The sequence below is a fragment of the Capricornis sumatraensis genome, chromosome 1 (assembly GCF_032405125.1).
Source record: "Capricornis sumatraensis isolate serow.1 chromosome 1, serow.2, whole genome shotgun sequence".
Classification (NCBI taxonomy): Eukaryota; Metazoa; Chordata; class Mammalia; order Artiodactyla; family Bovidae; genus Capricornis; species Capricornis sumatraensis.
Genome location: NC_091069.1, coordinates 55,312,262 through 55,888,977, shown reverse-complemented (window position 1 = coordinate 55,888,977; position 576,716 = coordinate 55,312,262). Strand labels below are relative to the sequence as shown.

Here is a 576,716-nt window from a genome sequence, read left to right as displayed (position 1 = left end):
TCCTCTGTCCATGGGGTTTTCCAGGCAAGAATACTTGAATGGGTTTCCATGCCCTCTTCTAGGGGATCTTCCCAACCCAGGGATCAAACCCATGTCTCTTACATCTCCTGAACTGCTGGCAGCTTCTTTACCACTAGTGCCACCTGGGAAGCTTCAGCTTCAGCATTAGTGCTTCCAAAGAATATTCAGAGTTGGTTTCCTTTAGAATCAATTGGTTTGATTTCCTTACAGTCCAAGGGATTCTCAAGAATCTTCTCTAGCATCACAATGCAAAGGCATACCCTTCCTTCCATTTTGTATAGGATGAAATGAATGGTTAGCAGTGAACCAGGGGATCAGGTGACCTAGGAAATTTTAGTGCTCATTGTATCAAAAACAGGCCTTGAAGTGCATGTATACAAATCATTTCATGTACTCCAAACTCATTGTACTTGACATTCAGGAGTGAAGGGAAGGGCAAATATGTCATTCAAGTATGTGCCAAGAAGTTGCCAGCTGAGGGCAACCTGAGATTTGGAGATATGAGCAGAACTGCCTTAGCACCCCATTGAGCACCTTGGGGGAAAGTCAATGCCCACTCCATGGTTTCTGTGCATTTCCAGGAGTTTCCTTCTCATGGGCACTCCTGAATCAGAATGGCTGTCTCCCCAACCCTCACTCTCCTTCAGTCTCATTTTTTTGTTCCATTCCTTCTGTTCAGGGTTTATCCAGCTCTAGAACTCAGCACTTCTTCTTGCTTTTACCCCAGATCAGTCACACAAAATGCCACAGTTTACAGAAGCATTGGGGAGGTGAGAAGATGATTAATAACATCAATAAATTAAATTGATAATTAGAAATCCCTATTCTTAAAAGCCCTTTGGTTACACTGTCATTGGGATTTTCTGATTGGTCACTTTTGTGTGGAGATAAGTTCCTGTCATATTTCTTTGCCTTTCTTTCTTCCCTTCCCATCCCCCACTTTTCAAGTTCCCCCATTTCTACCCATTTCTCATATAAAACTATTCAGCTACCAGTTTGATCCACTGTCATCTTCTAACTCATGGTCTCACCTAATATACTCAAAGGTATATACTTTCCTAAGCACAGTTTCCCATATATATATATACATACTTTCCTAAGCACAATTCTGATGGTCTATGGAATAAATCTAAAGATAGCTAATTCTCTTATGAGGAACGCTTTAAATTAATCTATTGTCATCCACTACACATTGCCTATTACCTAAAGGAAATTCATCGTAAAACTGTGTGGCTTCCAGAGCTGTGGTGACTGATATATTCGTCTCCCTCTAGACTTGGGGCTTCCCAGGTGACACTAGTGATAAACAACCTGCCTGTCAATGAAGGAGACATAGATTCGGGTTCGATCCCTGGGTTGGGAAGATTCCCTGGAGGAGGACATGGCAACCCACTCCAGTATTCGTGTCTGGAGAATTCCATGGAGAGAGAATCCTGGTGGACTACAGTCCATAAGGTCTTACAGAGTAAGACATCACTGAAGCAACTTAGCACGCATGCACCAGATTGCAGGTCTTTTAGAGCTGAGAGCTTTTGTGTCATTTCTGTGTCATTATCTGTGCATGTGTAGCCCCTGATGGCTCCCTGGCACAAAACAGATGCTCAGGATACGTTCAAATTGTTTTGGCTAATGTGCTCTTTCTGGATCTTTATGGTGGTTGTGTGTGTGTGTGTGTGTGTGTGTGTGTGTGTGTGTGTGTTCATTCATGATGATTAGTTGAGCTGCATACTTACCGCTTGTTTACTCTTCTTTGTGTTTGTGTATGTGTTATACTTCAACAAATATGCTTTGTAAATAGTGGCTTGCACAAGATGCCACAGTAATTAAGTGACAGGCTTGGATCTGGGACTCCCAGTGAGGAGCATCCCCCTCAAATCATGCTGCTTCTCCAAAGACTATGATGGGTTAGCTACCTTCTCCAGGGACTTGGTGGGGGTTCTGTGTCAAAGAAATGAAGTTAATGTTGCTTATGCCTTTTCTGTCTATGCACCCATGTCATTGCTTGAGCTTCCCCTTCAGAGCCCCAGAATCAGGTATATTCTTTGCTACCAGAAAATGTGTTCACATTCAATTCCCCTTCAGTGAGTAACATTCATTTAATTTCTTCTCTCTAGAGCATTTGTTTTTGGTGGGGGTGTTGCCCCACCTCCACATTATGGCAAGATGGACTTGGAGTCTCTGGTTAGGGGTTGGAGGACAGGATGTCATTTCTGGAGGCTGCTGTCTGACCCATATTAGAAAGAGGTGCTCAACCTTGTTTGTACTTGAATCACCTGGGCAGTTTTAGAAAATACTGAGCCCTGGGCCCTACCTCTCCCTCCACATTAGATATTCCATTGCAATTGTTCTGGGCATGCAGATTTTAAATCTCCCTAGGTGATCCTAATGTATGGCCGATGTTGGCAGCCACTGATTCTAAATTAATCTCTTAGCAGGATCTATTAAATGATGAAGGTCTCAGCTAGAAATGGGCAGCAAGATGCTGAGATGTAGCATCCGATTTTTAACTGTTCCTGGAACAATCTTCTGTGGAGCCTGCCAGAAAGTCAGAGTCTTACTGTATCATGTAATAAATTAGTTCCACCTCTGGTTGAAACCCCACCTATGGTCCAAATTAGGCTGAGTAGCTCATAGTGGAGAAGGCTCTTCTAGATGTATAAAATGACCCTCTCTGTTTCTTTTACTACTTTGGTTTAAGCAACTTTTGGCCATGTTTTGTTTAGTCACAGATGTGAGCTGGGCAGGAAACTCAGTCTCACTGAGCTGGGTGGGAGGGAAAGGATGTGGCGATGCCTGAGACAGAGGTGCTGAAGAAAGGCCACTCAGTTGCACAGAAATATTATGGTGAAGCTTCAAAGTATTGTGTTTGAGACCAGTCCTGACTAGACCAGGGCCCGCCTGCCTCTCAGGGTGCCAGTGGGGCTATAGGAGTTGGAATTGCTCCAAAAGGGGTCAGAAGTACTGGTTGAGGCTTCTAGATATGTGAGCTCAGACCAGACCCTGGACATTATCAGTTCTCCTACTTGGACTGAGTTAGCTCTTTATTTCTTCTTCTCTTTTTCTTTAAACCTGGTTTCCTATTTGTTATATGGTCCACCTGTCATCTGGAGACTTGACTGCCTCTTGGGCAGTGATGTCTTTCTCGAGTGTCAGAAGAGTAATTCCTCTGCTCATCACATACACGGCAGGTGTCAAACTTCATTACCGTCGATGTACCCTTAGGATCATTGCAGACCTGTCAAGGAAAGATTGAAGCTTGTCTGCAGATTTCTCTAAATAGGGTGTTAGACTTATCTACTGAACTTCCTGCCCCTAAATTCTTCACTCAGCCATGAGTGAAGCCACTTTCCCACCCCCCAGTTTGGCTCCTGGTAATCCATGTAGACTTTCTCTTTTCTCTGTCCCATCCCACCCTCAAATCCTCATTCATACCATGAAAACACTATGCTTCTCCTTCTAATAAGCCTATAAACACTGTTTCCAAGAAGCCATTCACTGTTTTCCCAGTGGAAATTGTTGCTTTTTTCCTATACATTTCCGGCACTGAATGTCAGTAGCTTTATCATCCTACTTATTACAAAATGTTCTGAGGCCAGTGTTTACTAAGCATGTACAATGTTACTCGTGAAGCTATTAGTAGAATTAATATTACAGTGTTATTAACATTGGTTGCATTATGCTAAGCTATTTACTACCTATTTATTTCATTCATTCCCTTCAACAACATTGTCAGATGGGTGCTATTATTAGCTCTCAGATTAAAAAAAACTGAGTTTTAGAGATTAAGCAGGTGCTAATATGGGGTATCCACTCATACACCATTCACTTGTCTATCTCACCAGCCTGAGAGGTAATAGAATACAGAAATACATTTTAATATGCTGCACAAGCACCTTTTAGCATTCACTAGAGTACCCAGGATTTCTGCTTTTCTGCCCAGCACTATAACTTTGCTTCTGAGTATGGATAATGTTTATTGGATTGTTTTCTTTGACTTATAAATGAAAAACTTGCAGGCTTAAAGAAATGTAGTAATCAACATTTCCAGTGAAAATGTTTGCATGTTTAAAGTTGAAATATACCGTTTTGCTCATTGGAAACAAGGCTGCCTTTAAGGTGCAATGGGGCTAAGCAAAAAGTTTTGTGTGTCGGGGAGTTCCTGTCTAGAGAAACAATTTGAACCCCTTCAAATCAGCATATAAGCTCCATTCTGTCAACCCGGTCTTGTACAATTCCACTAAAGAAAAATTACCCTGGACAGTGGGAGTCGTCTGGTCCAAATGGGAACTTAAGCCCATATAGGACCCAGTTGGGCTCAGAGTTTCCCAGTAGATGTCCGGATATGGCCTTCACACTGCCAGATGCTGGAAAGAGACCAAAAATGTGGGGTGTCCTGAAGTGGGGACCAAGTAGAACCTTGCTCACCTGAGTCTAAGTGTGGTGATGACTGGGAACATACAGTAGGCAAAGAAGGGTTAAGATAATAGCAATAGAAGGCTTGATAGTCATATGATAGTCATATACCAGACTCTGTTTTTGGTGGGTGTTTAAAAAATCTCAAGGCAGTTGGTACTGTACATATTATTCCTGATCTCTAAGCCCATAATCTGTTTCTTCCTTTCTCATTTACAAGCTCTGATTGGGCTAGCAACTAAATTCTCTGAGCTCGTTTCCTTATGCACATAGTGGACAGCAATGGCCTCTTGCCAAGGTCATGTGCCAAAGTGCTGTTATAATTGTAATAGCCTGTATTTATTGAATTCTTATTGCGTGCCAGGTACTGTTCTCAATACACTGTATGATTGTCTCATTTACACCTCACAACAGCCCTTTGATGTGGGTACTTTATTCTCTTTTTGTAGATGAAAAATTGAGGAATGGGGAGACCTTCCAGTATGGACTTATGAGGCCAGTGCCAGTCTAATTATATAATCATCATGAACATGACCTGGCTCTGGCCTTCCCAACCCTGCTTTCATGGTGGAATCATTTGAGGAGCTTTTAAAAGGTACCGTCGGTGACCAGGCACCCCTCACCTTGAAATTCCAATTTAATTGGCCTGAAGTGAAGCATAGATATTGATCGTTTTTATAGCTCCCCAAGAGGTTCACGGGGCAGCCAGCACTGAGTAGTAATAGACAGCAAGCATGTGGTGAACTTGCATGGAATCTCAATCAGGGTGACTCAGCCTTAACAGTAGCAAATGAGTAAATGTGCCGAGTGCATTTCAAAATTAAAGTTCACACATATAAGAAATTCTACTTGATATTTGTTAAGCTAGTCCTTATCTAGGGTCTTCTTTGTTAATACCACTGACTAGAGAAACAACTATGTACAGTCTCTCTTAATAAGAGAAGTGGTCTGCCATAATGGAAATGGAAGTCGTCTGCCATAGTAGGGAGGGTATTTCATCACTGACTGGTGATGCAAAAAAATCAGGCTGACATCTGGTTGCTTTTATCGTTCTTCTAAAATTCTCTATACTCCCACCCTGTCCTATTTGAATGCTGCCACTGGGTATGCTGCTGTTTGTTGCTGCATTTAAGTATATCATCCAAATTATAAATTAAATGTATATGTAAATAAAATTATTTATCATCAGTAAATAGAAATACTATGCATTATATAATATGTAAAATTTATGTATTTTTATATGAATAAAAATTTTATATTCATATTCTTATATGAATGTGAATTATTCATATATTTATACTAAAGACATACATATATGAATTAAATTATAAAAATAAAAATGTTTCTCATGACAGTCTCTTGAAAAAACATCATTATCCCATTATCCTCATTTTAGAAATGAGGAGCTTGAGACAGAGATTTTAAGTCACTTGTCCAATGCTAGGAAGCTAGGAAGAAGTAGAAAACATTTGCTGTAAATTTGCTGTGATTTACCTCTATTATTTATTTTCTTTATTTCAATAATCTTATGAGGAAGATATTTTAAAGATAGAAAGGCATGTGTATGTACCATGTAGTAAGTTGCTTCAGTTGTGTCCAACTCTTTGAGACCCCATGGACCATAGCCTCCCAAGTTCCTCTTTCCATGGGGATTCTTCAGGCAAGAATACTGGAGTACATCACCATGTCCTCCTCTAGGGGATCTTCCTGACCCAGGGATTGAATGTGAGTCTCCTGTGCCTCCTGCATTGGCACGCAGATTCTTTACCACCAGGCCAAAAAGGAGTCCAAGACACAGGATGTCAAAGTAATGCATATCAGACTCAGTTTTTTAGCTTATGTCCTGTCTCTGACATAAGGAATTAAATAGTAGGAGGTACAATCCAGATATCTTTTCCTACTGCTCCCTCTTCTTTACTCTGTGTATTTTCCCTTTGATTCTTCCTATATTGCCTCCAACTTCCAGATCCCTATCAACTGAAGGATGATACTAGACTATGAGCTGAAGACAACTGAGAACAAGCAGATACAAGAAAGGGGCTTCCCAAGTGGTACTAGTGGTAAAGAACCTGCCTGCCGATGCAATGCAGGATACATAAGAGACATGGTTGGATCCCTGGGTTAGGAAGATGCCCTGGAGAATGAAATAGTAATCCAGCATTCTTGCCTGGAGAATCTCATGGACAGAGGAGTCTGATGGGCTACAGTCCGTGGGGTTGCAGAGCTGGACATGACTGAAGTGATTTAGCACACAAGCACACAAGATACGAGAAAAGCTCCCTGTTCTCCCCACACTTGCCTAAAAGTTCAGTCCAGTTCAGTTCAGTTGCTCAGTCGTGTCCGACTCTTTGCGACCCCATGAACTGCAGCACACCAGGCCTCCCTGTCCATCACCAACTCCCGGAGTCCACCCAAACCCATGTCCGTTGAATCGGTGTGGCCTTCCAACCATCTCATCCTCTGTTGTCCCTTTCTCCTTCTGCCCTCAATCTTTCCCAGCATCAGAGTCTTTTCAAATGAGTTAACTGTTTGCATCAGGTGGCCAAAGTATTGGAGTTTCAGCTTCAAAATCAGTCCTACCAATGAACACCCAGGACTGATCTCTTTTAGGATGGACTGGTTGGATCTCCTTGCAGTCCAAGGGACTCTCAGGGGTCTTCTCCAACACCACAGTTCAAAAGTATCAATTCTATGGCACTCAGCTTTCTTTATAGTCCAACTCTCACATCCATATATGACCACTGGAAAAACCATAGCCTTGACTGGATGGACCTTTTTTGACAAAGTAATGCCTCTGCTTTTTAATATGGTGTCTATATTAGTCATAACTTTTCTTCCAAGGAGTAAGTGTCTTTTAATTTCATGGCTGCAATCACCACCTGCAGTGATTTTGGAGCCCAGAAAAATAAAGTTAGCAACTGTTTCCTCATCTATTTGCCATGAAGTAGGACATACATTTTCAAAGGTGTCCATCCTTCCCTCTCCATGAGGAAGTACAAAAGTTAATTTTCAGGGGAGACAGCTTTAGACTCTGATCAATCTGGAGAGGGTGAATTTTATTAACTAGCCTTTCTCTACCATCACTTTCCCTTATGTTTACCTTCCTACAGTTTCTCATGGAAGCCTAAAAACTCCTTCCTTAGTCTCGCCTCTTCTCTACAAGTTTATTGTTTTGTTTTGTTTGTGTTTTTTGTTGTTGTTGTTGTTGTTGAGATGCTAATAAGCCTGAATTCTAGACCACCTTTTTGAGCTACTCTTTCCTGAGATCCTCCCAAGGATATATGATATATGTATGCTAGTAAGCTTGTTTGCTTTTCTCTTGTTAATCTTTTATTACAGAGACCCAACCAAGACCCTTGGATTGGTAGAGGAAATATTTTCAACCCTAGGGCAAAGTAATGCACACAGCTCATTGGGTTCCCCTTTAACCCTGTGATCTGACCACTTCTTCCTAGTTCAACAATGGGCACCTTCCTGTACACTCCACATGCCCTCACATCTACATCTCTCTTGCCAGGAGCTCATTTAACTGCAGCAGTATCACCATCATTTCACACTAGGCTAGACTCCCACCTCCCACCTGAGAATTGTTCCCTCAGGCAGGGACATAACTACAGGGCATGTATAAGTAGCATTCATGCTCTCTCTCACAACCCCTCTGTGTCTCCTGGTTGCTGTTTTGCTTCTATCACAAGCCTAAATTCTGTCAAAAAGGATTACAGTTCTAAAAAGAATTTGAAACTAAATTTGGTAGTTGTGTGACCTTAGAAAAGTTAGAAAATCTGTCTTCTAGATCCTTTAATCTGTAAAGTGGAGATAGTGTTAAGACTCTGAAGAAGGACCTTCCTGACCCAGCAATCGAGCTGGGGTCTCCTGCATTGCAGGCAGATTCTTTACCAACTGAGCTATGAGGGAAGTCCATCTGAAGGAGTTCATAACGTGTGAAAGTACAACGGACAAGAAAGCATCATCACACAGGATATACTTCCTGGCTAGACGGGGAGTGTGTGTTTATTCTGCCTTTCTTTCTAGATTCAGTTTATGATGGATGTCTGGAGTTTGGAGATCTCATTCATTTGTGTTTGGAATTAAAAAGTAATAAAAGGCTTCTCTGATAGCTCAGAACTAAAGAACTTACCTGCGAATGCAGGAGACACAGTGGGTTCCATCCCTGATCTGGGAAGATCTTATTTATTGCAGGGCAACTAAGCCCATGAGCCACAATATTGAGCCTGTGCTTTAGAGCCTGGGAGCTGCAGCTACTGAAGCCAGAGTGCCCTAGAGGCCGTGCTGCACAGCAAGAGAAGCCCTGGCAGTGAGAAGCCCGCACACCACAGCTAGGGAGTACCGTTGGTTGCCACAACTAGAGAAAAGCCCGCAGAGCAAGGAGGACCCAGCAGAGCCAAAATGAAATACATAAATACTTTCAAAAAAAGTAATATAATCACTACTCTGATCTGAACTGTGTCTCCAAAATTTATATGCAGAAACCCTAAACCTTCAGTGCAACTGTACTTGGAGACAGAGTCACTAAAGAGGTTAATAAGGTTAAATGAAGTTATAAAAATGGAAATCTAGTCTAATATGACTGGTCTTCTTAAGAAGATGGTGAGACATCAGGGATGCTTGTACAGAGAACAGGCCACGTGGGGACACAGCCAGAAGATGACCATCTGCAAACCTCAGGAGAAAGCAAACCTGCTGATCCCTTGATCTTGAACTTCCAGCCCCTAGAACTGTGAAAAACTAAACCTCTGTTTTGTAAGCCACCCCATTTGTGGCATTTTGTTATGGCAGCCCTAGCAAACAAATACACTCACTTTTGTACTATAAACCTATTCAGAGGTGATTACTTTTCAATGTGTTCATTCCATCATGGCCTGGTGGAAGCATGTAAATAAAGAACATTCAAGGCTGGACTGGACCATCCCCAAAGTGACTCTCATCTCTTTGTTACAGGAAAAAAATGATCACTTTAATTGGCATGCAAAGAATTTTATTGCTAATCACCCAAGCTGCATAAACAACTTTTATCTTTCTAGAAGGAAAAAAAAAATCAGTTTTTTTTTTTTTTTTGGTACAGTACCTCTGGTCTTTTTTATGTTTTAAGAGACCTGACCCTTTAAACAGACTCTGAGATTCACCCCAATTTATTTTTATTATTAAACCTCTCTGCCTGGCAGAGATACTCAGTGGAGTCTCATGCCAGCCTCTTTTTCTTAATTGGACCTGGTATTGAGTGACAGATGAAATGATCTTGAATTAATAACAATGACAAATTGCCCTCAGATGGTGCTTGTTCATAAAAGGAAATACTTCCATTAAACAAATGTTATGTCATCAAGAAACCCATTAATAGCTCTGCCAGTGATCATAGCTGTGTAATTTTTCTCATCACTGTTAATAAGCAGCAAAGTTATAATTGCATATGGAGCTTAATTAAAATCTTCTTTCCCAGTAATGAGTGTCCATGCTTCAGATCTCCCATCAAATGGTCTGCAAAATTTAGACCATATTTCTTGAGGTCCAGGTTCTTGGAAGACATGAGAAGGCATAGACAGAAATGAGGCTGGATGATAAAATCTCAATATGTTGCAATTACTGGTCACTGGGTATTAGAGACAGAATTAGCCTTGTGTATCATTTAACCTAACACCAGTGTTTTAGGCTAATCTTTTATTTAATCATATTTGTAGCTCTTAAATGCAAGATAATATAAAAAAGAAAAATTGCCTATCTCTTAAACAAATAAATAAACCTTTTATTAGCAAGTAAACCTAGCTCTATAGTAAATCTACCCCTTTTCTGTCTACATTCTCTTACTGTTAACTTATATACATATCATAACACATTTATTGGAAGGATTGATGCTGAAGCTGAAACTCCAATATTTTGGCCACCTGATGCAAATAACTGACTCATTTGAAAAGACCCTGATGCTGGGAAAGATTGAAGGCAGGAGGAGAAGGGGACGACAGAGGATGAGATGGTTGGAAGGCCTCACCGATTCAATGGACATGGGTTTGGGTGGACTCCGGGAGTTGGTGATGGACAGGGAGGCCTGGTGTGCTGCAGTCCATGGGGTTGCAAAGAGTTGGACATGACTGAGTGACTAAACTGAACTGAACTGATCATGACACAGACTGGCCAGGTGTTCACCAGACCTACCCTCTTTTCCTCCTGAATACTTACTACATGAGCCTTCTACCCACTTTATTCTAGGTCTGAAGAGAGGCCATGTGACTTGTTCTTGCTAATCTTCTTGAGCAGAAGCCATGCTTGTCACTCTCAAGAAGAGGTAGTTAAGAGCAGGTAAGCCTTCTTCACGTCTCATTTTCTCCCCCTGCCCTCCAGATGAAAAGTATCCAGGGGAGGAGGCACTAGAAAGTGGCCCAATCATTACTTATAAGAATCCTGTGTCCCTGATTAACTGCACAGAGTAGAGACCACACATCATTCCCTGCTGACCTAGATCAGGCTGTGATGTGTGTGAGAAATGAAGCTTTATTAGTTTTAACTACTGAGGTTTGGGGATTATTTTTAATAGCACTTAGCCTACCCTAGGAGAAGGCAATGGCACCCCACTCCAGTACTCTTGCCTGGAAAATCCCATGGACAGAGGAGCCTGGTAGGCTGCAGTCCATGGGGTTACTACTAGTCTGACACGACTGAGTGACTTCACTTTCACTTTTCACTTTCATGCATTGGGGAAGGAAATGGCAACCCACTCCAGTGTTCTTGCCTGGAGAATCCCAGGGACGGGGGAGCCTGGTGGGCTGCCATCGATGGGGTCGCACAGAGTCGGACATGGCTGAAGCGACTTAGCAGCAGCAGCAGCAGCAGCCTACCCTAATAGGTGCATTTTGCCTAATTGCAGAGGTGGTTATAATTTTTTATTCTACTTGGAAACTTGATATAACTAGACAAAGCGTTTCTACACACTATGCAGTCTTCCATGTGATACAGAGTTATGATTTTAATGCCTGAGGAGTAGTCCATGTTAAGTGATGTACCAAAGTAACATCACCAGTTTTCAAATATCTCAAGGTAATTTCTTCTGTTTTTCTTCTTAGGGAATATCCTTATGCATATAGCATGTTTCCTTAAAATTTTGTTGACAAATTGCTTTTCCTAAATAGTCATGTATCAGTTGTTATTGTTCCTAACCACTACAAGAGTATAAATTTTAATCCCTTTTTTTAAAATTGAGAATTTTTGTTCTATCAGAATTTACTTGGCTTTATATGATACTTAATACATAAATACATTTATGTAAATTATATATAAATATTACATTTAAACTCTTTATAAATAAATATAAAAAATGCATCATATAAATACACACTCTATGTAATCACTATATGCATCAGTTCAATTCAGTTCAGTTCAGTCGCTCAGTCGTGTCCGACTCTCTGCGACCCCATGAATCGCAGCACGCCAGGCCTCCCTGTCCATCACCATCTCCCGGAGTTCACTCAGACTCACGTCCATTGAGTCCGTGATGCCATCCAGCCATCTTATCCTCGGTCGTCCCCTTCTCCTCCTGCCCCCAATCCCTCCCAGCATCAGAGTTTTTTCCAATCAGTCAACTCTTCTCATGAGGTGGCCAAAGTACTGGAGATTCAGCTTTAGCATCATTCCTTCCAAAGAAATCCCAGGGCTGATCTCCTTCAGAATGGACTGGTTGGATCTCCTTGCAGTCCAAGGGACTCTCAAGAGTCTTCTCCAACACCACAGTTCAAAAGCATCAATTCTTCGGCGCTCAGCCTTCTTCACAGTCTAACTCTCACATCCATACATGACCACAGGAAAAACCATAGCCTTGACTAGACGGACCTTAGTCGGCAAAGTAATGTCTCTGCTTTTGAATGTGCTATCTAGGTTGGTCATAACTTTTCTTCCAAGGAGTAAGTGTCTTTTAATTTCATGGCTGCAGTCACCATCTGCAGTGATTTTGAAGCCCCCTAAAATAAAGTCTGACACTCTTTCCACTGTCTCCCCATCTTTTTCCCATGAAGTGATGGGACCAGATGCCATGATCTTCGTTTTCTGAATGTTGAGCTTTAAGCCGACTTTTTCACTCTCCACTTTCACTTTCATCAAGAGGCTTTTTAATTCTTCTTCACTTTCTGCCATAAGGGTGATGTGATCTGCATATCTGATGTTATTGATATTTCTTCTGGCAATCTTGATTCCAGCTTGTGCTTCTTCCAGCCCTGCGTTTCTCATGATGCACTCTGCATATAAGTTAAAAAAGCAGGGTGACAATATACAGCATTGATGTACTCCTTTTCCTATTTGGAACCAGTCTGTTGTTCCATGTCTAGTTCTAACTTGTTGCTTCTTGACCTGCATACAGATTTCTCAGGAGGCAGATCAGGTGGCCTGGTATTCCCATCACTTGAAGGATTTTCCACAGTTTGTTGTGATCCACATAGTTAAAGGCTTTGGTATAGTCAATAAAGCTGAAGTAGATGTTTTTCTGGAACTCTCTTGCTTTTGTGATGATCCAACTGATGTTGGCAATTTGATCTCTGGTTCCTTTGCCTTTTCTAAATCCAGCTTGAACATATGTAAGTTCATGGTTCACATATTGTTGAAGCCTGGCTTGGAGGATTTTGAGCACTACTTTGCTAATATGTGAAATGAGTGCAATTGTGCAGTAGTTTGAGCATTCTTTGGCATTGCCTTTCTTTGGGATTGGAATGAAAATTGACCTTTTCCAGTCCTGTGGCCACTGCTGATACTGTGGGTATCCTGTTGGCCAGCATCTCTCAAACATTTTGTTTGAGACTTTCACATTTGCTACATGAAAGTGAAAGTGTTCACTTTCATGCTCAGTCGTGTCTGACTCTTTGGGGCCATGTGGACTGTAGCCTGCCAGGGTCCTCTCTCCATGGGATTCAACAGGCAAGAACACTAGAGTGGGTTGCCATTCCATCCTCCAGGGGATCTTCCTGTCCGAGGGATAGGACCCTGGTCTGCTGCATTGCAGGCAGATTCTTTACCATCTGATCCACTAGGGAAGCCCTTGCTACATGATGCAAAGCCCACACACAGAAAACACTTTTCTCATTTGTTCTGCTTCAAAAGGAGGAAAAAATATCATCTTTGTTTAACTACAGAAGAAATGTAATGTACAAGCAGAATTGGGAAAATGCATATCTATCTCTTAGTAGTGGAGCCTGGTGATACATAATCTACTTGCAAATATAAATTAAACCCCGATTATTTGAAAATTATCAATCAAAAATCCTGATATTAAATATATATACCACTCTGTATGGTAGGTTTAAAAAATATCTAAAACCAACCTCAATTGATAATAAAACTCATAACATTTCAATACTGATAAGTAGGAATGTCAGCAAATGGAAACTGTGACCTACGGAAGACAACACTGATAATACATGGATAACTATTTTACTACATTACTGATGATCTTCACATATAAAACCCATTGGATTGCGGAGAATCGCCAAGTACTGTAGAGTAGAAAGACTTGGCAGAATACTGAATTATAGTCTCCAATAAACTCCTGTAAAGCTCTAGTTGTCATTTGCATATCAAGCTCTATTAACCCTTGATAGCTACCATAGTAGGTCAGTAGTTATGGCATCCTCACTATTGTAAACCCGAGTCTGCTACAGAACAGCTTATCATTCACCTTAGAACTGAAGAAAATTTGTAGACCAGGAGAGAGATGTCAGGGTTCCTGTTGTGACTAACTGCCTGATACTTAGTAATATTTAGATGCCTTTTATGTGGAAGTTTTGTTGTTCTGAATGAGGCTACATTTTAGTTTAAAATGAATCATATTCTCTTTCAGTGGATCACTTAATTCCAAGAACTGGATACTTAAGTACTCACTAAAGTACTTAAATACTCACTAAGTTTTAAACTTAGTAATTACCTGAGAGAGAGAGGTGGGAGGGACTATTATTACTAATTTCTCACTAAATATTAGGAATTTTGCTTGATGTTTTACATATGCTATATTGTTTAATCTCTTAAGCAATCTCATGAGATATTTATTATTTGTCTTCATTTATAGACTAGGAATAAAAAACTCAGACAGTTACTTAATTTGCTTGCGTTTATACAACTAGTAAGTCATGGACCTGCAATTTGAACCAGTATCTTTAAGTTTCAAAAGCCTGTTCTTTTCACATGATTGATCCTACAGAGGTGACAGATATCCTTCCTCAACATTTAGGACACATACTTTTCAACACTCTTACCATTGTTAGAATAGAATTATCCATAACCTTGCTCACAGTCTGGAGACTTCTGCAACTATGAATGACTATCCTTCAGGTTTAGCACATGGTATGAGTTCCTTAAGAACTTTTTTAAGAAACAGAATATACCCAATCCAGACTTTCCATATGACACCACAATGAAAAAATTTTTTTTCTGACTTCTTTAAAATAATTAAAAGAATGGAGAACTTGGTTAGTGCTATCAGTGAATCCTTTGAAAAGAAGACCAGCAAGAGGAACATTTAGTTTCCTGGGTATGTGATGAAATTTCAAAATCAGCAATATCACATTTCATCTCCCCTAACCTTATAGATCTACTCCACCCTGAAATACCACTGGGGGATTCAGATGTTTTTGAGAGAACATGCAACGTTCTTATCAAAGAACATGCAATGAAAACATTACAAAAGTGGGGAGAGACTTTAGCCACTTTGCGTTTGGAGTATGGTGCTCTGGAGAGAGCTCTGCAGTGAAGACAAGCATCTCACTCTTATGAGTGCAGCACCAGGAGCCCTGCCAGATAATTTATGTGCGTAAGTGTCTATAATTACACATGTTCATACATATTCATTCCCATGCTCCTAATTTTAGAGAACAGAGAAGTGAATACATTGATTAGTAATTTGATTATATTTGATTCAGCTGGCTCTCTAAGTGCCTTATTAAGGTCCCAGAGTAAGTTTCCACTAACAGAGAATTCAGTTCAGCCTGAGACTGTGGGGAGTAGTAAATTGACTGATGATGGAGTGATTGAGCCATTCATTTATTCAAACATTTTATTTATTTATTCACTCATTCAACAGCTATACCCAACTCTGCCCAGGCCCTGTGCTGGGTATAGAGGCCACCCAGCCTGAAAAGTGATCAGACCAGAACATGTCTATTCCAGGGAAGCTAGTCTGGTCATAAAGGCACTGATTATAGGACAATGCAGCCAAATGCAAAAGGCATTCAACATGGGCTGTAGTTTCAGGAATGATTTCCTAGAGATGGAGAAATCTGAGCTGCTTTTTGAAGGAGGGTTAAGAGCTATCTAGATAATGAAGCATGTAAGGCATTCTATGGAGTCACAGTGGTGAGAAGATCCTTTCAATTTCCTGCAATTTTGTACCATGAGAAGAAAATAGGAAGAATGCTTGAAAGACAGGTCAGATGGTTACCTTGCCTAAAAATTAGGATGAGGCCTGGAAGGGTTTTAAATTAAGAGTAATACATTAGATTTTCATCTCCAAAAGGTCATTCAGGCTTCTGTGTAGAGAGAGGATTGGATTTGGTACAAACTTGGGGCAGAGATTTGAGTAAGAAAGCTACTGGGGAAATTCACATAAGAAATGATGAAACTCAGTGCTTAATTTATAAGAGTAGATGTGATTGAGTCCAAACTCACTCCGCTCACCTCACAACAGGCCAGTGAATCAGAGATGTGGTACTGAGGCAAGGAATAAGGCTATTCGGAAAGCTGGCTGGCTGAGAAGGTGAAAGACTACTATCTCAAAAGAGCCATCTTCTTGGGGTCTGGATGCCAGGTTCTTTTATAGAACAGAGAAGGGGGGAATTTAAGAAGTAAAGTAAAGAGGACATTAGTCTTGCAAGTATCTCCTGGAATGGCCAGACTGGAGGAGGGGATGTGTCAATTTCTTCCTCTGGTAGCCATCCACAAGTGGACACAGTCCTGAAAAAAAGGCATTTTGATTTAACATTCAGACAGAGAGGCAGGGTTCCCAAGGCAAGTCATTATGTATACACAGTATCCTTTTGTGAATGAAGCAGCAGGAAGGAAAGTTAGAAGAAAAACAAATCCAACATGGAGTCAGTTTTTCACTGTAACATAGAGACTTCCCTGAAGGAAGGGAAAATTTGATAAATAGAAGAAAGGTAAAAATTGTGTAACTTGAGATATTATGGTAAATGAGAGAAATAGGAGGGTAAACCATGTTTCTGTTTAGGTGATTAGAGGATTAGGTGATTATTCTTGAGAAGAACACAATGGAAAAACGGTTTTGGGAGGAATGTACATCAAATTAGTTTAAGAACATAGGAAGTTAAGGAAGTCACAGAATTCATGCTGAGCTGAGGCTTAGCCCAATATCAAACTAATCTCGGAATATTTTCAGACCGCTGTGAAGCCTAGTGTGTGTTACTTGCTCAGTCATGTCCGACTCTTTGTGACACTTTGGACAGTAGCCTGCCAGGCTCCTCTGCCTATGGGATTCTCCAGGCAAGAATTCTGGAGTGGGTTGCCATTCCCTTCTCCAGGGGATCTTTCTGATCCAGGGATCAAACCCTGGTCTCCTGCATTGCAGGCAGATTCTTTACCATCTGAGCCAGCAGGGAAGCCCAATGAAACTTAAAACATCAGCCAGCTGTGTCTGTCAATTTAACCTAGAAGAGATGCCATCATGGGACTTAATTGTGATTCTCAACCTACTTACCAGGTGATTCTCCAATATGCCTACTTCTTTTTGTACCGTGGCCTCATGGCTAAGATTTGCATCTTGTAGTCCATCATCTTACACTCAACACAATGACCTTATTTTCTCCTATTGCAATAACTGCTTCAGCCTGGCACTCTTGAGGTACTTTTCACCTTCCTCTCTTTGCCCAGATGTCCTTGAGATTCTCACCCTTTCCTAGACTATAAAGTTGCTCTTACTCTTCAGCATGAGTGCCTTCTGTCTTCCTGCTCCTAAGTTGTCTCATTTTCCCCTAGTCACACCCTGGACAGGGCTGTTCCTGGGGCTCTGTCAGATTACAATGGCCTCTATTTCACTGGTATGATTCCTCTGCTTATTTCCTTTCTACCCCTGCAGGAGCCTCCAGCAGACTGAGAAATCAGTGTCAACATTGGGCTCTTTCCCTTAGATATACAATGGCCATCATTTGTTGCTGACTCATTTATTACCCCAGAGTTTGTGGAATGGAGGGATAAAGAAAGACCACAAGGATTTGTTCTGAGAGGGAACCAGGGAAGGCAGTTCTATCAGTTCCTTCTTCCCAAGTCATACTTGGCAGAAGCCAGAAGCCAGAAGCCAGGACAGGGGAGAAATAGAGAACATCCAAATGACTAGCAAAGGCTCTACAGTTGTACTGCCAAGACCCAGTGGCCTGGGCTTCAGGAACAGGAAGTGTGCTAAGACAATGGGGAACTGGAGAAATCAGCTGAGCTTGAAACAACATAGAAGTGGACATATCCAGAGGGACAGATGTGTGGGTTAACCTTACTTGAGATGCATTTGCCAAGACTACGCTGGGAATCAGAGCATCACAAAGTCACAGACCCTTGGATCAGGAAAGATTGTGAGATCATGTTAGAAAAGCCCATGGAGGAAAGGTAAGTGACCTAAATGAGTAAGTAAGAATGATGGCAGATGGTGAGTGATAACCCTCCTCATGGGTGATAGACAATATGTAGCAACTTGGCTCAGTGTTGAAAGACCTTCACATTTTCAAAGAAAAGCCAGAATTCTGGATTTTATGTAAGTTTTCATGACTTCTAAATGCTGTCAAAAAATTAAAATTGTTTTCAAATCCAGTAAAAACAAAACACATCTGTGAACTGGATGCAGCTTCCAGTTTAAATGATTCCAGTATTTTTAAGGTGATCATAGGTGAGGCCCAGGAAGGTGGTTTTCTCCAAGGTCCAATCATTGTAGAAGGGTAAGCAATTGATGGCTTAGCAAATTGTTTTCCTTCCCTCCCTCTCATATTCTCTCTCTCCAACCCAACACCCTATGGAGAACATAAAGTATTCTACCTTCTTCACAACCAGAAGTGATGGGATGGGGAAAAGACTCTGCTTCTCGACTTTCTGTTGGCTTGGCTCCTGCTCTGTGAGGATGACTGCTGTTCAGTGCAGTGAGAATGGAAAGGAATCTGCATTGTATTCTAGCCCAGGTTTAGCTACTAACCTTGCAACCATGGAAAATTCTCTTTTCCACTTTGGAATTGATACAATGAAACTGTCAGCCTCATAACTTCCAAGTTTCCTAATAAATTTAAATCAAATGAGCCTGTTACCAAATGCAAGTTCATGTACCTGATGCACAGTGAGGCCAAACAAACCGAAATACCAGCCTTGGGAGCAGAGAAAGGTTTATTTCAGGGCAATGCAAGGCAGTTGGTGGCTCATGCTCAAAAATTCTGAACTTCTCAAAGGGTTTCAGCAAAGCAGTTTTAAAGGTAAAGTGTGGAAGGGGCATGGTTAGTTGTCACAAGCTTCTTGGTGTTGGAATTCTTTGTTCTAGCAGCTGTCCATGTAGGTCAGGTCACAATGTTTCTATAAACCTCCAAGACAAATGTTATTCTCTGTTCTGCAACTTTTCATCTCTAGATGAATGAACTTTTAAAGGTCAGCGCTCTGAGAATAGGCAATCCCCTCTATTTCAGACTATAGGCAAAATTCTTTTACAAAAGGTGCAGACTCAGCATGATTTAGCACTGGCAACAAAGCACAAGGATTAAAATTAAAGGAACAGATTTAATATGCAGTCAGATTTGTTCTTCCCTGTTACAATTACAAGCTTGCTTTAAATATCTTAAGTCTTCATTTCAGTACCTTTGTGAGAATTTCCTTCTGCTGAATTCTTCCCTCCCTTCATTCCCAACCACACTCTTATCCTGGTGTTCCCTTGCTGCTCCCTAAATCCTGGAGTTCCACTGGTATGTACCACCAGGATCCACCTTTCCTTGCCTATAAAATAAATTTCAAATCCTTTTTTACCACCATAACTCACCTACCCAGGTAGAGAACTAGCATGCCTAAATAATGGAAATAGGTAATTAAACTTCTTGGCGTATGAGCATACAGCTGAAAAAATATTAGGGCTAATGAGAGCTGAGTAAAACAGCCAGTTAAAAAATAAACACACAAAAGTCTATTTTTCTATAAATCAGGCATAGCCTGTTAGACATATATACACACACCCCCCTCCCACACAAAAGACCTTAAAAAGAAATTTACAGACCTACCTACATGAGGAAAACTGCAAACCTTTACTATATTCATAAAAGAAGATGGGATAAATGTCCATGCAGGAGAAACCATACTGTGGCAGATGTCCTCCAAATTAATATATAAATTCAGTGAATCCCTTCCAATTCAGTACATTTAGTAGAATATCAATAAAATCTCAATCACATTTTGGATGCAGACTAAAAGAAGATATAAAATGATTTTCAGCTTTACTAGAGAAATTAACTACTACCTTCCAAATATCTTCAGACTCCAATCATGTTTCTTTCCACCTCTTTTGGTCCAAGCCATCAGCATTTCTCATGTTGATCACTGTCATAGCCTGTAACAAGCCTGTGCTCCAATCCCTTCCCCTATCGGTCTGCTCTAAACACAACTTCCAGGAAAGTCCTGCTAAAATGTTACTTAGATCACACGACCCTTGTAATCAAAATTTTCTGATGGCTTTGAACCTTTTTGAGAGTAAAAATAAAAATTTCCCAATAGCCTGTAGTGACCTATTTGATGACCCTTGTTATGGATTTCTTTTCAAATTCTGCTCCTCCCACTGCCCACTCCGTTCAGGATTACTGGTCTTCTGGGCATTCCTCAAAGGCATTGTAAATGTAAAAGTGTAGAATGGTGCAGATGCTTGGAAAAGAAGCTTGCTGTTCCTCAAAATGTCAAACATAGAGTTACCACAGGGCCCAGCCATTCCATTTCTAGGTATGCACTCAAGAGAAATGAAAACATTAAGTCTATACAAAAACTGGTGACAGATTTTCATAGCCCATTATTCATAATAGCAAAAGTACAAGCAACCCAAATATTCATCAGCTCATGAGTGGTCAATGCGGTATATCCTTGAAAGGAATATTGGTAGTTGATAAATCAGCTATGAATGAAGTAGTGATTCACACTAAAATGTGACTGAACCTTGAGAATGATCCTGAGTGAAAGGATCCAGTCACAGAAGACCATTTATTGTATTAACTCACTTATATGAAATGTTCAGAAGAGGAAAATCTCTAGACAGAAAGTACAGTAGACTAGTAGTTGCCTAGGGCTGGGGGTGGTGCTGGTGGTGTGTGTGTCTGCATGTGTATATGAGATGGGAAGAATGAAGTGGGAGAATGACCCCTAATAATTATAGGGTATCTTTTTCATCTTATTTATTTTTATTTTATTTTGATCTATTTATTTTTAATTGGAGTATAGTTGCTTTACAATGTTGTTAGTTTCTGCTGTATAACAACGTGAATAGCTATATGTATACATACATCCCCTCCCTCTAGAGGCTTCCTCCCACCCCCAATCCCTCTCCTCTAGGTCATCATAGAGCATGGAGCTGAGGTCCCTGTGCTATACAGCAGTTTCCCACTAGCTAGCTATGTTACACAAGGGGGCTTCCCCAGTGGCTAAGTGGTAAAGAATCCATCTGCAATGCAGAAGACCCCAGTTGGATTCCTGGGTCAGGAAGATCTGCTGGAGAAGGATAGGCTACCCACTCCAGTATTCTTGGGCTTCCCTGGTGGCTCAGCTGATAAAGAATCTGACTGCAATGTGGGAGACCTGGGTTCAATCCCTGGGTTGGGAAGATCCCTTGGAGAAGAGAACAGCTACCCACTCCAGTATTCTGGCCTGGAGAATTCCATGGACTGTATAGTTCATGTGGTTGCAAAGCATCAGATAAGACTGAGTGGCTTTCACTTTCAGTGTATATAAGGCAATGCTATTCTCTCAATTTGTCCCATAGGGTATCTTTTTTAGGCAGTGAAAATCTTCTAAAATTGATCATAGTGATGGTCATGTAACTCTGTGACTAGGCTAAAAACTATTAAAATGAATACTTTAAATGGGTCAGTTGTATATGTCAATGGTATTTTAATAAAGCTGCTAAAAAAAGGTAAAATGATTGTTGTTATTGTTATTTAGTCACTAGCCGTGTCTGACTCTTTGCATCCCCATGGATTGCAGCCTACCAGACTCCTTCGTCCATGGCAATCTCCCAGGCAAGAATACTGTAATGGGTTGCTGTTTCCTTCTCCAGGGGATCTTACATGATCTCATCCTTTCCTCAGATGACCAGGAGAGTGTGTGCTAGGGACATGCATGGGTCACTTCTGTTGTGCAGAGAAGCCCAAGTTTCAGATTTAGCCATGTAATCCAAGGCTACTCCACCAGCACAGTGAATCATCTAAACATGAGGCTTTCTGGCTTCATATTTCACTTTAGCCCCTTCCTCACACTGCTTCTTACCTCTTTGCCCCTTTGATTTCTCCTTTTAGATCTGGCCTCTGAGCCACTTCCAACGCGCCCTTTATTCTCTGTTTTCATTTTCTACACCATGACCAGCATCCTACTCATCAATTCACTTATTCATCCATTGTAAAACATGAAGACAGTTTTTTTAAGCTGACTGCCAGAAATCTGAATTATTTCACATTCAAGGTTTTGAAAATTCTGAAAGTGATGGTCCTTCATAAGAAATACCTTCTGAGCTCCTATTCATTATGGAGTGAGGCTACGGTTCTGTCAGCTGATCCATCTGCCAGGAGAGTTAACCTCACGTGGCCTTGTCTAGATGTATTCGTTTCATTTCATGGCTTCTTTCCTAAAGTTTTACCTCAATGACACTGTCTAAGCTGGTTATTCTGGTCATCTGTCATCCATGTATCTCTAATACTATAAAACTATACTTTTTCTTTCTACTTTTCTGCATTTCTTTTAATTTTTCTAATAACTATTTGAGAAGGAAAAAATAAACAAGAGCCTGGCACATAGGATTTTAAGACGTGGCAAATCCAACTTTTTCATTTAGGGGATTATCTCTAGAGGCTTTGGGGGTGATGGGGGCAGGATATCCTGGGTGGAGAAGAGTTTGCGGATCCTTATTATTTTTGCCAGTCAGTTGTGCTTGTTTATTTCAATGATTGAAGGCCTTTCAAGATACAAAAGAGCCATTCAGAGCATCATAAGTTGAATTAGGTTTTTTGTGGTTTAATTTCTAAGATCACTAACCTAGAAACTGGTATTGAATTACCAAGTTCCAGATAATGCTAGAATCACTAATTTACTTATTTGTTCAGCAAACCCTTGCTTAGCATCTACTCTGTTTCTGGCATTATGAAACCACTGTGCAGTAGAGAACAAAACAGGCATAGTTCTGCTACTAGTCCAGAGACAGATAACTTGTTACAGCAAGTGAATATGAAAGTGGTTACATGGCAGCATAAAGAAGTAAAGTGAGCAGCTTGTGGTTATAGAATTTCTAAGTGGCAGAGGTGGTGAGAGAATCATCTCTTGTAATTCTCTGAATAAGTGTCATTGCAACACCATTTGTCAACACAAAATCTTACCTGGAAATCCACCCTTCCGCTTGATCTATATGTACATTCCCTTCTATTCTCTGCTGCTCCCCAGGGCATGGCTGAGTAGCCAAGGAACACTTTGGAAATTCACACTAAATGTCTTTGCTTTCTGCTATGGAGACACTTCACTAGATACTGGGAAATGTATTTGTCATGTAATTCTAATAAACACATTGAATACTCTGGCCTATATTCAGCCACATATTGTCCATATAACTATTGCTAAAGAAATGTTACCTAATGAATTGAACACTGTTTCATCCCTATTATATTGTCCTGTCAGGCCAGTCCCAAGGGAGGAGAAATCTGTGGAAACCTGTTAACACCTTTTTCTGAGCTGTCCTTACTTGTTAGAGTGACATTGTCCTTGACCAGGCTCTGGCATGAGACAGCTTTCCGACTGTGTTTGGTGACACTTCTTTTCTCTGGTTGCAGCATCTTAGCCTAGAGTTCGACATTTCAAAGTGAAAGTATTTCTTCCTAAGTCCAGGGACATTTACACTATGTGACTCCTCTGAGAACTGGACTTCCCACTTCAGTCTCTGGCAGAGAGTCCCCCAGACTATTCCTCACTTCCCTACAAACAGATGGTGACTTTCTGGTTAGACTTAGAAAAGCAGTTTTTTCTATACCTCTTCAAATTTGCGTTGCCTCCTGACTCCCTCCTGTTTGACCTAGGAACACTGTCCCTTCCTGTCATTTATAAAAGTGATTTCACAACATCATTTCTCTTTAGACCATACTCAGACCAATTTAGATGAACTCTCACAAAGATAACAGGCTTTTCTACTTTTCTACATTTAAAAATTCATACCAGCTCCACCCATCAACAGAAAATTGGATTAAAGATGTATTGAGTATGGCCCTGCCCATCAGAGCAAGACCCAATTTCTCCCACAGTCAGTCTCTCCCATCAGGAAGCTTCCATAAGCCTCTTATCCTTATCTGTCAAAGAGCAGACAGAATGAAAACCACAATCACAGAAAACTAATCAAACTGATCACATGAACCACAGTCTTATCTAACTCAATGAAACTAGGAGGCTTGCCATGTAGGGCCACCCAAGATGGAAGGGCCATGGTGGAGAATTCTGACAAAATGTGGTCCACTGGAGAAGGGCATGGCAAACCACTTCAGTATTCTTGACTTGAGAACCCCATGAACAGTATGAAAAGGCAAAAAGATATGACACTGAAAGGTGAACTCCCCTGCTCAGTAGGTGTCCAATATGCTACTGGAGAAGACTGGAGAAATAACTCCAGAGAGAATGAAGAGACAAAGCCAAAGCGAAAACAAAGCCCAGTTGTGGATGTGACTGGTGAGGGAAGTAAAGTTCAGTAAAGAGCAATATTGCACAGGAACCTGGAATGTTAGGTCCATGAATCAAGGTAAATTAGAAGTGGTTAAACAAGAGATGGCAAGAGTGAACATCAACATTTTAGGAATGTATTAAAATGGACTAAAATGGGAGAATTTAATTCAAATGACCATTGTATCTACTATTATGGGCAAGAATCCCTTAGAAGAAACGGAGTAGACCGCATAGTCAACAAAATGGTCTGAAATGCAGTACTTGGGTGTAATCTCAAAAATGACAGGATGATCTCTGTTTGTTTCCAAGGCAAACTATTCAACATTACAGTAATCCAAGTCTATGCCCCAACCAGTAATGCTGAAGAAGCTGAAGTTGAATTATTCTATGAAGACCTACAGGACCTTCTAGAACTAACGCACAGTAAAGATGTCCTTTTCATCAAAGGGGACTGGAATGCAAAAGTAGGAAGTAAAGAAATACCTGATTCAGCTCAGTTCAGTTCAGTTCAGCTGCTCAGTCGTGTCTGACCCTTTGCGACCCCATGAATTGCAGCAAGCCAGGCCTCCCTGTCCATCACCAACTCCTGGAGTTCATTCAAACTCACATCCATTGAGTCAGTGATGCCATCCAGCCATCTCATCCTCTGTCGTCCCCTTCTCCTCCTGCCCCCAATCCCTCCCAACAGCAAAGTCTTTTCCAATGAGTCAACTCTTCACATGAGGTGGCCAAAGGACTGGAGTTTCAGCTTTAGCATCATTCCTTCCAAAGAACACCCAGGGCTGATCTCCTTTAGAATGGACTGGTTGGATCTCCTTGCAGTCCAAGGGACTCTCAAGAGTCTTCTCCAACACCACAGTTCAAAAGCATCAATTTTCAGGCACTAAGCTTTCTTCACAGTACAACTGTCACATCCCTAATCACTACTGGAAAAACCATAGCCTTGACTAGATGGACCTTTGTTGGCAAAGTAATGTCTCTGCTTTTGAATATGCTATCTAGGTTGGTCATAACTTTCTTTCCAAAGAGTAAGCGTTTTTTAATTTCATGGCTGCAATCACCATCTGCAGTGATTTTGGAGCCCCCCAAAATAAAGTCTGACACTGTTTCCACTGTTTCCCCATCTATTTCCCATGAACTAATGGGACCAGATGCCATGATCTTCATTTTCTGAATGTTGAGCTTTAAGCCAACATTTTCACTCTCCACTTTCACTTTCATCAAGAGACTTTTGAGTTCCTCTTCACTTTCTGCCATAAGGGTGGTATCATCTGTATTGCTGAGGTTATTGATATTTCTCCCAGCAGTCTTGATTCCAGCTTGTGCTTCTTCCATCCCAGTGTTTCTCATGATGTACTCTGCATATAAGTGAAATAAGCAGGGTGACAATATATAGCCTTGAAGTACTTCTTTTCCTATTTGGAACCAGCCTGTTGTTCCATGTCCAGTTCTAACTGTTGCTTCCTGACCTTCATATACATTTCTCAAGAGGCAGGTCAGGTGGTCTGGTATTCCCATCTCTTTCAGAATTTTCCACAGTTGATTGTGATCCACACAGTCAAAGGCTTTGGCATAGTCAATCAAGCAGAAATAGATGTTTTTCTGGAACTCTCTTGCTTTTTCCATGATCCAGTGGATGGTGGCAATTTGATCTCTGGTTCCTCTGCCTTTTCTAAAACCAGCTTGAACATCAGGAAGTTCACATTTCACATATTTCTGAAGCCTGGCTTGGATAATTTTGAGCATTACTTTACAAGTGTGTGAGATGAGTGCAATTGTGTGGTAGTTTGAGCATTCTTTGGCATTGCCTTTCTTTGGGACTGGAATGAAAACTGACCTTTTCCAGTCCTGTGGCCACTGCTGAGTTTTGCAAATTTGCTGGCATATTGAGTGCAGCACTTTCACAGCATCATCTTCCAGGATTTGAAACAGCTCAACTGGAATTCCATCACCTGCACTAGCTTTGTTCATAGTGATCCTTTCTAAGGCCAACTGAACTTCATATTCCAGGATGTCTGGCTCTAGATGAGTGATCACACCATCGTGATTATCTTCGAAGTGAAGATCTTTTTTGTACAGTTCTTCCATGTATTCTTGCCACCTCTTCTTAATATCTTCTGCTTCTGTTAGGTCCATACTATTTCTGTCCTTTATCAAGCCCATCTTTGCATGAAATGTTCCCTTGGTATCTCTAATTTTCTTGAAGAGATCTCCAGTCTTTCCCATTCTGTTGTTTCCCTCTATTTCTTTGCATTGATCACTGAGGAAGGCTTTATTATGTCTTTTTGCTGTTCTTTGGAACTCTGCATTCAGATGCTTATATTTTTCCTTTTCTCCTTTGCTTTTTGCTTCTCTTCTTTTCACAGCTATTTGTAAAACCTCCCCAGACAGCCATTTTGCTTTTTTGCATTTCTTTTCCATGTGGATGGTCTTAATCCCTGTCTCCTGTACAATGTCACGAACCTCAGTTCATAGTTCATCAAGCACTCTATCTATCAGATCTAGGCCCTTAAATATATTTCCCACTTCCACTATTGCCGGGAGCCAGCATGAGGAACTCCACCCATGGCAAAAGTCATGAGGAAGGAGGCTTGGCATATGCAAAGTCGTGATCAAGCCTCAGGAAACCCCCTGTTCCCGAGCATCTACCCCAAAACCAGTCTGTTTTATGCTCTCACCTACACCTCTGACTTTACGGGGGGCTCTCCCCCATCACCATTTCTCTCGGAGAAGGAGTTAACATGCAGCTCCAAGTCAATAAAAATTCCTGAGCATGACAAGAGTGTTTCAACTTACAGATTCCTCTGAAGGTTATCTAGCCTGCCTGTATAGGTTCGTCCAGCCACATGTGATTGTTTACAGCCTCCCAACCTGAGAGTCATGAGATGTTTTAGACTTACTAAAGGCAAATTCTTTTGGGAAATTATCAGTATAGTGGGTTGGTTAGGAATTATATTGGTGAAGGTTTTTTTCATTTGTTGTGCCAATAATTGCTGCTAATTCCCTGCCCTGGGTATGACAAGGGTGTCTCAGGTCAAACCTCTCTGCTGACAGACTAGCTTGTGTGACAGGATTATCCATACCCCTGCCACTACGCACATGATTGTTTACTACCTCTCAACCATAAACAGCACAGAGAGTTTTGGAGTATTTTGAAAGTCTTAATTAGCATAGGGCTTTTCTTATTGTTGAGTCAATGATTGCTGCCAGGCCTCCATATCCTTAGGCACCTGGGAATGTATTAATCAATGTATTTGGAATATAGAAAAGGAAATATAGTAGTTTTTAAGGTTAGCAATATTAGACTTTTTGAGTTAATGAATTTTCTCTTTTGTAATAGATCACTGTACTTTGTTATAAATCACTGTGTCCTTGCTATGTAAACATGTAACTTTATCACTATTTTAAGACTAAATAGATCTTAAGGGGAACATTGGTGAAAGGATTTTCATTTGTTGGGTTGATGTTTGCTGCTAAATCTCCATGTTCCCTGCCCTTATAATGAATATAACTAGCATATAGGAGAAATAAGTATTAACCTTTAAGCATATAGGAGAAATAAGTATTAACCTTTAAGATTAATCATGTTAACCTTGGGTTAAATAAATTCCTTTCTTGATTGTAACTCACTACACCCTCACTCTGTAGGAATGTAACTTCATTTGGAGGGTGCTGCCTGGTTTAAGAAAAAAACACCTTTGGAAGAAATAAGTTTTTTCGTTATCAGAAAGAAAGGATCATAAAACGTCAGCAGGTCTCATGGCCAGAAGATGATGTAAAATCCCTAAGACCTTTTTATGTGAAGCACCTGATTTTGATAAAGGTTAGGACTGCTGACCCCCATGTGATTCTATTCATCCCTATGTGTAACAAAAGGTATATAAGCAAACCCCAAAATAAAGAAATTAGATCAGTTTCCGGAAAGACTGATTCCCCCATGTCGCTTCTTTCTTGCTCCCCGTTTCCTGGCTGAATTCCCATCTGGAGCATGGATGCTATTCCAAATAAACCAAGTTATTCAGCCTCTTTTTCTCCACTAATTTTCCTACTACACTATCCATTTCTAATCTCTCTCTATCTGTAATTAAATAAGTTATTTCCAAGGACGCCGACTCCGTCCCCACCTTCGAATCACCCTGGATCCACTGGGGCTGGACCCTGGCACACTATATAATCATAAGGGATTTGATTTAGATCATACCTGAATGGTCTAGTGGTTTTCCCTACTTTCATCAATTTAGGTCTGAATTTGGCAATAAGGAGTTCATGATATGAGCCACGTCAGCTCCCTGTTTTGTTTTTGCTGACTGTAGAGAGCTTCTCCATCTTTGGCTGCAAAGAATATAATCAATCTGATTTCGGTGTTGACCATTTGGTGATGTCCATGTGTAGAGTCTTCTCTTGTGTTATTGGAAGAGGGTGTTTACTATGACCAGTGCGTTCTCTTGGCCAAAAGTAGAACTAACACCCAAAAAAGATGTCCTTTTCATTATAGGGGACTGGAATGCAAAAGTAGGAAGTCAAGAAACACCTGGGTGTAACAGAAAAATTTGGCCTTGGAATATGGAGTGAAGTAGAGCAAAGGCTAATAGAGTTTTGCCAAAAGAAATACCTGGAGTAACAGGCAACTTTGGCCTTAGTGTACAAAATGAAGGGTAAAGGCTAATAGTTTTGCCAAGAAAATGCACTGATCGTAACAAACACCCTTTTCCAGGAACACAAGAGAAGACTCTACACATGGATATCACCGAATGGTCAATACTGAAATCAGATAGATTATATTCTTTGCAGCCAAAGATGGAGAAGCTCTCTACAGTCAGCAAAACAAAACTGGGAACTGACTGTGGCTTAGATCATGAACTCCTTGTTGCCAAATTCTGACTTAAATTGAAGAAAGTAGGGAAAACCACTAGATTGTTCAGGTGTGACCTAAATCAAACCCATTATGATGATACAGTGGAAGTGAGAAATAGATTCAAGGGATTTGACTTGATAGGCAGAATGTCTGAAGAATTATGGACAGAGGTTTGTGACATTGTACAGCAGACAGGGATCAAGACCATTCCCAAGGAAAGAAAATGCGAAAAGGCCAAATGATTGTCGAGGAGGCCTTACACATTGCTGAGAAAAGAAGAGAAGCTAAAGGAAAGGAGAAAAGGAAAGATATACCCATTTGAATGCAGAGTTCCAAAGAATAGCAAGGAGAGATAAGAAAGCCTTCCTCAGTAATCAGTGCAAAGACATAGAAGAAAACAATAGAATGGGAAAGACTAGAGATCTCTTCAAGAAAATTAGAGATACCAAGGGCACATTTCATGCAAAGATGGGCACAATAAAAGACAAAAATGGTATGGACCTAACAGAAAGAGAAGGTATTAAGAAGAGGTGGAAAGAATACACAAGAACTATACAAAAAAGATCTTTATGACCCAGATAACCATGATGATGCGGTCACTCACCTAGAGCCAGACATCCTGGACTGCCAAGTCTAGTGGTCCTTAGCAAGCATCACTATAAACAAAGCTAGTGGAGGTGATGGTATTCCAGTTGAGCTATTTCAAATCCTAACAAATGATGCTGTGAAAGTGCTGCACTCAATATGCCAGCAAATTTGGAAAACTCAGGACTGGAAAAGATCAGTTTTCATTCCAATCCCAAAGAAAGTCAGTGCCAAAGAATGCTAAAACTACCACACAATTCCACTCATCTCACATGCTAGCATAGTAATGCTCAAAATTCTCTAAGCCATGCTTCAAAAGTATGTGAACCATGAACTTCCAGATGTTCAAGCTGGATTTGCAAAAGGCAGAGGAACCAAAGAGCAAATTGCCAACATGTGTTGGATCATCAAAAAAGCAATATTTCCAGAAAAACATCTACTTCTGCCTTAATGAGTATACCAAGGCCTTTGACTGTGTGGATCACAACAAACTGTGGAAAATTCTTCAAGAGATGAGAATACCACCTTACCTGCCTCTTGAGAAACCTGTTATGCAGGTCAAGAAGCAACTGTTAGAACTGGACATGGAACAACAGACTTGTTCCAAATAGGAAAAGGAGTACATCAAGGCTGTCTTATTTAACTTCTATGCAGAGTACATCATGAGAAATGCTGGGTTGGATGAAGCATAAACTGGAATCAAGATTGCTGGGAGAAATATCAATAACCTCTGATATGCAGATGATACCACCCTTATGGCAGAAAGCAAAGAAGAACTAAAAAGCCTGTTGATGAAAGTGAAAGAGGAGAGTGAAAAATTTGGCTTAAAGCTCAACATTCAGAAAACTAAAATCATGGCATCTGGTCCCATCAGTTCATGGCAAATAGATGGGGAAACGGTGGAAATAGTGAGACTTTATATTTTGGGGGCTCCAAAATCACTACAGATGGTGACTGTAGCCATGAAATTAAAAGACACTTGTTCCTTGGAAGAAATGCCATGACTAACGTAGACAGCACATTAAAAAGCAGAGACATTACTTTGCCAGTGAAGGTCCATGTAGTGAAAGCTATCATTTTTCCAGTAATCATGTATGGATGTGAGAGTTGGACTATGAAGAAAGCTGGAGAATTCCTTGGACAGAGGAGCCTGGTGTATTACAGTCCACGAGGTCACAAGAGTCAGACAGGACTGAGGGACTAACACTTTCTTTCACTTTAGACACAGTTGATCAGGTTAAGATGAAGTCATGCTGGATTAGGGTGGGAAGAGAGGCAAGAAATGATTCTTCCCTAAGAGACCTGAGCAAAAGCATGGCTCCGCTGGCTTTTGACCTCCTGATCTGTGAGAGAACTAATTCTCTTGTTTTAAAGCCTGCAGTTGGTCATAATTTGTTACAGAAACCCCAAGAAACTAATACAGTCTCTTTTCCTCTGAGACCATTCCAACTGGAGGCAAGAATTTTTTTCCTGGGAATTCTGTACTGATTATTTTACATCTGCCCTCATTATACCCTGCACTTCTATGGTCCATTCCCTGAGATTATGAAATCTATGAATGGTATCACCCAATTCCCTTGCTCTTTGGCCACCACTTGTGTTGTTTGATGGGAAACTCAGCAAGCGATCTGAGAGGGGAAGAGAAAGATGATGGGATATTTATTCCAGCTCCTTCCTGCTATGGTGAAGTTTTGGCTACAGCTGCCACCTTTACAATGCAGCTTTTGTCAATTGGCCCTTCATGTCTAGATCTAGTTCTCAACTGGGCTGCAATAATATTGTTTCTTTCTTCTGATTCTCTAAACCTATAATGGTAACTGTTGCTTGTCCTGGGTCCTTCAACATCGCTTGTAGATGTCCTTAACCATGCCCATAACTGTAGTAGTTCCATCATTAAAAGGTCTCTTCAAATAACATGCTACAGGAGTGTGCTGACTCAGGACTCTCCTGTGCCCCTGCTCTAGTGTCTGGAGGAACTTAGAGCACTTACCTATGCTTATGTCTTTTTTTGTCTCATAGACTGTGGACCTCCAATCACAGGCATCCTTTAACTTGATAGTCTCAGCATTTCTCACAATGACTGTCCCATAGTAGGTGCTTAGTAAATGAATCAATAAACGAATACGTGAGGGTGGAGGCCCTTTCACATTCTGCTGTTGCTGCTGCTGCTAAGTTGCTTCAGTCGTGTCTGACTCTATGCGACCCCGTAGACGGCAGCCCACCAGTCTCCCCCTTCCCTGGGATTCTCCAGGCAAGAACACTGGAGTGGGTTGCCATTTCCTTCTCCAATGCATGAAAGTGAAAAGTGAAAGTGAAGTCGCTCAGTTGTGTCCGACTCTTCACTACCCTATGGACTGTAGCCTACCAGACTCCTCCACCCATGGGATTTTCCAGGCAAGAGTACTGGAGTGGGGTGCCATTGCCTTCTCCATTCACTTTCTAAAGGTGCTTGATTTAGAAGTTCATCTCATGAACTTCTAGGAGTGGCTTCTAGGAATGGCAGGCTGAGATTTGGAGATATATGTTAGAGTATATTGTCTAGATAATTAAAAATAATTATTGCAGCTCATTGCACTTGCAAAGTACTTACATGTACATCATGATGTTTGACCTTTACCATAACCTTATGAAAGGTAGAAAAAAGCCAGATATTATCTCATTTCCCAAAACAGGATCAGAGAAATTAAAGATCTTTTATTAATTAATATACCTTCAACATTTTCAGGATAAAGGGAGATCCACAAACAAAAGCATTCTATCCTGAAATATATAAATATATATATAGTCCTGTGACTGACAAAAAAAAAAAAAAAGGAGAACTGTCTTTAAAGGTGGCTGCTAAGGCACCATCATCCATTTACTGGGCACTCAGCCTTTGCTCCTGTGCTAAGCCCATGGAAGCAGAGGTTAGGAAAACAGATACAGTCTCTGCTCTTTGGAGCTCATGCTGTTGGGGGGGGTGGGGTGGGGGGTGGGGGTGGACACTAATCACCTGTGTAACTGTATAGAAGTAGAACAGTACTTACAAAGTGGGAAAAGTGTGAGGAAGGAAAGGAACAAGGCATTCTGAGATGTAGAGCAGGAAGCTTGACTTAAGAACCCCCTTAGACAATGATGATGACTGAAGAAGTTATTGAGAGAGGAGATAGATAACTGGGATGAAGAACATTCTAGATGGAAGAACTAACTCATTCCAAAACTGAAACAGAGATTAACCTATTTAAGGAACTGTAACAAGCCTAATGAGAAAAAGTTAGATGGGGAAAGGTTAAGACATGGTCTTGAGGTTCTCAAAGGTGCTATTTAACCCGAAGGCTTCTAGCCTCCCAGCATGAAGTGGAACAGAAATGATTATTCTCTTTTCTGCCTGGAGTCCATGCAATTTTCAGGTCGGTTTATTTCTCTTCCCCATTTCTTGTCTTGTTGCAACAAAAATTTTGAATGATGGACTAAAGGGTTTAAAACAACAGACAATGGAGAAGGAAACGGCAGCCCACTCCAGTATTCTAAACGCCCAAGGACAGAGGAGCCTGGCGGGCGGCAGTCCATGGGGTTATATGACTGAGCAAGCACATGTGGATGAGGATGGAGAGAGATGGGTTGGTAGCAATAAACTGATAGAACAAAAACAAAAACGAAAACAGACAAACAAAAAAACAGACAGATTACAGCTCAGCTCACCTCAAGCAGACAGATGTTTATTAGACAGAAACTCTCAAGACATGGGAGCAGGCTGACACCAAAGGAGTCATCCTAAAGATCCCCCTTGGCTTCCCTTTTTATACTTTCCATCTCCTTGTTTTGGTTGTGCCCTGTGCAAAACAGGGCTTGTACCCACCACCAATCAATGAAAGGGAAGGCAAATGGGCATATGCTCAAGGCTGATTGACAATTGCAAGTTATATAACAGCAGGTTCTGTTGTGCATGTCTTCTCATAATTCAATCTGTTATAATCAGGTGTATATATGTGTAGAATATTTATGAACCCTTAATGGGCTCCTAGCTGCCTAAGGTTACTTGAGGAAGCCCCTGTGATTAGTTTGTATCCACTACATGCCTAGGGCACATGTTCAGGAGTTGGAAAAGTCTCTGGAGTTATTTCACACCATATCTCTGAACTTTCCTGGGACCAGCTTGCATCCTTTTCAGCTAGGCCAGCCTGGTTGCTCATGCCTAACTTCCCTAATGCAATGAACTATAGAGAATGAGCATGTGGACATGGTGGGTGGGGGCAAGCGTGACCTGGGAGACAGACTGATGTATGTGCACTGCCGTGTGTAAAACAGCTAGTGGGAACCTGTTTTATAGCTCAGGAAGCTCAGCTTGGTGCTTTGTGATGACATAGATATGTGGAATGGGAGGTCCTAGATAGTGGGAGGGAAGTCCAAGAGGAAGAGGACATATTTATACATATAGCTGATTCACTTCGTTGTACAGCAGAAACTAAGACAACATTGTAAAGCAACTATACGCCCAATAAAAACAAAAAATCAGACAGAATTAGCAGTAGGGAAAAAGAAAGTCTTCAAACTCTCAATGAAAGAGCATTAGTTTTTATTATGTTGTTGACCCTGTGTGCTCAGAAATAAGGTCACAAGAGGGGAGAGATGGTGACATGCCTAAGGATTAGTGGGAAATTGGTGCCACACATAGACCTTAAGAGACAGGGTATATTTACTATATTTTGTGTATTCTTTATGCTCTGGCATTCTGGGCCTTGATTCTGGAAACACTGTCCCTTCCAAGGGCTAGCTAATTTCTAGAGAAAGCAAATGACCCTACTGACATGCAAATGACCCTTTGACATGCAAACCAGCCTATCTGAAGCCCACACCAAACCATATCCTTTAGCAAACTCTCAGACAACAGGCAAATATTTCTCCCACCCTACAGCATCCCCAATCCAGGTAATGAACAACTAGGAGCCACCCTTACAACCCAGAGCTTGCTGGATGAAATTACTTAAAATCTCCAATCTTAACTTTATTTTAATTTTATTATCCTTCCTCATCCATGAAAACCCCCAAAATGTTCTGGACTATGCTCTGTCCTCATCTTCCTCTGCCTGCTAATCAACCTTGTTCTTTTCCCCATGCAACCCTGTGTGGTAGGCAGTGCTTTCTGTCTCTAGGAATTTGAGAGTATAAACTGATACCTGATAAAGTTAAAGGCACATATAAAGGATACATCCATGCCTTTAACCTTATCATATACTGACACATTGTTTTCCAGTTATAACCATTTATGCTTTCTCTGGGAGTATGATATAAAGAGGGATATGTCCAGTGATGGAATTTTAGATAGTGAGGAAGTAAAGGAGGAAGTCATTGATGGGCAGATGAATTTCTGTGAAATGGACATTCCTTTCATCATCTTTTCTCTTACAATCAGGATCTTTTTTCATCGACTGTGGCGTGCTTACTGTCATTCTGCCAGGAGGTACCCAGCAAACTTCCCAAAGCCTGTTTCTTTTTTTCAAAGCCTGTTTCTCCTTCAACCTTTATCTCTTATATTCTCCCTCTCCCATATATATGTATTTTAAATTTAATTAATTTATTAATTTTTTAGTTATGCTGGGTCCTCATTGCTGCAAGTGGGCTTTCTCTACATGTGGCAAGTTGAGGCTATTCTCTGGTTGCACTATGCGGGCTTCTCATTGTGGACGCTTCTCTTGTTTCATAGCATGGACTCTAGACCTTGGGCTCAGTAGTTGTGCCACATGGGTCTAGTTGCCCCACGGCATGTGGAATCTTCCCAGACCAGGGATCAAACCCATACCTGCTGTATTTCATTGGGAGGTGGATTCTTAACCACTGAGCCAACAGGGAAATCCATGAAGTTTCTCTTTGGATTATTACAGGTATGCTGAATTCCCCAACAACAACTCTCTCTAATGATGACTTTTGGAATAAGGCGAATGGTTAAGTTCCATAGTTGCATAACCACTCATGTATGCTGCCCTAAAAACCTGTTGGTTAACCTGATATCATTCTTTCTCTGTAAACACTGCCCATGTGTCTCCTGCAGGTCTCTCCAGCCAAAGAAGCTACTATAATAGGGAAGAACAAATCTGACACTGTATTAGATCTGTTCCTTTTTCCACGCTTAGTCATGCTGGCTTTACATCTTTTGTAAAATAATATTGCCTATAGCTTGAAATACACCAACTAGCCTATTCTTAGGGCTCTGACCTTTAAAGGTCCATTCATTCAGAGATAAAGAAAAAAGTTGCAGAACAGAGAATAGCATTTTTTTTGTTGGAGGTTTATAGGAACATCACGGCCTGACCTATGTAGACAGCTGCAAAAACAAAGAATTTCAACACCAAGAAGTTTGCAACAACTAACTATGCCCCTCCCTCATTTTGCCTTTAAAACTGTTTTGCTGAAAGCCTTTGGGGAGTGTGAGGTTTAGGGGGCAAAAACCATCTGTCTCCTTGCATGGCCCTGGAATAAACATTACTTTGCATCAGACTCTGACATCTGACATTATTTGGCCTCACTGTGTCAGACATGTGAACTTGCATTTGGTCACACTATCTGTATTTGTTGCTCTGTGCATGAGTGCTTGCTAAGTCACTTCAGTGGCACCTCACTCTTTGCGAACTTTCTGAATTATAGCCTACCAGGCATCTCTGTCCATGGGATTCTCCATCAAGAATACTGGAGTGGGTTGCCATGCTCTCTTTCAGGGATTTTTTTGCTCTAATAGTGAATAATTTTTCACTCTCAGAATTGCAGGTGGATTCTTTATTGTCTGATACACCTGGGAAGCCCACTCTCAGAACAACAAAATGCATTTCGTACTCGGAATCAGACTTGTTCCCCACTCTCCTGTCCCTGCCCCCATCTCAATTTAATGGTCATACTCAAGATCTTCATAGAAACTTTGATCTTTGCTCCGCATTGGTAATATTCAATCTTGACTGCAAATTAGAATCACCTTGGGAAATTTAATCAGTATATACTTAAGGCCAAGACCCACTGCTGAAGATTCTGACTTAATTAGTTTCATGTATGGCCTGGATATTGGGAGTTTTAATGAGATTTCTGGGTGATTTAAGGGCTTCCCTGGTAGCTCAGTTGGTAAAGAATCCACCTGTTTCAATTCCTGGGTTGGGAAGATCTACTGGAAAAGAGATAGGCTACCCACTCCAGTGTTTTGGGGCTTCCCTGGTGACTCAGCTGGTAAAGAACCTGCCTGCAATGTGGGAGACCTGGGTTCGATGCATGGGTTGGGAAGATCCCCTGGAGAAGGGAAAGGCTACCTACTCCCGTATTCTGGCCTGGAGAATTCCATGAACTGTATAGTCTCTGTGGTTGCAAAGAGTCGGACACGACTAACAGACTTTCACTTCACTGGGTGATTCAAATAGGAAGGCAGGGTTGAGAATCACTTTTTCTAGATTTTCATATTTCTCTTTATCCTTCCATTCACTTCTACATCCTTATCTCTCACAATATCTTCCAAAATGTTTTGATTTCTCTTACTTTGTTTCTGATAACGAAGCTCTACATTTCATATGGGCTTCTCTACTTTTTCCAACAAAATGACAACATAACATCTGTAAATTTTCTTCAGTTCCTCTCCTGGCTCTGCACATATGAGTGCACGCATGCTCAGTTGCTCAGTCGTGTGCAACTTTTTGTGATCCTGTGAACTGTAGCCTATCATGCTCCTCTGTCCATGGGATTCTGTAGGCAAGAATACTGGAGTGGATTGCCATGCCCTCCTCCAGGGAATCTTCCCAACCTAGGGATCAAACCTGGGTCTCTTATGTCTCTGGCACTACAGGCAGATTCTTCACTGCTGAGCCACCAGGAAGCCCCTCTGCACACATAGTAGGTACTTAATAAGTGTCTAGTGGCAATCTGGAGATCACAGAATGGCTTTACGGTCCCTTTTCTCTCTTGGTTGGAGCCAGCCTCCCATTTCAGAGGAAGTGGCAGCCAGAAGGTCAAGAAGATAAATTGGTTTTGAAAATGTCAACATGAAAAATGAGAAAACTACTTTTAACAGTTGGAAACCTATTTAAACTCCTAATCCTTTTATTAAACCTGTTTAAAGACAGCCTGGAGAAACTGATGCTAGGAATGCTTCCATTTACCATCCAGATGCACAAAATAAATAATGGAATTTGAGTCAGCTGGAGAAGCTGTTGAGTCTTAACACCTGATGAGAGCGCGTTATTCATTTTCTCCTGGGAAAACTAATTACAGCAAACTATTTCATCAAACTGTCCCAGAGAGTGGTTTGTACTTGATAGTGCCACTCTTGGAGGGAAGCAGTTCACTTGATAAAAGGTTATCTCAATTTTACTACATTATGGTAACAGAAAACAAGTGTGTGTGCACGTGTGCATGGTTGTATGGGCTGTAAATAAGCCCATGGGAGAAGGAAAATATAACTGAAGAACAACTGACCCAATCTTCAAAAGCATTGTGTTTATAATGGTTAGTAACAGGCATCTTTATTTATTATCTTATTCACACTTGACACTAGGTTGGCAGGTTCAACATGTGTATATATATATATATATATTTTAATTTTCACAGTAATGTTAAAATTGGGAACCAGCCTTTTACAAATAAATAAACTAAAACTCAGAAGTTCTTGCTCAAAACTGCACAGGTGTTCAGTGTTAGAATAGACATTTAAAATTCAGTGATTCAACTTCTATTTTCCAAGTTTCCTCTTATTATGGTGAAAAAGAAAGCCCACCACTTTCTTAGGAATATGGTACACACATGTTTTATTCTTTTAAGACACATGGAGGTAGAGATTGGATTAAGACCTCGGAATAAAGACAATGAATCAAATAAGCATCAGCTTTGGGTATGGGTGAGGGAAACTCTTTTGTAACCAGTGCTTTCTTCTTCTCCTTCTGGGGACTAGGCTAACATACCAGTGGAAGCAGATCTTAACCCCTGGAGGTTGCCATGGCAAACCCACTCTAGTATTCTTGCCCGGAGAATTTCATGGACAGAGGAGCCTGGTGGGCTATAATCCATAGCTTGCAAAGAGTTGGACATGGCTGAAGAGACCTAGCATGTGCGCACAATGTTGATGAAAAGAATCAATAATAAGAATAGAAAAGTTTTATTTGAGCCAAATTGAGGACTAGACCCCTAAAACTAGCTTTCTGGATTACTCTGGAAAACTCTGGAGAAGTGTGGTTTCTAGCACAGTTTTATATCTTGTCAGAATAAAGAACATTAAACAAGCCAGGGACACATTTCCTCAAGTTTTCAAAAAACAAAACAAGACAACAGACCAGCACGTACACAGTAAGTCAGTAAGACTTTGGCACCTGGGAAGGGAGTCTTTTCATCAAAGAAGGACCAGCATTGACATTCCAGGAAGGGAGGCATTTAATCTTCATTTTTAACATGGACATTCTTTACTTCTTCTGGTCTTTATATCCTTTTCTTTGATAATTAAAGCATATGTGCAATGCATGTTTGATAGGTTACAGTCCATTTTAGTTAGCATCAAATTCAAGTTAAAACTCATGTATAAGCCAGAATGACTTCCCCTTACCTCAATATGTGAAAATTTATCTTATCAATACAAAACTGGGCACTGCACTTGATTCTACCCCTGTTATTTAAAATAACTGTAACATGACTCCAGTTTGTCCTGGTCATGACTGCTTCTAAGTGCCTGTTGCATTTTTTCACCACCTTCAGGCTTGTGCTTTATTCTTGCCACTTTATGCCTGGAGTTCATAATTGGCCTTCACATAGGGACCCTTGATTTAATTTTCCCTTCTCCACCCTTATACCAGGGTCTTTCATTAATGCTGTTATTCCTCTCTGTCATTCACCTGCTTCCAAACCTGCATTGGCTTCTGTTACATCTAACATGGACTCACTTTCAGGTTTCTTTTAATTGCCTAATACAGTATCTCATCTTCCTCTGTTCCTCCCCGAGGTGTGCCCTCTGTTTCAATCTCGGATTCACAGGATTTCTCCGCCTTCATTCATTCTTCTCTCCTCCTGCTTCATTCTAAAGACTCCTTCTCATCTCTTTCTACCCCACTCATAAAAGTCCTACACATTTCCGAAGTCCCATTTCACCAAGGTTTCTTTGCTTGTCCAAACCTCACTGAGTTAGGCTTTCTTTTAGAGTTTGTTCCCAATGACTCTGTCTTCTGTTCTTGTTTATGTTCTGGGCATGTTTCCCATGGTGCTGAGCAGTGGGTAGATAGTCATCAAACTTCCGGTACTCATTGGGAAAAGGGGAGAGCTAGAGTGAAGTAAAATGTGCTGTTAAACCTTGAGATTTCCACATTTTTTCTCCTCCTTCAACTCAGGAAGGAAGAAAAGACAAAAGGGATGATTATATCTGGAATCACTTTATTCTGCCCATCAGTGTTTCAGAAAATGGTCCTCTTCAAGGATAGCTAATCATCCCAAAGACAGATGACAGAAGATGCTGATTTACTTATTCACTTGGTCAGCCATCCATGCTCCTTTGTCTTCTGAAACATGAGGCCAATTGGCCCAACATTCCTTAAATAATTCATCATTTCCACACTGACTTGAAATAACCCCTTATCATACACTAACATCTCATTTGTCTAAGTCTTATCTTCCTCAGTTCAATAGCTTTCTGACTTTGTTTAAAATCTGATAGGGAAACATTCTTTTCATTTTTGTTATTTTTAAGAATATTCTTGAGTGTATTCACCCATTACCTTTCCCAGATAAAAATGTAAATTTACGATGGCAAGCTAAAAGATTCCATTATGATTTTTGTTGGAATTTTATTAGAACTATATTAATTTGATGAAGAATTAATATTATCACTGCTTACCCCTTTCAAGAACTCAGTGTGTTTCAGTGTTTACTTGAGATTTCTTTTATATTTTCTGACACAAAAGGGTTTGTTTCTTCATTTGTAAATAAGATCTATTTCATAGGATTATTAATATTAATTGAGATGACACTTATAGGGCCCTGGCATGCCTGCACAGAGTAAGTGTTCAAATAGTGTGAACTTTCATGATGATTATGGGAGTGGGGCAGAGCAGTCATTTGCATCTTGGGTACTTGTTTATTTTTTGTTTACATTTAATGTTTTATATTCTATTGTGAGAACACCATTCATTTTTCACATGATGATTTATATTGTTGGGTACTGTCAGTGCAGAGGGAAACATTTTACTTTATCATAAATTTGTTTTAATCTGGATATCTTTTTAAACTCTTATTGGTTCCATAAGTTTTCCATGGATGCATCTGGAGTTTCTAAAAAAAGAAGTGCCAACAGCAGCAAAAATAAAAGAAAGTAAAAGTTATATTTTGGATAGTTATATATCTTATCCTATTCTTTACATTTCATTTAACTGACTAGAACTAACAAATCAATGTTAAATGATTGATTGTAGTAACAAGGTAGGGACTCTCCTGCCAAGAAAATGCTTTTTGTTCCACAAACTACTGCACACTGTACAGCGTGTGGGTGGAATCTTAAGACCTCTGAATGAAGGAGGAGGAGACTGTTAACATGTTCAGATAAGTTGTTTGCGCTCAGTCACTCAGTCATGTCTGACTCTTTGCAACCCCATGAACTGTAGCCCGCCAGGCTCCTCTGTCCATGGAATTCTCCAGGCAAGAAAACTGGAGTTGGTTGCCATGACTTTTTCCAGAGAATCTTCCCTACCCAGGGGCAGAACAATGTCTTTTATGCCTTACTACACTGGCAGGTGGGTTCTTTGCCACTAGCGCCACCTAGGAGATGGATAAGCTTTATAATTGTTATGAAAAACCTTACTCTTAAGGCTTGAAAAAGGAATGAATGTGGAACTTAAATAAATGACTGACATCTGATGAGAGTTTGCATGATGAAATGGTTAACAATATTAATTCTGGTGTCACACAGCTTGGGCTAGAGTCCCAAGTCATCTCTTAGTAGTTGTATGACCTTGAGTAAATTACTTGACTTCTTCCATCTTCATTATCTGTAGAACAGGGACTCAACTGTACTTGCTTCATATATTTGCAATGAGGATCAAATGAGCTAATGAGCAAAGTATGAATATGCCAAGAACTATATAATTATTTATTAAACATTATATAAAAGAAAAATAATGTCTGGTTCCACTGGAGGATGTCTTTAGGTATTTTCCCATAATGTTGAGTGTCTCAGAACTCTCGTGCTCTCGGTATTATCCCATCCTTCCACTGCCATCTTCATGTCAAGAGAGAAGGATTTTGAAAATGAATATGTTGCGTTTCTCCTAAACTCCTAGTATTGCTGTATATAATTACTTCCTTGCCTGAAATCAATGCTAGACATTCCTAATGAGGAACACTTGACAGAAATAAAACAGATTTCTGTATGATCCAAGGGCATTCTTTATGAAAGCTTTGTCTTCAGGCAACAGGTCCTACCAGAGGGAGAGACTTGGCATTTCTTAAAGTCATTCTGAGTCTTTGTCTTTTTCCTTCAGTTTACTTGATTTAACATTCTACAGCTTTACCTATTTGGTAGGGGGCTTGTTTTCAAGGAACTAGTCACTTCATTTATTTATTCTAGTAGCTTTCTGGGCTTTATATTTGTATTTATGCTTGTATTCTTCTTAAATTACTTCTCTTGCTTTCTTTAGGATTTTGTCCTTTTTCTTTTACTAATTTGAATTCAAGGCACAGTTTAATTTCTTCTCCTTGTTTGCAGTTTGGTAACAAAGCAATGTAAGTTTATGATATTGCCTCTGAACATGACTTTTACTGTCTGTTCCATTAGAATTGAGATATAGAGTTTGTCATGTCTAATAATCTGTAATTTCAGTGGTGATTTCTTAAACAGTTATTATTTAGGACAGTAAAGATTTTTGTTTGTTTTATTATTAGTTTGTCCTTTAATATTCATGTAGTCATTTATTTTTATTTAAACTTCTGTTTTTATTGAATTGCTCCCAGAGAAAATGTCTTGTGTGTGTTTGATTAGGCGAATTCACTGAGATTTCCTTAGTGACTGAATATATGATACAGTTTTATAAATGTTCCACCAATTATTCAATAAAATATTTCTTTTCCCTGGAGGCATTCACAGTATATTGATTCCTAATATCATTAAAATCTAATTTGTTGGCCAGAGGATCCACAAAGTGCTGAACAGAGATAAAGCCCAGAGCCTTTGGAATGGGAGCACTGACTCTAAGACCCTAGACTACCAGAGAACTAACCCAAGGGGGTATCAAATAGTGAGAACTCACACTAAGGAAACCACTGGAATACAAGACCTGGCATCATCCTACCACCAGTAGCACCCTGTGCAGGACACCTCATCTAAACAACAAGCAAAACAAAAATATGAAGCAAATCATCAGCAGACAGGATTACCACCTCACTCAGCCTTGCCCATCAGTGGAAAAACAAACAAACAAGCAAACAAACAAAAACTCAGCGCAAATCTCACCCTATAAGAAGCTTACATAAACCACTGGACCAACCTTAGGAGGGCAGGAACCAAAAGGAAAAGAATTCGACCTTGAAGCCTGGGAAAAGGAGACCTCAAATACAGTAATTAAAAAAAAAAAATTAAAAGGCAGAGAAAGTGAAGTCGCTCAGTAGTGTCTGACTCTTTGTGACCCCATAGACTGTAGCCTACCAGGCTCCTCCATCCATGGGATTTTCCAGGCAAGAGTACTGGACTGGGTTGGCATTTCCTTCTCCAGAGGATCTTCCCGACCCAGGGATTGAACCTGGGTCTCCCACAGTGTAGGCAGACGCTTTACCTTCTGAGCCACCAGGGAAGCCTATAAATACTACACAAATGAAGGAACAAACTAGAAACACAGAAGTCCAAATAAATGAAGAAGAAATAGGCAAATTACCTGAAAAATAATTCAGAATAATGATAGTAAAGATGATCAAAAACCTTGAAAGCAAAATGGAGAAAATACAGGAATCAATTAACAAAGACCTAGAAGAATTAAAGAATAAACATGCAGAGACAAACAACACAATTATTGAAATTAAAAACACTCCAGAAGGAATGAATAGCAGACTATCTGAAGCAGAAGAATGACTCAGTGAGCTGGAAGATAAAATGGTGGAAATAACTTCTGAAGGGAGGAATAAAGTAAAAAGAATGAAAATAATTGAAGATAGTCTCAGAGACTTCTGGGACAATATCAAATGCACCAACATTCTAATTATAGGGGTCCCAGAAGAAGAAGAGAGAAAGAACAGGTATGAGAAAATTTTTGAAGAGATTATAGTTGAAAATTACCCCAACATGGAACAGGAAATAATCGATCAAGTCCAAGAGGCACAAAGAGTCCTATACAGGATAAACCCAAGGAGAAATATGCCAAGACACATACTAATCAAACTAACAAAGACTAAACACAAAGAAAGAATGTTAAAAGCAGCAAGGGAGAAGCAACAAGCAGCATACAAGGGAAACCCCATACAATTAACAGCTGATCTTTCAACAGAAACTCTGCAGGCCAGGAGGGAATGGCAGGATATCTTTACAGTATTGAAAGAGAAAATATCTACAACCAAGATGAATGTATCCTTCAAGGATCTCAGTCAAAATTGACGGAGAAATAAAAAGCTTTTCAGACAAGCACAAGTTAAGAGAATTCAGTACCATGAAATCAGCTTTACAACAAATGTTAAAGAGACTTATATAGTCAAGAAATACAAGAGAAAAGATCTACAAAATCAACCCCAAACAATTAAGAAAATGGCAATAGGAACATATATATCAATAATTACTTTAAATGTAAATGGATTAAATGCTCCAGCCAAAAGACACAGACTGGCTGAATGGATGCCAAAACAAGAACCACATATATGCTGTCTACAAGAAACCCACTTCAGACCTCAAGACACATATAGACTGAAAGTGGGAGGATGGAAAAATATATTCCATGCAAACTGGAAGCAAAAGAAAGCTGGAGTAGCAATCCTCATATCAGACAAAATAGACTTTAAAATAAAGGATTATGAGAGATAAGGAAGGACACTACATAATGATCAAGGGATAAATCCAAGAGGAAGACATAATTGTAAGTATCTATGCACTCAACATAAGAGCACCTCAACACATAAGACAAACAGTTCAGTTCAGTTCAGTCGATCAGTCATGTCTGACGCTTTGAGACCCCACGAATCACAGCATGCCAGGCCTCTCTGTCCATCACCAACTGCCAAAGTCTACCCAAACCCATGTCCATTGAGTCGGTGATGCCATCCAGCCATTTCATCCTCTGTCGTCCCCTTCTCTTCCTGCCCTCAATCCTTCCCAGCATCAGGGTCTTTTCCAATGAGTCAGCTCTTCACATCAGGTGGCCAAAATATTGGCGTTTCAGCTTCAACATCAGTCCTTCCAATGAACACTCAGGACTGATCTCCTTTAGGATGAACTGGTTGGATCTCCTTGCAGTCCAAGGGACTCTCAACAGTTTTCTCCAACACCACAGTTCAAAGGCATCAATTTTTTGGTGCTCAGTTTTCTTTATGGTCCAACTCTCACATCCATACATCACTACTGTACAAACCATAGCCTTGACTAGATGGACCTTGTTGACAAAGTAATGGCTCTGCTTTTTAATATGCTGTCTAGGTTGGTCATAACTTTCCTTCCAAAGAGTAAGGGTTTTTTAATTTTATTGCTGCAATCACCATCTGCAGTGATTTTGGAGCCCCAAACAATAAAGTCAGCCACTGTTTCCCCATCTATTTGCCATGAAGTGTTGGGACTGGATGCCATTACCTTAATCTTCTGAATGTTGAGTTTTAAGCCAACTTTTTCACTCTCCTCTTTCACTTTTGTCAAGAAAATCTTCAGTTCTTCTTCGCTTTCTGCCATAATGGTGGTGTCACCTGCATATCTGAGGTTATTGATATTTCTCCTGGCAATCTGGATTCCAGCTTGTGCTTCCTCCAGCCCAGCATTTCTGATGATGTACTCTGCATATAAGTTAAATAAGCTGGGTGACAATATACAGCCTTGATGTACTCCTTTTCCTGTTTGGAACCAGTCTGTTGTTCATGTGCAGTTCTAACTGTTGCTTCCTGATCTGCATACAGATTTCTCAAGAGGCAGGTCAGGTAGTCTGGTATTCCCATTTCTTTCAGAATTTTCCACAGTTTATTGTGATCCACACAGTCAAAGGCTTTGGCATAGACAATCACTAACAAACATAAAAGGAGAAATTGACAGTAACACAATAATAGTAGGAGACTTTAACACCCCACTTACACCAATGGACAGATCATCAAAACAGAAAATTAATAAAGAAACACAAATCTTAAGTGATACATTAGATGAGATGGATCTCATTGATATCTTCAGGACATTCCACTCAAATGCAGAAGCAAACACCTTCTTCTCAAGTGTGCATGGAACATTCTCCAGGATAGACCACATCTTTCTTCATAGATCAAACCTCAGTAAATTTAAGAAAATTGATACTGTATCAAGCATCTTCTCTGACCACAATGCTATGAGACTAGATATCAATTACAAGGAAAAAAAAAAAAACTGTAAGAAACACAAATACATGGGGACTAAACAGCACATTTCTAAATAACCAACAGGTTACTGAAGAAATAAAAAGGGACATAAAAAAGTTTCTAGAAACAAATGACAATACAAACATGACAACTCAAAAACCTATGGGATGCAGCAAAAGCAGTCCAAGAGGGAAGTTTACAGCAATACACTCCTACCTCAAGAAATAAGAAAAACATCGAATAGACAGCCTAACTTTACACTTAAAAAAACTGGAAAAAGAAGAAGGAAAAAAAAACCTCCCAAAATTAATAGAAGGAAAGAAATCATAAAGATCTGAATAGAAATAAATGAAACAGAACAGAAATGAAAGAAACAATAGTAAAGATTAATAAAACTAAAAGATGGTTCTTTGAGAAGATAAAATTGACAAGCCTTTAGCAGAATCATCAAGAAAAAAAGAGAAAGGATTCAAATCAAGAAAGTTATAAATGAAAAAGGAAAAGTTACAACAGACAATGCAGAAATACAAAGGGTTATAAGAGACTATTATTAACAACTATATGGCAATAAAATGGATAACCTGGAAGAAATGGACAGGTTCTTAGAAAAGTTTAATTTTCCAAGACTTAGCCAGGAAGAAATAGAGATTATGAACAACCCAGTTACAAGCACTGAAATTGAAGCTTTGATAAAAAATCTCCCAAAATGCAAAAGCCCAGGACTAGATGGCTTCACAGGAGAATTCTATCAAACATTTAGAGACGAGCTAATGCCTATCCTTCTAAAACTCTCAAAAATTGCAAAAGAACACTTCCAAACTCATTCTATAAGGCCACCATCACCCTGATACCAAAACCAGAAAAAGACAACACAAACAAATAAAACTACAGGCCAATATCACTGATGAACATAGATGCAAAAATCTTCAACAAAATTTTAGCAAATAGAATTCAGCAACACATCAAAAAGCTCATACACCTTGGTCATATTGGGTTTATTCCAGGGATACAAGGATTCTTCAATATATGCAAATAAATCAATGTGATACACCATATTAACAAAATGAAGGATAAAAACCATATGATCATCTCAATAGATGCAGAAAAAGCCTTTGACAAAATTCAGCACCCATTTATGATTAACTCTTAAAAAAATGGTCATAGAAGGAAACTGCCTCGACATAGTAAAGACCATATATGATAAACCTACAGCAAACATTATTCCCAATGGTGACAAACTGAAAGCATTCCCTCTAAGGTCAGGAACAAGACAAGGGTATCCACTTTCATGACTATCACTCAACATTGTTCTGGAAGTCCTAGCTACAGTAATCAGAGAAGAAAAAGAAATAAAAGGAATCCGGATCAGAAAAGAAGAAGTAAAGCTCTCACTATTTGCAGATGACATGATACTGTACATAGAAAACCCTAAAGATAGTATCATAAAATTACTATAACTAATCAAGTGAATTTATCAAGGTTGCAGAATACAAAATCAATACACAGAAATCACTTGCATTTCTATATACTATCAATGAAAAATCAGAAAGAGAAAATAAGGAATCAATCCCATTCACTATTGCAACAAAAAGAATTAAAAATCTAGGATTAAACTTACCTAAGGAAACAAAAGAACTGTACACAGAAAATTATAAGACACTGATGAAAGAAATCAAAGATGACATGAACAGATGGAGAGATATTCCATGTTCCTGGGTAGGAAGAATGAATGTTGTGAAAATGACTATACTAACAAATGCAATCTACAGATTCAATGTGATCCTTATCAAATTACCAATGGCATTTTTCACAGAACAATATAAAAAAATTTCACAATTCATATGGAAACACAAAAGATCCCAAATAGCCAAAGCAGTCTTGAGAAAGAAGAATGGAGCTGGAGGAATCAACCTTCCTGATTTCAGATTTTACTACAAAGTTAAAGTCATCAAGACAGTATGGTATTGGCACAAAACCAGAAATATATACCAATGGAACAAGATATAAATCCCAGAAATAAATCCATGCACCTATGGGTACCTTATTTTTGACAAAGGAGGCAAGAATATACAATGGGGCAAAGACAGCCTTTTCAATAAATGGTGCTAGGAAAACTGGACAGCTACATGTAAAATAATGAAATTAGAACACTTCCTAACATCATAGAAAGTGAAGTCGCTCAGTTGTGTCCAACTCTTTGTGACCTGTGAACTGTAGCCCAACAAGCTCCTCCATCCATGGGACTCTCCAGGCAAGAATACTGGAGTGGGTTGCCATTTCCACCATACATGAAGATAAACTCAAAATGGATTAAAGACCTAAATGTAAGAGCAGAAACCATAAAACTCTTAGAGGAAAACATAGGCAGAACACTCAATGACATAAATCAAAGCAAGATCCTCTATGACCTACCTCCTAGAGTAATAGAAATAAAAACAAAAGTAAACATGTGGGTCCTGATTAAACTTAAAAGCTTTTGCACATCAAAGGAAGCTATAAGCAAGGTGAAAAGACAACCCCCAGAATGGGAGAAAATAATGGCGAATGAAACAACTGACAAAGGATTAATTTCCAAAATATACAAGCAGCTCATACAACTCAATGCCAGAAAAACAAACAACCCAACCAAAAAGTGGGAAAAACACTTAAACAGACACTTCTCCAAAGAAGACATACAGATGGCTAAAATACACATGAAAAGATGCTCAACATCACTCATTATTAGAGAAATGCAAATAAACACCATAATACCACCTCACACCAGTCAGGATGGACATCATCAAAAAGCCTACAAACAATAAATGCTGGAGAGGGTGTGGAGAAAAGGGAATGCTCTTGCACTGTTGGTGGGAATGTAAATTTATACAGCCACTATGGAAGACAGTATGGAGATTCCTTAAAAAACTAGGAATAAAACCACCATATGACCAAGCAATCCCACTCCTAGGCATATATCATGAGGAAAGCAGGGTTGAAAAAGACACATGTATCTCATTGTTCATTTCATCACTATTTACAATAGCTATAACATGGAAGCAACCTAGATGCCCATCAACAGATGAATGGATAAAGAAGTTGTGGTACATATACACAATGGAATATTACTCAGCCATAAAAAGGAGTGCATGTGAGTCAGTTCTGACGAGGTGGATACACCTAGAACCTATTATACAGAGTGAAGTGAGTCAGAAAGAGAAAGAGAAATATAATATTTAACGCACATTTACAGAATCTAGAAAAATGCTAGTGAACTTATTTACACGGCAGCAATGCAGAAACAGACATAGAGAACAGACTTATTGACATGCAAAGAGGGGAGGAGAGAGAGAGATGTATGGAAAGAGTAACATGGAAACTTACATTACCATATGAAAAATAGATAGCCAATGGCAATTTGCTGTATGGCTCAGGAAACTCAAACAGTATCTCTGTGTCAACCTTGTGGTGGTGGGGGGGGGGGAAGGGAAGGGAGATGGGAGGGATGTTTGGGAGGGAGGGGATATGTGTATACCTATGGCTGATTTATGTTGAGATTTGACAGAAAACAACAAAATTCGGTAGAGCAGTTATCTTTCAATAAAAATATAAATAAATAAAAAATCCAATTTGTTACCAAACTCTGTCAAATCTACCAAAGTCTTATTTTACATTAGCCTCTTTGTAACTCTACTGCCTCCACCACCCTCCAAGAAGTCAGCATCTCTCTGTCAGTCCCCCAGACTTGCCCTTCACTCTTGATTTGATTCCTGCTCCTTTCAAATTCATTTTCCAGCTGTTGGTCAGGTGACTCAAATAAATTAATCTGTTTGTGCCCCTCCCCCTAGCATTGTGAAATGCTCTCCCCTCACTGCTTCTGCTCTCGTGATAGAATCAAGAGCTGAACACATCGCAGTGCTGGCCTCCTCTCTTGCTTCTGTGAGCTAGACAGAGAAGCCCCTGTCTTTTTTAAATTCTTGAACGCACCAAACTCTTTCGCATTTCAGACCCATGGCGCATGGGGCCCTTCCACCGGAAATGGTCTCTGTGTCTTGTCTGACTGACTCCATCTCCTGCCGCAAGCCTTGTTCTTCTGAGAGGTCTTCCCAGGTCATCTGAGCTAAAGAAAATCTCTTTATATTCTTTCCTTGCACCCCCATACTTTTCCTTTATAGCATTTATTGCAATTTGCAGTTTGTCTGTAAAATGTAATTATAACAATTGTCTTTGCTTTATGTTCAAAGGCTGTATCTTCCACCAGACTAAAAACTCCATAAATGCAAGAGTTTTATTTATGATCCACAGAAAACCTATTGCTTAGCACAATTCCAAAGTATAATAGTCTCTCAAAAATATGCTGAATGGAAGAGCGATTTGTATGAAGTATTGAGTGTGATATGTTTCCTGAAATTTAGCCTTATTATTTTTAGTCTTCAGAACATATATCCTTATTTATTTGTTCTTCTTCATCAGTTAACTGCAGAACAATAAATACTAAAGTTCCACCACAATAGTCGTTCTGTCAATTTCTTCTCATATTTCTGGCATATTTCACTTTATGCATGCCAAATAAATGTTGTTCAGAGGATAAGTGGTTTTTGACTGTTGTAATTTTGTATGATTTAGAAACTCTACTGATTGTAACCAGAGAAATCCAATGTGAGCTTTCAGGCTGACCAAAAAGAGGTTTATAAGGCTGCAGGGGCAGGAATGTTGCAAGGCCTCTAGATGTCCAGTTGTTTTTTTTTTTTTTGTGTGTGTGTGTGTGTGTGTGTGTGGTGTGCATCTAATATTTCTTTTTGCTCACCTTTGATTGATTTTAAGTTTGTACAAGCCTAGGACTTCCTCAGAAACAATGTCTATAGATTTTCCTTTGTTTTTCTCTCTGGCTACCAAATGGCTTGAATTCTTCTTACACCGTACACAGGAACTGGTGACTATGACCATCCCAGTAGGGTGTTTGGTCTCCTCATTGTCTTTGGTGAAGCAGCCTCTCTGTGGTCTAATTCTTTATACCTAACCTCCTGTCTGGTTAAATTTCCAGATGTCACTGAGTCAAGGACCAGTGGAGCCTGACATAGTGTCCTATCTGTTATTCCTGGCTGCCATGACTGGACAAACTCCTAGTTGGCTTTCTGCAGGATGCTAGTATTCATGCCCAGTGTTGCTGAACTGCAGTAACAAATAGACACCAACGAGCTTGACTGTCATCCGTTCCACAAGCCATTCCCACCTCTGCTCATCAACCCCAGTGTGACTGTGCGGTAAAAGGAATGGATTTCCTCTCCTTTACCCTAGTCATGCTCTATGCATCCTATTGACTTTCTGCTCAATTTCTCACCTTTTCAACCCAAACCCCTCCTCTTCAAGTTGTGCCTCCATTAAAATGCTCCTTCAAAAAAAAAAAAAGGGTTTTATGAGAGCTATCTATACAGTCTGTATTTTCTTGCCTTCAAATAAGCATACAATACTGGATTTAGTAAAGAGAGACTATTCAGAAAGTTGATTGCAACAGGAAGGGCCTGTTGTCATGGGATCTGTATGAGTCTCAAAGTTTAGGCAAAACGGATTTTTCTGTTATAGAGAAGAGTGAAAAAGACTAGAAAGAACTAGATGTGGGAAATGGGATGAAGAGATAGCATGGCAGAATGTTTTACACAGAGGCCAGCTTATCTTCTTGGCAAGGTCTTTAAAGACGACCTGACTGCTGGCTTAGTCTGAAGGTAGATCAAACATCTAAGAACTAAGGAAAGAGAAGAATCTTAATCAAAGTGTAGTTAATAAGCATTTTGTTCTGATTAATCAGTGGGGACAGCAGTTTAGTTAATCATTTATAAGGCAAAGAGGGGCTTCCAAGGTGGCACAGTGGCAAAGAATCCACCTGCTAATGCAGATGTGAGTGATGCAGGCTTGATCGCTGGGTTGGGAAGATCCCCCAGAGAAGGAAAAGCAACCCACTCCAGTATTTTTGCCTGGAAAATTCCATGGAGAGAGGAAGCTGGTGGGCTACAGGCCGTAGGGTCACAAAGAGTTGGCCACAGCTGAACAACTGAGCATGCACACACACACTAGTTAAAGACTGGGAATTTGGAGGAGACACACCTGGCCTTATAGATAAGCAAGGGACATCTATGAACCTTATGTGGACAAGGGTGGTTCTTTACAAGTAAGTGCTTCCTGGAGCACAAGGGTGGGAGGATTTCTTAGCCTGTGCTATTTGCCAGGATTGCAAAGCTCAGCAACTTTCAGTTATGGTACCTTCCATTCATCTTCAACCCACTCCCATTTGGCTTCTGTACTGAAGCACCTCTCTTTCTATACCAGCAGTGACCTCCACATTGTTACATTCAATGTACTTTCCCCCGTCTAATAGCCCCTTCTCAGTAGCATTAGAGGCAGTTGGCCACTTCCTCCTTTCTTCTTGGAATATTACAGCTCTTGGCCTTCATGAAACCACACGCGACTATGTTCTTTCTCCACTGGCAGTGACTTTTCTGTCTCCTTTGCTCTTTGTCCCAATGCCTAATGGTGAAATTTTGTAGTTTTGGGACCTCTTCTCACACTTTGTACTTTCTTAAGGTAATGTTCATTTCTACATCTTTAAATATTATATCTTTGTCTGTGACTCTCCAATTTTTATCATAACTATACATATCTTTCCTGAACCCTAGATCCATGTATCTGATACATGAAATCTGTCTAAAATGAATTTTGTTTTGTCTATATGAAATGAATTTTAAACTTTACATACTTTGGAAATGAAATAATTTGTATTTACAATGTATGTCTTCAAATGTCTCCCACTTACTCACTCCATGTTGTGAAATCTAAAAATCTGCATGTCCTTATTTCCTCGTCACTCTCTTCAAATCCATTGCCCAGACCTGCTTCATTTCAGGACATATCCTGAGTCTGCCTACTTTTCTCTGTCTCCATTGTCACATCCTAGTTTGTGCATGTGTGCTAAATAGCTTCAGTTGTGTTTGACTCTTTGCAACCCTATGGACTGTAGCCTGCCAGGCTCCTTTGTTCATGGGGATTCTCCAGGAAAGATTACTGGAGTGGGTTGCAATTTCTTCGGACAGAGGATCTTCCTGATCCAAGGGTCGAACCCACGTCTCTTACATCTCCTGCATTGGCAGGCTGGTTCTTTACCACTAGCGCCATCTGGGAAGCCCCACATCCTAGTTCAAACCACCATTATTATCATGGAAACTACTGCTGTATCCTCCAGTAGACTTTCCTGTCATGTTGCCTTCTGGTCAGTTTCTCACACAATGGCCAAAATAATCTTATAATAGCCTGTTCGAAACATGAATGGTGCTCCTTACACTTGGGTTGGAAGCTATAATCTACAGTAGAATTTTTCAGTCACACTGTTGATATTTTGGTCTGGATAGTTCTTTGTTGTGGGGGACTAGCCTATGCATTGAGAGAAGTTTAACAGCATCCCTAGCATCTGCTCCCTAGATGCCAGGAGCATCCTTCCTCTCACTCCTCCCCTCCATCCAGTAGTGACCACAAAACATGTCTCTAGATGTTACCGAATGTTCCCTGGGGGGCAAAATGATCCCTGACTGAAAATCACTGAGCTAGACTACCTGTAAGACTCTGGGTAATATAGCCCTGTCTTCTCTGTAGTTTCTGATATCTTTTTCTTCATGGAATGACTTGTCATTGCCTTTCACACATTTTCATCTGTCAAAATTCTGCTCAAAGTTTATCATATGTCACCACCTTCATGAATCCTTTCTGAGAATTCCCAGCATTCAAAACTATCTCCCAGAAAAATAAATTATTCCCTCCTCTGTCCTCCAAGAGCCTTGTGTTTATATCCCAACTGCATCATTTATCGCTTTGTGTTTATCACAATTAATTAGTTAGATACATATTTTTCTTCCTCCTTTGAGTGAAATAGCAAACATACTATCTGAAACATTTGGAGCACAGTAAATGTTAATGAATTGAGTCATTTCGCCATGATCTTACAAAAAAGTTGCACCCTTTGCATCTGTCTTGTCATTGTCTCTTCCTGTACACAGAGAGGCACTTAATGCTATCTTTGCTTTTGAATCATCTCTTTTCCTGATAGGTCTTTCTCTTTTAACTTACTGCATCCCCCAGAGATGTTTCAATTACCAATGTTTCTCCTTTGAACTTCAGTCTTCATAGCCACTCATCTGGCTGTTTTGCAGAGGCAAAGTCACCAGGAAACCAAGTGGTCCAGGGTCATTTGGCTTCTTTGAGGCAAATCCAGCACTTGAATACAGTCTGCAAAGCCATGCTTTCTACACTGCATTCCTAACAGATGGTCTATTGGAAAGGGCCACTGAACCAAAAATAGGCCTGTAATGGCTTATTAAGAGGTATTTATGGAGAGAGAGAGAGAGAGAGAGAGAGAGAGAGAGAGAGAGAGAGAGAGAGAACATACTTCACAATGTCCAACAATGATATAAAATCAGTAACTTGCAGTTATGTGAAACTTTTTAAAAAACTCTTTATTTATATGGCTGTTGCACAAAATGTTCCTTATGGCCAAGGCTTTCCTTCTGATGGAGAAGAAATATGCCTACTGCTGTGATATCATTTCTGAGGTTTTAAGAGAGCCTCTGTTTTCAAAATTTTTCTCCTTTCTGATCTGCAGACTCTAGACAGTGCTTTTCTGTCAAGCACTTTCCTGTGGTCTGTAGCTACACAGGGTCATTGGCTATACTTCAAATGTAAAAGCCCATGCAGGAGGACTTGATATACATTTGCATAATTTGAAGGAATTAATTTATTTGAAGGCCCTTTTAGATGAAGTTTATTAAAAATAGGTTTTGCAGGGAGGTTTAATGGTAGAATAAGAGTAACTCAAGTCAGAATTTAGAGGAGAGGTGACAGCTAAAATGGAGAGTGTGAGAACTCAAATGTTTCATTAACATAAATGAGGGGCCCTTGGTCTCCCTAGGGATAGTGTAACCAAATGCAGGTTAGACCATTTATTGTTTGCCAGTCAATAAAATGAGGGGCAAGAGTCAGTAGAGAGAAAAGATGGTTTATTCAAAAAAGCTGGCAATCTGGGGAGAAGGTGGACTTGTGTTCAGAGACCAACTCTGGAGATTCTGCTCAGCCATGGCAATTTTGAAAGGGAAAAAAGGTGGGGGGCGGGGGGAGAATCTCAGTTAATCATTAAGGCAGGAGGTCAGATTCTTTGTCATTTTTCCGTTGATTGCAGACCTGCTGACTTCTCCTAATGGTCCTTGGGATGTTGTCTTGCCCATATGGTCCACCTGAAATTAAATGTTCTCTCTTGTCTGTGTGGTCCTCTTGCAAACTTACTAAGGGAAGCTAGGGGTAGGGGGCCAGTCATTTCTTAACTATATATTTCTTCATTCTTACTCCTAATTCAGAAAAGGAATCAACAAGTTAAGCAAGGCTTTGTGTATGTTTAATAAAGCAAAAATCAAGAGCTAGGGTAAACGGTGCCTAGTGATCTCATCTTTATGACTAAGATCTAAAGAAAACAATGATGAACAGACAAGGGGCAAAGGAGCTGCTTACAGTAGGATGTAAGTCCCTGGGACCCAGTAAAGGTGAGAAAGGGAACCAGAAGCCACCATTCACAGTCTGGCTCAAGCTTAAACTTAGATACACAAGAGCCTATGAAATGTGGAAATGCAAGTTCAACCAGAAATCTCTCCCAATCCCTTGATGAACTGTTATGGTTTCATTCATAAATAAATATCTTTTATGAATATCATGGAGTCTGGAGCCAGAAATTTATATTTGTCAAATTACACACACAAAAGAAATTGGTATTAGAAAGCACTTCATTATTTTGATACACTTATCTGTACATGTTTAGCTTCCTCTTTATTTATCATGATTTGAAAAGAAATATTGTTACTTGCCAGTGGATAGAGTTTACCATATATTTGTCACCAGTGATATTACTCAACATCTGCACATGTAATTAAAGAGATGAAAAAAGTAGGTTGCAGTTCTTCATAGATGGAAAAGATGGAGTGAGGAATTATTTTTGGAATTGATGAGATGATGTTTGTTAATGGTTTGGAAAATAAAATAGGATTAGAAATGAAGATAGCTACAAAGTTATCCTAGTCTTAGCCTATTAAATTTCTGTCAGGAAATATATGTGAAGCCAGATATTTTATGGCTTTCTGACCTCACAGAAACTACAAAGTTAACTCATTAGCAAGTAAAAAGTTTAATTTCACATACACACACACACACACACACGTTTCTCAGATGGTAAAGAATCTGCCTGCAATGCAGGAAACCTGGGTTCAATCCCTGTGTTGAGAAGATCCCCTGGAGAAGGAAATGGCAACTTACTCCAGCAGTCTTACCTGAAGAATTCCATGGACAGAGGAGCCTGGTGGGCTACAGTCTGTGGGGTCACAAAGAGTCAGACATGACTGAGTGACTAACACTTTCACACACTCATACACACACACTGTATCTCAATAAACATCTTAGACTACCAGAATCTAGGACTTAAAGATCATTGGAAATGGATATACTGAGAAATAAAAATACTTTTTTTAAAGTCACACAGCACCCCCATTGATCTTTAACCTTTTCATTCCTCCCACCACTGGGGTTCTGCTCATCTCTTTAGGCTTGTGATGACTGAAGAAGGACTGAGTAATGGAAAGAGGGGAAAAGATAACCTGAAAGTTCCTGGGGGTAAGCAGGAAAGCCCCCACATCCTACCATAGCCCCAAGTCAATTTCTCTGGGCTCTTCCAGTTGGATGACCTCTGATGCAGAATGATGCTCAACAATCTCTGAGCAGATCTGGGACTCAGAGGAGATGAGGTTAAACTAGAACAAAGTATTGAAAACAGTGCTGGATCTGGAAGTCATCTGGAGTTTCTGCCTTATCTAGGAAAGATACTAAGGACCAATGAAGCATCCTTTACTATAGCTACTTTCTCGGGGACAAGTCTTCTGTTATCCTGCTCAAAGGGCATCATATTATTGTGTTTCCACTTAGATCACCTCCTGTTACTGATTCCTCTCCTAAAAGATGATGCTATGAAAGTGATGCACTCAATATGCCAACAAATTTAGAAAACTCAGCAGTGGCCACAGGACTGGAAAATGTCAGTTTTCATTCCAGTCCCAAAGGAAGGCAATGCCAAAGAGTGTTCAAACTACCACACAGTTGCATTCATCTTACACGCTAGCAAAATAATGCTCAAAATTCTCCAAGCCAGACTTCAGCAGTACTTGCACCATGAACTTCCAGATGTTCAAGCTGGATTTACAAAAGGCAGAGGAACCAGAGATCAAATTTCCAACATCCACTGGATCACTGAAAAAGCAAGAGAGTTTGAGATAAACATCTACTTCTGCTTTATTGACTATGCCAAAGCCTTTAACTGTGTGGATCAAAACAAATGGTGGAAAATTCTTCAAGAGATGGGAATACCAGACCACCTGATCTGCCTTCTGAGAAATTTGTATGCAGGTCAAGAAGCAACAGTTAGAACCAGACATGGAACAATGGACTGGTTCTAAATTAGGAAAGGAGTATACCAAGGCTGTATATTGTCACCTAGCTTATTTAACTTATATGCAGAGTACATCATGTGAAATGCTGGACTGGATGAAATGGGAGAAATGTCAATATCCTCATATATTCAGATGACACCATCCTTATGGCAGAAAGCTAAGAAGAACCAAAGAGACTCCTGTGGATGGTGAAAGAAGAGAGTGAAAAAGTTGGCTTAAAACTCAGCATTCAAAAAGCAAAGATCATGGCATCTGGTCCCATTACTTCATGGCAAATAGATGAGGAAACAGTGAGAGACTTTATTTTCTTGTGCTCCAAAATTACTGTAGATGGTGACTGTAGCCATGAAATTAAAAGACGCTTGCTCCTTGAAAGAAAAGCTATGACTAACCTAGATAACATATTAAAAAGCAGAGAAATTACTTTGCCAACAAAGGTCCATATAGTCAAAGCTACAGTTTTTCCAGTAGTCATGTAAGGATGTGAGATTTGGACCATAAAGAAAGCTGAGTACTGAAGAACTGATGCTTTTGAACTGTGGTGGAAAGACTCTTGAGAGTCCCTTAGACGGCAAGGAGTTCGAACCAGTCAATCATAAGGGAATCAGTCCTGAATATTCATTGAAAGACTGATGTTGAAGCTGAAGCTCCAATACTTGGCCACCTGATGTGAAGACCTGACTCGTTTGAAAAGACCCTGATGCTGGGAAAGATTGAAGGTGGGAGGAAAAGAGGACAAAAGAGGGACAGATGGTTGGATGGCATCACCAACTCAATGGACATGATTTTGACCAAGATCTGAGAGTTGATGATGGACAGGGAAGCCTGATGTGCTGCACTCCATGGGATTGGAAAGAGTTGGACACAACTGAGCCACTGAACTGAACTGAATAAATTAAAGTGATGTTATTTTATTCAATGTCTATAAAATACATCATATTCAAACCTGCTAAGGAGGCAGTAATCTAAATATGTCCTAATATACTTTTTGATTATCTTTTTTGCAAATATGCTGGAGGACAATTTGTTAATATATATTATAAATCTATAAAAAAGGAAATGTCAAATATGTTCATATCTCTAGACCCAATAGTTTTGCTTTAACCTCAAGAAATAATAGAAGACATAATCAAAGATGTAGTTATGAGACTGTTAAGGGCTGAAGTATTTCTAAGATTCTGTACTTGAAATCATAGAAACAAAGGGAGAAATAAATTATTAGAGATGTTTATCTTTAAATTTAATTTTTTATACTTATTGAAATATTCCAAATTTTCCTAGGACAAAGTATTGCCTTTATGGGGCTTCCCTGGTGGCTCAGATGGCGAAGAATATGCCTGCAATATGTGAGACCTGGATTCGATCCCCGGGCTGGGAAGATCCCCTGGAGGAGAGCATGGCAACCCATTCCAGTATTCTTGCCTGGAGAATCCCCATGGACAGAAGAGCCTGACAGGCTACAGTCCATGGAGTTGCAAGGAATCAGACATGACTGAACAACTAAGCACAGCACATTACCTTTATAAGATGAAAAGACTCAACAACAAATGTATCTTAAAAATTCTAATCAGAAAAATCTGCAATTGAATCCTACTTAAAGTCAGGTCTCCAGATGTTCAGAAATACCTAATTAGTAGTATCCAATTTTAACTCTAGTTTATTGCAGAAGGAAGAGTGAGAAGTGAGGTTGGGGTTTGCATCCACAAACCCCTAGTGCTACTAAAGCAGTTAGGGAAATGTGCTGTTTCAAAGAGAAACCTATTAAAGGCAGCTAATGCAAACCACCTTCTATGACATGGAAGGACTTAGATCTGCTCCTTTGGCCGCAGTCACCTGAGCTGACACAGCCGACATGGGAAAGAGGGACACTTTATTTTGAGTGTGGCTGCCACGCCACAGCTGCTCTTGCCATCTGTTTTGCCTTTGATTCATATTGTTTGTCATTTCCCTTGTGCGTTTTTTGCAGGCTGCTGTCCAGTGCTCATTTTTAAGTGACTTCTCTGAGACCATGGAATTGATGGTCATAACAGCACGATTTCAATTCTATTTTACCTGGAGGGCTTCGGTTTCAGAAAAAGAAACCCAAGTAATATATCAGCAATCCATGTGGGGCACTGAAAGTTCAATTCAAGAAGTTAATCAAGTTTTTGTGATCCCTTTGTTCTGATGACCTAGTTAAGTAACACAAAGATGCTAGAGGGGATATATTTCAATTGATTGTAGACTGAAATATAGAGACATGGTTTAGATGGTACATAAACCTCAAGTGACAGCTAAGAAGTAGGTATTTTCTGTTAAACGTCAACCATATTTTTTTGTGTCTTAATTTCTCTGACTCTAATGGTTCATGTGATTGGTGATTTCTGTCTTTTTCAGAGCCTCAAAGAACAAAAACAAGTTTTAAATAAAATAATCAACCATTTTCATTCATTCTTTCATTCAAACACATGGGAACCTCCTTTGAGCCTGGTTCAGCATAAGATTGGAGGTATAGAGATGAGTAAGTGGCATTTTTCCCCTTGAAACAGTGAATAGAGACAACTATGAATTTGTTTCATCACCAGGCTAAATAAACATGATGAGAAGGTTCAGCCACTACCACATTGAGGCAATAGCAGTGTAGATTCAATGGAAGAAAAGCACTGAGAGATTTGCTGTAGGAGGAGGGAGCATAAATGAAAAGGGAAAGATGGAGAACTGAGAACCTTGGAATCCTAAAATAAAAGCTATGTGGATAGAGCAGTTTTGGCATCTGTAAAGGAAATCAAGTGACCAGTCCTTTCCTTTTAGGTCATCCACAAGGTAGTTTGTTTTTCATGTCCTGGAGATCCCCTGGGAGGTGTTTTGAGACATTTTCATAACAGTCTATATCCTCTTCTGACAAAGGGAAGGACATCCTTCTTCATGTCCAACTGCACTTCTGCTATGCAAGACCCATTTCTTGCTCTGCAAAAAGTTGATAATAGCAGTATCTGCAAACAATATCTGCAAACACTCAGTGTGCTTTGTGGGAAGAGTGTTTCATTTTACACCTTTTAAATTCTTACAATAAGCCAGAGAGGCTGGTGTTTTATTATCCTCATTTGATAGACGAAGCCTTCAGATCTATAAGATTAAGAAATGGGAAAAAATCACTAAGCGGTATGTGCATATTTGATTCAGGCTAATCTGACTTGAGTCATGGTTTAATTATGGAGGATTCTCAAGGAACGTAAATAGAACTATCATATGATCCAACAATTTCACTCTTGGCTATATATTCAGAAAAAAAATCCAAAAATATTAATTAGAAAAGACACACACACGTCAATGTTTATAGCAGCACGCACTTACAATAGCCAAGACTTGGAAACAACCGAAGTGTCCATCAACAGATGAATGCCAGATATTTCTGACTTTCTCCCTTTTCAAGAATCTAAAAAGATTACATTTCCTAGCTCCCTTGTGGTGCAATAGGGACCAACAACTAGTTTAGCCCTTTTGTTGAGTGTGTGTGTGCGCGTGCGTGCGTGCACACACACGAGTGCATATGCTTAGTTGTATCCAACTCTTTGTAACCCCATGAACGTAGCCTGCCAGTTTCCTCCATCCATGAAAGTTTCCAGGCAAGAATACTGGAGTGGGCTGAGAGTGCAAAGTAATTGTTGCCTTGAGATTTTCTAGAATTTCTCCCTCTCGGATAAAAGCTAGCCAATGTTCAGTTGACAGCTACTCTCTTTTTTCTCTCTTAGCCTGGGTCGCAAAGAGTCAGACATGAACCACAGCATGCCTGGCCTCCCTGTCCATCACCAACTCCCAGAGTTTACCCAGACTCACGTCCATTGAGTCAGTGATGCCATCTAACCATCTCATCCTCTGTCGTCCCCTTCTCCTCCTGCCCCCAATCCCTCCCAGCATCAGAGACTTTTCCAATGAGTCAGCTCAGGTGGACAAAATATTGGAGTTTCTGCTTCAACATAAGTCCTTCGAATGAACACCCAGGGCTGATTTCCTTTAGGATGAACTGGTTGGATCTCCTTGCAATCCAATGTTCTCTCAAGAGTCTTCTCCAACACCACAGTTCAAAAGCATAAATTCTTCGGTGCTCAGCTTTTTTTATAGTCCAACTCTCACATCCATACACGACCACTGGAAAAACCATAGCCTTGACTAGACGGACCTTTGTTGGCAAAGTAATGTCTCTGCTTTTGAATATGCTGTTTATGTTGGTCATAACTTTCCTTCCAAAGAGTAAGTGTCTTTTAATTTCATGGCTGCAATCATCATCTGCAGTGATTTTGGAGCCCAGAAAAAGAAAATCAGCCACTGTTTCCACTGTTTCCCCATCTATTTCCCATGAAGCGATGGGACCAGATGCCATGATCTTCGTTTTCTGAATGTTGAGCTTTAAGCCAACTTTTTCACTCTTCTATGTTACTTTCATCAAGAGACTCTTTAGTTCCTTTTCACTTTCTGACATAAGGGTGGTGTCATCTGCCTATGTGAGGTTATTGATATTTCTCTTGGCAATCTTGATTCCAGCTTGTGCTTCATCCAGACCAGAGTTTCTCATGATGTACTCTGGGGTGACAATATACAACCTTGACGTACTCCTTTTCCTATTTGGAACCAGTCTGTTTTAACTCTGAAAAACAGAGTCTTTACTGCCCCATGATGGTCATGAAACAAGAGACAAACAAGAGACAAAAGCAAGAAATAAACTCTTTCAGTTTTAATTAACTTCATTTTAAGAATAGCCACTGTGGCATATTTTAACATATCCTGACCAGCACAAACTCTAATCTGTAGCACTTTCAGACAAGTGATTGTATTTCTTTCCCTTCTGTTCTCTCTGAGCTCTGGAGTCATGATTGAATGAGTAATTCAAGCTTTGCTCTTCTGAGCTTTTATTAAGACCATAGATGTGTTAGTCTCTCAGCTGTGTCTGACTCTTTGTGACTCCATGGACTGTAGCCTGCCAGGCTCCTCTGTCCATGGAATTCTCCATGCAAGAGTACTGGAGTGGGTAACCATTCCCTTCTCCCGGGGATCTTTCTGACCCTGGGATCAAACCCGGGTCTCCTGAATGGCAGGCAGATTCTTTACCATCTGAGCCACCAGAGAAGACCAAGACTATAAATAGATCATTTGAAAATGACTATATCCACATCATGAAATTAGCTATGTATATTTATTGAACAGTTAACTTGTATACTTATTATCGGTCCCCACTGGGAAGTCTCATGGTTATTATGGAAATGTCTCTTTGATTGTATCAAGGTATAGTTGAGATAACTCTCCTTCTGTATGAGCCTTGAAGTTATGAAATCACTGTGGAGACTTGGGTTATTTCCTTGGACTCTTTCCTAGGCAGACTGTTGTTAAATGTCAATGGCTAAGAATGTTTTAAGATATAATTCCTAAATCTGGATATATTCAGAATCATACAGGGAGTTTTTATAGATCCAGACACCTGGACTCCACCCCTACATTCTAAGTCAGAGTGTTTGGTAGCAGACTGGGGAAACTATACTTTAAAGGAATCAAGAAACCTCAACTCCAGAAGTCATCCTTGGATAGTGCTGACCACAGTCAAGATGGACTGTTTTAAAATACTCTTCTCTTCATGAACCCTCACTGCAAACATACACTTTGAGGCATTTGGGTGTGTTCTGATGGTTTGAGACAGAGTTATACCTCAAAGTCATCCAAACAGGAATTTCTTAGAATCCCAGGGAAACAAGCATGAGCAAACTGGGCAGGAAATAAGAGCAGGAGGTAGTGTTAGCTCCACTCATCTCCTGCATACTAAAGGAACCCACCGAGTGAAAACAGCTTTCCTTACACAGCATTTTTCTTTACACTGTCAGAAGCATACAATCAAAGCCTATGTGTACCAGGCAGGAATTTGAATCAAGCAACCAGTTTTATTTTTTGGAGTAAAGAGGAGTATATTTCATTGATTCATGTTTTTAAACACTAAGAAAGACTAGATCTAGAGTTAATAGGACAATCTGGAAGGCAGACTTTTTGTGGCAAGACTCATGCACATGTCTGAGTAACACATACTATATCCTTGTCATGCTCCTTGGAGACACAAGGTAGCCCCAAGGCAGATCTCAAGTTCCATTTCTAGGTCATATTATACACAGACACAGTCTCCTTCCCTCTCCTCTTTTTACTTCCAAACATCTTTGCCAGCACCTTGTTTTTTGATTCTCATGAAGGTCCATGGAACATCCTTGGTGGCCCTGGGTTTGGAAGATTCTCCTAGAGAAAGGAATGACAACCCACTCCAGTAGTCGTGCCTGGAGAATTTCATGGGCAGAGGAGCCTGGCAGGTTACAGTCCATAGGGTTGCAAAGAGTCAGACACGACTGAGCCTCTCACTGGAAAAGCCCTTGAGGCTGAGAAAGATTGAAGGCAAAAAGAGAAGAGGGTGACAGTAGATGAAATAGTTGGATGGCATCACCGGTTCAATGGACACAAACTTGGGCAGACTCCGGGAGACAGTGAGGGACAGGGAGGCCTGGTGTGCTGCAGTCCATGGGGTCAAAAAAAGCTGGACATGACTTAGCAACTGAACAGTGATGAAAGGTCCATAGTGTCAGAATTCCACATCCTGTTTTAGCTGAGCCTTTAGTTATGGCACTTCTTCACCATTATCCATGAAAATACTCTCTTTTCTCTCTTAAACATTGTAGCAGTATGAACACAGGTTGGAAAAAAAAAATTCCAGACACAGAGTCTTGCAGAAATGACTGAGTTTATTAAGAACAAAGAGTAGGGGTAATGTGGGCACTGTGAGTGCAGTGGGCCAACACCTCCTGACAGGCCAGGGAGAGCTGATCAGACACTGTTAGAAGAGTGAGTCAGCTCAAGAGAGAGCTGACACTTTTCCTTGGGTTCAGTTCAATTCAGTTCAGTCTCTCAGTCGTGTCCAACTATTTGTGACCCCATGGACTGCAGCATGCCAGGCCTCCCTGTCCATCACCAACTCCTGGAGCCCACCCAAACATATGTCCTTTGAGTCAGTGATGCCATCTGAGTTTGAATAAACTCCGAGAGTTAGTGATGGACAGGGAGGCCTGGCATGCTCCGGTTCATGCGATCACAAAGAGTCAGACATGACTGAGTGACTGAACTGAACTGAACATATCCATTGAGTTGATGATGCCATCCAACCATCGCATCCTCTGTCATCCCCTTCTCCCGCCTTCAATCTTTCCCTGCATCAGGGTCTTTTCTAATGAATCAGTTCTTTGCATCAGGTGGCCAAAGTATTGGGGTTTCAGCTTCAGCATCAGTCCTTCCAATGAATATTCAGGACAGACTTCCTTTAGAATGGACTGGTTGGGTCATGTTGTGATCCAAGGGACTCTCAAGAATCTTCCAACACCACAGTTCAAAAACATCAATTCTTCTGCACTTAGCTTTCTATGGGTTAGTAAAGAATTTTTATAACCTCAAGACAAAGAAAATTCCTGCTTAAGGTTGGCGTTAGATAATTGGTTAGGGTGCTATAGGGTGAGCGTTGAGGTGGGCATTTTTGCCTAATATGGGGTCAGGAAACCTGCTGGTAATGATAAAGGGGCTTTTGGCAAAGTTTACAAAGGGGTTCAGTCAGTTTTGAAGATGACCTTGGTTCTGGGCTCTGCTTCTGTGGCCTTGGGGGCAGGACTCTCCATTAAAGATTCTCAGTATTAGTTATTCATAATTTTATATACAGAATTAAATGATGATCAATGACAAATATCTTTTGAATTTATATATCCTAATATTTTTCCTTTTCTTTAGGAATTCTAAGCCCAGTGAAAAGTAGTCTTTTTAAAACAGTATATTTGAAAGTTTATGAGTTTAGAGGTAGAGAATGGAGGGTAGAGGGGATCATCTCTAGTTGGTGAACCAAATTAGCTCAGTGTGGATAATACAACAGCAACAACAACAACAACAACAACAACAACTACAACAACAACAACAACAAAGGCACCCAGAAAGGCAGCCCATTTTCTTTGAAAGGAGGTAGGACAAAATATAAAAGATAAAAAGAGAGACAAAAGGATTAGGGACAGAGACCTGTCCCGGGAAGGAAGTCGTGAAGGAGGAGAAGTTTCCAAACACCAGGAAACCCTCTCACCACTCGGTCTGTGGGGAAGTTTTGTAATCTCAGAGGGCAACATAATCAGGAGGAAAAAATAAAATAAAATAAAACCCACAGATTATGGGTCTAACTGCAACACTCAGTGGAGAAGTAGCCCAGATGCTCGCATCTGCCTCCAGCAAGTGGGGGCTGAATAGGGAATCGTGGCCTGCATTGCTTAGGGCAAGGACCAGGCCTGATGCCCCGAGCACAATCTGAGGGAGCTAATGTGAGATAGCAACCCAAACTGTGGGATAGCCAGAGAGAAAATTTAAAAAAAAGAAAGAGAGAGAGAGAACTTTCCCGTGAAAAGCCCTAACATAGGGCACTGCCAACCCGCTCACAGAACAAAGGACTGAGGGAATACCAGAGGAGAGCTAGCTGGCTATGGACTGGCCCATCCCCTACAGGAGGCAGAGAGGCAGGCGGCAGGAGGCAGAGAGGCAGGCGGCAACAGCCAGAGGCAGCAAGGGGCAATCTTGGCCCCAGAGACATCATCCTCTACCAAAATGAAAGCAGGTTCCCAGTTGCTAACCAAGTCTTCCTGGGATCCTGGATGGTTGACATCTGCTGGGAGGGTCACAGCCAGAGATCAGCTCCCCAGAGGAGATACAGGGCACACCTGAGACGGTGCTCCCGCTGCGCACCCAGGAAACTGAGTGGCTGGGAAGTGGGAGGTGATAAGACGCACTGCCCTCCCTGGGGATAGTGCACTCACCAAGCACCTAGTTGCCTGAGCTGTGCAGGCCTAGGAAGGGCACAAAATGCAGGCAAAACCAAATCTGTGCCTTTGTGGAATATCCAGGAACCTAAACCTGAGTGGCTTAGACCTGGGAAGTGCATGCAACCCAGGGCCCGCTTTAGACAGTTCTCCTGTAGAGCAACCTGGAGCCTGAGCAGTGTAGACTGGGAAAGCACACATACTGTGACTGGGGGCAATCTCAGTGTGGCCAGACACTGTGAGGACTCCCCACACATGCCAGTGATATTTGTTTGCAGTGTTCCTCCCTCCCCACAGCACAACTGAACAAGTGAGCCTAAATAAGTGACCACCTCTGCACCCTTGTTCAGGGTGGAAATTAGACACTGAAGAGACTTGCAAACAGAAGCCAAAATAAACAGAGGGGACCGGTTTGGAAGTGACAGGTGTGGCAGATTAAAACCCTGTAGTTAGCACCGACTACATTGGAAAGGGCCTATAGACCTTGAGAAGAAGTATAAGCTGGAACAAGGAACTATTTGAAACAGAACTGACCCTGCATTGTCCTCAACAGCTCCAGAGAAATTTCTAGATGTATTTTTCTATTATCATTTAAAAAATTTTTTTAAATTTTAAGTCCTTTATTACTCCTTTAATTTTCATTTTTATAACCTACTATTACCTTGCAAGAAAGACCCTATTTTTAAAGTGAATTTCATATATATATATAATAATTTTTGTGATTTTGTTTTGCTTTTTAATATTGTAGTTTTGAGTGTCTAACCTCTACTCTAGATTTTAAATCTTTGCTTTTTGATATTTGTTACCAATTTTGTACCTTTAAGAATCCAGTCTTCAGTACTCATAGGGGTGTGATTACTGGCTTGATTGCCCTGTCCCCCTTTTGACTCTCCTTTTTCTCCCCCAGGTCACCTCTATCTTCTCCCTCCCCCTCTCTTCTCTACCCAATGCTGTGAATCTCTCTGAGTATTCCAGGCTATGGAGAACACTTAGGGAACTGATTACTGGCTGCTAGATCTGTCTCTCTCCTTTTGACTCCCCCTCTCCTCCTCCTGGTCACCTTTATTTCTTTCCTCCCTCTTCTCTTCTCCATGTAACTCTGTAAAACTCTGGGTGTCCCACGCTGTGGAGAGCACATAGGGAATTGATTACTGGCTAGATTTCTCTCTCCCTTTTTGATTCCCCCTCTTCTCCTCCTAGTCACCTCTATCTCCCTCCTCCCTCTTCTCTTCTCCATGTAACTCTGCAAACCTCTCTGAATGTCCCTCACTGTGGATAATCTTTTCACCATTAACCTAGATGTTTTAACATCAGTGTGGCATGGGTGGAGAAGTCTTGAGGCTACTGTAAGAATAAGACTGAAAACCAGAGGCAGGAGGCTTAGATCCAAAATTGAGAACACCAGAAAACTCCTGACTTCAGGGAACATTAATTGACAAGAGCTCATCCAAAAAGCTTCCATACCTACACTGAAACCAAGTTCCACCCAAAAGCCAAGCTCCAGAGCAAGGCATACCATGCTAATTCTCCAGCAATGCAGGAACATACCCCTGAACATTAATATACAGGCTGCTCAAAGTCACATCAAACCCATGGACACCTCAAAACTCACCATTGGACACTTCATTGCACTCCAGAGAGAAGAGATCCAGCTCCACCCAATAGAACACTGACACAAACTTCCCTAACCAGGAAACCTTGACAAGCCACTCATCCAACCCCACCCACAGGGAGGAACCTCCACAATAAAAAGGAACCACAAACTTCCAGCATACAGAAGGGCCACCCCAAACACAGCAATCTAAACAAGATGAAAAGGCAGAGGAATATTCAGCAGGTAAAGGAACATTATAAATGCCCACCAAACCAAACCAAAGAGGAGGAGATAGGGAGTCTACCTGAAAAAGGATTCAGAATAATGATAGTAAAAATGATCAAAAATCTTGAAAACAAAATGGAGCTACAGATAAATAGTCTGGAGACAAGGATTGAGAAGATGAGAGAAATGTGTAACAAGGACCTAGAAGAAATAAAAAAGAGTTAATCAATAATGAATAATGCAATAACTGAGATCAAAAACACTCTGGAGGAAACCAACAGTAGAATAACTGAGACAGAAGATAGGATAAGTGAGGTGGAAGATAGAACGGTGGAAATAAATGAAGCAGAGAGGAAAAAAGAAAAAAATTAAAATAAATTAGGACAACCTCAGAGACCTCTGTGACAATGTCAAATGCCCCAACTTTTGAATCATAGGAGTCCCAGAAAGAGAAGACAAAAAGAAAGGCCATGAGAAAATAGTTGAGGAGACAAGAGTTGAAAACTTCCCTAAAATGGGGAAGGAAATAGCCATCCAAGTCCAAGAAATCTATTAGAGTCCCAAACAGGATAAACCCGAGGCAAAACATCCCAAGACACATATTAATCAAATTAATGAAGATCAAACACAAAGAACAAATATTAAAAGCAGCAAGGGAAAAACAATAAATAACACACAAGGGGATTCCCATAAGGATAACAGCTGATCTTTCAATAGAAGCACTTCAGGCCAGAAGGGAATGGCAAGACATACTTAAAGAGATGAAAGAGAAAAACCTACAACCCAGATTACTGTACCCAGCAAGGATCTCATTCAAATATGAAGGAGAAATCAAAAGCTTTACAGACAAGCAAAAGCTGAGAGGATTCAGCACCACCAAACCAGCTCTTCAACAAATGCTAAAGAATCTTATCTAGACAAGAAACACAGAAAAGGTTTATAAACTTGAACCCAAAACAACAAGGTAAATGGCAACAGGATCATACTTATCAATAATTACCTTAAATGTAAGTGGGTTGAATGCCCCAACCAAAAGACAAAGCCTGGCTTAATGGATACAAAAACAATACCCCCTGCTGCTTCAAAACAAGGGACACATATGGACTGAAATTGAAGGGCTAGGAAAAGATATTTTATGCAAATGGAGACCAGAAGAAAGCAGGAATAGCAATACTCATATCAGATAAAATAGACTTTGTAATAAAGCCCATTAAAAGAGACAAAGAAGGACACTACATAATGATCAAAGAGTCAATCCAAGAAGAAGATATAACAATAATAAATATGTATACACCCAACATAGGAGCACCACAATAGGTAAGACAAATGCTAAGGGTATGAAAGGGGAAATTAGCAGTAACACAGTAGTAACAGTGGGAGACTTTAACACCCCACTCACACCTATGGAGAGATCAACTAAACAGAAAATTAGCAAGGAAACACAAACTTTAAGTGATACAGTGAACCAGTTGGACCTAACTCATATCTATAGAGCATTTCACCCCAAAACAATGAATTTCACATTTTTCTCAGGTGAACATGGAAACTTCTCCAGGACAGAGCACATCCTGGACCATAAATCTAGCCTTGGTAAATTCAAAAAAATTGAAAGCATTCCAAACATCTTTTCTGATCACAATGTGGTAAGAGGTCAACTACAGGGAAAAAAAAAAAAATTAAAAATGCAAACATATAAAAACATATGGAAGCTAAACAATATGCTTCTGAATAACCAGCGAATCACAGAAGAAATCAAAAAAAAGAAATCAAAATATGCATAGAAACAAATGAAAATGAAAACACAACAACCCAAATCCTATGGGATTCAGTAAAAGCAGTGCTAAGTGGAAGGTTCATAGCAATATAAGCTTACCTTAAGAAACAAGAGAAAATTCAAATAAATAACTCTACACCTCAAACAACTAGGAAAGGAAGAAATGAAGAACCCCAAGGTTAGTAGAAGGAAAAGAAAACATAGGGCAGAAATAAACATGTATATTATCATATGTGAAGCGGATCACTGGTCCAGATTCGATGCGAGACAGGGTGCTCAGGGATGGTGCACTGGGAAGACCCTGCGGGATGGGATGGGATGGGGAAGGAGGTTGGAAGAGGGTTCTGGATAGGGAAAAGATGTTCACCCGTGGCTGATTCATGACGATGTATGGCAAAAACACTACAATATTGTAAAACAATTAGCCTACAATTAAAATGAAGAAATAATTTTTTAAAAAGAGAAAAGAATCTGCCTGTAATACAGGAGACCTGGGTTTAATCCTTGGGTTGGAAAGATCCCCTGAAGAAGGGAATGGCAACCCACTCCAGCATTCTTGCCTTGAGAATTCCACAGAAAGAGGAGTCTGGAGGGCTACAGTCCATGGGGTTGCGAAGAGTCAGTGACTCTCTGTGATGACTGAGTAACTAACACAACAACAACAAACATTACAGAAAGACAAACAGTTAAAAGTTTAATGCCAGTTCTCATATTCTTAACACTACACTGCTGTTCCATAGCTCAAGGTTCAGCTTTCTCCATATTACTCCCTCCTCACCTTTCTGTTCCTGACCTTTTTTTTCTTAGCATCCCCCCAGTTCATGTTTTTTTCCATATAGAGCAGTTTTACCTGTTATATTTTTGCTTTAGATCCTAAGGATCATATCCTCAGCTTCTCATTTTCTGTTCTTAAGAAGGTGATCAAAATATATTTCTTAAAAGATACAACTTCTTCCTTAACAACTGAGACCAGCTGTTAGGATGTGTGCAGATATATGGCCTTCTACAGAATGATGAAACATAAAATTGTGAAGAAAGCCAGATGCTAAGCTTTGCCAACATGAATCTCAGAAAGAGGAACTGGTTACTTTTCAGACTGGATGGCAATATGTACTTAAAAGGCAGAAGTAAGAACTACATGATTAAAAAAGCAATGTATCAAAGTATGACATCACAAAGGTATTAACTTCAAGTTCTTAATAAATGACACTATGTGAACAATTTTGGGCTTCCCTGGTGGTTCAGGGGTAAAGAAACTGCCTGCAATGCAGGAGATGCGGGTTCAATTCCTGGGTTGGAAAGATCCCTCAGAGGAGGGCGTGGCAACACACTCCAGTATTCTTGCCTGGAGAATCCCATGGACATAGGAGCTCGGTGAGCTACAGTCCATAGGGTCCCAAAGAGGTGGACATGGCTAAAGCAGCTGAGCACTCACCCACAAGCAATTTTAAGAAACTGATAGAAGCCCTTAAGATACATATAATCTCCCATCTAACACCTGACTGTTACATAGAAGATTTTTCTCACCCTAGTCTTATACAAAAACTGAGATTTGAAAACTGAATTTGATCATCTTTAAAACAATGCTGTTTTTCAGTTAGAGGTCTCCCTTTGTTAAGCTTATGTCATAAGTTTCTGAGCTTGTCTGCAAAGTGAACTTGCAATGAGAAGGGGGAAGAAGCTTGGACCTCAAAGGATCTGACCCTGATGTAGAATTAATTGGAAAGGATCGTAGCCTCCTTGATATTGACAGGTGTGACTATCCAGGGAGCTCTGATATGGTGACTGCGGCTCAGCCACAGTGGAAGTAGATGAATGTCAGTACTCAGTTTCAGGCAGATGGCAGTGTAGATCTATTCAGAGAAAGGACAAAACTAATAAATTGAAATGGAAAGGAGGCCCTGCTTTCCCCTGTCCCTCTGAGAGAGGAGCCTGGAAAGAGTTAATGTGAGCACTTCAGTTTTGTGTACTAGGCTTAGGGGAAGATTTCTGTACTGTAAGTTGGAGAATCAAAAGCAGAGGAAGGGAGAAGCAGCCCAGCAGAGAGGATGCTAGGTGAAGGCTGTGATTCAAGAGCTGCAAATGCATTGAGCCTAGTCCCTGTACTCATTACACATGGCTCACCCCCTACCAAGTCTACAGTGTTGGGACTGATGGGCTTACAAGTAGAGTGCTTGGGGATCCCAAGCAGGGAGAGCTGGGGAAGGGAAGATGTGACAGTGTCCTCAACTTATTCAAGAAATAGTCTTGTTTGCTTGGTTGTTGTTGCTTTTTCAGTTAACCTTCCCTGCCACCCCACCTCCCCGCCCATTTACCTAAAGTTCAGCTTTCTTTATGGTCCAACTCTCTCATCCATACATGACTACTGGAAAAACCATAGCTTTGACTATATGGATGTGGGGGTTGGACCATAAAGAAAGCTGAGCACCGAAGAATTGATGCTTTCAAACTGTGGTGTTAGACAAGACTCTTGAGAGTCCCTTGGGACAGCAAGGAGATCCAACCAGTCAATCCTAAAGGAAATCAGTCCTGAATAGTCATTGGAAGGACTGATCTGAAGCTGAAGCGCCAGTATTTAGGCCAACTGTTGCAAAGAACTAACTCATTTGAAAAAACCCTGATCCTGGGAAAGATTGAAGGTGGCAGGAGAAGGGGACGGCAGAGGATGAGATGGTTGGATGGCATCACCAACTCAAAGTTATGACATGAGTTTGAGCAAACTCTGGGAGTTGGTGATGGACAGAGAAGCCTGGTGTGCTGCAGTCCATGGGGTCACAAAGAGTTGGACACAGTTGAGAGACTGAACTGAATTGAGCTGAACCTAGAGTCACTGTTGCCCAGCTTTCTCACAGCAAGATGATCGTATTAATCACACACCCTCGTATTTTTCCTCTAGAAGCTCAGTCCTCCGATATTTATGTTTTATTAACCCATTCTTTAGAACTGCACATGAAGAGCAGACTGGTTTCAAACAGGAAAAGGAGTATGTCAAGGCTGCATATTGTCACTCTGCTTATTTAACTAATATGCAGAGTACATCATGAGAAATGCTGGACTGGAAGAAACACAAGCTGGAATCAAGATTGCTGGGAGAAATATCAATAACCTCAGATATGCAGATGACACCACCCTTATGGCAGAAAGTGAAGAGAAACTAAAAAGCCTCTTGATGAAAGTGAAAGAGGAGAGTGAAAAAGCTGGCTTAAAGCTCAACCTTCACAAAATGAAGATCATGGCATCTGGTCTCGGCACTTCATGGGAAATAGATGGGGAAACAGTGGAAACAGTGTCAGACTTTATTTTTGGGGGCTCCAAAATCACTGCAGAAGGTGACTGCAGCCATGAAATTAAAAGATGCTTACTCCTTGGAAGAAAAGTTATGACCAAACTAGATAGCATATTTAAAAGCAGAGACATTACTTTGCCAACAAAGGTCTGTCTAGTCAAGGCTATGGTTTTTCCAGTAGTCATATATGAATGTGAGAGTTGGACTGTGAAGAAAGCTGAGCACCGAAGAATTGATGCTTTTCAACTGTGGTGTTAGAGAAGACTCTTGAGATTCCCTTGGACTGCAAGGAGATCCAATTAGTCCATTCTGAAGGAGATCAACCCTGGGATTTCTTTGGAAGGAATGATGCTAAAGCTGAAACTCCAGTACTTTGGCCACCTCATGCAAAGAGTTGACTCATTGGAAAAGTCTCTGATTCTGGAAGGGATTGGGGGCAGGAGGAGAAGGGGACAACAGAGGATGAGATGGCTGGGTGGCATCACGGACTCGATGGACATGAGTCTGAGTGAACTCCGGGAGTTGGTGATGGACATGGAGGCCTGGCGTGCTGTGATTCATGGTATTGCAGAGTCGGACATGACTGAGCGACTGAACTGAACTGAACTGAACTGAACACATTCTGTAGTTTCTTAATTTGAAGACTTTTTTGCCTACAATCAGTTCAGTTTCTAAGAAATAGTCATCTCTAAAATTTCTCTCTAATTTGAAGACAAAACAATTAGGAGAAATATTAAAAGTTTAGAATCATTGTGATTTTTCTTATCATGAATTTCAATTTTACATAGTACAAACTCCCTGCTATGACAGAAAAGGAAAATGACACCCTCATATGTCTCCCTACTTTTTCTCCCACCACATCTGTGTTTATGTTAGTCACATTTAAATTGTTATTTAAATTTGCACTGTTTTACTTAAAATGCACTATTTCTTTTTTTATTTTAATTTATTTATTTTAGTTGGAGGCTAATTACTGCACAATATTGTAGTGGTTTTTGCCATACATTGGCATGAATCAGCCATGAGATTACATGTGTTTACCCATCCTGAACCCCCCTTCCACTTCCCTCCCCATCCCATCCCTCTGGGTCATCCCAGTGCACCAGCCCTGAGCACCCTGTCTCATGCATCGAATCTGGACTGGCGATCTGTTTCATATATGATAATATACATGTTTCAATGATATTCTCTCAGATCATCCCACCCTTGCCTTCTCCCATGAGTGCAAAATACTTCTATACATCTGTATCTCTTTTGCTGTCTTGCATATAGCGTTATCGTCACCATCTTTCTTAATTCCATATATATGCATTAGTATACTGTATTGGAGTTTTTCTTTCTGGCTTACTTCAGTCTGTATAATAGGCTCCAGTTTCATCCACCTCATTAGAACTGATTCAAAATGTATTCTTTTTAATGGCTGAGTAATACTCCATTGTGTATATGTACCACAGCTTTCTTATCCATTCTTCTGATGATGGACATCTCGGTTGCTTCCGTGTCCTGGCTATTATAAATAGAAAATGCACTATTTCTGTACATTTACAATTAAACACTGTAACCAAGAAGTGTCCTTGTGCCAGTTACTCCACAAAAGTTATTTTTTTTCTTTCAATCTGAAAGTTCAGTTTTCCTTTTTTTCCCCAAGAAAAAAATATTTTCCAGCATATTTCTGAACACTTCTTATTCTTTTTTGATGGTTTTAAAATCCTAAGACGTCAGTTATTCTTATTTGAATAATTTTTGTTGTCCCTATTATCATATCTTAAATCAATTTAATCTCTATTCTTTTCTCTCCACATTCACTGTGTGACAATACATCTACTTAGGAAATGTCTTTCTGGAAGAACACATCTGTGTCTTTAGATAGCCTGTGGTAGCACTTGAGCATGATAGAGTCTGTGGCTGGAGTAAAGGAATGTATGAGACTTTCAAGTATAGGGCTTGGTGGCTCCGATGATAAAAAAATCTGCATGGAATGCGGGAGACCTGGGTTTGATCCCTGGGTTAGGAAGACCCCTGGAGAAGGGAATGGCTACCCACTCCAGTATTCTTGCCTGGAGAATCCCATGGACAGAGGAATCTGGGGGGCTACAGTCCACGGGATTGCAAAGAGTTGGACATGACTGAGGGACTTGCACAGAGAAGTCTGGGGGGCTACAGTCCATAGGGTTGCAAACAGTTGGACACGACTGAGTGACTAAGTATGTGCGTGCATGCGCACGCACACATACACACACATATATAGGGGATATAGATTCAGTTCAGTTCAGTTCAGTCTCTCAGTCATGTCAGACTCTTTGTGACCCCATGAACTGCACCACGCTAGGCCTCCCTGTCAATCACCAACTCCTGGAGTTCACTCAAACTCATGTCCTTCCAGTCGGTGATGCTATCCAGCCATCTTATGCTCTGCCATCCCCTTCTCCTCCTGCCCCCAATCCCTCCCAGCATCAGAATCTTTTCCAATGAGTCAACTCTTCACATGAGGTGGCCAAAGAACAGGAGTTTCAGCTTTAGCATCATTCCTTCCAAAGAACACCCAGGACTGATCTCCTTTAGAATGGACTAGTTGGATCTCCTTGCAGTCCAAGGGACTCTCAAGAATCTTCTCCAACATCACAGTTCAAAAGCATCAATTCTTCAGATATAGATTACTGGTTGGTTAATCACCCCAGCTGGTTCTTATCAGACAGAGGAACCATGTGAGCATCCCAATGTGATCTTGATTACAATGTTTCTTTAGTTTAGTGGAGATTCCATTTGCTTATTTGTAAATTGGAGTTCATAACACATGCTTTATTGGCTATTATCAGCCAAATTAAGATAGTATGATTGACTATGAAACCCACAAACTATATAAGTAAATTTGAATAGTTAAGTAGTACGGTTTACATTTATACCAGACAGTAATCTGATTTTTCTAAAAGCAAATTTTTGTGTTACATTTAAGGATCAGTTCAGTGAAAAGCAGTAAAAACTGGGTGGTATGTAGCTTACTTTTGAAGTGAGCTAAGTGACCTACCTAAGGTAATCAGCAGGAGCTGGATAATGAAAGCAGGGTGAACAAGAAACCCTGAAAATGTCTAAATTTGTCCCAGACAGTGACATCAATAAGACAAGTAAATGTGGAAGTGTTCTGTAAAGTGTGAAATTCAATAGAAATATTTGTATTCAGTCTCTCTTGTTTTGAGAAATGTCACAATTCGAGAAGAACACAGGTCTTTGGAATTAGGCAGAGTGAAGTTTGTATGTCACCTTTGCCATTTAATAACTGTTAGGCTGAATATGTTGGATTTTTTAGCCTTATCTCTATCTTATTTCCTTTTAGGGTGCATTGGAAAATTAATTCCATCTTTGCAAAACTGTAAATGTAGAATTAGCATGTAAAATAACTTCACTAGATGCTTTTTAGTAGATGGCATTGTTTTTCTCAATTCTTTCTCTGTCTTTCTCTTTCGTTTGCTGCATGAATTAGCAGTTTATCCTTCTAGAGGTGGGTCTCCTCCCTTTGACTTGACTATGGACTTCTACCCTGATTTGGCAGAAGATACAAAATAAGTGGGGGCTTCCCAGGTGGTGCTAGTGGTAAAGAACCCACCTGCCAACACAGGAGATATAAGAGTTGCGGGTTCAATCCCTGGTTTGGGAAGATCCCCTGGAGGAGGGGATGGCAACCCGTTCTAGTATTCTTGCCTGGAGAATCCCATGGACAGAGGAGCCCAGCAGGCTATAGTCCATAGGGTCACTCAGAGTTGGACACGGCTGAAGCAACTTGGCATGCATGCACAAAACAAGTACAGGCTGGAACTGTGGTTGCATGATCCTACTTGCCCTCTTATGCTTCTGCCATCAGCATCAGAAGAGCTTCCTGTGAGCAGCTGGTGACCCTTTGAGCTGGGACCCAGAATGAAGACACATGTACAGACCAGAGCCTAACCCATAGTGAGGAGTCAAAGTTGGACCCATGGTTTAAAGCAGAGATGCCCCCTTAAACTGGCTGATCCACTTGCAAGAGAAAATTCAGTTCCAGAAAGGTTGTTTCACAGTGCTATTGTGAGGACAGATGACTGATTCTTGACCCCTACCATGTGTTCTAAAGAAGTGTTTATGATAATTTATAAGATTACTAATGGCATTGCTATGACCATCTTTGAAGAATAAATTGAGCAAAGCAAGGGTATAAATATCAATAGTGAAACGCAGAAAGTGTAGTCAGATTTTTTTTGAGCAGATTACCTCTGTGACGTTTTTAAAGATTAGAAAGGATGAGAGACTTAGATCTTCATGTTTCTCCAGTTCTCAGAAATAACTTTATAAGTTATCTAACCTGAATCACATAAGCATGGATTATAATTAATAAAATGGATAACAAAATACAAATCAACAAGTGTGATTGTCATGTGTAGCCAATTGAAAGTGCAGAGAAGGTGCTATTAGAGAATTTTGTAAATAATACAGACTTTGCTATGACTTGACTCTTGATGAATAGGAGTAGCCCATGCTAGGAAGCTACACACTGTAGAGATCCCATCCCCACTATCAATCAGGCCTGAGTTCAAATATGATTTAGCCCCTTTCCCAGCTGGGTGGCTTGGTCCAAAGATATTGATACTCTGTGTCTTATCTCGGCTATAGCATTTTAGGTAAATGTGTGAATTAGACAGGATTACAATGATGCTTGACACAGTATCTAGCTTTTTTTAATGAATAGAAAATGATCTAAGGGTGGGCAGTAAAGCATGGTCATCTACATAGTTCAGAGGACTCTAGTTTAACACCCCTTGGCAGGGGATCAGGATATATCTTCCTCAACCATGGGGGTCTGAAGACACATCCGTGATCTCCTGTGGCCAACTCTTGTTTTCTTAACTGTTGTCTCCAGTGTGTTTCTCACATCAAATCTATTCTCTTTCTGTTTGAAGCCACCCCCTTTCACAATTTAAACTCAGCAGCTGCTCAGAGTATGCACAGTTTGCTGCCCCGTTGCCTTCTGCCTTGAAAATCCTCCAGAATGCATGTGGACGTCACAGGTGGCTGTCTCTGGAGTCAGTTCTTTTATTTTTACAGCTTTCTGCCCTCAGGCATTTCTTTGTTTCAGAGAAACTAGATTTTAAAAATGGATCCATGCCCAGAGAATTTACACATCTTCATAACAAGTATCATGTACTAAATAATGAAATGAATGTGTGAATGCCAAAAACACTGTAAGCAAATTGCATAGCAACCTGCTCCCTAATGAATCAGAGTATTTTTCTTTCATTTAAATGCATTAAGAGAGCAATTTCCTGATCCTTCAAGGGTAGGTGAAAATGCCAATCATTTATTTTTTAAAATAATTACTTAATTCTATCAATTGATACGCACTTAAAAAATAATTTACATGTTCTTTTGGCCACTTCTAAAAGTGGCCTGTGTATTATGGGGGAGAACAACTGACCTACGTGGCTTTGAAAATGGAATTTGGGCAGGAGCATAGATTAAACATGGACAGGATGATGCATCAGCGTGCTGGTGAGCCTGAATATGCTAAATGTTTTTTCCATTGGATACCACTCAATCCTATCTTTTTGGCTTTAGAATTCAATAAAAGTAGAAGTATGTTAATGAAGACACTGCCAAAAGCAATGGGATTGTATTGAGTCATTAAAAGAGAAATTCGTAAGAAATTACTGAGTATGAAGATATTATAGATATATTTTTTGAATTTTATTCCAAATTTATTCTCCTTGGTGGGTATAATAGTACCTCATAATTTGTTCAGTCATTTCTCAGAAAAATTCCCTGAAAAAGAGGCAGAGTGCATTTCTAGCACTCCCTTAAATTGAGAATATTGCCAAAGTCATACTTAACTGGAAATTAAAGAGTGCTTTGCACCCATAGGATATTAAAAAATGGTATTATATGGTTTTGTTAAGGATATCATCTTCAAATGTTGAAAGGCTAAACCTTTATCCCCCAGAACTCTTAAAACCAATGATAACGCCATGAGCAATATGGCTCCTTCTTTTGCTATGACTGATTTCCCCTGGAGGGACTCTTTCCTGTCCTAGGTTCTAATTTAATTTGAACTCAGTTCTGTTTTCTTTCTGCAAGTGCCAGATCAGACTTCTTTTACATTGCCTACCTTACTTGCTAGGCAATCTTTGTAGGGCTATTTTCCACCCTGTATTTTCATTTTTATGTGTCCCTCTCCTTCTCTGTCCCCTGTGATACTGTTTATCATTCTTCGCAAACATCAAATCATGCTAGGAGTTTGATCAACAGGAAATACTACAAAGCACACAGGGCAGATATTACAATGTCTGGATTGTGAAATGGATATCAACAGTGCAAACACAACCTTAGGCCATTTGTCTTATTTCCTTATGCTTAATTCATCTATTTTCACCTCACTTGCAAGATTTGGGAATACCTTTGGGGGTAAACTTCTTTGTCTAAGCCCACATATTTCCTGGATTCCTAGAGCTGTTCCTATTGTAATGGTTTGGGAATCCTTCTATATCCTGGTTGTATATTTCTCAGAGTTAGGTTCTTCTCCAGTGTTAGATTAGAGCTCAGATGGGAACCAACTTATTCAGATTCACATCAGAACATTCTTCTCTACATCTAAAACTTGGGAGCTTCTTTCCAAGTATATTTTTCTTTCAGGGTGCTTCCTATTTGTAAATATTCTCCAATTTAGCCTTCTACCCACCAGCACTGGCATCATCCAGGGATACTTTTTAGAAAATTCTAATTCTTGGGCTTCTCTCTATAAATCTACAGAGCCAGGATTTTAGGAAGTGAGCCAGGGAATTGAAATAGTTAAAAATTCTCCAGGTGATTCCTGTACACATTAGAACACGTGGACTGCCACAATAAATGGCACCATTAACCATCCAATTGTTCATGCCAAACTCTGACAGTCAATCCTGACGATTTTATGTCTTTCATCCTCTCCACATTTAATCAATAACCTAATCTACAAATTTAGTGCTTAAGGATGTCACGCTTATAAAAGATGCCATCTGAGACAGTGATTTATAATCTGATTAGGTAAGACACTGAAGCATTAAATTAATTAATTTCTATGTGCATTTATACTCTCTTCACAAAACTTTAAGATAAATACTCCTTAGGGAATAAGATGCTGAGCTGTTGAACAAGATGCTAAATCAAAGCTGGAGCGAGATCTAATCTACCAGATCTGCTCATCCCTGCTGGGTTCCTAGCTCTTCTTGCTTATCGTTTCCCAACTACCTCTCCAAGTCTCAAAATAGACACTATAACTATTGTTAGTTCCTGTTTTAATTCAAAAGGCACGGTGTATTTTACTTTAGTACATTAAGGATCATAGTGTTAAGTCATGTGTTCTGCTTTCAGGTGATAGAAACTAATTTTCCAGAAACCCAAATAACCCAGACTATTTTTACTACAAAGTAAAACAGAATAGAAACTTGAGCCTGATTTTTCTTGTAACTGTGTCTTAGGTTGCCATTTGCTTGAATTACTTCCTGACAGAATCCTTTCATAATGACCATAGTTATAACTGATGCTTCTGAACATATCTCTTGGTTTCTTTTGTATTTATTTTTTCCCTTAAAATCTTACTTTAATACCATGTTTTTGCTTTCTGTAAATGTTCAACATTTATAATTTCTTAAAATGAACACTTACCTTTTCCTGACATTATAATGTAATGATGACTAATGGATATAATGAGAAACAAAGGAAAGTATAGAAACAAAAAGAAAATCAACCATAATTCTATCAAGTATGTATCTCTACATAAAATCAAGCTTGAAGGGGAGTCTATAAACCTCTACGCATTTACGAAGCTCTTATCGTCCTTTTTAGGAAAAGTGGCAATAAATGTTTATTAAACACAAACTTTGTGCCAGGCAAGTGCTGAGAGCTGAGCACTTAGCAGTGAATGACTCAGATACAGATGCTAGAATGCTCTCAAGGAGTATGCAGTTTTGAATTTTATTTTATACTTTATATTTTGGCTGAAGTTGCTGTCGACATTCCATTAAGTAAATGACATCCTATTCCTAACCCAGTTCACTCACTTAACAAGCACTTACAGAGTAGTATATTAGCATAATTAATGCTAGCTGCTTTAAGGAAACACCTTTAAAAAAAATCTCAGTGGCTTAAAATAAGACAATGTTCTTTCTGGTTCATGTTTCAATCTGATGGAGGTTAGGCATCTCTCCCAACTGAGGATTCTGATACCTTCTATACAATGCCACCATTTTTTTTGCCCAGACCTACATGTAAGGTCTTCCTTTCATGGGCTTCCCTGGTAGCTCAGATGGTAAATAATCTGCCTGCAATGCAGGAGACCCAGGTTTGATCCCTGACTCAGGAAGATTCCCTGGAGAAAGGAATGACTATCCACACCAGTATTCTTACCTGGAGGATTTCATGGAGAAAGGAGTCTGGCAGGCTACAGTCCATGGGGTCACAAAGAGTTGGACACAACTGAGTGACTACTACTTTCATGGAAGGTGAATTATTACTGGCTTATGTTACAATATATACAGTCACATTCCTTTGGTCAGATTTAAGTCACATGGCCCCCAACCTAACTGCACATGAAGGAGAAAAAAGTGAAAAGGATTCTGGGAATTCTTTGTCTCTGCCACAGCTCACCAAATATTCCTCTCAAGTAGTTTACTGCATGTAGAACACTCATTTCTCCCATTCTCCCCCCTCAGGGATACAACCCCACATCCCATCTAGTCAAGGTCTAGTGTAACTGGTTAATGAACAGTCCGTGCTATCACTTTTGTTTGCCCCTCATTTTGGCTTGATAATACAGAGTATTAAAAAAAAATGCTCCACTACCCCATATTTATATACAATTGTGGAACAGGGGCTGTCTAACAGCAGGACACAGGTAGAAGATCAGAATGGGGATACCCCACAGTCCCAGCACTGCAGCAATGTACAATCCCAGTGAATAGTTACTGAGGAGGCTTCCCACCTTGGGAATGGAAGAAGGAAAAAAATGCACGAGTCAGAGGAAGAACTTATCTCTGAAAATGGTTTTCAGCAGGACGTAGAAGTAAAATTGGAAAGACATAAAAAATATCAGGCTTACGTGGGTTGTTGGAAAGGGGATATTATCTGTAAAATGTCTAGAACAATGTCTGTCATATAATAAGCATTTATTTAGCATAAGTTAACAGAATCAGTTATACACTTTTGGCTCCAGGTCATAAAAGACTAATTCAAACTGGTTTTAAAAATCAGGAAATTTATTATCTCATAAATGCTGAAATCCAGACACACTGCAGACTTCCAAGCTGGGTTTTTTTAATGGCCCTGTGGTCTTGTCTTTTTTTGCTCTATTGCAGGGCTCCTCATAAGGAGACTGCCAGTTCCAAAAGGGTCAGCACACTCTCTTTATCATATACTGGGCAAAAATGCAAAAGAGTTTGCCTTAACTATAGGATGAGTTCCTTCCCCTCAGTGTGATTCAACCAACTTAGATCACAGTCTCTCACTGGACCAGTAACAATCCCCAGCATAATATCACATGCTGTGGGTTATGCACCCTTGGAGTCTCATGGGCCATATGATTTTGGGTGGATACCTGGGTAAGGCAGGAGGTATGACTGGCCCAGCAACCATGAGTGTTCATGTCACTCACTGTGTCAAGTGTTATGCTAATTGCTGCACATTTTAAGATATGTGTGCCACAAGTTAAAGAAAAAAAATCTTGTTTACTCCTGGCTGAAGAAAGCTCAGGGTGTTTCGGGAATGCGTGAAAAGTACACAGTTTGAAGGAAGTGATTCAGGAAGGACTATAGAGGAAGGTGGTGACCATAGTGGGTTAGTCTGTGAAGAGAGTGAAGGGAATTGCAGACGTAGAAGCTTATGGAAAATTCCAGAAATGAGTAACCATGGGGAAGACTCAGGCAAATGCAAGGGTCTTAGACCTGCACTGTCTCATGTGGTAGCTACTACCCACATGTAGCTATTGAACACTTGAAATGTGGATAATGCTTCATGTTTGAATGATAATTTTTTATTGAGACATAATTGACATAACATTGTTAAAGTTTAAGGTGTACAATGTGTTCATTTGATATATTTATATATTGCAATATTATGACTGTGCTGTGCTTTGCTTCGTTTCTCAGTCATGTCCAACTCTGCGACCCCATGGACTGTAGCCACCCAGGATCCTTTGTCCATGGGATTCTCCAGGCAAGAATACTGGGGTGGGTTGCCATGCTGTCCTCCAGGGAATCTTCCCAACCCAGGGATTGAGCCCAAGTCTCCTGTAGTGCTGGCGGATTCTTTACTGTCTGAGCCACAAGGGAAGCCAAAGAATACTGGAGTGGGTAGCCTATCCCTTCACTACTGCAGTGTTATGTAACACTTTTATTATGTCACATAATTATATATTTTTTTTTGTAGTGTGAGCAATTAATATATATATTTCTTGGAAACTTTGAAGTCTATAATACAGTATTGTTGTCTATAATCGTATGCTGTACATTATATCTCCAGTTCAGTTCAGTTCAGTTGCTCAGTCGTGTCCGACCCTTTGTGACTCCATGAATCGCAGCACCCCAGGCCTCCCTGTCCATCACCATCTCCCGGAGTTCACTCAGACTCACGTCCATTGAGTCCGTGATGTCATCCAGCCATCTCATCCTCGGTCGTCCCCTTCTTCTCTTGCCCCCAATCCCTCCCAGCATCGGAGTCTTTACAGGACTTATTTATCTATGAGGCACAAATGTCTACCTTTAAACATCTCCCCAATTTCCCCACCCTCCAGCCCCTGGTAACCACCTCTCTACTTTGTTTTTAAGAGTTTGGATTTTTTAGATTTCACATATCAGTGAAATCAGTATTTGTCTTTCAAATATTAAACAGTATTTGTCTTTTTCTGTGATATCTCACAGCATAAAATCCTCAATCTCCAAACATGTCAGAAATGGCAGGATTTTCTTTTTCTCAAGGTTGAATAATGTTTCATTGTGCATATATACACCACATCTTCTTTATCTGGAATTAGAATGTTTTGGATATATTGGGTTAAATACAATATTTTATTAAAATTCACTTTACATTTCTCTCCTTTATTTTTCACTTTTCTTTAAAGGATGGCTTACATTATATTTCTATTGGGCAATGTTAGCTTAGACAGTATTGACTGAAAAAAAATGTACAAATGTACATATGAGTTTCCAGTTAAGTTTTATTTGGGGAAAAATGATGACTATAGCCTAGAAACAGCATTTCAGCATCTCTGAGAAACTGCTTCAAAGAGATAGGAGTACATGAGGAGTACACAGATTTCTGCTAGTCATGAGGAGCAGTTGTCACCATGAAGCATTTTAGTGCTTTTCGAGACATGAGGAGATACAAGCACTGGGCTCATAGAACTGACTTCTGATAATGTCTATCTGAAGACCTGTTCTGCCAGACTTTCCCAGAGCACAGGGTGCCTCATTTCTTCTCTCCACTGTGAGCTCCTTTCAGAGACTGTCAGCACTGCAGCGGCACACGACTTAATCCTTGCAGAGGTAGATGGCAAGCGCCAATGGCAAGTGCCAATTTGTAGTTGACAACAGACTGAAATGAAAAATATGAGGAGGAAGGTGAAAGGGGTGAGAATGGGTCATTCAGCAGAGGTTGGCTCAAGCCAGGCCTTGAATGGTATGCATGGCATTTAAATGGTATCCTTATATTATTGTGGAGTCACTGAAGTGGTGATGTGCATTTCAGCAAGTTCACTGTCTGCTTTTGGAGAAAGGCCTGAAGGGGGTAAAGCAACTGGCAGGAAGCCCAGGAGATAGTTACAGTAATTCAGGCAAGAAGTGACGATGCCTGAGAAAGCAGTATGGATGATGAATGAACAGTATGTAAGGTGATAGAATCAGCAGAATTTCATGACTGATGAGATGCTTGGGCAGAGCAGAAGGAGAATGTAGTGGGACTCATCGTTTTCTGGCTTAGGTACCTGTGCTCTTGTTTTCATTGATATAGGAAACACATAAGACAGAGAAGGTTTAGAGTAAAAGTTGACAAAAATGCCATGTGGTGGAAGAGGGAGAAAACAGAAAAAGAAACCAGCCAACCAACAAAAACATGGCGAGGAATAGGGATTGGAGAGAATTGTTTCTGTCACATACTCACCAATATAGCCTCTTTGAAGTATAGTATCCATAACGCTATTTTTGATGATTATTTAAAAAATCATTTTGTTTTAGGGTAGTATTCTTCTGAGTTATTATCTTTCCTGGTGTTAGCCACGGAGCATATTTTTATTCCCCTAGTTTCTCTTTGTTTCACTTAGGCTCTTTTATTAATGAATAACGAACCCAAGGGTCTAAGAGTAGCTCAGTGTGTCTCATTAGTATTAATGGGCAGATAATTTGAGGTTTGCTCATGTGCCTATGTGCAATCGCGTCTGACTCTTTGTGACCCTATGGACTGTAACACTCCAGGTTCCTCTGTCCAAGGGATTCTCTAGGCAGGAATACTGGGGTGGGTTGCCACGCCCTCCTCCAAGGGATCTTCCCAACCCAGGGATTGAACCCAAGTCTCTGCCTAGTGTCACCTGGGAAGCCTGAGTCTTTGCTCACATAAGGAACTAAATAATCTCTGTGCCTTCCAGCATTGTCAGTGTGGTTTTGGCTTGTCAAGGCAGAATATTTAGCCTGTTTCAATTTTCTTTCCAGTTGCTAGGCTCAAAATGGAAGAGGGTTGGAATACAAATTGTTTACTAGGTTTTTCCCACCATATATCTTACACTGTGTTATACTCTACTATAGTTACCTGTGTTTGCATATATAAATATGATTTTATTTTCCTGGAGAGATATTGAAAGATGGAAAGGTTTTTATGTCCCTCATGGCATTTGAATTCATTGGTGAAACTGATGTAACTGAAACATCAGGAGACAGAATGCATATGCCAGACGGGGACTGCTTTTGTTCAGACTCTTTGGAAAAACATTTGGCAGCTACTTTCGAAGTTAAAAATAAACTGATTATATAGTCAATAATTTTATTAATAGGAATCTTCTGAAGAAAAATGAAAATATTGGTTTATACAGATGTGTTACCAAATGTTCATAGCAGCATTATTCATACTGGCCCAAGCAACCTAATTCATTAAATGGTAAATAGATAAAGAAAAAGCAATATGTCAATGTAATGGAATATTGTTCAGCAATGAAAAATACTAAGACATGTTACAACATGGAAAAACTTCAAAAGAATTATGGTAAATTAAAGAAGCCTGTCATGAAATACTATATTTGGTGTGATTATATGTATATATGAAATACCCAGAAAATGAAAATTTATAGAGGTAGAAAGCACAACAGTGGCAACTGGGCCTGGGGGCATGAGTGAGTGGGCCCTGATTAAAAATAGATTCAAGGGAATTTTGGGGGGAGGTGATGTATGAAAATGTTCAAAACTGTATTCTGGTGACAGTAGTATGACTCTTTCCTGGTGGCTCAGATGAGAATCTGTCTACAATGCAGGGGACCTGGGTTCAATCCTTGGGTCAGGAAGATCCCCTGGAAAAGTAAATGGCAACCCACTCCAGTATTCTTGCCTGGAGAATTCCATGGACAGAGGAGCCTGGCAGGCTACAGTCCATGGGGTCACAAAGAATCAGACACATGTGCATGACTAACACACAGTTACTAAAAATCACTGAATTGTTAAAAGTGATGAATAAATATTTTAAATGTCTATTTTCATCTATCAGTATGTAATATATATCTATCATAAGTATATACATGCATACTTATGTATGATACTTTTTTATAGCTTTGTCATAGATGTATGCAGCTCTAACAAAATTTGATTTTAACTTTATAAAAAGATGATCATGCTGAGTGTATTCTTTTGGCATTTACTTTTGTTTTCTCAGTATCATCTTATTAAGATTATTTCTTTTGTTTGTGTAGCTTTGTATCTGTAATGCATAGAATTTAACCATTGTATAATAAACTAAAATTACTTAGTTTTCCCTTATATTAGTGATTTTTACAATTATGAAAAATAATTTCATGTACAGTTTTGCTGCTGCTACTGCTGCTAAGTCACTTCAGTCATGTCCGACTCTGCAACCCCATAGATGGCAGCCCACCAGGCTTCCCCATCTCTGGGATTCTCCAAGTAAGAACACTGGAGTGGGTTGCCATTTCCTTCTCCAATGCATGAAAGTAAAAAGTGAAAGTGAAGTCTTCCATCCTGTCCGACTCTTAGCGACCCCATGGACTGGCTCCTACCAAGCTGCTCCATCCATGGATTTTCCAGGCAAGAGTACTAGAGTGGGGTGCCATTGCCTTCTCCGTCATATACAGTTTTACATATATCCTAATATACATGTGTGATTTTTCTTTTGCTTATATAAGAATTTCAGAACATTTTGATATTTATTACCAGATACTGGCCTTTCAAATTGCCACAAGGGCTTATGATGGAGCCACGAGGAAAGCCCATTACTATTCTGATATAGCGTTTCATTATTAAGAAGTTCTAGATAATTATATTTTCTCTGAGTTAATTAGATACATTTTTAAAATGTGTGGAAAATTTTTATCTTTGGAATTTTTAGCTAATTTGTTTTATCATCAGAAATAGTCTATTTTACACCTATTCTTTGAAATTTGTGGAGGCTTGCTCTATATTCTTTTTTAAATTTTATAAAATTTTTATTTATTATTTAAAAATTTTATTGAAGCATATATAATTTACAGTGTTCTGCTAGTTTCTGGTATACAGCAAAGTGAATCAGCTATATGCATATACATACTGTTGACAAATAGGTTTTTTATGTTGAGTATTTAACTTCAGTATTCTACATATATCCATGTAGAGGTCAAGCTTCGTAATTGTGTTTAGATGATATATATGCTTACTTATATGCTATCTGATTGAGTTATTAATATATGACAAAGTCAAATTTCCCACTCTGATGATGGATTTATCTATTTATAAATGTTGCTGTATCATTTTATTGTATAATATACAGGAAACCATTTTTGGTTGAATGTATGTTTAAAATTTTATATCTTCCATTATGGTGAATAAAAACTTCATCAACAGGAAACTTCTCTATCTGTAGTAAAAATTTTTTATTTGAAACCCGTTTTGTCTAATGTTAATCTAATTGTACTAGCATTTTTTTTCTTTAGAACTTGACAGTCTCCTTTCTCACCCTTTTAATTTCAATTTGTTAAAGTTTTTATGATGTAAGTGTATTTCTTCTGTACAGATTAAAAATAAGAACAAACATAATAATCTCTGCCTTTTATTTGCTGTTTATTCTTATATTCATTGAAATTTTTAATATATTTGGTTTTCTATTATCTTTGTTTATTGTTCAATTGTTCTAGCTTTTCTGTTTCCTATTATCAACTTCTTGTCAGAATTGATGTACATATCTTTGCCCTCAGACCCACATTTTTGCCTGCTATTTATTTCCCCTTTTCTCAAATTCTAGACTATTAATATATAGAATTTTAATTATGCATTATTGCATAAATACTTTTTGGGTATTTAACTTTTTGAGAATTATAAACAACTATTTTCTCTATATATTAAATATTCAATTTAATGTAATGAAATTACATCATCTTCTTGAGTTCTCTTCTATTAACATATCCTCCAAAATGTTTAAATGAAATATGTATTAAATCTTCTGAAGTCTTTATCTAAAAGGTTTATTAACCCTTTTAACACACACACAAACCCAAAACTCAAACATAGATAAACATATATGTATTATCTCATTTCAACAACAATTTGGCAACAATTTTATGTTTAAAATTATTTGCCTTTAGTGTGGAAGGATAAAGTAGCAATTTGGGGTTAACAGATTATACACTGTTATATATGGGTTTCTCAGGTGGCCCACTGGTAACCCAGGTGGCCCAGTGGTAAAGAATCTGACTGACAATCAGAAAGCCTGCACTGGGAAGATCCCTTGGAGGAAGAAATGGCAATCCACTCCAGTATTCTTGTCTGGAAAATCTCGTGGACAGAGAAGCCTGGTGGGCCACAGTCCTTGGGGTCGCAAACAGTTGAACTACTGTTCAACTGAGCTACTGATCTACTGAGCACACGTGCACGACTATATATAAAGTAGATAATTGACAAGGACTTACTGTATAGCACAGGGAAATATTAATATATTCAGGGTCGTAACCTATAATGGAAAACTGAAAAAGAATATATATGTATATTTATATATGAGCGCTCAATCTCTCAGTCATGTCTGACTGTTTGTGACCCCATGGACTATAGCTCACCAGGCTCCTCTGTCCCCAGTGGCTCAGAAGATAGAGTCTGGTTTCGATCAAAGACCTGGTTTTAGTCCCTGGGTCAGGAAGATCCCCTGGAGAAGGAAATGGCAATCCACTCCAGTATTCTTGCCTGGAGAATTCCATGGACAGAGGAGCCTGGCGGTCTACAGTCCATGGGATTGCAAAGAGTCGGACACGATTGAGTGACTAATACATGTCCCCAGGGCTACCCTCACTTCAGACTACCTAGTTACAAATTCAAGTGTCACCATGGACTCCCTCAGATTCAATAATTTGCTAGAATGACTTCCAGAACTCAGGAAAGTGTTGTACTTAAGATTACAGCTTTATTATAGCAGAAGGATAACAAATCAGAACCAGACAAAGGAAGAGCTAGAATCTGGTATTAGGAGGCTCCCATTTGCAAGACTTCTGTGTCCTTAGGGCTCATTATTTTCTACCTTTGACATGTAGCAATATGCAGAACACTGCCAGTCTAGGAAGCTCACCCCAGACTCAGTGTTCAGAGTACATATTAAGGCTTCATTACATAAGCATTATCAATTGAACTATTTGCCTATACAATTGAACTCACTTTTCTCCAGCCCCTAATCCCCTGAGGTTGAGCTGATTTCACATGGCTCAAACTACAACCCTCTAATCACAAAGTTGGTCTTACTGGCCTTGGCAGCCCCCACCATGAGCCATCTTATTAGCAAAAAGATTTCAGTTTCAAGGGGCTTATAGAAATAAAAAAGACAAGTCCATCAGCTGAGAAATTCCAAGTATTTGCAGGTTATTTACCAAAGTCCAAATCTCTCTTTAGTAGTAGAAGTAACAGCAGCAGTAGTAGTCATCTTCGTCATCTCTCAGTTGTGTCCGACTCTTTGTGACCCCATGACTGTAGCCCTAAAAGTCTCCTCTGTCCACGGAATTTTCCAGCCAAGAATACTGGAATGGGTTTGCCTTCTCCAGAGGATCTTTCCAACCTAGGTATTGAACCCAGGTCTACCACATGGCAGGCAGATTCTTTACCATCTGGGCCACCAGAGAAGTCCAAATCTTTCTGTGGGTAAAGTTAATATTTTGAGATGCAGTACTATGTTCACTTCAAAATTGTCTTTTCATACCCAGTATTTCTCTTTTTAAATTTGTTTCATAATATCAAAATTATATATATTATATTTACTACAAAATTCCTTGTTCTATTATTTCTGTCTCTGATGGTATCTATTATGTAGTTTATTGCTTCTTTTTTTTTAAAGCTTTATTAATGTATGAAATTTCATACGTTAACAAAGCTGAAAAATTATTAAGGTATACTGGTATACAAAACCTGCACACAATTAATGTATACAATTTGATGGTTTTGGACACATGTATACACTCTTGTTACCATAACCATGGTCAAGGTCACAAAAACATCTATCCCCTTCCAAGAGTTTCCTTGAATTCCCTCTTCTCCGCCCCCGCCCCTGCTTTTTGTTGGTGAAAATGCTCAATATGAGATCTACACGTAATGAATTTTTTGGGTGTAGAATATCTTATTATTAACTGTAAGCACTGTGGTGTACAACAGATCTCTGGAACTTGCTTCTCTGTATTCTTTTGAGGTGGTTACACTCCTTTGTGGTCAGTGTCCACCTTAAGATAAATGGATGAACTTCAAAATGTTTTTTTTTTTGACAACCAAGGTGAGTTCAAAGGAACAGAGGGAAAGTTCTCAGTGAAGAGCTGCAAACAAGCTTAGTTTATCACTCTTCAGCCACAATGAACAGCTCTTGCATGAGTGTTTTATTGGCTGCTTCTCCTCACTCCCATGATGGGGAGGAGGCTTTTCTCACTGAGATTTGAAAAGGAAGGGCTCTCCAGTCCCCACCTACCTTTCCCCATTCCTCTCTCTGTGAGAGCTTCTGTGCAGCTGTGCTGAGTTTTGAGGAGTGTGAACTAATGGTTCCAATGTGACAGGTGGACTCAAACAGCTTTTCCTAATGGAGCCCTTCTAATTCCACTGGCTGGACCCTGACGCAAGCTGGAAACCCCATTTCCTATCCATGCAATATTTCAAACAGCTCTCATTCTGCCCAACTACTTCCCACAGTTGTCCCTGTCATTCCTTTGTTGTTCTTCAGTCACAAAGTCATGTCAGACTCTTTGTGACCCCATGGACTGCAGCACACAACTCTTCCCTGTCTTTCACAATCTCCCAGAATTTGCTCAAACTCATTTCCATTGAATTAGTGATGCTATCCAACCATCTCATCTTCTGTCACTCCCTTCTCCTGCCCTCAATCTTTCCCAGCATCAGGGTCTTTTCTAATGAGCCAGTTCTTCATATCAGGTGGCCAAAATATTGGAGTTTCATCATCAGCATCAGTCCTTCCAATGAATATTCAGGGTTTATTTCCTTTAGGATTGACTGATTTGATCTTCTTACAGTCCAAGGGACTCTCAAGAGTCTTCTCCAGCACCACAATTCAAAAGTATCAGTTCTTCAGTGCTCAGCCTTCTTTATGGTCCAACTCTCACATCCCTACATGACTATTGGAAAAACCAAAGCTTTGACTATATGGATCTATCTCAGCAAAGTGATGTCTCTGCTTTTTAAAATGCTGTCTAGGTTTGTCACAGCTTTTCTTTCAAGGAGCAAGATTCTTTTAATTTCATGGCAATTTTGGAGGCCAAGAAAATAAAATATTTGGAGCCCAAGAAAATAAAAAGTGAAAGCTCACTGCTTCCACTTTTTCCCCATCTATTTGCCATGAAGTGATGGGACCAGATGCCATGATCTTAGTTTTGTGAATGTTGAGTTTTAAGACAGCTTTTTCACTCTCCTCTTTCACCCTTATCAAGAGGCTCTTTAGTTCCTCTTTATGTCATTAGGGTGGTATCATCTACATATCTGAGGCTGTTAAAATTTCTCCCAGAAACCTTGATTCCAGGTTGTGATTCATTTAGTCTGGCATTTTGCGTGTGGTACTCTTCATGTAAGTTAAATAAGCAGGGTGACAATATACAGCCTTGACATATTCCTTTCCTGATTTTGCACCACTCAGTTCTATGTCTGGTTCTAACTGTTGCTTCTTGACCTGCATATAAATTTCTTAGGAGCCAAATAAGGTGGTCTACTATTCCCATCTCTCTAAGAATTTCCCACAGTTCATTGTGATCCATGCCATCAGAGACTTTAGTGTAGTCAATGAAGCAGATGGTTGTTGTTTTGTTTTAAATTCCCTTAATTTTCCTACGATACAGTGAATGTTGGCAATTTGATCTTTGGTTTGTCTGTCTTTTCTAAATCTAACTTGTACATCTGGAAATTCTCAGTTTATATACTGTTGAAGCCTAAATTTAAGCATTTTGTGGGTTCTCTTGCTAGCATGTGAGATTAGGGCAATCGTCCTGTAGTTAGAACATTCTTTACCCTTCTTTGGGATTGGAATGAAAGCTGATCTTTTCCAGTCTTGCGGTTACTGCTGAGTTTTCCAAATTTGCTGGCATAGTGTTGGCAGCACTTTGACAGCATCGTCTTTTAGGATTTGAAATAGCTCAGCTGGAATTCCACCACCTCCACTAGCTTTGTTTGTAGTGATGTTTCCTAATGTCCAATTGACTTCACACTCCAGGATGTCTTGGTCTAAGTGAGTGAGCACACCATCGTAGTTATCTGGTTATTAAATTTTTAATAGTTCCTCACCTACCATTGCTCTTATGAGAAAGAGCTAGAAATCTGTGCTAATTCTGCTTCTTGATGGGAATCAGAATCAAATGCTAATTTTTGGTCCATATCACAAAGAGGAGATATAATAGCCCAAGTTAAATAAAGTGCTCAGAATCTACCCTAATGAGGAATTAAAACAGATTTCAAACTTCACTGGAATTCAAAGTCTGTGCTCATTTTCCTATTTCTCTGTCTCTAGGAGGGTTTAGACTAGACTGAATTGATCATTTCGTGGTTCTTTAAAAAACATTTATTTATTTTTTGCTACCTTGGGTCTTTGCTTTCTCCCCTATCAGCTCCACTGCCTGTTGCAGCAGGCAGGATCTTTCATTGTTGCATGCAGGCTCCGTAGCGTAAGGACTCTGTAGTTGTGGCACATGGACTTATCTGCCCTGTGGCAGGTAGGATCTTAATTTTCTGACCAGGGATTAAATCCACGTCCCCTTCATTGGAAGATAGATTCTTAACCACTGGACTACTATGGAAACACCTTTTTTATAGTTTTGTAGAAATCAAACCATGAAGTCTTTCTTTTTTTTTTTTTTTTTGAAACTTACTTTCATTGCTACCTGAAGAAAAAGCTGTTGGTATGGGCTATGAAACGTCTGCATAATGGAAAACTCACTACAACTTTGCAAATAAGCAATTTTAATAATAGACAGCAGCATTTCCCCCTCTGTTTTTTTCCACAGAGCAACTTCATTGCTGGTTTGTTTGACCTTGAAGCCTTGTGCCACTGCTTTGCACAATTAGCAGACTCTAAATGTATATTCAGGTCACATCTGTGCTGAATTGTTTTATTTATGTTGATTGATTGTGGATTATGACACAGCATCCCTACTTATTCAGGATAAGTGGAGTGAGGAGTTTTAAGGACAAACAGTGAACCAGCTGCAGAAAGGTCGAGAAGAGAGAAGAGTATAATATCACAACTTGATAATGTAAACTTCAAGAAGGGGTTTTTATTAAACCATAAAAAAAATCTGTGCCATCTTAAGACTGAAAGTTCAGGCTTATTAGGTGCTGACTGCATAATGTATTTTGAATACAGTTATCATAATGCTCTCCTCGGCCTGCCATGGTTCCTGAGGAGGAGCATTTAGTTTATTCCTTGCCTGGAGGCTATATAGGGAAATCTCTGTATTTTTTGCCCAACTTTTCTGTGAACCTAAAAGTCTCTGAAAGTTATATATTGTGTTGGCCAAAAAGTTCATTCAGGTTTTCCATAAGATGTTATGGAAAATCTCAAGTAAGCTTTTTGGCCAACCACGTGCACGTGTGTGTGCGTGTGTGTGCGTGTGTGTGTGTGTGTGTGTGTGTGTGTGTGTGTGTGTGTGTGTGTGTGAAGAAAAAGCTCTAGATTCTGTTGATTTAGAGACTCAGCAGCAGCATCCAGGACTTCAAGAAACAAAGTATGCTTTTTGCTATCTCTACATTCTACCATCTTTAATTGCTCAGTTTCGCCTCTGGGCTGACCCTGCACAGGGCAAGGTGGCTGGTGGAATTCAAACCATTACATCCACACAAGACAATAACCAAAGGAGAAAAAGCACAATGTTCCCTAGAATCTCCTACTGAAGAGCAGAAACATTTAAGAAAACTCATCCTTTTGGTGACTGGCCAGAACTGGGTTACAAGCCCATCCTACCCCAACAGGTTTCTCCCGTATCAATACTCCACACTAGAGTGGTACATTTGTTATAGTCATGACTCTAGTTGACACAGTATTATGACCTAAAGTCTAAAGCTTACATTAAGATTTATTCTTGGTGTTGTACATGCTATGGGTTTTAACAAATGTTTTATGATCAACACTACCATTACAGTGCCATACAAAGTATTTTTACTACCATAAAAATCCTCTGTGTTCCAACTATTCATTACACTCTCCTCCGTAAACCCTGGCAACACTGACCTTTTTATTGTCTATAATTTTGCTTTCCTCAGAGTGTCATACAGTTGGAATTATATAGGGTGTAGCTTTTTTAGGATGGCTTCTTTCATTTGGTAATATGTATTCAAGATTCTTCCATATATTTTAATGACTCAATAGCTTGTTTGTTTCTGCACTCCTTTATATGTGATATACTAAACACTTTCCTTTTAATGACATTTTCAATTGAATCTGTCTAACTTGGAAGCCTAATACAAAATAACCCACATAGTATCTAAGTCTCTATGTGATAAGAATAGAAGTCAGGGATCTAAGCTTCAGTCCTAGGTTGGGCACTAAGTATGTGTGATTAGGGCAAGTCATTTTCTTTCTGGAACAGAAATTGCAAACTTGCAATGGTGGACACTGAGACTAGTTCCCCCCAATTTATTCTGCTTTCAGATGATTGGTATAGCCTATCAGTGTGTGGCATCCTTCTGGCAGGTGTTGGAAACATATCTTAATCTGACCTGGTCAGATGGAAGAGAAGTTATTACATTTAATAAAGGAAATCTTCCTGGTTGGATATGGGCAAAGCAGCTGTATGTCTACTTGTCACCTGTAGTTATATTGTGGCTGTGAGGAGAGTCAACCACATGATGAAGTCAACAGGAAGAAGAGAAGATGAGAGTTATGGAAAGAACCCAGATTATTGCATCACTGATCAGGTCCTGTGTGGAGTTTACTTCATATCTGGAACTTCAAAGAACATATGTTAGAGTCCTTTAGAGTCTGATTTTTGTACTTTCCAACTCATATTTTCCAGAAGGATATCAATAATCCTTCTATAGACCAAGTGAAAGATTATAAGGGATAGGTTTTGAAATATTAAGACACCATACACAGTCAAGGGAGTATTATTTGTCCATTACAATAAACAGGTACTTCTCAATTTTGAAGTAACATTGAGAAAATGAAAAGAAAGTATGTATTGATATCTGCCAGGTGAAGAGAACTCTGTCTAAAATTTTAATTTTATTATCACAAAAATCCAATAAGATATTACTAATCTCATTTTATAGCTGAGGAAGCTTAGTGTTACAAACTGAATATTTATGCTCCCTCAAAAATTCATATGCTGAAATTCTAAGCTCCAGTGTGACGGTATTTGGAGATGGAGACATTTCAGATTGATTAGGTGATGATAGTGAAGCTCTCTTAATGGGATTAATGATCTTATCAAAGAGACTCCAGAAAACTCTCTTGCCCCTTCCAATATGTGAGGGCAAAACAAGAAGACAGTCTTCTGGGAACCAGGAAGTGGGTCTTCACTAGACACCAAATCTGGCAGCCCCTTGATCTCAGACTTTCCAAACTTCAGAATTGAGAGAAATAAATGTTTGTTGTTGAGGTCACCCATTCAGTGGTATTTTTGTTTTAATGGCCTGAATGGACTAAGGTATTGAAGCTCACAAAAGTTAAATAAAATAAAGGGCCCAAAGATACTGTGGGACTTACCTGGTTGCCCAGTGGTAAAGAATCCACCTACCAAGCAGGATACACGAGTTCGATCTCTGGGTCAGAAAAATCCCCATTTTGGCAACCCACTCCAGTATTCTTGCCTTGGAAATCCCATGGACAGAAGAACCTGGAGGGGTAGAGTCTATGAGGTCGCAAAAGAGTCGGACACGATTTAGTGTTAAACAACAACAAAAAGGTACATGATTCCATTCAGTTCAGTTCAGTCGCTTAGTCGTGTCTGACTCTTTGGGACCCCATGAACCACAGCTCTCCAGGCCTCCCTGTCCATCACCAACTCCCGGAGTTCACCCAAACCCACGTCCATTGACTCAGTGATGCCATCCAACTATTTCATCCTCTGTCTTCCCCTTCTCCTCCTGCCCTGCCCTCAATCTTTCCCAGCATCAGTGTCTTTTCAAATGAGTCAGCTCTTTGCATCAGGTGGCCAAAGTATTGGAGTTTCAGCTACAACATCAGTCCTACCAATGAACACCCAGGACTGATCTCCTTTAGGATGAACTGGTTGGATTTCCTTGCAGTCCAAGGGGCTCTCAAGAGTGTTCTCCAACACCACAGTTCAAAAGCATCAATTCTTTAGCAGTTGGTTTTCTTTACAGTCCAAATCTCACATCCATACATGACCACTGGAAAAACCATAGCCTTGTTGACAAATTAATGTCTTTGCTTCTCAATATGCTTGACATATACTAAATTTTGAATTGCCTAGATTTGGCTGTTTTCAAAGTCTGTGTTCTTCCTACTACCATAAGCTGTTTTCAGCTGAATTATCTTGGGAACAATGTCATAAAAATGGCATTTGAGCCAAGTCCTGAGGGAGGTAAGAGCTATTCAAAAGGGTTAATAGCTTGTGTAATGGCACAGAGTTGTGGGAAATCCTGTGGTGCTGAGGAAGTGGACTGAATATTTGCATTCTCTCACAGATTCATATGCTGAAATTCTAGCCCCAGTGGGATGGTATTTGGAGGGAGAGACTTTTCAGATTCTGGCAGTTTTTGCTCAATTTTTAAATATTTCTATGAAAGGTTGTGTCCTTGGAGCTGACTACCCCAACAATTTTGCTCCATTCTTTCCTCCGCTTATTTTTGTGAACTTTGTTTAAACATGGTTCTCACTTCCCTTTCTATCCCAGCCTTCAAAAACAGGAGCTTTTTTTTTTTTTTTTTTACTGATTTTAGTATTTTTGTTGCTTTGTATTATGATTGCGTGTGTGAATGCTGAGGAAATCTGAGTGACGGCAAATTTGAAGATCCAGTTAAATTATCCATAATTAGGTGTCTCTAAATATACATTTCTATCTACATTGGGAGCCATTTGATGAAAGGGACATAGTTCTCTTCTCATGAAGTATTTTAAAACTGGTAATCAGGAACTGATCTGTCTAATAAAAGGGACAACTAAATGTTTATTGAAGCTTATCACTGTCGAGCTCATTGTGTTCTGGTTTATAGGGAGTAAAAAAAGATAACAATTATGAGGGAATTAACACCACAAAATATAAATCTTGAGAGTAATTAGGCCGCAGTGCATTCATCACTACAGAGTGTATTTTAATTTTTAATCTGGGCTTTTGTTCCAACTGACAAAATAATGGCCTGTTTTTAGGCTTCCACTGAAACAGATTTCCCAGAGTGGGATTTGGTGCCTCAGTGAACCCCTCTGTGTTTCATTTGCCATCAAGTCGGATGCACTGTGTAATCCCTCAGTGAGAGGTCCCAAGGAAGTACTGTGCTGCTTTCAAATTATCTATGTTTTCCCCACATACGAATCATGAGGTAAATGAAAATGGTCTGTTTGAGCAATGCATCCCCATTTTCAGGGAAATGAAAGAGAAATATTATTACAAAGGTATTGAAATTATTATGTGAGCAGCCAGAATGCTTTTTATGAGCCCAGAGTGAAGATTAAATCTCCTGAGAAACCTCAAAATTGAAAAACTCCAGTTGGGATACTTGGGCATGTCACCCATGGCAGAAAATTTCCTGCTATATCGTCACCCCAGTCATAAACAATATGTACATAATTCAGATGCAAAAGATAACAGGATTTCAGAAACATATCTCTGTACCTATAGTAATCATTTCCTAAAGAAATACTATTTGTTAAAATGAATAGATATGGAGATGTCTTTGGGGGCATTTAATAAAACAACAGAAGGAAGGCTAGAATTTGTTCAGAAAACCCAAACATGAATCCTGACTTATAAGTTTACAATGTGGTTGGAGTAAGAGGTTTTGGTCCTCTGTTTCTTCACTGGTAAAATGGAATTCATTCTTCTTGACCAATAATTTCATTGGATTGACGTGAAAATTTGATGATACATCAGAAGAAAAAGAAGCAGCAAAATGTTGAGCAAACTGTTTAAATTTTGACTTTGCCACTTACTTAATATGACTTTGATAAGTTATCTCATCATTTAAGAGCCTCAGTTTGCTTATGTGCATCCTAGAGGTGTTGCAGGAAGGCGGACTCCTTCCAGGGCCTGAAGCTGGGCTCTTGTTTAACACTCAGAAATGAATTGTCTGAGGAGACACATGTGCTGACAAAGCAAGAGATTTTATTGGGAAAGGGCACCCGGGTGGAGAGCAGTAGGGTAAGGGAACCCAGGAGAACTGCCCTGCTGCGTGGCTCACAGTCTCAGGTTTTATGGTGATGGGATTAGTTTCTGGGTGGTCTTTGGCCAATCATTCTAATTCAGAGTCTTTCCTGGTGGCGCACTCATCACTCAGCCAAGATGGATGAATCCCTCAGCAAGAGGAATTCTGCGAAGTGGACGGACACGTGGTGTCTCCTTTAGACCTTTCCCGAACTCTTCTGATTGGTGGTGGCTTATTAGTTCTGTATTCCTTATCAGGATCTCCTGTCATAAAACAACTCATGCAAATGGTTACTATGGTGCCTGGCCAGGGTGGGCGGTTTTAATCAGAGTGCTTCCCTTAACAGAGAGAGGAATGCTCATCTTACAGGTTTCTTGTGGAGATTTCTCAAAATCCAGGTGATGGATTTTGGACACTTTAGGAGTGCAGTCATTTGTTGAATGGGTAAATATAGTAATAATTTTCTGTTTTTAAGAACTTTGCTAACAAAAGTACAATAGCATCCATTTCAAGTTGATTTGGAAAATTGGGAGAAGTTTTGCCATAAAAAAATTGGAGATAATATTTGACCCATTGTGCTGTGCTTAATTGCTCAGCTGTGTCTGATTCTTTGGACCCATGGGCCCACCAGGTTCTTCTGTCCATGGGGTTCTCCAGACAAGAATACTGGAGTGGGTAGCTTATCCCTTCTCCAAGCGGATCTTGGCTACCCAGGAATTGAACTGGAGTATCCTGTATAACACGTGGATTCTTCACTAGCTGAGCTCCCAGGGAAGCTCATTTGACCCATTAATAGGTTTTAAACTCATGAAAGAGTGTAATGGTCTGGATAATAAAAAGTTTATGTTGTTAGATATTACACATTGCCATCACATTTACTCATCTCTTCCAACATGGCACAAAAACTTTATTTATGGTTAAAGCCTTGAGGAAGAAAGGAGCATGCTTCTTTGGAGGAGTCAGAGAACCCATGATAAGGTTCCTTCACTTCACTGGGAGTTATTTCCATGTAGAGCAAAGGGCATTGTCATGACCTAGATCCAGGTCATCCATTTCTCTCCTCCTTTGTTAAATATAAATAAGGACCATTGTAGTGAAGATGCTTTGTAGAGTATAAAGGGCCCTGTCGTTATTTAGTGGCTAAGCCTGTCCAACTCTTTGCGACCCCGTGGACTGTAGCCTGCCAGGCTCCTGTTTATGGGATTTCCCAGGCAAGAATACTGGAGTGGGTTGCCATTTGCTCTTCCAATAAAGCCCTGTGCCAGTGGCAATTATCTTTTAGTGGAAGGTAGTGAACAGACTTGAGTTAAGGAGTTAGTAAGAAGGGACAAGGTCTCGGCACTCAGGACTGTGTGGAGGATTTCAGTAAGAGTTCTACTGACCCTCAATTGTTAGACTGGCTCCTTGGGGCTTGTTCATTCTTTTCAGTCTGTGCCCCAAATCTACACTCCTGCCCCTTTGTCTTGGTTCACCGTGTAATGGAGGCTGCCTTTCAATCTAGCACTTGCCACTAACAGTTGTATGACACCAGGGTCATCACCTTCCCATTTTGGGCCTCAGTCTCCAACACTGTGAAAGGAATGGGCTTGACAAGATGATTGCTAGGATCCTGCCATGCCTTCCTGTTGTATCTATCCCATGGGTTGTGATGGAATGCCCTGGAACCTTTACTGTCTTTGCAGAGCAGCTGATAGGCTTAAGTTCTTTCAGACATTGAGGGATAATCTTCCTTTGAATGAGGCCCTGTGTACACAGCCTTCTCGGGGGAACCACTCTCAGCAGAGTGCTTCCCTGATGGCTCAGAGGTTAAGCATCCACCTGCAGTGCAGAGAAGTATTCGATCCCTGGATTGGGAAGATCCCCTGGAGAAGGACATGACAACCCAATCCAGTATTCTTGCCTGAAAAGTACCATGGACAGAGGAGCCAGGTGGGCTACAGTCCATGGGGTCGAAAGAATCAGACACCACTGAGTGACTAAACCACCACCACCACCCTCAGCAGAAAGCCCCTAAAAGGTGGCAGGTCTCTTCCTTAGTTTCCCCTTCAATAATGTTGAGAGCAAACTGTGAGCAAGGTAACATCTAAATGGAGATCACAAGATGAGCCTGCATGCTGTGGAGGATGACGATGATTCTCTATCTCAATGATTAACTGAGATTTCACTTCCAGTTTTTCTTTTAAAATTTCCATGGCCAGGTCAAATCTGCAGAGCTGATTTTTGTAGACACTGAGTTCACCACCTCCCCAGATGGCTGCAATGCTGATTAAAAGTGACATTTCTTTCCACCAACGTTTGTCTCTCTTGCGTATTAAGTTTTGAGTTGTGAGCAACTGGATCTGAGTTCAGGAACATTTGAACAGGCTAATTTTGTACCGAATTCCACCATGTAATGGATAATATCCGTAAAATACTTCTTTTACAGAACTTAGAAGACAAATTCCCACCCACTCTTATCCTTTGTTCCTTTTTTCCTTTGTTGTTCAGTTGCTCAGTGATATTCAACTCTTTGCAACCTTATGGACTGCAGCATATCAGGTTTTCCTGTCCTTCACTATCTCTTGGAGTTTGCTCAAACTCATTTCCATTGAGTAGGTGATGCCATCCAACCATGTCATCCTGTCATCCCCTTCTCCTCCTGCCTTCCATCTTTCCCAGCTTCAGGGTCTTTTCCAAGGAGTCGGCTCTTTGCATCAGGTGTCCAAAGTATTGGAGCTTCAGCTTTGGCATCAGTCCATCCAAAGAATATTCAGGGTTGATTTCCTTTAGGATTGACTGGTTTGATCTCCTTTCCGTCCAAGGGACTCTCAAGAGTTTTTTTTTTTTTTCCTTGTGTGTGCATGTGTGTGTGTGTGTGTTATTAGCTCAGTTATCTCCAACTCTTTGCCACCCCATGAACTGTAGCTCACCAGACTCCTTTGTCCATGGAATTCTCCAGGCAAGAATACTGGAGTGTGTTGCCATTACTGACACCATAATTCATATATACTTAACCCTGTTTTATTAGGATTTGCAGAACACATTTCTACTCGTCTTAACCAGATCTTTAAATGGAGTTGAGGAGGCAATGCAGTGTAGGGGTTACTGCCACAGTTTATATCTGGGACACATGAGTCCTAGTCCTAGCTTTGCCATTTACTGTCTCTGTGGCCCTCCCTTGCCTTGTGTTTTGTAACATAACCATGATGCCAGGTGGTGCTAGTGGTAAAGAACCTGCTCACCAATGCAGGAGACATAAGAGATGTGGGTTTGATTTCATCGGTAGTGAAGCTCTCCTAGAGAAGGGCATGGCAACCCACTCCAGCATTCTTGCCTGGAGAATCCCTATGGACAGAGGAATCTGGTGGGCTATAGTCTGTAGGGTTGTAAAGAGCAGGACATGACTGAAACAACTTAGCACACAAACATACTGCTTCATGGAGAAATTTCAATGATTAAGTGTGACAACGGTGATTGAATTCTAAACTATTAGCTGCAACACAGTAAGTCTCCAAAATAATTTTCATTATTATTATTATTTTATATCCTTTGGCTTTCCATAAAAATTGTCTTTTCACAACATTAAGAAAACAGATTTGGAAGGCATTTCTCTTTTCCTTCTATTTCAGATCTCATAAGTGGCTGCTCTGCTGCTGTACTACCCTCCAAAGGAATGCTCCGTCTCCCTCATCCTGATGGAAAACAATTGTGACAAACGTGTAAACACAAACACTGTATCATGTGATATTACCTTGCATATCTTCATTAGTTACTAATGTGTTGGTTAAGCCAAGAAGAACCATGAAGCAGAAAGTGGTATCTTTTTTTTTTTTTTTTTAGAAAATCAAAGGCTAATTGAATGGGATTTACAGGTCTGTTTGTAATAGTATTGTGCTGTGATGCAGGGTGTCACTGGTTGTGGATACAAGTTGAAGTGCCAAGACCAAGGCATTTCAAAAATTAGCCTAGGAAATGAGACAAGAGGCTCCAACAAGGTCAGAGCAGGGAGGCCAGGTGGGGGACTTTCAAAGTAAGAGGTTCATAGAAAACAGTAAGTCTAGAACAGAAGCTGGCAGAATTCGTAATGGGTGGGATGGTAAATATCTTAGGTTGTAGGGCTTTTAAAAGTCTCTCAGCCCATCTCAGTTCTGTCATTGTAGCAAAAAGGAAGTGTAGACAACTGTAAATGAAAGGTCAAGGCTGTGTTTTGATAAAATTTTGTACGCACTGAAATGTGAAATTTTCTCTTTTGTTGATGTTTTGTTTTGGGCATTTAAAAATGTCAAAATCACTTGTAACTTCTTGTAGTATAAAAAACAGTTGGTGGCTGGTTGGAGGGTCATTGACCCTTAGTCTAGAGTGGACTTGCAAAGTGCAGAGGATTGAACAAGCTAGGACATCAAAAGTACAAAAATACAGCTATTAGACAGGCCCAGGTTCCTTGGGAAGCAGCCTAGCAGGCTCTTGTGTCACCCGGCAAATGTGGCTACAGTTGACTCCTGGGCTCTGGCTAATCCTTAGGTGTGGCCTGAGGCCATTATGATTCCTAGAGGGACACACAGGAAAATGAAGAAGGCTGACAGATAGGCTCTGGCTCTGGCAGGTCTTGACCTACTTTATCCGATTATTTCTAAAATGTTTTCTCTCAAAGTTACCATGTCTCCTTCTGCTGGTTTTTACTTCCCTCCTTTTAAAAAACTTTCCACTGTCTTCCTGATATCCATCTAAATAAATGCCCTGAGTCTTTGCTAAAGCCCATTTTGCTCTAAGGGAGATTTTGTGTAAGGTGGGTGCATCCTTGGATTTCAGACAAGGAAGTTTACGTACCCAAGAGCTAAAAGGAGTTCCTGACAAGCCAGTCACCCAGAGCGACTTACAGACCAGACTCTGGTACACACACATACCATCTAGTCTTAAATATCCTCTGTTAATTAATCCCTCTCTGAAAAAAATTTGTGCTTCTTTCTCTTAGTTGCATGAGACAGCTGAAAATGTGTATCCCTGAAGACAATGTCAAGCTTGGATAAATTCAAGCTCCACCACATGCTGACCAAGCGACCTTGGATACATTATTTGAATTTTGCCTTAGATGAGTATTTGGAATGCATGTGATTCCAGGTCCAATGATGTAAGCATTTTCCAGTTTGTAAAATGTTTGGAAATAAAGGTATTAGGTAGGCTTAATATAATATGTATCATCCAGTGTATTTGTATTTTCAATCATTTGGAAGCACATTTTAAATATTTCATGAGAGTCTCAAATATATTCTGGAGACACACATATAAACCCTGCAGTAGATTGCATGGGGTATATATGTGGTTTTTTGTCTCAAGAGTTTATCTTCAAGTGAGTATCTTGTGTAGCAAAAGAAGCACTGGCTTTAAGAAAATAGGACTTGCCTTAAAGGCCTGGTTCCACCCTTAACTGGGCTTCTCTGGTTGCTCAGATGGTAAAGAACCTGTTTGCAATGTGGGAGACCTGGGTTCCATCTCTGGGTTGGGAAGATCCCCTGGAGGAGAGCATGGCAACCCACTCCAGTATTCATGCCTGGAGAATCTCCATGGACAGAGGAGACTGGCAGGCTACAGTCAATGGGGTCTCAAAGAGTCAGACATGATGGAGCTAAGCACAGCACAGCCACCCTTAATTAGCTATAGTGGTGGGAAAGTTGCTTAGCATCTCTGAATCTTTATTTCTTCATTAAAAAACTGGAGATATTAACCCTAGTCCTCATCACAGTATTATTTTTAAAATCAACAGAAATCAAAGTTAAAAAAAAGAGTAAAGTGCTATGCAACTCTAAATCTTGCTTCATTAACATAATTTTCTCCCCTGTGGCACCTTGAAAGTCTGCTTAAAAATTCTCGGGTCCAGTTTGGAAAGCACCAGCAGAAAACAGTAGCTTATAGAAAAGTAGACTTTTACAAAAAGGTAATGATTAATCAATAGGTGAAACTTATCTATTGAATTTTATATAAGGCCTGAGGACCAAGTTAAATGTATGGTTTGTGAAAATTCAAAAGGTACTCTCAAGCTTCAACAATTGAATTTTCAGTTTATCATGAAGCAAGATTCTTCCTGCACTGTCCACGAATGGATGATTTTCCTCTCTCTGTTTAATGAAACAAAATGTGGAGCCACTTAAGCACTAGGAGTTTGATGATCCCCTTTGATCCGGAGAAATCAGAAACAGCTTCTCTGCCAGAGTCTTGGGGGGAAGAAAATTCCTTCCCAGTATCTAAAGAAGGTCAGACAACTTGCCAGTTTTGTGAGAGCAGTCACGCGTTTAGCTTAACTAATTGCTTCCCTGAAATGGCCCTAGGGATTCAAATGCCTGGTATATTAGTTGTTTGGGTCCTGAGGGCTGATCTCATATCATATTACTTGCTTACCCATTTAGTACCCAAAGCCAAAAGCAACATAGTTTAAAACAGAACAAAAATAATTAGAAAATTGATCATTCAGTGTGTACACAGTGACCCACGTTAAGGAGGCTGATTCCTTATGTGTGGACGTCCTCTTGTTCTTTTGTCATGGGTTTCTCAAAGAAGCAAAAGTCTCTCTGATTTTGAATATAAAGTCTGCAAAGACTGTTTGAAGCTATTAATGCAAGAAGAAAGATTTCTTTCTATATCACATATAAGGCCTCTCATTTTAACCTCTGCTTATTTATCAAAAGAAATAAGAGTGAGATAAAGGAAATAAAAATACCAAAATATTAGGGGAAAAGGAGTTTTTAAAAAATTGTTTTTTAGTTTTTACAATGTTGTGTTGGTTTCTGCCATACAACAATGTGAATCAGCCATGATTATACATATATCCCTTCTCTCTTGAGCCTTCTTCTCCTCCAACCACCACCCCCCATCCCACCTCTGTAACATATATCCACTATCATGTGTAAAATGGATAGCTGGTAAAAAGTTGCTGTATGACACAGGGAGCCCAGTCTGGCTCTCTGTGATGACCTCAATTCAGTTCAGTTCAGTCACTCAGTCATGTCTGACTCTGCAACCCCGTGAATTGCAGCATGCCAGGCCTCCCTGTCCATCACCAACTCCCGGAGTTCACTCAGACTCATGTCCATCGAGTTGGTGATGCCATCCAGCCATCTCATCCTGGATCGTCCCCTTCTCCTCCTGCCCCCAATCCTTCCCAGCATCAGAGTCTTTTCCAATGAGTCAGCTCTTCACATGAGGTGGCCAAAGTACTGGAATTTCAGCTTTAGCATCATTCCTTCCAAAGAACACCCAGGACCGATCTCCTTTAGAATGGACTGGTTAGATCTCCTTGTAGTCCAGGGGACTCTCAAGAGTCTTCTCCAACACCACAGTTCAAAAGCATCAATTCTTCAGCACTCAACTTTCTTCACAGTCCAACTCTCACATCCATACATGACCATTGGAAAAACCATATCCTTGACTAGACGGAACTTTGTTGCCAAAGTAATGTCTCTGCTTTTTGCTATCTAGGTTGGTCATAACTTTTCTTCAAAGGAGTAAGCGTCTTTTAATTTCATGGCTGCAATCACCATCTGCAGCGATTTTGGAGCCCCCCAAAATAAAGTCTGACACTGTTTCCACTGTTTCCCCATCTAGTTCCCAGAGGACTGTTGTGTATTGGTGCAGCTTGGTGAATAAAGTTGTATAAAAACAGGGTTGTTTCAGGGATACCTATCTGGCCAGATTTCATTGACACTGACAGTAGGCATAAGCCAATGCATGGTGCCAGATACTTTGGGGAAATAGAAGTTGTACAGACAACGATGTTTAAAGAGAAGCCGTGCAGGTGAAATAGCTTGAAAGTCACAGGAAAGCCTTGTCAGGACACGTGCAAGCTTACCTCTGGGCTACAACCCGTCTTCAATTCCAGTTTGCTGCTAGCTGGTGACTCTTACATTCCTAGCTCCAGTTCAGTTCTGTTCTCTGCATTCCAGATTAGTAAATTCAAGTACCCATTTTATATCTCCACGAAAGCCTCCAAGGCATATCTGAGTCAATGTGTCCAAAACTCATAATCTTCCACCTAAAACTGGATTTATTTTAGTGTTCCCTCTCCCAGTAATTGACCAACCATCATCAGTCAAGGAACAAATCAGAAACTAAGAAATGGTTTTTGAAGCTTCATTACTCTTCACACATCACAGCTATTTCATCACTTTATTTTTTTAAAGACTATTTTTCAGAGAAATTTCAGGTTAACAGCTAAATTAAGAGGAAGATAGAGATATTTTCTTGTTCCCACATAGGCATAACCTCCCCCATTATCAATATCCACCACCAGAGCGGTACACTTGTTACAGATGTTGAACATATATTGAGATATCATTGTCACCCAAAGTCCATAGTTTACATTACAATTCATGCTAGGTGTCATACATTCTATTATTTTACTACCCTAAAATTTCTCTGTACTTCATCTATTCAACTCTATTGATTTCTACCCAACAAGAACAATCACTTATCTTTCTATTGTCTCTATAGTTTTGCCTTTTTCAGAATATTTTATTGTTGAAATTATATGGTAATGCAGCCTTCTCAGATTTTCTTCTTTAACATGGCAATAGGCGTTCAAGTCTAGGCATCCTCCATGTCTTTTTATGGCCTTTATAGCTCATTTCTTTATAACATTGAATAATATTCCTTTGCCTATCCATTCACTTACCTGGTGGCTCAGACGGTAAAGCGTCTGCCTACAATGTGGGAGACCCAGGTTCAGTCCCTGGGTAAGGAAGATCTTCTGGAGAAGGAAATAGCAGCTCACTCCAGTACTGTTGCCTGGAAAATCCCGTGGACAGAGGAGCATGGTAGGCTACAGTTCATGGGGTCTCAAAGAGTCAGACACGACTGAGCAACTTCACTTTCCTTTACTGAAAAACATTTTGGTTTCATCCAAGTGCTGGTAATTACAAATAAAGCTGGTATAAACATCTTAGGGAAGGTTCCTGTTGGACTTATTTTCAGTTCCTTTGCATAAATACCAAAGAGTGGGATTGCTAGATTTTAAAGTAAGAGTATGTTAGGTTTCATAGGAAACCACACAAACTATCTTCCAAAGAGACTGTACCATTTAACATTTGCACTGGCAATGAATGAGAGATCACTTTGCTCCACCTCACCATAAGTTGGTGCTGTCAGTTTTCTAGATTTTGACCATTTTAATAGGTATATCAGTTCAGTTCAGTCACTCAGTCTTGTCCGACTCTTTGCAATCCCATGAACCACAGCACACCAGGCCTCCCTGTCCATCACCAACTCCCGGAGTTCACTCAAACTCATGTCCATTGAGTTGGTGATGCCATCCAGCCATCTCATCTTCTGTCATCCCCTTCTCCTCCTGCCCCTAATCCTTCCCAGCATCAGGGTTTTCCCAATGAGTCAACTCTTCGCATGAGGTGGCCAAAGTACTGGAGTTTCAGCTTTAGCATCAGACCTTCCAATGAAGGACTGATCTCCTTTAAGATGGACTGGTTGGATCTCCTTGCAGTCCAAAGGACTTTCAAGAGTCTTCTCCAACACCACAGTTCAAAAGCATCAATTCTTCAGTGCTCAGCTTTCTTCACAGTCCAAGTCTCACATCCATACATGACCAATGGAAAAATCATAGCCTTGACTAGACAGAACTTTGTTGGCAAAGTAATATCTCTTCTTTTCAATATGCTATCTAGGTTGGTCATAACTTTCCTTCCAAGGAGTAAGCATCTTTTAATTTCCATTGTTTCCCTTCTATTTGCCATGAAGTTATGAGACTGGATGCCATGATCTTGGTTTTTTTAATGTTGAAATGCAGTTAAAAATGCAGGGTGACAATATACAGCCTTCAGGTACTCCTTTTCCTATTTGAAACCAGTCTGTTGTTCCATCTCCAGTTCTAACTGTTGCTTCCTGACCTCCATATAGGTTTCTCGAATAGGTATATAGTAGTATCTTATTATTGCTTTAAGTTGCATTCCTTGATGACATATGTTGCAGAACACCTTTTCATATGCTTACTTACCACCTGTATATTCTATGTAGGGACCTAACAGAAGCAGAAGATATAATGAAGAGGTGTAAAGAATACACAGAAGAAATATACCAAAAAAAATCTTCATGACCCAGATAACCACAATGATGTGATCACTCATCTAGAGCCAGAGATCCTGGAGTGTGAAGTCAAGTGGGCCTTAGGAAGCATCACTACAAACAAAGCTAGTGGAGGTGATGGAATTCCAGCTGCTGCTAAGTTGCTTCAGTCGTGTCCGACTCTGTGTGACCCCATAGATGGCAGCCCACCAGACTCCCCCGTCCCTGGGATTCTCCAGGCAAGAACACTGGAGTGGGTTGCCATTTCCTTCTCCAATGCATGGAAGTGAAAAGTGAAAGTGAAGTCACTGAGTCATGCCCAACTCTAGGTGACCCCATGGACTGCAGCCTACCAGGCTCCTCCCTCCATGAGATTTTCCAGGCAAGAGTACTGGAGTGGGGTGCCATTGCCTTCTCCGGGAATTCCAGCTAGCCTATTTCAAATCCTAAAAGATGATGCTGTGAAAGTACTACACTCAACGTGCCAGCAAATTTGGAAAACTTAGCAGTGGCCACAGGACTGGAAAAGGTCAGTTTTCATTCGAATCTCAAAGGAAAGCAACACCCAAGATTGTTCAAACTACTGCACAATGGCCCTCATTTCACTCGCTAGCAAAGTAATGCTCAAAATCCTCCAAGATAGGCTTGAACAATACATGAACCGGAACTTCCAGATGTTCAAGCTGGATTTAGAAAAGGAAGAGGAGCCAGAGATCAAATTGCCAACATCCGTTTGATTATCAAAAAAGTGAGAGAGTTCCAGAAAAACATCTACTTCTGCTTTATTGACTATGTCAAAGCCCTTGACTTTGTGGATCACAATAAACTGTGGAAAATTCTTCAAGAGATGGGAATACCAGACCACCTCATCTTCCTCCTGAGAAACCTGTATGCAGAACAAGAAGCAACAGTTAGCATAGATATACAAGAATGGGCTGGTTCCAGATTGGAACGAGTAGGTCAAGGCTGTATATTGTCACCCTACTTGTATAACTTCTATGCAGAGCACATCCTGTGAATGCTGGGCTGGATGATGCACAAGCTGGAATCAAGATTGCTAGGAAAAATATCAATAACCTCAGATATGCAGATGATACCACCCTTATGACAGAAAGAGAAGTGGAACTAAAGAGCCTCTTGATGAAAATGAAAGAGGAGAGTGAAAAAGTTGGCTTAAAACTCAACATTCAGAAAACCAAGATCATGGCATCCAGTGTCATCACTTCATGGCTAATAGACAGGGAAACAATGGAAATGGTGACAGACTTTATTTTCTTGGGCTCCAAAATCACTGCAGATGGTGACTGAAGCCATGAAATTAAAAGATGCTTGCTTCTTGGAAGAAAAGCTATGACAAACCTAGATGGCATATTAAAAAGCAGAGACAGTACTTTGCCAGCAAAGGTTTGTATAGTCAAAGATATGGTCTTTCCAGTAGTCATGAATGGATGTGAGTGTTAGATAGTAAAGAAGACTGAGTACCAAAGAATTGATGCCTTTGAGCTGTGGTGTTGGAGAAGACCCATGAGGGTCCCTTGGACAGCAAGGAGATCACCAATTAATCCTAAAGGAATTCATCCCTGAATATTCATTAGAAGGACTGATGCTGAAGCTGAAGCTCCAGTAGTTTTGTTGTCTGATGTGACGAGCTGACTCATTAAAAAAACCCTGATGCTGGAAAATACTGAAGGCAGGAGGAGAAGGGGACAACAGAGGATGAGATGGTTGGATGGCATCATTGGCTTATGGAAATAAGTCTGAGCAAGCTCTGGGAGATGGTAAAGGACAGGGAAGGGGAAGCCTGGCGTGCTGTAGTTCATGGGATCACAAAGAGTCAGATATGACTGAGTGACTGAACAACAACAAAAACATATCCTCTTTGGTGACGTATCTGTTTAGGTCTTTGGCCTATTTTTTAATCAGGTTGTTTGTTTTCTTATCATCAAATGTTAAGAATTATTTTATATTTTGGATAACAGTTCTTTATCAGATATGTCTTTTGCAAATATTTTCTCCCAGCCTATGGCTTATTGTCTCATTCTCCTGACATTGTATCTTGCAAAGCAGGGATTTTAATTTTATTGAAGTCCATCTTTTCAATTATTTGTTCTATGGATCATGCTTTGGTGTTCAATCTGAAAAGCCATTGACATATCCAAGGTCATCTAGGTTTTCTCCTATGTTATATTTTAGGAATTTTATAGCTTTGCATTTTACTTTAAGGTCTGTCATTTATTTTGAGTTAGTGATTGGAAATGATGTAAAGTCTGTTTCTAGACTTTATTTTTTCTAGCATCATTTGTTGAAAGGACATTCTTTGCTCCATTCTATTGCCTTTGCTCCTTTGTCAAAGATTAGTTGGCTGTGTTTATATAAGTCTATGTCTTTTCTCTCTATTCTGTTCCATTGACTTGTCTATACCATCAATACCACATTGTGTTGATTGTTAAAGCATTATTATAAGTTTTGAAGCTAAGTTGCATTAGTCCTCCAACTTTGCTTTTCTCCTACAATATTGTGTTGGTTATTCTAGGTCTTTGACTTACTATGTAAACTTTAGAGTCAGTTTATTGTTACCTGTGACATAATTAACTGTAATTTTGTTTAAGATTGCATTGACTTTTAGATCAAGCTGAGAAGAACCGACATCTTGAAAATATTGTTTCCTACCTGTGACATGGAATATCTTTCCAGTTATTTAGTTCATTTTTGATTTTAAGTATCAGTGTTTTTTTAAGCTTTCTTCACATAGGTCTTGTATCTGTTTTGTTATATTTTTACCTAAGTTTTTCAGTTTTTGGATGAATGATATATTTTTAAAAATTTAAATCCCATCTGTTCATTGATGGTCATAGTAAAGTGATTGACTTGTAGATTAACCCTATATCCTGGAAAATTGCTATTGTTGCTGTTCAATCTCTAAGTCATGTCTGACTTTTTGCAACCCCATGGACTCCAGCATGCCAGGCTTCCCTGTCCTTCACTATCTCCCTAAGTTTGCTCAAATTTACGTCCATTGAATTTGAGCTGTAACTGCTTATTAATTTCAGAAACTTTTGTCAATCCTTGTGGATTTTTATATAGATGTCTGTGTCATATTTGAATAAATATAGTTTTATTTCTTTTAAAAATCTGTACCCTCTATTTCCTTTTCTTATATTACATTGGCTAGAACTTTCAGTATGATGTTGAAAAGGATTGATGAGAAAGAATATCCAATTTCTGAATTATTTGGTTTCTCTTTAAAGAACTCCTTTTAACATTTGTTGTAAGGTAGGTGTAGATGGAACAACAGACTGGTTCCAAATAGGAAAAGGAGTACATCAAGGCTGTATATTGTCACCCTGCTTACTTAACTTATATGCAGAGTACATCATGAGATACCCTGGGCTGGAAGAAGCACAAGCTGGAATTAAGATTGCTGGGAGAAATATCGATAATCTCAGATATGCAGATAACACCATCCTTATGGCAGAAAGTGAAGAAGAGTTAAAGAGTCTCTTGATGAAAGTGAAAGAGGAGAGTGAAAAAGTTGGCTTAAAGCTCAACATTCAGAAAACAAAGATCATGGCATCTGGTCCCATCACTTCATGGGAAATAGATGGGGAAACAGTGGAAACAGTGGAAACTTTATTTTTCTCAGCTCCAAAATCACTGTAGATGGTGATTGCAGCCATGAAATTGAAAGACGCTTACTCCTTGGAAGGAAAATTATGACCAATCTAGACAGCATATTAAAAAGCAGAGACGTTACTTTGTCAACAAAGGTCTGTCTAGACAAGGCTATGGTTTTTCCAGTGGTTATGTATGGATGTGAGAGTTGGACTATAAAGAAAGCTGAGCCCTAAAGAATTGATGCTTTTGAACTGTGGTGTTGGAAAAGACTCTTGAGCGTCCCTTGGACAGCAAGGAGATCCAACCAGTACATCTTAAAGAAGATCAGTCCTGGGTATTCATTGGAAGGACTGATGTTGAAGCCGAAACTCCAATACTTTGGCCACCTCATGCAAAGAGCTGACTCGTTTGAAAAGACCTGATGCTGGGAAAGATTGATGGCAAGAGGAGAAGGGGACAACAGAGGATGAGATGGTTGGATGGCATCACCGACTCAATGGACGTGAATCTGAGTGAACTCCGGGAGTTGGTGATGGACAGGGAGGCCTGGTGTGCTGCAGTTCATGGGGGTCAGAGAGTCGGACACTACTGAGTGACTGAACTGAACTGAACTGAACTGAGGTGTACTGGCAACCTGTTTTATTAATTTTTGTTTGTCTGATAAAGTATTTCTTCTTCATTTTTGAAAAATAATTTCACAGAGTAAAGCATTCTAGGTTGGTGATTTTTCCCCTCAATATCTAAATGTTTCACTCCACTTTCTAGTTGTTTGCATGATTTCTGATGATAAGTCAGAAGTAATTCTTGTCTTTTACCTCCTATAGGTAATTATTCCACCCCTCCCCCAGCTTCTTCAGAACTTTTTCTTTAAGTTTGTTTTCTGCAATTTGAAAATTATATGTTTAGGTGTAGCTTTTTATATCTGTTCTGTTTGGAGTTCTTTAGGCTTCCTGGATTTTTGTTTCATGTTTGCCATTAATTTAGCAATTTTGTGGGACTCCCCCAGTGACTAACTCTCAGTCATTATTGTTTCATATATTTTTTTCTCTTCCTTTTTTCCTGTCTTATTCTTCTAGTATTCTCATTACACACGTGTTACACCTCTTGTAATTGTCCTGCAGTCCTTAGACACTCTGTTCTGTTTTTTTCAGCCTTTGTTTTGTTTGCCTTTCTGGTTTTGAAATTTTCATTTACATATCCTCAAGCTCAGAGATTCTTTCCTCTCCCTGTCCAGTCTACTATTAAGCCCGTCAAGGCATTCTTCATTTCTGTTACAGTGATTTTTGGCCTCTAGCATGTTTTTTCTCACTTTCTTGGGATTTTCATCTCTCCATTTACATTGACTATCTGTCTTTGCATGCTATCTACTTTATCCATTAGACCTTTTTAGCTCATTAGGATAGGGAGGAAGAATAGATTGGAGTTTGGAATGATATGTACCCACTGCTATGTTTAAAGTAGGTTACCAACCATAACCTGCTGTAAAGCACAGAGAACTCTGCTCAGTATTCTGTAATAACCTAAATGGGAAAATAATTTGAAAAAGAATAGATACATGATATGTATGACTGAATCATTTTGCTTTACAACTGAAGCTATATAACACTGTTAATCAACTATATATACTCCAATATGTATAAAAAGTGTTTTATCATAATTGTTTTAAATTTCTGGTCTGATGCTTGCTCTGTCTCTTCAAACTGTGTTTTTTACCTTTAATATGTCTTGTAATTTTTTCTTTATAGCTGGACAATATACTAGATAAAAAGACTACTATAAATAGCCTTTTGGCAAGGTGATGGTGATGTATGGGAGGAGGAATAGCGTTCTACTGTCCTGTGACCAGGCATCAGGTTTTTTATTAAGCCCATGCCTCTGGATTGTAAACCTCACAAGTGTCTCCTAGCTTTTTCTTCTCTTTTAGGTGAGGCAGAATGGCTAACATGGGCTGGACTTGTGTATTTTATTCATCCTACATGGAAGGCTAGAGTGGGCTGGAGTTGTGTTTTCCTTCTGCCATGTGGAAGACTAGAGCTAACTAGTAGTTCAGGCTCTCATTAACTAGTTTCTCTCGAGGGCAGGTCTTGTTAAAAATGGAGTCCTCTGTGGTATTTCAAGATGTTTCCTTTTCCCCTGTCTACCAGAATCATGTGTTCGTTACTTTCTCTGAGAGTTATTGTGGGATCCTGGTCAAGCTCCTGGAAATAAATCTCACAATATTGTGGGGGCCCCTTGGTGCCTGGATCTTCCTGGCATTTAAAACTTTCAGCCTTGTCCATAATGAGCCTCCAGCAGTTTGTCAACTGCTCAGGTTTTCCTACCTTAACGCCAGAATCCCCAGCAATATCTGCTCATAAGTCTCTATAAGTCATGACTCCCTGTATTCACTTGTCTGTCTCTCCAATCTTGGGGACAGTAACTTGCTCTGTGTCATTCACAGATCCTGGAATCCTTGAGGATTTGTTTATCTTTCAGTCTGTTCAGCTTTTTACTTGTTGCTACGATAATGCAGAAATCTCCATTCCATTATTTTTCATTTTTCAAATATTTTTGAGTATTTCTATGTGCCACTATTTTGTGTCAGGGAAATGACAGTATAAAGAAACAATTCGCTGCCATCACAGAGCATTTTTAGTGGAGGGGAGAAGACAGTAAACAAGTTGAGTAGACACATATTTCATAAAATGTTAAAAGAGAAACCAACTGCACCATAGGTAGCAACTGGATGGGAATAGAACAAGATTAATTTACATAAAGTGGTTAGGTAAAAACTCAGTGGGAGATGACTTGTGAGCAGAGAAGATACCACTAAAGAGTGAGGAAACTTCCCAGGAGAGGAAACAATGAAATGGTCTAAAGGCAAGAAAAGACTTATTGTTTTCAAGAAATAAAAAGGAAATCGAAGTGTCTGGAATACAGTGAACAAGCAGAAAAGAGAAAATAATGAAGAAGCAAGATTTAGATTATACAGCATATCATAGGCCACTGAAGGAGTTTGGTTATGTTCCAAATGTACAGAGAAGTTAAAGAAAGGGGTTAACATGGGGAGAAACATTGTGTATGTCTGTTTAAATCCACCTTAGCTCTAAATTGACAAGGGAGTGGAAATTGCAGAAGCACTGATCACATTTAAGTATTCTTTACTAATACCACACCACTCCCTTTTTGGTGACAATACTTAATACCTACTCAGCAACTTTCAAGCATATGACACAGCATTGTTAACTAGAGTCATCACTTGCAGATTAGATCTCAAGAATTTATTCTTCTTATACTTGGGAGTTTGTTCCCTCTGGCCAACATTTCTGATTTCTCCCAGGTCCTGGTCCATGGTAACCAATGTTCTACTCCCTATTTCTTATAAGCTAGGCTTTTTTAGATATCACATATCTGTGAAATCATGCAATATTTGTCTTTTTTGTCTGACAATTCATTTAGCATGATACCTTCAAAGTCCACTCATATTACTGCAAATGGTAGGATTGTCTTCTATTTTTGGCTACATAATATTTTATTGTATATATATCACATTTTCTTGTTCCCATTCATTCATCAGTTGACACCTAGATTGTTTCCATGTCTTGGCCTTGGTGAACAATGCTGCTATGAACATGACAGTGAGGTTATCTTTTGGAGATCCTGGTTTTATCTCCTTTGGTTATATGCCTAAATATTGCTAGGTCATATAGCAGTTCAATTTTAAATTTTTTGAGGAACTTCCATACTCTTTTTCTAGAGACTGTGCCAATTTACATCCTCGCCAATGATGGACAAGGGGTACCTTTTCTCAACATCCTTTCCAACACTTGTAATCTGTTCTTGTTATTTTAATAATAGCCATTCTACCTTTTTGTGAGATGACATCTTGTTTCTGCTTTTACTTGAATTTCCCTGATAATGTGTAAGTAATGTTGAGCACCCTTTCTGTACCTGTTGGCCATCCTTGTGTTTTCTTTGGATAAAGGTTTATCCAGGCTCTCTTAACATTTTTTAATCTGGTTATTAGTTTTTTTTTTTAATTTAGTTATATGAGTTTTTAAATATTTGGATATTAAGCCCTTATCTGACAGATAGTTTGAAAATATTTTTGCCCATTCTATGTTCATTTATTGATGTTTGTATGCAACTCTTATTTGATGTTCATTTTATAGTTTGTGGGATGTAAAGATATAAAATATTTTAGATGATTACAGTAAAGACAGATGATACATTAGTACTATGATGCAAGGCAACATTTGATAACAATATGAGTGGCTTATTAATGTTGTATTTAGATTTTTGCCTATAAAAATGATAAATTATATTTTGCTTTATTATTTAAAGAAGATCTCAAGGTCCTCAAGACTGAAGGAACTTAGAGGACTCAAAAACTGAATCTTGATCAATGGGTTGATTTTCTATCCTCTTACCACTTATACAAATACCACCACCACCACTTACCAACCAAGGACAAAACCCATGCAACAATCTTGACTCCTCTCTTTAGCCATTATTCACAGAAGAAATTTTGCTATGATTGGTACTAAGTGAGTAAGATTTGAATGACTGCTTCAGACCTCAAGGAATCTAGCTAATCTCTTTTTCTTTGTCTTTGCAGTATCTTCTTTTTCTAACCATTCCTAGTTCTAACTGGGAGGTTTCATGTTCTATAGAAATAATATAGGTTTTGCAGTTATAAATCATTTATGATAAATATTGTCTCCACCACTGATTTTGCAATTGAATGGGTGTTTTCCTTTCTTGTTTCATCTTCAAGTTTTGCTCTTTTAAATTGAAGTAATATCAGTTGGGAATAAGTTTAGTTTCAGATAACGGAAGCTTAAATTATGTAGCTTAGATAAGATTAAAGTTATTTTTATCACATGGAAAAATGTTTTGAAATGTAAGATCCAGAGACAGTATATAGCTCCACAAATATGTCAGATTTATGTCAGTTTCAATTCATTGCCCTGGCCTAGTTACCATGTGATACACATTGTTAGGCTCTAGCTAACACATCCGCATTCCAACCAGCAACTGGAAGAAGAGCAATGAAAAAAAGATTCAAAGAACAGACTTGTTATGTATTGAGGGCATTTTAAGAAGTTGTAACACAATATTTCCACTTATGTTTCATTGGCAGAATTTAGTCACATGACAACGTCTACTTGCAAAAGAAACTGGGAAGTGTGTTTATTTTCATACAATGTGCATAGCTAAAAACTGGGGAGTTTTGTTCTTAAGAACAACAACAAGAGAAAAAAACCTTGTAAATGATACTGTCTAGTTCATAATATCTATTAATTTATGTCTTTGTGATCCAATCCTATTTTCCCTAACTCATATCTTACAGTCTTATTTTGCATTAAATTTGTTGTGATTCTGGATATCCACATTCTTTGTATGCTCCTGGAATTTTATGTTATAAGTCTAAAACATAACATATAAAATTCCAGGAGCAATGGCATGAAGGACTTGTCAATACCAGTTACTCCTGGGACTTATTCTTTCCGTGTCAAAGCCAGGCTTAAGAATTTGTCAAGGTAGAGAAAATTCCTCTTCCTGGGCCTGAGTTTCCACATTTACTAAATGAGAGAGTAGAACTCAATACAGTGGTCCCCCCTTATCTGCAGAGAATACTTACCATAATCTGCAGTGGATGCCTGAAACTGCTGATAGTCCCAAACTCTACATGTACCATGTCTTTCTTATACATATACATCTATGATAAAGTTTAATTTATGAGGTAGGCACAGTAAAAGATTGATAATAACTAATAATAAAATAGAATCATTATGACAATATACCTTCATAAAATCATGTGAATGTGGGGCACTCAATATGCCAGGAAATTTGAAAAATTCAGCAGTGGCCACAGGACTGGAAAAGGTCAGTTTTCATTCCAATCCCAAAGAAAGGCAATGCCAAAGAATGCTCAGAGTACTGCACAATAGCACTCATCTCACATGCTAGTAAATTAATGCTCAAAATTCTCCAAATGAGGCTTCAGCAGTATATGAACCATGAACTTCCAGATGTTCAAGCTGGTTTTAGAAAAGGCAGAGGAACCAGAGATCAAATAGCCAACATCCGCTGGATCATTGAAAAAGCAAGAGAGTTCCAGAAGAACATCTATTTCTACTTTATTGACTATGCCAAAGCCTTTGACTGTGTGGATCACAACAAACTGTAGAAAATTCTGAAAGAGATGGGAATACTAGACCACCCGACCTGCCTTCTGAGAAATCTGTATGCAAGTCAGGAAGTAACAGTTAGAACTGGACATGGAACAACAGACTGGTTCCAAATTGGGAAGGGAGTATGTCAAGGCTGCATATTGTCACCCTGCTTATTTAACTTATATGCAGAGTACATCATGTGAAACACTGGGCTGGATGAAGCACAAGTTGGAATCAAGATTGCCGAGAGAAATATCAGTTACTTCAGATATGCAGATGACACCACCGTTATGTCAGAAAGTAAAAAGAACTAAAGAGCCTCTTGATGAAAGTGAAAGAGGAGAGTGAAAAAGTTGGCTTAAAGCTCAACATTCAGAAAACTAAGATCATGGCATCCAGTTCCGTCACTTCAGGGCAAATAGATGGGAAACAGTGGAAACAGTGACAGACTTTATTTTGCAGAGCTCCAAAATGACTACAGATTGTGACTGCAGCCATGAAATTAAAAGACACTTATTCCTTGGAAAGAAAGTTATGACCATCTTAGATAGCATACTAAAAAGGAGAGATATTACTTTGTCAACAAAGGTCTATCTAGTCAAAGCTATGGTTTTTTCAGTAGCTAGGTATGGATGTGAGACTTGAACTATAAAGAAAGCTGAGCACTGAAGAACTGATGCTTTTGAACTGTGGTGTTGGAGAAGACTCTTGAAAGTCCCTTGGACAGCAAGGAGATTTAATCAGTCCATCCTAAAAGAAATCAGTCCTGAATATTCATTGGAAGGACTGATGTTGAAGCTGAAACTCCAATACTTTGGCCACCTGATGCAAAGAACTAACTCATTGGAAAAGACCCTGAACCTGGGAAAGATTCAAGGTGGGAGGAGAAGGGGATGGCAGAGGATGAGATGGTTGGATGGCATCACCGACTCAATGCACATGAGTTTGAGTAAACTTTGGGAGTTGTTGATGAACAAGGAGACCTGGAGTGCTGCAGTCCATGGGGTCGCAAAGAGTTGGACAGGACTGAGAGACTGAAATGACTGACTAGAGGCAAACCATGGATCAGAGTATATTATCACAGTAAAAATTTCATACTCTGGGGGCATTAATTCCATTATATTCTATGTGCCACTCAGATGTGGCAGTCATTAAAAAAATGAAAATGATAATTTCTGGAATCGGTCAACAGAGTGGCTCTAAAAAATACCTAATATTTAGCAGGTGAATGTCCTACTTTGATCAGATTATGTAAGAATCTGAATGAAAGTCACCAATTTGAGTTTTGAGTGTATTTATTTTGCTTCTAAATATTTTTCTATTGACTCTATAATTAAGCCATTTATTGTGCAAGATACAGTGTGTGCCTGCAGAAAAATGCTGTAACTTTAATTGAACAAAATAGTGAAGCTTTCTGTTTGTCAGTGGGGTTGTAGTTTGTTCAAGGCAAAACTGAACAACTTTATTAACCATGTGTTATGTATCAACATCATCATTAGTATTCTAGGTTGTGAGTAGATGATTCATGATTCCTGAGGAGTAAGTAAATATATGAACAGAGTTTACTGTTGTGATAAAATAAAACTTACAACACAGTTTATCTGACTTTTTATGAAACACATAATCTTATTGTGTTGCACAGTAAACAGGCATAAATTGTAAGCTATTCACTTTAAAGCTCATGATTAAAATTACTTTCACAGAGACAATGTCTTTAGTTTTCTTATTTAATTGTTTTGTATCTTGAATCAACTCAGTGATTGGCAGTCAGAGAATGGATTCAGAATGTGGTAGCTACCTCTACTTAATAGCAATATGTATGAATCTCTAAATTCACTTTATCCTTAGCTAGAGAAATAAATGATGGTCTATTCACATTTCAGAAGCAGAAGCAGGTTGTCCAGAATTTTAGTTAATATTATTTATAGAGGAGTGGATCTGAAGAAGATTATATTTGTTTACTAGAACATGAAGTGAGAAAGATAAAATTGTAATAATTTCATTTTTTATATACTTAAAAGCCAGGATGCTTTGATAGATTAATTTGTACCTGTTCATAAGATCTGGACTGAACTGGAAAGGAGAAACCCAGTGTAGTGGGTGGACCTTATTATGTTAAAAATGTTTGCTGCTCCCATCCTGTGGAAGGAGTATGACTCTTTCCCCCTGACATGGGGTTTAGTCATTGACTTGCTTAGTCCAAAGAAGAGTGAGGGAAATGCTGTATGCCACACCAGGGCATGAGTTTTAAGACTGCCATGGAATTTCACCACATTCTCTCTCTCTCTTTTTTTCCGAAGTCTGGCATAGTACATATGTGCTTCTTAGCCTGGATCCCAGAATGAAGATAACATGGAGTACATCATAGCCAATCTGCTCTGGACACAGAGAGCAGATAACACAAGCAAGGAATGAGCCTTAGTTGAGATTTGGGTGTCAAAACTCATATCAGCTGGTATGAGGAAATGTCATCTGTCTTTCATCTTCATAAGGATAAGCAAATGTAGTGGCAATTAAACTGTTAAACAAGGAGGATTTACGATGCATGATATTAAAGCTAAGAGTCCAAAATCAAGCACTGTAAATACAAGTGGGTAAACAGAGAAAAACATCACAACCTAAGTAGCAGTACTAAAATGCCAGCAAAATTGTAAAACAAGATAATTAAACTGTAAAGTGTGATTGACTTTTACAGAGGCATTCTTTGATTTAATGAACATTTAGGGGGAAACTTCTTCAATTGTGGCACTATGCTAAATCTTTGAACAATGTTATCACAGCTGTACTCAGAGAAATTGATCCTTAGAAATAAATATTCCTTGGAGGTGGTAGGAGGGAGAAAAATCCATGGTTCTAAAAGATTGAGATGATTTCCGTGCTAGTCCAGTGGTTAAGACTCTGTACATCCGATGCAGAGGGCAGGGGTCTCATTCCTGGCCGGGAGCGAAGATCCCATATGTCATACAGTGTGGCCAAAAAATAAAATGTTGAAAAGCTATAAACTGAATCCCTTCCTTAGGAATTCATAAGAGATATCAGGAAAGTAAAACTTGAAGAATTTCTACACAGGACACTTGTTTTATTTGGTTCATTTCAGTGAGTCTGAACCTTATTGGAGAATAGTGTGGGAATCATGGTCTTGAAGTTTTCAAAGATGAATAAGGCATAGTCTATTTCAACTCCTCCCCCCACTCATCCCACAATATCTAGTGGGTAATAGAAAAAAAATGCATTGATTCCACAAGGAAATTCATGAGTAAGGGTAGGAGGAAATGAGGAAGAGGGGCTGAGTGCACAAATAGCTAGTCCTGCAATTCCAATTTAGAGTGTTAGTACTATGTGGAAAGGAGCAGACACTTTTAAATTTTGATCCAGTAGCAAAGGGATTCTTCAACCCATTATCTGAGTTACAACTGTCTCTTAACTGTCTATTTTGTCCCTAATCTATTCCCATATTACACTGCCCTGCACATCTCCACTATTTAGTCTTTCAAAGGTCATCACTTAATTCCCTCTTTAAAATTTTCTGTGGTTTTTACATTCACTTCAGGATGATATCCATGTAACTGATTGATTTGTAAGAAGTTGATATTATCATAATGCATAGCTCTACTTGAGTGACTTTTATGACATTATCATTGAATTCTTTTAACTATTCATTTAACAAATGTCTTCTCTGTATTGAGTATGGTGTTAAGTGTTGAATTTTGTACAGGAAAGAGCTTGGAGCTTGATGTGAAGTCCCCTGCTTTCAAACTCAGTCTTCTACTCTTGAGCAATTTTGTTGGTGGTGACAAAATCTGTAAAGTAAATATAATAATACATGTTATCTCAGTGTCTTACATATTTGATATGGTCAATGTACGTAACAAAAATTTGAGTGGATATTTAGATCTAAGTAGATGCCCAAACATTATTGTTTAAATCCAAGTCTAAGTAATATTATGTCTACAAAGTGGTGAATTCAGTCTTTGAAATTCAGGGAATTTAAAGACAATTTAAGAAGAAATATATAAATAGAAATATATGTATGAATATATATTTGAATGCAAAAGCAAATAAGGAAAACAAAAATAGAGAAGATAATTCAGACTGTTTAAAAGTATAGAGTGCCAGGAGGAAGGGATTGGGAGTTTGGGATTAGCAAGCTATTATATATAGGGATGATAAACAACCAGGTCCTACTGTATATCACAGGAACTAGATTCATGATCCTGTGATAAATGATACAGAAAAGAATATGAAAAAGAATGAATGTGTATGTATAACTGAATCACTTTGCTGTACATCAGAAGTAAAACATTTCCAATGTACTAGAAATAAATTATACTTCAATAAGATACATTTTAGAAAGTATGGATATGGCCATTTGCATATTCTAGTTTGTCATAGAAGTGACAGAATTTGTTTTTTTTGTAATCAGACATTATGGTTTCAAATCCTGGCTTCATTTCTCACTAACTCTATGACTTTGGTAAAACTTCATAAACTCCCTCAGCCTCTTATTCCTTTTTTAAATTCAGATAAAGTCTCATAGAACTGACATAAAGATGAATATGAGTGTCTTCATGGAAGAATTAAATCTTTGATGTGAGTCTTTTAAAAAGCGTAGATATGAGATATTGGAGAAGAGCAGGCAGCATTCCCAATGGATGAAGAGATAAGAAAGAGAAAGAAATGTGTCAGTGACTGTAGGGGGGATGTACTCAGAGAAGGATGGTTCCACTCTGTTGGGAAGTGGTGAGATCTGGGGGGCCAAGCCTAGTACAAGAGAGCATGGTCATAGAGGGAAAAGGGCAAGAATCACATACTGAAGAGTTTAGACTCACCGTGTTAAGCCAGGATTGAGAAAATCAAATGACCATCAGCTACCTGGTATAATAAATGAGAGAAATGTCCTAGGGAAGGCAAGCAAAGTGGGTAGTGTGGGCTGTTACCACACTTTAATCACTACTCATCTCCAGATATTTATTCAATACCTCCTGCCTGAGTGATCCCAATATCCTAATTTTTTGAAGCTGTCAGCAACGTGGACTTTTATGTGCTCTTCTAGAACTTTGTATGCTCTTTTAGGCCTTCATATCTTTAGGCGTGTCTTTTCCTCTGAGACAGTGACCTGACCCTCCTTTGGCTCCTCACAAATGTTTTCTTCTTTGTGGAACCATTTCCACATATTGGCAGTGGTGGTTATTCCAGGATTACCAAGTTGGATTACAATCTGGAGCTGCCTTATCTTTGTTACAATGCTAACCAGATCATTTGACACCAAAAGTTATTCAAGGAGCATGTGCTGATGTTTGCACTGGGTTTGATTCCTGAGCAGTGGAGGATGGTTACTTCACTGTCCATCTCAGCAGCAGAGAGAAGATTGGGACGGATTGAGTATCTTTTCAGATTAACAAATAATTGAGCTCAGTTTAGCATAAAAATCATATTTTTAAAAGTTTCTGGAAAATTATTTTTAAAAGTGCCCCATTCTCTAGACTCAATATGTCTATATTTTATTCCAAGTAAATGCTACCAATACAGTTTTGAATAAAAACAAAAACAGAACAAATCTCACACACATATACACACAGAAGGAGACATGTAGCCTCCTCATGTGTTAGGCAGCCTCCTCATGTGTTAGGCAGCCATGTCTGTTAGCCAGAGACATATTAAGGCTTTGTTGTAGTAGACACAAACCTGGAGAGAACAGTGGACTGAGGCAGAGCTGGCACATGGTTGTAGAGAGACATGGTTTCCATGCTAAGAAAGAAGGTTTTAAATGACCAGGAACGTCGGAAGAGGATTTCTTGTGAAGGGAAAGGAGTGATATTCTGAAAATGCTCTGAATTAATAGACAAACTTGAGACACCAAATTCAGTGTGTGATAACATCATTCAGTTGCAGTAGAGTTCTCTGGTCTCTGCATCATCACACCTCCTCTTTGATTCCTCCCTCATCTCTCCCTCCCTCCTTCCCCATTCCCTCCTCCAGTTTCCCTTCTCCTGTCCTTTCCATTATTTCTTCTCCTCCTGTCACTTCCTTTTCCTTTACTCATCTCTTTCTTTTCTTCCTCTTCATTTCCTTAGTTCTCTTTCTTATCCTCCTCTTCTTCCTTCTTTGTCTTATTCTTTTTCTTCCCTTTTTATTCCTCTTCTCATCATTTTTTGCCTTCTCTTCCTTCTCCTAAAAGAATATGGCTCTGATTTTGGTAGGAAATGGGGCAGTAGAATGCACTTGAAAGCCAATTTTGATTGCTGCATTTACTCTAGAAGAGGGATAGTGATAACTGAAAATGCTATGAGATAAACTTTGGCAGATTAGTGACATTTTTATTAATCCCAGTAACTTTTGTGGTGATAACAGAGTTTCTGTATGTCCTGTGTCACATTTCCTTTGGGCATCTCATATGACTTAGATTAAGTAAGTTTACTTTCTAATTAACTTTGAGAAGCCAATGAGACAGAATTGCCATTGTCTTCTCATCTGCCTTATTTTGTCATTCGAAATAGATTTGAACAAGCAGAAAATCCATCTTGTTTGGTTTATTAATTAATGTTAATTTTTAGAAGGTTTTCCTTATTCCATGTATCTAGGACAAGGTTTAAAATATTTTCTAATTTCAGTGATTAATACAATCATTTTGCTGAAATTCAATTATTTCCTAATTAAATCAATTCTCTCTAATCTTAGAATAGTAGCATTTCTATAATATTTAATACTTTGTAGCTGTCATTTCATAACAAATCTGATTAAAATCCATGTGGGTTGTTAAAGCTGCCTGTCAGGCTTAAAACTTGACAGTACACATTTCTATAAAATGAAGTTGAAAGATATGTAAATAACTAGTTACCATTTCATCTATGATAAAGGGTTTATGAGTTGTTCACACTGTAATTGTAAAACTACTACTTAAAAAAAAGTAGTTAATAATAAAACAAAATTACTATGTATATGAAGATTTCAGTTATTAAAATTGCTTTATTCTGGTGCAAACAAGGTAAAGCCACTTTTTGAGACTCTAGATACTATAAGTATCTCTAGGTATCTTTAGTCTATTTGTTTTCCAACTATAAGATTTATAAATCATTTTAATGAATATAAAGTGATTTACATATATACATACTATGTTCAAATAGTGCTTGAATTGTTACTCCTTCCTTGATGAATTATAAAAATCTTCTGTGTTCCTTCTCCCATTCTTCCTTTTTTATTGCTGACATTCCTTAACACTAGGTTAAAGTTGAACTTGCTCCTCTACCATTAGGTGGGACTCCTACCCACCCAGGGTCTTTCATGCTCCATTGGTCCCGATTTACTTCCACATCACATCAGTCACAAGGTTAGATGTTTTGATATCTTCACCACAGTCCCATCCACCGTCATGCCTTGTCCTGAGTAAATGTCTTCACTTCCGTGACGCATTTCATCCAACCTACTGAAGAGCTGCAGTGCCTTTGCTGCAATGCAGATCAACTTCCCATCTTCTAAGCTGGCAGTGACTGCTTATTGATCTTCATGTGGTTTTTCACAAGGCAAGGCCCTATTTGTGTTATCAGCTCCTCTCTTAAGTCCACCTCCCCAGAAACTCAATCCTGTCACCTGCTGGGCTCCTTTAGATTTTCCAGCAAGCCAAGTTCACCTTTAACCTCGGGTCTTGACACATTCTAAGGCATCTGCTTTAATGTTTCCACTTTCTCTAGTCTCACATGTTATAAATAAAACAAATATACACCAAGTTCATGAAAATAATTTCTTTACCTAAAGTGTATTTTTATTTTTATTTATTTTCAAGTGTATTTTTAAAATGAGAATCCAACCCATTAAAATTGATCTTCCATTTCAATGCACTCATTTGGCAGGAGAAGGTTGTGTCTACCTGAGGTGACTGAATCATGTTTATTCACTCTGACAATCTGCCTTTTAATTGGTGCACTTGGATCATCCATATTTAAAATAATTATTGATGTGGTTACATTGACATTTAGCATGTTTTTAACTGTTTCTTAAATGTTGAATTTATTCTTTGTTTATCCCCAGGGCTTTCTCTCTATTCTAGTTTTAGTTGAGGATTTTGTGATTCTGTCCCCTCTCTTAACATGTCATTTACAGTTCTTTCAAAAAAAAACTATTTTAGTAGTTGCCCTGGAGTTTGAAAAATGCATTTACAGCTAATTTAAATCTACTTTCAAAGTACTGCTTCACCAGTACTGCACCTGCCTGCAGGGAATTCTCAGTTCCTCCCTATAGTTCCTTATTACATTGTTGCCATTTATTTCACATTGTTGTTTAGTTGCTAAGTCCTGTCTGATTCTTTTGCTACCCCATGGATTGTAGCCTGCCAGGCTCCTCTATACATAGGATTTCCAAGGAAAGAATATTGGAGTTGCCATTTCCTTCTCCAGGGGATCTTCCCGCTCCAGGTATCGAACCCATGTCTCCTGCATTGCCAGGTGAATTCTTTATCACTGAGCCACCAGGTAAACCCTAATTTCACATATCCATATGCTAAATCACCTAACATGTTGCTACTATTATTACTTTAAATAGTTATCTTTAGATCACTTAAGAAAGAGAGACCTTTTAAAAATTGCTTTATTCTCATTTATTTCTTTTCTGACCTCCTTTTTTTTTTTTTTTTTGTCTAGGTCTGTGTTTCAACCTATATAATTTTCCTTCTCCCAGAAGAACTTAATTTTTTAATATAAATTTACTTATTTTAATTGGATGTTACACCACTTACAGGGACCATTTGCTGGTGGTGCATTCTTTCAGTTTTTGTTTTTTTGACAAATTAATTATTTATCTTTCATTTTTGAAAGACAATTTCAGTGAATATAAAATTCTAGAATGATGATTTTATTCTTTTAACACTTTAAATATTTCACTCTATTTCTCTTCTGGCTTGCATAAGCCCACTGAAATTCTGGTCCTCATTTCTCTGCTATAATGATATTGCATCCATCTCTGGCTCTTTTCAAGATATTTTTGTCTTTGATTATTTGTGTGTGTGCAGTTTGAATATGCTATGCCTAGGTATAGATTTTTTGGTACTTATTCTGTCTGATGTTCTCAGAGTCTTCTGGACCTCTGGTTTGGTATCTGTCATTGATTTTGGAATATTCTTGGTGATTATTAATTCAAATATTTCTTCTGGTATTTCAAAGTACCTTTTTAAAATTGTCTTGCATTTCTTTAAAAAATATATATTTCATTCTTTTTTGTTTTCATATTTCAGTTTGGGAAGTATTCTTTAACCTATGTTAATTAAGTTCACTGATTCTTTTCTTGGTCATATTCAGTGTATTGTAGTACACATCAAAGACATTCTTTGTTTCTGTTACAATGTATTTTATCTCTACCAGTTTCTTTTGATTCTTTCTTAGAGTCTTTATCTCTCTGTAGACATTATACAGCAATTCTTTCAGGTTGTTTACTTTTTCCCATTAGAATGCTTATTTTATTAATTTTAGTTATTTAAAGTTTTCTGCCTCATGATTTCAAAATCTGTGTCATTTTAGTCTGGTATTTATGCTTGTTTTGTTGCTTCAGGCTGTAATTTCTCTTGTCTTTTAGTATGTCTTATAATTTTTGTTGAAAGCCAGACATAGTTTATTGAGCAATAGAAACTGATGTAAATACACCTCTCATGTGAGGGTTCATTAATCTGTCTAAAAGTTGGGTCATATTTAATGTTTGGTGTGGCTCTAGATGGTAGGGGTTTTTGTTGTTGTTGTTGTTGTTGTTGAGTCATGTCCGACTCTTTGTGACCTCATGGAGTGTAGACCCTCCAGGCTCCTTGTCTTTGGGATTTCCCAGCAAGAATACTGGAATGGGTAGTCATTTCATACTACAGAGCATCTTCCCAATGCACGGATCGAACCAGTGTCTCTTTAGTCTCCGGCATTAGCAGACAGATTCTTTACCGTTGAGCCATCTGGATCTATTGTACTGACACCATTCTTCAGTAAGATGTGGAATAGGAGAGGCAGTCTATAATCTTATTATTATATCTCAATGTTTTATTGAGTCTATATCCCTGAGCTGTGACTTTCACAAGTATTTCTTGGCATCCCTTCTCCACTTAGGTAAGACAGGAAGCTAGAGAGGATTGATCATGAATGAACATCCTTCCTTCTAGTGAGATAAGGGTGGTAAAGTTTTTTCTCTGGCGAGTAGACCTTTATTATGAAGAATTATCTGAATATAGTATTATTTCTCAATGTGTACTATTTCTCTGTCCCTGCTAGAGGCTTTAGTGGGTATTTCTTAGCTTGTAAGAGTGACAACCTGCTAGGGTTCTTGGTGATAAAATCCTTGAAAGTGTGTGGGGTGGGGGGTGGCCCTGCTAAGACTGTGCTCCTCAGAAGTTTCTTCTCTTCAAGTTAGTTCTTCCTTAGACCCCAGCAAGTCATTAAACTGATCATTAAATTGTCCCTATGTTTCCAGGGACTTCCGCTCCAAGTGTGTATTTCCTCTGTGATTCTCTGTCATGTTTGCCTGCCTCAAGATTCAGGGGTGGAGATTTTCCCTTTGACATTAGTTTCTCTAATGGTTCCAAGAAAGTTCATTAAATTCAGCTTGTTCAGTGTTTCCTTGTTTGTAAGGATGGGAACAATAGATATCAAGTGGTTTTCATATTGTAGCTGAAACTGGATATCCAGCTACATAATTTTTAAAAGAGCAAGACCATTTATTAGCCTTTATCTCTTTCTCTAATTTGAGAATAGTAATATTTACTTTGTGAGAATTATGTGATCTTTCAATTTTTAATAAGGTGTCTGCTCACAGTAGGTGCTCAGAAATCATACCCATTTAAAATTTTGTCGCTATTAATTAAACTTCTCTTTGGTCAGTTAATTTCTATTATTTTGGTTACTGGTGTGATTCAATCACTTATCAACTGGTAAACAGAAAATTACATAGCAGCTTAGCTGGAACTTTCTTCTAAGAAGAAAAAATTCCTTTTCTTTTTGAAACCCTTTTTTATTGAATAAGTTTTACTTGTTATTATTGTGCCTGGTGAGAATAAAACAGTAAGAGGAAGCAATAAGAATGACATCTATTTTTATCCTGTGCTTACTATGAGTCAATAATTGTATATAGGATGTATTTTATTTTCCACAGAAGTCTTTGGAAGTATTATTATTATCATTCATGTTTTATTGATGAGGAAACTTATAACTCAGAAGGGTTAATTGATCTAAGATCATTGAGTAAATGTTGAAGCTAAGGTTTGAAACCATGTCTCTGCAACACAGCTCTGGTGTCCTGTATAGCTCGAGTGTATCTCTAGCTTTAGTAATGTATGAACATGTATTAAAGGAAAACATCTGCTAGATTCTTTTACTCAGATTTATGCTATTTTTGTTATGATGTTCTTTAAGAACATATGAACAGTGAACCAGGTACAAATTCCTTTTGCAATATAGCTCCTATCCAACTACAGAATGAAATGAGAGCATAATTTAAAAGCAAAAAAATTTACAAAGTCAATCAACTTTAATAATTTTGACTACAGAAGTGAGAGAAATATACTATAAGGCAAATGAATGCTGAGAATAAGATTTAGGCACTTTTGGTGATATGTTTTTATTTTTAAGATACTGATAGGCATGTCAGCTTTCCCAGAACATCACTATCTGTAAAGCATACTACACTCACCCAGGAAATTGCATTTGTTTAGTTAATGGATGACTGAAAGTAGAAAACTTGCCTTTGGAACTTTGTGGGTAGGGGAAGATCAGAAATAGAACGTGGCCTGAGTAGTGTCTGCTGAAATGTTGATGCTGTTGTCCCAGTGCTAATGGTGTTGATCATATTGTTAACTAGTTCATTTACAATTAGCCAGAACCATTTTTCAGTTCTTCGACAAAGTATCTTCCATTGTTTGGAGATGAATTTTTTATCTCAGAATTCAAATGCTATTTCAACAAGGATCTCTATATAGATTTTCTTGTAGTAACAATTTGAGAGTATTTTGTTTTGAATCTGTTTATCAAAACATAGGTGAAAATCATTGTAATATAACTACATTTAAGTCCAAGGTTTTTTTTGCCAAGTGAGAAGATTGAAGCAAGGAATTTTTTTGTTTTCTCTTGTGGTTATCCTTCAGCACTATTTTACTCATATGTGTTTAAATTTATATAAAGAGACTAGTAATCCAGAGATCCTTGACCTTCCAAGACATGGCTTTTCCCAACAATCTCAGCTCCAGTTCCTAATCTAATTTTGGTTAGAGGAGGCAATGCATTCGATGTTTCCAACCTCTCTATTTAGATCAAATATAAAATTAGTCCTGCTGTTAAAAGTTAGAGCCCAATTATAGTTTGCTCTTAAGGCAGACTTCAGATAGCCATAGGTTACAAAATTCATCTTTTTTTTTTTGACCAAATCTAATTATTTTTCATCTCTCTCAGTTTTCTGGAATTTAGAGAAGCAGAAAGAAAAAACATTATTGTGCACTTAGAATTTTCCAGACACTGTATTAAAGGATTTTCATAAAGGGATTGGTTTACTACTCAACTAATCCTCTAAGATATTATAATCAAGGGCTTCCCTGATTACTCAGTGGTAAAGAATTCACCTGCAATGCAGGAGAGGATATCTTGCCGGAGATGTGGGTTCAAACACTGGATTTGGGAAGATGCCCTGGAGAAGGAAATGGCAACACGATCCGGTGTTCTTGCCTGGAAATCCCCAAGGACAGAGGAGCCTGGCAGACTACAGTCTATAAAGTCACAAAGAGTTGGACATAACTGAGCAACTAAACAATAACAACACTATAATCTATTAAAATTTCCATTTTATAGATAAGCAAATTGAAGTTCACAGAGAATAACAAGGGGAAAAATTAGATGGAATATTCTAGTCAAACTTGACTCCAGAAAAAAGATCTTGCCAAAACCCTAAAACAATCCTACCATGAACACTGGTAATTCCCATTTCTTAGACTTGTGAGCTAGACAATGTTAACTGGTAGGACGCCAGTTGCAAACAAATGAATACGTGAAATTCACAGTGTGTTTCCTTATTAAAACTTGACCACAACCAGCAAACACACGAATGCTCATATATAAACACACAATTCTTCTCTATTAGACATGACTGCTGTCCCCAGTCAAGACTGGGTTTGCCACATTCCTATATTATTAAATTAATAATGAACCCATCAAAGACCATTTGTTGATTGTGTTTTTGTTCCTAAGCTTCAGTCACACAGAGTTTTGGCTTCCTGAATTTTCCCACTAGTCAAGTCTGATTAACAAAGGACCATGTAGGCTTCCTGGTAAGCCCCAAATGCCTCCCCCACCCCCAATGACTTCATAGCATAGGCACTGGCTTCCCTTTAAGCTATGTAATTAGAGATATTTCATAAATCTTAAATTCCCCAATTAACATTTCTTGATTGATGCCAAAGTGTTTGTTCTCAGTAATCTTAATCACCTCATTAGTCACCGTAGTCACGCTTATTCAGATTGCTCACAGATTCCTGTGTTTCTTAGTTGGCCAGCCTCCACAGCCCTTTTTATTTTTCATCTCTCAGCTTTTAAAGTATAAAATTGGTGAGCCCCAGGAATGAGTTGCAGAGGTATTCATGCTTTCACTATTAGGTTGACAAAATCAACCATTTTATATGTTGGGAACTATAATGTTATATCAGAATAAAAGGGAGGAATTTTTGAGATTTTCCTAGTGGAAAAGGAATTCAAAAGAGAATGACTTTAATTATTTAGTTTGTATATACACCAATCTTGAGGGTGGTGTGAAACTTTTAATTGCACAGAAGAAACAAAGCAGTGATAACCTCTTTGAAGGGAAATGATAGCAGTGTTAATGCCTTTCAATACTAAATTGCTTCAGGTGAAACATTTACTGGTTCTTTGGGTTTTTATTTACTCTGGTAGATGCTGTGGTAAAGATTTTCACAGCACAGGTCTGTCATTCTTTTTAGAGACCTTAGGAACAAAAACAGAAAAACATCTAACCTACATAGGAAAAGATAAATAGTTATTACTGACAAGAGCAAGCATCTTCCTGGATACAAATCCTCTCTCTTCATTCATTTGCTTATAATGATTTCCTTGATTGAAGTGACTTCTCTACTCAGTAGACTCTTTATTATCCTTCAAGACCCTGCTTAGACATAACTCTGTCCTGAAGCCTTCTCCAATCTCCTCTTACCCAAATTGCTATAAATTCATTCACTTGCTTAATCATGTATTCAATAAAACTTTCTAATTATCTACTGGAAATTGGGGGTTATAAATATCAATAAGACTTAATCTCAATCTTCCAGAAGTTTATAATGTTTGGATGAGATACACATATTGAGGAAAATAAGTGCAACATTTATTAAAGCTTCTGTTAGAGAAGTCTTTATAAAGCACAAGAAAGTCACAAAGGCAAAGGGAACCAACAAAGATGTCACAGAGAAAGTGGCATTTGTGATTATCTTGAAGAAAGTGGCCAGTATAGCTGAAGTTGCTGATAGCTGCTGATATCTATCTATTTTTTGTTTTTACAACATCAGCGCCTACTGGCTCAGACGTCATTAGAGCTGCCCCTTTGACCATACTCATGGCAGGCTGGACCTGCTGGCAGTTAACCACTCCCTCCCAAGCAGCCTTCAATCATAGATAAGGGGTCTGGGATGGTGTGTTAAATACAGGAGTTGGTGGATAAATATCATACCTCTTATACTTATGTGTGGGATAATTCTGAGGAATAGGTACTGGCCTGATTGGGGGTTCCTCAGGCACAGTAGTAAGCGGCTTTATAATGTATGTTTATTGGCTGATTTTTCCTTCCTGTCTTACTTCTCTATTTCCCTTCTTCCCACCACTGGCATGCTGTTGCGGGATGATTTTTTTAAAGGAAAACTAAGACTCTCATGGGGCTTCACCCAGTGACTCAGCGGTAAAGAATCTGTAATGCAGGAGACATGGGTTCGATCCCTGGGTGGGGAAGATCTCCTGGAGGAGGACATGGCAACGCATGCCAGTATTCTTGCCTGGAGAATCCCAGGGACAGAGGAGCCTGGTGGGATACAGCCCATAGGGTTATGCAGAGTCAGACACGACTGAAGGGACTGAGCACAGCACAAGACTGTCATACACCTGTAAGATGAATACATAACAAAGATTCTATTCAATTTATTAATTAATGAGGGAAATGGGGGAACTGGTAAGAAGTCACAACTGGAGGAATTCCTTGGTGGTCCGGTGGGTAGGACTCAGGGCTTTCACTGCAGGGGAAACGGGTTTGATTCCTGGTCAGGGAACTGAGATTCTGTAAGCCACACACCAGGGCCAAAAAAGAAATCACAACCTAATCAAAGGTAGAATTTCCAGATAAAATACAGAATGTTCAGGTAAAGTTGAATTTCAGATAAACAATTTATAACTTTTTTTGGTATAGACACATTGCAGATATTGCATGGGATTCTGCTTATACTAAAAAATAGTTATTATTTGAAATTTAAATATAACTGGGCATCTTGTTATTTTTATTTGCTAAATATGACAATACTTCAAAACAGAATTTAACTACTTAATATGTGGATGCAGATAAAGATGCTGTGATATAAATTTGTGCATCTATGCAAAGTTGGCAGTATCGATCAATATCTACAAGACAATAATCAATTGCAAGCCACTGAACACAATCCACATGCCATAAGTGTGCACAAAAAACATTTGCATGACTAACAGTTTTCTACAAATTAAATCTCAAAGACAGTGAAAGTTGGAGATAACCTGGGAGTGTATGCTAGGAAGTGTACTCACTGTTGTTTTTTTTTTTTTTTTTTCCACTTCAAAAGCTTTTATAATATTTTCTTACAATAAGAGTTCTTTTCTGAGAGAACACAAACTGAGAACTATTTTGGGGACAGCTTAGATGGTCATTCTAGAAAATGGGACGGAGCAATGGTGTGTTATAGAAACCATACGGGGTATGTGGAGGACTGTGCTGAATGATTAGCACATAGTGATAGATTGGGAGTGAAATAATTAAGGACTTTGTGTACCATGGTGAGTGCATGAAAATAGACAATCTGGAGCTACTGAAGAGGTAACAAGATCAGATTTGCATTTATAAGGATCAACTGATACATAGAATAAGAGATAGATACCAAGGCTATGAAACTGGAGGTAAGAAACAGGTGAAAAGTGGGTATAAAGATAAAGAAGAGGGAAGCACAAAGAAAGCAATTAAGATGACAGAATGAGAATCTAGAAAAGTTGTACTGATGAACCTATTTGCAGGGAAGGAATAGAGACTCAGACATAGCAAAAAGATTTATGGACACAGTATGGTGAAGGAGAGGGTGGGACGAATTGAGAGAATACTATTGAAATATATACATTACCATGCATAAAATAGATAGCTAATGAGAAGATGCTATATAGCAGAGGTAACTCAGCCTGCTGCTCTGTGACAGTCTAGAGGGATGGGAAGGAAGTTCAAGAGAGAGTGGACATGTGTATACCTATGGCAGATTCATGTTGATGTGTGGCAGAAATCAATACAATATTGTAAAGCAATTACCCTTCAATTAAAAATAAATAAATTTAGAAAAAAAAGAATGAGCAGAAATTATATTTGATGAAATGTGGGGGTTGAATTAAAAGGGAAAGTCTAGGGATTTCTATCGGAGTTCTGCTTCATGGATAAGTAACATTATTAATAAAGATAGACTGTCAGGCCCTTCATCAAAGATAGTGAGTTCAGGTCTTTCCTGGCAGTCCAGTGCTTAAGACTTCACCTTCCAATGCAGGGGATGCCAGTTCAATCCCTGGTCAAGAAGCTAAGATCTCACATGCCTGGTGGTCAAAAAAACAGAAAACAGAAACAATATAGTAACAAATTCAATAAAGACTTTAAAAATGGTCCATATAAAAGAATCTTTAAAAGAAGAGATAGTGAGTTCAGCTTTGAATGCGTGATTATCTTTTAGCAGGCATCTAGATATGTGGTTTAAGACCAGGAGAAAGGTCTGTACCAGAGATACAGATGTGCGAGTCTTCAGTACAGGTTAAAATTCTGAGACTGAATGAAAGTATTGAAGAAATATGGACAAGATCTTCAAGTGTGGGCAGAAGTAGAAAACTCAGTAAATGGAGTTGAAGAGCAATGGTGAATATGAGAAAGTGAGAAGGGTATGCTCCAATAGAGCCTTGGGGAGAGAGATATGAACTTCAGGAAATAGGGAACAGGAAACCATGTCAAATGCCAAGGAGAGGCATGCCAGTGGAATAATACTGCACTTCTGAAGTGATGAGAGTTGGCCATAAACCACTGGGGTAGCAGTTCCCAAACAAGGGTATCTTATGAGATACTCCTCTTGTTGAATTAAAATAAACATCATTTTGGTAACTGAGAAATTCTTATGTGTTTCCCCCAGCAAACCCAAAACACAGAGTAGGGTATGATTCAACATTATTTAGTCTAGAAGTTCCCGATCTTGCCTGGGAGGCACTTTCTGTGACACGCTACCTATTCATATACTATGAAAGAGGTGTTTCTGGAATGGAGGCTCTAGAATTAGTGAAGAAATAAGAATGTTAGAGAAGAGGCTTCCCTCGTGATCCAGTGGATTAAGAGTTTGCCTTGCAATGCAGGGGACACTGGTTCAATCCCTGGTCTGGGAAGATTCCCACATGCCATGGGGCAACTAAGCCTGGGTACCACAAATACTAAGCCTGCATTCTGAAGCCTGTGAGCCAAAAATAAATAGATATCTTAAAAATGTTTAAAGAAAAAAGAATATTGGGGAAAAATGTTGGTAGGTAAAGAAATGCAAACTGCTTAATATTAGTACTATGCTCTTAGTCCTTCAGTTGTGTCCGACTCTTTGTAACCCCATGGACTGTAGCCCACCGGACTCTTCTGTCCATAGGGATTCTCCAGGCAAGAATATTGGAATGGGTTGCCATGCTCTCCTCCAGGAGATCTTCCCAAACCAGGGATTGAACCCTGATTTCCCGCATTGCAGGCAGATTCCTTACTATCTGAGCCACCAGGGACGCCCAATACCAGTACTAGCAACTGTTGGTGCTTGGTCAATATTCCAATAGACATTATTATATTTAAACCTCACAATTATCTTATAAGATGGGTGCTGTTATTATCCACATTTTACTGATGAAAAAAAAAAAAAAAGAACTGAAGATATATAGAGAACTTTACGTCTTGCCCTAGATGCCAGAGCTAATTAATGGCAGAGTCAACCTCTGAACTTAGCCTGTTTCTGAGCACATAGTCTTATCTACAATGCTTGGTTACCACCCAAATATTTCTGAAATTTATTCCACAAAATGTTTTGAAGGATACAAAGGGAAGACTTAGGAGGTTGAAATTTGGACTATAGCCCAGGCTCTTCTGTCCATGGGGATTCTCCAGGCAAGAGTACTGGAGTGGGTTTTCATACTCTCCTCCAGGGGATCTTCCCAAACCAGGGATTGAACCCAGGTTTCCCTCATTGCAGGAAGACTCTTTACTGTCTGAGCCACCAGGGAAGACTGAGGGTTTAAATTACAAGGAGGTAAAACACGATCACAAAATCAGGTAATGCACACTCTATTACAAGAGTTGGCAGACTAAGGTCCATGATCCAAGTCTAACTTTTCACTTACTTTTGTAAGTCTTTTGAGCTAAAATGCCTTTCCCCCCTCTTTTTATATACTTTAAGTGGTTGAAAATAAAGAATAATATTTTATGATGCATGAAAATGATATGAAATTAAATTTCAAAGTTTATAAATAAGGTTTAATTGGAACACAGTCAATCCCATTTGTTTACACATTATCTATGGATGCTTTCATGCTACAATTGCAGAACTGAGTTGGAACAGGCAGAAGGGCCTGAAAAGCCTTAATTAAAGAATTTACTATCTGGTTCTTTAGAGACAAAGTTTGCTGAAAGAGCAGGTTCTCTAGAGAAAAAATAATTGGGTAGAAGCTTAGGTGCCATAGATGACATTATTACTACAGGATGGTGAAAGGCTTGAGAAAACTGAAGCATTCAGTTGAGTCAATAGAAGCCTGCTGTATATGCTGGTGTGAAGAGCCAACACACAAGCAGGGCACAGTTCAGCTACCCAGAACAAAACCCATTTGAGATGGTGAAAATAAAGGCGTTGAACAGCATCTGTGTATTTTCAGGATATGAGAATAGGAACTCAAGGAACTAAGTTGTAGGAATCACAGCTAGTCCTGCAAAATGGACAGTAGTCAAGCCTTCACATTTTCCCTCTTTCTTACCACATGGTCTGTTGTCCCTAATTTCCTTCTGTCTCTTTTTTCTCTGCAGAGTACCTCTCCTCTCATTCATCTGCTTTCTCACTCAACTGCCTCCAAATGATAATCTGCAAGGGTTTACAAGATCTTCCATGTTGGCTCCACATTGCAAATGTGTGCTTCTCCTAAATTTCCAGAGAGAAATCTCCCTGCCACAGCTCAGGGGAGCCGTATCACTCAGTCCCATCAGTTGTAAACAAGGGGCCGGTTTATATGCACCAAATCCCTTCAGATCTAAAGGGAAGGAATGTAAGGCATTCATTCAAAATCAGTTTTTACAGAGTTTGTACTGTGTGCCAGGCCTTGGTTTTGTAATGGCAAAGAACTTGAATTTCCTCTGGCTCTGTGCTAGGAAACTATGAGAAGGAAACAGTCGCTATCTAGGGGTTGTTGGGTAAGGAGATCCTCAAGGCAAGGTGGGTTTCAGTTAGAACAAGAGGTGAAGAAAACATTTAGAGATAAAGTAGATCTTTTTGGATAATGGGCAATATATTTGAGAGGGCACATTGGAAGGGTTTGGGGTAGTAGAAGGGGAGATGAGGATCATAGCAAGAGAGGGCTTTATGAAAAATTGAAGCACAGTTGATATACAACGTTGTATTAACTTCAAGTGAACAGATTATATATATATATATATTTTTTTTCAGATTATTTTATACTATAGGTTATTATAAGATTTTGAATATAGTTCCCTATATTTCTCTTTCCTGGAGGAGGGCATGGCAACCCACTCCAGTATTCTTGCTTGAAGAATCCCATGAACAGAATGGTGTTGCAGATAGTCAGACACAATTGAAGCAACTGAGCATGCATGCATAGTGGGTCTTTGTTGGTTAGCTATTATGTTGCTACAAAAGAAATTGTGGAATCTTTATGATCAACACATTTTTGCCAATGAGAAATAAGTTTTTTTTTTTTTTTAAATTTCTGTAATGTAAAAATCTGTGCTTAGGGAGTCAACGACCTCTTGGAAAGCATTTTCTGTGTCCTGTTGGTTGTGGAAGCATTTTCACTGCAAAAAGTTGTTGAGATGCTTGGAGCATTGGTAGTTGGCTGGCTAGAGGTCAGGTGAATATGGCAGATGAAGCAAAACTTCATATAAGGCAAAAATTCATTAACTTTTTGATTGTATGATGTGCAGTCTGGTGTTGTAAAGAACTGGGCATGTTCTGTTGACCAATGCCAACTGCAGGCCTTACAGTTTTTGGTGCATCTCAAGGCTGAGCATACTACTCAGAAGTAATGGTTCATCCAAGATTCAGCAAGCTGCATTGAATCAGACAGGCAGCACACCACCAAGCAGTTACCCTGACCTCTTTTGGTGCAAGTTTGGCTTTGGGAAGTGTTTTGGAGCACTTCTTCTCAGTCCAGCCACTGAGCTGATCATTGCTGGTTATCGTGAAATCCACTATTCATTGCGTGTCACAATCCAGTCAAGAAATGGTTTGTCTTTGTTGTGTAAAATAAGAGAAGATGATACTTTAAAATGATGGGTTTTTTTTGACTTGTGGTCAGCTCATGAGGCACCCACTTATTGAGCTTTTTCACTTTTCCAATTTGCTTCAAATGCTGAATGACCACAGAATGGTCACCCACTTATCGAGCTTTTTCACTTTTACAATTTGCTTCAAATGCTGAATGACCACAGAATGGTCAACACTGGGGTCTTTGGCAACTTCTCGTGTAGTTTTAAGAGCATCAGCTTTGATGACTGCTTTTAACTGGTCGTTGTCACCTTCCATTGGCCAGTCACTATGCTCCTCATTTTCAAGGCTCTCACCTCCTTTGCAAAGCTTCTTAAACCACTAGTGCATTGTAGGTTCATTAGCAGTTCCCGGGCCAAATGCATTGTTAATGTTGCAAGTTGCTTCACTGCTTTAAAATCTATTTTGAATTTGAAATTTAAAAAATCACTCAGATTTGATAAAATAATGTACAACATAACTGCATTTATTTAAGAATGTATTCTAATATCAAACAGCAAAGTTCAACAATGTAAAACCACAATTACTTTTGCACCAACATATTTTTATATAATATATAGTAGTCTGCATATATTTATCCCAAACTCCTAATTTATCCTTCTTCCCCTTTCTCCTTTGGTAGTCATAAGTTTTTTTTCTATGTCTGTGAGCCTATAACTATTCATATTTCCCTAGACTCACAGCAATGGGAAATGGCATTTGTACACATATATCCTAATAGAGATGCCTGCTATTTTCTTATAATGATGTAAGAGACAAAGAAACAAAGCTGTATTATAGAAACAAAGTTCCCAGTAACTTTTCATGAGTCCATACATATGTAATTCCCCTATTGGTGTATCCTGAAGCCCTCCTGGGACCTCTCTAGGACTCCCTTTCTGCATCTCCTTTATATTTCTTCATAGCATTTAACACTTCCAGATATATTGTTCATTTGTTTTGTTCTGGATGTATCCCCTACTACTATACAATCTTCATGAGAATAAAGGTTTTGCTTTATTCCACTGATGCATTTCCATTGCCCACAACAGTGCCTGGTACATAGTATATGCTCAATAAATATTTGTGAAATTAAGGGATTAATGAATGGATTAATAAAGGTGGAATTCATACTTCATGGTGTTATGCTGTTAAGGCTTGACAGGCATGAGGGCTTTTATGGAATCACTAGAATGTTTTGACCAACTAGATTTAGAAACAAGGGTAAGTGAACAACAGAAGGATGATCAGGAGAGAAGGGAAACTATCTTGTTAATTTTAGAAGGAAAATGGTGGGCCCAAGATGAAGACAGAGCTTGGAAGTCAGACAGAACACAGCATCATGACAAATGGTGGTTGGGATCCAGCTGATTGGACATAATTCCCTACGAACTCAAGTGTCTCAACTCAATGGGAGAACCAAGTGAGACTTTAGCTGAGAACACGTGAGCTTATTGAAAGAAAACTTAGTAAAGGAAAGAACTCAAGTTTGTAGGGAAAAACCACATTTCTTGGAACTGGGGTAAACTGAAGATTTAGAGTACAAGAGAACAAACTAGTTACTATAACTGGGCTTTCTAGGTAAGTGCTGTTTGCTCCATCTTTGGCTTTTTAACCTCAGACATGCTAAAGTAGGCAAAGACATGAATGCTTGCTCAGGGATGACTCTCTTCTCAAATTTCTTCTTACATTTCTATTCTTGCTTTTTCTCTTCCTTGGCACCACATACTGGGATTCTTTATCTGGTTCTGCAAATCTTTCACTGCTTCTCTGTGTTGTGAGACATTAGGACTCCTCAGTAACCTGTCTAGTCTTCCTTTTTGATTGGTGATTCTCCACATCTAATTGATTTTTGTGTCCTTTGCAGATCCAGGCAAAAGACACTCCTTTAATCCTGAATGATCCTCACCCACTGGGCAGGGACTATGGACCCTTGAAATCAGAGGTTTGAGTCTTAAGACTTTTTAAAAATTTCCGACGGATATGGAAGAAGTCAAATTAGAATTTAAACCCTTTAATTTGGTGAAAGGCCTGTTAGGTTGCTTGTATAGGAAGATATTCAAATGAATATCATTGAAATTGGAATTTCAGTATAGACCTTAATGTGTATGAATGATAGAATGGGTGCCAGATATCCACATATATTAAAATAAGGAGCTAGAATACATATGAGGGGGCATACCAACAGATGTAAAACCAGTCTTGCCTATATAAGCCAAACACTCACAGCTTATTCTATTTGGAAGAGACTTTTCATGGAGAGAGCTGTTAGGGTACTGAGGCTGCTTTCCTCTTCTCTCAGTGGGGCAAGAGAGGGTGATGGACTCTTATACTAAGCCAAGTAAAAGGAGCACCAACAAAATAGCTCAGGGAACTTGATATGCATTTTTCAAATTTGGAGCACACTGGAGTGCTGTTCAACTCCACTTTGAGAGCTCTCAGAGCAGGAGGTTTTTAGGTGGGCCTGAAGCAGCAGAGAAAAGGAATATAACTGCCTTTGGAATAGATGGCTGCATTCTCTTCAAAAGCAAAGCCAAGGTGTTTTGGAGGCTAGATCCAGCTTACTCGAAGTCCTCTTAAAAAGGATCTTGCCAAAGTGGCTACCCAGAGAGGCAAAAAGATGCTCACAGAAGTAGCTTTATTAGAAAGTCTGCGGGATAAGAAGGGGGTCATAAAAGAACTGTCAGTATTAAGGGATTTTCAGGAGGTGTTTTCCAGCAGAAGAATCTCTGAGAAAACCGTGGGAGCTCCCTATGGGATTATTTTTAAAAGATCAACAAAAGGGAGCCATATTGATTACAGCTGTACCCACATCATAAGATTATGCCCATCCTCCTTTGTTGCCATCCGCCCTTTGGGTCCTGCAACAGCCTCCTGCTGTTGGGGAAGGAGGTAGATCGAGACATATGAACAAAGTTAACCCAGTGCCTCCCTTCACTGCAGGCTTTCAGGCCTCCAAATGGCTTTAGCTGAAGGAGAGGATGCTTCTGAAATCAGATCATATTTCAGAATTTTATCATTTTTACCATATTAGAGTCTTTAATGCTTGAGAGTGACAAAACATTTTATTTATATAAATATATAAATATTATATATATATATAAATACACATACACACATACAACATGGGGCTTCTCAGGTGGTGCTAGTCGTAAAGAACCCACCTGCCAATGCAGGAGATGTAAGAAACAAGGGTTTGATCTCTGGGTTGAGAACATCCCCTAGAAGAGGAAACGGCAACCTGCTCCAGTATTCCTGCCTGGAGAATCCCGATGGACAGAGCATGGTGGGCTACAGTCTATGAGGCATGAGGTCACAAAGAGTTGGACATGATTGAAGTAACTGAGTAGTATATATATACACATATATACATATATATACACACACACACATAACATAGCACATGTGAACTAGGAGATGCATGTAATATTCATAGCAGCACTATTCATAACAGCAAAATTATAAATAACACAAATGCTCATTGATAGAAGAGTCTTAATATATTGTGGTAGGTCTTACAGAATGAAATCTTATAGAACAGTGAAAATGAATACAATACAAGAATATTTTATAATAAAGTTGAACTGTAGTTATAGATCAAAGGGGAAAAAAGCCCCAGAGAACTACATATAGTATAACGTCTTTTCTTATAAGCCTAAAGAAAGTAAAACTAAACAATATATTCCAGCATGTATGAATATATTGGGTGATTTAAAGCAGAGGAATAAGAGGCATAACATTTAGGGTTGTGCTAAGCTCTGCAGTCAAGAAGTAAAGCGGGGGGATGTGATGGATAGAAATGTTACTGGCAACATTCTCCTCCTGGGGTTGGCTGGATTGTGGAGGTTTATTGTTGTATTAATACAAATGACAACATGTAAATATTATGTAATATAACACAATAAAAAGGCACACACATGAAGCAATAAGGGCTTCCCAGGTGGTGCTAGTGGTGAAGAATCCACCTGCCAATGCAAGAAATGTAAAAGACATGGGTTTGACCCCTAGGTCAGGAAGATCTCTTGTAGTAGGAAATGGCAACCTGCTTTAGTATTCTTGCCTGGGAAATCCCATGGACAGAGCAGCCTGGTGGGTTACAGCCCACGAGGTTGCAAAGAATTGGACACGACTGAAGAGTTGACTCATTGGAAAAGACTCTGATGCTGGGAGGGATTGGGGGTAGGAGGAGAAGGGGATGACCGAGGAGAAGATGGCTGGATGGCATCGCCGACTCTATGGACATGAGTTTGAGTGAACTCCGGGAGTTGGTGATGGACAGGGAGGCCTGGCGTGTTGCGATTCATGGGGTCGCAAAGAGTCAGACATGACTGAGTGACTGAACTGAACTGAACTGAGCTGAGCGTCTGAGTACACACACATGAAAAATAATGTGTTACTAACCAAAAATTATAAATGACCTGGTTCTGACATATCTGCTTTACTAAAAAAGAAAGAAAGAAAGAAATACTCTGAGCCCTAGCTGATATTCCCAGCTATGGCTAGGGAAGAAGTTTACAAAGCACGTTTAATGAGTGGGAAGAAGAACAAATGTTGCCTTTTGCTTTTACCTTAAACATACCATTTACACAAAGAGTTGCCTTCACCCTAGCTCACAGGTATAATGAGGCGTGGAGCGGGGGAGCACTGGCCGGCTGTCTTAAACATGGTAACGTCTTATCGTATTCGAAGAGCAAGGTGAAGATGAAAACTGAAATGTCATGGCTGTATTTGTACAAACTAAACGGACGTGATCTGAAGGTCTAAAGAGAAGGTTTTTATCATCAACTTAATTATGAATCTTGATATTAATGCTAATTTTCGTAGCTTCCTCTTTCTCAAGTAAAGGTTAATCTGTCAATGAATAAAGAATAGAGGGTGACCTGTCAACGATGAGGCTCTGTGGTGGTTCCAAATGATCTAATTAGTTAGAACCAGAGGCTCCAAAACATAGAACAAAGGAAAAATTGAGAGCTCCTCAAAGAAGACACACTCTCAATTTTACAGAGTGGTTTTGCATATGAAAAGGATTCTCTAATACAATGGGGCTGGAAACATTAAAATTTATTATTAAACAGCATAGCTTTCCCCATTTTTTTTTTTTTTTAGTGCCTCAGAGGAAGGAGAAAGGGTCACACATGCCTAAAATCGGTAGGACATCATAAAAGCATTGATGATATTATTTAAAGACACAAAGCCAAGAGAGATTTCAACATCAATGGGAATCCTCATGGCCAAGAAGCCTGGGTCTTCTCTCACCCACCAGCACCCTGAGAACAACATGTCTTGATATTAGTACCTTAGCCAAACTGGAAAATGGTGTGTGAATATAATAATGGTTGAGTGAAGAGGAACAGAGCTCACAGGGACTGAATAAGGCAACTGTGACTTCTCAAATCCACTCCATAAAATTGGGTAGATTATGAGGGATCTTTCTGTTTGGACTTTCTTCTTCTGTTTATAATGTTTGTCTTTCCTTGAACTGTGAAGCTTGAAGAAGGGTTCTACTTGGCTGGTATCAAATGTACAGATGTCTACGTATCTCCTTCCCTCATTTAGCTCTGGCTTCAGGATGCTGACCACATTCTAATGATATTTGAAACTGGATAGGTAGGTCTTGGATTTCCCTGTTGGCTCAGATGGTAAAGCAAGAGATGCTCAGACCCCTGCAACGTAGGAGACCAGGGTTCAATCCCTGGGTCAGGAAGATTCCCTGGAGAAGGAAGTGGCACCCCACTCCAGTATTCTTGCTTGGGAAATTCCATAGAGGAGCCTGGCAGGTTGCAGTCCATGGGATGGCAAAGAGTCAGACATGACTGAGTGACTTTCACACTTTTAGGTAGTTCTTAGTCTAATGACAATGGACTGAAAATACACAAGTCCTGGGAGGTGTGGGAAATGGCTATGACATATCAATTACTGATGCATTCAGAAGGGTGACTGCTTGGAAAACTGCCTTAACAAAGTGGAGATAACTCAGATCAATTTAAAAGCTATTTTTGGATAAGAATTTGTTTGTAGTGGCTGATCAGAGTAGTTAGTGGAGCAGATGGGCTCTTGAAAAGTGGCAAGTGGCATCTGGTGACAAGTGTCTGCATTCTCTGACTTCTAGTCATTTAAATTTTAAATTGGGCTATAGGAAAAGTAAAATGATGCAAAAGGCTGTCTGATTTCAGAGAACATTGTTGATTTTCCCTTCCATGCAACAGATGTTTGCTTTGGTGAATCCACAAAGGGGTCAACAATCTTGTGAGATTAGCAATACTGATTTCTACAACAGCCTTTATGGGCACTGAAGTGGTTTTAAAATGGGTAATATAGCATTTAGTCACTGTGTAAAGAAACGCTTAAATAGCTCAACAAATCCATCACATTGCCTTGCCTTGTTGAGATACCTAGGAGAGAAAAGCATATTAATCATTTACAGCCACTGCTAAAGCCAGATTTTATATATGTCAAGGCTGGTGTTAGTGAAAATGTCTGAGTGCGAAAACCAATCTTATTCAGATACATGTTGGAGTAAAACAATAAAATCAACTGTCAAAGAAAATACCCTGTAGGCCATGTGCAGTGATTGTAGCAGTTTTTCCTTTGGCAAATATATGTGTGAGGTGGACTTACTCTTGAGAAAGGGAAGACAGCTTGTAGAAGTCATGGTCTATGAGAGTAGACTCAGACGACTATCTCCACTGACAACCCAGTCATTCATCTTTTCAGCAAACCATTGTATTTATAAGCAAGAGCAGCCATCATGTAGTTTAGACATTGAGATTTCTTTATGAGGGTTGCTCAGGTATTTGACATGCATCAGCTATCAAGGCTGGCAAGGAATTGCTTTCATGGAAGTTAGAAAGGATGGCAGGCTGAGTGAGTGAGTGAGTGAAGTCGCTCAGTCGTGTCTGACTCTTTGCAACCCCTTGGACTGTAGCCTACCAGGCTTCTCCGTCCATGGGATTCTCCAGGCAAGAATACTGGAGTGGGTTACCATTTCCTTCTCCAGGGGATCTTCCCGACCCAGGGATGGAACCCAGGTCTCCCGCATTGGAGGCAGATGCTTTAACTTCTGAACCACCAGGGAAGCCGGGTTCCAAACAGACAGACACGGTCAGTGTCTGGAAGGTGGATCATTCAGAAACAGAAATATTTCTTGAGTTGATTTATCCTTTACACACACGCATATATGTCTAGCCTTATTTAGTGAACAAGGAAACGAACTCAATGTATGTTTCTACAATTACAGCATTTTCTTCAGCACAGTGACTGATTTACAATATCATTAATAGTGATTTATTCAATGTTGAATGGCTGGCCATGGTTGAACCTTGGTTTACTTGGAGATTATGGCCAGAAGGATATGTGAGACTCCCAGGTAAATCTTGCCTCTGACTGGGGCTGGGGCAGAAATGTCAGAATTACCTTCCAGGCTATTTTTTATGTTCTAGATATGAATAACTTCTACAGCAGAAACAGAAAGGTTATAAGCTAACAGGTTTATGTGTGTTTTCCCCTAGGGAATGGTGTTGAAGAATGTTGTATACTTTTGTCTTGTTTGATATTTTTGCCAAGAGCATGCATTAAAAAGTGAACCTATATTCAAAAATCATGAAAGATCTCTGTGTTCTGGCCGAGACGTTCTTGCAGGATTAGAAGCTAGCTTTTGTTGTTTTTGCTTGTTTTCTGTTTCTTTTTCCTACTGGCTTTGAGAAATACATATGCCATTAAATGTTCTTATACAAAAATTTTGTCTAAAATCTGGATGTCAAATGTTTGATATTTGAGCAATGTATAATCTGTAACTGTAACTGCCTTGGAAAGCAGTTTTTCAGTCTGTATGTGGCATAAGATACACTGATACATTGCTATATTACTCCTTTGAAAGTGAATAGTTAAACCAATAAAGTGGGCTTGTGAAATACTGAGGAAAATATTTTGTTTTGTTGAAGTTTCTTACTCCTGTATGTTCATTCTAATTTAACAGTCTTTTGCTCAGTTCCTAGTATGTGCAAAACTGTTCTAGATATTCTAAGATTGAAACTCAGCAGGACCCTATGGGATTCCTGAGCAGGAAAGCTTTCTGTGTCCCTTGTTTCTTGTTTATAGAAAATAGGGTCCAGCCTCTATGTGCAGCCTCTGTGACCTTCCTGAGTTCCAAAGGACATATTCAAATAGTTGCTAATCAGGAAGGGAATGCAGAGACTAGAGCAGTCAGGAAATGATAGTGCAGCCTTAGGGCAGGGTCCTATTTCTGCTTCAAAGGATCTTTGAGCTCTTTACAGAACTAGAGCCCCCAACAAATGAAGATGTTAGCATTCTTCATTTCAGAGAAGCTCATCAAGAGACCAACTTAGGCCAGATTAAAGGAGTGCAGGCCCTGCACAAACTCTGTTCCTTTTCAGTAACCCCATCCTTGAATTATTGCTATAAAATTCCTTATCAAATCTCTCCAGGTTGGGACACACCATTTTGAGGGACATACGCACACTCTGTCCCCTTTTGCCTGGCAAATCAATAAAGTCATTATTTTATACTTCACCCAAAACTCTGTCTTCAAGATTCAATTCAGCAACAGTATAAAGAGGCCAAGTTTTCAGCATCAAGATGAAGCAGATATAAATGCTGTCCTATAGAAATTTACTTCTAACTGTGGAAAAATACAATTCTAAATAAGTGCAACTTCAAGGTTAAAGACAAATATTTGTGAATTACAAAGGAATGAATTATAATATTAAGGAATATCTGACTGAAGATAAAGTTCCCCCCACCCCGGAATGATTATTATACCCACAATGAAAATGTATTTCATCTCTTGTAATAATAGATGAAGCTTAAAGTTTATAATGGGATAAAAATAACACTGGGTGGTTATCCAAATATCTGGATTTCTGTTTCAGCTCTTTTCTGAGCAAATTGTATTGGGTAGTTGGCTGGCAGTCAGTAGGTTCAAGGTTTTTCTCTAATCTCCTCTCTTGAGGACAAGTCTAAGGATCATTACTGTACCATTGGGCTATGCTTAAGTTAACCATGCGCTGAAACAATTAATTTTCTGAGCCCTTAGGTTGAATGTCCTTCTTTGGAACATTTTGGAATTCATGTCTCTGATGTCTTTTATTTCTCCCCGAAAAATGGGTAGGAAAAGGCTTCAGAGTTTCTTTAGCTTAAAATATTGTGCTCATTGAGCCAGTGAGAATCATAGTCCCTTCCTGAGGAAGGAATCATAAAAAGCAGCTCAATCCAATAGGTCAAGCCTTTAGATGAGACTTTTTCTTTTCTCCATTCTTTATCCTGGAATTTTTTTTTTTTTCAACATTGAGTTGCTAAGTCTAGATCAGAGGACTGAGAATTGGGTGTGGTCTATTCCATTTCTAGGCTTATTTATTTTGAGCCAAATAAGTGAGTTTATGGGGCCTTGTCTAAGCAGCCAGGAAAGTCTGATACTGTTTGAAGAAAATATTTGATGTAAATAAATGAAATAACTTTACCTGGACAATTTTTCTTTTAAAATTTTCCTTGGGAACTTGGGGCAGAATGATTGAGGATTTGCATTTTTAGGGCAATAAGACTGGTCATTTTGAAATTTGTTTTTTCCAAAAGAAATGACATTGGTTCAGCTCTGGTTTGTTACTTATATATTTTCCTTTTTTCCCCTATTGTGTCATTTTTATAAATATATTCACTCTGTAATTTGTCATAAACAGAGATAAAAAGGCACTGGTTATAGGCAAATATATGATTTCAACTGAAAGTCTAGGGATAGCTGCAGGCAATTTAGATTAGTGTGTATGTTTACATGGCATTTTTAATTAAGCAAATATTATTGAGTGTCCTCCATGTAACACTATCTTCTGTATTATGCTTTAACCTAGGGCTTATTACTTGAGGCTCTTGGATCTTTAGAGTGTTCAAGAATGAGTTTCAGAAGCTTATGGATCTCTTGAATTTACAGACAAACTTTGTGTATATGTTTATTTAAAAGTATGAATCCACAGTTTTCATAGAATTTCTGAAGGGATCTATGGCCTCAAAAATACTTTAAAATCTAAACTCTCTAATGTCAACAGTCTTCATATTTTATTTCCTCAGTATCTACTGGGAGAAAAATAGTGTGTGGGACAGAAACAGTGTGTAGCACAAAATCCATCAGAATAGATTAATTCAATACAATTGGCATTTGTTGAATGCTTATTTTTATTCAGGCAAAAGGTTCAGATGCTAGGAGATAAAGTTGAAGGTGAGGTGTGGGACAGGATGGGAGTGTCAGAGTCAAACAAACTTGACTTCCCATTGATCATCAGAATTTCAGCAAAGTGGAGGCAGAGAAATACAAACAAGTTTTTCCTGCAGAACAAGATTCTGTAGGCTCTTACCCCTTACCCAGATTGAAAGTTACTGCTGAATGTGAAAAATAAATAAATAAACATTAAATATACTTCAAGACAGGATGAACTCCTTTCTAAACAGTAATCCACTAACATGAACTAGGAAGTATTGAAACCCATACAGATTTCAGAATACCTGTTGTTTTGAGCCAGGTCTTGAAGTGTGAGAGAATTTCAATAAGAACAGAGTGATATGACTTGATACTCAGCATCATGTAAGCTTTAATGATGCAGAAAGAAAGGGATAGAGTTTTCTGATTTTCTCCTAAGACAAAGAGAGTTCAGAAAGGGGAGATATAATCAGGAGTCAGTGCACATGTATTAACACAGAGGTATACATAAGTCTTTTTGTCTCAGTGGGCTGACAATATCTTACTACTGATGTAACTCTCCTTTAAATTTGCCTTTCTTTTGTTCATACTCAAGTCTACCATCAATGGTATGTACAGATTGACTAGACTTAAATAAACAGATGACATTTCCAAGAGCCAATTTAGTATAATCAATATAAATTTTAAAAAGAAACACAGACATTTATCAAAGTTTCTCATTAACAACAACAACAACAACAACAACAACAACAACTATTCTATGAGAAAATTACTTAAGATTTCTGAAATCTCCTGACTGGCCAGTATTTGTCATGTAGGTTGACAGTTCAGCCTAAATGAGTTTGTTATCTTGATGCCATTAACTGATATTCGGCTAACTGCATGGTATTTTCTTTGGGAACTGTGCCTAATAAACTAGGTGTTGAATATCGTATCAGTTTCCTTTGGCTGCTGTAACAAACTGGCACAAAGTTAGTAGCTTAAAACAACATACATTTATTCTCTCACAGTTCTGGAAGCCCAAAGTCCAAAATCAAGTTGTCAGCAGGGGTGCATTCCTTGCTGATGCTCTAGGGGAGAATCTGTTTCTTGCCTCTCCCAGTCTCTGGTGGCTGCTAGCATTCTTTGGCTTATGGTCACATTGCTTCACTCCATGCTTTCTCCTCTATGTTTCTACAAAACTCATCTTTCCCTCTGTTATAAGAACATGATGAGGTTTTCAACTTCATTTATTTATGCTCTATTTTTATTATTATTTTTCTTTTGCTCACTTTAAATATAATTTGACTTTGTTTGTTTGTTTTTTACAGTTTCCTAAAATGGAATATTTCCTGATGGCTCAGTAAGTAAAGAATCCTCCTGCAATGCAGGAGACACAGGAGGCTCAGTTTCGACCCCTGGTTTGGCGAGATATCCCGAAGGAGGAAAAGCAGCTTACTCCAGGATTCTTGCCAGAGAAATACCTTGGACAGAGGAGTCTGGGCTACAATCCAAAGTCATAGGGAGTTGGATATGATTGAGAGACTAAGTACAAAATGGAAGTTTAAATTATTCATGTTAGATATTTCTTCTAAAATATGCATTCAGTGGTATACATTTCCCTCTAAGAACTGCTTTCACCACTACCTACACATTTGAGAAGTGGTATTTTCATTTAGTTTGAAGTACTTAAAAATTTCTCAAGATATTCTTTGATTCATGTACTGTTTAGAAATGTATTGTTTAATCTACAAATATTTTGGAACTTTTCCAACTCTTTCTGTTATTGTTTTCTGGTTTAATTCCATTGTGGTCTTTTGAATTCTACTATTACAAATATGCTAAGGTGTACTTTATGGTCCATGGTTTATCTTGGTTAATGCTTCATGGGAATTTGAGAACAATGTATTGGATGAGGTATTTTATAAATGTCAATTAGATATAATTAAATGATGATGCTAGTCAGTTCAACTTTATCTTTACCATTTTTCTGCCTGCTGGATCTGTCTCCAGTTATGATAGTAGGTTCATGTATTTTTCATTGAGTTCCATAAGTTTTTGCCTTAAGTATTTTAATGCTCTGATCTTAGGTGCATACGCATTATAGATTATAAGTCTTCTTGGTGAACTGACTCCTTTATCATCATGTAATGCCCTTCTTTGTCCCTTGTTCAGAAGTCTTCTTTGTACGAAATTAGTTTAGCTAAACCAGCTTCTTTTGAAGATTCCTAAGAATGCTTGTTTTTAATCCATCAGTTTACTTTCAATCTATCTGTGTCTTTAGATTTAAAGTGGAGTTTTTTATAGACAGCATATCACGAAATCTCTTTTTTATATACATTGACAATCTCTGTATTCACTTTTAAATTGATTTTTGATACAGTTGGATTAATATGTACTTTATTCCCACTAGTTTTAATTCATTCCTCTTTGTTTTTCTTTTCATCATTAATTTTTCCTGTCTTCTCTGATTTTAAATATGTATTTTATATGATTCCACTTTCTTCTCCTAGCATATTGGTTACAATTTTTTTTAAAGAGATCTCAGTGGTTGCCCTAGAGTTTGCTATGTACATTTACGATTAACCTAAATCCTCTTTCAAATAATGCAGTACCACTTCATGGATAGTACTGGAACCTGAAAACAAGGACTTCCTTGTTTTAGGAAGTCCTTGATCCTTATTTCATTGTTGTATTTATTTATCCATAAGCTATAATTACTAAACACATTATTGCTATTATTTTAAACAAACTATTAGACCAATTAAGGGTAAGAAAAATGATTTTTTAAATTTTGCCTTCAATTCTTTTATTCTTCAATGCTCTTTCTTTCTTTATGCAGATCCACATTTCTGAACTATATATATATTTTTTTCTGTCTGAAGAACTTCTTTTAATATTTCTATAAGACAGGCTTACTGCCAACAAATTCTTTCTCTTTTTCTTGTTTGATCATGTTGTTATTCTTACTTAACTTTTAAAGGATAATTTCACTGGATTCAGCATTCTAGGGTTTTTACCCCTTTAATATTTTAAATATTTCATTCTGCTCTCTTCTTGCTAGCCTGGTTTATAACAGGAAGTCTGATGTAATTTTTGTGTTCCTCTATAAGCATATTTCCTGCCCCACACTTCCTTCAATATATTCTCTATTGCAATTGTAATATAATATACCTCATTATAGATTTTGTAGTATTTATCCTACTTGATCTCTGAATTTTCTGAACCCATGATTTGGTGTCTCTTACCAGTTGTGCAAAATTCTCAGCCATTGCTAGTTAAAATATTTCTTCTGATCTGCTGTTTATGATATTCTCATTACATATATATTATATCTTTTATAATTACCCCAGTTATTGGTTATTTTCCCACTTTTTCTCATCCTTTTTTCTCTTTCTTATCCAGTTTGGAAAGTTTCTATTGACATTTATCCAGGATCACTGATTCTTTTCGGGACATTTTCAGCCTAATGAGTCCATCAAAGGCATTTTTCATTTCTACTACAGTGTTTTTGATTCTACATTTCCTTTCATTTTTCCATAGAATTTCCATCTTTCTGCTTACATTATCCATCTATTCTTATACAATATCCATTTTTTAAACTAGAGCTAGTTAGCATATTAATTATTGTTATTTTAAATGCTTCATCTGACAATTCCAAAATCTTTGACATACCTGAGTCTAGTTATGACTCTTGCTTTATCTCTCCAACTATGTTTTGTTTCTCAGCATGCTTTGTAACTTTCGGTTAAAAGTCAAATACTACATACTGGGGCAAAGAAACTGAAGCAAATAGATTTTTTGTGTGTGAATGTTTATGGTTACCTGATTAAGATTAAGGCTATATTTACTGTTTGCTGTAGATGTGGTGTCAGAAGCTAAAATTTCCTCTAGTATCCTTGTTTTCATCTTCCCTATTGTCCTTCATTTCCCTAGAGAATTCTTAAATGTCTGAGTCTTGCCATTCTTTCAACTGTAACCCTCTGTTACACAGGAGACCTACTGGTGTGATGTTATAAGGGAGGGGGAGTATTCTGTAGTCCTATGATTAAATCTCAGTATTTTAGCCAGACTGTGTCCCTGGACTGTTACTTTCACAAGTGCTTCTCAGCTTACACATCTTTCTTTAAGTGATACTCAAAATCTAGAGGAGGCTAGAGTTGGGTTCTACATATCAGTTAGGCTCTAATAAAATTCTAATTGGTTAAGCACTGGTAAAACAATTTCTCTTAGGGACAGGCAGTCATTAAGGAGAACAAAGCAATCTGAACTTTAGTCAGTTCAATGACTCAGTCGTGTCCTACTCTTTGTGATCCCATGGACTGCAACATGTCAGGCCTCCCTGTCCATCCCCAACTTCCGAAGCTTGCTCAAACTCATGTCCATCGAGTCGGTGAAGCTATCCAACCATCTCATCCTTTGTTGTCCCCTTCTCCTCCCGCCTTCAATGTTTCCTGGCATCAGGGTCTTTTCAAATGAGTCCATTCTCATTTGAGAGAAAAGTATTGGAGTTTCAGCTTCAGCATCAGTCCTTCCAATGAATATTCAGGATTGATTTCCTTTAGGATCGACTGGTTGGATCTCCTTACAGTCCAAGGTTCTCTCAAGAGTCTTCTCCAACACCACAGTTTAAAAACATCAATTCTTCAGTGCTCAGCTTTCTTTATAGTTCAAAAATACATCCAAACAATGCTTCTGGAAAAAAATATAGTTTTGACTAGATGGACCTTTGTTGGCAAAGTAATGTCTCTGCTTTTTAATGTGCTATCTATGTTGGTCATAGCTTTTCTTCCAAGGAGCAAGTGTCTTTCAATTTCATGGCTGCAGTCACCATCTGCAGTGATTCTGGATCCCAAGAAAATAAAGTCTATCACTGTTTCCATTGTTTCACCATCTATTTGGCATGAAGTGATGGGACCAGATGCCATGATCTTGGTTTTTTGAATGCTGAATTTTAAGCCCACCTTTTCACTCTCTTCTTTCATGAAGAGGCTCTTTAGTTCCTCTTCACTTTCTGCAATAAGGGTTGTGTCATTGGCATATATGAGGTTATTGATATTTCTCCTGGCAATCTTGATTCCAACCTGTGCTTCCTGCAGCCCAGCGTTTCTCATGATGTACTCTACATATAAGTTAAATAAGCAGGGTAACAATATACAACTTTGACATACTCCTTTTGTAATTTGGAACCAATCCATTGTTCCATGTCCAGTTCTAACTGTTGTTTCTTGACTTGCATACAGATTTCTCAGGAGGCAGGTAATGTGGTCTGGTATTACCATTTCTGTAAGAATTTCCCACAGTTTGTTGTGATACACATGGTCAAATGCTTTGGTGTAGTCAATGAGGCAGAAGTAGTATTTTCTGGAAGTCTCTTGCTTTTTGTATAATCCAACAGATATTGGCAATTTGATATCTGATTCCTTTGTCATTTCTAAATCCAGAGCTTATTTAAAGTTTTCTACTTTACTTCTCCTTCTACCAGAGAAATGAAAGTTTTTTTCCTTTAATTTTCACAGTGAGAATGCAGTGAAATTCTTTGAGGTAAGTCTCAAGAAAGTATGGGTGAACTCATGAGATTTTTCAAGTTTTTTTATTTTTATGTGGACCAATTTTTTAAGTCTTTATTGAATTTGTTACAATATTGCTTCTGTTTTATGTTTGGTTTTCTGAGTGTGAGGCATCTTAGCTCCTAGACCAGGGACTGAACTCAACCCTGTGCAATGGAAGGCAAAGTCTTAGTCATTGGACTGCCAGGGAAGTTCCCCACCTATGAGTTTTAAACTCTCATTCTAGTCAACATTTCATCTCCAGCAGCAATTCAGTTACCCTTTAAGTGTTCCTCACAGCCTATAGCAGAAGCTTTTGCTCTTGGTAAACTATGATTATCTGTCTCTCCAGCTTCAGGGTGGTAGTTTGACCTGTGATCTCAATACTCAGATGGATCTAAGAAGAGTTGTTGATTTTCATTGTGTTCAGCTATTTTTCTTGTGAAACTAGAAGTAAGGACCCCCAAAAGTTTTGCAAGTCAGGCTATAAACTAAATTATTGGCACTTAGTTTTTAAATGTTAAAGAGTAGACATGTGCATGCATGTTAAGTTTCTTTGTGCACATCCAACTCTTTGCGATCCTATGGACCATAGCCCTCCTGGCTCTTCTGTCCCTGGGATTCTCCAGGCAAGAATACTTAAGTGAGTTGCCATGTTCTCTTCCAGGGGATCTTCCCAACCCAGGGATCAAACTCTCATCTCTTACATCTCCTGCATTGGCAAGCAGGGTTTTTTTTTTTTTTTTTTTTTTAATCACTAGTGTCACCTGGGAAGCCCAGAGTTGACATATTTATCAGAAATGAGTTGTATGTAATAATCTCTAAAGTCTCTTCCATCTGTTTGCTTTTATAATTCTAACAAACATTGCCCCATAAATTCAATGGGTGAAAACCCATTGCACTATCTTTGATGTTGCAGTTTTGAAGCAATATACCAGTGGGGTAGAGGAAACCCTGGATATAACCCCCAGGGTAATGCCTTGGTCTCAGCCTCCTGCAGCTCACCACCTGCACTGTGCTCTAGAAAGGCTGTTTCATGTATCTGGATTTCTGCTGCCTCACCTCTAGAATAAGGCAATTGACTCAAATTGCAATTAGCAGTAACATTCTGCTATTATAAAGGATGATTCCTTAAAGGATTCACAACAAAAATGTGCCTAATTTATTGCTCACAATCTTAATTCGTCCACATGAAATACTCAGTTGGAATTAAGCAAATAGATATTTAAATGTCAGCAGTTGATCTGGTACTCTATCTGGCAGCCTTCCATTTTCTGAATGGAATGAAGAGGTCTTATTGGTGCTCTCATTTGTTTTAAATAAAAGAAATTTAGTTCCGGTGGTTAATAGATATCCTGAAAACTAGACAAATTGACCTCAGTTGAGTAAGATAAGTTTTTTAATAGCTGATTAACTGAAAGGGGAACAAAACCTATAGATATTAAATATTGATTTTTAGCACTTAATACTCAAATTGTTGAATTTGCCAGTAAATTCAGTCAGAACATGGGAAGTTCAGTCAGCTGGCTATTTATGTTACCCTGCTCTGAAAAATTAGGATTTTTTTTCTTTCTTCACAGAGTTGAATGTATTTTTGTATTAACTGACCAAACAGACTTAATTTTGTTACTGTATAGTCAATGAATGATTCTAGTACTTGCCTTTGTGCTATAAATTGACATTTTCCCTATACTTTCATGTTCTAATTAATTCAAAACCATTCATTCAACATCCACAGCATGTCAGATACTATTTTAAAGACTGGCAGTAAAGAAATAAAAAGAGATAGGCCAGTCTTCAAGGTGTTCGCAGTATTTTGGGGGACAGAAACAGCCTGGTGAAAGTAAATCTTTGAAAATCTTATTTAGTTGTGTTACTACAGCTAGATAATTGATTTGAGAGTTATCAACATACAGATGGTAAATGCAAATAGGCATGTGGATGAGCTCTACCAGAGAATGAAACTTAACAATCCCCAACACTTAAAAAGTTTCAGGGAGAGGAAAAAAAAAATCCTGAAAAGAAAAAATCAGGAAATAATTATAAAACTAAAATTCTGACTTTGTTTGGATTCCATAAGAACACCCCAAGCCAAGGTTTGAGTAGGAGGAATTTAGCTGGTACGTGATCCCAGGATATAGCAGTAGAGGAATATAAGAGGTGAGACAGAGAAGAGAAGAGAAGAAAGCCAGTAAAGCTGGTTTTTAGTTATGAGCAACTGAAGCTTAATTTCACTGTGAAGCTCTTGGACCCAGTGTAGACATGTGCGGCAGAAATGTTTTGGTTGAGGGGTGAATGAGCCCAAATATTTATATACCAATTGCTATTAGTCATTGTCTAGGGGCATTTTCAGGGGTTAATTCTCTGGCACTGCTGGCTAGTCATATGCACAGTAAGAGTGGATTCTGGTGGTCAGGCAAGAAAGTGTCATGTGCTGGTGGTTGTCATGTCAAGTCTGCGCTGTCATGCATGTAAATATCAAGTGCTTAAGACTTGGGGATAGAATATTAACAGCACCTGCTACAATCACTCCTAAAGGAAATCAACCCTGAATATTCATTGGAAGGACTGATGATGAAGCTGAAGTGCCAATACTTTGGCTACCTGATGTGAAGAGCTCACTCATTGGAAAAGATCTTGATGCTGGGAAAGATTGACGGCAGGAGGAGAAGCGGATGACAGAGGATGAGATTGTTGGATGGCATCACCGACTCAATGAACATGAGTTTGAGCAAACTCTGGGAGATGATGAAGGATAGGGGAGCCTGGCATGCAGCAATCCCTGGAACTTCAGAGTTAGACATGACTTAGTGACTAAACAACAACAAAAACAGTTTAGTGCCATGAAAAGCAAGGGAAGAATTACTGGAAGGAAGATGTATTAAAGAACATCACAAAAGACTGATGAGTAAGTGAAAGAACTGAGAATGGGCCACAAGTCAAGGGAAAGATGTTCATAGAAATGGTAAAAAATGGACATAAACAAAAGTAGATAGAGAATGAATAATTGATAAAGTAAGGTGCAGGAGAAGATGGAATGATGTGCGTGAATGTTTATAACTAATACTCAAAATGTACACAAATGCAAATTAAATGAAATTATTAAAAATAAAAATATCTTTTCATGACTAATTTATAAATCGACTTGTCCCAGAGATTCTCCTTGAACTACCAAATCTGGTTTAAGAGCCACTTCTTTTCTTTCCAATGCACCCTTTGTTTATGTTACTATGGAATTTACACACAGACTCCAAATAATTTATTTGCTGCTTATGCAGGGTTGGTATCAGGCACAGAGAGAAGTTAGAACTCTGGTTCATTTGAATTATAAAGCATTAAATTACTTTGTGTCCAGTAATCTTAGGACACAGGAATAGAAACTGAACCAGCATCCCAGGGAATATAAACCCGATCAAACAGTGTCCATTTCAATCTGAGGTCAATCACATCCTTGATGTTTTTTCCTAACATACTGATGAGCTGTTGTATTGCAGCTCATCATCAGAATACAAAATGACTTCTTCTGAGCAATTACATTTTTCCAAACCAGGCTCTAGATGGAGATATTCATCTATTGTTCTTTTTTTTTTTTTTTTCCAACAGTTGAGGTGAACAATATACTCAACAGCTAAAAAAAAATAAATTAGAATTTTAAGTCATTTTTAAATCTCTCAAAGACTCAGAAATGATTTAGAAGATTGTTTCAGGCAGATAAGATAGGAAAAATATTTTTGAATTGTTAATCTGGATAATGTATAAAAATAAGACATTGCTGCATGCTATCTCTTTCTATAAATGTACATTTTCTTAAGAAAATACAAATCAATTGCCTTTTTATATAAAACAGATTTAATCAGAATTACAAAGGAGTAAAAACATTTCAATTTAGTTTTCAAAATCAGCATGCTGTAAACAGCAATGAGAAATAGCAAAGTCAATCCACAAAAGGAGAAAAAAAAAATGGCAGATTTTACAGATGTTCTTGTATAGATCTTAACATTTAGGTAAGGCTTAAGGATTTAGTGAAAGTGATAGTTGCTCAGTTGTGTCTGACTTTTTATGACCCCCATGGACGGTGGCCTGACCTGCAAGGGTCCTCTGTCCATGGAATTCTTCAGGCAAGAATATTGGAGTGGGTAGCCATTCCCTTCTCCAGGTGAATCTTCCTGACCCAGGGATTGAACTCAAGTCTCCTGCATTTACCATCTGAGCCACCAGGGAAGCCTTAACGATTTATTGTTATTATTATTGTTTTTGTTGTTAATTAATCATATGCATGATTTTCCCAGTGAATGGGCTGTTCTGCATCCTGAGAACATATCTTTAGGGCAGGGAGAAAGAAAAGAAAAAGTAGCATGGGCCCTAGAGAGAGTCACTGAGCGATGGAAGAAAAGAGAACCGACTCCTGATACACTGGGCGAGCACGAAGTCTTCTGAGGTTCTGTTTTCACTGTTATTAAACAGGGAAAATTTTTTTTCTGCTGTACCTGTGTTGTAGACTGACTAAGGTCAGCAAAGAAAATGACTGGAGAGGCATGGAGGGGAATACTGTTACACAGGATTCACTCTGATTGAAGCTTCTAAGCCTGGTCTCCTACACTGGACTCCTTTCCTGCTGATAGTGATAGGGGAACTCATCTTGGGCCTGGAGTATTTTAAGTTGAGCTTGATTAACACTGATGCTAAAGACATATACTTGCTTACACATCTGTATACTTGTGACCAGGTTAGTGCCTGTGACTTTACCACAAGAAACTTTTGGAAATTTTCTAACCGCTATCTTAAATGAAAAAAGAATCCACTGAAATTTTGCATAAATCATGATAGGCATCTTGAGGTCACTTTATGGAAGCATTTACACAAGGCTAACATCATTTGGTTGTACCAGCATTGACTCCAAAGTTTCTGAACCCTGAACTCTTTGGTTTTCATTGTAAAGCTATGGAGACTTCATTCTTTCTGTGATGGAAACTTTTTTCTCACCTTTTCCACCTATGAGAAGAGCTCCAGCTCCTTCACCTCTCCCCTTCTTCAGATCAGGAGATATAGAAGATGTGTTTACAACTCTTTCCACATGAGTCACCTGAGATCTTTTGTTTGACTCTTTCAAGATAAGTCTTAGATAGACATCTCAGCCTTAGCCAAAACAAAATGGACAAGTTTTCTAGATTTGTTGTAAAATGCAAGATAACACTCAAGATGATAAGACCATCTACCCTCAGCTCGACAAAAGGAGGCATATCTCAGAATTGAGCATCTTGAAGCGAGCATTTGTTACTGGGCTACTTTAGGGATGTCAGTTGAGCATTGAAGACCTATCACTTGACCAAGATTAAACATCAGTACAGGAAAATGCACAGTGCCTAGTCCGTCTTCCCACTCTGTCAAGATTTCATAGAAGACTCCAAAGTAGTTCTTCAGCAACTGAAGATCAGTCTTAAGAATCTTTCTGTAAGATGTTAGTTCCCTGAGCACATCATCAACTTGCTTCTGCCCCATGTGGGGTGCGGTTGGGACATTCTTACCTGGCAAAGTGGTAACACAATAAAAAGCAGAAAAGACAATATAATTTGAGATTAAATGATTCCATATGACAATAAATTGACAACCTTTTTTTTTTTTTTTTGCATTGGAGATACAGTGAAAGTATATAAAATGTAAGGTGAAGTACGAAGATCACTCTTGGAACTTATGAACTATGTGAAGTTTCAGGGTGTTTGATGGGGGTGTCAATTACACTGTGGACTGCCTGACAGTGAAGTGAATTCTATTACAGAGTTATCATTCAGTTCAGTTCAGTTCAGTTGCTCAGTCGTGTCTGACTCTTTGCGACCCCATGAATCACAGCACGCCAGGCCTCCCTGTCCATCACCATCTCCCGGAGTTCACTCAGACTCACGTCCATCGAGTCCGTGATGCCATCCAGCCATCTCATCCTCGGTCGTCCCCTTCTCCTCCTGCCCTGAATCCCTCCCAACATCAGAGTCTTTTCCAATGAGTCAACTCTTCGCATGAGGTGGCCAAAGTACTGGAGCTTCAGCTTTAGCATCATTCCTTCTAAAGAAATCCCAGGGTTGATCTCCTTCAGAATGGACTGGTTGTATCTCCTTTCAGTCCAAGGTACTCTCAAGAGTCTTCTCCAACACCACAGTTCAAAAGCATCAATTCTCCGGTGCTCAGCCTTCTTCACAGTCCAACTCTCACATCCATGCAAGAGTTATCATTACTATGTTGCTAAAAAGAGTATTGTTAGCTAAGTTAGGAATATTCAGTCAAAGCATCAGTTCATTTCAGTCAGTCAATCGTGTCCAACTCTGTGACCCCACGGACTGCAACACGCCAGGCCTCCCTGTCCATCACCAACTCCTGGAACTGGCTCATACTCATGTCCATCAAGTTGGTGATGCCATCCAACCATCTCATCCTCTGTCGTCCCACCTTCAATCTTTCCCAGCATTAGGGTCTTTTCAGATGAGTCAGTTCTTTGCATCAGGTGGCCAAAGTATTGGAATTTTAGCTTCAGCATCAGTCCTTCCAATGAGTATTCAGGATTGATTTCCTTTAGGATGGACTGGTTGGATCTCCTTGTGGTCCAAGGGGCTCTCAAGAGTCTTCTCCAACATCACAGTTCAAAAGCATCAATTCTTTGGTGCTCAGCTTTCTTTATAGTCCAGCTCTCACATCCATACATGATTACTGGAAAAAACCATACCTTTGACTAAATGGAACTTTGTTGGCAAGGTAATGTCTCTGCTTTTTAATATGCTGTCTAGGTTGGTCATAGCTTTTCTTTCAAGGAGCAAGTGTCTTTTAATTTCATAGCTGTAGTCACCAACTGCAGTAAAGTTGGAGCCAAAAAAAAAAAAAAAAAAAGAAAACCAAAAGAAAAAATTAAAGTCTGTCACAGTTTCCATTGATTCTCCATCTACTTGCCATGAAGTGATGGGACCAGATTCCATGATCTTAGTTTTCTGAGCGTTGAGTTTTAAGCCAACTTTTTCACTCTCCTTTTTCACTTTCATCAAGACGCTCTTTAGTTCTTCTTTGCTTTCTGCCATAAGAGTGGTTGATCTGCATATCTGAGGTTATTAATATTTCTCTCAACAATTTTGATTCCAGCTTGTGCTTCATTCAGCCCAGCATTTTGCATGACGTACTCTGCATTTAAGTTAAATAAGAAGGGTGACAATATATGACCTTGATGTACTCCTTTCCCAATTTGGGACCTGTCTGTTGTTCCATGTCCAGTTCTAACTGTTGTTTCTTGACCTCCATAAAGATTTCTCAGGAGACAGGTAAGGTAGTCTGTTATTCCCATCTCTTTAAGAATTTGCCAAAGTTTGGTGAGATCTACACAGTCAAAGGCTTTGGCGTAGTCAATAAAACAGAAGTAGATATTTTTCTGGAACTCCTTTGCTTTTTTGATTGTCCAACAGATGTTGGCAATTTGACTTCTGGTTCCCCTGCATTTTCTAAATCCAGCTTGAATATCTGGAAATTCATGGTTCATGTACTCTTGAAGCCTGGCTTGGAGAATCCTAAGCATTACTTTGCCAGTGTGTGAAGTGAGTGCAACTGCGTGGTAGTTTGAACATTGTTTGACATTGCCTTTCTTTGGGATTAGAATGAAAGTGACCTTTTCCAGTCCTGTGGCCACTGCTGAGTTTTCCAAATTGCTGGCATATTGAGTGCAGCACTTTCACAGCATCATCTTTTCAGATTCAAAAGAGCTCAACTGGAATTCCATCACCTCCACTAGATATGTTCATAGTGATGCTTCCTAAGGCTCACTTGACTGCATTCCAGGATGTCTGGCTCTAAGTGAGTGATCATACCATCGTGATTATCTGGGTCATGAAGGTCTTTTTTGTATAGTTCTTCTGTGTATTCTTGCCACTTTTTCTTAATATCTTCTGCTTCTGTTAGGTCCATACCATTTCTGTCCTTTATCGAGCCCATCTTTGCATGAAATTTTCCCTTGGTATCTCTAATTTTCTTGAAGAGATCTCTCGTCTTTTCCATTCTATTGTTTTCCTCTATTTCTTTGCATTGATCTCTGAGGAAGACTTTCTTCTTTCTCCTTGCTATTCTTTGGAACTCTGCATTCAAATGGGTATATCTTTCCTTTTCTCCTTTGCCTTTCACTTCTTTTCTTTTCTCAGCTATTTGTAAAGCCTCCTTAGACAACCATTTTGCCTTTTTGCATTTCTTTTCTTGGGGATGGTCTTGATCAATGCCTTCTGTGCAATGTCACAACCTCAGTCCATAGTTCTTCAGGGATTCTGCCTATCAGATCTAGTCCCTTGAATTTATTTGTCACTCCCATTGTATAATCTTAACGGATTTGGTTATTGCAAATCATAATTTCAGTTAATTTGCACTGAGTTAGCTGGTAATCCATTTAATAATTTTAGATGAATTAGATCTGTACCTTTTGGCCTCTTATTGGGACTTGGTTGCTTCCTAGACTGGTTTAAGGAAGCCTCATCCAACATATTATCACCATTCAGCCCATTAAAAAAAGACTTGTGATTTGATGTCTTGGTGTCTCATGGCTTGGACAGGTCCATTTGCTATGTCAGGTTGTTAGCTGATAAGACTTTCCAAGGAGCATTTGCCTTGGACAGTTCACCAAGGATCAATGTCTGGCTTCAGTTCTGGGGTTTTGGAAGACAGATTTTTATCAATACCCTGAATACCAAGGATGAATGAACTCAACAACAAGAATCAAAGGACTAATGTAAATTCAGCTCCTATTGAATTTACTGAATTTACTGAAATTCACAGAGAAACCAAATAAGCAAAAAATGATTGCAACAGTGCTGTAAAAGTCATTATACACAGGGAAGGCTTTGTAGCAGTCTTTGGACTGTAAGCAGAATATCCAGGACAGACCCGGCGTAGCAGTAGAAGCTCACTTCCTGGAAATAAGAAAGTTGTGAATCTAACCCCTTGATCTGTTTTCCTGATCTTGAAAAGCCAACTAACTTTTCTCTCCCTTTGTTACCTAATCTGCGAAAGTGGACAGTGGGTGAAGCACCAAAGGTGACGTTATCTGAGAGTACAAAGCACTAAAATAATTAGACTCAGGAGACTGCTCTGTTCAAAGAAGTTTCAGTTTCCCAGAACTCTAGCTAGTGAGATTGTTCTTATCCATTTCATGCTGGCGTTTGACTTTCTGAGATACAAAGAACTTTCTCATTTTTACCTGAGGAAGGCTAGGGGTGAGATAGGATTTTCTTTCTGCCTCACCTAGGTTGATGCTAAGTCAGTACAAGGAACAGCAGGGTTAAATTTCTTGTTTAGAGTAGATTGGGCAACCCCACAAACTAAACATATATGTATTATTCATATGCAGTGATTTTCTTTCTTTCTTTTTTTTTTTTTACACATTATAATGCTGAGATGTGATACATAGAAGGCTAATTATGAAATTGTAGATCTCGGACAAACACATATGTCTACATATCCATATTACTGACCAGAATGCTGGGTATCTATTATACTGTTTCTTAAACTGGCTACAAGTTTACTCTGAGTGGTAAATTGAACATCACTCCATCAGCTGGACACAATCACACATTCATGGCCTGCTGGTTCTATGGTTCTCAAAGATCTCTGAGACAGAAACTGAGTTTTCTTTCTTCATTTGGAGTGTAATTCACTATTTTCTGTATTTTTTTCTTTTTTTGTGTGTGTTTATTCTTGTGGCCTTGTTTTTCTGTCATCATTTTGTGTTCTGATGAACATTTTAACTCATAGGATATGCATGTGGCCACATTGGAAGTTTTGCAAAATGCTAGGTCAATGACATTAGAATAGTTATATAAAGATATTTGGTTATATATATCTAAATATATATCAATATGTATTATGTGTACACACACACACACACATAACTGCTATTCAAGGCAAAGTGAGCATAATCAAAGAACTATTTTAGGAAGCAGATGGTCAAAATCAGCCTGCAAACTGAGACTGTAAGAAGTTATTTGGATAGAAGGCATCTCATCAGAGGAAGTGACCAATGATGAAAGAAACAGAAATGAGATGAGACAATAGCCAGAGACATGACGTGATTCTAAGTGTATGCTGCCCAGAATGTATTTCCAAGAGGCTTGGGCTTTGATCTTACAATGCGGGTTCACTTATCAATTGCATTTACAGGAGAATTTTCTAGTCCTATTGCTGCATTATCATAAACATGCATTTTGACTCCAGTTTCAGTATGAAGATGAGGGGTTTCCCCACTACCAAGCAACTCTTGGACAAGAGACAGGTATCCTACAATTCAACTCAGTTTGACACTAGGCTTCCCTGGTGGCTCAAACAGTAAAGAATGTGCCTGCAAGGTGGGAGACCAGGGCTCAATCCCAGGTCGGGAAGATCCCCTAGAGAAGAAAATGGCAACCCACTCAAGTATTCTTGCCTGGAAAATCCCATGGACAGAGGAGCCTGGCAGGCTAGAGATCATGGGGTCACAAGGAGTCAGACACAACTGAGTGACTAACACTTTCACTTTCACTTGGAGATAACATCAGATTTCACAGGTTAAGGGCTTAGTCCCACTAGACTGCCCACCAAACAACATTTACAAGCTTCTTTGGTTGTTGTCTGAGCTTCTGACAAGCTGGCTACATACTGCAAGTTCCGAGAAGCCCCACCTTGAGTTCTGTTAATTTGTTAGAGCAGCTCACAGAACTCAGGAAAGTTGCTTACTCAGTAGGTTACTGGTTTATTACAAAGGATATTAAAGGATCCATATCAATAGCCAGATGAAGAGATACATAGGGTGAAGTCCTGAACAAAAGAACTTCTGTTATCATGGAGTTTGGGGCCCAACGTGAGAGCACCAGGAAGCATTCTGGTTCATCAGTCTGGAAATTCTTTGCATCCTCTCCTTTGGTTTTTATTCAAGCTTCATTACATACTATTTAATTGCTAAATTGTGTCTGACTCTTTATGACCCCATGGACTGTAGCCTGCCAGGCTACCCTGTCCATGGGATTTCCCAGACAAGAATACTGGAGTGGGTTCCATAGGCATGCTTGATTCACAACTGGTGATTGATTCAACCTCTAGCCCTTCTCCCCTCCCCTGAAATTTGCAGCCCTCTGTTGGTTGGTTCTGTTGGCAACCAGTTCCCATCCTTCGGTGCTTTCCAAAAGTCACCTCATTAACATAAACACAGTTGTTTTGGAAAGGGGTTTATTATTAATAAGACAACACCCATTTCATTTTTATAGCTCTGAGGCAATCTCAAGATCTTAGGACTAGAGACCAAACGTTAGAATAAAAGATGCTCCCATTATTCTTAAATCTGAAAATTCCAAGGGTTTTGGTAGCTATGAGCCAGGAATTGTGGATGAAAACTAAATACATTTTTCTTATTATAAATCACAATGTCACAGTGAAGTAATTTGTAGACTGTTAAGGTAAACAACATGGGTCTGGAATCAGATAGACCTGGACTTGAATATGGCATCAAAATGTAATAACTGTGACTTCAGATAAATTGTTTAATCTCTCCAAGTAGCTTCTGTGGAGCAGCATCTGCTTGGGACAGCAGCACTAATACTCCAAGTAGATGAGAATATTGGCAGCTGTAGTTTTGAGTCTCTGAGAATGGCGATCAGTTGAAGAGGTTGCCTCACCCAAGGTTGCATTTCTTCTCTAGGGCAGCCTGTCTGCAATGATTGTTTGATGCATAAGTACAAAGTCTTTCCTCTGGCTTTGACCTGGGAAAATCTGAAAGAGTATCCCAGTTCCAGAGCTTCTCATCTGAGGCCTGGTTGAGGAGAATCCCAGGTCAATTTCTTCCTTTGCCCACATTATGCAATGAAATTACTGAATGTAAATATTTATCTCAAATATTCCCTATACTTGAAACCCTTCTTTGACTATTTATTCCCTTTAACAGTATTGACCATGTCACAATTATGAATGTAATTTAAATGTGATAATTCATAGGAAGCATATCAATCACTTCCTAAGACAGAGTAAGTGAGACAAACACTGTAACAAACTGAAAGAAAGTTTTCCTACCCAGATTTTCTTTCTACCAACACCTTTCCTTCCTACCTTTATTACCACCAAGCTTTCAAACAGCTCTTTTGTGCCTGCCACAGTCTTTTCCTTTCCAGATACTGCTCTTAACTCATTACCATCTACTTTTTGTTTGCTTATTTTGAATTTCCATGTTAGTACTCTGGTTTTTACGTGTGGAATAAGGCTTAACATAAGTCACATTATATGTGTTTTTGACATCTGGGTTGATGCAGTGGTACCTCAACTGGTCTAGTCACAAGTTAACTTCCCGCTCTGCTCCTGGGAATGAGGTTTCTTAGTCAGGCAACCATCATTATCATGGGAACCAACTATACTTCCTGTTTATTTCTGAGTAGCAAGATAGCCCATCAGTGCAGGTCAGTCCAGTAACTCAGTCATGTCCAACTCTATGCGATCACACAAACCACACCATATCAGGCCTCTCTGTCCATCGCCATCTCCCAGAGTCTACGCAAATTCATGTCCAATGAGTTGGTAATGCCATCCAACCATCTCATACTCTGTTGTTGCCTTCTCCTCCTGCCTTCAATTTTTCCCAGCATCAGGGTCCTTTCAAGTGAGTCAGCTCTTCGCATCAGGTGGTCAAAGTATTGGAGTTTCAGCTTCAACATCAGTCCTTCCAATGAACACCCCAGACTGATCTCCTTTAGAATGGACTGGTTAGATCTCCTTGCAGTCCAAGGGACTCTCAGGGATCTTCTCCAACATCACAGTTCAAAAGCATCAATTCTTTGGCACTCAGCTTTCTTTATAGTCCAACTCTCTCATCCATACATGACAACTGGAAAAACCATAGCCTTGACTAGATGGACCTTTGTGGACAAGGTAATGTCTCTGGTTTTTAATATGCTATCTAGGTTGGTCATAACTTTCTTTCCAAGGAGTAAGTGTCTTTTAATTTCATGGCTGCAGTCACCATCTGCAGTGATTTTGGAGCCAAAAAACAAAAAACAAAGTCAGCCACTGTTTCCCATCTATTTGCCATGAAGTGATGGGACAGGATGCCATGATCTTAATTTTATGAATGGTAAGTTTTAAGCCAACTTTTCTACTCTTCTCTTTCACTTTCATCAAGAAGCTCTTTAGATCTTCACTTTCTGCCATAAGGGTGGTGTCATCTGCATATCTGAGGTTATTGATATTTCTCCCAGCAATCTTGATTCCAGCTTGTGCTTCTTCCAACCCAGCATTTCTCATAACGTACTCTGCATATAAGTTAAATAAGCAGGGTGACAATATACAGCCTTAACGTACTCTTTTTCCTATTTGGAACCAGTCTGTGTTCCATGTCCAATTCTAACTGTTGCTTCGTGACCTGCTTACAAGTTTATCAAGAGGCAGGTCAGGTGACCAGGTATTCCCATCACTTTCAGAAATCTCCACATTTTATTGTGATCTACACAGTCAAAGGCTTTGGCATAGTCAATAAAGAAGAAATAGATGTTTTTCTGGAACTCTCTTGCTTTTTTGATGATCCAGCTGATGTTGGCAATTTGATCTCTGGTTCCTCTGTCTTTTCTAAATCCATCTTCAACATCTGGAAGTTCACATTTCACGTATTGCTGAAGCCTGGTTGGAGAATTTTGAGTATTACTTTACTAGAGTGTGAGTGAGTGCAATTGTTTAGTAGTTTGAGCATTCTTTGGCATTGCTTTTCTTTGGAATTGGAATGAAAACTGACCTTTTCCAGTCCTGTGGCCACTGCTGAGGTTTCCAAATTGGCTGGCATATTGAGTGCAACACTTTCACAGCATCATCTTTCAGGATTTGAAATAGCTCCACTGGAATTCCATCACCTCCACTAGCTTTGTTTGTAGTGATGCTTCCTAAGGGCCACTTGACTTCACATTCCAGGATGTCTGGCTCTAGGTGAGTGATCACACCATTGTGATTATCTGGGTTGTGAAGATCTTTTTTGTACAGTTCTTCTGCGTATTCTTGCCACCTCTTCTTAATATCTTCTACTTCTGTTAGGTCCATACCATTTCTGTCCTTTATTGTACCCATCTTTGCATGAAATGTTCTCTTGGCATCTCTAATTATCTTGAATAGATCTCTAGTCTTTCTCATTCTATTGTTTTCCTCTATTTCTTTGGGTTGATAGCTGAGGAAGGCTTTCTTTTTTGTTGTTGTTGTTGTTGGACATTTGGTTTGCTTCCAGTTTATTTACAATATATTCAAGTATATTACAAAAAAGGTTTTATGAACATTCATGTGCAAGTCTTTGGTCAAGGATGCATTTTCATTTCTCTTGAATAAATACTTAACAGTAGAAGAGCAGATATATATGAAACTTAAAAATTAAAAAAAAAACTGTTAAAATTATTCCAGAATAGTTCTCTGTTACATTCCGACAAGTAGTATACAAAAGTTCTAATTGTTCCACATCCTCACAAACATGGCTTTCTTATCTCTCCTGCTATTCTTTCAAATTCTGCATTCGAATGAGTGTATCTTTCCTTTTCTCCTTTGCTTTTGGCTTCTCTTATTTTCACAGCTATTTGTAAGGCCTCCCCAGACAGCCATTTTCTTTTTTCATTTCTTTTCCATGGGGATGGTCTTGATCCCTGTCTCCTGTACAATATCACGAACCTCTGTCCATAGTTCATCAGGCACTCTGTCTATCAGATCTAGTCCCTTAAATCTATTTCTCACTTCCACTGTGTAATCATAAGGGATTTGGTTTAGGTCAAACCTGAATGGTCTAGTGGTTTTCCCTACTCTCTTCAATTTAAGTCTGAATTTGGTAATAAGGAGTTCATGATCTGAGCCACAATCAGCTCCTGGTCTTGTTTTTGCTGACTGTATAGAGCTTCTCCATCTTTGGCTGCAAAGTATATAATCAATCTGATTTCGATGTTGGCCATCTGGTGATGTCCATGTGAAGAGTCTTCTCTTGTGTTGTTGAAAGAGGGTGTTTGCTATGACCAGTGCCTTCTCTTGGCAAAACTCTATTAGCCTTTGTCCTGTTTCTTTCTGTACTCCAAGGCCAAATTTGCCTGTTACTCCAGGTGTTTCTTGAGTTCTTACTTTTGCATCCCAGTCCCCTATAGTGAAAAGGACATCTTTTTTGTGTGTTAGTTCTAAAAGATCTTGAAAGTCTTCATAGAACCACTCAACTTCAGCTTCTTCAGTGTTGCTGGTCAGGGCATAGACTTGCATTACCATGATATTGAATGGTTTGCCTTGGAAAGAACAGAGATCACTCTGTCGTTTTTGAGATTGTATCCAAGTTCTGCATGTTGGATTCTCTTATTGACTGTGATGGCTACTCCATTTCTTCTAAGGGATTCCTGCCCACAGTAGTAGATATAATGGTCATCTGAGTTAAATTCACCCATTTCAGTCCATTTTAGTTTGCTGATTCCTAGAATGTCGATGTTCACTCTTGCATCTCGTTTGACCACTTCCAATTTGCCTTGATTCATGGACCTAACCTTCAGGTTCCTATGCTCTTTACAGCATCGGGCCTTGCTTCTATCACCAGTCACACCCACAACTGTGTACTGTTTTTGCGTTGGCTCCATCCCTTCATTCTTTCTGGAGTTATTTCTCCACTGATCTCCAGTAGCATATTGGGCACCTACTGACCTGGGGAGTTCATGTTTCAGTTTCCTATCTTTTTGCCTTTTCATACTGTTGATGGGGTTCTCAAGGCAAGAATACTGAAGTGGTTTTCCATTCCCTTCTCCAGTGGGCCACATTCTGTCAGAACTCTCCACCATGACCCGTTTGTCTTGGGTGGCCCCACAGGGCATGGCTTAGTTTCAGCTAGCCCATGGCATTATCCCAATAAGCTGATCACACCCTCCTGTGGGAACCAGGAGTCACCCCACTGTTCCTCTCTGATCGTTCACTCTGTTGCTGATTATAGACTCCTATGATCCTGCATGGTGCACAGTGTCCTCCTCTCCTAGGATATGAGTATATGTGGCTAATAATTTGCTGGCATTCTTATCTATTCAGTGTCAGCTGTTGTGTGTTTGGCCAGCCTATAATCTCAAAACAGAATCCATTCTTCACCTAGAAGTTGAATAAGAGGTGATTAAACCACTCTGCTAAGTGAAATGGGCTGTTTTCAATGGCCTACTTCCCTGTTACAAACTTTTAATTTAAGATAAGTATTTTTAAATAAGGTTCCAGTAAGTTTTAGAATTACTGTTTGTGGAATAACACAGGTATATCAACAGTTGGCATTTTAATTTCAACAATTGTATCCTTGGTTACTTCTGCAGTTTTTTTGTCACCCAGGTCCCTAAATTCTTGCTCTATTCTGTTCTTGATGAAAGTGAAAGAGGAGAGTGAAAAAGTTGGTTTAAAGCTCAACATTCAGAAAACGAAGATCATGGCATCCGGTCCCATCACTTCATGGGAAAAAATGAGGAAACAGTGGAAACAGTGTCAGACTTTATTTTTCTGGGCTCCAAAATCACTGCAGATGGTGACTGCAGCCAAGAAATTAAAAGACACTTACTCCTTGGAAGGAAAGTTATGACCACCCTAGATAGAATATTGAAAAGCAGAGTGCCAACAAAGGTCCATCTAGTCAAGGCTATGGTTTTCCCAGTGGTCATGTATGGATGTGAGAGCTGGACTGTGAAGAAAGCTGAGTACCAAACAATTGAAGCTTTTGAACTGTGGCGTTGGAGAAGATTCTTGAGAGTCCCTTGGACTGCAAGGAGATCCAACCAGTCCATCCTAAAGGAGATCAGTCCTGGGTGTTCTTTGGAAGGAATGATGCTAAAGCTGAAACTCCAGTACTTTGGCCACCTCATGCAAAGAGATGACTCATTGGAAAAGACTCTGATGCTGGGAGGGATTGGGGACAGGGGGAAAAGGGGACGACAGAGGATGAGATGGCTGGATGGCATCACCGACTTGATGGACATGAGTTTGAGTGAACTCCAGGAGTTGGTGATGGACAGGGAGGCCTGGCGTGCTGCAATTCATGGGGTCACAAAGAGTCGGACACGACTGAGTGGACTGAACTGACCTGAACTCTGTCCATGATATTATTATCCATGTTGACACATTATAAATTATGAATGCCTAAAGCCTGTTTAGTGAAATTGAGGTGGGTTCAGCATTTTAGTCAAAACATAAGGGTTCAATGAATTTGTTACCTGAGTGATCAGAATATACTCCCGGCTATCAAATTCAACTTTTATCTAAGGCTTTATTCTGTCTGTATCTCCCTCTCACTTACATGTTTCACTTATCCCTTTTAAACATTGATAATTACTCTCAAATAAATCTTTCTATTTTGGCTTCATTTCTCAGGGGCAGCTTCATATTTCTAAATAGTGGATGGATAATTCAGATGACTGTCCTGCCATCGATTCCAGTTCTACATTTTAAGTAATTGGTTTTATTCAACATAATATTCTTCTATGTCTGTGGCTTACTTACTCTTAATAGTTTGTTTTCTGCACCTACATTTCCCAGCCCCCCTTGTGGATATGTTGGAGCCATACTAGTTTGGTCAGTGGGCAGTGAGCAGAAGTTAGGGTAGGTGTATTTTCTGAATCAGGCAATTAAGAACCAGTATCTTTCTTTTTTCCCCATAGTGCCTTAGAATCTAAGTGTTCCTGATGGTGCAGCTATTATAAGAAGGAGAGCATCTGCCCCACAGTTGAACTTACCAGAATGTGAAGTAATCCTTTGTAGACTCAAGCTACTGAAATTTTCATATTTACTTGTTTCCAAGATTTAAAGACTAATAAGACTCCCTAGCTGGGCACTAATTGTTTACTATTTAAAGAAAGCAGGGACTCTGACATAGCAGATTATTTACATGCAGAGATGTGATTGTAATACATTTCATCTATTTTTAAATTTTCTCTTATTTAAAATTGAAATACAGTTGATGAACACTATTGTATAAGTTACAGGTACACAATATAGTGATTCACACTTTTTAAAGCTTACACCCCATTTGTAGTTGTTATAAAATATTGGCTATATCCCCCATGTTGCACAATGTATACTTATATTAATAGTTTATTTTGTACATAATATTTTGTATCTATTAATTCACTACCCTTTTTGCCCTTCCTTTCTCCCTTCTCCCTGCTGGTAACCACTAGTTTGTTCTTTATCTGTGAGTCTGTTTCTTTTTGTTATATCCATTAGTTTGCTGTACTTTTTACCTCATATATTTTTAGATGAGTTTACAAATCCAAATTTTCATATCAAATCACTTAATTTTTAAATATTGGATCAAATTTGTAAATCACTATTTGGTTCACACAAAAGTGTGTGGGCTATATTCTGCTCATGGGCCACTTGTTTGAATTAGTAAACAAGTTATCTTTGAGTCTTCCTCAGCTCTGGAATAATATGATCCTAGACTCTGAGAAAATATCACTGCATCCATTTATTCATACATTGTTTCAGAATAATATAAAATAACTGATTTTAATTTATTGTAACCAAGCTCTAAAAACAATGGAAAAATAAAAATCCACAGAGTGGTTTCTTGTTTTCCACCCTTGAATACTTCAATTCTTCTTTTTGCTATTCAGAACTCTCTCTGATACAGAGTTGCTTGGCCTTGAAACCTTGTAATACCCATTCTAGGCAACCTTTCTTGATAACTATAGTCATCACTAGACCACTTTTATTTTGAGTATTGAAGCATTTATGGTTCAGTACACACGTTTCCTTTAAATACATTATCATGTATTTAACAGTAAAGTACTATGTCAAGTACTTCAGCACTCTCCCAAACAAGACTGAGGGCCAGGCTACTTCTTGACTCATGCTCCTTCGATAGTTCTCAAAGTGCTCAGCCCTATTCTTCAGCATTATTTAACAAGTTTTCCTGTCTCACTCTGACTTCTAGTGCTGATGATTGGATCACTCTAGTACTCCCCAAGCACAAATGTATTTGGTAATATCTTTTAGTATGAATAGATGGGATCATAGCTTGCAAGAAACCCATGTCTTGTAGAAGCAGATGGAGGGGGAGAGAGAAAGAGATTAGCAACTCGGTTTAAAGGTACACAAAAGAGAACTTAGAGGGACAGGAAAGGACTGGGAACAGGACAGGGCTGGAAGATGGGAGGTCTGTAGGTCAAGCAACTTAAAAAAAAATCACTTTATTGATGTATAGTTGATTTATAGCTGTGTTAAATTCTATTATACAGCAAAGTAATTCAGTTATGTATATATATCTACACATACATATGTGTGTGTATATATATATATATATATATATATATATATATATATTTCCCCTCATATCCCTTTCCATTATGATTTATTACAGGAGTTTGGATATGTGGAAAATTCTTCAAGAGATGGGAATGCCAGGCCAACCCTACCTGCCTCCTGAGAAATCTATATGTAGGTCAAGAAGCAACAGTTAGAACCAGACATGGAAAAACAGAATGGTTCTTAGTTGGGAAAAGAATACAGTTTTAGAAAGGAAATTTTATAAAGGAAAGGCGTCAAGGTGATATATTGTATATTGTCACCCTGCTTATTTAGCTTATATGCAGAGTACATCATGTGAAATGCTGGGCTAGATGAAGCACAAACTGGGATCAAGATTGCCGGGAGAAGTATCAATAACCTCAGATATGTAGATGATACCACTCTTACAGCAGAAAGTGAAGAGGAACTAAACAGCCTCTTGATGAAAGTGAAAGAAGAGAGTGAAAAAGCTAGCTGAAAACTCACCATTCAAAAAACTCTGATCATGGCATCTGGTCCCATCATTTCATGGCAAATAGATGGGGAAACAGTGGAAACAGTGACAGATTTTATTTTCTTGGGCTCTAAAATCACTGCAGATGGTGATTGCAGCCATGAAATTAAAAGACACTTGCTCCTTGGAAGAAAAGCTATGACCAACCTAGACAGCACATTAAAAAGCAGAGACATTACTTCACCAATAAATGTCTGTCTAGTCAAAACTATGGTTTTCCCAGTAGTCATGTATGGATCTGAGAGTTGGAGTATAAGAAAAGTTGAGCGCTGAAGAATTGATGCTTTTGAACTGTGGTGTTGGAGAAGACTCTTGAGAGTCCCTTGGACTGCAAGGAGATCTAACAAGTCCATCCTAAAGGAAATCAGTCTTGAATATTCATTGGAAGGACTGATGCTTAAGCTGAAATCCATTTCTTTGGCCATCTGATGCAAAGAACTGACTCATTTGCAAAGACCCTGATGCTGGGAAAGATTGAAGGCAGAAGGAGAAGGGGATGACAGAGGATGAGATGGTTGGATGGCGTCACCAGCTTGATGGACATGAGTTTGAGCAAGCTCCAGGAGTTGGTGATAGACAGGGAGTCTTGGCGTGCTGCAGTCCATGGGGTCGCAGAGCTGGGCATGACTGAGCGACTGAACTGAACTTGGATATGCTTCCCTGTATATACAGTAAGACCTTGTTGTTTATCTATTCTGTACATAATGGTTTGCGTCTACTAATCTCACACTCCCAGTCTATGTCTCCTCTAGCCCTCTTCCCTTGACAGTCACAAGTCTGTTCTCTACATCATGTGAAACAGCCTTAAAAAAAATTACTTAAGTTTTTCATTTTGTTTCAGTTGCTGGACAAGACAACTATATTCCAGTACATCTTTTTAACCTAATGAAACCTTCTTAACCTTCACCAACCAAAAGAAAGATAGCTTATTTATGTGTAAAAATGCAAGGGAAAAATCTTATTATTATATAACAGGGAATTTGAATCTTCAAATAAATTATCTTACAAAAAAAATCAAACTTACTTTCAAAACACTTTTGTACTTGTGAAAAGGAAAAATTCACATGGAAATACAAAATCTGTAGGCTTGTATAATAAATTAAGAGCATTCTTATACATGAAACAAATGGTTCAAATATTTTACACATAATTCAATTTTCAAAAAATAGGTTGGAACCATGTGACTAATTTGGCCAACAGACTGTGAGCAGAAGGGGTAGGCAGGTGTATCTTCTGAGCCATATAATTAAGAGCCTCTATCTCAGGTTTCCCCAGTGGCTCAGTGGTAAAGAATCCACCTGCCAATTCAGGAGACACAGGTTCGGTCCCTAATGCAGGGATATCCCACATGCTGCAGGGCAACTAAGCCCATGAGTCCCAACTATTGAGCTTGTACTCTAGAGCCTGGGAGCTGCAACTGTTGAGTTCATGTGCCACAACTATTGAAGCCCAAGCACCCTAGAGCTGTATTCTGCAACAAAAAAACCCACCACAATAAGAAGTCTGCACACCACAACTAGAGAGTAGCTCCTGCTCTCCACAACTAGAGAAAAGCCTGTGCAGGAATGAAGACCAGTACAGCCAAAAATAAATAAATATAAATAAAATATTCTTTAAAAAGAGCCTTTGTCTTTCCTCTATTTCTCTTTCTCCTACAGTGCTTGTTTGGTAAACTAAATATCATTTTATCAAACTGACATTTAACTGGATTGCAAATTGCATCCTACAAATAGTACAAGCATGTCACTAAGGCTGGATATGTACATGTTCACATCGCATATGCATGAAATGTCTAACACTGCTGTGTGCTCTACTTCCAGTAGTTTTGCCTTATAAAAATCCTTTAGACTGTCTTTGAGAAGGAAATGGCAACCCACTCCAGTGCTCTTGCCTGGAAAATTCCATGGACCGAGGAGCCTGGTAGGCTACAGTCCATGGAGTCGCAGAGTCAGTCATGACTGAGTGACTTTTATTTACTAATATACCATTATGGTGAAGGAACTGGCAACCCACTCCAGTATTCTTGCCTAGAGAATCCTGCAGATGGTGGTCTGGTGGGCTGCTGTTCATAGGGTTGCACAGAGTTGGACATGACTAAAGCGACTTAGCATGTGTGCGTGCATGTGTTAGACCATCTTGAGTCACACTGTAAAGAAACAGCAAAAGAAAATTCTTTAATTATTGCAGATATTTAGTCAGGCATTTAAAAATATGTAAAAATTATGATGCTTGTAGGACTCAAAGATTACTGAACAAAAGATAAAAGTTAACACTACTTACAAAATTCCGGAATGTGGACAGCGCACTTCACACACTTACATGGACAGAACATGATGAATGTATATTGCAGTATTCTGCTTTCTTTAGGTCTGTTCTTGTTGTTTTATTCTAAGTTTTAAATGATTTTAGATCCTTAAAAGATGGAGATTTAATTGAATAATGTTACATTGACTTTTTCTGTTCTAACAACAAACTTTAAAAAGAAGTACAGGGATTTCCCTGGTGGTCCAGTGGTTAAGACTCTGTGCTTCCAATGCAGGAGGTGAGAATTCGATTCCTGGTTGGGGAACTCAGATCCTGCATTCTGTGTGGTGCAATCAAAAGAAAAAAAAAGTACAATAGAAGAGTACAGGCTTGCATATATATGGGTACCTTTAAAGACAATTCAGTTTTTATTGTGATATGATATTTTAACAAACACTATGCTAAAATAAAATTGACGACATTATGGTTTCGTCCATGACATGTACATTACTTATTGCTAAAATGTTCCATAATGAATCCAGTAAACATTTTTCATTTCCAATAGCCCTCTGAGAAGAATCCAACTATTTTAATCAATTAAAACTAAACTAGGTTGAGAACAGCTTCCCTAAAATCTTGTAAACCAAAGTCAGTCATCCAAGAATCTAAAACACTAGCACTTTCCATTCAGGATGAAGAAAATGAGCATCCCATGTAAAGAGATCCACATGATTAATCATGTAGCCGGTCAACAACTGCTTTTCTGTTCAAGCTAATAGTGACTTGAAGATTGAAGTTTCTGCCTTGGTTTAGTGGTGATTCATAGAGTCATAGTTTCCAATGTCAAGTGTGACAGCTCTATCAAACCCCATGTTCAGGAGTAACTGAACAGGGAAGTGATTAGTCATTTCCTTTTCATTTACGAAAATGGCACTGTTTGTAATAGCACACAGTTCGATGCTTCTGTAGAGAGTCTTACTCATTCTGTGCTCTGCCCATACTCCTTTAACATCTCTCCCTTCCAGTTGCCTCTCAGTTTTGAGTCTGAATGTCAATGCCTGCCCACAGAAATAAGTTGCAGAGCTGGAGTTGGATTCAGAATCTTTCTAGAGTGTTCTATTTCTTCTACTGCTCAGAAAGCGCCCTTCAAGATCAGCTTCCCATTCATAAAGCATCAGTCTGGGATTACCTATTTGAGGGGCGAAGTGCTTCAAGGACTCCATTCCTGGCAGCCATCTCTTCCAGAGAAATGAAATTGAATGCCATGCTCAGTGCTATGAAATTCACTTCAGAGCTACATGTTTATCTTCAAAATGATTTCATATATTAATATTTATGGGACTGGAGCCTGTCATCTTGGGCACTAAAGTCATCATCTACTTTACAGTGTGGCACTGTGATGCCTCCAGGGTTTTCTTTTCTTTTTTTCTTTAAATTTTTTTGTATCTTCACTATTGGGTGAGATGTTGTTGTTCCATGGTTAAAAATGTAGTTTTCACTATGTTACAAACTAAGTCATTCAACTAGGCAAATAACCATGATACATCATTCAGTAAAGGCACTTCGGATAGAATGTGTGTAGTCTTTTGGCAAAGGTCTATAGTTTCTCACTCTGTTCTTACACACCACCAAGGATGGCGATTTCTCTTTTTTGGACTGTCTTCTACAGTGTTAACTCCATACTCTTTGACTTCTGGAATCATCTAGTGGCTTAATACTCTCATGTCCAGTGGTGTCCACCTCTTGCAAGGTAAACCAATCACTCAATCTGGAGCTTTCTATGTTGTTGTTGTTGTTCAGTCATTCAGTCATGTCCAACTATTTGCGACCCCATTGACTGGACCACGTCAAGCTTCCCTGTCCTTCACCATCTCCTGCAGTTTGATCAAATTCATGTCCATTGAATCAGTGATGCCATTCAACCACCTCATTCTTCTGTTGTCCCCTTCTCCTCCTACTTTCAATCTTTCTCACATCAAAGTCTATTCTAATAAGTAAGCTCTTTGCATCAGGTAGCCAAAGTATTGGAGCTTCAGCTTCAGCATCAGTCCTTCATATGACTATTCAGAAATCCAAGGGACTCTCAACAGTGTTCTCCAGCACCACAGTTCAAAGGCATCAATTCTTTGGCACTCTTCATTCTTTATGGTCTGACTCACATCCATACATGACTACTGGAAAACCTGTAGCTTTGACAATACAGACTTTGGCAGCACGTAATGTCTCTGCTTTTTAATATGCTGTCTAGGTTGGTCATACCTTTTCTTCCAAGGAGCATGTGTCGTTTAATTTCATGGCTGCAATCACCATCTGCAGTGATTTTGGAGCCCCCCAAAATAAAAGTCTGTCATGGTTTCCATTTTTTCCCCATCTGTTTGCCATGAAGTGATGGAACCAGTTGCCATGATCTTAGTTTTTTGAATATTGAGTTTTAAGCCAAATTTTTCTCTCTCCTCTTTCACCTTCATTAAGAGGCTCTTTAGTTCCTCTTCACTTTCTGCCATTACGGTGGTGTCTTCTGCATATCTGAGGTTATTGATATTTTTCAATCTTGTTGTTATTCAGTCACTAATTGTGTCCGACTCTTTGCAACTCCATGGGATTCCTATCAGCTCGCTTTAAATCATTACAACGCTAGTTTATGACATGCTCTGGGAAGATGTCTCTTTGATCTCTGGGGTGATGATTTAATCCTTTTCAAGTCAGTCTTTTTTGAGAATCTTGAGAGGTTTATAGGCTGTATTCTCAGAAAAGTGATCACCCATGCCCTGCCTCTGTGCCTCCTGCGGCTCCTGCACTTCTGGTCCAGCTCCTGCTGGCTCCATGTTCTCATGGGACTCCTTCAACTCAGGTTCTCACTCATCTTTGTTGGTATGACCAGTGGTTGGGGGTATGGGTTCCTGGCTGCTTCATATGTCCCTGAGCCAGTCAGCATCCGAAGCAGCTCCTTTGAGAGATAAATTGCCTGAAGAAAGCCAGAATGTTTTGGCTTTGATATGTTATGCTTGAATTGCCTTCAGCATGACTTTTACTTATTACAGATTAGTTGACCAGGGTTGGTGATGAGAAGAAAGTGTTAAAGAAAATAATAATTTCATTTAGCTGTATATAGCTCAGCCAGTGATGGTTGGTAGGGATGCTTAGGGGACAAAGGGCCAGATCAAGTGGTCCTTTAAAAAAATTATTTATTTTTAATTCAAGGATAATTGCTTTGCAATACTGTGTTGGTTTCTGCCATACATCAACATGAATCAGCCATAGGTATACATATGTCTCCCTGCCTTGAACTTCCCTCCCACTTCCCATCCTATCCCGCCTCTCTAGGTTGCCACACTGTACCAGGTTTGAGCTCTCTGCATCTTATAGCAAATTTCTACTGGCTGTCTATTTCACATATGATAATGTATATGTTTCAGTGCTACTCTCTCAATTTGTCCCACCTCTCCTTTCTCCAGGTGTCCACAAGTCTGTCCTGTATGTCTGTGGCACCACTGCTGCCCTGCAAATATGGGAGGGATTAGGGGCAGGAGGAAAAGGGGATGACAGAGGATGAGATGGCTGGATGGCATCACTGACTCGATGGATGTGAGTTTGAGTGAATTCCGGGAGTTGGTATTAGACAGGGAGGCCTGGCGTGCTATGATTCATGGGGTTGCGAAGAGTCAGACACGACTGAGTGACTGAACTGAACTGAACTGAGCTGAACCTTTTTTCTGGGCTCCCCTGGTAGCTCAGCTGGCAAAGAATCTGCCTTCAATGCAGGAGACCTCAGTCCAATTCCCAGGTCATGAAGATCCCCTGAAGAAGAGATAGGCTGCCCACTCCAGTATTCATGGACTTCCATGGTGGCTCAGATGGTAAGAATCCACCTGCAATGCAGGAGACCTGGGTTTGATCCCTGGATTGGGAAGATCCCCTGGAAGAGGGCATGGCAACCCGTGCCAGTATTTTTGCCTGGAGAATCCCCATGGACAGAGGAGCCTGGTGGGTTACAGTACAGGAAGTCGCAAAGAGTCAGACATGACTGAGCAACCAAGCACAGCACAGCACCATCTTTTTAGATTTCGCATACATGCATTGACACATGATATTTAAATTTTCCCTTTCTGAATCACCTCACTCTGTATAATAGGCTCTAGGTTAATGCACTTACTTAGAAAGGACTAAAAGGCTTTCCTTTTTGTGGCTGAGTAATATTCAAGTGGTCTTTTTATATATGCTCACAGAAAGAAGTGAGTGAGAGACGCTCATAACTCCCAACTCCAAACCTGGCATTCACCTAGCAGTTATTTTATTTTCCTTACTTCAACTATTTTCTGATTACTTCAGTTGGTTTAAAAAAAAAGACCTTTTCTGGTTAAATTATGTACAACTTCTGAGGAAGAATATTTAATAAAGTTGAGTCAGGGGAATTACACTGAAATGATTTTTATAAGCTTTAACAATATTATGACTCAGGCTTAAAGTAATAATTTTGAGTGATTTGAATGTTTTATGAGGAGAAAATGAGTTTGGCACTAGAGGAAGTGGATTGCCATTTTGTATTACATTCCTTGCAGCTCATACCTTGTCTAGAGTGATGACCTATAATTTTGGAGGTTAAAAAAAACAATTGACCTAATGTAGATTGAAATGATCATTGATCTATATTAGACCAGTGAATGTGTGAGCTGCATATACTCTAATTGTGTCCACTTGAGATGGGATGGATCTATGTTTTTACCTTCACAGATCTGGGCCCAAATGGAGGTCTTTGGTTCCTCTAGCTGGACATTTTTTCCTGTGTTTTCAGGTCTGTCGGCTCCTGGAAGGAAAGCAAACATGAGGCAGACAACAATCCACCTCTGCCCTGGGACTGCACACTTTCCATACAGTTCATGGAGCTGCCCTTGCAGCCTCTGACCTTGTCTCTGCTTTCTGCTCATCCAGGATTCAGGAGCTGTCTCATCCTTCCTGTCTTAGTGGTATCCCTCAACCTGGCTCATTGGTTTCCCGGACTACAGAATTTGGGCCTGACACTTTCTGCTGGAGACCCTTTCCCTCCGGAACTCTTTCTGAACAAAAGCTCTGCACATCATACCACCCTGCCCTTTGTTATTCATGGACCACAGGCTTGAGGGAGAATTTAGCTAAGTGAACTGGCTAACCTTTATTGAATGTTTACTGTGTACCAGGCACTGTTCTAAATGCTGTACTCATGTTGGCTGAGAAAGAGTAAGAATTATATATATGAAGGATTATATGAAGCCTGGTGGGCTGCAGTCCATGGGGTTACAAAGAGTCAGACATGACTGAGTGACTGAACAACAACCAGGAAGAAATTTATGAAGACTTATATATATATATATTCGGGATATGTGTGTGTGTGTTAGTTGCTCAGTTCTGTCCAGCTCTTTGTGACCCATGGACTGCAGCCCACCAGGCTCCTCTGTCCATAGATTTCTCCAGGCAAGAATACTGGAGAGGGTAGCTATTCCTTTCTTCAGGGGATCTTTCTAACTGAGGGATTGAACCTGGGTCTCCTGCATTCCAGGCAGATTCTTTACCATCTGAGGCACCAGGCTGTACAATGAAGTGAATCAGCTATATATATCCCTCTTGGACCTTCCTCCCACTCCTTCAATCCTATCAATCTGGGTCACCATAGAGCACCAGGCTGAGCTTGCTGCGCTACACAGTATGTTCCTACTAGCTATCTGTTTTTACACATGGCAGTGCACACACATCAATCCCAATCCCCTAATGATGAGCATGTGAGGTCTTTATTACCCCTATGAAGTAACTTGCCCAAGATTGCACAGATATTAAGGGACAGAGCCTAGACTCAAATCTAGATGCTTTGGCTCCCAAAGGCTGAGCTCCTCACCAACACACCATAAAGCCTCCTTAAATAAACACCCAGGTAATAAAATAGGAAATCCAGAGCATCAGGTTGAGTCATGCAATATTTATTGTATTTGTATCAGGTGCCAGGCTTGTATTCATGCAAGAATAGATCTTAAGTTATACTAGATAATAATTTTATAGTCTCTGAGTTCACAATCTAGTGAAAGATACAATAAAGGAGAGTGTGATTCAGGACTAGATGAAACAAGGCAGTCATTTGCTAAGAGAGAAAAGCGGAAGGAGTGAGCAGTCTTCCTCAGGTCAGAAGATCAGGGAAGACTTCATGGTCAAGCCAGAGTTTGATCTAGGGCCAGGCATAGTATTTGAGTGTTAGAAAGGAAGAAAGAAGGGAGCAGTTTCAAGAAAGGAAAGAGTAGAGGGAAAGTCTCAAGGGCACAATGTGCACAGGGGCAGTAAATAACTTTGGATAAGAACTAGAACAAGAGCATGAGATAGAGCTGAGAGGTAATGGCCAGAATTTAAAAGAACGTGTGTGCTAGGTTTAGGAGTTTGCGTACAAATTAAAAGATGACATACTTTGGAGGTTTTGAGTGTACTTCAAGGTGGTTGACTTGGCAGCAAAGGATGATATAAATTGGAGCCAAGAGTAACCAAATAAGAGCTTGATACAGTCTCTTAGTTAGAGGGATTATTAGGCAGTGGGCAAAGAAGGGATGAATTCAAGAGCCATTTTAAAGGCAGGAATAAAAACTCTACTGAGTTGGATATGAGAGATGAGGCCGAGTGAGTTGTCAGAGACAGTGAGCATCAGAGTGCCCAAGGCTCTTGCTCATAGGTAAGAAGATTTTACTTCACCTGTTTTCTTAGCACTTTCTCCCAATAAACATAAGATGCTTCACCTCCATTACTCTGACTTCTGTGATTCTCAGCAGAAGGAGAGTACAGTTGTCCTTGACTCTGAGATGGCAGCTAATCAAACACTGCTTGGTAAGATATGAAATTGATACTGACAAGAGCCTACTCCACTTGTAGGAAATTTTCGAGGCTTCATTTAGAAACTGCATTCATTCTTACAGCCACTGTTCTTAAAAACAATCAGGAGGACTCCCAAAGTAGTCTAGACAGCCATAGCTCAAACGGAAGATAATGTATGAGTGAATTGCTCCCTCAGAACTTTCTTTTGTTCTGGAGTCTCAGGAGATGGAAAAAAAAGACAGAGTACTGTTTTGAGAAGGGCTCTGAGAGTGGGTGTGTTCTATTGAGTAGCAATGATGATTGTGAATATAAGAGAGGAATGATGGACGTGCACCAATATAAGCCATCCCAACTCAGGTCCCGTTTTGGTTGGATGCTGGAGTTGAAATAGGTTAAGATATATAGTGACATAGAATGGGAAAGACTAAGATCATGGCATTTGGTCCCATCACTTCATGGGAAATAGATGGGGAAACAGTGGAACCAGTGTCAGACTTTATTTTGGGGGGGCTCCAAAATCACTGCAGATGGCAATTACAGCCAATAAATTGAAAGACACTTACTCCTTGGAAGGAAAGTTATGACCAACCTAGACAGCATATTGAAAAGCAGAGACATCACTTTGTCAACAAAGGTCCATCTAGTCAAGGCTATGGTTTTTCCAGTAGTGATGTATGGATGTGACAGTTGGACTATAAAGAAAGCTGAGGGCTGAAGAATTGATGCTTTTGAACTGTGGTGTTGGAGAAGACTCTTGAGAGTCCCTTGGACTGCAAGGAGATCCAACAAGTCCATCCTAAAGGAAATCAGTCTTGAATATTCATTGGAAGGACTGATGCTGAAGTTGAAACTCCAATACTTTGGCTCCCTGATACGAAGAGCTGACTCATTTGAAAAGACCTGATGCTTGGAAAAATTGAGGGCAGGAGGAGATGGGGACGACAGAGGATGAGATGGATGGATTGCATCACTGACTCGATGGACATGATTTTGGGTGAACTCCAGGAGTTGGTAATGGACAGGCAGGCCTGGTGTGCTGCAATTCATGGGGTCGCAAAGAGTTGGACACGATTGAGTGACTGAACTTAACTGAACTGATGTAGTGACAGGAACCTTTGAATATCTCTAGGGAACTTTGGGAATCTAGCTGTTTTCTGGGAGAACATTTTAATGGAAATGTCAACAGTCCTTAAAATGTTATGGAGATTCTCTTGCTTAAGTAGTGGCCTTAGGAAACCAGCAGACATTTTGGACCTAGTTTTGGCCAATGATGTTTACCTCCTCGTTTTATAGGAAAGCACAGGAACTGGTTTGATGCATGGAAATCTTGTATTGACCAGGATTTAGTACTTTTTAAGTAATGCTCCCTCTTTTAACTGGAAGGGCCAGCTGCCTTCAAAATTCCTTGTTATTGCATTTCCCTTTGCTTAGTCTTATAAGAATGAGATCATGAGAAAGTCTGGGTGACTTAACACTGATACTTTTTTTGACAACAATTTCAGAGCATGCTCTCTTCTGGCATAGCCTTGGATGGATGGTTATTTCAAAGCCATAGAGTTGTTCCCAAAGCAGTCTTTTAATGTTCATGTTTCTTCCAGGTTCAGTCTTGGAAGATTGTTCCTTTCTAAGAATTTTTGTTTTTTCTAGACTGTCCATTTTATTGATGTGAGTTGTAACTTCTCCTTTTTCATCTCTAATTTTACTGATTTGAGTCCTCTCTCTCTCTCTCTTTTTTTTTTTGTTTTCCTAATGAATCTGCCTGGCTAAAGGTTTATCAGGTTTATTTTTTCAAAGAGCCAGATTTTAATTTCTTTCATCTTTTTTTAATCTCTGTTTTATTTATTTCTGCTCTGATAGTAGAGAAGAAAGTTAGGAGAAATAACTTTGAGGTGTGTTTGTTCTTCTTTCTCTAGTTGCTATAGGTATATGCTTGGCTTGTTTATTTGATATCTTTGTTGTTTCTTGAGGCAAATTTGTATCACTATAACTGCCTTCTTAGTACAGCCTTTTTCTGCTTCTGCTGCACGCCATAGCTTTTGTATCATCATGTTTTCATTTAAATTATTCTCCAGGAATTTTTAAGCAATTTCTTCTTTTTTTCTTCACTGATCCATTCATTGTTTAGTAGCACATTATTTAGTCTTCACATTTTTGTGCTTTTTGCAACTTTTTTTTTTTTTTTACAGTTGACTTCTAATCTCATAGCATTGTGGCTGGAAAAGATGCTTGTTGTGATTTCAGTTTTCTTAAATTTACTAAGGCTTGCTTTGTGGCCCAAGCAGGCCTGGACTAAATCTAGGTTGAATAATGTAGACATCCAATACACTGTCCTATTCACAAAAAATGAAATATTCAAATGCTGCTTTCTTTTCTGTTCCTTTATCACATTTCAGTTGGTACTTTGAGGGTATGCTTCTTGCCCAGTTGTCACTCCTTTTATTCAGATGAAAGTCCAAGTCTTGAATAATATTCAAGGCATATCTCCATGCTGCTGCTGCAGCTTAGTTGCTTCAGTCCTGTCTGACTCTGTGTAACCCTAGGACTATAGCCTGCCAGGCTCCTCTGTCCATGGAATTCTCCAGGCAAGAATATTGGAGTGGGTTGCCATGCCCTCCTCTAAGGGATATTCCCAACCCAGGGATTGAACCAGGGTCTCCTTCACTGCAGGCAGATTCTTTACAACTGAACTACCAGGGAGGCCCAGAATCTCCATAATAATCTATAAAACTTCATACAAGAGGATGACTGCCTAAAACCCAAAGTCTTACTTGATTTGATCTCACCAGTCCTAAAAGTTATGCTTTTTCATTTTTGGAAATTATCGGAGTATAGTTGGCACAAGTTATTATCTCTAAATTTGTCTAGTATGATTCAGGTAATGGCCAGCATTATATTCTTCCTCATGTTCATAATCGATGCTTGATCTTGTGAGTAAATGTCAATTACCTTAGAAGTAGGGGCATAAACAAAATTTGGCAGTGATGAGACAGGATTCTCCATTCAAGGCTTTCTGAGCTATGAAATCATCAGGATGTGTCATGGGTAAGAGATAGTAGAAGGAAGGCTGCTGGATCTGGAATGATGAAATGATTAGCTCTGGACCACTCCTGAGTGAACCCAGAAATTCTTCCTCCTTGACTAGTTACTTGTAAAGCAATCTGTTACCAATGTGTTTGAAGTTCACCGTTTGCTCATTGTATATTGTATGAATATTCAACTCAGCCAAGGAAGATTTTGGAGAAAACATTTTCCTATGTGATTGAAATAATTTTATACAAATCAATAAGATGGAAATGCAACTCTTTAGCGGATCTAAATCCATAGCAACTGAGAGAAGTGATTTTGATTGATACCGGAATTTATCCAAGACTGCCACAGACCTGTCAGGAAAACTATCCTGGGGACTATGATGACTGCATAATAAATTGAGCTGAGGATAATAGGAGAGCCAGTACATTAAAAAACAAACCCCCACCTACTATCAAATCATTTTCAAATGAATGCCTCAAAAAAAGGCTGCACTGTTTCCTTTTGCTATATTGGCCTTGAGGCTTATTCACCAGTAATTGCACCCAGGAGAGGCTTCTTAAATCCCTACTTGAAAAGCAGGTCCAGGAAATAAACTCTCTGTGCAGGCTGGAAGAACTCTCTTATGGCTAACATAATTGGGCAGCATCCCTTAAGCCTTTCTGTTTCCTGACTAAATATTCTTAGGATGACTCTTCCTGCTGCACTGTCCCCTAACCAGTGTTGAAATCAAGCAGGACCTGGTGCAGCTCCGGGAAACAGAAGGCTTTCTGTGTTCCCTGTTTCTTTTTTGTAGGGAATAGACTCCAAGCTCCATGATCTTCCCTGAGTCTGTAAGGGCAAATTCAAACAGCTGCCAACAGGGAAGGAAGTGGATTCAGAGAACAAAGGAGGGGCAGTCAAGAAACAATAGTGTGGTCCTGAGACAAGATGCTGGTTCCACCTCAAGGGACACACATAATATCTTATGTTCTTCTAAAAAACTAAAACCCCAGAAGAGAAAATATTCCAAAAAGGTCAGTTTGATAACTTTGAAGTTCATTAAGAGACCACTAGAGGCCAGATTAAAGGAGCCACAGAAGCTCATCAGGAGATCACTTGAGGAGACCCACTAAGATGTTATGGGGAGGGAGGTGGGAGGGGGGGTTCATGTTTGGGAACGCATGTAAGAATTAAAGATTTTAAAATTAAAAAAAAAAATAAATAAAGAAGTGCAGGCCCTGCACACATCCTGATCCTTATCAGCAACTCATTCCTTGAACTATTGCTATAAAACTCCTCACCAAATCCTCCCAGGTTGAGACGCACAGTGCTTAAGGGCAGTAACCCACTGTGTCCCTCTTTGTCTGCCAAAGCAATAAAGCTATTCTTTTCTACTTTACCCAAAATGCTTGTCTCCAAGATTCGATTCAGCACTGGTGCACGGAGGCTGAGTTTTCAGCATCAGTGTGGGCTTCTCTTTACACTTGTGCTGGCACTTTGCTCCCTCAGCTTTAATCTACTCTTCTCTAGCCCCATCCCCTCACTAACATGTACTATTCCAAGTCCATCTTCTTAAGGCAAGGTGCCCCCAATGAGTTGTTTATTTTAACCTTTCTCTTATTAGTAGTTTTTGTATTAGTTTTTTATTGCTACTTAAATGACTTCCTACAAAATTTAGACAATCTCCACAAAACTGCCCTCTTTTCAGACACCAGCCGCAAGTTTGGAAGTTCCCATCTGGCTACCAATTTGGGGGCCCCCATGGGCTTCCCTCGTGGCTCAGTTGGTAAAGAATCTGGTTGCCAAAGCAGGAAACACAAGAGATGCAGCTTTGATCTTTGGGTTAGGAAGATCCTTTACGAGAAGGAAATGGCAACCCACTTAAGTATTCTTGCCTGGGAAATCCCATGGACAGATTGACATGGGAATCCAAATTCTAGTCTGCGGAGCCAAAAAATGGAATTCACAAACACGCAAACACTAATGGTAGCAAGCAAATAGGATTTATTAAAGAGGAGGAAAGTAGAAAGCTCTCAGCATAGACATTGAGAGGGGATAAAGAGTCCCTAAAAAGGTGGGGATTATAGCAGTTTTATATCTTTACCAGTATTAATCTGTGCATTTTTGGTTGGCTCTTGTCCCCAAATCAAAGTATTTCTAACCAATCAGTTTAAAGGTCAAGATGCTTAACTTAACATTTTTATGGCTTCTCTTGATCCTCAGATTAAGTTGCCACCCTTTTTTATGCCCCCCCGGCCATTTTACAATGGATCAAATATATTAGCTTAAGATTGAGTGAGTGAGTGAGTGAAGTCGCTCAGTCGTGTCCGACTATTTGCGACCCCATGGACTGCAGCCTACTAGGCTTCTCTGTCCATGGTATTTTCCAAGCAATAGTACTGGAGTGGATTGCCATTTCCTTCTCCAGGAGATCTTCCTGACTTAGGGATCGAACCCAGGTCTCCTCCATTGTAGACAGACGCTTTATATTCTGAGCCACCAGGGAAGTCCAGCTTAAGATTAATGATCCCAATTATTTTTCCCTCAGGCATATGGAACAGAAGTTTATTACTGCCCTTCCCTGGATCTGAGTGCTGAAAATTTATCAGACCAAAACCCATTCCAGGAATTCAGGGCAATGGAGCAGGATGTTTAATGAAAACAAGACCGAGGTCTCTGGGTTCTACACTGACTACCTAGTAATTTCTACCTCAAGAGAAGCCTGGGGGGCTACAGTCCTTGGGGTCACAAGAGTTGGACACAACTTAGTGACTAAGTCATGACCTCCATCATGGTTACTTGGGTTTGATAATTCTTTAGAATGATGCACAGAGCTCACTAAACGAACTCACTCCTCACTGAATGATTTATCATAGGGAAAAGATACAGATTTAAATGACCCAAAGAAAGACACAGAGCACAGAGTCTGAGAGGGGTCCAGACGCAGAGCTTCTGGTCTTTCTCTCCCACTGAGACATGCAACATGCTAATTCTTCCAGGCCATCATGTGTGATGATACTACACCCAGGGAAGCACACTCATAAACATTTGGTATCCAGAATTTTTATGAAGGCTCAATTACACATTGTCCAGGTTGCTGACTGTTAGTCTCCAGCCTCTTCCTGATGTCAGACTAAGATGTTTAGTCTCTAGTTTCTTCAGAAGCTGAAGTTCAGAGTATGAACTCATACTGTCCTCAGTTCAGTTGCTCAGTTGTGTCTGACTCTTTATGACCACATGGACTGCGACACACCAAACTCATGTCCTTCGAGTCAGTGATAACACCCAACCATCTCATCCTCTGTGGCCCCTTCTCCTCCTGCCTTCAGTCTTTCCCAGCCATCAAGGTCTTTCCTAATGAGTTGGCTCTTTGCATCATGTGGCCAAAGCATTGGAGCTTCAGCTTTAGCATCAGTTCTTCCAATGAATATTCAGGACTGAATATTCATACCATGTGATCCAAAAAAATCACATTGTAAGATAAAGTCACTTGTATCAGGAAGGACATTCCAGGGGCCTAAAAATATCTACCTGATAGGTAAGGTCAAAGACTAGACTTCTTTATGGGTGAGGTAGAGTTCCTTACTATGTAAAAGTTAAACAACACAAACTTATTATCTTCAAGTTCTATAGCTCAGAAGTCTGATGGAGTCTTACTAGGCTAAAATCACAGCAGGGCTATGTTCCTTTCTGGACACTGTAGGGCAGTTATCCATTTCTTGTTCATTCAAACTGTTAGCAGAATTCAATTCCTTGTGATTATAGGGCTGAGATCCCTGTTTTCTTACTGGCTGTCAACTGAAGGCTATTACCAGTTTGTAGACACTGCCTACATTTAACCTCCATCTTCAAAGCTAGCAGGGGCAAACTGAACTTACAAAATGCCTTGTATTCTTCCTCCTCAATCTCTGTTTCATCTCTCTGACTTAACCTGAAAAAATTCTGTGATTAAGGACTGTGTGATTATTTGGTCCCACTAAAATAATCCAAGGAGTGGTGCTGCTCAGGTGCAAGAGAGCCGAGAAGAGCTACTCCATGTTCAAGGTCAGGAGGGGTGGCTGTGAGGAGATACGTCTCACCCAAGGTAAGGAGCAGTGGCTGCACTTTGCTGGAGCAGCTATGAAGAGATACCCCACGTCCAAGGTAAGAGAAACCCAAGTAAGACAGTAGGTGTAGCGAGAGACATCAGAGGGCAGACACACTGAAACCGTAATCACAGAAAACTAGTCAATCTAATCACACTAGGACAACAGCCTTGTCTAACTCAGTGAAACTAAGCCATGCCCTGTGGGGCCACCCAAGATGAATGGATTATGGTGGAGAAGTCTGACAGAATGTGGTCCACTGGAGAAGGGAATGGCAAACCACGTAAGTATTTTTGCCTTGAGAATCCCAGGAACACTATGAAAAGGCAAAATGATAAGATACTGAAAGATAAACTCCCCAGGTCAGTAGGTGCCCAATATGCTACTGGAGATCAGTGGAGAAATAACTCCAGAAAGAATGAAGGGATGGAGCCAAAGAAAAAACAATACCCAGTTGTGGATGTGACTGGTGATAGAAGCAAGGTCCGATGCTGTAAGGAGCAATACTGCATAGGAACCTGGAATGTTAGGTCCATGAATCAAGGCAAATTGGAAGTGGTCAAACAGGAGATGGCAAGAGAGAATGTCGACATTCTAGGAATCAGTGAACTAAAATGGACTGGAATGGGTGGATTTAACTCAGATGACCATTATATCTACTACTGCGGGCAGGAATCCCTCAGAAGAAATGGAGTAGCCATCATGGTCAACAAAAGAGTCTGAAATGCAGTACTTGGATGCAATCTTAAAAACGACAGAATGATCTCTGTTCATTTCAAGGCAAACCATTCAATATCACAGTAATCCAAGGACATGCCAACCAGTAACGCTGATGAAGGTGAAGTTGAATGGTTCTATGAAGACCTACAAGACCTTTTAGAACTAACACCCAAAAAGATGTCCTTTTCATTATAGAGGACTGGAATGCAAAAGTAGAAAGTCAAGAAACGCCTGGGGTAATGGGCAAATTTGGCCTTGGCATACAGAATGAAGCAGGGCAAAGGCTAATAGAGTTTTGTAAAAATAATGCACTGGTTATAACAAACACACTCTTCCAACAACACAAGAGAAGACTCTACACATGGACATCACCAGATGGTCAACACCCAAATCAGATTGATTGTATTCTTTGCAGCCAAAGATGGAGAAGCTCTATACAGTCAGCAAAAACAAGACCGGGAGCTGACTGGCTCAGATCATGAACACCTTATTACCAAATTCAGAATTAAATAGAAGAAAGTAGGGCAAACCACTAGACCACTAAGATATGATCTAAATCATATCCCTTATGATTATACAGTGGAAATGAGAAATAGATTTAAGGGACTAGATCTGACAGACAGAGTGCCTGATGAACTATGGACAGAAGTTCGTGACATTGTATAGGAGACAGGGATCAAGACCATCCCCACGGAAAAGAAATGCAAAAAAGCAAAATGGCTGTCTGGGGAGGCCTTACAAATAGCTGTGAAGAGAAGAGAAGCGAAAAGCAAAGGAGAAAAGGAAAGATATAAGCATCTGAATGCAGAGTTCCAAAGAATAGCAAGGAGAGATAAGAAAGCCTTCCTCAGCGATCAATGCAAAGAAACAGAGGAAAGGAACAGAATGGGAAAGACTAGAGGTCTCTTCAAGAAAATTAGAGATACCAAGGGAACATTTCATGCAAAGATGGACTCGATAAAGGACAGAAATGGTATGGATCTAACAGAAGCAGATGACATTAAGAAGAGGTGGCAAGAATACACAGAAGAACTGTACAAAAAAGATAATCACGAAGGTGTGATCACTCACCTAGAGACAGACATCCTGGAATGTGAAGTCAAGTGGGCCTTAGAAAGCATCAGTACGAAAAAAGCTAGTGGAGGTGATGGAATTCCAGTGGAGCTATTTCAAATCCTGAAAGCTGATGCTGTGAAAGTGCTGCACTCAACATGCCAACAAATTTGGAAAACTCAGCAGTGACCACAGGACTGGAAAAGGTCAGTTTTCATTCCAATCCCAAAGAAAGGCAATGCCAAAGAATGCTCAAACTGCTGCACAATTGCACTCATCTCACACGCTAGTAAAGTAATGCTCAAAATTATCCAATCCAGGCTTCAGCAATACATGAACCGTGAATTTCCAGATGTTCAAGCTGGTTTTAGAAAAGGCAGAGGAACCAAAGATCAAATTTCCAACATCCGCTGGATCCTGGAAAAAGCAAGAGAGTTCCAGAAAAACATCTATTTCTGCTTTATTGACTATGCCAAAGGCTTTGACTGTGTGGATCACAATAAACTGGAAAATTCTGGAAGAGATGGGAATACCAGACCACCTGACCCGCCTCTTGATAAACCTGTACGCAGATCAGGAACCAACAGTTAGAACTGGACATGGAACAACAGACTGGTTCCAAATAAGAAAAGGAGTACATCAAGGCTGTATATTGTAACCCTGCTTATTTAACTTATATGCAGAGTACATCATGAGAAACGCTGGACTGGAAGAAGCACAAGCTGGAATCAAGATTGCCAGGAGAAATATCAATAACCTCAGATATGCAGATGACACCACCCTTATGGCAGAAAGTGAAGAGGAACTAAAAAGCCTCTTGAAGAAAGTGAAAGAAGAGAGTGAAAAAGTTGGCATAAACCTCAACATTCAGAAAACGAAGATCATGGCATCTGGTCCCATCATTTCATGGGAAATAGATGGGGAAACAGTGGAAAGAGTGTCAGACTTTATTTTTTTGGGGCTCCAAAATCACTGCAGCTGGTGACTGCAGCCATAAAATTAAAAGACGCTTACTCCTTGGAAGGAAAGTTATGACCAACCTAAATAGCGTATTGAAAAGTAGAGACATTACCTTGCCAACAAAATTCTGTCTAGTCAAGGCTGTGGTTTTTCCAGTGGTCATGTATGGATGTGAGAGTTGGACTGCGAAGAAAGCTGAATGCCGAAGAACTGATGCTTTTGAACTGTGGTGTTGGAGAAGACTCTTGAGAGTCCCTTGGACTGCAAGGAGATCCAACCTGTCCATTCTAAAGGAGATCAGTCCTGGGTGTTCTTTGGAAGGACTGATGCTAAGGCTGAAACTACAATAGTTTGGCCACCTCATGTGAAGAATTGACTCACTGGAAAAAAGTCTGATGCTGGGAGGGATTTGGGGCAGGAGAAGAAGGGGACAACAGAGAATGAGATGGCTAAATGGTATCACCAACTCGATGGACATGAGTTTGGGTGGACTCCCAGCATTGGTGAAGGACAGGGAGGCCTGGCGTGCTGCGATTCATGGGGTTGCAAAGAGTTGGACATGACTGAATGACTGAATTGAACTGAAAATAATCTAAATCTAATCAGTTTATCTCATGGTCGTTTATTTCATCACATCTGCATAATCCCTTTAGCTTTATAAGGTAACATATTTACAGGTTAGGGTATGGAGGCCAATATTTTATCTATTACAGTTGCTGAACATATAAAATTTAAAATGTAACTTGTTTGCCTTTATTCAATTGAAAGTATAAGCCATTAAGCCTTCTAAGCCATTAAGAGGGCCAAGAGGGGAAACTGTTCCAAGCAGGAGGTTTTTCATGACCCATCCTATATTATTCATAGGAGTTTCCTCCCCTCAAATAGAAAAAAGTTGGTCAGGATGGATTTGTTTTTCTCCCTTGCCCCAACTTTTATATTTATTTGGTTTTTATATTTGACAAACAAGTATCTGAAAAAACTGTTTGCCCCACAGTATGCTAATCACATTTGCTTGGTTTTTCCACTAAATCATTTAACACTTTTAGAAGTACTCAGATCTTTATTTCATAGATCAGGAAACTGGATTTTAGAAATAAGCAGTGTATTACCCAAGGTCACATAGTGAGACAAGGTTATCTCAGGAATTTGAACATAGTTTTCTCTGAGTCTAGGATTCCTTAGAGGGTAAAATGCCATATCTCCAATTTCATATCTACTGTGTATTTAAAATCCATGTTATTTACATTTATACATACTTTTATGTCTACAGTGTTGACAACTCTATCTTCTTATCTATTCAATTTTTCTTCTTATTTTATCAACTTCTGAAAACTTAGAAGCAGTAAACATGCATCTTGTACATCTGTAGAGAAAATGTTAAGTGCATTTTAGGAGCATACCCTGATTTTAGAAAATATTATCTGATAATTTCTTAAAAGGCCAATAAAATTATACTGTAAAGCCATTTTTAAATGGAATTTAAGAAGCACAAGTTTCTTTTAATGCATTCTTTTTAAAACCTAAAACATCAACTCAGGTGAAATCCCAGAATACCTGTATAACACTTCCATTCAACTCACCTATAAGGGGGAGGCAAGTATTTTTATTTTTATAGTTTTACCTTTGAAACCGTCTTTGCAGTTGGTTAGTATAATTCAGGGCAATTTTCAGATCAAAGGTGAGGCAATTACTAGCCCATTATGAGACATATTTAATTGATCATTCATTTATATTACTGAAGATTTTGATTTCCAGCATTTTCACCTGTTAAATCTTCAGGGGGTGAGATTACATACTCTACTTGTAAGTGGCTTGGCATGCCGCCTGTTCACTTCTCCTAACAATTCCTAGCCTGGACTTTCTGGGCTATGAATCTCAGTGTCATATTGCTATTTGAAATCTTTCTATTCAAGGAATTCTTACTCTGTGTTTCTAATTCCTTTCCCCTCCATGGGGAAAAAAGCCTCATAGACCTTTGTAGATGTTTTTGTTTTTTTTTTTTTTTTTTACTGTTTATTTATTTGACTATGCTGGATCTTTGTTGCTGAGTGGGCTACTCTTTAGTTGTGGGCTACTGTTTAGGTTCTCTTGTTGCAGAGCACAGACTCTAGGCACGCAGGCTTCAGTAGTTGCAGTTCTTAAGCCCTAGAGAACAGATTCAGTATTTGTGCTTAGTTGCCCTGAGGCATGTGGGATCTTCCTGGCTCAGGGATTGAACCCATTTCTCCTTCATTGCAAGGTGGATTTTTTACCAGCAAGCCACCAGGGAAGCCCCCACAGATCACTTTTACTAGTGGGAAAGTGATATTCTCTCATTTTGATAAAGTACATAATGAATATTTTTCCCTAGAGTCTTCTCACTCATGCAGAGTAGAAAATCAGAGCCAGTGTTCTCCCTCTTGTGAAAGCAATCACATGGGTTTAGCAGAGAGCTTCAGTTCAGTTCAGCTGCTCAGTCGTGTCCGACTCTTTGTGACCCCATGAATTGCAGCACACCAGGCCTCCCTGTCCATCACCAACTCCCAGAGTTCACTCAGACTCACGTCCATCGAATCAGTGATGCCATCCAGCCATCTCATCCTCGGTCGTCCCCTTCTCCTCCTGCCCCCAATCCCTCCCAGCATCAGAGTCTTTTCCAATGAATCAACTCTTTGCATGAGATGGCCAAAGTATTGGAGTTTCAGCTTGAGCCTCATTCCTTCCAAAGAACACCCAGAACCAATCTCCTTTAGAATGGACTGGTTGGATCTCCTTGCAGTCCAAGGGACTCTCAAGAGTCTTCTCCAACACCACAGTTGAAAAGCATCAGTTCTTCAGCGTTCAGCTTTCTTCACAGTCCAACTCTCTCATCCATTATCTGACCACTGGAAAAACCATAGCCTTGACTAGATGGACCTTTGTTGGCAAAGTAATGTCTCTGCTTTTGAATATGCTATTTAGGTTGGTCATAACTTTCCTTTCAAGGAGTAAGCGTCTTTTATTTATTTTTTAAATTAAATTTTTTTTCTTAAATTGGAGGCTAATTACAATATTGTTCTTTTTTTAAATTTAAATTTATTTATTTTAATTGGAAGCTAATTACTTTACAATATTGCGTTGGTTTTGCCATACATCAACATGAATCCGCCACGAGCATATACGTGTTCCCCATCCTGAACCCCCCCTCCCACCTCCCTCCTCGTACCATCCCTCCGGGTCATCCCAGTGCACTAGCCCCAAGCATCCTGCATCAAACCTGGACTGGCAATTCACTTCTTATATGATATTATACATGTTTCAGTGCCATTCCCCCAAATCATCCCACCCTCTCCCTCTCCCACAGAGTCCAAAAGACTGTTCTATACATCTGTGTCTCTTTTGCTGTCTTGCTTACAGGGCTATCGTTACCATCTTTCTAAATTCCATATATATGCATTAGTATACTGTATTGGTGTTTTTCATTCTGGATTACTTCACTCTGTATAATAGGCTCCAGTTTCATCCACCTCATTAGAACTGATTCAAATGTATTCTTTTAATGGCTGAGTAATACTCCATTGTGTATATGTCCCACAGCTTTCTTATCCATTCATCTGCTAATGGACATCTAGGTTGCTTCCATGTCCTGGCTACTATAAACAGTGCTGCAATGAACATTAGGGTACACATGTCTCTTTCAATTCGTTTCCTCAGTGTGTATGCCCAGCAGTCTTTTAATTTCATGGCTGCAATCACCATCTGCAGTGATTTTGGAGCCCCCCAAAAATAAAGTGTGACTCTGTTTCCACTGTTTCCCCATCTATTTCCCATGAAGTGATGGGACCAGATGCCATGATCTTCATTTTCTGAATGTTGAGCTTTAAGCCAACTTTTTCACTCTCCTCTTTCACTTTCATCAAGAGGCTTTTTAGTTCCTCTTCACTTTCTGCCATAAGGGTGGTATCATCTGCATATCTGAGGTTATTGATATTTCTCCTGGCAATCTTGATTCCAGCTTGTGTTTCTTCCAGCCCAGTGTTTCTTCCAGCCCAGTGTTTCTCATGATGTACTCTTCAAAAATCTCCAAATCAAGATGTCCTCTTGACTGGAGGACACCTGCTCATCCTAGTGGCATCTTTGGAAATGTAAGATCCCACAGTAGTTCCTCCTGGTGGAAGTTTCTATCCTTGTATCTTTTCTGCTGTAGTCTTGCCATGGAGAACTTCTCTAAGCTTCATGGGTTATAGGATGAGTTACATTATTTTTAGTTCTACCTACTATTTTTTTTTAAAAAACTACAGAATCCTTTAGTGCTAGCTGCTAAAGTGAGGTTACTCAGTCGTCTCCGACTCTTTGTGACCCCATGGACTGCAGCCCACCAGGCTCCTCCATCCATGGGACTCTCCAGCTAAGAACACTGGGGTGGGTTGCCATTTCGTTCTCCAGCTGCTAAAGATGAGGCCATACTTATGGATCAGTTTTTCGGCCATTTCTTTGTAAAGTTCCAAAGAATTTTATAAGAATGTAAACGTGAACTCTCAGCAGTAAATATTGAGCTACTCTCTTCCGTGCTTTCCACCATGTTCCAAGGGAGAGCTCAGATCCACTGAGTCCATGCCTGGGATGAATATTCATTTACTCATGTAACAAATGTTAAGTACCTACTTCATACCCTGATGGCTCAGATGGTATCTGCCTACAATAAAGGAGACCCGGGTTTGATCCCTGGGTTGGGAAGATCCCCTGGAGTAGGAAATGGCAACTCACTCCAGTATACTTGCCTGGGAAATCACACGGACAGAGGGGCTGGTGGGCTACAGTTCATGGGGTTGCAGAGTCCAACATGACTTGAGAGATTAACACTTTCACTTTGTACCAGTCACAGTTCTGTTAAGCATTGGAAAATACAGAATATAACAAAAGAGACAGAAGTTCCTATCCACATCAAACGTATTTCAAGTAAGAAAGACAATGAGGTAATTATATAAAATATATCACACGATAGATGATAAATCAAAGAGAACATTCTGTATTGGATGTGGGATGCATATTTCAGGCACAACTCATCTTCAGACAGTATCTTAATTACTGGGTAATTCAGTAACTGTGTATTGTGAACTCTTGTTGCCTAGATAATATCCTTATACCCTTGTTCTATCCTAACAGAATCCAGGTTTTCTCTGGACAAATTTATAATGATTTTCTCAGACTTCTTTGCAGCTATCGAAGGCAATGCAAATCACTTCTCGTTGTGAGATAAATAAGCAAATGTTCCTGGATGGGTCATCTCTTTTCCTCCCAAAGTGAAAGACTTTGGAGGAGAAAGTTTCTATTTCCTTTGCTTTTGTTTCTGACTTGAATATGAACATAATCCCTGGAGTTGCAGGAGTTCACGTTGCACATGCCAAAGATGACAGAGCAGGAGGATGGAACTCAAGTGATTTTGTCAGCTCTGACTCTGAGGACCACAACATTGCACCTGTGGAATTAGACAACATTGCATTCCATCCATGTTGTAGCTTCTGTGTGTGTTACCCACTGTACCACAATTCCAAGTGCTACAATATGAATGAGACTCTCTGCAATTGTGAAGGCATGAAGCCCTGTTGTTGTTTTAATTAATCCTTCTTTGGTTTATTAATAGTACTTAGGTTGCAATCACACACAGCAAAATAAAATCTTAAATGATTCAGGAGGGGACTAACAACAGCTATATTTCATCTTCAAAACTTTTCTAGCAGGCTACAGAGGTGGATACTTGAGTCCTCGGACAATTCAGATATTATATATGACAGATATGCAAGGTGGGCTACAGTATTAATTGTAGTAGTGTGATTCATCTGTCCTTTGACTTCTTGCTAATCCAATACTGAGAGAACCCAACTTGTTCAAAAAGGAGGTTAGAAGGAAGGATGAGTTGGAATTATACTTTAGATCAAACCTTAGGGCATAATCAAGCAATCAAAACTAAATTGTACATTATATAAATGCAAAGAGTTCCTCAACCTCACACCCAAGTGCTCATACCTGTGAAGACTGCTTCCTGGTATCTAGACTCCATGTCCATTGCCGTGCTAATATCACCATCTAAATCTGAACTAGAGTCAACCTCACATCGTCCTGTTCAAGCCATTGCATTTGCTTTATGCTTGCTCTGCCTGTCTTCAGTCTATTTCCCACTAATAGAATTTCTATATTATCACAGACTTAGCTTTCTCAAAATCACATTTATCACTATCACTTTGTTCTTTGAAACTTTCTTTAGGTCAATTCTGTTTTCCAGGTGTGGGGAGAGAGCAAATTAGCCAAGATGGTGTGTTCAGGCTTTCCCGCCCCACGTTTTGTAAATAATGAGTACATACCAACAGAGCTTATCTACAGCACTGAGCATGTGTATCATCAAAAAAAGCAAGAGGGTTCCAGAAAAACATCTATTTCTGTTTTATTGACTATGCCAAAGCCTTTGACTGTGTGGATCACAGGAAACTGTGGGAAATTCTTAAAGAGATGGGAATAACAGACCACCTGACCTGCCTCTTGAGAAACCTATATGCAGGTCAGGAAGCAACAGTTAGAAATGGACATGGAACAACAGACTGGTTCCAAATAGGAAAAGGAGTATATCAAGTTTGTATATTGTCACCCTGCTTATTAAACTTCTATGCAGAGTACATCATGAGAAACGCTGGGCTGGAGGAAGCTGGATCAAGATTGCTGGGAGAAATATCAATAACCTCAGATATGTAGATGACACCAACCTTATGGAAGAGGAACTAAAAAGCCTCTTGATGAAAGTGAAAGAAGAGAGTGAAAAAGTTGGCTTAAAGCTCAACATTCAGAAAACGAAGATCATGGCATCTGGTCCCATCACTTCATGGCAAATAGATGGGGAAACAGTGGAAACAGTGTCAGACTTTATTTTTTTTTTGGCTCCAAAATCACTGCAGATGGTGATTGCAGCCATGGAATTAAAAGACGCTTACTCCTTGGAAGGAAAGTTATGACCAACCTAGACAGCATATTGAAAAGCAGAGACATTACTTTGTCAACAAAGGTCCGTCTAGTCAAGGCTATGGTTTTTCCAGTGGTCATGTACGGATGTGAGAGTTGGACTATAAAGAAAGCTGAGCACTGAAGAATTGATGCTTTTGAACTGTGGTGTTGGAGAAGACTCTTGAGAGTCCCTTGGACTGCAAGGAGATCCAACCAATCCATCCTAAAGGAAATCAGTCCTGGGTGTTCACGGTAGGACTGATGTTGTAGCTGAAACTCCAATACTTTGGCCACCTGATGCAACCGTGTGTGACCCCATAGATGGCAACCTGCCAGGCTCCCTTCTCACTTGGATTCTCCAGGCAAGAACACTGGAGTGGGTTGCCATTTCCTTCTCCAATGCATGAAAGTGAAAAGTGAAAGTGAAGTCACTCAGTTGTGTCCGACTCTTAGCGACCCCCTGGACAGCAGCCTACCAGGCTCCTCTGTCCATGGGATTTTCCAGGCAAGAGTACTAGAGTGGGCCACCAGTGCCTTCTCCAGTGCTATGTAGTAGGTCCTTATCTATTTCATACAAGGTAATGTGCACATGTCAATTCCAATCTCCCCATTTATTGCTCCCTCCCCTTACCCTTTGGTAACCATAAGTTTGCTTTCTATGTCTATAACTCTATTTCTGTTTTGTAGTAGATAGCTCATTTTTACCCTTTTTTTAGATTCCACTTATAGGCAATATCATATGATATTAGTCTTTCTCTGTCTGACTTCACTTAGTGTGAGAATATCTAGGTCAGTCATGTTGCTGGAAAGGGCATTATTTCATTCTCTTTTATGGCTAGTAATGTTCCATTGTATATACGGCTAGTAATATTGAATTGTGTATATATACCACATCTTCTTTATCCATTCCTCTGTTGATGGACAGTTAGATTTCTTCCCCATCCTGGCTATTGTAAATAGTGCTGCAATGAACATTGGGGTATATGTGTCTTTCAGCATCATGGTTTTCTCTGGGTAAATGCTAGGAATGGAATTACTGGCTCTGTAGCTCAGCTGGTAAAGAATCCACCTGCAATGCAGGAGACCTGGGTTCAATTTCTGGGGCAGGAAAATCCACTGAAGAAGGGATAGGCTACCCACTCTAGTATTTTTGGGCTTCCCTGGTGGCTTAGCTGGTAAAGAATCCCCTTACAATGCAGGAAGCCTGGGTTTGATCCCTGGGTTGGGAAGATCCCCTGGAGAAGGGAAGAGCTACCCACTTCAGTATTCTGGCCTAGAGAATTTCATGGACTGTATAGTCCATGGAGTTTCAGAGTCGGACATGACTAAATGGTATCTATCATATATATATATGCTGGATAGTTATGGATTTTACAGGTGGTGTTAGTGGTAAAGAGCTTGCCTTCCAATGCTGGAGATGTAAGAGATGTAAGTTCAATCCCTGGGTCAGGAAGATGCCTAGGAAGAGAGCAGGCCAACCCACTCCAGTATTCTTGTCTGGAGAATCCCATGGACAGATTGTGGTGGGCTACAGTCTGTGGGGTCTCAAAGAGTCGGACACAACTGATGCAACTTAGCACACACACACACACACACACGCATGGTAGATATATTTTTAGTTTTTTAAGGAACCTCCATACTGTTCTCATAGTGGCTGCACCAATTTACATTCTTTTCTCTGTATCTTCTCCAACATTTATTGTTTGCAGACTTTTGTGATGATGGTCATTCGTAGTAGTGTGAGGTGACATCTCATTGTGATTTTGGTTGCATTTCTCTAATAATCAGTGATGCTGAGCATCTCTTCACATGTGTTTTAGTCATCTGTGTATCTTCTTTAGAGAAACGGCTGCTTATTCTGCCTGTTTTGATTAGGTTATTTGTTGTTATGATATTGAGCTGCATGAGCTGTTTGCATATTTTAGAGCCTAATCCTTTGTCAGTAGCTTCATTTGCAAATATTTTCTACCATCCTGAGGGTTGTCTTTTCATTTTTGTTATAGCCTCTTTTGCTGTTCAAAAGTTTTTAAGTTTAATTATATCCCATTTGTTTATTTTTGCTTTTGTTTTTATTACTCTAGGATGTAGATCAAAAAAGATCTTGCTGCAATTTGATACAAACATTCAAAATCTAAAGCTTCTGAATTGCTTGGAATCAGAATTAAAGCCGTGAAGATTTTGGAAATTACTAATTTGAGACCATTTAATGAAAATTTTGAATGTATTTATATATAATAATTTTTATCTTTCTGTGCCTAATGACAGAAAATATATCTTAACATATTTTCTCACTGACCCAAATTATAATATTTTAACAAATTATTTTACACAAACATATATATTTTCAATTGTCTGGGATAGTATTTATGAAATTTGATTAGAAGGAAAAGGTATAAACAATGCACATTGATACCAAGGGAGCCTATTATCCTCAATGTTGATGGATGGATGCTTAATATTGTCAATTCATGGTTCTAGTACCAATGACTAGGAACATTGCTGTTGGGGCAAGCCTATTAATAAATAAGTCTCATTATGAAATGTCATCCAATTAGCTTATCTCTCCCACTGGAAAAAGATACAGTCTAATGTGTTAAGTGCATTATATTTGAGGAAGTTAGGCTACAAGACAGGTGGTTAATTGTGTTCTGTATCGGAAATTCTCAGGGTGACATGAAAAAGGGGAACCATGTAAGCTCTGCTTATATAATATCTTACACTGATTAGTAGCACTCTTCTGTTTTTTAAATCTCTTTTTCTCTCTGTATTTTTTCCAAATGGACATTTTATTTGTACCCGTTCCATTTGGGTAAACTATTATATTGTCTGTAGCTTATTTTAAAATACCTCATTATAAGCTGTGTGATATGTACATATGTAGTAAAATTAACTTCCCACCAAAATAATTGTTAAATACTTGATATTTCCTATTTAAATTCATATCTCAAAGGCAATTAGTGAGCATTTTAAAGATCCTAATCAGAAGTTCACATGTCAGAGGAGGCTCAAGCAGGTACTTCAATCCAAATCTGAACTAGCCTCTTGCTGTTCAAAGTGTGGTCTAGAGACCAGTAGCACAGGCATCACCTATAAGCTCGTTAGAATGTACAGTCTCAGGCCTTCAACTCAGACATAATGAATCAGGGTCTGCATTTTAACAAGACTCCCAGTGGATTCTGTGAACATTTAATTTGAGAATCACTGCACTAGGTAGTTTGTTAATTAGCATGAAAGCTGTAAGAAATAATTTTTGCTTTGGTGAAATGAGTAATGAGCATATACATGGTTTATGAGAAACATTATACAGGCACCTTTGCCCTTTCAGGGATTAGATATCAGAATCTCAGTATCCCAGTAGCTTTTGAAGTGATACCTAAAATAAATGTAGAATTCATTGGGTCGTATGTCCCTCTGTTTAACAGAAGATTCTGGTATCTGATCGAAGTATAAGAATAACTGAACCTGCTCTCAAAATGTTGTCATATTTACTTTGGCATGAAATTTTCATGAAAGATGCTTGCTATTGTTTGCTCAGACAGAAAATGAGGAGGTCTCAGGCTTGCTTTTGTGTTTGCTGTTGTTCAGTTGCTGAGTCGTGTCTGACTCTTTGTGACTCCATGGACTGCAGCACATCAGGCCTCCCTGTCCTTCACTAACTCCACGAGTTTGCTCAAACTCATATCCACGGAGGCAGTGATGCCATCCAACAATCTCATCCTCTGTTGTTCCCTTCTTCTATTGCCCTGAGTCTTTCCCAGCATGACAGTAAATGTTTGCATGTGGTTGTAAGTTTGCGTGTCTGGAATGTCTTGCATGATTACATTATGATACGTCCCTTGGTAACATGCTTGGTAATCACTGGTAGCTTGGATATTTACCAGAAAGGATCTTACAGTGAAGAAAGACTAAACTGGCTTGGAGCAGTTCACGATAGAGTTAGAAGATATGCAATCCTACATTTTCTTTTCATTTTTTTCTAGTGGTGATCTTGGCTTACAGATGAGGGCAGGAGAAGAAGGGGGTGACAGAGGATGAGATGGATGGATGGCATCACTGACTCAATGGACATGAATTTGAGCAAACTCTGGGAGATAGTGATGAACAGGACAGTCTGGCATGTTGCAGTCCATGGGATTGCAAAGAGTCGGACATGACTTAGTTGCTGAATAACAACACACAGTTTGAGCTTAGTTTTCCAACCATGGATTGAACTCAGGCCATGGCAGTGAAAGCCTGAGTCCTAACCACTGGACCACCAGGGAATTCTAACACATTTTTTGAAGGATGCTTCAAAATCTTTGTCAGATAATGTCATCTTGGCATTAGTACTGATTGATTACCTCTTTTTATTTTGTTTGAAGTCATCCTCATTCTCAGTATGGTAAGCCTTTTTTATTGAAAGCTGGAACTTTTTGTATTATAACTGAATTTTATTTAAACCTTCTATTTTAGCTGAGTTTCTCTTACACTACTTCAACAGCAGAGAGAGAAGGGCACCACCTCCTTGTGTCAGGTAGCTATAGAAACCCAGATTCTTTAAATTTTGTTGACAGGTGGATAGGACTCATTTTCTTATTGCTTGATAGGGATAGGAGTTCATGTGGTCTCTATTGGCAATAGAGTGGAGGTTGCGTTATTACTGTTGTTTAGTTGCTAAGTTTTGTCAGACTCTTTATGACCCTTCTGGACTATAGCCCTCGAGGCTCCTCTGTCCATGAGACTTTCCAGGCAAGAATATTGGAGTGGGTTGCCATTTCCTCCTCCAGCCTCACTACTATTCAGTGATTTAAAATCTTGTCTCTCCACTGGACCCTTCTGACTCCATCCCAGCAGGGAGGGGGAGGGAGCACATTACTAGTGTGTGTGTCAGGGAGGCAGAAGTGTAGATTTCCCATTTAGTCTTCTCAGAGTACATCATGAGAAATGCTGGGCTGGAGGAAGCACAAGCTGGAATCAAGATTGCTGGGAGAAATATCAATAACCTCAGATATGGAGAAGACACCACTCTTATGGCAGAAAGTGAAGAAGAACTAAACAGACTCTTGATGAAAATGAAAGAGGAAAGTGAAAAAAGTTGGCTTAAAGCTCAAAATTCAGAAAACTAAGATCATGGCATCCAGTCCCATCACTTCATGGCAAATAGATGGGGAAACAGTGGAAACAGTGGCTGACTTTATCTTTCTGGGCTCCAAAATCACCACAGATCATGGCTGCAGCCATGAAAATAAAAGACACTCCTTGGAAGGAAAGTTATGACCAACCTACAGAGCATATTGAAAAGCAGAGACATTACTTTGTCAACAAAGGTCCATCTAGTCAAGGCTATGGTTTTTCCAGTGGTCATGTATGGATGTGAGAGTTGGACTATAAAGAAAGCTGAGTGCTGAAGAATTGATGCTTTTGAACTGTGGTGTTGGAGAAGACTCTTGAGAGTCCCTTGGACTGCAAGGATATCCAACCAGTCCATCCTAAAGAAGTTCAGTCCTGGGTGTTCATTGGAATGGCTGATGTTGAAGCTGAAACTCCAATACTTTGGCCACCTGATGTGAAGACCTGACTCATTTGAAAAAGCCCTGATACTGGGAAAGATTGAAGGCACGAGGAGAAGGGAATGACAGAGAATGAGGAGAAGGGGATGACAGAGAATGAGATGGTTGGATGGCATCACCAACTCAATGGATATGCATTTGGGTGAACTCCAGGAGTTGGTGATGGACAGGGAGGCCTGGCATACTGCGGTTCATGGGGTCACAGGGAGTCAGACACGACTGAGCGACTGAACTGAACTGAACTTAACTGACGGACAAACACCCATGATTGTTGAGTCCAGGCTCCTAAAAGTTCACTACAGTAAAACTGCCTCTAAATAAAAAAGTTGAATTTTCCAAATGAGAGGGGAAATATGAGATATTTGAGAAATCATATTTAGAGGAAAATGAAAGCAGAAATAAATCATATGATTTGTTCTGGAAAGCTTACCTTTCCTGCAAATCTGACTTAACATGTTTGTTTATTTTGCATTCCCCAATTTCCTGTGTTATATGCTTTATGTGCACCTGTGTGCTTCTGCATTTAAGACTAAGTAATTGCATTCTTAGGAAGATGTAGCAACTTCGCAGAAACGTTTTGATCCCCCCGAAAGAAATTGCTTTGTAACATTTTTATCTGCATGCTGGTCTCTCCCTGCATTCCACTTCTTTAGGAGACAACTTTATATGGATGAGTACATCTCTGGGAAAATTCTCTTCTACCAATTTCCCCAGGCTAGAAATCTCTGCTACAGAAAAGTCATGATTTATCGTTCTCAAGGAAAAGCAAATGTTATAAGGAAGTTCTTGACTACATATTGCCAACCTGTTTAACTAAATTAAAAAATATGTCAATTTATTTTCCCTCTACTTGATGCTTTAATTAAGTGTATGGAACCGATATCATTTATAAAAATTATTTGGGTCACATGTCTAGACAGTTTCTGGTCCAAACTTTCCCTCATCTCACATACAGTTCCCACAGGGGGCAGAATCAAGTTCAAGAGGCGGCAAAGGAGATTAGACTCTAAGATGCATCAGTGTTTCAGAGGATATGTCAGAATCTATTGATGTTCAGATTCAGGGAGAAAGAAATCTCAATGTAGAAAATAGATCCATGTATAAAGGATTCGAAAAAAGTACGAAAGCAAGTATATGAAGAAAATAGTTTATTTTTGATGAGGAAATATGACAAAGTGTATGACTATCCACTTGAGGGCTTCATTGTGGTCATTTTTTATAATTCACTTTTTTAAAGGTAGTAATTGTCTGGATAGTACAGAAAATATCCAGTTCTACCATATCCTCTAGAGGGATTTATCTAGGATTTAGCTTGCCAAAAGCAATGACAGGGAAATGAACAGCTATAGTTCTACAGCTTATAAAGACCTCTCAAGAAAAAGTAAAGAAAAATATAGAAAAAGAGCTTTATGTTCTCCCGTTAGAATCCAACTTTGTCTGTTTGCAAGTATTTTCTGATTATTATTCTCCTTTATTTCTCCAGACATTTCCCCCCGTTTTGTTTCAGAGAGATAGTTTGCTTGTGTAGAAGAGAGGGGAAAAAGGCCCACTTACTGAGGTTTGGTCAGCCTCCCCTTCTTTTGATTTATACCATGCTTTTCTGAAGCAGTGTTCCTTATCAACCCATATCGTTTGCTCTAATATTAATATATTGCATTAATGATCTTCACTACCAAAGGATTGTGCATATACACTCCCATCTGAATCACTTCCAGATCAAATGATTCCTCCTAGGATTGTATATAAACAGCCTATACTTAAGACCAGAATGTCAATGAAAAACTTTAATATTCAGGGTCTATATGTGTAAGGAGGAGAAAATATTCCCTTTTTTCTTTATGCCTGAAATCGAACTATTTTAGCAAAAGTAGATCTAGGCATTAGTATCTTTTCATGAATTTTACCTGATACCTAAGAAATTCTTGATTGTAGTTTTAGCTCAGTCTTCAGCTCTAGAGTTTCTATTTCCATTTTAACTTTGATTACCTCTATCCCATTTATCCAGCTTTTCCTTATTGTACAGCCAGTTATACATAGGCTTAATATCCATTTTCTCTTTGTCATGTTTATTATCTCACTGTTTTTACTATATTTTACTATATTCTTGGAGAGCTCCATAATTTTTTTTATTCACTTATGGTGAGTGGCCTTGGGCATGAAGAGCACAATCTGATGCATGGCCTTGGCCAAGTTCCTTGTATCATGGAAATATGTGGTCAAATTCAGCTGAAGTAAAGTGAGAGTCTCTGACAAGAATATGATGAATTTCTGTGCATTAGAAAGGAGGAAGTTTCAGAGGGAAGGGATGTATGTATACATATAGCTGATTGACTTTGTTGTACAGCAGAAACTAACATAACATTGTAAAACAATTATACTCCAAAAAAATAATAAAGAAAGCAAAAGGAAGCAGGTGTTAATAGTAATTCTTATTTATTCAAAGGAATTGCATGAAAAACTGGAAGTACCAAACTACTCTGTTTTATCTTTTCCTGTCTCTTTCTCTTCCTTCTTGACACTCAAGGGTGCAAGGATCACTCTCCTTTTGGGATGTACAGTGGAAGGGGTTGGAAGAGGGTAGTATTAAGTCATAGCTGCTTTAAAACACAATATTGTAAGGTAATTAGCCTCCAATTAAAATAAATAAATTTAAACTAAAAGAAAACAAACATTATTATCTCATTTATATCTGAGACAAGAACCGCTTTTTGAGGAATGAATATGTTGAAATGGTCTATCTTGTTTTCTGTGTAATTCAGCTGTTGTTTCAGAGGCCAAAGCTGATATTTTCCAATATGACCCTGTCTGGTAATACAGTTAATAGAAGTACCTAGATGTCTAGTTTTCTTTGTAACATTTATTTCCATCTGTAATATTATGTTACCATATTGTCACTCTGCTTATTTAACTTTTATGCAGAGTACATCATAAGAAACGCTGGCCTGGAAGAAACACAAGCTGGAATCAAGATTGCCAGGAGAAATATCAATAACAGATATCCAGATGACACCATCCTTATGGCAGAAAGTGAAGAGGAACTCAAAAGCCTCTTGATGAAAGTGAAAGTGGAGAGTGAAAAAGTTGGCTTAAAGGTCAATAATCAGAAAACGAAGATCATGGCATCCGGTCCCATCACTTCATGGGAAATAGATGGGGAAACAGTGGAAACAGTGTCAGACTTTATTTTTTTTGGCTCCCAAATCACTGCAGATGGTGACTGCAGCCATGAAATTAAAAGACGCTTACTTCTTGGAAGGAAAGTTTTGACCAACCTAGATAGCATATTCAAAAGTAGAGACATTACTTTGCCGACTAAAGTCCGTCTAGTCAAGGCTATGATTTTTCCAGTGGTCATGTATGGATGTGAGAGTTGGATTGGGAAGAAGGCTGAGCACCGAAGAATTGATGCTTTTGAACTGTGGTGTTGGAGAAGACTCTTGAGAGTCCCTGAACTACAAGGAGATCCAACCAATCCATTCTGAAGGAGATCAGCCCTGGGATTTCTTTGGAGGGAATGATGCTGAAGCTGAAACTCCAGTACTTTGGCCACCTCATGCGAAGAGTTGACTCATTGGAAAAGACTCTGATGCTGGGAGGGATTGGGGGCAGGAGGAGAAGGGGGCGACAGAGGATGAGATGGCTGGATGGCAACATTGACTCGATGGACGTGAGTCTGAGTGACCTCTGGGAGTTGGTGATGGACAGGGAGGCCTGGCGTGCTGCAATTCATGGGGTCGCAAAGAGTCGGACACGACTGAGAAACTGAACTGAACTGAACTGAACTGAACTGGACTGAATGTTACTGTTTGCTTACTTGCATACTGTCTCTCTTTCTCTACTGCAATATGCTCCTTGTGAGCAAGGAATTTGATTGCTCTGTTCACTGTTGGATTCTTAGAGCCTGACAAACAGTAGATGCTCAGTAGACCCTTAGGTGGACACAACTGGAAGTTGTCGAGTACTGGAAATAGTAGGAAGGACATAACCATAAACTGGAGAAGCAAAAGGGGTTACCAGGCTCTTCACTTCTTGACTCTATGCTCCTGGTATCCAAGTAACTGAAACTGAGGTTTACTGGTTTACTAAAGGGAGGTGTTGCTCTTTAGTTGCTAAGTTGTGTCTGACTCTTTGCCACCTCATAGACCATAGCTTGCCAGACTTATCTGTCTATGGGATTTCCCAGGAAAGAATATTGGAATGGGTTGCCATTTCCTTCTTCAGGGGATCTTCCCAACCCAGAGATCAAGCCTTCATCTCTTGCATTGGCAGGAGAAGGATTCTTTACTGCTGAGCCACCAGGGAAGCCCAGGAAAGGAAGGTGGATGGTTTATTTAGGAAACTATTGGGTTTTTGGTGCTCCCAAAACATCCTCATAGAAATGCCAACTGGAAATACAAGTTGAAAGTCAAAAGCCACAAGGACAGTTTTATGCTAAAGGAGAAATTAAACATTTCAACAGCATCTATGTAATATCTGGCACATGAAAGGCACTAGGGAGATATTGTAGGGTGAAATGACCAGTGGACTGAAGACTGAACCATTGGGCACACTAATGAGGAACTGAGAGAAAATATTATTACATAAGTACGGCCTTCTGAGCAAAGAAAAATAAGTAAAAGAGTCAACATTAGATGTTAAAGAATGATTGACTAGAGACCTCAAGAGATAGAATTATCTCTAAGAACTATGCTTTTACATTTCAGGGTGGGGGGATGATATCCCCAAATATTTGTTTATAATTCCAAAGACTGTAAAACAATAGGGAGCACAGGTTTATCTCACTCTTTCCGGAGCAGAAAGTGGTAGCTCTACGGCAATTCTTGTATAAACTCTCAGATTTGTGATTTCAGCATTCTTCTCTTGTGTTAGTTACTCAGTCGTGTCTGACTCTTTGTGACCCCATGGACTGTAGTTTGCCAGGCCCCTCTGTCCATGGGATTCTCTATTCAAGAATACTGGAGTGGGTAGCCATGCCCTCCTCCAGGGGATCTTCTCAACCTAGGAATCCAACTCAGATCTCCCATATTGCAGGTAGATACTTTACTGTCTGAGCCACCGGGGTGAAATTGAAATACCAGGACTTATCTTTACGGTGTGCTTGTGAGGATTAACTGTGCATGTGTGCTCATGCACTAAGTAGTGTCCATTTTTTTCTGACCCCTTGGACTGCAGCCCACCAGACTCTTCTGTCCATGAGATATTTCCAGCAAGAATACTGGAGTGGGTGGCCATTTCCTCCTCTAGGGAATCTTTCTGGACAGGGATTAAACCTATATCTCCAGCATCTTTTGCATTGGCAGGTGAATTCTTTATCCTTGAGCCACCTGGTTAAGTGCATAAGTGACGTACACTACCTTAGACAGAGTAGATGATTAAAGTCTAGCTTCCTTTCTTTCTTTGTACAATCACATTCCATGGAGCAGAGGGGAAGGTTAATTGGCTGTGTCATTCTGTCAAGAAGATACATGTTGAGGTTCTTGTAGGGTTGAAGGGTGAGGCCTTCTGGCCTTTCCAAGTCAAGTGCAGTTATTTGTCTGTCATACTTGAAGGGCAATTAGCACATTCTCTGGACAAAATTCATTTTCTTCCAAAAGACTTATCTGTCTTACTCTACCATTCTGATTACTATTCTAAACCCTATGATTGTTGTGTAGAATTTTTTGTTTTTGCTGCACCTGGTAATGGCACCTTCTCTGGTCAAAGACTGGAATATCATCCAGGCAATTCCTTTGGTGTCCCAGATACTTCTTACTAGAGGAAACTAATACTCAGGAGCCCAGTAGTTTAATAAGTTTATAGATGAAGCAGAAATGACTTCCCCTTAGGTACCATTGGACAGTTCACATGAAATTCATGATTGGGTCTTTATTCAGTATGTAGTGTGAGGTGGTAAACAGAGCCTGGGCTTTGCAGTTTTACTTGCATGTACCTACTAGCTCTAAGTTTTAGTTTCAGAGTTCTATTTGATTAAAAAAATGAAAAAAAGAAAGAAAGGAGAGGAAGAATGAAGAGAGAATAAAAAGGAGACAAGGAGGAGGAGGGGGAAGGAGAGAAAAGGAGGGAAGAAATAAATGAAGATTAGAATCTTTTCCACCAAAATGTCCTAAGCCAAAATGAGGTAATTTGGAAAATAGAGCAGACCTTCAGTAAATATTTTGCTTTGTCTTTTTTCTCTTCTCCCTTTTGGACTTAATCTTGTAGTTTATACACACTTTCTTGCTGTTGTTTAGTTGCTAAGTCACATCTGACATTTTTGCAACTGCTTGGACTGTAGCCTGCCAGGTTCCTCTGTCCATGGGATTTTCCAGGCAAGAATACTGGAGTGGGTTGCCATTTCCTTATACACACTGCTGCTGCTGCTGCTAAGTCACTTCAGTCGTGTCTGACTCTGTGAGAACCCGTAGACGGAAGCCCACCAGGCTCCCCCATCCCTGGGATCCTCCAGGCAAGGACACTGGAGTGGGTTGCCATTTTCGTCTCCAATGTATGAAAGTGAAAAGTGAAAGGGAAGTCGCTCAGTTGTGTCCAACTCCCAGCAACCTCATGGACTGCAACCTACTCGGCTCCTTCGTCCATGGGATTTTCCAGGCAAGAGTACTGGAGTGGGGTGCCATTGCCTTCTCCCTTATACACACTACTATATTTAAAATAGGAACTAATAAGAAACTACTGTATAGCACAGGGAACTCTACTCAATACTCTGTAATGAACTATATGCGAGAAGAATATAAAAAAGTAGAGATATATGTACATGTACAATTGACTCACTTTGCTATATACCTGAAATTATTGCAACATTGTAAATCAACTATATACCAATAAAATTAATTTTAAATAACTTTGAAAAGAAAAATGCATTTGATAAATAAGTAATCTATATAGATATGTTGGGCAAAGATTATAAAAGCCATCAGGGTATAGTTCTTATTATTAAGGACAGCTACAACTTAGATAAGACAAAATGTATTTAACATAAATCGGATTGTGAAGCAATGGTCAGGAACTGTACATACAAGTTAATACAAATCTTTATAAATATAACTTGGTGCTTCCACTGAAGGAGTCTCTATTTTCTATAGCATCTTGTTACAGTGACATTTCAGTCAGTACATTTTTGACCTGATGAATGAATAGTTTCGTCCTCAGGTAGTGAACACTGTTTCAGCAGTGAACTTGTCATACTTAGAGAAACACCAAGATGGGGGCTATACTAAAGATGAAGGAACTGAAGTAAAATAACATGCCAAAGTCCCAGAACTAGGAAGAGAGTCCTCAGAGTCTGTTCTACTTAGCCCCGGAGACTATTCCTTGTCACTGTGCCCTATGGCTTCTTGAGGTCTTGATGAAAGAGACAGGCAGGTGGTTTGGAGAAAGCCTGTGTGCAGGGCATTCTGTTGGCTCCCAGAACCAACAAAATAAAAGCCTTAGGCAGTTCTGAAGGGACAGATATTAGACAACTTGTCACATTTAGAGCAGAGGCATGGACTTTTACAGTGGCTACTGGAGTGCTTTGGGAATGCCACTGACTCTGAGTTTAAAAGAGCAAAGTGTGCATTAGCCTGCATACTTGATCCTAAAATAATGAAGTGTCCTTTCTTCATAGGTTAGGCAGAATAAAAAATGACTTTGCTATCAGTTTTTTTTTTCTCCTTTTCTCATTTAAAGCTTTGAAATTGGGGAGTCTGGGTGGACATTTCTGCCCATGTGCACATGGCGGCCAACTTTTACCATTTGTTTGTGGAAAAAGCCAACATGACACCAACTAAAGGTTGGCACTTGCCATTTGCTTCTACAAGGATTAAACCACAAGCTGCTATGGCCGCTAACTTTCAACCCACCTTGCAAAGGGTTTAGGGTAGAGATCAGGAATGAGGCACTCTGCCTTCTGGCAAAAACTGACAGAACAGGCCTTCAAAGAGGTACTTTCAGGAGATTTTATAAGCTCAATTCTTGCCTCTCTTCATTTCTAGAAAAGCACCAAAACCTTTCATGGTGATGTCTGCTCCACATGACTAGCAGTAAACTTCACAAGACTATAGCAGAAACTTCTGCAAAAATGTGTTTCATGCACCGCCCCCTGCCCTCCTTATGGAAATCACATGTTTACTGACCTCCTCCCTCCCCCTGCCCTTTTGGAGCAGTTTCTCAGAGGTATCTGAAATGCTGCCTCTCTGGCTAGAGTCCTCATTTTCCCCCAAATACAATTTAACCCACAAATCTCACATTGTACTTTTTCTTTCTTTTTTATTTTTCAGTTGAAAATTATGTGAAGTAAAGAAAATCCTAGTAGGCTTTATCTTTTAAATGTCAAAGGAAATGATATCAGCTTCTGTGAAACCACCCATTCCTTCCCTAGTGGGATTTTCAGCCTGACACAGAGAGTTTTCTGTTTTGTTTTTTACTGCTTTTTAAATGCTTGAAAATTGGATATTGTTTACAAAATACTGCGGTAAACTGTGCCTAGGGAAGGGTGGTATGTGGGGAAAGAGAGGAGAGTGTTGGGAGTGTGAAGGGTCCTTTCTTTAATTGAAAGCTGGACTAGGCAAAGTGATACATTCAGCATAGTTTGTCTTTGGGGCACCTCTTTTCCTCTCCTTTGTGTGAGCCTCTCTTCCCTACCTCTTGGAAACCTATTCATTCATGAAACTACTCCAGTAGCTTGCTTCCTGGGGATTAATGCATACATCAAATACTGTTCTCCGACCCCAGTTCCCAGAGCCAGAGGTTCAGTTTTGTAGGCACAAGCAAATATAAACAAACAGATTAAAAAAATCTATTTCTCTAACCTCAAGTAGAACAAGTCAATCTCAGACTTTGCTACTTAAAGCAGGCACCCATGGCATAAGTACAACCTGAGAGTTTGTTAAAAATGCAGAAGTTTTGACTCCAGCTTAGACCGACCAAATCAGAATCTATATTTTAAGAAGATTCTCAGGTGATCAAAGATGGGAAAGTTCTGTTCTGTTGACCTGTTCCTTCCATGGAAGTGAAGGTCTAGGTCAAATGTCCTGTCTATGACGTCTCAGCACAGTAGCCCAATTCCATATGATCCCAACATGTGCTGTTGTCTGAGGGCTATTTGCTAAGGTTCTTTTGAAAATCTGTGGATTAAACAGCTGAGAATGGTGAAAATACTAACACTGCTACTACTGTAACTGGCGCTAAGGCCAAGCTATACTTGAGAAAATGAGAAATTTTCTCATTTTCACCATGATTCTTTGAGGAAAGTAGAGCAAGTGTCTAAATTTCATGGATGTAGCAACTAAGCTTCAACAAATTAAAGCCACACAGCTAGTGAAGTAGAAAATTATGTTGAAACCTAGACGATCTGGCTCTGGAATCTTAAACCAATTTTTTTTTTTAATTTATTTTTTGGCTGTGCCACACAGCATGTGGGATCTTAGTTCCTCAACCAGGGATGAACCTGTACCCCCTGCATTGGAACCATGAGGTTTTAGCTACTAGACCGCCAGGGAAGTCCCCTTAACCCACTTTGCAGAAGGTCTAGGAATCTTTAGAATTCTGATTTACTTTATGATTCTACAAGCCAGAAAGATAATACTTAAGGTTTCTCAAATGAATTTGACCCAGAGCCCCTTTTGGAAGAATGGGACAGTTTTCTAAAATAGACACGGCAGCACAGCTGAGAGCTGTCTCCTTTCATCACAGCTTCACGGGTGGTGACGGACATTGGTAACATTGGAGGCGGGGAGCAGATCATTGCACACATTATGTACAACTTTGGGGCACCAAAGGTCTAAAATTCTCTGGCAGCCCTGTGAGGAGCATGAGGCTCTCACTATTAAAAGCTTTCATTTTGCTTAAACACTGAAAAACATTTTCTCTTAAGTCTTGATTTTCAGTCCCTTTGTTGGGTTTGCAAAAACACAGAAGACCCTAGATTCTCTTTCTGAACATAGTAATAAGTCAGAGTTCATTTTTTCCAAGCTCAAATTTTGTTTCAAGTCTCATTCTTGAAGCTTTAAATTGTTATGACTTTTGCTTTCTTTCCTGGGCTGGATATTCTGTTTGCTCCCCTAGATTAAGATACCCCACCCCCAATCCTCCTTGCTCTGGGTCAGTGTAGTCAACCTCTATAGAAGGCATTAATAGACAGTCCTTGCCCTCTGGCTTATGGGTGGATTTGGCCAATGGGCATTGACACATCAGAGTGCAGATAGATGGGGAGGCTAGGTTACTTATTCACTTGACTCTTTGCTTGCAAGGCTACAGCTTCAGTGCACCCTTCTACCAAATGTCACAACTTCAACTGGGTGGTTCTTGCTTACAAGTTACAGGCTATTCCAGGCCCCCTCAGGTCTAGGGGTAGGAATAGACTCCTGCTTTTAGGGTGATTCATGTCCCTTGTTGGCTTCCCTTCTTTCTTCCCACATATCTGAAAATAGTCCTTTATTGAACTTTGCTCAGCTCTACCATTTGATCATGCTGTTTGTTTCCTGCCTGTGTTGATCAACATATAAATCAGAATACAGTCAGGTAAATTTAAGTTGAAATGCTATTTAAATTATTGTTATATTGCTTCACTTCTTTCTCATATTTTCTCTTATTTCCTGAATCATAAGACAAAATCAGTGTTTCTAGAAATGGGCCTTGTTCCTCCACTGCCTTCTTTTAGTATTTCCAAGTGAAACCATACAATTCAGATTGGGACTTGAACCCACAGGCTGGGACTTGAACCTGGCCAGAAACCAGATTGGGACTTGAACACACTATCTTTCAATTGAGATCACACATTTGGTTTCAGGGCTTAATGCAGTTCAGGTTCTTTTTGTCTCATCATAGAAAGAGTTCAGTGAGAGACAAAGAAGTGATAGAAAGTGGATTTATTTAGAATAATATACATTCCATAGACAGAATGCAATCTATTTTAAAAGGCAAGAAAATGCTGAGGGAGAAACGCACTCCACACAATATGGGCCATCTCAGAAGGTGACAGGCCTCAAAATACGGGGTGCTTAGTTTTTATGGGCTGGGTAATTTCATAAGCTACAAGTGAGAGGATTATTCCAATTATTTTGGAGAAGGGTGGGGATTTCCAGGATTTGGGTCACTGCCCTCTTTTTGGCCTTTTATGGTTACCCTCATAACTGTCATGGTGAGGGTGTCATTTGGCATGCTAAGTGTGGGACGAGGCTCAGGGTCTACGAGAAGTTGAATCTTCAATAATGGACCTAGTTGGTTCTAACCAGTTTTTGTTGTGCCCTTAACAGCTATGTCCTTCTTTTAAAGGTTGCACCCTGCTCCAACTTCTGTTCACAAGGGTATTATGAGTGCTTCAGATGGAAGATGCTGTGAAATTAATATGAATGTTCACACCTGAGAGAAGTGAACAGAGCCAAGAGCAAAGCCCCGAGGTGCTAATTTCTTTTAATTAAAGAAACAAAAGATTATGAGGTGGACCACAGTGGCTCAGCTGGTAAAGAATCCACCTGCAATGCTGGAGACCTGGGTTGGAAAGATCCCCTGTAGAAGGGGAAGGCTGCCCACTCCAGTATTCTGGCCTGGATAATTGCATGAACTGTACAGTCAATGGGGTCACAAAGATTTAGACACGACTGAGAGACTTTCACTTCACTTCACAGTCTCAGAGGAAACCCCTCGTGAGCAGTTGCAGTAGGGATCCTAAGGGGTTAGAGACAGTGTGGAGTTAATGGGTACTGGGGAAAGAGGGCTGCTATCAAGAAGACTTCCATAGAGAAACAAAATAAAACAAAATCCCTCCCTTGGGAAGTTCCTGTAGCCTCAAGAAGGAGTGAGAAGGTGGGAATGAAAAGTGTAAGATGCATTTATATTTGTGGGAAATAATGTTAGGACATCTCTGAATCCATATAACAGCTCTCATAACATAAATATCCCTTCTGAAGACAAGAGGCATTTGGGCCAGATCAGATGTGGTGGTGGAGCCAGGATATGAGAAGAGTAGCAGAACTGACAACAGAAGAGGACCTTAGAATAAATGGAGGGTGAGTTTCAGGGGCTTCCCTAAAGAAAGGCCAGAAGAATGGCCTTCTCCCAAGTACACAAGCATAACAAGAGGGGAGCTGAGGGCATGCGGATGAAATGGCTCCTGAGTGCAATGCACTCAATAGGTCTCCTGGAAAAAAAGTGGGCTTGTTATAAAAGTTTGTGTGCCCAGTGCACAGTGAGGCTAATTAAACTGAAACATAGGAGTGTGGGGCAGAGAAAGGCTTATTGCAGGGCCAGGCAAGGAAAATGAGTGACTCATGCTCAAAAATCCAGAACTCCCCAATGGTTTGGGGTGAAAACCTTTGGGCCTGAAGGCTGCAGGGTGTGTGACTTCTTCTGATTTGTTGGTGGTGAGGTCACAGGGCAGGACTGTAAGTTACACTCAACTTGAAGTTGCCATCCTCTTCGTTGGTTTTGCGCATATGTGCTAAGTTACTTCAGTCATGTCTGACTCTTTGCAACCCTATGAACTACAGCCCACCAGGCTTCTCTGTCCGTGGGCTTCTCTCAGCAAGAATAGTGGACTGGGTTGCCCTCCTCCAGGGTATCTTCCCAACCCAGGGATAGAACCCACATCTCTTATCTCTCCTGCATTTGCAGGCAGGTTCTTTACCACTAGCACCACCTCGGTTCTGTAGAAGAACTCAAAAATACTATGTATATTCCTTGAAGGGAAACCAGGACTCTGCCCCCAGACTGCACTGTTGTTTTTTGTCTGTTCCTCCCTTGTTTCTGCATCCCTTCCCTTCCCTGATTAGCAACTGTTTAAACCTACCTTTTGGAACTCTGGGAAGGTCAAGGAGTCTGAATGATGCCTATGTCATACAGACAAGGGATGACAGAGAAAGGATTTGTACCCAGAAATCCCAAGAGTCGTCCTTGCTTTCAGACTCTTTTCCTTTTTCTTATGGATGATTGCCATGACAGTAATTTTGATCTGGACCCAGAAAATATGAGAAAAGTGGGAGGTAGAGTTTCATAAGCAGATACTGTGGCAGGCATATAAACATAGTAGTGAAACAGAAGGGAAGAGGGCAGGCCACAACCTTTAAAAGAATGACATAGCTCAAGGATACAGTATAAACTCGTTCGGATCAGCTATGTCCAAAATAGTAGAATATTTGACTTCCAGTGAATCTTGAGCCTCATCAGATGCCCACTGTAATACTTTAGCATGCTAAGTGGCATACACACCATTCACATGACAGTTCTGAGGCTAATCATAAAAGGCTAAAAAAGTGGGTGGTGGCACAATTCCTGGAAATCTGCACCCTCCCCCCTCCCCCACCAAATGATTGTAATAATCCTCCCACTCATTAGCCTGTGAAATTACACAGATCAAAAAACTAACCACCCTATATTTTGGGATCTCTCAGCTCAGATGGTAAAAGCACCTGCCTACAATGTGGGAGACCCGGGCTCAATCCCTGGGTTGGGAAGATCCCCTGGAGAAGGAAATGGCAACCCACTCTAGTACTCTTGCCTGGAAAATCCCATGGTTGGAGAAGCCTGGTAGGCTACAATCCATGGGGTCGCAAAGAGTTGGACACAACTGAGCGACTTCACTTCATTCACTTCACAGCTTCTGAAAGAACATGAGTGTGAGGCCACACTCTGTGGAATTCACTTCTCTCTAAGTGAATCTATTTCTTACTTATCATTTTCTCTCTTGCTGAATTATTTTCTGTGATGAGACATCAAGAACTTGAGTTTCATTAAGTACTGAGACCAGGTGCGTGATCCCACTCAATAATAAATATATAAATAAAATCAATAAAGAAATAAATATAATAAACAGTGGGTTTAAGTCCCAATTTGCATTACACTATTTCAGGTGTTGTTGTTTAGTTTATAAGTCATGCCTAATTCCTTTTCAACCCCATGGACTGTAGCTCACCAGGTTCCTCTATCCATAGAATTCTCTAAGCAAAAATATTGCAGTTGGTTGCCATTCCCATTTTCCAGGGGGTCTTCCTGACCCAGGGCTTGAACACATCTCTTGTATTGGCAGGCAGATATTTTTTTACCTCTGAGGCATGAGGGAAGAAGCCCCGCATGGTTTCAGTAGTCTCATTTTTATTCTCCAAATAAATTATTATTTTTTCCTTCTATTTCAAACATGAGAAAACAGGTTCAGCACTTACTAGCATAGGGTCACTAGTAAGTATCAAGTCCTCTGACTCAAACTCAGTCTGCTCTGAATCTGGAGACAAGTATGCCAAGTATCCTCCTCCTAAGACCCATGTCAACTGGAACACACACACACACACACACACACACACACACACACACACAAGTTGAGAATTATGTTTTGCTTGGAGAAATTTCTGAGGACTTCAAGCCCTAGAGGTCACGTCTCAGATAGCTCTGAGGGACTTCTCTTATGAGGGTAGTAGACAAGGTATTCGGAATTTTGCAACAAAAACCAGGTAGTCAAAAGATTAGTTAATAAAAATTCAGACATCAAGGTAATGAATTTAGCACTTTTCTATGTATGGGAAGATGCAAAAATCTGGGCTCATTGAAATAGTTTCTTTGACAGGCACCTTAACTATCTAGGGCCAGTATCTTGCTCTTTTCCATCCTGAGTCCCCTCAGGTTATGCTATTAGGGGCAATTGCAGTGGCTGATGACTTGATGGCTGCAACATTTTTCATTTAGTGGTACAGCAGAGGGCATTCTTAGTCCATAGCCAGGAAGAGTCACTTTCCTGTTTCATCATGAATGAAGGGATAAGCAGAAAGCGATCCACAGAGGCTTAGAGTAGCAATACTTCAAACAATTAAGAAAAAACTGATTCATACCTCCAAAGCCTGAAGGAAGAGGTCCATGAACTGGAAAGAGGAAGAATCGTGGAACTCCCTGGAAGAGACAGTTTTAAGCTTGCCATCTGTGGCCAATGAAGTTAATAAGGTGAAACCTCATATTTTAAACTTACATTAACCATATGTGAAGTTACTTACTTATATGCATAGCTCCTTCATGCTCCAGCAAATCCCAGTTGAGCATCCAAATATATTTAAAGAACAGGAGCACACAATAACTAAATTGAGAAAGCTGATCTAAGATTTATGGTGCAAAAAAATCATCCAGGAGTGACCATTAAAACACAGATTCCTAGGTGCCATTTCTGAAGATTCTGATTAAATAGGCCTGGAGTGGAACCCAGTCTCCTGAACTATAATAACCATCCAGATGACTCTGATGGAGATGGATCATCAGCTTTAAGCAACTTTGACCTGAAATCTGACTTAGGAAAAGTGATCTCAGTGTCCTGTTAGCAGCTGCTGAAGTCTGCAAATGTGCGTGCTCAGTCACTTCAGTCGTGTCTGACTCTTGGCTACCCCATGGACGTAGCCCATCAGGCTCCTCTGTCCACGGTATTCTCTGGGCAAGAATACTGGAGTGGGTTGCCAGGCTCCCCCCAGGGGATCTTCCCTGTGACTTTTGCAGTCTGCACTCATTCAAGACCTGTGCCCCTTTCCCATTAGCTGGCTTGCCTCCCCTCCGCTCTTGCTGGAGCTATAGTCTCTGGGTCTCTCTCATGTGATTCACTCTGGTCCTGGCTCACGATGGGTCCCCTGCAATGACTCTCTCATAGAGAGAGCTTGATAACTTGCCATTCCCAACTCAGCCATCTTCTAAGTACAGACCTGGTGCAAACAGGAACTTCCTGATCCCTAATCCAGATGTTGGGGAACCTCTGACTGAAACTGCCCACCCTGACTGACACCATAGTAAACATTGGCATGAGTTATTTAATGACAGGAGATCCTGGTGACAAGCCACCACCACCAACTGGAAGAATTCAGGAAAAGTCAAAAGGAGACAGGAGACACCAGTCCATATGTCCTACCAACCTCTCAGAACCCTTCTCACTAGAATCCATCTTGGCTGAGTGATGCACATGCTACTCAAGCAGGACCTTGCATCAGCATGACTGGTCAGAGACAATCCAGGACTGATCCTATCACCAAAAACTGGAGACCGTGAGCCACATGGCAGAGCAGGAACTCTCATCCCCTAGAGGAGAGCAGTCCTTCTGCTCTCCACCCAGGCACCCCTTCCCGATAAAATCTCCTTGTCAGCACATTTGTCTCCTTGCACAATTCATTTCTGAGTGTTAGACAAGAGCCCACTTTTAGGCCCTGGAAGGGGTCTCCCTTCCTGCAACACAGGGAGCTGAGGGCAACTCTAGAGACAATATCTGTGACCATCTCTCTTCATGGTCTCTTCCTATGATTATTTTCTTTCCACCAAGTGGATGGAGTCATGCTAGTCACAGTGAGTGTCTAAGAGAACCAGAAAGCACCCTAGTCTTCACCAGACAAATTGAGAAGGAGTGCCAGTGCTCTGGGGACTGCTAACCTACTGCCTTCTTTCCAGAACCACTGTCAGCTTTCCTCTCCCTGGAGTTTCAACTTAAAGTAGTTAGTGGGATCCAACTATTCCCTTCTCTGTCCTTCCCTTTTCTTTCTCCCATGACTTTTATTTTCCTTGCCAAGGGGCTGTTATTTCCATTCGCTTTTGGGAGGTCACTTTGCTTACATTCTGAGTTTTCCCTACAAAGGACTACAGAAACAATGTATGAGAAGTAAAACAACTACATAATTTATTCTCTCCACAGAGACAATCAAAAGAATACGAGCAGCAAATAAAACGTGTAATGACACTGAGCTCTGACCAGAACTCACCAGTAAAATGATGGTGCCTCCAGCCCCTCCACGTTTATTCCATGAATCATTCTCAGGCTGGCATACACTCTCATTTTAGGTGGATCAAGCCACCTCCCTAAGGGGTGCTTGTCCCACTGTGGTGTTTATTTCTGCCGCACAGATTCTACCCTTTTCTCTTTCATAAGGTTGAGTTATCAGATTTTTAGGTTTTTAAGATTTAGATTTTAAATATTTCCCTTTTCTAAGATTATGGTTGCAAGGATGTCAGCTTTGAGAGTCAAATCTGTCTACTGACCTCTTGTAAGTAACTTTTCCTTCTTGGGTAAAAGGAACTTCATGATTCAATGTTGAGAGAGTAAATGGAGGAGCCAGGGTGAACATATTCTCCAACACTTTAATATTTCTGAGTACTATGTGAGTTCACAGTGTTTATTGAACAAGACTGGGAGTTGACTGTGGCTCAGACCATGAACTTTTAATTTCCAAATTAGGATGTAAATTAAAGAAAGTAGGGAAAACCATTAGACCATTCAGATATGACCTAAATCAAATCCCTTATGATTACACAGTGAAAGTGAGAAATAGATTCAAGGGACTAGATCTGATAGACAGAATGCCTGATGAACTATGGACACAGGTTCATGATATTGTACAGGAGACAGGGATCAAGACCATCCCTAAGGAAGAAAAAATGCAAAAAAGCAAAATGGCTGTCTGAGGAGGCCTTACAAACAGCTGTGAAGAGAACTGAAAAGCAAAGGAGAAAAGGAAAGATATACCCATTTGAACGCAGAGGTCCAAAGAATATTAAGGAGAAATAAGAAAGCCTTCCTCAGTGATCAGTGTAAATAAATAGAGGAAAACAACAGAATGGGAAAGACTAGAGATCTCTTCAAGAAAATTAGAGATACCAAGGGAATATTTTATGCAAAGATGGGCTCGATAAAGGACAGAAATGGTATGGAGCTAACAGGAGAAGATATTAAAAAGAGGTGGCAAGAATACACAGAAGAACTGTACAAAAAAGATCTTCACGACCCAGATAATCATGATGGTGTGATCACTCACCTAGAGCCAGACATCCTGGAACGTGAAGTCAAGTGGGCCTTAGGAAGCATCAGTACAAACAAAGCTAGTGGAGGTGATGGAATTCCAGTTGAGCTATTTCAAATCCTGAAGGATGATGCTGTGAAAGTGCTGCCCTCAATATGCCAGCAAATTTGGAAAACTCAGCAGTGGCCACAGGACTGGAAAAGGTCAGTTTTCATTCCAATACCAAAGAAAGACAATGCCAAAGAATGCTCAAACTACTGCACAATTGTACTCATCTCACATGCTAGTAAAGTAATGCTCAAAATTCTCCAAGCCAGGCTTCAGCAATATGTGAACCATGAACTTCCAGATGTTCAAGCTGGTTTTAGAAAAGGCAGAGGAACCAGAGATCAAATTGCCAACATCCGCTGGATCATGGAAAAGCAAGAGAGTTCCAGAAAAACATCTATTTCTGCTTTATTGATTATGCCAAAGCCTTTGACTTTGTGGATCACAATCAACTGTGGAAAATTCTGAAAGAGATGGGAATACCAGACAACTTTACTTGCCTCTTGAGAAATCTGCATGCAGGTAGGGAAGCAACAGTTAGAACTGGACATGGAACAACAGACTTGTTCCAAATAGGAAAAGCAGTACGTCAAGGCTGTATATTGTAACCCTGCTTATTTAACTTATATGCAGAGTACACCATGAGAAACGCTGGGCTGGAAGAAGCATAGCTGGAATCAAGATTGCCGGGAGAAATATCAATAACCTCAGATATGCAGATGACACCACTCTTATGGCAGAAAGTGAAGAAGAACTAAAGAGCCTCTTGATGACAGTGAAAGAGGAGAGTGAAAACATTAGCTTAAAGCTCAACATTCAGAAAACTAAGATCATGGCATCTGTTCCCATTAGTTTATGGCAAATCGGTGGGGAAACAGTGAAAACAGTGGCTTACTTTATTTTTGGGAGCCTCCAAAATCACCACAGATGGTGACTACAACCATGAAATTAAAAGACACTTAGTCTTTGGAAGGAAAGTTATGACCAACCTAGACAGCATATTAAAATGCAGAGACATTACTTCGTCCACGAAGGTTCCTCTAGTCAAGGTTATGGTTTTTCCAGTAGTCATGTATGGATGTGAGAGTTGGACTATAAAGAAAGCTGAGAGCCAAAGAATTGATGGTTTTGAACTGTGGTGTTGCAGAAGACGCTTGAGAGTCCCTTGGACTACAAGGAGATCTAACCAGTCCATCCTAAAGGAGATCAGTCCTGAGTGTTCTTTGGAGGGACTAATGTTGGAGCTAAAACTTCAATAATTTGGCCACCTGATGTGAAGTTCTGACTCCTTAGAAAAGACCCTGATGCTGGAAAAGATTGAAGGCAAAAGGAGAAGGGAACGACAGAGGATGAGATGATTGGATGGCATCACTGACTCGATGGACATGAATTTGGGTAAACTCCAGGAGGTGGTGATGGACAGGGAGGCCTGGCGTGCTGTGGTTCATGGGGTCGCAAAGAGTTGGACACTTGGACACGACTGAGTGACAACTGAACTGATTTGTCTTAGCTACACATCACCTTAATTAGCCTGTATATAAAGTTATTTATCAGTCTGTCTAAAGTTATTTATCAGTCTGGCTCACTGACGTAATGGCATCCTCTTGCAAGTAGTGACAATGTCTTGCAATTCTTTGTATCTCACTATGCTTGGCATGGGCTCCCCAGGTGACACTAGCAGTAAAGAATATACCTGCCAGTGCAGGAGACATAAGAGACATGGATTTGGTCTCTTGTGTGGGAAGATCCCCTGGTGGAGGGCATGGCAACCCACTCTAGTATTCTTGCTTTGAGAATTCCATGGCCAGAAGATCCTGGCAGGCTACAGTCCATAGGGTCACAAAGAATCAGACATGACTAAAGTGACTTGGCACGCATGCACATCTACTTGGCATAATACAACTTTTCCTAAATGTATTTAAATCAACCAGTTCATAATTGTGCTGCATTTAATAACCAGATCCCAATAAGAGGGCCTCCTACATGTTTGTTATTGTTGTTGTTTAATTGCTAAGTCATGTCCTACTATTTGGCCACCCCATGAACTGTAACCTGTCAGTCTCTTCTGTCCATGGAACTTCCTAGGCAGGATTCTAGAGGTGAGTTTCCATTTCCTTCTCCAAGGGATCTTCCTCATCCAGGGGTCAAACCACTTCCCCCATATTGGCAGGTGGATTCTTTACCACTGAGCTACCTGGGGAGCCCTGTCTACTATATATCTACAGTCTTTACATACATGATATACTATGTGTCACAGGAATCACGGTTATCTCTAGACAAGAGATCCATCTCTGTAGAGGCAAGAAACCTGGCTATCTTGCCCTCCAATCCAGTGACTGTACCCAGACTCTTAAGTTCTGAGACTCACAGGGCTTCAAACAGAACCTCTGATGAGTGCACAATCACCCTGGTTGCAATTCTCCCAGAGAGAATACATTAAGCAGCTAAGAATGACTCATCCCTTTAGGGTCTTAAATATTTAGGGGGATAATCTTCTCACTGGGTATCTCTAAATTATTTAAACTAAATTGGCCTGCCCTGTGGTCTGTTCTTTCCCTAGAATTTGAAAGCCTATTTCTTTCTCACAAGTGAGTAGGTTTATAGCTTAATCAAAATGATGATTACACAAGGCATTATGCCTATTATAAACCACATCCATTATAGGGTCACCAAGGCAGAGAAGAGGGGAGGGTGTGATTTCAGGCTGCTGGTGTAAGTGGAGAGCAGTGAATGCCTTTTCTCTGCCTTCTACACTTTCCCCCCCAAAGATTAGGAGTGAGTCCATCTTTCAGGAAATCCACTCTTCCCAGGGACAAACTCAGGTCCATTTTTGTTGACTCTCTTGTCAACCAGGTTTCTCAGATGGCACTAGCGGTAAAGAACCCACCTGTCAGTGCAGGAGATATAAGAGGTATGGGTTTAATTATGTGGTTGGGAATATCCCCTGGAGGAGGGCATAGTGACTCAGTCCAGTATTCTTGCCTGGAGAATCCCATGGACAGAGGAGTGTGGTGGGCTACAGTCCATAGTGTCACAAAGAGTCAGGCACAATGGAAGCAACTTAGCACACATCCATGCACATTGATTGGCACACATCCACAGATTGGCACTTGCCATGACTGCTTGCCATCTGCCTCTACAGGGATTAAATCATGTGCTGCTGCAGCTTCTCACTTTCAACACTCCCTGAAGGGGTTCAGGGTGGAGAGCAGAAATGAGGTACTCTGTGTTCAGGGAAAAACTGGCAGGGTGGATTTTCAGATAGTTATGTATTATCAGGAGCTGATTGTATGTGCCCAATTCTTATATCTACTCATGTCTAGAAAAGTTCTAAAATCCTTCATGGTAATGACTATTTCTCATGACTAGCAGAAGCTTCATGAGACTAGCAAAAACTTTCTCCAAAATGTTTGTGCTTGATTGCATGTACTCCCCCTTTACCAAAATCACATATATTCTCTCCTTTCCCCTGAAGTCTTTGGGGCAGTTTCTCAGAGTTACCTGAGGTGTTGTCTCCCAGGTTGTCTCCCAGGTTGCAGTCATCATATTGCCCCAAATAAAATTTAACTCAACAACTCTCATGCTGTGCTTTTTTTTTTTTTCAGTCGCCAATATAAATATGCTGGTCACTGTGTAAGCACAAATATATAAGCTGATACTTCACATCTCTGATTAATATACCTGATAGCCAGGAATTCAGACTGCCATTGTCATCGGTGACTCCAGATCATTTTATATTGATGAGGGATTAAACAGAGGGAACTGAGACATATGGACCTGACTTTAAAACATTTTAGGGGTTGATGCTTGATCTAAGGATTATATTTTTCCATATGCAAGCTCCACAAGTGGAATTGAAACCAATGGAATTGAAACCAAAGAAATTGTAACAAGGTTGTTTCTGTTTCTGTCTAACCAATCTTCTAGGTCACCTGCATGGATATATATAATCAAAAGGAGATGAGCAGTGTCAACTGAAAAATAATGCATAGCCTAAAAGTTGAGAATTATATTTTATTTGATGGACCAAACTATGAACTTAAACCTGGCACACAGACTCTCAGATAGCTTTATTTATTTATTTGGGTGTGCTGAGCAGCATGTGGGATCCTAGTTCCATGACCAGGCATCAAACCCACGCCACCTGCAGTGGAAGCAGAATCCTAACCACTGAACCACTAGGGCTTCCTATAGAGGAGCTTTTGCAACAAAGACTAGGTAGTCAGAACATTGAAAAATTACTGTTAACTAAAGAAAACCAGGTATCTTATGTTAAAAAAAATTAGTGCTTTACTACCCTTGGGAAGATGCAAGAGACAGGGTTCCCTGAAATCATTCCTTTGATATGTACTGCACCCATCTGGGGTCAGTATCTTGTGTTTACTCACCCTGAGTCTCCTCAGGGAGCATTATTAGGGGTGGCTGCAGAGGCTGCCTACTTGATGGCAGGCGTCCTATTTCCATCCTGAGTTCCCTCAGGCCTCATTTTTGGTTGGCAGCTGTAATGTGAGAGCTTAATGGATGCAACATTCTTTGTTTACTGATATCATGGCGGGCAACATTTTTCCACTGACAGCAGTAAATCAACTTAATTACAATAAGCTTTGACATAGAAACTCCAGTACCTCAAAATTTGTTAAGATTCTCAAACTGGCTTATATACTTACCTTGGGAGGACCAAACTACTCTAGTAAGTATACCTATCCCAGTGCTCAGCACAGGGCTCAGTTGCTCAGTTGTGACTCTTTGAGATCCCATGGACTGTAGCCTGCCAGGCTCCTCTGTCCATGGGATTTTTCAAGCAAGAATACTGGAACAGGTTGTCATTTCCTCTTCCAGGAGATCTTCCTGACCCAAGAATCAAACTTGTGTCTCCTGCATCTCCTGCATTAGAAGGCATATTCTTTATCACTGAGCTACCTGAGAAGCCCATACTTATCCCATTCTGTGTTATTTCTCTTTGTGCATGATTCAGCAAAAATAAACTCCTGCTACATTTTTTTCTATTTCATGATGTTATTAGTCACCTGATCTTCAGTCACAGTAGTTACTGAAACCAATTCTTTCACTTTGGTGATTAGTGGTTTAGTTTTCAGTTGTGTCCAACTCTTTGCAAACTTGTATGCAGGTCAGGAAGCAACAGTTAAAACTGGACATGGAACAAGAGACTGGTTCCAAATAGGAAAAGGAGTACCATCAGTTCAGTTCAGTCAGTCAGTACTGTCTGACTCTTTGCGACCCCATGAAACACAGCACGCCAAGCCTCCCTGTCCACCAACTCCCAGAGTTTACTCAAACTCATGTCCATCGAGTCAGTGATGCCATCCAGCCATCTCACCCTCTGTCATTCCCTTCTCCTTCTGCCCCCAATCTCTCCCAGCATCAGTCTTTTCCAACGAGCCAACTCTTCACATGAGGTGGCCAAAGTATTGAAGTTTCAGCTTCAGCATCATTCCTTCCAAAGAACACCCAGGACTGATCTCCTTTAGAATGGATTGATTTGCAGTCCAAGGGACTCTCAAGAGTCTTCTCCAACACCACAGTTCAAAAGCATCAATTCTTTTGCTCTCAGCTTTCTTCACAGTCCAACTCTCACATCCATACATGATCACTGGAAAAAACATATCCTTGACGGCTGTATATTGTCACCCTGCTTATTTAACTTATATGCAGGGTATATTATGAGAAATGCTGGGCTGGAAGAAGCACAAGCTAGAATCAAGATTGCCAGAAGACATATCAATAACCTCAGATATGCAGACGACAACACCCTTATGGCAGAAAGTGAAGAGGAACTAAAAAGCCTCGTGATGAAAGTGAAGGAGGAGAGTGAAAAATTTGGCTTAAAGCTCAACATTCAGAAATCTAAGATCATGGTATCTGATCCCATCACTTCATGGGAAATAGATGGGGAAACAGTGGAAACAGTGGCCGACTTTATTTTTTTGGGCTCCAAAATCACTGCAGATGGTGATTGCAGCCATGAGATTAAAAGATGCTTACTCCTTGGAAGGAAAGTTATAACCAACCTAGACAGCATATTGAAAAGCACAGACATTACTTTGACAACAAAGGTCTGTCTAGTGAAGGCTTTGGTTTTCCAGCGGTCAGGTATGGATGTGAGAGTTGGATGGTGAAGAAAGCTGAGCACTGAAGAATTGATGCTTTTGAACTGTGGTGTGGGAGGAGACTCTTGAGAGTCCCTTGGACTGCAAGGAGATCCAACCAATCCATCCTGAAGAAGATCAGAACTGGGTGTTCATTGGAAAGACTGATATTGAAGCTGAAACTCCAATACTTTGGCCATCTTATGCGAAGAGTTGACTCATTGGAAAGTGCCAGGAGCCAGCGTGAGGAATCCTGACTGTGACAAGATTATGAGGAAAGAAGCCTCACAAAATGCAAGGACGTGATCAAGCTTCAGGGGTTTTCCCTGGAATTTCCTGAGCATCCACCCCCCAAAAAATAAGAATCTGCCTGCTTTTTCACTCTTTTGATATTTTCTGGCAAAAGTCAAATCAGGGCTTTAGTTTTCTGCATTTGAAAGGGATGTTTCAGTTAAACCCCTCTGATAGCTCTCTAGCTTGCCTAACAGGTTCCCCGGACCTCTTATAGCTTGTGAATTGCTTGCAGCCCCCAACTGCCAGAGGCACAAAGCTTAAAAGCATCTTAAAGATACAGAGCCTTTTCTAAAGAGCTAAAAATCATATTGGTGACAGGATTTCACTGTTGACTCAATGATTACTGCCAGGCCTCCATATTCTTTATCTTTTAGGCACCAGGGAGGATGTTAATCAATGTAGACGTGATATGAAAAAAAGATATATAATAGTTTTGATGTCAGCAACACTAGACTTTTGAGTTAATTACTTTTCTTTTTTTATAAATCACTGTACTCCTTTTACTTGTTATAAATTGCTGTATCTTTGCTATGTAAAAATGTAACTTTATTTAGTGCTTTCTGAGAATGGCACCGGACTTTGGGAAGATAACACAAGTAAGTCTTTTAGTTAACAAACCCTTATCAGAAAAAAGGCTGTAAAATGTTAATTGGCCCTTGTTGGCCAGAAGATGATGTAAATCACCTAAGACTTGTGTATACAATTAGGTATGCAGAGAGAAAAGCCTGGTTTTGATAAGAGTCTGGACTGCTAATGCTGCATAACTTTGTGTTACCTATTGATCTCCATGTATTATCAAAAGTATAAAAAGCCTTCTGAACAATAAAGGATGGACCAGTTTCTCGGACTAGTCTCTCGGCCTAGTTTCTTGGGAATCTGCCCCCCACCCCCACCCCCCCCACCCCCACCCCCCACCCCCGTGTCTCTCTCTCTCTCTTTTTTTCCCTCTCTTTCTCTCTCTTCTTTACTCTAATTTTAGGCTGAATTCCCATCTGGAGCGGAGTGGCTCACCACGTCTACTTACTTGTCCTGGCTTTTAAGACCCGTGCGAAAGGGAGCCTAATGTGGGGCACCCTTCGATATTCAAGTGGGCACCAGTGGCCCAAAGTAGATGGTGCAAGCTCCTTGTCTGGAACTTTATTGGCCTTCCCTGTAAGCTAAGTTTTTCAGCCTTCTTTCTCCACTTAATTTTCCTACTACACTATATCTACCTAATCTAATCTTATATTAATAAATAAATAAGTTTTTTCCTCGCCGACTCCGTCCACCCTTCGAATTCCCTGGATTTACCAGGACTGGACCCCGGCAGGAAAGACCCTAATGCTGGAAGGGATTGGGGGCAGGAGAAGGGGACAACAGAGGATGGATGAGGTGGCTGGATGGCATCACCGACTTGACGGACATGGATTTGGGTAGACTCCAGGATTTGGTGATGGACAGGGAGGCCTGGTGTGCTGCGATTCATGGGGTCACAAAGAGTCAGACACGACTGAGTGACTGACCTGAGCTGAACTCTTTGCAACTTCATAGACTGTAGCCTGCCAGGCTTCTCTGTCCAAAATCCCTCTTGAATGGGATTTCTGAGGCAAGGATACTGGAGTGGGCTGCCATTTCCTTCTCCAGAGCATCTTCCCTACCCAAGGATCAAACCCATGTCTCCTGCATTGTAGGCAGATTCTTCACCACTGAGCCACCAGGGAAGCTCACATGGATACATGAATACTTCAACAACTAGGTTAATTCTCTCATACTCCAAGAATGCATACTGCTCTGCCCCTGTGGTGATTTGGACATCGCATTTGTACAGAAACTTTTGCTGAACAAATTAGGTGAAGCGAAGTGAGGCAAAAACTGGCAGAAAGGACGATTGTCTTCAACCTTAAAGCAGGGAGCAATTTATCCCCTCAATGAGATCTTCATTCTCTGGGAGGCCCCTATGACTAAGCTCATTAAAAAAAATAAAGCCATAAGCACATCATAAACTGGATAAACGTTTTCACTGTGATCCTTGGAGGGGTGCCAAAGTAGAGAATCATAAAGGGAGGTTGGGGACCTAGATGAGAAATATAGATCCATCTTACTCTGTGGATATATTTCTCCAAATTACAGTGAAGAGCTGCAGAGATAGAAACTTTGTTTTCTTCCAGGAGATAACCCTATTTATTAGTCTTAAAAATAAGAATTTCTATAAATACCTGTAGAAATGGGGTGGGATAAGATGAAATTAAGATCGTGATTGTACTTCGTTAAGAATAAGATGCGGTGAATTCTTATGCTGTCTTGTGAGAAATGGAACAAGAATGTGTGTGTGCATGTGTGTGTGTCTGTGTGTGTGTCTGTGCATGCCCTCAGTCATGTATGACTCTCTGTGACCCCATGGACTATAGCCCACCAGGCTCCTCTATCCATGGGATTCTCTAGGCAAGATTACTGAAGTGGGTTGCCATTCCTTACTCCAGGAGATCCTCATGATCCACAGATCAAAACTGCATCTCTTGCATCTAAAGAACATGAGCACAGAATAAGTACAGTTGCAGAATGTAACTTAGAGGATATCATTGGAGACATATGGATACATAAAGTGGAGTGAGCTTTTAGAATATTAAAAAAAAAGCAAAACTCAAATACAGTCACATTTTACCTATATGATGAAGGGGTACTGCTATCATACTAAGGAGGAGAGATCAGGTACTGGTATGGACTGTGTGCTGTGCTAAGTCGCTTCAGTTGTGTCCAACTCTTTGTGATCCTATGAACTATAGCCTGCCAGGCTCCTCCGTCTATAGGATTCTCCAAGCAAGAAAACTGGAGTGGATTGCTATGCCCTCTTCCAGGTGTTCTTCCTGACTCAGGACTAAGATTCTTAAATAAGACCTTTCCATGGCTTCTTTAATATAACTTCAGTCAGTCAGTCAGTTCAGTTGCTCAGTCATGTCCAACTCTTTGCTACCCCATGAATTGCAGCAAGCTAGGCCTCCCTGTCCATCACCAACACCTGGAGTTCACTCAGACTCACGTCCATCGAGTCGGTGATGCCATCCAGCCATCTCATTCTCAGTCATCCCCTTCTCCTCCTGCCCCCAATCCCTCCCAGCATCAAAGTCTTTTCCAATGAGTCAACTCTTCGCAGGAGGTGGCCAAAGTACTGGAGTTTCAACTTTAGCATCATTCCTTCCAAAGAAATCCCAGGGTTGATCTCCTTCAGAATGGACTGGTTGGATCTCCTTGCAGTCCAAGGGACTCTCAAGAGTCTTCTCCAACACCACAGTTCAAAAGTATCAATTCTTCAGTGCTCAGCCTTCTTCACAGTCCAACTCTCACATCCATAAATGACTACTGGAAAAACCATAGCCTCGACGAGATGGACCTTTGTTGGCAAAGTAATGTCTCTGCTTTTGAATATGCTATCTAGGTTGCTCATAACTTTTCTTCCAAGGAGTAAGCATCTTTTAATTTCATGGCTGCAATCACCATCTGCAGTGATTTTGGAGAAAAAAATAAAGTCTGACACTGTTTCCACTGTTTCCCCATCTATTTCCCATGAAGTGATGGGACTGGATGCCATGACCTTCGTTTTCTGAATGTTGAGCTTTAAGCCAACTTTTTCACTCTCCTCTTTTACTTTCATCAAGAGGCTCTTTAGTTCCTCCTCACTTTCTGCCATAAGGGTGGCGTCATCTGCATATCTGAGGTTACTGATATTTCTCCTGGCAATCTTGATTCCAGCTTGTGTTTCTTCCAGTCCAGCATTTCTCATGATGTACTCTCCATAAAAGTTAAATAAGCAGGGTGACAATATACAGCCTTGACGTCCTCCTTTTCCTATTTGGAACCAGTCTGTTGTTCCATGTCCAGTTCTAACTGTTGCTTCCTGACCTGCATACAGATTTAGAGTGACGTAAATTACTGTGTTTTCTTGTTCTAAACTGTCTAGAGGCTATGTGAATGATTTTGCACAAAGGATTCATTTTTATTCTGCCTAACTTGGAACTCAGGGCAAAAAAGTACTGGATGTTTCCCTAAAGCATTAAAGGCAAAATGGAACACCTTCAGCCACCTGGGACAATAGATTATAGTTGAGATGTATGAGACATATAATAGATAGTCTAAAGCCTGGGAGTCATATATGGGAAGAAAGTTTCTTTTGGAAATTATGTCATTTAAATGCTCCCATGAATATATGAAATCTTATAAAGCTGCTCACATGCCCAGGACTGGATATATGCCCAGAAAAGTTCTGAGAAAACCCTAAGCTATCATCTTTGGCTGCTCTCTAGACTCAATGCAAGCAGGAAACAGGCTAAGGCAGAGTTGTAAATGGACTGCCTGAACAACATTGAAGGAGTGTCTCAGGATAGAAAATCTGCAAAGACAGGGAGAGGTTTCTTAAAAAGAAAAAAAAAAAAAACCTGCTAGTTTTATTTATTTATTTTTATGTTACATTTTATTTTATTTTTAATTTTCATTTTTACTTTATTTTACTTTACAATACTGTATTGGTTTTGCCATACATTGACTTGAATCCACCACGGGTGTACCTGCGTTCCCAAACATGAACCCCCCTCCCACCTCCCTCCCCAGAACATCTCTCTGGGTCATCACCATGCACCAGCCCCAAGCATGCTGTATCCTGCATCGGACATAGACTGGCGATTTGATTCTTACATGATAGTATACATGTTTCAATGCCATTCTCCCAAATCATCCACCCTCTCCCTCTCCCTCTGAGTCCAAAAGTCTGCTATACACATCAAAAGGAAATCTCTTCTAAAAGATTCTAGCTGAATACAGTTTAAAGGAATGGAACTGTTAGTAATTACACATGAGAAGGAATGCAGTCTTTATAAAAGTAGGCTGAAGGAAAGAAAGTAGATAGGAAAAATCACAATTAAAAGGATGACTGGACATCTGTGAAAAATCCATAGCTAATGTAATTAATGGTGAAACACTGAAAGTTTTCCACCTAAGATCAGGAACTAGACAAGGATTTTCACTTTAACCACTGCTATTTAACACTGCATGGTAAATTCTAACGAAAGAAATTTACTTTTGAAGTATAGGGGTAGGTTTGCTATTGAGAAGAGTTTCTTGCATGCTACATATATTACATTTCTTGACCTGGGTGGTGGACACAGATGAGTTTATTGTGAGTTATTCATCAAGCTGTGTCCTTGTGATTTGTGCATTTTTATATCTAAATTATATTTTAATTACTGGGCTTCCCTGGTGGCTCAGAGGTTAAAGCGTCTGCCTCCAATGCGGGAGACCTGGGTTCGATCCCTGGGTCGGGAAGACCTCCTGGAGAAGGAAATGGCAACCCACTCCAGTATTCTTGCCTGGAGAATCCCATGGACGGAGGAGCCTGGTAGGCTACAGTCCACGGGATCGCAAAGAGTCAGACACGACTGAGCGACTTCACTCACTCAAATTATATTTTAATTAAAATTTAAAACACATACCATTGAATAAAAAATTAAATGGAGCATTTTAAGTATATTTTGGTTAATACAACTGCTTCTCTCTCTTTGAATTAAATACTATACCTATTTTAATGGAATATTATAAACATACATAAAAGCATATATTAAGCTTCAAGCAAATGAACAACCAGCAAATGCTTTTTACAGCAACTACTTTCCAAGAAGAAGACTGCAATAAAGCATTTTTGATTTCAGCAATAAAAATCTCACTGGCAGTGCTGGTATACATTAAAGGAAAGCCTTGATCTGGTGCTTTAACGTTATTAGCCTGGCTGTTTCTTCAGTGTTTCATTCCTCTACACTTTTGTGAACATTAGTCCTGGTTGATTCTAGTGGAAAAGAACCTGCCTGCCAGTGCAAGAAACATAAGAGATATGGGTTCAATCCCTGGGTCGGGATGATCCCTGGATCAGGATGATCCCCTGGAGAAAGACATGGCAACCCACTCCAGTATTCTTGTCTGCAAAATCTCATGGACAGAGGGAACCTGGTGGGCCACTGTCCATAGGGTAGCAAAGTTTCAGATACAACTGAAGCGACGTAGCATGCACAGATAGTGGCAAAGTGACTCTTTCCCAAAAGACTGGCTTATACATTATTTGTTTATTGATGTATGTTGATTTTTCCTCATTCATGTCTGAGAGACTGAATGGGTGTAGAAGAAATCTTTCTATTTGTACTATGATTAATGCTAAATTCATTGAACTGTGTCTTTTGGCATTGCTTCTGCCATTTTGAAAAGCATTTCTGTTTTCTGGAAATGATGTGATAAATACAGAACTATTCTGATATTTTCTTAGCCAAGTCATGGAATCAGGTGCTTTCCAAGGTTCCATTGATTTTCTCAGTTTCAGACATTTTATTTTTCAACTCTATATTTTTAAAATGAAGCTAAAGCCACTAAGACTTTATTCTACCTTGATAATTCATATAAAGGAGATCAAAACAAGCCAGCATGGAGGGATATAGAGTATGCCTTCAGTTTTCCTATGGAGGACAGGTACTCTATTGTAGGCCACATCTCAAGACCAGAGTATGAATAGTGCTTCCCAGACTCACTGCAGTGCTCATTCCACATAGATAGCCACTTCGATGGAGAAACAGTGAGAATACAGTGATGGTGAGAATAGTAGTTGGTATATTCAATACGTAAGAGCTTGAACATAATTTGGTCAAGGTCTGTCCACCCAAACCAAACATTTCACAGCAATATCACACAAATCACTTATAATGTTATCCAACTGTGATTATGGGCCCTGGGTGGTAATATAAACATATGGTAATGTGAATGCATTGCATAGGAACCTGGGAAGTTAGGTCCATGAATCATGGGAAAATGGAAGTGGTCAAACAGGAGATGGCAAGAGTCAATGTCGACATTTTAGGAATCAGTGAACTAAAATGGACTGGAATGAGTGAATTTAACTCAGATGACCATTATATCTACTACTGTGGGCAAGAGTCTCTTAGAAGAAGTGGAGTAGCCATCATAGTCAACAGAAGAGTCCAAAATGCAGTACTTGGATGCAATCTCAAAAATGATAGAATGATCTCTGTTCCTTTCCAAGGCAAACCATTCAATATCATGGTAATCCAAGTGCATGCCCCAACCAGTAATGCTGAGGAAGCTGAATTTGAACGGTTCTATGAAGACCTACAAAACCTTCTAGAACTAACACCCCAAACAGATGTCCTTTTCATTATAGGGGACTGGAATGCAAAAGTAGGAAGTCAAGAAACACCTGGAGTAACAGTCAAATTTGGCCTTGGAGTACAGAATGAAACAGGGCAAAAGCTCATAGAGTTTTGCCAAAATAATGCACTGGTCATAGCAAAACCTCTCTTCCAACAACACAAGAGAAGACTCTACACATAGACATCACCAGATGCCCACACCCAAAGTCAGATTGATTATATTCTTTGCAGACAAAGATGGAGAAGCTCTATATAGTCAGCAAAAATAAGACTGGGAGCTGACTGTGACTCAGATCATGAACTCCTTATTTCCAAATTTGTACATAAATTGAAGAAAGTAAGGAAAACTACTAGATCATTCAGGTATGACATAAATCAAATCCCTAACGATTATGCAGTGGAAGTGAGAAATAGATTTAAGGGACTAGATCTGATAGACAGAGTGCCTGATGAACTATGGACAGAGATTCATGACATTGCACAGGAGACAGGGATCAAAACCATCCCCAAGAAAAAGAAATACAAAAAAGCAAAATGGCTATTTGAGGAGGCCTTACAAATACCTGTGGAAAGAAGAGAAGTGAAAAGCAAAGGAGAAAAGGAAAGATCCACTGATTTGAATGCAGAGTTCCAAAGAATAACAAGGAGAGCTAAGAAAGCCTTCCTCAGTGATCAGTGCAAAGAAATAGAGAAAAACAATAGAATGGAAAAGACTAGAGATCTCTTCAAGAAAATTAGAGATACCAAGGGAACATTTCATGCAAAGATGGGCTCAATAAAGGAAAGAAATGGTATGGAGGTAACAGAAGCAGAAGATATTAAGAAGAGGTGACAAGAATACACAGATGTTGAAGCTGAAACTCCAATATTTTGGCCACCTGATGGGAAGAGCTGACTCATTTGAAAAGACCCTGATGCTGGGAAAGATTGAGGGCAGGAGGAAAGGGGGATGAGAGAGGATGAGATCGTTGGATGGCATCACTGGCTCAATGGGCATGAGTCTGAGTAGTCTCTGGGAGTTGGTTGTGGACAGGGATGCCTTGTCTGCCACAGTCCATAGGGTCACAAAGAGTTGGACATGACTGAGCGACTGAACTGAATTGAACTGAGTGTGAATACAATATAACTATACATTGTATTAGTTTTCTAGGGTTACTATGACAAAATACTACAGACTGGGTTGATTAAACACCATAAATTAATTTTCTTATAGTTCTGGAGAGTAGAAGTCTGAGATCAAGTTGTCAGCAGTGTTGGATTTTTGTGGTTTCTTACTCTTTGGCTTGCAGATGATGATCTTTTCTGTATTTTCACATGGTCTTCTCTCTGTATATATTTGCATCCTAATTTCTTCTTATTATATGGACACCAGTCATGTTGGATTAAGGGATACCCTAATATCTTCATTTTAACACTTTAAAGACCCTATCTCCAAATATTGATTGATCATATTCTTTTAAGAGGCTTAACATATGAAGTTTTGGAGGCATGCAATTCAGCCCAACACACCATAATAACTTCCTAAACTTGGTTAGGTACATTGACTTGGTACGTGCGAACAACACATTCTCAATTCCATGCTTCAAATGGAAGTAATTTAGCAGGTCTTTCTGAGGTGATATGAGTGTGAAATGTGACAAAGAGATGGAAGCATGTGATAATGCTTTTAACTTCTTTGTAGCAAGCATCCTAGCAGGATTTTAATAAGTTTAGATATTTGTAAAAAACACTGTGAAAACTGGTTTTAAAATACCAACACTTGCTAAAGCACTGCTTTGCCCCTTTCTCCTTTGTTCAATAACAGTGGAACACATACAAATTTGAACGATATTAGAAATTTATGATCCACATGGTCAAAATGAATAGATCTGAACTTATTCTACTTGCCATCAAATGTGTTCTTTCCTCAATATGACCTACATCTTTCAATGACAATTTCAGTTAACTGTCACCCAGTGTCACACACTGTGGCATCTTTGATTTTCTTCTTTCTTCCTCCTTATTATAGTGTACCAGATGGAGTCAAACATATCTGGGTTCTCTCTCTATAATCGGCTCCAGTTTCATCCACCTCATTAGAACTGATTCAAATGAATTCTTTTTAATGGCTGAGTAATACTCCATTGTGTATATGTACCACAGCTTTCTTATCAAAATCTGTTTGCCACTTTCTATCTGTGACCCTGAAATGTTATTTATCCGGTTGCTTTATAATGTTCTTGTTATCATTCAGTTGCTAAGTCATGTCTGACTCTTTGAAACCTCATGAACTGAAGTATGCCAGGCTTCTCTGTCCATCACTATCTCCCTGAATTTACTCAACTCATGTCCACTGAGTCAGTGATACCATCCAATCATCTCATCCTCTGTCACCCCTCCTCCTCTTGCCCTTAGTTTTGTCCTATCAGGGTCTTTTCCAATGAGTCAGCTCTTCACATCAGATGGCCAAAGTATCAGAGCTTCAGTTTCAGCATCAGTCCTTCAGTGAATATTCAGGACTGATTTCCTTTAGGGTTGACTGGTTTGATCTTCTTGCAGTCCAAGAGACTCTTAAGAGTCTTCCCCACCAACACAGTTCGAAAGAATCAATTCTTTGGTGCTCAGTCTTCTTTACGGTCCAACTCTCACATTCATACATGACTACTGGAAAAACCATAGCCTTAACTATACAGACCTTTCTTTGTTGGCAAAGGGATGTCTCTGTTTTTTTTAAAAATGCTGACTAGGTTTGACATAGCTATTCTTTCAAGAAGTAAGCTTCTTTTAATTTTGTGGCTGTATTCACCATCCACATTGATTTTGGAGCCCAAGAAAATAAAGTCTGACATTGTTTCCACATTTTCCCCATCTATTTGCCATGAAGTGATAGGACTGGATGCCATGATCTTAGTTTTTTGAATGTTGAGTGTTAAGCCAGGTTTTTCACTCTCCTTTTTTGCTTTCATCAAGAGGCTCTTTAGTTCCTTTTCACTTTCTGCCATTAAAGCAGTATAATCTGCATATCTGAGGTTGTTGACAATCAGTCCTGGCAATCTTGATTCCAGCTTATGGTTCATCTAGGCTGCCATTTCACATGACGTGCTTTGTATAGAAGTTTAATAAGCAGGGTGACAATATACAGCCTGGACATACTCCTTACCCAGTTTGGAACCAGTTCATTGCTCTATATCTGGTTCTAAATGTTCTGTTTCTAACTTCTTCTTGTCCTGCATATGGGTTCCTCAGTCAATGAAGAAGCAGTTTTTTTTTTTTTTTTTTGAATTCCCTTGCCTTTTCTATGATCCAGCGTATGTCAAGAGTTTTATCTCTGGTTCCTCTGCCTTTTCTAATCCAGCTTATACATCTGAAAGTTCTCGGTTCACGTACTGCTGAAGCCTAGCTTGAAGGATTTTGAGCAAAGTCTTGATGGCATGTGAAATGAGTGCAATTGTACAGTAATTTGAACATTCTTTGGCATTGCTTTTCTTTGGGATTGGAATGAAAACTGACCTTTTCCAGTCCTGTGGCCACTACTGAGTTTTTCAAGTTTGTTGGCATAAAGAGTGCAGCAGTTTAACAGTGTAATCTTTTAAGATTTGAAATAGTTCAGCTGGAATTCCATCACCTCCACTAGCTTTGTTTGTAGTAATGATTCTTAATGTTCACTTAACCTCACACTCCAGGATGTCTGACCCTAAGTGAGTGATTACATCATTGTGGTTAACTGGATCATTAAGAGTAATTTTTTGTACAGTTCTTCTGTGTATTCTTGCCACTGTTTCTTAATCTCTTCTGCTCCTGTTAGGTCCTTTCTGTTTTTGTCTTTTATTGTGCCTATCTTTGTATGAGTTCCCTTGGTAACTCCAATTTTCTTAAAGAGATCTCTAGTCTTTCCCATTCTATTGCTTTCCTCTATTTCTTTGCATTGGTCACTTAAGAAGATTTTTTTTTTTTAATTTTTATTTATTTATTTATTTTTACTTTATTTTACTTTACAATACTGTATTGGTTTTGCCATACATCAACATGAATCTGCCACGGGTGTACATGTATGTGTTCCCAATCCTGAACCTCCCTCTCACCTCCCTCCCCATACCATCTCTCTGGGTCATCCCAGTGCACCAGTCCCAAGTATCCTGTATCCCGCATCAAACCTAGACTGGCGATTCTTTTCTTATATGATATTATACATGTTTCAATGCCATTCTCCCAAATCATCCCACCCTCTCCCTCTCCCACAAAGTCCAAAAGACTGTTTTATACATCTGAGTCTCTTTTGCTTTCTCGCATACAGGGTTATTGTTACCATCTTTCTAAATTCCATATATATGTGTTAGTATACTGTATTGGTGTTTTTCTTTCTGGCTTACTTCACTCTGTAAAATCGGCTCCAGTTTCATCCACCTCATTAGAACTGATTCAAATGCATTCTTTTTAATGGCTGAGTAATATTCCATTGTGTATATATCCCACAGCTTTCTTACCCATTCATCTGCTGATGGACATCTAGGTTGCTTCCATGTCCTGGCTATTATAAACAGTGCTGCAATGAACACTGGGGTACACGTGTCTCTTTCAATTCTGGTTTCCTCAGTGTGTATGCCCAGCAGTGTGATTGCTGGGTCATAGGCAGTTTTATTTCCAGTTTTTTAAGGAATCTCCACACTGTTCTCCATAGTGGCTGTACTAGTTTGCATTCCCACCAACAGTGTAGGAGGGTTCCCTTTTCTCCACACCCTCTCCAGCATTTATTGCTTGTAGACTTTTGGATCGCAGCCATTCTGACTGGTTTGAAATGGTACCTCACTGTGATTTAGATTTGCATTTCTCTGATAATGAGTGATGTTGAGCATCTTTTCATGTGTTTGTTAGCCATCTGTATGTCTTCTTTGGAGAAATATCTATTTAGTTCTTTGGCCCATTGTTTGATTGGGTCGTTTATTTTTCTGGAATTGAGCTGCAGGAGTTGCTTGTATATTTTTGAGATTAGTTGTTTGTCAGTTGCTTCATTTGCTATTATTTTCTCCCATTCCAAAGGCTGTCTTTTCACCTTGCTTATAGTTTCCTTTGTTGTGCAGAAGTTTTTAATTTTAATTAGATCCCATTTGTTTATTTTTGCTTTTATTTCCAGTATTCTGGGAGGTGGATCATAGAGGATCCTGCTGTGATTTATGTCGGAGAGTGTTTTGCCTATGTTCTCCTCTAGGAGTTTTGAAGACTTTCTTATCTCTCCTTGCTATTCTCGGGAACTCTGCAATCAGTTGGGTATATTTTTCCCCTTTTGCTTCTCTTCTTTTCTCAACTATTTGTAAGGCCTCCTCAGACAACCACTTTGCCTTTTTGCACTTTTTTTCTTGGGTACTGTTTTTGTTATCACATCCTGTACAGTGTTACTAACCTCATCCGTAGTTCTTCAGTCATGCTGTCTACCAGATCTAGTCCCTTGAATCTATTTGCCATCTCTATTGTATAATCATAAGGGACTTGTTTAGGTCATAATCAAGTGGCCTAAGTACTACATTACATTAATTAACTTATATGCACAATATGAAATAATGTATGCATGTTAAGTCATTTCAGTCATGTCTGACTCTGCAAGTTTACGGGCTGTAGTCTTCCAGGCTCCCCTGGTCATGGGATTCTCCAGGCAAGAATACTGTAAAGGGTTGCCATTCCCTCCTCCAGGCCATCTTCCTGACCCAGGGATGGAGCCTGTATCTCTTACGCCTCTTGCATTAGCAGGTATGTTCTTTACCACTAATGCCACCTGGGAAACATATGGGATAATAACCATCCCCATTTCATTGAATTGTTGATAGAATCAAATGAGAAAATTAATACATCTTACATTCAGTAAACGCATGGTGTTACTGATTATTGTTGTGCTGTGCTTAGTCGGTCAGTCATGTCTGACTCTTTGTGACCCCATGGATTATAGCCCACCAGGCTCCTCTGTCCATGGGATTCTCCAAACAAGAATACTGGAGTAGGTTGCCATGCCTCCTCCAGGGGATCTTCCCAACACAGGGATTGAACTCAGGTCTTCTGCATTGCAGGCAGATTCTTTACAACCTGAGCCACCAGGGAAACCCAGATGGTACTGTAGGTAAGTATTACTGATTCTACCACAAAACTTTGTCTCACAGCTACACATTTCTCTCAGTTCATACTGCTGTTGCTGATGTTGCTGCTAAGTTGCTTCAGTCGTGTCTGACTCTTTGCGACCCCTAGATGGCAGCCCACCAGGCTCTTCTATCCCTGGGATTCTCCAGGCAAGAATACTGGAGTGGGTTGCCATTTCCTTCTCCAATGCATGCGTGTATGCTAAGTCACTTCAGTCGTGTCTGACTCTGTGCGACCCCATGGAGAGCAGCTCACCAGCCTCCTCTGTCCATGGGATTCTCCAGACAAGAATACTGGAGTGGGTTGCCATTTCCTTTTCCTATTTAATCGCTAAGTCACGTCTAACTCTTTGGAACACTTTGGACCATAGCCCACCAGGCCCCTCTGTGCATGGGATTTCCCAGGCAAGAATACTGGATTGGGTTGCCATTTCCTTTTCCCTGTTCATATTGCTTCTGTTTTATTAATAATTTAGAAGTGTTCTTCGTGTTCTCTTGGATTTGGAGAGCTAACTCAATCTACTGTTTTCATCTACTTTTCCCCTTTTTCTTTAAAAACACTCAGTGACTTCAAATTATCTAGAAAATAAAGCTGAATTCCTTTAGGCTGGTTTTTTTTAGTCTCTTAAGAGCTTTAGAATCCCTTTCCATTCCTCCTTGGTCGCTGTCTTCTGTTAACCTGTTGTGTAGTCTTGGATTAATCCCTAGACTGTGAGATGGCTGCGAGAATGCTGACTTTCAAAGGTTTTTATTTGTTTGTTTGTTTGTATGAGGATCATTTAATTTAACTTCTAGAAGGCCTGGCTTCTAAAGTTCCATTAGCTAGCAAAGTGGCCTTAGGAAAATCAATGAGCTTCCCTGTACTTTATTTTACTACTTGTAAATTGGCATGGTTCTCAAACTTTAGTAGGCATAAGAACCACTTGAAGAAACATGTAGACTTATCCCCAGTTTAGATATTATTTAAAGTGTGTTTCCTGCCCCTCATCCTTGTAAAAATACTAGTGGAACTTCCTCTCCTTTGTTGTTCCACCTCACAAAACTTTTATGCTTTTTCTTTAATTTTTTGTAATTTCTAGAAAATATTTATTTGATTATTGGAGATTGAAAATTTTCCATGCACTTATTTATTTTAATTGAAGGATAATTGCTTTACAAATTGGTGTTGGTTCCTGTCATATGACAACATGAATTAGCCATAATCATATATACACATATGTGTGTGTGTGTATGTGTGTATATATATATATATATATATTTTTTTTTTTTCCCCTCCTTCTTGAGCTCCCCTCCTACCCAACCCCCACATCACCCCTCTAGGTCATCACAGAGTGCCAGGTTGGGTTCCCTGTGTTACATAGCAGCTTCCCATTAGCTATGTTTTACACATGATAGTGTATATATGTCAGTGCTACTCTCTCAGTTCGTGCCATTCTCCCCTTCCCCTGCTGTGTCCACAAGCTCTTTCTCTACATCTTCGTTTCTATTCCTGCCCTGAAAATAGGTCTTTCAGTACCATTTCTATAAATTCCATATATATATATATATGTTAATAATGATACTTGTTTTTCTCTTTCTGAGTTACTTCACTCGGTATAACAGGCTTTAGGTTCATCCATCTCACTTCAGCTGGCTCACATTGGTTCCTCTATACGGCTGAGTATTATCCCATTGTATATATGCACCACAACTTTTTTTGTCCATACATCTGTCAGTGGACATCCAGGTTGCTTCCATGCCCTGGCTATTATAAATAGTGCACATTGGGGTACATGTGTCTTTTTAAACTATAGTTTCTCAGGATGTATGCCCAATAGTGGGACTGCTGAGTCATAAGGTAGTTTTATCCCTAGTTTATAAGAAATCTCTATACTGTTCTCCATAGTAGCTATATTAATTTGTATTCCCATAAACAGTGCAAGAGAGTTCCCTTTTCTCCACACTCCAGCATTTACTGTTTGTAGAGTTTTTGATGATGGCCATTCTGATGGGTATGACGTGATGCCTCATTGAATTTTTGATTTGCATTTCTCTAATAATGAGCAATGTTGAGCATATTTTCATATTTTTCTTGACTATCTGAATGTCTTCTTTGGGGAAATGTCTGTTTAGGTCTTCATCCATTTTTTGATTGGGTTGTTTTTCAGATACCAAGTTGCATGAGCTGCTTGTATATTTTGGAGATTGATCCTTTGTCATTTGCTTCAATTCCAAGTATTTTATCCCATTGTGAGGACTGTCTTTCATCATGTGTATAGTTTCCTTTTCTGTTCAAAAGCTTTTACGTTTAATTAGGTCTCATTTGTTTCAGTTCAGTTTATCTTAGTCCCTCAGTCGTGTCTGACTCTTTGTGACCCCATGAATGGCAGCACGCCAGGCCTCCCTTTCCATCACCAATTCCTGGAGTTCACTCGAACTCATGTACATCGAGTCGGTGATGCTATTCAGCCATCCCATCCTCTGTTGTCCTCTTCTCCCCCTGCCCCCAATCCCTCCCAGCATCAGGGTCTGTTCCAATGAATCAACTTTTGCATCAATGGCCAAAGAATTGAAGTTTCAGCTTTAGTATCAGTCCTTCCAGTGAACACCCAGGACTGGTCTCCTTTAGGATGGACTGGTTGGATCTCCTTGCAGTTCAAGGGACTCTCAAGAGTCTTCTCCAACACCACAGTTCAAAAGCATCAATTCTTCAGCACTCAGCTTTCTTCACAGTCCAACTCTCACATTCATACATGACGACTGGAAAATCCATAACCTTGATTGGACAGACCTTTATTGGCAAAGTAATGTCTCTGCTTTTCAATATACTATCTAAGTTGGTCATAACTTTCCTTCCAAGGAGTAAGCGTCTTTTAATTTAATGGCTGCAATCACCATCTGCAGTGATTTTGGAGCCCCCAAAATAAAGTCTGACACTGTTTCCACTGTTTCCCCATCTATTTCCTATGAAGTAATGGGACCAGATGCCAAGATCTTCGTTTTCTGAATGTTGAGCTTTAAGTCAATTTTTTCACTCTCCTCTTTCACTGTCATCAAGAGGCTTTTTGGTTCCTCTTCACTTTCTGCCATAAGGATGGTGTCATCTACATATCTGTGGTAATTGATATTTTTCCCAGCAATCTTGATTCCAGCTGTGCTTCATCCAGCCCAGTATTTCTCATGATGTACTCTGAATATAAGTTAAATAAGCAGGGTGACAATATACAGCTTTGACATATTCCTTTTCCTATTTGGAACCAGCCTGTTTTTCCATGTCCAGTTCTAATTGTTGTTTCTTAACCTGCATATAGGATTCTCTAGAGGCAGGTCAGGTAGTCTGGTATTTCCATTTCTTTCAGAATTTCCCACAGTTTATTGTGACCCACGAAGTCAAAGGCTTTGGCATAATCAATAAAGCAGAAATAGATGTTTTTCTGGAACTCTCTTGCTTTTTCCATGATCCAGTGGATGTTGGCAATTTGATCTCTGATTCCTCTGCCTTTTCTAAAACCAGACTGAACATCTGGAAGTTCACGGTTCACATATTGCTGAAGCCTGGCTTGGAGAATTTTGAGTATTACTTTACCAGCATGTGACATGAGTAAAATTGTAGGGTAGTTTAAGCATTCTTTGGCATTGCCTTTCTTTGGGATTGGAATGAAAACTGACCTTTTCCAGTCTTGTGGCCACTGCTGAGTTTTCCAAATTTGCTGGCATATTGAGTGCAGCACTTTCACAGCATCATCTTTCAGGATTTGAAATAACTCCACTGGGATTCCATCACCTCCTCTAGCTTTGTTCATAGTGATGCTTCCTAAGGCCCACTTGACTTCACATTCCAGGATGTCTGGCTCTAGGTGAGTGATCACACCATCATGATTATCTGGGTCATGGAGATCTTTTTTGTACAGTTCTTCTGTGTATTCTTGCCACCTCTTCTGAATATCTTCTGCTTCTGTTAGGTCCATACCATTTCTGTCCTTTATCGAGCCCATTTTTGCATGACATGTTCCCTTGGTATCTCTAATTTTCTTGAAGAGATCTCTAGTCTTTCCCATTCTGTTGTTTCCCTCTATTTCTTTGCACTGATCACTGAGGAAGGCTTTCTTATCTCTCCATGGTATTCTTTGGAACTCTGCATTCAGATGCTTATATCTTTCCTTTTCTCCTTTGCTTTTCGCTTCTCTTCTCTTCACAGAGATTTGTAAGGCCTCCTCAGATAGCCATTTTGCTTTTTTGCATTTCTTTTCCATGGGGATGGTCTTGATCCCTGTCTTCTGTACAATGTCAGGAACCTCCATCCATAGTTCATCAGGCAATCTATCTATCAGATCTAGGCCCTTAAATCTATTTCTCACTTCCACTGTATAATCATAAGGGATTTGATTTAGGTCGTACTTGAATGGTCTAGTGGTTTTCCCCATTTTCTTCAATTTAAGTCTGAATTTGGCAATAAGGAGTTCATGATCTGAGCCACAGTCATTTGTTTACTTTCGTTTTTATTTTCATTACTCTAGGAGCTAGATCAAAGAAGATCTTGTTGTGATATATGTCCAAGTGTTCTGCCTACATTTTCTTCTAAGGGTTTAATAGTTTCTAGCCTTACATTCGGAGAAAGCAATGGCACCCCACTCCAGAACTCTTGCCTGGAAAATCCCATGGACAGAGGAGCTTGGTAGGCTGCAGTCCATGGGGTTGCTAAGAGTCGGACATGACTGAGCGACTTCACTTTCACTTTTCATTTTCATGCATTGGAGAAGGAAATGGCAACTGACTCCAGTGTTCTTGCCTGGAGAATCCCAGGGAAGGGGAAGCCTGGTAGGCTGCCGTCTATGGGGTTGAACAGATTTGGAGATGACTGAAGTGACTTAGCAGCATAAGTAGCAGCAGCAGCCTTACATTTAGGTCTGTAATCCATTTTGTTTCTATTTCTCTATATGGTCTTAGGAAGTGTTCTAATTTCATTTTTTTACGTGTTCCTTTTCTTTCTTACTCTTTGGCTGTATAATGGTTCCCTTCCCAAGTTTGACCAGAAGCACAAAATACCAAAGTTATAGGTCAGATATTCCAGTCACTATCACTTGCAATGGTTTATTCTACACCATTCCAGGCAAATGGGCTTTGCCTCTGCATAAAACCTTGCAGTGCCTAAGACCTGGTTGTATCACTTTATTGGACACTGCTCTTTGCTAGGAAGTGTATTGCTATGTTCAACTTTATAAAACAGTCTTTGATATATTTGGTCATAAGTTATACTCTTTAGAATATCTGATCTCTTTTCCTTATAACAGCCTTTCAAATGTCTAAAGCATTGTCACAAGCACTCAAAGATTTTCCTGAGTGTTGGAATGAAGACTCCCAGCACTTCATTGGATACTGCCATGCCTTTTGAAAACCCAACCCTGAAGGTTACTATGTAATTAAGAGTCATACAATAGCCTACCAGGGGAGGAATTGTGCCTTATGCTATAACACAACTGTTAGAGCAGTAATGTATAGGTTCTATACCATTGGAATATGCAGAACAGCATATATCTCTTCCCTCTCCTCAGCACTAGTTTTGTGGACTTGCAACCCCTGCATTTCCACTTGTATCATGACTCAGTGGTCCCCATGCTTGATTTGATGCTCTGCTGTTGCTATCTTGAAATTCTTAACATGCTTTGAACAAAGGGCCCCCCACATTTCCTTTCGCATTGAGTCCCACAAAATAAACAGCCTATTCCGACTTCCTGGTTGTGCTACATTTGCTAATATTCTATGTATCTTTATTTTTCTTCATTAATACTACTTCCTATAATGGTCATTAGGAATGTATTATCACATCCTTTTTACTTATTTCAGAGTGCTTTTTCTTGGAGCAATGAAGATAAGATCAGTATTATAATCATACTCATGCTATTGATGCACAATCTATGAAGGCTCAAAGAAATTAAGTGAATTGCCAAGTTTTTGAAGCTTGTTGGTAACAAAGTTGGGCTTTCCAGGTGGCGCTAGTGGTAAGGAATTCACCTGCCAATGCAGGAGATGCAAGAGACACAGATTTGATCACTGGGTCAGGAAGATCCCCTGGAGTAGGAAATGGCAATCCACTCCAGTGTTCATGCCTAGAAAATTCCATGAACAAAGGAGTCTGGTAGGTTACAGTGCATGGGGTCACAGAGAGGCAGACATGACTAAGCACACAAACACACAGTAATAAATAGGCTGGAACCAGGTCTCCTGACTTCAACATCCTTTGGATAAGGCCCTCCTGCCCTTCTCCTGGAAGAGTACTATATACCAGTTTCCCAGGGGTTCTGGTTGGGCACTCTAATTTTTTTTTTTAACTTTTCATTTTATACTGGCGTATATATCTGATTAACAATGTTATGACAGTTTCAGGGGGATAGCAAAAGGATTCAGCCATACAATACATGTGGATACTCTAATCTTATTAACTTTCCATTTTCCTATAGTTTTCCTTTTAGTTCACTCTCAAAACATCCTGCTTCAACTTGACACCATATTTTGCTGACTCATCTTGTCTAGAGTTCCTCCTATTTCCTCAGGTCATTTACCCATAATTGCCTAGTTTTTTCTTATCTAATATTTGAAGCTTATTCCCAACCCTAAGTGATTTGCCCTGAGCTTGCATTTTTTAAAAAAGTCATCTCAGGTTAATTTTGACAGCATTCCAATGCAATCTCACTTTTTCCTCCCTCGATTATGATTCTGATCTATAGCTAATCTCCAGATCATTAAGGATGTTCCAGTAATTGGAAAGACATCTTCATGTTTTTTTCCATTAAGTGCTCATCTAACTTGCGAACGATAGTTTAACTTAAGCTGCTGAGACTTGCCTTATGTGACCAAAAAGAAATTCAAAGCAATTCCATGAAAATGTAGCTTCATTTGCAATTATATTAGTCAGGGGAAAGGAAATGGAGAGTATAATGTAACAAGGTTATAATGATCATCTTAATATGGCAAGGTTGAGAGGGGCATAAAACCTCAACATTAGTGTTACCTCTGCATAGTCCCTAGACTGATCTCTTAGCCTTGTGGGCTGTCTGGGCCAAGGAAAACTGTGAACTTTGTGTCCTTGTCTTCCAGTGACAACTCTGACTCAGGCTCTGCTTCCTAGAGAGACCAAATTAAGATATATATTTTCAAATGTTGTGCTCACTTCCTGAGGTAGTCTACCAATACTTTCCCTAATTCCTGGAGTATAGAATAAAAGGACTTGATAAGTGCGTGTGTCCTTACTCATTCATGTCCGACTCTTTGTGACCCCATGGACTGTAGCCCACCAGGCTCCTCTGTCCATGGGGATTCTCCAAGAAAGCCCACCAGGCTCCTCTGTTCATGTGGATTCTCCAGGAAAGAATACTGAGGTGGGTTGCCATTTCCTTCTCCAGAGGATCTTCCTGACCCAGAGAGTGAACCTGCATCTCCCTTATTGGCAGACAAATTCTTTACCCCTGAGCTACCTGGGAAGCCCAAAAAGAGTTGATTGAAATGATTTATTTATTTATTTTTGATTGAGATGATTTAATTGTCCTCAAACCTGTAACGTTGTTGGTTGAGGAATACTATCACTTTGAGAAGGTATCACTGACCTAAAAATAAATTGAACTGGTAATTTCTATCCCAGTTAGTCATATCACCATTTTCCCTGCTGATAATTTAAAAACCTGAGCACTCTCCTTGTTCCCTCCCTTTCCTTTATCTCCACATATAATCAAACAACTAAATCCTGCAGTTTCTATCTCCAAAGATATCCCAAATGACTCTTGCCTTCCATTTTCACAGCTATTCCTGCACAATACACACTATACCAACATGTGGCACACTATATCTACTCCTAAAACTCAGGTTAACACTTATTTTCACATGGTCTTTCCAATAAATTCTTAATTGATCTCCTTTGGAACCTTTATAAGCCACTGTCTTCATAGTAATGAGAATGGACTTTCAATAATGCAAATCAGATTATGTCATTCCTCTAATTATAGCTGAACCCTAATTCTGCATGCGTTTATTCTGTTACTTTGTAAAATAAGACTTACACCACCTAGGTATTCCTGCCCCTTGTTTATATTGTTTCTTCTTTCTCCCCCAACCCCAGACTAGAATAAAAGAATGGGCTTCTTACATTGATCATCATTGATTTCCCCATGCTTCCATGCTTCCAAGAGTGTGCATACCTAGTAGGTACTCAAAAATTATTCCCTGAATGTAATAAATGACCCTGAAGAACCAGGGATGAAATATAGCCCGTCACTCTTTTGGACCATCATTTCCAATCCCCTAGTACTAACTACAAGCATTGGCCAACCACTGGCTCTCCTGGGCCTGGCTGTCAGAACTGCAAATAAGTAGATATGCTCTGCTTATCTTTTTGGCTTGGACAGAGCCAGAGATCTCAAACTGATTAGGGTCTGACTTCCTCTTTTTTTCCTCTAAGTTTCTTCTTTAATATATCTTCAGTTCTATAACTCTAGGAACAATTGTTTTTCCTATCTGATTTTAGCCCATGATTAGCCATGCCTCCCCGTATTTTCTTTCCCTATATCCTAGGTTGACTAGGCTGCCACTCCTAGCTTCCACTGCTCTAACTCCTTCAAAAACCAACCAATACTTTCAAATCAGCATATACTCTTTAAACCTTTCAGGGTTAAATGGATCCCAGGTAGAAAGTGCTTGGAGTGACTAAGCCAGATGAGTACCTCCTTCTGATCACATAACATACTCAGGATAAATATTTCCTCCAAGCTGAGGTTTGCAAGGCTTCATTGCTTAAAGATAAGCACTTGTTTCATAAAAAGTAGTTTGTATATTTGTGCTCACTGAGTCTACCTATGAATTTGTGATAAGAATAACATTGCTCAGACCCTGGAGAAAAATTGAGCTGCATTTGAATTATTCCCAACTGTTTTCTGATCTTAAAACTTAGCTCTTTGCTTAGAAGTCAAGAAAGATGGCAATAAGCAGCTGGTAAAACAATCTTAATGGCAGAGATGGGATGTTGAGCACAACTTTGGCTGGCATTTTTGGATTTTTAAATGCTTGGTTACAACTGTCAGTTCCATAAGGATTTCATGAAGATTAATAATGTAAGGAAAGGCCATCTGAACACAGTAACTCTTTGGACTTTTTCTGGCAAAATAGAAAAAAGGAGAGAAATTTGTATCTTTGTATGTCCATCCCTATTTTTATTTTGTTTCTCTTCTTTAAAACTCTGCATAATATTAATTGTCAATTATATCCCAAGAAGCTGAAAAGTCTGCATTTATATTAACATTGCATTGATAATAATACATAATATAGTCTTATTGATATATGCACGCTTGTGTGCTCACTCACTTCAGTTGTGTCTGACTCTTTGCAAGCCCATGGACTGTAGCTTGCCAGGCTCCTCTGTTCATGGAATTCTCCAGGCAAGAACACTGAAGTGGGTAGCCATGCCCTTCTCCAGAGGATCTTCCTAACCTAGGGATCAAGTTTTGTCTTCTGCATTGCAGGCAGATATATAAAATATGCTTATATATTTTATATATACATATGAGCCCTCATTTATATATATGTAAGGCCTTTATATGAAGCCCATGTATAAACCACTTTAGTATTTTTGCCTGGGGAATTCCATGGACAGAAGAGCCTGGTGGGCTACAGTCCATGGGTAGCAAAGAGTCATACACAACTGAGCACACACACACACACACACACCCACACCCACACCCACACACACACACACATTTATATGCAAATATACATGCACAAATATGTTTATTTGTGCATGTGTGTAATATTAGGTAGAGTTATCTCGATGATAACAAACAATGTGAATAAATGAACTAAACTAGTAAGTGTATCATAGTAGACACTCAATAAATATTAAAAATTATTACTGTTTTATTATTCATATAAATAGTTATTATATTAAAATAGAAAAATATGACAAAGTGGGGACCTCCACTGTCCTGATTTCTAGTGAAACCAGTAAAAACTATAAAATTGCAACTATTTAAAAGCATCTGTAAAATGGCCTTAAGTGCAAAAAGAAAATAAAGAATACATCTACTCAAAAGCATTGATGAGAAAGCCATAAGAAAGGTATGAGTTGGTTGTATTTGAATCAAAACCACTTCCTTCAGGCTCAACAAGGCAAATATTCCACTTCAGACCACTACAATGAAGAACACATGGCTCCCACTCACCACAGCACACAGACAAAGTAGGGATGACCAAGATGTCAGCCTTGCTAAGGCTAAGTCCTAGGTGACCATGATTAAGAGGTATGGGCTTCTTTCTGAATGTGTTTCTTAAGCTTATTCAGATCAATTAAGATGTATATGGTAAACTTTAGAGCAATCACTATAAGAATAATTCAAAATAGGTGAAAAAGTAATTCAAGAAATGAAAATGCTACATTAGAAAATATTCACTTAATGTAAACACAAACAATAAAGGAGAAAAAGGGTAAAAATCATGACATAAAGAACACAAAAGATAAAACTGCAGAAATAAATAAAACTATAGGTGATTCTCATTATTTGTGGTGGTTATGCTCTGTAACTTAGCACAAACACTCAATTAGTGACAATTGAATCATCTCTTCTAGGAGAAATTCAGAATTAAGTTTCTGTGACATTTTGGTCACAACATTTCATCAATCAATACAGAACCACATTTTCTGTGTTTTCTGTTTAAGATGCCTTACTGAATATGCATTTTTGATTCTTTTACAGTCAACTCATGGTCAATAGCACTATAACTCATGCCTGAACAAAGCTTATCTAATACATAAATTTTTTCCATAAGGCATATCACAGCACTTAGGAGTGGTAGATAGCATTTCAGCACTATGTCTGGGGCCATTATAAATAAATAAATTACCAGTGAAAAGCAGAAAAATGCGAACAGTAAGACATTAAACAGACTATGAAGAGAACATTTGTTTCTAGTAGTAAGCTGAAACAAGGCAGTGTGTTACCTTGTTTGACCTCAGCTAGAAATGTGCAACTCAGTCCAGTCTTCTTGCCTGGAGAATTCCATGGACAGAGAAGTCTGGTGGACTATGGTCTATGGGGTCGCAAAAAGTCAGACATGATTAAGCAGCTAACAGAAATGTGTACACCAGTTGACTTAAAGTCTTCACTGCTCTACGTGTGTCTGCAAGTGACCTCCACAACACTGCAAATATTGATCCAAGGTTACAGATAAATTTTAATGGGTACATGAATTTACATACATGGTGTTTTTGAATGGTAAGGATTGTCTGTATGTCAATAAAAATATTAAATGTGGATGATTAAAGTAATTCAATCTAAAGATAGAGAATATCAGACTGGATTAAAAAAAAAAAAAACAACATAAACTATAATGATGTCATGTTCCAGTTCTATGTGGCAAACATAGGAGATTCCTGAGCTCCCCTTCTCAGTGGACATGCCTAATGTACAACTGAACAAGGAGGAATTTCCCCTGAAAGAAATCCAGTAACTGTCTGAGTGGATCCTACACATCAAAGTGTCAGCCCATCAGTAGTGTCTAACTCTTTGCAACCCCACAAACTGTAGCCCACCAGGCTCCTCTGTCCATGAAATTCTCCAGGCAAGAATACTGGAGTGGGTAGCCATTCCTTTCTCCAGGAGGTCTTCCCGACCCAGGGATTGAACTGAGGTCTCCTGCATTGCAGGCAGGTTCTTTACCATCTCAACCACCAGGGAAGCCTCACACATGAAGCCTATGTCAAAACAGGTAGGAAAGGCTGAGATACACTGTAGGCATAACCCTCACCCCTGGCACAGCACTATACAATCAGAAGGGAATTTCCAACTACCAGATTCTCTTTACATGTGAAAAGTTTGGACTCCATATCAAGTGTGCCAACTTTTAAGACACCCTCATTAGGGACCTTATTAGGGATAAATTATTATTTTTAAATAAACAAAATGGACAAACTTTTACCTAGACTAACCAGGAAAAAGAAAAAAGTCAAATAACTAAAATTATAGGGGAAAAGAAGACAGTACAACTGACACTACACAAATGCACCATATTATAGGAGACTATTATAAACAATATATGCCCCCAAATTGGACAACCTAGAAGAAATGGATAAATCCTAGAAACAACCTATCAATACTGAATCATGAAGAAAAAAAAAAAAAAAAGCAATTTGAATAGCAAGAAGATTGACTCAGTAACCAAATAAACTCCCAACAAAGAAAGGCGCAGCAGGATCAGATGTCTTTATGGTTAATTTAACCAAAGATTTAGAAAAGAGTTAATATCAATTCTTATAAAACCCTGAAAAATTAAAAGAGGAGGAACTCCTCTAAACTTAATTATAAGGCCAGCATTACTCCAATATCAAAAGTAAACAATGATACAAGAAACAAAAATAACAGGGCAAATTCTTGAGGAAAATAGATGTAAAATTCCTCAACAAAATCTTAGCAACCAAATTCAACAGGACATTAAAAAGAATCATACAACCATGATTAAGTGGAATTCATTTCAAGGCTGTAAGGATGATACAGCATCAACAAATCAATAGATGTGATACACTATATTGACAAACAGAAGGATAAAAATCAATAGATGCAGAAAAGGCATTTGACAAAATTCATCATCCATTTAAAATTTTGAAAGACTGAAGGCAGGAGGAGAAGGAAACAGCAGAGGATGAGATGTTTGGATGGCATCACTGGCTCAAAGGACATATGTTTGAGCAAGCTCTGGGAGATGGTGAAAGACAGGGAAGCCTGGCGAGTTGTAGTACGTGGAGTTGCAGAGTCAGACACCACCGAGTAACTGAACATCCATTTGAGATTAAAAACTTTCAAAAAAGTAGGCATAGACAGGGCATAATTCAACATAATATAGGCCATATGTAGCAAGCCCAGAGCTAGCATCATACTCAATGGTGAAAAGATGAAAATATTTCTCTAAGATCTGGCACAAGAATGCCAACTATTACCATTTTAATTCATTACAGTACTGGAAATCCTATCCAGATCAGATAGTCAGGAAAAAGAAATAAATGGCATCCAAATCAGAAGGAAGAAGTAAAACTGTATCTATTTGCAGATGACATGATATAATACATAGAGAACTCTAGAGATTACCAAAAGTTGTTAGTACTAATAAACAAATTCAGTAAAGTTGCAGGACACAAAATCAATATGCACAATTTGTTAACATTTGTTTCAATAATAAACTATCAAAGAAAGAAACTAAAATAGTTCCATTTCTTATAACATCAAAAGGAATAAGATACTTAGGAATATGGTTAGCAAAAGAAGTACAAAATTCATACTCTGAAAATTATTAAGAATTATTGAAAGAAATTAAAAAAAAAAAAAACCTTAACAGTGGGAAAACATCCCATGTTTATATTCTGCAAGATTTAACGTGTTAATATGACAATACACCTCAAGATGTTTTGTGATTTCAGTGTAATCCTTAGGAGAATCTTAACTGACTTCTTTGTAGAAAATGAAAATCTGATTCTAAAATTCACATGGAGTTACAAAGAACACAGAATAATCAAAAGATATTTAAACGAAGAACACAGTTGGAGACCTGACATTTCTCAATTCAAAATCTGCTGCAAGGCAACAGTGATTAAGGTAGTGTGGTACTGGCATATAGAAACATATATAGATACATAGTACTCTGGCCTGGCAAATCCCATGGACGGAGGAGCCTGGTAGGCTGCAGTCCATGGGTTCGCTAGGAGTCTGACACAACTGAGTGACTTCACTTTCACTTTTCACTTTCATGCATTGGAGAAGGAAATAGCAATCCATTTCAGTGTTCTTGCCTGGAGAATCCAAGGGACGGGGAGCCTGATGATCTGCCATCTCTGGGGTCACACAGAGTTGGACACAACTGAAACAACTTAGCAGCAGCAGCAGCAGAGTACAACTGAGAATACAGAAACAAACCCACTCTTTTATGGTGAACTGATTTTTGGTAAGGATACCAAGACCATCTATGAGGAAAGAACAGTCTTTCCAACAATGATTATGGGACAACTTGATAACCACACCTAAAAAGAGTGAAGTTGGATTCCTTCTTGTTTGCTTGTTTTATTTAAATTGATTTTTATTGGAGTGAAACTGTGTTACAATGTTGTATTCACTTCTACTGTACAGCAAAGTGGATCAGCTTTACTTATACATATATCCCCTCTTTTTTTTTTTTTTTTTGTATTTCCTTCCCATTTAGGTCACCACAGAGCATTGAGTAGGGTTCCCTGAGCTCTACAGTAGGTTCTCATTAGTTATCTATTGTATAGTATCAGTAGTGTATATTTGTCAATTCTAATCTCCCAATTCATCATATCTTCATTTCCTTGCTTGGTATCCATACATTTATTCTCTGTGTCTCTGTCTGTATTTCTGTTTTGCAAAACAGATCATCTATACTACTTTTCTAGATTCCACAATATGCATCAGCATATGATATTTGTTTTCCTCTTTCTGACTTATTTCACCCTGTATGACAGTCTCTAGGTCCAGCCATGTCTCTACAAATGACCCAGTTTCATTCCCTTTTATGACTGAGTAATATTCCATTTTACATACATACCATATCTCCTTTAATCCATTCCTCTGTTGATGGATATTTAGGTTGTTTACATGTTCTGGCTATTGTAAACAGTGCTACAATGAACATTGGGGTGCATGTGTCTTTTAGAATTATGGTTTTCTTTAGGTATATGCCTAATAGTGGGATTGCTGGGTCCTATGGTTATTTTATTTTTAGTTTTTGTAAGAAACCTCCATACTGTTATCCATAGTGGCTGCATCAACTTATATTTCCACCAACAGTGCAAGAGGATTCCCTTTTCTCCATACCCTCTCCAGCATTTATTGCTTGTAGGTTTTTTAAAGATGGCCATTCTGATGGGTGTGAGGTGTTACCTCATTGTAGTTTTGATTTGCGTTCCTCTAACAGAAGCAGAAGATATTAAGAAGAGGTGGCAAGAATACACAGAATAACTGTACAAAAAAGATCTCCACCACCCAGATAATCACAATGGTATGATCACTGACCTAGAGCCAGACATCTTGGAATGTGAAGTCAAGTGGGCCTAAGAAAGCATCACTAGGAACAAAACTAGTGGAGGTGATGCAATTCCACTTGACCTCTTTCAAATCCTGAAAGATGATGCTGTGAAAGTGCTGCACTTCATATGCCAGCAAATTTGGAAAACTCAGCAGTGGCCATGGGACTGGAAAAGGTCAGTTTTCATTCCAATCCCAAAGAAAGGCAATGCCAAAGAATGCTCAAACTACCAAACAATTGCCCTCATCCCACACGCTAGTAAAGTAATGTTCAAAATTCTCCAAGCCAGGCTTCAGCAATACGTAAACGATGAACTGTCAGATGATGAAGCTGGATTTAGAAAAGGCAGAGGAATCAGAGATCAAATTGCCAACATCTGCTGGATCATAGAAAAAGCAAGAGAGTTCCAGAAAAACATCTATTTCTGCTTTATTGACTATGCCAAAGCCTTTGACTGTGTGGATCACAATAAACTGTGGAAAGTTCTGAAAGAGATGGGAATACCAGACCACCTGACCTGCCTCTTGAGAAACCTATATGCAGGTCAGGAAGCAACAGTTAGAATTGGACATGGAACAACAGACTGGTTCCAAATAGGAAAAGGAATATGTCAAGGCTGTATATTGTCACCCTGCTTATTTAACTTATATTCAGAGTACATCATGAGAAATGCTGGGCTGGAGCAGGCACAAGGTGGAATCAAGACTGCTGGGAAAAATCTCAATAACCTCAGCTATGCAGATGACACCACCCTTATGGCAGAAAGTGAAGAGGAACTAAAAAGCCTCTTGATGACAGTGAAAGAGGAAAGTGAAAACGTTGGCTTAACGCTGAACATTCAGAAAATGAAGATCATGGCATCCAGTCCCATCGCTTCATCGCAAATAGATGGGTAAACAGTGGAAACAGTGGCTGAGTTTATTTTTCTAGGCTCCAAAATCACTGTTGATGGTGATTGCAGCCATGAAATTAAAAGACACTTACTCCTTGGAAGGAAAGTTATGACTAACCTAGATAGCATATTGAAAAGCAGATATTACTTTGCCAACAAAGATCCATCTAGTCAAGGCTATGGTTTTTCCAGTAGTCATGTATGGATGTGAGAGTTGGACTGTGAAGAAAGCTGAGTGCCAAAGAATTGATGCTTTTGAACTGTGGTGTTGGAGAAGACTCTTGAGAGTCCCTTGGACTGCAAGGAGATCCAGCCAGTCCATCCTAAAGGAGTCCAGTCTTGGATGTTCACAGGAAGGACTGATGTTGAAGCTGAAACTGCAATACTTCAACCACCTGATGCGAAGAGCTGACTCATTTTAAAAGACCCTGATGCTAGGAAAGATTGAAGGCAGGAGGAGAAAGGGACGACAGAGGATGAGATGATTGGATGGCATCACTGACTCAATGGATATGGGTTTGGGTGAATTCAGGGAGTTGGTGATGGACAGGGAGGCCTGGTGTGCTGCAGTTCATGGGGTCGCAAAGAGTCGGACACGACTGAGCGACTGAACTGAATTGAACTGAATAATTAGCGATATTAAGCATATTTCCATGTGTTTGTTGGCTGTCTGTATGTCTTCTTTGGAGAAATGTCTATTTAGGTCTTCTGCCAAGTTTTGATTGGGTTGTTCTTTTTTTTTTATTTAATATATATAGAGCTGCATGATCTGTTTGTATATTTTGGAAATGAATTTTTTGTCAGTTACTTTATTTGCAAGTGTTTTCTCCTACCTCTTAGAGTAATAAAAACAAAAAAATAATAAATGGGACATAATTAAGTTTTTCTACAGCAAAGGAAATCATGAACACAATGAAAAGACAATCTTCAGAATGAAGCTGTCTTCAGACTGTTAACTTAAGCCATATACAAAAATTAGCTCAAAACTAACCAAAAATCTCAGACTTTTGAGAGTCCTTTGGACTGCAAGGAGATCAAAACAGTCAATCTTAAAGGAAATCAACCCTGAATATTCGTTGGAGGGACTGATGCTGAAACTGAAGCTCCAGTACTTCAATACAACCTGATACAAAGAGCTGACTCTGGAAAATACTCGGATGCTGGGAAACATTGAAGGCAAAAGAAGAGGGGGTGACATAGGATGAGATGGTTAGATAGTATCACTGACTTAATGGGCATGAATTTGAGCAAACTCCGGGAGATAGTAAAGGACAGGGAAGCTTGGCATGCTGCAGTCCATGGGGTTGTAAAGTCTGACATGATTTAGTGACTGAAAAACAAACAGAGAGCCAAAAGCCTAAATATAAGAACTGAAACTATAAAACTGTTAGAGAAAAATAAGTGTTGGATGACTCAAAACTTCCCAGCCAAACTATAACAATTTTTGCCTGGTCGTCAAAGAAACATATGGCCTTACATTATCCTGATGGAAGATTATGCTTTTTCTGTTGACTAATTCAACACTTTTTGTTGAGTGCTGTGTTCAGTCAGTCTAATTGGGAGCAGTACTTGTTGGGATTAATTGTTTGGTTTTCCAGTAAGAGCTCATAATAAACGACTCCCTTCCAGTCCGAAGATAGACACAACATCACCTTTGGAAGAAGACCAGCCTTTGGTGTACTTGGTGGTGGTTCATTTCACTTGTCCCAGATCTTTCCCATTCTATGTTATTGTACAGTATCTACTTTTCATTACTCATCACAATTTGTTTTAAAAACAGAATGCTTTTGCTACATTTAAGTAGAGAATCTCATGTGGAAAAACGGCCAAGAAGTTTTTTTTTTTTTTTGCCTAACTTGGGACTGAAACATCAAACCTGTTAACATAACCAAGCTGGTGTAAATGATTTTCATTTGAATATGTCAGCCATCTCTGGTGTGGTATAATGTTAATTATTCTCAATTAATGTCTTGATTCGATTGCCATCAACTTCAACTGGTCTATCAACCGTGGAGCATCATTCAGTGAGGATTCCCAGCATGAGACTTCACAAAACACTTTTGATATGTTCAATCAGTCACAGTATCTTCTGTGTACACTGCACAGATCTTTTTTGCACTTCAGTTGCAGTTTTACCTTTTTTGAAATGTGATAGTTGCTCAGTTCAGTTCGGTTCAGTTCAGTCGCTCAGTCGTGTCCAGCTCTTTGCAACGCCATGAATTGCAGCACCCCAGGCCTCCCTGTCTATCACCAACTCCCAGAGTTTACTCAGACTCATCTCCATTGAGTCAGTGATGCGATCCAGCCATCTCATCCTATGTCGTCCCCTTCTCCTCCTGCCCCAAATCCCTCCCAGCATTAGAGTCTTTTCCAATGAGTCAACTCTTCGCATGAGGTGGCCAAAGTACTGGAGTTTCAGCTTCAGCATCATTCCTTCCAAAGAAATCCCAGGACTGATCTCCTTCAGAATGGACTGGCTGGATCTCCTTGCAGTCCAAGGGACTCTCAAAAGTCTTCTCCAACACCACAGTTCAAAAGCATCAATTCTTCGATGCTCAGCTGTCTTCGTGGTCCAACTCTCACATCCATACGTGACTACTGGAAAAACCATAGCCTTGATTTGACAGACCTTTGTTGGCAAAGTAATGTCTTTGCTTTTTAATATGCTATCTAAGTTGGTCATAACTTTCCTTCCAAGGAGTTAGTGTCTTCTAATTTCATGGCTGCAATCACCATCCACAGTGATTTTGGAGCCCAAGAAAATAAAGTCTGACACTGTGTCCACTATTTCCCCATCTGTTTCCCATGAAGTGATGGGACCATATGTCATGATCTTCGTTTTCTGAATGTTGAGCTTTAAGCCAACTTTTTCACTCTCCTCTCTCATTTTCATCAAGAGGCTTTTTAGTTCCTCTTCACTTTCTGCCATAAGGGCGGTTGCTCAGTCATGTCCAAATCTTTGTGACTGTATGGACTGTATCCCACCAGGCTCCTCTGTCCATGGGATCTTCTAGGCAAGAATACTGGAGTGGGTTGCCACTTCCTACTCCAGGAGTTTCTTGAAATGATAAAGCATAATAGGCCAAAAATGTTGCTTTTTTTCCATCTTCAATATTAAAATGTTTACATAAAAATTAATTAATTTTGTTTTTTTAAATGCATGCTGATATGACACCTATCACAAAACAGTTTAGTAAAATTGTTTTGAATAAAGTTAAAGACTACAAAGTACTTCTAGAGCTATCTTAAAAAAAAAAGAAAAAAGAAAAAAAAAAACAACAAATTTTCAGCACACCCAGGTTTTTTATGAGAGGTATTTACTTTTTTGTAATATTGGTTTGAATATTAGGGTAACCCTGGATGAATTAAATGAACTAAGCAGGATTTCTATTCTGGAAGAGATGGTTGAGAATTGACATCCTTTCTTCCTTAAATGTCTGTTAAGAATTCACCAATGAGTCCACCTGAAACTAATGCTTTCTGTTTTGGAAGGTTATTAATTTTTTTGTTAAATCTCTTTCATAGAAATAGTCCTATTTGGATTATATTTCCCCTTGTGTGAATTTTTCTAGGTTATATATTAAGGGATTGGTCCATTTCATCTTAGTTATCAAATTTGTGGGCAGAGTGTTCTTCATAATATTACTTTATTATCCTTTTGATATGCATGAATTCAGTAGTGATTTCCCTTCCTTCATTTCTGTATTGATAATTCGTGTCTTCTCTGTTTTTCTTAGTTAGCCTGGCTAGAGGTTTATCAATGTTATAGATCTTTTTAAAGAAATAGCCTTTGGTTTTGTTGATTGTCTTTATTGATTTTTGTTTCCAATTTCATTGATTTCTGCTCTGATTTTTAATTTTTTTTTGCTTCTGCTTACCTTATTTTGGGTTTATTTTGCTTCTTTTAAATCCAAAGATGGAAGCTTAAATTATTGACTTCATATATTCCTTCTATTCTATTATTGTCAGTCAATCCTATAAACTTCCCTCAAACCCTGTTTCCACCGCATCTCACAAATTTTGTTAATTTTTATTTTCATTCTTTAGTTTGAAATATTTTAAAATTTCTCTTGAGACTTCTTCTTTAACCCATGTGTTATTTAGAAAAATGTTACTTGACATGAAAATATGCTCAACATCACTCATTATTAGAGAAATGCAAATCAAAACCACAATGAGGTTTCATCTCACTCTGGTCAGAATGACCATCATAAAAAGTCTACAAATGCTGGAGAAGGTGTGGAGAAAAGGGAACCCTCTTACACTGTTGGTGGGAAGGCAAACTGATTCAGTCACTATGGAGAACAGTGTGGAGATTCCTTTAAAAAATTGGGAATAGAACTATTATATGACCCAAGAATCCCACTGCTGAGCATACAAACTGAAAAAACCAGAACTGAAAGAGATACATGTACATCACTGTTCATTGCAGCACTGTTTACAATAACTAGAACATGGAAGCAACCTAGAGGTCCATCAGCATATGGATGGATAAAGAAACTGTGGTACATGTACACAATGGAATATTCAGTTCAGTTCAGTTCAGTTCAGTCTCTCAGTCGTGTCCGACTCTTTGTGACCCCATGAATCACAGCACGCCAGGCCTCTCTGTCCATCACCAACTCCCGGAGTTCACTGAGATTCACCTTCATCGAGTCAGTGATGCCATCCAGCCATCTCATCCTCTGTCGTTCCCTTCTCCTCCTGCCTCCAATCCCTCCCAGCATCAGAGTCTTTACCAATGAGTCAACTCTTCTCATGAGGTGGCCAAAGTACTGGAGTTTCAGCTTTAGCATCATTCTTTCCAAAGAAATCCCAAGACTGAACTCCTTCATAATGGACTGGTTGGATCTCCTTGCAGTCCAAGGGACTCTCAAGAATCTTCTCCAACACCACAGTTCAAAAGCATCAATTCTTCGGCACTCAGCTTTCTTCACAGTCCAACACTCACATCCATACATGACCACAGGAAATACTATAGCCTTGACTAGACAGACCTTAGTCGACAAAGTAATGTCTCTGCTTTTGGATATGCTATCTAGGTTAGTCATAACTTTTCTTCCAAGGAGTAAGCGTCTCTTAATTTCATGACTGCAGTCACAATCTGGAGTCATTTTGGAGCCCCTAAAAATAAAGTCGGACACTATTTCTACCATTTTCCCATCTATTTCCCATGAAGTGATGGGACCAGATGCCATGATCTTCGTTTTCTGAATGTTGAGCTTTAAGCCAACTTTTTCACTCTCCACTTTCACTTTCAGCAAGAGGCTTTTTAGTTCTTCACTTTTTGGCATAAGGGTGATGTCATCTGCATAGCTGAGGTTATTGAGATTTCTCCTGGCAATCTTGATTCCAGCTTGTGCTTCCTCCAGACCAGTGTTTCTCATGATGTACTCTGAATATAAGTTAAATAAGCAGGGTGACAATATACAGCCTTGACATACTTCTTTTCCTATTTGGAACCAGTCTGTTGTTCCATGTCCAGTTCTGTTGCTTCCTGACCTGCATATAGGTTTCTCAAGAGGCAGGTCAGGTGGTCTGGTATTCCCATCTCTCTCAGAATTTTCCACAGTTTATTGTGATCCGCACAGTCAAAGGCTTTGGCATAGTCAATAAAGCAGAAATAGATGTTTTTCTGGAACTCTCTTGCTTTTTCTATGATCCAGCAGATGTTGGCAATTTGATTTCTGGTTCCTCTGCCTTTTCTAAATCCAGCTTGAATATTTGGAAGTTCACGGTTCACATATTGCTGAAGCCTGGCATGGAGAATTTTGAGCATTACTTTACTAGCATGCGAGATGAGTGCAATTGTGCGGTAGTCTGAACATTCCTTGGCATTGCCTTTCTTTGGAATTGATTTTCATCCCTTTTCCAGTCCTGTGACCACTGCTGAGTTTTCCAAATTTGCTGGCATATTGAGTGTAGCACTTTCACAGCATCAGCTTTCAGGATTTGAAATAGCTCAACTGAAATTCCATCACCTCCACTAGCTTTGTTCCTAGTGATACTTTCTTAGGCCCACTTGACTTCACATTCCAGGATGTCTGGCTCTAGGTCAGTGATCCCACCATCATGATTATCTGGGTCGTGGAGATCTTTTTTGTACAGTTCTTCTGTGTATTCTTGCCACCTCTTCTTAATATCTTCTGCTTCTGTTAGGTTCATAACATTTCTGTCCTTTATCAAGCCCATCTTTGCATGAAATATTCCCTTGGTATCTCTAATTTTCTTGAAGAGATCTCTAGTCTTTCCCATTCTGTTGTTTTCCCCTATTTCTTTGCATTGATCACTGAGGAAGGCTTTCTTATCTCTTCTTGCTAATCTTTGGAACTCTGCATTCAAATGTTTATATCTTTCCTTTTCTCCTTTGCTTTTCACCTCTCTTCTTTTCACAGCTATATGTAAGGCCTCCCCAGACAGCCATTTTGCTTTTTTGCATTTCTTTTCTGCGGGGATGGTTTTGATCCCTGTCTCCTGTACAATGTCAGGAACCCCAGTCCATAGTTCATCAGACACTGTATCTATCAGATCTAGGCCCTTAAATCTATTTCTCACTTCCATTGTATAGTCATAAAGGATTTGATTTAGGTCATACCTGAGCGGTCTAGTGGTTTTCCTTACTTTCTTCAATTTAAGTCTGAATTTGGCAATAAGGAGTTCATGATCTGAGCCACAGTCAGCTCCCGGTCTTGTTTTTGTTGACTGCATAGAGCTTCTCCATCTTTGGCTGCAAGGAATATAATCAATCTGATTTTGGTGTTGACCATCTGGTGATGTCCATGTGTAGAGTCTTCTCTTGTGTTGTTGGAAGAGGGTGTTTGCTGTGACCAGTGCCTTTTCTTGGCAAAACTCTATTAGTCTTTGCCCTGCTTCATTCCGTATTCCAAGGCCAAATTTACCTGTTACTTCAGGTGTTTCTTCACTTCCTACTTTTGCATTCCAGTCCCATATAATGAAAAGGCAACCCACTCCAGTATTTTTGCCTGGAGAATCCCATGGATAGAGGAGCCTGGTAGGCTACAGTCCACGGGGTTGCAAAGAGTCAGACACGACTGAGCGACTTCACCTTCACCTTCATAATTAAAAGGACATCTTTTTTGGATGTTAGTTCTAAAAGGTCTTGCAAGTCTTCATAGAACCAGTCAACTTCAGCTTCTTCAGCATTAGTGGTTGGGGCGTAGACTTGGATTACTGTGATATTGAATGGTATGCCTTGGAAACGAACAGAGATCATTCTGTCGTTTTTGAGATTGCATCCAAGTACTGCATTTTGGACTCTTTTGTTGACCAGGATGGCTACTCCATTTCTTCTGAGGGATTTCTGCCCTCAATAGTAGATATAATGGTCATCTGAGTGAAATTCACCCATTCCAGTCCATTTTAGTTCGCTGATTCCTAGAATGTTGACGTTCACTCTTGCCATCTCTTGATGGCACTTCCAATTTGCCTTGACTCATAGACTTGACATTTCAGGTTCCTATGCAATATTGCTCTTTACAGCATCAGACCTTGCTTCTATCACCAGTAACATCCACAACTGGGTATTGTTTTTGTTTTGGCTCCATCCTTTCATTCTTTCTGGAGTTATTTCTCCACAGATCTCCAGTAGCATAGTGGGCACCTACTGACCTGGGGAGTTCCTCTTTCAGTATCCTATCATTTTGCCTTTTCATACTGTTCATGGGGTTCTCAAGGCAAGAATATTGAAGTGGTTTGCCATTCCCTTCTCCAGTGGACCACATTCTGTCAGACTTCTCCACCATGACCCACCCATCTTGGGTGGCCTCACGGGCATGGCTAATTTCATTGAGTTAGACAAGGCTGTGGTCCTAGTGTGATTAGATTGACTAGTTTTCTGTGAGTATGGTTTCAGTGTGTCTGTCCTCTGATGCCCTGTTGCAACACCTATTCTTTTACTTGGGGTTCTCTTACCTTGGGCATGGGGTATCTCTTCACGGCTGCTCCAGCAAAGTGCAGCCACTGCTCCTTACCTTGGACAAGGGGTATCTTCACACCGCCGCCACTCCTGACCTTGAACGTTGAATAGCTCCTTTAGGCCCTCTTGTGCTCACGCAGCCACCACTCCTTGGGCATGGGGTAGCTCCTCTCAGCTGCCACCCCTGACCCCAGACTGGGGTAGTCCTCTTGGCTGTTCCTGTGCCGTCACAGACTTGCACTCTCAGCTGCTGCCGCTGACCTTGGTCGTGGGGTAACTCCTCTTGGCTGCTGCCCCTCGGACATGGGGTCCTCCCCGCTTCTGCCCCTGACCCCGGACATGGGGTAGCCCCTCTCAGCCGCACTATGTGCGCCAGTCGCAGCTGCCCCCGCTAAGTGTGCTGGTCGCAGCTGCCCACGTGCTTTTCTTCCTAAAACACTGTAATCCATGGAATGGATTACTCAGCTGTAAAAAGGAATGCATTTGAGTCAGTCCTAATGAGGTGGATTAAACTTCAATCTATTATACAGAGTGAAGTAAGTCAGAAAGCAAAAGACAAATACTGTATATTAAAGCATATATATGGAGTTTAGAAAAATGGTAACAACGAACAAAGGAGACAGAGATGTAAAGAAGAGAGTTTTGGACTCAGGGGGAAAAGGCAAGAGTGGGATGATTTGAGAGAATAGCACTGAAACATGTATATCACCATATGTAAAACAGATGACCAGTGCAAGTTCAATGTATGAGGTGGGGAACCCAAAGCCAGTAATCTGGGATGGCCCAGAAGGATAGAGTGGGGAAGAAGTTGAGGGTGGGGGGTTCAGGACATGAAGACACATGTATACCTGTGGCTGATTCATGTTGATGTATGGCAAAAACCATCACAACATTGTAAAGTGATTATCCTCCAATTAAAATACATAAATTTTTAAAAAGTGTTGTTTAGTGTCCAAGTATTTTGGAGTTTTCCAGCTGTCTTCCTTTCTGTTATTGTATTAATCCCTCAGTCATGTACAACTCTTTGTGACCCATGGGCTGTAGTCTGTCAGGCTCCTCTGTCCATGGAATTCTCCAGGCAAGAATACTGGAGTGGGTTGCCATTCCCTTCTCCAGGGGAACTTCCTCACCCTGGGGTCAAACCTGGGTCTCCTGAATTGCAGGCAGATTCTCTACCATCTGAGTCACCAGGAAAGCCCAAAAGAGAAGTGACTCTGGGTAGGTTATTGACTTCTTGTTTAATCCCAGTGAGATCTGAGAGCAAACTTTGTAAAATTTCTATTCTTTTTAGTTTGTTAAGATGTGTTTTGTGGTGCAGAATGTGATTTGTGTTAGTGAATATTTCATATGAGCTTGCAAGTATTGTAAATTTTGCTTTTGTTGGATGAAGCATTCGTAGATGCCAATTAGATACAGTTGATTGAAAGTGCTGTTGAGTTCATTGATACTCTTACTGATTTCCTGTCTACTGGATCTGTCAATTACTGATAGAAGAATGTCATATGGTAATTCTGTGTTTAACCTTTTGAGAAATTTCCAAACTGTTGTCCACAGTGGCTTCACCATTTTACATTCCCACCAGTAACTCACAAGTGTTCAATTTCTTCACAACCTTGCCAAAATCTGCTGTTTCCCATATTTCATTTTCAAAACAATAACTGTCACAATGGGTGCAAATTGGTATCTCATTTTATTTTGATTTGATTCCCCTAATGGCCTGTGGTGTTAAGCATCTGTGGTTTCCTTCTGAGATGATAAAAATGTTCTAAAACTGTCTGTGGCGGTAGTTTCATATATCTGTAAATATACTAAACACAACTAAATTGTCTGCTTTAAATGGTATTGTGAATTGTGTCTCAATAAAGCTGTTTAACAATAGAGAAAACCAAAGGATAGAAAAGGAAAAAATTAAAGCTAATTTGAGCATGATGACACTACACACAATGATATAAATGTTCACTCTATTGATAGCTCTAAAAAGAAAACCTGTTGCCATGAACAACTGAAGTCTCCAAGAGAAAGAATGTGCAGAGAGTAAACCTGAATAGTTTAAATCCTTGCTACTGAAGGTATGGATTGTAAAGCAGCACAGCACCTGGGAATGTGTTAGAAATGCAGAATCCCAGTTTCTCACTCCAGAGCAACCATCAGGATCTGCCTTTAAACAAAATCTCCAGGCTATTCTGCACATTAGAAAAGCACTGGAGGACAGAGAGCTAATTTAGTTTATGCTACAGGAAGTCTTGAGAGTTATAAGGCAGGGCAATTCTGAGATCCCTCAGGAAGACTAAATGTTACATGGCTCTGGCAAAGCTTTCAACCCTTAGATGAGTATTTTCTTGAGGATTCACATGGCCAGAAATCAGTGATTTGGTAGAAGGATTTGGCCAAAATCATATTCTAACAACATATACTTGTTTCATTTTATTCAAACATATTTAGCTAAGTCGGTGTTCAGTGTTATTTACTTTTAGTTTACATAGTTCCAAGAATCAGGGAAAAGCCATAACTAACACAATGATTTGCAATTTAACAAGATCATCAGTGATCCCCATGTTGATTCAAGTTCAAGAAGCACTGGGGGAATGCAACTAAGAAAGCCAGTGATTGATAACCTAGGAAAATTCCTGGAGAAAATCAATGACAAAGCTTCTATCATTATCTATGTTTTGATGGAATGATCTTGTGGTCAAACAACAACAGTTAAACATACGGCATTTCTGTTAAATAAGAGTACAAAAGTGAGAATACTGATATAATTGAATAATGTACCAACACAACTAATTAAAAAAAAAAGATACTGTGTAACCCTACATTGATATTTGTTGTTGTGATCAATCGTGTCTGACTCTTTGTGACCCCATGGACTGTAGTCCACCAGGTTCCTCTGTCCATGGAGTTTTCCAGGCAAGAATATTGGAGTAGTTTGCCATGTCCTACTCCAGGGGATTTCCCTGACCTGGGAGTCCAACCTGCCTCTCCCGAGTCTCCTGCATTGGCAAGCACATTCCTTACCAATGTACGACCTGGGAAGCCCATGTTGATATTTAGCATCACAAAAAAGCAGTATTTTTGCCCCAAGTCTCTCCTTTTATAGGAGAAAGAAAGAGAAGCATGGGTTTTGTACCCTAAAGACTAAATTCTGTGTTTCAGCTCTGTTTTTTGCCTACCCTGGTTTTCATTTCCTATAAAGGGAATATTAATGTTTCCTCTTTCTAACATGTATGGCTTGGTGAGTATAAATGTAATAAAGCTGGTGAAGATGCTTTGAATACTGTAAATGTTGCAATTATTTCTAAAACCACAGACCATTTCCTTTTCCTCTGTCCTGAAGAAGTTTGGAGATCAATTGAGATTCATAATCTTCCCTTCCTAAAGAGTTCTCTCCATGTATATTTTGAATGTGAATGAGGAAAGTGAGATACTGAAATTCAGAGTGTTATCCTGAGGTTATAGTAGCAGCATGCTATTGTTTATTCTCACTTCTTATATTTTCCCATTGAGCTTTTACGTTCCACCCACATGGTTGATAATGTTTCCTAAACACTACTGTTTGAAGTTATTGCACAATCCACTGCATTTTACTCTTGCTTTCAGACCACCACATCTCTGCTCCAGTCTGGAACACACTCTGGGGACAATTTCATTTGTGGTGCTTTCCTGTTCAAGCCTTTGGATGGTTTCTTTTTCACCACACATGAAGCTAATTTTGTCATTAACATTTCAGAAAATACACAGTGGCATTTTAAGTGAAATACAAATTAGAAAACTCTTCTGTTCTTAGTTACTTTTTTCTCCCAGATTTGAAAATAAATCACTAGTAAATCACCCAATTCACATTTATCCTTTTTAAAGTCCATTAGTTGTTGTCATTATTCTGCCAAACTCTCTATTTCTAGCCCTTTAAATAGAAATTATACCCCTTTTGGAGCAAGAGTGGAGAGAAAACTGAAGCACAATATATTTAGAGAAAAAAAATTCTATGGGGTACAAACAGAGCTATTTCCCTCATTACTTGGAGCAGACATCTACTTTGTCAGTTCTTGTAGTTGTGAATATGTGAATCTGTGTTGCACTGCCACACTGTCTGGCTCATAGTAATCAATCAATATAAATTGGTTGGTCAACTGACTGATGAAGAAAGCTTTCATTTAACTGAAATTATGGAGGAAGATTATGCTTTTTATCTTCAAAGCTAACATTTCATTGATTTTGTACCATGTGCCAAGCACTCTGGTAAGCACCTGCAATGCATTATCTCATTCAATTTCCTCCCGACTCTACAATCCTATGTTCATTACTATAGTTGACTTATCAGAAATAGAACACAATGGACTGTGTCAGGAAGTAGTTAGATTTCCCTGTAGCTAACATCATAGTCAATGGTAAAAAGTTGAAAATATTTCATCTAAGATCAGGGACAAGACAAGAATGTTCATGTTTGACACTTTTATTCAACATAGTTTGGAAGTCGTAGCTAAAGCAATCAGAGAAGAAAAAGAAGTAAAAGGAATCTAAATTGGAAAAGAAGTTAAACTGTCACTGTTTGCATATGAAATGATATTTTGCATAAAAGATTGTAAAGATCCTACCAGAAAACTACTAGAACTCATCAATGAATTTGGAGAAGTTGTAGGTAACAAAATTAATACACAGAAATCTGTTGCATTTCTCTATACTAACAACAAAATATTAGAAAGAGAAATTTAAGAAACAATTCCATTTACCATCTTATCAAAAATAACAAAATATCTAGGAATCAATCTATCTGAGGAGACAAAAGATCTGTACTGTTATAAGAGGCTGATGAAAGAAATTGAAGAAAACAAAGCAAATGGAAAGATATATCATTTTTATGGATTGGAAGAATCAATATTGTCAAAATGATTATACTACCCAAGGCAATCTACAGATTCAGTGCAATCCCTATCAAATTTCCAATGGCATGTTTCACAGAACTAGAACAAAAAACCTTGAAATTTTTATGAAGACACAAAAGACACCAAATAGCTCACACAATCTTGAGAAAGAAAAATGAAGCTGGAGGAATCAGGTTCCATGACTTCACTTGTTGTTTAGTCATGTCCAACTCTTTGTGATCCCCCTGGAACATAGCCCACCAGGCTCCTCTGTCCATGGGATTTCTTACAAACCCAGATACTAAAAAGCTGCAGTCATTAAAACAGTATGGAAAAATAGAAATATAGATCAATGGAACAGGATAAAAAAATCCAGAAATAAAACCATGCACCCATAGTCAATTCATCTATGACAAAAGAGGCAAGATTACACAATGTTGGAAAAACTGTCTCTTTAACAAATATTGCTGGGAAAACTGGACAGCCACATGTAAAAAAAAGTGAAATTAGATCATTCTTTAACACCATACACAAAAATAAGCTCAAAGTGGATTAAAGATCTAAATGTGAGACTGTATACTGTAAAACTCCTAGAGTAAAATATAGAACACTCTCTGACATAAATCATAGAAATACTTCTTTTGATCCATCTCCTAAAACAAACAACTTAATCAACAAATGGGCGGAAGACCTAAATAGACATTTCTCCAAAGAAGACATCAGTTCAGTTCAGTTCCGTTCAGTCGCTCAGTCGTGTCCGACTCTTTGCGACCCCATGAATCGCAGCACGCCAGGCTTCCCTGTCCATCACCAACTCCTGGAGTTTACTCAAACTCACGTCCATCAAGTCGGTGATGCCATCCAGCCATCTCATCCTTTGTCATCCCCTTCTCCTCCTGCCCCCAATCCCTTGCAGCATCAGGGTCTTTTTCAATGAGTCAACTCTTCGAATGAGGTGGCCAAAGTATTGGAGTTTCAGCTTCAATATCAGTCCTTCCAATGAACACTCAGGACTGATCTCCTTCAGAATGGACTGGCTGGATCACCTTGCAGTCTAAGGGACTCTCAAGAGTCTTCTCCAACACCACAGTTCAAAAGCATCAGTTCTTCAGTGGTCAGCCTTCTTCACAGTCCCACTCTCACATCCATACATGACCACTGGAAAAACATACAGGTGGCCAATAAACAGTGAAAAGATGTTCAACATTGCTAATTATTAGAGAAACACAAATTAAAACTACAATGAGATATCACCTCGCACCAGTCAGCATGGCTATCATCAAAAATCCACAAACAATAAATGCTGAAGCAAGTGTGGAGGAAAGGGAACCCTCCTACACTGTTGGTGGGGATGTAAACTGGTACAGGCATCATGGATAATACCATGGAAATTCCTTAAAAAGCTAAAAATGGAGCTACCACATGACCCTGCAATCCCACTCTGGAGAAAAACATAATGCAAAAGGATACATGCATCCCAATGTTCACAGCAGCATTGTTTACAATAGCCAAGACAGGGAAGTAATCTAAGTGTCCGTTGACAGAGGAATGGATAAAGAAGATGTGGTACATATATACAAAGAAATATTACCCAGCCTTTAAGAAAAAAGAAAGAATGCCATTTGCAACAACATAGATGGACCTATAGAGTGTCATACTGAGTGAAAGAAGTCATACAGAGAAGGAGAAATATCATATGGCATCCCTTAAAGGTAGACTTTAAAAAGAAATACTTACAAAACAGAAAGAGACTGAGACTTAGAGAACGAACTTACGGTTGCCAGGGGAAGGGATAGTTAGAGAGTTTGGGATGGACACGTACACGCTGCTATATTTAAAATGGAAAACCAACAAGGACCTACTGTACAGCCCAGGGAACTCTGTTCAATGTTATGTGGCAGCCGGGATGGGAGGAGAGTTTGGGAGAGAATGGATACATGTATATCTATGGTGAGTCCCTCTGCTGTATCACAGCATTGTTAATTGGCTACACCCCAATAGAAAACAGAAAGTTTAAAAAAAGTAGTAGATTTCTACATGAGTATTAACACCTTTAAGTATTCATTAACTTAGTCTTAATTAATAGAACACATTGGAGCATATGTTTTGTTTCATCAGGTGAACCTTCCTTGCATAAAATTAACCAGCAGTTACTAAGTGCTTACAGTGTGCTAGACACTATACTTATCTAGTGTGTGTGTGTTGAGTTGCTTCAGTTGTGTCTGATTCTTTGCGACCCACTGGACTGAAGCCTGACAGGCTCCTCTGTCCATGGTATTCTCAGGCAAGAATACTGGAGTGGGTTGCCATACCTTCCTCCAGGGGATTTTCTTGACCCACTTTTTTTATGTCTCTTGCATTGGCAGGAAGGTTTTTTACCACTAGCACTATCTGGGAAGCCCCATACTTGCCTTATGTGGGAGATACTGTATTAATATCTCCCATTCATAGATGAGACAGCTGAAGCTAAAAATATTTGAGGGGAAAACTGAAGATTAGAGTTAAAAAAAAAAACGGTGGACTGGGCTTTGCAATCAATACTGAATGCTTAGCCCACATGGTACAAAGCTTGTTTACCAGTGAATCAACAACTCTGACAAATATTCACCCTCTCCTGACCAGCCTCCTTTGGGACACCTCCTTTAAATTTAACTTTTCTGGATGAGGAAAGAGGCATGGATTTGTCACCAGATCTGTGACCTTTGTGGGCAATGGAACAAACGTTTTCTAGGGACCTTTATTCTAAGTTTAGCTTTGTATCCTATTTCATTTTTCATTTAACATTATGATATAAATGATTCTGACATTATTAAAAACTCTATAAACATAATTTTCAGTGGCTTCTTAGTTTTTTAGTCAAGTGAATGTATAATTTAATTACTCGTGTATTTAGTTTTGATTATTCTTTCCTTTTTCTGTTATTTTACATAATGCTATAGTACTAAGTACCTATGTATATAAACTCTCCCCACACCCTGGTTTATATATAATGCATAATAAAGGTACCTAGATATAAGTCTGTGGGCTTGAATATTTTAGGTCTCTTGATCCACATTGCCAAATTGCCTTTTAAAAGCTCTCTACCAATTTATACCATCCCTGCCAGGCTCACCACACCCTCATGTCAGGTACTGAATTACAATAAGAGAAACCTTTGCTAATTTTATGGTTGAAAAACTCCATCACATCATTATAATTGGTAATTATTTAATTATGAAGTTAAATATTTTTTCAATGTTTACCAATCACTGAATCTCCTTATTTGACAATATTTCAGTTCCTGGTTTTTGCCCCAGAGAGATTTTAATCCTTCGTTTATATTTCTGTTTTATTGGGAAAATCAAACATTTGCCATATTTATTATAAATATTTTTTTCAGTTGTTGCCTCTGCCTGGAGCAGAAACAGAAGGAAATGTGTTGTTGAAACCGTGGGAAGGGAAGAGCCCCTCAACAAAGAAGGTGTGATGGCAGTTTGTGATGCTACAAAGAGATCCAGTGAGATAAGGCCTGCATAGCATCCATTTATCACTAAGTTATTTATCACTGCTTCCCAGGTGACTCAGTGGTAAAGAATCCATCTGCCCGTGTAGGAGAAATAGGAGACATGGGTTGGATCCCTGGGTCAGGAAAATCCCCTGGAGAAGGAAATGGCAATCTGCTCCAGTATTCTGGCATGGGATATCCCATGGACAGAGGAGCCTGGTAGGCTACAGTCCATAGGATTGCGAAGAGTTGGGCTTGACTGAACGAATGAGTGTATGCATGTACTCATTCATCACTAAAAAGAAAAAAAAACCTAATCTTTCTGGGAATGATTAACAAATGAATAAGTGTCACATATTCAATCTTCACATTGGCAGAGAACTTCAGTCCATGAGTACCCTCTTCTTCTTACAGAAGAAGAAACCGGTTTCAGAGAGACATACAGTGACTCTGGTCTGTATAATATAGACCAATGGTCCCCAACGATTTTGGCATCAGGGACTGGTTTCATGGGAGAATTTTTTCACAGACCAAGGGGGTAAGAGTGTTGTTTCCTGGATGATTCAAGCACATTACATTTATTATGCACTTTATTTTTTATGGTTATTCATTTTAGTATATAATGAAATATTTATACAATTGTCATTTGCCACTCACTGATAATTTGATGAGTCTGAAAATAATTGATTTATTATGGTCTCTGTGCAGCCAAACTTCACTGCTAATGATAATCTGTATTTGCAGCCACTCTCCAGTGCATCACTGCCTCAGCTCCACATCAGGCTTTCGATTCTCATAGGGATCCTACAACCTAGATCCTTTGCACATGCAATTCACAGTAGTATCCATCTCCTCTGAAAATCTAATGCTGCCACTGATCCAACAGGAAGAGAGCTCAGGCAGTAATGCAAACCATGGAGAGTGGCTGTAAATACAAACTTTCACTCCCTTGCCTGCCACTCACCTCCTGCTGTGAGACCTGGTATTGATATGTGGTATTTAGTTACCTGATATGACTATCACCAGGTTTTCAGATTCTAAGTCTGTGCCAACATACCTGGCCATTGTTTTGCACAAAGAAGTTCAAATGGAAATATTTTCTGATTAAAATAACAATAATAAAAACAACAATAATTAGTTCAATGTGGGTATTAGGTTTCTTCAAATAAACAAATAATAGAATGTGTGCATGTATGTGTGTGTCTGTATATTATACATAATTATATATGTATAATAATAAATGCATAGTAATATATACATATACTACATAATAAAACATAATATTATATTGCTAATAAAGATATCAATATAATATATTATATATACATTATATGTATATATGATATATGTATTATGTGCATATTATATGATATATGTATATGTATATATGTGTATATATGGCAATATATATTATTATATGTGAATTATATGTTTATATATATATATATATATATACACACACATATTATACATTCATGTATGACCTAAATCAAATCCCTTATTACTATACAGTGGAAGTGAGAGATAGATTTAAGGGACTAGATCTGATAGAGTGCTGGATGAACTATGGACGGAGGTTCGTGACATTGTACAGGAGACAGGGATCAAGACCATTGCCAAGAAAAAGAAATGCAAAAAAGCATAATGGCTCTCTGAGGAGGCCTTACAAACAGCTGTGAAAAGAAGAGAAGCGAAAAGCAAAGGAGAAAAGGAAACATATACCGATTTGAATGCAGAGCTCCAAAGAATAGCAGGGGGAGGTAAGAAAGCCTTCCACAGTGATCAATGCAAAGAAATAGAGGAAAAAAACAGAATGGGAAAAACTAGAGATCTCTTCAAGAAAATTAGAGATACCAAGGGAACATTTGATGCAAAGATGGGCTCAATAAAGGACAGAAATGGTAGGGACTTAACAGAAGCAGAAGATATTAAGAAGAGGTGGTAAGAATATACAGAACTGTACAAAAAAAGATCTCCATGACCCAGATAATCACGATGGTGTGATCACTCACCTAGAGCCAGATATCCTGGAATGTGAAGTTAAGTGGGCTTAGGAAGCATCACTACAAGAAAAACTAGTGGAGGTGATGGAATTCCAGTTGAGTTAATTCAAATCCTGAAAGTTGATGCTGTGAAAGTGCTGCACTCAATATGCCAGCAAATTTGGAAAACTCAGCAGTGGCCACAGGACTGGAAAAGGTCAGTTTTCATTCCAGTCCCAAAGAAAGACAGTGCCAAAGAATGCTCAAACTACCACACAATTGCACTCATCTCACACACTAGTAATGCTCAAAATTCTCCAAGCCAGGCTTCAGTAATACGTGAATCATGAACTTCCAGATGTTCAAGCTGGATTTAGAAAAGGCAGAGGAACCAGGGATCACATTGCCAACATCCACTGGATCATCAAAACTGCAACAGAGTTCCGGAAAAAATCTATTTCTGCTTTATTGACTATGCCAAAGCCTTTGACTGTGTGGATCACAATAAACTGTGATAAATTCTGAAAGAGATGGGAATACCGGACCACATGACCTGCCTCTTGAGAAACCTGTATGCAGGTCAGGAAGCAACAGTTAGAACTGGACATGGAACAACAGACTGGTTCCAAATAGGAAAAGGAGTACCTCAAGGCTGTATATTGTCACCCTGCTTATTTAACTTATATTCAGAGTACATCATGAGAAACACTGGTCTGGAGGAACACAAGCTGGAATCATGATTGCTGGAAGAAATATCAATAACCTCAGATACGCAGATGACACCACCCTTATGGCAAAAAGTGAAGAAAAACTAAAGAGCCTCTTGATGAAAGTGAAAGAGGAGAATGAAAAAGTTGGCTTAAAGCTTAACATTCAGAAAACAAAGATCATGGCATTTGGTCCCATCATTGCATGGCAAATAGATGGGGAAACAGTGGAAACAGTGGCAGACTTTATTTTTCTGGGCTACGAAATCACTGCAGATGGTGATTGCAGCCATGAAATTAAAAGATGCTTGCTCCTTGGAAGGAAAATTATGACCAACCTAGATAGCATATTGAAAAGCAGAGACATTACTTTGCCAACAGTCTGTCTAGTCCAGGCTATGGTTTTTCCAGTGATCATGTATGGATGTGAGAGTTGGACTATAAAGAAAGCTGAGTGCCAAAGAATTATGCTTTTCAACTGTGGTGTTGGAGAAGACTCTTGAGAGTCCCTTGGAGTGCAAGGAGATCCAGCCAATCCATTCTAAAGGAAATCAGTCCTGGGTGTTCATTGGAAGGACTGATGTTGAAGCTGAAATTCCAGTACTTTGTCTACCTCATGTGAAGAGCTGACTCATTGGAAAAGACTCTGATGCTGGGGAAGATTGAGGGCAGGAGGAGAAGTGGATGACAGAGAATGAGATGGTTGGATGGCATCACCAACTCAATGGACATGGGTTTGGGTGGAATCTGGGAGTTGGTGATGGACAGGGAGGCTTGGCATGCTACGATTCATGGGGCCGCAAAGGGTTGGACACGACTGGGCGACTGAACTAAACTAATAAATATTACATTATACAAATAATATAATAATACATATTATACATATAATAATATGTATGTATAATATATATAATATACATATATTTGATATATATTAATATAATTATATATATATAAATATAATATATATACGATGACCCTATATATAGGGTCCTCTTGGGTAGGCAGAGTCAGCCCTTTCCAGAAACTAATTTGGGCATTCAGGGCAACACTATGTCAACCATGGTACCAAAGAAAACAGAATGAATCAGATGTCTGCAAGCTGAGCATTGTATGTAATGTAGCTATCATGATCTGGCTGTTATCACAGTGCCTTCATGAAGTTTGGATATGAACAAAATTTTGTTTACATTTCCACAGTTAAATTTTAATGTTCTTTTCAGCTAGAATGAATAATTTAATTGTTTTCAATTCTATGAATAAATACAGATAAGAATTTCTGAAATCCCACACTTGAGGAGTTATTTAAGATTAATTTACAATAGATGAAACTTTTATTTTTTCAGTCAAAATGCACTTGTTCATTATATTTACCTCAATACATCAGACATTAGTGTATTTCTTAAAATTATGGTTCCTTTCCTGTGCATTGGTGACTGGCCTATACTCGGTAATTATTGCAGATTTTCTTTCTCTATTTAATTAGGTGATTTGATTTGTACTTTATATAATTACAGTATTTGTCTTCTCCTTTGTTTGAGGCAAAATTGTAATCATTAATTCTGTTACCTGAGGCTGCTAAATGAATATTTACTAAAATTAAAAAATAAGACACTGAGAAGGGTATAATTGTATCTGGACCAGAAAATTTTCATTTCACATGCATCATCTTAACTTCATTATGGGTACTGAACTCAAAATGAAAAGGTGCAAGAGCCCCAAGGGAGTAGAGAAGAGTAACATCATTATATTTTTACAGAAAATAAGCACATAAGAATTTAGTGCAAACAGCAGCGCCCCCCACCCCCCACCCCCCACCCCCACCTTCTACATAGTCTACACCTCCCTGTTTGGCCAGAGTCAAGATCAGAAAATAGCGAAGAATATTTGAAACTTAAATGAAAGAAAAAAAAGGGTAGTGGGAACCGGGAGAGAGACTGTGGTAATAAGTCTCAATGATATATACATTGCCAAAGAGAGCAAAACCTTAACCAACAAAAATTCTTAGAGATAATAAATTCTGATTAGCTTGCTTACCACGGTGGATGGGGAACTTTCTGCATAAATTGACTGGACCACAGTGCCCAGCTTTTTCATTCTGGACGTTTCTGGGAAGATTTGTTGCTTTTTTTTTTTTTCCTAATGAGATTAATGTTGAAATTAGTGTATGTTGAGTGAAGCAGATTACCCTCAACAATCTGAGAGGCAATCAGCTGAAGTTCTTAACAGAACAAAGAATGACCTCCTCTGAGCAAGGAGCAATTCGGCCAACCAAGTCTTTGGAGTCAGACTGTAACTCCTCCCTGGGTGTCCTGCCTGCCAACTTACCCTGCAAATTTGGACCTACCAAGTCTCCACAATTATGTAAGCAATTATATACATATATATATTATATTATATTTATATGTATATTTAAAGGTATATATGATGAACGTGAAAGAGGAGAGTGAAAAAGTTGTCTTAAAGCTCAACATTCAGAAAATGAAGATCATGGCATCCGATCCCATCACTTCATGGGAAATAGATGGGGAAACAGTGGAAACAGTGTCAGACTTTATTTTGGGGGGCTCCAAAATCACTGCAGATGGTGATTGCAGCCATGGAATTAAAAGACACTTACTCCTTGGAAGAAAAGTTATGACCAACCTAGACAGCATATTCAAAACCAGAGACATTACTTCGCCGACTAAGGTCCATCTAGTCAAGGCCATGGTTTTTCCTGTGGTCACATATGGATGTGACAGTTGGACTGTGAAGAAGGCTGAACGCTGAAGAATTTATGCTTTTGAACTGTGGTGTTGGAGAAGACTCTTGAGAGTCCCTTGGACTGCAAGGAGATCCAACCAGTCCATTCTAAAGGAGATCAGCCCTGGGATTTCTTTGGAAGGAATGATGCTAAAGTTGAAACTCCAGTACTTTGGGCACCTCATGTGAAGAGTTGACTCATTGGAAAAGACTCTGATGTTGGGAGGGATTGGGGGCAGGAGGAGAAGGGGACGACAGAGGATGAGATGGCTGGATGGCATCACTGACTCGATGGACATGAATCTGAGTGAACTCCGGGAGTTGGTGGGGTCCAATCTGAGTGAACTCCGGGAGGCCTGGCGTGCTGCGATTCATGGGGTCACAAAGAGTCGGACACTACTGAACGACTGAATTGAACTGATGTGTATATATACATACATGTATATATGTGTATATATATTTATACATGTATATATAATAATATACTATATAAATATATACACACATCATATACATATATATTATATATACATGTTATATATGCATGTGATATACATGAAAACATATAGTATATACTCAATATACTTTATAAATATATATTATAATATACTATATTACATATACATATAGTACATAAAATATATATACATATAATATATTTTATAATTTATTATATTCATAATATATATACATATAATATATTTTATAATTTATTATATATATATTTTTATATTATATATGATATATTATATATGCACACATACATATAAACATATATAATATGTACAACAAAATATATATTATATGTATTATTATATATGTATATGCATATATGTATGTATTATACATATGTGTGCATTATATGTATTATTATATTTCATGTATTATAATATTAATATATTTTATATTATATGTATATTATAAAATTTATTATATAAATATATAGATGCATGTTATATTATATATAGGTGATGGACAGGGTGGCCTGCCTGGCGTGCTGTGGTCCATGGGGTCACAAAGAGTGAGACACAACTGAGTGACTGAACTGAACTGAACCAATCATCAATCTATTGCTCTTTATCCATAAACTTTCTTAGGTTACTTCCATTCTAAAATCCGCTCTAGTACACCAGGCACCATTTCCTTTTCTTGTTTCCCTTGTGCCGGAAGGTTTTCTATTTATTTTTCCTGTTCTTCTTTCAGCTCTAATGAGCTTAGTGTATGTCCCATAATTTTTTTCCCTATAATTGCCCTCTCATCTGTTTCCAGTGACTTTTATACTAATCAAACTAACAGTTAAATCAAGTGATTGTTTTTTCATTCACTAGCCTCATTAAGTTTCCTACAACAGTGTAGTCTATTCTGAAAATTTCCTACCTGAAATGTATTCCTTTTTCAGTTTTCCTAAAAATATAATCTCCTGGAACTTTTCCTCTATTATCACTTTGTTTCCTTTGCCAGCTCTTCAACATTATAATCTGGTGAGAAGAGCACTGGTTTTGTAGGATAACTTAACTCCAATCCGAGTCTTTTCAAAACTAATTTCTTCAATCAGAGATTGCTTACTCCCTGTGGTTCTGAGCTTTTACAGCTATCAAATGGGGATGTGGGATGCTCCACATAACTGTATTTTAACTGAGCCCCACAGAACCTTAAGAATGCCTTTCAGATTTCTTACCCACACCATGATTGCCATCCTTGTTCCAACCACAGCAGCTACGCTAATCTGGCTGATGTATTGGCTGAAATGAAAGTGAAAGTGTTAGTTGCTCTGTACTGTCTGACTCTTTGTGACCCCCACGGACTGTAGCCCATCAGGCTCCTCTGTCCATGGGGATTTTCCAGGCAAGAATACTGGAGTAGGTTGCCATGCCCTCCTCCAGGGGAATCTCCCCAACCCAGGGAATGAACCCAGGTCTCCTGCATTGCAGGCAGATTCTTTACCATTTGAGTCACCAGGGAATTTCTACAATAAATTTCTAGGAAAAATATATGTATTGGGTAACTACAGTAAATTTCTACTAGGAAAGATCTATCTAGTCAAGGCTATGGTTTTTCCTGTGGTCATGTATGGATGTGAGAGTTGGACTGTGAAGAAGGCTGAGCGCCAAAGAACTGATGCTTTTGAACTGTGGTGTTGGAGAAGACTCTTGAGAGTCCCTTGGACTGCAAGAAGATCCAACCAGTCCATTCTGAAGGAGATCAGTCCTGGGATTTCTTTGGAAGGAATGATGCTGAAGCTGAAACTCCAGTACTTTGGCCACCTCATGAGAAGAGTTGACTCATTGGAAAAGACTGTGATGCTGGGAGGCATTTGGGGCAGGAGGAGAAGGGGACAACAGAGAATGAGATGGCTGGATGGCATCACTGAGTCCATGGGCATTAGTCTGAGTGAACTCCGGTTGTTGGTGATGGACAAGGAGGCCTGGTGTGCTGCGATTTATGGGGTTGCAAAGAGTCAGACATGACTGAGCAACTGAACTGAACTGAACTGAGGAAAGATGAGTCTGGAAATGTAAGTTGTTTGGACAAGTAACTCCAACGATTGCTAATCTAAATGAGTTGATAGAGACCATTTCCAAAGACCAAGATTATTTTCTGCACCAAAAGCCATGCAGGATCCTAGTTCTCTTGACCAGGGATTGAACTTGTGCCCTGGAAAAGCGGAGGGAATTCCCATCAAAGACCAAGTTTGATACGGGAACAAATGTCATGAAATGGGGTAAAAGGAATATTGGGCATACCATCTTTCAGGATAGTATTCAATATGGTGAAATGGCCTGATAACTTTTCGAGAGCTTCGAAGAATTCTAGTACCATAGTTCATTTATGTCTCAATGCAGAGGAAAATTCAGCAAGAGAAAAATGGTAAATAAGAAATGATTTATTAGAATATGATACTTATGAGTCTTACGAGGGGGTGGGTGAGAAATGCCATGCCCCAAGAACTTATTACAGTTTTATATTCAAAGGAAAAGTGGGAGAGGGAGAATACCTTTCTTTGTCTTTCATGTTTTCATCGTTAGCTCCTCCTCCTGGTTGAGCAGGGCAGTTTTCTTTTCCCTGTGTGGTCAAGCTAGGTTCACAAATTATTATTTTTTTATGTGTGCAGACATTATGTTCTCGGGATCATTAACTCCCTGAGCTCACTGGGCAGGATGTGGGTCCCATGTCACCATTGTTTTACTGTTTGGGGGCATGTGCTGTGTTTCTGTTGAATGGTTTTGTTGTTAAGCAAGCCTGATTGATTTTGTGGGTAAGCAAACCTACTTTCTTGAATAATATTCAACTTACAGGGGTCTCATGAACTTTAGCAAACTCCAGAAGATAGTGAAGGTCAGCAAGCCTGCAGTCAACAGAGTCGCAGAGAGTTGGACATGACTTAGCTATGGAACAACAGCAACAGCGTATATTTTTTACTTATAATCACCTGTGCTATGCTGTGCTTAGTCGCTCAGTTGTGTCTGACTCCTTGTGACCCCATGGACTGTAGCCCGCCAGGCTCTTCTGTCCATGGGGATTCTCCAGGCAAGAATATTAGAGTGGGATGCCGTGCCCTCCTCCAGAGAATCTTCCCAAGCCAGGGACTGAACCCAGGTCTCCCGTGTTGCAGGCGGATGAAGAGTTAATAGGGTAGCAGAGATGTGACTGCAACCAGGTCTCTCTGCTCGGGCTGAGCATCCTTGCATACGAGGCGTTCTGCCAAAAAGTCTGGACACAGCCTTGAGTTTAGTGGTCCCTTGCAAACGAGGGAGCATTCCCTTCTTGAGATAAGAAGGAGATGGGGGCTTTAGGCAGACTCTTCAATAGACAGAGATTTCACTCCCCTTTGCTGTATGATAACATGTATGCACCTGTGCTGTACTGAAAAGGCTTATTCATGCAGTCTGGAATTCTGCCTAGGGGGGCTTTATAATAATAAAGCCCAAATAGTTTGGGCAGTTCTGTTCTGTTCCTCCGGCCAGAGTGTGTACGTGTTGTCTGCCCTTTGTGTGTGTCTTGTTTTATGTCATTTCACTCATAATCACCAGTAATCTACAGGCAGATTCTTTACCATCTGAGCCACCAGAGAAACCCAAGAATACTGGAGTGGGTAGCCTATTCCTTCTCCAGGGGATCTTCCCAATCCAGGAATGAAACCCTGGTCTTCTGCATTGCAGGTATACTCTTTACCAGTTAAGCTATCAGGGGAGTCCCTAGAATCCCCTGAGGGATTAACTATTTAATCACCTATTTTGTCCGTTCATTTTGTCTCTAACAATAGTATCTCTCATTCTCCACAACACGTGATTATTGTTCAGGGGTGATAGGTATCGTTGGCATCTGGGCCACTAAAGCAATTTCCTGTTGAAGTCCGAGCACTCATCTCTAAGATCATCTTTGGTTCTAAATGTAGAAGTCCAGTACTTATTTTCTGTAGTTGATGTGAGGATTATGTAAGATACAGTTTTTCAGAGCATTCAGCCCAGTTCTTGTCATGCAGAGAACAATTAATACATTTCTTTGTTTTTGGCACTTTCTCAGTAGCATTAGCTGACGAAATGCCAGTGCTCATTTTCCCTCCATAGAGTGGCCATATATTACTCAAATATGTTAACAGTCTGATTTGTGCTGACTCCACTTGTAAAATCAAGAAGTAGAAAAGTGATTCAATAAGCAGAAAGAGGCACTGGAGGAGGCATTTAAAATGATCTAGCCGTGAGGACTGTTTTTTTTTTTTTTTTTTTTAATGTTTCAAAGAGCAAAAAAGGGAAAAAAAAAAAAAAAAGCTCTGCCTTGTTTCATTAGAGCGCATGCCCTAGGAAAGTTAAGTCAGAGGTGGTTCTCTGAAATCAGGGCATCTGAGCTTTGGAACCCTGTCCACAAATTTTCTATTTGGAAAGTAACAAAGATCACACTTCTGGACTCCGGAGAACACTTTCTGCAGCTAAATATCTTTGTTTCATATCACGTTATGCTGGTTGGGAAGATAATCCTTATGAATACTCCTGCATTTATTTCCCCTGTGAATTGCTGGCAGTTCACCCCAGTTCTGTGCAGTGAATCGTTATTTTATCACATCACAAATATCAGCAGCACCCAGCAGTTCCACTTAAAACAAAAGAATGAAAAAACAACAATTAATAGCTAAACACCAACGACAAGGCTCAAATCTCAAATGAAGCACTAAATGTCCCTGAAATTTCTGCAGCAGGCTTGGTGCTCTTCTTTTGGAGAGAAATGGAGCCAAGGTCTGCAATGCAGTACTGGCTGCTCTCCTGATTTGCTTAGGTTTAATTTTAAAGGAATTTCTGCTCTTGCTGTGCATTTAAGAGTGAATGGCAAAGAACAGGAGAGCAGCTGTGTCCATTAGCACCTTCCTCAGGCATTGACTCTCCAGGAAATTGGACATTAAGCTTAAAAACCAGTGCCCTAGTCACAAAAGACACTAAGTCCACTACTTCCCCCTCTGCTAAATTCTATGATTATAATTCTAGTGTGGGGTATGCCACATTTTTAAAGTCCCTTACAGTTTGTTATAGAGCCTCCCAGGTGGCACAGTGATAAAGAATCTGCCTGCCAATGCAGGAGACACAGGAGGTGTAGATGCCATCCCTGGTCAGAAGGATCCCCTGGAGAAGGAAATGGCAACCGACTCCAGTATTCTTGCCTGGGAAATTCCATGGGCAGGAGGCTGGCAGGCTACAATCCATGGGTCACAAAGTGTTAGATGGGACTGAGTGATTGAGCACAAGCTTGCACATAGACAGTTTGTTGTACTGTAGATTATGTTTTTACATGGGCTTTCCTGGTGGCTCAGTGGTAAAGAACTGGCCTGCAATGCAAGAGCCACAGGAGACATGGGTTTGGTTCCTGGGTTGGGAAGATGCCCTGGAGGAGGGCATGGCATCCCACCCCAGTATTCTTGCTTGGAGAATCCCCATGGTCACAGGAACCTGGCAGGCTACTAGGGTCCATAGGGTCATAAAGAGTTGTACACTACTGAAGTGACTTAGCAGCAGCATATGTTCACATATAATGTGCTGCCTGTTCCTCAGACCCATCCTGTAAGACATATAGGGCAGGATATGCTCTTTATTTCCAGATGAAAATGAACAGTGAATCAGAAAAGTGAAGTGTCTCATCCACAGTAACTAAGCTAAGGGAAAAAAAAATGAAACAAACAAACAAACAAACAAAAACAGAGCTGAAATGCAAAACTAAGGATCCTATTTCTGAATCTAGAGTTTTACTCACTAAAGCTTTCTTTACAAGAGCTTCTGCAAACAGGCTCCTGCCAAATGCCGACATGATACTAAGACCATAGTAGGAACTATTCTGTCTCTCTTCAACATCTGGGATCCTGATGCCACCACACAGACTCTCCATGCTGACTCTCCCCATCTGACTCTTCTCTTCTGAACTACAAATTGGCACTTGCCTTGGGAACTTACCATCTACCTATCTACCTCTACAAAAATTAAGTCAAGTACTGCTGCTGCTGCTGACCTTCAGTATTATCCAAAAGGAATTAATGAGCATTAATGAGGCACTCCGTGTGTGCATGCTAAGTCATTTCAGTTGTGTCCAACTCTTTGCAAACCTTTGGACCATTGCCCGCCTGGCTCCTCTGTCCATAGGATTCACCAGGCACAAATACTGGAGTGAGTTGCCATGCCCTCTTCCAGGGAATCTTCCCCACCTAGAGACTGAACCCGCATTTCCTGCAGCTCCTGCATTGCAGGTGGATTCTTATGGCTGAGCTGCTTGGGAAGTCCTAGGCACTCTGTGCTGATGGGGCAGGGAACTGGCAGGACAGATCTTCAGAGAGTTAGATATTTACAGGAGCCAATTTTATGAGCCCAATTCTTGTCTCTCCCCATATCTCAGTTCAGTTTAGTTCAGTCACTCAGTCATGTCCGACTCTTTGAGACCCCATGAACTGTAGCATGCCAGGCCTCCCTATCCATCATCAACTCCTGGAGTTTACTCAGACTCACGTCCATGGAGCTGGTGTTGCTATTCAACCTATGCAATCCTCTGTTGTCCCCTTCTCCTCCCACCTTCAATCTTTCCCAGCATCAGGGTCTTTCCCAATGAGTCAGTTCTTCACATCAGGTGGCCATATCTAGAAAAACAGTAAAATACTTCATGGTGATGATTGTTCCACATGAATAGTGAAGGCTTCAGGAGACTAGCAGAAGTCTTCTGGAAAGATATGTGCTTGATTGCATGTATTCCCCCAAATTGTATATGAACTAAATTCCTCCCCTCACCCACTTCTTTGGAGCAATTTCTCAGAACTATCTGAGGTGTTCTCTGCCTATTTTATTTGGGGCAAAATGAGGCTGCAGGCAAAAGGGCCTCCTTTTGCCTGCAGTCTATGAAGTGTAACATGCAGTCTATGAAGTGTTAGGGTGATCTGATAATTTTGGGGATCCTTCCTTGGCTCATATAGTGAATTAACTTTCCTGGTTAACTAGCAGCTGTTGCCTGCCCTCAACTTCTGCCTTTCTGTTGACCCCCACCTTCCCACAACAACATGGCAAGAACTGAAGTTTGGTCTATGAAAACGGGTCAAGGGGTGTTAGTTTTGATTCAGTCTTTTGTTTAGCCTTGTGATGTGGGGATGGTTATTTTCTCCCTAGGCTTTAGTTTCATCACTGGTAAAATAAGATGAAACTAAATTATTTTCTAAGCCTTTTTCTCTTTTGACTGTAGACTCCTGCTTTCAAATGTAATGTATTCAAGGTTGTCAATAAGTAAGACAGATAAGTATGATATTGTCTTTTAAAAGAGTGACAGGCTTAGGAGGGAATGGAGGCGAGGGGTGGCTATAAAGAGAAAGCAGCTGATATGAGAATGAGAGATTTTCATCTAATTTCTCTGTCCATTCATTTGTCAAGCATTTGTTATTGCCCCTTTTAGATCATGTAGCTGAGGATACAAAAATATGGCAGGACCCTGTTCATGTTCTCTGTATCTGTAGGAGACAAGATACATGGATCAATAACAAAAACACAAGGTAGAAATGACAAGGGATGCACATGTGCTGCAGGAAAGTGCTGAGACAGTCCTGGACTGAGGGAGGAGAGAGTGAGAGGGAGAGGAAAGCAACATCTATGGTGTCAGACAGAGGCAGGCTGTGGGGCAAGGCAGGGTGGGGTGGGGGGCTGGGGAGGAGGGAAGGTAGCAGAAATAGAGTTGGTCTGAACCCTAATCATTGGAAGGCATCCCCTGTTTATGGTTATTTATTTCTTTTCTTTCTTATAGAAAAAAATTTTTATTGTGGTGAAAGTCACATAAAGCATACTGTTTTAACCATATTTAACTGTAGAGTTCAGCGGCACTAAGTACATTCACATTATTGTGTGACTCTCACCATCATCCATCTTCCCAATTTTTCCTTTCCTTAACTGAAACTCTGTCCCCAGTAAACATGAGCTCACCATCCCCCATCCCTAGCCTGGTCCCCTGGCAGCTACGAATGTATTTATACTTTCTGACTTTATGAATCTGACTTTTCTAGGTTCCTCTATAGGTGGAATCAAGCAATATTTGTATGTTCTTACTATATACTGGGGGCTTCTCAGTGGTGCTAGTGACAAAGAACTTGTCTGCCAATGCAGGAGACATAAGAGATGCGCGTTTGATCCCGGGATTGGGAAAATCCCCTGGAGAAGGGTGTGGTAACCCATTCCAGTGTTCTTGCCTGAGCAATCCCATGGACAGAGGAGCCTGGTAGTCTACAGTCCATAGGATCACAAAGAGTTGGATATAACTGAAGTGAGTTACCATGCACACATTGTATATTGGGATGCATTTTTAAGGTTAACTTACTCTATGTCCTACAAACAGACTGTACCTTCTTTTCCATCCCCTGTGCAATACTGTAGGTTCTCATTAGTGATCTATACATAGTAGTGTATATATGTTAATCCCAATCTCCCAATTTATCCCACTCCCCCTTCCACCCCTCATTTATAGTTATTTATGAGTAATGAATTATATCTTAAAAGAGGTGAGTGAAGGAGGAAATGTGTGTTTAGTGCCAATGAAACTGCCTGTGTGTCCAAAGATCATTCAAGCCTGTCTGCCATATCCTCCTCCGTATTCAGATTCTCAAGTGGATCTTCTCTTTATATTATCCTCATTGGCCATCTTTACTGATTAAATTTATCAAGTAGCAGCTAATCTCTCACCCAGGGACCTCCTTCATTTCATTATGCCCTGAGAAAATTTTCCCTCCGTGGACCCAGACCTATAAGTGGAATTTTACAGCACAAAAGTCTGATAGTATTTTAATTAGCTCAGCTAAGCCTCCTATTACACCCAGGAGCAGGAGTTTGCAGGTTAATTTAGTTTCCTTAATTACGGTGATAAAGCCAGATATAAATTCTGATACAGTATGAGGTGAGTAGCCCACAAGTTTAATTACCTCGGATTGTTGCTGTGTTTGGGACTCTGCTTACCAAACCCCGCATTAATTCATGGCACCTCCAGCTGCAGTGTTTATTCCCTACACAAAGTTGCTTGCTGTTTCCAGACCTGGGTGACATTTAACTCCTGAGACGAACCGGTTTCAGTTGCAGAGAGACGCTATACCCATGCTTTTGCTCACAAGGCATTCTTATCATCAGGGACTTTTGGTAATAACTGATTAAAGCGTAATTAAATAGTTATTATTTGCTTATTAAATTGCCTGTCTTGAGACCGATCTGGTATTTGGGATAGTGTAGTAATAGTGTTATTGGTTCAGTCATGTCCAACTCTTTGTGACCCCATGGACTGTAGCCCGCCAGGCTCCTTTGTCCATGAGATTCTCCAGGCAAGAATACTGGAGCCGCTACCCGTTCCCTTCTTCAGGGGATATTCCTGACCCAGGGATCGAACTGAGGTCTTCTACACTGCAGGCAGATTCTTTGCTGTCTGAGCCACCAGGGAAACCCATACTTGGGGTAGTGTAGGACTTTTCTCAACCTCAATGTTTTTGAAACTTTAGACCAGATAATACTTTGCTTTGGGAGACTGTCCTGAACACTGTAGGATCTTTAGCAGCATTCCTGTCCTCTCCCCACTAGCTACCAGTACACCTTTCTCCCAGTTGTGGCAACCAAAAATGTCCCCAGACATTGTCACATGTCACCCAAGACACAAAATTGCCCTTGGCCAAGAACCACTGGTTATAAGGATTACATATATGACTCAGGTTATACTGTTTTAAACCCAGGCTCCTCCATCTGAGGGTTGTGACACTGACTGAAACCCTCAGTTTCCATCTATGTAGAAAGTGACCACTGAATAGCATTATTGTGATATTCAAATAAATTAACATGAAAATGCTTAGAATTATGCCTGGAGCATAGTAAACACTCAATAATTACAAACTATAATTCATATTATTAATATCTACCAGATGGTCTACCTTTTACAGATTTATTTATACAAAGATAAGACTAACCATTAAAAGGAAACAACAGAGCAAGACAGTTGCCAGCCCAGTTTCTAACTTCTTAATGGCCTAGTCTGGTAGAGGGAATGTTCCAGCAGAAGTCATAGATAATAGGTGCAAATCCTATTTCTGTTGCTTTGATTTGGCCATGGACAAAATTTCCTTTGTCTCTCAGCATTCATTCTTAAAGAAACATATCACCAATCCCATAGGGCTGAATTATAAGGATTAAACCCATCTAGTACATGGCAGTGAAAAAAAAATTAAAAAAATAAAAAATCTGCTGCCTGCCTCTGCCTGCTTTCCCACATGGACATCTGTTTTTCCTTTCTTCCTTTTTAATTGTTTTCCCCTACCCCCTCCATGTCTGCATGTCAAAAGCTTTATTTTCATTGGTTTGTATTCTAAAAGAATTTTGATTCTCAAACACCTGGAAACTTGTTAAGACACAGGCAACTAACTTGGACTACTTCCAGAGTTTGTGATTCAATAAGTCTGGGGATGGAATCCAAGAATTTGCAACTGACTCAGTGGACATGAGTTTGAACAAACTCCGGGAGATGGTGGAGGACAGGGAAGCCTGGGATGCTATAGTCCATGGGGTCTCAAAGAGTCAGATGTGACTGACAACTGAACAACAGCAACAACAACTGAATTCCCAGGTGGTGGTGATGCCCCAGCTGCTGATTAAGGACCACTCTTTGAGAATTAATGTTGTACTATTTATTGCTACGCTCTAGAATGTGCATGCATGCTCAGTTGCTCAGTTGTGTTCTACTTTTTGCAACCCCATGCACTGCAGCCCACCAGTCTCCTCTGTCTCTGGGATTTTCCAGGCAAGAATACTGTAGTGGGTTGCCAATCCCTTCTCCAGGGGATCTTCCTGACCCAGGGATCAAACCCATGTCTCCTGCATTGACAGGCAGATTCTTTACCACTGAGTCACCTGGGAAGCCCAATGCTCTAAAACTGGGGTCACCAAACTCTGAGCTAATGCCTGATATAATAATAATAGAAATAATTTGCACAGTAAATGTAATGCACTTGAGTCATCCACCCTCATCTGTGGAAAATTGTCTTCCACAAAACTAGTTCCTGATGCCAAAAAGGTTGGGGACTGCTGTTCCAGAACAGTGCTTCTTCATCTTATGTACATCAAAATCTCCTACAGAGCTTTTTTGTTTTGATTTTTTTTTAATTGGAGGATAATTGCTTCACAATATTGTGTTAGTTTCTGCCATACATCAAGATGAATCAGCCACAAATATACATATATCCTTTCCCTTTTGAACTTCTTTCCCATCTTTCTCCCATCTCACCCCTCTAGGTTTTCACAGAGCACTGGGTTGAGCCCCTGGGTTACACAGAAAATTCCTACCTGCTCTCTGCTTTACATATGGTAAAGTATATGCTTCCATGCCATTCTCTCAATTTGTCCCATCCCCTCATCTCCCCACTGTGTCCATAAGTCTGTTCTCTGTGTCTGCTAGGCCTCACCTCCCAAGTTTAAGATTTAGTAGGCCAGTGCATTAAGAACCACTGCTCCAGAAGATTTTCAGCTTGAACTGCACGTTAAATTTACTTGGGGAATTTTGAAAATTAGTCCTAAGGCCAAAATTCCAACCCAGACCAATTAAATCAAAATCTTGCTGTACTTTGTTAGGCTTCTCAAGTGATTCCAATATACAGCCAGAGCTGAGATGTCATTCAAAAGCAAGTACAGAGATTTAAGAAATCTGGGAAGGCAAGAAGGGAATTTAAGGATTTTGTACTCAATATATTTAATTTTAAACAGAAAAGGCAGTTCAGAGCTTTGGGCATTTGATGTGACGAGCATATATTTGAGTCTGTCTACCTAAGAATAGTGATATATTAAAAAGGCTAACAGGGCTTAGGGCCTAGGCAGAACTTTGAAAAGTAGTGTTATGATAAGAAAATTCATGACCATCTATCTGAGGCTAATATTAGAAATAGCCTTTAAAGAGATCTGGCGTGCTGCGATTCATGGGGTCTCAAAGAGTCGGACACGACTGAGCGACTGAACTCAACTGAACTTAAAGAGGTCAGGTAAATACATGGTCATTCAGGACATTTTAAAAGAAAATAAAAATGTTTGCCAAGGCATTCTTAGGTTTTTTAAAATTAATTTTTACTGGAGTATAGCTTTCCACTTCAATATGTTGTAGTAGAAGGATGTGTGATCATTTCCTGTGAGAGCAACAAGATCACAACTAGCTGTGGAACAAACATTGACAGGAGAACACTGAAACCTATCAAAAAAAGATACTCCATATCCAAGGACAAAGAGGAAGCTGCAGGAAATGGAAGGAGGGGCACAATCATGGTAAAATCAAATCTCATACTGCCAGGTAGGTGACCCACAAACTGGAGAACAATAAAACCAAAGAAGTTCTCCCACTGTTGTGAAGGCTCTGAATCCCACGCCAGGCTTCCCAGCCTGGGGATCTGACATAGGGACTGGGATCCCCCAGAGAATCTGACCTTGAAAGCCAGCAGGTTTTGATTATAGGACTTTCACAGGACCAAGGGAAACAGAAACTCCTGTTTGAGAGGGCACAAATAAAATCTTGCGTGTACCAAGACCCAGAGGAAAGGAGCAGTGATCCCACAGGAGACTGAACCAAAACTGCCTGCTAGTTTTGCAGGATTTCGTGTGGAGGTGTTTGTTGGCAGAGACTCACCACAGGGACTGGGACACTGTCTTGGAGGTCACCATTAACCTGAACATAGAGCCTGGTAGACCCCAGGACTGGGTCATCTCAGTCAAGCAACTAATAGAGAGGGATTAAAGCTTTACTTAGCAAGGCCCTGCCCACCAGAGCAAGACCTAGTTTTTCCTACTGCCAGTCCCGTCCATCAGGAAGCTTACACAAGCCTCTTAGCCTCCTCCATCGGAGAGCAGGCAGAAGAAACAAAAAGATCCATAATCCCACAGGTAGAACAAAGAACACATTACAGAAAGTTAAACAGTCTGAAAAAGCAGAAAGTTATATCCCTGATGGAGGGACAAGATAAAACCCCAGGAAAGCAGCTAAATGAAGTAGAGACAGGCAACCTACCAGAAAAAAGAATTCAGAATAATGATAGTGAAGATGATCCAGGATCTCAGGAAAACAATGAAGAAGATGCAAGAAATGTTTACCAAAGACCTGAAGGAACTAAATAACAAACAGATATGGATAATACACTAGAAGGAATCCAGAGCAGAATAACTGAGGCAGAAGAATGGATAAATGACCTAGAGGACAGAATGATGGAAATCACTGCCACAGAACAGAATATAGAAAAAAGAATGAAAAGCAATAAAGACAGCCTAAAAGACCTCTGTGACAGCATCAAATGCACCAACATTTGCATTATAAGAGTCCTAGAAGGAGAACAGAGAGAGAAAGGACCTGCGAAAATATTTGAAGAGATAATAGCTGAAAACTTCCCTAACATGGGAAAGGAAATAGTCAACCAACTTCAGGAAGCACAGAGAATCCCAGGCAGGATAAACCCAAGGCAGAACACATTGAGACACAACATAATCAAACTGACAAAATTAAAGGCAAAGATAAAATATTAAAAGCAACAAGGGAAAAAATAACAGAACATACAAGGGAATTTCATCAGGTTATCAGCTGATTTCTCAACAGAAACTCTACAAGCCAGAAGGAGATAGCATGATATATTTAAAATGATAAAAGGTAGAACCTACAACCAAGAATACTCTACCCAGCAAGACTCATTCAGATTTGATGGAGAAATCAAAAGCTTTCCAGACAAGCAAAAGTTAGAGAATTTAGCACCATGAAACCAGCTTTACAACAAATGCTAAAGGAAGTTCTCTAGGCACAAAACATAAGAGAAGGAAAAGACCTACAGAAAATAAACCCAAAGCAATGCAGAAAATGGTAATAGGATCATGTGTGTGTGTGTGTGTGTGTGTGTGTGTGTGAAATTCACTCAGTTGTGTCCAACTCTTTGCGACTTCATAGGCTATACTGTCCATGGAATTCTCTAGGCCAGAATCCTGGAGTGGGTAGCCTTTCCCTTCTTCAGGGGATCTTCCCAACCCAGGGATCAAACCCAGGTCTCCCGCATTGCAGGCGGATTCTTTACAAGCTGAACCACAAGGGAAGCCTAAGAATACTAGAGTGGGTAACCTATCCCCTCCAACAGATCTTCCCAACCCAGGAACCAAACTGGGATCTTCAGCATTGCAGGTGGATTCTTTACCAATTGAGCTATCAGAGAAGCCCAATCGGATCATACATATTGATAATTACCTTAAATGTAAATGTACCAACCAAAAGATATAGACTGACTGGGCAGTTAAAAACATGTGCATGTATGCACTTCCACTTACCATATCACTTTGCTTGATCGCCCAGATTGTATGCAATTATTTTATATTGTTAGGTTAATCACATTTCCATTATGGTTTGCAATTGTAATTATCTTTTACTTTTTGTCTGGCTATTGATTGTAGAAACTGATAAACACCTTTACTACTGTGATTATGTAACTATTACTCACCCAATAACCTTGTATCATGATTGGTCAACAGAAAAATAATAGAATTCTATGTCACCAAAACTTCCATTTAATAGGAAAACCTGTCACCTTTTAAAATCAAAATGCACATCAGAATTATTTTGAATTTTTTTGAAAAATAAAAATTACCGGATACTGCTTTTTTCCTCCAAAGCTCCAGACATGTTTCTAATGAGCAACCATGTTTAAAAATAATTGGACTATATAATAATCTTTTACTTTTATCTAGTTTGTTTCACTTTCTATTTCATATTCAGTGCTCCCAGCTTTTGCATATATATATGTGTGTGTGTATATATATATAGTATGTATAATATACATATCCTAGAAAACATATGAATTTTTGCAAATTAAAATTTTATGACATTTTGACTCCACTTGTTTGACTTAGTATGCATAGAATGCTAGATTTCCAGTTTTAAAAAAATAGATATGCAACAAACAACAAAGATTTACTATACAGCACAGGGAAATAAAGTCAATATTTTGTAATAACCTACAATGGAAAATAATCTGAAAAATAATATATGTGTATATGTATAACTGAATCACCTTGTTGTGCATCTGGAACATTGTAAGCCAATATGCTTCAACAAAATGTATATATTATGAAAAAACTTTTATTGGAGTATAGTTTTTGCAGGAGACCACGGTTCAATTTCTGGGTTGAGAAGATTCACTGGAGAAGGGATAGGCTACCCTCTCCAGTATTCTTGCCTCGAGAATCCCCATGGACAAAGGAGCCGGGCAGGCTACAGTCTCTGGGGTCTCAGAGTCAGACATAACTGAGTGACGAAGCACAGCACAGGATATTTGCTTTGTAGCGTTGTGTTAGTTTCTGCTGCTACTGCTGCTAAGTCGCTTCAGTCGTGTCTGACTCTGTGCGATCCCTCAGACGGCAGCCCACCAGACTCCCCCGTCCCTGGGATTCTTCAGGCAAGAACACTGGAGTGGGTTGCCATTTCCTTCTCCAACACATGAAAGTGAAAAGTCAAAGTGAAGTCGCTCAGTTATGTCCGACTCTTAGCGACCCCACGGACTGGAGCCTACCAGGCTCCTGCGCCAGTGGGATTCTCCAGGCAAGAGTACTGGAGTGGGGTGCCGTTGCCTTCTCCAGTGTTAGTTTCTATTACACAGAAAAGTGAATCGGCTACACATACACATATATGCCCTCTATTTTGGATTTCCTCCACATTTAGATGAGTTCCCTGAGCTACACAGAAATAGAGACAAAGACTTAGAAAGCAGACATCTAAACACCAAATGGAGGAAACAGTGGTTGGGATGGATTTGGAGACTGGGATTGACATACATGCAGTATTAATACTATGTATAAAATAGATAACTAATGGCATCCTTAGATTTTGACAGTTAGATAATCTTGGTTTTCTCCATCCTGTCCTCTGATTCCTGTTGAGACATCATTATTGACCCAAATTCGAGTTGGCTCACCTGCCTGCAGCAAACCCAACCTACTGACACTTGGCTGTAGTGATGGAAAGTGCAGCATTTATTGCAAAACCAAACAAGAAGTCATGGTGGCTAATGCTTGAGAGGCCAGAACTCTCTGATGGACTTCAGGGAAGGGTATTAAAAGAGAAGATGAGGGAGAGAATCATAGAGTACATGAAGAGCTTGTGCATAATTCTCTGACTGGTTGATGGTGAGGTAAAAGGGTGGTGTCAAAGGGGTTAAGATCATCAGTCTTCAGGCCCTAGCTAGTCTGGGGACTACATGTTTGTGGTAATAATGCAGTTAGCATCTCCTATCTGGTGGAGGTTTTGATATCTGTAAAATAACTCAGGAATATGTACCAGCTATGAATTTAACTCAGATGACCATTATATCTACTACTGTGGGCATGAATCCCTTAGAAGAAATGGAGTAGCCTTCATGGTCAACAAAGGAGTCTGAAATGCAGTAGCTAGATGCAATCTCAAAAATGAAAGAATGATCTCTGTTTGTTTCCAAGGCAAATCATTCAATATCATAGTGATCCAAGCCTATGCCCCAACCAGTAACGCTGAAGAAGCCGAAGTTGAATGGTTCTATGAAGACCTATAAGAACTTTTAGAATTAACACACAAAAAAGATGTTCTTTTCATTATAGGGGACTGGAATGCAAAAGTAGGAAGTCAAGAAACACCTGGAGTAACAGGCAAATTTGGCCTTGGAGTACAGAATAAAGCAAGGCAAAGGCTAATAGAGTTTTCCCAAGAGAACACACTGGTCATAGCGAACACCCTCTTCCGACAACATAAGAGAAGACTTTACACAGGGACATCATCAGATGGTAAATGCCAAAATCAGATTGATTATATTCTTTGTAGCCAAAGATGGAGAAACTCTATATAGTCAGCAAAAACAAGACCATGTCAACAAGTTTACTGTCGCTCAGATCATAAACTCCTTACTGACAAATTCAAACTTAAATTGAAGAAAGTAGGGAAAACCACTAGACCATTCAGGTATGACCTAAATCAAATCCCTTATGATTATACAGTGGAAGTGAGAAATAGATTTAAGGGACTAGATCTGATAGACACAGTGCCTGATGAACTATGGAAAGAGGTTTGTGACATTGTACAGGAGACAGGAATCAAGACCATCTTCATGGAAAAGAAATGCAAAGAAGCAAAATGGCTGTCTGGGGAGGCCTTACAAAGCTGTGAAAAGAAGAGAAGTGAAAAGCAAAGGAGAAAAGGAAGGATAAAAGCATCTGAATGCAGAGTTCCAAAAAATAGCAAGGAGAGATAAGAAAACCTTCCTCAGTGATCAATGCAAAGAAATAGAGGAAAACAACAGAATGGGAAAGACTAGAGATCTCAAAAGAAAATTAAAGATACAAAGGGAACATTTCATGCAAAGATGGGCTTGATAAAGGACAGAAATGGTATGGACCTAACAGAAGCAGAAGATATTAAGAAGAGGTGGCAAGAATACACAGAAGAACTATACAAAAAAGATCTCCACAACCCAGATAATCACAATGGTGTGATCACTCACATAGATCCAGACATCCTGGAATGTGAAGTCAAGTGGGCCTTAGGAAGCATCACTACAAACAAAGCTAGTGGAGGTGATGGAATTCCAGTTGAGCTCTTTCAAATCCTGAAACCTGATGCTGTGAAAGTGCTGCACTCAATGTGCCAGCCAATTTGGAAAACTCAGCAGTGGCCACAGGACTGGAAAAGGTCAGTTTTCATTCCAACTCCAAAGAAAGGCAATGCCAAAGAATGCTCAAACTACCACACAATTGCACTCATCTCACATGCTAGTAAAGTAATGCTCAAAATTCTCCAAGACAGGCTTCAGCAATACGTGAATTGTGAACTTCCAGATGTTCAAGCTGGTTTTAGAAAAGGCAGAGGAACCAGAGGTCAAATTGCCAACATCTACTGCATCATGGAAAAAGCAAGAGAGTTCCAGAAAAACATCTATTTCTGCTTTATTGACTATGCCAAAGCGTTTGACTGTGTGGATCACAATCAACTGTGAAAAATTCATACAGAGAAGGGAATAGCAGACCACCTGACATGCCTCTTGAGAAACCTGTATGCAGGTCAGGAAGCAACAGTTAGAACTGGACATGGAACAATAGGCTGGTTCCAAATAGGAAAAGGAGTACGTCAAGGCTGTATATTGTCACCCTGCTTATTTAATTTATATGCAGAGTACATTATGAGAAATGCTGGGCTGGATGAAGCACAAGCTGGAATCAAGATTGCCGGGAGCAATATCAATCACCTCAGATATGCCGATGACACCACCCTTATGGCAGAAAGTGAAGAGGAACTAAAAAGCTACTTGATGAAAGTGAAAGAAGAGAGTGAAAATGTTGACTTAAAACTCAACATTCAGAAAACTAATATCATGGCATCTAGTCCCATCACTTCATGGGAAATAGATGAGAAAACAGTGGAAACAGTGTCAGACTTTATTTTGGGGGGCTCCAAAATCACTGCAGATGGTGATTGCAGCCATGAAATTAAAAGACATTTACTCCTTGGAAGGCAAGTTATGACCAATTTAGATAGCATATTAAAAAGCAGAGATATTACTTTGCCAAAAAAGGTCTGTCTAGTGAAGGCTTTGGTTTTTCCAGTGGTCATGTATGGATGTGAGAGCTGGACTGTGAAGAAAGCTGAGCACTGAAGAATTGATGCTTTTGAACTGTTGTGTTGGAGAAGGCTCTTGAGAGTCCCTTGGACTGCAAGGAGATCCAACCTTTCCATCCTAAAGGAGACCACTCCTGGGTGTTCTTTGGAAGGAATGATGCTGAGGCTGAAAATCCAATACTTTGGCCACCTCATGCAAAGAGTTGACTCACTGGAAAAGTCCCGTATGCTGGGACAGATTGGGGGCAGGAGGAGAAGGGGACGACTGAGGATGAGATGGCTGGATGGCATCACTGACTCTATGCACATGAGTTTGGGTGAACTCCGGGAGTTGGTGATGGACAGGGAGGCCTGGCATTCTGCGATTCATGGGGTCTCAAAGAGTTTGACATGACTGAGCGACTGAACTGAAGTGATGTATGTACCAGTTATGTATATATTATATGTATTTATCAGAATATGTATCTGATATGTATGTACACATGTATGTTTGCATGCATGTTTATGTATGATCAGAATACGCATCACTTATGTGTATGTGTGTCAGAATATGTATCTGTTATCTATGTTCTTCATGGAGGAACTAAAGATTCTGAGACTGCCCTATGGCTGATGTATAATTTATATTATTTCTAGTTCTCCTGGCCTGGCTGCCTTTTTTGGTATTACATGTTCACATTCTTTTAGTAGTGAATTCTTGAGCCAGCCTTTTGTGACTCAGGAGATGCCCAAGAGACTAAATCTTTTCTATAAATGAGGGATGGGCAGAGATATTGGGGGTGGGGATTTTGTCTTGGGTAGACCCCATAGGATTCTATTCAGTTACGATCTCCTCTTTGCTTTGATACTTGTCAATCTTGAGTGGGAACAGGCGCTGGACACGAAGGGAAACAAAGTTTTGGATAGAAAGGTTAATCATAATCGGTTTTAGGGGACTCAGTTTCAACACCTAGAACATTTGACTCTAAATTACAATCCTGACTCTTTAATAATTGAACACATTGTCCTCAAATAGGAAAGTTCTATCTTTCAATTTCCTAAAGATTTTTGGAAATCTTTTTGATTTCCGGAAATCTTTTCTTACTCTTCTCTCTTCCAGCAATACTTGAACTAGTTGGCCAGATATAGACCCCAGTGATATGTTGAGTGCCCCTAAATTATACAGCAACGAATTCTAGGAGCTTGAGTGAGAGGAGGACCAAGAAAGCAATGTAATACTGGGATGAACGATGCCTAGATCTAGATAATGTTATCTGAACATGCCGCTTAAGCTTTGATGTGGGAGATGAGCTTAAGCTTTAGGGAAGCTAGGGGCTACTTGGTGCAGAGAGAGAAAGTGGTGATTTGGACCTGTGTCTCACCCTCATGGACCAGATAGAGAGTGGCATGGTCAACTGAAATTGTATTGATGATATCCACTCCCAAGAATTGACCTGCATCCAAGACAACATCACTTCAGTGATAACAAGAGAAGGTTTTCTCCTCACCTGTAATGACAGTACTTTAATTAGGCTAAAAACCTTTCAAAAACTGATAGGCTATCCTGTCAGTTTTCATATAGTGCAATCTCTTAAAGAATGTGGGAAAACTCCTCTGAAACCATGAGGCTATCTATGCTGCACATTCAGTGTCATATTTGGAATCCTTTCCTCTATCCCTTCCATGTCCCAGAATGGACTTCCAGATGCTTCATACCTCTCTTAAGCCATTTTGGTTCCTGAAATATTGGGTAATTCTCCACAACTGGTTTTCCCCTCTTTTCTTGGGTGTTATTTCTGTTACACATCTGTTTAATCACCAATGACCTCACCTGACTTGCAACATTTTCTGAGCAGTTCTTCTGCAATTTGGCTGTCTGTTGGCAGAGCTTGTATTCCATTTGCTTCTTCTCTGTTCCTGGCACTACTCTGATAAATCTATGTGCCTGGTAGTTAAGGGGAGAAGGCTTGATTTTGTGTGTCTAATTAAGGTCATTTCTTACTAATGCTGTATAAGACCTTTAAATTATTGCAGCTGGAATGTGCTGAGGAATCAAAGAATAAACATAATAATGAGAATTTTTCTAACGCTCTTTTCTCCTGGATTGTATCCAAGTAAAGTTGGTAGTGCTCAGCAGTGATAGATTTTGAAAGCAGGATGATTTTCCTATTTGAAAGTAGGAATGCAAGAGTCAACCTAGCTTCTAATCCCCACTTCCCATGGGGACAAAAACAAAGAGAAAATAATGCACAAAGCAAACATTTTTAGATCGTATCTTAACAAGTATAAATTAACTTCAAGTCCTGCCTTAATTTAAAGATTTTTACAAATGTCTTCCCAAAGGACCAATTTTGAATTCCATGATTACTGAAGTAAAAATGAGGTGGATATTATGAAAAAGTAAAATAGTAATTGCAATATGTGGTAATAAACCAGTTGGTCATGCAATGGTTTTTAAACAGAGGTGCCTCAGGGTGGGGCTTCCCTTGTGGCTCAGCTGGTAAAGAATCTGCCTGCAATGTGGGAGACCTGGATTTGATCCCTGGGTTGGGATGATCCCCTGGAAAAGGGAAAGTCTATCCACTCAAGAATGAGCTTTCCTTGCGGCTTAGATGGTAGAGTCTGCCTGCAACGCAGGAGACCTCAATTCAATTCCTGGGTCAGGAAGATCCCCTGGAGAAGGAAATGGCAACTCATTCCAGTACTCTTGCCTGGAAAATCCCGTGGGTGGAGGAGCCTGGCAATCTATAGTCCATGGGGTCACAGAAGAGTCAGACATGTCTGACTGGCTTTTCTTTCTGACTGAAAAACTGGTTAAGGTAGATGTGGCCTGACTAATGTCAACTCCGAAAAAGATAAATGTGTACAATTTATCTGTGTACACCATTGGGTGTACAATGAGTACTGTCATCACCAGTTAAAGATGTGAGTCACATCTTTAAAGATGAGATTTCTTCATGTTCTGTAGAATGATCAGCTGTTGGAATTAAAAATGATGTTTATTTCCTGATATTCCATTCTAGAATTAACCCAAGAGCTCATATTTCAAAAAGTTTAAAGTAGTTTACAATTAAATGTATTAATTCAATCTTTCTGTTTTTATAGGTACAAAAAGTATACTCCAAGGAGGAGAAATGACTTGCCCAGGATCACAAAAATAGAGGTGAATTTCTCTAACTTTTTATTCAAGATTCTTTCCTTCACAGCATAACCAATTCATTTAACTTATTACCAGATATTGCAATGACTATTTTACCTTTTCATACTGTCTACTTCATTTTTACTTCACTAATCACAGAATTCGAAATTGGTCCTTTGGGAAGACATTTGTAAAAATCTAAACTTTAAGTTAAGGGAGGATTTAAAGCTACTTTATGCTTGTTAAGAAGATGACCTAAGATGATTTTTAGAAGCTGAAAAGTTCTTCTTTCTAATGTACTTTTACAGAGAGGCCCTACATATGAAACATAAAATAGAAGAGCTGCTTTAGATGAAGCCAAATTGGGGAAGTGATTGTAATCTTATCTGGTTCATTCCTCCCTTTTCTCTTTACTGCCTCCAGTGGCAATCCTGGGGTTCCAGTGGATCACATTGTGAATGACTGTCCTTGGACATGATATTGATAGTTGGGGTCCAAAGGGCCTCTGGATCTTCCTTCCTATCCTATTTCTTATATAAATAACATTGTCAAGACTAAATATAATAGAGTTTCCACCCTGAGACCCTTCAAGGCAAAATACTAAAAATACTTTTTGTTTTAAATTGGTATTAAGTGCTGTTAAAAAAGAATAACATTTACTAGCAGCTTAATGGTCTATTAGGTGAACATTTTATTGCTTAAATTATTTTGAATAATTATGTACTATGTACTTTAAGTCTATGATCTTCTTTCATAACATTGCCACACTTGTTCAAACATTCATCTATAGAAAAAACATAAAATTCTAATTAAATATTATCTGAACTAAAAACATGGTTACATCTCTGCTGTGTAATTATAGTATGATGGTCATGTGTAATACTACTTAGAGTTTTTTGGAAATATTTAATTTTTTAAATTAACCTAATAGAGTAATTATATCACAAGTACTCTGTCAAGTTAACCTAAAAGATGTCCACTCTTCAATATTTTCCTTCTTGTTCCCAGTAAACTACCAGAATACCCTTTGGTTGTGTAGGACACTCAAGTTTTTATTACACTTTGAAAATATATCATTTAATGTAATACCAACTGCAGGCAAAATATGCATTATTATTTATTCCTTTTTAACAAATCAGAAAAAAAAAAAGGATGTTACAGAGACATTAAAAAAGATTTTTTGTGGGTGTCCATGATAAGTCACTTTAGTTACGTAAGATGCTTTGTGACCCTGTGGACTATAGCCCACCAGGCTCTGTGGTCCACGGGATTCTCCGGGCAAGAATACTGGAGTGGGTTGCCATGCCCTCCACCAGGGCATCTTCCCAACTCAAGGACTGAACCTGCATCTCCTGTAGCTCCTGCAGTGCAGACTGATCCTTCACCGCAGAGCCACCAGGGAAGCTCCCAAAACTTGCTAAGGTCACATAAATAATAAATGAAAAAAGTAAAAGTGAGAACTAAATATTTGACATTAAAAAAATTTGGTCTCCGTTTCTAGTCCTTGTGTATCAGAGATACCAGTCAGGTTGGGTACTGAAGAACTGATCTCTGTAGAAGCAAGGGAGTAACTGTGTTAGGGACCACATTCCAAAGGAACTTTTCTCCACTTTCTCCCTTCCTGCACCACTCAGAGGGAGCTGTCTCTCTGAACAACAAGCCAGGGCCAGACCATCAAGCTGCCTTTGGAAACAGCTTCTGGTCAAGAACATGCTCTTTGAAAGCGTGAAGGTGAGCACCAGGCCATTCCTCAGCTGCCTGAAAGTCTAAAGGAGATTTGTTGCAAATTACACATAGTCTAAGCAGGAGGTGGGGGTGAGGGAAAAAGACAAGTCTCTAAGTCTACGTTTCAAGATATGCTTGTGTGTGTGCCTAGTCACTCAGCAATGTCCACTCTGTGACCTCATGGACTGTAGCCCACCAGGCTCCCCTGTCCATGGGATTTCCCAGGCAAGAATACTGGAGTGGGTTGCCATTTCCTCTTCCAGGGGATCTTCCCAACCCAGGGATTGAACCTGCATCTCCTGCATTGCAGGCAGATTGTTTACCACTGAGCCAAAAGACACAGGTGTTCAAAAACACCACTTGAGCCTCCAAACCTGCCTCTCCTGGCATAATTCTGAACCTTTAAAAATGATAGAACATTTCTACAGGTACTAAAAGCTATTTGTCCACCTGTATGTTGATTCATCATTGCAGTGAAAGCTCATATAAACAGGTGTTTATTGGGTGACTGCAGTCTGCTCAGAAGAGTGTTAAAAAAGGGAACAGAAAAAAATGTAACAGTAACGAGTTTTATGACTGGAGAATCCATGTAGACTATCAACACTCTATCTTAAGCAGCTTTTTTCCAAGAGAGCACAAATAAAAGAATGACTGCTTCCACTGACCCCAGATTAGTCAAGTTGTAGGTCCTGCCCTCCCCCATTAACACACAAATGTAAGCAGAATGGAGGTTTGAGGTGTGGAAATGGGACAAGGGGAGAATAATTTAATCATTGACCAGAATATGAGTTTCAGAACACCATTTCAAAAAAATGATTTTAGTACAAAATATGACTCCTTCTCTCAAAGTGATCAAAATTCTTTTGGGAATATTGATCATGCACACACACACAATCCTTGCAATAGAGAGTACAACCAGAATAACTAGTGCTTCAGACTGTTTACTACAGAAATTTAGTGATGTGGGAGACAGTGAGAGTAAGCAAAGATTTAGGGGATTTAGGGGGAAACTCTGAGCTCAGCTGGTAAAGAATCCTCCTGCAATGCAGGAGATCCCAGTTTGATTCCTGGTTGGCAAGATACCCTGGAGAAGGGATAGGCTACCCACTCCAGTATTCTTGGGCTTCCCTGGTGGCTCAGCTAGTAAAGAATCCACCTGCAATGCGAGAGACCTGGATTCCCATCCCTGAGTTGGGAAGATCCTGTGGAGGAGGCATGGCAACCGGCTCCAGTATTCTTGCCTGGGGAATCTGCATGGACCGAGGAGCCTGGTGGGCTACCGTTCATGGGGTTGCAAAGAGTTGAATACAACTGAGCAACTAAGCACAGCGCAGCGCAGCTGCTAAATGCTGAATACATTCTTTTTAAAAATTTGTTTATTTAATTACTTTTGGCTGTGCTGGGTCTTCTTTGTTGCGCATGGGGCTTCTCTCTGGTTCCAGTACGCAGGGTTTTTACTGCGGTGGTTCGTCCTGTTGCAGAGCATGAGCTCTAGGGCATGTTGGCTCAGTAGTTGCGACTCCCAGGCTCTAGAGTACAGGCTCAATGGTTGTGGCACATGGGCTCAGCTGCTCCACAGTATGTGGGATCCTCCCCAATCAGGACCAAACCCGTAGCCCCTGCAAGTGAACTCTCCACAGCTGAGCCATCAGAGAAGCCCTGAATATGTTCTTAATCTCAGCTCCAATGTTTTTTATCAGTCTTCTGATATGAGACCAGTTCTTATTGAGATATTATTATTTTTGAAAATTTGCCAACATTGGGATCTAAGGTAAACAAGACTTACTGTTTTTTCTCATCTCACCGTTGTCATCATTTATAGCAGATTCATTTCCTTGCTTGTTATGTGATTGTCCACTAAGGTAACTACACCACATACTGATATCAGATAAAAGGATTGCATCATACATCAAACTTACACTGGTTATCCATTTTACATATAGTAATATGTATGTTTCAGTGATGCAGGGCACACAAACCCAGGGCTCTGTGATAATCTGGAGGGATGGGGGAGGGAGGGAGGTGGGGGGTTCAGGATGCAGGGGACGCATGTACACCTATGGTCGATTCATATTGATGTATGGCAAAAACAACCACAATATCGTAAAGTAATTATTCTTCAATTAAAATATATAAATTAATTAAAGAATCAAGGATTGCAATAACCCAGGAGAGAATAAGGATTGCTAAGAAATTATGGGGAGAAGGCAGATTTGCTTACATTGCACTTAAGGACATTTTTAAAAAAGTTAGACAATTCGTTGGTTCACTAATTCCATTGAAGAAAAAGTACACTCATCTATTATTCTTCTTCCTCCTACTCTTAATCTCTTACACATACTTGTTGTTTAGTCACCAAGTCCTGTCTGACTCTTTGTGACCCCATGGATTGTAGCCCGCCAGGCTCCTCTGTCCATGGGATTTCTCAGGTAAGAATACTGGAGTGGGTTGCCATTTCCTTCTCCAGGGATCTTGCCCACCCAGGGATCCAACCCATGTCTCCTTCATTGGCAGATGGGTTCTGTACCACTGAGCCACCAGGGAAGTCCCCTCTATACATATATCCAGACCTTAATGAGAAGAAAATAATCAAATGATCGTTGACAGGTTTATCAACTTAAGGGAGCTTAGGTTCTACAGAGTTAAAAACAAAAAGTGATTTTTTTTTGTACAGAAAATATTCACTCTATCAGGCTTTGGGAAAATGGGTAATGCCAGAGTCTCATTAGAATCATCACAGCTGGTTTTGTTGTTTAATTTGGCTTTGTTTCTTCAAAGTAGACTGTCCTGATCTAATTCCCCTTGGTGATCAAAATGTTTTCTCCCAGTCTTCTCCTTGTCTGTTTACTTCATTTGTACAGCCTCTGTCTTGGGAAAACAAGAGTTGTTAGGTTAAGATAATTCAAGAACAATTGCTGTTTACATCAAGGAAAGAATATTTTCTTCCATCTACATTTTTACCTACCTGGAAACTTGCTAAGTCTTCTTGGCACTATTGCAACTTGTTTATAAAACATATCGGAAATTCTCAAGATGCAGAATACATGGTTGTAGCTGTGAGGTGGACACAACAGAGAGTCAGAGGCTCCCTGAATGTTTTGATGCATCAGCTGCACAAGGACAGTGGACCCAAAATTTCATGGGTCAAGTCCAGGCCTGTGAATGTACATTCACCCTTGCTCTGGGCCGTGCCCAGGGACTGGTGCTGGGTCATGTTGAGTCTGCTAAGGCTTAACTTGTGATCCACCAGGCCTGCTGTTGTTGTGTTGTGTTGAAGTGTTCAACACCCTCATTCTATGGCTTAGCGCTGGGAGTAGAGAAACAGAATGGAAATTTAAGAGACAGAGCAAATCACAGGAATTGAAATAACCAATTTGGAAGCAAGAGTGGACAAGTAGATGGCAAGAGATAAACTGAGGAAGGTGGTAAAGATTCAACTACTTTTAAACAAATAATTAGTAAGTACCTACCTACTGCGCAAAGAGTTGGACACGACTGAACAACTTCACTCACTGCTATCAAGGCATAGCTTATAGATCCTATAGACCTGATGGAGTCTAAAAGCTGAACAAATAGAAGCGAGAGTAAGAACATTAATAAGACATCTACAAGTAGCACACAGTCTGATCTGGGGATGTTGTATTTTCTTTTTTATTTTTAAATTTTTATTGGCGTGTAATTGGTTTACAATGTTGTATTAGTTTTAGGTATACAGCAAAGTGATTCAGTTACACATACACAGTTTTCATTCTTTTTTGGATTCTCTTCTCATACAGATTATCACAATGTTTTAGGTAGAGTTCGCTGGGCTACACAGTAAGTCCTCGTTGGATATCTATCTTATACATGGTAGTGTGTGCACGTTCTTCCCAAGCTCCTGATTTACGGCCTCCCCACCCTCTGCCTTCCCCCGCCCCACACCATGTTTCTCCTTTGGTCACCATAAATTTGTTTTTGATATCTGTAAGTCCACTTCTGTTTCATAAATAATATACCTGTTTCATTTTAAAAAGTTATATTCCACATATGAGTGATATCATATGATATCTGTCTTTGTCTGCTTTACTTCACTTGGTGCGATAATCTCTAGATCCACCCATGTGGCTGCAAATGGCATTATTTCATTCTTTTTTATGGCTGAGCGATAGTCCATTGTATATATGTTCAAAAAATAATAGAAAGGTGAACCAAAAATGAGAGAGAGAGAGAGTAATCAATCCAATAAATAAACCCATACATGAAATTATACACTAAAGGCTAAACTAGCAGAAATACAATTCCAAAAGCATGAAGGAGAATTAAATATAACAAAAAATCCTGTATAAATAGGAAAAATAAAATAAATAAATTTAACTGAAACTAATGGCACTAATAAAGAAAACAGTAAAAATTTAAAGGAATAGTAAAAAAAAAAGAGCAATAGAACAAAACTAAAATGAAAAAGACTATCTGTCTATCTATCTATATAGAGAAAGAGATTAGAGGTTAGAAGAATATTTTCCTGTGATCTCAGTTGTCCCTGTCCTTGCCACACAGTGAGCTTCAGCCAGTCTGCTTAGACAAGAAGTCCTCCAATATTTATAGGAAAGTCTCTCTACCTGCTGTGGGCTCTGTGGTGTCACCTCAGACTCAGATCTGGCCTTACTCCAGCCTGTACTTGCTTCTGAAGTCCACAGCTGACCCCGAAGTACACAGCCTCAGGGCAATTGCAGGGATTTAATACACTGCTCTTGTGACTGCACAAGCGAATTCCCTTCCTCTTCTTTGGTGACCCTGCCCCTGATGCTCAGCTTTGGGTTTTGCCCTATCTTTGCTTGTAGTCCATTCTCCAGCATTTGTTCCCTGCCAGACAGGAGAGGGCCAAAGCAGTGGCCAATTAGGATTCACTACGTAGCTCAGGCCAGGGAGAGGATGGGATATGACAGACACCATTGGGATGTGCAGAGAGTGCCTGCAGTGGCAGAAGCTGAGGGAAGTCGCTACAGCCTGAGTCAGCCTGTGCACTCTCCCAGGGGGATTGACCTTGAGTCATGCATATGGGCAGTAACCTACCCCTGCTCAGAGGTTGGTGGCTGCGGCAGTGGCTGTCACACTCACCTCTGGGGTCAGAGACTGAAGCATTGTCTTGCCCCCCCATCTCTAGCACTCACATAGGCAGCAGCCCGCGTGCCTGCCCCTGGGGTCAGAGACCTCAGCCACAGCCAGCATCCCCAGCCTCCGGTGCTCACACAGGCTTTCGCAGCAGCCACTCAATGTGCCCAACTCTGGGGTCACAGAGTGTACCTGCAGCTCATCCCTCCTATGGCTCACACAAAGGTGGCATCCTGGCATCTGTGAATGTGCAGTGTTAGAGGGTCTCCATAGCAGTGATCTCTTGCCTCTCTGGCAGTCCCAGACTTTTCCCTGGAATCCCTTAACTGTGTTACACTAGCCCCCTCAGAGTATCTTCATAGCAGTCAAACCCAGGCCCTTCTTTAGGGTGTGACTTCCGAAGCCTGAGCCTCAACACGCAGCCTCCACTTGCCACAGCAAGTGTGCCCACAAGTGTCTCAGGCTGGGAAGTGCTGGTTGGCACTGATCTCTGTGCTGAATTCTTTCCACTTTGCCTTCCACGTGTCTGTTGCTGTGCTCCCCTCTGAAGTTCCCCATGTTCCCTCTTGTGTGGGGGGGTTTCTGAGAGTATGGGAACTTTTCCTCCTTCACAGCTCCCTTCCTGGAGGTGCAGGTAGGACATTGAATTTTGAGGGCCAGATGGAGATTCTGCTGGTAAATAGATGAAATACAAAAGTGGTAGAGGTTTTCAAATATGTGATTTCTTGTATCTGTCAAAATAGCCCCCTTATACATGTTTACTTAATCTTCTGAAAAATGTATTTCTCATCCTGTGATACTTACCTCCTTTCAAAGGCACAAGCAAACAACATTCTCATGAGGGTCCCATGGGTTTCACTTGATCATTCTGAGTATCCTTCATTTCTTTTACCTCCAGGCTATACTAAGATGGAAGCACTGATTTCACACAAAATGTCAAAAACTGACTGTGAAAGATCTGCAGCAGCGTTTTGCTGTATGGAATCCTCTGTTACTCTGAAACTCAGTGCACACATGAGTTGTTAATATGACAAGGTAGAATGTTAATAATGACCACATTCCTGGACTGTGTTTGGAAGCTTCAGTAGCTCACCCAACTGAGCAGGGGCAGGACCTTATTTATTATTCTGCTAGAGTCATACAGTGCCTCTGCTCATGGGGAACCTAAGAAAGCCTCCATTACTCCCCCAATGCTTCAACAGAGACCATTTTATTTCTGTGATAATTTCTCGCCTTGAGACAACCAGGTTTGATATGTATCCTCATTATGATTTTATGAAGCAGTAAATGCCACCACCCTCATCTACCATGAGGCAGCATCCACTGAAGGAGGAGGCTTAGAACCAAATTGATTTTTGAAACATCATAAGAAATAGATCATTGGTACATTCAGCTCACGATGCAGATTCTGTCCTATCTGAAGTCTCAAAGCCTGAAGGCTTCTCTTCTTCACAGAACTATGGGAGAAGGAGTGGAGTCATGCCAAAGGGCATTGTTTTAATTTTTAAGCATGTTTGGTTGAAAAGCTATTCCTCTGCAGGTGGCTTTGCTCAGGAACAGCTAAGACTCTGAGACTATGAATGAAAGCCCTGTCAAAAAAGAGGGAGTAGACATGAGGGTGGGGAGAGCTTCAGTGCTGGACTCGTTCAAGCTTTAGCATGACTCACCGGATCAAGGGGCTGAAATAGGAGGAGGAGAACAGCACAAAAAACTAAACTTTTGGCAAAGTCACAAGCTTCTTCCTTTGGTGATTTTATAAGGTTTTGGCTGACCGACGTTGTGTATAATCACTGTCATTAGGACATTTGTTAATTAGTGCCATCTCCAGCCTACTGATAAGTGTAATTAATGTAGTCTTTGCCTACCTGGGAATGAAGCCCAGCATTTCCTTTATACATTGAAATATTGGAGGCTTTGGTAAGAAAAGGGAATTATGTTTTATTCTGTTGAGTAGAAATGCTATCAACTGAAATTAAGTCATCATAAAGTTACTGGCTGGATAATTGAGATTCATTGTTGCACACCAATAATTCTCTTTAGTGCTTCATCACTTGGAGTTTAGATTCAGAATACCTCGGTTCAAATTCTGGCATTTTTACTTCCCAGCTGTGTGACTCTGGGCAAGTTAGTTAACCTCTCTGTTGTGTTCCCCCATGTATAATCTGAAAGTAATACTACAACTTAAGTTATAATGTTGTTTTTAAAAGCCAAATTATATAAGGTAAGTAAAGCATTTAACACAGTATCTTAACACAGACTAACACAGATGCAGAATAAATAATTTATAAATGTTATTAGATTATTATTAATTAATTGATGTTCAGTTCAGTTCAGTCAGTCGTGTCCGACTTTTTGCAACCCCATGAACTGCAGCACGCCAGGACTTCCGGTCCATCACCAACTCCCAGAGTTCACCCAATTAATGTTCAGTTCAGTTCAGTTCAGTTCAGTCTCTCAGTCGTGTCCGACTCTTTGCAACCCCATGAATCTCAGCTCGCCAGGCCTCCCTGTCCATGCTGCTGCTGCTGCTAAGTCGCTTCGGTCGTGTCCGACTCTCTGTGACCCCATAGACGGCAGCCCACCAGGCTCCCCAGTCCCTGGGATTCTCCAGGCAAGAACACTAGGGTGGGTTGCCATTTCCTCCTCCAATGCATGAAAGTGAAAAGTGAAAGTGAAGTCACCCAGTGGTCTCCGACTCGTAGCGACCCCATGGACTGCAGCCTACCAGGCTCTTCTGTCCATGGGATTTTCTAGGCAGGAGTACTCCATAGGCACATGTTATTTACCAGAAAGTTAAAAGAGAACTTTAGAAAGCATGTTATTTACATGGATACTAGATTGGAAATTCAGTAGCATTTACTAGTAGGAAATGGCCGAAGTTGTTTGCTACAGCACAGCCTAGGCAGTTGTGAATTGCTTCAGAACTGTGTAACTCTCAAGAAGCAAGATTGTTAGTTCTTGTTTCTACTTGCATAACTCCTTTTGCAAAACAATGCTCTTTTTCATTTGCTAACAGTAAATACCTTGAAGACAAGGCTACCATCTTACAGCTCCAATGCTCAGAGTTCATTGTATGTTTAAAGAATGTTTGGAAACCACTGACATGATTTGATATTACAGGCTTTGGTCATTATTTTCTGGTGGCTCAAATGGTAAAGAATCTGCATGCAATGTGGTAGACCTGTTTTCAATTCCTGGGACAGGAAAATCCCCTGGAGAAGTGAATGGCAATCCACTGCAATCTTCTTGCCTGGAGAGTTCCATGGACAGAGGAGATTGGCAGGTTCCATGGGATTGCAAAGAGTTGGACACAGCTGAGTGAGTAACATATTTGGTCATTATATCTAGTCAATGATTGCATGAGCAATGCTTTAAAATTAGTAGGGTTTATATACATTGGGTTTATATACACACATATATATATATATATCTGTAAAAGTGAAGACATTTACTTTAAGAAAGCATCTCATAAATTTATTATTTGGAGATGGTTGGCACTAACACTGGGATGAACCTGCAGGTTGTATCTGTCATCAGTTTGTTGGTCATTGGAGTCCTAGACATCTTTCCCTTTTGGCTTCTCACTATACTCTTTAGAGATTATCATTTCCAGATGACAGTTTGGAATTAGAAACACGTTAATTATTCTTTTTAAGTTTTAAAGGGCTGGATGCAGCACCGTGAGTATCATGATGACTCCAAATGGCTTTTGAACAAATATGTGATCAAACAGAGAGGACTGCAGGAGTTTTCTAGTTCATCATGTAGGCATTTAAAAATTATGAAACCTCATCAACCCAGGCCACACCAGGCACTTTACTTGTCAGCTCTTTCCTAATTTCTCCTTAGATATTCTTGTCTAACTAGGCATACTTCATTCACTGATGCATATAAAATGTATAGAAAGATTTCCTCCATTTTCTGAATTAAAAATAGGACAGGATATATGCTATTTACTTGTCTTCTAACCTTTCATGGAAAAAAATGTAATCAATTAGTCTTCTAATTATAGGTCTGTTGTTTGGAGGGCCAGAGATGTAGGCTGGGCTGGATATTAAAGACTGGGAATCACGTCTGATATGATACAACTCTGATATGATGTTGCATTTCATGCTTCTTGTCCTTTTTGTTGGATTCTTTGTGTAGCTCATGGTTTGCCCAAGAGATTAAGAATTCTATCCTTAATTCCATTTGAATAGAAAAATGGCTGGAACCTGAGCACTGCTTCCAGGGGCTTAGTCTCTCCCTAACTTTTTTTCTTCCTCTCCTGAGTCCATACTGTGAATAGACCATTCCACAAGGTGACACTCTTCTCTACTTGTCTCTACCTATGAATTCCCATGGGCCAGAAGGTTTTGCTTTTGCCCTTCTGTAGTTGCCAATTTCATAGATCAAATAACAACAGTCATCTAAATCAATGTCTCCTAAACATTAGTCCACAAAATACAAGTTCTGAAAGATGCTAAAATTTGCCCTTTTATTGTTGTGTTTGGAACATATTTTTTCTCCCTCTTGGAGAAACATATTATGTGTTATTACATTAAAAGATCTCAGATTTCTTTTTTAGAGGAAAAATACACCTGTTTCATTTTAACTCACAACTCTCATATTTATTTAAAACTAGAACATTTATAAAATTGCAACTGTTACATTGAGTCCTATGAAATATTGTTCCTTGGGGTACTAGTTTTGAAAATGCTGACTTGGTCCTAGGTCATCAGGGAATCAGCTCCTCCTAAGGGACAACTCTTGGTTAACCATCCATGGGTTCCTTTCCTCTCTATGACTTCCCATTAATAGTTCTCTGAAATTCTTCCTACCATCACATGCTATATGCATGACCTGGGGCATAATCCAATGATTTTGGTTTATTAGGACTTTATATTTTCTATTGCTAACTGATCTTCTGCTCCAGGGCTTCCTTTGAAGGGAGAAGGCATTTTTACTTTCAGAGTATTATTTCAGCTATTTTTTTTTCTAGGGGCACTTTATATCTGGTACAAGACACTAGTTTATCTTCTGAGTTTGGAAAATGTTTTCAACCTGACAACTAAAAGCATATCCTGAAAATTGGAACTCTCATCTCTTCACATCAGGTCAAAAGTACAAAGAAAGCCCCTGAGCCATGCCTCTATTATATTACATGTCAGCAAGACAATTCCCGTAGCTGTTCATCGTTTCATTTTGTAACTCGGAACAAATCCATTGCAGACGTTCATTTGTCTCTCAACAACAACTTTCATCTTGGTGCCTCCTAATACCAGTTGCATTTACTGTTATCCATTGTAGGCAATTATTTTGCCAAACTGTTGATTTTAAGAGGTGTATCACTGCCCTTCTACAGCAAGTGATATTTTATTTTATTTATTTATTTTTATTTATTTTTATAATATAAATTTATTTATTTTAATTGGAGGTTAATTACTTTACAATATTGTATTGGTTTTGCCATACATCAACATTAATCTGCCCTAGGTGTACACGTGTTCTCTATCCTGAACCCCCCTCCCTCTGGGTCATCCCAGTGCACCAGGCCCAAGCATCCAGTATCATGCATTGAACTTGGACTGGCGATTCATTTCATAGATGATATTATACATGTTTCAATGCCATTCTCCCAAATCATCCCACCCTCTCCCTCTCCCACAGAGTCCAAAAGACTGTTCTATACATCTGTGTCTCTTGCTGTCTTGCATACAGGGTTATCGTCACCATCTTTCTAAATTCCATATATATGCATTAGTATACTGTATTGGTGTTTTTCTTTCTGGATTACTTCATTCTGTATAATAGGCTCCAGTTTCATCCACCTCATTAGAACTGATTCAAATGTATTCTTTTTAATGGCTGAGTAATACTCCATTGTGTATATGTACCACAGCATTCTCATCCATTCATTTGCTGATGGACATCTAGGTTGCTTCCACGTCCTGGCTATTATAAACAGTGCTGCGATGAACATTGGGGTACACGATATTTTAGAGTAGCAAAGTCATCCACAGCTAGCTAATTCTTCTGTGTTTTGGACAGTGTCTTAACTTACTGCTCTGTCCTTTCTCGTTACTGACATTATTTATGCTGTCTCTCCAAGTATATCTCTTATTTCATCAATATTTCTTCTGACAGTTAGCAGTGGTCAAGATGTGAAAATTGACTGAATGAATTTTTCTTCTATCTTACTAATAAGAGTCACTATGACAAGAGCTCCCATATTCCAGGATACTGAATTGGAATTCATATTGATGACTTGGCCTTCCTTTTCAGACTTCCATTCCAGGCAGTGTGCCTGACATCTAGTCCATGGTCAACATGTGATAATTGACTGAATGAATATATGATTCCTGAACCTACCTAGCTGAGACACACATGGTCCTAAATTTTAGAACCCTCGCCTGTCTGTGCAACATCTCTTATTTCCCTTTCTCTTGTTTTCATCAGACAAATACCACATCCCCTTCTGCGTGAGGTGAGAGGGCAGTGGCTTACAGCAGATGCTAAGTATAGAGAGCTGATCACCTCAAATGAAGGAAAGGAAGAGGGATTTCCAGCGACATTTCAAGGTAGCCCTGTAAATTCAAAAGCTGATGAGCATCTAGTATAGCCTAGAGAAATGAAAGAAAGCATTACAGTGAAATTCCATAGACAGAAAACCATACCTTTCTGGAATCCCAACTCTGAACTGAACTTTCCTTTTTCCTAGCTGGGCTAGGGAGAGTCATCACCATCAGTTATACCTGAGAGGAAGGCCTTAGGGGGGAAAAATGAGGAAGAGAGGCAGGGAGACAATGAGGAATTAGGAAAAACTCGGAGGGAGAAAGTGAAAGCAAGTTGACCATTAAGTTCTCTTCTCTGAAAAAATGAAAGAGGAAAAAGAAAACAAAAACAGATGAAAGGACCTAAGGAATACCAAGGAGCGAGAATATAGTATTAAAAATGGGGAAAGAACATCAGTTTTTGACTACTCAGAGGCAGGAACTGATGCTGGTGGTATCCCATAGCGTTGTGTAACCTTTGGTAACTTACTAGACTTGTTGAATCTGCTTCCTTATCAATAAAAGAGAATAACAACACTTAGTGTTGGAATTTGAGGAATAATTGTCCATAACATAGTGATAGAAATAGCTAAAGTCCTTGAGTCCTTGTTTGCATAGTTGTAGTATTAGCTAACATTTATTGGGTACTTATTCTGTGCAAGACCAAGGACTTTAAAAGATAGACACCTTCATTTAATCCTTGCAGCTACTCTAAGGAGGTAAGAAAAAGTCCCTATAATTATCCTCTTTAACAGATGAATAAGTAAAGTAAAGTTTGGGGAAGTTAAATAAGCTACTCAGATCCCAAAGGTGTTAAGTAGCACATCTGAAACTTAAATACAGGCAGCCTGACTTCAAAGCACATGTATTTAACCATTAAACCATATTGTATAGTAAAAATTCTGCTTGCAGTGTGAGGGACCCAGGTTCAATTGAACCCAAGTTCAATCTCTGGGTTGGGAAGATTCCCTGGAGAAGGGATTGGCTACCCACTTTAGTATTCTTGTCTGGAGAACTCCATGGACAGAGGAGCCTAGCATGCTGCAGTCCATGAGGTTGCAAAGAGTCAGACAAGACTGAGTGACTAACACTTTCATATTTTTCTTATAGCACTGCTTACTCCTTAAGAGTCTACAAGGTTAAGTTAACAGCAAAGGAGTCCAGACATGTTAAAACACAGAGAAGTAAGATCTAATCAGAGAAGAATGTTTGCAATATCCAGAGACCATGCAGAGTGAGCCAACACTTTCATTGCAGTAAATGGTGCTGCAATGTAAATTAGAAAATGGTGCTGTTCTTTAGTCACTAAGTCATGTCCAACACTTTGTGACCCCATGGACTGCAGCACACCGGGCTCCTCTAGGGAAAGAAAGCTTCCTCCTGACAGAGGTGGGGAAACATAGACCGAGAGATCATCAGCAAGAACAGCAATACTTTGGAATTCAAATTGAGCTTTTAAAAAAAGTGCAGATTAGGCATTTTCCTCTGTCACATGTCCTGGTTAGTACAATTATATGAATAGAGTATCCCTGATGTGAAGATGAACTTAAAGGAGAGAACCAGGGTTGCATGGAGTCTTAGACAATGTGAAGAATCATTCATTACAAAATGACTTCTGTGGCTACAGGTCTACAGAACTGCATTGCCAGAACGCTGGCTGACAGAAATCCCTTTTGCGGATGTATATCTGAGTAAAGAGGCTTGCAAAGAAACTAAAATAATTCCATCCTGTATGTTTTAGGAGTGATTATTTTCTTGGAAACCGAGGCAGTGTTGCCGACACTTCATAGAGCTCTTGAGGGGATGGAATGAGATAATGTATGTAAAGTGATTATTCTGGCATTTTCTTCTCAGCAGTTCTTCAGTAATCATCAACTGCCTGCCTCAGCATCTTCCCCTTAAAGGGCAGGGAGATTCACTTGGAAGGAAATGAGATCAACTTTAGAAATTGCAACGTTGAGTTCAGGACAAATGAATTCATTTGGGATGAAAGCAAGAAATGTTTGCTGTAAGTCAGATTTCTGAGATCAAGACCTCATGATCAATCCAGAAATTGGATTTATTTGGGAGATACATATCAGGCACAAAGAAGCCAATTTTAAGGAGAAATTTAAGAGGAAAACTTTGTGGTGATTTGCTAAATAAGTCAAGACCTATCCTTCCAGGCTTAAATATTTTGGTTAATTATCAGAAGCAAAGTGAACTCAAATAACTTACATATTCAGTTAATAATGGTTCTAATGTAAAATTAAGCTTTTCTGAGCAGTTTAAATCAGCTCCAATCATTTGGGTTGGTCACAGCTGGGGGAAACTTGCATAAATGCCCATGAGCTTTATAAAAATGGCTTGATATGTTTATATAGGTTCTGAGCGAATTAAACCAGTTCTGGCTTTCCCACACTTGTTCTCATTAGTTTAATTCAGGCTTATCCATAGCTATTTAAATTTGTCAAAATTACTTGAAACAAGTAAGCAATATAAAGTTTTCTTTGGTTCAAATATTTCTGAAACTGTAGGATAAACTTAGAACTTTTTGATCAGTGATAATTTCTTTTTAGATCAAACTGTTTCTGACTGGGTAAAACCAGTGATAGCTAGGTCTCGTCCTGCTGAAACTGGATGAAATTCATTTAAAGGAATCTGCCTGCTTTATGTCAGAATTAAAGGCTGAAGACAGCCTAATGATCTGTTGAAATAAGTGCTATAATTAGATCCTCAGGTACAATAAAATAAAAAAGTGAGAATGCAGTCAACTGGGCTTTCAGAAATAGATGGGGAAGATAAAGAAGATGGATTCAAGGAGCAATAAGAATGAACAGAAAATAAAACAGAGGCGAATGGTCCCAACAAAAATAGTTGAGACTTTTGGACTCTGTGGGAGAGGGCGAGGGTGGGATGATTTGGGAGAATGGCATTGAAACATGTATAATATCATATCTGAAATGAATAGCCAGTCCAGGTTCGATGCATGATACTGGATGCTTGGGGCTGGTGCACTGAGATGACCCAGGGGGATGGTATGGGGAGGGAGTAGGGAGGGGTATTCAGGATGGGGAACACGTGTATACCTGGGGTGGATTCATGTTGATGTATGGCAAAACCAATACAATATTGTAAAGTAATTAACCTCAAATTAAAATAAATAAATTCATTTAATAAAAAATAAGAAAAAAATAGTTGAGAGAATCTAACTTCTACTACGTAAACAGGCATGCTACATAGGAAACAAATGTGTCAGAGATGAAACAAGGAAATAAGAAAAGAAAAGACATCAGTAACATAGATGAAGGATATGAAAGTGAAAGCCTCTCAGTTGTGTCTAGCTCTTTGCAACCCCGTGGACTATATAGTCCATGGAATTCTCCAGGCCAGAATACTGGAGTAGGTAGCCGTTCCCTTCTCCAGGGGATCTTCCCAAACCAGAGAGTGAACTTCCACGTTACAGGCGGCTTCTTTACCAGCTGAGCCACCAGGGATGCCCAAGAATACTGGAGTGGGTAGCCTATCCCTTCTCCAGTGGATCTTTCTGACCCAGGAATCGAACCGGGGCCTCCTGCATTGCAGGCAGGTTCTTTACCAGCTGAGCTACCAGTGAAGTTGATGAAGAGTATAGAGGGAGTCGATAAGAACATGACCATCATATTATATTAAAAGTCTCCGCAAACTATTTATAAGACACAGAAATATGGTCAGAGTAGCTAAAAACTAGAGCAAGGAAAGCAGAAGAAAAGAGAAGCTGAGAGAGGGAATTCATCACAAATATCCAGGACCTAAATTAATTTAGAAACATGGTTAAATAATAATGGATATCAGGATTTATAACACAAGTGTACTTTGAAAATCAAAGGCCACTTATGTAGCCTACAGGGTTTTCAGACATAAAGGATCGCATGCAATTATAGCATATGAAATAAAACCTAGAGCAAAATACATTTTATGTGTGTAAACTAGTGTTTCTCACTGTTGTTCAGAAGAATTACAGGCAGATAGAATTTGGTTTTAGTCTTCACAGGGTCCTGTTGTCCTGCTTTGAGCTGAACCTACTGAAATTCTATCTGTGGACTGATAGACAGATCACTGAAGGAGAGGGGAAGGTGGGAATCCATGCCCTGTCAGCCAAACATGTATGGTGTGCACAATCAGGTCAAGTTTGCAAAGCTGCCAACCTCTCTCTCCTCAAGGTGAGATGTGTAATTTGGGTCTAATCCTTTGGTTGCTGCTGTCTTTGTTCCTTCCATTGGCCTGGAAGATGATATAGCACAGAGGAGTCCTTATTGAATTCACCCAACAAGCCTTAAATGGTAGCCTTTACTGAACTGTCTTTACTGAACACTGAGATGTCTCTAATGAGGAGAGCTGTCTTTCAAAATAGGATGGCCTTGGAGATTATTACAGCCTTGAAAGGAGGCACCTGTGTTCTTATCTAAGCAGAATGTTGCATCCATACCTGATGAATCTGCTAACATGTCATCTTTATGAAGTTGCATGACAACACAAGTATATGTCCTGAGTGACCTGACCCTCAACCTAGGGAATTTTAAAAAAATCAGTGATTCAGATCATGGGTCTCTTGATGAAAATATTATTATTTATTTTGAGAATCATTATTCTAGTCTGTGTTTTCTCTTATATGTGCCTATCTATATTGTTGCTGTAGCATCTGTCTCCTGTGTAGCCAGAGAGCCACCCAAGAAGCCACCTCCATGCTAATGAAACCCCTTGCTAACCTCTCATGGTACATTGTGGTAAGAGGTGGGGGAAGCATGTAAAATTGTATGAGCTGCTCACAAGGTGTCGGGTGTTAGATGAGGTCATCAAGAGGAAGTGACTGCCTAGCAAGCTAGACCTGGGGAATGGGAAACCCCTTATCCCCTCCCCTCTCATTGGAATGCACATTTCATCCACAATTTCTATCATGGGATCCACTTCCAGGATACAACCTTGAGAGAGTAAGGTGTGCTTGACAACATCTGGATGGTATAGGTGACTGAACCCCATTAAGACTTTTATACAGACTTTTAAGATTCTCATGTGTAGGACTGATGCTGAAGCTAAAGCTCCAACACTTTGGCCACCTGATGCAAACAGCTGACTCCTTAGAAGAGACCTTGTTGCTGGGAAAGATTGAAGGCAAAAGAAGGGGGCAGCAGAGGATGAGATGGTTGGATGGTATCATTGATTCAATGGACATGAATTTGAGCAAATTCTAGGAGATAGTGGAGGACAGGGAAGCCTGGTGTGCTGTAGTCCATGGGGTTGCAAAGAGTCTGATATGACTTAGCAATTGAGCAAAGACAATATCTAAGGCAAGTTTCTTGTGTAAGTTCACTCACTTATGAAACCACCACCTGCCAATCTGGAGTGGTCTGCTCTTTTCTTTGGTCTGCTCTCTCCTTTCTTTCCCTATATGGGGCCAAGGTCGAATTTCACCCAGGAATCTCCTGAAATTGCAAGTCAACATAAGTACTCAAAAAATTGTATCTTTCACTGATGTGTTGGGTAAGGCTATATTAGAATTGTGTCAGACATATACTAGGTGCTTCATGCATGCTTACTTAATTCTCCAATATGTGAGTAAAATTATTATGGCATATAGTTTGGCCCCCACTAGGTGCTTCATGCAGGCTTCTTTTCTATCCCTATGTGTGGGTGTGTGGTACTTGAGCAGTGTCAGTTATATATTAGGTGCTAATGCATGCATGCTTTCTCTTCCCTATGAGTAAGTAATGTTAGGTTAGTGTCTGGCATGTATCCGGAGGCCAGTGCTTGGCTTGGCTTAACCTGTATGTAAAATGTTTTAAAAAATTCTTTATTCTATATAACATAAAAGTTGAATGGAAAACTGACACACACAAGCAGTTAACACATGAATGCTCCCTTTCTTTTAATTTTGGGTTATATTGTATTAAAATAATGATTGACAATACCAGCTGCTCCTTGCATGCCTGTTTTCTTCCCTTATGAGTGAGTAAATTGTACCAGAATAGTGCCTGACAAATATTAAGTACTTAATAACACCTGTATTGTTGCATTGATTTGTAAGTGATGTTGCACTAGAAAAATACATGGCATGTACTTGGCACTTAACATATATTCATTTCCTTTCCTGGTGAGAAAGTAAACATTTACTAGAATAATACTTGCAATATATCAGATATTCATTGCAGGCATGTTTCTTCTTCCTATTAGTGAATAAACTTATGCTAGAATAAACCACTGAACATTCTGATGGTTCAATGCAGGACTGTTTCCTTCCCACTTGTGGGGGTAACACTGCAAGAATAATGCTTGGCATAAGCATTGCACGCACGCTTGCTTGTTTCCCGCTTTACATGAAACATGTACTAGAAGAATACCTGGCTGCATCATGCTCATTTCCTTCTCATGTGTGTAAGTTTGCCTGTCATGTGCTAAGTGCTCAATGCGTGTTTGTTTTCTGCTCACTCTGTGTGAGTAAAGTTGTGTGAGACCAGAATGTGCCATAGAGCAAGAGTTCAATCCACACTTATTCCTTTTGCCTATATGTGTGTATGTCATTGTACCAGAAGAGTACATGACATTCCGCAGGTGGGCATTTATGCTTCCTTCTCCTACCTGTGAGTACATTGGTACTGGAAGGGCAGCTGACATAGGTGCTCAGCGATGATGGCTTCTTTCCCCCTAAGAATTGTTCTTGGCATATACTCAGTCTTCAATTCAATCTTATTTTCTTTTCCTATGAGTGAGTAATGTTTTCTAGACCAGAACCCTACATACACTAGACACTCAATGCAAGCTTGTATCTTGTCCCTTTGAATATGATTGTCCAGGAATAGTGCTTGGGATCAACCCTGAGTATTCATTGCAAAGACTGATGCTGAAGCTGAATCTCTAGTACTTTTGTTACCAGATGCAAAGAGTCAGTTCATTAGAAAAAGCCCTGGTGTTGGGAAAGATTGAGGGTAAGAGGAGAAGGGGATGACAGAGGAGGAGATGGTTGGATGGCATCACTGACTCAATGGACATGAGTTTAAGCAAACTCCAAGAGATAGTGAAGGACAGGGAAGCCTGGTGTGCTGCAGTCCATGGGACTGCAAAAAGTCAGACATGACTTAGCGACTGAGCAGCAACAAGTGCTTGGGATGTGCTAAGTACTCTTCCTGTTGCTATTGTTCAGTGGCTAACTCATATCCAACTCTTTGAGAACCCATGGACTACAGCACGCCAGGCTTCCCTGTTCCTCACTATCTCCCACTATCTTCACTGTCCTCCACTATCTCCAAAAGTTTGCTCAAGTTCATGTCCATTGAGTCAGTGATGCTATCTAACCACCTCAGTTAAATACTCTGTCTGCTCAGTTCCTACCCCTTAATTTGAGTAATCTTGAGTTAGAATAGTCCCAGGCATATATAAAAGATTCAGTGCATGCATATTTCCTTTAGCTTACATGAGAGCAAGCTTGTACTACAACAATACGTGCTGTGTACCAGGCACTAAAGAAAAAGATCTTTATGTCCTTCACTGATACATGGGTAACACTGTGCAGAATACTTCTTGGCATATACTAAAGAGCTCACTGCATGCTTACTAAGCTCTCATTGTGGGAATAATGGTGTTTATTCTAGCTTAAATTTTGGCATACACTAGTTACTCCAGGCAGGCTTATTTTCTTCCCCTAAGAGTGAGCACATTGTACCAAATAATAACAGGTATGTAATAGGCACTTGCATCAGTCACAGTTTTCCATAGAAAAAGAACCAGTACATATAGATATACATCTCTATGTATACCTTATACACACATATGATATGCATCTATGTATATATACATGCTTGTTTCTATATATGTAATACACTGCATGCTAACTATATGCTACCTTCCTTCCATATATCTGGGAGTAACGAGGCACTTGCATATTGATTGTCTGGCATAGACCTGGACATTCATTTTCTTCCTATTTGTTGTTGTTTTTCAGTCACTGAGTCATATACAAAGTTGTGCTAGAATTGTACCATTTATACACTAAGTTTTCTCTTTATCTGCTTGGGCTTCCCACATGGCACTCGTGGTAAAGAACCCATCTGCCAATGCAGGAGATACAAGAGATGGAGGTTTAATCCCTGGGTCAGGAAGATCCCCTGGAGAAGGAAATGGTAGCCCTCTCCTGTATTCTTGCCTGGAGAATCCCATGGACAAAGGATCCGGCTGGCTACTGTCCATGGGGTCACAAAGTGTTGGACAATGACTGAAATGACTTAGCACACAGGCATGCAGACTAGGACATATCCTAAGGGCTCAGTCCATGCTGATTTCCTTTCCTCATGTGTGAGTAATGTTGCACTCAAACAGTACTTGAAATTACTAACAATGTCATGCATGATTTTTTTGTATCCTAAGTGTGAATAATGTCTTATTAGAGTAGTGTATGGTATGTGCCACATACTTAATGGATGTAAAAGGTGAAAGTGAAAGTTAGTCACTCAGTCATGTCTGACTCTTTGCAATCCCATGGACTGTAGTCTGCCCGGCTCTCCTGTCCATGGAATTCTCCAGGCAACAGTACTGGAGTGGGTTGCCCTTTCTTTAATGAATATTTGATATCTACTCACATGAGCGATGTTTTTACTGGAAGATTGCCTGTTACATGAGGCTTCCCTGGTGGCTCAGTGGTAAAGAATCCATCTGTCGATACAGGAGACACATATTTGATCTCTGGGTTGGGAAGATGCCCTGGAGAAGGAAATGGCAACCTGCTCCAGTATTCTTGCCTGGGAAATCCCATGGACAGAGGAGCCTGGTGGGCCACAGTCCATGAGGTCGCAGAGTTGGACACAGCTGAGAGACTGAGCTTGCATGCACTTGTCTGGTATATACAAGGTATCTAATGTGGGTTTATTTCATTCCATTTATGCTAGAATAACATTTGACTAGAATAATTCCTAGCATAATATAGTCAATTGATGTATGTCTTTCCTTATATTCAAGGTACATGTAGTGTTGTGCAGAAGTAATCCTGGCATATAATTTTCACTTAATGTATGCTCATAGTATTTCACAATAAGAGTAATGATGTGTTTGCATACTGTCTAGCATATAATAGACACCAAGTGCATGAATGTTTGCCCATATATATGAGTGATGTTGTAATACAAAAGTATTTTGCCTAGGCTGGGGGCTCAATGCATTTTTTTTTCTTTCACATGATGTGTAATAATTTATTGTAATCATGTTTGACATATCATAGGTCTTTAATATCTGTTTATTTGTTTCTCTCTTTATATGGGGAATGTAGTACTAGAATTGTGTCTGGCATGAACAAGTTGTTCACTTACACTTGTTCTCTGCGGTCTCTATATGAATAATGTTGAGCTAGAATTGTGCTTTCATGTAGCACTATTTTCTCCATACATCCTTGTTTTCCTTAGTTATGTGTGTAATGTTGCATATAATAGGGCCTGGCACTTCCTAGGTGCCTATTATATCCTCATTTCATTCTTCAATGAATGAGTAAGTTTGTAATTAATAGCACCTTACATATACTAGCACTCAATGCATGCTCGCTTAATTCCACTATGTGTGAACAGTGCTATTCTTGAATAATTGCTGGCCTGTACTTACTAAACTATACAAGCTCATTTTCGTTTCTTGTCGATAAGTAATAATGTCATAGAATGTTTCCTGGATGATTTTATGTGATCAATTCATATTTCTGTTTTTTTTTTTTTACTCATATGTGAATAATGTTCTAACAGAATAAAACTTGGCATATATTAGGAGACACTGAATGCGTTTTTCTTTCTCCCTAGATGTGATTTATGCTGTACTAGAATAATACCTGTCTTGTGCAAGTGTTTCAATGTGCAATTGCTTTGCTCCTACTGTGTGTGAATAATATGATACTAGGATATTCTTCAGGTACTATTCTGGTACAATCTTACTGTCAAATTGAGAAAGAAAATAAGCCTGTGTGTGAGTGAAATACTGGAATAGTGTCTGGCATATATTCAATACCAAGTGTGATCTTGTTTCCTTCCACTAAGTGTGAGTAAGGTTGTGCTAGAAATAGGACCTGGCATACAGTAAGCACTCAATACATTTTGCTTCTTGTTCCCTGTGTTTGAATTTGGTAAGTGCTTGACATAAACTAGATGCCCACTGCATTCATCCCCATCTGTGTGTGGATAAAACTGTAATAGAATAGTTTTATACAACTATGGGGCTTCCCAGGTGGTGCTAGAAGTAAAGGACCCACTTGCTAATGCAAGAAGAGTAAGAGACTCAGGTTTGATCCCTGGGTTGGGAAATCCCCTGGAGGAGAAAATGGCAACTCACTCCAGTTTTCTTGCCTGGAAAATCCCATGGAAAGAGAAGCCTGGAGGGCTACAGTCTATAGAGTTGCAAAAAGTTGGACACAACTGAAGCGACTTAGCATGCATGCATATAATACTATAGCTCAGTGCATCCTATTTTCTCTCGTATGTTTGAGTGATATTGTATTAGAATATTGCCTGGCAATACTAAATGCTTGTTTCCTTTTTCTGTATGTGAGGAAGATTGTACTAGGATAGGATCTGACAAATACTAGGCATTCACTATGCAGTTGTATTCTTCCATTTATTTGTGAGTGATGCTGTATTAATATATACCATAGAATATTACTCAGCCATAAAAAGGAATGCATCTGAGTCAGTTCTAATGAAGTGGATGAACCTAGAGCCTATTGTACTTAGTGAAATAGTCAGCAAGAGAAAAGCAAATATTGTATACTAACACATATATATGGAATCTAGAAAAATGGCACTCTAGAATTATCTAGATTAAAGAATCTAGAAAGATCTAGAAAGATGAATGTATTTGTAGGGCAGCACTGGAGATCCAGACAGAGCCCAGACTTGTGGACACAGTTGAGGAGAGAGAGGGTGGGAGGAATTGAGAGAATAGCATGGAAACATATACATTGTGCTGTGCTGTGCTTAGTTGCTCAGTGATGTCCAACTTTTTGTGACCCCATGGACTGTAGCCTTCTAGGCTTCTCTGTCCATGGGGATTCTCCAGGCAAGAATACTGGAGTGGGTTGGCATGCTCTTCTCCAGGGGATCTTCCTAACCCAGGGATCTAACCCAGGACTCTCTCATTGCAGCCGGATTCTTTACCATTTGAGCCACCAGAGAAGCCCAGGAATATTGGAGTGGGTATCCTATCCCTTTTCCAGGCATCTTCCCGACCCGGGAATTGAACTGGGGACTCCTGCATTTCAACTGGATTCTTTACCAGCTGAGCTACCAGGGAAGCCCAACACGTACATTAGTATATGTAAAGTAGATAGGCAATGGGAATTTGCTGTATGACTCAGGGAGCTCAAACCTGATGCTCTGTGACATGAGGGGTGGGGTGGGTTGGGAGGTGGGAGGGAGGTTCAGCAGACAATGGCGGGGGGAAGTGTATACTTGTGGCTGATTCTTGTTAATGTATGGCAAAGATCAACACAATATTGTGGAATAATTATTCTCAAATTAAAATAAATAAATTAAAAATACATTGATATTTTCTGGCATACATTTGTCACTTAATGTATGCCTAATTCATATCTTAAGGAAATTATGCTAGTATAGAACCTGGCATACTCTAGGCACCCAATAGATGCATGCTGACTTTTTCTATGTGTGAATAATTCTTTACTAAAATATTGCCTGGTTTATACTGGATATTCCATGTATGCTAGGGTTTCCTTTTTCTCTGTGTTAGTACTCAAATAATACTCAATACTAGATTAGCATTTGCCACCTATTAGGAAATCAATGGATATTTACTTTGTTATGTCAATGTGTGAGTTGTATTACACCATAGTAGTGTCAGGCATATGCAACATTCTCCATTCATGACTGTTTCCTTCTCCACAATGTGAGCAAATTTGTACCAAAATATTACCAGCCCTATAGAAAGGTCAGTTCAGTCACTCAGTCATGTCATACTCTTTGTGACCTCATGGACTGCAGCACACCAGGCTTCCCTGTCCATCCCCAACTCCCAGAGCTTACTCAAACTCATGTCCATTGAGTCAGTGATGCCATCCAACTATCTCATCCTCTGTTGTCCCCTTCTTTTCCTGCCTTCAATCTTTCCCAGCATCAGGGGTCTTTTCCAATGAGTCAGTTCTTCCCATCAAGTGGCCAAAGTATTGGAGCTTCAGCTTCGGCATCAGTCCCTCCAATGAATTTTCAAGACTGATTTCCTTTAGGGTGGACTGGTTGGAACTCCTTGCAGTCCAAGGGACTCTCAAGAGTTTTCTCCAACATCACAGTTCAAAAGCATCAATTCTTTGGTACTTAGCTTTCTTTATAGTCCAACTCTCACATCCATACATGACTACTGGAAAAAAGATAGCTTTGACTAGATGGACATTTGTTGGCAAAATAATGTGTCTGTTTTTTTAATATGCTGTCTATGTTGGTCATAGGTTTTCTTCCAAGGAGCAAATGTCTCCTTCAATCACCATCTGCAGTGATTTTGGAGCCCTTCAAAATAAAGTCTGTCACTGTTTCCATTGTTTCCACATCTATTTGCCATGAAGTGATGGGAGCAGATGCCATGATCTTAGTTTTCTGAATGTTGAGTTTTAAGCCAAATTTTTCACTCTCTTCTTTCACTTTCATCAAGAGGCTCTTTGCTTTCTGCCAAGAGGGTGGTGTCATCTGCATATCTGAAGTTATTGATACTTCTCCCAGCAATCTTGATTCCAGCTTGTGTTTCATCCAGCCCAGCATTTCACATGATGTACTCTGCATATCAGTTAAATAAACAGGGTGACAATATACAGTCATGATGTACTCCTTTCCCGATTTGGAATCAGTCTGTTGTTCCATGTCCAGTTCTAGCTGTTGCTTCTTGATCAGCATATGGATTTCTCAGGAGGCAGATAAAGTGGTCTGGTGTTCCCATCTCTTTAAGAATTTTCCAATTTGTTGTGATCCACACAGTCAATCAAAGACTTTAGTGTAGTCAATAAAGCAGAAGTAGATGTTTTTCTGAAACTCTTTTGCTCTTTCAATGATCCAACAGATGATGGCAATTTGATCTCTGGTTCCTCTGCCTTTTCTAAATCCAGCTTGAACCTCTGGAAGTTCACAGTTCACGTACTGTTGAAGCCTGGCTTGGAGGATTTTGAGCATTACTTTGCTAGTGTGTGAGATGAGTGCAATTGTGTGGTAGGTTGAACATTTTTTGGCATTGTCTTTCTTTGGGATTGGAATAAAAACTGACCTTTTCCAGTCCTGTGACCACTGATGAATTTTCCAAATTTTCTGGTATATTGAGTGCAACTCTTTCACAGCATCATCTTTTAGGATTTGAAATAGCTCAACTGAATTTCCATCACCTCCACTAGTTTTGTTCATAGTGATGCTTCCTAAGGTCCACTTAACTTTGTGTTCCTGGATATCTGGCTTTAGGTGAGTGATCTGGGTCATGAAGAACTTTTTTGTATAGTTTTTCTGTGTATTCTTGCCATCTCTTCTTAATATTTTCTGCTTCTGTTAGGTCCATTTCTGTCCTTTATTGTACCCATCTCTGTATGAAATGTTCCCTTGGTATCTCTAATTTCCTTGAAGAGATCTCTAGTCTTCCCATTCTATTGTTTTCCTCTGTTTCTCTGCATTGATCATTACTTCTTTCACTGTATTGTGAGTCATGTTGAACTTTGTATATTTGAGGCACTCTATGAAATATTGTTTCCTTCTTTGTGTATGTAGATAATGTACTAGAACAATGCCTGGTTTATTTTTTGTACTCAGTACATGTTTGTGATCTTTGTCTTATATAAAAGTAATATTGTAATAGAGTACAGACTGGCAGAAATGGGGCACATAAAGCATATTTACGACTTTTCTTCTAATAGCTGATAGTTATTTTAATAGTCTAGAGGTAGCACTAGAAGTGCCAGGAATGCTCATCTTTCTCCTTTTAGTAAGAGTGTGTGAGAATATATCTTGCTTAAATCAATGTCTTGTTTCCTTCCCCTATCTGTGAGTAATGATGTGCTCGAACATGTGTTCCTTACATTTACTCGATGATCAAAGTATGATTTTATCTTCCATTTATGTGTAATACTGTGCTGGATTAGTTAGTGCCTGTCGCATAGTGAAAGTGAATGTGTTAGTCACTCAGTCGTGTCTGACTCTTTGCAATCCCATGTTCTATATAGCTTGCCAGGCTCCACCCATTGGATTCCCCAGGCAAGAATACTGGAGTGGGTTGCCATTCCCTTCTCCAGGGGCCTGTGACATAGTAGATGCTCAGCAATGTTTGCTTCATTTTTTTTTTCCCAACATTCAAGATTTTTTATTAAGGTATAATTTACATATAACATTTATTAGCTTCAGGTGTACAAGATAATGATTCAGTGTTTGTATATACTGCTATATGATCACCACAGTAAGTCTGGTTAACATCCATTAGTACACCTAGTTACCATTTTCAAATATATAGTCTGGTATTATTAACGGTGGTCTCCATATTGTACAAGATGATGTTTTTAAATTCTAAAACCGCTCATGCAGTCTGCTTATTTTTTCAGTGGTTCAATTCTTTTATAAGTGAGTGATGTTTGCTAGAATAATTCTTGGCATACAGTAGGCATTTAATGCATGCAAGTTTCTTCTATGCAAGTTTTGTTTAACTGAAACACTGCCTGGTATACATTAGGTGTTTCCTGCATTTTCATTTTCTCCCCTTCTTATTAAATTCATATTAGAAGAAGATCTCGTAAACACTAAGTGCTTAATGCATTGTTTTTCCTTCCCCCCTTTACATGAGTAATGGTGGGTAATCATAATGCCTGGCATTAACAAGTTACTAAATGTAGTCTCCTTTCTTTCCTTTATGTGAGGATAATATTTCTTGGAAGAGTGCCTGTCATATATTTGGCATTAATACCTAGTTGACCCTTTCTACAATATAAGACTTATGCTAAGATAGTGTCAGGTTATGTACTGTGGTCTCTTTGTGTGTCCATTTTCTGTGTATGAGTAATGGCATACTAGATAGAACAGTGCTGTTATACTAGGTAATTCAGGCATGCATGTTTTCTTCCCCATATGGTAATAAGATTATACTGAAAAGTGCTTGCCATATATTATATTGGATGATTGATTCATGCTTGTTTCCTTTCCTCTATATGTGAGTAACATTGTAGTGGACTATGTGCCAGTGTGCTAGGTACTCAATGTAATCTTCCTTCCTTCCTCTTAATTAAGAGTAACATTAAACCAGAGTAGTGTGTTATTCTACTAAGCTCTGAATGCAAGCTCATTCCCTTCCCTTATGTGTGAGCAACATTATAAAATAGTGCAGGGGCATGCCCTGGGCTGTGAATGCACATTTCTTTTCTTCCCTACATATGAAAAGTGAAAGTGAAGTTGCTCAGTCTTGTCTGACTCTGTGACCCCATAGACTGTAGCCTACCTGGCTCCTTCATCCATGGGATTTTCCAGGCAAGAATACTGGAGTGGGTTGCCATTTCTTCTCCAGGGGATCTTCCTGACCCAGGGATCGAACCTCTTCTGCTGCATTGCAGGCAGACTCTTTACCCTCTGAGCCACCAGAGAAGCCCCTCCCTATGTATAAGTGTGTAATAGAATAGAACCTAACACATTGGGTTTCCCAGGTAGTACTAGCAGTAAAGAATGTACCTACCAATGCAGGAGATTTAAGAGACTTGGGTTTAATCCCTGGGTTGGGAAAATCCCCTGGAAGAAGGCATGGCAACTCACTCCAGTTTTCTTGCCTGGAGCATCCCATGGACAGAGAAGTTGTATATATACGTCTGGATAGGTATAGTCCATAGGGTCGCAAAGAGTTGGACATGACTGAAGAGGCTTAGCATGCATGCATGCACCTGACATATAGGAGGCAATTAATGTGACTTCCATCTTTCTTCCTTTGTGTGAATAATGTTATACTATAATGATGTCTAGCATGTACTAGATGCTTGACACAGTCTTATTCCCCTCCCCGCCTTTTCCTTGTATGTATGTGATTTTCACTAGATTGGTGTTTGCTGTGTGTAAAACTCATGCTCCTTCCCTTACCTATGTGCTAGTAAATATGTACTAGAATAGATCCTGGCACACACCAGGTGCCACATTCACTGTCACTTCCTCTCTCTGAGTGAGTAACTGTTATTAGAACTGAGCCTTGGGCATCATAGCTGTTGGATCTTGCTTCTTCCCACTCTATGTGAGTACTGCAGTAATAGAATATTTGGAGCATATAAGATTTAATGTATGCATGTTTGTTTCTCCCATGGGTGAGTAATGTTTAAACAGAAATTGTACCTGGCACATACCAGAAAATCAGTGCCCGCCTGTCTCCTCCATTCCATGTGTCAGGAATTTGTACTAGCATAACGCCAGGCATGTATTAGCTGCTCTACTCTATTATAGGGAATTTTAGAAGAGCATCTGGAATTTATTAGGCATTTCAAGCATGCTCACTCATTTCCATGCATGTGTGAACAATTATTATACTAGAAATTGTCCTGGCATGTACCGAAACTTTCTTTCCCTTGAGAGAATAATGTTATATTGGAAGAGTACCTGGCATGTACCAGGTATTCAAACATGAGAGCTTCTTTCATTGTGTTAACAAGAAGGTGTGGTACTGTGTTTCCTGGTTTATGTTGAAACATTCTGTTTGGTATATGTGATATGTAGTTAGGGATGTGTATGTGAGGCCCTGTGTCTGGTGGTATGGATTGTGTCATACTGTGATTAGTGATGTATGTGAAGTGTGTGTTAGTAGTGTGTGGTGTATGAAACGGTGGTTTAGTGATGTATGTGAGATACTGTGTGTAGTTTATCTTGTGCGATATTGTGCTTAATATTGTGTATGTAGCACACTGTGTTAACAATGTGTGTATGAGACACTGTGCAGTGGAGTGTGATGTATGGGAGTGTGTCTCATGATAAGTTTGGGTCACTGTTTTTAAAGTTGTTATCAGTCGTGGTAATGACAGTGGTGTGTGAAGCTGTATTTAGTGATGCATGTAGTCTGGTCATGTGTGTGTGTAGTTAATGGTATTTGGTTTATATGATGATGTTTAATGATAAGTTTGAGTCACTGTGTTTAGTGAAGTGTGTAACAGACACTGCATTTGCTTTTCTGCAGTGTGTATGTGACACTGGGTTTAGTGATATATATGTGAAGAAATGTGTTATCAAATGTGTGTGAGATATATTTTTTATTGATATGTGGCTGGAGTAATACTATTATGAGTAATTATGAAACTACATGGTATTGGTGTGATCACATACAACGTGCAAGGCATCACTTAAGTAAAGTGTGAAATGCTAATAAAATATTTTAATTGGTAATTTTTAAGTGATGTGTGCGTGTGTGTGTGTGAATCTCTGAGTTTAATGATGTGTGATGTGTGTAGATTCTGTGAAGACCCTGTGTACAGACACTGGGTTTAGTGTTGTGCTGGGTTAGTGGTACTATTTCTAATGATGTGTGTTTGAGATATTGTGTTTATTAAGGTTTGTGTGAGACATTTTGTTTAATCATGTATGTGCGTCACAGTGCTTGTAGTTTGATGTGTGTGTCATATGTATTTAATAATTTGTATGTGAGACACCATGCTCAGGGTGTGTTGTTTGTGATCAGGTGTTTAGTGAGGCTTGTGTAAGGCCCAGTGTTAGACCCTGGGTTAATGGTATGTTGTGTGTGTGTCTTAACAATTTTAGTGAAACAAGTGTGAGACATTGTGCCTGCTTGTGTGTATGTCTGAGGCACAGTGTTAGTGGCAGTTTTTGTTGGTGATAATGTGTTTAACGATATGTGTGAGAGGCACAGTGTTTGTTTAGATGTGTTAAAAACATGCACTTAACACTATTAAACTCAGGATATCAACATATGTTACTAAACAAACTTAAACATGTACCATTCAGTGCTAAACACAGTATTCCACAAATATGGGACAATATGTGGTAACACATGTGTCACATATATAATGAAGCTCTAATAGGGAAGGGCAAATCTGGCTCCATGCTAGATCTATTTCTTTTACTTTAAACTTTGTATTCTATTGCTTTTGCTTTAAGAGTGTTGCCTTTAGCTTGAAACATATGAATAGTGCATTCTCAAGGCTCTGAACTGTAAGGGTATAATGCTTTTCCATTTATATATATAGAGAAAAAAAGTTGTAGAACAGAGAATAACATCTGTCTTGCTGGAGATTTACAGGAACATTCTAACCTGACCTACATGGACAGTTGTAAGAATAATGGATTCTGTCACCAAGAAATTTGCAACAACCAAATTGTGCCCCTCCATCATCTCACTTTTAAAAATGCTTTGCTGAATCCCTTTGGGGAGTTTGGGGTCTTAGGAGGGTATGAGATAAGAGAGCTCCTTGAATGGCCCTGCAATAAAACTTTCTCTGCTCCAAAATCCAATGTTTTGGTATTGTTTGGCCTCACTGTGTGTCAGGCAAATGAACTTGTCTTCAGTTACAAAATGAGGTGATCTGTGTACCAAGTATTGTTCAACATCCTGGTTCATACTTATATCATTATGCATAGTAACAAACACACACAAACACACTCAAGCCACTGTGAAGCACAGGTTTTCAACATAATTCACATATATCATCAACCAAAATACTACAGTGTAACATACTGCCAAGGCCATACTTCACTAAAGAAGTAAAAATAGCTCTTCAGCTAAGTAGATACATACTCATATATGTATCACCTTGTGTAGTAACACACACATGAACTCTTAAACAGAATTTAAATACATATCACTAAAAGAGGTGTAAGTACCATGCACTGCTAAATTAAATGGTGCACACATGCATCTCTGTACCAGTAACTCACATGCTGTACTATGCTTAGTTGCTCAGTCATGTCCGACTCTTTGCAACCCCATGGACTGTAGTCCACCAGACTCCTCTGTCCATAGGATTCTCCAGGCAAGAATACTGGAGTGAATTGCCTTACCTCCTCCAGAGGATATTCCCAACCCAGGGATCAAACCCAGATCTTCCGCATTGTAGGCAGATTCTTTACTAGCTGAGCCACCTGGGAAGCCCAAGAATACTGGAGTGGTAGCCTAACCCTTCTCCAGGGGCTCTTCCTGACCCAGGAATCAAGCCAGGGTCTCCTGTACTGCAGGCAGATTCTTTACCAGCTAAGCTACCAGGGAAGCCCACCGGTAATTCACACACTAACACTATTAAACTGAGTTTCAACATGAATCACTGACAAAGTACTTCACACAGACCACTAAACCCCATGCCTCCCTCAAGGATCACTATACATGGTGACCTAGCCCTGGCAACACAGTATGTCACAATACAAGACTAAATGGTTAGTGTACATACCACGCACGGCTGAGCCCAGTGTTTTTCACGTATATCACGAAACACAGTGCCACACACAACTGAACACAGTGTCACATGTCATTAAACACTGTACCATACACACCTTGTGCACCACTAAACACACTTTATATCACTAAACAAACACAAGCTCCTGATATGTAACCCTAAACACAGTGGCACACCCACCAAGCACAACTAAATGTAGTTCCTCAAACATGTATCACCAGAGTAGCCCATGCACCAGACTTCAGTAAGTATGATGTCTCACAAGTGTGTCACCAACATAGTAACACTCACAATAGGCAACACTAAGCACTGTGTTTCACACATGTCAGTAAGCATAGTAGCGCACACTCAACCCTGGACCCAGTGTCACATGTATGTGTCTTACCCTCATATTAATGCAAAGAGTTCCAAAAATATCACAAAGCTTTAAATATAATTCATACAGTATAACTTTTATTTTTCTTTAAATACATACTACTAAGTGGAAGGAGTGAAGTGAAGTGAAGTTGCTCAGTCGTGTAGGACTCTTTGCGACCCCACGGACTGTAGCCTACCAGGCTCCTCTTGTCCATGGGATTTTCCAGGCAACAGTCCTGGAGTGGATCGCCATTTCCTTCTCCAGGGGATCTTCCCAACCCAGGGATCGAACCTGGGTCTCCCGTATTGTAGACAGACGCTTTACCATCTGAGCCACCAGGGAAGTCCAAGTGCAAGAAGAAAAGTATTTTTCACTCAGTTGCGTCCGGCTCTGCAACTGCACGGGCTTTAACCTGCCAGGCTCCTCTGTCCATAGGATTCTCCAGGCAAGAATACTGGAGTGGGTTTACACGCCCTTCTCCAGGGGAACTTCCTGACCAAGGGATCGAACTTGAGTTTCCCGTTTTGCAGACAGATTTACACTGTCTCATACACCGCATACCTTTAAGCTCTATGTTTCATATCCACATATTAGTAATAAAAACTCTTGCTACACACACCACTAAATGCATTATCACACATCCCATATAACACAAACCAAGTATTTCACACAGAAATAATTGAACATAATCTAATACACATCACATTAAACACAATGTAACACACATATGTCTCTAAGTACAACAAAAACATCCACAGACTGCTGACAATATCTCACTCGTAGATCAGTAAACACAAAAGCATCACATCAGGCGCCACCAAAAAAATATCTTCTGCAGATATTACTAAACAAAATGGTACACATACCTTTCATCTGGAAACAGCGTCTCACACATACAACACCAAACAGAGTAGTGCGCACCCTGGTGGTGGTTTAATCCCTAAGTCGTGTCCGACTGGAGAACGCATGGACCGTAGCCCATCAGGTTCCTCTGACCGTGGGATTTCCCAGGCAAGAATACTGGAGTGGGTTGCTATTTGCTCTTTCAGGGGATCTTCCTGACCAGGGATCAAAGCCTGTCTCTTGCATTGCAGGCAGTCTCCTGAACCGCTGAGCCACTAGGGAAGCCCGTCCACGTCTAGCTACCACTAAGTGTGATCGCTAACACATGTAACGCTAAACAGAGCAGCAAATACACAAGCAGCATGAAACGTAGTGTCTTACACATGTATCACTGAATGTAATAGCACACACACAACACTGAATTCAAATCCCTGCCCGTGATTTACTGTGGGAAGTGGCACAGCATGAAGCATCACTAAACACAGTATCTCAGACAATATTACGAAGCACAATGGGAAACACACCTGGAATCCCTAAATGTGAATGTCTCTCACATATATCACTAAACAAAGTACAAGCACCCAGGCACTGTTAAACGTAGTGCTTCACGCAATTCTCTCAGCACAGTAACCAGGCTATTTCCATGGTGTTTTGCTTCTATATAACCAAGCTAATAACTCACATACCAGGCACCACTAAACATGGTCTCACATGTGTATCATTAAAACACTAGCACAGACATTAAGTGCTATTAACACAGTAGCTCACAAATATATCACTAACTAACAGGATTATGTATTTGTATTTGTATTATGCAAACAGGCACTCTAAATAATATTTTGCACACATATATCACTAAACACAGGAACATACATTTCTCTGAAGAGACTACCACTCACACCAGGCAGGACTGAATAGACTGCCTCACACATACTACGTGTCGCTGTCACAGCAGCATCTGTACCACTGAGCCGTGGTTTCAGACATACATAACTAAACAGATGAACATACCTCTATTTATATGGGGAAACAAGGTTAACAGTGACAGACTTTATTTTCTTGGGCTCCAAAATCAGGAACTGCAGACAGTGATAGAGTGTTACTTTGAAACAGTGTAAGATAACAGGTGGGAAAAAAATAAATTGCCATTCAAATTAGTGACATTAGAAACTGGAGTGTTGGTACCAAGAAATTCACACACAGTAGCTCAGTTTGATGATGAAAAAGGCAGATGGTTTATGGAGACTAACAGTAGACTGTCCAGGATTGAATAAAATAATTCCACCTGTAGCATCAGAAGACTCTGAGATAGTTTGAACAGTGGGGGAAAAGAAAAAAAAAACACTAAAGGAGACTGATACTCAGTAGTTGGTCTTGCCAGTGCTTTTACCCACTACCAATTTCAGTTTGTCTTCCTATAGGAAGGATCATAAGTAACATTTACTGTATTATTACAGGGTTATTTGAATATATCTGCTATCAGTATTTGATTGGAGGAAAATTGAACTTGATGCAGGTCCCAACTGTAATAATACACTACATTAACAATATTTTGATAATATTAGAAACTGAAAAGTGAGTTAGGAGTGATTTAAATACAATGATGACACATATGACTCATGGAGGCTGGTTAATAAATTCAGCAAAGATCTGAGGGTATCCCCAAAACACTGAACTTTTTCATAATAAACAGAGCAAGAGCCACCTGTGAAATTTCCCAAGCAACTCAAAATCAATTTCTTGCATTGCTTACCTGTGGAACTAATCAAGAAGCATAGCACCCAGCCAGGTTATTTGATTTTTGAAGGACATATATTTCACATCTGGGAATAGTGCTAGCCCCTATCAACAAACTCCCCCCCATTTGAAAGTGGGCTTTACCAATGGCAAACTATGTTTGAATTAAAGAAAGTGGTAACTCAGTCAAAGCCCTTGAGCCCTTATAATTCACACTCAGATATGATTTTTGGAGTAGCTGCAGCACATATTTATGCAAATTGGAGAAGGCTGAAATGTATGCTGTTTTCTTTGCAGCAATGGGAAAATTGTGCAACAGTAAAGGCACCAAAAATGCTTTTTTTCATTTTAGTAATGTGTTATTAGAGTAATATTTGGCACACAGTAGATGCTCCATGCATTGTTGGCTCTCCTAGGTGTACAAATGTTGGGGTGAGAATACTGCTTAGATTATACATGGTACAAATTTCTACTTGTTTCTTTCCACCTATGTGTGATAACGTTGTTCTAAAATAGTGCATGACAATGATAGGTGATCAATGCCTTCTTGTTCCCTGAGCTATGTGTGAGTAATATAGTTTCAGAATAGTACCTGCCTTATGGGGCTTCCCAGGTGGTGCTTAGGGGTAAAGAACCCACCTGCAATGCAGGAAACATAATAAGGTGTGGGTTTGATCCTTGAGTTGGGAAAATCCCCTGGAAGAGGGCAGGGCAACCTGCTCCAGTATTCTTGCCTGAAGAAACCCATGGACACAGGAGCCTGGCTGGCTATGGTCCATAGGGTTGCAAGAAATAAGACGTGACTGAAGTGACTTAGCACACACACACACATCTGCCTATAGTCAATTCACTATGTATACTTTTTTTCCCCACCCCTGCTACTTATGAGAAAGGCTATTGTAGGGTATATGCTAGGCACTCAGTGCATGCCTTTTTTTCCCCCCATTAATGTGTTTAATGTACTAGACTAATGCCTGGCATATACTAGGTGCTTAGTGCAAAGTCTTACTTTTCACTTCTGCATGACTAAGTCTGTAGTGGAATAGCATCTGTGATATACTGTGCACTTAATGACTGCTTATTTTATTTCCCTCTGGGAGTAAGGTTGTACAGGAGTAGTGTATGATATATAGTGTGTGCTCAAGGCATGCCCCCTTCCCCTATGTTATGAATAATGTTATCTAGGGTACCACCTTGTGCACGATAGGCAGTCAATGCATGCTCATTTCTTTAGGAGTAATGCAATAAAGATTGTGCCTCAATCTATGCACATTCCTGCCAATCTCATCCTCCGCCTGTGAATAATGTCTTATTAGAATGGCATTTGACATATACTAGGTGCTCAATTCATGTTTTCCTTTCCTTCTATATGTGGGCAATGTTGTACTAGAATTGTTTCTGGCATAAACAAGGTGTTCAGTGCATGTTTATTTAATATATTGCTTGTATGGCTGATATTACATAGATTTGTTATGTTCTTTAGAAGTATTGAAATGACATAATTTATTGCCAATATATGTGTACAGATTTAAGGCATCTATAGATACCTTGCTTGTTGCATGCGTAGTTTTGTATGACTTTTTGCGACTTCATGGATGGTAGCCCACCTATCCATGGGATTTTCTGAGCAAGAATACTGGAGCAGGTTGCCATTTTTTCCTTCAGGGGATCTTCCCAACCCAGGAATCAAACCCGCACATTCTGCTTCTCCTGCATTGCAGGTGGATTCTTTACCATGAAAACACCAGGGAAGCCCCACAGATACTTATCATCAAACAAATATCCGATGAAATGTGATAGAGGACGAACTTTGTCAGAACTTTGAAGCCTGGATAGGGTTTACATTAGTGAAGACAAACGAAATGTCCTCTCAGTAGGGGAACTGTGATTCAATAAAGCAGTTGAATTGGAATATGATCAGAGCTGCTGAAGTTGAGTGTGGAAACCTAGTCTTGAGCCCTGCTCTGCTCTTGTGGAGAAGGACATGGCACCCCACTCCAGTACTCTTGCCTGGAAAATCCCATGGAGGGTGGGGTCTGGTAGGCTACAGTCCATGGGGTCACGAAGAGTCGGACACAACTGAGCGACTTCACTTTCACTTTCATCCATTGGAGAAGGAAATGGCAACCCACTCCAGTATTCTTGCCTGGAGAATCCCAGGGACAGAGCAGCCTGGTGGGCTGCTGTCTGTGGGGTAGCACAGAGTTGGACACGACTGAAGCAACTTAGCAGCAGCAGCAGCAGCTGCTGCTCTTGTATAAAAATGAAGATGTCATATCAGCTTCTTGGTTCCTAGCACTTTAATTTCTGTAATGCTTCAGGGTGTCTCCAGCTTATGGATATAAATTAAATCATATTAATGAACATAATTACTTTGGTTGTTGTTCTTCTGTGTTTTATGTAAAATAATCCACTCAATCATTTCTGGAAATTCATAGAAACCCCCCTTTTTTCTAGGACCAGTCTGTGTCTGCCAAGTGGTCCCTCATACCAGGTCATCTCTCTCTCCAGGCCCTGCTTTATCTGTCATCATCTGGTTCTTATAGGGAAACACTACTCAACCTAAGGATACCCTAAATGCAACCTTTCAAGACTCACATGAGAGTCAAACTGTATTCGTCACAGAAATGGTGACCTTGAATGTGAAGCTCTTTTCTTCCCTTGGGCACTGCATCACACCCTGTTTTCTAACATGGACTGGATATGGAAGGCAATGAGACATGCTGAGTGAAACTAAAAAATGATTAGACTGCAGACATTTTGACTGGCAAAGAAAAAAGATAACTGTGATGATAAGCTCCCTGATTGGAATGAACCTGATAATCATTCATTCAAAATGTAATAAATATATACCAGGCTTCAGGGCTTCATAACAAATAAGCCAGAGACCAAGAGTTTAGTAACAAATGGCTGTCCCTGACCTCAGGGAAGCCTAAAACTGATCAGTGGAGGTGACAGATATTTAAATAAATAATCACAACTCAATATACAGCCTTTTTGATAATAATAGTATAGAGATGGGCTTTATTGAACATATTTCATTTCAAGTATTAGGAAAGAGCTAAAGAATAATAAAGTAGAATGTATCAATATGTTAGCACGCTCTTTCCTCTTAAATCACTGTCATATCCCCATGCCTAGAACATGCACATATTCAGTATATATCTGTAGAATGAAGGAATGAATGCTGCCAAGGTGATAAACAGGAAAAAAAAAAAGTTTAAAAATATGAAGGTATTAGAAGTAAATCTTTGTCACGTTATATACAATCTACACATCAGTAAAAGGTGAATGATAATATCTCCCCTTAGGGAGTGCTGTGGTGATAAAATCATATGCTCAAAGCATTTAGTTCTTAAAGGGGGAATTCTGAATCACAAGAAGTAAAATAAGTTGAGCAGGAAGGGGTTCTTTGTCATGCTGGGGGTATCTCTAGGTTTAAATCATACCTTCCTATCTCTCCCTAAGGAAAACCACATGGGAAGCTGGTGGAAACCAACAGCACGGCTGAATACCTTTAAGTATTTTGAAGTATTTGAAGTAATGAAGTATTCTGAAGTATTTCAGGTTCTCCTCTAGGAAGTAGTAGCTGATGTGATGCTCCTTCTGAAATTGCCTTAAGAAGTGAATTAAGAATAATTGGGGCTTCCTTAGAGGCTCAGATGGTGAAGAATCTGCCTGCAATGCTGGAGACCTGGTTCAGTTCCCGGGTCAAGAAGATTCCCTGGAAAAACGAATGGCAACCCATTCCAGTATTCTTGCCTGGAGAATTCCATGGACAGAGGAGCCTGGCTGGTTACAGTCCATAGGGTTGTAAAGAGTTGGACATGACTGAATGACTAACACTTTCACTTTCACTTCAGAATAGTTGAGTTGGGGATGATCTCCTGAGTTTGAAAAGGCTTACCAAATATCTCTGTATAAAATTCTAAGAGGATCATTTTTGCCCTCATAAAAGTCTTATAGATTCTTGGCTAAGGTACTGAGCCATGGAATTAATAGATCAGTGGGCTGTGTCCTGGCTATGATTCTGGGTTAAAAAAAAAGAGAGAGAGAAATGCCAACAGTAGTTTTATTCTAGGCATCAACTCACAAAAAGATATTTGTTGTATGAAGATAAAATGAACAAAAAGGAAGGGGAAAAAAAGAAAATGGACCCTTGTAGGTCAGAAAATTCATTCCCACTCCAGTGTTAAGAAACCATTAGACTGATACAATGTGGATGTTTCCCTCCTAAGAAAACCCTGATCTTACAGAAAAGAGGATGATGCTTTTGCTTCTGGGGTTGAAGACAAGGTAGAATTTGCTGCTTATGCTGATACAAAAAAGCGTTTGGATCTGAAAAGTTGAATAAAACATCAGTCAAAACCTGAGCTTATTTTTGCTGTGTAAATTTCCATTTTAGTCTGTGTATGCAGTAAGTGGGAGTGAAATAGAACACAAGAATGATCTGGGATTACTAAAGCATATGTGGATATATACCTTATATATACTGCAAATTAATTTGATCATGTACCTTTAAATAATTTGCATTTAGTTTTGGTTGTTTTGGAGTTGTTTTTCAATGAAAATTAAATTATAATGTATACGTTGTTTTTCATTTTGCATTTTTTTCACTCAACAATATGTCCCGAACAATTTTCCCATCTATATATACATAGAGATCAACCCTTTCCTGATAGCTCTGTGATATTGTATGGCATGACCTGACCACAATTTACCACTCCTTCTGTTGTTCAAGATTAGACTCTCTCCCAATTTTCCATATTATAAACAATGTTAGCATGAGTATATTTATGCCAATACCCTGAAACTCCTACGTGAGCATCTCCATAGATTTCTAGAAGTAGGATTGCTCAAAGGATATGTGCATTCAGTTTGATTTTGATTTAATTTGCTTTTGTTTTGGAGCAGTCCTACACTGACAGAGCAACTACGAGTGCAATACAATACAAAGAACTGAATGTGTTAGCATGTGTGTTTCCTACAAATAAGTATATTTTCCTACATTGCTACGGTGAAGTGATAAAAATCAGAGAAGTTAACATCCATCCATTACTTCTCTCTATTCCTTCAATCTCAATTAAGTTTATGCGACTGTCCCAATAATGTAACTTTTAGTAAAAGGATCTATTTCAGAAGCAGATATTGTATTTAGTTGCCATGATTCTTTATTCTTTTTCATCTGGAAAAGCTCCTGTTTCCTTGAATTTCAAGATCTTGTCACTTTTAAGAGTATGGACCAATTAATTTGTAGAATGCCTCTCAAATTGGATTTGTTTGATGTTTCCTCACAATTTGATTCAATTTATACATCTTTGGCAGAAATATCACAAATATGACATTGCATTACATCTGACTAGGAAGTGCAGCATTTTAATTTGTACAACATTTTAATTTATACTTGCCTTTTCAGTCTTGCAATCTGCCATTTCTTCAAAGATTCTTGATCCCTTTTAAGTGGAGACTGGAATTCAGAAACAAAATCTGGGTGCTTGATCTTCTCATTGCTATCAAGATGTCACCTTTCTTTAGAATACTTTCAACCCAACATTGCAGGATTCATACTAATTTTCTCCCTTTCCATATGTGTGACTCCTCTCTCCAACAGTGAGAAACTTGGCTCTGTTTTCCTTAGTTTATGTACTAATGCCCAGGTGGTGTTAGTGGTGAAAAATCCATCTGCCAATACTGGAGAAAAGAGATGCAGGTTTGATCACTGGGTCAGGAAGATCCCCTGGAGTAGGAAATGGCAATCTGCTCCAGTTCTTGCCTGGAAAATTCCACAGACAGAGGAGCCTGGCAGGCACGGGGTCACAAAGAGCACACTGCTGGGCACCAAAAAAAAGTGCTGATTTGACCAACCCCAAACATATATGTAATCTCATTGCTGTTGCCACTCACTCTCTTATGTGGGACACCATTCTTCTCCCAATGGGGCTCTGAACTCCCATACCTAGCCATGCCCTGTTATGGGTATTCTCATTCTGGTTGAGTTAGAAAACCCTACACAAGGCCAACCCCACACATACCCTCCTCATCTAGCTTGGACTCTGACATCCCATGTGAGACTCACTTGGAAGTCCCTTTCTGCGTTTTTAAGAACTAACACTAGGCCACTTCCATGCCTGAATTTTCTCCTTAGTCTGCTTGGGCTCCACTGTATCATAGAAAAAGCAAGAGAATTCCAGAAAAAAAAAATTTACTTCTGCTTCACTGACTACACTAAAGCCTTTGACTGTGTGGATCACAACAAACTGTGGAAAATTCATTAAGAGACAGGAATACCAGACAACTTTACCTGCTTCCTTGGAAGATGCTTGCTCCTTGGAAGAAAAGCTATGACAAACCTAGACAGCATATTAAAAGCTGAGAGATTACTCTGCAGCAAAGGTCCATGTAATGAAAGCTATGGTTTTTCCAGTAGTCATGTACGGATGTGAGAGTTGGACCATAAAGACAGCTGAGCACTGAAGAATTGATGCTTTTAAACTGTGGTATTGGAGAAGACTCTTGAGAGTCCCTTGGACTGCAAGAAGATCAAACCAGTTAACCCTAAAGGAAATCAACCCTGAATATTCATTGGAAGGACTGATGCTGAAGCTGAAGCTCCAATACTTTGGCCACCTGATGCGAAGAACCAACTCACTGGAAAAAATTCTGATGCCAGGGGAGATAGAAGGCAGGAGCAGAAAGGGACGACAGAGGGTGAGATGGTTGGATGACATCCACGACTCGATGGACATGAGTTCAGCAAGCTTTGGGAGTTGGTGATGGACAAGAAAGCCTGATGTGCTGCAGTCCTTGGGGTTGCGAAGAGTTGGGCACGGCTGAGCAACCAAAAAACAACTTCTTGGGCTCAGTTACCCACACTGGGTCATCCCAACATAAGGACACCCTTCTCACTGGACTCTGCTGTGGCCTACTGTTTCCTCCAGATATTCTTTATTTCCTGGTGACAAAGATGAGATACTGTCAAGAAAAACTAAAACAAAATCATAGGAGATATAAATTAATTTCTATATTTTCTGGTATGTAATTGAATCCACTTCCCACCAATAATCTATTCAGATTTAGGTTGAAAAATGAATGACATTGGACTCACTGCAGAGTTGATGGTGGGTGTTTAGCTTTCTGCAACCATACACAGAAGACATTTGACCTTAATGGGAAGGACACGAAGAAGATGTCTGTGAAGCAAAAATAAAACAACAACAACAAACTCCACACTTATTAAAAGATGCTATTTTTGTTATGGCAGTATTCACCATGACCGAACATGGAAATGATCTTGGTATCTGTTGATGACTGAATGGATAAAGAAATTGTGATACACAGTTGGATAGGTAGATAGGTAAATCTCTATCTCTCTTTTTCCCTCACAATATAATACAGCCTTAAAAGAAAAGGAAATTTTACCATTTGTGGATAAATTTAGACAATATTATTCATCCACATTGTGATATTTACAAGATATTATTTTAAACTGTCAGACACAGAAAGACAAATATTATGTGGTAGCACTTACATGATGAATCTAAAACAGTTAGACCTACAGCAGAACAGTGGTTGCCAGGACCTGCAAAATGGTAAGGATGGGAAGATGTTGGTCAAAGTTACACATGTTCAGTTATAAGATGAATACGCTCTAGAAATCTAATGTACAGCATGGTAAATATAATTAATAATACTATATTGTATACCTGAAATTTGCTAAGAGTTATTTTAAGTGTGTATGCACATACACATAGATAAATGGTAACTATGTGAAGGGAGGTAATTAACTATGTTAATTAGCCTGATTGTGGTATAATCAGCACACCAAGGTTACTTATATCAAAATGACACATTGTACATATTAAATATTTGCAATTTTTATATCTTAATCAGGCTGGGGAAAAACCTGAACCCTAAATTCTAAAATAATAACAGAAAAACCCTAAGCCAATGTCTTCTATTTAAGAAAACTAAAATGAATTTTTTTTTTTCAAAAGCAACAATGAAGTGAACAGTGAAGGACTCATTAGAATTGCAGATGATTGTTATTTTAATAAGTAGAAGAAAACAAATTTGATTAGAAAAGTCTCCATTAAAAACAAATACAATATTGTAATTAGCCTAAAATTAAAATAAATAAATTTAAATTTAAAAAATAAAAAATAAAATAAATAAAAATATTTCATCCAAAAAAAAAAACAAAACACTTTAATTTGTTTCTAGCATACCAGGTTCATGGACCTCAAGCTAGTCAAGCAATAACATAATAACTTCATTTCATGAAACTTCACAGTCATAAAACATTCCACACTGAGAAGATAAAATAAGTAATTAAAAAATAATAAATAAATTTAAACAAAAAACCTCTAAATAGAAAGTAATCCATAAACATATGGAATTACTATGTTATATATCTGAAACTAATAAAACATTGTAAATCAATTATCAGTTCAGTTCAGTTCAGTTCAGTCGCTCAGTCGTGTCCGACTCTTTGCGACCCCATGAACTGCCGCACGCCAGGCCTCCATGTCCATCACCAACTCCCGGAGTTCACTCAGATTCACATCCATCGAGTCAGTGATGCCATCCAGCCATCTCATCCTCTGTCGTCCCCTTCTCCTCCTGCTCCCAATCCCTCCCAGCATCAGTCTTTTACAATGAGTCAACTCTTCGCATGAGGTGGCCAAAGTACTGGAGTTTCAGCTTTAGCATCATTCCATCCAAAGAAATCCCAGGGCTGATCTCCTTCAGAATGGACTGGTTGGATCTCCTTGCAGTCCAAGGGACTCTCAAGAATCTTCTCCAACACCACAGTTCAAAAGCATCAATTCTTCGGCGCTCAGCCTTCTTCATAGTCCAACTCTCACATCCATACATGACCACTGGAAAAACCATAGCCTTGACTAGACGGATCTTAGTCGGCAACGTAATGTCTCTGTTTTTGAATATGCTATCTAGGTTGGTCATAACTTTTCTTCCAAGGAGTAAGCGTCTTTTAATTTCATGGCTGCAGTCACCATCTGCAGTGATTTTGGAGCCCCAAAAAATCATGTGTGAAAGAATTTTAAAGTAAAATAAAAGAAATTAAAAAAAAAATCTAGTGTTAAGTGTATACTGAATTGAGAAGCTTTCATTCTCTCTGAATGCAACTGTGAAATTGGCTTGTGCTTTTGACTGTCATTGGAGTCTAAACAATTCTTATTTAACTTTCTTTTTTTTGACCTTTTTCATTTTATTTTTAAAATTTATTTATTTTAATTGGAGGTTAATTACTTTACAATATTGTATTGGTTTTGCCATACATCAACATGAATCCGCCACAGGTATACACGTGGTCCCCATCCTGAACCCCTCTCCCTCCTCCCTCCCCATACCATCCCTCTGGGTTGTCCCAGTGCACCAGCCCCAGGCATCCAGTATCATGCATCGGACCTGGACTGGCGATTTGTTTCATATATGATATTATACATGTTTCAATGCCATTCTTCCAAATCATCCCATCCTCTCCCTCTCCCACAGAGTCCAAAAGCCTGTTCTAAACTAATTTTCTTACTTGACCCAACACCTAGATAACAGCTGTAAAATCTCAGGTTTTTTCCATAGACTTAAATTTTACAAAATGACCTAACATTCTGGTAAGGGCATTGATTTTTCAAATATCTTATTACTTTAATTATAGGTTTCTTGTATTCACTATGCATCTGGAGTCCAAAAGGAGACTTACAGATTTCTCTCTTGTCTCTTCTTTGGAAAAAAATAGATATTTTAAAAGGCAAAAGCCATTATTCCAGTCTTCAAAACTGCCAAGGGCACTAAAAATTACATCTTATATTTATATATGGATTGTCCTTCAATTTAGCCAGACATCATGCAATCATTCATTGGATTTAATATTTATTGAACACCTATTATGTTCCAGGCAATGTTCCAAGTGTCATGGGAAGAATTATTCTGATATATATCACTCACGTATATATTGGAAGTTATGGGATTGAATAAACTGAATCAGATATGGACTCTGCATTCCAGGAGATTATAAGAAACCACAGAGGACAAAACAGATTCATACAATATTTTAACAGAAGATAAAGGACTAGGATAAAGGTTGTGAGAGACATACGATAAAAAAGACTAAGAAAGACAGGGGCGGTGAGACATAGTTTCTGCATGGAGACCTAGGGCAGGGTGGAGTGGATAGAGTGGAAAAGCAGGGACCCTTCATGGAGGAGGATGATTTGAATGATACTGTAACTATATTGTGAACTTATGCAGATTCATTTCAAATATCCGTAGTCTTTTTAAGTATTGAAAGAGATAAGCAAATGTAGCATGGGCAGTTTTATATTTGGAAGAACGGAACAAATATGAAAGATAAACATAGCATTGAGAATCCATACCTTTATTTACCACCCTGGTACTCTTCTAGACCTCATCTAGTTTGCTTTGCATCACCACCACCACCTTGAACAGTGGATTGTATGGACCTCTGTAGACATGCAGTACATATTTGAAGATTGAAAAACAAATCCCGTGACATAAGAATCTTATGATTTACACATCTTTCCTCAGAAGGATGATTGAAGATTTCAAACAGAAGTGGGTCACAGAGAACAGTGATATGTGCAGGGCATAGCATTTTATTTCAATTTTTTTTAACTTTTTATTTTACATTAGAGTATAGTTGATTAACAATGTTGTGATAGTTTCAAGTATACACCAAGGTGATTCAGTATATGTGTATCTTTTTTCAAAATTTCCCCCATTTAGGTTGTTGCATAATATTGAGCAGAGTCTTGACTAGTTCTTTACTTCTCATTGATTTATAAACTGAGCCAGTCTTTCTGTTTTTTCCTAAAATAAATGTGAATAAAGTCCATTTACATCAAATATCATTTATATCAAATGACCCACAGGTCTCTTCTCCCAAAACAAGCTGTGGGGAGGTGGAATCTAGTTAAATGTCCTGTTCTCACAGATCCCATGTTGCCAGCCTGATTTTGTGAAACTTATAAGTGATCTTATACTGGAATTCCTACAAAGCAGTGTTAATCATTCCAATGTAATTTTGTTTTAATGTCTTAAATAAACAATAATTAAAAGTGTTAAAAATGCCAAATAGGGTAGAGAATGATCATTGCTTATAGTAAGTTTGGAATAAATGCAATACAGTGAATTAAACATTAAAGATTAATTTTTTTCAAGATTCTTTCAGTAGAATTGTGTTAATCCTATGAGCATCAAAACATTTTATTGAGAGTTGTATTTAATGTTGTTTTAAGTATGCATGATCTCATTTGATAATCTAATAAAACCAGGTTGGACAAACAGTTTATAGATGAGGGGAGTGAGGCTTAGGGAGAACAAAACTGAAGTTTACAGACCTGGTTAGTAACCAGATGGGACATTTCCATTCCATCCTTCTGGCACTGCCTTTTTACATTAGGCTTTTACTTTTCATAGAGGGAGCAAGGTCAGTAGGCTGATGACGCAAACTGCTCTGTTCATACTCTGGACTTTGGAGAGTGAAGGAAAAAACGAGGCGGAGAAGGTAATCCTGAGCAGAATGAGTTCATGACCTAAGTCCCTGTCATTCCTGACCAGAGTTTGAGATTTACTGCTTTCTCCTGAGGGAAAGCCAGATTGTCATTTCATACTTGTGGAAAAGAACTGCTACCATGAAGAGATGCCATTCATTCTGTCCTAGTCCTCCAGCTTCAACCACAATCACAGAAGAGAGAAGACCCCAGATGAGAAAGAGATTACTTTTCACATAAAATTGGATTAAGGAGTCCTGCTTCTCTCTTTGAAGTATTCTTTGAAAAAAAAATGCACACTTTTTTATTGAAGATCTTACAAATTATTACTTTTAATGGATCTTGCAACATAAAATGCACCATGCTTGAACTCCAAACTTGTGTCATGCTTTGGTGAGTGTTTTATGAATTGTAAAATTGGAAAATAAGTTAAGATACCAAAGTGGCTGCTGGCTCCCCCATCCGATAAATCTTACTTGGGATTAGTATGTAATATCCCTTTTAAGACCTCTTTCATTTCTTTTTTTTTTTTTTTTATGGACTTGAACTGAATGCCAATAAAAGTGAAGAAATTCTATCCATGTATCTTAGTTTTTCCTTGTTAACTATATTACTTAGCTGTGCAGATTTTCTTTATTCTGAATGATCACAGGCTTTATGAAAATGTCAGCATCTCATTTAACTGTGTTTTCTAGTGTTCAGACTTTGCACCATGACTGAGGTATACTTAGAGATATACACTTTAAAATAGATGTTAATCTGGGGAGGATTAACCTCTTTGGCAGGGAGAGGACTTTGATGAACTCACTTTGCTTTTTTTTTTCTTTAATAATTTTTTAATTTTATTTATTTTAATTGAAGGTTAATTACTTTACAATATTGTATTGGTTTTGCCATAACAATAAAATATAAGCAAAACAACTACAGCCAATCATTTCAGAAGTCTGTTGATTAGCCAAAGCCACAGAATGAACTAAAAATTGTGTATACAAGAGAGGTTGCTGAACTTTGGTAAGACGGTGGGATCTGTAATATTTGAGTTTAGGGCTAATCTCCTCTCCTTCCATTCCCTCCTCACCTTAGAGGTGTAGGAGGTAAAAGCCAGCAGCCATTGTGGAGAACAAAAAGACTGAACTGCTTGTGGAGCTCTGTTAAAGCATCATTCCCAGTACAGAGTCAATATTTTGTCTGAACTTTCAGACCTATTTCAGACCTATTTCCCTGGGAAATAGGTGGTTATTTAAATGATTCAGAGCTTAGCTCAGTGGAAAGTGGATGGATCTAATACCAGCGTTATTGCAAACAAGTCTATCTGTTTGTAACAACAACAACGGCAACAAAATACAAGGCATTAGAAGAAACAGGAAAGTCCACATACACTTTGTATTAGCTGAAAAAAATAGCTAATAGAAAAAGGCCCTCAGGGGCACCAGATTTTGGACTTGGCAGAAAAAGATTTTAAATAAGCTATTGTAAATAAATTCAAAGAAGTACAGGTAATCATGTATAAAGAATGAAAGGAAGTGTGAAAATACTGTTGGTGATGGTAACTGTGTAGCCATTATGAAAGGCAATATACATGCATTATTTTGTAATTCTTTTCCTCTCCAATCTGTTTTCAAAGACAACTGAATATCAATAAATATAAAGCTGCATTAATGGGCCTATCATTTATACAGATGTACATTTTTGCAAAGGAGGAAGGGGAAATAGGGGTATTTTAGACAGAAGTTTTTGCACAGTATTGAAATTAGATTGGCATGAATCAACTAGATTATTTCACATTAAGGAGCTAATTGTAATTTTCAGAGCAAACACTACAAAAATATCTGAAATAAATATGGTGAAACAAACAACAATGAAATTAAAAAGATACACTAGAGAACATGTGGGCTTTCTTATAGTTCAGATAGTAAAGAACCTGTCTACAATGCAGCAGACCCAGGTTCGGTCCCTGAGTTGGGAAGAATCCCCTGGAGAAGGGAATGGCAACCCACTCCAGTATTTCTGCCTAGAAAATTTCATGGAAAGAGTAGCTTCATTGGCTATAGTCCATAGGGTTGCAAAGAGTCAGACACAACTGAGTGACTAACACAACAAGAGAATATATATTTAACAAAAATAAAAGATAGAAATCAAGGAACAAGGAAGAAGTAAAAAGCACAAGACATAAGGAAACAAACAGCAAAAGGACAAATATAAACCCTGCCTTATCAGTAATTATATTAAATCCAAGTGGATTAAACACCTCAATCAAAAGACAGATGTTGGTAGAATAAATATACTAGCTACAGGATGCATACTTTTATTCAAAGACATAAATAGATTAAAAAGAAAAGGATGGAAACATTTACATGAAAATGATAGTCAAAGAGAGATGAACTAGTTGTACTAAAATCAGGCAAAATATACTCGCAGGTGAAAATAATTACAGGAGAAACAGAAACACTAGTGTAGGAAATGACAACCTATTCCAGTATTCGTGCCTGAAAAATTCCAGGGCAGAGGAGCCTGGCGGGCTGCAGTCCATGGGGTCACAAAAAGTTGAACATGACTGAGCATGCATACATGCACAGAAACATTTTATCCTTATTGAGGGTTAATTTATAATTAGAAAAATATGAGAATTATAAACATATATACACCTATCAACGTAGCCCCAAAACACATGAAGCAAAAACTGACACAGTTAAAGGGAGAAATAGATAATTCAGTAATAAACATCTGAAGCTTCAATACTTAATTTTTGATAATGGATAAAACAACAATACAGCAGTTCAACAGAGAAATAGAATATGTGAGCAATATTATAAACCAAATTGTTCAGTCACTAAGTCGTGTCTGACTCTGCGACTCCATGGACTGCAGCATGCCAAACTTTGCTGTCCTTCACTATCTCTTGGAGTTTGCTCAAACTCATGTCCTTTGAGTCAGTGATGCCATCCAACCATCTCATCCTCTGTCACCCGCTTCTCCACATGCCCCCAATCTTTCCCAACATCACAGTCCTTTACGATGAGTCAGCTCTTCACTTCAGGAAGCCAAAGTATTGGCGCTTAAGCTTTAGCATTGGTCCTTCTTTTAAGTGTTGATTTACTTTAGGATTGACTGGTTTGATCTTGCAGTCCAAGAAACTCTCAAGAGTCTTCTCCAGCACCACAATTCAATGACATCAGTTCTTCAGTGCCCAGCCTTCTTTATAAACAAATATTTAGAGAACACTCCCTCCAACATCAGAATATGAATTCTTCTCAATAGTCATTCTGCTAACATGGAAAATTCTCCAGGATAAACCTTGCATTCAGTTCACCTCAGCTACTCAGAGGTATCTGACTCTTTGTGACCCCATGGATTGGAGCATGCCAGCTTTCTCTTTTCACCAACTACTGGAGCTTGCTCAAAGTCATATCGATCAAGTTGGTGATGCCAACCCACCATCTTATCCTCTATTGTCCTCTTCTCCTGCCTTCAATTTTCCTAGCATCAGGGTCTTTTCTAATCAGCCAGTTCTTTGCATCAGGTGGCCAAAGTATTGGATCTTCAGCTTCAACATTAATCCTTCCAATGAATATTCAGGGTTGTTTTCCTTTAGGATTGACTGGTTTGATCTCCTTGCAGTCCAAGGGACTCTCAAGAGTCTTCCTCAACACTACAGTTCAAAAGCATCAATTCTTTAACACTCAGCTTTCTTTATGGTCCAGCTCTCACATCCATACATGACTACTGGAAAAACCATAGCTTTGCTAGAGGGACCATTGTTGGCAAAATAATGTATCTGCTTTTCAATATGCTGTCTAGGTTGGTCATAGATTTTCTTCCAAGGAACAAGTGTCTTTTAATTTCATGGCTGTAGTCACCATCTACAGTGATTTTGGAGTCCAAAAAAATGAAGTCTGACACTGTTTCCATTGTTTCCCCATCTATTTGCTATGAAGTGATGGGACTGGATGCCATGATATTTGTTTTTTGAATGTTGAATTTTAAGCTAACCTTTTCACTCTCCTCTTTCACTTTGATCTAGAGACTCTTTAGTTCCTCTTCACTTTCTGCCATAAGGGTGGTGTCATCTGCATATCTGAGGTTATTGATATTTCTCCCAGCAATCTTGATTCCAGCTTGTCCTTCACCCAGCCTGGTGTTTCTCATGATGTATTCTACATATAGGTTAAATAAGTAGGGTGACAATATACAGTCTTGATATACTCCTTTCCCAATTTGGAACCAGTCCATTGTTCCATATCTGGTTCTAACTGTTGGTTTTTAACCTGCATACTTCTCAGAAGTAGGTAAAGAGGTCTGGTATTCCTGTCTCTAGAAGAATTTTCCATAGTTTGTTTTGATCCTTACAAATCAATAATATTGATAATATCTACCAAAATTTCCAACTGGAAGTACTATCTGGAGAGCAGAATATGATGACCAAGGTGTGAAAAAGCAATTACACCTGTGAATTTGATTTTTCAAAAGTCTCTTGGAATCCTCCTCTCTCCGCAGAACACAGCCATATCACAGAACTTCTCCAATCTGGGGAATGTTCTATTTGATGTTTTTCCTGGGGTGGGTTGGGCCCTTTGCCATTCCAGCAGCAAAGAAAAACTGCACTGTGTTTGCTAATAATCTCAATCCTGAATCTCATAAATGGCTACTGCACAATTTTTTTAATTAATTAATTGCATTAATTAATTTTAATTAATTAATTTGTAAATTAAATAAAGTGGACCAAAAGGTAAAAGCCTTTAACTTGGATGGGAAAGACTTCCTGCAAGGACCAGTCAGAGAAGAGTTAATGCAGCAGCTGGGACCACTGTCAAAACAAAGAAAATACTCTGTGCACATTGTCATGGATTTGATGAATTTGCCAGCAAAGCCTATTGAGTTTTGCACCTGTTTCAAAGCACTCTTAGATGGACAGCCATGTGGCAGTGAACTCCTTCCCATCGTGCACGGTTACAGCTTTTCCAAAGGTGCTAATCCAGCTAGGGATGTTCAGCAATAAACTGAAACTGTGTAGGCATCTTCTTGGAGGCATGTAGTTCAGCTCACCTAGTAAGAAATGCAATCCCTAACAAGGAAATGCTATACATCACTTTTCGGATTCCTGCTGCTATACTTTGCAAGAACCAGACTGTAAATCAAGACAATCATGAAGATTCACCTCTTAAATACCAGAGGACAGATAAAGATTTTTAGGAAGAAAAAAAAAAACAACAAATTGCCTCAGTCACTTAACTGGAAATATTTTCTCCATCTCCCCACTAGACTTTTGTGATAGTGAATTATCACTTGTATGATTTCTAATATTTTACCATTCAGTTACTTTAGTATTGAACCCTTTTATTTTACTCTAGCTGGCTTCCTTGGTGGTCAGATGGTAAAGAATCTGTCTGCAATGTGGGAGATCTAGGTTCAGTCCCTGCACTGGAAAGATCTCCTGGAGAATGGAATGGCAACCCACTCCAGTATTCTTGACTTGAGAATCCCATCGGCAGAGGTGCCTGGTGGGCTATAGTCCATAGGGTTGCAAAGAGTCAGACATGACTGACAGACTAACACATTCACATTCAAAGGCTTTAGCATAGTCAATGCAGCAGAAGTAGATTTTTTTTGGAACTCTCTTGCTCTTTTGATAATCCAGTGGATGAGGGCAATTTGATCTCTAGTTCCTCTGCCTTTTCTAAATCCAGCTTGAACATCTGGAATTTCTAGATTCACATTCTGATAAAGCCTTGCTTAAAGAATTTTGAGCATTACTTTGCTATCTTGTGAAATAAGTGCAATTGTGAAGTAGTTTGAACATTCTTTGGCGTTGCTTTTCCTTGGGATTGGAAGGAAAATTGGACTTTTCCAGTCCCATGGCCCCTGCTGAGTTTTCCAAATTTGCCGGCATATTGAGTGCAACACTTTAACAGTCTCATCTTTTAGCATTTGAAAAAGCTTAGCTGGAATTCCATCATCTCCAGTAGCTTTGTAGTGATGCTTCCTAAGGCCCACTTGACTTCTTACTCCACGATGTCTGGCTCTTGGTGGGTGGTCACACCATAGTGGTTATCTGGGTCATTAAGATCTTTTTTATACAGTTTTTTTCTGTGTATTCTTGCCACTTATTCTTAATATTTCTGCTTTCATTAGGTCCATACCATTTCTAAAAAGCCTTTTGATGAAAATGAAAGAGGAGAGTGAAAAGGTTGGCTTAAAGCTCAACATTCAGAAAACTAAGATCATGGCATCTGGTCCCATCACTTCATGGCAAATAGATGGGGAAACAGTGGAAACAGTGGCAGACTTTATTTTTTGGGGCTCCAGAATCACTGCAGATGGTGATTGCAGCCATGAAATTAAAAGACGCTTGCTCCTTGGAAGGAAAGTTATGACCAAACTAGACAGCATATTAAAAAGCAGAGATATTACTTGGCCAACAAAGGTCTGTCTAGTCAAGGCTATGGTTTTTCCAGTGGTCATGTACGAATGTGAGAGTTGGACTATGAAGAAAGCTGAGTGCTGAAGAATTGATGCTAACTGTGGTGTTGCAGAAGACTCTTGAGAGTCCCTTGGACTGCAAGGAGATCCAACCAGTCCATCCTAAAGGAGATCAGTCCTGGGTGTTCATTGGAAGGACTGATGCTGGAAACTCCAATACTTTGGCCACCTCATGCAAAGAGTTGACTCATTGGAAAAGACCCTGATGCTGGGAGGGATTGCGGGCAGGAGGAGAAGTGGATGACAGAGGATGAGATGGCTGGATGCCATCACCAACTCAATGGACATGAGTCTGAGAGAACTTCGGGAGTTGGTGATGGACAGTGTGGCCTGGTGTGCTGTGATTCACGGGGTCACAGAGTCGGACACGGCTGAGTGACTGAAATGAACTGAACTGAACGGAACTGATACAATTTCTGTCCTTTATTGTGCCCATCTTTGCATGAACTATACCCTTGGTATCTCCAGTTTCCTTGAAGAGATCTCTAGTCTTTCCCATCCTATTTTTCCCTCTATTTCTTTGCATTGTTCACTTAAGACTTTCTTATCTCTCCTTGCTATTCTCTGGAACTTTGCAGTCAGTCAGGTATATCTTACCCTTATTCCTTTGCCTTTCACTTTTCTTCTTTTCTTAGCTACTTGTAAATCCTCCTCAGAGAACCACTTCATCTTCTTGCATTTCTTTGGTTTGGCTTTGGTTACTGCGTCCTATACGATCTTATGAGTCTCCATTGACAGTTCTTTAGGACTCTATCAGACCTAATCCTTTGAATCTATTCATCACCACCACTGTGTAATCATAAGAGATTTGGTTTAGATCATACCCAAATGGTCTGGTGGTTTTCCCTGCTTTCTTCACTTTAAGCTGGAATTTTGCAATAAGGAGCTGATGATCTGAGTTATAGTCAGCTCCAGGTCTCCTTTTCGCTGACTATAGAGAGCATCTTTATCTTTGGCTGCAAGTATAATCAATCTGATTTTGGTATTGACCATCTGGTGATGTCCATGTGTAGAGTCATCTCTTGTGTTATTAGAAAAGGGTTTTTGCTCTGAGTAGCATGTTCTCTTGACAAAACTCGGCTAGCCTTTGCCCTACTTCATTTTGTACTCCAAGGCCAAACTTGCTGTTACTCCAGGTGTCTCTTGACTTTCTACTTTTGCTTTGCAGTCTCCTATGATGAAAATGACACCTTTTATTTTGGTATTAGTAGTAGAAGATCTTGTACATCTTCATAATACTGGTCAACTTAAGCTTCTTCAGCATTAGTGATTGGGGCATAGACTCGGATTACTGTGATGTTGAATAGTTTGGCTTGTTAAGAAACCAAGAGCATACTGTCATTTTTTGGACTGCAACCAAATACTGCAGTTTTGACTTTTTTCTTGATTATGAAGACTACTCCATTTCTTCTAAGTGATTGTTACACATAGTAGTAGATATAATGGTCATCTGAATTAAATTCACTCATTCCAGTCCATTTTCGCTCACTGATTCCTAAGATGTCAATGTTTACTCTTGCCATCTCCTGCCTGACAACATCCAATCTACTCATGGACCTTACATTCCATGTTCCTATGCAATTTTGTTCTTTACAGCATCAGACTTTACTTTCACCACCAGACATATCCACAACTGGGCATCATTTCATCTTTGGACCAGCAGCTTCATTCTTTCTGGAGCTGTTAGTAATTGCCATCTGTTCTTTCCCAGCAGCATATCGGACACCTTCTGACCTGTTGGGCTCATTTTCCAGTATCATATCCTTCTGCCCTTTCACACTATTCTTGGGGTTCTTGCGGCAAGAATACTGGAGTGGTTTGCCATTCCCTCCTCCTTATTCAAAACGTGAACCGCGTTTTGTCAATGTCGAACATCATATATATTGGTTTCCTATTGCTACTGTAACAAATTACCTCAGATCCTGGAGGCAGTTCTGGAGGTCAGGAGTCCATAATCAGTATTACATGGGGCTAATGTCAAGGTGTCTCCTTATGGAGGTTCTAGGGAATATATATATATATATATATATATATATATATATATATATATATATATATATATATATATATATATATTTTTTTTTTTCCCCTGGAAAAGGCAAGTTTCTAGAGGCTGCATTCATTCCTTGGCTCATGGACCCAGATCACACTGCTTTTTCTTCTTTGTGTCCACTGTCACATCACTTGCTGTCTTTGATATTCTTGCTTCTTTATCATAAGGACCCCTGTGATTACATTGGACTTGCCTAGAAAATCTAGGATAACTTTCTCACCTTAATATCTTTAACTTAATCACATCTGCAAAGTTGTAAGATAACACATTCACAGGTCTGAACATATTTGCGGTTGCTGTTGTTTAGTTGCTAACTCGTGTCTGAGTCTTTGTGACCCCATGAAATGTAGCCCAGCAGGCTCCTCTGTCCATGGAATTTCCCAGGCAAGAATACTGGAGGGGGTTGCCATTTACTTCTCCAGGGGATCTCCCCAACCCAAGGATATAACCCACATCTCCTGCATTGGCAGGAAGATTCTTTATGACTGAGCTACTAGGGAAGCCCCCTGGATATATTTTAATCACCCTTATTCTCTTAATTATAATATACCTTGCTGAGTGTCCAAGGTTTACATTTATCTGTTACTGAAACTACATTCACCTCGTTCTCAAAGGTCTCAAATCATTACAACACTCACTCAAAGTTCAAAATTCTATTACTCAAATATCATGAACTCCAAAGTCCAAAATCTTTCTTTCTAAATAATCAGATAAGGGTCACATTTGCTACATGATCCAGTCCAGGGCAAGATTCCTCTCCATCTGTGAACCTGTTAAATAAGACAAGAAGTTATCAGCTGCCAGAATATAGTAGTAGGACAGGCATAAATAACAGTTATGACATTTCTATTCCAAGGTTAAAGATAGAAGTAAGAAACTTGTCACTGATTCTGAAGCAAAATGGAAATCAAGTATGGTGAATTCCGTTGAATTTCCAGGTGGTGCAGTAGTTAAAAAAAAAAAAAAAAAAGGCAGCCAATGCATGAGGCGCAAGAGGTGTGGTGGCTGGACAGGGAGGATCCACTGGAGTAGGGAATGGCAGCCCGCTCCAGCATTCTAGCCTGGAAAATCCCACTGACATAGGAGCCTGGCAGGGTACAGTCCATGGAGTCACAAAGAGTTGGACACAACTGAACACACACACACACACACACACACACACACAATAAATTCCATTAGGCTATAATGCATGGAAACAATCTGTGACTCATATTCTGAGTCATTCTTCTTTTTCAAGAAGGACAGTGTCTGCTGGCCCCTGAGTAGTCTTATCAGTCTGTTTCATACGTGTAGAATTTGAGTGTCTGACAGTTCTTTTTGTGTGTGTGTGTGTGTGATTTTATTTTTTATTTTTTTTTCCTCAGAAGAAAAAACTTGAATGAAACAGAGATAGGTAATCTACCAGATAAAGAGTTCAAAGTAATGGTCATAAAGATATTTACCAAACCCAGGAGAAAATGGATGAATACACTGCAAACTTGTACAAAGAGATTTCTTTTTTCTTTTTTTCTATTTAAATCTTTTTTTCTTTCTTAAATTTTTATTTTTACTTTATTTTACTTTACAATACTGTATTGGTTTTGCCATACATTGACATGAATCCATCACGGGTGTACATACGTTCCCAAACATGAACCCCCCCCTCCCACTTCCCTCCCCATAACATCTCTCTGGGTCATCCCCATGCACCAGCCCAAGCATGCTGTATCCTGCATCGGACATAGACTGGCGATTCGTTTCTTACATGTTAGTATACATGTTTCAATGCCATTCTCCCAAATCATCCCACCCTCTCCCTCTCCCTCAGAGTCCAAAAGTCCACTCTACACATCTGTGTCTCTTTTGCTGTCTTGCATACAGGGTCATCATTGCCATCTTTCTAAATTCCATATATATGTGTTAGTATACTGTATTGGTGTTTTTCTTTCTGGCTTACTTCACTCTGTATAATCGGCTCCAGTTTCATCCATCTCATCAGAACTGATTCCAATGTATTCTTTTTAACGGCTGAGTAATACTCCATTGTGTATATGTACCACAGCTTTCTTATCCATTCATCTGCTGATGGACATCTAGATTGTTTCCGTGTCCTGGCTATTATAAACAGTGCTGCGATGAACATTGGGGTACATGACAGTCCTTTTTTATTTCTTCCTCCTTCTGTCCCTTTTATTCTAAGCTTACAGTATTTCTGCTGGTAGAATATTCTCAAATGGTCCATCTGTGGATCTTCCATGCCCCCACAAGGGTTCACTCAGTTAAAACAAAGCTTCTTTCACAAATCTCCCCGGAATCATCTTATCTCTATTCTTGGCCTCTGTTGAGGTGAATATTCTGAACTTTTGGTTCTTCTAAGGAACTAAGAAAAGGTTGTCCAGGCACTTCTTTTTTCTTGAGAACATGCATTCTTGATGATAAACATTTCCACACCCTAACTGTAGCATCTTTTGCTATCCAGACAGGTTGAAAATTTCTCAGTTCATAAAGTCTTGTTTCCTTTTACTTAACAGTTATTCCCTCAATTTACCTCTTAGTGGTTACATTTTACTCTAAAATGTAAGAGAAAACCAGGCCACACCTTCACCAGTTTGCCGGAGAACTTCCTTAGCTATAGCCCAAATTTATTTATTATGTTATACAACACAATTCAGCTAGATTTTCTTCCTCTATGTAATAAATATCTTCTTTCCTCTAGTTTCCAATAATATGTTCCTCATTTCCTTCTGAGTCCTTACCAGCAACTTGTTTAACATCCATATTTTTACCAATAGTTTATGATAATTTAAATATACTCTTGGAATTCCCTGGTGGTGCAGATGGTAAAGAATCTGCCTGCAGTGCGGGGGAACTGGGTTTGATCCCTAGGTTGGGAAGATCCCCTGGAAAATGGATCCAGGATTCTTGCCTGAATAATTCCCTAGAAAAAGGAGCCTAGTGGGCTACAGTCCATGACCTCACAAAGAATCAGCACAACTGAGTGACTAACACATTAAATATACTTTAAGACAGTGGTGGTCCCCAACCTTTTCACAGAAAAGACTGGTCTCATGGAAGACAATTTTTCTGCAGACCAGAGGGGGGAATGGTTTCAGGATGATTCAAGCATAGCAGGGTTCATGCTCCTATGAGAACCTAATGCAACCACTGATCTCACAGGATGTGGAGCTCAGGTCATTATGCGAGTAATAGGGAGTGGCTGTAAATACAGATGAAGATTTGTTCCCTCACCCACCACTTACCTCCTCCTGTGTAGCCCAACTGGCAACCTCTGCTGTAAGATGATACATGTTATATCTGCTGAGCCCTTTGCTTCTTTCTGAGCTCTCATGGGCAGAGTCTTTCACATCCATATTTCTATTGTCAATGTAGCTTTTTTCTATCATATTTCTCAAAATTCTTCTAGCCTTCTCCCATTACCCAATTCCGAAGCCAATTCCATGTTTGTAAATATTTATTGCAATAACACTAGGGAAGTGATACACTATATTAAAAGAATAAAGGAAAAAAACATAATCATTTCAATAAGTATAGCAAAAAAAAAAAATTGAAAAGCATCCAACATTATCAAGATAAGCACATTCAACATACCAGGACTAGAAAGATATTCCTTCAAGCTAATAAATGGTGTTCACAAAAATGGACATCACATGGCATCAGGATTAATTAAGTACTTTTCCTTAAAATTAGGAAAAAGAAAAGGATGTAGGAATCAATTAAAAGGTTGTAGGCTTGCTCATAGTTTTCCTATCTGGGTAAGTTGAACATTAGCTAACTTTTATCTTCATTGGTTTGAATGCTTTTCTGACTATGTTTTAATATTGCAGCTAAATTTGTAACAAATCTTAGTCTATTTCTTTTCTGGATAACTAACTGTTGTGTTTGGAATGTCTCTGTAATCATAGCTTGTACCATGTCATTTTTCTGAGATCCAGTAAACCTGTGGTAACAGCTTTTATAAAGGTTTTTATTCCTCTGCTGAAAATTCAGCAGCCAATTTTCAATCCAGTTAAAAGTCATATTGTCCAAGCATTAAATTTAATTTTCTTAATAAAAGTCCATATGGAGATACTAAATCACATCTTAGCACCTAATTATGAGATGTACTTTAATGTAATAATATGATATGCGATCTTGTGTCTTAAATAGTGGCTTTATCTGAGAATATAATATTTTAAAAAATACAGTCTGACAAAGAGATAAGAGAAGAGAGAAAATAATTCAGTGAAATGATTCTGAGACAAGTATGTTTGTGTGTGTTCCACTCTTTGTGACCCTATGGACAGTAGGGCTCCTGCCAGGCTCCTCTGTCCATGGAATTCTCCAGGCAAGAATACTAGAGTGGGTTGCCATTCCCTTCTCCAGGACCCAAGGGTTGAACCCAGTCTCCCACACTGCAGGCAGATTCTTTACCATGTGAGACAAGTGTAGAAGGTAATCTTGTATCCACAATAGTTCTATACACATTTTAGATCAGTAAAATATCGCTTACTGAGAGAAGTCTATGGAGAAGGCAGTGGCACCCCACTCCAGTACTCTTGCCTGGAAACTCCCATGGACGGAGGAGCCTGGTAGGCTGCAGTCCATGGGGTCACTAAGAGTCGACATGACTAAGTGACTTCACTTTCATTTTTCACTTTTATGCATTGGAGAAGGAAATGGCAACCCACTCCAGTGTTCTTGCCTGGAGAATCCCAGGGACGGGGGAGCCTGGTGGGCTGCCGTCTATGGGGTCACACAGAGTTTGGACAAGACTGAAGAGACTTAGCAGCAGCAGCAGAGAGAAGTCTATGTCCAACACAGAGTGTTCCAGGCTGTGGGAATACACAAAGGATAACAATAGATCACCCCTGATGTCTGTCCTTGGCTGTATTTATGTGTGCGTATAAAAATACATGGGCCTGGAAAAGGCAATGGCACCCCACTCCAGTACTCTTGTCTGGAAAATCCCATGGATGGGGGAGCCTGGTAGGCTGCAGTCCATGGGGTCGCTAAGAGTCAGACAGGACTGAGCTACTTCACTTTCACTTTTCACTTTCATGCATTGGAGAAGGAAATGGCAACCCACTCCAGTGTTCCTGCCTGGAGAATCCCAGGGACGGGGAGCCTGGTGGGCTGCCGTCTGTGGGGTCTCACAGAGTCGGACATGACTGAAATGACTTAGCAGCAGCCCTGGTGTCTCAGACTGTAAAGGATCAGTGTGCAATGCAGGAGACCCAGGTTTGATCCCTGGGTTGGGAAGATCCCCTGCAGAAGGGAATGGAAACCCACTCTAGTATTCTTGCCTGGAGAATTCCATGGACGGAGGATTCTGGTGGGCTGCTGTCCATGGGGTCACAAAGAGTCGGACACGACTGAGTGACTAACACTTTCACTTTCATATAAAATATGTAAATATTACAGATATTGCCTCTCAAGAATGCTTTTATACATTTTTTACCTGGCCTAAATTTTTTTTTTTTTGCCTCAAGCCCCCTGTTATTGACAAATGTTAACTGCTTGATGTAACTCAGACTCACTGTGCACAAAGTTGAAAGAATTGTTTGTCCTTTCCTCTCTTCCTCTCCTTGAATCCCATTGAAAAATTAAAAAAGAAATCAATCAGAGCTTAACCCTGCTTCCTCTTCTGACTTCAATGTTTCATTTATTGCAGTCTTCATTTTTCAAATGACTCAGACTCTGAATCTCTAAATTATCTTCAGCAATTCCATTTACATAGTTGATTCATTTCTGTTATTCTCTTTAGAATATTGCTATTTAATAGCTGAGGGACCACCATAAACTTTCCTTCATTCATTTAATCCCCACTGCCAACGCATCTCTTCTGGAAAGTTCACAGACATTATCTCTTCAGAAGTTATCTATCTGCCTGTCTATTTATCTTTCTAACTATGCTAAGTCGCTTCAGTCGTGTCCAACTCTTTGCGACCTTGTGGACTGCAGCCCACCAGGCTCCTCTGTACATGGGATTCTCCAGGCAAGAATACTGGAGAGGGTTGCCATTCCCTTCTCCAGGCGATCTTCCCTACCGAGGCTTTTAACCTGCGTCTGTTGTCTCCTGTATTGGCAAGCAGGGTCACTACTACTAGCGCCACCTGGTGGCTCAGACAGTAAAGACTCTGCCTGCATTGCCGCAGATTTGGGATTGATTCCTGGATCGGGAACATCTTCTGGAGAAGGGAAAGGTTACCCGCTCCGGTATTCTTGTCTGGAGAATCTCAAGGTCAGAGGAGCCTGGTGGGCTACAGTCCATGGGGTCCCAAAGAGTCAGATACTACTTAGCATACATGTATACACATCTATCTATCTAAAATAGATAGATCTAATCTGAAGGTTGGCAGGTTTATGACTCAAGGGGAGCTCGTTTCACCTTGAGTCTGAGAACAACAGAATACTGATGTCCCAGCTCAAATAATGAAGTGGAGGAATTCCTTTTAATTCAGAATTTGTTCTATAGTATTTGTATCTTCAGGGGATCTTTCCAAACCAAGGACTGAACCCAGGTCTCCCACACTGCCAGCAGATTCTTTACCATGTAAGACGTACAAGATTAAAAAGATATTCTTATTGTATCCACAATAGTTCTATACACATTTTAGACCAGTTGATTGAATGAGGCCCACCCACATTAGGGAGGATAATGTGCTTTACTCAGTCTACTCATTCAAATGCTAATGTCTTTCAGAAACACTCATTCCCACCACAAAACACAGCTGGAATAATGTTTGACCAAATATCTGAATACACCTGTAGTCCAGTCAAGTTTACACATAAAATGAATCACCACAAGGACCGTGTGGATTTTATTGCTAGTTAAAATGTTGGCCATCTTCATTGACATGATCCCCAAAGCTAATAATAGCTCATTATCTAAAGCTTTTACTATGAAACAAAACAAACAAACAAACAAAAAACAAGAAGAGAAAAAGTCTGAAAATTGAAAAGACTATTTAGTGTGTGGATCTAGAATACTGGCTTTTTCCAATGGAGCACCCAAAATCTTTTCTTTGGCTTCTTCCAAACCTGTGTTATAGGTTGTAACCTTGTAACCTATGTTATATCATCAATGTACTTTGAGAGAGAACATTTTGGACAGTGGGCTATCATCTGAATCCTTGAGTCTTAGATAATCTTGGAGATAAAATCTTCTTTCTATATTCATTTCTGAATTGAACACACAGTAATCTCCAGACTCCCCTGACTCATGATGTCTTGCCAGGAAGACTTTTTTCACTTAGTTTAATGATTAATGTTTTAATAATCACCACTATCAGCCTTTTAGAAGAAATTCCAGAAAAGTTTTTCTGTCAATGTAGATTATAAATATTACTTATATAATTTTACTACTTATAATTTATTAAATGTTTATATTCTTATACTAACAAAATTAGTAATAAATAGCAACTCAATATATTGTCCCTTCCAGAATATGTTTGTTTTTTATATGTTTCCTCAAAATTTAGTTCATTATTTTCCTGAAGCATGCTACAAAGGATACAAAATTATTCTTTAAATATCTAGATTTTCTAGTCAAAACTTTTGGGCAACACTGGAGAGCATATGTCCTCCTGGAGATACAAAATTCATGTGTATGTATTAAATGCTCTGAAAAGTCCTGCAATAATGAGTTTATCAGTAATTCTCAGACTTTATTGACTACTGAGGATGTTTTAACTATGCTTTTTAATGTTGATTCCATGAAGTAATATTTATATTAATATTAATTAAGTTTTTACTATATGTTGAACATTATATGAAGTGTTTTATATATTTTGTAATTTCACTTGCATAATTATCTGAGACATGCCCTCAGATAGGCATATTGTTGTTCAGTCACTAAGTTGTCTAAGTTGCCTAAGTCTGACTTTTTTCAACCCCACAGATTGCAGCACGCCAAGCTTCTCTGTCTTTCACTGTCTCTTGGAGTTTGTGCAAACTCATGTCCATTGAGTCAGTGATGCCATCCAATCATCTCATCCTCCATCATTCCCTTCTCCTCCTGCTTTCAATCTTTCCCAGAATCAGGATCTTTTCCAATGAGTTGACTCTTGACATCAGTTCAGTTCAGTTCAGTTCCATTGCTGAGTCATGTCCAACTCTTTGTGACCCCATGGACTGCAGCACGCCAGGCTTCTGTGTCCATTACCAGCTCCTGGAGCTTGCTCAAACTCATGTCCATCAAGTCAGTGATGCCATCCAACCATCTCATCCTCTGTCATCCCCTTCTCCTCCTGCCTTCAATCTTTCCTAGCATCAGAGTCTTTTCAAATGAGTCAGTTCTTTGCATCAAGTGGCCAAAGTATTGGAGTTTAAGCTTCAGCATCAGACCTTGCAATGAATATTCATAACTGATTTCCTTTAGGATTGACGGTTTTATCTCCTTGCAGTCCAAGGGACTGACTCTCAAGAGTCTTTTCCAACACCACAGTCAAAAGCATCAATTCTATAGCACTCAGCTTTCTTCATTGTCCAAATCTCATCATCCATACATGACTACTGGAAAAACCAGTAGCTTTGACTAGATGGACCTTTGTGGGCAAAATAATGTCTCTGCTTTTTAATATGCTGTCTAGGTTGGTCATAGCTTTTCTTCCAAGGAGCAAGCATCTTTTAATTTCATGGCTGCAGTCACTATCTGCAGTGATTTTTGGAGCCCCTCAAAATAAAGTCTGTCACTGTTTCCATTGTTTCCCCATCTATTTGCCATGAAGTAGTGGGACAAGATACCATGATCTTAGTTTTCTGAACGTCGAGTTTTAAGCCAACTTTTTCACTGTCCTTTCACTTTCATCAAGAGGCTTTTCAGTTCCTCTTCACTTTCTGCCATAAGGGTGGTACCATCCTCTTCTCTTTCTGCTATCAGGTAGCTAAAATATTGAAGCTTTACTTGGGCATCAGTCCTTCCAATGAATATTCAGAGTTTATTTCCTTTAGGAGTGACTGGTTTTATCTCTTTGCTGTCCAAGTCACTCTCGAGAATCTTCTCCAACACTCCAGTTCAAAAGCATTGGTTCTTCAGTGCTCAGCCTTCTTTATGGTCCAACTCTCACATTCTTGCATGACTACTAGAAAAACTATAGCTTTGACGGTACAGACTTTTCCTGACTAAGTGACGTCTCTTCTTTTGAATATGCTATAGGTTTGTCATAGCTTTCTTTCCAAGGAGCAGGCATCTTTTAATTTCATTAATTCCAAGATCCTTGGTTTAGATCATGTCTTGGTGTCCTTTTTGCCATGCAGAGTAACATATTTATCACAGATTCCGGGATAATTTTCTGGATTTCTTTAAGAGACCGTTATTCTGTCCCGGACTCTCTAATAGTGAGTCCAGGGCCTCCCTGTGGCTTAGCGCTAAAGAATGTGCCTGCACTGCAGGAGATGTGGGTTGTCCTTGGGTTGTGAAGATGTCCTGGAGAAGCGACTGAGCACCCATGGACACAAAAATGAGACCACTTTTTTGACTTCAAAGCCATGTGTTTACCCACCATGATCTTCTGTTGTTTTAAGAATATCTTATATAGCTTAAAACTTTGGGAACTATTTTCTTAGTTCTAAATAACAACATAAATTGTAAAAATGTACATACGAGTAAGACCTGGGACCAGATATTTGGATTTCTCAGAACACAAAAATGGCTATAAAATGCTTTAAAAAAAATTAACAAGGTATGTCAAACACAGTATGCTTTAATCTCCAAACCTCCAGACTTATTTCTCAGACCTTTAGAAAAGCAGTGGCAGGATGAGAGAGAAAGAGAGAGAGAAAGTTGCCCTAAAAGATTTCTTTGCATTTTCTCTGGCCTTATCTCCCTGATAAACTGTCCTTTAACTTTAAGAAAGCCATTTGTTTGTAGATGATTTGTTTCTCAGACTCACAGTAGTAATATAGACCAGGGACAGGAGCACTGCTTTATTTATTTTCTGTGAGAGTAGAGCCTCATTTTAACACTTCAGACTTTAGTAAGCAACACACTTGAGAGTTTTCACCGGGATATTTTTCTTTCTCATACAACAACACTGTTTTCTGGATACTTTTTGAAATGCAAGTATTGTATAGTGGAACATGTATGTGTCTTGGTTACAAAATATATTACTTTTCAGCTGTCCAGTATGTGATCTGTAACATACCAAAAAAAAAAAAAAAATCAGTTCCATAGGTGTGTGCTAAGTCAATTCAGTCATGTCCAACTCTTTGCAACCTTATGGGCTGTAGCCCAGCAGACTTCTCTGTCCATGGGATTCTCCAGGCAAGAATACTGGAGTGGGTAGCCATACCCTCCATCAGAGGATCTTCTTGACCCGGGGACTGAAACCACATCTTTTACATCTCCTGCATTGGCAGCTAGGTTCTTTACCACTAGCGCCACCTGGGAATTGCACTTAAGTGTCTTAATGTATCTTAAATATATTCACCTTAATTTAAGAAAAAAATAGTGGTTCACAGCAGTTATCAATAAAGGTGGCTTTACAGTCTATGTCTGACGCAGGATACAGCATGCTTGGGGCTGGTGCATGGGGATGACCCACAGAGATGTTATGGGGAGGGAGGTGGGAGGGGGGTTCATGTTTGGGAACACATGTAAGAATTAAAGATTTTAAAATTAAAAAAAAAAAAAGAAAAAAAATAAAGGTGGCTTTATTTCCTAGGATGCATAGTTTTATTTTATGAAATAAATCAATCCATATTAAACACATACTAACAATTTCATAGCACTTTATTGGTCACTGTGGGAGAAGCAAAGATGTATTGAGCCCTTGGACTTAAAGGATTTATATCCACAGTTTGACATCTATCCCCAGTAATGCCATGCCTAGTTAAGCCTTGCTCATCATATATCTAATGGTTTTTTTGGCTGCATTCCTCAGTTATCTTCTAGTTCAATATTTGTTTTGCAAATATTTTTTCCCAGTCCGTGGTTTGTGTTTTACTCTCTTAAGAGTTTCTTTTTTTCAGATAACTTACTACTAGGTTAACATTTCCTGAGCATCTCCAGTGAGCTCAAATTTATGCTTAGCTTTTACCTGCATCATTTCATTTTAGCTGAATAACATTTTTGTTGAATGGGCATCACTCCTCCTTTTGCAAGGTCTTTCCAGGTGGCTCAGTGGTAAAGAATCTGCCTGCTAGTGCAGGAGATACAAGAGGCAAGAGTTTGATCCCTGTGTTGGGAAGATCCCCTGAGGAAGGAAATGACAACCAACTCCAATATTCTTTCTTGGGAAACCCCATGGATAGAGGAGCCTGGCAGATTACAGTCCATGGGATTGCAAAGAGTGGGACATGACTGAGCACACATGCATTTATTCTCCTTTTACAAAGGAGGGAACTGATGCTCTAGATATCCAGTAAGGTATGTGCATATGTTGTATTATTCTTTGTCTTGTACTATTACTGTGCAAAATCAATTATGTAACAGCATTTTGCCATAATTTATTTGAAGGGATGTTGGTCACTTCATGGAAAATAGATGGGGAAACAGTGGAAACAGTGGGAGACTTTATTTTTTGGGGCTCCAAAATCACTTCAGATGGTGATTGCAGCCATGAAATTAAAAGACACTTACTCCTTGGAAGGAAAGTTATGACCAACCTAGACAGTATATTCAAAATGGCAAAACCAATACAATATTGCAAAGTAATTAACCTCCAATTAAAATAAATAAATTTATTAAAACGAAAAGCAGAGATATTACTTTGCCAACAAAGGTCCATCTAGTCAAGACTATGGTTTTTCCAGTGGTCATGTATGGATGTTGGAGTTGGACTGTGAAGAAAGCTGAGTGCTGAAAAATTGATGCTTTTGAACTGTGGTGTTGGAGAATACACTTGAGAGTCCCTTGGACTGCAAGGATATCCAATCAGTCCATCCTGAAGGAGATCAGTCCTGGGTGTTCATTGGAAAGACTGATACTGAAGCTGAAGCTCCAATACTTTGGCCACCTCATGCAAAGAGTTGACTCATTGGAAAAGACCCTGATGCTGGGAGGGATTGGGGGCAGGAGGAGAAGGGGACAACAGAGGATGAGATGACTGGATGGTATCACCGACTCGATGGATATGAGTTTGAGTGAACTCTGGAATTGGTGATAGACAGGGAGCCCTGGTGTGCTGAGATTCATGGGGTCAGAAGGAGTGGGACATGACTGAGTGACTGAACTGAACTGAACTGGTAAATTTATGGCAGGCTGGTATTGTAGGACTTCAGAAGTGACTAAGTAGTTAGAACCTTCTACTTCTGAAAAATAGTTCAGTCACTGTTCATTTCAGTCACAAATGAGTGTTTCATATAAAATCAATTAGATTTCCCTTCCAATTTCTCCAGTTTGGTTATAAAGATCCAGGATATGATGGTTTGAGTGGTATGTAATTACTTTTCTTGGTGCTTGCGCCTTTCATATAATTTTCTTTAAAATGATTTTCCCGCTGTTGGATTTCAAAGTTACTGTAATGAACTTCTAGTCCCTTTGACTATTTGCATTTCTAAAATTTTGGGATGGGCATTCAAAGGTAGCATGATAGCACATTTACTTATAGAAGTAGACTCTCCCATCTTTTGGCCAAAGCAAATTATACATTTTTATATATAGTATTTATATTCTGACACGTGATTTATTTCTGAGAGAAATATGTTGCATGATATTTATTACAATGCTGCTTTATTACTCTGACTGACTTGTAGTTCTTCAATACTATACCAATATTGATAGTTTAAGATGAACCAAATCCATTAGGAACTGTGTTTAATGATGTTCACCTTTCCAATACACATCCTGGATTGATTGAACTGGCTATATCAATAGCTGCCATCTAAGACTAACAGCCAAGCACTTCACTGTGACTGGCTTTCTTAGTTACTCAGTGAGAATTAAAAAGAAAAGAAAAACTGATGAGAGGCAAGGCTTAGCTCTATTATCCAAACTCTGATAAAAGCAAAGTTAAATAGCATTATTCTTTACTTCTCTCTCTACTAAGAGGACAACATAATTCTGTGAAACACCTTCTTAAAGTTTGATATTAGAGAAAAAATTGTGACATGTATGTTTGAAACTGTGGATGTAATGATGAATTCTAGAAAAAGGTCTTTTAACCTTTTAAGGTTTACTGAAGTTGGTTATATTTTCACAGGCCACATTTATTTACTAGTGAGGGTATACAATGACCTAAACCTGAATTGGCAGAGAGTAAGACTAAGAAAAATGTACACTTCTCATCTTCTGGTAAAAATGGAATTTAGATAAGATTTTGCTCATTTGAAAATGAACAAATAGGAATTCCAACAAGGAAAGCTATGGAAAAACAATTGCAAAAGAGATGAATGGAGTTTTTTATCCATAGATGACTAAGATGGAGAGGAAGATAATATACTTATTTCCTCAACTAAAAGAAAATATCAGACAACCATTGACAGTCTCTAGAGGATAGAAAAAATGGGCTTTTTTTTTTCTTTTCATATTCTTTTTCTCTGTCTACATGCTCAGTCATGTCTGACTCTTTGTGACCCCATGGACTGTGGCCTGCCAGGCTCCTCTATGCATGGAATTTTCCAGGCAAGAATACTGGAATGGGTTGCCATTTCCTAGGCCAGGGGATCTTCCTGACCCAAGGATTAAACTCACAACTCTTGAGTCTTCTGCATCGGCAGCCAGATTGTTTACCACTGCACCACTTGGAAAGCCCCATATACTACACAGTAGGACATAGCTCCAGAAAGAGAGTTACAATATACCATCTAACAGATTTGTCAGCAAAAAGTAACTGCTAAAATTTGTTGAATGATATAATGCACCAATAAATAGGAGGCTATGAGGAGAGTCCAAGTTGACTCAAGAGAAAAACAAAAGTCAATAAAAAAGTTATAATAGAATTTTGTCTCAGAAAGACCTATAAATCCAGGCTTTAAAGACAAACCCTTTCAAATTTTCTAGAAATGTTGCTATCTAGCCTATTCCAGAACAAAGAACATCATGGAAAATGAACCAGTTGATGGAATATTGTGGTTAATAGTTTGGATCATGATAGTGTGGATCATAACTAACTGTGGAAAATTCTTCAAGAGATGGGAATACCAGACCACCTGACCTGCCTCTTGAGAAATCTGTATGCCGGTCAGGAAGCAACAGTTAGAACTGGACATGGAACAACAGACTGGTTCCAAATAGGAAAAGGAGGACGTCAAGGCTGTATATTGTCACCCTGCTTATTTAACTTATATGCAGAGTACTACATCATGAGAAACGCTGGGCTGGATGAAGCACAAGCTGGAATCAAGGTTGCCGGGAGAAATCTCAATAACCTCAGCTATGCAGATGACACCACCCTTATGGCAGAAAGTGAAGAAGAACAAAAGAGCCTCTTGATGAAAGTGAAAGAGGAGAGTGAAAAAGTTGGCTTAAAGCTCAACATTCAGAAAATGAAGATCATGGCATCTGGTCCCATCACTTCATGGCAAATAGAGGGGGAAACAATGGAAATAGTGGCAGACTTTTTTTTCTTGGGCTCCAAAATTACTTCAGATGGTAACTGCAGCCATGATATTAAAAGACGCTTGCTCCTTTGAAGAAAAGTTACGACCAACCTATACAGCATATTAAAAAGCAGAGACATTACTTTGCCAACAAAGATATGTCTAGTCAAACTATGGTTTTTCCACTAGTCTATGGATGTGAGGATTGGACTATAAAGAAAGCTAAGCACTGAAGAATTGATGCGTTTGAACTGTGGTGTTGGGGAAGACTGTTGAGAGTCCTTTGGACTGCAAGGAGATCCAACCAGTCCATCCTAAAGGAAATCAGTCCTGAATATTCATTGGAAGGACTGATGCTAAAGCTGAAACTCCAATACTTGGCTACCTGATGTGAATAACTGACTCATGGGAAAAGACCCTGATGCTGGGAAAGATTGAAGGCAGGAGGAGAAGAGGATGGCAGAGGATGAGATGGTTGGATGGCATCACTGACTTGATGGACATGAATTTGGGTAAACTCCGGGAGTTGGTAATGGGCAGGGAGGCCTGGTGTGCTGCAGTCCGTGGGGCTGCAAAGAGTCGGGCACGACTAAGTGACTGAAGTGAACTGAACTGAACCAAAAAAAAACAGAGCTGGTAGTTTGCATCTACAATTATGAGAGGTAAATAGACAAATACCCTCTCTAAAATTAATTTAACTTATTCATAAAATGACCACACAAAATTTATACTAAATAAAATTGTTTTGAGGATTGATTTACAGATTTTACATAAATTGAACATTTCAGCAAAGTGCATGCTTACATGTCTGACTCTTTGAGACAGCATGGACCAGTCTGCCAGGCTCCTCTGTCCATGTGATTCTCCAGGCAAGAATACTGGAATGGGTTGCCATGCCTTCCTCCAGGGGATTTTCCAAACCGAGGAGTCAAACCTGCATCTCCTGCACTGCAGGCAGATTCTTTACCACTGAGCCACCTGGGAATCCTCAGTACAGTGTCAGTCAATACTTATAATTTATCCCAGTATGAGGCAAGTAATGGAAATTTATCACATATCATTTTTATGTTAAGCGAATGGACTCTGACACTAAAATTCTACATAACTTGTCTCATCAATGCACAATATAGTTAAGAAATGACCAACCAGACTTATCAGACGGTAAGTAAGACTGTGCATGGATTTGTAGTCAATCTATTAGCTCATTATTAGACTTCATAGGAAAAAAAAAATATATATATAACATGGTTCAGTTCAGTTCAGTCGCTCAGTCATGTCCGACTCTTTGCGACCCCATGAATTGCAGCACGCCAGGCCTCCCTGTCCATCACCATCTCCCGGAGTTCACTCAGATTAACGTCCATCGAGTCAGTGATGCCATCCAGCCATCTCATCCTCGGTCGTCCCCTTCTCCTCCTGCCCACAATCCCTCCCAGCATCAAAGTCTTTTCCAATGAGTCAACTCTTCTCATGAGGTGGCCAAAGTACTGGAGTTTCAGCTTTAGCATCATTCCTTCCAAAGAAATGCCAGAGCTGATCTCCTTCAGAATGGACTGGCTGGATCTCCTTGCAGTCCAAGGAACTCTCAAGAGTCTTCTCCAACACCACAGTTCAAAAGCATCAATTCTTCAGCGCTCAGCTTTCTTCACAGTCCAAATCTCACATCCATACATGACCACTGGAAAAACCATAGCCTTGACTAGATAGAACTTTGTTGGCAAAGTAATGTCTCTGCTTTTGAATATGCTATCTAGGTTGGTCATAAGTTTCCTTCCAAGTAGTAAGCATCTCTCTTATTTCATGACTGCAGTCACGATCTGCAGTTACTTTGGACCCCACCAAAATAAAGTCTGCCACTATTTCCACTGTTTCCCCTTCTATTTGCCATGAAGTGATGGGACCGGATGCCACGATGTTCGTTATCTGAATGTTGAGTTTTAAGCCAACTTTTTCACTCTCCTCTTTCACTTTCATGAAGAGGCTCCTTAGTTCTTCATTTTCTGCCATAAGGGTGGTGTCATCTGTATATCTGAGGTTATTGCTGCTTCTCCCAGCAATCTTGATTTGAGCTTGTGCTTCATCCAGTCCAACATTTTGCATGATAGACTCCATATAAGTTAAATAAGCAGGATGAAAATATATAGCCTTGACGTACTCTTTTCCCAATTTGGAACCAGTACATTGTTCTATGTCTGGTTCTATCTGTTACTTCTTGACCTACAAGGTCTTTTGAAGCTAGGAAAGATAAGGAAATCAGTTTTTCACTGAAAGTGAAAGTGTTATTCTTTTCCTCGTGTCAGTCTCTTTGCAACCCTAGGAACTGTAGCCCACCAGGCTACTCTGTTCATGGGATTCTCCAACAGAGAATCCTGGAGTAGGTTGCCATACCCTTCTCCAGGGGATTTTCTTGACCCAAGGATTGAAACTGGGCCTCCTGCATTACAGGCAGAATCTTTACTGTTTGAGCCACCAAGAAACACAGTTCTTACTGACCACTTAATTTTAGTCCCATGTGGCCAATATCAGACATCTGACCTAAAGACTTGTAGTATAACCTATTTGTGTCATTTTGTGCCACTATCTGTGTGTTAATGTGTTACACCAGCAATAGAACATTAATATGGGTATGGCAGTGGATAAATAAAAGCATGAGTCCTGTCTTAGTAGAATTTAGAAGCTGGTAGGATGGTTAATAATCATTTAATAACATTAAATATCAATGGAAAGCAGTGTGAAGCAGTATGAAAGAGTATCAGTTTAGAGAGATTTATTATATTTTAAAAGAGCTGTACTATGTTATAAAAGTATAAAAAGTGCAAATCATCTCAGTCATGATTAATTCTGAATAGTTCTTAAATTGTTCGTGTAAGGTTTACTGTACATTTGACTACGGCCAGAACAGTAATTCTTAGACATACTTAAGCATGAACATCAGGAAGGCAGATTAATGGAACAAAAGCAGAATCTTTATGCAGAGTGTCTGTTATCAAACATGTCCTCCCTTTGGAAGCCAGTCAAATGTCTAGCAGTGACTGGAGCAGAGAATATGAAGCATGTTGAAATATTTCTCCTTTCCTTTAGGATTTGCTCTATTTGTTCACACAAAACTTTTAAAACCTCTATTGAAAGAGTGAAGGTTAGATGTAGTCACATTTAATTTGAAATAAAATATGTTCCTTATTAATTTTGATACTTTTAAGTTTATTCAGGGCTTCCCAGGTAGTGCAGTAGGTCAAGAATCTGCTTGTCAATATAAGAAACTCAAGAGATGAAGTTTACATCTCTGGGTTGGGAAGATCCCCTGGAGTAGGAAAAGGCAACCAGTCCAGTATACTTGCCTGGAAAATTCCAAGGACAGAGGAGCCTGGTAGACTACACTCCATAGAGTCACAGAGTTGAGACTGAGCAAGCACAAAGGAGGCTTATTCTAGATTTTCAATCAACATAATAATATATGACAAAAAATAAGAGCTACAATCTTTAGAAAAGAATATTGCTTTTTGTTTTTATCCTATTGTGGTAAGAACACTCACAAATATTATTCAGTTCAGTTCAGTCGCACAGTCGTGTCCGACTCTCTGCGACCCCATGAATCGCAGCATGCCAGGCCTACCTGTCCATCACCATCTCCCGGAGTTCACTGAGATTCACGTCCATTGAGTCCGTGATGCCATCCAGCCATCTCATCCTCGGTCATCCCCTTCTCCTCCTGTCCCCAATCCCTCCCAGCATCAGAGTCTTTTCCAATGAGTCAACTCTTCGCATGAGGTGGCCAAAGTACTGGAGTTTCAGCTTTAGCATCATTCCTTCCAAAGAAATGCCTGGGTTGATCTCCTTCAGAATGGACTGGTTGGATCTCCTTTCAGTCCAAGGGACTCTCAAGAGTCTTCTCCAACACCACAGTTCAAAGCATCAATTCTTTGGCGCTCAGTCTTCTTCACAGTCCAACTCTCACATCCATACATGACCACAGGAAAAACCATAGCCTTGAATAGACAGACCTTTGTTGGCAAAGTAATGTCTCTGCTTTTAAATATACTATCTAGGTTGGTCATAACTTTTCTTCCAAGGAGTAAGCCTCTTTTAATTTTATGGCTGCAGTCACCATCTGCAGTAGTTTTGGAGCCCCCCCTAAATAAAGTCTGATACTGTTTCCACTGTTTCCCCATCTATTTCCCATGAAATGATGGGACTGGATGCCATGATTTTTGTTTTCTGCATGTTGAGCTTTAAGCCAACTTTTTCGCTCTCCTCTTTCACTTTCATCAAGAGGCTTTTTAGTTCCTCTTCACTTTCTGCCATAAGGGTGGTGTCATCTGCATACCTGAGGTTATTGATATTTCTCCTGGCAATCTTGATTCCAGCTTGTGCTTCTTCCAGTCCAGCATTTCTCATGATGTACTTTCCATATAAGTTAAAGAAGCAGGGTGACAATATACAGCCTTGACGTCCTCCTTTTCCTATTTGGAACCAGTCTGTTGTTCCATGTCAAGTTCTAACTGTTGCTTCCTGACCTGCATACAGATTTCTCAAGAGGCAGGTCAGGTGGTCTGGTATTCTCATCTCTTTCAGAATTTTCCACAGTTTATTGTGATCCACACAGTCAAAGGCTTTAGCATAGTCAATAAAGCAGAAATAGATGTTTTTCTGGAACTCTCTTGCTTTTTCCATGATCCGGTGGATGTTGGCAGTTTGATCTCTGGTTCCTCTGCCTTTTCTAAAAGGCAGCTTGAACATCAGGGAGTTCACGGTTCACAGATTGCTGAAGCCTGGCTTGGAGAATTTTGAGTATTACTTTGCTAGCTTGTAAGATGAGCACAATTGTGCGGTAGTTTGAGCATTCTTTGGCATTGCCTTTCTTTGGAATTGGAATGAAAATTGACCTTTTCCAGTCCTGTGGCCACTGCTGAGTTTTCCAAATTTGCTGGCATATTGAGTGCAGCACTTTCACAGCATCATCTTTCAGGATTTGAAACAGCTCAACTGGAATTTCATCACCTTCACTAGCTTTGTTCATACTAATGCTTTCTAATGCCCACTTGACTTCAAATTCCAAGATGTCTGGGTCTAGATTAGTGACCACATCATCATGACTATCTGGGTCGTGAAGATCTTTTTTGTACAGTTCTTCCGTGTATTCTTGCCACCTCTTCTTAATATCTTCTGCTCTGTTAGGTCCATACCATTTCTGTCCTTGATCGAGCCCATCTTTGCATGAAATGTTCCCTTAGTGTCTCTAATTTTCTTGAAGAGATCTCTAGTCTTTCCCATTCTGTTGTTTTCCTCTATTTCTTTGCATTGATTGCTGAAGAAGGCTTTCTTATCTCTTCTTGCTATTCTTTGGAATTTTGCATTCAGATGCTTATATCTTTCCTTTTCTCCTTTGCTTTTCACCTCTCTTCTTTTCATAGCTATTTGTAAGGCCTCCCCAGACAGCCATTTTACTTTTTTGCATTTCTTTTCCATGGGGATGGTCTTGATCCCTGTCTCCTGTACAATGGCACGAACCTCATTCCATAGTTCATCAGGCACTCTATCTATCAGATCTAGGCCCTTAAATCTATTTCTCACTTCCACTGTGTAATCATAAGGGATTTGATTTAGGTCATATCTGAGTGGTCTAGTGGTTTTCCCTACTTTCTTCAATTTAAGTCTGAATTTGGTAATAAGGAGTTCATGATCTGAGCCACAGTAAGCTCCTGGTCTTGTTTTTTGTTGACTGTATAGAGCTTCTCCATCTTTGGCTGCATAGAATATAATCAATCTGATTTCGGTGTTGACCATCTGGTGATGTCCATGTGTAGAGTCTTCTCTTGTGTTGTTAGAAGAGGGTTTTGCTATGACCAGTGCATTTTCTTGGCAAAACTCTATTAGTCTTTGCCCTGCTTCATTTCACATTCCAAGGTCAAATTTGCCTGTTACTCCAGGTGTTTCTTGACTTCCTACTTTTGCATTCCAGTCCCCTATAATGAAAAGGATATCTTTTTTGGGTGTTAGTTCTACAAGGTCTTGTAGGTCTTCATAAAACCATTCAACTTCAGCTTCTTCAGCATTACTGGTTGGGGCATAGACTTGGATAACTGTGATATTGAATGGTTTGCCTTGGAGAGAAACAGAGTTCATTCTGTCATTTTTGAGATTGCATCCAACTACTGCATTTCGGACTCTTTTGTTGACCATGATGGCTACTCCATTTCTTCTGAGGAATTCCTGCCCACAGTAGTAAATATAATGGTCATCTGAGTTAAATTCACCCATTCCAGTCCATTTTAGTTCGCTGATTCCTAGAATGTCGACGTTCACCCTTGCCATCTCTTGTTTGACCACTTCCAATTTGCCTTGATTCATGGACCTAACATTCCAGGCTCCTATGCAATATTGCTCTTTACTTAGATATCCGAAGAAAATCAATTGAAAACCACTAAACTTACCAAAGGATTATCAGTAAAATTGTTATATATGTAATGAAAAAATACTTTCTCTTAGAAGTTTATGAAAGAAAGTAATTCATTAACAAACACAAAATATCATAAAGTGCCCGGGAATAAAGATCTTAACCAGTAATATATAGAATCTGTTTGAGGGAAAAATACTGCCGGGGGGTTGGGGGAAGGCATGGGAAAGGTCCTGTGGATTAACTAAGAATATTTTAAGATAAAGAGATATGTCAGCATATTGGTGGTATGCAGAGGGAAATTTGGGGATGAATAATGGGGAGACACAGTTTACATAAGAATCTAACAGGATTTCAGAAAGCTGACAAACTATGGAAATGAAAGAATAGTCAACAAATTATTGCACATAATTGGAGATAAAGTCAGGTATATTAAAAAGTCAGATATATTAAAAAGTGTTAAGATTTTTGAATTAATATATTATTTGCTTCATATGATATAAAAGAAAATGGATGTTAATAAATATGAATAAAATATTGTACGTTTACATTACTGAAGCAGGAATGTATAATCTTTTTACTAATTGTCTTAGAAATGGTTGTATATTAAGTATCCACATTGAATACTAATAATTTTATAGTAAAATGCTGTTGCTTCTGGGATCATTAATGTATATACATTTTTCTGAAGAGCAATTGGCAGTATATAGCAAAGACATATATATATGCATATATTATTTTAATAATTTTACTTATAGAATTTTATCTTTATGAAATAATCAAGATTCTGAGAGGAAAGACTTTTTTGTTGTTCTAATATTTTAACCATAGTGCTTCCCTGATATCTCAGTGGTAAAGAATCTGCCTACATTGCTGGAACCACAGGAGATATGGGTTCGATCTCTGGGTCAGGAAGATCTTCTGGAGTAGGGCAGGCAACCCACTCTAGTATTCTTGTCTGGGAAATCCCATGGACAGAGGAGCCTGGCAGGCTACAGTCCATGGGGTCTCAAAGAGTTGGACACGACTAAAGTGGCTCAGCATGCACTTTAACTATGGTATGTTTCATTTCAGTCAGCACCACATAACAATGTGATAACTACCCCAAACTTCAGATGCCAGTCAAGCCCAGGTTGTTACATGTGCTTCTGACTCACTGGCTGTAAATCAGAGGTTCCCATAACCTCCTCCTTGGATCTGATTAATTTGCTCTAGGAGGTACACAGAACTCAGAGAGATATTTTATTTATTAGATTACCAGGCTTCCCCAGTGGCTCAGAGGTTAAAGCATCTGCCTGGAATGAGGGAGACCTGGGTTCGAGCCCTGGGTTGGGAGGATCCCCTGGAGAAGGAAATGGCAACCCACTCCAGTACTCTTGCCTGGAGAATCCCATGGAGGGATTCTCTGGTAGGTTACTAGTCCATGGGATCGCAAAGAGTCGGACACGACTGAGCGACTTCACTTTCACTTTATTGTAAAATGGAAACGGAAAGGGGTGTGGAGCATGTCTATGTCCTCTTGAAGTTCAACACTCTTTCAGTGTTACCTAATCCAAGTTTACTCTACCTGTGGCACAAGAGGCTGATGAATGGGTGACAAAGTGCTAAGGCAAGAACTTTATTTGGAGAGCCAGCTGACCAAGAAATGGCAGACTAATGTCTCAAAATAAACATCTTTTGGGCGTCTGGATGCCAGCTTCTATGATAGATCAGAGATGGAGGGAGTGTAAAGAAACAAAGTAAGACCATTAATCTTGCAAGTTACTTCTAGAATGGTAAGCCTCAAGGGGATGTATTAATTACTTCTTGCCCTCTGTAGGTGGACAGGGTTCTGAACAAAGGCATTTTAGTTTAAAAGTCAGGCAGGGGGTAAGATTTCCCGAGGGAGGCCATTATTTATGATTATCATAATAAAAGGGCTTCCTAGGTGGCTCAGTGTTAAAGAGTCTGCCTGCTGAAGACACAAGAGACACCAGTTCGATCCCTGAGTTGGAACGACACCCTGGAGTAGAAAATGGCAACTCACTCCAGTTTTCTTGCCTGGAAAATTCCATGGATAGAGGAGCCTGCAGTCTATGGAATCAGAAAGAGTCAGACATGACAGGCACAGATGCACCCCATAATAACAAAAACAATGGAAAGCAAGTCAAAGAAACAGTTCCAACATGGAGTCAGAATTGAATTTTCCCTGAAACACCAACATCTCCACATGTTCAGCCACCTGGAAGCTCCTAGAGCTCTGTATTGAGCTCAATATCCAGATATTCTTACTTCACCAGGAGTTTGGAGGTGGAAGTTGGGGAAACTGGGAATAAAATTTTAATCAACTGATTGTTTCTCCCTGAAACCACATTAGGTGAGGTTCAATCGCCATCTCATTAACATAACAAAAGATGCCTTATTACTCTCTTACTTAGGAAATTCCAAGGGTTTTAGGATTTCTGTACCAGAAATAGGGGCAAAGACCAAACAGGAATTTCTTATTATCACAATAGCACATCATATAATCCATTTGAAAATCATTTTCACATCAAAATAGTTTATCTGTTAAACAATCTTGGGAAATAGCCTCTACCCTAGAGAAGGTTACTTAGAAACCATGATAAAATGAGTGAAAACAAGGCCACTTCCTAATTTTGCATAAACTCAAAATACAAGGTTACTGTGACCCTCAAAACATTCAATACCAAAATGTGACTTGTCTTTCTTTACCAGCAACAGTTTTGTCTTTGTAGTAGACAGGATTTTTAAAAATTATCCAATCATAGGATAACCCTGTATTCTGACAGCTTCTGAACTACCGAGATACTCTGTTTCCTTAGACCCTTCACCAAATCATCCAACCAAACCCCAAATACTAGAATTTTCTGTTCAGTCCCTCAGTTGTGGCTGACTCTTTGTGACTCCATGGACTGAAGCATGCCAGGCTTTCCTGTTCTTCAGCTTCTCCTGGAGCTTGCTCAAAGTCATGTCAATTGAGCTGGTGATGCCATCCAACCATCTTGTCCTCTGTCATCCTCTTCTTTTCATGCCTTAAATCTTTCATTTCATACAGGTTTCTTAGGAGGCAGTTAAGGTGGTCTGGTATTCCTATCTCTTAAAGACTTTTCCACAGCTTGTTATGACCCACACAGTCAAAGGCTTCAGCATAGTCAATGTAGCAGAAGTAGATGTTTTTCTGGAATTCTCTTGCTTTTTCGATGATCCAAGGGATGTTGGCAATTTGATCTCTGGTTTTTCTGCCTTTTCTAAATCCAGTTTGAATATCTGGAAGTTCTCTCATGCACTGTTCTAGAATAGCGTCTATCTAATACCTCTTCCTGAGACAATCTATGGTTTCTCATGGTGTGTGTCTTTTGCTCTCCCCCTGCCCACTACCACAAGGAGTAATAAGCTCACCATGTTTTCATCTTCAGTGGCCTCAACCTGCAATGGCTTGGAGTGGGGCTTGGACTCCAGGACAGATTGATGCCCATTGCAGTGGTGAAAGCACCGGATCTTAGCCACTAGACCAGTGGTCAGTGACAAGGGCCTTGGCCTTTGACTTTGTGCAAAATAATTCTCACAAAATGGGAAGCAGTGAAACAGATATTTATTAAGAGGAAAAAAAAAGATTATTGTATGTATGGATAGACCCATGAGCAGACTCAAAGGAGATAAATTACTGAGTTGCACCCTCATGGCAGTTTGAATTACTTTTATGGAGCATTTCTTCTGGATTTCCTTCTGGCCATTCATTTTGATTTGCCTGGTTCACAGTCCATGTTTGGTATTTCTCAGGTTCCTCCCCTGTGTGCCCAGGCATGTCTTAGCCAAGACAGAATCTATTGAAGAGGCTGTGGGTAACCTGGCATTCAGTTCAGTTCAGTTCAGTCGCTCAGTCGTGTCTGATTCTTGGCGACCCCATGAATCGCAGAGCATGACAGGAGCATGCCAGGCCTCCCTGTCCATCACCAACTCCCAGAGTTTACTCAGACTCACGTCCATTGAGTCTGTGATGCCATCCAGCCATCTCATCCTTTGGAGTCCCCTTCTCCTCCTGCCCCCAGTCTCTCCCAGCATCAGAGTCTCTTCCAATGAGTCAACTCTTCGCATGAGGTAGCCGAAGTACTGGAGTTTCAGCTTTAGCATCATTCCTTCCAAAGAAATGCGTGGGTTGATCTCCTTCAGAATGGACTGGCTGGATCTCCTTGCAGTTCAAGGGACTCTCAAGAGTCTTCTGCAACACCACAGTTCAAAGCATCAATTCTTTGGTGCTCAGCCTTCTTCACAGTCCAACTCTCACATCCATACATGACCACAGGAAAAACCATAGCGTTGACTAGACGAAACTTTGTTGGCAAAGTAGTGTCTCTGCTTTTCAACCTGCTATCTAGGTTGGTCATAACTTTTCTTCCAAGGAGTAAGCCTCTTTTAATTTCATGGCTGTAGTCACCATCTGCAGTGATTTTGGAGCAAAATAAAATAAAGTCTGACACTGTTTCCACTGTTTCCTCATCTATTTCCCAGGAAGTGATGGGACTGGATGCCATGATCTTCATTTTCTGAATGTTGAGCTTTAAGCCAACTTTTTCGCTCTCTTCCTTCACTTTCATCAAGAGGCGTTTTAGTTCCTCTTCACTTTCTGCCATAAGGGTGGTGTCATCTACATATCTGAGGTTATTGATATTTCTCCCACCAATCTTGATTCCAGCTTGTGCTTCTTCCAGCCCAGCATTTCTCATGATGTACTCTGCATAGAAGTTAAATAAGCAGGGTGACAATATACAGCATTGATGTACTCCTTTTCCTATTTGGAACCAGTCTGTTGTTCCATGTCCAGTTCTAACTGTTGCTTCCTGACCTGCATATAGGTTTCTCAAGAGGCAGGTCAGGTGGTCTGGTATTCCCATCTCTTTCAGAATTTTCCACAGTTTATTGTGATCTACACAGTCAAAGGCTTTGGTATAGTCCATAAAGCAGAAATAGATGTTTTTCTGGAACTCTCTTGCTTTTTCCAGGATCCAGTGGATGTTGGCAATTTGACCTCTGGTTCCTCTGCCTTTTCTAAAACCAACTTGAACATCTGGAAGTTCACGGTTCACATATTGCTAAAGCCTGGCTTGGAGAATTTGGAGCATTTCTTTATTAGCATGTGAGATGAGTGCAATTGTGCTGTAGTTTGAGCATTCTTTGGCATTGCCTTTCTTTGGGTGGAATGAAAATTGACCTCTTCCCGTCCTGTGGCCACTGCTGAGTTTTCCAAATTTGCTGGCATATTGAGTACAGCACTTTCATAGCATCATCTGTCAGGATTTGAAATAGCTCAACTGGAATTCCATCACCTCCACTAGCTTTTTTCATAGTGATTCTTTCTAAGGCCCACTTGACTTTGCATTTCAGGATGTCTGGCTCTAGGTGAGTGATCACAACATCGTGACTATCTGGGTCGTGTAGATCTTTTTTGTATAGTCTTTCTGTGTATTCTTGCCACCATTTTTGTCCTTTATCGAGCCCATCTTTGCATGAAATTTTCCCTTGGTATCTCTAACTTTCTTGAAGAGATCTCTAGCTTTTCCCATTCTGTTGTTTTCCTCTGTTTCTTTGCATTGATCACTGAGGAAGGCTTTGTTATCTCTTCTTGCTATTCTTTGGAATTTTGCATTCAGATGCTTATATCTTTCCTTTTCTCCTTTGCTTTTCGCTTCTCTTCTTTTCACAGGTATTTGTGAGACCTCATTCAGTTCAGTTCACTTCATTGGCTCAGTCATGTCTGACTCTTTGCGACCCCATGAATCACAGCACACCAGGCCTCCCTGTCCATCACCATCTCCCAGAGTTCACTCAAACTCACATCCATGGAGTCAGGGATGACATCCAGCCATCTCATCCTCTGTCATCCCCTTCTCCTCCTGCCCCCAATCCCTCCCAGCATCAGAACTTTTTCCAATGAGTCAACTCTTCGCATGAGGTGGCCAGAGTATTGGATTTTCAGCTTTAGCATCATTCTTTCCAAAGAAATCCCGGGGCTGAACTCCTTCAGAATGGACTGGTTGGATCTCCTTGCAGTTCAAGGGACTCTCAGGAGTCTTCTCCAACACCACAGTTCAAAAGCATCAATTCTTCAGCACTCATCCTTCTTCACAGTCCAACTCTCACCTCCACACATGACCACTGGAAAAACCATAGCCTTGACTAGACCTACCATGGTTGGCAAAGTAGTTAACAACAATTGCCTTTGACCTCCATGAAGCCTTTCTGTCCATGTGTGGTGGAGGAAGTCTCCTGATTTCAAAAGTGAGAAATATGTGGTCTGGGCAAGGCCTAGCCTTTTTCCTTAATTGTCCTGCTATTCTCATCTTGGAGTTTCTTTCCACAAGGAATGAATTTCCAACTGCTTTACCCTGAGGGGGCCCATCTACCTGCTTCCTCAGTTTAACTAGCAGGTGACTCTAGAGGTAAAGAACTGACCTGCTAGTGCAGGAGACATGAGTTTGATCTTTGGATTGGGAATATCCCCTAAAGAAGGAATGGAAACCCACTCCAGTATTCTTTCCTGGGAAATCCCATGGACAGACAAGCCTGGTGGGCTACAGTCTATGGGGTCGCAAAGGGTCAGACATGACTGAAACAACTTAGCATGCACATGCGTATTTCTGATGGTCTTTGTTTAAAGGTAGTGACACCACTGTGAGACATAGCATACCTAAATTTTGACAAGATCTTATTGAGAGATCTGATAAAATGCAAAGTAAATGCAATAGAGTACCTTGAACTTTTATATAGGAGAAGATGGATTTACATGATCTTCCCTGGGTTAATTCTCTCCCTTTTTTTTCAACCCTCTCTATGGGTTCAAGGGCATTTTCACTTTTCTTGCCTTGTCCCTTCATGGTTAACCTCCACACACATTCTGAAACCATTATATACAATTCCATATTTGAGAATCTCAAAATGAAGTCTATGATTTCAAAGAAAACTGGATGAGATTTATACCTTATACCACTTGTTGCCTTTCATGTTCTCTAAAATAAGACCTTGAGATGAGGAGTCACATGCCAATGATTTGGTATAGAATATTCCCAGGAGAAATTTCTAAGACAGTGAATGAGAAGGAAGGAAGGAAGTCAAGCAAGGATGCAATTACACGCAAAATCCCAGCATCAGCCTTCACTACAAGGAGCCCTGAAGTGTAAATTACACCTTAGAATTTGTATCAATTTGAGGCAAAGATCTGGGCATTCATACTCAATTTTAATTAGTAGTTTGACTGCTGGCAGCTCTAGGGGCACAAAAGTTTGCAGGAACTTCCAGTTCTAATAGCTGGGGGAAACTATATTCAGAAGTCACACATGGGGGTAATTTGAAACAGAAGAGGCATAAGAGTCACAAAATGGTCAAAGATATCCAAGGGAATTTGATGAAACATCTCCATTTTTAATCCTTGTCTTCCATATTTACTTCTTACCACTGGACTGACCTTCCTAACAATGATGGCAATGGATGTATCTATCTGCTTTGGAGGAAACTTTGTAGGGATATTGTGTGGAACACTTGCTCAAACAGCAGCAACAAAAAGCAATCTTACACAGCAGGACTTTAGTCTGTTTTCTGAAATTCATTTTAATTTAATGTCCTTGAAATTCTTCATTTTAAATATCATTCCATGAGAAGCATTTCATGGTAAATTCAGATTTCCCCATAACAAGTTCAGTTTTGTTTCCTATTTCATTCTTCCTCAGGGAGTGTTCAAGAATGTGTGGGGCTAGCCTTACCATCTGTCACATTTATATAGATACACTAAGCATATACCACATTGCCTAGCACTGTGTAGATCTTAAGTATATAGTCGTTATTTTCATGATTGTTTCATTCTAAAATCCTCTACTAATAGGAAGTTAAATGATAGGGGAGGGAGTCACCTCTTTTTGGCTGTTATCAACCGGTTATCCACTATTGTTTATGTCCTCCCGAGACCTGAAAGATGTGTTGGCCACAGCCATGTGACAGGGCCATCTGTAACTTGTGTTTTTTGGGACCAGAATATTTTCTTCCCCTATATTTATCCAGTATGACTGCAAAGGCTCAGTAACAAGCACATGTCTTTCTATGACTTTGTGCAGGGGAGATTTCCAGAAATCTTTGTGACTGCTTGGAGGCAGCAAAGGGAGGGTGGATAAACTGCCAAGACTTCCTTTCCATCATAATGAGCACTAACTGAATGTCTTGTTTGAAAAATATGTGAAACTACAAAGACATCATCACTCAGATGATGTGGGCTGCAGCCTGGCCAGATGCAGTTCTGTGTCTTAGACATGATGTCATAAGCCAGTAAAGATGTTTCACATATTTTAAAATATTGGATTTGCTTGAAGTGGTCAAGTATTACAGGACTTTTACTGGACCATCCTTTATGAAAATGATGAAATGCCTCTGTCCTCAACCCTCTTCAACTTGGGGCCTCTTTCCCCTCCAGGTCCTCATTTGAGTATTTGCTTTCCAAAAGTGCTTTCATTTTCTGTTTGCTCAACTTGATTGTTCATTGTATGCTAACTCACTAGGTCCAAGGGTCAAGAAAAAGGGAAAGGCAGGGACTACCCTATGGGACCTATCCTAAGAATATCCAGCTACTTGGAACATGGTCAGAAATAGATTTCACAATCAGTTGCATAATTTTACAAAATCCTTTGATGAGAACAAGATGGAATTTTGGTGGTATTTTGATGGAATTACAGCCAGGGTCTTTATGATTACCCTATTAATTACCCCAGCCCCTCTTGTTCAGTTGAGAGAAATCAAAGTGCATAAAGGAAAAAACAAACAAACAAACAAACAAAAAAACAAAAAGAACAAACAGCATGAGAATATATATACTTGCAATATACTGAAAAATATTTAGTGATCTCCAATGCAAGACTGTTTGGCAAAACATAAATTCAAAGAATGTAGCCTCAATTCTTTATAAAAGAAATGCCCTGGGATTGAATCAATCAAGTTATCTTCTCTGTTCAGGTAAGGTTTGAGAAGGGGCATTATCAGATACAGTTCTAGAATGGGAAGAGAGCTAAAGGTTTTTCTTATCTGACTTGCTGTTTTTGTTTTTATTTCACTCCATCAGAGAGCCTATCACAAAATCAAGCAACAATATTTGTGTCCTGATCCACCTCTATAAGACCAACCCCCCTCCCCCTCCTTCTTTGTTTTCTTTTGTTGTGTGTGCTCAGTGGTGTCTGACTCTTTTTGACCCCATGAACCCCAACTTTGTTGCCCTATAAAGTTTCTGTGCTGATTAAAGGAGTTATTGCATGTGCCCCGTTTAGAATAGTGTCTTACACAAAGTACAATGTAAGACTTATCTATCATTATTAGCACATTTATTTAAACAAAAAGAATCAAAGAGAATGTGCCTTTAAGTAATAGTAACTTTGAACGTAGTGAGTTCCTGCTTGAGGAAGAGAGGAAGGAAGTGATAGAGGTAGAATTAGACTGAAAACACACACACACACACACACACCAAACTACAGATAAGATCCAGCATTCTAATTTCCCAAAGACTGAAAGGCCAACTGAAAGGCCAGGGAGCTGGAATTCGCCCCAGAACCAAGGCAGAGAACTGGGGAATAGCATGAGCAAATTCTACAACTCACTTAAAGGCACATTCCTCCAAAAGTTCATTATGCCAGTTAGAATTACTTTCAGACTCATCAGTGAAAATCTATTTAAAATCCCTAACATTAAGGAGTTTTTCTTTCATTGAAAGTAGACTTTGCTTTTTTTAAACACCACCACCATTTGAATATGAAAGAGGAATTTAAAATATGTTATTATTTCTCTTTTCAAAATGATGTTGTGAATGAACAATGATACAGAATTTTAATTTTCTTTCTTTGATTTCTAATACTTTAAAATTATATTTTTGTGTGTCTGTTGGTTGTTTTTCACCTCCCTCCCTCACTTAGCAGAGGAATTGCTTGCTCATGACCTTTTTTGATTTTTATACTGAGAGTTATTTCCTGTTATGGAATTGTATCTACATGTGTTGAACATTAGGAATGTTATACATTACTTTCCAACTTCCAGGGAAAAGTTGCATTCTGGGTAGTAGAGTTCATGTTACTGAAATTAATTGATTCATTGCTTTACCCCTGTCTTCATTCTTTTGGTCCCAGGTTCCTGTGTTGTGGCATTGTGGACACTTGGACATTTCTGTTTCACTGTGAGCACTGATAGTTTTTGTTCACTTCAGGCTCTATTATTCTCTCTCTTTCTTCCTCTAGCCTTCTCCCACAATATTCCTTCCCGTTTTTCTCTCTCTCTTTGGTGAGGATTCATTTCTCAGTGTCTTTCCTGCCACTTTTATTTGTAGAGTCTATTCTTTCTCATGTTTGTAGATGAGATTGTCTTTGCTAATGTCAAGAATCATCTCATTGAACTCCCCTGTTCAAAGCAAAACTCTCCATCCAAGGGTGTAGTAGAGTCCCTGAAGTAATTCATAAGACAAAGGAATTGGGAGGGGTGAAGGCTCCCTGCTGGATAGAAGGCCTTTAGAAGGACACATACTTTGCAAAAGAGAAAGGGAGAGAGATGTGTTTTTAAAGTCATGTTCTTGAGTAGGATAGACCACTGACTAAAACAATTCTATTTGCATTCCTGGTCCCAAACATAGATGTTAAAGATGATGTACAGACAGGCAGAGAAGCTAGAAATATGAGTGAGGACAGGTAGAATTTGTAAAAGTGAATAATTCCTAGAGCAATGCCAATATGCTTTTTAAATTATTTATAGATTTATTGACATCAGCTCATGTTCTCTTCTTCAAGAATGTAAATATGAGAATCGGCTAAGCCTGAAGCAGAGGCAAACATTTCATATATACTGATAATTGAGTCTATAAGTTTTCCTTCAACACACATGATGCCAAAGCCCCTGGACAGCTGCTATGGAGCAAACAAAAAGGAAGGGAACTGAATTTCTGTTCTCATGCTTAAAGAATAGAAAAGAAGGTTTGGGGCACTAAGAAATAGAATATATTTCAAAATCTATCCTTAACTATTAGTAGTCAATTGAACATTTAGAAGTTTTACCTTATATATTCTCTTCACTATTCTTTGGGGAAGTATGATTTGGAAAGACCTTTTTATTCAGCATCACTTGGGGAGAAACACCCTCTTCAAAAAACACAAGAGAAGACTCTGCATATGGACATCACCAGATGGGCAACACTGAAATCAGATTGATTATATTCTTTGCAGCCAAAGATGAATAAACTCTACAGAGTCAGCAAAAACAATACTGGGAGTTGACTGTGACTCAGATCATGAACTCCTTATTGCCAAATTCAGACTTAAATTGAAGAAAGTGAGGAAAACCACTAGACCATTCAGGTATGACCTAAATCAAATCCCTAACAATTATACAGTAGAAGTGAGAAATAAATTTAAGGGACTATATCTGATAGACAGAGAGCTTGATGAACTATGGACGGAGGTTCATGATATTGTACAGGAGACAGGGAGAAAGACCATCCCCAAGAAATAGAAACGGAAAAAAGGCAAAATGGCTGTCTGAGGAGGCCTTACAAATAGCTGTGAAAAGAAGAGACGTGAAAAGCAAAGGAGAAAAGGAAAGACATTCCCATTTGACTGCAGAGTTCCAAAGAATAGCAAGGAGAGATAAGAAAGCCTTCCTCAGTGAGCAATGCCAGCAAATAGAGGAAAACAATAGCATGGGAAAGGACTAGAGATCTCCTCAAGAAAATTAGAGATACCAAGGGAATATTTCATGCAAAGATGAGTTCAAAAAAGGAAAGAAATCATATGGACCTAGAAGAAGCAGAAGATATTCAGAAGAGGTGGCAAGAATACACAGAAGGACTGTACAAAAACGGTCTTCACAACCCAGCTAATCGCGATGGTGTGATCACTCACCTAGAGCCAGACATTCTGGAGTGTGAGGTAAAGTGGGCCTTAGAAAGCATCATTATGAACAATGCTAGTGGAGGTGATGGAATTCCAGTTGAGCTATTTCAAATCCTGACAGATGATGCTATGAAAGTGCTGCACTCAACATGGCAGCAAATTTGGAAAACTCAGCAGTGGCCACAGGACTGGAAAAGGTCAGTTTTCATTCCAATCCCAAAGAAAGGCAGTGCCAAAGAATGCTCAAACTAGTGGACAATTGCACTTATCTCACATGCTAGTAAAGTAATGCTGAAAATTCCCCAAGCCAGGCTTCAGCAATACATGAACCATGAACTTCCAGATGTTCAAGCTGGTTTTATAAAAGGCAGAGAAACCAGAGATCAAATTGCCAACCTCTGCTAGATCATGGAAAAAGCAAAAGAATTCTAGAAAAACATTTATTTCTGCTTTATTGATGATGCTAAAGCCTTTGACTGTGTGGTTCACAGTAAACTGTGGAAAATAAACCTGTATGCAGGTCAGGAAGCAACAGTTAGAAATGGACATGGAACAACAGACTGGTTGCAAATAGGAAAAGGAGTACATCAAGGCTGTATATTGTCACCCTGTTTATTTAACTTATATGCAGAGTACATCATGAGAAATGCTGGGCTGGAAGAAGCACAAGTTGGAATCAAGATTGCTGGGAGAAATATCAATAACCTCAGATATGCAGATGACACAATCCTCATGGCAGAAAGTGAAGAAGAACTAAAGAGCTTCTTGATGAAAGTGAAGGAGGAGAGTGAAAAAGTTGGCTTAAAGCTCAACATTCAGAAAATGAAGATCGTAGCATCCGGTCCATCATTTCATGGCAAATAGATGGTGAAACAGTGGAAACAGTATCAGACTTTATTTTTGGGGCTCCAAAATCACTGCAGATGGTGATGGCAGCCATGAAACTAAAAGACACTTACTCCTTGGAAGGAAAGTTATGACCAACCTAGATAGCATATTCAAAAGCAGAGACATTACTTTGCCAACAAAGGTCCATCTAGTCAAGGCTGTGGTTTTTCCAGTGGTCAAGTGTGGATGTGAGAGTTGGACTGTGAAGAAAGCTGAGCGCCGAAGAATTGATGATTTTGAACTGTGGTGTTGGAGCAGCCTCTTGAGAGTCCCTTGGACTGCAAAGAGATCCAACCAGTCCATCTTAAAGAATATCAGTCCTGGGTATTCATTAGAAGGACTAATGATGAAGCTGAAGCTCCAGAACTTTGGCCACCTGATGCGAAGAGCTGACTCATTTGAAAAGACCCTGATGCTGGGAAAAATTGAGGGCAAGAGGAAAAGGGGAGGACAGAGGATGATATGGTTAGATGGCATCACCAACTCTACGGATATGAGTTTGGGTAAACTCCGGGAGTTGGTGATATACAGTGAGGCCTGTCGTGCTGCGGTTCATGGGGTTGCAAGAGCTGGACACGACTCAGCGACTGAACTGAACTGAAATGAGGAGAAATATGATTCCTTCTTATTTCATTTTTATGACACTTAATTGTTCTACTGTCAAATATGACACATAGAATGAAGAAGAAATGAAAGTAATTAGTGGTGGCAGGGTCAGTGACTAGCAAAACAGGAAAAACATAGGTGTGGAAATATTAAAATTTAAAGGTCAAAATAAGATTATTATTCATTTGTTATTTGTGGAGTACCTACTAGGTTTCATGCAAACACATTTTAAGCTTGGCCTTATGGAAGTTCTACGTGAACCTTGATGAAAATATGCAGACATGTATTTTTCCAGAAATATTAGACACATAAGAGAATATGGCTGGTATGGAGATGAAAAGTGAAAGTGTGAGTGTTAGTCAGTCATCTCCTACTCTTTGGGACCCTATGGACTGTTACCCAGCAGGTTCCTCTGTCCATGGAATTCTTCAGGAAAAAATACTGAAATGGGTTACCATGTCCTCCTCCAGGGGATCTTCCCGACCCAGGGACTGAACGTGGGTCTCCCGCATTGCAGGCAGATTCTTTATGTCTAAGCTATGAGGGAGATGAAGAGGAGAACAACTATTAAGTAGATTAAAATCTATAGAATTTAGATTTTTCTGCATTAAGGGGCTAATACTCATGGAGATATCTAGGATGAGGTTGATATTAAAGAAAAAGAAATGTGTTACAATGTAAAATGGGTCCAGAAATTTTGGTGAGAGCCTTGCTTGGTAAATGATTTTGTTTGGGCTGGCTTATCCTGGGTTGCTTGTGGATAGAACAACTTCTATTGTGGTCTGGCTTAGAGGCAGCATGCAGCTTCTGACATTTTGCCCCATGCCAGGCCTTTATGAAATGATGGAGAGTGGTTCCTGGATGATAGATGTTGCTGCTCTACTAGGGGAAATTGTCAGGAGCTTAGAGATGCTTAGCAGATAACAGACATTTGTTCCAGGGTACACTGACACTGCAGGGAAAGCAAGCAGCAATTTATTTGGTGGTTGAGCAGGATTTGACAATGCTGACTTAAGGGATAGAGCAAGACAACAGTCCCAGGACCATAGAGATTATCAGAAAACCTGGAGAAGTAGCAAGTCTTTCCTTTCCTACTGGCCATATTAAGGATTTCAGATTTTCCAGTTAGAAATTACATGGTGAACTGACTGTGATGTGAGCAAAGAGATGATACTAACCCCCTACTACTCTTTCTGGTACAGATTAGAGTTTAATAAATATAGTTTAATTTTTATTATTTTGGTTTTATTTTATTCTAATGAAATACTATTTAATAAGTACCGTTGAGTGAATTTTTCTGAGCTGCTACTTTGCTTGAAGATTTTCCAAGTCTCTATTAATCTTATTTGACAATTGTTTGTATTTCTTTTCTCACTTTGCATCACGAATGACATATCTGTGAATGGCCACATTGCCATGTAATAAGCTTCAGCTTAAGACAAGCTTTGTGACTAATGTTAATATCAAGCCAAGAGGTTCCAGGTGTTCATTTGAAATAATCTGGCTGCATACCTGTGTGTCATCAGTGTTGAGTTACCCTAATCCATTAATAAATCATGAGCCAATCTTAAGAAGGAGATGTGAATTCCTCAGTACAAAAGGTAAGACATTTAACTCATAAAGCCCATCTGGTGTCAGAAATGAAATTTGGGGTTTCAGTTTATCAGCCAAGAGCATCTGCCAAAACCTTTTAAATAAAACAAGAATTGTGATCATCTTTTGTAGTTCCAAACTGATTCACCAATGATGGATTTAGGATTTATATCAATTGCCATTTTAGAAGATACTTTTCTTTAGAGTACATAGATTTGAATTGTATCATTTGCAGCTGGAACTAAGCATCTTAAAGAAACAAGGGATTTTCGTATCTTATAAAATCTAATCTTAACATATTCCCTGTCTACTTCCCATTATTAGTTTTTATTTTCCTATTTTTATTGATAAAAGACTAAGTGAAATTTGGGGCTACCCAGGTGGTACAGGCAGTAAAGAACCTGCCTGTCAATGCAGCATATATAAGAGACAGGGGTTCTACCCCTAGGACTGGGAGACGCCTTGGAGGAGGGAATGGCAACCCACTTCAGTATTCTTACCTGGATTATTCCCATGGACAGAGGAGTCTGGTGGTTACGGTACTTAGGATCACAAAGAGCTGAAAATGACTGAAGTGACTTAGCACAGCACACAAGATAAATTTAGTTCATGTTTGTAACTCGATGTTTGCTTTCTGGATTGCCTAGACATACTTCAAACACTACAAATAAGAGTAAAACAATGTATGTTATACGTGAAAAATGCTCAAGTATTTCCCTACTGTCTGCTAATTTTCACCAGATATATACTGATATTTCTCTGAATTGTTTACCAGGAGAAAGATTCCAAACCCTCATAATTCTAGTCATTCTTCACAAAATGTGACTGGTGATAGAAGCAAGGTCTGATGCTGTAAAAGTAATATTGCATAGGAACTTGGAACGTTAGGCCTATGAATCAAGGCAAATTGGAAGTGGTCAAACAGGAGATGACAAGTGAACGTCGACATTCTAGGAATCAGCGAACTAAAATGGACTGGAATGAGTGAATTTAACTCAGATGATCATTATATCTACTACTGTGGGCAGGAATCCCTTAGAAGAAATGGAGTAATCATCATGGTCAACAAAAAAGTCCAAAATTCAGTACTTGGATGCAATCTCAAAAAAGACAGAATGATCTCTGTTCATTTCCAAGGTAAACCTTTCAATATCATGGTAATCCAAGCCTATGTCCCAATCAGTAACACTGAAGAAACTGAAGTTGAACGGTTCTATGAAGACCTACAAGACCTTTTAGAACCAGCACCCCCCAAAAATGTCTTTTTAATTATAGGGGACTGGAATGCAAAAGTAGGAAGTCAAGAAACACCTGGAGTAACAGGCAAATTTGGCCTTGGAATACGGAATGAAGCAAGGCAAAGAGTAATAGAGTTTTGCCAAGAGAACACACTGGTCATAACAAACACGCTCTTCCAACAACACAAGAAAAGACTACACATGGACATCACCAGATGGTCAGCACCGAAATCAGATTGATTATATTCTTTGCAGCCAAAGATGGAGAAGCTCTAATCAATCAGCAAAAACAAGAGCTGACTGTGGCTCAGATCATGAGCTCCTTATTACAAAATTGAGACTTAAATTGAAGAAAGTGGGGAAAACCACTAGACCATTCAGATATGACCTAAATCAAATCCCTTGTGATTATAGAGTGGAAATGAGAAATAGATTTAAGAGATTAGATCTGATAGAGAGCTTGAAGAACTATGGATTGAGGTTTGTGACATTGTACAGGAGACAGGGATTAAGACCATCCCCATGGAAAAGAAATGCAAAACAGCAAAATGGCTGTCTGAGGAGGCCTTACAAATAGCTGTGAAAAGAAGTGAAGTGAAAAGCAGAGGAGAAAAGGAAAGATATTCCCATCTGAATGCAGAGTTCCAAAGAAAAGCAAGGATAGATAAAAAAGCCTTTCTCAGCAATCCATGCAAAAAAAAATAGAAGAAAACAATAGCATGGGAAAGACCAGAGATTGGTTCAAGAAAATTAGAGATACGAAGGGAACACTTCATGCAAAGATGGGGTCAAAAAAAGGCAGAAATGGTTTGGACCTAACAGAAGCAGAAGATATTAAGAAGAGGTGGCAAGAATACACAAAAGAACTGTACAAAAAAGATCTTCATGACCCAGATAATCACAATGGTGTGATCTCTCACCTAGAGCCAGACATCCTGGAATGTGAAGTCAAGTGGGCCTCAGAAAGCATCACTCTGAACAAAGCTAGTAGAGGTGGTGAAATTCCAGTTGAGCTATTTCAAATCCTGAAAGATGATGCTGTGAAAGTGCTGCACTCAAAATGCCAGCAAATTTGGAAAACTCAGCAGTAGCCACAGGACTGGAAAAGGTCAATTTTCATTCCAATCACAAAGAAAGGCAGTGTCAAAGAATGCTCAAGCTACCATACAATTGCACTCATCTCACACACTAGTAAAGTAATGCTCAAAATACTCCAAGTCAGGCCTCAGCAATATGTGAATGGTGAACTTTCAGATGTTCAAGCTGGTTTTAGAAAAGGCAGAGGACCAGAGATCAAATTGCCAACATCTGCTGGATCATCGCAAAGCAAGAGAGTTCCAGAAAAACATCTATTTCTGCTTTATTGACTATGCCAAAGCCTTTGACTGTGTGGATCAAAACAAATTGTGGAAAATTCTTAAAAATACCTGACCATCTGACATGTCTCTTGAGAAACCTGTATACAGATCAGGAAGCAACAGGTAGAGCTAGACATGGAACAACAGACTGGTTCCAAATAGGAAAAGGAGTATGTCAAGGCTGTATATAGTCACCTTGCTTTTGTAACTTATATGCAGAGTACATCATGAGAAATGCTGGGCTGGAAGAAGCACAAGCTGGAATCAAGATTGCTGGGAGAAATATCAATAACCTCAGATATGCAGATGACACCACCATTATGGTAGAAAGTGAAGAAGAACTTAAGAGCCTCTTAATGAAAGTGAAAGAGGAGAGTGAGAAAGTTGGCTTAAAGCTCAACATTCAGAAAACGAAGATCATGGCATCCAGTCCATCACTTCATGGCAAATAGATGGCAAAACTGTGGAAACAGTACCAGACTTTGTTTTTGGGGGCTACAAAATCACTGCAGATGGTGATTGAAGTCATGAAATTAAAAGATGTTTACTCCTTGGAAGGAAAGTTATGACCAATGTAGACAGCATATTCAAAAGCAGAGACATTACTTTGCCAACAAAGGTCAGTCTAGTCAAGGCTATGGTTTTTCCAGTGGTCATGTATGGATGTGAGATTCAGACTATAAAGAAAGTTGAGCACCAAAGAACTGATGCCTTTGAACCGTGGTGTTGGAGAAGACCCCTGAGAGTCCCTTGGACTGCAAGGAGATCCAACCAATCCATCCTAAAGGAGATCAGTCCTGGGTGTTCATTGGAAGGACTGATGTTGAAGCTGAAACTCCAATATTTTTACCACCTCATGCGAAGAGTTGACTCATTGGAAAAGACCCTAATACTGGGAGGGATGGGGGCAGATGAAGAAGGGGACGACACAGGATGAGATGGCTAGATGGCATCCCCAACTTGATGGACATGAGTTTGAGTAAACTCCGGGAGATGGTGATGGACAGGGAGGCTTGGAGTGCTGTGATTCATGGGCTCGCAAAGAGTCAGACATGACTGAGCCACTGAACTGAACTTCACAAAATGAATCCATGTTATTGGACCCAATACTCCCGCTAATGCATCTTAAGATCTATATTTTCATCTATGGTGGTCACATCTTATGGAACTTAAAATAAACAAAAAATTAGGTTTCTATTATTATTCACTTTTTATATGATTTTCATATTTCCCTGAATCTATCAAAGGATAAAATGCCTGTTATCACTGCATCCCACTTCTTTTTATCTTCTCATGGAATGCTTTGATAATTTAATAAATATCCCCAAGGAGCCTCCATAAGTACTACAATAATCTGGCAAGTCACTGTTTTATCACAAAGAATCAGTGATAATTTTCTATTCCTACGTGCATTTAACCAGGTGCTTTCAAGGGGGTTGGTTTACACTTTGGCTCAAATGACTATGTGTTCTCCCAAGGAATATATCAGTTCAATGAAATTAAATTAAAACACACATACACACACAAGGTAAGACTTGTGTGGAATGGATAGCATTCTAAAAGAGATATGATATGTAAGAATTGAATCGCCAGTCTATGTCTGACTCAGGATACAGCATGCTTGGGGCTGGTGCATGGGGATGACCCACAGAGATGTTATGGGGAGGGAGGTGGGAGGGGGTTTCATGTTTGGGAACACATGTAAGAATTAAAGATTTTAAAATAAAAAAAATAAAAATAAAAATAAAAGAGATATGATAATCAATACCAATGAAATTGTTTAGCCAAGAGGCCCAGTCAGACATAAATTGACAATTTCTCCTTCCAAAGTTGTTATATGGTAATTATCAAGTTCATAGCTGCCTGGCATATAGAAAACACACAATAGCTATTGCATAAATGGATAAAATGAATGAACAAATATTGAAATCTTGCTGTCTCTAAATCTGCTTCCTGAAGATTTATAAAGAGCATGCATGTTTTATCTGTTTACTGACTTAGTTGGTTATAATGCCTGCAATACCCAAATACATCTGGTAAGTATTTGCATTTATTCATGATAACATACTGGGGGATTCATTTGAAAAAGTACTAGCATTGAGACCAGTGCTTATAAGAAGGCTGAGGATGTAGACAAGCCAGAAGGGGAAATGATTTCCAGCTATCAAGGTATCTCTGTCACATGTTTCTACCCTACCCTCTTGACATGGAAGTATGAGTTTGTGATTACTAAAAATGTTATGGCCATAGAGGAGGAAAACAAAGATCACTTTTAAGAGAGCACAGATCTTATCAAAAACCCATAATGAAAACAAGAAATCTTGAAAACATTTCATAGAATACAAAATAAATGGAGCACTGAGACAGCAGTGATGCCTGCCTGAAATGAATTGCAAGGTACTCCCTTTGCATTGGGGACTTGGTGTACAAACTGAGCCAATGTGTCCTTTCATTAAAATTCAAATAAAATTTCAATTGAGGACTGAAGGATCAAATTACTTACTCTTCTCAAACTCCCTGCTCATCATTATTTAAACGTGGATGTTTAATTTTTCAGTGAGAGAAAATGAATTAGACACTTGACTCCAACTCCTCTACAGATAAAATTGGGTAGGTTTTAAAGGAATATGATGTTGAACAATCTAAACCATCATGATCTTCATCTTCAATATTATCATTAACATTGACTAGCATTTACTGTGTGACTGCCACCTCTAAAATCCTTACATGAGTCATCTCATTGAACCCTTCCAAAGCTGGAAGAGGGGAAGGCTATTATTCTCACTTTAAGATGAGAAATCTGAGGCTGAAGGAGATTAAATAATTTTTATAAAGCTTCAGTGCTCTGGACTTTGTGTTGGCATCTGTGCTGGTCAGGTCAGGATTTAAAACTGGCAATCTAGGGAAGAAGGAGTGTATGTGAGGAGCTCAGCTAAGCCGAGGACAGCTAAAATGCCAGACATGGAGTAACCATTTAAGCAAAAGCCAAATTGGAACTAACAGTCAAGACTTTAATCATTTACCATGATAGTAGAAGCAATAAGCTAAGCCACAGGAAGTACTAACTATCCTGTTTCATTTTCCCCCAAAGAATAGTGTAGTGGATCAACACAGAAGTGGTTTGCCTCACTGTTGATGAGATCTGGAACAATAGTTTTACTGTCCGGTCCCTGGGGCTGGGTGCAGAGCCAGGGGAAAGAGCCAGGAATGGAAAAGTACTGAGTAATGAATTAGAGTGAGGAAAAGCATCTTCAAGTTCCCCCCTGCCTTCCCACTTCCTTAGGAAGCCTTTAGCAGAGGCACTTAAGGAGCCTACTACCCAAGAGAAGGGAATGGCAACCCACTCTAGTATTCTTGCCTGGAGAATTCCAAGAACAGAGGATCTTGGAGGGCTATGGGGTTGCAAAGAGTCAGACAGGACTGAGCAACTAGTGCTTTCACTTTTTTCAAAATAGATAAGCTTTGGAATGCAGGCTCCTGGGGTCTTATTCCTTGACTATAACTCCCCTTAGAGACTATCATGCATTAATCATGCACCAAGACTGGTGTAGGGAGCTCAGCTTTCCCCCATCAAGTAGAGCCTTTGCAATTGCCAATGGTGGGACCTGAAAAATCACATATAATGTTTGAGTCTGGGCTGAACTCCTCAGTATGCAAACCTGCTCTGGAGAGGTCAGCTATGCATGCTCTCTGTTATTCTGTAATGACTTACTCTTCATTCTATTTTGAAAAATCTCTCTGTAAGCGTGCCACTGTGATTGATAGAATTTTGTTCTCCAGTGTGTTGGGTTAGAAAAAAATTAAATTACTAAACTAGATTTCTGACTAAACATAGGAAATGACAGTAGCATGGAAATTCATAAATTTACAAGATGAAATAGAATGGCAGGGAAGAATAGTAATGAACAGGATATAACACAACACTGGAGGATGGAAAAATGATGGAAGATTAGAAGAGAGGGAACCAACAGCACAAGTTGGCAATGAAAAGTATGATAATTGCACATAAGGGTCCAATAAAGACTTCAAAATGGGAAGCTTCAGTACCATAGAAAGTGCTTCTGATTAAAATGGCTAAAACAGTAAGTTGTTTGACAGGTCTACCCAAGCACAGTCAAATGATTACCTCTCTTATGAGAAGACAAGTGGCATCATTTGTGGACATGTTAAATCTAAAGGTCTCTGGTCCACTAGACACAGGAGAAGTTGTGGGTAAGATGTGGGAATGAAGATGGAGGGGGGAGTCAGCTGAACACTGGGTGTAGGGAAACCCAGCCACATTTTCCATCCGTCTCTCATGAGACAGGTGACAATGCTCCAGGCAGAAGACTGGAGGCTTCCTCTAGAGAAACTGGCTTGGTGGTTTAATCATTACGCCGTGTCCGACTCTTGGGACCCCATGGACGGTATAGCCTGTCAGGCTCCTCTGTCCATGGGATTCTCCAGGCCAGAACACTAGAGTGGGTTGCCATTTCTTTCTCCAGCGAATCTTCCCAACCCAGGAATGTAACCTGGGTCTCCTGCACTGCAGGCAGATTCTTTACTGACTGAGCTATGAGGAAAGTCCTCGGTAGCTCAGTGGGTAGAGAAACTGACAATTGTCGGTAAAACAAACAAAATTCAGTTTTCTGCCTGATATTCCAACAATGAAGCCCAAAAGATGGTAAAGATTTTCATGCCCACATGACTTTCAATCAACTTTTTATATATGACTGGAAAGTCAAGGGACTCTGACATTTAAAAAAATCCTTCAGTATGAAAAATGTGTGCTAAGTCACTTCAGTCATGTCCAGCTCTTTGTGACCCCATGGACTGTAGCCCACCAGGAGATCTTCCCAACCCAGGGATTGAAAGCACATCTCTTACATCTCCTGTATTGGCAGGCGGGTTCTTTACCACTAGCGCCACCTGTAAAAGATAGACAAAGAAATAAACAAGAATCAGGAAGGGAAACAAAATATCCTATAATCAATATCTTTATAGGCACAAAAGAAGATCAATCATCTGTTTAGAAAAAAGATACTGGAAAGCATGACTAATTAGAAACAATAAATAGGTTTTAAAAATGAACATGTTAGTTTAGAGTATACAGACCCATATGTGAAAGAGCATTCCAAGAGGATGGAGAACAGAAGACAATGCTTTCAATTTCCAAGAGATTTTTTTTTTTTTTTTAACTTACACTACTATACCAAGTCAAGAGAACTATAAATCAAGACCAAGAAAAGGGAAGAATAAGGGACTAGTGAATCCAACACAGAAGAATGTAGGGTGGTCCTTGGGCAACAGCTGTTCATTAGACCAGGAGAACACTAAAGTGATGAAGAGCAAAATAGACCTGTGTGGAATGGAGGCTGAGAGATTATCCCTGGGGGATGAGAGAGGGTGGGAAAATATCTTTGATGTTTTTGAGCCTTTAGAAAGATTCAGTTCAGTTCAGTTCAGTTCAGTTGCTCAGTTGTGTCCGACTCTTTGCGACCCCATGAACTGCAGCACACCAGGCCTCCCTGTTCATCACCAGCTCCTGGAGTTCACCCAAACTCATGTCCATTGAGTTGGTGATGCCATCCAAACATCTCATCCTCTGTTGTCCCCTTCTCCTCCTGCCCTCAGTATTTCGCAGAATCAGGGTCTTTTCAAATGAGTCAGCTTTTTGCATCAGGTGACCAAAGTACTGAAGCTTCAGCTTCAACATCAGTCCTTCCAATGAACACCCAGAACTGATCTCCTTTAGGATGGACTGGTTGGATCTCCATACAGTCCAAGGGACTTTCAAGAGTCTTCTGCAACACCACAGTTCAAAAGCATCAATTCTTTGGCGCTCAGCTTTCTTTATAGTCGAACTCTCACATCCATACATGACTACTGGAAAAACCATAGCCTTGACTAGATGGACCTTTGCTGGCAAAGTAATGTCTCTGCTTTTTAATATGCTGTCTAGATTGGTCATAACTTTCCTTCCAAGGAGTAAGCATCTTTTAATTTCATGGCTGCAGTCACCATCTGCAGTGATTTTGGAGCCCCCAAAATAAAGTCTGACTCTGTTTCTACAGTTTTGCATCTATTTGCCATGAAGTGACGGGACTACATGCCATGATCTTTATTTTCTGAATGTTGAGCTTTAAGCCAAATTTTTCACTCTCCTCTTTCACTTTCATCAAGAGGCTCTTTAGTTCCTCTTCACTTTCTGCCATAAGGGTGGTGTCATTTGCATATCTGAGGTGATTGATATTTCTCCCAGCAATCTTGATTCCAGCTTGTGCATTTCTCATGATGTACTCTGCATATAAGTTAAATAAGCAGGGTGACAATATACAGCCTTGATGTACTCTTTTTCCTATTTGGAACCAGTCTGTTGTTCCATGTCCAGTTCTAACTGTTGCTTCCTGACCTGCATACAAGTTTCTCAAGAGGCAGGTCAGGTGGGCTGGTATTCCCATCTCTTTCAGAATTTTCCAGTTTGTTGTGATCCACACATTCAAAGGCTTTGGCACAGTCAATAAAGCAGAAATAGATGTTTTTCTGGAACTCTCTTGCTTTTTCCATGATCCAGAGGATGTTGGCAATTTGGTCTCTGGTTCCTCTGCCTTTTCTAAATCCAGCTTGAACATCTGGAAATTCATGGTTCATGTATTGCTGAAGCCTGGCTTGGAGAATTTTGAGCATTACTTTACTGGTGTGTGAATGCCTGTATACATACTAGGACAGTTATGGAAATTGAGACACTCATTTAAAGCTAAATAAATAAAAATTAGCAAGACCAATACAATATTGTAAAGTAATTAGCCTCCAATTAAAATAAATACATTTAAATAAAAAATAAAAGTAAACAAAAAGTTGCAAAGGAAAAAAAAGCTAAATAAATAAAAAATGGAAATGAATAATGCCAGGAAAAATAGAAAGGGACATAGACACATAGTACTTTTGATTCAGGAGTAAATAATACTTAGTAATAATAAGGTAAACTCTGATAACTGATTTAGCCTTAAATGGTGACATAACTACATAGCCAGAGGCTTGTGAAGCAGGTTTAGTAATTTAAATCATCATGGACATAACCAGAAATCAACAGAATTATCAAAATTTAGAAATTAAAATCAACAGCTTAATTATATTATTTGGAAAGAAATTTGGAAGTAAATAAGAGCAGAAACATAATGGAAGACAAAATTTCCTCTATTCCTCTGCAACAGATCTTGGATATATGGAGGGCTGCAGTGAGAAAAAGCTGGTTTTGTCTGTAAGACCTTTAGTACATGAGATTTAAGCTATAAAATGGTATCTATGATCATAACCATAGTGTTTTCATCTCATGGATTTCTTTTACTTGTAAAATACCTAACGTGAATATTACCTTAGTGTTTAAGTTGTGTTTGCCATGTAGTGTTTTAATAAATTGTTAGTTGGTTGCTTTGTTTCCTGGTCCTGGATGTCTAAATGTTTTCACATTTCTGGGTGAATGGAACTATGAAGACTTGGTATCTTAAAATAATTTTATTACTTCCTATCACACATATCTATTGCATAGACCTTCCTGACTCCTTCAAATAGTCCTATAGCTTTTCTGCATTTATTCACAGGTCACATAAATTAATACTTTCTTTAAAAAATTAGGGGGTGTTTATAGTATCTCTCCAGGTAGTTGTTAATTTCCTCAAGGAAAATTGCTATTGACTTAAGTTTTTTCATCCTACTAGAACTTACTACTCTGTACTTTTCATGTTGAAAAACCAACAAACTCAACAAAATGAAAAGGAAAAGGGGAGAAAAACCCTACATTTTAACATTTAAGAAAAATTTGAATTTGTCCTAAATGTGACCTTTTATATCTTGGAAGCACAACTTCAGAGATCTTCAGTTGTCTCATTTCCAGAATAGTACTCAAAGACATTGTAAAAATTGAATGAGGTATGTATATTTATATATATTTTTAAGCTAAGACATTATACAAATAAAAAGCATCATTATGATAGGTGATTACAAATATGCATGTACTTAACTTTTTATTTTCTTTTTCATCCAACTGGGTGGTATAGGCCAGAAAATAAAAATACCCAGGAGAATTTTCTAGGCTTTCTTGAAATCCTAGGATAAAGGAAATCCTTTACCAGGAAGGAAGAAGAAAGTAATAAGAAAGAAAAATAAGAATATTAACATAAATTAGACCAAGTTTAAATATATTTTTGGGCAAAATCAATTTAATAACATGAAATCAGAATCTTACTGAATTTAAAATTTTTTAGTTTTAATTTTTTTTGTACAGCACTCTATTATAGAGCTTATATTTTATTGTGTTTCTTTTTTTTGCTTTTAATCTCATAAAATTATTATTATTTTCATACAATTTGAAAGGTTACTTTTTATTTATAGTTATTATAGAATACTGGCTATATTTTCCATGTCACACAATATATCATCGAGCCTATCTTTAACACAATAGTTTGATATGAAAAGACCCTGATGCTGGGAAAGGTTGAAGGCGGGAGGAGAAGGGGACGACAGAGGACGAGATGGTTGGATGGCATCACCGACTCAATGGACGTGAGTTTGAGTAAACTCCGGGAGTTGGTTATGGACAGGGAGACCTGGCGTGCTGCAGTCCATCGGGTCGCAAAGAGTCGGAATGACTGAGTGACTGAACTGAACTGAATACCCTCATCCCTATATTGCTCCTTCGTCCCCACTGGTAACCACTAGTTTGTTCTCTGTATCTGTGAGTCTGCTTCCTTTTTGTTACATTCACTAATTTGTTGTACTTTTTTAGATTCTACATATATATGTGATATCATTCAGTATGTTCAATGACTTTTATCTAGGATCTGTTGGGCTTCCTCGATGGCTCATCAAGTAAAGAATCTGCCTGCAATTTGATCATTTGGTTGTGAAGATCCCCTGGAGGAGGATATGGAGACACACTCCAGCATTCTTGCCTGGAAAATCCTATGGACAGAGGAGCCTGGCGAGTTACAGTCTAAAGGATCACAAAGAGTCAAATATGACTGAGTGTGCACAGCATGGTCTTAAGTTTTGATAGGAAATAAATAGAATTATAAACCATATTTTTTTAATTCTGCCAATTATTTACCTGTATATTTCCAGTTAGCATACACAAAATATTTGAAATACTTACTACTTTAAAGAAATCAGTAATGAGATTAAAATTCAGAAACTTGAAAAAATTATTCTTCAAACTGTAGTATGCTAGTAACCAGTGTGAAAACATATATTAGAGCACAGGTCTCATGGGCCTCTAAATCTATATTTTTATTCATTACCATAGTGTGGCAGAATAATCTACTGAAGTAATATTGTGTCTTATTCTCTTGTGATCAGAGGAATGTGAGACATTTTTCTTTCTCACAACACTTGTACCCAGCTTTCTAAGAAGGTAAACAGAAAAGCTATGGCTTCTCTTCATCAGGATCTTTGTCAAAGCCCTTTGCCTGTGAATCCTTTAATCTGTTTAGAATGAACCTTTAGGTCCCAAGGGCGTGTTCATGCTCAGTCACTCAGTCATGTCTGACACTGTGACCCCATGGACTGTAGCCCACCAAGCTCCTCTGTCCATGGGATTATCCAGGCAATAATACTGGAGTGAATTGCCATTTTCTTCTCCAGGGGATCTTCCTGACCCAGGGATCAAACCCGTGTCTCCTGTATTGGCAGGCAGATTCTTTACCACTGTGCCACCTGGGAAGTCCTATGTTCCAAGGGTCCCAAATACTGAGACATAGTTAGTTAGTTCAGTCGCTCAGTCATGTCCGACTCTTTGTGACCCCATGAATTGCAGCACACCAGGCCTCCCTGTGCATCACCAACTCCCGGAGTTCACTCAGACTCACATCCATCGAGTCAGTGATGCCATCCAGCCATCTCATCCTCTGTCGTCCCCTTCTTCTCCTGCCCCCCAATCCCTCCCAGCATCAGAGTCTTTTCCAATGAGTCAACTCTTTGCATGAGGTGGCCAAAGTACTGGAGTTTCAGCTTTAGCATCATTCCTTCCAAAGAAATCCCAGGGCTGATCTCCTTCAGAATGGACCGGTTGGATCTGCTTGCAGTCCAAGGGACTCTCAAGAGTCTTCCCCAACACCACAGTTCAAAAGCATCAATTTTTCAGTGCTCAGCCTTCTTCACAGTCCAACTCTCACATCCATACATGACCACTGGAAAAACCATAGCCTTGACTAGACGGACCTTAGTCGGCAAAGTAATGTCTCTGCTTTTGAATATGCTATCTAGGTTGGTCATAACTTTTCTTCCAAGGAGTAAGCGTCTTTTAATTTTATACCTGCAGTCACCATCTTCAGTGATTTTGGAGCCCCCCAAAATAAAGTCTGACACTGTTTCCACTGTTTCCCCATCTATTTTCCATGAAGTGATGGGACCGGATGCCATGATCTTCGTTTTCTGAATGTTGAGCTTTAAGCCAACTTTTTCACTCTCCTATGTTACTTTCATCAAGAGGCTTTTTAGTTCCTCTTCACTTTCTGCCATAAGGATGGTGTCATCTGGATATCTGAGGTTATTGATATTTCTCCCAGCAATCTTGATTCCAGCTTGTGTTTCTTCCAGTCCAGCATTTCTCATGATGTACTCTGCATATAAGGGGAGCAGCTAAATCCTAAAGATGGAGAGAGGTATAGTTTCCTGAAGGCTGGAAAAAGCCTTAAAGATATTTCTGGGGTGATGGTGACATTGGCATGCTCATCCGGTTAAGAGAAGCACTGAGTGACACAAACACTGAGGGCAGCTGCGGTAGACATTATTCATGTTCTCTGGCATCCTGTTCTTTCCCTCCAGTTATATGAGGGATTGTAATTATTTAACCCTTGAAGTTACATATATCTAATTACTTTTTCTAGGCAATGAAAGGTGAGGAGGAGAGAGGTGTCACATCCTCGCTGAAGCACTTAACCGCCCGTGTTTGGTTCTCTTGTCTCTGTCAGGTTGCCATGGAGATATGTTCATCAACAGGGAGAAGATAGAGAACCAAATATAAATAAGCCATCTTTCCTTTCTTCCATGTACTATTCCCAAAGTAAGTAGTTCTTCTTAGAGAGAATAGTGACGGGGAACCACACGGATAGTACGTCGAAGAGAGGAAGGAGGCTTCCTTTTTTTATCCTGTTGCTCACTTGTCAGAGGTCATTCCATTAGGAGTAAACTCTTCCATATGAGTGGTTTGTATTATCCTTATCTTACACCTGGGACTTCTTAGAAAGTCATATTCCATGTCTTTTTGTGTGATGTTTCACTTGTCTGGATGAAAAAGCTGCCCAGCACAGTAGAGGTACTGACTAGAGAGAGGGAAAATAAGCAGTTGAAGATATCTGAGAAGGCACCCAAGATTTAGAGGAGCCCTAATAATATTTGCTCAATGGAATTGCAGAATTTCTGCAAACAGTGATTAATATATGTTCACTACTTTTTTTATGAAGTGAACCTTTACTGTTTTTGTTCTATTCTACTTTCATCATTGTATGCTGTGTTATAGGAAACTGTTTATTTTTTAGTCCCTGATTATTGTTGTTGTTGTTCAGTTGCTAAGTTGTGTCCGACTCTGCTACACCGCAGCCTGTAGCATGCCACTCTTCCTTGTCTTTCACTACCTCCTGGAGTTTGCTCAAACTCATGTCCATTGAGCTGGTGATGCCATCCCATCATCTCATCCTCTGTCTCCTCCTCCTCCTGCCCTCAAACTTTCTCAGCACCAGGGTCTTTTCCAGTGAGTCAGCTCTTTGCATTAGATGGCCAAAGTATTAGAGCTTCAGCTTCAGTATCAGTCCTTCCAATGAATATCTAAACAAAAAGAATTATCCTGGATTGGTTGTAAACACTGTAAACATAATCACCTATAACAAATGTATTCTAGACTTCAGGATGCCTTCCTTGGAGAAGAGTTAAAAGTAAATCAACTATATAGTAACCAAAAGATTGAATTGTGATAGGCATTATAAATATTCAATATTATTTATTATTAATATTTGATCCTTACTTCTGGGTACATAAAGAATTGTGATATTACCCACTTGAAGTTACACATTGCCAGAAGATTAGCTAAGGAAGGGTGAGCTGAAGTGGTGATTGTGTTTTTCAAACTAGAATATTAAATGGGCCAGTGCCCTTCCTTCTCCTGGCATAGTGATTATAAAGAAAGAAACACATGTTAAAATAGTGATGTCATCATTTTGTTGAGTAGCTCTTATACTAAAATGGCTACAATGAATACATTTCTTTGGCTTACTTCATTGAACATGTAGGGTGAGACAGAAACGTACCTTTATGATTTTCAACTACTGAGAGCTTGGAGTTGTTAATTTAGGTATTTCTAGTAAATAGCCTCTTCTAACAAAGTCCACAAATGATTTCACCCCTCTACAATGACCTGGGTTAGACCTGCTGATTACTCAAATGAAGACTCCAAGATTTAATTCCACTTAGAAAAAATAAGGGTGATTTTTATTGCTCTAACGTATAATTGACCAAATGTTTGCTAAGGAATACATATCTTTTTCTGATAAGAAAGACAAAAACAAAAACAAAATATGTGATGGGCACTGCTTTTTGCTAGGGCATATTTATTAATATAATTGCTAATTGTATTAAGTACAATATTTGTAATCCAGTGTAACAGTACCAAAGCATGAAAGTGATTTCAAGGAGTGAAGCTGCTACATTGTCATTCATTGCAGTGACTTGTTTACAGAAATGTGTTCCATTCTCGGATATTTCAGACTGTTTGTTCCACACAAATAGCTTGGAAACATGACTTCTGGAAGTAATTTACTTAAACTTTAAGTTCTCACTACAGATTTCCACTTGGCTACATGGCATCTGAGCTATCCATGGTGGGTTTCTGGAGGATACAGTTTACTACATGACAAAGGTAAACAGGATGTTCTTATTTCTCTGACCTGGATCATTGTGAACCTGGGATCTTTTCATGTGACTTCCAACTCTGCTGTGTAGTCTGCACATGAATCTCGGATGCTGCCTCAAAACATTAATCATATGAGATTTTTCAACAGTATATATAGGGGTTTGGTCTTCCACTCCAGATTAGACCAAGGCTTTTGATAATTTTAATACTCACTTTAAGTTTGTGGATATATCCAATGTGACAAGAGTACTGAAAATCATCAGAAACTTATGAAGATTTAACTTACTCACAAACATTTTACCATAAATCAAAGTGATATAAAGGTAGTCTTCTTCGATGCTTTCCTTGCTGCAGTTAAAGCAGCTTATGACTGCTTTTTATTGATAAATAAGCATATTGTTTTAATTTAAATTTGACTTCACATGGAAATACGAACTAATCACAGCAGAAACTATTGTGAATCAGAACGTATTAATATGCAACTTTGGGGCATGGATTGCCTTAGAAAGCAGCTATTCTCTCACTCCTGTGTACTTATTTCTAACCTGAGTAGGATGCCCACCCCCCAAACTGTTTATGACTTCATCAGTAATTATCTATAATTATGAGTTTTATTTAGCTGATCCATTTTTCATCATACTGAACCATATGCTATAATTTAGATTTTATAAGTAGTGAAGTTATTTTCGTTTTCTATTTTGCTGTATATTCTTTTACCAACTTGTTCAGAACTTGAATGAGAAAGAAAAATAGTACTTATGTGTGTGTTAGTCACTGAGTTGTGTCCGACTCTTTGCGACCCCATGGACTATAGCCTGCCAGGCTTCTCTGTCCATGGAATTCTGTAGGTTAGAATACTGGAGTGGATTGCCATTCCCTCTCCAGAGGAACTTCTCAACCCAGGGATTGAACCCTGGTCTCCTGCATTGCAGCAGATTCTTTATCGTTTGAGGTACAAGGAAGTCTCTAATAGTACTTACAGTTTGCTTGAAGACCCCAAACATTTACACTACCAGATTATTTGGAAAATATTACCTTAATTTGGTGGTACAGGAAGAAAGTCAGACTGAGGCTTAGGACTGATTTTCCTATAAATTTAAGATGTGATCTTGAGAAACACTTTATTTCTCTGGGAATCAATCTTTCCTTTGTAACATGAAGTAGTTTAGGATAGATTGTTTCTAAGAAGCAATTAGCTCATGAGTAATTTGTGGCTTTTCATAGACTGATCAATTTCAGGTAACTGTGGTATAGAGGTATATCAATAGCCTTAGGTAATATCAGGGGACCATTCTTCCTCTAAGTCAAGTTAAATTGCCATCTTGTGTCTTTTTCAATAGATTTATCTGAAATTGATGTCTTCCATTCCTTACCTACTGTGAAAATCCTTTAATCTTCACATGTTCTTCACATTTGAATTTCTTTACACTTTAGCCTTCCAATTATATGACTTTCTCATCTCAATGTTTCCTTTACCTTAATCTCATAGTCACATGCTTGACTATGTTATCACGGTTTCTGAAACCTGATCACTATCTTCTATTCTCACAGCATATTGCTGAAAATATCTTGCTTTAATAATATCTTAATTTTTAAATTTTTATATAATTTTTAAATGTTGCACTTCATTTACAGTTATAGAAAACACTGTCTATATTCTTTGTGTTATGCAATCCATACTTGTAGCTTAGCTTACACCCAGTAGTTTGTACCTCCAACGTCCCCAACTCTATGTTACCTCCCACAAAGTAACCACTAGCTTATTCTCTATATATGTGAGTCAGGTCTTCAATTATACAAAAAGTTTTCCTGAAAAATTTCCCCATGCTGCTAGCTGTGCAGTAGTATTGACATATATACACTATCATGTGTCAGATAAATAGCTAGTGGGAAGTTGCTCTTTAACACAGGGAGTGCCCAGCCTGGTGCTCTCTGATGACCTAGAAGGGTGGGATGGGGTTTGGGGTTGGGGGGAAGTCTCAAGAGGGAGGGGACATATGTTTACTTATGACTGATTCACATAGTTATACAACAGAAACCAATACAACATTGTAAAGCAATTATCCCCCAATTATTATGAAAAAAAAGAAAAAAAAAAAAGCCAGACTCATCTGCTTTTGGGTAAAAGTATGATAGTATCAATGTTTCCACTTAGTTCCTTTTAAAGTCTTCAGATTGCACAAAAGATAAAATCTAGTCATTTTACATTAACTATTGAAAGTCATGTAATTATCACACTCATTATCTGTCTAGAATTTTGGCCTCATTTCATGCTGCTCACACCTTCATTCTCTGTGCTTTATTCGTCCTGAAATTCTATGGGTTCCTAACAGCTACTAAAGCTCTTTAGGATCCAGAGCTTTCACATAAGATTTGTTCTGCCTTGAAATGTTTTTCTCTTGGTTGATCTGATTCATGCTTCTTATTTTCCCTTAGATGTCACTTCTGTAAGGAAGTTTTCCATGAAAACTCAGCCTTAGATCCCGTATATAGCACCTTGTATTTCCTTTTCCTTGGCATATACTTTTAACTTAATATTTATTTTTAGTTATATTATTAATTTCTAACATTCACTAGTAGATTATAAGCTTCATACAAGAAAGGATAACATTAGAAGTTTTGACTCCTGAGTATCTATCTCCTTAGACTCAGTTTGTCCTTATTAATTATTTTCAAATGAAAAAAATAAGTGAATAAATATGAAGAAAAGAAGAGGTAAAATCTTTATTTGTGAAATATCCTCCATGTGCCTGGCATAATCTCTAAAACAAGAAATTAAGATACAGCACACAACTCATAAAATTAAGAGATGAGAATACCAGACCACCTTACCTGTTGCCTGAGAAACCTGCATGCAGTTCAAGAAGCAACAGTTAGAACCGGACATGGAACAATGAACTGGTTCAAAATTGGGAAAGGAGTGGCTCAAGGATGTATATTGTCACCCTGCTTATTTAAGTTATATGCAGAGTGTCATGTGAAATGGCAGGCTGGGAGAATCAAAGGCTGGAATCAAGATTGCTGGGAGAAATGTCAACAACTTCAGATATGGAGATGATTATATTCTAACAGCAGAAAGCAAAGAGAAATTATAGAGCCTCTTGTTGAGGTTGAAACAGGAGAGTTAAAAAAGTTAGCTTAAAATTCAGTTTTCAAAAAATTAAGATCATGGGATCTGGTCTTATCACTTCGTGACAAATAGATGGGTAAAAAGTGGAAACAGTGACAGGCTTTATTTTTTTTGAGCTCCAAAATCACTGTAGACAGTGACTGCAGCCATGAAATTAAAAGATGCTTACTCCTTGGAAGAAAAGCTATGACAAACCTAGACAGCATATTAAGGAAAACAGGGACAAGACTTTGCCAACAAAAGTCTGTATAGTCAAAGCTATGGTTTTTCCAGTAATAATGTACAGATGTGAGTTCGATTATAAAAAAGACTGAGCACCAAAGATTTGGTGCTTTCAAACTGCGGTGCTGGAGAAGACACTTGAGAGTCCCTTAGACTGCAAGGACATCAAGCCAGTCGATTCTAAAGGAAATCAACCCTGAGTATTCACTGGAAGGATTCATGCTGAGGCTGAAGCTTCAATACTTTGTCTACCTGATGTGAAAAGCCATCTCATTGGAAAAGACCCTGATGCTGGGAAAGACTGAGGGCAGGAGGAGAAGGAGTGACAGAGGACGAAGTGGTTGGATGGTATTACTGACTCAATGGACGTAAGTTTGCGCAAACTCTGAGAGATAGTGAAGGGCCAGGAAGCTTGGTGTGCTGCAGTCCATGAGATCACAAAGAAGCATAAATATAGATATAGATATATAGGTATATATATATTATAGTTATTGCAGAAGATAACTCTTGGAGACCCTTAATAGGAGACAGTCCAAACAAATAATTTCTAAGAAAATTTGATGATTCCAGTAGTCTAACCTCTGCAGCCAGAACTATCTGAGTTCAATTCCTTCTTTTTTTTCTACTAGGTACTGGGTTGTTTTTCAGTTGCTAAGTTGTGCTATGATTCCTTGTGATATAGTATTTTGGCTGCTCTGTGCTACCTACCAGATCTTAATTCCCTAACCAGGGGATGAATCCATGTCCCTTGCATTGAGAGCACAGAATTCTAACCACTGGACTGCCAGGGAAGTGTCACTATTCTATATTCTGTTTCTTAGGTGGTAAGTTTCTTGTGGTACCTTCTAAACATATTTATGGAACAAATCAGTAATTTCCAGATCTTTCCCTATAGATCTGAGTTCAGCTCATTTTCTGCTAACTTCTCCACACATTTATATACTTAATAAATGACACTTTATCCTTCATAAATAATCATTATAAGAATCTTGGTTTAGTAAGAATATCCTATTATCTTCTGACATCGAAGACTCTGGAATGAAAGGATAATCTAAGAGAGAAATACTTGATCTCTTTACGATCAGTTCATTTCATTGCTTGCCTCATTCAACCTTGCAGAGTGTGTAAGAGTTAAAGTCATAATAGACCAGTGTAGAAATGGCACAAACAATAAAAGAGTCAGTAGAAATAGCTAACTGTCTTGCTGCTTCTGCTGTAGGGCCTTTAGGAATATTACAAAGTATGACTATATATGCATTTATGTGCTCTTGTAAATATGTCACGTGTAAATATTTTTCTGGAAGGCTAGGAGGACTGAATCAATGTATGACCATTTTTCCTCCTGTCAGAAGCAATAGAATTTTTATTAGCATAATTTCCATTTCTCAGCACTGACTGTGGTATCTTTGATCAAACTAATTAGAAATAGTTACACTTTGTACCATGAGATATATCAAATTTATTAGAAAAAATTATGTATGTACACACATAGAAAATAAATAGGCATATTAAATATAAAAGTGTGACATTTATGTCACTGGTTGGAGTGAGGAGGCATTCTAATTAGATAGTGAATATTCTAAAGTATGAATTTTCTATGTGGATTGCAATATTCAGCTAAAACTACAATTGTTAATAGAACTTGAGTGCATAAAAGAGGGCAAAACATTTTTTGGAGGCCCTGAAGTCAATCAGTGTTTATTGATCCACTGTAATGTATCTTTGCTAGATGCTATGATGAGGAAAACTGGTTTTAAGTCATTGTGAATGACGAGTACCCAAATTAGCTAGCATATACAACTAAAATATGTTTATAAACAGTATTTGTCTTCTTTTTGGTCTCACCACAAGCCACGCAGGATCTTAGTTCCCCATCCAGGGATTAAACCCATACCTCCTCCATTGGAAGCACAGAGTCTTAAGACACTGGACCACCAGGGAAGTCTCTACAATTAGAATATCTTAATATCTTCAAATGTGTGTCGAAAGAAAGAACTCACAAGACTGTTCAGAGAAAAGAACATGTCTCCTTGTGTTTGGGATACATATCTATGGAAGAGGTAAAACTCATGAGGTTTTGAAACCTGAGTTGAGAAAAGAAGGTAGTCGTAGGAAATACATGTAGTGAGAGAGTGGAGTTAGAACTGGAGCTTTACTGTCTGCCTCAGAGAACTTATATAATCAAAGGTGGAGAGACTCAGACTCCTATGATGAATAGGTGGTGCATCTCAGAATTATTTTTGATGCCTCTGGGGCAGATACAAGGCTAGGACTGGATGCTGCTGCTGTGGCTTCTCTGGCTGTTGTTATGATTTAATGCATCCTTATTTAGAAGCAACTTCAAGGTTCAGAAGAAAATGGACTTTCCGAGGCTTGGCAGTTTCAAAAAGTGTTTATGTGACTTTTATAAACTTTGCATCCCTAACCCCTACCAATCCATGATACAAATGGAGTTATACTATCATGGTCACCTGCATTTTCTACAGAGCTCAGGCTTTGCTGAGACACCTCCATCAGTGAGAGGCAAGGTGCACATCTGCCTACATGGCAGCTACTGGCATTGTCAAACAGTACATTTTGGAGTCTGAACTACTCAGGTAATTTTTAATACTTTTCACTTTTTTATTTTGGGGCAAACATGTATTTTCTGTTATTCGAAATTTAAGGTTCTAGTATGTGCCTATTCTTTAAAACTAAGTTTCTATTCCTATCTCAAATAAAGGCAATGCCAAAAAATGTTCAAATTATTGTACAACTGTGCTCATTTCACATGCTAGAAAGGTAATGCTCAAAATCCTTCAAGCTAAACTTCAGCAGTAAGTGAACCAAGAAATTACAGCTGTACAAGCTGTATGTAGAAAAGGCAGAGGAACCAGAGAACAAATTGCCAATATCTGTTGAATCATAGAAAAAGCAAGGGGATTCCAGAAAAAAAAACAAAAAAAAAAACAAAAAAACATCTACTTTTGCTTTATTGACTACACCAAAGCCTTTGACTGTGTGGATCACAACAAACTAGAAAATTCTTGAATAGATGAGAAAACAAATCACTTTACCTGCCTCCCAAGAAGTCTGTATGCAGGTCAAGAAGCAACAGTTAGAACTGCACATGGAACAACGGACTGGTTTAAAATTGGGAAAAGAGTATGTCAAGGTTGTATATTGTCACCTTACATATTGAACTTATGTACAGAGTACATCTTTCAAAATGCCAGGCTGGATGAAGCACAAGCAGAAATCAGGATTGCCAGAAGAAATATCAATAACCTCAGAAATGCAGATGACACCACCCTTATGGCAGAAAGCAAAGAGGAACTAAAGAGACTCTTGATGAAAGTGAAAGAGGAGAGTGAAAAACCTAGCTTAAAGCTCAGCGTTCAGAAAACTAAGATTATGGCATCTGGTCCCATCACTTCACAGCAAATAGATGGGGAAACAACGGAAACAGTGACAGACTTTCTTTTTTGGGGCTCCAAAATCACTGCAAATGGTGACTGCAACCATGAAATTAAAAGATATGTGCTCCTTAGAAGAAAAGATATGAGCAACCTAGAAAGCATATTAAAAAGCAGAGACATTACTTAGCCACAAACAGTCCATCTAGTCAAAGTTATGGTTTTTCCAGTAGTCAAATATGTATGTGAAAGTTGGAATATAAAGAAAGCTGAGTGCCAAAGAACTGATGCTTTTGAACTGTGGTGTTGGAAAAGACTCTTGAGAGTCGCTTGGACTGCAAGATCCAACCAGTAAATCCTAAAGGAAATCAGTTCTGAATATTCATTGGAAGAACTGTTGCTGAAGCTGAAGCTCCAATACTTTGGCCACCTGATGCAAAGAACTGACTCATTGGAAAAAACCTGATGCTGGGAAAGATTGAGGACAGGAGGCGAAGGGGACGACAAAGGATGAGATGGTTGGATGGCATCACTGACTCAATGGACATAAATTCTAGAAAGCTCTGGGAGTTGGTGATGGACAGGGATGCCTGATGTGCTGCAGTCTATGGGGTAGCAAAGTCGGACATGACTGAGTGACCAAACTGAACTAATATACCACCAGAAATATACAATATTTTTCTTTTTGTTATTAAATTTTGAGGAAGACATTATGAAATCACATATGCAGGAGGGGGTAAAATTGTCTGAAAACTAAGTCATGTGAGAAACTAAATTAAGAAATCCTCAGGTTAAAAAACAAAAACAAAAACAAAATTTATTCATTTCAGTTCAATTCAGGCGCTGAGTCGTGTTTGATTCTTTGTGATCCCCATGGCCTGTAGCACACCAGGCCTTCCTATCCATCACCAACTCCAGAATTTACTCAAACTCATGTCCATTGAGTCGGTGTTGCCATCCAACCACCTCATCCTCTGTTGTCCGCTTCTCCTCCCACCTTCACTCTTTCCCAGCATCAGCATCTTTTCAAATGTGTCAGCTCTTAACATCATGTGGCCAAAGTATTGGAGTTTCAGCTTCAACATCAATCCTTGCAATGAATATTCAGAACTGATTACCTTTAGAATTTACTGGTTGGATCTCCTTGCAGTCCAAGGGACTCTCAAGAATCTTCTCCAACACTACAGTTCAAAAGCATCAATTCTTTGGTGCTCAGGTTTCTTTATAGTCCAACTCTAACATCCATACATGACTACTGGAGAAATAATAGCGTTCACTAGATGGACCTTTGTTGGCAAAGTGATATCTCTGATTTTTAATATGCTGTCTTGGTTGGTCATAACTTTCCTTCCAAGCAATAAGCGTCTTTTAATTTCATGGCTGCAATCACCATCTGCAGTGATTTTGGAGCCCAGAAAAATAAAGTCTGACACTGTTTCAACAGTTTCTACATCTATTTGCCATTAAGTGACGAGACTGGATGCCATTATCTTAGTTTTCTGAATGTTCAGCTTTAAGCCAACTTTTTCACTCTCCTCTTTCACTTTCATCAAGAAGCTCTTTAGTTCTTCACTTTCTGCCATAAGGGTGGTGTCATCTGCATATCTGAGGTTATTGAGATTTCTCCTGGCAATCTTGATTCCAGCTTGTGTTTCTTCCAGTCTAGCATTTCTCATGATGTACTCTGCATATAAGTTAAATAAGCAGGGTGACAATATACAGCCTTGATGTACTCCTTTTCCTATTTGGAACCAGTCTGTTGTTCCATGTCCACTTCTAACTGTTGCTTCCTGACCTGCATACAGATTTCTCAAGAGGCAGGTCAGGTGGTCTGATATTCCCATCTCTTTCAGAATTTTCCACGGTTTTTTGTGATCCACACAGTCAAAGGCTTTGGCATAGTTAACGAGGCAGAAAGATGTTTTTCTGGAAATCTCTTGCTTTTTCGATGATCCAGCAGATGTTGGCAATTTGATCTCTGGTTCCTCTGCCTTTTCTAAATCCAACTTGAACATCAGGAAGTTCATGGTTCACATATTTTTGAAGCCTGGCTTGGAGAATTGTGAGCATTACTTTGTTAGCATGTGAGATGAGTGCAATTGTGAGGTAGTTTGAGCATTCTTTGGCATTGCCTTTCTTTGGGATTGGAATGAAAACTGACCTTTTCCAGTCCTGTGACCACGGCTGGGTTTTCCAAATTTGCTGGCATATTGAGTACAGCACTTTCATAGCATAATCTTTGGAGATTTGAAATAGCTCACTTGGAATTCCATCACCTCTGCTAGCTTTGTTTGAAGTGATGTTTCCTAAGGTCTGCTTGACTTTGCATTCCAGGATGTCTGGCTCTAGGTGAGTGATCACACCTTCGTAATTATGTGGGTCATGAAGATCTCTTTTGTATAGTTCTTCTGTGTATTCTTGCCACCTCTTCTTAATATCTTCTGCTTCTCTTAGGTCCATACCATTTCTGCCCTTTATCGAGCCCATCTTTGCATGAAGTGTTATCTTGGAAAATTTTCTTGTTCTAAAGAAATCTAATTTTCTTGGAAACAAAATCTATTTTTCTTGTAGAGATCTCGTCATTCCCATTCTGTTGTTTTCCTCTATTTTTTTTTTTTTTTTACATTGCTCACTTTAGCAGGCTTTCTTATCTCTCCTTGCTATTCTTTGGAACTCTGCATTCAAATGGGTATATCTTTCCTTTTCTCCTTTGCTTTTCACTTCTCTTCTTTACACAGCTATTTGTAAGGCATCCTTAGGCATCCATTTTGCGTTTTTGCATTTCTTTTTCTTGGGGATGATCTTGCCTTCTGTCTCCTGTACAATGTCAGGAACCTCCGTCCATAGTTCATCAGGCACTCTGCCTATTAGATCTAGTCCCTTAAATCTATTTCTCACTTCCACTGTATAATCATTAGGGATTTGATTTTGGTCATACCTGAATGATCTAGTGGTTTTCTCTACTTTTTTTTTTTTTAATTTAAGTATGAATTTGGCAATAAGGAGTTCATGATCTGAGCCACAGCCAGCTCTGGGTCTTGTTTTTGCTGAGTGTGTAGAGCTTCTCCATCTTTGGGTGCAAAGAATAGCATCAATCTGATTTTGGGGTTCGCCATCTGATGATGTCATTGTATACAGTCTTCTCTTGTGTTGTTGGAAGAGGGTGTTTGCTATGACTGTTATGTTCTCTTGGCAAAACTCTGTTAGCCTTTGCCTTGCTTCATTCTTTTCCCCAAGGTGAAATTTGTCTGGTACTCCAGGTGTTTCTTGAGTACTTCCTATTTTTGCATCCCAGTCCCCTATAATGAAAAGGACATCTTTTTTGGGTTTTAGTTCTAGAAGGTCTTGTAGGTCTTCATAGAACCATTCAACTTCAGCTTCTTCAGCATTACTGGTGGGGGCATAGACTTGGATTACTGTGATATTGAATGGTTTGCCTTGGAAACAAATAGAAATCCTTCTGTTGTTTTTGAGATTGCATCCAAGTACTGCATTTTGGACTCTTTTGTTGACTATGATGGCTACTCCATTGCTTCTAAGGGATTCTTGCCTACAGTTGTAGATAAAATGGTCATCTGAGTTATATTCACACATTCCATTCCATTTTAGTTCGCTGATTCCTAAAATGTTGACATTCAGTCTTACCATCTCCTGTTTGACTACTTCCAATTTGCCTTGATTCATGGACCTAACATTCCAAGTTCCTATGCAATATTGCTCTCTATAGTGTCGGACCTTGCTTCCATCACCAGTCCCATCCACACCTGGATGTTGTTTTTGCTTTGGCTCTGGCTCTTTATTCTTTCTGGTGTTATTTCTCCACTGAGCTCCAGTAGCATATTGATCACCTACCTGGGTCATTCATTTGCATAAAAGCACAAGTGGATTCTACCCATCCTACTGGTCTTCCCAGTGTAGTTGTATTTCACAAGAACATTATTTTAACATTACTTCATGCACTTTAAGCAGTGCATGAAATTATTATATATAGTTAAAATTCAAAACAAAAGCACATGTTATCAGAGTTTTTGACTCAGGGTTTTTTTTTTTTTTTATGACAATTTCCTTCCTGAGTCTCTAGTCTTTACCTTCCTTTCAAAGGGAGCTATATGAAATGATAACAAGAAATTATAATTTACACTAATACATAAAAATCATTGATCACTTTATTTTTTAAAGCTGAGTTTTGATAAATGTACCAGGAAAAGAATACCCTGAATAGAGGATGAGAGAGGTGAAAATGATATTCTATTTTGGACCATGACTTCTTTAAGAGAGACTAGATTGACCTTGGGGTAGCTTTTTGGGGGACAGAAGGCATTATGCAGGCAGAAGCCTGCTATAAGGAAGGAATAATTGTCTCAAAAATGAAGTTGAGTCCCATAGAATGGGAGTATGAAAAGTGCCTAGTCCCTCATCTCTTTTTTTTCTTTACTGTTTTTTTTCTTTCTCTCTCTCTCAAAATTAATTTATTACTCTCTGGTCAATAATGCTTTCAGGAAAGCAGGTCAGGTACAACTCTCCTAACTCCTCTCATCCAAGTCTGAAGACTGCAAGTTCAATAGTTTCCACATGCTGTTCACTAATTTTTACTTCATATACTCTTTCCACATCTCTCCTACAGTGTGTATATACTGTTTTGTATATACAAGTCTTGCATTACTACCATTGTTTTTCTTGCCTTATCGGAAATGTTCCTTCTGTTTTACTCATGGAATTCTAGTGGGCCACTCCATATACCTGAACAATTACTTAATAACATTTGATCGGCTTTATACCAATCAAGATTGGCCGGCAGAGCTTTTCCCTTAGACTTTTTTCAGGCCTGACTGCTCTGTGCCTTCTTGAATACAAGCAAGGAGAGGAGCCAGAAAAGTGAAGACTAAACATTCATCTGAAACATTCACCTGAGTTTCTAAGCAATAAGGTCACTTTTCTCCTCTTGCCATTTCTCAATGGAAGATGGGGTTCCTACAATAAGGATTAAATCAACAGCATATAAATAAAGAAGCCATATTTTAATTGATTCTTTGAGTGAAGCAAAAGTAAAATTTGCAGTGTATAACGTTGCAAATCTAATTACTCTGACTCATGGTGATACAAATATTCTAAACTCTCAAGACTGGCACTGCAGATGTCATCATTTCATAAAATATATATATATATATATGCACAGACAAGTTAGATGTCCTTCCTTAGAAAAATTTTCAACTACCATAAATAGCCAGTGAAAATAAGTGGGGGGTGGGGAGGCGGTAAAGGTAACTGGCACAGAGTTAACTTTGGGAAATTCGCTTTTGATGGATGGTTTTGATTCCATGTGGGAAGTTATTTTGGAGTTTGAAGATTTTTTTTTCCTGAATTCTTACTTTTTAAAGATAGTTTAAGATTGAAGACTTGGAAAATGTTTCCCAAGGTCATAATCTATCTCTCACTAGGCATCTTCCATGAAGCTATGAATTGAAGAAACAAAATAAAAATTCATTCATCTTAAGGAAAAAAAAAATAACAGGTACTTTTGGTAAATGTGATTTGTGATAATTGATGTTGTGAACTTTCATTTCATAAATCAGAAAATAAAATCTTATGATATGGAGATTGGCATTAATGATGAAACACGTCTACAACATACCACGTCTTAATTTTGGCTGTCCTGGATAAGGCTTAGAGAGAAATGCCATCTTTTCTAGATTTGCAATACTTGAGATCAAAATCACTGACTAAGTGTTGAAAATTTGTCAGACAAAAACATTCAAATATACTGAAAATTTAGAAAGCAACTCTTCTGTAGCATTCCATAACTAAGTCCTTCACTTACATTTATTGATGTATCCACTCATGTACTCATGCTTGTCACCCTCTCTCCGATCACTTTTAGCCTCAGAGTCCTTTCTTTTTCTTAAAGTCCTCATTGGTATTTCTGAACTGACCTCAATGACTCATGGAATTTATGTTCCATATCACAAGTAACCACATAATAAACTCTCATTTACATATGTCCTAAAAGGGAATGACTCATTTCTTATCCTGAGATAAGAAGTTAAAAATAAAAATAAAAAAAGAGGGGATGGATGGATGAAACTCTGTAAAGCAGAATTCACATCTTTACCCTGCTATAGATTTAGAATATTTTGCTTGATTGTTACCTCATTTTAATGTATGGCTTTTTCAATTCTCCAACATTGGGTAAAGTCACATACCAGATAAAATTCAGGGGAAAAATTATACTTTGATGAGCAACCACGGTTTCTTTGTTTACATGATCCTCTCAGGTTATTTCTGTATTCTTTTCATACTAAAGCACAGGAGTATGATTAAATTTCTCATACTCACTTGTATTCAATATACTTTTTTTCCCCAAAATTAAAAGTAGCATAAAGGCCATAGAGAATTTGTGAGGAAGATTAATTTCTTTTCATTTCAAAAATATTGCTCCCTCATTTCATAGCAGTAGTACACATTAGTACAGGGTAAGCTTTCTTTATTTTCTTGTTTTTGCTCATCCAGTTTTAAATACATTTAATTATTCATACTCCTTATCAAGCACATATTCCTTGTACTTAAATTTCTGCTTCTTTTGGCAGACAGAAATCAACAGAATTCTGTAAAGCAATTACCTTTCAATTAAAAAATAAATAAATTTAAAAAATTCTGCTTCTGTGCTTTGAAACACTAAAACATGAGAATAAAATAATATGTCAGCTAAGCCCAACACACACAAAACTAATCCAGAAAGATTCTACTTATTATTATGAAATGTCTTAAGTTACTAAGGTTAGAATTCTCAGCCTGATCCACACTGAATTATAATCCTTCTTCAATACAAATGTAAGTCCCCAAAAGAAGTATAAATAAGTAATAAATACATTGTTTATTCATTGTTTAAAACTCAAATTTCTGAAAAATTCAGAAAATCATATAATGCAAGCATGTTCAGAGAGAAACTTTCATCTTCAAAAGTAGATGGGAGGTTTTAATATGAGTTATTAATAGTGCAATATAGAAGCTAGACCTTATTTGAAAGACAACAATCAACTTTGGAAAATTAAACTTGACTCTTTGTACTTCGGCAATATGCTGGGTATAATGGGAGGAGGAAGACTTCTGTGAATTTCCCTGGTGGTGCAGGTAAAGAATCTGCCTGGCAATGCAGGAGAGCTGGGAGATGTGAGTTTGATCAGTGGGTCAGGAAGATACCCTAGAGAAGGAAATGGCAACCCATTCCAGTATTATGCTGGGAAATTCCATGGATGGAGGAGTCTGGCAGGCTACATACAGTCTGAAAAGTGAAAGTGAAAGTTGCTCAGTCCTGTCTGACTTTGTGACCCCATGGACTGTACATTCCATGGAATTCTCCAGGCCAGAATACTGGAGTGGGTAGCCTTTTTCTTCTCCAGGGGATCTTCCCAACCCAGGGATTGAACCCCAGTCTCCCTCACTACAGGCGGATTCTTTACCAGCTGAGCCATAAGGGAAGCCCAAGAATATTGGAGTGGGTAGCCTATCCCTTCTCCAGTGACTCTTCTCCACCCAGGAATTGAACTGGAGTCTCCTGCATTGCAGGCAGATTCTTTACCAACTGAGCTATCGGGGAAGCTCCGCATACAATTCATGGTGTCACAAAAGTCAGAGATGACTTAGAAACTAAATGTCAAGATATCTGTCCCCTCATTCTGCATTTTCATAGCATCTCTGGTTTGTCCACTCTTGTTCAGCCCTAGTCTAGGGTTTCCAGCCTTTGGCTTCTCCAATCTGCTTTCTCCATCTTGATTCATCTAATGAAATATGAAAGACTTTGATGCTGGGAGGGATTGGGGGCAGAAGGAGAAGGGGACGACAGAGGATGAGATGGCTGGATGGCATCACTGACTCGATGGACGTGAATCTGAGTGAACTCCGGGAGCTGGTGATGGACAGGGAGGCCTGGCGTGCTGCGATTCATGGGGTCGCAAAGAGTCAGACACAACTGAGCGACTGAACTGAACTGATATGCCATTCTGTCAGTATTGCATTATTGTTATGCTAAATAATTTATTCAAGCATCCAAACTTGCTGACATTCTATTGCTACTATTCTATCTGTTCTGGTCAGTGCATAGGAATCTATAGCCAAAAAGTAGTCAAGTTCAGTAAATCTTTACCTTGTAAGAATACAACTAACAAAACAAAACAAAATGCTGTCACAAAAGAACATCCCTGACAAAGATAAAATTTTCATCTTCAAAAGATGCAGGATACAGGATGCTTGGGGCTGGTGCACTGGGATGACCCAGAGGGATGGTATGGGGAGGGAGGTGGGAGGGGGGTTCAGGGTTGGGAACACGTGTACACCCATGGTGGATTCATGTTGGTGTATGGCAAAACCAATACAATATTGCAAAGTTAAAAAAAAAATTCATCTTCACAAAGGTGAAAATGTCATGAAATGAGATGATTTCTTAATGTCAAACAAAGGACTTTAATACCTGGAATTTTAGATAACCCTGATGATAGTCAAATGTAGAATATTTATCAGAAAGAGCAGCTTTCACTCTTAGGCTTGTTACCTGTTTTTAGGTAACTGCTTATTTCAGCTTTAGCTAAGACTCCAAGCTTCACTTAAGCAGCTTTATTGTCTTAATAACTTCCTAGAGAAGGGCTATCTTATTCAAACTGGATGGGCTTCCCATGTGGTTCAGCGGTAAAGAATCTACTTGCGAAGTAGAAGATGCAAGTTTGATCCCTGAGTTGGGAAGATCCCTTGGAGGAGGAAATGGCAAGCCACTCATTATTTTTGTCTGAGAAATTCCATGGCTAGGAGCCTGGCAGGCTATATATACATGGACTTTCAGAGTCAGACATGACCTGGAGACTGAACATACATACATGTTCAATCTAGTACCTGGTACTACTGAAGCAAATCAAACATCCCACACTCACCCCATTTCTTACCTGGGTTCTTTTTAGCTGTTTCATTACAAATGAGACTAGAACAAAAAATCTTGGTTTTTCTGGTGAAGCCAATGCATCACACACTTAAGGATGCATAGCCCTGGGTCACAATGTCTTTCCTTCATTTCTATTAAGAAGATGGAGCAGAAGGTCTGGGGAAACAGGTCACCAGACTGCGGCTTGTGATCCATGCTCTCAGAAGCAAGATAAAAATAAAGTGATGGTACCAATCGCCAACCTTTCCATCTATCTTATACAAGCACAGGCAGTCCTGAGACATCCTTGGCCCCCATCCAGCATGGCAGCTGTGACTCTCAAAACTGCGGATTGATGCTGGCAATGAAATGCTTGACAAGATATTTTTCTGCCATATGTTCTGGGAGTGCCCAGGGCATCAAGCTTCCAATGACAATGTAATTTAATGACTTAAGAGCATCTTAACCATATTTCTTTCCAGAATCTTCAGATAGGAAGGTAAGCACTGTTCCTGGATAGTGGCCATTTATTTACTCAAGCTATTAATTACCTAGTTCTATCTTATAGACAGTATCCCTCTGCTCTTACTGAGTTATTTCACTTAGACCCTATGATTTAGGGTATTAACTGCCTTTGTGGAAGAATCATGACAGCGGTGATGAAAGAGAATATTTTTCTTTAAATTATTTTTATTATTAATTGAAGTATAGCTGATTTACAGTGTTGTGCTAATTACTGCTAGAGCATAGTGATTCAGTTATGCATATATATATCATTTTAAAAATATTCTTTGCCAATATGATTTGTCATAGGATATTGGATATAGTTGTCTGTGTTATACAGTAAGATAAGCTTTGTTGCTTATCCATTCTATGTATAACAGCTAAATACTCTTCTTAGAAGTTTAATCTGCCTCTTTTCAACCCGAGTAGTAGTAGTGGTAGTAGTAACAGTCGCTCAGTCGTGTCTGACTCATTGAGACTCTATGGACCCACTAGGCCCACTGTCCATGGAATTCTCTAGGCAAGAACACTGGGATGGGTTGCCATTCCCTTCTCCAGGAGATCTTCCTGACCCAGAGATTGAACCCTAGTCTCCCGCAATGCAGGCAGATTCTTTACTGTCTGAGCCATCAGGGAAATCTGTTCAATCCAAACATTGGCATTATTTTCCAAAGTCCATTTATCCCTGAGTAGAATAAACCTGTAATAGTATGTTATGAACACATCTCATGACACAATGGCCTTTCTTGGTGTTTGCCTGTTATTCTTTATGACATTCCCTCATATCAAGGCTGAAGCAAGGTGGAGGGGGTTGGAGGGAGTAGCAGAGAGAGAATTTCTTTTCCCTCATGTCGCCACAAGGACTTTCTGGTAGCTCAGTCAGCAAAGAATCTGCCTGCAGCGCAGGAGACCCTGGTTTGATCTCTGGTTCAGGAAGATCCACTGGAGAAGGAAATGACAAACTGCTCCAGTATCCTTGTCTGGAAAATCCCATGGACAGAAGAGCCTGGTGGGCTGCAGTCCATGGGATCACAAAGAGTCAGGCACAGCTGAGTGACTAACACACATGTCTCCACAAAAGTGAACTTTAAGTCTTCTCTGTGACCCTTAAACTTTCTCTGTCTCCTATGTTCTTAGGCTACAAGAATCATACAATCTTTAGAGCTAGGAATATTGACATCACCCTGTCCATCTGCCTCATCTGTGGCAACAAATTGAATACCAAGTTTTAGCGACACTATCTGCCAAAAAGTCAGCAAATCTGACCTCTTATCCATTTTTACCATCACTACTGTAGTTCAGTGTTTCAGCCTGTCTCCCTTGGACACATCAGGTAGCTTTTATAGTAATACATTTCTGTTGAGATACCTCCTGAGATACATACATATATTTTCCCAATTGTTGACACAGTTATTTTTCCCAAGCCAACTATAATTGTATCACTCTCCTCCTTAAGTCTCACTAGTGCTGATCTCTAGCACTGGCAGAATTACACTCTAACCCCTTTCAGGACAGACAAGGCACTACTGTGCTTTGGAGACAGATCTTCTGTCAGACTGTGCTCCTGTCATGCTAAACTTAATCACTAGGTTCTGAGTAAGCCAGGTGTTCCTGTATCTTTGTGCATAACAAGTTCTTCATTCATCAGGATGTCTATGCCCCCTATCTGCCTGTAACTGACTTTCTTCTCACAAATTCAAGGCCCAACTTCAGTATTACTTGTCACTTGTAACTTTCCTCCACTCACTCTCCCTTGCATATATATATATATATACACACTAGTTATTTATTCCTGTATTGTGGCCCATTTTCAGCTTCATTGTTAGTCCCTGGGAGGATTTCTGGATTTTCTTGCTAGAAAAACTGCTTCTGAGTGAACTCTGTTATTGAAAACTCATGTACAAATTGGGGAGATAAGATTAATTTACATGAAATATTTTACCGGTAATACAAAGCAATGGCACATCAATAAAACAAATAACAATAATATGCTACAAAAGTTAGAAAAACTTTTGCTGCATCCAATAGATTTTTGTATCTCAATAAGTAAATTGTTGGGATACCTCTTATTGATAAGTAAATGAGTGAATAGAATTAGAGTGCATCATTCTTGACCCAGAGATTTTACATGTGCATTGAGTTCAACAGAGGAAAAAGAAGTTGGTTAAATAATTGATTCCTATCAAAATAGCTATAGAATATCACAAGTGGAATATATCCCTATTTGTTCTAGACACATACCTAGCAATACTATAATGCAAAGTATAAGTTAGCTAAAATATATCTAAGCTCAAAATTAAAGTGCATATCTTTCTGTACCAGAAATCACAAAGAAATGTGAATTGTCAGTATAAAGGGCAGAAACAGTAGGCTTTCTGGATTCTGGGTTCAGAAACAGATTTGTGTATCATATGTAAAAAAAAAAAAACTTTATTTTACACACACAGGATGCATTTTAATGCTAGAAGTCACCATTTGGAATGCTTTGGACAATTGTATAGCAAATAATATAGTGGTCCTTCAGAAAGCAAAATCATACGTGGCTCAAATGGTAAAGAATCTGCTTGCAATGCTAGAGACCTGGGTTTGAACCATGGGTGGGTAAGATCCCCTGGAGAAGGAAATGGCTACCCACTCCAGTATTCTTGCCTGGAGAATTCCATGGACTGAGGAGCCTGCTGGGTTACAGCCCATGGGGTCATAAAGAGTCAGATAGGACTAAGTGACTCCCACTTTCACTAGGCATTGTGAGAAGACATGGATAGAAACACATTATTGAAAATAAAATAATGTTCTACCTTGAGTAGAACATAGTTCACCTAGACAAGAAATTTTTTAAAAGGCTGAAAACCACAATCACAGAATACTAATCGGTCTGATCATGTGGAACACAGTCTAACTCAAGGAAACTAAAAGCCATGCCATGTAGGATCCAAAAGGGATGGGTCATGGTGGAGTTCTGACAAAACGTGGTCCACTAGAGAAGGGAATGACAAACCACTTCAGTATTTTTGCCTTGAGAACCCCATCAACAGTATGAAGAGGCAAAAAGATAGGACACTGAAAGATGAACTCCCCAGGTTGGTGGGTGCCCAATATGTTACTGGAGATCAGTGGAGAAATAACTCCAGAGAGACTGAAGAGATGGAGCCAAAGCAAAAACAACACCTAGTTGTGGATATGACTGGTGATGAAAGTAAAGTCAGATGCTGTAAAGAGCAATATTGCATAGGAACCTGGAATGTTAGGTTCATGCTGCTGCTGCTGCTAAGTCTCTGCAGTCATATCCGACTCTGTGTGACCCTATAAATGGCAGCCCACCATCCTCCCCCATCCCTTGGCTCCTCCAGGCAAGAATACTGGAGTGGGTTGCCATTTCCTTCTACAGTGCATGAAAGTGAAAAGTGAAAGTTAAGTTGCTCAGTCAGGTTCAACTCTTAGCGACCCCATGGACTGCAGCCTACCAGGCTCCTTTGTTCATGGGATTTTCCAAGTAAGAGTACTGGAGTGGGTTGCCATTGCCTTCTCTGGTTAGGTCCATGAATCAAGGCAAATTGGAAGTGGACAGACAGGAGATGGCGAGTGAATGTTGACATTTTAGGAATCAGCGAATTAAAATGGAATGTATTGGATAAATTTAATTCAGATGACCATTATATCTACAACTGTGGGCAGGAATCACTTAGAAGCAACGGAATAGCCATCATAGTCAACAAAAGAGTCCAAAATGCAGTATTTGGATGAAATCTCAAAAGTGACAGAATGATGTCTGTTCATTTCCAAGGCAAACAATTCAATATCACAGTAATCCCAGTTTATGCCCAGACCAGTAATGCTGAAAAAGCTGAAGTTGAAGACATTCAAGACCTTCTAGAACTAATACCCCCAAAAGATGTCCTTTTCATTATAGGGGACTGGAATGCAAAAGTAAGAAGTACTCAAGAAACACCTGGAATAACAGGCAAATTTGGCCTGGAGTACAGAATGAAGCAGGGCAAACGCTAACAGAGTTTTGCCAAGAGAACATATTGGTTATAAAAAACACCCTCTTCCAACACCAGAGAAGATTCTACACATGGGCATCACCAGGTGGTCAACAACAAAATCAGACTGATTATATTCTTCACAGCCAAAGATGGAGAAGCTCTATACAGTCAGCAAAAACAAGACCGGGAGCTGACTGTGGCTCAGATCATGACCTTCTTATTGCCAAATTCGGACTTAAATTGAAAAATGTAGGGGAAACCACTATACCATTCAGGTATGACCTAAATCAAATCCCTAACGATTATACAGTGGAAGTGAGAAATAGATTCACGGGATTAGATCTGATAGACAGAGTGCCTGAAAAACTGTGGATGGAGGTTCGTGGCATTGTACAGGAGGCAGTGATCAAGACCATCCCCAACAAAATGAAATGCAAAAAGGCAAGATAGTTGTCTGAGGGTGCCTTACAAATAGCTGTGCAAAGAAGAGAAGCAAAAAGCAAAGGAGAAAAGGCAAGATATATCCATTTGAATGCAGAGATCCAAAGAATAGCAAGGAGAGATAAAAAAGCCTTCCTCAGTGATCAATGCAAAGAAATAGAGGATAACAATAGAATGGGAAAGACTGAGATTTCTTCAAGAAAATTAAGATACCAAGGGAATTTTTCATGCAAAGATGGGCTCGATAAAGGACAGAAATGATATGGATCTAACAGAAGCAGAAGATATTAAGAAGAGGTGGCAAGAATACACAGAAGAACTATACAAAAAAGATCTTCATGACCCAGATAATCACGATGGTGTGATCACTCACCTAGAGCCAGACATTCTGGAATGCAAAGTCAAGTGGGCCTTAGGAAGCATCACTAAGAACAAAGATAGTGGAGGGGATAGAATTCCAGGTGAGCTATTTCAAAGATGATGCTGTGAAAGTGTTGCACTCAGTATGCCAGCAAATTTGGAAAACTCAGCAGTGGCCACAGGACTGGAAAAGGTCAGTTTTCATTCCAATCACAAAGAAAGGCAATGCCAAAGAATGCTCAAACTACTGCACAATTTCACTCATCTCACAAGCTAGCAAAGTAATGCTGAAAATTCTCCAAGACAGGCTTCAGTAGTATGTGAACCATGAACTTCCAGATGTTCAAGCTGTATTTAGAAAAGGCAGAGAAACCAGAGATCAAATTTCCAACATCCGTTGGATCATTGAAAAAGCAAGATATTTCCAGAAAAACATATACGTCTACTTTATTGACTATGCCAAAGCCTTTGACTGTGTGGATCATAATAAACTGTACAAAATTCTGAAAGAGATGGGAATACCAGACCATCTCACCTGGCTCTTGAGAAATCATGATTCAGAAGCAAGAAGCAACAGTCAGAATTGTACATGGAACAATGAACTCTTTCCAGATTTGGAAAGGAGTACATCAAGGCTGTATATTATCACCCTGCTTTTTTAACTTATATGCAGAGTACATCAAGAGAAACAGTGGGCTAGATGAAGCACAAGCTGGATTCAAGATTGCCAGGGGAAGTATCAATAACCTCAGATATGCAGATGACACCACCCTTATGGCAGAAAGTGAAGAAGAACTAAAGAGCCTAGTGATGAAAGTGAAAGAGAAGAGAGTAAAAAGTTTGCTTAAAAGTCAACAGTCAGAAAACTAAGATCATGGTTTCTGGTCCCATCACTTCCTGGCAAATAGATGGGGAAACAGTGTTGACAGCGCAGACTTTATTTTCTTGGACTCTAAAATCACTGCAGATGATGACTGCAGCCATGAAATTAAAAAAAAAAAACACATTTTCTCCTTGGAAGAAAAGTTATGACAAACCTAGACAGCATATTAAAAAGCAGTGACATTGCTTTGCCAACAAAAGTCCTTCTAGTGAAAGCTACGGTTTTTCCACTAGTCTTATTTGATTGTGAGAGTTGGATTGTAAAGTGAACTATTGGTTCTTTTGAACTTTGATGTTGGAGAACACTCTTGAGAGTCTTTTGGACAGCAAGGAGATCCAACGTGTCCATCCTAAAGGAAATCAGTCCTGACTATTCATTGAAAGGACTAACGCTGAAGCTGCAACTCCAATACTTTGGCCACCAGATGTGAAGAACTGACTCACTGGAAAGAATTGACTCACAAGGAAAAAGTCTTTTCCTGATGCTGGGAAAGATTGAAGGCGGGAGGAGAGGGAGGTGACAGAGAATGAGCTGTTTGGATGGCATCACTGACTCAATGGACATGAATCTGAGTAAATTCTGGGAGTTGGTGATGGACAGGGAGACATGGCATGCTGCAGTCCACGGGATCCCAAAAAGTTGGTCGTGACTTAGTGATTGAACTGAACAGAAAAGACCTAAAAAGCAAAATGAAGATTGTACTATTCATTACCTACAACCTTATGGTTCTATATCAAACATTATACACCAATATAGGATACAAGCATACATAGAACATTCACAAAAATTGATCACATATTAGATTAAAAAAATCATTGATAGATTCAATAAAGTAAAACATGAAAAATAATATTTTAATCAGAATGTAATAAAACTAGCATCAACATTTTTTAAAAAGTCCTTCTGGTGGAAGTTTAATCATTTAGTTGTGTCTGACTCTGCTATTCTGTGGATTGTAGCCCACCAGGATCCTCTGTCCATAGTATTATTCAGGCAAGAATATTAAAGTGGTTGCCATTTCCTTCTCCAGGGGATCTTCCCGACCCAGGGATTAAACTCAGGTTTCCTGCATTGGCAGGCAGATTCTTTTACCACTGAGCCACCAGGGGAGTCCCAAAAGCCATTCTACCTGGAAATTTATAAAAATCACTACCTATAACTTTTGGGTGCAAAGGGAAATGCATTCTAAATGCATTTATGCAATTTCTAGCCATCCGTATGTCTTCTTTGGAGAAATGTCTATTTAGTTCTTTGGCCCATTTTTTGATTGGGTCGTTTATTTTTCTGGAATTGAGCTGCATAAGTTGCTTGTATAATTTTGAGATTAGTTGTTTGTCAGTTGCTTCATTTGCTATTATTTTCTCCCATTCAGAAGGCTGTCTTTTCACCTTGCGTATATTTTCCTTTGTTGTGCAGAAGCTTTTAATTTTAATTAGATCCCATTTGTTTATTTTTGCTTTTATTTCCAGAATTCTGGGAGGTGGATCATAGAGGATCCTGCTGTGATTTATGTCGGAGAGTGTTTTGCCTATGTTCTCCTCTAGGAGTTTTATAGTTTCTGGTCTTACATTTAGATCTTTAATCCATTTTGAGTTTATTTTTGTGTGCGGTGTTAGAAGACATACAGATGGCTAACAAACACATGAAAAGATGCTCAACATCACTCATTATCAGAGAAATGCAAATCAAAACCACAATGAGGTACCACTTCACACCAGTCAGAATGGCTGCGATCCAAAAATCTGCAAGCAATAAATGCTGGAGAGGGTGTGGAGAAAAGGGAACCCTCCTACACTGTTGGTGGGAATGCAAACTAGTACAGCCACTATGGAGAACAGTGTGGAGATTCCTTAAAAAATTGCAAATAGAACTACCTTATGACCCAGCAATCCCACTGCTGGGTATACACACTGAGGAAACCAGAATTGAAAGAGACACATGTACCCCAATGTTCATCGCAGCACTGTTTATAATAGCCAGGACATGGAAACAACCTAGATGTCCATCAGCAGATGAATGGATAAGAAAGCTTTGGTACATGTACACAATGGAGTATTACTCAGCCGTTAAAAAGAATTCATTTGAATCAGTTCTGATGAGATGGATGAAACTGGAGCCGATTATACAGAGTGAAGTAAGCCAGAAAGAAAAACACCAATACAGTATACTAACACATATATATGGAATTTAGAAAGATGGCAATGACGACCCTGTATGCAAGACAGGAAAAAAGACACGGCTGTGTATAACGGACTTTTGGACTCAGAGGGAGAGGGAGAGGGCGGGATGATTTGGGAGAATGGCATTCTATCATGTATACTATCATGTAAGAATTGAATCGCCAGTCTATGTCTGACGCAGGATACAGCATGCTTGGGGCTGGTGCATGGGGATCACCCACAGAGATGTTATGGGGAGGGAGGTGGGAGGGGGTTTCATGTTTGGGAACACATGTAAGAATTAAAGATTTTAAAATTTAATAAAAAAAAAAGAAAAAAAACAAACATTATAGACATGCATAACTTAGAAAATAAAAAAATCTTATAAGCTGGTAAAAAAAAAAAATTAAGATAAACTAAGCTTGGTTATTTTTAACCCAATTCACAGTTCATTAGAGTCATAAAAAAAAATAAATGCATTTATGCAATTTCTAAATGTAATGATTAATTATTTGAGATCTTTTCAGTTAATGTTATAGTCACTTTTTTAGATTTCCATAATTTTTAGTGTTACTTTTTTAGAGAAAGGACAGTCTGAAAAACTGTTTTTCTTTAACTTTGTAATAATGTGGCCTGCATTTTACATGATTGCATTTTTGTATCTCACATTATTATGTTGGGGCTTTACCGTGTTTCCTTACGTGACTAAAAACAGTTTTTCTATTGCCCTACTGGTGGAGCACTAGGGCCTTACTGACAAAACTGTTGTTAACATTCTTATCCAGGTCCCCTTGTGTATATGCAAAACACTTTAATTGCTAATTTAGAGTACTCGCATCCTCAGGTTTACTCCCTATTGCCAAATTGCTTTCCCAACTGCCTTTATACAACTCTCACTTTGACCATAAAAAAATAGAACTTCCCATTTTTTCACAACTTCACCAACACTTGGTGACAAGCTCTTTAGTTTTTGCCCAAAGTGTATGGAATAATGATCTTATTAGAATAAGCAGTAGAGGCTGGTGCTCAATGCCAACTTTGCCTCTAACTCACTGTGTTTTCTGGGTAGGTTACTTAGCCTCCTGTGACTCAGTTTCCTCATCTGCAAAATGAGGATAATAATTCTACCTAACTCATAAGGTGGAGGCTTGCCTGATAGCTCAGTGGTAAAGAATCCAATTGCAATGTGGAAAACACAGGAGATACAGGAGACGTGGTTTAAATCCCTGGGTTGGGACGACCCCCTGGAGAAAGAAACGCAAGCCACTCCAGTATTCTTGCCTGGGAAATCCCATAAACAGAGGAGCCTGGCCGGCTACAGACCAAGTTTTGCAAAGAGTCAGCTATGACTGAGTGACTTAGCATACAACTCATAAGGTGCTGTGATGACTATATGAGAATATGTATATACACACTTATCTATTATACAATATTATACACACACACACACACACATATATATATATATATATATATATATATATATGTATGTATGTATGTATGTTACTTGACCCTACTTTGATTCCTAGGTCGGGAAAATACCCTGGAGAAGGGTTAGGCTACCACTCCAGTATTCATGGGCTTTCCTGGTGGCTCATAGGCAGACTCAGGTGGTAAAGAATCTGCCTGCAATGTGGGAGACCTGAGTTTAATCCCTGGGCTGGGAAGATCCCCTGGAGAAGGGCATGACAACCCATACCAGAATTATTGCCTGGAGAATCCCATGGACAGAGGTTCCTGGCAGGCCACAGTCAATGGAGTCATAAACAGTCGGACATGACTGAGCAGCTAAGCATAGTACAGCATATATTACTTAGAAAAATGCCTGCCCTATAATAAGCACCAATCAAGGCTTATCAGTTACAAACTATCCTAACAATTTCCTTATAGCACATGGAACTCCCTCCTCATATGCTGTATTTGGTTGCACATCTCTTTTGTTTCCTTTAATCTGGGATATTTTATTAGATTTTCTTTGTCTCTTATGAAATTAGTATTTCTGGGGAATGTAGCTAGTTATCTTCCAGATTTTAATCAATTTGAAAAAGTTGAATTGTCCTTACCATTTGATTCAGTTGTGTATTGTCCTAGCTTGTCAAAATGGAGAAGGCAATGGCACCCCACTCCAGTACTCTTGCCTGGAAAATCCCATGGATGGAGTAGCCTGGTAGGCTGCAGTCCATGGGGTTGCCAAGAGTCGGACACGACTGAGTGACTTCACTTTCACTTTTCACTTTCATGCATTGGAGAAGGAAATGGCAACCCACTCCAGTGTTCTTGCCTGGAGAATCCCAGGGACGGGGGAGCCTGGTGGGCTTCTGTCTATGGGGTCGCACAGAGTCAGACACGACTGAAGTGACTTAGCAGCAGTCAAAACAGTCTTCCTGTGACTCTTCAAAGGGAGATCTGGGGTTAGGTTTGCCATTCAAAACTTCTTAAGTTGGTTTAAGGGGGCTTTATGCTCCTGTTAACCAACCTGCCATGGTAATGACATGACCTTGGGGAAGACAGCTTTCTTTAGCACAAGGTAATTTCCAGAGAAATATGACAGTGGAAGTGAGGGAGACCAGTTCTAGCACTCCTAGCAGCTGGGCATAAAGTCTTTCAGTCTTGAAGGGTAAGCTAGGAGGTATATCACAACTTCACTAAATAATACAAGTTGAAGAATAATATAACCTATATTATGCCTTTTATATACATAGTCTTTGGCTTCCCTGATGGCTCAGATAGTAAAGAATCTGCTTGCAATGCAAAAGACCCAGTTTTGATCCCTGGATCAGGAAGATGCTCTGGAGAAAGGAATGGCTACCCTCTTCAATATCCTTGTCTGTAGAATTTCATGGACAGAGAAGCCTGGTGGGCTACAGTCCACTGGGTCTTAAAGAATCAGATATGATTGAGTGACTAACACTTTCACTATGAATAGTTTTAAGATAAGTAAAGCATTACTAAAATGTACTTAAATAGTAAAACAATATGTCATTTCAGACATCTGTCTATGTAAATCTCTCAAGTAACTGTATGAGATGATGAGCATTCAGTTGCAGTTTCAGTTCGGTTGCCCAGTCATGTCTGACTCTTTGGTCTTTGTGCCTGCATGAACTACAGCATGCTAGGCCTCCCTGTCCATCACCAACTCCCGGAGTCTACCCAAACCCATGTCCATTGAGTCTGTCATGCCATCCAACCATCTCATCCTCTGTCGTCCCCTTCTCCTCCTGTCCTCAATCTTTCCCAGCATAAGGGTCTTTTCAAATGAGTCAGCTCTTCCCATCAGGTAGCCAAAGTATTGGAGTTTCAGCTTCAACATCAGTCCTTTCAATGAACATCTAGGGCTGATCTCCTTTATGATGGACTGGTTGGGGGTGGCAGCTGAGAGGAGCTACCCCAAGTCCAAGGTAAGGAGCAGTGCTGTGCTTTGCTGGAGCAGCCATGAAGAGATACCCCTTGTCCAAGGTAAGAGAAACGCAAGTAAGATGGTATGCACTGAGTGAGGGCATCAGAGAGCAGACAGACTGAAACCACAGTCACAGACAACTAGCCAATCTGATCACACAGACAACAGCCTTGTCTAACTTAATGAAACTAGGCTATGCTGTGTGGGGCCACCCAAGATGGACAAGTCATGGTGGAGAGGTCTGACAGAATGTGGTCCACTGGTGAAGGGAATGGCAAACCACTTCAGTATTTTTGCCTTGAGAACCCCATGAACAGTATGGTGAGAGTTAAATTCAGATTATTGGTTACATGTTGGGCAGAGTTTGTAAGATGAGGCAAGGGTAGTCAGAATTCTACCTGTATTTGTAACAATTCTTCTTTAAATGAAGGAAAAAAATAAGATTTCTTTAAGCTGGATGAGGACACGTGCTTCTCAAATTGTTCTGTTTATGTTTCAACATATCTGAAATGTTTCACAATCAAACTATTATAGGGATCATTAAGGCATTTTAGCATTTTCTGGCCACAATAAATCACCCACACTGAGTTTAAATAACTTTATTTTAATTAGAAAAGTAATCTGTGCTATGATAAAACATCAGTTGTGCAGAAGTGCATTAGATAAAAATAACAGTGTCCTTTACCTCAATCCCTGTATTCTCAATATCTCTCCTCAGGTGTAACCCTTCTTTAAAGTATTTTGTGTTTCTTTACATAAATATTCTACTTCTCTTCATTGATAAGACAAACTGGATTATTTTACATAGTCTCTTTTATAGCCACTTTTGTTCTTTTTACTTGACAATAAATCTTGAACATATTTTTAATCAGCACTTCTATACTTAATTCAGTTTTTCTTAATATAAATTTATTTATTTTAATTGAAGGTTAATTACTTTACAATATTGTATTGGTTTTGCCATACATTAACATGAATCCGCCACAGGTATACACATGTTCCCCATCCTGAACCCCCCTCCCTCCTCCCTCCCCATACAGAGAGAAAACTCCACAATAAAGGGAACTCCACAAACTACCAGAATACTTAATTCATTTTTTCTAATGGCAGCATAATAGTTCAGTAAATAGCTGGGCTATTATTTCTTTAACTATTTCCTAATTGATGACATTTGTTTCTGAACTTCTAATATATATATATATTTAATTTACACCTAATAACATTAAAAACTCAACTAAAGGGTAATCATTCTTTTTCTGTGAGAATGGATGGAAGGAGGACAAGAAGTCCATCATTCTCTGTACCTTCATCATCCTGTGATATTATCATTACTTCTTTAGATAGAAATCAATTACAGAAAGAAAAATGGGAAAGGAACAAATACACAGAGACTAAACAACAGCTAAGAAAAAAAAAGTGTGTTTGTTAATCAGGAAATCAAAGAGGAAATCAAGAAATACCTCAAAAAATTGAAAATGAAAAAACAGCACTCCAAAAATCTATTGGATTTAGCAAGAGCAATTCTAAGAGGGGAACATTATGGTGATACAAGCCTTCTTCCAGAAGTAAGAAAAATCTCAAATAAACAACCTAACCCGCCCCCTAACAGAATTAGAAAAAAAAGAAAAGGCAACGCCCAAACTCAGCAGAAGGAAATAAAAAAATCAGAGAGAAAATAAGCAAAATAGAGAACAGAAAACAATAGAAAAGATCAATGAAACCAAGAGCTGGTTTTTCAAATGATAAATTACATTGATATACTTAAAGCCAAGCTCACCAAGATGAAAAGAGAGAGGGCCCAAATATGCCAAATAAGAAATGAAGAAGAAAAATAACAGCTTACACCACAGAGATACAAGGAATCAAAGGAATTATAAGGGAATACCTCAAATGAAGTGGATAACCTAGAAGAAATAGACAAATTTCTAGAAACATACAGCCTGCCAAGATGAATCTAGAAGAAACAGACTATTTGAACAGGCTGATCACTGTATGGAAATTGTTTGTAATAAAAAATTTCTGATAAAAAGTCCTGGACCAGACAACTTCATAAGGGGAAGAGGACAGAACACTTGAAGAGAACAGACACTTCCAAATATATTTTATGAGGCCAATATAACCCTGACGCCAAAATTAGACAAAGACACTACAAAAAAGAATTACAAGCCACTATCTTTGATAACTATAGATGTAAAAATCCTCAACAAAATACTAGTAAATTGGGTCCAACAATATGTTAAAAGTATCATACACCATGATCAAGTTGGATTTATTCCAGGGACATGATGGTTCAAGATTCACAAATCAATCACTTTGATACACCAAACTAACAGAAGAAATAATAAAAATCACATGATCATCTCAATAGACGCATAAAAAAGTTTTTACAAAATTCACCATCTATTAATGTTAAAAACTCTCATGCAAGTGGGTATAGAGGGAGCATATCTCCACTTGCTAAAGTCAGTTCATGACAAACCCACAGGTAGCATCATATTCAATGGTGAAAAGCTGAAAGTGTTTCCTCTACAATTAGGAACAAAACAAGGATTTCCATTTTCAACACTTCTATTGAACAAAGTATTAGAAGTCCTAACCATTGAAATCAGATGAGAAAAAGAAATAAAAGGCATCCAAATTGGAAGGGAAGAAGTAAATCTCTTACTATCTGCAGATGACATGATACTTTATATAGAAATCCCTGAAGTTTTCACACTAAAACTATGAGAACTAAAAAAAAATGAATTCATAAAAGGTTTGGGATATGGGATTTATATACAGAAATCTATGCTTTTGTCTACACTAATAATACATCAGAGAGAGAAATTTTAAAATCTCATTTTAAAATCACATGAAAATCATAAAATATCTAGACAAACTTAACTAAGGTAGTAAGACTTATACTTTGAAAACTAAAGCACTAATGAAGGAAACTAAGAAATGCAAAGACATTCTATGGATTCCAATTGGAAGAATTAATGTTACACAGACAACACTAACCAAAGCAATACACAAAAATATCTAGGGTTTCCCTGGTGGCTCAGTGGTAAGGAATCTGCCTACAGTGCAGGAGACCTGGGTTCAATCCCTAGGTTGGAAGATCCCTGGAGGAGGGCATGGCAACCCACTCCAGTACTCTTGCCTGGAGAATTCCATGGACAGAGAATTCCATGGACAGAGGAGTGTGTCAGGTTACAGTCCATGGGTTGCACAGAGTTGGAGACAACTGAGTGGCTAAGCATCATCATAAAAATATCTATGGCATTTTTCACAGAACTAGAATAAATAATTCTAAAATTTATATGGAATTACAAAAGACCCAGAATTGCTAAAGCAATCTTCTGGCAAAAGAACTGGAGATCTCCAAAGCTGGAGATATCACTACTAGATTGCAGACTGTACCTCAAAGCTACAGTAATCAAAACAGCACAGTATTAGTGTACTTTACTTTTGTATTGGCTTGAGTAATGATCAGAGGTCTATCGAGTAGGTTACCAAAAATAAAATTGAGAATCTGTTAGATAAAATTAATATGACCATCTTTATAGTTTATACAATTTAGTCCTAAAATGTAATAACTCAGGTTGATTTTTACTGGACTGATTTATGTAAGTATCACAGTGGGAAGAACATTATAAATTATCTTGCTTCTCAATATTTACTGATTAATCAGATGGTGATTGCCCCCTTTGAATGATTTTTATCTTGTCCAACAATTATATTTTATTGAGCGAATTATAACAACTTCACAGCTGGTGGATGGCAGAACTAGAACTAAGATCACCTGTCCCCCAGTCACTGTCACATTGTCTCTAGTTTATTCCTGTGCTTTTGGCATCAACAATCCAAAACACTTATATGACAGCTATAGGGTAAGCTGATATTGCCACTAAAATTAATACAGAAACTTGTTAACTGTTTTCTTGTTATTTTGGTCATTTTAGACACAGGTTCAAAATGTCAAAATTGATTGTCTGTAAAGCAAGATTATAGGCTTTCCTGGTGCCTCAGCAGTAAAGAATCCACCTATAATGCAAGAGATGTGGGTTTGACTCCTGGATCAGGATGGTCCCCTGGAGAAGAAAATAGCAACCCACTCCAGTATTTTTGTCTGGGAAATACCATGGACAGAGGAGTCTGACAGGCTACAGTCCATAGGGTTATGGAAGAATTGGACACAACTTAGTGGGCTGCCATCTATGGGGTCGCAGAGAGTCATAGAAGTGACTTAGCAGCAGCAGCAGCAGCCGTGACTAAACAAGATCATAGCAAAGAATCTCTCCAAGAACAGTCAATCCAGTATCTAGCTTACATTGAGTAATTTTCAAACTGTTATAATGCATTTTAATAGTGGTATGAAAAGTCATATACTATTAATTCTAGTTTTAAGGAAAGGGTTGAAGTGTGCTCTATCAGTTGCAGCCTGATAGACATATTTGTGGTCAGTGCTTTAGTGGGAAATCACTGAAGGAAAAGGCATGAGATAACTTCTCTCTGTTAATAGAAAAATCCTTAGTTGTATAAAACTGAAAATCCAATCATGCTGCCTTCTTGTGAATGAAACATGCAGATTAAAAGCTATGGATGGATCCAGCTATAGTGACTGATTTACACAGAATTATTGGTTTGTTCACAGAGCTGCTTCGGATTGCATTTACATAGTAACCAGTGATGAATTGCACGGAGGTCAAGAAAGGATCTACTCCCCTTTCAGCTTGAAGAAGACAATGCCCCCCCCCCCGCCCCCCCGCCCCGGGCATCTCCCAATACTTGTTGGAAGTCGCTTAGAATCTACTCTCACAACTTTGTTCCAAGCCAGAATTTGGGCTTTGAACCTCTAATTCTAGAGATGAGGTTTGTTTTCCTGATACTATATTTTTCTTTTGGGATTAGTCACCTGAAAAATTTAATACTTGTATCCTTTCCTATCACTCTTTCAGGTGAGAAGTCTCTAACCTTTTGATGCTTGCCACTGAGAACATCGTGCAACAAATATAGTGATGGTAGTTTAGTTGCTAAATTGTGTCTGACTCTTGAAATCCCATGGGGGTAACATGCCAGGTTCCTCTGTCCATGGGATTTCCCAGGCAGGACTACTGGAATGGGTTTCCTTCTCCAGGGGATCTTCCCAACCTAGGGATAAACTCATACTTCCTGCATTTTAGACAGTCTCCTGCATTTCAGGTATTCACCTGCATTGTAGGCAATCTCCTGCATTGCAGGCAGATTCTTTGCCCACTGAGCCACCAGGAAAGCCTGCAATTATTATAGCCAATAATGACTATTTCTTTCTAATGTTATTGCTCTTCATAATGCCTAGAATAGAACTTCCTTCCAATTTCTCCCTGTTCCAGCTACGGGAGTCTTAACTAGTGCACTGTCTTCGGGATAACTTGTGAAATCATTGACTTTAGGGTGAATGTTTCAGTGTGAGAGGTGTGTGGGTAGAGGTGTGCAGCTTATGTGTCTATTCTGAGATATTGTTGTGATCTCAGAAACCTATGGCTACAGGCATGTCTCAGGGGTTGAAGACAGAACAGGAAGGCTGAGACTCTTTCACTTGGGACAACTTCTGTAGGTTTTGTCAACCTTCCTAACTCTTTCCCTTCTAATACATTAGGAGATTTCAGAAATTCTCTTCAAGCTATCTGTCTTGAAATTCTTTTCAAGCTATCTGATGCTGTCTCTTGGGCTTGAAGTTCAAAATTCTCACCAAATAAAACATAAATCTCAATTTACAGGTTGTGACTACTTTTTAAGTCAACATAACCACTGATATAGTATTGATGTATGTGCGTGCTTATCTCACCACAATCCAGTCTTCTTGAGGCTTTAAAATTTATCTTATTGTTGTCCCCATGTGGCTAAAGAAATTAAATGTGTAGTGTGTGTGATGCACGTTTGTCTTTTTCATTTTTAATTTTCTGTTTCACTCTCACAAGCAAGTGTCTACAACTGCAAAATACTTACTATGCGTGAATCTTATTGGATACTTTTTAAACAAAGAAATGGGTGAGAAATGAGTGAACCCTTAACATCAAGAAGCTTATAATAAATGTTTGTGTGTGCATGTATGTGTGTGTATGTGTATGTGTTGCTGTGGGGTGAAGCATGAAGAAAGAAAGGAGATCATCAAATAAATAATAATATAAACCAATAATATAGATAATAAATGAACCACTGAATAAATAATATTTGTAGCCCAGTGGCAGGAACTTTTTATTGGAGAATTATGTATCTAGCTTATAGAAATACAGGAAATTTTGTGTCTCAATTTTCATACATATAAAATGAGAAAATAGGATTAGATAGCTTTTCTCATTGGTTTCCCTGTCTCTTATTTCATCCCTGTCTAGGGTGTTTTTTTTTTTTTTTTCTGTTTTCAGCATATTACTTCTTAAACTCATATCTCATTTGATCTCTTCCTTGATAAATGTGTTTCAAAATAAAATCCTTAGCTCAAAATAATCTTGTCTCTACTTTAACTCTTGTTTTGAAATGTTCTGTAACATGATCCCTGGACTTCCTAGGTGTCTCTATGGTTAAAAATTCTCCTGCAATGCAGGACATATGGGTTCAATCCCTAGGTCAGGAAGATCCTCTGGAGGAGGGAACAACAACCCACACGAGTATTCTTGCCTGGACAATTCCATGGACAGAGGAGCCTGATGGGCAACAGTCCACAGGTCACAAAGAATTGGACACGACTGAATGACTAAACACAAATACAACATGATCCTTAACTCCCACTTAGCTTTTTCATAGCTTAGCATACTCCCACTTAGCTTTTTCATAGCTTAGCATTTATATGTACTGTTTCCCTCCTTGGAGTGCCATCTTATTTTTATTCCTAGCTAATACTACTAATATTTAAATCATATTTTAAGATGGAAAACCACTTATTTGCAAGTCCTTTAAATTATATTTAGATTTAAGAACTTTGCTTATTCTCCTTCATTAAAAAAGTGGATAGTTGCTTCTCCCCCATATTCTTATGACTCAGCATATTTATATTTGAACTGATTATCAAGGACTCAGTAATTTGTTTTAGCTAATACTATTTCATATTTTAAGCTAAGTATTATTATTATTTACTTTGTTACTGCTTTATTTTTGAAAACTGGTCACCAAGTCACCGTTAACTGAGCTCTTGCTGTAAATAAGGGAAAAGGGTTTAGCACTCTATGTTATAAGGGCTGGGAATTTGATGTTTGAATTTTGAAGAGCATTTATTAAGCTATATTTTTTGGTTTGATTTACCTTCATTGGTGAAGGCAACTCATTTCATTTAAGATCTAATGCTCTAAGGCTGGAAGGTGGTAGAGGGGTGACCTCGGAGTACAAAAGTACTAAATACAGTGTCATAGTGGGAAAGAGGAACATGGTTTCTCCACCACCCTTATCCAACCTGGCTGTAGGAAGATCTCAGCTGAGGCATGGGAGTAAGGTCTGTGAACTTAGTTGCCTGGGCTAGGAGTGCAAAGACACATAAAAATATGACCACACAGAGAGGTGTGAGTGCTTTTCTGCAACTTCCTTTAGAGACTGTAATACGCTGGCTGTGTACCAACTCTGGTGTCAGGAGGTCGGCTTTCTTCTATGAGACCTGCCAGGGAAAACATTTGGAATTGCCTATGGTTTGGCCTAAAAATAATACACAGTTTTTTAATGAGGAGTTTTATTACTCAACTCTCTATTGGATTCATTGCAGGCACTACTTTTGGGCAACAAGCTTAGATTGGCTTCAGAAGAGCCTAAACATTAATTGACTTAGTTGCTTCTGTCTTTTCTATAGCAATGCAGCTTTCTCTTCTTGTGCTGCCCCTAGAACAGGTAATCAGCCATAGTCCTTCATGTTTATTCTTTTTCAATGATGGAGTCTTCAGGATTTCATAGCTCAAGTTTTAGGGTGGTCCCATTGAAGTATTTTACTTTAACTTTGATGTAAGAGGGAAGTACACATTCTTATTCTTCATAAGAGTGGGTATTATGCCACAGTACTGAAAATTTTCCAAAGAAATTCTTGTTTGAAGCTTCTTTAATTTCAGTAATTCTGTAAGTGTGAAATTCATACAGGTCTAAGCACTTTCAAAAACTAGTTTTTGGCTGTCTTCTTTGCAAGTCCTTAATTGTACATAAAATCCAAACTTTAACATATTGCCACACTATTTTATGGTTATCACAACATATAAGGAAAAAGCAAAAGACTCCAAATAGCTAAAATAATCTTGAGAAAGAAGGGTAGAGTTGGAAACCACGCTGTCTGACTTCAGACCCTATTCATTTTTTTGGGAAACTAGCTAAAACTGAGATAAAGTAAAAGATTCCCATCATATTTAAAGCACTGTTGAGAAGAAAATAATGTAATTATTCATCCTGATTTTATAGCTGGAAAAAAAATAAGGACAAAGAGGAAAAATAATGCTTTGATTGATATTATGCATATTATCAGGATGCTGGAAACAATTATTAATATTTAATTGTAGCAGTCATCCCCAAACAAGTTTTACTAACCATAAAATTTGGTAGACAGTATTACTCAGCCATTAAAAAGAATACGTTTGAATCAGTTCTAATGAGGTGGATGAAACTGGAGCCAATTATACAGAGTGAAGTAAGCCAGAAAGAAAAACACCAATACAGTATACTAACGCATATATATGGAATTTGGAAAGATGGTAACGTTAACCCTGTAAGCGAGACAGCAAAAGAGATACAGATGTATAGAACAGTCTTTTGGACTCTGTGGGAGAGGGAGAAGGTGGGATGATTTGGTAGAATGGCATGGAAACATGTATAATATCATATGTGAAATGAATCGCCAGTCCAGGTTCAATGCATGATACTGGATGCTTGTGGCTGGTGCACTGGGACAACCCAGAGGGATGGTATGGGGAGGGAGGAGGGAGAGGGGTTCAGGATGGGGAACACGTGTATACCTGTGGCAGATTCATGTTGATGTATGGTAAAACCAATACAATATTGTAAAGTAATTAACTTTCAATTAAAATAAATAAATTTATATTAAAAATAAAGTAAATAAGGAGTATGAACCTCAGTTTCTTAATTTTTAACCTATTTTTTTAAGATTAAATGAAATAATGAAAGTAAATTTGCTAGCATGGAACTGATCCACTGTGTATTAGAAAATATAAGCATTGCCTTTTCCTTACTACCTTACTTCCTAGTTCCCCACTCTGAATTCATATGTATTTCCAAAAATTCATAATATAAAATAAAACAAAAATCACAATTTTTGTTTCATTTGAATTTAGGATTAATTTTGAGACTTCTTATTTTTATGTAGGTTTTACAGAAGAAAGAAGATAACCTGGAGAGGGAATTGTTGCATCTGAATATAAATAGAGGAGGGAATATACAAAAATTATGTGAGGATGAGAGACTAAAAGAGAAAATGAATGTTGGGGATGGACAGACCAATAAAAGCAATAAAGGAAAAGATCTTTGTGTAGGACTGAAACTATAAACATGTGAAGAGATCAATGGCCTCAGACAACTAATGATTAATCTGCAAGCATGAGTTGCTTTGTAGATAAATGACCTGCAACAATATTAACTTGACCAGTTAGAACTCTGAACACACAGATGCAGTTAAAAAATTAAAAACTATTAGACAAGACAGTTGAAGAATGCCTAGAAGGAGATAAGTGTATCATTTATTGAGTATATGACTTACACGTACTATAAGAAAATGCCATATCTCAATAAATGGAAGTAAATTTATACTATTGGAAGGTCCAGATTGTTTTTGGTTCTACAATTCTCTCTGTGGGCCTGTGGTGAAAGGATTTTGTAAAACTTACTCCCTACTGGGAAATTTCAGGTTTGTAAAATATCTGGTGATCATCTCAGAAGAAAAATGCAACTCCAATGTGAAATTTATTCTGAGCTTGTATCACTGCTGGTGCTAAGTTCCTCCCTAGATATAATTAGGCACATCAGGAATAGAAAATTATATTTTCCTGTACTGCCAATTTCTCTGTCAAGTCTTGATCAAATACCTAGTATTAGTCACTGTAACAGTAAGTCATACCTGACTTCTCTTTTGACATCCTCCATAAAATGGTATGCTAGTTCTGATGAATCTATATTTCCTGATATGCTTCATCATTTTTCTGTTTCATTCAGAAATGCTAGTTTATCAATTGTGCTGAGACCAGTGGATGCAAGTGGTGATTTAAGGATCAATTATTGATTTAACTTGGAATCAGGCATGCTTATACATGTGGATGAAATATTGGAGAGAAATCAATTTGTACTTGATTTGCTGTATATTATCATTGGACAATGTTGCAGAGAATTTGTTGGTTACTAAATACTTTCAAGTCACAGTACCTTCATGATCAACTCAGAGGAGGATCTTTAGGACTGAGGGTTCTGCTCTGAAAGGCCAGGTCTCAAGCTCTGATATGGATATCTGAAATAAAAACATCATTGCATTTTCTTAATAGACAAATAGAAAGAAGCACAAATCACAAGCTAGAATGATAGAAATTACTGAGTTTGAAAAATAGAGTGAAAATGAACTGCAAAAAAAAAAAAAGACTCAGGGACTTGTGGAACTGTAACAAAAGTATAGTAATGTTTGTGTCTTCAAGGTTTAGAAAAAGGGATGAAAAGGGTTAGAAAAATGTAAAGAATATTGGTTGAAATTTTCCCAAATTTGGCAAGTCATAAATGCATATATTCAAAAATTGAGTGAATTTCAAAGAGGAAACACTCAAGGATATTTATGTCAAGGTGCCTTGTATTCAAGGATATTTATATCAAGGCACCTTGTATTCAGGGCTTCCCTGGTGTCTCAGAGAGTAAAGCGTCTGCCTGTAATGCGGGAGACCTGGGTTCAACCCCTGGGTCAGGAAGATCCTCAGGAGAAGGAAAGGCAACCTACTCCTGTACTCTTGCCTGGAAAATTCCATGGATGGAGGAGCCTGGTAAGCTACAGTCCATGGGGTCGCAAAGAGTCAAACATGACTGAGCAACTTCACCGGTTCACTGGTACCTTGTATTCAAACGCTTATAAATTTAAAAAAAAAAAAAAAAGCAATTAAATGTGAGAAAAATACCTTAATTATAGGAAAAATGATTTGAAAGTCAATAGATTTTCCACAAGAAACCATGAAGACCAGAAAGAAATAGCAAAACATTTTTCACATGCTGAAGGAAGAAAAAAAATCTGTCAACTCAGTATTCTGTGTCCAGCAAAAAGTAAATTCAGGAAAATCAAGATATTCTCAGAAGAATGAAAATGAAGAGAATTAGTTGTCAGCAGAACTACCATGAATGAATGGCTAAAGGAAGTTATTTAGAGTGGAAGAAAAACAAAAGAAATCTTGGAACTTCATCAAGGAATAAGAAACATGGTAAACAAAAATATGGGTAAATACAATATATTTTTTATGCATTTGAGTTTTTCTAAATTATATTTGATGATGAAGGAAAGATGGCTGGATATGGTTCTAAAATATAAAGTGGAAATATTTAATACAGTTTAATTATAAACGGCATGGTAAATGGATGTAAAGGGGTGTAAGGTTTCTCCACTTAATCTGGACTGTTAAAATAATGATATGAGTAGACTTGGATAAGCTATGCATATGTAATATAAACCTGAGTGACTGCTAAAACAGCTATACAAAATACCACACATAAATCAAAATGAAATTCTAAAATATGCCAAAGAACTTAAATGAAGGACCTAAAGAGAAAAAAGCAAAACAAAACAGTAAATATTTAAGTGAACCAGAAAAAAAAAAAACAAAAAGTAAAATGACAGATTTAAACCATAACCTAGCAATAATTACACCATTGATGCAACTGGTATAACTACAGCAATTAAAACACAGAGATTAAAAGTGAGGATTGAAGAAAATGGCCCGCCCCTATGATGTTTTGATGTCTTTACAAGAAACTCACTTCAATATAATGATATAGAAAGGTTGAAAATAAAAATATGTGTGTTAATTTCCTAGGATTGCTGTACAAAAGTCCCCAAAACTAACTGGATTAAGCAAAAGAAATTTATTCATTTATCATTTTGGAGGTAAAAAATCAAGATGTTGGCAGGATTGTTCTTCCTCCAAATTCTCTAGAAGAAAATCATTTTTGCTTCATCCAGCTTCTAGTGGCTCCAGGTGTTCTTGGTTTGAGAACATATTTCTGATCTCTGCCTCTGTTGTCACATGTCTTTTTCTTGTGTCCTTCTCCTCTCTCTTATAAGGAAACTTGTCAATTGATTTAGTGTACACACAGGTAATCTAGGATGATCTCATTTCAATACCCTTAACTTCATTATATCTGCAAAGCTTCTTTTTCCAAATAAAGTCACATTTAGTTTTCAGGGTATGGATATAACGTTTTTTTTTTTTTTTTTGCCAGGGACAAATATCAAATATTTATTTTTATTATACTTCAGCCATTATAACTATATATTTTCTTTCTTTCTTTTTTTGATGAACACTATTCAACCCATTTAAGGATGGAGAAAACATTAACAACAGAAAACAGGAATGACTATATTTATATCAGCCAAATTAGAATTTAGAGCCAAAATAATTACTGGAGAATATAGAATTACATATAATGAGAGAAGACATCAATCCCCCAAAAAGATATAATTGACCCCAAATGTGTATATACCAAACAACATAGTTGCAAAATGCATGAAATACAATTAATAAAACCTAAATGATACATAGAAAAATCCATGATTATATTTGAGACTTCAACCACTCTCTATCAACTCTTGATAGAAAACTAAGGTGGAAAATAATCAAGAATGAAGAGTAACTGCACAGTAACAGCAGGCAACAGTATCTAATCAATATTTATGAAACATTCCAACCAATAACAGCAGAATAAGATTCTCTTAAATTATCCACAGAACATAAACCAAAATGGATTACGTTCTGGGCCATAAAGCAAAACCAAAAATTTTATAAGAATTGGAATCACAGAGCATGTTTTCTGGTCACAATAGAATTATACTAGAAATCAATAGAAGATAATAAAATCTCCAAACAATTGGAAACTAAACAAACCCTTTATAAAAAATCTAAATTTCAAGGGAAATAAAAAATGCATTCAAATGAATTAAAATGAAAATACAACTTATTAGTTTTTTTGGAATACAGCTAAAGCAGTACTCAGAAAAAAATATAATACTATATGTATATATTTGATAATAGAAAAGTCATTTTTCAATATTCTAATCTTCTACATAAAGAACATATAAAGGAAGACAAAAGAAAACAAGGCAATCAGAAAGATGGAAAGTATACAGTAGGGATTACTAAAATTAAAAATAAAACAAAAAAGAATGTTAAAAAAACACAATGGAGAAAGCAATGAAAAAGTTATTTAAAATGTTCAAAAAATTCACACACCTCTAATAAGACTGATAAAGAGAAAAAGAGAGAAGACACAACTTACCAGTGTCAGGAGTAAAATAGGTATCACTGCAGATATTGCAGATATGGAAATAATAAGAAATAATATGAACAACTTTACATATATAACATTGACAATCATAGATCTATGGACCAATTCATTGAAAAACATACTCTGCCAAAATTTACTCAATTTGAAATAGATATTTAAGTAGTTCTAAACTATTCCCACTTGACTTCACATTCCAGGATGTCTGGCTCTAGGTAAGTGATCACACCATCCTGATTATATGGGTCGTGAAGATCTTTTTTGTACAGTTCTTTTGTGTATTCTTGCCACCTCTTTTTAATATCATCTGCTTTTGTTAAGTCCAGACCATTTCTGTCCTTTATCAAGCCCATCTTTGCATGAAATGTTCCCTTGGTATGTTTAATTTTCTTGAAGAGATCTCTAGTCTTTCCCATTCTGTTGTTTTCCTCTATTTCTTTGCATTAATCGCTGAGGAAGGCTTTCTTATCTCTTCTTGCTATTCTTTGGAACTCTGCATTCAGATGCTTATATCTTTCCTTTTCTCCTTTGCTTTTCGCCTCTCTTCTTTTCACAGCTATTTGTAAGACCTCCCCAGAGAGACATTTTGCTGTTTTGTATTTCTTTTCCATGGGGATGGTCTTGATCCCTGTCTCCTGTACAATGTCACGAATCTCCGCCCATAGTTCATCAGCACTCTATCTATCAGATCTAGTCCCTTAAAGCTATTTCTCACTTCCACTGTATAATCATGAGGGATTTAATTTAGGTCATAACTGAATGGTCTATTGGTTTTCCCTACTTTCTTCAATTTAAGTCTGAATTTGGCAATAAGGAGTTCATGATCTGAGCCAGTCAGCTCCCAGCCTTGTTTTTGCTGACTGTGTAGAGCTTCTCCATCTTTGGCTGCAAAGAATATAACCAATCTAACTTCAGTGTTGACTGTCTGGTGATGTCCATGTGCAGTCTTTTCTTGTGTTGTTGGAAGAGAGTATTTGCTATGACCAGTGCCTTCTCTTGGCAAAACTCTATTTACAAGGTCAAATTTGCCTGTTACTCCAGGTGTTTCTTGACTTCCTACTTTTGCATTCCCATCCCTAATAATGAAAAGGACATCTCTTTTGGGTGATAGTTCTAAAAGGTCTTGTAGGTCTTCATAGAACCATTCAGCTTCAGCTTCTTCAGCATTACTGGTTGGGGCATAGGCTTGGATTACCATGATATCGAATGATTTGCCTTGGAAATGAACAGATATCATTCTGTCATTTTTGAGATTGCATCCAAGTACTGCATTTCAGACTCTTTTGTTGACCATGATGGCTACTCCATTTCTTCTGAGGGATTCCTGCCCGCAGTAGTAGATATAATGGTCATCTGAGTTAAATTCACCCATTCCAGTCCATTTTAGTTCGCTGATTCTTAGAATGTCGACATTCACTCTTGCCATCTCTTGCTTGACCACTTCCAATTTGCCTTGATTCATGGACATGACATTCCAGGTTCCTATGCAATATTGCTCTTTACAGCATCGGATCTTGCTTCTATCACCAGTCACATCTACAACTGGGTGTTGTTTTTGCTTTGGCTCCATCCCTTCATTCTTTCTGGGGTTATTTCTCCACTGATCTCCAGTAGCATATTGGGTACCTACTGACCTGGGGAGTTCCTCTTGCAGTATCCTATCAGTTTGCTTTTCCTACTGTTCATGGGGTTCTCAAGGCAAGAATACTGAAGTGGTTTGCCATTCCCTTCTCCAGTGGACCACACTCTGTTGGACCTCTCCACCATGACCTGTCCATCCTGGGTGGCCCCACACTGCATGGCTTAGTTTCATTGAGTTAAACAAGGCTGTGGGCTGTATGATTAGACTGACTAGTTTTCTGTGATTATGGTTTCAGTGTGTCTGCCCTCTGATGCCCTCTTGCAACACCCACAGTCTTACTTGGATTTCTCTTACCTTGGATGTGGGATATCTCTTCACGGCCGCTCCAGCAAAGCGCAGCTGCTGCTCCTTATCTTGAACAAGGGGTATCTCCTCATGGCCGCCTCTCCTGACCTTGAACGTGGAGTAGCTCCTCTCGGCCCTCCTGCAACCGCGCAGCCACTGCTCCATGGAGGTGATGTAATTCCAGTTGACGTATTTCAAATCCTGAAAGATGATGCTGTGAAATTGCTGCACTCAGTATGCCAGCAAATTTGGAAAACTCAGCAGTGGCCACAGGACTGGAAAAGGTCAGTTTTCATTGCAATCCCAAAGAAAGGCAATTTCAAAGAATGCTCAAACTACCACACAATTGCACTCGTCTCACACTCTAATAAAGTAATGCTCAAAATTCTCCAAGCCAGGCTTCAGCAATACGTGAAAGGTGAACTTCCAGATACTTAAGCTGGTTTTAGAAAAGGCAGAGGAACCAGAAATCAAATTGCCAACATCTGTTGGATCATCAAAAAAGCAAGAGAGTTCCAGAAAAACATCTATTTCTATGTTATTGACTATGCCAAAGCGTTGAGTGTGTTGTCACAATAAACTGTGGAAAATTCTGAAAGAGATGGGAATACCAGACCACCTGACCTGTCTTTTGAGAAACCTGCATGCAGGTCAGGAAGCAACAGTTAGAACTGGACATGGAACAACAGACTGGTTTCAAATAGGAAAATGAGTACATCAAGGCTTTATGTTGTCACCCTGCTTATTTAACTTATATGCAGAGTACATCATGAGAAACCCTGGGCTGGAAGAAGCACAAGCTGGAATCAAGATTGCCAGGAGAAATATCAATAATCTCAGATATGCAGAAGACACCATCCTTATGGCAGAAAGTGAAGAAAAACTAAAAAGCCTCTTGATGAAAGTGAAAGAGGAGAGTGAAAAAGTTGGCTTAAAGCTCAACATTCAGAAAACGAAGATCATGGCATCTGGTCCCATCACTTCATGGCAAATAGATGGGGAAACAGTGGAAACAGTGGCAGGCTTTATTTATTTATTTATTTATTTATTGCTCCAAAATCACTGCAGATGGTGACTGCAGCCATGAAATTAAAAGTCGCTTACTCCTTAGAAGAAAAGTTATGACCAACCTAGATAGCAGGTTGAAGAGCAGAGACATTACTTTGCCAACAAATGTTCGTCTAGTCAAGGCTATGGTTTTTCCAGTGGTCATATATGGATGTGAGAGTTGGACTGTGAAGAAATATGAGTGCTGAAGAATTGATGCTTTTGAACTGTGGTGTTGGAGAAGACCCTTGAGAGTCCCTTGGACTGCAAGGAGATCCAACCAGTCCATTCTGAAAGAGATCAGCCCTGGGATTTCTTTGGAAGGAATGATGCTAAAGCTGAAACTCCAGTACTTTGGCCACCTCATGCAAAGAGTTGACTCACTGGAAAAGACTCTGATGCTTGGAGGGATTGTGGGCAGGAAGAGAAGGGGACGATAAAGGATGAGATGGCTGGATGGCATCACCGCCTTGATGGACATGAGTTTGAGTGAATTCCGGGATGATAGACAAGGAGGCCTAGCGTGCTGTGATTCATGGGGTCGCAAAGAGTCGGACACGACTGAGCAACTGAACTGAACTGAACTGAGGCTATTCCCAGGTGGCACTAGTAGTCAAGAGCCTACCTGCCAAACAGGATACATAAGAGACATAGGTTCAGTCTCTGAGTCAGGAAGATCCCCTGGAGGAGGGCATGGCAACCCCCTCCAGTATTCTTGCCTGGTGAATCCCATGGACAGAGGAGCCTAGAGGGCTACAGTCCATAGGGTCACAAAGAGTTGGACACAACTGAAGCGACTTAGCACACACAAACTATTAAGGGAATGATGCTGGGAAAGATGGAGGGCAAGAGGAGAAGGGGGTGATAGAGGATTAAATGGTTGGATGGCATCACCAACTCAATGGACATGAATTTGAACAAAAGTGGGGAGATAGTGAAGGACAGGGCATGCTGTCACAGGAGGTCACGAAGAGTCAGGTATGACCTAGCAACTAAACAACTCAAGTTTAAATACTCTTCCTCAGAAATTTCTTTACTGAAATGATTTCACTTAAGAAGTCTTTCAATGTTAAAAAATTCACATTACACACCTTCTAGAAAGTTGAAGCACAGTGATTGCTTTTCAATTAATTTAATGAAGCAAATACTATCCTGATAAAAAATGAAATTAAGACAATATTTAAAAATGGCTTCCCACCGATATGCCTCACGACTGTAAGTGTACTTATTGTTAATATAATATGTTCAAATATAGTTAACCAATATATACAAATATTTACACACCAAGAGGAGTTTATTGCAAGGGTGAAAAATTACTTCAATTTTGAAAAATCTATCAGTGTAATCCACTATGTTAATCATGATAAATGGAATGATACCATTTCAATAGGATAATGAAAGAAATTTATATAATCATGTTTATCAATAAAGAAAAAAATTGATAAAATTTAACATCCATTCACAATTTTTAAAAGTCTCAGAAAAACAGGAATAGAGTTACTTTTTCAAACTGATAAAGGACATTTTCAAAACAAACAAAAGCAAACAAACAATATAAACACAAAACACCAAACCTATATAGCTTATAGTACATTTAATGATGAAATACTGATGCTTTCTCCCTAAAATCAGGAAGTAGGCAAGGATGTCCACTCCCACTGCTCTTAACATGGTGCTAGATGTTCTATTTACCAAGGTTAGACCAAAAAAGGAAATGACAGCTATATTTATTGGAAAGGAAGAAATAAATTGTTCCTATTTGTGGATATCTTGGGTCTATGTAGAATATCCCAATAAATCTACCAAGAATATTCCTCCTAGAACTAAGAAGATAATTTTATTTGTATATACTAGCAATAAAGACATGAAAACTAAAATTTTAAATGTAGCACTGTTTACAATGTCTCAAAAGTGATCTTTGTAGGTATATATCTAACAATACATGGACAGGAAATTTATGCTCAAAACTGCAAAATGCCGATGAAAGAAATCAAATAACAAGTAAACAAATGGAGAAACATACCTCCACATGTTGATGGAGTTATTGGTTTGGAAGATTCAGTGTAGTAATGATCTGAACTCTCTCAAATTACAAATAATGTACAGGTTTAAGATAATTCCTGTCAATAGTCTAGCAAGACTTTTTTTGTGGTTATAGACAAGATTATTCTAAAATTTAAACAAATAGGCAAATTAACTAGAATATGAAACCAGTATTTAAAAAATGATAAAGTAAGAGAAATAGACATAGCCTACATTAAGACTTTGTGATATCGGGAGGACAGATTCATACATCAGTGTAATAAAGTAGATAATATGGAAGTCAGACAGAAATATACCCAGTTGATTTCTAAGAAAAATGAAACAGTAATCAACAGGGGAAAGAACCTTTGCAAAAACTGTTGTTGGAGTAACTGGACAACCATGAGTGAAAACAAAACAAAACAACAAAAACAACAAATAAAGCTACTTTGAGCTAAATCTTTAGCTTTATACAAAAAAATAACTTCTAGACTTAAAATGGAAAACTAAAAAAAAAAAAAAAGCTTTTAGAAACAATATAAAAGAAAGTCTTTGAAATACAGGGCTGGGTAACATTTTTCCATAGAGGAAAAATGGAACAACAATCAAACTTCAATATAATAAACATTTCCTTTGTAAATATATGGTTAGGATGATAAAAAGATAAACTACAGACTGGGAGCAAATATTTGCAAACCAAATTAGAATATGCACAGAACTTTCAAAACTCAATCATTAATAAAATTGTTTTAGGAAATAGGCAAACAATAGGAAGAGACATTCACTGAAGAGAAAATAAAGATGGCAACTAAGTGCATGAAAAGTTGTTCAAGATCATAAAAGAAATGTAAATTAAACCACAATAAGATATCATTATACATGCATCTGAATGGTTAAAAAAGAAAAAAAAAAGAGAATAAAAAAAAAAACTAACAAATAAACAGACAAATGGATCATTCTTCAGTTAAATTCAGTTGCTCAGTCGTGTCCGACTCTTTGCCACCCCATGAACTGCAGCACACCAGGTTTCCCTCCCAGAGTCCACTCAAACTCATGTCCATTGAGTTGGTGATGCCATCCAACCATCTCATCCTGAGTCATCCCCATCTCATCCTGCCCTCAATCTTTCCCAACATCAGGGTCTTTTCAAATATGTCAGCTGTTTGCAGCTGGCCCAAGTTCTGGAGTTTCAGCTTCAACATCAGTCCTACCAATGAACACCCAGGGCTGATCTTTAGGATGGACTGGTTGGATCTCCTTGCAGTCCAAGGGACTCTCAAGAGTCTTCTCCAACACCACTGTTTAAAATCATCAACTCTTCGGCTCTCAGCTTTCCTTATAGTCCAACTCTCACATCCATATATGACCACTGGAAAAACCATAGCCTTGACTAGACGGACCTTTGTTGACAAAGTAATGTCTCTGGTTTATAAAATGCTGTCTAGGTTGGTCATACCTTCGCTACCAAGGAGTAAGCCTCTTTTAATTTCATGGCTGCAATCACCATCTGCAGTGATTTTGGAGCCCCAAAAATAAAGTCTGCCACTGCTTCCACTGTTTCCCCATCTATTTCCCATGAAGGGATGGGACCAGTTGCCATGATCTTCGTTTTCTGAATGTTGAGCTTCAAGTCAACTTTTTAAATTAAGATTATCTTCATATAGTTTCAGTCTTTCTTTTAAAAAGTTTTATTTAATGTTTTGGCCATGTCACACAACATGTGGTATCTTCATTCCCTGACCAGGGATTGAACCTGTGTCCCCTGTGTTGGAAGCCCAGAGTCTTAACCACTGGACTGCCAGAGAACTCCCTCAATTTTCTTTTTATTGTAAATTATTGAAAACTATATAATAGAATTAAAAGGTAAAATGCAAATTATATTTAGTCATGAGTCATGAGCCAAGAGAGCAGATATTTTGGGTTCTGGGTCACTGTGCTAGTCCTGACTTCTCCTTCTGTTTTCTAATGATTTTATTTATTTTTATTAATAAATGTATAGTTTAATACTTTAATTTGTAATTTGTCAACTTTTGGGGACTGGAGTAAGAGCCTCTTGCCTGTGTATCAGGGTGATACCAAGCCCACTAGGAAAAGATACCGCAAAGCCACAAACATTTCCTTCTGATGAAAGGACAAATTCAGAAATTGTGGTGGTCCAGGAGGTGTCCCTACAAATAGGGAAAAACCAAAAAGCTCTGGGAAACAGAGCAACTCACCTTCTATGGGCCCTAGTGTTTACATCTGGTAAAAGCAAATGATGATGATATGATGATGATAGATATTCAACAAGAATATATTGCAGATAAAACAAAAAAAAATGTAAAATAAAGTGATGGTGGAGTTGTGTTTCTGTCAAACCCTGCCAAATTATTGTTCTTGACAAAAATATTAAAAGAGTTGGAATTTCTCTTTGATCATTTCAAGTTCTCTTTTCTATATATTTGCTTTCTTTTCCACAAAGTGATCTCAACTTTGTTTGGACCCACTTCTCTGTGAATACTTCAAAAGTTTCTCTGTCATCTTTTACACCAAATCCTATTTTCAGGAAATAAACTGATTAGCAATTTCATCCTCAGGAGACATGAATACAAGAGATTATGATGTTCCCTCTTTCAAAGGATTTTGCATTTTCAAAGGCATATCCCTAAGCTAAGGAACAGACTTCTAATGTTTGAATTTTTGTCTTCAGGGAGTGGTAGAAAAAGCTTTATTTGGGTTAAGAGGAGGGAAGTTTGGGGACTTCCCTAGTAATCTAGTGGTTAAGACTGTTCCCAGTGAAGGGGGCACAGGTTCACTTTCTGGTTGGGGAATCAAGATCCCACATGCTACAAGCATGGCCAAAAAAAAAAAAAAAAAAAGTGTAGGGAAGCTCTTACCCTGCTAAAGTGATTCCTTGATGCTTTTTTTTTTCCCTGATTATTTCTGAGACTTGGCTTAGTCATAGTTCATTTTTTAGAAGATTCAGCAGTCAATACATGATCCTAGTCCTTGATGGTGAAATTGTGTCAAATTTCTGTGGAAAATTCATATTGTATTTGAAACTATAAGAGTTTCTTCTCAAGCATCTCTCACAAAAAGAAGGAGAGAGAGATTTGTGGGAGGGTGAGGATGAAGAGGGTATAATCAGGTATCCTGATGACTGCTCACCATGTAGAAATCTGAGTCCATCTGTGCAGAGGCTACATAATCCACTTACTGTGTCCTAGATCTCACTTGGTTCTTTCCATCAGGGATTTTTCAGCAGACCTTTGTTGTTGGTCTGATTTATGCTCCAGGGGCCAGACAAAGTACAGCATTAAGCAACTTGAGCGCCACCATTCCCTGTTCTGTGCCCTTCCTACAAGAGACAAACAGCAGAGGCAAAAGGTGAATAGGAAAAGTAAGAATTGGAATTTTGTTACTCTAGAGGATTTTTCTACTCTAAGATCTTTTTTAGCCTTTTTTTCCACTATATTATATGGTAGCATTGCCTCTTCTCAGGGAATATTCACTCTAGGCCACTACTGCTGGGGTCCAGCCCCAATGGATCCAGGGAAATTCGAAGGGTGAATGGCATAGGTGAGGAAAGCTTATTTATTTAGAAATATAAGATTAGATTAGAAAGAAATAGTGTCGTAGGAAAATTTAGTGGAGAAAAGAGGCTGAATAACTTGATTTATGGGGAAAGCCAATAAAATCTCAGGACAAGAGATGTACACCATCTACGTTGGGTCACTGGCACCCGTTTGAATATTGGAGAGTGCCCCGTCTTGGGCTCTCTCTCTCACAGAACTTAGAAGCCAGGGCAAGTAAGCAGACGTGGTGAGCCTCCTCGCTCCAGATGGGAATTCAGCCAGAAATTAGAGTAAAGAGGAGACACAGGGGAAACCAGTCCAGTGACTGGCCCATCCCCTATTCTTCAGAAAGGGCTTTTATACCTTTTTTTGTACATAGACATCAATGGATAATATAAAATTATGCAGCATCAGCAGCCCTGACTCTTATCAAAACCAGGGTTTCTGCATACCTAGTTGTATACACAAGTCTTAGGTGATTTACATCATCTTCTGGCCAAAGGGCCAATTAACATTTTACAGCCCTTTTCTGATAAGGGTTTGTCAACCAGAAAACTTATTTGTCTTGTTCTTCCCAAAGTCTGGTGCCACTCTCAGAAAGCACTAAATAAAGTGAAATTCTTACATAGCAAAGGCACAACAATTTACAACAAGTAAAAGGAGTACAGTGATTTATAACAAAAGAAAAGTAATTAACTCAAAAGTCTAGTGTTGCTAACATCAAAACTACTATATTCCTTTTTCTATATCCCAATTACATTGATTAATATCCTTCAGGTGTTAAAAGATAAAGAATATGGAGGCTTGGCAACAGTCATTGACTCAACAGTGAAAACCCATCACCAATATGATTTTTAGCACTTTAGAAAAGGCTCTGTATCTTTAAGATGCTTTAAGCTTTGTGCCTTTCACAGCTGGGGGGCTGTAAACAATTCACAAGCTGCAAAAAGTCCGGGGGAACCTGTCAGGCAAGTTAGAGAGCCATCAAAGGGGTTTGAGCTGATGCAGGAGACTGAAGCCCTGAATTCACTTTTTCTCAAGAGAATGTCAGAAGAGTGAAAAGCACAGTAATAAAGCAGGCAGACTCTGTTTTTTTGGGGTAGATGTTCAGGAAAACTCAGGGGGAACCCCCGAAGCCGGATCATGCCTTTGTGTTTTTGTTGGGCTTCCTTCCTCATGACCTTTGTCACAGGCAGGATTCCTCACACAGGCTCCCGGCACACTACCATCAGTAACACCTCCTGAAGTAGAGTATGGAAGCCACTCAAACTGCATAGCAACCTAACTCTGCCCACTTATTAGACTTGGGCATTTTACATGTGATTCTGCTGTCTCTTTCATTTTCCCCCTTTAGTCCTTCAAAACATAATGAGAAGGAGGAATGTAGACCTTATTTTCTGAATGATCTAAAAACAGAATAAAACAAAACATCAAAATTGTGAATATCAGATTTGATTTGTAAACTTAGAAGTAGTTTTAGTAAGTAAATTGAAACGTTGTTTTAATAAGTGGCACCGATGTTATTTTAGGGAAGTCATATACATAGGAACAAAATTCTCCCCATAATATTTCTCTTTTCTACCAGTTGATACCTATATTCTTTGCCTTAAATCAAATTAGAGTAACTAGAAGCTGCACCCATCTTTATACCCACACCTCATAGGTAACTGATATCTTGACTTCTAGCACTGAGATTAGCTTGACTGTTTATGAACTTTATATAAACGGAATCATAGTGTATGTATTTTTAGTATATGACTTCATTCAAAATTATGTTTGTTGATTATTCCTTATTGTTGCTTATAGTTATAATGTGTTGTTTTACTTACTGTACATTAACCTACTGCATGGACCCCCCTAGTGACACAATGGTGAAAAATCTGTCTGCCAATACAGGAAATGCGGGTTCAATCTCTGGGTCTGGAATATCCCTGGAGAAGGAAATGGCAACCCAATCCAATATTCTTGCCTGGGAAATCCCATGGACAGAGAAGCCTGTTAGGCTATAGTCCATGGTGTTGGGAAATAGTCAGACATGACTTAGTGACTAAACAACAACTACAACAACCCATTCTATTAAACTAAAGACAGTTTTTGAAAGAGAAAGTGTGAGAAAGTTGAAAATGAGGCTTCCAGCTAGTTTTGTGTATGGGTGCTTGGTGTTTCTTAGTGGTCTTTACTCCATTCTGGTGTTTGAACTTGGGGAGAACTCTCCATTATCTCAATTTTGAAAGGTGCCTACATTTGGTGATCTTCTGAAGTGTGATGTCAGGGATGTATGCCACAGCTGGACAAAGCATCCTCCAGTAGAGCTATATCCCCCCCCCCTTTTTTTTTTCTTAGTAATATAGAATCCACCACTGAAGCATAGACAAAAATCAATAACTCTGAATTTGGGATTAGCTTATATTAATGACGTGTGTGTGTGTGTGTGTGTGTGTGTGTGTGTGTGTTCAGTCGCTAAGTCATGTCTGACTCTTTATGACCCCTTGGACTGTAATCCACCAAGATTCTCTTTCCATGGGATTTTCTAGGCAAGAACACTGGAGTGGGTTGCGATTTCCTCTTCCAGGGATCTTTATAACCCAGGGATGGAACCCACATCTCCTGCACTGGCAGGTGTATGCTTTAGCACTTGAACCACCTAGGAACTCCATGGTACATTTTATCAAATGAGAAAGGAAAAAAATCCATGTGGAGTAATCAGACATTGTCTGTTAGTTTGTATAACTAAAATCCCACCTGTTAGCCCAGAACTATATATTTGAGCCTGGTGTGCTATGGTCCATAGGTTTTCAAGGAATCGGATATGACTGAAGTGACTTAGCACAAGTACATGTATTTGACTAAGTATTTTCACATGAAATATTAGTACAAAGATGGAGAGAATTGAAAGAATGAGAGTTTCAGATCTGGATGGCCTATAGTTTAAACTCACTGAATACTCACTTAGCCTCAGTTTTGTCAGGTCTAAAATGGAGATACATAGTTCTATGGTCTGCTGCTGCTGCTGCTAAGTTGCTTCAGTCGTGTCTGACTCTGTGTGATCCCATAGACGCCAGCCCACCAGGCTCCCCCATCCCTGGGATTCTCCAGGCAAGAATACTGGAGTGGGTTGCCATTTCCTTCCCCAGTGCATGAAAGTGAAAAGTGAAAAGTGAAAGTGAAGTCGCTCAGTCGTGTCCGACTCTTAGCGACCTGATGGACTGCAGCCCACCAGGCTCCTCCATCGATGGGATTTTCCAGGTGAGAGTACTGGAGTGGGATGCCATTGCCTTCTCCAGTTATGAAGGGCAATAGCCACCACAGTTGCCTATACCATGGCTTTGGTCCATGTTTACTTGTGTGACAACCTTTGGAGCCAGTTCAGTTCAGCTCAGTCGATCATTGTGTCCGACTCTTTGCAACCCCCAAAACCGCAGCCCGCCAGGCCTCCTTGTCCATCACCAAAACCCAGAGGTTACCCAAACTCATGTCCATTGAGGCAGTGATGCCATCCAATCATCTCGTCCTCTGTCATCCCCTTCTCCACCCGCCCTCAATCTTTCCCAGCATCAGAGTCTTTCCAAAAGAGTCAGCTTTTTGCATCAGTTGGCCAAAGTATTGGAGTTTCAGATTCAACATCAGTCCTTCCAATGAACACCCAGGACTGATCTCCTTTAGGGTGGACTGGTTGGATCTCCTTGCAGTCCAAGGGACTCTCAAGAGTCTTCTCCAATACCACAGTTCAAAAGCATCAGTTCTTTGGTGCTCAGCTTTCTTTAGAGTCCAACTCTCCCATCCATACATGACTACTGGATAAACCATAGCCTTGACTAGACAGACATTTGTTGACAAAGTAATGTCTCTGCTTTATAATAATATTCTGTCTAGGTTGGTCATAACTTTCCTTCCACAGAGTAAACATCTTTTAATTTCATGCCTGCATCACCATCTTCGGTGATTTTGGAGCCCCCAAAATAAAGTCTGACACTGTTTCCACTGCCCATCTATTTGCCATGAAGTGATGGGACCAGATGCCATAATCTTAGTTTTCTGAATGTTAAGATTTAAGCCAACTTTTTCACTCTCTTCTTTCACTTCAAGAGTTTCTTTAGTTTTTCTTCATTTTCTGCCATAAGGATGGTGTCATAAGCATATCTGAGATTATTGATATTTCTCTTGGCAATCTTGATTCCAGCTTGTGCTTCTTCCACGCAGTGTTTCTCATGATGTACTCTGTATATAAGTTAAATAAGCAGGGTGACAATATACAACCTTGACGTACTCAGAAATAGATGTTTTCCTGGAACTCTCTTGCTTTTTTGATGATCCAACAGATGTCGGCAATTTGATCTCTGGTCCCTCTGCCTTTTCTAAACGCAGCTTGAACATCTGGAAGTTCACGATTCACATATTGCTGAAGCCTGGCTTGGAAAATTTTGAGCATTACTTTACTAGCATGTGAGATGAGTGCTCCAAAATCACTGCAGATGGTAACTGCAGCCATGAAATTAAAAGACACTTACTCCTTGGAAGAAAAGTTATGACCAACCTAGATAGCATATTCAAAAGCAGAGACATTACTTTGCCGACTAAGGTCCGTCTAGTCAAGGCTATGGTTTTTCCAGTGGTCATGTATGGATGTGAGAGTTGGACTGTGAAGAAGGCTGAGCACCAAAGAGTTGATGATTTTGAACTGTGGTGTTGGAAGACTCTTGCGAGTCCCTTTGACTGCAAGGAGATCCAACTAGTCCATTCTGAAGGAGATCAACCCTGGGATTTCTTTGGAAGGAATGATGCTAAAGCTGAAACTCCAGTACTTTGGCCACCTCATGTGAAGAGTTGACTCATTGGAAAAGACTCTGATGCTGGGAGGGATTGGGGGCAGGAGGAGAAGGGGACGACAGAGGATGAGATGGCTGGGTGGCATCACTGACTCGATGGATGCGAGTCTGAATGAACTCTGGGAGCTGGTGATGGACAGGGAGGCCTGGCGTGCTGCGATTCATGGGGTCGCAAAGAGTCGGATACATCTGAGCAACTGAACTGAACTGAACTGAACTGAGATGAGTGCAATTGTGCAATAGTTTGAGCATTCTTTGGCATTGCCTTTCTTTGGGACTGGAATGAAAACTGACCTTTTCCAGTCCTGTGGCCACTGCTGAGCTTTCCAAATTTGCTTACATATTGAGTGCAGCACTTTTCCAGCATCATCTTTTAGGATATGAAATGGTTCAACTGGAATTCCATCACCTCCATTAGCTTTGTTCATAGTGATACTTCCTAAGGCTCATTTGACTTCACACTCCAGAATGTGTGGCTCTAGGTGAGTGATCACACCATTGTGATTATCTAGGTCATGAAGATCTTTTTTTGCACAGTCTTCTGTGTATTTTTGCCACCTCTTCTTAATATCTTCTACTTCTGTTAGGTCCATAGCATTTCTGTCCTTTATTGGCAAGCAGCCTGCTTTTTTTCTTGGCCTATAATATTTATTTATTTATTCTTTTTTGTGTATGTTCTCAGTCATTCAGTCATATTTGACTCTTTGTGACCCCTTGGGCTATAGCTCATCAGGCTCCTCTGTACATGGAATTTCCTAGGCAAGAATACTGGAGTGGGTTGCCCTTTTCTTAAGGGGATATAGATGACCCAGGCATCGAACCCATATTTATTGCGTCTCCTGCTTGGCAGGTGGATTCTTTACCACTATGCCACCTAGAAAGCCTATTCCTTTTTTTTTAAGTAGAGGATACTTCCTTTGCAATGTTTTGTTAGCTTTTGCTGTACAATAAAGTGAATCATCTACAAGTGTACATATGTTCTCTTCTTTTAAGCCTCCCTGCCATCCTACCCCATTCTACCCTTCCAGCCATCAGAGAGCATCAAGCTGAACTCCCTGTGTTATACAGCAGCTTCCTAGCAGCTACTATTTTATGCATGGTAGTGTATTTTATCCATATTTTACTGATAACTACATTGAAACAGAGAATATCACCCAAAGCTATTCAGCCTGTGTAACTGGAAGATCTGAGTCTTTTGGTTTACAGCTTAGTTTTATCCTTTCTGTCTCTTCAGCCTCCCCTTATAGAACCCACAGCATCTGCTGTTAGCATTTGAGACAAAGCCCCATGTTTAAGGCACAGTTTTTTTTAAAGCCCTTGAAAATTTCTTATTAGTCTTGTAAACAAGGCCATGTAACACAAGACGTCTTAAAGTCTGTGTTTCTCTTTTCCCTTCTCCCTTTCTGTCCTGGCCCTTGTTTAAACCTAGAGCAACTCTTTGAAAACAATGTGCCTGTGCCATAATGTAAACAGTGAGAGTAAGGCTGCAGCACTGAGGTTCTGGTAGTTTTCTAAAGGACAGCACAGGTTCCAGGCACCAAACTCCCTCCAGGTGGCAGTGTGCTCCAGAAAGTCTTGAGGGGAACACATCACAAAAGAAGATAATATTGATAATGTTTTACTAAATAAGCTTTGCTACTTTAAAAATGTTATTGAAGGTAGGCTCTGTCCCAGCTCTGCTGCCACTTTCATTATTCTATTGTGGAGGCTCTTGATGAGGGAATGATGCCCAGCGTATAGTGAGAAGAACTTTCGTCTGGGAATCAGACCAAGTTTGGTTGATGGCTCTGCTGCAGTCTCTCTAAGTGATTTGAGGTCTGAGTAGATATGATGTCTTACTCTAACCTGTGATGCTAATCTTGAGACCTAAAGAAATATCTTTAATTTGAAGAGTTATGTTGTCACCCTTAGTTTGTATATCTGTTAAATAAGCATGCATATAATATGTATACCCAAGATTGTTTCTAGACTTTATACTCTGAGGCATGATAATGCATTGATAAAATATTCCCATATTATATCAATTTATAGCTTCAATTAAATTGACATGTTCTAGGAGGAGAATTTGAGATAATCATTTATAAAATGTTATTATTATGTTTTCTTGATTTTAAATGTCTGTGATATTAAGAAACTTCATTGTTTATAACAGCTTTCCAGGCAAAAAGTAACACTTGAAAATAAACAACATATATCCTCCCTTCAGCAGTCAGCATCATCTGTTTATATAACTAATATGACTTTAGTCTTCACTATCATATCCTAGAATCTAACATTTCTTACTATCTAAGATTTCTTTACAGTCACATTCTAAAATGAACTCACTTTTGTTTCTTTGCCATTTTGCATGACACATGGAGAGTTACGGGATTTCTTAGTTGATTTGTGATGGTGACCCTTTGCATAGGAATACGGTCAACAGAATCACTCATGTAGTAAAAATAAAGGTGATTTGCAGTTTTCTTTCCATTTCTTTTTTTCCCCCATTTTTAATTTGAGTAGAATTATAGTTCTTTTTTTCCCTCTAAATTGAATATACAGTGAATATACATCACTGAAAATTAAACTTCTTGAGAGGCCACTGGGAACTTTTGACTGATATTTTATGCCTTTCTAATAGTCACTCACTATGTGAGAACCACATATGCCAATCTCTCTGATTTTGCAAATGCTTGATCTACCCTGAAAGGTTTGACAGCTACAATAGCCTTTAATTGCAGTGCCTGACATGTGTTAAGAAACACATTTTTATAATTGTCTTTATAACAAAAGACTTAAAGTGTCTATTCTTCTGGAGTTTTATGAAGTATTTAGTTGTTATATCATAAGATATTTTGTAAATTTGCTTTTATTTGCTGATGCAACTTTGCTGTCTTTTTAAAATGAAAACCTTCTTGCTATTTTAATCCTATACATTTTTTTTGTATTTATGGTATGTTTTATAATCCAGGGGTCCCCAACATCCAGGATCTAATGCCTGATGATCTGGGGTGGAGCCAACGCAATAATAAGAAGAATGAAGTGTACAAAAAAATAATGTGCTTGAATCACCCAGAAACCATCTGCCACCCCCTGCTCCACAGAAAAATTTTCTTCCACAAAGCTTGTCCCTGGTGCCAGAAAGGTTGGAGACTGCTGTTTTTTTTTATATTCTATGTCTAGTGTTGCTTCTGAATGTAGTTAAAAAAAAATCAGTGATGATGAAATGCATATCTAAATTACAGTTCAGTTGTGTGTGCTGATAGCTGAGCAAATAGGTGAACCGAAACAGTAATGTCAGAAGCAGATACCTTTTACACATGACACAATACAGTATCTGCACTGAGCCTTGTGTTAGCACTTAAATCTTCTCTCTAGGCAGGGGAAGATTATTTTGACAGAAACTTGATGATGCATACTAATTTGGTTATAGTTAAAAGATCAGGAAAAGAGTATTTTAAAGTCAAGAAACTACATGTCTATGTATGTGTACATATGTGGGATATATTTATTATTATTATTATTTAGGCAGAGAATAACCATAACCTGGATACTAATTTTGAGTAAGGCACTGTAGCAAGTGTCTGAGATTTAATAGGACAGGGATCTCTCTCTACTTTTGCCATCTGGTGCAAAGAGACAATCCATTGGAAAAGACTCTCATGTGGGAAAGATTGAAGGCAAAAGGGGAAGGGGGCAGCAGAGGATGAGATGGCTAGATAGCATCCCTGACTCAATAGACATGAATCTGACCAAACTCTGGGTTAAAGGGAAAGACAGGGAAGCCTGGCATGCTACAGTCTATGGGGTGACAAAAAGTCAGACATGACTTAGCAACTGAGCAACAACTACAACTCTAGACCAAATAGAGATCCAATTTATCTTTGGTACCTGTACTGCTACTACAAATTCTTTGCCACCACCTACTTTCCCATGAATTAGGCATATTCATTCTCTAGAAAACTTTTTTACAAATCTCAGGGTTTCATTTTCTAATTCATGCAATACATAACCACCCAGAAACTCTGCATAGAACCAGGCTTGGGATCAAATAGTTTTGGATTCAATAGTTGACACTGTTTTAATTAGTGTGCTTCCTTTATTTATTTATTTATTTATTTTTTAACCATTTATCATTTATTAGTTGCGATTCTTCATATTTGGCTAGCATCTACTTTTCAGATTTCTGATATGCCATTTCTACACTAAGCACTTATTCTCCATCCTAGAAAAATTTGTATTAAACTGAGAAAAGCAACTTGCATAATAAAATTCGAATGAAAACCAAAACCACAAAGCAAGTCAAATGAAATTTACAATACCAAGCACCTAAAGAAAAGGAATCACCCCATCATACAGCTGGTAGTCCCTGCCTTCCCAGACTCAGGCAATATCTCAACTTTGACTCACAATTTCTTTCTTTTTTTTTTTTTTAATGAATTTATTATTTTTAATTGGAGGATAGTTGCTTTAAAATATTGTGTTGGCTTCTGCCATTTAACAAAATGATTAGACATAGGTATACACATGTCCCCCCTCCCCTCCTATCTTCCACTCCATTTCCATTTAATGTAATTTCAGGATGCCTCAGTTTAGTTCAGTTCGGTTGCTCAGTCATGTCTGACTCTTTGCGACCCCATGGACTGCAGCCCGACAGATTTCCTTGTCCTTCACCAGCTCCTGGAGTTTGCTCAAACTCATGTCCATCCAGTCAGTGATGTCATCCAACCGTCTCATTCTCTGTTGTCCACTTTTCCTCCCACCCTCAATCTTTCCCAGCATCAGCATCCTTTCAGATGAGTCAGTTCTTTGCATCAGGTGGCCAAAGTATTGGAGTTTCAGCTTCAACATCAGTCCTTCCAATGAATATTCAGGGCTGATTTCCCTTAGGACGGACTGGTTGGATCTCCTTGCAGTCCAAGGGACTCCCAGGAGTCTTCACCAACACCACAGTTCAAAACCATCAATTCTTCAGTTCTCAGCTGTCTTTATAGTCCAACTCTCACTCCATACATGACTACTGGAAAAATGATAGCTTTAACTAGACTAAGATGCCTGGAAGTATTCATATAGTTCACACCTCGCCCCCTAGGAGGAGAAGAGAAATGAATGTTTCCAGAATGATAGATACTGTGCTGAGTAACCCATCACAAAGACAAAAGCTAAGGTGAAAGTACATAAATCAGGTCTGTTTGCCTTTTCCTTTTAAATTACAGTGGAAATAAATGAAGAGCACTCAAACGAGACCAAACAGAGGTTATTTATTCAGATTTTGCCATATAGCAAGGGAGTCAGATATCACCACTTGAACTTGGCAGAGATGCAAAGGCAGGCAAAGGAATCAGAAAACTTTCTAGTGAGAAAGGGGAAGACTTCAAGTCTGCCCTGACTGGAAGTTGTTGGCTTGAGAAAGCTGGAGGCTTGTAACTGTTAGAGGGGCATCCTATGTGATTGGTTTAAAGCATGTTTGGATTTCTCTGGTTGGTCCTGAGTTTAAATTGTGGGCAAAACTTTTTGGAAATGGGAATCACTGACCACGTCCTGAGCATTCTGATTATATTGCTTGCAAAGGTTGTAGTACTTTTACTTCCTGGGCTGGCTGCTACAGAGGTTATGAGTTAAATTTTTATTGTCATATACACTCTGGCCATTGCCCATTTGTATATTCAGTCTCTCATCCAAGTCCGTATAATTTAAAAGTTGCCAAAAATTTCCAACCATAACTTTACACTGTAATTGACAAAACAACAACCCACACACTTTTCAATCAACTGTTTCAAATTTTCTTTCAGCTAAGTTTGATTTGTTGGGTAAAAAGGAGTAGAGATTGGAATTCAATTTTACCTATAAGTAATGATAACTGGATTAAATAAAATACTCAATTGCACAATAGTGCTCACGTGCTCAACTAAAACACTGTGTTTGGAAATTTTCTGGAATAATATGCAGTGCATGTTTTCCCAGTAGTCAAAAGAAAATATTTTTAGATAACAGATCCAATGTAACTGAACAGAGACATAGAAAGTGGTATGGATACTTAGGACTGGAGTAGATCTTAGTTACACTCTAAATTAGAAGAAGATTAGGTAAAATATTCCAGTAATTAGCAAAATCCATGCCACTCTTTGAATCAGTCTAGTCCCAAGATCAGCAAACATTTTCTGTAAAGGACTAGATAGTCTCTGTTGCTGGAAAAGGAAATGGAAACCCACTCCAGCATTCTTGTCTGGAGAATTCCATGGACAGAGGAGCCTGGAGGGTTACAGTCCATGGGGTCACAAAGGGTTGGACACGACTTAATGACTGAGCACACAGTCTCTGTTTCATATTGTTATTATTTTCATACGTTCCTTCAAAAATGAAAAAAAAAAAAACAAAAAACATTCCTAACTAGTAAGTTGTGCAAAAAACAGATCATACTTTGTTGGTCCCTGATTTAGTATATTAAATAGTTAAAGATCATGTAAGGAAAGCAAAGACAAAGTTTTCAGTTGACTCTTATACTCCACCCCAAAACTGAACACGAGAAAAACCCATTGAAAACAGAAAAACAAAGCTAAGTTTATTGAACCTTCTGCAGTAAGGGAGACACCCACTTTGAGTGTTTTTATGTTTCTCTAAAGGGAGAAATTTAGAAGAAGAAATGTTTCAGATTAAGACTTGGGTAGGGTTATTTTCACTTAAAATACCAGAATATGAGTCTTGGAAGGCAAGAAAATACCTGAGATCAGACAGAGCTATAACAAAACAACTTTGAAACCATAGGCACACCAGGTAAGAATTTAAAACTCATGTACACCTGTGGCAGATTCATGTCAATGTATGGCAAAACCAATACAGTATTGTAAAGTAAAATAAAGTAAAAATAAAAATTAAAAAAATAAATAAATGAAAAAAAATATTATTGACAAGCAAACTACTATTCTTAATAAGTCAACTGCTTAATTTGTTTGGCTTTATTTTGTAGTAACAGGTATTTCTTAAAGCAAACAGCTAAGCTTTCCCACCCCCTCATCCCCCACCCCAATTTCAGTATTGTTTGGCAAAGTCAGGAAAAACATACTTTGTTCCAGGATTTGTAGCACAGGATAGGCACAAAAATTATGTTGTCTTCAGTTCTCGCTACGTAAACACAATTTAGTTATGGAAATTATCTTGAAAATGGGCAAGCCATATATTTAAGTCTCCAGTACCTAACAGTAGTCTTGTACAGTGTAGAAGACTGATGAAAAAATGCTGAATGTAATGATATGCTTTCATTTTTTTAATCCAAAAGGATTCAATTAGATCATATGTTCCATAACTTTGAGTTAAAGACTTCATAAATAATAATAAAATGGGTGGAATTAAATGAACAGTAGTTAACTATTTCCTGGAGGCGGAGACAGCAATCCACTCCAGTATTCCTGCCTGGAAATTTCCATGGACAGAGGAGAGAGAGTTGCTTACAGTCTATGGGGTCACAAAGAGTAAGGCATGAGTGAGTGAACGAGTTAACTTTTTACATAAAAAAACATTTCTATTTTTTTCTGAAGTTTACTGGGAAAAAACTTCCTTCTAGTTTCCTGGGTCAGCTTTCTTCTTATTATCTCTTTTGCTCTGAGGATGAAACATTCTAGGTCCACTCATGATAACACCTGTAAATAAACCAATATTCTTCTGCAACGGACAAACCTCCCAGTGAAAGAGTTGCTTAGAGGTAAGGACGGGGAGGCACTATTGGCTTAACCTATTCATGTCGCAATCTGAAAGCAGTAATCTCCTAGACATCTTCATTTCCCCAGGTCCCCTTGCTAAGCCCTCAATTTAGAAGGAAAAAATCTATTTCTTACTTTTCTAAGTGGAAACTCTCAGCTGATTATAGATAAACTGTGCACCAGAGCTGTCAACAACAGATGTGGTAAAACCCCAGGAAATATTCTTTATTTCACATGTCATTTGGCTTTGCCTTCAATAAGCTGCACTCTAACAGCAGGTAATTGTCTCTTTTTTTTCTCGTCTTTTTCTTTGGCTGCCTCTAGCAATACATTCTTTCCCTACTTGTTGCATCAAGGCGTTCGGTTCCCCTTCCCCCCAACCCCCAAATGTGCATTCACACACACACATTTCTGCTGCAGAACATGAAGAATGTATTCCAGGGTATAGTTTTCACAAAAAAAAGAAGAAGAAGAGAAAAGAAAGGGCAAAACTGGAGGGAAAAGAATGCCTGAAGCTAAGTTCAGAAAAACCTAGACAAGCATATTAAAAAGCAGAGACATTACTTTTTTGACAAACGTCCATCTAGTGAAAGCTATGGTTTTTCCAGAAATCATATATGGATTGTAAAGAAATCTGAATGCCAAAGAATTAAGGCTTTAAAATTAAAAAATATATATATTTTTAAAAATTTTATTGTAAAGTAATTAAACTCCAAGTAAAATAAATAAATTTATATTAAAAAAATAAAAGAAAGGAATTGATGCTTTTGAACTGTGGCATTGGAGAAGACTGTTGAGAGTCCTTGCCCAGCAAGGAGATCAAACCTGTCAATCCTAAAGGAAATCAGTCCTAAATATTCATTGGAAGGACTGATGCTGAAGCTACAATTCTTTGGCCACCTGATGTGAAGAACTGACTCCTTAGAAAAGATCCTGATGCTGGGGAAGATTGAAGGCACGAGGAGAAGGGGATGACAGAGAATGAGATGGTGGGATGGCATCACTGACTCAATCGACACGAGTTTGAGCAAGCTCTGGGAATTGGTGATGGACAAGGAAGTCTGGCTTGTTGTAATCCATGGGGTCACAAAGAGTCAGACATGACTGAGTGATTGAACTGAATTGAACTGAACTGAACTGAAGTGAAATTCAGTATAGTCAACTTAAAAACAAAAATTGGGAGTTTGAGACTGAGGATTCCAACTGGGAGTCTAAGACTGAGAATTTCAACTGGGAGTCTGAGACTGAGGAGTCCAATGCAAGTCAAGTTTAAGATGAATTATGAACCAGCTTGTGAGTTAGAGGTTCTTAAATACCATAAATTCTTAAGGCAGGGAACATCTTGCTCACATAATTATATAACTCATAATTATATGAATGAACAAGCAAATTAATGAGCAGGGAGGAAACCAGGCAGTTACTTGGAAAGTAAGTTCTGGAAGATATTAGAGAATTGAGGTTGAACATTTTAGGGTTGTTGCCGTAAAACAATAGTCACAACCTGAGAGTTGTTTTATTGGGTAGGAATGTATAGGACTTCAAGCCCGGGAGAGAGCCTCTCAAGTAGCCCTGAGAAACTGCTCTGAGGAGGCTGGGGAAGGAGTCAGGATACATAGAAGTTTGCAACAAAGCGGGCAGATAATCTGAACATCAAAAATTACTGTTAGTTAAGGAAGACCGGCTATCTCAAACTAAGGAATTTAGTGCTCCTCTATGTGTGGGAAGATGCAAGCATCCGGGCTGACTGAATTCATTCCTTTCATATGTATCTCAGCTATCTAGGGCCAAATCCTCCTTCTTGATTATTCACATCCTTAATTTCTCTTCACCATAGGAAGTGGTAGATACAGTAGATGGCTGCCATTGGCTGTTTCTCGAATCTCCCAATCTCCTTTAGCTTACCAGGAGAGTTCTTACCACTAGCTGACCTGGGAAGTGACTGATGGTTGCCTGATAACCCTTATTCTTCCTGGGTTCAGAAATTTACATTTGGAAGTCTAGAATCTCTAATGGCTGTGACATCCTTGTTTACTGATATGACAGGAAATATTCCATTTCACAGGACCTAGACAATGCTCCAAACAATAGCTAGAATTTATCCCACAGATGCTAAATGTACACTATAAATTCACTGGAAACTACAGTGAATTGAGCCAGCATTCATGTTTGGGAACACATGTAAGAATTAAAGATTTTAAAATTTAATAAAAAAAAAAAATAAAAATAAAAAAATAAAAAAAAGAAAAAAAAAAAAAGAAATTCTCATGGTTAGGAAATCCTTTCCTTTTTGTTTCTTGATCATAATAGTCTTCAGTTTATAAACTTTTTGGGACTTTACAGTCTGGTGCTTATTCCTAAGGGGAAAAAATGGCATTATAACTATTAATAAAAAATATAACTGAAAAAAAAAAATAAAGGAGGTTTTGATTTTTCATTTCAAAGATACTGGCACAAAACCCCCACATGGAGTGTTGTTATATAATTGGATATATTTCCTTGTTCCCATCAAATTTTCAGACTTGTTCAGAGAAATAACAAAACAAGTTATTCCATGGAATAAAAAAAAAATCTTTTCCAAATTAATTAATTGATATATTTATTTTTAAAATTTTATGTTGGGGTATAGTTGATTAACAATGTTGAGTTAGTTTTAGGTGTATAGCACAATGATTCAGTTATACATATACATGTATCCATTCTTTTTCAAATTATATTTCCATTTAGGTTGTTACATAATATTGAGCACAGTTCAAGTTCCCTGTGCTATACAGTAGGTCCTTGGTTCAGTTCAGTTGCTCAGTCGTGTTAGATTCTTTGAGAGCCATAGACTGCAGCATGCCAGCCTTTGTTGCCCATCACCAACTCCCAGAGCTTTCTCAAACTTACGTCCATTAAGCCCATGATGCCATCCAGCCATCTTATCTTCTGTCATCGCCTTCTCCTCCTGCCTTCAATCTTTCCCAGCATCAGAGACTTTTCTAAGGAGTCAGTTCTTCCCATCAGGTGGCCAAAGTATTGTAGATTCAGCTTCAGCTTCAGCATCAGTCTTTCCAATCAACATTCAGGACTAATCTCCTCTAGGGTTGACTGGTTGGATCTCCTTGCAGTCCAAGGGACTCTCAAGAGTCTTCTCCAATACCAAAGTTCCAAAACATCAATTCTTCTGTGCTCATTTTAAATATGGTAGTGTATACATGTAAATCCCCAACCCCCTAATCATCCCTCCCCAAAACTCCCCTTCTTCTTCTGCTGCTGCTAAGTCACTTCAGTCGTGTCCGACTCTGTGCGACCCCATAGACAGCAGCCCACCAGGCTCCCCCACCCCTGGGATTCTCCAGGCAAGAACACTGGAGTGGGTTGCCATTTCCTTCTCCAATGCATGAAAGTGAAAAGTGAAAGTGAAGTCACTCAGTTATGTCCAACCCTCAGCGACCTCATGGACTGCAGCTTTCCAGGCTCCTCCATCCATGGGATTTTCCAGGCAAGAGTACTAGAGTGGGATGCCATTGGCTTCTCCAAACTCCCCTTCTACTAACCATAAATTCATTCTCTAAATCTTTGAGTCTGTTTCTGTTTTGTAAATAAGTTCATTTGTATTATTATAATAATTATTATTATTTTAGATTCTGCATGTAGGTGACATATGATACAGAGAGCTTCTATAAATTAGTAAAATAGTAAATAACTAAAGATTATACAGTATTTACTATAGCCAACAGGCTAGATTCCAAAGATTTTAATACATTTTAATTTATTTAATCCACTTTATGCTCATTTTAATCTCCATGTTTCACATGAGGAAACTAAAGCACAGTGGTAGATAGTTATAGCCATGTGATTATGTCACATTGTCAAATCCTTGGTAGATCCAGAATTTGATTGCAGACAATATAGCTCCAAAATCCAGGTTGTAATTTACCATGGCCAGCTATAATTACCTCATGAAGTGGTTATTGTTTGAATCTAAAAAATGTATGTAAATAAGGTTTAAAATGTTATAGTGATTTGAGGGCTTCCCTGGTGACCCAGCAGTAAAGAATCCGCCTGCCAAATCAGGAGACCCCACTTCAATTCTTGATCCAGGAAGATCCCACATGTGACAGAGCAACTGAGCCCATGTACTACAACTACTGAGCCTGAGCTCTAGAGCCCAGGAGCCACAACTACTCAGCCTCCATTCTGCAACTACTGAAGCCCCCATGTTCTAGAGCCAGCCCATTCTCCACAACAAGAGAAACCACCACAATGAGAAGCCCATGCATTGCAATGAGAGAGTAACCCCTACTTGCCACAACTAGAGAAAAACCTGTGTAGCAACAAAGCTCCAGCACAGCAAAAAAATAAATTAAAAAAATTATATTAAAAAAAATGTTAAACAGTTTGAAAGAGAAATGCTATTTCAGGTAAAAAAAAAAAAGTTGATCAATATAATTTATTGACATTAACCTGTACACAAGTGCTAGAAGAACTATACAAGAAATATCTTCATGTCCCAAATAACCATGATGGTGTGATCTTTCACCTAGAACCAGACATCTGGACCGTGAAGTCAAGTGGGCCTTAGGAAGCATCATTATGAACAAAGCTAATGGAGGTGATGGAATTCTAGTTGAGCTATTTCAAATCCAAAAAGATGATGCTGTGAAAGTGTTGCACTCAATATGCCAGCAAATTTGGAAAATTCAGCAGGGGCTACAGGACTGGAAAAACTCAGTTTTCATTCCAATCTCAAAGAAAGACAACGTCAAAGAATTTTCAAACTACCAAATAAGTGCACTCATCTCACATGCTAGCAAAGTGATGTTCAAAATTCTCCAAGCTAGGCTTCAATGGTATACGAACCATGAGCTTCCAGATGTTCAAGCTGGATTTAGAAAAGGCACAGGAACCAGAGATCAAATTGCCAATATCTGTTGGATCATCAAAAAAGCAAGATATTTCCAGAAAAACATCTACTTCTGCCTTATTGACTATGCCAAAGCCTTTGAATGCATGCATCACAACAAACTGTGTAAAATTCTTCAAGAGATGGGAAAACCAGACTACCTTCCCTGCCTCCTGAGAAATCTGTATGCAAGTCAAGAAGCAAAAGTTAGAACCAGTCATGGTACAAGAGACTGATTCCAAATCAGGAAACAAGTATGTCAAGGTTGTATAATATCACCTTCCTTATTTAATTTATATGCAGAGTACATCATGCGGAATGCCAAGCTGGTTAAAGCACAAGCTGGAATCAAGATTGCTGGGAGAAATATCAATAATCTTAGATACACAGATGACACCACCCTTATGGCAGAAAGAAAAGAAGAACTGAAGAGCCTCCTGATGAAAGAGGAGAGTGAAAAAATTGGCTTAAAACTCAACATTCAGAAAACTAAAATCATGGCATCTAGTTCCATCACTTCATAGCAAATAGACAGGGAAACAATGGAAACAATGAGAGACTTTATTTCTGGGGGCTCCAAAGTCAATGTAGATGGTGACTGAAACCATGAAATTAAAAGAGGCTTGCTCTTTGGAAGAAAAACTATGACCATCCTAGATGGCATATTAAAAAGCAGAGATATTACTTTGCCAACAAAGGTCCATCTAGTCAAAGCTATGGTTTTGCCAATAGTCATGTATGGATGTGAGAGTTGGACCATAAAGAAAGCTGAGCACCAAAGAATTGATGCTTTTGAACTGTGGTGTTGGAGAAGACTCTTGAGAGTCCCTTGGACTGCAAGGACATGCAACCAGTACATCCTAAAGGAAATCGGTCTTGACTATTCATTGAAAGGACTGTTGCTGAAGCTGAAACTCCTATACTTTAGCCACCTGCTGGGAAGAACTGACTCATTGGAGTGAGCAACAACTACAGAAACATTGTGATTCTTCTGTTAGATTTCGTTACTTGAGGTCATTCTTTTTTGATGATTTCGTTTACAATCATTTTAATTTGTTGTTATTCAGTTGCTAAATTGTGTCTGACTCTTTGGGAGCCCATAGACTGTAGCATGCCAGAGTCCTCTGTCTTCCACTATATCCAGGAGTTTGCTCAAATTCATGTCCACTGATGTGGTGATGCTATCTCCCTTCTTTTGCCTTCACTCTTTCCCAGTATCAAAGTCTTTTCCAATGAGTCAGCTCTTCGCATCAGGTGGCCAAGGTACTGGAGCTTCAGCAACAACATCAGTCCTTCCAATGAATATTCAAGGTTGATTTCCTTTAGGATTAACTGGTTAGATCTCCTTGTAGTCCAACAGACTCTCAAATGTCTTCTCCAGCACCACAGTTTAAAAGCATCAGTTCTTCAGCACTCAGCCATCTTTAATTTAAAAGATTCAAAAATTAAAACAATGGAGATTTAGAAGTTAAAAAATGTTAATAGTATAGCTCTATACCTAAATAATATAATCATTAGAATTAGGAGCTCATCAAATATGTGTTCTAATTCTCAATTTTTAAATTCTTAGTTCTAAATTCTCCTTTTGGTGGGAACGGCTCTATAATAATTGAGATGATTTTTACAAATGTTTCTTCATTGCAAGTCAGCAATGTTCAGCCTTTTGGGTAGAGGATTCTGGGTAGGTAGGAGAGAAGGGGATGCCCTTCCTTCCTGCTTTTTAAGACAATTCACCTGATAGATCCCAGAACAGTGAGATTTTTTTTTTTTCTCCATTTCTTGACTTGTGCACTTTCTCCAGGGCTAGGTGCCAGCCAGACACCAACCTTTTGTTCCAGTATTTAATAACAACAAGCTTTACCTCACTTTTACTTTGGGGAATGGAAATATGTCTAGGAGCCTGGGACCCTGCAGGCATGAACGCATGCCTAAAATTCTGCCCACATGCCCACTTCTTAGCTCCATGCATGTCCATGCCAGAATCCACATGGTGCTGGCATCTAGTGAGCTGACTGTTTGGATTTCATCCCTCTTGCCAACCTACTTCAAGCTGACATAAAAGTATGCTAGGTTCCTATTCCTACAAATGAGATTTCACCAGCTCCCAGCTCCAACAACGTAGATTGCTTTCATTCCCTCTGCATGCCCATCTGTGGGTGTTCAGCATGTGTCTTAGAGTGTTGGGTTGTTTCTATTTGTTCAGTTGTTGTGCAACAGCTTTGGCAAGGCAATCAAGTCAAGTCACCCTCTATCTGGTAAGCTTTAGCCACGCATGTATGCTAAAGTCACTTCAGTTGTGTCCGACTCTGTGCAACCATATGTACTCTAGCCTACCAGGCTTCTCTGTCCCTAGGATTCTCCAAGCAAAAATGCTAGAATAGGTTGCCATGTCCTTCTCCAGGGGATTTTCCCTACACAGGGATTGAACTCAAGTCTATTACATCTTCTGCGTTGGCAGGTGGATTCTTTATCACTAATGCCACCTGGGAAGCCCTGAGCTTTAGCCATGCCAATTTCAATAAGGTGTGAATCTCTTTTCCAAGTTTATCTTTCCTCAGGGAGTCTCTCTGAGCTCTAGGGAATCCTTTAGAGATTTCTCTTCATCTTTATAGTTACTTTCCTATCACAGCTTAATAATTCTTTATATTAATTATCACCAATTTAAATAACTGAGTGGTTTCTATCTCCTGATTAGCCACAGACTGATTCAATGCACTAATAACTGATTTGACATGGCTAGAAAAATAATTAGATAGCTAGAAAGCAGGTCAGAAAAAAAAGTATTCTAAGTCAGAGGGAAAAAAATGAAATGAAACAAATTAAAAGGGACTCAGAAGACAACAGAGAGAAAATGGAATAGAATAAATATCGGAAAATATGGTGCTCACTAAGTCATTTCAGGAATGTCAGACTCTTTGCAACCCTATGGACTGTAGCTTCCCAGGCTCCTCTGTCCATGGGATTCTCCAGGCAAGAGTACTGGAGCAGGTAGTTATGCCTTTCACTGGATTTTCCTGGCCCAGGGATTGAACCCTCATCTCTTGCATCTCCTGCATTGGCAGACAAGTTCTTTACCACTAGCACCATGTGGGAAGCCTATATTGAAAAAATAATTACTAAGAATTTTGTCATACCAAAGAAAGACATCAAGCAAAGACTCAAGAAACATTTTGGAACTCAAACAGAATATATTCAAAGAAAAACCAGCCCAAGACACTATTATAATGTTGCAGAAAAATAAAAACAAAGGGAAAAAGAAGTCTTAAAAGAATGTCATAGCACTATTGAAGAAGAAATAAAACTAGAAAGTTATTTCAACATAGTGGAGTTTTACTTTTGAAAAGTTTTAAAAACCCTCAGTCAAGAATTCAATACAAAATAACTATATATTTAATTTTGAAATATATTTTTAGCAAAAAAAAACAAAGTATTTGCTAGAAAATGATATAAAATAAATGAAATTAAATTACCAAAAATTTTTGAGGCAAGGAATATGTAATTCTAGACAGAAGAGAGAAGCAGGAATAAAGTGAAGAAGAAGCAATTCAAACAATATGTACACAGACTATTTAAAATAACGTAGATAACTAACAAGGACCTGCTGGATAGCACAGAGAATCTTACTCAATATCCTCTAATAACCTATAGGGGAAAAGAATCTAAAAAAGAATAGATATATGTATTTGCATTACTGATTCAATTTGCTGTACACTTTAAACTAATACAACATTGTAACTCAACTGCACTCCAATAAAATTTCTGAAAAATAAAATAACAATAGGTGGAGAAACAGATATTAAACTGATAGATGGATAAATGAACTAGATAGATGGATGGATAGATAGATGGTTAAGACAGAATTAAACTTAAAGACAATAGTAACATAAAAGGTTCGGGAAGGGTACAAGAAGTTAAATTGTTCTGAGATTCTTAAAATATTTTGAGTGGTAAAATCATTTCTTCATAGTAGTGTCAATAAGTCAAGGGTGTATGATATAAATGTTTTGATGGTGATGTGAAGTATACAGAAGTAGTAATATAATGTTGTATATGTGAAAATATAACATTACAAATCAATGCTACCTCAGTGAAAGTAATCTTTAAAGTTTGACTTTGATAGGAAAAAAGCAAACATAAATAAAATCTAGGCACAAAAGTATCCTTAACTAAAATAAATGGGTAAAAGAGAGAACAATAATAGAACCAAATGTCTAAGTAGAAAGCAAACAATAAAAATGATAGGTGCTGGACAATAAAAAATGCACTGTGCTGAAAAATTGATGCCTTTGAACTGTGATCCTGGGGAAGACTCTTGAGAGTCCCTTGGACAGAAAGGAGATCCAACCAGTCAACCCTAAATGAAATCAACACTGAATATTCATTGGAAGGACTGATGCTGAAGCTGAAGCTCCAATACTTTGGCCATCTGATTCAACAAGCCAACTCACCTAGGAAAAGACCCTGATGCTGGGAAAGATTGCAGGCAGGTGGAGAAGAGCCAACAGAGGATAGGATGGTTGGATGGCATCACCAACTCAGTGGACATAAGTTTGAGAAAACTCTGAGAATTGGTGATGGACAGGGAAGCCTGGTGTGTTGCAGTCCATGGGATCACAAAGAGTTGAACACAACTGAGCAACTGATCAGCAGCAACAACAGCAAAAATAGTAGGTTACAAGTATACCTGTAACTGTTTTAAATAGTCTCAATGACAGTTTCTTGAACTGTGAGAAAGAACAAAAAAAAAAAAAAAAGAAGCATATCTCAACAGCAGTTTCACTGAAGAAAGTTGAAACATCTCAGATACAGTTTGTGATCCTTTCATCAAAGTAGTTGCCTTCAGTTACAAGAGATGAAGCAGATGCCTTCTGCATTCTTCATCTGCTTTTATACTGTGCTTGTCACATAGACCCACTAGGTTCTGTGTGACAAGAGATTTTCACAGTCTTTCCAGTGTACCTGGAACTCATCAGTGAGACTTTTCAAAATAAATAAATCTGATTACCAAGCAAATTGACTTGATAGATAACATGGTTAAATTTCATCATTTATCTTAACTGACTTCATTCCATGAGCAGTATTATGAAAAGGTTAAATCCCCAGGTATCTCTGGGTCTGGAGTAAAAGGTTAGTACACTTTTTAGTACTTTACCTATACCATATAAACACTAATCAAAAGAAGTCAGTTTTATCTATACTAATGTCAGGAAAAATAAACTTTATGGCAAGAAATATATTTCATGAAGGTAGAAGGGTCAATTTATCAGAACTATATAACACCTATATATATCTATACAGAATGTATAAATACATCTAATAACATATATAAAGCAAAGTTCATCAGAAATAAGTGGAGAAAGTCAGATCCATGATCATATTGGAATATTTTAATGTCCTACCCCCATACTTGGGGCTTCCCATGTGTTGCAGTGGTAAAGAATCCCCCTGCCAATGCAGGAGACTCAAAAGATGCGGGTTCAATCTCATGGTTCTGGAAAATGCCCTGGAGAAGGAAATGGCAGCCCATTCCAATATTCTTGCCTGAAAAATCCCATGGACAGAGGAGCCTGGCTGGCTACAGTCCATGGGGTCTCAAAGAGTTGGACATGACTGAGCAACTGAGCACACACAGCACACACCCTTATACTTAATAGAATAAGCAGAGATAAATAATTACTAATAGCATAGGGTGTCCAAACAATAATTAAAAAAATTTGACCTAATTGACACATATAGGAAACATACCCATTAATTACAGGTTAGATGTTTGTAATTAATCGCTTATAGGATAGTTACCCAAACTGATCATAACCTGATCTGCAAAGCAAGAAATTGGTTCATATAGATTTTATTCTTTGATCACAATAGATTTAAGATGGTCAATGCCAAAAGAATCCTACCACATAAGAAAATCCCCATGGAATGAAAGAGTTAACAGGTAGTTGGTAGAATTGTCTCAAGGCTGAAAGATACCTGAGAATTTGATTCTTAACCAATCTTTCTTGTAATACCAGCTCAAAAATTATGTACCAGATACAAGATAAAGTTAAGTCCCTTTGACATTATACATTGAAGCGAGTACCTCTACCTGCTGAATAAAATTATTTATTGAGTAACTGGTAATGAGAAGTAACTTGTAATTGATGTGATGCAGCTAAAGCAGAGAATGAAAATTAGTCACCTAGTTTGAAGGTTTCTATAACTAAATTATATATATATATATATATATATATATATATATATATATATAAAGGATGGGCTCCCAAGTACCTAAAGACCATGATGACTACCTAGCTACCTGCTTTGCAACTTCTCTTCCCAAAACAATTTAAAATAGGAAATGAAAAGTGAATTTATATCAAAATGATACCTTCTGTATTACTTGATGCTAAGAATGCCCAAATGTCAAAGTGATTGTGAACGAAAAAAGGGAATGTTCACCCAATACCTGCATATAATTACTCACATTTAAGCCCCATCATCACTCTGTTGCAGTGTTTGTGACAAGCAAAGGTAAACTAAGAATAAAGCTGAGGAAGACAGAAACAGAAAGCTAGCAACATAGTCTAAAGCCTAAGTTTACCTTAAGTCTGAAGATACTAGCAAATGTTTGGTAAAAATCAGAGATAGGACTTCAAAGTATATGCGGCATTGAGTCAGGCACAATTTTGCAGGACCAGCCTCCAAAACACTTTGCCTCTGAGAGGGAATAAAGGTGAAGGCAAAGGAAGGAGGACTGTGTTCTTTGACAATTTGTTGATGAAGGGTTAAGGAAGCAAAATGAGGAAACTCCTGGTAAAGTAGAAATTTTCACTTCATCAGCACCACATCAACCCAGTTGAATCAATAGCGTTATATGTAGAGTGAATAATGGAAGAGTCACTCCCCAAAGAAAAGCAACAAGGAGAATGTGTCACAGTGCTAGGAAATTTATCCAGAAGTCTCCCTTGGGACTCAAATGACATTGAAAAACAGATAAATCCTTTAGTATCAATGCTTATGTCACAAATTCAGCTCCCTCTTTGCAGCTGTGTGCATCTTCACCCCTGCAACACCAGGAGCCATTGTCAAGAGAATGAAAAGATACATGTTTTCTGTTAAGGACTGAATGTCATCACACAGATTTTTCATCCCTCATGAGACTTCTATTATCTTTTATATTGGGTGTTCAATAAGCTGTCATTTAGATACAAGACAGACTGAGAAACTACATGAGCTGGAAAAATAATCCTTAGGTCATTGTTGCTGTTGTTTAGTTGCTAAGTCTGACTCTTTGGAGCCCCTGGATTACAGCACACCAATTTCCTCTGTTGTCCACTATCTGCCAGAGTTGCTCCAATTCATGTTCATTGAGTTGGTGATGCTATCTAACCATCTCATCTTCTGCCATCCAGTTCTACTTTTGCCTTCAATCTTCCCCAGCATCAAGGTCTTTTGCAAGAGGTCTTTTTCACCTCTTCACATCATATGGCCAAAGTATTGGAGCTTCAGCTTCAGCGTCAGCCCTCCCAATGAGTATTCAGTGTTTATTTCCTCTAAGAATGAATGGTTTGATCTCCTTCTTCTCCAGAAGTACCCCAAGATCCATGTCAGCACTGCAGAGGAATCCTCAGGTTCCAGCCCCGTCTCGACACAAGGTCTTAGGCCGCGGCATCGACGGGAGAGGAATCCTGAGAGGCCAGTCCAAAGGACTCTCAGGAGTCTTCTCCAGCACAACAGTTCAAAAACATCAATTCTTTGATGTTTAGCCTTCTTTATGGTCCAACTCTCACATCTGTATACGACTACTGAAAAAGAGATAGCTTTGACTATATGCACAGAAGAATTGATGTTTTTGAACTGTGGTGTTGGAGAGGACTCTCGAGAATCCCTTGGACTGCAAGGAGATCCAACCAGTCCATCCTAAAGGAGATCAGTCCTGGGTATTCACTGGATAGACTGATGTTGAAGCTGAAACTCCAATACTTTGGCTACCTGATGTGAAGAGCTGACTCATTTGAAAAGACCCTGATGTTGGGAAAGATTGAGGGCAGGAGGAGAAGGGGACAACAGAGGATGAAATTGTTGGATGGCATCACCGACTCAATGGACATGAGTTTGGGTAAACTCCAGGAGTTGGTCATAGACAGGGAGGCCAGGCATGCTGTGGTTCATGGGGTCGCAAAGAGTCGGACATGACTGAGCGACTGAACTGAACTGACTATACGGACCTTTTACAGCAAGGTGGAGGGAATTAAGTTTGTTCCTTAATAACACATCAAAGCAGATACAGCTCAACTGTACAAAAATAATAGTTCCTTGTTAGAATAGTCCTGTCAACTTTAACAAATGTTTATCATACATATAGCACAACTATTGTAGAGACCTAAAAAGAAGCTGAAGTTACTCTGAAGGGAAATATAGGGCATAAAATACTGGATTTTGACACAAGATGTAATCAAATTAGCAGTAAGGTATATATGGTTGAGATTGATACAGTTGTTAGAAAGTAAATTAATTTATCCTTACAGAATGACATACTAAGTAGTTAAGGTTCTGGGATATGGGATCAGTCAGCAATATGCTTGATGCCTGCGTAATAGCAACTTTTGTGCTTTTCAGAACTAGTTTCTGGGAAGAAGATAGGAGACTTGTAATCAGGGCTTTCTTCCCTTTTGGAAAAGGGATTGTGGAGATTGGATTTGGGAGGAACATATACCCATGTATGTGTGTGGGGGGTGGTGTATGCTTACATATTCTATGCAAAAACATTTAGTGTATCCTGCATGATAATACAGATGTGTTCTTCGTGGCTACTGAAGTGTGCATGACAAATTCACTACCTGATCTCATTTGAATTAAATAACATTATCCCATTTTACAAATCATGAGAGCAAGGCCATGAAATAGAGAGACTTGATGGCCAACAGAGGGAGGCTAGGACTGGAATCTGCTTATCAATATTCAGAATTCCAACCATAGCTCCAATGTTACACAAATCCAATCAGGTTATTGCTGTGCTTAGTCCCCTAAAGGGTTGTCTCTTGCCATTAGAATCAATGGCAAACTATGCAAGAAAAATTAACAAGCCTCTGTGTGTGTGTGTGTGTTTGCATGAGTGTGCTCATATGCATGGGCCCTCAGTTGTGTCTAACTCTTAGCAACTCCATGGACTATAGGCCCTGGGGTCTTCTGTCCATGGGATTTCTCAGGCAAGAATATTGGTGTGGGCTGCTATTTCCTTCTCCAAGGGATCTTCCAAACCCAGGGATTGAGCCTGAGTCTGCTGTCTCTCCTGCACTGTCAGGTGGATTCTTTACCACTGCTACACCTAGAAATGGACAACATGCATCAGTCCCTAGTACATAATTCAGGATCCTGTCTGGACACTCTCTCATCCCTCTCTCATTTACATGGTTTTCATCTTATACCTCAAACATACAATCCTTTAGCATCTTATACTCCTCCATGACACTTGGCATATTTAGTTTTACTAGACAGAATGATCTTTGTTCGTCTCCAAGGCAAACCATTCAACATCACAGTTATCCAAGTCTATGCCCCAACCAGTAATGCTGAAGAAACTGAAGTTGAACGGTTTTATGAAGACCTACAAGACCTTTTAGAACTAACACCCAAAAAAGATGTCCTTTTCATTAGAGGGGACTGGAATGCAAAAATAGGAGGTCAAAAACACCTGGAGTAACAGGAAAATTTGGCCTTGGAATGTGGAATGAAGCAGGGAAAAGACTAATAGAGTTTTGCCAAGAAAATGCATTGGTCATAGCAAACACCCTCTTCCAACAACATAAGAGAAGACTCTACACATGGACATCACCAGATGGTCAACACTGAAATCAGATTGATTATATTCTTTGCAGCCAACGATGTAGAAGCTCTATACAGTCAACAAAAACAAGACCAGGAGCTGACTGTGGCTCAGATCATGAACTCCTTATTACCAAATTCAGACTCAAATTGAAGAAAATAGCGAAAACCGCTAGACCATTCAGGTATGACCTAAATCAAATCCCTTATGATTATACAGTGGGAGTGAGAAATAGACTTAAGGGCCTAGATCTGATAGATAGAGTGCCTGATGAACTATGGAATGAGGTTCATAACATTGTACAGGAGACAGGGATCAAGACCATCCCCATGGAAAAGAAATGCAAAAAAGCAAAATGGCTGTCTGGGGAGGCCTTACGAATAGCTGTGAAAAAAAGAGAGGGGAAAAGCAAAGGAGAAAAGGAAAGATATAAGCATCTGAATGCAGAGTTCCAAAGAATAGCAAGAAGAGATAAGAAAGCCTTCTTCAGCTGTCAATGCAAAGAAATAGAGGAAAAAAAAAAAAAACAACAGAATGGAAAAGACTAGAGATCTCTTCAAGAAGATTAGAGATAGCAAGGGAACATTTCATGGAAAGATGGGCTCGATAAAGGACAGAAATTGTACGGACCTAACAGAAGCAGAAGATATTAAGAAGAGATGGCAAGAGTACACAGAAGAATTGTACAAAAAAGATCTTCATGACTCAGATAATTATGATGATGTGATCACACATCTAGAGCCAGACATCCTGGAATGTGAAGTCAAGTGGGCCTTAGAAAGCATCAGTATGAACAAAGCTAGTGGAGGTGATGGAATCCCAGTGGAGCAGTTTCAAATCCTGAAAGATGATGCTGTGAAAGTGCTGCACTCAATATGCCAGCAAATTTGGAAAACTCAGCAGTGGCCACAGGACTGGAAAAGGGTAGTTTTCATTCCAACTCCAAAGAAAGGCAATGCCAAAGAATGCTCACACTATCGCACAATTGCACTCATCTCACATGCTAATAAAGTAATGCTCAAAATTCTCCAAGCCAGGCTTCAGCAATACGTGAACCGTGACCTCCCTGAGGTTCAAGCTGGATTTAGAAAAGGCAGAGGAACCAGAGATCAAATTGCCAACATCTGTTGGATCCTGGAAAAAGGGAGAGAGTTCCAGAGAAACATCTATTTCTGCTTTATTGACTATGCCAAAGCCTTGACTGTGTGGATCACAATAAGCTGTGGAAAATTCTGAAAGAGATGGGAATACCAGACCACCTAACCTGCCTCTTGAGAAATTTGTGTGCAGGTCAGGAAGCAACAGTTAGAATTGGACATGGAAAAACAGACTGGTTCCAAATAGAAAAAGAAGTACGCCAAGGCTGTATATTGTCACCCTGCTTATTTAACTTATATGCAGATTACATTATGAGAAATGCTGTACTGAAAGAAACCCAAGCTGGAATCAAGATTGCCAGGAGAAATATCAATAACCTCAGCTATGCAGATGACACCACCCTTATGGCAGAAAGGGAAGACGAGCTGAAAAGCCTCTTGATAAAAGTGAAAGAGGAGAGCGAAAAATTTGGCTTAAAGCTCAACATTCAGAAAATGAAAATCATGGCATCTGGTCCAATCACTTCATGGGAAATAGATGAGGAAACAGTAGAAACAGTGTCAGACTTTATTCTTTTGGGCTCCAAAATCACTGCAGATGGTGGCTGCAGCCATGAAATTAAAAGACACTTACTCCTTGGAAGAAAAGTTATGACCAACCTAGATAGCATATTCAAAAGCAGAGACATTACTTTGCAGACTAAGGTCCGTCTAGTCAAGGCTATGGTTTTTCCTGTGGTCATGCATGGACATGAGAGTTGGAGTGTGAAGAAGGCTGAGCACTGAAGAATTGATGTTTTGGAACTGTGGTGTTGGAGAAGACTCTTGCGAGTCCCTTGGACTGCAAGGAGATCCAACCAGTCAATTCTGAAGGAGATCAACCCTGGGATTTCTTTGGAAGGAATGATGCTAAAGCTGAAGCTCCAGTACTTTGGACTCCTCATGCGAAGAATTGACTCATTGGAAAAGACTCTGATGCTGGGATGGACTGGGGGCAAGAGGAGAAGGGGACGACTGAGGATGAGATGGCTGGATGGCATCACAGACTCGATGGACGTGAGTCTGAGTGAACTCCGGGAGTTGGTGATGGACAGGGAGGCCTGGCGCGCTGATTCATGGGGTCACAAAGAGTCAGACACGACTGAGTGACTGAACTGAACTGAACTGACTCACTATGAATAATCCTATTTACTATCTGATTTCCCAGCTAGGTTATAAGTTTTGTATTGGCAATCCACCTGTGTGTTGTTAATGTGTTCTATGCCCAGTGGTTTGTTCAGTATCTGGAACATAGGAAATACTCCCTGCATTTCTTAAGTCACACCCTAACTCCAAATAAGAATATTATCTTCCTGTGACTCTGTATAGACCCTGCTCTTAGGCCATCTTTCTGAGAGCAAGCAAATTACATCCAGCTTCTTTGGTTAGAGTTTGTAACTTCTGCCCGTTCTTCCAAATCCAATTTAAGACTGTCTAGGACAGTCATTTCTCCATCTTCCCATCTTCACACGTATTCTGTTAGAACCACACATTCAGCTCTTGATTACACTGATTTTTTTAATAAAAATATGTTTATTTCATGAGTACATTTTCTTTTGCTACAATGAGATTTAAATGTTTTTTTTTTTAAGAAACTCTTCAAGTCTTTTTATTCTTATTTTTTTAACAAAGCCCAGTGCCTGCTATACATCTTCAGACTGATAGCAACTTGATAACATTTATTTGAAAGATATTGAAGAGTAGAGAGCAGTTCAGAGACAAAGGTTTTTGATGGAGTACTTGGTCTGAGCTGATCAAAGACAGGATTTGGGAAAGACAGTTTTTTTCCTTTTCATTTCTTTTTTAAGAGGTTGCATGTCTAAAGATTGTAGTGAACATTTCAAAACACATCTGAGCAAAATTACAGAGTAGATATTTGTCTCTTAGGATGCATCTGTGAGAAATATACTGACGAAGTCAATCTGAAAACTACTAAGAAAGTCAAGGTTAATAGGAGACATATTGTTTGAGAACTCCCAACACAATATTCACAGAAGTTCTAATTTAACTTCATATGAAAAAGCAAAACAGAAAGTGAAGGAAAACCCACTGGAATTTAAATCACTTAAAATCATCTGTATATTTGGCCCCTTTTATTCAAATATTCTATGTGTTTTCAAGCGCTGAATTTAATCAACCCAATAGTTCAGAAATTGGCAATCTAACAGAAAGGGAACAATTGAATAGGCTTTTCTTCTTTCATCATGAATAGAACTTGTGGACTGAGGAAAACTACTTATTCCCTATTCATCCCTTGCCATAAATCTATGGAACTGAACAACCTTGTTCTGAAAACCCCTTTCAGACAGGGAATATGAAGCTCTTAATCTCAAAATCCTGTGTCCCAACCTGTATTAAGCTGATAGGTTTTTTTTTTTTTTTTTTCTTTTTCTTGCATGCCTATTAGTTATGTAGTGTCTGGCTTTTATAAGGCACCTTTTTAAAGTGAAAAGATGGAGAAATTCAAGAAGATGCTATTGTGAACAATAACATTTTCAAAATGATATTTGGCAAACATGAAAGTCTCTTAGCCACAGTTCAGAAAAAATGCATTTTTAGAGACTTCACTTAAGCAGGAACAAAGGTGATGAATTCCCTGCTGTAGCATATATCCAGAACTCTATTTCTAAAGTACCTGGCATTTCCTTATTTGGTTTAGGTTTAGATGAAGGCGCTGCTGGCTCCTGTTAAAGTTTTAATGTGGGATCTGAGATATGAGTAATTTGTTGATCCCATACCAACTACATGAAGTCGTGTATCAGATATACCAAGCTGAAAGGTGAGGAAGTAAGTAAGATAAGTTTTGACAAGAGACAAAGGGAATTATGATTCTGGATTTATCCTCGAGAGGGAAAAGTCTTATGATAACCTCAAGGCAATAAAATAGTTATTGAAAGGGGTAGAGTAGGAGAGGCCAAATTGTTTAATTCTTAATTTCAAAGTGAACCTACCGCAGACATGTCAGCTCAATGGTGTGACTAAGTTTTGAGTTTCAGTTGGCTTAGGATACCTTGCTGTGACATGGGAAGGAATTAAAGAAATGAAGAAAAAAAAATGTCACAGTCATAGAAGTGTCCCTGTAGTGGCACAGAAATATATCTTTTCCCTTCTAGACTTGTAATGGCTATTATACATTCACACAAAGTTGCCTACTTTGATGAGCTATGTTGACTACACAGCACAGTTATTTTTACCATCACTAAATCTGTTTGTGAGCCAAAACCAAGATGGTATGCACAAAGGATTTCAAGTAGGCAATCCTACTTGAAATTTCAAGTTGGAACTGGGCAGAAGCAAGGATTATGTGAATATGGCAATGCCTGCTCACTTCATAAAATAGTGACCGAGTCTTTCCTTGATTTTATTTTTCTCTCAATTCCACTCCCTACCCACCCACCACTCTACATCAAAGTTTACACCATCTCAGTACATTTTGTTAATTTTTAATGCAGATGACTCCCTGAATGTTTATCAAGTATACTATGCATTCAACAATTATAAAACATATTTCCTTAGAAATGTTGGATGGATGAGTTAGGACCTGGGAAGAGATGGAGGTCAGTGTAGAACACAGGTTTCCTTTACTTCTTCCTCACTGATGCTGGCTCACTGATGTTAGCAATCAAAATTTTCTAAAATAAGCATCCCCCTAATGTCTTGTCCTAATCTCAAAACCCATGATTATGATAAAATATTGCATCTGTGAATATGTCAAGAGGAACTTTGTAGATGTAATAAGGTTACTAATCAGTTGACCCAAAATAAGAAGATTATATATACTGTATTATCAAGGTGGGTCCAATGTGGTCACAATAGCCCTCAAAAGCAGACATTTTTCTCTATATAGAAACAGAAGACAGGAACAGGAAAGAAAATGTGGATATGAGAAAGTTTGAAGCATGAGAAGTGCATCATTATTGGTTTGACAATGGATTGAAGGGGACACAGATGAAGTCCAACTGAGCTTTGGGAGCAAAGAGAGGAGACATTGACAATGAGGAAACAAGGACCTCAAACCTACAACTTATAGGGAACTAGAATTTGCCAACCATTCAAATGAGATTGCAGTGATTCTCTCCACAAGCCTCCAGATAAAAGCTCAGCTGAAACCTTGGTTTCAACTACATATGATCCTGAGCAGAAATCCTAGGTAAATCCACATGGAGTTCTGGCCATAAACTAATACAGACACATACTGATATATTTATAGATTAAATTATGTGATGAAGGACTTGCATGAAAATAATCCAGTGGAGGGGGGATGTGAGGATGGGGAATATAGGAAACATGACTAACCATGAGTTGTTAATTGGTGAAGGCAATTAGTCATGGAGGTTCATTACATTATTCTATATATATTTAAAACTTTCCATTGTAAAAAGATTAAGAAAATTGGAATGTGTGCCTGACACAGCATTGTTGTCATTCAGTCACTAAGTCATGTCCAATTCTTTGCAACTCCATAGGCTGAATCACTCCAGGCTTCCCTGTCCCTTACTATCTCCTGAGGTTTGCTCAAATTCACATCTATTGAATCAGTGAGGCTACCTAACCATCTCAGGGCAATCGTTGAAGTTGACTCCATAACTCTTTAAAGTCCATATCCATTTTGAAACTCTGAAAGGATAAAGTAATAGGAGAGATTGTGAGAATTATTGAATAATTTCTGCCTCTGCCCTCAAAGGAAATGATGAGAGGGCAAAGAGAGAGAGAGAGAGAGAGAGTTGCATTGGGGATATAAATAGACTCCTACTATCAGAGGGACAAAAATTATGTGGACCAGTGATGGGCAACATGCAAAGAAAGTAGATATGAGATCATGTCTGTAGGTTTTACTGGGATTTGATGGTGATGGGCTATGCACAATGTGGGCTGGAGAAAACTAAGTGATCTCTTGAAGAGTGCATTTGCTCTCGTAAGACTTAAAAAATGAAAGATCTTCAGTGATGGGCATCTCTGAGGAACCCACAACAGCACACCCATGAAGGAAAGTCTTGATGATGGAAGGATCTGCTACATAAGACTGTGCCTTTGCCTGTATCCATCTGTTTTTTGGTCCTGCTTTGTAGGAATCCTAAACCTTTTCAGTTCAGGTCGCTCAGTCGTGTCCGACTCTTTGCAACCCCATGAATCGCAGCACGCCAGGCCTCCCTGTCCATCACCATCTCCCGGGGTTCACTCAGACTCACGTCCATCGAGTCTGTGATGCCATCCAGCCATCTCATCCTCAGTCGTCCCTTTCTTCTCCTGCCTCCAATCCTTCCCAGCATCAGAGTCTTTTCCAATGAGTCAACTCTTCGCATGAGGTGTCCAAAGTACTGGAGCTTCAGCTTTAGCATCATTCCTTCCAAAGAAATCCCAGGGTTGATCTCCTTTAGAATGGACTGGTTGGATCTCCTTGCAGTCCAAGGGACCCTCTTTAAGCATGTGGAAGTTGAGGGGGAGTAGTGGGAAAGAAGAACAAAATGGACCGCAATTTTCATCTATCCTGCCCCAGGTGGGAAGGAAGGAGGCAATTACCACCAGAACAAGTTAAATGTGTAATTATTACATAGGACTGGGTTTTCAAATGTCAGGTGGGACTGTTTTGTGGCTTAGAGTAACAGTAATATTATCGTTATAGAAGATGACCTTAAATATGTCTGCAGACAGCCCCGTCCATTCCTCTAATCCACCTGTATTTCCCAGAGTAAACTAATAGAGTTAAAGTCAGTTCATTACATGGGGTTTTGGGGGAAAAGGTGCAACAGTTATTCCCCAGCTATACCCTTATGAGTTGTGTAAACTGTAAAATGCAACAATGCAGAAACACACACACTGGGAAGGAATGATCTATCTGGTAGTGGAGAATTGAGACCTTGTGCCCAGAACACCATACATCTGCATCTCTCCTGTTTTCACTCTCAATCTCTCCTTATCACACTTGGGCTGCTTGAAATACCCTTATAGTTGGTCTCCTTGCTTTGCAATCTCCACACTCTCCCTCAGTCCACTTTTCATACCACACTCAAATGATATTTCTAGGTCTGAATTAGGAGTTTACAGTTTCTTTAATTTTTTTCTAAGTGCCTTCATGGTAAAGACTCCACCTACCAATGCAGGAGATGCAGGTTTGATCCTTGGGTTGGGAAGATCCCCTGGAAAAGGAAATGAAATGGCAACTCACTCCAATATTCTTGCCTGGGAAATTTATGGACTGAGGAGCTTGATGGGCTACAGTCCATGGGGTCCCAAAAGAGGTGGACATGACTTAGTAAATAAACAGCAACAACAATCCCCTTTATTAACACCTTCCAGTAGCTCTTTACAACCATCGGGATGAAATTCAAGGACTAAGGCAGACATATATATCCTTTGTAAGTCTGTGTGTGCCTACTACATGTCTCCTAACTTTTCAAATCTCAGAATCAGATTGAACATACACATGTGATTTCCTTTTCTGCATTGATCTTTAGCAAAGATTCATTCTAGAAAGGAATGCAGTGTGATCTGACATTGAAATTTTGAACCACCTTAAGCTAGTAAGTATCTGGATTCTGACAGAAGTGCTGTACAATGAACTGAGAGAGTTACCATAATAAAACAGGACATCTTGTGGCAACTCTCTCAGTTCACCATGGAACCCAGACACAGTTGGAACTGCTGTTAAGAAACTTGCTCAAGACAAGCACAACAATGTAGAGTTGGAATTAGAACCCAGTTCTCTGTGAGCCAAAACCAGAATTTTGGGCCTCAGGAGTTTATAATCTCTAGTTGGGAAAAGAACATGTGTATTAATGTTTAACTGAAGTAACAGCTAGTACCAACAAGCTAAACATCTTTGCATTCCTCTTTGGGAATTATTTTAAAACTTTTGATTGTAATTTTCCTTGCAGGAAAGTAAAGTTTATGCCCACAATAAAATTTGTTGGTTTAACTAAAAATATTGGACTTAAAGCAAATAGCTATTCTGATTTTTCTTGTTGCTTATTTATATTTAAGTTGTTAATTTAAGAAATTGCTATGCTGTTTATTTTTATAGATATTTTTATGCTTTTTACTGTCTCATGCATTGTATTCATTTTAATGCTACTTGCCCTTTTAAAAACATTTTTAAGAGACAAAACAAGTGAAAAAAATAATCGCTGTATTTCAGAATGTCATTGCTTTAGTAGATTTGTTCAACCAAAATAAAAATAATAACTAGAAATCCCATGAGATACAGAAAATTGTTCCACTGCCAGTTTGCTGAATAATTTGCTTATAATAAAAATATTTTCCTAATAATGTTATATTAAAATACGGTCACAAGTTCAACTGATTTTTATAAAAGTTTTTCTGTATCATCCAAAAGAAAAGTTTAATACATTTTTTATGATGTAATAGATATTAGTATTTTCTAAGCAACTTTTCTAATACATTCATCTTAAATGAAATTAGTTCATCTAAGTGAAGTAAAAGCAATTCCTTTACAAATTGATTCTCCATAATATTTAAGTGTGAATTCCTAGCATAATGTGCATGGGAGATTTGATAAGGAGGAACTTCAACAACCATTACAGAAGCTTCAGCATAATTTTTACTTCAAATGGTGAGAGTTGCAATCTCAATATTTATTAACATGAAAAGCACATCTCAGTATAGTACCGAGTGCTATAGCATACATTTAAGGATTAAAACTAAGTTGCACAGTGTATGCAAGGTCTCAAATTGTCTTTTGTAACTGTTTCAATGGATTTAAATGAAACTATTTGTCCTGTTTATGTGGTTTTTACTCCATGTTCCTGAATAATAAAACATTTTTCTGTATTCCAGAAAATTTTTTCTAGTAACCATTAATACTCTATGTAATTGATAAACATTAAAGTGTCAAAATAGATTATCTTTATGAGATGAGAATGACATTGTGCCAGTAAGTTAGTCAATAAAGGACCATAGCTGTTGGTGGAATGGAAGTCATTATTTTGAAATGTTGGGCTTTATTTAAACTGAATTGCACTCTAAGATAGATAAAGTTATAAGGAAACGTCATTTCAAACATAAAGGTCATGGAAGGCCCATAAATGAGAGACTGTTTGCAGAAATGTACATAAAGTGTTGAACAGTAGCTATAAATGCAGATGCACAAGTTGGTTCAAGATTTATAATTTCAACTTCATATAAAACCCACTGAGCGCTAAACACATGGTTCTGTTTTGACTATTTAGGATTGGCCATCTAACATGAGTCATCACTGACTCTAATAATTTCTTGGTTTTGTTTTGTTTCACACTAATATTTCTATTTGCAGGAAAATTTTTCTTTTCCTTTTTAAATTTTATTTTATCTCCTCTTCTCTCCTTTGATCCCTACCTCCCCTCTTTTTTTCTTTCCCCTTACCTCTTCCTTTAAAAAAAAATTTATATTTATTTATTTTTACTTTACAATATTGTATTGGTTTTGCCATACTTCAACATGAATCCACCACGGGTGTACACGTGTTCCCAATCCTGAACCCCCCTCCCACCTCCCTCCCCATACCATCCCTCTGGGTCATCCCAGTGCACCAGCCCCACACTTCCTGTATCCTGCATCGAACCTAGACTGGCAATTTGTTTCTTATATGATATTATACATATTTCAATGCCATTCTCCCAAATCATCCCACCCTCTCCCTCTCCCACAGAGTCCAAAAGACTGTTCTATACATCTGTGTCTCTTTTGCTGTCTCGCATACAGGGTTATCATTACCAGCTTTCTTAATTCCATATATATGCGTTAGTATGGTGGTATTCTTCAGGTGCATGATTTTAGCTGAAAACTAATGGTCCTTTCTTATCCATTAATTAAACAAATATTTATCCAATATATATTATCTGTGATTCAAGTTAGTCAGTATGACAGGGTACAGAATAAGAGATAAGTAACATCTGGTGGCATACTAGTGGCATATAGGAAATACTGGTGGCATATAGGAAAATATTGCAGGATAGTAAAACAAGAAGAGGTTGTGAGGGACTTCCCTGGTGGTCCAGTGGTTAAGACTTCACCATCCAATGCAGAGGGTACAGGTTTGATTCCTGGTTGGGGAACTGGGATTCCACATGCTGCAAGGCCAAAAAGCCAAGACATAAAATAAAGCAATATTGTAGTAAATTCAAAAAAAATTTTAAAGAAAAATAAAATGTCCACATAAAAAAATCTTTAAAGAAAAAGAATAAGACGATGTAAAAAATTCCAACATTACAAATAGCATCTTTGCCTGTCCAGGTTTAATGGTGCCACCACTACCTCTGGTAACTAATATAGGATCTCTACCTTTATTATGTTTATTTCTATATTATTTACGAACCGCTCCCTTTACTTATATTTCTATTAATGATTTATTATATTCTATTTCTTCCATGTTGGGGAATCTAGTTCTACTTAAATGGTCTAGAATACCAATGATACTTTCAAATATTTTTAGGTGGATCCTGTGACCTAAGTCAACAATAAGCGTTTAGTTAGTAATTGATGCCTGCATTGTCTAAACTACAGCATCTGATTGCATGCTATCCTAAATTAATTACTCATTCAGAGTGTTTTCTTCATTGTATCATTATTGTTTTTTTTTAAATTTATTTCACCATTTAAGTAAGTATCCCTTAGTTAGTGAATCTTTTTAAAAATAAAATTGAGAAGCAGTATAACGTAGAATAAGTACTTTATAAGTATTGGGGATATGTGATGTTTCGTCTGTATCTGATTTAAATTAGGGTATAAGTTAACGCAGGTTGCCATAAAGAAGTACCATAGGCTGGATAAACAATAGAAATTATTTTATCACAATTCTAAAGGCTAGAATTTTAATCAGGGTTTTGACAGGGTTGGTTTTTTCTGAAATCTCTTTTGTAGATAACCATATCTCCCAATGGTCTTCTCTGTGTGTGTGTGTGTCTGGGTACACCTTGCTTCTAATAAGGATACCAGTCATCTTGGTTATTCTTTTGTTTAGTTGCTAATTCACATATGACTCTGTGATCCCATGGACTGTAGCCCTCTAGGCTTCTCCATCCATGGGATTTTGCAAGCAAGAATACTGGAGTGGGTTGTCATTTCCTTCTCAAATATTAGTCTATAACTCACTCTAATCACTTCAATTTTAAAAATTTTTAAAATTTATTTATTTATTTATTTTTTCATGGAGTGGTTTAATTTGCTTTTTATTTAATTTTTAAATATAAATTTACTTATTTTAATTGGAGGTTAATTACTTTACAATATTGTATTGGTTTTGCCATACATTAACATGAATCCGCCACGGATATACACGCGTATTTATTTTTTACCTCACTGGATTTTTGCTGCTGTGCCTGGGCTTTCTCTAGTTGCTGTGAGTGGGGTTACTCTCTAGTTGCAGTGCAGAAATCTACTGCAGTGGCTTCTCTTATTGCAGAGCATGGGCTCTAGATACATGGGCTTCAGTGGTTGCAGCTCAGAGGCTCTAGAGCACAGGGTCAGTAGTTGCAGTACCTGGCCTTTGTTGCTCTGCAGCATGTTGGATCTTCCAGGACCAAGGATTGATTCTTGATCCCCTGTCCCCTGCATTGGAAAGTGGATTCTTACCCACTGGACCACCAGGAAAGTCCCCTAATGATATCATTTTAACTTAATTACCTCTTGAAAAAAAAAACTGTCAAAAATATGGCCACAATCTGAAGGACTGGGAGACTAGAGCTTCAACATATACATTTTAGAGGGACAAAAATTAGCTCAAAACTATGCGGCTGCTGCTGCTAAGTCGCTTCAGTTGTGTCCGACTCTGTGCGACCCCATAGACGGCAGCCCACCAGGCTCCGCCACCCTTAGGATTCTCCAGGCAAGAACACTGGAGTGGGTTGCCATTTCCTTCTCCAATGCATGAAAGTGAAAAGTGAAAGTAAGTCACTCAGTTGTGTCCGACTCTTCACGACCCCATGGACTGTAGCCTACCAGGCTCCTCCATCCATGGGATTTTCCAGGTAAGAGTACAAGCTCTGGTAAATTTTTTGGCCTCAGTGGGTTTTGTTTTCTTTACTCCTAAAAAACTGAGTACCCAGTTTCTACATGATTTCACATCCTGACAGCTCTGGTGATCTATTATTACATCCGTCATGTATTATATAATGTGAGAGAATGCATTGTTGAAATATAAATTTGATTTTGAAAATATGAAATGTTGACTTCAATGATCATAAAAATGATAATAAAATTGAGATTTCAAATAGTTTCTGAGTCAATAAAAATAATTACATATACAATATATTCATTAAAGTTATTAAAATATCAGAAACATATAGATGGTATTTGATTGTGTACATACCGGTATGTGATTGACTTGGTAGTTTGTAATACATTTTTACGTATTTATTATTTTTGAACAAATCTTATGAACTTAGAAAGACAAGTATGTCTGTTTATTTCTACAGATAAATTGAGCAAAATTTAATGATATATCATCTAAGTATTCACACTTAGTAAGAAAACTAAGACTCAGAGCTAACTAGATGCCAAACTTTGTGTTTATCTGCCATATTATGCTCATTTTCTTGGGGAAATAAAAATAAAATAAAGAAAATTTTGAGCAAAAAATATTAAGCCCTTGACAATTTTATATGAAACACTTACCAAGCGATAAAAGGACTTAAGTAATTGGAGAAAAAATATGACGTTAAATTGATAGAATTGAGAAAAGATGGAGATACTCACCAGAACAAATAAATACAGAAAAATCATCTGTTATTCTCAGCTAAGGAGTTAAAAATTCTCAGAGAAAATTCAATGCAAAAAGTAAGAAGAAAGAAAAAAAAATTGCAAATAGGTGAGTAAATTTAATGTATGAGATTGTACATGAGAACTTTAATATCAATCTAAATTCCAATAGAAATGAAAAGACTGAATCAACATATATAGCTAGCTAAGATTTGCAGCAGATGAACATGGAAAGCAGACAATTCAAACTAAATCTCATGCTTATTATCTAGAGTACAGGCAAAATGACTCCAAAATATCATTAAACTTTATCTGCAAAACTGCTTATAACATTTTTGCTTTATGTATGCTGTGAGAAAAAAATGTTTCCCAAAGAAATACCATTATTATTTCACTTCTTGCCTCCGTAAATCTATTATTCATTTAAATACACTAACATTTCTCCTTAGAAATGAATAATTAACAATCATGTATTATTAAATTATAAACTGCTTTCCTGACTCATGGCTTTGCCTTCGTTCATTCCTTCCTTCCCCAGCCAGTGATCAGTGTTCCAAATGGCTGTACCTCATATTTGTGCCCATGTTTGGGAAGATCCCCTGGAGAAGGAAATGGCAACCCACTCCAATATTCTTGCCTGGAGAATCCCATGGACGGAGAAGTCCATGGGGTCGCAAAGAGCCGGACACGACTGAGGAACTTCACCTTGCATTTTCTCTAGCAAAAATATCCTTATTTTTAAAGTAAACTCTTATATAGTGTTTGTTAAAATGTAGACAGTAATCTTAAACTGTATCAACATTACCACTACCAATAATAACTCAATTGTCTTTCTCATTTTTAATGAAAACTTGAAGATCTCAACATATCAATCCAAGTCCCAAACAGCCGATCCAATAAAATTTCCAGCTTCCCCCCTTCCTCACCACCAGCAGACACAATACTATGGTTTGAGTGTTTCTGCATTTTATCATTCCCCAGTAAGTATTAGGAGGTAGACAGTGTAGTCAAATCTCTAAGTACATGACTTGTTGGCTTTGAAGAGTTTGAGAGTTTTGCCCTGTCATTTCCAATGACAACATCCTACTTCCTCTTCACCATGAATTGTCTAGTCAAGATGTGAATGCATACTGTCACAACTACAACTATTAGCAATAGATGAAGGCTGCCTATGGTGGGGTAAGAGGTAATGAATGGGAATGAATGAATGGGATACAGAAAACATAGTGCACCCAATTTGAAATGGAATGTATGCTGGTGAGGAGTCATATTCAAGATAGTCAGCTAAGAGAGAGAGGCACTTAGTGACATCACAGAGCAGGCAGTTAAGGTGACTTGACTCATCAGGGAGCCACAATGAGAGAAAAGGATGTGCTGCTGCTGCTGCTGCTAAGGATATGAGGGATCACTGGATCCTTATCATGCAGTGAATTCCCCTCTGCTCCTTCTTTTCATGTTAGGGTCATTTCCCATTTTCCAGATTTCTTCCTTGTCTCCCCTACTTGAATATTTGTCTGCTACTTCTCCTATTCCCTTCTCAGTCTTGCTCTTTGATGCTTTCTAAATGAGTTAATTTACTAAGTGGCACTGGTGGTTGATAGTAGCTCAAAGTCTACTATCCTTTTAGAGTGTATTTTAATACGCACACACAGACACGCATGCACATGTTCACAAGCCATGTATTTATGAGGGACTGAAATGCCTTTGCATTGGATCAGGGCAGGCAGGCAGGATATAGAGTCCTTAAAAAGAGGGTTTGCTTTCCTTCAGAGAAGGCTCACACTGTGCTGATTGGTACAGAGTGGAGTTTGTCTCATCCCATTGATAGAACAATTCCTGGAAAGAGGTGAGAGTGATAAAGGAGGAAACGGAGTGCCACTGGGAAATGCAATAGACATGGCTCAAACTTTGCCAGCCAAGTAGAGTTTCTGCAGTTGTATCCATTAAAAAACAAAACAAAACAAAACAAAACAAAACAACAACTTAAAAGGCTTCTCTCAAATTCTTGAGTAACAGCATTTTTAAGCAAGCCCCTGGCAAAGACATGTTTATGGTTGATACTGTGTCATTTCCCACTTTATGTTACCTGTTTGGGGAATATGTTTATATCCTTCTTAGTGCTGCCATTTACCAAGCAGAGACACCACTTGGAAGGGTGATTTACTTTTTGTGCCATTATGTTTGGAAAGACTTTAGGTTACAAGAAGCCTTTGAAATTAGAGCCCATGATTTTAAGATTAATAACAGTAATTATAGGGCTCTATAATAGTAGGAAGAGATGTAGCTTGCCTGTGAGATTAAATATGAAAGGTATATGGTCCAAGGGAATAACAAAAGCTTGTTCTTTCTGCAAAGACACCACCAGAGTGGTGGTGAAGGTTAAAACTTTTTTCTGAAGCTATGGTGATTCTCTTTAACCTGACTCTGAAGACCAGTGACCAATTCAGTCGTAAACACTTTTGTTTAATCTTCTTTTTTTTTTTTTCTTTCTGTGATGCCAGCACACCTGGGAAATTAGAAGTGTTTGTAGCATTTCTCCCCAGCCACATGCTTCTAAGTTTGCAGTGATTTAAAATGTTCCCTCCTGCGGCTGACGTACCTGCCATCTGGTTAGGCAGCAATGACAGTGACAGTCATTCTTCTTGATGATAAGTGGCCAGAGTTGGGCAGAGAATGAATAGTCCACCTATACTTTGGGGAAATAAGAACTGTCCCCTCAGAAACTTAAGCATGTACCAGCATGTAAAAGCAACCCTAATGATTTTCTCCCATTAACTTGATTTTGTAAGGGACCCTTTGGGAAGATCCCTGGAGAAGGAAATGGCAATCCACTCCAGTACTCTTGCCTGCAGAATCCCATGGAGGGAGGAGCCTGGTAGGTTATAGTTCATGGGGTTGCAAAGAGTCGGACACGACTGAGCGACTTCACTTTCTTTCACTTTCTTTGGGAAGTAGGAAGAAAAGGTAAAATAAAATGTATGGAGTTGGAAAAAATATTGAGGAGTGAGCTAGAATGGAGTGGATGAAAAGGAAAAGCCATAGGATAATATAGGGAAAGAGGTAAAGAATGATGTGGAAGAACACAGGCAGGGGTGGAATGAAAGGCCAAAAGAAAAGGTGAGAGGAAAAGGGACCAAATTAACAGGAAGGAGAAATGGGGACAGCTAATAGCACTGATGACAGGAAGAAGAGTAATGAAGAGGGGGTACAAAAGAAAGGATGGGGAATGTGGCACAGGAATGCAATGTCTCTCTTCCAGCATCCTTTTTACTCAAAAGAAGGGCTTGGAATTCAAGCCCAAATATAGAATCTCAGGGTTGTATCAACTAGGCTTTAAAGAGCATATCTTTTCTTATTAAAAGAAAAGATACATTTAGAAATATGGAAAACAGAAAGATCATGCTTGAAGCTGTTCCCCAGGACATATAAGAAAGATAACAATGTCAAGTCTTAAGTATGACAGGACATCAGGAAACTAATACTTGGAAAGTCATTCAGGATGCTTGGTGCTGGAGAGTATGCTACTTTGTCACCTTCTCAGGAGACCCTAAAGTCCTCCATGGGCTTTCTGCATGCACAACATCCTTTGAACTGCATCTCCCTGCTCCTGTCCTCATCCTTGCCATCAATCACCACTTGTATCTTCAATTTCTTTCCCTTTCCCTTGTTTCATTTTTATCTGTAGCAGATTAATTATGGTTCCTAATTCCTCACCCTTTCTGTATCTAGGTCTTTTCCCATGTAACTTTTCAATTCTTCCTACCAAATGTAGGGTGTGTGACCTTCTACCCAGTCAGATTTTAGCAAATTTGATACAAATTGTGGCTTAAAGTATACTTATGTGACTGGATCTTCTCTGTGGTGCTTCTGCTATTGCCAGGAGAGAAACATACTCGTGTGTCCTTCAGGTTCTCAAAGACTGAAACACATACCCAGCAGACGAAAGTAAACCGGTACCGGGGAGACAAGCTAAACATTAGCTCAGCCGAGATCAGCAGAACTACTTTTGCTAAACCACAGTTACATGAGCAGGAGAAGGTGTTCCTTATTTTAAGACAATGAAATTTTAGAGTTGGTTGTTACAATTTGATTTAAAATTTTTTTAAAGCTATTTATTTATATTTTTCAGTGTTGTTTTGACTTCATTTTCAGGTCCTGGTTAGAAGCCTGTCAATTCCTTTTCTAGAGCAGCTAATTAAGTCCAAACTCAAAACACTTTCCCTCATCAGGCTCTCATACTCTGGGACCACTATGCACTGACACTAGGAGCTCTAGCAATGAACATGAGACAACTAAGCCCTGCTTCCCGTTATTCCAGTTAGACAATGTTCAGGGATCCCGAGAAGCTTAGCTAGCCACATTCCATGTACTCCCTTTGCCATACAGATTGTTTCCTACAGCTCCAGCTTGCTGTTACCCAGTCCTTGGGCACAAACTCCTATGTGGCCCTGTCTGGTGGTCTCTCACTTGGAGCTCTGAGAAATGAAGAGCTCTGTTTTTCATCTATCCAAGTACTAGTGTTGTGCTCTGCCATCAAAACAGTCTTTACATTGAATGAAACAAAGACTTTTATTGACACAATGCCTGATATACTAACTCATTTTAAACATGTGAAGAGAAATAAACCACTTTGACTTAGCTGCTATCTTGCCTATTGGGCAAAGCTTTCAAATCAAACAAACTCATGTTTTCAACCTATCAGCTGGCCACTTTTGGGTTAAGTGCTGTCCTCTGAGGTATTCTGTTGTACACAGAGAAATCATGTCACCAGGTAAAGAACATGAGCTTCTCTGCTGAAGAAATAGCCTAAGATCACTTTTCTCAACTTAATTGGTTTGTATAGTGAAACCCCTCAGCCCTTTTTTGATCTTCAAATCTCAAATACATTTCTTGTTCTGTGGGATGTGAATTTTGAGATGTTTTAATAAAGCTCTAATAAATCATGTATTAGGAAGTATGAAATAATTATAGAACTTTTTTATATATATTGGGAGAGAGAGGAAAACAATTTAATTCTCCTCAATCAATAGCATAAGCCAATCACTTCCTTTCCATTCCTCTAACTTCTGTCCTTTTCAGGGTATTAGGTAAAGAATGTTCATAGAGTTAGAAAATCTGGCTCTGCTTCAAGTTTTCTGTTGTTATTTCTGTCACTGTTGACACATCACTCACTCTTGGCTTCTGTTTCCCAATTTGAACATTAATATTCAGTTCAGCCCAGCTATTCAGTCATGTCCAGCTCTTTGCAACCCCATGGACTGCAGCATGCCAGGCCTCCCTGTCTATCACCAACTCCCAGAGTTTACTCAAATTCATGTCTATTGAGTTGGTGATGCCATCCAATCATCTCATCCTCTGTTGTCCCCTTCTCCTCCCACCTTCAATTTTCCCCAGCATCAGGGTCTTTTCAAATTTCTTTGCATCAGGTGGCCAAAGAATTGGAGGTTCAGCTTCAGCATCAGTCCTTCCAATGAATCTTCAGATTAATATATTATAAATGGACACAAAAAGGCTTTGTAAAGCAAAACCTCACCATTGTTATTTATAATTATGGATTAATAGGCTATTTATAAGGCTTAAGAAGAAGCACTGTTATGAGTTTAGTAACTAATTTCTAACAGTTTTGTTAATCTGTATGCTTGTGATTAATATGGTACTCATAAATTATAAAAGTGAAGCAATCTAGATGTCCATTGACAAATGAATAGATAAAGAAGATGTAGTGCATATATACAATGGAATCCACTCAGCCACAGAAAGGAGGGATTTGAGTCAGTTCTAGTGAGATAGATGAACCTAGGGTTTGTTACACAGAAAGAAGTAAGTCAGAAAGAGAAAAACAAATATCATATATAAATGCATATACATGGAATCTGCACCCCACTCCAGTACTCTTGCCTGGAAAATCCCACGGACCGAAGAGCCTGGCAGGCTGCAGTCCACGGGGTCGTGAAGAGTCAGACATGACTGAGCGACTTCCCTTTCACTTTTCACTTTCATGCACTGGAGAAGGAAATGGTGACCCACTCCAGTGTTCTTGCCTGGAGAATCCCAGGGACGGCGGAGCCTGGTGGGCTGCTGTCTATGGGGTCACACAGAGTCGGACACGACTGAAGTGACTTAGCAGCAGCAGCACATGGAATCTAGAAAAATGGTAATGATGAACCTGTTTGCAGGGAAGGAATGGAGACACAGATGTAGAGAGCAGACTTGTGAACACAGTGGGGGAGGGAAAGAGTGAAATGAGTGGAGAAACTAGCATCAACATATATACACGATCGAATCCAAAATGGATAGCTGGTGAGAAGTTGCTGTATAACACAGGAAGCCCAGTCTGGCACTCTGTAATGACCTAGAAGAGTGTGATGGGGAGAGGAAGAAGGCACAGAGGGAGGGGATATCTCTATAGTTATGGTTTATTCATATTGTTGTACAGCATAAATCAGAACATTGTAATAATAAAAGAATAAAAGTGAGTGTATTTATGTTTCATAGAAACTTCCTTCTAGAACAAGAAATTTGAACCTAATTGAAAAGTTCAAGTCATGTGATTCCTTGACATGTATAACATTTCCCAGGAGCATCTGACACCCTGGAGAAGCTGAGTTGACAGAAACATTTCTTCATCCACATGATTCTACATGATCTTGGTCTGGTTTCTGGTAAAAGTTAGATACGAAAAACAGACTTTGGAAAATTTGGATAAAGTATATCAGCAGAATCTTTGATTTCACCTATCACTGTTTGTTGGCTCAGAATTCCATCATTTGTATACAGGAAGGCATTTACATTTTATTTGATATCCATGATATCTCTATGTTCCACACTCATGAAAAGGAAGCATAATTACATACTTCAGAAGAATGGTTAGGCAGGAAGATGAGTGAAATTTGGACTCAGATATCTGGTGGTTTAGATTCTGATCACACTATTTACTAGTTGTAAATTCTTAGGGAGTTAATTTAACTTCTATGAATCCAATTTTTGTACCTTTAAATTAGATAATAATTTTTAAATCATAAACCTATTGAGGACAGTAATGGTCATAGTGTCAGACTTTATTTTTGGGGGCTCCAAAACCACTGCAGATGGTGATTGCAGCCATGAAATTAAAAGACACTTATTCCTTGGAAGAAAAGTTATGACCAACCTAGATAGCATATTCAAAAGCAGAGACATTACTGTGCCGACTAAGGTCTGTCTAGTCAAGGCTATGGTTTTTCCTGTGTGGATGTGAGAGTTGGACTGTGAAGAAGGCTGAGCACTGAAGAATTGATGCTTTGGAACTGTGGTGTTGGAGAAGACTCTTGAGAGTCCCTTGGACTGCAAGGAGATCCAACCAGTAAATTCTGAAGGAGATCAACCCTGGGATTTCATTGGAAGGAATGATGCTCAAGCTGAAACTCCAGTACTTTGGCCACCTCATGCGAAGAGTTGACTCATTGGAAAAGACTCTGATGCTGGGAGGGATTGTGGGCAGGAGGAGAAGGGGACAACCAAGGATGAGATGGCTGGATGGCATTACTGACTCGATAGACGTGAGTCTGAGTGAACTCCGGGAGTTGGTGATGGACAGGGAGGCCTGGTGTGCTGCAATTCATGGGGTCACAAAGAGTCGGACACGACTGAGCGACTGAAATGAACTGAACTGAACTGAACTGAACTGAATGGTCATAGTGCATGTAAAAGACAGTGTTTCTCTCCCAACACATAGCAGGTATTTTAATATTTTTTATATACTGATAAAATTAAAAAATGAGAATAAAAGAACAGGAGGAAAATAGCAAAAATGATAAGATTGAAAAGAAAATGATTAGCTTTATTTCCATAAAAATTTTGTAATGAACTATCATATCTCTATAATAATTCAACAAGGATGGGAAATTCATCTGTAGCTTATTGATTTTTTAATTCAGTTGATTATTAAATCATTTTTGATTGCTGTCATATATTTGGCAGCATATAAGTTCCTGTGGCAGTAACAAAGATGTTTAAGATGTGTACAAGGCCACTATGAATTTCTTATACTAGTAAGGGAGATGAGATATTGTTATAAATAATTATTAGTCAATATATTCAGAAGAATCTGCCATGAGAAATCCAATTTTATGAAACCCAGAGTTCTATGGTTAAATCTGTTTAGAAAAAATACACACCATGCTTCTCATCCACTCCTTAAAAATTCACAAACTGAAATTCCACTGAGTACTCTAGGATCATCTGTAATTAGGATCCATTTCATGGGTTGGAAATAAATGTTTATTTTTTAATGTATTTTTTCCCCACATAACCCCTATGGACAATTTGTGAGAATATTGTTTCATGGATCACATGTTGTAAAATATTTCTATAAGTAAAGATATAAAGTAATAAGCAGAATAGGAGAGCAGTCAAAATTGGGAAGTGCCACGTGCACATTGTACAGAAAAGAGAAAAAGCACTTCTCTGTGAGAGAAGGAACTAGAAGATTATGGAAAGAGCCACATTAAATCGAGTTTCGATTGTGACTAAAGACTGCAGAAGTAAAAACCGATTGGAGAAATATCTGAATTAGAAGGAAGGATAGAGGTTTAAAAGGTCTGTGGAATCCAGAATATTGATCTATATATATATATTATATATATATATATATATATTATATTATGTATATGTATTATATAAGAATTTGATTTGTGTTGTCTGACTCTTTAGTAGCAATGAGACATTTTTAACAAGTAGGAGGACAATCTAAGTAACAAAATAGAGTATAAACAGAGTAGGCATGAAGTTTAGTGCCCTTGAAAGTGTTCCAGTGGAGGCCAGTAACAGGATAAACACACATACAGAATTGTATCTCACATGATTGGTGAGCTGAATACATTCCCTGAGGATAGTTCACTCAGAGCCAGTCTTCCATTCTATGAGTTAACAGATTATTCTGCCAGCTATGCAGAACTATTAAATATTTTGAGCAAAAAGGTTCAAGACACAAACTGTGTTTGGGGAGATTAATCTTGCAGATTTGTGTAAGATATATTGGAGAAAGACAGTGAAATGGCAAGAAGACTTCTAACAAAGAATCAAGGGCCAGCACCAAGATTTTCCACTAAAAGAGATACCATTCAAATCTCTCCCCTATTTTTCCTAAGAAGAGGAGACCTTCTTTATAGAATTGGGAAGAAAGAATGCAGGCAGATTCTTTACCATCTGAGCCACCGGTGAAAATATGGGTATTAATTTAGGCTTTGCAACTAACATAACTTTTTAGCCTCACAAAATATTGACATAAAATTATTGATAAAGTTTATCAAGATACCTAAAGAACATTTTTCATTTTGTATGCTAATTGGTAATAAAACCACTTATGCAAATATAGAACATTTCTGGAGAAGTGAGAATATTAGTAACATGAAGTATACTTAATTTCTGTGAAATTTAAGTTCCTGTCTTGAGAAAGAATCTTAATAATTATATATCCCTTTATAATAGTAGTTATTTTTTGAATGACTTCTAAGTATTAGATACTATGTATGCTGTCTGCTGGGTTTTCTGATGGCTCAGCAGATCAAGCATATGCTTGCAATGCAGGAGACACAGGAGACCTGGGTTTGATCCTTAGGTCAGGAAAATCCCTTGGAGGAGGAAAATGGCAACCCACTTCAGTATACTTGCCTGAAAAATGCCATAGACTGAGAAGTCTGATTGTCTACAGTCCAAAGGGTGGCAAAGAGTCAGACACAACTGAGCTGCTAAACATGCATGCATGCATGATGCCTATTATTTATTATTGCATTCAAAGGTTAAGGTAATATTAATAACAATGATAAAGGTTTAAAGTTAAAATTTGGATGGTATTATAGTAAAGCAGCACTGACATGGCTGAAAGGGAATTGTTAACCTGTTGCAGAGTAGGACTCAGGGTACCATTTTATTAATAGCTACACAAAAGTGTAAAAACTATTTCTGGGCTCTTTGGTAAAAATAGAACTAAGATACTGCTTTTTATTCTCTAATGCTTCCCTAAACCTATATAGACGTGTCTAGCAAGAAGCTTATACCAACTTAACCCCTCGTACCAACATATGTTACAAGCCAGAGTGACATTTGCTTACCAACTATAGGGAGATGGTGAGATAAATTTCAGTATAAGGTCATTGGTTTTAAAAATTGCCAGCAAAATTCTCTCATCCCTAGCACTTCAAAAGAGAACTTCTGTAAGATCTTAGTTGGGGTGGGAGTGGTTTCCTGTTTCCCTTGAAACCATACTCAACAGAGGGCCAGTCATACTTATAATCTTATGGCTATTAATTTCCAAATATAGAGAATAAAATCAATTATTCATCATTTTCTCTACTTGCTTCTCTATTCAACAACTAGTCTATGCCAGGAAGTGCAATTGAGTGTAGCTTCCAAATAAATCATGACGATCATGGCATTGTGCAGCTCAGGAATAGTCAGGCAAGTAAAACTCAAGTAGTTAAGATTTAGCTTTAATCTAATCAAGAGTTTTAACTGTATAGATCAAAAGACCCAAGAGCGTATAAGTCCACTGACTTGTCAAAATCACATGCGATACTGGAGATGCAACTGGAATTAAAACCTTCAACAACTAGTATCTGGACCAATGCAAGTTGAACTCTAAATCTCAAGGTACATATAGGTGCATATTAATTCATCTCTCTTATCATTTGATGTTGCTTTTATCTGTTTGAAAGTCACTGGTATTTCTGCCCCTACATTATGCTGATTCTCATTTATCCTCATGATTTCACTGCCGTGTTCCTGATCAGTCCTTCATGCCCCCCTTTTCTTCACCTTCTTTGAATCCTCAGAGTTTCCTGAGGAGCTATTTGCTTGATTACTGTGTTTCATGACCACCTCCAGTTGATTAGGTTCACTCTTGCCAAGCTGTCATTGTTCCTGAGTTGATTGCCGTTGATGTTGCCTCCTCTTTTATAGCAATAAGGACTTACTTTCAATAATAATTGGCTACCTCACATTGGTTTCCCTTAGCTAGGCAGTCTCTGATATTTATAACCTCTGTGGTTATAAATACACAATTTTCACATCTATTATTGCTTCCTTGGGCATAGTTCGAGCACTGAAAAATTCCACTGAATACACCACCGTTTCTGATGGAGGATTTTTTTTTTTTTTGGCCCTGAAATTGATATAAATTTATTTCCATCCTTGGAATATCTACATGCTCACTCAAACCTTTACCAGGATCACCTGATCTTACTTTTCATTTCCCTGAGCCTAATCAATATTTTTTATTTTTTATTTATTTATTTTTATTTATTTTTTCCAATATTTTTTAATAGTCAAAGATATAATAGAGACTGCGTCAAAATTTAAACATTTTTTCCAGTATATTTCATACTTATATTCTTTTTCTCTTTACTTTCCACTCATTTTTCATGACATCTCACATACTAGGCTGCCAATGCAGAACAATTATTTAATTTCTTCCTTTGGGCTTTCATTAAACACATACCTATTAGCAGGAACTGTATTATTTAGGATGAAAACAGAAATAAAAGACAGATTCCCTACATTCAAATTTGTGGGGAAGTTAGTGAAATAAATTAGTAGCAAATTCAATGTTGGAACTCATATGATGGAATTAAAGACAGAGATTATAATGAAACCAAAGAAAGATAACAGATCCTTGAATGCTTTCTGCAATGGGAGAATGAATGCCTTCACAAAGTATTAGATGGTTAGAGTGAATGTTGAGTGTTAAAAGAAAAGAAAGAGTAACTGTCAGAGAGGAAATATTATATCATTTTACAGCTGGGGAAATTGAGTTGTAAATAAAACTAGGCCACTCTCAAAAGCATAAGGTCAAAATTCTAAGACATAGACCATAGAGAAAGCACACAACCTACTCAAAGGAAGTTGGATACCTTCTGTAGAATGTTTTAAGCATCGCAGTTTTATTTGAGGTTTCGTTTTTTCTCTTTTAAGATTATTGGTGGGAAAAAAAAGTGAAAGAAAAGAAAAAAAAAGATTATTGGTGAATAATTAAATTTTGGAATATGTGAAGCATTTTATTTGATACAAAAACAGAGGAGGTTAGATAAATTAAAATATAGTAAAAATAAAAATTAAAAAAATAAAAAAAAAGGTTTTGTTTTATTGGTAAGGGGGAATCAGTAAATATATTTAAGAAAGACACTTGTTATAATGATGAAAGCTACACTTAGGAAAGTTATTCTGGCATAGACATTAGGATACAATCTCACAACAGTAATCAGTTCAGTTCAGTTCGGTCACTCAGTCGTGCTCGACTCTTTGCGACCCCATGGACTGGAGCATGCCAGGCCTCCCTGTCCATCACGAACTTCTGGAGTCTACTCAAACCCATGTCCATTGAGTCAGTGATGCCATCCAACCATCTCATCCTCTGTCGTTCTCTTCTACTCATGCCTACAATCTTTCCCAGCATCAGCGTCTTTTCAAATGAGTCAGTTCTTCGCATCAGGTGGCCAAAGTACTGGAGTATCAGCTTCAACATCAGTCCTTCCAATGAACACCTAGGACTGATCTCTTTTAGGATGGAGTGGTTGGATCTCCTTGCAGTCCAAGGGACTCTCAAGAGTCTTCTGCAGCACCACAGTTCAAAGTATCAATTCTTCGGTGCTCAGCTTTCTTTATAGTCCAACTCTCACATCCATACATGACTTTTCTCCAAAAAAACATAGCATTGACTAGACAGACATTTGTTGAGAAAGTAATGTCTCTGCTTTTTAATATACTGTCTATGTTGATCATAACTTTCCTTCCAAGGAGTAAGCATCTTTCTTATTTCATGGCTGTAATCACCATCTGCAGTTACATTGGAGCCCCCCAAAATAAAGTCTGACACTGTTTCCCCTTCTATTTGTCATGAAGTGATGAGACTGGAAGCCGTGATTTTAGTTTTCTGAATGTTGAGTTTTAAGCCAACTTTTCCACTCTTCTCTTTCACTTTCATCAAGAGGCTCTTTAGTTTTTCTTCACTTATTGCCATAAGGGTGGTGTCATCTGCATATCTGAGGTTATTTCTCCTGGGAATCTTGATTCTAGCTTGTGCTTCCTCCAGCTTAGCGTTTCTCATGATGTACTCTGCATATAAGTTAAATAAGCAGGGTGACAATATACAGCCTTGATGTACTCCTTTTCCTATTTGGAACTAGTCTGTTGTTCCATGTCCAGTTCTAACTGTTGCTTCCTGACCTGCATACAGGTTTCTCAAGAGACAGGTCAGGTGGTCTGGTATTCCCATCTCTTTCAGAATTTTCCACAGTTGATTGTGATCCACACAGTCAAAGGCTTTGGCATAGTCAGTAAAGAAGAAATATATGTCTTTCTGGAACTCTCTTGCTTTTTTGATGATTCAGCGGATTTGGCGATTTGATCTCTGGATCTTCTGCCTTTTCTAAATACAGCTTGAACATCTGCAAGTTCACAGTTCACGTATTGCTGAACCCTGGCTTGGAGAATTTTGAGCATTACTTTGCTAGTGTGTGAGATGACTGCAATTGTCTGGTAGTTTGAGCATTCTTTGGCATTGTCTTTCTGAGGGATTGGAATGAAAACTGACCTTTTCCAGTCCTGTGGCCACTGCTGAGTTTTCCAAATTTGCTGGCATATTGAGTGCAGCACTTTCACAGCATCATCTTTCAGGATTTGAAATAGCCCAATTGGAATTCCATCACGTCCACTCGCTTTGTTTGTAGTGATGCTTCTTAAGGCCCACCTAACGTCATATTCCAGGATGTCTGGCTCATCATGATTATCTGGTTCGTGAAGATGTTTTTTGTACAGTTTTTTTGTGTACTCTTGCCACCTCTTCTTAATATCTTCTGCTTCTGTTAGGTCCATACAATTTTTGTCCTTAATTGTGCCCATCTCTGCATGAAAACTCCCTTGGTATCTCTAATTTTCTTGAAGAGATCTCTAGACTTTCCCATTCTGTTGTTTTCCTCTATTTATTTGCATTGATCACTTTGGAAGGCTTTCTTATCTCTCTTTCCTATTCTTTGGAACTTTGCCTTCAAATGGGTATATAGTTCCTTTTCTCCCTTGGTTTTGGCTTCTCTTCTTTTCACAGCTATTTGTAAGGCTGCCCCAGACAGCCATTTTACTTTTTTCCTTTTCCTTTCCTTGGCGATGCTCTTTCACCCTGTCTCCTGTACAATGTCATGAACCTCTGTCCATAGTTCATCAGTCACTCTATCAGATCTTGTCCCTTAAATATATTTGTCACTTTGACTGTATAATCATTAGGGATTTGATTTAGGTCATACTTGAATGGTCTAGTGGTTTTCCCCACTCTTCAATTTAAGTCTGAATTTAGCAATAAGGAGTACATGATCTGAGCCACAGTCAGCTCCTGGTCTTGTTTTTACTGACTGTATAGAGTTTCTCCATCTTTGGCTACAAAGAATATAATCAATCTGATTTTGGCGTTGGCCATCTGGTGATGTCCATGTGTAGAGTCTTCTCTTGTGTTGTTGGAAGAGGGTGTTTGCTATGACCAGTGCATTCTCTTGGCAGAACTCTGTTAGCCTTTGCCCTGCTTCATTCTGTACTCCAAGGCCAAATTTACCTGTTACTCCAGGTGTTTCTTGACTTCCTACTTTTGCATTCCAGCACAACATTAATAGCTTTGAGAAAATAATAATAGTCTATTTGTGAGACAAGCCATCACTAACATAATTTCAACAAGATTACAAGTCAAAGCCCAAATCAGAGAGGTAGCTAAGTAGCATAGCCGGATGGCCACATGAGTGAACATAAAAGATCATTCCGAATTGTTAAATATGAGTGAATTCAGAAAATGCTGGTATCATTTCCTCATGATTAATAGGTTTTTGTTTGTGAATTGGAACATTAGATATGATATGAACTCAAATATAAGCTTTAAAGTAGGGACTTACCAGGTGGCTCAGTGGTAACAAATCTTCCTTGTAATGCAGGGGCCACAGAAGATGTGGCTTCCATCCCTGGGTTGGGAAGATTCCCTGGAGGAGGAAATGACAACCACTCCAGTATTTTTACCTGGAGAATCCTGTGGACACATGCAGTCACAAAGAGTCGGCCATGACTGAAGTGACTGAGCAACACATAAACTTTAAAATATATCCAGTGGCCTCTCCTTGTTGTTGCTGTTGAGGCACTAAGTCCTGAGTAACTCTTTGCCACCCTATAGACTGCATTATGCCAGGTTCCTCTATCCTCCACTATCTCCCAGTTTGCTCAAATTCATGTCCATTGAGTGAGTGATGCTATCTAACACCATTATTCTCTGATGTCCCCTTCTCCTTTTGTCTTCAATTTTTCCCAGCATGAAAATCTTTTCCAGTTAGTTGGCTCTTCATATCAGGTGGCCAAGACATTGTAGTTTCAGCTTCAGCATCAGTCCTTCCAATAAATATTCAGAGTTGATTTCCTTTAGGATTGACTGCTTTGATCTCCTTTCAGTCCAAGTGACTTTCAAGAGTTCTCCAGCACCACAATTCAAAGTCTTCAGTTCTTTGGCACTCAGCCCTCTTTATGGTCCAATTCTCATCTGTACATAACTACTGGAAAAGCAATAGCTTTTGTCTAGGTACCAACCAAACTGAAAAGCCAAATTTATAAATTTAGAAGGGGTGTTCTGAAACTATCTTGAGGAATAAAGAATGCTGCTTTCCACATACAAGCTTTTTGAGACATTTTGTATTAAATATGTTAATGGGACACTATTGAAAGATGATATCAAGAGTTAATATTGACATAACATAACCAGGGATAAAAGAGAAGTGTTCATTTGATGCACCCTCTCTTTGAAATTGGGAGAACAAATGGATACATAACAGGAAAGAGCAAGGGCAGTTCCTAGTATTCAGATACATCTATGTGGCAACAGTTTAGCAATATTTGAAAATAATTGTACTGGAAAAACTGAAGTTTCCTCTGGTGCTGAAAGAAGTAAAGACCAATCAAAGTACCTGGAAACATTCATTAATCAGGTAGGCAGCAGCAGTGGGAATCTCTGCGTCAACCAAAGTGTGTACCTGCATGGAACAGAGACCAAGATAAAAAGTTGAATATTTGATCCCTAGTGTGGTTCTTTTATCTAAAATAGACAAGAAACTAGAGTAGACGGAGTCCTATTTCTGGCATTTACAAAAGACCTGGCTTTCTCCTAATTTCCCTTAGGCCACTGGATCACTGAGCTGATTACTTTTTTCTAACAGCCAGCCCACCTATTTGAGATGTGAGATGAGTATTTTCATAGCAACAGAATGGAAATGGAGGGCATCCCAGGAGAATACAGCCATCTTATTTTCTCAGGAAAGCTTTAAGCCAATTTAGCATAATTTGAAAGAGTAAGAGAGAGTGGAAGAGCAAGAGAATAGAACCTGTGTGTAAATTAAAAAAAAAAAATTGTATCCAAAAAGAGCAGAATATAGATTCTAAAAATGCAGAAGAATACACCTAAAAATCTCTAAAAAATAAAATACTCTTAGTACTATCTTCTAGGTATATTCAAAACAATCAAAAATATGAAGTAGATGGCATATTAAATAAAGATGAGATAACATGGCAGTCAAGATTTTTGATAGCATTGTAATCCATCACAAAGGAGCTTAAACTTAGTAGAAAACATATTAACTAGTCCTACTTTTAACTCTGGAGAAGACTAATTGCAGTCATAGCTGGGTCCAGATGCTCAAATAATGCCCTAAGTATAGAAGACAGTTTCAGCTCTCTTTGTCTAGGCTTTACTTTGCTGATCTTCATCATTTTGCAGATTCTCCCCAAATGATGCTCCTCAGCAGCCTCTGTTGAAAGCTATTTATCTAATAATTCCAGTAAAAACTATCTTTGACTGAGCTCTTATATTTCCATTGGGTCACACGCAATAAACATGGAAAGAACAGTCAAGTCTCTATCACATCCATCTCTAGGTATGGAGACCTAGGATCTCCATATTACACATAGAGATCTGACCCATTTGTAACCCAGGAAATGAAAGTGATGGTCATTTTCAGTGGAAAAATAAGGCACTGTTATCAGAAGAAAGTAAAAAGCATAGCAGGCAGAAGACAATAGCAGTTTCCAGTAAATTCCATGCCTGATAAAGATTAAATGTCCTTGTTCCCATAAGACTCATTTAGAGCATTCCTAACAACAATTGTTAGCACCCAGGTTTCTTCTATTTAGCTTAGTCTGTAGCAAAACAACACAAGAGTGTTTATAGGTGCATAACTTCACTCATCAGTTCAGCAAATAATATTTTGCTTACCCACAGACTCCAGCAATACATAGATTTATTCAGAAATCCATTTTTCTTGCTATTGTGAGTTCCTAGTTTAATGTGAGAAGTATCATGTAATGATAAATAATATATGTATAAATGATAAATGATAAAATATAATGATAGCACAATGTGAAACCATATGATTTTACCTAAAGAAAGTAGGTTAATGTTGTTGAAAGAATATGTATGATATCCAGTAAGACATTGTTGACCTGGATAGTAGAGAACACAAATGTTTTAGTTATTCATGGTAGGTAAGATATTGCAGAGAGAGGAGACAAGAATACAAATTACAGTTACACGAAACAGCCTTGTTTAAATTAACTAAACATAATTAAAGTAACTCTGATGTGACAACACTTACCGGTCATATAAAAAAGGAGTGTATCAGTTAGAGTTGATTCTTCTTTTTAAATTGAGGTAAAATTCATGCTACATTAAATTAACCATTTTAGAGAGATAATTTAAATGAATTAAAGTTAGTTTTTAAGTTCTTAATTAAAGTTAATTTTAAAGTTTTTAAAGTAAATTTTAAAATGAACAAATCTATGGCACCAACTTTATGTAGCTCTAAAACATTTTCATCACTCTAAAACATAACCTCCCAACCCATGCAACTCCCCATTCTCCCTTTCTCCAATCCCTAGAAACCATCAACCTGTTTTTGGTTTTTATGGATTTACCTATTCTGGACAATTTATATAAATGGAATTGCATAATGTGACTTTCTGTATCTGACTTTCTTCCCTTAGAATAATGTTTTTGAGGTGAACACACATTGTAATATGGTCAGTACTTCATTTGTTTTTATGGTTGATTGGTCAACTATAATATTATTATTATTCAGCTATAATAATAATTGTTCATTGTGCATATATACCACATTTTGTTTATCAGCTTTTACACTGAGGGACATGTGTGTACACTGTGTACGAATATTGGTTTGAGTCTCATTTTCTTTTTGGTGCATACTTAGAAGTGAAATTGCTGAGTTATATGGTAATTCTGTTTTACTTCTTGAGAAACTGCCAAATTATTTTACACATGGCTAAATCATTTTAGACTCCCATTTAGGATTAATTTTGGCCAAATATAATAAAAGACCAGAAAAAAAGGTGTCTTTAACAACAGACAAATATATTTTCCCTTATAAAAAAATTATAGAGCTAAGTCTGGGACTCAGATGACATTCTGCTATGTCAGCCATCAACCTTCTTCTCTTTCAGAGGTCAATAAACCATTGTCTGAAGTTCTATTTATATGTCAGTTAAGTTTTATTGGTATATAGTCATCCCATTTCTACATACTCTCTAAAGGGGCTTAGGTATTACAGGGCCAACTGAAGAGATACACAGACAGGATGGTCTGCAAACCCAAAAATACCTGGACTCTCACAGAAAATTTTTGCTGACAATTTTTATTTTATTGGCCTATGATATATAGTCTGGGCTTCCTCCTTATAATCCACAATGCCTATTTGAATTGTAGTCATCAAGTCTGGAATCCAGCCATCAGGAAGGGGGAGAGCATAGAAAGGATATGTCAACTTGTTTCAAACTGCTTCCCTGAGGAATCTCACAATCCATTATTCTAAATTAGTCCCAAATTCATGACTATCTGCAAAGAAGACTGGGAAACACAAGGTTTCTGTCAGGTGGTCAGGACCTCATCTAAAATTTGTGTTCATTTGACAAGGAAAAAAAGGGGAAAGAGGTATTCTGAAAAACTAACTTCTCTGGCACAGAGCCAGAATCCGCTAGAGGAATTAGCATATACCCTAGAGGTATCCACAGTCCCTCCTGAGAATTGCAATACCTGTATAAGCAGGTAGGAAATCAGAGTGTTCCAGGACCAAGTAAAGCATCTCAGAACGAATTAGGGTCTTTTTTTTTTTTTTTAACCCATTCCAATCATCTTGCAAATTTTAGGTAGATTGGTAATAAATCTCCATCTTCCTTGGTAAACCGAGTGATTTCTGAGTTCATTAGGCCTCATTTTCTGGTTAATTGAAAAGTCTTAATACAGTTTTACCTCTCATAATTGAGATCAATGTAGCATAATCTCCAATTCTAATTGGATTTTCAAGGTTTTGCGTTTGGAAAAGAACTAAAATTCAGAGGACTTGTTCATGGCACACTGTATAGCGTTGGGAAAACCAACAGTATTATTTAATATTTTTTGGAAAGACAAAGGTGTTAAATATTGTTTCTGCATCAGCTCAGGGAGAAATATCCATAGAAGAAATAAGAATGAGGAAAATTAGCACAATGCAGTATTTATTTAAGCACATATTTTAATGTGGTCTCGTTAACAGGAATGTCAGAGTCGAATGTACTTGTACAAGGTAGTAAATAAATTAGAGTATGCACAACTTTTCTTCCATTCAGACACATTTTTCAATTGCCTAATAATAGAAACATCAAAAAGAGATTATTGTTCTATTGTTTCTCAGAAGTTGATATTAATTCAAACAATAAATTTATTAAATATGTAATGTTATGAGTTCCTAATGTATCCACAGTCCATCTCTGTGTTAAAAAGCGAGATGGTTGCATTTCAAGGAACTAAGGTGTTCAGAGGCTTGTTGATTTACTCACATTGAGGTCATTCTATTTCTAAACTGTGTTCATCTTTAAGCAAAACAAATGGGAACTCTCATAATTGCAAAACTCCAGTATTCTTTTGTCTTTGTTGTTTAGTTTGTAATTTGTGTAACATAAACATGAATTTTCTTGGCATGTGGTTTTGTAAATGTGTAAAATTGTACAAATACTACCACACAATCAAGATGTAGAACTGTTCCACCAATCTCCAAAATTATCTTGTGATGCCCCACTGTAGTCAACCTTTCTCTCCACATTATGTAGCCTTTCAATTTTTTCTTATTCCATTTAGTAGCATGCAATTGATTTACCCATGTTGGTGTGTGTATCAATAATATTTTCCTTTTACTACTGAGTAGTATTTTTGTACAGACATAATATTCATTTATTCATCACCAATTAAAGTGTATTCCAGTTGTTTCCAATTTTTACCAATTATGTATAAAGCCAGTACAAATTCTTATATTCAGTTTTCTGTGCAAATGTGAGTTTTTCTATCTTTTGATTCAGTAGCTAGATTTGATTCCTGAATCATATGATAAAAGTATTTTTAATTTTATAAGAAACTGCAAATAACCAGAGTGGCTGTGCTATTTTGCTTTCTCATGAATAATGTATGAAAATTCCAGTTGCTCCACCACCAAATGGAATGTTGTTGTTTGTACTGTCCAATTGGACTGTAGTTTTTGATACTGTCAGTTTTTTCTTCCTTTCCTTTCTATTTTCTTTTCATTCCATCTTGTGCTATCCCATCCCATTCCCTTCATCTTTCTCTCCTTCTGACACTGTTTCTTCTCTTTTTGCTATTCTAATAGGCACATAGTAGTATCTTACTGTGATTTTAATTTACAATTTCCTAATAATTATAGCTTAAAGCTCAACATTCAGGAAACTAAGATGATGGCATCTGGTCCCATCACTTCATGGCAGATAGATGGGGAAACAATGGAAACAGTGTCAGACTTTATTTTTTTGGGCTCCAAAATCACTGCAGATACTGATTGCAGCCATGAAATTAAAAGATGCTTACTCCTTGGAAGGAAAGTTATGACCAACCTAGATAGCATACTGAAAAGCAGAGATATTACTTTGCCAACAAATGTCCATCTAGTCAAGGCTACGGTTTTTCCATTGATCATGTATGGATGTGAGAGCTGGACTGTGAAGAAAGCTGAGCGCCAAAGAATTGACGCTTTTTAACTGTGGTGTTGGAGAAGACTCTTGAGAGTCCTTTGGACTGCAAGGAGATCCAACAAGTCCATTCTAAAGGAGATCAGTCCTGGGTGTTCACTGGAGAGACTGATGCTGAAGCTGAAACTCCAATACTTTGGCCACCTCATGTGAAGAGTTGACTCACTGGAAAAGTTCCTGATGCTCGGAGGGATTGGGGGCAGGAGGAGAAGGGGACAACAGAGGATGAGATGGCTGGATGGCATCACCGACTCGATGGACATGAGTTTGAGTGAACTCCAGGAGTTGGTGATGGACAGGGAGGCCTGGCGTGCTGTGACTCATGGGGTCACAGTCGGACACGACTGAGTGACTGAACTGAACTGAATAATTAATGATATTAAAAATCTTTTCAGGTGGTTAATTGCCATACATATATATTTTGGGGTAAAATGTCTTTTTCTGTCATTTACTTATATTTTCAAAATAGGCTTTAAGAACCGTTTTTGATGTTTAGAAAAATTGGGAAGGTAGTATTGGGAGCTCCTCTAAGCCCTTCATCCAGTTTCCCTGATTATTAGTATCTTAGATTAGCAAGGTACACCTGTTAACCCTTAACAAGCTGATATTTATGAAGTGTTATTAACTGAAGTCCATTCTTCCAAGACTTCATTTTTTTTTTTTTTAGTTTTAATAAAATGCCATTTTTCATTTACAGAATCCTATCCAAGAAATTACATTGCATTCAGTTATTATGTCTTCCCAGTTTCCTCTGGCTGTGACAGTTTTTTTGGAATTTCTTTGTATTTGATGATCTTAACAGTTTGGGGGATGCTGGTTAGGTTATTTTGTAAGATAATTCCTCTACCAGCATTTGTGTGATATTTTGCTTATGATGAGTCTGGGGAAATGGATTTTGGGGAGGAGGATGTCAAAGGAAACTGCTGATTTCATCAAATCATATCAAGTGTACATGCTATCACCTTGATCATGGCTAGAGATGTTGACCTTGATCATCTAGCTAAGGTTGTATTTGTCAGTCTTCTCCATTGTAAAGTTATTCTACCACACTCTGCCTTTCTACACTATATTCTTTGGAAGGAAGTCACTATTCACAGCCCAAACTTAAGAAGTGGGGAATTATGCTCGCCTCCATGAGGTCAGGGGATTCCCTGATGGCTCAGCCCAGAAAGAATCCGCCTGCAGTGCAGGAGACAGAGGAGATGTGAGTTTGATCTGTGGGTCAGGAGGACCCCTGGAGAAAGAAATAACAAACCATTCCAGTATTCTTGCCTGGGAAATCCCACGGACAGAGGAGACTAGCAGGCTACAGTCCACGAGGTTGCAAAGAGGTGGACACAACTGAGTGACTAAGAACACAGGCTGTGATGTCAGAGCATCTATATATATTAATTGGAATTTTTCTAAATGAGAGTTTACTCTCCTCTACCATTTATTAATTTGTTCAATAATGGGTACATGGATATCATGAATCTTCTATTTGGGATTATAATCCAATACTACTTGATTTATTTTGTTACTCAAATTTTTCCAGCTTTGGCCATTGGGAGCTCTCTCAGTTGGTTCCTCTGCCCTTTTGACATACTTCATCAACAAGCTTTTTAAAGTTTTTAAAAGAATTTTCTTACTTTTTGGTGCTTTAAAATATTTCAGGATCATTTCGTATGTTTCTCACTATAAATCTTGATTTTTATCCATTCTATCAACCTTTTGGTTTTCTTATTTTTTAGTTTTATTTGTGCTTCTTTCTCTTAATAATGTCTTACATACTAAAATTTTTAAATTCTGATGAACTCTGATGTATCATGTTTTTTTACTTTCACAGCTCATGATATTGATGTTATACCTAATTTTATAGTAAATCTTGAAGATATTGTGTGCCTGCAGCTTTATTCTATTTACTTCAAGATGCTTTGGCTATTTTACTTTCTTTACTTTTTTATGTTAATTTTACAATTTGTTTCTCAATATTTATAAGACTTTCTTCTGAGATTTGACTGGGATTTTTTTTTTTTTTTTACTGGGAATATGTTTAATTTACAGGTAATTTTTTAGAGAAATGATAGGGTAACAATATTGAATTTTTCAAGCCATGAAAATAGTATATATTATGTTGCCATTATTTATTTCTTTCAATTTCATTTTTTTCACTTGATAGGATTATTAATATTGTCTGGAAACAATTCCGTGCTAAACCTTGGTCCATCAGTACTCCAGAATAAGGTACTGTTAATGAAATCTTAGTATCCTTCACTACTGATGAAGTATACCTGGGCATAATCTGTCTATTTTCTTTTCTTATTACCTTTTACTTTCCATTCTTTTTATGTGTTATTATTATCATCATCCCATTTGATGCTTAATATAAGGATGATCCCCAAAATACCATTTAGGATGTCTGTAGATACTGGGTGTTTTGTTTCAGTATTTCAAAGGTGGGAGCTATATGACACAAATAATAAAAAACTTTGAATGAGAGTTAAGGACAAGATGAGTCTCTAAATGCTAGCATTGTCTCATGGGCTCATCTGGTACGTTTTCAGATTTACTCCTCCAACTGCCTTTCATAGGTTGCAGGTTTTTATATGATGGCAGGGTAATTCAGAGTTCTCTAGAGAAAGAGAAGCAATAGAGTATAAGTCCATACATAGACATAGCTATAGATAAATAGATTTATGAAGAAATTGATTTATTACAGAGTATTGGCTCATGTGATTGTGAAGCTGAGAAGTCCCATGATCTGCTGTTTGCAAACAGGAGACCCAAAAAGCTGGGTATTATAAGTTACAGTCTAAGTCAAGAGGTTTAAGACCCAAGAGAAGTGAGAGAATTGATGGTATAAAGTCCCAGAACAAGGGTAGGAGAAGATCAATGTCCCACCTCAAGAACTGGACAGAGAGAACAAATTCCCCTTTCTTCACTTTTTTATTCTATGCAGGTCTTCAACAGATTAGATGATGCCGTACACATCGGGGTGGGCAATCTGATGTACTCAGTCTACTGAATCAAATGCTAAATATCATATGGAAATTCTCTCACAGTCACATTCAGAAATAATGTTAGCCAAGCATGATTTAGGCAATTTATCACATAAAATTAACCTCACATAGAGGTTAGCAAAGAGTGATAAAACAGGAAGGTATTTTGCAATATTAATAGAACTAAGCATCAGGCATATATTGTATGTAAAGTCAATTATTTTTTAGATTCCATTTTACAATAAGATGACTATTTGAAGCCCTCACTGAGAAGGCGACATTTGAATAATTCCCAAGAAGATTAAGGAGTGTACAATTTGGAAATCTGGAGGAAAGGATCTAAGCTAAGATCTATGGGAGGAACCAGGGTAAATATCCTATAAGTTTACCTGCTATGTCCAAGGACTAGCTGATGGCCCTTTGCATTGGAGTAGAGGCAACAAGAATGAGCAGAGTGGAGACAAGATAGAAGAGGTGTTATAGGTGGCAAGTTCCTAGAATATTGGCATTATTTGTATTTACTTTGAATAAATTGAGAAAATATTTTTTGAGCTAAAAGCATATTCAGTTTATTTTCCTGGCCTAAAAAGTAGGAGAGATAGGCATTCATCAAACAATCATAAAAACAAATGTAAAACCAAAAGTAATAAGTACTATTATTGAGAACAGTTGAACAGATCAAACAATTTAAGAATTGACTTTCAGCTTGACTCTGAGGATGAATAGACTTTAACTATCCAAGTGATACAAGTTTAATGAAAACAAGGCCTTACTGAGTGCTGCTGGGCTTCTCCGATGGCTCAGCAGTGAAGAATCCACCTGGAATGCAGGAGACACAGGAGATGCTAGTTTGATCCCTGGGTCAGGAAGATACCCTGAAGGAGGAAATAGCAACCCACTTCAGTATTCTTACTGGGAAAATTAGAAATTTTATGCTTTTTTACTTTAATTTTGTAAATTGATTTCAAGTTTCTAGAGATTTGAGCCCAATGGATATAATTGGATGATTGCCTATTTGTGTTCTATATAGTGTTGGACATGAAGGTCTGAAATAATATTCACCATAGAAACAAAAAAGAAAAGGGTAATAAAATGTAAGAAATCTCAAAAGTCTCTAGTGGCTAACACCTTCCTTTTACAGATAAGATTATGGACTAGTATAAAACCCTCCTTTATTGGTTCTTAAGTTAAAGGCGTTTTCAATCCTTATAAAGTATTATTTACAGTGCTTAGAATTCAAAATAGTATAGTAACTAACTACAGAATCAGCAGACAAGCATTAAGCTCCAATAAGCATGAAATTCCAATAAAACACACTTGGGCAAAAGAACAACTGGGATCTAAGAGATGAGAAGTTAATGCAAACAAGGGAGGGTAAACACAAAGCAATGCAGAAAGGAAATACCAACTAAGCTGGATTTCTGTCCTCCTTTCTCAAGTTCTCTGTGGTGCCTGTGAAGCAATGCCTTTCTTATGGGCAGAAAATCAGGAACACTTGGAAAATGAGGATGTTTTAAATCCTCGATTTGGAAAACACTGGGATCCTGGGTAGTGTCAGCCATTTAGGAGAATAGACTGAGTGTCTTGTTTTAGTTTTGTTCTTAGAAATCAGTGTAACCTTGTCTCTGTCACCTTCCCATTTTGAAACGGTATACATTTCGTATTGTTTATGATGAGATAATTGCATTTTTTATTTCTCATATTCTTTCACATATTTCTCCCAGAAGTTGAATTTTTTTTTTTTTTTTTTTTTTTTTTTTTTACTGTACAAAACAAACTTGGAATGTCTCAAAAATTTTTCAGTCAACTTTTCAGGGTGAATTGAGGATGAGCCCAATTGAGCAAGCCCAAAGGAAAAAAAAATAAAAACCCAAAAAACAGGTATTTTTGCTATTGTGTTGCACATATTAATTATGAAAGTGGCATTTCTTCCCCTCTACCTCATGACTCATGATTTCCTTCCCAAGGAGGAACTCAGGAACAGCCATATACTTCCTTCTCACTGGGTCTTAAAGGAAGTAGAATGACTTATTCATTTGATAAGCTGGAGAGGAGAAATTAGGTGTGCTTAGCCCCACTAATTTCTCCCTCTTTCCTATTACAAGTTGATTTCCTACAGGGAGTACATATTTTGTTCTACCCTCCGTTACATAGGACTTCTTCTTTCAGAGGCCTGCAGCACCTAGCTCTGCTGGGTAGAAGTCTGCTATTACTGGAGTTCAGCATAAAGAAGTCCAGCAACAGCTTCATCAACAATAAAAGTGTTATGTTGGTTTTCAAAAGTTTTATTTTTCTGCTCTAACATTTTCATCAATTTTCAGATCTTAATTTATCTGAATTTTAGATGCATCCTAAAGATGATGACATAAGGAAGTTTTTATTTTTAATTTTTTTTAAATTTAAATTTATTTATTTCAATTGGAGGCTAATTACTTTACAGTATTGTATTGGTTTTGCCATACATCAACATGAATCCACCACGGGTGTACATGTGTTCCTCATCCTGAACCCCCCTCCACCTCCCTCCCCATCCCATCCCACTGGGTCATCCCAGTGCACCAGCACCAAGCATCCTGTATCCTGCATCAAACCTGGACTGGCAATTCGTTTCTTATATGATATTATACACTTTTCAATGCCATTCTCCCAAATCACCCCACCCTCTCCCTCTCCCACAGAGTCCAAAGGAAGTTTTATTAAAAGTTTTTTTTTTTTTTTTGTCTTAGCAATAAAGTAGTAATGTATCTAATGGTTGGTGGTATTTTCTGGCTGATGAAATACAATGCAATCACAATTTATTTAGAAACACAATGAAAGTCAAATAGTGCAATTTTTTGCTCCAATAATGTAATAACCTAGGGTCTGGTAAAGAATCTGCCTGCAATGCCGGAGATCTGGGTTCCATCCCTGGGTTGAGAAGATCCCTTGGAGGAGGGCATGGCAACCCACTCCAGTATTCTTGCCTGGAGAATCCCCATGGACAGAGGAGCCTGGTGGGCTACAGTTCATGGGGTTGCAAAGAGTGAGACATGACTGAGCAGTTAAGCACACACACAATAACAACATGCAAATTCCATGTGATGGAGAGGATTAACCCATTTATTTGGAGGCTGACACAATTGGAAGTAAGTTTATAGTCCAAACAAATTTATCATTTTAAGTAAAAATGATAATTAAAGTGACTTCCTTTTGAAGAATTCTGTATTATCTTTGTTATAAATTGAAAATTATCCTTTGCCCACCACTCACCCCTAGGTTTTCAATTCATAAAGCTGCTATTTGTACAGTTAGAGAAAAGACCCAGGATGTTCTAAACAATACCATTAGTTACAGCTGTCAATTATTTTCAGTGAGTTGAGTGAAAAATATTGCCTGTTAAATGATTCTTAATGTTCTATGCTTAATCACTAACACAAGGAATTCAGCATGTAAATTCATAATATCTGTTAGTCTCCAATTTTTTTCCTTTAGAGTTTATGTTTAGTGAAAGGGATTTGAACAATGGGCCTTCATTCTTTTTGCATTTTCTTTAAGTGCTTGGAAAGAAATAGAGAGACATACTTAGGAGATAATCTCTTTCAAGGTTTTAGGTCACACTTGGAGGACAGTGGTTAATAGGTCATACTGAATAAAGTGATGGATAGATTACATGGAGTGGAGTCACATATTCATGGATTTAGTAACTGCCTGGAATATTCTAAGTCATGTTACCTTCTGATATCCAGACTCCTCTCCACTGAAAGACTGCAGTTGTATTTGGTTGCTATCTAAGACCCTTTTTATCACTCTGCTTCTTTAAACAGTTTCTTTTAAGTGTACAAATCAGCCTGCCATGAAATATAGAATATGTGAACATTGCAGGAAAAAACACCTATGAGAAAGATATCTGTGCATTGTTCTAAGAAGTCTGAACTGAGGATTTGTCAATTATTAATATGCAGGCAGCTGCGAGCCGGCGCACTAAGCGCAGCCGAGAGGAGATGCCCCACGTCTGAGGTCATGGGCAGCGACCTAGAGTGCAAGGCTGCGACGGCGCAGAACAGCTGAGAGGAGCTACCCTGTGTCAGAGGTCGGGGGCAGCGGCCGAGAGGAACTACCCCGTGTCCAAGGTCAGGGGCAGCCGGGAGGAGACACCCCGCGTCTGAGGTCAGGGGCGGCTGGGAGAAGCCACCTCTCGCCCGAGGCCAGGGGCGGTGACCCTGAGGAGCCACCCCGAGCCTGAGGCCAGGGGCAGCAGCTGGGAGGAGCCACCCGAGGAGCTGTGGCTGCTCAGGCACAGGAGGGCCTAGAGAAGCTATCCCACGTTGAAGGTCAAAGGTGGTGATAAAAAGATACCCCTCGTCCAAGGTAAGGAGCAGCGGCTGTGCTTTGCTGGAACAGCCGTGAAGAGACACCCCACGCCTAAAGTAAGAGAAACCCAAGTAAGATGGTAGGTGTTGCAAGAGGGCATCAGAGGGCAGACACACTGAAACCATACTCACAAGAAACTAGTCAATCTAATTACACTAGGACCACAGCCTTGTCTAACTCAATGTAACCAAGCCATGCCTGTGGGGCAACCCAAGATGGGCGGGTCATGGTGGAGAGGTCTGACAGAATGTGGTCCGCTGGAGAAGGGAATGGCAAACCACTTCAGTATTCTTGCCTTGAGAACCCCATGAACAGTATGAAAAGGCAAAACGATAGGATACCAAAAGAGGAACTCCCCAGGTCATTAGGTGCCCAATATGCTACTGGAGATCAGTGGAGAAATAACTCCAGAAGGAATGGAGGGATGGAGCCAAAGCAAAAACAATACCCATCTGTGGATGTGACTGGTGATAGAAGCAAGATCCGATGCTGTAAAAAGCAATATTGCATAGGAACCTGGAATGTCAGGTCCATGAATCAAGGCAAATTGGAAGTGGTCACACAAGAGATGGCAAGGGTGAACATCAACATTCTAGGAATCAGCGAACTAAAATGGACTGGAATGAGTGAATTTAACTCAGATGACCATTCTATCTACTACTGTGGGCAGGAATCCCTCAGAAGGAACTGAGTAGCCATCATGGTCAACGAAAGAGTCCGAAATGCAGTACTTGGATGCAATCTCAAAAATGACAGAATGGTCTCTGTTCGTCTCCAAGGCAAACCATTCAATATCACAGTTATCCAAGTCTATGCCCCAACCAGTAACACTGAAGAAGCTGAAGTTGAAGAGTTTTATGAAGACCTACAAGACCTTTTAGGACTAACACCCAAAAAAGATGTCCTTTTCATTATGGGGGACTGGAATGTAAAAGTAGGAAGTCAAGAAACACCTGGAGTAACAGGCAAATTTGGCCTTGGAATGCAGAACGAAGTAGGGCAAAGACTAATAGAGTTTTGCCAAGAAAATGCACTGGTCATAGCAAAAACCCTCTTCCAACAACACAAGAGAAGACTCTACACATGGACATCACCAGATGGTCAACACCAAAATCAGATTGATTATATTCTTTGCAACCAAAGATGGAGAAGCTGTATACAGTCAATGAAAACAAGACCAGGAGGTGACTGTGGCTCAGATCATGAACTCCTTATGATCCAAATTCAGACTCAAATTGAAGAAAGCAGGGAAAACTGCTAGACCATTCAGGTATGACCTAAATCAAATCCCTTATGATTATACAGTGGGAGTGAGAAATAGATTTAAGGGCCTAGATCTGATAGATAGAGTGCCTGATGAACTATGGAATGAGGTTCACGACATTGTACAGGAGACAGGGATCAAGACCATCCCCATGGAAAAGAAATGCAAAAAAGCAAATGGCTGTCTGGGGAGGCCTTACGAATAGCTGTGAAAAACAGAGAGGCGAAAAGCAAAGGAGAAAAGGGAAGATATAAGCATCTGAATGCCGAGTTCCAAAGAATTCCAAGAAGAGATAAGAAAGCCTTCTTCAGCTGTCAATGTAAAGAAATAGAGGAAAACAACAGAATGGGAAAGACTAAAGATCTCTTCAAGAAAATTAGGGATACCAAGGGAACATTTCATGGAAAGATGGGCTCAATCAAGGACAGAAATGGTATGGACCTAACAGAAGCAGAAGATATTTAGAAGAGGTGGCAAGAATACACAGAAGAACTGTACAAAAAAGATTTTCTTGACCCAGATAATCATGATGATGTGATCACTAATCTAGAGCCAGATATCTTGGAATGTGAAGTCAAGTGGGACTTAGAAAGCATCTCTATGAACAAAGCTAGTGGATTTGATGGAATTCCAGTGGAGCTGTTTCAAATCCTGAAAGATGATGCTGTGAAAGTGCTGCACTCAATATGCCAGCAAATTTGGAAAACTCAGCAGTGGCCACAGGAGTCGAAAAGGTTAGTTTTCATTCCAATTCCAAAGAAATGCAATGCCAAAGAATGTTCAAACTACTGCACAATTGCACTCATCTCACATGCTAGTAAAGTAATGCTCAAAATTCTCCAAGCAAGGCTTCAGCAATACGTGAACCATGAACTCCCTGATGCTTAAGCTGGTTTTAGAAAAGGCAGAGGAACCAGAGATCAAATTGCCAACATCTGTTGGATCCTGGAAAAAGGGAGAGAGTTCTAGAAAAAACATCTATTTCTGCTTTATTGACTATGCCAAAGCCTTGACTGTGTGGATCACAATAAACTGTGGAAAATTCTGAAAGAGATGGGAATAACAGACCACCTGACCTGCCTCTTGAGAAATCTGTATGCAGGTCAGGAAGCAAGAGTTAAAACTGGACATGGAACAACAGACTGGTTCCAAATAGAAAAAGGAGTATGTCAAGGCTGTATATTGTCACCCTGCTTATTTAACTTCTATGCAGAGTACATCATGAGAAATGCTGGACTGGAAGAAACACAACTGGAATCAAGATTGCTGGGAGAAATATCAATAAACTCAGCTATGCAGATGACACCACCCTTATGGCAGAAAGTGAAGAGGAGCTAAAAAGCCTCTTGATGAAAGTGAAAGAGGAGAGTGAAAAGTTGGGCTTAAAGCTCAATATTCAGAAAACGAAGATCATGGCATCTGGTCCCATCACTTCATGGGAAATAGATGGGGAAACAGTGGAAACAATGTCAGAATTTATTTTGGGGGGCTCCAAAATCACTGCAGATGGTGACTGCAGCCATGAAATTAAAAGACGCTTACTCCTTGGAAGAAAAGTTATGACCAACCTAGATAGTATATCAAAAGCAGAGACGTCACTTTGCTTACTAAGGCCCATCTAGTCAAGGCTATGGTTTTTCCTGTGGTCATGTATGGATGTGAGAGTTGAACTATGAAGAAGGCTGAGCACCAAAGAATTGATGCTTTTGAACCTTGGTGTTGGAGGACTCCTGAGAGTGCCTTGGACTGGAAGGAGATCCAATCAGTCCATTCTGAAGGAGATCAACCCTGGGATTTCTTTGGAAGGGATGATGCTAAAGCTGAAGCTCCAGTACTTTGGCCACCCCATGAGAAGAGTTGACTCATTGGAAAAGACTCTGATGCTGGGAGGGATTGAGGGCAGGAGGAGAAGGGGACGACCGAGGATGAGATGGCTGGATGGCAGTCTGAGTGAACTCCGGGAGATGGTGATGAACAGGGAGGCTTGGCATTCTGCGATATATGGGGTCGCAAAGAGTCGGACATGACTGAGCGACTGAACTGAACTGACTGAACAGAATATACATAATAAAGGCAAAGTAATTTAAATATGTTACAAGAAGAAGAGAAAAACTGTACTGAAAACTGTACAGAAGAAGAAAAAAACTGTACAGAAGAGTCTGATACTGACTGGATTATGTTTAAAAGGTGGATATCTATATAATGTTAAAAAGGTAGTTAACAGGAGAAAGGTAGTTAATATGAGTAAGGTTTAAAATATCTTGGAACAGTTTCTTTTCTATTTGGACTTCCCTGGTGGCTCAGTTGGTAAAGAGTCTGCCTGCAGTGTGGGAGACCTGGGTTTGATCTTTGGGTTCGTAAGATCCCGTTGGAGGAGTGCATGGCAACCCACTCCAGTATTCTTTCCTAGAGAATCCCCATGGACAGAGGATACTGGCAGAGTACAGTCCATGGTGTCCCAAAGAGTAAGACAGCTGAGCAACTAAGCACAAACTAAAATTTAGATTCTCGTGTCTTAGGTTATATGTTTCAAATATCTTTTGCAGTTATATGTTAAAAGTAAAAATATTAAAAGAAGCAAATGATATTATGAATATATGACCTTTCAGTAAAGGAGGGCTTTATAAACATCACAGGAAGGCATTGTGTTCTACTAAGGCATTGTGTAAAATAGTTTCTGTTAAGGCTTCCAGTTTAGGGTGGGAAAATGAGCAGAGCCATACCTTTCTTCCACCACTGGTCAAAAAATGAACTGAAAGGAAAATTTAAAAAGTAAAATACATTCAAAATTGTGATAGTGATGGGAAGAGAAGATATCTGTGAATTAGAGATTTGACAAGTTTCTGGAAAATAGAAGGTAGATTGAACCATCATAGGCAAATTGGGCATCATAGCTCAGACCAGATCCTGGAGGTTTCTCTATGTGCAAGAACATGGAGAGACTCTAAACCCAGAATGACAGGTGAAGAGTAGGTGTTAGTGATAAATGAAAGAGACAGCTGAAGGAATGCATACCTGGGAAGTTTGCCTCCAAACTGGAGTGGACATAATAGCAAAAACTAATTATACAGAACAGCTGCCTATGGAAACTATGGGCTTCCCTGGTGGCTTAACTGGTAAAGAATCCACCTGCAATGTGGGAGACCTGGGTTCAACCCCTGAGTTGGGAAGATCTCTTGGAGAAGGGAATGGCTACCCACTCCAGTAGTCTGGCCTGGAGGATTCCATGGACTATACATGGGGTTGCAAATAATCGGACATGACTGAGCGAATTCACACTAGGGAAACTATGGTCTAAAAATCAACTTTTCCTTAGTTTGTGGAATAGTGGATGGGAGGGATAAAGAAGTCAAGCCTATATTTTCTAGATGGTCAATATTACAGTCATATTCATTTATACAATACACTCATGGTGATAGTTTTTCCATGAAGATTGGATGTTTTCCATATTTAATTTAAATTTATAATTCATATTAATCATACTAAGTATGGCTTATAAAAACAGAAGATAACTAGTATAACTTCATTTACTAGCTATAGTTGTGGCATAAAACAAACAGCATGATATTTTAGTGACTTGTGTAACTAAATCAAGTTTATATGAAACTTGGAAAAATATTAGATATATCTTCCAGTCTACTACTAGTATTTGCATAGGCACATTCACAAGTGAAGATTATAAGTTATGTATTAAGTGTAAGTCAAAATTTGTCATCCCAATTTACAGAATAATGTCAGCTAAGCTTCCAAAACTATCACCTCTTTAATCTAAAACTGCATTCCCATACTATTCACCCATAGAATTTGGAGGAGGACTCAAGGAGTAAGTTGTCATTCCAAAAGTAAATGGCTATTCATCTGAGACTTAGTGGTCCTCTAAGAAAGTGGTTGGGACCCAACTTATTGCCCACTATATAATTAAGCCTGTTATTTAAGCCTGTCAGTCAGAAAGACACTGCCTACTACTGTTTTACCTGTTTTTTTTTTTTATTCTCTCTATTGTATGTAAATGAAAGGAAGAGTTAAAAATAAAGAATCCACCAGGCATTTGGACAAAGATGTTAACATGAAATGTAAAGGCTAAAACAAATCTTATAATCAGAAACTTTGAAAAACATAAAACATCAGAGACTAGAAGAAGACTTTAATTTTATATTACATATTTTAATGTAGTGAGATAGAAAATATATTTCATTCGTGATAAAGAATGGAATGAAATTAGAAAGGGAATATGTATTAAAAGGCCTTGCTATTTAAAAGAGTCAAAAATAGAACTGACACAATGGCAGAATAAAAAGACTCTGAGCTCAGTTCCACTCACAAGCACATTCAAATCACAACTGTCCACAAACAACAATCAATTAAAAAGATAGGAATCTACCAGAAAATATCTTCTTCAACTAAAGATATAAAAAAGAAGTCACAATGTGATGGTGATGGGTAGGAGGGAAGGACTCATAATATAATCAAATACCATATCCCTTAGGTGGGTGAGTTCTAAATTGGAGAATAAGTATATTTTGAAGGCTCTCCCATAGGAGTAAGAGTTCTGAGCCATGAGATTTTGGCACCAGGAAGATCAGCCTCCAGAGCATTTGGCTTTGAAGGCCAGCAGGGCTTAATTGCAAGAGCTTCATGAGACTTGAGATAGAAATTTCACTCTTAAAGGACAAACACTTTCACTCTTAAAAGTCTCACATGCACCAGAACCAAGGTCAAAAGCAGTAAATTCATAGGAACCTAGGTAAGACCTACCTGCTGGTTTTGGAGGGCCTCCAAGGGAGAAAGGGGTGGCTGTGTCTCACCATAGGAATGTAGACAGTGTTGGAAGACATATCAGGGAGTATTCATCTGCTTGAAATATCTTAGTGGCTGACAATAATTACCTCAAATTTAAACAGATTAAATGCTCTCACCAAATGACACAGGCTGGCTAGATTGATACCGAAACAAGATTTGTATTTATCCTGCCTAGAAAAGACTCGCTTAACATCTAGAGACACATGCAAACTTAAAGCGAGGGGCTGGAAAAAGGGATTTCATACAAATGGAATTCAAAAGAAAATCAAAATAGCAATACTTATATTAGACAAAATAGACTTTAAAGGTTCTTACAAGAGAGAAAGGGATAGATAATGAGAAAGGGATCAATATGAGAAGAAGATATAATGACTGTAAATAGATGTGCACCTAACACAAGAGCATCTAAATAGGTAGGGCAAATATTAGTGAACATAAAAGTAGAATTTGACAGTAACACAATAATTGTAGGGAGATTTAATGCCATATTTACACCTATGAATAGTCCATCCAGGCAAAAAAAAAACAGTAATGAAACACAGACCTTAAAAAATGCATTAGACCAGATGGATTTAATTGATTTTTTACAGAGCATTTCCACCTGAAAGCAACAGAGCACACATTCTTTCAAGGGCACATGGAACATTCTTCAGGCTAGATGAAATACTAGAACACAAAATAAGCCTTGGTAAATTTAAGAAAATTGACATTGTATCAAGCATCTCTTCTAACCAGAATGCTATGCAATCAGAAATGAACTCTAAGGGGGAAAAATCTACAGAAAACAAACACATGGAGGCTAAACAATATGCTATTAAACAACCAACTGATCACTGAAGAAATCAAAAAGGTAGTCAAAAGATACTGAGAGAAAAATGAAAATGAAAACATGAGGATACCAACTTATGTGTGTTAATCGCTCAGTTGTGTCCAACACTTTGCAACCCCATGGACTGTAGCCCACCAGAATCCCCTGTCCATGGAATTCTCCAGGCAAGAATACTGGAGTGGATTGCCATTTCCTTCTTCAGAGGATCTTCTTGATCCAGGGATTGAAACTGGGTTTCCAAACCTATGGTATACAACAAAAATAGTTCTTCAATTCAAGTACTAACCAGTTCTGACCCTGCTTGCCTTCTGAGATCAGATGAGATTGGAGATGTTCAGGGTGACATGGACATAGACCAAAAGCAGTCCTAAGAGTGAAGATCATAGTGATACCATCTTTAGAAAAAAGAAAAAATTTGAATAGAAAACCTAGCCTTACCTATAAAGCGACTAGAGAAAGAAGAACAAACAAAAAGATGATTTTATAGGTCAGTTTTCATAAACTTTCAAGAGCACACATTTCTTTCAAATACAAATGGTTTCAGAAAAGAAAGAAAAAGATATGTATCTAAGTCACTATTTGAGGCTAGACGATCTTAATACATGTGTGAGGATAACCTAAGAAAACTGTAAGCAAATAGAACAATAAAAAATTTCCTAAATAAGTTATTTACAAACAAAATTAGCACTGTACTTTATTAAAAATAGGTGAGATAAACTGAATTTATCTCAGGATCTACCAATGCAGTTCATTGTATTAACATAGTAAGGAAAGTAGCCTAATAAATCATATAATGTAATTAAACTAAAAAACAAACTAATGATAAGACATGGCATGTGTACATTTTAAGAAAAGAAAAAAAAAAAAAAGAAATGACTTCCTCATAATTGTGTAATCTTGCATATTTTCCTACAAGTTAATCTAAAAATTCAGTGCTATTTTAATCACAGCATGAACAGGAATCCCTGTGGAATTTATCAATTTAATTCAAAAAGATATGGAAAAATCTTGGCTTGTGCAAAGATTTAGGGAAATGATAGCTTGCAGAAATTGTTGATAGTTTAAAACTTGATGGACATGGGTTTGAGCAAGCACAGGGAGTTGGTGGTTGACAGGGAAGCCTGGCGTGCTACAGTCCATGGGGTCGCAAAGAATTGGACACAACTGAGCGACTGAACTGAAGTTGGTACAATGACTTCGGAGACAAAAATTACAATATCAAGTTAATCTGCAGATAAAAACATCACCTCAGAATTTCACACATAAAGCCTTTTTACTTGCACAAGGAAAATATAATCAATTAATTATTTGTAATTACTAACAGCTGATTGATATAAAATTTTATCAATAGAAGGATCTATAATGTATTATGATATATTCATAAGATATTAAAAACACAGAGCAACTGAATTAAATAATAAAAATCAAATACTTATGTTAGAATAAATAAAAATGGTCTAGGGTGATATATACAGCAAGATAGATTTAATGTAGTGTCAATGACATGCAAGACAACAATAAATTTTGTTTTGGATATATACAAATGTAGCACACTATGAAAATATTTGCTGCAAAGACACACATCACTTTTAAAATAATGGCTACCTCTAGGGAGGAAAGATATTTGGATCTGAAGGGAAAATTAAACTGTTTTAAAAATATCTGTCATGTTTGACTTCAAAACATTTGACAGAATCTGTAAAATAGTATATGAACTTTATTATAATTGCTGTTTGGTCTGTAAGTCATGTCTGACTCTTTGCAACCCCATGGACTCCAGGCAGTCTTCCCTGTCCTTCACTAACTCCTGGAGTTTGCTCAAACTCATGTCCATTGAATCTGTGATGCCATCCAAGCTTCTCAACCACTGTCTTCCCCTTCTCTTCCTGCCCTGTATCTTTCCCAGCACAGAGTCTTTTCCAGTGAGTTGTCTCTTCTCATCAGGTGGCCAAAGTGTAATATTCTCTATCATTTTCTGAATATGTTAAAATTTTATTAAAATCAATATATATGTAAATTATCAATTATCCAGTTTCAGTTTAAACATAGAGACACTGCTATTTTGGTTCCATAACATTTCTTCTTGAGAATTGAGCTTTAAACAAAAAGTAGCTAAAGGTTACCAGATGGAGAAGTATTGAACATTAGGCCTATAACTACAATAATCAAAGAGAGGACTTTAGGATAGTTTTATAGGTGGTGCATTTTTTACAATGCAAGGAAAATAACAGATGCTTTATCAGCTTACCCACCTTGTACATTCTCCAACTGTAATTCTTGAGTGCATCACCCAGCATTCTAAATAGGCAGAAAAGCAGGCCAGTTGTGAAAAGAAATTTATAGAGGTTTCTGTTCTCATCTTTCATTTCAGACAGATGGTTTGCATTCCTTAGAAAGTTGATTGCACCCAGTTTAAATTGCATGGTGATTTAAATATGCTTGACATCCACAGAATTACCAGACAGTTGACTTCAGGTTTTGAAAGCTGAGTTTGATATGCTAGAGGTAATCCTCGGATTGCTGTGACCAGCAGTAACCCCATTCATATTTTTTTTTTTTTTACCTTTGAGACAATTACATGAACACTAAGAGTTTTCCAAGTGGAATATAACTGTTTTTCAGTTGGAGACGTCTCCAGGAAAGTATCACTTTAGAAGGGATATTTTTAAGGCACTTTGTAACTAAGAAAATGGAAATCTCTTGACAGTTGAACATTACCAAGATAAATTTGTTAATAAGCTTGTGAGGGCTTTGATCCGAAGACACGGTACTTGCATACTGTCTGTAGATTTCTCAGGCTTAATAACCTCTGTCCTCTGGCCTCATGTGATCTCTTAAAAATGTATGATGCTGCTAAGATGGTGAGGGAATAGGACAGGGAGACCACTTTCTCCCCCACAAATTCATCGAAAGATCATTTGAACGCTGAACAAATTCCACAAAACAACTTCTGAATGCTGGTGGAGGATACCAGACACCCAGAGAGGCAGCCCATTCTCTTTGAAAGGAGGTGGGAAAAAATATAAAAGATAAAAAGAGGCACAAAAGAGTTAGGGATGGAGACCCGTCCTGGGGAGGGAGTCATGAAAGAGGAGAAGTTTCAAATACCAGGAAATCCTCTCACTGGTGGGTCTGTGGGGAGTTTTGGAAACTCAGAGGGCAACATAACTAGAAGGGGGGGAAAAAAACAAAAACAAAACCAAGATTATGCGCCTAATTGCAATGCCCTGCAAATAGGTAACCCAGAGGCTTGTGTCTGCCAGCAGCGAGCTGAGGCTGAACAGGGAGGCACGGGTTGCATGCTTATGGTAAGGACTGGGCCTGAGTGCCCTGAGGACAATCTGAGGGAGCTAACATGAGATAGCAACCCAAACTGTGGGATAGCCAGAGAGAGAGAGAGAGAGAAAAAAAAAAAAAAAAGGGAGAGAGAGAGAACTTTCCCACGAAAAGCTCTTAGGCACAACCTGGCCTGCTCACAGAACAAAGGTTTGAGCTAATACCAGAGGAGAGCTGGCCAGCTGTGGACTGGTCCCTCCCCCTGCTGAAGGCAGAGAGGCAGGTAGATGGCAGCCAGAACTGGAAGACAAGAGGCATCTTCCACCAAACTATGAGCAGCCTCCCAGTTGCTAACCAAGTCTTCCTGGGATCATGGACGGTTGACATCCGCCAGGAGGTTCACAGTTGGAGATCAGCTCCCCAGAGGACACAGGGCAAACTTGAGATGGTGCTCTTGCAGTGCACCCAGGAAACCAAGTGACTGGGACTGGGGAGGCGATAAGACGTACTGTACACCTGAGATAGTGCGCTTGCAAAGCACCTGGACACCTGAGCTGCTCGGACCTGGGAAGGGCACAAAACACAGGCCCAACCTGTGCCTTTGTGGAGTACCTGAGAACCTGAACCTGAGTGGCCTTAGACCTGGGAAGTGCACGCAACCAGGGGCATGCTTTGGACACTTCCCCTGTAGAGCAACCTGGAGCCTGAGCAGTGTAGACCGGGAAAGCACACATGCCATGAGCGTGGGCAAACCTAATGTGGCCCAGACACTGCAAGCACTCCCCACACACGCAAGTGATATTTGTTTGCATTGTTCTTCTGTCCCCACTGCACAATTGAACAAGTGAGCCTAAATAAATGGCTTCGCCCCTTTGTATCAGGGCAGAAATTAGACACTGAAGAGACTTACAATCAGAGGAAGCCAAAATAAACAAAGAAGAAGGAACCACTTTGGAGGTTACAGATGCAACAGATTAAAACCTGGTTTAGCATTGACTACATTGGAAGGGGCCTATAGACCTTGAGAAGAAGTATAAGCTGGAACAAGGAACTATCTGAAACTTAACTGACCCCACACTGCCCTCAACAACTCCAGAGAAATTCCAAGATATATTTTACTATTATCATCTTTTATTTTTAAAAAATTTTACATTCTTTATTACTCCTTTAATTTTCACTTTTAAAACTTACTATTACCTTGCAAAAAAGATCCTGTTTTTAAAGGAAATTTCATATATATATGTTATAATTTTTGTGATTTTTTAAAATATTGTATTTTTGAGAGTCTAACCTCTAGATATTTTTCTTCTTCTTTTTTAAATTTTTATTTATTTATTTTGTAATTTTTTAGTTTACAGTACTGTATTGGTTTTGCCATACATTGACATGAATCCACCACAGGTGTACATGAGTTAATTTTTTGTAATTGTTATCAATTTTGTACCATTAAGAATCCAATCTTCAGTACCCATTTTTACTTAGGAGTGTAATTACTGGCTTGATTGCTCCCTCCCTCTTTTCTCCCCCAGGTCACCTCTATCTCTTCCCTCCCCCTTATCTTCTCTACTTAACTCTGTGAATCTCTCTGAGTGTTCCAGGCTATGGGGAACACTTAGAGAACTGATTACTGGCGAGATTTGTCTCTCTCCTTTTGACTCCCCCTCCTCTCCTCCTGGTCACCTCTGTCTCCATCCTCTTTCTTCTCTTCTCCATGTAACTCTGTGAACCTCTCTGGATGTACCTCACTGTGGAGAATCTTTTCACCATTAATCTAGATGTTTTATCATCAGTGCTGTGTGGATGGAGAAGTCTTGAGGCTACTGTAAGAATAAGACTGAAAGCCGGAGGCAGGAGGCTTAAATCTAAAATTTGAGAACACTAGAAAACTCTTGACTTCAGGGAACATTAATCAACAAGAGCTCAACCAAAAGCCTCCATACCTACACTGAAACCGAGCTGCACCCAAGAGCCAACAAGTTTCAGAGCAAGACATACCAAGCTAATTCTCCAGCAACACAGGAACATAGCCCTGACTATAAAAACACAGGTGGCCGAAAGTCACACCAAGCCCATAGGCACCTCAAAGCTCACTACTGGACGCTTCATTGACTCCAGAGAGAAGAGATCCAGCTCTACCCGATGCAAGCTTACCTAACCAGGAAACCTTGACAAGCCACTCATCCAACCCCACCCACAGGGAGGAACCTCCACAATAAAGAGGAACCACAAACTTCCAGCCTACTTTCACCCCAAAAACAGCAACCTAAACAAGATGAAAAGCCAGAGAAATTTTCAGGTAAAGAAACATGATGAATGCCCACCAAACCAAACCAAAGAGGAGGAGATAGGGAGTCTACCTGAAAAAGAATTCAGAATAATGATAGTAAAAATGATCCAAAATCTTGAAAACAAAATGGAGTTACAGATAAATAGTCTGGAGACAAGGATTGAGAAGATGCAAGAAAAGTTTAAAAAGGACCTAGAAGAAACTAAAAAAAAGCCAATCAATAATGAATAATGCAATAACTGAGATCAAAAACACTCTGGAGTGAACCAACAGTAGAATAAATAAGGCAGAAGATAGGATAAGTGAGGTGGAAGATAGAATGGTGGCAATAAGTGAAGCAGAGAGGAAAAAAGAAAAAAAAGATTATAAGAAATGAGGGTAACCTCAGAGACCTCTGGGAGAATGTCAAATGCCCCAGCATTTGAATCATAGGAGTCCTAGCAAAAGAAGACAAAAAGAAAGGCCATGATAAAATACTTGAGATAATAGTTGAAAAATTCCCTAAAATGGGGAAGGAAATAGCCACCAAAGTCCAAGATACCCAGAGAGCACCAAACAGGATAAATCCAAGGTGAAACACCACAAGACACATATTAATCAAATTAACGAAGATCAAACACAAAGAACAAATATTAAAAGCAGCAAGGGAAAAACAACAAATAACACACAAAAGGATTCCCATAAGGGTAACAGCTGATCTTTCAATAGAAACTCCTCAGACCACAAGAGGATGGCAGGGCATACTTAAAGTGATGACAGAGAAAAACGTACAACCCAGATTACTGTAGCCAGCAAGGATCTCATTCGAATATGAGGGAAAAATCAAAAGCTTTACAGACAAGCAAAAGCTGAGAGAATTCAGCACCACCAAACCAGCTCTCCAACAAATGCTAAAGATCTTCTCTAGACACAAACACAGAAAAGGCTTGTAAACTCGAACCCCAAACAACAAAGTAAATGGCAACAAGATCATACTTATCAATAATTACCTTAAATGTAAATGGTTTGACTGCCTCAACCAAAAGAAAAAGACTGTCTGAATGGATACAGAAACCAGATCCCTGTATATGCTGTCTACAAGAGACCAACCTCAAAACAAGAGACACATACGGACTGAAAGTGAAGGGTGGGAAAACAATATCTCATGCAAATGGAGACCAAAAGAAAGTAGGAGTAACAATACTCATATTAGATAAGATAGACTTTGAATAAAGGCCATAAAAAGAGACAAAGAAGGATACTACATAATGATCAAAGGATCAATCCAGGAAGATATAACAATTATAAATATATATGCACCCAACATAGGAGCACTGCAATAGGTAAGGCAAATGCTAACAAGTATGAAACGGGAAATTAACAGTAACACAATAATAGTGGGAGACTTTAATACCCCATTCATACCTATGGATAGATCAAAAAACATAAAATTAGCAAGGAATCACAAACAAAAGAGACCATAGCAAAAATCAACAAAGCCAAAGCTGGTTCTTTGAGAGGATAAATAATATTGACAAACCATTAGACAGACTCATCAAGAAAGAAAGGGAGAAAAACCAAATCAATAAAATTAGAAATGAAAATGGAGAGATCACAACAGACAACACAGAAATACAAAATAAATGACCCAATCAAAATATGGGCTAAAGAACTAAACAGACATTTCTCCAAAGAAGACATACAGATGGCTAACAAGCACATGAAAAGATGCTCAACATCACTCATTATTAGAGAAATGCAAATCAAAACCACAATTAGGTACCATTCCACGCCAGTCAGAATGACTGCTATCCGAAAGCCTACAAGCAATAAATGCTGGAGAAGGTGTGGAGAAAAGGGAACCCTCTTACACTGTTGGTGGGAATGCAAACTAGTATAGCCACTATGGAGAAGAGTGTGGAGATTCCTTAAAATAACTGCAAATAGAACTGCCATACGACCCAGCAATCCCACTGCTGGGCATACACACCGAGGAAACCAGAATTGAAAGAAACACATGTACCCCAGTGTTCATCACAGCACTGTTTGTAATAGCCAGGACATGGAAACAACCTAGATGTCCATCAGCAGATGAATGGAAAAGAAAGCATTGGTACATATAAACAATGGAATATTACTCAGCTATTAAAAAGAACACATTTGAACCAGTTTTAATGAGGTGGATGAAACTGGAGCCTGTTATACAGAGTGAAGTAAGTCAGAAAGAAAAATACCAATATAGTATATTATTACATATATCTGGAATTTAGAAAGATGGTAACAATGACTGTATGTGATACTGCAAAGGAGACAGAGATGTAAAGAACAGACTTTTGGACTCTGTGGGAGAAGGTGAGGGTGGGATGACTTGAGAGAATAGCATTGAAACATGTATATTATCATATGAGAAATTGATTGCCAGTCCAGATTTGATACATGAGACAGGGTGGTCAGGGCTGGTGCACTGGGACGACCCTGAGGGATGGGATGGAGAGAGAGGTGGAAGGGGGGTACAGGGTGAGGAACACATGTACACCAATGGCTGATTCATGTGAATGTATGGCAAAAACCACTACAATATTGTAAAGTAATTAGCCTCCAATTAAAAGAAATGAATAAATTTTAAAAATGTATGATGCCATTTGTACTTCAGCTCTTCAATTCAGTCTTTTTGCTTTTCATCAGGTATATTGGAGTCAAAATAAATTTTAGTACTCTCTTTTAACATTAATTAATTAAAAAAAAAAAAAAAACTATCGATCTTTCCATACTTTAAATTTTGAGGCCACTGAAATGAATGATGGAGGTGTAGTAATGACCAGTGCAGTTTCTAGAATTTGCCTTGCCACATGAATGAAAAACATTGGGACATTCTTTGATCTCATTTTTGTGAGAGCAGTATATCTTTACAATTAATTTGTCTATTATTTTTTACATTATTGAGAAAGGAAAAATGATGTTCATTACCCAAATGTGTCTATTCCATTAGAATATTTAAAATAACTCTTAATTCTTTGTAGGCAGTAGCAGTAGTGAAAAGATCATGGACTTTAAAGCAATTGTGTGACTCCACAGTACCAGATGGGGTACTGGTACCAGTGCTCAGTGGTATCAGGTACCACTCTGACCCTGAGTCCCAAGACTGTTGAATAAAAGTTTTATCATTCATAAACTGCAAATAACATTTTAGTGGGTTTTGTGAGGATTAAATTTCTTAGTGTTGTCTACCTCCCTGTTATAGTGTGGAGTCTATAAGAACATGATTCTTAACTGTTTTATCCACTGATCCATCTCCCTTATCTACAATAATGCCAGGCACATAGTGGGGACTCAATGACTATTAAAGAAACCTGTTAGTATATGCATATATTCACAAATGCATGAACAAACAAAAAGGGTACCACCTGGCATGAAAGTGGTTAATCTTTATTTGTTCCATCTCCATTTTCTCCTCTGTCTTCAAGATAGTTGAAGATGAATAAACAAGTAAACATACGTGTCTTTATCACACCTGCTACTGAGAAAAAATTTGAGGCTGCCTTCCCTTCAGCATTGCTGCACATTTCTTTATCTATTAATACTTTACATATATATATATATATATATACACACACACACACACATACATATGTACATCTAAATTAGTTTACTGAAAAATATTTGACAGGGCAAATAAAAATGTGTATGCGGGTAAGTTTAAGATTAATGTATGACTATTTTTTCAATATACTAAAATAAAACTATCATAGTGCCCTCCATCTCTGAGATTCACAGCATGCCTAGTGTATTGGAAACAATTCAGCATTCAATTATATACTGCCACAAATCTCACCTTGTTATATTAGTTATGTTTACCACCCTAACCTTCCTCATGGGCTGTCTTAGAAAAAAGAGACTGCAAATTCTCCTATGTCACAGCGTGTAGCTAAATACATTCTATACATTATATTTATTAGGATGACATGACATTAATATTCTCAGATATGTCTTCTCTCTTTCCCCACTAAGTTTACATGAAAAAATAAAAACAGTCCAAAACTTGAAGGGATGCAGTGAGTGGTTAAAGTGTGGGCTCAGGAGTGAGCTGTTGAATACTGCTGTACTTTCTACATCTTGGAGGGAATTGTCCAATGCACAAAGTGAGATTAGTAATTACCTCTTAAAATGGTTCCAGAAATTCAATCTTTCCTTCATTTAAGACACTTAGAACAGCTCCTAGCCATAGTAGAACGATAATGTTAGCTCTTATTGTTACTATCATTAAACAAAGCTTGGGAAATTTTTTAAAAATCCAGAAACACGTCTGAAACTGAAAGACGTCAAAGACGAAAATAGAAAAATTGATGAGACACCAAATTTGAAGAACTTCAGAAATGCAAAGAAAATAAGCATTTATAATCATAGTGGCAAACAATGTCAGAAAATCAATAGGAAAAAAAGAAGAAACAAGATAAGTAATAAAATCATCATTCTTACTATATTCAGTTCAGTCGCTCAGTCGTGTCCGACTCTTTGTGACCCCACGGCTGCAGGCCGTCCCTCAGCAACTCCCAGAGCTTACTCAAACTCATGTCCATACAGTCAGTGATGCCATCAAACCATCTCATCCTCTGTCATCCCCTTCTCCTCCTGCCCTCTATCTTTCCCAGCATCAGGGTCTTTTCCAATGAGTCAGTTCTTTGCATCAGATGGCCCAAGTATTGGAGCTTCAGCTTCAGCATCAGTCTTTCCAATGAATATTCAGGACTGATATCCTTTAGGATTGACAGGTTTGATCTCCTTGCAGTCCAAGGGACTCTCAAGAGTCTTCTCCAACACCACAGTTCAAAAGCATCAATTCTTCAGGACACAAAGGTATAGTTAGATGTGAAACTTGTATGCATTTGGCTATGGTTAGACTTGTTGCTCCGAAACATCAAAAAGTCCTTCAACAAAATTCAACCTCCAGAAAAAATTAGATTATGCTCGGTGATTCAGAAAAACATAATAACTTCAATCTCTTCCTTGAACTCAAGGGCTTCACTTAATATTCATGTCTAAGTCACTCTTCTGGGCAGAGAGATGGAGATAAAGCCTGTCTAGTGCACTACATTCAACTTATAGATTATAGACCCAGGTGATTTTCTTGTTGTTGTTGAGTTGCTAAGTCAAGTCTGACTCTGTGACCTCGTGGACTGCAGCACACTAGGCTCCCCTATCCTTCAGTATCTCCTGGAGTTTGCTCAAATTCATGTCCACTGAGTCAGTGATGACATCAAACCATCTCATCCTCTGCTGATCCTTTTGCCTCCAATCTTTCCTAGCATCAGGGTCTTTTTCAATGAATTGGCTGTTCTTGGAGGAAGTCCCAACTCATCTGAAACAATTTGTTCATTTGGTGTAACTTCTCTGAATGCAATTGTTAACTCACTATTTTCAGAAGTCATGTCAATTGAACTAATTGTTTCAGATGCATTAAGGATAGAGATTGTAGCAAAATGCACAAATGACATAAAACAAAGATATTGTGAAGAAGCCTGGCATTCCCAAGGGTGACACTGCTCAGCAGACTATGAAAGATTATTATCATTTTAGATTATGTGTTATGAGATATTGGAAGAGAAAAGATAATCAAGGTAAATTTTACAAAGTTAAATTGAAAGAATCGAATTATTTGGGTGATTTGATTCACATATATTATTGAAGATCACTTTTATGGAGTAACTGGAGCTATGAATGCGTTACGCCCTGCTAAACAATTTCGGAGGAGGCACAATAAACCTGCATGACTTCACTGCCAAACACTAACAGTGATTAACATCTTTAAAATGATGCTCTACATTTTTAATCATTTGATATGTTCAGTTCAGTTCAGTCATATAGTTGTGTCTGACTGTTGTGACCCCATGAATTTCAGCACGCCAGGCCTCCCTGTCCATCACCAACTCCCGGAGTTCACTCAGACTCATGGCCATCAAGTCGGTGATGCCATCCAGCCATCTCATCCTCTGTCATCCCCTTCTCTTCCTGCCCCCAATCCCTCCCAGCACCAGAGTCTTTTCCAATGAGTCAACTCTTTTCATGAGGGGGCCAAAGTACTGGAGTTTCAGCTTTAGCATCATTCCTTCCAAAGAACATCCAGGGCTGACTTCCTTCAGAATGGACTGGTTGGATCTCCTTGCAGTCCAAGGGACTCTCAAGAGTCTTCTCCAACACCACAGTTCAAAAGCATCAATTCTTCGGTGCTCAGCCTTCTTCACAGTCCAACTCTCACATCCATACATGACCACTGGAAAAACCATAGCCTTGACTAGATGGACCTTTGTTGGCAAAGTAATGTTTTTGAATATGCTTTTGAATATGCTATCTAGGTTGGTCTTGACTTTCCTTCCAAGGAGTAAGCATCTTTTAATTTCATGGCTGCAGTCACCATCTGTAGTGATTTTGGAGCCCAAAAAATACAGTCTGACACTGTTTTCACTATTTCCCCATCTATCTGCCATGAAGTGATGGGACCAGATGCCATGATTTTCGTTTTCTGAGTGTTGACCTTTAAGCCAACTTTTTCACTCTCCTATGTCACTTTCTTGGAAGGAATGATGCTAAAGTTGAAACTCCAGTACTTTGGCCACCTCATGAGAAGAGCTGACTCATTGGAAAAGACTCTGATGCTGGGAGGGATTGGGGGCAGGAGGAGAAGGGGACAACCGAGGATGGAATGGCTGGATGGCATCATGGACTAGATGGACATGAGTCTGAGTGAACTCTGGGAGATGGTGATGAACAGGGAGGCCTGGCATGCTATGATTCATGGGGTCTCAAAGAGTCGGACACGACTGAGCGACTGAACTGAACTGAACTGATGTCACTTTCATCAAGAGGCTTTTTAGTTCCTCTTCACTTTCTGCCATAAGGGTGGTGTCATATGCATAGCTGAGGTTATTGATATTTCTCCTGGCAATCTTGATTCCAGCTTGTGCTTCTTGCAGCCCAGCGTTTCTCATGATGTACTCTGCATATAAGTTAAATAAGCAGGGTGACAATATTAAAAATCTTATATACCACGGCCGGAGTCTATTACTGTTTCTTCAATTGACTGAATGTTGTGCTTTATCTTAAAGGGACCTTCAATAATATATGTGCATCATGTCACCCAAATAGTTCAGTTCTTTCAGTCTTGTTTCCCTTATCCTCATTGCTTCAGCAGCCCCAAGGTGTCTTTGTATTCTACCTAGAATTCTAGTTTTTCTCAGCAGAAAAGTTGATCAGCTACAAGCTATTTAATGGTACTGTGAAAAGTGAAGGTCGTTCAGTCATGCCCAACTCTTTGTGACCCCACAAACTATTCAGTCCATGGAATTCTCCAGACCAGAATTCTGGAATTAGTAGCCTTTCCCTTCTCCAGATCTTCCCAACCCAGGGATAGAACCCTGGTCTCCCACATTGTAGGCAGATTCTTTACCAGCTGAGCCACAAGGGAAGCCCAAGAATACTGGAGTGGGTAGCCTGTCCTTTCTCCAGGGTATCTTCCTGACCCAGGAATCAAACTGGGGTCTCCTGCATTGCTGGTGGTTTCTTTACAACTGAATTATCAGGGAAGCCCTAGGTAAGGGGAAGTAAACATTGATTTATGTAAATCTAATGGGCACATTAACTTTGCCAGAGCCTCAAATGCATTTGGACACATATAAGTAATGTTTTCTGAATAAACTGCATAATCAAGGCTTTAAATAATATTTGAAGAAAATAACAAAATAAAGAGCCATTAGATTCAAAAATAGGACTCCCACCTCTTCTCTGCCCATGGAGGGTGAAAGCAGCAAATCCAAGATCTAGGCTCTTCTGATATGGTGGATTGCACATCAAGTAATGGTATTGAGAAAACCAAAGCTCACTTTTCTGAAAGAGGGCGAAAGGCCTTGAGAATTTTCCATTTTGGAATATCCTGTGTGCTTAATTTTGTGTGTATGCTTTGCATTCTCTGTCAGAAAAAAAAGCAACTGTTGTCAATTTTTATACCTAGAACAAGTCAAGTATTTGTGGTCTCCTGAGGCTCAACCTGTGTGCACATACATGTCTTTGTGGGTATCTGTACTCAATTGAAAAAGATATTTGCATGAAAGCACACACATGCTTGAGAATGTGAATGGCCAAGGACACACATGCACACATTAATCCAACAACTATCTAAAATAGGGCTCACATAATAAAGACAGAATTTAAGCTAATAGTAGAATCAAAACTAATCACTGGTATTTTTCAGGTATACTGGCATTTAAAAAGCAAGATTAAAGTTAGGCTATTCATAACAGAAGGACAGAAATACCCCACTAGATATCCCATCCTAAATGACATAGCCAAAGAGATCATCACAGGGGAATATTAGTCTTAATTGCATTCATTAGAAATAAGGCAAGCTAAATTAATTGAACCTTCCCAACCCTCACTCACCTCAAAATAAAAGTTGTAGTCACACATACATATATGCATTAGAAAATACGTTGTGTGCTCAGACACTCAGACATGTTCGACTCTTTGCCACCCCATGGACTGTAGCCCAATAGGCTCTTTTGTCCATGGGATTCTCCAGGCAAGAATACTGCAATGGTTGCCACTTCCTTTTCCAGGGGATCTTCCAAACCCAGGGATGGAATTCCTGTCTCTTAAGTCTCCTGCATTGGAAGGTGGACTTTTTGCCACTAGTGCCATCTGGGAATTCCTACATTAGAAAATAAAGTAGAATTAAAGAATTAAGAGAAAAGTAGAAATATAATTTGAACATATTTTAAAACTTTTATATTTAATTGTGAACATTAAAAATGGTATACTGAATGTTTCAAATTTAAAAAAAAATAAGCAAAAAGACACAGATGAAAATAAACAGTCTTTTGGACTCTGTGGGAGAGGGCGAGGGTGGGATAATTTGGGAGAATGACATTGAAACTGTATATTATCATATGTGAAACGATGGTTTGATGCATGATACAGGATGCTTGGGGCTGGTACACTGGGATGACCCAGTGGGATGGTATGGGGAGAGAGGTGGGAGGGGGGTGACAGGATGGGGAACACATGTATACCTGTGGAGGATTCATGTTGATGTATGGCAAAACCAATACAATATTGCAAAATAACTAGCCTCCAATTAGAATAAATAAATTTATATTAAAAAAATAAATAAAGTAAAAGAACTTCGAGAGAGGAAAATGGAAAATAAGAGAACATCCATGTTAAGTTGTGGTTGAAACCTGAAGCTGCAAAGAGTAGGAAGAAGACACAGGTACAGAAGCCTGAACTTTGACATTCATACAACTTCTGGGAAAAAAAAAAAAAAAAAAAAAAAACACCTCTGTATCTTGTTGGCTGCAAAAGTTAAAAATTAGATTTACTGGTTAAAGTTAGGTATTGCCAACTCAAGCTGGGAATGAGGTACCTTGACCTTGACACTTCCATACACTCCCATGTACTTCCTTACACTTTTGTATTGAACAGAGAAAATACAGAACATTTTCATCATTCCATCATCACAGAAGATTCTACTGGATGGCTGTATTGCTCTTCATCCTGTTCACAGCACCAGTTGTCTTGCTGGCCACACTGTTAGCTGAACCCTGGGTAGGCAAGATGTGAGCTAAAGGATGAAAGAAGATGTGAGGAACTGTACGAATTACAGACATGTTTATCCTCTTCTGGCTGGCACAGCAGACATAGCCGCAGACATAACGCAATATCACTGCACTAACTTCACACACAACCTCTCTGCTGGCTGACACAGTAGCCATAACAGTATTCTCTCCTGGCTGATTCAGCAGCGGTAGAGTAGACAGGCTATATCCCCTCCTCTCATAGTTGACCCAACAGATAGAACCGTGACACAGCAGTCAAGTGGCCCCTTTTTGGTGGAGCTCGTGTATCCCTACAATACAAAGTAACTCGTGACTAAGCGAGTACCTTGCGACCAAGTGAATACCTCGTGATGTGCATGCACGGTGTTGTAAGCGATCTCAGCTATTACATAACCATTGTTTACAAAACGTGGAGCAAAAGTGAGAGTCTGTGTGGCTAGAGAACCTGACCGTGACATTTTGACTAATTTGCTTTTCCCCTACAGCAGCTCTGGTTTAGAACATTCTGGAGGATCAGGTAAGATTGTAGAGAGAGAGGATTTTCTTCAAAAAGATTGAAACATTTGAATGTGTGTTTTTTCTTTTTTTTATGTGTAAATAAAGGGGAATCCAGGATTAGAGGAACTAGAGATAAACCCCATATTTTCTGACTTTTGCCATCAAAACCATTTGGCAAAAATACTCAGTTATTTTTACCCTAGTAACAGTAATACAATAATAATTATTAAGGGGAGTTTTGTTTGAATCTTCTTCAGAGAAAGACCGTTTAGAGTCTTTTGTTTGCTTGCTTTTTTTCTTGCATTTAGTTACAGGAGTTTAGGATTTAGTTAAAACTAGTTTTTTTTTTTTTTTTCTTTTTCAATATGTGCTTTCCTGAACTACTTAATATGATTTCATGTGTATACAATCTGTCTTTTTAAGGCTAAAGCGAGTGAAAAACTGAAAGTGTTGAGGCTTTTATTCAAGAAATTATTCTAAATTTATTTTAGCAATAACGTTAAAAATTAAATGGGCAGGTCTCAAAGTGATTCATTTATAGATTTATGACTCATTTTTTTCTTGTATTTCCCCAGTTCTGTTCTTTTAATTCAGTTCAGTTCAGTCACTCAGTCATGTCCAACTCTTTGTGACCCCATGAATCGCAGCATGTCAGACCTCCCTGTCCATCACCAACTCCGAGTTCAACCAAACTCATTTCCATTGAGTCAGTGATGCCATACAACCATCCCATCCTTTGTTGTCCCCTTTGTCTCTTGCCCTCAATCTTTCCCAGCATCAGGGTCTTTTCAAATGAGTCAGCTCATTGCGTCAGGTGGCCAAAGTATTGGAGTTTCAGCTTCAACATCAGTCCTTCTTATGAACACCCAGGACTGATCTTCTTTAGGACGGACTGGTTGGATCTTCTTACTGTCCAAGAGACTCAAGAATCCTCTCCAACACCACAGTTCAAAAGCATCAATTCTTTGGTGCTCAGCTTTCTTTGTTGTCCAACTCTCACATCCATACATGACCACAGGAAAAACCATAGCCTTGACTAGACAGACTTTTGTTGACAAAGTAATGTCTCTGTTAATATGCTGTCTAGGTTGGTCATAACTTTCCTTCCAAGGAGCAAGCGTCTTTTAATTTCATGTCTGCGGTCACCATCTGCAGTGATTTTGGAGCCCCCAAAAATAAAGTCAGCCACTGTTTCCACCGTTTCCCCTTCTATTTGTCATGAAATGATGGGACTGGATGCCATGATCTTAGTTTTCTGAATGTTGAGCTTTAAGCCAACTTTTTTCACTCTCCTCTTTCACTTTCATCAAGAGGCGCTTTGGTTCTTCTTCACTTTCTGCCATTAGTGTGGTGTCAGCTGCATATCTGAGGTTATTGATATTTCTCCCAGCAATCTTGATTCCAGCTTGTGCTTCTTGCAGCCCAGCGTTTCTCATGATGTACCCTGCATATAAGTTAAATAAGCAGGGTGACAATATACTGCCTTGACTTACTCCTTTTCTTATTTGCAACAGGTCTGTTTTTCCATGTCCAGTTCTCACTGTTGCTTCCTGACTTGCATACAGGTCTCTCAAGGGGCAGGTCAGGTAGTCTGGTATTCCCATCTCTTTCAGAATTTTCCACAGTTTATTGTGATCCACACAGTCAAAGGCTTTGGCATAGTCAATAAAGCAGAAATAGATGTTTTTCTGTAACTCTCTTCTTTTTTGATGATCCAACGGATGTTGGCAATTTGATCTCTGCTTCCTCTGCTTTTTCTAAAATCAGCTTGAACATCTGCAATATCACAGTTCACTTATTGTTGTAGCCTGGCTTAGCAAATTTTGAGCATTACTTTACCGGCGAGTGTGATGACTGCAATTGTGTGGTAATTTGAGCATTCTTTGGCATTGCCTTTCTTTGGGATTAGAATGAAACCTGATCTTTTCCAGTCCTGTGGCCCCTGCTGAGGTTTCCAAATTTGCTGGCATATTGAGTGCAGCACTTTCACATCATCATCTTTCAGGATTTGAAATAACATAACTGGAATTCCATCAACTCCACTAGCTTTGTTCATAGTGATGCTTCCTAAGGGCCACTTGACTTCACATTCCAGGATGTCTGACTCTAGGTGAGTGATCACATCATCATGATTATCTGGGTCATGAATATCTTTTTTGTACAGTTCTTCTGTGTATTCTTACCACCTTTTCTTAATATCTTCTGCTTCTGTTATGTCCTAGAAGACCTAATAGAACCTTCTGTCCTTCTAAAGGACCTTCTGTCCTTTACTGAGCCCATCTTTGCATGAAATGTTGCCTCAATGTTTCTAATTTTCTTGAAGATATCTCTAGTCTTTCCCATTCTATTTTCCTCTATTTGCATTGATCACTTTGGAAGGCTATCTTATCTCCTTGCTATTCTTTGGGACTCTGCATTCAAATCAGTACATCTTTCTTTTTGTCCTTCGCTTTTTGCTTCTCTTCTTTTCATAGCTATTTGTAAGGCCTCCTCAGACAGCCATTTTGCCTTTTTGGAGTTCTTTTTCTTGGGGATGGTCTTGATCCCTGTCTCCTGTACAATGTCACAAACCTCCATCCATAGTTCATCAGAAACTCTTTCAGATCTAGTCCCTTAAATCTATTTCTCACTTCCACTGTATAATAATAAGGGATTTGATTTAGGTCATACCTGATTGGTCTAGTGGTTTTCCCCACTTTCTTCAATTTAAGTCTGAATTTGGCAATAACCAGTTCATGATCTGAGCCACAGTTATCTCTAGGTCTTATTTTTGCTGACTGTATAGAGCTTCTCCAACTTTGGCTGCAAGGAATATAATCTATCTGATTTCGATGTTGGCCATCTGGTGATGTCCATGTGTAGAGTCTTCTCTTGTGTTGATGGAAGAGAGTGCTTGCTATGACCAGAGCATACTCTTGGCAAAAGTCTATTAGCCTTTGCCCTGCTTCATTCTGTACTCCAAGGTCAAATTTTCCTGTTACTTCAGGTGTTTCCTGACTTCCTACTTTTGCATTCCAGTCCCTTATAATGAAAAGAAGATCTGTTTTGGGTGTTATTTCTGAAAAGTCTTGTAGGTCTTCCTAGAACTGTTCAACTTCAGCTTCTTCAGCATTACTGGTCAGGGAATAGACTTGGATTACTGTGATATTGAACGGTTTGCCTTGGAAACAAACAGAGATCATTCTGTCATTTTTGAGACTGCATCCAAGTACTGCATTTTGGACTCTTTAGGTGACTATGATGGCTACTCTATTTATTCTAAGGGATTCTTGCCCACAGTAGTAGATGCAATGGTCAATTGAGTTAAATTCACCCATTCCAGTCCATTTTAGTTCACTAATTCCTAGAATGTTGGTGTTCACTCTTGCCATCTCATGTTTGACCACTTCCAATTTGCCTTGATTCATGGACCTTTCTGGCAAATCATATCAAATGTTGTTTGGCTAATTCCAGCCCAATCCAATGTTCTCTATCTCCAGTAAGGACACGGATATGTCAAACTTTCCATATTTTGACAAGTTCCTATGTCTAAGTATTGCCACTGAAATTTAGAATTCAAAGCAGCCTTTAGATACCAGTTAGTTGTAGTTCTATCTGCTGAACCAGCAGGTATAGTTCTATCCATCAAATGAACACACGTAAGACTTAAATTAGGACTAAGTAACATGAGCAAGTAAGTCAGATTAAGCACTATTATGTTTTGCTGGTTTGGATTTAGCAAGTGCTACTAAGTTCTATAGTCAACTCCTGGGAGACAAACCCAAGTCTATAACTTTCTGATCATGACAAAGTCAGCACTGATACTGCATCCAGCAAAGAAATTGTGGCTTCTAGATTTTGTAGCTTCCTAAGGATGGACAAGGGAGTACAAGTCTGAAAACAGTAGCTGTGTAAGTAGTCTTGATTTAGAGCATCCTAATCATGGCAGGAAACACAAGAGATGCAGGTTTGATCCCTGGGTCAGGAAGATACACTGGAGGAGGAAATGGCAACCCATTCCAGTATTTTTACCTGGGAAATTCCATGATCAGAGGAGCCTGGGGGGTGCGGGGCAGTGGTGACAGTCCAAAGGGTCACAAACAGTCAGACACGATTGAACAACTAACTCATCAAGCAATCATGATGGACATAGCAGCAATGTTACCTGAGGTCTTTTCTTGGAATGCCTTTAATGATTCTTTGAGTTTTCTATATCACTCAACAAATTCCTTTCTTATAAAGTCATATACAATGGATTATATCTTCTTCAACCTAAATTCCTGACTCTTCTGTCCTCAGCAACAGAGAGGCAAGAACCAAAGAGATCCATCCTAGTTCCAAAGAAAGTTGTTCTCATTGTCATCATCATCATCAAATAGTAATTTATGTCAGATGGAAGTTGCTTAGTATTTTATAAAGTCCTGAGTTCAGTGATGAGAGTGAGCTAATAGTTTTGTTTTGTTTTTCAGTACTCATCTCCACTTGAACAGGAGATAATATTCTAAAAGGTTATAAAGAGTTGAGTCTGGAACCAATAGCCTTAGATTTTACTTTTTACTTGCAGCCTGTAGATTCTTTCTCTCATCTAATACATTCTCAGTTCTTTCTCATAAGACTGGACTCTGCCTAAAGAGAGACAAGTTGGTGAGGAATATTCTAAGAGTATCAACTCTATTCTTCATTTTAACCCATGTTCCATGTTCTCTTTATTCAAATTTTCTTACCTGTGAAATGAATGTAGGTAATTTTTCAGACAGCACAGGCCCAAGGCCTATAAATCAAGCTACTTCTGCCTCTCATTTAAAAGACACCTGAAACAAAGAGGTCTTCTGGGTTGTGGGACAGTTTCTGTCCATCTTTAGCAGTCCATTTGGTCTGTCTTTTATCTTGCCAGAGTGGAAAACCAGCTGTGTAACGGAAACACATACATGACATAATTACGTTAACATAGTTCAGGGGAAAATAGTAGCAAACAACTATAAGTTCAAAATAATATGTCTGCATTTTGCCTCAGTTTTGCACTTTCTATGCCTGCTGCTGCTGCTGTTTAGGTGCTAATTCAAGTCCAACTCTTTGTAACCCCATGTACTGTAGATGTGGCTTCTGCTAGACATGAAGCATACTTATTGTACTTTTGTTCATGATAAGAATGATTCCTAGGGCATGAATAGCCCAAATTCTTCCAAGTAGTTGGCAAATGATTAGGTTGTGAGATACTCAATTTAATTATCTTTTTCTACTTTAACATATTTTATTTATTTCCTTTTTGCCAGCAAGGGAGTCAGTTAAGGTCAGTGATCACCAAAAGACTTTGCTATCTTTGTAAATTACATGCTGAATGGTAATGATTCATGGGCATGGCAATCCATTTCAATATCCTTGCCTGGAGAAACCCATGGACAGAGAATCCTGTGACTCCATGGACTGTAGCCCATCAGGCTCCTCTGTCCATGGGATTTCCCAGGCAAGCATACTGGAGTAAGTTGCCATTTCCTTTTCCAAGGGATCGTCCCAAACCAGGGATTGAACCCACATCTCCTGCTTGGCAGATGTATTCTTTACCACTGATCCACTTGAGAAGCTCCTTTCTATGCCTAGGGTAAGAAATATTTTTTTAAATAAAGGGACGATATACCACTTTAAAAGGCAATATGATACCACACATTCCAAATAGAGCCATGACAAGTTCTCAAACTCATCTCCAAAGTAATTATGTGGGAAAAAGGTAGATAGTTGCCTGCTTTGTCCAAAACAATCAGTCTTTTGTATTTTGTAAATGTCTCATTTATGAAAGACATAGGGGGAAAAAAGACCTTAGTGTGAAAGTAATTATGATAGCCAAAAAAAAAAAAAAAAGGCTAGGCTGTAGAGAAAAGGGGAGAAAAACTAGTCATAAACATTACTGGCCTCTTCCAGGTGACTCTGATTTTTCCCCCTCATATTTTCTGGCCATGATAATTACAAAAATAAAATAAAGTTTGAATTTGTTTTAAATCAGAGACTATGAGATTCAGAGGTCTTTATTTAGGAAGATTTTTATTCTTGCTCACAGTAAGCTATAAACAAATACTTTTTTCTAGAATTCTTCCCTTAATTTAGCCACGTGGTAAGATATATTCAACCTTCTTAAATATTGTGGGTTGAAAAATATTCAAATATGTGTGGGAATAACAATATCAACAGGATTCCCTAGTTACCTTTACCTCCTCTTTCCTTCTCAAGAATTTTAATACCATAAATTTATATTAGACAAATGTCCTCTTCATTTCCCTAAGCCCCCAACTCAGACATTGGCAAACTTCTGTAAAGAGCCACACAGTAAATATCTTAAGCTATGCATTTTAAGTGGTTTTTCTTGCAACTTCTCTGCTGCAGTGAAAATGCAAACATAGGCATACTTAATAGGTCTTGGCTGTTTAAACAAATATAATCTTTTTTTTTTTTTTTTTTGGTACAAAAATAGAGACTAAATCAGATTTGGCACAAGGGTTGTAGTTTTCTGACCCCTACTTTAAAATCAAGAACACTAGTTTTCTACCTGTAAAGTTTGAATCACTCTTTGGAGGGTAATATAGTAGATTTTATCAGACAAATGACATTTAATAAAGAAAGGACATTTGATTTAGATCACGGGCTGCAAAGCTCTATGCAAACCAAAGCATCCAGAAAAGCAAAACTAGCAACATGAGTCCAGGATCAGATGGGATCTACTGTGTAGAGGAAAATGGAGGGTTACAAACTGACCATATGTATGTCACAGGTATGACAATGGGTAGAGATTAAAGGAAGAGATTTAAGCAGCACCAAAATGGAGATTATACTGAAGGAAAGGTCTTGGCACTCAAGGAAAACAGATTTAGCTGCTGCTGCTGCTGCTAAGTCGCTTCAGTCGTGTCTGACTCTGTGCAACCCCATAGACAGCAGCCCACCAGGCTGCTCTGTCCCTGGGACTCTCCAGGCAAGAACACTGGAGTGGGTTGCCATTTCCTTCTCCAATGTATGAAAGTGAAAAGTGAAAGTGAAGTCGCTCAGTTGTGTCCGACTCTTGGCGACCCCATGGACTGTAGCCTTCCAGGTTAGATATTCCTAATTCAAAATAGGGGATATTAGATAAGTAAGACTGAGTAGGAACTTGGTTAAAAAAAAAATCTATTTGGAGCAGGAAGCAAGATGATAGAGATTTGTATAATTTCTAACATTTAGGAAGCTTGTTAGTGATTCAAAGAGGATGATACTTTATTAAAGAAATGCTACCTCACCATGTTCAGGGATAAAACTGTACCCATCCACCTCTCCACCGTGTGCCATCATGGTGCCTCTCTCCCACTCTAGATGCTCTCCTGACTGCCTTGTGTCCCAAGCCTGAAGACTGACTCATAGATATGTATGACATTTATCTTACTCTTCTGATTTCATTTCAGCACCCGTTTGATGGACACATTTGTTTTCTGATATAATAACTGCCGATCTTTTGGATGAGATAAGCTGAAAAGGGTGAATACTGAAAAATGCTTGAATGAATTACACTTAGCACTTACCTTAAGAGATTCTTCCCCCCCCCAAAAAAAAAAAATGCTTTGGCATCCTTTCTTCTTTGAAAGGTAATTCTTTATTATGGTAGAAATTGCATAAAATATCACTGATTGGATGTGCATTCTGTTATTTGGATTGAATCTTTATATCCTGTGCATTCACTTATTAGTGAGTATTGTTTTGGAAATGTAAGTATGATTTCATACTGAAGAGAATACATATGGGTATAAGTAGTATGTTTCAAGCAACAAGATAATACTTTCATGTTCCTGTTGCAGTTCTTTTATGCCAAATACATTCAAGATTCTGTAAAAAGACTATATTATTATCCTATGAGAGTTCTCAAAAAGAACTGCTACAATGCCATCAAAGAGATGCTGATTCTGTTCTGTCTATTTGCATTTCCTCTTTCATTTCCATCTCCTCCCCTCAACAGCTTTATTTTCATAGGCTTATACACAGTTCAGTTCAGTTCAGTTGCTCAGTTGTGTCTGACTCTTTGCAACCCCATCAATCACAGCACGCCAGGCCTCATCCATCACCAACTCCTGGAGTTCACCCAAACTCATGTGCAGTCGGTGATGCCATCCAGCCATCTCATCCTCTGTTGTCCCCTTCTCCTCCTGCCCCAATCCCTCCCAGGATCAGGGTCTTTTCCAATGAGTCAACTCTTCGGATGAGGTGTCCAAAGTATTGGAGTTTCAGCCTCAGCATCAGTCCTTCCAAAGAATACCCAGAACTGGTCTCCTTTAGGATGGACTGGTTGGTTCTCCTTGCAGTCCAAGGGACTTGCAAGTGTCTTCTCCAGCACCACAGTTCAAAAGCATCAATTCTTCAGCTCTCAGCTTTCTTCACAGTCCAACTCTCATTCATACATGACCACTGGAAAAACCATAGCCTTGGCTAGATGGACCTTTGTTGGCAAAGTAATGTCTCTGCTTTTTAATATGCTATCTAGGTTGGTCATAAATTTCCTTCCAAAACTAGAGATCTCCAAAGTGAGATTTATGCATGGCTGAGAGTTTGGATGATTATATATCAGGGCACAGGAAGAAAATCCTAGAATTGATGTTGACATTTATTCTTTCTCTAAAAAAAAAAAAAAAAAAAAAAAAAAAAACAAAACAAAACCTTAAGCTTACTAAGTTGAAAATGTTTATATTCTTTTATATATAAGATGTGTAATTATGCATAATATTAATATAACCCATAATATGATAGAACTATAATATATTGATAATGGTACCCTCAGTCAGATTCTAAGTTAGATGTTCCCATGTCATTAGAATATCTAAGCTATCTTGAGGGAAGAGTGGGATTCCATAATGTAGAATGGGCAAGACTATGGAAATTGAGTAAAAGTTTCAATATGTTTTAATGCATGCTGATTATTATGAATTATTTAAATTTGGGACAATTCTAAAATACATGGATAGCAACATTTTTTCTAATCCACTAAAGAAATATAAGAAGAAATAAAAACATATCAGAGAAGAAAGATTTTCAATAGTTAAGCTTTTCATGAACAAATATAATGCTTTATGGAACACTTTTATGCATGGCTATTATTGACCTTCAATTAAAATAAATAAATTTATATTAAAACAAGAATAAAAAATAAGAAAGAATTCCAACAACTGAAAGGGACCCAGATGGGATTCATTGCTTTCCATCTTCTTTTCTATTCTCCTCTAACCTTCACTGCTTCCAAAGCAATCTAACTTCTTGAAATTCACCTCCAATTATGCCATCCACATTTTTGCATGCACATCCTGGCCACCCATAGTATACAAAATCTTCAGAAAAGTATGACTCACCAGTTTGTGACCTTATTTATGTTTTCTACTCTTATCTTCCACCCTTTTATTAAACACATTTTATACTCTTGTCAAATCAGACAAATATTTCTGAAAAATCTTACCTAGTAAATGAGCTTCTATATTCCTCTCTTTTATCTCAAATATTCTTTATTTTCCAAGTTAATCTAAAATGGTATCATCTTCTTAAACCCTCTTTTATTTTCCCACTGGTATTTCATGTCTTTTTCTGTATTCCTGTTTTGGGCAGTTAGCTTATCATTTATTTTATTTTGAGAAGAGAAATTTTCTTATTTGCTCTTGTCTCATATTAGGACTCTTTGTTGAACTGAGTATATTACTCCTCCTGCAAACCCAATTGAAGGCTTATGTCCCAAAACTTTCTGTAACCATTCACTCTTTGTCTGAACCCTATCAATGAATATCTACAGCTCTTTAGCAAGAAGAAAATCACGTTAAAGTGTTACAGCCATGTTTTATGTTATTTGGATTGTGTACTCCTTGAGGACAGACTCTGAATTATTCTTGTTTCAAACCTGATAACGCCTAGCACAGAGCTTATTAAGTATATGATGCTTAGTAAAGGCAAACTGATTAAACACATGCTGGTTAACAGTATTCTAAATCTTTTCAACAATGTCCACAACGTTATCACATATTCCACATTACACAGTTTCCATTAAGAGGTATGACCTCTGTATTCTCCTCTTGAATTTATTTATAATATTAATAAATATTAATTAATATGTATAATATTAATAACTTGTAACCAATGTAAAGCTATGGAAATGATGCTGAGTAACTTCTGAAAATTTTATTAGAAAAGATCATGCAGCATCTTGCATTGCTGGCTGAACAATCATACTTGGAGCCCTGAAAACCATGCAAGATATCTGACCCACCCTGAGGCCACTGTGCTGGAAGCCAAGCCACATAGACAAGCTGCATGCAGACTCTCCAGTCTGCAATCTTAGTTTCTGGATTTTCTAATTCAGGCTTCCGTGTTTGTGAGTGAATGGGCATTCAGACGATTCCATTCTCCTGTGTGTGTCAGTTGCTGAGTCATGTCTGACTCTTTGCGCCTCCATGGACTGTAGCCTGCCAGGATTCTCTGTTCATGGGATCCTCCAGGCAAGAATACTGGAGTGGGTTGCCATTCCCTTCTCCAGAATATCTACCCAGGCCAAGAATCAAACCTGGGTATTCTGCATTGGAGACAGATTCTTTACTCACTGAACTACCAGGGAAACTATCTATTCTCCTGATGTTGAGTCAAATCCAGCTTTCAAATCTTTCCATTCCATATTCCAGATATTGTAGAGCCAAGAAAAAGCATTTCTGCTTTGCTCTTTCTAAATTACTAAATGAAAGAATCTATGAGTATAATAAGAGTGTTGCTGTTAAGTTTGAAATACTTTGTTCTGCAGTCATATTACAAGGAACAATTTTTTTTGGGGGGGCGGAAATATCTGTATAGAAACAAATGTGTTGAGAAAATAGGCTATGGTTATGTTTTTCAGTTCAGTTCAGTTCAGTTGTGACTGACTCTTTGCGACCCCATGGACTGCAGCACAACAGGCCTTTCTGTCCATCAACAACTCCCAGAGCCTACTCAAACTCATGTCCATTGAGTAGGTGAGGCCATCCAACCATCTCATCCTCTGTCATCCCCTTCTCCTCCTGTCCTCAATCTTTCCCAGCATCAGGGTCTTTTCCAATGAGTCAGTTCTTCACATGAGGTGGCCAAAGTATTGCAGTTTTAGCTTCAGCATCAGTCCTTCCAATGAATACTCAGGACTGATTTCCTTTAGGATGGACTGGTTGGATCTCCTTGCAGTCCAAGGGACTCTCAAGAGTCTTCTCCATCACCACATTTAAAAAACATCAGTTCTTCAGAGCTCAGCTTTCTTTGTAGTCCAACACTTACATCCATACGTGACTCCTGGAAAAACCATAGCTTTGACTAGATGGACCTTTGTCAGCAAAGGTCTCTGCTTTTTAATATGCTGTCTAGGTTGGTCATAACTTTTCTTCCAAGGAGCAAACGTCTTTTGATTTCATGGTGGCAGTCACCATCTGCAATGATTTGGGAGCCCAAAAAGTAGTCTGTCACTGTTTCCCCATCTATCTGCCATGAAGTCATGGGACCAGATGGCATGATCTTCGTTTTCTGAATGTTGAGCTTTAAGCCAACTTTTTCATTCTCCTCTTTCACTTTCATCAAAAGGCTCTTTAGTTCTTCTTCACTTTCTGCCATAAGGGTGGTGTCATCTACATATCTGAGGTTATTGATATTTCTCCCGGAAATCTTGATTCCAGCTTGTAATTCATCCAGCCCAGCATTTCTCATGATGTACTCTGCATATAAGTTAAACAAGCAGGGTGACAATATACAGCCTTGGCATACTCCTTTCCTGATTTGGAACCAGTCTGTTGTTCCATGTCCAGTTCTACCTGTTGCTTCTTGACCTGCATACAGATTTCTCATGAGGCAGATAAGGTGGTCTGTTATTCCCATATCTTTTAGAATTTTTCATAGTTTGTTGTTATCCACACAGTCAAAGATTTTGGCGTAGTCATGGTTATGTTTTATACATATTCTAAATAACCCCACATGGGCTCACAGCTTTCTGTATCCCAAACTCTGAAGACCTTGTCACCACTTGGCCTTCTACTACAATTTCACGCAGACCCAGATAGCCAAATCCATCTAGAAAGAGTAGAATAGAGTTAAAGGTTTCGTACTCTCTGACTTCAGACTATGATATGAAACTATAGTAGTCAAAGCTGTATAGTAGTCACACAGAAACACACATAGATCATGGGAATAAAGTGTTCAGAAATAAAACCATAGTCATACAGTCAATTAATCTATGAGAAAAGAGGCAAAGATACACAATAAGGAAAAAAACAGCCTCTTCAATAAATGATATTAAGAAAACTGGACAGCTATATGTAAAAAAATAAAACTAGACCACTTTTTCACACCATATATAAAAATAAAGTAAAAATGTACTTAAATGGATGACATGAAACCTTCAAACTCCTAGAAGAAAACACAGTAATTACCTATTTGACATTCATCTTAGCTATAATTTTTTAAATATATCTCCACAGGCAAGGGAACCTAAAAGCAAAAATAAACAACTGAGACTGTATCAAACTAAAAAGTTTTTGCATGGCAAAGGGAACCACTAACAAAAGAATAAGGAAACATACAGAATGGCGGAAGGAATTTGTGAACAATATATCTGATAATGGCTTGATAGCCAAAGTATAGAAAAGACTCATACAACTCTAAGTCACCTGGATATAATGAGTACATAGGGATTATAATCAATAATTGGTAACAATTTTGTAAGGTGATGGATGATAACTGGTCTTTCTGCAGTGAGTATTTCATAAACACTGAATCACTATGTTTTGTACACATGGAACAGACAACATTAAAATTTAATGTAAAATTAAAAATTAATATCATTTTCTACCATAATAAGGTAGAAACAAGGGGAAAAAGGTGGCACCCCAGAGGAAAATTTTGAATAATCATCAGAGGGTAAGAACATTTTATTATCTTTCTGCAATCACAATGGAAGATTCTTTTCTACTCTGATGATTGTGTTTTGGGAAGTAAATCAATTTTAATTACATGGAAGTTTTCCTAGATCCCACAGATAAATAAGACCCCTCTCTAAAGTTTAGCAACCTTGCCTTCTGTTCATTGACTAAGAGATATAAACAGAGATTTTCTCAGTAACTTCTAGCAAGTGAAAGTGAACTAAAGTATCTGGGTCACCCAAAACCTAGTGAGTTTCAGAACAGATGTAATAAAAGGTGTGTTAGAATCAGGGTTAGTGTTCATTACTCAACCTCTATCCAGTGAGAAGTTGAGTTCTGTGCAAGTCAATAAAGTGAGGTGCAGCCAAGTGCTGTATTGTTCTATAAGCACATGCGTGCTAAGTCACTTCAGTCGCATCTGACTGCGATCCTATGGAAATCAGAAGCTGCCAGGCTTCTTTGTCCATGGGATTCTCCAGGCAAGAATACTGGAGTGGGTGTCATACACATGAATTATTATTATTCTACCTATAATTTACAAAAATAGCAGATTCTTTTGGTGACCTTAACTGACTCTCTTGCTGGCAATATATAAAGTAAAAGAGAATACATTTTTTCAAACATTGAGTAGTTTCACAGCCTAATTGTTTACTAACTACATGGAGGAACTTGGGCTATTTAGGTCCTGGAAATAATTCCTATCATGAACAAAATAAAATATGTAAGCTTCATGTTTAGCAGAAGCCATATCCACCTTAATATTTGTCAATAGTGTTCATATAGTCTGTTTTAATTGCTTGTTAAGTTTTACTTTGGCCACTTCATGTGAAGAGTTAACTCATTGAAAAAGACCCTGAAGCTGGGAGGGATTGGGGGCAGGAGGAGAAGGGGATGACAGAGGATGTGATGGCTGGATGGCATCATCGACTCAATGCACATGAGTCTGAGTGAACTCTGGGTGTTGGTGATGGACAGGGAGGCCTGGCGTGCTGCAATTCATGGGGTCGCAAAGAGTCAGACGTGACTGAGCAACTGAACTGAACTGAACTGAAGTTTCTGACTCTGGTTTGCTTTCCTCTATGGCTGTTATGTTTTCTGTGGTCTTTGAGTTTTTATCTTGTTGTCTGGAATGTCAATTTCCTTGGAAATTCTGATCATGCCAGCATTTAATCTATTTGAAAAGATTGTTTCTTTTTCTTTCTTTTTTTTTTTTTTTTTGTTGTTGTTCATGGGCTAAGACATTCCATCTTAGACGATTCTTGGATAATGTGTAGTCTTTATCTTTGAAATCTACCTTTGCTAGTTAGATTTGGTGGTGGTGATTTTGTTGCTAAGTTTTGTCCGACTCTTGTGATCCCATAAACTGTAGCCCTCCAGGCTCCTCTGTCCATGAGGGCAGGTTACCATTTACTTCTCCATGGGATCTTCCTGACCCATTGCAAGCAGTTTCTTGCCTTGCAGGCAAAGTCTTTATCCCTGAGCTATCAGGTAAGTAATGGCAAAGATACATTTATACATGATTTGTACTGAATGGTATGCCAGCAAGCTGACTTGTGGAAACCAAGTGTTTCTAAGAATATTTATTGGTATTTGTTTACAAGCAAAATATTTTATCTTAGTTTACCTAAAATATAATGATTCTAAGCTTAATCTTTTCATTTCAACCAGGCCATAAATGGGTTTACTTTGCAGGGATTTTGAAATACCTTTTGCCTTTAGGCTTCAAAGGGCTCAGAACTTACTCCAATAAAATCTTAACCCTGCTTGAGATACTCCTAATACTTTGAAACATAGATGAGCTGACCAGATAATTCTCCTGGAAAGTGCTGATGTTCCAAGGAAGGTTAGTTTCTTCCTGCATATATCTTCATGTGGACACTTTTATCAGGAAATATAGGTTCCTCAAGTGGAAAAGTTAAAAAACTATTCTCACTTTGGTATCTAATTACATTCCTAAGTCACTGGTAAACATTGCTATATTCTAGTGAGTAGGATGATTTTTAAAGGCTAAGCACAGTTCCCAGTTTTTAAGTGGGACTCTGCCTGTGACAAATTTGCTTGAATATCTTCTAAGACCTTTGGAAACCACTTTCACTGGGAGAGCTGGATGCTGTGGCAATATTTCTCTGAGTCACAAGTTTGTCTCCAAATTTAAGAAAACTTCCCAGTAGTTCATATCTGTGTTTCAGAACAGGTCTTCTAGAAGTTGACATGTACTAGATCAGGTGAGATTGGTATCTATTTGACTTTCTATTAATATCATGGGGAGTGCTGTATTATGAGTTGAATTATATACCCCCTCCACAAATTCATATTTTGAAGTACCCACTTCTCAGTATCTCAAGATATAACCTTATCTGGAAATAAGGTCATTAGTTAAGATGGGTTTATTAGGATGGAACATTTTTAAGACTGATATCCCTACCCTATAAAAAGGTGAAACATTTGAACACAAAGAGAAAAACCCATGAGAATGCCACATGAAGATGAAAGCAGATACAGAACGATGCTTTTGCAAGCCAAGAAATGCCAAAACTTGTCAGAAAATAAGCAGGAATTAGGGGAAAATCAGGGAATAGATTTTACTCACAGCTCTGAAAAGGGACCAGCACTTCTGACACCTTAACTTCAGACGTGTGGCCTCTAGAACTTTGAGATAATTAGTTTCTGTTGTTCAGTTTGTGGTGCTGTTTTTATAACTCTAGTAAACTCGTATATGGGATTTAGGGTTAGCATTTCTTCAAGGTTAATTCCATGCTCCTAGTTGCGTCCCAGGATGCTTAGGCCACCAAGGCCACAACGGATCTGCAGTCTTCCTTATTCTTTTGTGCACTGTGACACTCACTGGTTTACTTCCCCTGTACTGACTAAAAAGAATGTGAAGCTGATTTACAATGTTACACATTTATTATTGTCAGAAAAGTATGCTGATAGATTCATATTAGATTTACCACTAGCATTATTCAATTGTTAGATGGTTTATCTTTAGCATACAAATACAATGAAGTAAAAAGACTGATATTGCAGTCAAATTCAGATCAAGTCAGTGACAGAAAAAATATTAGCTAAAACATTTTTAGGTGTAAATATATTTTACCAACCTAAAAAGCTCTCTGAATTCCATGCTGCCGGGATTGTGTGGATGTTCATGAAACTTCTTCACATAGGCACAATGAATTATTAACTCCACTTCCAGCCCCTGATCTCTCTCATCTTCCAGATGTGGGGAGGAGGAGGTGACTGAAAATCCCAAGCTTCTAGTCCTGGCCTTATCTTTCTGGTGACCATCCAGGGCCCTCCCAGCATCACATCATTAGAAGAAAAAGATGCTCCCAGCACTCTTAATACTTAGGAATTTACAAGGACTTCAGGAACTCTGTGCCTGGAACCAGAGGTAGAAACAAAGAAATGCATTTTCTAATCTTTCACACAGTCATTGTACTTCTTCAATAATAGTGGTGCTTTCTTCACACAAAGCATGTGGTGAAAACAAAGCCAGACCATATTGGTGCTATGAGGGGTCTTTTGCAGGGAGTTAATGGTGGCTCAGCAGAAAAGAACTTGCCTGCCAGTGCAGGAGGTGAGGGTTTGATCCCTGGGTTAGGAAGATCCCCTGGTGAAGGAAATGGCAACCCAGTCCAATATTCTTGCCTGGGAAATCTCATGGACAGAGGAGTTCATAAGGTTTGCAAAGAGTCAGGCACAACTTGGAGACTACACAACAACAACAAATAGAAAATAATAGATACAATTTGTACTTAAAATTGATTATAAGGACCACAGTTTATGTGAGCTCTTGAGCGTGAGAACAGGCATTTAACAGCTGACTTCTATTTGGAATCATTTGATCTATACATCACCTGGCCTGTTTAATGTCAGTCTCTATCTTAACCTTACATTTGATATTTGAACAAATAAAGTATAACAATTACATTAGGAAGGAAGGGTCTTGGTTTTATGATATTTTTGAGTGTATATTGGTTTTATGAATGCTAAGTTGCTTCAGTCATGTCCAACCCTGTGTGACACTATGGGCTGTAGCCTACCAGGCTCTTCTGTCCTTGGGACTATCCGGGCAAGAATACTGGAGTGGGTTGCCATGTGCTCTTCCAGGGGATCTTCCCAATCCAGGAATTGAACCCACATCTCTTATGTCTTTTGCATTGGCAGGCAGGTTCTTCACCACTAGAGCACCCAGGAAGCCCTATATTGGTTTTACTTATTCCCTGACATTTTGCTGTAGTATTACTTGTCAGAGGCCAAGTTTGATATTTGAATTTTCAGAAAATCTATCCAACTTCTTCAGAAGATTATGGTACTCTTCTTTTTACTCAAAGGTCATTTCACTGGCACTTGTTTGTGAGGAAAAGAATTGATGTAAATGAAATTATATTAAACTTGCCTCACCGAAAAGAAATAAATAACCAAAGGCAGAAGTGGTTCTTATCTATTTCATCTACTCTGGGAAACAAGATTACACCTTTAAGTGCTGGCTCATTTACTCTGTTGGAATGGCCTAACTGCAGCCATACCAGGTCCAGTGCACACATTTATAGATGATCATAACGTTTCTCTCACTGAGTCTGATTGTGGGATCAGAGTTCTTAGCACAGTAATCTATAAAGCTTCTATGAGATACTGTTGTTGTTGTTCAGTCACTAATTCATGTCTGACTCTTTGTGGCCCCATGGACTAAAGCAGGCCAGGCTGCCCTGTCCTTCAATATCTCCCAGAATTTGCTCAAATGTATGTCCTTTTTGTCAGTGATGCTATCTAACCATTTCATACTCTGCTGCCCCCTTCTCCTTTTGCCTTCAATTATTCCTAGCATCAGGGTCTTTTCTAATGAGTCAGCTCTTTGCATCAGGTGGCCAAAGTACTGGAGCTTCAACTTCAGCATCAATCCTTCCAATGATTATTCAGGGTTGATTTTCTTTAGGATGGACTAGTTTGATCCCTTGCTGTCCAATATATTCTCAAGAGTCTTCTCCAGCACCACAGTTCAGAAGCATCAATTTTTCAGTGCTCAGCCTTCCTTATGGTCCAACTCTCACATCTGTCTATATTAGTATATTTATATGTAGTATACATACACACACACACACACACACACACACACACACACACCCCAATCTCCTAATTTATCCCTCCCCAACATTACCCCTGGTAATAATCCATAGTGTTGCAAATAGTCAGACATGACTGAGGTGACAGCCCAACAGCACAGAAAACCACAAATTTATATTCTACATCTGTGGCCCTGTTTCTGTTTTGTAAATAAATTCATTTGTACCATTTGTTTTTAGACTCCATGCATAAGTGATATGTGATATATATATTTCTCTGTCTGCCTTACTTCACTCTGTATGATAATCTCTAGGTCCATCCATGTTGGTGTAAGTGGCATTATTTCATTTTTTTACAGTGCTGAGGTTTTAAATGTATTTTTTTCTCTAAGTTTTTATCTATAATTTCTCAGTTAGGAGTTTTATAAACAGAGTATCATTCACTAATTGTATTAGTTACATATTTTGTATAGCAACATTTATCCAAATCAAGTTCCTTACTGTGCATTTAGTATCACATTTACTATCTTACACAGTTTCTGAGGGTCAGGAATGTAGGGGTGGTTTAGCTGTGGGGATCTGTCTCAAGGTCTTTTTTGAGATCACAGAAAGTCTATGATCTCTCTATAAAGATGCTCACAACATGGCAGCTCTCTTCTCCCAGATTGAGTACCTCTGGTTTAACAAATCTTCCAAGTGATTCTTATGAATGCTAAGGCTTGAGAACCACTGACCTGTGGGGCCCTTTTGAAGATATAGGCCCATTAAAAATTCTGACATAATTTTCTGGTGGGGAAAATCACTCTTCCCTTGGTATCACATGGCTTCTGGAAATGTTTAGTTACATAAGGGGAGGGATACAGAAAGCCATGGGAATGCACGATTTCAAGAGACATACAACTACTCTCGCAAAAGTTTTGCACCATTTGTTTCAAAGTGCATCTTAGCACATGTGAGAAGAGTTTTCTTTTTCCTTTTCCTTTTTTCAGAATCTCAAACCTATCCAGAGTGACTGCAAAAATAATGCTGTCACCATTTTCACAAATACAGATCTTCTTACTCATTTTATTTCCCTCACTTCATTATATACTGCTCTCCTCTGTAGAGTTGTTTGGAACTTAGAAGGCTTTAAAACTTCTGCCTAATGCTTTCCACAACCTTTTCCCTGTAATAGCTCAAACCCAACTGTATGTAGGTTGCAACATAATTAAAGCACTTGAACAAACAGCATATGGACAAGTACTTACCCAGCTATTAGCAAAGATAGTGTTTTAGGATACAATTTTTTTTTTTTCTCCCATAAGTGGAGGCAAATCTCAAATAAGAATTTGTTTTGAACTTTTCTATCTCCATGATTAAGTTTCAAGGCTCTTCTACTTTAGAAACAACAAGCTTTTAAATTTAAACCACTCTCAGTGCAATGTTTCTCTTCATGATAAATGGACATATTTCACGCTGGGAGGTTAAAAGGTGAGAAAAGGCTATACTAAAACCACCTTCAAAGCACAGTGGTTCACTTAGTGATAAATGACACTGTTTCAACAGGGGAGGATGAAAGATTTTACATTTGCTTTGAAGCAGAGAAATAGCCAAGTGCTCACTACTAGTGATTATAGATGTTTCTAACAAAATGGGGGTAAATGGCTGAGTACAAGCCATTATTACACTGAGAAAATATATATTTTTTCTCTCCTCTAAAAAACATATTTTGTGCTGCTTTGGAAATCAGTTATGTTGTTGTTCATAGAACATAATTTCAAATATATAACAAATATTTTTGATCAATACTTTCTTTTTCTTAAATTTTTTCAGAGCAAATTTTAGGGAAAAAAAAGGGGGGGGCAAGAATATGCCCAAACCATCAATTTCTTATTTCCCAAAACCTTATGATTTTGAGTTGTTGTAACCTGACTCATACTTTGAAGAACTCTGCCTTATTTTCAAAAACACACACTATATCCATGAGAAGGGAAATTAGCATATAATTTGTAGATTTGATTCTTGGGTCCATAAGAGAGCTTAAACATGTAAAACAACTTTCTCTTAGTTGAAAAGAACAAACAAAAAAGATGTGAGCTATTGTTTCAGTATATTTAGGTGTCATGGTGTCTATTCATATAGATAGATGGATTTTCATTCAAAGGTCTCTGCCTTGAGGATTTCTCATTTCTGGAAAAGAACCAACCATCTACACTTAGCCTGTCTTCAAGTGCATAAGACTGAAATAATTAGAGAGTAAATAGAGCACACAGACTTAGTATTGTTCATAAACATTACTACCATTTAAAATGACAGTATGAGTTATGTAGAGATTCTAAGCAAGCTAAAAATAAGAGAAATTGGAATGCTTGGCATACCTTGACTCCTTTTGCATGAATAAATAGAGCAACTCACTATTTCTCCTTATTCTTGCCTGGAGACTCCTATGGACAAAGGAGCTCAGCGGGCTACAGTTTATAGGATTGTAAAGAGTTAGACACGGCTAATGCAACTTAGCATGCACTAGTTCTTACCTTAGGATTTCTCATTTGTTTGTTTTTTGGTTTTATCTCCCAAGTTTCTCTCTCCTTCTTCATTGTCCTGACTAGTTGTTTTGCCAAAAGTTTTAACTTTCATTTCAGGTTCAAAAGACTCATTAACAGAATAAATCACTCATCATACACAAATAAACAACTTCAATGTCTGAGAGCTTGTTTGGAGGTTCTAGCAGGGAAGCACAGCTGCTTGTATCCCCTTGACTAATGACCTGTCCTCCTCTATTGGGGAGGGTCTTCCTCTTCCACCAAATAGGCAGCTTCAGGAAGGATGAGCATGGATTGGTAAGGGAGGAAGGGGACACCTATTTAGCCAGCCAGATCAGCTGAATCAACCCTAGCAATTAATGGGGTGACAGATGTCACCACCAGATCACCATCACACCCATAATTTCAATATCTAAAGAGAGTTATCTAACTTACTTTCAATATACAATCATTAAAAGAAAACAGACATAGGAACAGTAGAGAATAATAACAGTGCATACATCACCAAATTAGGCTGACTCACATCCAGATTCAAACAGCGCTTGGGAAGACCCATGTAACAACTGGAATCTCAGTTGGGAAAATGTTATGGGCAGTGCATCTACCCTAGGGGTGATACTTTAAGTTGCAGTTTGGGGGATTCCTGCTTAAAATCCCAGGCTGCAAACTGATAACATCATTAGTTTGTGAGCAAAAGTGCTGCTCTCATTTCACTTTAACCTAAGTGTGTGTCTGCTTTATTTTGGGAGCCATTGGATTTCACTGAACGCCACATATGGTTGGCCAGAGCTCCGGGGCTCAAGAATTCCAAAACTCCCTTCCTATCTTATCTATAGTGTCACTCAGCTTGCTGGAAACAATTGGTGCATTCATGAGCAAGCACATAATCAGCACAGTGTCATGCAGGTTAGAAGCAAGGCCAGGGACCTGCTCTGTTTTCTTGTCTCTGAAGCCTGAACAAGACTTCCTTAGTTTTATGTTCCCCAACACTAGTAATCTCAGACATCTAATTTCTTGGCCAGAATCCACTCTCAAACTTAGACGTTTAAAATAAACCATTTTTTTCTCCCCTGCTGTATCTTTGCAGACTAAAAATAGCAGGAAGAAAAACAAAGATGTTTATACTGCTTTTGTGAGCCATGCCCATCAATTTCCAAACATGATGCAATCCCCACAGTACTGTCACAGAGGCAAGCCCTCATTTGACTAGAATCCCTCCCTGGCTTCCATATCAGATTGCTGCTTCAGTACCCACCCGACCATGTTCCACACTGCAGTATTATTGGCTGTCTGAATTGGCTGTGAACTTACTGTGCCTTTTAAATACAGTGTCATAGGCTGTCTATGGTAAGCTGTCCCAAATCTACCCTTAATCTTCCCAGTACAAGTGAGCTCCATTGCTATATTTGTAGCATCTCTTCACTGTTCCATTTAATTTATATTTGGCTGTGCTGATTCTTCATTGCTGCAAGTGGGCTTTCTCTAGTTGTGGTGAGCAGGGGCTATTCTTCTTTGTGGTGTGCAGTCTTCTCATTGGATTGGCTTCTCTTTTTGTGGAGCATAGGCTCTTGGGCACTCTAACTTCAGTAGCTGCAGCATGCGGTCTCAGTCATTACAACTTGCAGATTCTAGAATGTGAGCTCAGTAGTTGTGGTACCTATGCTTAGTTGCTTGGTGGTATGTGGAATCTTCCTGATCCAGAAATCAAGTCCATGTCCCCTGCACTGGCAGGTAGGTCCTTAACCACTGGACTACCAAAGAAGTACCTCCTCACTCTTCTGGAATAAATCATTTTTTAATTTATTTTTGTTTTTATGAAGATAAATACTGGGTTTAAAGTAATCATATTCAATAGATCACCGGTATTTCAATCCGTCTCATCTCTGGTTATTTTCTTTTCCTATTATCTCCTCTTCTACATTGTTTTTTTCCAGCTTCTCCTCTTCTCTCCCCTCCTAATTTCTGTTACTTTCCCTTATCTTTACTTTCATTCCTTTCCTCTCCTTCTTTTCTCTCTTTTATCTTTTATGCTTTTCTTTTTTTCTAAAATAGCTGCCCAAGGAAGATGGTGACAAAATAGTGAAAGATACTTCAGTTCTTATTAAGTCTTAAAATAATTTTTGCTCTATAAATAGACATAAGAGAATGGAGGGCATAGTGTAGCTGTCATCATTGACTTTTCCTAACTTTGATTTATCTGCTTATCTGACCAAGATTTCTCATCTAACTTGGAAAAGAAAAAAAAAAAAACAACAACATTCAATTGGAACACTTTATAATATTGCAGCCTCTGCTAAAATACATAAATGTACATAGACACATATATATGGGCTTCCCACATAGCCCTAGAGGTAAAGAACTCACCTGCCAATGCAGGAGACATAAGAGAAATAAGTTCGATCCCTGGGTCAGGAAGATCCCCTGGAGTAGGTCATGTAACCTACTCCGGTATTCTTTCCTTGAGAATCCCATGGACAGGAGTCTAGTGGGCTACTTAGCAAGTACACATATAGGTATGTGTGTATATATATATATATATATATATATATACACACTCATATATATGAGATTAGATGTAGATCTTTTCCCTTTTGCACTGTATCTCATGCTGTGATATTAAGATATGCTGGTGAGATCCCTCTGTAGGACTGTTGACTTCATTCCCCCAGTGACTGGAGGGGCTGAGTGAAGATGCCTTTTGAAATTATTTGGGTGAAGGAAGCTGCCTTCTTCAAGGTAACAACTTCTGTCTAGGGATAGGCCATAACTGACTAATCAATGTGACAAACAAACAAACAAACAAACAAAACAAACAAAAAGAAACAAAAAACCCCTACCACTTCACTCCAAAAATTGGAAATTCTGAAGCACAAGCTTGGCTTTAGTTGTCTGTTTCATTTGATCCATCTTCTCCGTTTGAGGCTTCCCAGGTGGTGGTAGTGGTTAAGAATCTGCCTGCTAATGCAGGAGACCTAAGTGATGAGAGTTAGTTCCCAGGTTACGAAGATCCCGTGGAGTAAGAAGAACGAACCCACTCTAGTATTCTTACCTGGGAAAATCCCATGGCCAGAGGAGCTTGGAGAACTACAGTCCATGGGATGGCAGAGTCAGACATGGCTGAGTGAACTGAGCATCTTTTCCCTTTGAATAAACCTGATTCCTTTATTTCTCATCCCAGGCAATTATTCCAGGAGCACCTCTAATCAACTTCCTGAATCTCTAGTCACCTTCTTTATCTCAGCGTCTGCTTCCCAAAGAATGTATACTGTAACACACTTCTACTGTTTTATAGTTTAAAATATTTAAAAAGTATTATGACTTATCTTGCAAAGTAGGACTTTTATTTTTATATCCAGGAAGAACTCAACTAGACCAATAGAAAGATTATAACTCCATTTATGCACAAATCAACTGGGATACAAAGTCATTAAAGATTGCAAAAGAAAAAAAAAAAGTGAGAAATTGTCAAAACTATTTGGAGTGACTGTGCTTATCTTTTCAACATATACTGGTAAGCTGAGGCACAGAGACACCAAGAAATTTGCCAAGTCACTCATCACGCAGGTGAGAAAGGACAACTAGAACCCAGAGCCAGCTTGATTTGATTCAAGAGCTTTCACATATAACCCTACCATGTTTTTTTCATAAGGGTGAAGCACTGCCTGTTTAAATGCTGAAGGAAAAGTCTTCACCCACATGAGGAGAATCAACTCTGCCTCCATAAAACTGCTAGTTTATTTTCCAATAATTAGAAATACTGAGAAAGAAAAGAAGCAGATGTCCCATTGGGAATCAGGTGGTGGTCTCCTTGTCCTATCAACTCCCACCTCTGTACACTGTCTTATATTTCTTATTTCCTTTCATTCCAAACCTTCTATTCCCTCTCAGTTCAGTTCAATGTGGTTGCTCAGTTGTGTCCAACTCTTTGCAACCCCATGAATTGCAGCATGCCAGGCTCACTGTCCATCACCATCTCCCGGAGTTCACTCAGACTCACGTCCATCGAGTCTGTGATGCCATCCCGGTATCTTATCCTCTATTGTCCCCTTCTCCTTCTGCCCCCAATCCCTCCCAGCATCAGTCTTTTCCAATGAGTCAACTCTTTGCATGAGGTGGCCAAAGTATTGGAGTTCAGCTTTAGCATCAGTCCTTCCAAAGAACACCCAGGACTTGTCTCCTTTAGGATGGACAGGTTGGATCTCCTTGCAGTCCAAGGGACTCTCAAGAGTCTTCTCCAACATCACAGTTCAACAGTATCAATTCTTCAGCGCTCAGCTTTCTTCATAGTCCAACTGTTACATCCATATATGACCACTGAAAAAATCATAGACTTGACTAGATGGACTGTTGTTGGCAAAGTAATATATCTGCTTTTGAATATGCTATCTAGGTTGGTCATAATTTTCCTTCCAAGGAGTAAGTGTCTTTTAATTTCATGGCTGCAGTCACCATCTGCCCAAAAATAAAATTTGGCACAGTTTCCACTGTTTCCTCATCTATTTCCCATGAAGTGATGGGACAAGATGCCATGATCTGCGTTTTCTGACTGTTGAGCTTTAAGCCAACTTTTTCACTCTCCTCTTTCACTTTCATCAAGAGGCTTTTT

General features: G+C 39.0%; 1 non-coding gene and 1 pseudogene across 1 annotated transcript; one reads left to right on the top strand and one right to left on the bottom strand.

The window, feature by feature from the left end:
- Nucleotides 1-337,603: 337,603 nt before the first annotated feature.
- TRNAC-ACA (transfer RNA cysteine (anticodon ACA)) lies at nt 337,604-337,675 on the bottom strand. The gene has a single exon. It is a non-coding gene; the product is annotated as a tRNA-Cys (tRNA).
- An 18,115-nt stretch (nt 337,676-355,790) lies between these two features.
- Nucleotides 355,791-356,634, top strand: LOC138074891 (tRNA (guanine(37)-N1)-methyltransferase pseudogene; annotated as a pseudogene).
- Nucleotides 356,635-576,716: the final 220,082 nt, after the last annotated feature.